The sequence below is a fragment of the Cryptomeria japonica genome, chromosome 1, assembly GCF_030272615.1.
Source record: "Cryptomeria japonica chromosome 1, Sugi_1.0, whole genome shotgun sequence".
Taxonomy (NCBI): domain Eukaryota; kingdom Viridiplantae; phylum Streptophyta; class Pinopsida; order Cupressales; family Cupressaceae; genus Cryptomeria; species Cryptomeria japonica.
This window is the reverse complement of record NC_081405.1, coordinates 298,117,844-298,624,425: the sequence shown is the minus strand read 5'-3', so window position 1 is coordinate 298,624,425 and position 506,582 is coordinate 298,117,844. Positions and strand designations below refer to the sequence as shown.

General features: G+C 36.7%; 2 protein-coding genes across 7 annotated transcripts; one reads left to right on the top strand and one right to left on the bottom strand.

The window, feature by feature from the left end:
* Positions 1-19,322: 19,322 nt before the first annotated feature.
* On the top strand, positions 19,323-294,206 carry LOC131046440 (uncharacterized). Of its 6 annotated transcripts, none has more exons than XM_057980187.2 (27): positions 19,323-19,475; positions 19,581-19,824; positions 69,979-70,146; positions 99,736-99,810; positions 102,773-102,851; positions 112,583-112,647; positions 112,738-112,827; positions 135,825-135,914; positions 136,165-136,251; positions 150,661-150,744; positions 181,073-181,192; positions 188,884-188,918; positions 195,615-195,747; positions 198,101-198,142; positions 198,322-198,990; positions 200,382-200,932; positions 201,127-201,190; positions 201,360-201,462; positions 201,593-201,783; positions 214,046-214,171; positions 214,290-214,360; positions 225,688-225,750; positions 252,803-252,875; positions 267,333-267,452; positions 267,556-267,633; positions 293,534-293,584; positions 293,745-294,206. In XM_057980187.2, exons 2-27 carry the CDS (start codon positions 19,819-19,821, stop codon positions 293,862-293,864), a joined length of 3,354 nt encoding a protein of 1,117 aa, XP_057836170.2. In that variant the 5' UTR covers positions 19,323-19,475; positions 19,581-19,818; the 3' UTR covers positions 293,865-294,206. The 6 variants fall into 6 exon arrangements, 5 of the variants coding, with proteins under 5 accessions (XP_057836170.2, XP_057836167.2, XP_057836168.2 ...); XM_057980184.2 differs by lacking the exons at positions 19,323-19,475; positions 19,581-19,824 and adding exons at positions 61,585-61,751; positions 61,979-62,140; XM_057980185.2 differs by lacking the exons at positions 19,323-19,475; positions 19,581-19,824 and adding exons at positions 61,585-61,799; positions 61,979-62,140.
* Positions 294,207-300,340: 6,134 nt separating this feature from the next.
* On the bottom strand, positions 300,341-301,675 carry LOC131046418 (uncharacterized). The gene is made up of 3 exons (XM_057980152.2): positions 301,358-301,675; positions 300,923-301,243; positions 300,341-300,871 (listed from the first exon to the last, which is right to left on the bottom strand). Exons 1-3 carry the CDS (start codon positions 301,673-301,675, stop codon positions 300,341-300,343), a joined length of 1,170 nt encoding a protein of 389 aa, XP_057836135.2.
* Between the last annotated feature and the right edge of the window lie 204,907 nt (positions 301,676-506,582).

Genomic DNA, 506,582 nt, shown 5'->3' with positions numbered 1-506,582 from the left:
CACCCCTTGGATTTTAATTTCCAAGTGTCACTTAGTACTCCCTGACTATTAATAGGGACAATGCCACAGATGTCGTTGATGCAGCTTTATTAGGCATTAAGTGCAGTAGTTCAACATGACGACATTACCTGTAAGCGTGACCCAAAGGCACTGTATATACCGAACGCTGCTAGGTTTTGTTTTTCCAACTTTCTTTATTTAGTTTTCTAATTAAGAAGATATAAAAAACATCATGCTTGAAATAATTATGAATTGAAAGTACATAATTGGACATTGCAAAGTTTAATTGATTGAAACAACTACTTGATGAACCTCATGGAATAAAACCATAACTAAATTATCCAATATTCAAAACTTGAAATATAACTTGCATAATAATGATGATTATGAAACTTGTATAATAATAATTAAACGGATAACTTGCATGAAGATGAAGAAAATGTAACTTTGTCATCAATAATGCAAGTAATGTATAAGTACTTCGCATGAAGCAAGGTTAGTGTAAGTTACATGCAAGGTTAAGCAATGTGTTGATTTCTACCATGAGAATAATCACTTATAAAGTCACTAGTCCCAAAAACAACAATTAGCTTAGACATTTGGTTCAAATCATATTAATATGTGTATATGGTGAAAGTGGAAACAACAATATTGAAAGACTAAATGAATTCAACCACAAAACCCTAGCCTAACAACAAAGATCCACCATAACATATAAAGATTACCTAAGACAATGCAAATCAAATGAAATTACAAAGATTATACCATCACATGTCCAATAGGGTTTGAATCTCCATTCTTCCTATCTCCATTGATCTTGCTTGATATGTTTTCTCTCAGATTTTATGTGCACGAGAGCTCAACAAATAACGGAATGTGGTTGCAAGTAGGATCGCATGTGTTCAAAAGCGTAGTGTAATCAAGTAGTCAATGGGGGATTGATAATGAAGGAAGCATCTCCTTATATAGAAGACACTATATGAAATGGAGGGATAAGATTGAGAGGTGTAAAAGAGGTCGGCTATGATTAGAGGGTAGGTAAAGAAAATAATAAAATAATGAAAGGGGTAGGTAGTGTATGAATTAAGAGATGAATGACATGTGTCATGGGTAGGAAAGGTTAATGAATTAATTAAATAAATAAAGATTCATTTAATTAATAGAAGAAGTGGGATCAATTAAATAAATAAGATATTTATTCAATTTAGGAAAAAGGATAATTTAAATAAATAAATGTATTTATTTAAATGAGAAATAAGGCTAGAAGAGGATAAATGAATTAATTAAATAAATAAAGATTTATTTAATTAATAGAAGAATTAGGCTAAAATAATTAAATAAATAAAATATTTATTTAATTAGACGTGACAATTTTAGGTGTCTACATTTTGGCCCTCTTTGAGACAATGCGGCTTGTCGCGTTGTTTCAAAGAAGATAATATGAACTGATACAAAGTTGCCCCAAGATGGGAATGATATGCCCCCTCAAGAGATAGGATGAAAATGTCTAAAAAGATCGCAGACAATCTCTCAATAAGAAAGAATGGCTAGAATGGACTGACCAAGTAGAATAGAGTGACAGAGTCACGGGATAAAGAAGACTGACTCAGGAAACGAGGGCTAGGGCTAGGGCTAGGGAAGTCTATAAATAGATCACGAGGGGAAAACATCCTCATTGTCATTCACACATCCATGAGAGCAGAGTGCAAAGCGAGATAGAGCAGCAGCAGTCAGCAGCGATGGCATTGGTTCATAGATTCGATCGCGTTCATCGATATCAGAGGCCAGCAGAGGTAGGAGAGCCGGTGAGTACCACAAAACCTCCTTGTACTTCATTGCAATAAATGTTGTCATTAATACATCTTAGGTAGTGCAATAAATGTGCTTTTAGGATATGTCAAAAAATGTCAAAAACGTGGAGGCGCGTCTACGCTGGTGTTAGGTGCGTCTATGCTGGCTAGGCGCGTCTGTGTTTGTGCCAAGCGCATCTATGCCGAAAAAGGCGTCTGTGTAGGATGCGATCGCGTCTGCACTGTGCAGGCGCGTTTGTGCTAGGCAGGCACGTTTATGCAAGATAAGTGCGTATGTGCAGAGCATAGGCACGTCTGTGTGTTTCAGGCACGTCTGTGTAGAACAGGCGCATAATTTATGCAGTCTCTAAGCGCGTTTATGTCATGAAAGCACGTTTGTGTCAAAAATGTGCATTTGTGTCTTCTAGTTCAAATCAGTAGTTCTGTGATGAACATACGCTATCGATTGGATAAGTTGCTAAGAGGATTCACTGAAATAGGTCCTCTAGGGAAGACTAGGATAGCAAATAGGGCTAGGATTGACAATTCTATGATAGAACATACATTGCCAATTAGGAAACTACTCAAGAAGATTCACTCAAGCAGAGGCCCTAGGATAGGATAGATCAAGGCACTTTGTGATGAACAATGAGTACCAAGATATAGTACTTTGTGATGAACAGGGAGTACCAATAGGAGCAACACTTTGTGATGAACAGTGAGTGCAAATGTGAGCAGCACTTTGTGATGAACAGGGAGTGCAAAACACGTAGTACTTTGTGATGAATAGGGAGTACCAATAGGAGCAACACTTTGTGATGAACAGTGAGTGCAAATGTGAGCAGCACTTTGTGATGAACAGGGAGTGCAAAACACGTAGTAATTTGTGATGAACAGGGAGTACCACTAGGATAGAAGCAACACTTTGTGATGGTGAGTGTCACTAGGATAGAAGCAACACTTTGTGATGAACAATGAGTGTTACTAGGATAGAGGCAACACTTTGTGATGAACAATGAGTGTTACTAGGATAGAGTACCATATGCACTTAGATAAAAAGTAGCATTTTGTGATGAACAGTGAATGCCACTATGACTGACATGATTGATTTGCTTGATTGCAGGAGTATTTGCCTATGCTGGAGTCGCGAGAGAGATTCCCATCGACTCAGAGGTTGCAACCAGAGTTGACATTCAAGGACAAAGCTGCCATTGAGGGTATGGGCCTGCGATATATTATGTATGTGCCTAAGTTTTGGGCAAACATGGGGTTGTTGACTGCTTTAGCTGAGAGATGGCACTTTGAGACATGCACATTCCATTTTCCGATGGGTGAGATGACAGTCACCTTAGAGGATATATACAGGATTGTAGCCATATGTATTTTGACATCATTGTATCATGACACTTATGATTTTGATATATATATATGAGATGATTCATCTTTGCGGCAGCTATATGCATGTGTACCTATGTGATGAGATGTTTAATGATGTATGTTTTATGTGATGCTTATGATATGGATGCAAATATGTATATGATGTAATGCAATATTTTTGTTCTTTTATGTTTTATATGTTATGCAAATGCAAAATGTGAATGTATGAAATGCAAATGAATATGATAATGCAAATGATTATTTTCATGATGAGAATGTAAAATGTGCTAATATGTGTTGTGTGCAAGATGTGTTGCAATTGTGATACCTATATGTATGTATGAAATGCTTAATATGTGGTAATGCAAGTGAAAACTACATGAAATGCAAATGTTTTTGGCGTGTCATTATACTCAGTCATGTGATAGCAGGCTACATGGACTCAAGAAGGACGATGGAAGTTAATCAAGAAAGGGGGATGGAAGACAGAAGATATGAAAGTGAAAGAGCTTCTTGTGCGTTACCATCATTAAGCTTTATTATGGCAAGTAGGTTATGACAATCGAGGCATATGTTCGACCCAGAAAGTCATTGTACCTATTTGCATGGAGATAAGACAATCACAAACAAGGAATGCCCCAGTTCACACTAGACTCACAGTGTCCTCATATCCTTGGACAAGTCATAGCATTACTAAGAGACAATTCATAGACAGCAAATAAAAATAGGTGACGATACTCCATCCTTGCCTTTCTAGTCAAAGACATCTTGGAGATAGAATCTCTAGTCAAAGACATCCTGGAAAAGCTAAAAGACATGTCACCAAAAGATAAAATCAAAAAAGAAAAGCAAGACTCGACACCAACATCCACTGTAGTCCTCAAGCTTAGTGTCTCTTGTCACTTGTATAAGTCTTATTTGATTGTGGTCACAATGTTTACTTTCACAAAAAGGATAGATAGCACTGAACCATAATGTTGTCTAAGTCTATTGAAAGATTTGATTTGTTGAAGCTCATTGTTGCTGTTGTGTCTCATCTGAAACTGACTGAATCCATGAAACTGATACCTTATTGTGGAGAAGACGAAACTTTATTGCAAATTGGCAATGCAAATGTTGCTTTATTGCGGATTATGTGTGGATAGACTGAAGAAAACTGGAAGAAACTGTATTCCTCGAAACATGTGATGCTCTTAGTTCCACACCCATTACTAGACGTAGGATTTGCCTTAGCCACAAATAGGATCTAATTTATTATGGATGAAAAGTGTGAAAAGGGGGTTATTATGAATGGCTAACCAATCTTAGGTAGATCAATAACAAGCCATGATGGGAATGGGTAAGTTTTATTGTGAACAAATAGGTTGTGAGTGTGTGCAAAGTGAAAGGATGAAAGTGAATCCTGGAGGAGGGAGGAGCAATGTCTCTACGCATGGTGTTGGTGACCCAGTTTTCACCATGGTACTTGCCTAGGGCACCACCGAAGTGGTTTTCACCATTGGACGAAAATGTTTTTCTTTACTTTTTTGATTTTTTGATTTTTGTTTTTTTTTGTTTTTTTAATTTTTTTTTGTATTTTTGAATTTTTTTGGATTTTTTTGTATTTTTGAATTGGGATACTCTGAAGAGCTATGTGTAAAACCTGCGAAGGTGCATGTTGTTGATAGGATCTTCTAAATGTTCATCCTCTGTGGTTGAGAGCTGATATGCACCAGATCCATATGCTGATGTAATGATGTAAGGACCAAGCTAGTTTGGTTCGAACTTGCCCTTCTTCTCTCTGTCTTGTTGATTTTTGGGATTTTCTCTAAGAACCAAATCATCTACCTCAAATGTATGAGGCTTGAATTTGTGATTGTAGCTGCGACTCATTCGTTGTTGATAAGCCTTGAGATGATTAAAAGCAGTTTGTCTTCATTCATCCAATAGTTCAAGTTCTTGTAAACGAGAGACCCTATAGTCTTCATCACTGATAATGTTTTGCAAAGAGACTCGTAAAGAGGGTAGCTCGACCTCAATAGGCAAGATGGCTTCAGTACCGTAGACAAGTGAATAGGGTGTAGCCCCTGTAGGTGTGCAGACACTTGTGTGGTAGGCCCAAAGTGTAGGATTGAGTTGGATATGCCAATTACGGCCAGCGTCATCGACTATCTTTTTTAAGATTTTAAGAATTGTTTTATTAGAGGCCTCGGCTTGACCATTACCTTGGAAGTAATATGGTGTGGAGAAATGATGGGAAATATGGAAGCGGTCACAGAGTTCATGAACATCCTGATTTTTTAAGGGACGCTCGTTATCGGTGATAATGGAAACACGAATACCATATCGACCAATGATATAGTTAAGAATGAACTTAGTAATTTGTTTTCCAGTGACTTGCATGAGAGGCACGACTTCAATCCATTTTGTGAAATACTCTGTGGCAGTGATAATGAATTTATGACCGTTGGAGGATGGAGGGTGAATCTTGCCTATGAGATCGAGTCCCCACTGACAAAAGGGCCAAGGAGTCGCAATTGGTTGAAGTTCTTGTGTTGGCGCATGGATGAGGTCTCCATGAAGTTGACATTGCTTACATTTCTTGACAAACTGATATGAGTCTTTTTCCATATTGGGCCAGTAATATCCAGTCCTGATGAGTTTCTTGGCTAAGGTAGGGCCACTAGAATGTGGACCACATATCCCTTCATGTACTTCACGTAACACAATTTGAGCTTCATCGCTTTCTAAACATCTAAGAAGAGTGCCATCTAGACCTCGACGGTATAGGACATCGGCTAAAATGACATATCGAGAAGATTGGCGAATGAAAGTACGACGTTGGTTATTGGATAGGTCAGGAGGTAGGGTATTGTCACGAATGTATGTGAAAATGGGACCATATAACTAGGACTCGGGACCAATGACATATTATCTCAATAGGAGTGATTTCATATGAAGGAACCAAAAGATTATCCACCAAGAACTCATAGCGGGTCTCATTTGGAGATAGATCGATTAGTGAAGCAATTGTAGCCATGGCATCTGCGGCTTGATTCTGCTCTCTTTGGTATCTACTCAAAGTCTATCTTTGTGAAATGTTGTTTCAGGTCATCCACCATTCTTTTGTAAGGCATTAATTTCTCATCCTTTGTTTGGTAATCATCAGTTGCTTGATGGATTACAAGTTGAGAGTCCCCAAAAACACGAAGTTCTTGGATCTTCCACTGAACTGCAATCCGTAATCCAGTTGTTAATGCCTCATATTCCGCTATGTTATTAGTGCAAGGAAATGATAATCGATATGATTTTGGTATAGAATCCCCTTGAGGAGTTATGAAGAGGATGCCAGCTCCTGTCCCATGCTATGTGTATGAGCCGTCAAAGTATAGTTGCCATGGCTTTGCATGTGACATTGTTAAAGTGGATTCATCTGGGAGTTCTGAAATTAGAGGAACATCATCTATCATGGGAGCATCTACTAACTGATCTACAATAGCTTGTCCTTTTATTTCTTTTCTATCCACATACTCAATGTCGAATTCACTCAGGATCATTACCCATTTGGCTAGTCGCCTAGTAAGTGTGGCTTTATTGAGAAGGTATTTCAATGGATCGATCCTTGCAATCAACTTAGTCTTATGAGTTAGCATGTAATGTCATAATTTTTGCAAAGCAAAGACCACGGTGAGACACGCACGCTTAATTAGTGTGTAGTTTAGCTCATATCCCACCAATGTGCAATGGATATAGTATACTGCCTTTTCTCTGCCCTCAACAACTTGTTGTGCCAAGAGTGCCCCTAGTGCTGTTGGAGCAGCTGATATGTATAGTAATAGAGGCTGATCTGGAACTGGTGGCATCAAAACTGACAGATTTAGAAGATAATCTTTGAGTATCTGGAAAGCCTGTTGACAGTTATCATCCCATTTGAATCTGATGTTTTTATGTATCAAGTGTTGAAAGGGATTACATTTATCTGCAAGTTGTGCTATGAATCTTCGTATGGACTGAAGTCTCCCTTGTAAAGATCGAAGTTGACTAATATTTCTTGGTGGTTGCATCTCTAGGATGGCCTTGACTTTTGCTGGATCGGCTTCGATTCCTCTTTTTGATACAATGAATCCTCGGAGCTTCCCGGAGGTTACTCCAAAGACACATTTCTTGGGGTTTAATCTTACTTTGTATTTTTCCAACCGATCAAAGATGACTGAAAGTATGTCCAAATGTGTATTTCTATCTATTGATTTGCCCAAGAGGTCATCGATATAATCTTCCACAGTTACGTGCATGAGATCATGAAAGACAGTAGTCATGGCTCTTTGATATGTAGTGCCTGCATTTATTAGCCCAAAGGGCATGACATTCCAACAGAAAGTTCCCCAAGGACAAGTGAATGATGTTTTGTGTTGATCCTCAGACGCGATCTTTATTTGATATAACTAGAGAATCCATCCATCAACGATAACATTTCATGACCTACTCTGAGATCTACAATCAAATCTATGTTTGGTAATGGGAAGTCATCCTTAGGACAAGCTTTGTTGATGTCTCTGAAATCTGTACATATTCTGATGCTGCAATCTGGTTTACTGACAGGTGCTAAGTTAGAGATCCATTAAGGATAATCAATTGGGCGTATGAATCCGACATCCAATAATTTTTCAAGCTCTGCTTTGACCAATAATGCGACTTGTGGATGCATCTTTCTTAATTTCTGTTTCACTGGTTTTGCCCCCGGTTTAACTATCAAATGATGCATTACCAAATCTCGATCCAATCCAGGCATATCAGTGTATGACCATGCAAATTTGATTTGTCTTTCCGTGAAGAAACTTATGAATTTTGACCTTTCTGACTCTGTCAAAGATTGAGCCAGGAATATGTTGTGTGGAATCTCTTCTGTACCAATGTTTGTTTTGATAGTCTCCTCTACCAACATGGATGACTTTTCTTCATATGATGCTGGGAGAATGTCAAGCCTTCCATCTTCGGGTGCCTCAGAGAGGTTTTTGCCCTCAGATGCATCCTTTCTTTTTACTTTTTTGGGGTCAGATAGCGCCACAATTTGGTTTTCACCATAAGACCCTTGATTTGTTTTTATTTTTATATTTTTGCGACTAGAAGGCCCGACACCCTCACCGAAATATGCCATGCTATTGAGTTCTATAGTGTATCCCGCTTTATGGTCCCCAGGGGGAAGATCATCTCATATGCCAAGATAGTCAATAAAAGCTTCATCATTTTGGAATGTGTCAAACTGTGCAGGTCCTTCATGATCCCAGTCAATAAGTTGGTGGTGGACAAGGGGAAGGCCTTTAATGTCTTCGAAGTGAGCGGGGCTAAGAGTGAAGATGCGATTATATTTAGGTATGTCGAGGTAGTTATCGAGGTCATGGGTGGCACTCTCCTCATCAGTCTCGATCGTGAACGAATCCAAATTATCATCACTAGTAGCGCATTCTGGGATAGGTGTTCTCATCCTATGTGATTTCAACCTAGGACCTAGAGACAAGGACTGTGCGGAATCCTCAGGGGTTGTTTCTTGACCAACTTTGAATTTTTCATAAAATTTCTCTTCTTATGTGGGTTCATCCGGCTCTCTGAATGTCTCGGTGAGCTCGTAGTCACTGGAGGATTTGTCTGAACCCCATTCCCATTCGTTGGAGTCTATGGAATAGCGATTCTCTTATTGAACTTTGGCAGCTTTGATTTGTAACGCTTCTTCTATCCTTTGAGTGTGGACCTTGGAAGTTACAGAACCAAGTCCCTTCGAGCGTTCCTTTTTGAATGTCAATTCAGGTTGTAAAGGTTCAATGATGCCTTCCTTTCTTAACCCAAGAGGGCTTTTGCCATCATACCCAAATTTTTGTAGAATCTTGAATCCTTTGCCATATTTCTCACATGGTATACTGATGTGATCTTGTGTATCATCTTCTAGGTCTTTGTAAAGCATTTTGTATAAGTCTTCCTCTTCTAGTTCACCCCATTTTTGAAAGATAGTAGGGTCTCATTTGAGTACAATGATAGATACCTGTTTACTAGGATGTGGTCTTCCATATTCTTTTGGTGAACTCATGACTTGTTGTAAGTACATGGTCTGATTTAAAGTGTATTCACCCATGCCCTTGTCCTGAAATTTGCCTTTAAGCTCACCTTGTTTTGATGTCGAAGGTTTTAATGACTCAGGATCAATGTATGTAGAAGAAGGAATGGCTTCGCGATTACTGGGAATGATGGTCTCAGTTTTTGATCTCAAGTTATTGCAGTATATGAACGGATTAGGATCACCATTAACTATTATTTCAACTCCATTGTGAGGAAACTTAATGCATTGGTGATATGTAGATGGGACTGCCCTCATTTCATGAATCCAAGGACGTCCTAGCAATATGTTGTATGTGAGATCTAGGTCTAGGACTTGACAAACCACGTCCTTCATAACTGGCCCAACTCTGAGAGGCAAGGTGACTGTGCCTTTGGATGAACGCTCTTCATCATCATATGCCTTGATGGTGATTTTGTTTGTAGAATTCACATCTTTATCAGAATATCCCAATTGTTTAATAGTGCTCAATGTACAAATGTTTAGACCTGCTCCTCCATCTATCAGGACTCGTTTGATTCTATGTTTGTGTATGAAGGCTTCAATGTGTAATGGTGCATTGTGTGGCTGACTTACGGAGGTGTCATCGGATTTTGTAAATGTAAGAGAGTGTGGAATGGAAAGGTATCCCACCATGGCTTGAAACTGGTCCATGTTCAGATCAGTAGGGACAGTAGTGTCTCTCAAGATTTTGTCAAGAATAGCTTTATGTGCGGGGGATATGCGTAAGAGCTCAAGGATGGAGATGAGCGCGGGTGTCTTCCCTAACTGTTCTACAAGGTCATACTCAGGTTTGGTTGATGAGGAAGTCAGGTTTTTTGCTGGAGCACCTTGCAAAGTGAATTTACCTCGACAGGTTGTAACATGACATTCAAAGGTAGAGTCGGAAGAAGATCCAATGCCTTTTAGGACAATCTTGGGTCTCTGGGTAGAATTCTCAGGGTTTTTGTCCTTGATGATAATGGTAAAGACATAATTATCCATTGAAATGTGATTGATAGTTGAATCATAGTTATAGGATGCTCTGGTATAGTTGGTTTGATCATCTGTGGCTACAACTTTTCCCTTGTCATGTTTTGGGAATGGTTCCTTAAACATCTCATGTTCTTGATTAGATGAGTGTCCTTCAATCTCAATGTCACCTCTATCAATGAGATCTTGTATGATGTTCTTCAGTCGATGGCAATTTCCTGTTTTATGACCCTTGTTCTTATGGAACTCACAATATTCATCATCATTCCACCAATTTGGTTTGACCTTTGGTTCATATGGAGGACAATCTGGAATTGTGATTACTTTGTTTGCCACTAGCTTCTTGAAGACTGACTCAAGTGGTTCTCCCAATGGAGTGTACTTCCTTCGTGATCTAGAAGTTGTTTGAGTATTCACTTGATTGTTTGTAGAGCTTGATCCCGAAAAAATGATTTTGGGTCGCACTGTATTGGCATCAACAACACCATCATTGACTGTGTTCTTGTTTTTATTCCAAAATCTTGGCTTATCTTTTCCTTTAAAGTCATCTTTGTTTTCCTTGAATATCTTAATGACTCCTTGTTCAATTAGGACCTTTTCTGTTGCTAAGCCTTTTTCAATGACGTCCTTAAAAGTGGACAAACAAGCTTTCCTTAGATCATATCCAATGTCTTTATTAACATTTTGGGTGAACATCTCCACCATTTGTTTTTGTGGAATCTCACAAGAGCATCTGCTAGCTAGATTCCTCCATCTTTGTAAAAATGATGAAAAAGGCTCTCCATCTTTTTGCTTGGTGTTGCACAAAGTAGTGACTGATATGTCTGTCTCTATGTTGTATGAGAAATGTTGAATAAATGCCTCTGCTAAATCACCCCATGACTTAATTCCAGGTGGAAGTTGAGAGAACCATTCCATAGCTTGATCACCTAAGATTTGTGGGAATAATCTCATCAAATTTGTCTCTTCTGTTGCTACCTCAATGCAAGTTGTGAAAAACTGTCTTATATGTGCCTTAGGATCTCCTTTGCCTCTATATTTATCAAACTTAGGCATCACAAAGTGTGTAGGAAAAGGAGGCATTGGAATGCTCTTGTCAAATGGATAAGGACATATGTCTCTCATTGTGTATGTTGGCTTTGGTGTATTTATGTCCTCCATTTTCTTTTGTAAGTCCCTGATTTGTTGCTCCAAATTGTTCTTAGGTGGAGATCAACTTCTTGGACCATACCCCATGCTTGAGGCACCAATTGGAGGAGGAGCATGTTGCATATATGGATGATATTGATCATACACATGTTCATATGGAGGAGGTCTATAATGATGCTGCGTATATGGACCACTTGGTATAGAGTCATGTTGAGGAATGGCATATCTGCTTTGTCCATGTATACCATACTCTACAGGCATGTCATGAGTTTGTTCTAGTGTGTTGCCCCCAAATTTGACACGGGGTTTCCTTGTGTCCAAATTTTGAGCATGCCTTTGAATATCCAATTGCTTTTGTGGTTGATCCTTAGCATTGGTATGTGATTGAGCATATTTTTCTGCATAAGACATCCATAATGGTCTGCAAAGGTGAGTATCATATGTTTGACCATGTGTATGTGGGACCTCTGGTTTTTGAAACAAAGATGATGGTGATTCAGGCACCATATGTGGTCCTCTATTGCCTCCACTATTAGGCCTCTTTTGATCCATTTGGAGTGAGTTTGTTGCAAAGGTCTATGTTCCATTATTTGAGACATGTCAAAATCATGAGGTATCTTGGCTCCGCTTTGTGCCATCACTTGTAGAAAATATTGTCTATCTCTCCTCATTATTTCTTCAACCAATCCATTGAAATGGGGATTCATAATGGTGTCTTCCACTTTTGCTGAATGTACAGAAAATTTGTCCATATTGTCATTGTGTGTATCATTGTTGTTTGTAGTGTCCATGTTCTCAACATTTGGCATGTTTCTATAAGCATCCATGTCAGGTAATGTAGTATGATCAGAATTGAAAAAGATATCGTTGTCATACTCATAGGAACTCATGTTTGCAGATTCTTGAGCCTCTTTAGTTTCTCTCCTAGATTTTTGAGAACGGGTTTCAACCATGAACTAGGAATTGACCAAGATGTGTGAGACTAGATGAAAATGGAAAGAGTATGGAAGACCAAGAGTTGGATGGAATGTAAATGAATCTGAGGTGTACTTGCAATGTCCAAAGTGTAAGACCAAGTATGTATGTAGTAGAGTAGGTGTGACTTCCAAAGAGATGATAGTTTCTCTTGATGAGGTAAGTTGACCTTGACTCTAAGTAAGACCAAATGAGACCCAAAGGTGATAGACCTTGATGAGGGACCACTTAGCAAAATGTTGTTGTATGTAGTGTGTTGACAAAGTATGATGAAGACAAGCAAGTGACCTTTTGACTCAAGTTTAGACAAATGTGAATGTAATGCAAGGTGTAAAGCAATGATGGACTTTGTGAGACCGAAAGACCGGTTGAATGCTAGATGAAAACCTAGAGAAATAACCTAGAAAGCTCAAGAATTCCGAAACTGACTATGTTTGTTTGCTGGACTGTAAAAGTTTTTTCAATTCTGAACACAGACGAGCCTGTATACTGCATAGATGCGATTTCCTGACACAGCCGTGGTTTTGTTTAACACAGATGTGAGTCTGCGATTTTGTAAATGCAATGTTGATTCTTAGAACACAGACACGTTTCTGCCCTTCACAGACATGGTTATACGACACAAACGCTATTATGTCAGACATAGACCCGTTTCTGCAAAATTTGTGCAATTTTTTCCAATCTGTGAAGTTGTTTTGTTGTGACCAAATCTGACTATTTGACTGTTTTCGTGACAAGAGGACATAGTGTTGATGAGGACTCAATGTTTGCAAGTGTCTAGACTCAAAAATGACTCAAAGAAAAGTGTGTTGTTTGATGTAAAATTTGTTTTGCATACACTTGAAGACACAAAAGACACAATGTTTTGGTGTTTGGTCTTGAATGTTTGATTGTTCAAAATAAGTCAAGCACAATTCTTATGGCTGGCCAAGACAATAGTTGTTGATCCCACATGGGGTTTTACCCCCGAGGCTACGCTATTCAGAGCAGATACTTAGATGCTTGACCTCACTGGCTCCACCCTCGGTACTCACTTCTCACGTCAGCCAAGCATCACTCCCCATGAAAAATCCCCATGGTGGACTTTGTATCTCTACTAAGAACCGTATGTGTGTGGGCTGCTACCAGAGGTTCGACCTCCTACCCCAACAACTAGAAGGATTTTGGCTTCTAAAACAAAAAGGTGCTAGTAAGGGCATCCGCTTGTGTGGCCATACATGCGGCACTTTTAGCTCTGTAAATACAAAAGGCTCCCAGCTAGTAGGGGTTACACCCTACAACTGATCAAATAAATTTGATCAAACGGATTTATGGGGAGACATAGTGTCGGTATGAACTAATCAGCACACGTTATCCATAGTTTTCACCATGAATATAGTTGTTTATAGTGGTTCGGAAGAGGTGGGTTTTCCTCGCTACCACTTGGGTCGTTCTCTTCTCACTAGTAGTCCTAATGACCACACGGGAAGATAGGCCCTCTAAAGATTAAACAAAAAGAGCCTATTGCTCAAGACACAAAATACAATGATTCAATTTTAGTGCACCAATTGAAGTGTTTGCTAGTCTATGAAAACAAGACACATAATATAAATCAAAAACCCTTGCCAAGGACCTACAACAAAGATCTATTAGTAGTTTGGATTGTTTCAAATGATCACCCCTTCCTGCAAGCACACAAGTTAGGTAAATTTTAAATCCAAAAGACTTTGTGAAAATAGGGGTCTTCAACAAAATGATTTTGCTTTCAAGACAAGCTACACCAATTTCGTTAGCTAGATCTGAAGATGTTAGCTCAAAATAAACCAGATCTAAAAAACCAAATGATTAAAACTGAATCAATGAAAAAAAAAACAAAAAAAACTCTAAAATGAAATCAGTGTGCACAAACGCAGGTACAATACACATACGCGCTTTTGTGAGACACAGACATGCCTCCGTAACGTAGACGCGCCTAAAAACCCCACAGACGCGACTGGAGATCACAGACGCGATTTTCAGAATCTACAAAAAAAAAGATAAAACAGTGTCGCAGATGCAGACGCGGTTCCAGATGTCACAGACGCGACAGAAAGTCACAAACGCGATCCAAAAGTGCACAGATGTGACAGAAAACAAAAAACGCGATCCGAAAGTACGCAGACGCGGAAATATCAAAATGCTGTCGAAAAAAAAGTCAGATCTGCAACTTCAAAACACAAAATCTACAACAAAGATGTTAAATGCAAAAGGGACAAGGGTCCCACCGAGAGTGCCAAAATGTATATGGTGAAAGTGGAAACAACAATATTGAAAGACTAAATGAATTCAACCACAAAACCCTGGCCTAACAACAAAGATCCACCATAACATATGAAGATTACCTAAGACAATGCAAATCAAATGAAATCACAAAGATTATACCATCACATGTCCAATAGGGTTTGAATCTCCATTCTTCCTATCTCCATTGATCTTGCTTGATATATTTGCTCTCAGATTTTATGTCCACAAGAGCTCAACAAAGAATGGAATGTGGTTGCAAGTAGGATCACATGTGTTTAAAAGCGTAGTGTAGTCAAGTAGTCAACAGGGGATTGATAATGAAGGAAGCATCTCCTTATATAGAAGACACTATATGAAATGGAGGGATAAGATTGAGAGATGTAAAAGAGGTCAGCTATGATTAGAGGGTAGGTAAAGAAAATAATAAAATAATGAAAGGGGTAGGTAGTGTATGAATTAAGAGATGAATGACATGTGTCATGGGTAGGAAAGGTTAATGAATTAATTAAATAAATAAAGATTCATTTAACTAATAGAAGAAGTGGGATCAATTAAATAAATAAGATATTTATTTAATTTAGGAAAAAGGATAATTTAAATAAATAAATGTATTTATTTAAATGAGAAATAAGGCTAGAAGAGGATAAATGAATTAATTAAATAAATAAAGATTTATTTAATTAATAGAAGAATTAGGCTAAAATAATTAAATAAATAAAATATTTATTTAATTAGACATGACAATTTTAGGTGTCTACAATATGAATTAATTGATTTTAATGATTCCAAAATGCCAACTAAGTGACCCAATGAATCTTAAGTAGTTTTTATAAAATTCCAATTATAAAATTTAATAAAATTTAATTTACAATTAGAAAACTGCTAAAAATAAAATAATTATTATAAATTTCACTAAGGATGTTATAAAATTTAATACAATTTAATTTACAATTAGAAAATTGCTATAAATAAATAAATTATTACAAATTTTACTAAGGATGATAAATTTCGAAATTACCTAAGTTAAATTTTATTAAACTAAAATTTGGAGTTTTAAAAAAAATTAACAAATTCCAAATCGCCACGAATTAAATTTATAGTGGCATTTATTTTTTTTTAAAAGAAAGGAAAGGCAAGTGGGAGTGGGGCCCATGGGTCCCATCACCACTCCCCTGCAGCACTGTCGTAACCGCAGGGTAGTGGGGTACCCTTCTCGACGGCGGAAATAACTCCGCCCACTCCTCTGCGTCGGCCCATTTTTCCATGCAAAGTTTTAATCTATGGACTTTTTTGCACTGGTTCGCATGTAAATTATTTTGCACAAACTTCAATGTTAATATAAATACTTATATATATATATATAGTTTTCATTTCAATTTATTTAAGCATAGAGAGAAATATATGAACAGATATATGTGTAATAGAGATGTTAATGTAAAACAAATGAGAATAAGAATTTATTCACAAGAATGAAATAACACAGAGAACTAAATTGTTTCAGCAATGTACAGAACTAATATTCACAGAGAGGTTCATACTTCATTTTTCACAGAGAATAATGAATAGAATGAGATTTATATTTTATTATCAAACGTTTTTTGTTCACAGAGAAGCAAGACTAATCATAAGGAATTAAGATTTATGATCAAATCTTCATTCAGAGAGAGAGAAATGGATTTTTACTCACAGGAAAAAAAGAAAAAATATTTAAATAACTTTATATGCTGAAGATCAAAGTTGTATTCACACAGAGGTAAGATTATTCACAGGGAAGTAAGATTTAATTAAAGAAATGAGATTTACATTCAGATTTCCAATCCAGTAATGAATTTAAGAGAAGAATAACAAGGACAAGATTCATACACAAATGGTTATCATTTAATCACCCAGAGAAGATTTTTAATCTTAGAAAAAGAATTTTAAATAAGGGAAATATGATTTTGCACAGATCTAAAAAAAATTTGGAAAAGCAAAGCAAGATCTAATATATATTTTCTAAAGAAAAATTAAATAAATGATAAATCTATCTTTTACATTCATTATATGAAAAATACTTTTATCAATATTTATCCCTAAATAAGAAGAAAAGATTTACAATCTAATAATTTAGAAGTTGTATATTTTGATAACACAAATTTCTCATATGTAAATGAGAGATGACAAAAGAAGAGAACCTAGCTTATCGAAGCTCGAAGTTGAATCCTCTCCAATCTTCTAGCTATCCCTTTTAGATCCTTCCTTGCAACTTGAGAGAAATCTTCAAGAACAACTTAACATTCCTACAATGAAAATGAGACTACCAAAGAGATCCTACTACCAACAACAAGGAAACTTGGAAAATTTCTTCAAAACATAATCAACTCTCTTTTTTGAGAACTTGCATACAATATATAGGGAAAATCCCTTAATTCCACTATCTAGAGGATTTAATTAAGAGTGGGATTTTTTTCCAATATTGGACTCATGCAAATTGATTAAAAATCTAGTGGGGGAGTTACATGCAAGGCATTGAAGATTTCTCTAGAAGCTTCTAATTCCTCCTACAACATGTGCCATAATTGAGAGTGGGAAAATAAAAATAAAAATAATGCCTTTTGAATTATATTCTCCAAGTGTGTGTGTGTGTGTGTCCATTTTTATTCTTTTATAATATTTATTCAATCATTTTTAATAGCTCAACCAAAAATATAATAGAATTGCATCAAATCAAAAAGTGATAAAGGAGGGTTGTGACAGTCGACGTGTTTGTGTCTACACGTTTCATCATAAACTGGTGGATCTTTGGCCGACTTGATTTAGTTGTTGAGGCTTGCGGATAGTATAAAGAGGAAGTTTTGAGATTGATTTGTGACGACGGAGGCCGACGAAAGATAAGAATCAGGGTAGATGTAGGTTCCAGAGGATTGTTGTGTTTTGGTCTAGTGGACTGAGGTCTGGATCAGTAGAGCATTACTGGAGACCGAGTTGTTAAGAAGATGATCTGCAAATCAATAAATTTAAGTTGTTGAATCATTTTATTATCCTGGGCTACGACCTAGCATCTGTAAAGCTTGAGGGCATATGTAATTCATTAATTATTATAAGGATTGCTCTTTTTTTGTTTTCCTTGGTTATACCTTGTGTTGTGTCAACTGGTTACCGATATCTTTCATGGTGTTTATGTTTTAGGCTAAAAGGTGGGGTTACCCTTCATTGGACCTCCCTACCTTGACTGCATCAAGTATACTCCATCTACCTTATTTGTGTTCAAAGAATAACATTATTGGATCATCTACATCCTTCCAATTTTGTAGTTTTGATGTATTAGTGTAGCCTAGTAATAAATTCAAGTATCATGGCACATGTATTGCCAAACAAGCAAAATCAAATAAATATATAATGGTTTTTGGGACTTCTCAATGTTGCAAATAAGAATTATTAATGAAGGCTCATCACTAGTCCATGTTAGCAATTGGGTCTTTTTTTATTCACAACAATATTTTATGTTGGTTGGCCACGCTCATCTTAATAGTTTATGGCTTGTAGTTATGTTATAACTAACACCCTGTGGTATGTTTCCGAGAATTCCTAAAAATCAAAGTGAAAATCCATCTCCAAAATAACATACACCATTTGATCTACCATCACAAGTGCATCTAATGACACATAGGATGTGCAACCATTATATTGCTAATTTGCACAAAGATGCTTCACATGTACAATCAGTTCTAGAAACGTCATGTATTTGATTTTATGTATACATTAAATCAAACACATGTTGCTTCTACAATCCAATTTAGTCAGTTTGAAATCTTTTGATAGAAAATTTAGTGTTAGTTTTTGTAGCAATGTTTTGGATCATACACTATGATCCATTATCAAGATGAGAAAATAAGATGTAGAAATTCTAAATCATTTATGTTAATAAAAGAGGAAGGAGCAGTGAAGTCATGCATAATGAGAAATTTAAAATCATTAGAATTGAAAAAATAATAGAGCATAAAATATGAGGAATATAATGAATAAAAATGATAAGAAATAATTTTAGAGAGAAAAAACAAAAAAGAAAACTATCTTTCTTATTTTCATTACTAAAATTATTATAAGTAGAATTAAACTTAACTAAATAAAATTTGCAAACATGAAGCAACATTGACTATATGATATGTAGGGCAAATAGGCATTACGCCACTATATATAGGTAGATTTTGTGGGGAAGATATTCTAGAAGGCAATCTCATTGGAAGCATGCACAAAATTAGTGCTCTCCAAAGGAGTATGTAATACCTAACAATGGAGGGAAATGTGACAAGCAAATCTCCCAAAAAGGAAAAACCATGTAGTAATATAATGATTCCAGAAACAAAATGATCACTTCCATATGAAAAAAAATGCATGAGAGAATCAAGGAAAATGAGATCACATATAAAAAAATATAAGAACATAAAGATAAATCATTGTGTGAATCCATTTTATATGTAATGTCCCCTTTATTTAGACCTTGAAATTTAATTAAATGATTAAAATTTAAATTATTCAAAAAATAAATAAATTTAATGATGGTTTATTTTAATTATTTTATAATGTCATTAAAGTGACTTATGCCACCGAAGAGTTTAAAGAGGGTTACTTTGTTATTTCCCAAGCTAAAGTTGAAATAAAGAGAAGAGGGGAAATTTTGAAAGAAATACTCTCTGGTTAGCTATAAAAGAGCAATGAGAGCCTCATTTCAGTAGGCTTGGTTTGTGTGCATTGCTGGATGCTTATTCATTACATACTTAACCCTTGTTGAGTGCTGGAGAACTTTGTGCAAGCCAGGACGTGTGTGAATTTTTTATACTGTTCTGATATTAATTAAGCTCCGCTGTTACCAGCAAATTCTTCTTGTGCGTAGAGCTTTCTTCGTCACCTGGGTATAACTTTCTGTTGGGGTTTTCTCTTTGTTGGGTATATACTCATACAAATAATTTTTTGCTCTTATTCCCTGCTAGAAAGTATAGTGCCATATCTTCGACTGTGGGCTGAGGATTTTTTCCTATCCATCTTCTTGCTGTTCGGGGGAAGCATATCTGGAGCAATCTGCTATTAATTGAGCACTTAATGTTGCTACTATCTGCCCATATCTGTGCATAGGTGTCTCAGATTGTTTGAACAAGGCTAATTTTCTGTACAAAGAAGAGGTGTTGATGATTCCTCAAAGCATTGAATCTCTGAAGGTTGCTGCTATTCATGACTGTGAGTAAAAATGTAAATTTTTTTGCTTCAGCACATAATAATGAATATCTCAGTTTATCTCTGTAATACATGAGCACAAATCTTATTTAGTATGCTTCTTTAACTTGATGTTCACTAAATTTATTCACGGGATCATATGCACGTGAACTCTTATGTGACAAAAATACACTCAATCAAATGCTTGTGAAAAGAATGGATTGGAATTAGTCAAGTAAACTTGGATGTAAGTCTGCTAACTGTTTGACCAAAATACCTCAGAGTGAAAAGAGAAAATTTGGGGTATAATGCATTGGGGTTATTACAAGTTAAGTAAAGCTCTATCCAAGGGTACAGGGTTAACAAGCATATACAACAAAACAGTGACAACCTTAAGGGGGCAAATCAAGTGACAGGAAAAGAAGGTACAATTTATTATAGTTCTAAAACTCAATTCTAAATTAGATATAAAATGTGTAGGAAGAGTTAATCTTAATATAATAAAAAATGATTGTAATCTTAGTTGAGTTCATCGAAAAGAAAAGAGAAAAACGCAATCTCTCAGCCTAGACTAATCCATAAAACATGTACAAACAAGCACAATTAACCTGGATGAAAAAGTAGTTGGAATGGAATGGCATGGATGAAATCTTAAACATTTAGAAAATTGTACAAGCATTCTATATATAAAAAATAAATAGGAGAATCAAGATCATTTACCTCTATGATTAATGAATGAATGTCAAATGATGAATACTCAAAAATAAAGATGCCCTGAGATTTGAATGTCTCTATAACAATCACCAATAAGATTCAAATTTAGAATATTATTTTCTACTTTTCTCCAAACCAAGTTCATCAATATGGATCTAGTTCATGATCATTAACTTAATCCTCTACTACAAACCTAACCTCTATTGTAATTTTGACTCTTTTCTTTTGCAATCTAGTAATGGCTCATTGTATTTTACCTCCAAAAATGGGTTAGCATGTTTGATGGCTTGCAATTGATAAAATCCCAATATTTTCAACCTTGTAAAACTATTGTGAGGATCTTGATAGATTAAAACAAAAAACAAAAAAACACAATTGGTCTAGAGATAACATTTATTACTCATTTTAAGCACAAAATCCAAATGTTGTTATTCATTATCTTCTTACATACTCCTAAAATGAAAAGATTTCCTTAATTATTCAATACATCAAATGAATAGAAATGAATGTCTTTTTATTGATAAACATGATAATAAGTTGTACAAATATATACACAATCAGCTCTAAATATAAATGACAAAAAATACTTTTAAAAGTATTACCCTCCTAACTCTATAGAATGAATCTACATTTTTACAAATTTAAAGAAAAAACTGAAAATTAACTTCCTTTTATAAATGATATAACCTATCGATAATTGTACCTTTCCACTCTTCACCCTTCTTCACCTCTAGCAGAAACCCCTTCTTCATTATTCCAAAACTTTGTTCAATTATCACACAGTACTGATAATAGTAACTCCAATAACCATAAAGCAGACACTGATTTAAATTTTTCCACTCCATCCATTATAGTTCCAATCACAAGGGTAATGTGACTACACAGTCTGAAATAAAGGACAAAATACTCAGATCTTCGTGGTAAATACTTTTCATTTCAAATTACTTCAAACATTACTTACAAAAATATAGACTATCTTGTGAGAACAAGTGAAATAATGAAATAAAACAATACTCACTTCAACATGAAATTTACAATTGGCTGTTAAAAGGAGTCTTAAAATCAATACCTCAACTTGGGATCACAATTCTGAATTGCTGTATAGCTGCAATAAAAAAGTTGCATTCTCCTCGGTGCATCCTCACAGGAGTAGATAACAATTTTCTTCAAAGCAGCTCGGTCTGGAAAGACTTGGCAACACCTCAAGCTCAGGGTAATCACTATTATAAAATTCTGTAAGCTTTGTAAAATCACCGCTTCCCGCTACTCTTTGCAAATCTGCAACTTCATTTAGACACACTGATGAATGTTCTGGAGCTTCTTAAAATAGTCAATCTCAAAATTCTCCAAGCAGTTCAGACTAGAAAAACTTGATGCCTCCTCAAGCTCATAGTTATTTGGACAACCAAACACTTGAAGATATTTGTGCTTACCACATTAATCAAATATATTCCTCTCCACACAAATTAGACCTCTAAAATCTGAGAACCCTTTAAACTTCAGACAACCCCGAATGCTTAATTCTACAAGCCCTTCACAACACAATTTTATTACTTTCAGAGTTTGACAACCATCCAAACTAAAATAGTTCACCTTTACATTTCTATCAAATGCCATGCTCTCTAGACACTACATGCCACTCAAAAGCTACACTTTTATCAAATGATTACAGTCTTCATTAGTAATTCTCTTCAGGCAGCTCGTATTTGCAAACATTAGGTCCTCAAGCTCCAGGCATTCAGTAATCAATATCCTAAAAGTGGATACTCCTGACGCACTATTCAAACATTCAGCTGCTACCAACTCCGTACAATCACAAACCTAATGATTCCTGTGATCTGGAATGCTTGACACACTTTTCAAATGTTTACAATTGTAATTGTGATCATTTCCAAATATATGAGATGACTAAGAGTTAGCTCCTCCAGTTCTGGGCATTGACTATTATCCAATTCCACAAACTTTAGAAGATTAGATGTCCCTTACAATATGCAGCTGTGATCCTTTCCATACAGATGAGATGACCAGGAGTTAGTTCCTCGAGCTCTGGGGATTGACTAATATTCAATTCTATAAATTTTAGAAGACCAGATGCCCATATACATTTTTTAAATGTTTACAATCTGCAATTGTGATCGTGTCCAGATAAGAGAGCTTGTTGGGCTCTGGGAATTACTAATATTCAACTTCATATGCTTTAGTCTAAAAAGATATATGTCCCTGACACATTTGTCAAATGTGTACAGTCTGCAATTATGATTGTTTCCAGTGATTTGAGTGTTAGTTATAAACGAGCAAAGAAATTAATACAAAACAGCAGAAAGTCAATAATATAAATGTAAACACAAGTTTAACGCGGTTCACCACTAAGTGGCTACGTCCACCAGAAACACAGGGAGTTCTTTTATTAATCAATAATGTAAATACAACTCTACAATACATGACTGTACACGTCTATATATATATTCACATTCAGTTTTGGAATGAAGAGTTTGGAGAAGACGAAAGGTCGTGACCATTGGGCTTCACATCCCAACAATCTCCCACTTGAAGCTCAATCGGCACAGCCATGCTCTCAACATTCCCTGCATTTCCATTTCTTCACCTCGCAATTAGGCGCATCAAAGACTTTAATTTCGCCAGATTTTGCTCACAGACTGTACGAATTAGTCTTCTCCAAATTCTGTCTGACTCAATAAAATCTATCAGCTGAATATTTTCAAAACTAACCATGTTGTCTTTAACATATTTATCCGAACCTCTGTTCCACATTTCTAAGGCTGTGTAAAACCGTTATGTGAATCACTGAATAGAGATTATAAAAACCCATCATCTTTATGAGACAGTGCAATGCTAGGAAGGACACTGTCACGGAAGTAAGTTTGCAGAACTGACACAACTTTGGCTCATATTGTCAACCATTCTTCTTCACTAAATTCAGCACTATGTGTACTCTTTGCACCATCCAATGCGTACGCTGCCATGCCCATTCCACTTCTGCCTCCCAATAAACCGTCAAAATTCAATAGATTGGCTGGACGATCAACCAAACCATCGAAGGGCTCATCAAATGGATCGCAACCAAGGAAATTTCGAATGAAGCTATGACCTCCTACCGTTGCATTGACATAATCATTTCTAGCCATAACAAGCCCATCCAATACGATGACACACAATTCCTTAAAACCAACGAACCCATCTCTCTCGGTGAGGCGCTGGTAAGAAACATCTGGGCTAGTGCTAGTGCCAGAAATAGCCAACGTAGGCAGAACAGAAGACCGCGATGCACCAAACCTATGCGAGAGACCATATGCCTGTGCCGACTCCCCCAAAAAATGAACCCGCCCTTGCACAAATGCCCTGGCAATAATATCTACATCAGTAATCCATCGCTGTGATTGGAATTCGGAATTTGTGTTCTGTTGACTTGGAGTATGGCCACATGATCGTGGAATCGGTATTGCAAGAGGGTATGGGTTAGATACCGCAGCTAACACACAGTGATGTTGGCTATTCATCCCCTGTGTTATTGGAACTGCAGTTTGGCTTTTGGCAATCTGCTCAGTAAGCTTGTCCCCGTTGTGTGTGTAAGCAACCACAAGGGGCGTTGTCCTCTGTCCGTCCGCATTCCTAATAGGCTTTTCGCCTTCCATGGCCACCACTGAATTGAAAGGCATGTGCTTGGCAAACTCTGCTTCCAAATCCATGACGGCCTTTTGCTGTTGACCGTTCAAGTGCCAGGAGGAGGATTCACCTCCACTTGTTTCAGTGGTCACAATCTTAACGTCTTCCTTGGGCTCCTCAGCGGAGTCACCTTTACTCTCGGCCATTGGTTCTTCTTGCAGGGCGTTTGCCCACTGATTAATTATTAGAGGAAGATCTCGATAGCTATGCACCCATTTAGTAAACACGTGATTGACAATAGTTTCACTGAGCTTCTCGTCGAGTTTCATGCTTTTCATTACTCCATTAACAAAATCCTCAACAGTTTCTTTAGCCGCTTCAGCCTCTCTGGCTTCACATGTTTTCTCGTCAATGCCAAACTCGATGAGAGTAGAATGGAGCTCAGCCAATTCCTCCTTCAGTTGTTTATTTCTTTTCTCTACAGAAAACTCCCACTCTTTCGTAAATTTCTCTCTCAATTCTGCCATTTCATCTTCCATACGACATATTCGCTCTGGAAGAATAAAATTTTCCTCCCGCAGTTTTTCAATTTGTTCGTATAGGTAACCTTTCGAGCTGTAGGTCTCACCTTTTTCAGGGTCATCTCTATTTACCAGTTCCAAGATTGCATCCTCCTCACCCCAGGAGGCATCTTCCTCATTTTGGAAGGCAAACAAACCAGCCTCTTTTTCTTCAAACAATGAATACAACAAACCCTCTTCTTCTTCAGACGAAGTCTCCTCCTTTTCCCAGCCATCCCACCAATGTCGTTTGGTTTCAACCTCCACTTGGACATCACTCTCTTCCGAGTCTAGACTGCCAAGAAATTTTTCGATGACTAATTCGACTTCATCATCTAAATCGGCTTCATCCTCTGAATCTTCAGCCTTTTTGTCGATAACATAAAAGCACTTGGCTGCGGGATCAAACACAAAGTAAGGGCAGCCAGATCCGGGATCAACTATCCAATCGAATCCCATCTCTGCTCAACATTTCACCGTAGCTCTGATACCAATTGTTAGTTATAAATGAGCAAATAAATTAATATAAAACAACAAAAAGCCAATAACATAAATGCAAACACAAGTTTAATGTGGTTCACCACTAAGTGGCCACGTCCACTGGAAATGCAGGGAGTTCTTCTATTAATCAATAATGTAAATACAACTCTACAAGACATGAATATCTCAGAACCAAACCCAAATCAAAGACAGTCACCCGTGATTCCATGGCGATGATTGATTCCTTAGAAGAGGTCATTGAGCCCGAACTGCATCAGCCTTTTTGTCGATAACATAAAAGCACTTGGCTGCGGGATCAAACACAAAGTAAAGGCAGCCAGATCCGGGATCAACTATCCAATCGAATCCCATCTCTGCTCAACATTTCACCGTAGCTCTGATACCAATTGTTAGTTATAAACGAGCAAATAAATTAATATAAAACAACAAAAAGCCAATAACATAAATGCAAACACAAGTTTAATGTGGTTCACCACTAAGTGGCCACGTCCACTGGAAACGCAGGGAGTTCTTCTATTAATCAATAATGTAAATACAACTCTACAATACATGAATATCTCAGAACCAAACCCAAATCAAAGACAGTCACCCGTGATTCCATGGCGATGATTGATTCCTTAGAAGAGGTCATTGAGCCCGAACTGCATCAGCCTTTTTGTCGATAACATAAAAGCACTTGGCTGCGGGATCAAACACAAAGTAAGGGCAGCCAGATCCGGGATCAACTATCCAATCGAATCCCATCTCTGCTCAACATTTCACCGTAGCTCTGATACCAATTGTTAGTTATAAACGAGCAAATAAATTAATATAAAACAACAAAAAGCCAATAACATAAATGCAAACACAAGTTTAATGTGGTTCACCACTAAGTGGCCACGTCCACTGGAAACGCAGGGAGTTCTTCTATTAATCAATAATGTAAATACAACTCTACAATACATGAATATCTCAGAACCAAACCCAAATCAAAGACAGTCACCTGTGATTCCATGGCGATGATTGATTCCTTAGAAGAGGTCATTGAGCCCGAACTGCACAGACAGCCAAGAGCTCACAAGGAGCCTGCGTGTGGAAGAATGCTGAATCACATAAATGAGCCACAGTCTACGACGTTCAAATTCTGGAATTCTGGCACTCCTTAGTTCGTGGTCCCTATGGCTCCACATTGTCCAAAATTTGTGGCTGCATGCACAAGCAAGTTCATGCCAAACTCTCTTTTGATGCAGGGCTCCTCTCTACGAGTCGTCATAACCCCAGAAGCTATTTGGGACATGTTGTGTTATCCCAGAATTAACAAGACGGAGGTGTTTGATAAAGACACTATGGAAGACTATTTGCACTCTAGGCGGGATATTGTCTCATTTTGTCAAGCTAATATGAAGCAGAGTTCAGTGGTCGAGCCTCCAAATCTCCCTATCCACTATAGTGATTTAAGGCGAGATGATCTCAAAGATATCTCCTCTACCATTATGTTCTTGTGTGGTCATGACAATGACCAAGAGATCACCGCTCCTATGATGGTCTTCGTGTTCAAATGTTGGAAGCAGAAGGAGCCATTCCATTTTGACTTCTCTGTGTTGATAGCAAGAGAAATGGTGAGGCAATTGGTCTAATTTGAGCAATCATGGCGGTTCAAGTTTGCCTCATTCTTAGTTCATTTATTCGTACACCAAAATGTCATTTTCTTTAGTCAATTCATGCCATTGGCTACTCATGATGAGTTAGGAAACCGAATGCATGTGTTCGCCTAGACCCTCGTACTATTAGCCACTTATGATGTATACCAGTTTTCAAATTGTTTCTTGGCTCTCGTCCTTCACGATTTTGGTGTCATCCCTAAGGAGCCTCTTGCTCATTTTTCTCAAATTCAAATAAATTGGATGAGTAATGAACGCCCCCACTGCGACTGGTTCTTGGGTAAGGATTTCTCTTTTGTCTGAGTGTATGGCTTCTCTGAGGAGCCCTTCTGCCTTTCTACCTACGTTACTGAGAGAACCCTGGCTCTCGAAATGTTCCAGTAGCTGGTGGAAGTTGAAAAGCCTATAGGATCTAGAAAACATGATAAATCCATTATTGAGGACCACAAAGTTATTGGCCCTATCATTCTTGAGTGAAGAAGCATCATTGAGAGATTTCTGACCTCCAAGATAGTGCAACTAGGATTGGTAGCGTTTGATGATGTATGGAGCTATGACCCGGACGACTGTCTGTCCAGTAAACACAGGAAAAAAACTATTAAACATGTGTCGTGAAGCTCATGGGAGGGACGCATCTGTCCGCTGGTGAATGGCCCAATACTCTATATGGGTCCTAATGACTTTCCTGTCATTGAACGCCCCTCATGGTTGGATTTTTACCCTATCTTTCAAAGGTACAATCCAGCTAAGCCTATTCCTCGAAACATATTGCAAGCCATGAAAATGATTTTTGGTTGAGGAAGAAGAGAAATTATTTTTGGATCTACCACCAAGAGACTAATCAGCCTAAGGCTAATCTAGGGAATGCCCATTTTGATGAGCATTTTGAGGAAGAATGGCATAATCATAACAAGTCAGAAGAAGAGAGAAGTGACGAGTCCCCACGTGATGACTCCTCCCACGAGGAAGCTTGACCTTAGGAGGTCGAGGTTATAAATGTAGAAGAGCAAGCTACCAGAGCCGACATTTTGGTTTCTCTCATTAGCTTAGTTCAGAAGCCCCATTCACAATTTGCCAAGAGATCACCTGAAAAGTAGACACCCGATTCCCCTTCCAGGAAGAAACAATATTTGGGTTCAGCAAAGAAGGGTTCATCTTCTCGAGTCCCTGTGGTCCCTCCAGCCCCTCAGCAACCGGTGACTTTCACGGTTCAGGTATGCTCTACTCTTCCCTTCCTCTCTGCTCAATCTGTGGTTTCCTCAGTGCCCCAAGTTGCATCAATGTCTAATCAGGTCCCTACTGCTCTTACATTAGCCCCCGCTGGAATGCCGACTGAGCCCCAAGTTGCGTCATCGCAGGTCGTTTCTTTGCCCCCTGCCATTGATGTTGTATTTCCTGCAATGTTTTTTCCACAGATTTTGCTATAGTCATTGTTTCGCATAGGCTTGGTTTTGGAGAGTCCACTCTTCCCCCAAATGTTAGTACAACATCCGTTGATCCTACCCTTTCAGGAGTCTCTCCCTTTGTATCGTTGTCCTCCCCAACCACACTAGCACAACCCATTCAAACCACTTTCGGTGGCTCCATTTCCCATTTCCCCTATGTCATCCCTCCTAGTGCAGCGTTTGTAGGTCAAGCCATTTCGGCCCTGGATACTTATTATTAGCAAGTTACTTATTCCAAATTTGGGCGGGTTAGTCGGGTACACAAAAGAAAGGAGAAGGATGGTGCTAAGCCAGCCCGGCCGCACGTGCAGACACATTTCAGTGAGGAAAATAATAGCCTCCTCTTTGCAACTGTGTTCCCAAAGGTTAACAAGTTGGAGGCCACAATGAGGCCCAATGATTACACCCTAAATGTTGTCAGGGTTAATCTCTCAAACGCCATGGCTATGGATAAAGTAGAAATGATGGAAGAAACTTTGAAGGTTGTGTCTTCGAATTTCATCAAGAAAAGTCATGGCCTGGACAAGATGCAAGAAGAGCTCATCCACCTCAGAGAATATTTGGATACTCAAAGGAAGGAGAACAAAGCTATAAGTGCTGAAATAAACTGTTTGCAGGGCTTGTTAACTCAAGCCAATTCTGAAAAAGGGGAGTTGCAATCTGCCCTGAATAACGTGAGTTCTCAATTGAAAGGGCAAGAGGCGACAAGGAATGTGGCACTGAAATAATTGTAGGAGAGGGGGCAAGAGATACAATAGTTGAAAGCAGCTTCTAGAGATGCTACCCAAATTCAAGCTTAGTTGTGAAAGGAGGTTCACCTAAAGGAAGAATACGCTCGGCAGCTGAGTGAAGCGCAGGTCACGCTTTCTGAGGAGAGAGCAAAGTTTGAAATAGAAACGTGTGAGATGCAGAGTAACCTGGAAAAGAGAGAAGAAATTCCACTATATAAAGGAATTATTAGAGCAAGAATAGGATCGCACAACGTAGCTTCAAGAGGCTTTTCAAGATGGAGGTACTAAGATCCTCACATTGGAACATTAGGTGTCCCATGAGCAGGACAGATGCAAAAATCTCCAAAATAAGATAAGAGCGAAGGACAATGAAATCACGTGCTTATCTCATCTTCCTCCCCCTCTGGAAGTTCCTTAGGATCTATCCCCGGTCATGAAAAAAGTATATGTTTCTCATTGGGAGAAGATTAAAAAGTATTGCCCTTCGTTGCAGCCCGTGCTGAGGTTCCTAGGTGAGGCGTAATTTCTCTGTGTCAGAGCGGGCGCTTTTATCGATAGCATTACGCTTTTCATTGGTCCTAAGCTCCCCGTGGCTAGATTTTGACTCAGTTGTTGAATGTTGCTTCAGATGAAGAATTAAAAGCAAAAGGGGTTGTAGATCACAAACAATTGATCAGGAAGGCCAACATTTTCATTAATCAACACAAGGCAACAATGAAAGCATCAACAACACTTGAGTCCTTGAGGACTTCAGTTCCAGACATCAAGCGGCATGTAGAGAAGTTTGGGTTCCTGGGTCTACCTTCACATTTTCCTGCAGATGCCTCTGTGCTAGGGATTGAGCAAGTTATAAATCAAATCGAGCAATTAAAGCAAGATTGGACTTCCCTACAACGCCTTAGCAGCCCTATTTCGATGGAGGAAGTCGAGCGACTCTTGCACCGCTTGGCCCAACTCCACACGCTCCTGAAGATGGTCCATGATGAACCAGCGAGCTTGCCATTTATGAAGTGATCTGTTTGGACCACAATGGCTAGAGTCTAGAAGCTCAGGTGTAACTCTCTCAGGATGATTGGTTTCCATTGCAGCAGGTCTTTGATCTGCTTTTCCCTGTTCGAGCATGAAGTCTAGTCTTCGAACCATCAATTTTGGGTCCTAGCATTCCACAGGCAGAATTCCCCATTGAGTCGCCAAGAAATGTTAATTTTCTTTCGGAGTGGTTTGTGTGCAACATTTTGGTAAAGTTTCGGCCCCTTCCTTTAATTTTTGGCCCGCTCTCCCGATCGCTTGCGCGTGTGCCAAATGGTGTCTTGGCGTTCCTCTAAGCGGCTCGCTTTTCTTGCCCCATGTTGAGAGGATGCAGAGCTGCCGCATGACGCATATCTTTCTTCGACATATGTTTCTTAGCCCCACCATCTTCCGTGTGCTGGCAGTGACACTTGGTGCCTCCACGTTGCATGTTTTGGTTCCCTTTTTGCGTTCGACTTCGAGTCTCCCCCGAGTTTCCGCGTGTCTTCTTTGATGGTTCATGAACCAGAATGTTGTTTGCATCACAATTTTCTTGTTTGGGTAGGTGCAGGGGTCGTCATGATGCGGTTGGAGTAACAAAATTAAAGGTCGTTTTCGCTTGCTTGCATCTCTGTGAGCGCCATGCAGGGAGATTCTTGATCGGAAGTGATTGCTAGGATTTTTTCTGATGCTTTCGTGTTGTTTGTTGAAGGTTGAGGGCTATATATAGGCCTTCTTTCTGCTTTTTTAAGGGTTCACACTTTCGTGAGAATTGATTAGACTTTGGCTCATTGAAAAAGCCTTTATGTTAATTAAATTGGGTGAATGATAGATATATCAGATTGTGCCTATGGCCTCTGTGGTTGTTTTATTTGAAGTTTAATAAACTAGCTTTTGTGTTGTATTCAAATTCAGTAACTTCTATGATATATGCTATAAGACTCTACGGATTAAACTATGTTTTAGGACTTGTTATTTGTTGGATGAATGGTGAATATCATATTATGTTGTTTAATTATCTTCTCTAATGGTGTTGAGCATGTAGATTGTTGAATGGGCCTTAAAACTGCATGTACTTGGGTTTTTTGTGCTGCTAATAGCCTAAAAATATTCTAGCGTGTCACATAAGTAGTGTAGCTTTTTAATTTTTCCTCTTCCCCTTTTCTCCCCCAATTTTATGAAGAGCCGACTTCCCAAACCCAGAGGTTATTCAGTGAATCTCGCGCGAAAGGCCCCCCATCACTGAATTTCTCATAAGGTTGTTAGCGTTTAATGTAAAATTAGTAGTCAATAGTATGTTGGGCTAAACTAGGGTCAAACCCTTTCAGAACCTCATAAGTAAAAGCAAATATGTCATTATATTATTTACAAAGGTTGATAAACACCTCTTGGTCTATGTTGGAACATACCTTTCCCAAGTTGAGAGCCTTCCTATCAGCCACTGAGATTGGCTTGTAATCCCCTTTTCTTGCAACCAAATTCATAGCCCTCTCTTTCACTTGATCATCTAGATTGAAGATCCCTCCAAGGTGATTAATCCTTTGGGTAGCTTATTTGAATTGAGCTACATGATATGATCTCCATATTGATTTTACAGTAGGGATTGGCTCTTGATTGAGAACTCTTCCTCCTCTTATAAAAATTTGACAATCTATTGATCTGAATCAAAAACTTGCAATTATCTTGATTGTCAGGTACAACAGGCCTAACCACAAGCTTGACTTGTTGCTCCTTTTTAGCTGCAACATGAGTTGGTATTTCATGCTGAGCACCAACTACTACTAGCTTGTTAGCATGTTTGTTATAATTTCTAGGGACACTAGATATACTGAAGGCTTCAAATCCTTCTATTAGATCCCAAACTCTATGCTTGTAAGATTTGAGAAGGTTGTTTTTGGTTGTGCTTTGAGCTCTGACTTGATTGAAAACCAACTCACGATCTCCATGTGCTCATAAGGATTTTATCCCTCTTATTTGTGATGTTTGGAGACCTAAGATCAATGCTTCGTACTCAGCCACATTGTTAGTGCAGCTAAAATGAAGCTTAAATGAAAAATAATATTTCTACTTGTTAGGAGAGATGAGTAAACATCGGCTCCTGCACCTTTCCTATTTCTTGAGCCATCAAAAAACATGTCCCATAATCCATTGAAATCATTGCACTCCTTGGTGAGATTGAGAATAAAGGTGCCTTCCTCATGAATGCAGTAAGAACCAAGACCCGTATCAGTGACCTCACTGATTGGGTCAAATTGAAAAGCATTAGCCCACTCATCAAGCAGACAGATAGGGACCTCCTCCACAAGATTAGCAAGTGCTCTGACTAAACCATCCTCTTGTTCATCATGAAGAGTACAATTCATATTTATAGGGCTTGGAATATAAGGCTCAATATGGCCATTTGCAACGGTTTCTACCCTGATGGTAACCTTTGTACCATTTATTGTTCTAAATAGCATATGAGACTAGTCTGAAGATAGATATCCTCCTATCTTGATAGTAAACTCCCTTGACAAACAAATAGCAAAGAGAGTAGGGAGGTCAATGACTGAAAGGTCTTGTAAGACACTACAACCCAGGCATGCATGCAAGGCTAAACATAAGTCCTTAATGACTCATATTGTCTGAACTGAAGTGCCATCAAGTTGCACCACTCGCCTAGTCATAGGTTCATGTTAATACCTAGGCAGTCAACCACCTCCTTGGGCATGACTGAGTTGTTGGCCCTTAAATCTATCATGCAATTATGAACTAAACTATCTCATATAATCAAAGAGAGATAGAAACGAGGGGGCTTATTGGTCTTTTTTGAATTTTTATGCATCATTGATATCCCTCAAGGCTTCTTGAAGGAGATCTCTTTAAGATGGAATATAAAGTCGATCCCACTTGGAAACGTTTAGATTAGCCTTCTTCATTTTCTCAACAATGCTAAAGGGAACCATAGCTTTAGCAGACCTTAGCAATAACAGGGCCAAGCCTTGTCACTATAGGAACCTTGGGATACTCCCCTTTTTTGTCATTCTGAGTCAAATTTTGAACCTTGTTTGGAGAAGCTATCTTGTCTGGGGCCTTTGGAGTTATAGTTTGTGTAGCATCCTGTGAAACTTGGGTTGTTGTAGAAAATGCATCCTCACCTATAGCCCTCTTCTTTGTCCTAGTGTTGTTAGCCACAGAGTCATTGCTTAATTGATTAACACCATAAAAATCTACCTCTGCCAGTTCATAAGGGCAGAATCTCCCTGTCCATAGGTTGGGCAGTCATGAAATTGTTGTCCTGAAGTGGTTGGTTCACATTATGCTACTAGGGCTTGGGAGAGATCTCCACTTTGGCATACAATATGGTTGTGAGGACGATTGCATGGAATGCACCATTCTTGCTCCTAAGCAAGATTGTTTTGTGTTGGGACTATTGCCTTTGAGCTATTTGCAGTCACAGGGTTCAAACTATTCAAAGGCCTGGCAATACTCCATTGGTTCTACCCTTGAAAAGGTGAGTTATTATATTAGTAATTTTGGTTTTATCCCTGTTAGGGCCTGTTGTTCTTAGGAAACTATCTCTTTATTCAAACCAACCATTTACAAACCCTTGCACCATGGTTTGCATTGAGGCCTTGAGCTCCTAAATCTTTGTGGATGATGGAGTAGGTGCAAGAGTGAGTTGTTGACTTATAGATGCTACTAGGAGATGTGCCAAAATAGGTTGTTATGTAGGAGCCTCTGGGAATAAGGGACTTGGAGGTCTAGGAGCTATCTTTCTGGCCTGTATAAGATAATTTTTTGCCTTTCTGGTTGTGTCATATGCTCCTAGAAAGTTCTCCCCTCCCATTGATTATATCATGGTAGCAATATTATTATTGAGAGACCTAAGAAAATATAAGAAAGCATGAATAGAGGATGGTTTGACCAAAGTGGGGATTCTATCCCAAGTCTTCCCAAATCTATAGTTGAAATCTCCCATGAACTCATGAGGTGCTCTCTTGATCACGATTAACTGTTCTACAAGAGATAAATGGTCACTCTTGTCCTCAAGTGTTTACATAATTTCTCCTCCAACTCATCCCAATTATGGATGGAGTCAGAGGGTAATCCCCTATACCATTGTAGGTATTTTCCCTTGAAGGATGATGCAAGAAGTCTAGCTACAACATTATCCTCAATTACATAAAAAACGATGTAGATGCTAGTAACATCTTGAATATGTTCAGTTGGAGTAGTAGAGTTTTCACCAGTGAAAAAGGGTATAGCTTTTAAAGAAGCTACTGGTATATCATCCTTTTGGGTTAAAACCAGAGGACTACCTTCATTAAAGGTGACAAATGCATGATTCTTGGGGACAATAATAGGAAATAATGACCTATTGATATGAATAGCAAGGCCTTTTGATTGTGATGATGTTGTGAATGGATGGGTAGAATGAGACCTAAGGGTTGTAGATGAAACTGCTTCAATACCCCTAATTGGTCATAGTGAAGGTCTACTCCTTCTAGAATTGGAATTTGAAAGTTCACAATATTGAAAAATATCTCTAGAAGATGCTCTTGTTTGAGTTCTTGGCATGAAATCGGCAATAGGTCATGAACAAGGGAATGGATCTGTAATTAGATGTGCTAAGTAACTACCTCCAAAGGCTAGAATACTAAGAACAACATTGAATCCTTAGCATATAAGTTGAAAATCAATCCCACACAGTGTGCCAGAAACTGTTGTCACAAAATTTTGCACCCTTGTTGAACACTAGTGCTCAACAACCTTATGAAACATGGAAACAACCTCCAAGTGTGGGACCTTGCCATGTGAGGTTGAGTCTCCAAAGAAGGTCATCTTCCTTATCAATCAGGTTGTGGTGTTGGACCAACCCAACACTTATAAAACCTATTCTAATGATCTTAGGGGAAAAAGGGAGAAGGAATGTTGAAAGGGAAAAGAGGTGATGCACCTAGATTGAAAGTTGATCCTCTCAGCCCATAACATCACAAGACATCAATGAAAACTACCCAAAAATATGCACAATTTCCTATCTTGATCAACTCCCTAAGAACATGAAAAGGTTAGAATCATGTAAGATGAAGAGATGAACTAAAATCAATTCACAGACAACGTCTACATGGGTGTTAACACAATCACATAAATTAGGAATCGGAAAAAAATGCATTTAAATAAAGAGGTAAAATGCATTACACAAAATATTTGAATGGAAAAGAGGTGAGACAAACAATTTTATTGATGTGAAGGCAAGGCAAAGTTTACAGTTGTAGAAAGTATGAGTTTCTATAAGAGAAATAGGGAGAGGGCATGTACAATGTGTTACAAATTTGCCTTTATAGATTAGACATAACTCAGATAGAACACTTCTTTGGAAACCCTAACCGACTAGGGTTAGGTTACAAAAGAAGGGGAATCAAATTAAAAAAGACTGATCTAATGGTTGTGTGCCCTGAAGATATTCTCTTTATTGAGAAGGAGCAGCAATCCATGAAATTGAGGAAGCTTCTTCATTCAGATGGCATTTGAAAATCCTCTGTTAGACCCATAAGTCTTCTGTTTGCAATAAATGAGCATGGGTGGTTGAGGGAAATGTTTGCAGGAGCATGGCAAAGTAATGACAGTCATCCCTTAACCCTCTGAAAGTGGTTGAGATAGATCAGATTTGCTTTGGTTAGCTCACGAGATCATAACTGTTTTTCGACCCATTAAGTCAACAACCACTACCAGGCAGTTGTTTGAATTCCAAAGATCATCTCAAGTTTAAAATTGGGCCACCCGATCCTCCCTCCATGCATAGATGAACGGTCTAGATGTGCCTGGAGGACTCCAAAGGGGATCATAAAAGATTTTTAAAATAGGGTTGTCGATCTCCCCCTTAAGTGAAATCGGATGACCCTAATTGCCTTGTGAAAACCAGCTGGCCCCACCAGCTAAACAAGCCTCATCGTTGTATTGTAACCAAGGGTGGTACCTAGTTACTGATCACTAAGAAACAATGCTAGCACTCTTTCCTTCATATCACTGGCCACATCGCTCATCATTGTGTCGCGTGAAAGTGGAATAGTCTCATTGTTCTTGTTTGCGACGAAAGAGAGATAAAAACCCTATAACTCCCACCAACATTGCTCATCGCATTGTTGCGTGAAAGTGGAACAGTCGCAACAGGGAATAAAAAGTAGAAAGTTCCTGATTGTGCGATGAGCGATAAAAAATAACTCTCACTAGTCAGTAGCGGGTGAAAGGGGTTGGTCCCATTATGAAGAAGGGACTCTCCAGCCAATAAACTTTAAGTGAAATGACCGCCCCAACCGGTCATCGAAGGAAAAGAACAAGGCTAAAAAAGGCTAAGGCAAAAGCCTTAAGGGTTTAGGGGTTTTAACAAAGTTTTTAGCCATTGAAGATATCTCTAATCAGTTGTTTACATGGATAAGGTTGACATAAAAATGGTCAACAATATCCTCTTGTGATTAGAGACATGTCTCGAGATAGTTGGTTGTTTTATCAAGAAGACCAAGGAGCTTTCACCTAGTATGGAATTGAGAGGAGATTGTTCTTAGACTAAGTTCTGATGACTTGGATATCTTGAGGAGCATTCTCATTCCCCTTTCTTGGTCTACTTGACAATTTACTACTTAAAAGGTATTGCCCATTTTTCCTTTTGGGTGTATTGTGTTTATCCTTGTCCTTCAAAGGTATGGATCTTGAGCTATAGACGTTGTTAGTTATGGAGGATTCACTTCAAAGATGTTTGAATTTGGTTATCTCCTTGCGCATATATTGTTATTATGATATCATTATGAGGATATTGGGATATGGTTTGGTGGGTTGATTTCCTTCATTGGAAATGGTACTTTGAGTTTGATCTTCTTGGTTATGAGAGGCTTGCATCCATGTTGACATTACATGATATATATATTTTTAATCTAAGTAATTGGACAAGGTTTTTGGGTGTTCTTATAGCTCTTCATATGGGGTGTTTTGGAGGAGATCATACTTGACAATGCTTCCTTGAGGTGTTGGTAGAAGGAAAAATTATGGTTTACAAGTTTTCTTTCTTCATTCTATGGTTTGTTCCATGAGATTCATGTTCATATGATTTGAGAGGATGGTGATATATTGTGAGAGATTATGCAACATTAAAGTTTCATGTGTGGATCATTGTGATTGTTCTTGGTACTTCTTGTTTCGATTTACTTATTAGATCTTGATACAAGCATAGATTGGTAGATTTGATATGCTTTGAGCTTCATTTCAGATTTGGTATTACCCATGTAGTGGGATTTCCTACATATGTAAATACTCCATTGACATGATTTGATACATGGAGCTTGATTGTGATTTATGGGTTGACATGATGTTGGCATGAATTTATTGATGTTGATTATACCTAGGACGTATGTATAGTTGGATGTATTGGCATGTGTTGTGGATGTCATTTCCAATCATGTGGTTGTTTGCTTTATGAATGTTTCTTGGAGCCTTTGTTATCACATGGGGTTTGATGCTTGTGTTCTTAGATTGGTGCATCTTCACCTTGTCTTGTTCCTTTTCTTCTATTGGTGGCATGTTTGAGTATGAGAGGATTTATTGCTTGAGATGGTGATCACTTGGTTTTATTGCAGGTATCTTGATGGAGCACAAGAGCAAGGTGGATATTCATATGGTTACACGTATGGCTATGATGATGTACTTTATTGAATGACCCTTATGCAATGTATACAACAAGTGGGAAAATATTGGGATAAGGTGTTGTACACCTTGCATAATTTTTTTGATAAGGTGTTGTACACCTTACATAATGTTTATAATACAATATTTATCTATTATGTGTGTGATGCACATGTACATATGTCACGAGAGATTCCATATGAATATTCTTGGGGCCACTTTGATTTTGTATTGTAACATCGTAATATTATATTATAATTATTTAATATTGGGGAGAGATATTTAAAAGTAAAAAACTTAGTACCCGATGGTAGTTGTGATGCTAAAAATATGGTAAATTGAAACAAGCATACACATAGATGAGACAATAAAACATAAGTAGGAAGCAAATACAAGATCTAAATTAAAGATGCAAACCCATAGCCTCCTTTCAAATGTCCCATCTTTCTCTATTATTGAGGACATTGAACGTTGAAGAATTGTTGGCTATCAACACAACAATGACCTCAAAAGTGGCAACTCAAGAGTTGAGTAGCTACTTCATGATTGATTGTGTAAATTGTATGAAATGTATGATGATTGATTAATGATTTATCTAGAATGATCTATTCAAGCTACATGATTGATAAAATGAAACTAGATTAATATGAAAATGAACCATGATTAATCTAATTAACAATTAATGCTAGATGATTGAAATGAAAATGCCTATAGTAATTATGCTAAAACTATGAATGCAAGGGATCCTTATTGCTTCAAAATGAGGGGTATTTATAGGAATTCCAAGGCCAAAGCTGAGGTGGAAGGAATCGACGATCCATATTTGATTTGAAGATAGCAAGGGTCAAGATTGAGGAAGTTGGAGAAGAGGTTGGAGGAAGGGACACTTGTCATCTCTATGGTGACAAGTGTCAAGGAGCCTTGCTCATAAGAGGGCAAGTGTCCAAGGGAGGAGACATGTGGAAAAAGTGTCATGTGTCTCAAGGGGAGAATACCCAACCCATAAGAGGTTAGGATAAAAGAAGTTAGGATGTGCAAGAGGATAGTGTTAGTTAGACCCTAGGATTAGATAAAATGGGTTAGGTTAGGGGATGGTTAGGTTAGGTGGTTAAAAGTTAGGAGCCATGTGCTCATTTGAATTTAGAAATTCAAATATTTAGAAAAAGATAATTAACTTCAACAAATCATGATTTGATTTGTTTTAGCTAATTATGAGATTAGAAGATTGAATTTAAATGTGGGGGGGAGGGGGGGCGGGGGGATTAATTAATCAAAAGGGGATATGAAATGAACTATATAATCAAATCATGTAGATTCATTTACTAGTAGATGAATAAATGAATTAATCAAATTTGCTTGTGAATTCTATTAATTGGGAAGGGGGATTAATTAAATAATTGTGTATTTAATTAATTATTTTCAAACCATATTTAGGTGTATACATTAATCAATAATATTGTGTTAACATGGTTTTTTTTTTTATGTGTTAACGTGGTTTTACTTTACTACTTGGATGTATTTGTGTGAGATTGGTCTATAAAAGAAAGTACATGTTTAGTGGTTAAGGTTGGCTGGTGGTTTTGGGCTATCATTGTATTGAGTCCTTTGGAGGATTGCATTTGTGACACATGGCATGGGATGGATTCATGCTTGGACACATGAGAACACATTTGAGGGTTTGATGGTTTGAGAGTATTCATTGTAATTCTATAAGTGTTTTGTATTTATTTATGGATTATTAATACATGGAGTATGGATGCATTGGGAGGGTGGGTTTTTCCCTCGTGAGGTTCTTCCCAAGGTATATCTTCTGGCTTGTCTATTTTATCTTTTCTTAATGGTGATTTTGTAAGCTTTTAAGCATGATTTTCTCTCATGAGTTATGTAGGAAATGGATTAAATGTAATTAAATATGAATCGTTATTTCCTAACTAGTAGGAGAGGAGGGAGATTGGGAGGGAGGGAGTTCGAGATGGGGGCACTAGTGGGGGGAGAGAGAGAGAGAGAGAGAGAGAGAGAGAGAGAGAGAGAGAGAGAGAGAGAGAGAGAGAGCAAGGATTGAGAGGTTGATTGAATGGGAAGAGGAGAGGTGTTTAGAGATAAACATAAGGTTGGAGGGAGAGAGAGATCAAGAGGGAGAGTGGGAGACCAAGGATATAGGAAGATTTATGTATAGAGGTCATGAGTGAGGAGAGAGAGAAGTACAAAGAGAAGGAGAAAGAGAGAGAGAGATGTAGGTGAGGGGAAGGGATAAAATGAGATATAGGTAGAGAGATGACACAAGGAGAGATAAAGATATAAGAATAGAGGGAAGGGGAGAGAGGTAGAGGTAAAGGGAGAGAGAGAGAGGGGGGGGGGTTGGGAGGGAGGAAGCTTGAGATAGAGGTACTAGGTAGAGAGAGAGAGAGATGACGAGAGGTGGGTACATATAATTGTCAATAATATATATAATATGTTTACTATTATATTAATATCATAAATTATATCATATTAAATATATATTAGTAATATGTATATAAATAGTTATATATATTAAATAAAATATATAATATATATTAATAATAAAAATTGTATATTGATATTATATTATATATAATTATATAAGACATTATAATTTGTTATGTATTATAGACTAATAAATTATTTTTCAATATATATAGTTGAAATAAAACATTAATTATAATAAATAAACTAATAAATAAACCAAAAATACTGATAAAAGTAACAAATATCCATTGTGTTTGAATATCCATTAGAAACAAATATCCATTTTGAATGGATATCCATTTCTAGACAAATATCTGTTAGCAACGAATATCCGTTTGTTCTAACAAAAATTTGTAGCCTTGGGATTTCCCTCGGGATCGCTATGGGATTTGGCTTGGATGTGCCAAACCTGGTAAGTCATTAGCGAAATCCTGTTTACAAATTTTTCTTGGTTTTCTAGACTTCATGTGTGTGGCTAACGACTTTTTTTAATCTGAATTTGATGGAATGAAAAGGGTTTATTAGGGAAATTACCAACTTTTCACCCATATAATTATGGCTAAAGTCTCGATTGATAAGTTGATTGAAAAATATCTATAAATTTCAAACGGTTTCACATTTTTTGATTCCAAGAGATGTGGCACATTCTATGCTTCGCATATTATAGGATAAAAAAATGAATTTCATAAAGTTTTGATCAAGTTATGGTGGTCAGACATACACGATTTTATATTTTAAAATTCTAGGAAAAAATCCATAACTAATTATTTACTTGGAAAAAAATTGCAAATAAATATGTGGTACATTTGTGCACGTGTCCTCTACTTATATTTGAAGTTTCATAGAATAATATTATGTTTTTCTTGTACTTAGGTTGGTCAGACATACACTTGTTTTTTATCTTTTTCCTAAAAATTTAGTACTACTCCATTGAAATTTCAATTTTTTACCAAGCAGATTAGCTTTTGTTTTTTAGGAAACACTTAGTAGCTTAGAAACTACATTCAATTTTGCTACAAATTATGTTCTTCCATATTTTTAAAATTATGTTGATAACCTATTCAAATCTTTATGTCAAGTTTCGTAACTCCGCTTTTTTGAATTTTCATTGCCCTTAGAAACTACATTCAATTTTTCTATAAATTATGTTCTTCCATGTTTTTGAAATTATGTTGATAACCTATTCAAATCTTTATGTCAAGCTTCATAAATTTGATTTTTTGAATTTTCATTGCCCTTAGAAACTACATTCAATTTTGCTACAAATCATGTTCTTCCATATATTTTAAATTATGTTGATAACCTATTCGAATCTTTATGTCAAGTTTCATAACTCTGCTTTTCTGAATTTTCATTGCCACTTAAGGGACACATACCCAATTATTGAGCAATTTAAACCATAAAAGACTCGTGAATGCTCTAAATTTTTGTATAATATGCTAAGGAGGATGTCCAATTAGTATAAAAAGAAAGAGAATTAAGCAACTATGTCTCACCATTGTTTAATAGTTTTGTTGATAAAAAGAAGTTTGATTACTCATTTTCTAAATGTTCCTTGCAAAGACTTTTTTGCATACAATAATATTAATGATAGACCCTTTAGGCTTGAGCTAAATGAGAAAAAAAATAATGCACTTGAAGTTAATGAACAACCTAAAGGAAATAAGACATCTGAGGTTAATGAACCACTAGAGGTAGAAAAAGAAGAAAATGTATCTTCTTCTCCAACAACTGCCTCACCTACCCATATAGCCCTCATGAGTAACTAGAGATAGAAATGCAATAAAATCAAGCTACAACTTCTAGAGAGCAGTTCATAGCATTAGGGGCTAAAAACCCTTTTTCTCAAGAGAAAATTTCTATTCCCAAGGAGGCAAGTGATACACCCATAAAGATACTAGGGGGGAGATATGGCCAAAAGGAAACATGCACATTCTTCCTCCTCGTGTAAAAAGAAACCAAGAAGTCATAAGAATTAAAGGTGACACTCACACTGCCTAAGAGAAATAGGAACTATGAGAGGATAGGTGCATTCTAAAAGAAGGACGTTCTTGAAGTTGAGACTAATTTAGAAAGGGAAAACTTATTCTGGACAAGGAATAGGCAACAAGTGAACAAGTTAAAATCATGTAACATGTCTATGTAGGCACAAGCCCAAAATTAGAGTTTGAGGGAGACTTACACGTACCAAAGAAAAAGGTTAAGCCTCCCTGCAAAATAAGACAACAAGAGGAACTAGCTTCCTTTGTTGAGTACAAAGAAGACATGTTTTCAAAGCATGAGAATGATTTGGTTTTAAAAGAAGAAGAAAAAATAATTAATTACAAGACTCTTTAATGGATTAAGGAATTGGAAGAGCAGTTGAAGGAATGTCATTAAAAAGATTTAGCGTTGGAAGATAGATTTAAAAATTTGGAGAATTAGCTACAAGTCTATCAATGACAAGTAACAAGGTTGGACTAGTTGGTTCAAACAACCATTATAAAAATAAATAAGATAACTCCAACTCTTACCCAAAACAATTATCCTCCAAGAGAACCTGTAACTCCACCAAGAGAACCTATAACTCCAACTAATAACTACTAGGAAAGAACTATGAAATAGTGTGGAAGAGTTTTCTTAAATGAAACAAGAATGTGACAAGGAGAAAAGAGAGATCGCATGAAACCATAAAAGGGAAATTGAAGAGAAAACTCAAAAATCAAGAAATTGATGGTTGAAATTGAATAGATAGCTAGTATGAATATTCAACTTATGAGTTGTAGGTCACTTGCTAGGGTCTATGCTTTATTCTTACAAGAGTAATTCTAGAGTTTCTAGTTTAGTGATATTCCAATTTCATTAATTACACCAAGTTCATTTGTATTTGCTTAACTAAGGGTCACCCTTGATATGTGGGATTAACTTTTTGAGCTCTATTTGCATGAAATAGTCATTATATATAACACCACTTGCAATCCAATTATGTTTATAGGGGATGTTCAAATTAAAGCACTTGCATCATTTATTAGAAATGAACATTAGAGAGGCCAACTGCTATAAATTGAAATGGAGAAATCAATTCCCCTTAGAATCATGGCAGGGGAAAGGGATCATAATAGGGGGGTGGATGAATTGATTTAGATTATAAATAATCCAAGGGTACAAAATAAAATCCTATAATGAAGAGAAAAATATTACAACAGATTTAAGGGATCGGTTTCAAGACTAGGCAAAGAATCTCTAGGATACTCTTAGAACAAGTTTAATGAGATCACATAGGAGTTAAAGAGAAAAGAACCTCATTTTGTTTCAACCTATATAGCATCAAACTCTAAGGAAAATAGGTGCATCAAGAAATCTTTGGAAAATTAGATTACATGGATACCACTTACATTCTATCCCCCTCTTCTCTTATATCCAATTCCACATTGGTTTGGAAGGAATCAATAATAAGAAACATCAAAATAGGATAAATGAGAGAGAGTTTATAAGCAGAGAGGATTCTACCTAAAGTAGGGAGAAGGAGTGATTGAATCAGTGGATTACAAGTTAAAAATTTTGCAATATAACACATCCCTAACTTGTTTGAGGACAAACAAGATTCTTATTTGGTGGGTGTGATGAGCCACAATTATCCTCATTTCCTTGTTTCTAGTTTTATATTTTCCATGAAGTTTCTCATACTTCTAAGATATTATTTAAAAATTTCATAGCTATCTTAAGTGTATAAGCATAATGGATGGTGTATATATATCATGTTGATAAATAAATGTGTGCTTTGTGAATGTTTATGGAATGTTATGGAGTTTGATGTTTATAATGACGGTTAATGTTTATTATATGCTTTGAAGAAAATAATCTACAACAGAGCCTAATTGTCAACTCATACCCGAAGGATGATCACGTAGACCATGTTCAATCATACAGTTGATGGAGGCAACAATCATTGAAGCAATAGTTGTGGAATGTAGGACAATTCATATATAAATCTTACCACATTTTATTGATGTTGTTGATTAAGACTAAATGCAATTGTAGGAATAAGGAGGAATCTGTTGAATGATAGAACATGGTTCATAAATAATTATGCCCTATTATGGAAAAAAGATTTGTATAGTACCTTTCCTTTATAAGTCTAATCCATTTCCTTAATAGAAAATATTTTGAAATATATTAAATCCTTTACTACTTGACTATGTAGTTATATAATTATTTTGAGGCAAGAGCATAGGTGGAGAATTACTAAGAGAAGTTTTATCATTAAAAGAATATTCTATAAAGTGATCTCATGAATGACCATAAATAGTGGAACTTACATTGATACATGGATTCTCATGATTACTATCATGTACTTAATATTTCTCAACACATATAGTTGTAAAACCAAGGGAACTCATATCATCCTCAAGATATACACTAAGAAAAGAAGTGGTCACTTGGGGAAGTAATTTACCCAATGATTTGGGAGGAATCAAAATATGTTGCTTCCTAATCAATTGACAACATTGATGATGATTGTTATCAACATGCACCATCACTCTAGATATACACTAAGAAAAGAAGAGGTCACTTGGGGAAGTAATTTACCCAATGATTTGGAAGGAATCAAAATATGTTGCTTCCTAATCAATTGACAACATTGATGATGATTGTTATCAACATGCACCATCACTCTCTTAAATTGCTATGAATAAAATTCATGTTCAACTCATCAAGACTAGAAGGAATCACACCCATGACATAACTACACAAATTACCTAGAAGGATGTTATAGACCATCTATCTTGATATTAAAAAAAATTATTGATTATAGGAGGTCCAAATTAAGGGAACAAATAATGAAACCATAGGAATCTATCTTTATATTATTAAATCCCTTTATAGTGATATCATATTTTTTATAAATTAATTATTAAAGGAATCCACATGAGTTACACCTAAAAGTATGTTACAAGAAATATTCAAAGAAAATCCGTTTTTTTGGAAAAGGGGGTAAAAATTTATTAAATGTCAGAGATCAATACAAAGGAATCAAGATGAGAAATCCCAACATAAGGGCAAAAAAGAAACCGGCAACTTAGGGCTCACCCAAACCACACCTTCCATAACTAAATTCTCAAGAATCGAAGAGTACTATGAGGACAACCGCCCCTAGTCCCCAACATTCCACCTTCCCATTTTCTCAGAATTCCATCTCACCAAGCAATCTACCACCTTGTTGACGGATGTAGCAAAAGGTAACAGATTCAAAAGATACATCATCTTGCAATGTGTCTAACCACCAAGGCCAATTTTCAACTCACTCCCTCTAACTACTATCCATTTATCATATCAAAGCCAACTTAAGAGTAAGATTCATAGATGATTTTTCTCCATCCTAAGACACAACATCTCTTCATTTAAAGCATAAAGGATTTCAAGAGCTTTCATAAGTTTATTAGCATGGTGACCTTTATACAAAGAGAATAAAATGAACTACTCCAAAACTATCTCTACCAATTCTAGGATTACCTCTTGTTGGTGTAAATAATTATTCATCTTGGATATTATTACACTTAAGTTTACTTAGGAAATGCATTTCATAGTAGTTTGGGTATGAGACGCTTGGGTGTTTGTGCCACATTGGGATAGTGTGTGTAGGAGAAATTCCACCTTTTATGGTGTTGATCTTGTTGTTACACTCCACATTCAGTTGGTGATCCACCTCATTTGGACTATTATATTGTTTCTCCTACCTACCCACACCTATTTCCTACCTACCCTTGTTTCTTATTGAGCCACATGTCATGTTTGTGTGCTCACATATCCCTAGACTTGCCTATATAAGTAGGCTCATCTACATTGTATGTAATAGAACAATTGATCATTTATCTATTGATGAGAATACAGTTTCTTCTTAAACTATATTTTGTCTCTCTATTGTACTTTTCATTGAGCTCTTGATCTTGGCAAAATCTCACACCTCTAGATGAACCATTAGTATTTATCTTCAAAACATTTAAAAGAGGGGGCAACCAACAACCATCCAATCGAACCTTGATCTTGACCCAACAACCACTCCTAGAAGAGGGAGGTGTCTCCCGACATCCCTCTAGACTCAACCTCTAGATAATGACCAAATCACCTAGATCTACATGGGCAAACATATCACATTTTTCTAGTAAGGTTTCTTGTAGGCCACTAATTATGTGCATCCAAAGTTGATGACTAAGAATTATTTTATATAGGAAAATCTTTATGTTCTTCTCTAACCAGATCTACCAAAGAATAAAGGAAGGTCCTATGTCCCAAGCAATGTGGATAAAAGGAGTCCTAGTAGGGGACTTCCCTACTCGATCCCAGAACTCCACCAAGGAGAAAGCATGAAAGCAAGCCTTATTCTAAAACCACCACTAGTAGTGCCAAATTTCCTTAGAGAAAGGGTATGAGAATAAAATATGAGAAGAACTCTCCTCACATTAATTTCACAAAAAGCACATAGAAAGACCCTACAATCTTCTCTTTCTAGAAAATTTCACAAGTGAGACACTGATTTTGAATAAACAACCACACAAAAAAATTTCATTTGGGCCAAGAAAACTTACTCCACACTTGTTTCCACCAAGAAACCCCAACATTCCCATGAATATGTCTATCCAATGCTTGATAACCCAAAACAATTTAGAGAATTTACCTTTCAAGTTAGGGCCCAAGCAAGATTATCTCTCTCCTCCAAAGAACTAGAAGCTCTTCTAAACAAAAAAAATTTAAGCTTTTGATGATCCTTCTTTCATCCACCTGAAGGCCACTTGTGAGGTTATTTCCACCTTAACACTTCAACCTAGCCAAACCGCCAGGAAGTTTTAAAATCCTTCACTTTACTCCAAATAGTCTCCACAAAAATGTCACACAAGGATCACAAATGTGGATATAACGAAGTGATAAAAATAAAACCCATCCCAATAATCAAACTAGAATAGAGTGTCTAAGCCTCTATTGCATATCCAAAATAGACCTTGCTTAATTAATTTAGCTACTCTTTTGAGGGTGCTCCAAATCATACATCCCCTTTCCTCTATGCTATACTGAGGAACATCATTACTTTCTAATCCATTAAGATACTTTAAAGTAAGTATTCTTGCCCAATCTTGATCTTGATGGTAGCACCATCTCCAATAGAGTTTAGCCACCAAAGCTTGACCATTAAAACTTATCTATTGAAGACCAAGACCCCCATCTTGCTTCAGTGTAAAAATTGAGTCCCATTTAACCAAACTCCATTTCTTTGACAATAAACTATTGACACATAAAAATTGTCGATAAAGAGCATCAAACTCATGAATGAAACTGAATGGGGAAGCTTTCACAAAAACACCTTTACAGAGGGAGAGCCTAAATCATAGACTTAAGGAGAGTTACCCTCCCAATAGAAGAAAGCCACCTATTTGTCTAATGAGTAACTCTCCTATAGAGCTTATCCAAAATATCCTACCCAAGACTGTTAAGTAAATAACCAATGACAATGGGAATACCAAGATAAATAAAAGAAAGAGTATTAATACAGAATCTAAGAATTATAGCAATCTTGGTTTGGATAGGCTTAGGAGTATTAAATAAAAAAATTGAGGGCTTTTGCTCATTGATCCTTTACCTTGAGGCAACCAATAGATATCTAAAGACTTTTATAAAGTACCAACTTCATTAACTCTAGCTAGACCCATCAAGGTGGTGTCATTGACAAAATTGTAAATGCAAATGGGGAGGTACTCTATCACCCTAGTTTCATCCTTGAATTAGACCTTGCCTCACACAATATTTTATGAATCTCCACAACCCTTCAGTCATCAAAATAAAGAGATAAGGGGATAGATGATCACCTTGATGAAGACCCCAATAAGCTCCAAATATCTCAGATGGTTCACTATTGATAAGAACCAAGAAAGTGGAGGAGGTAACATAACTCATGATCCACTTGATCCACTCTCTTCCAAACACAAAGATTTCCAAAACCTTAGACAAAAAGGTCCAATTGACTTGATCATAAGCTTTATCCATGACAAGCTTGATAAACATAGCTTTCTCTTTGGAGGTAGCCATGGAATGAATTGCCTTTGTTGCAATAATAACCCCATCCAAAGTTTGTTTGCCAACAAAAAAACCCCCTTGTTCCTCCAAAATAAGAAGGCTAAGCCATGACTCGAGTCTCCCAACAATTAGCTTAGTAATAATCATACAAACCGCATTGCATAGGGCTATAGGCTTGAAGAGATCCAAATAATTTGCTCCTTCTCTTTTTGGAACAAGATCAAGGAAAGTAGCATTCATGGCCTTCAGTATTTGTTTATTTATTTGAGATTCCAAAGCTGCCTCTAAGAGATCCATCTTAACAATATCCATGAATTCTTGATAAAAGTCAATTGGGAAACCATTAGGAATGGGGCTTTCCCTTTCTTCATCTGAAACACAACCATGCCTAATTCATCTAAGGTGATAGGCTTGATTAATAATTCATTCATCTTGTTAGAGACCAATGAAGGAATATGATCTAAAATAGGAGCCTTCTCCTCGTCCTAAGTACCATGGGTATCTTTAGTAAACAAAGTAGAATAATAGTGAGTGATCTCTATCAAAATCATCCTAAAAGAAGAGAGTTGATTCCCTTCAGAGGACCTAAGAGAAGTAATGAGATTCGCTTGCCTCCTATCCCTAAGTGATTTGTGAAAGAAAGTAGTATTTCTATCTCCTTCCTACAACTAGTAAAATCAAGACTTTTGTTTCTAGAGGATTTCCTTCCTTAATTCCCATTTCTCTAAATATTTCATAACTTCAACTTAAAGATGAAAATAATCCTTTGTAAGACCATGGTCTTGAAATTGGCAAGTGATATCATCCAAGTGAAATTGTGCTACCACCTTAGCTAAGAATATATTGCCAAAGCACTATCTATTCCATCTTTTCAACATATATATAACAAAATGAAGTTGCTTGTTAAATGAGAACATTTTTGTCCCAAATGTTGGCTTCCCCTTGATGCACCAATTATCTATATCAACTCTTGTAAAGAAGAGTCTCGTAGCCACATTAATTGAAACTTGAAAGAGGGACTTTTTGAGGTTATATGGAAGATAGATGAAAGTTTGATCAACTGATGATCTGAACCTTTCTAGTTAAGAATCCTTGAGCTAGCAATCCAAATATCTCCAATCTAGTAATTAGACACAAGAAACCTATCAAGACTCTAAGAGATAGCATCAATAACCATCCTTTTATTATTCCAGGTGAACATACCATTAGGTGCCTTTATATCCACCAATTTCAAATGATCCACACTATCCTTCAAAAGCCTTAAAGAATGTTCAAGCCTACCTACACCACCCCTCTTTTTATCCATACTTAAAACAACATTAAAATCCCCAACAAGAATCTAAGGGAGATATGGAGCAAGGCATCTTAACATCCTAATATGTGATGAGAAAATAATTTCCTGAGATGTCCGATGGAGCATACACAATGGTGAGAAGATGAACATCACCAAATTCTAAACTCGAAGCAACTAAAGATAATGGAGATCTACTGGAAATTCACCAAAGCAAAACAACCTTGCATGGATCCTAGAGGCAAGCCAAACCACCTGATTTTTCATAAGCCTCAATGTACTAAAATTGGACTCTAGCCCAAATCTTGGAGACCAAACTTCTCATACCTTCCATTGACATATTAGTTTCCTAGATGAAAACAATGTCTAGAGAATGAAATCGGATTAAATATTGAATAGCCTTTTGTCTAGGCATGATATTCATACCTCTAACATTCCATGAAACAACAATCATTCTTGAGATGGGGGAAAATGGGAATCAACGGTTTTTATAGAAATGGATTCCACCAATGTCTCACCAATTAGCTTCACTTTTTCTTGATCCTTCTTCCTTCCACCTTGGAGTTTTATTTGAAGCACCCTTTTTGACAATTTTTTGTTTTAGTAACGATGCAAGTGAGCCTCCCTTGCCTTTACACACATCTTGAGAATCCTTTTCAATATTAGTCACTGAACTAGCTACCCTTGGAGCATCAATCACCTCTTTGCATCCACTTGAATCCATCTCACCCGAGGTTAGCAAGGGAATATCTATGTCCATTTGAATATGCAGGCTTCCATCTTGGGGGGCACTAGGGGGATTTCTATCCTTTTCACTAGCTAAATGTTCCAAACTCAAAGGTTCCTATCCCATAGGCATCTTGACAAGGGCCTCATCAAATCAATCTAACTCCTCTGGAACATCAAATCTATTAGATATTTCATCATTTTTCTTATCCTTCAAAGTTATCTTCTTCACTCTCCCCCTATTTTTGGCCTTGAATTGGGCTAAAACCTCTTTATCTTGCATCATAAGGGATTTCCCTCTGTCCTACTTGGGAGGTTGTCGAGTCGATTCTTTACTAGAAGGTCCTACATAATTAGATTTGGGACACATCCTATACAAATGACCATACTTATGACATATTTGACATCAAAAGATGAGAGTTTCATTATCAATTTCCTGAATCCCAAGTGTGGATCTTAACGAAATTTCCATAGAATCTAGTAAATTATTTCTTAAATAAATCCCAATACAAATATGGGCATAAGTGATTACCTTTTTGTCCATGATTTGTTGCGATAGGCCCACTAGTTTACTGAGAAACATTGTGAGCCAATGAAAAATATCATGCCTTTAGAATTCTAATGGAAACCATGGGAATTGAACCTGCATTGGAACTCTTGAAGGCAACTCCTATATAAGGTTCAAGCCCACATAACATGGTTTAATGAACAATCCAACTTGGTATTAAAAATAAGGCCCACCTTTAAAAGCCTTATTTCCATATGAAATACTTGAAAAGATCACTAGGAAATAGTTGTTTGCAACCACATCACCTCCATTTCATCCTCCATGTACCACATGCCCATGATTCCAAAAAGGGGAGTGAGACTTGAATCCCCATAAACTTGCAAATCAAATAATAATTAATGAGATATTTATCGTCTTCCTCCATAATGTCTAGTTGAATCACAAGCACATGCCTGTGTTCACTCTTTGCTAAACAACCATTCACCTTGATAGGCTAAAAACTCTCATTTTGAGAAGAAATCTCCTCGGAGCTTGATTTATGCATCCCAAAGCCGGATTTTAAATTTATTTTTGGGGATAAAACACCACCCAACACAACATATTTGAATGATAGGGTCTGCCCCAACGAAGAGCTTGCATGCAAGGCCATGTAAGACCACCCTAAGAAAAAACAAAAAAACAAAGTAAAACTCTGGTTAACCCCAACTAGAAAAAGCATATATACTCCCATGCACAAGCAAAGTGCTCTCTCAATACAAAAAGCTTAATAAAAAGCCAATAACCAAACAACAAAACCCAAACAAATAGCCCCAGGTTGCCCAAATGCCAAATTGAATCAAACGTCTCAGCGACAACACACAAAAATTTGCTCCAAACCTTCCAAACAAGCCATACCCCCTTCCCCCCCTCATGTAACAAAAAACTCCAACCTACACCACACACCATGGTCTTCACATAAGAAACGGTCACAACTAGGGCCTCTTAGCCCTAGCTTGCACAACAATCACACCCACACTCAACCACCTTTTACTCTTCACCGTTCCAAAGAAAATCCCTTATTGACCAAAGCCCTTTTAATTTTTACATTTCTAGAGTTAACTATGATATGTGATGGTAGGTGTTGTTCAATAACTTGGGAATTAGGCAACTCACGAGTTTCGAATGAAATCTTAGAGCAACTCATATTTGTTAATGATGAGAGTTATTGATAAATATTAAATGGTACAATAATATTCTTAATAAAACACCATGATACCACTTAAGAGTATTAATGAGATTCCAAAGATAAATATTTCTGGTATTATTTTTTTTATGTTGAGTGATTAGATCGTAACTTGTAGGATCCTCATAAGTAAAATTTTCATTTGTACATACTTTTTGATAATTATGACCAATTACTTGATGATTTTGTGATATGGGAGTTCTATAGGGTCCTTGGATGACCATTATGGGTACCATATGAGTTCAAATAATATTTTCTATATGCACTCTAGGGGGAGATAAAGTAATAACAATAGAAAAATTTATCTACCATGGGTGAAAATATAAAATATGAACATATCATAATACAATATCTAAATGATTGAATATGACTATTATAACATAATTCAAATGTAGGCCTCAAACTATATACAAATGTAGAATCATTATTCACATTGTATGTATAATGTGGAAACATACAAGTACCGACAAAACACACCTTTAGTGACAAATCCAAGGAAGTACATGAGAATGATAAATAACATGGTGATGTAATAATTGTCTATGACATCATTAGGGAGAGGGAAGACTACTTATGAAATCATACAAAAGAATCCACATTGAAAAAGTATATTTGACGTAAAAATAGAAAATAATCATATTTGAAAAATTCTAAACCACAAATGTAAAGAAATAAATTATCTCTCTACCTAAGAATAAAAATTGAAAATGATTAACAAGCTAAAATTAATGTTAAGAATATTAAATAATAAATGTAAGTACTTAACTCTTGGCTTGATGTGGAATATAAATTTGTTAGGTGTCCCAAAGTGATTTGTTAATTTTGTAAAAAAATGAGGTTTGTTAGGAAAATGCACTAGAATTTGTATTTTTTTAGTTAGAGTTATTTTTGTGACTGCAAAATCATTTCAACGAGTATAAATCTAAACCAAACCATAAGTCTAATCTCCACTCATTTTCAAATATTCACTTTTAGCTCACCTTAGAGCTCTTACTTTGATTTACTCCTATAAAAACATGGTTTATATGCTAAAGAGTTCACACATTTCTACCATAGTTCCACCTTTGTTTCAAACCCTAGTAAGGATGCCAAGTCAAAAACTTTGAACAATATCAAAGACAACAAACAATCATGCAAGCACATGTTATTGATAGTTCCCCCTTGTGTCAAACTCTAGTAAGGATGCCAAGTTAAGAAATCTAAACAAAATTAAAGATAACAAGTAGTCGTGCAATATGTCATAGGATTATGATGAATTTTTGATAAGATGATTCTTTCCAAGGTCTATGATTTGTGTTAGAATATGTTCATTCCATGTATTTGATAGATGTTCTGAATGATAGTTGGTATACATTTTCCACAATTCATGTTGTATTTGAAAGAATATCGTCGCTTACAAAATGGTTAGTAGGATCAGTACTCAAATAAACAAACCATTTTGAAGCAATATCAAGAAAGATCAAAATGAAAGCATAATAAGAAGTGGACACATAAACTAACTATACTCCCTCATGATGCTCCCATTGTCGTGTCTCTTTCTTGTCCTCCTCGTCTTCACAAACTGTGTTGCCTTGAGGTTGACAAATGAAGAGTGGGAGAGATAGATGGGGGTGAAATGTGGATTGCTCACATTTTCATAACAATATAATGATAGGTGGATAATGATTTGGACATGATGAGGGTGTTATGATAATGATTTAATGCTCTCAAGAGGGCAACATGATGGATGCAATGATTATGGATAAATGACTAGCATAATGATGTAATGAAAGTGGATGATTTGGGATGAACAAAGGCTTCAATTTATAAAGTTTAGAGATCCACAATGGATGGTCGAGATTGGAAGTCAAGTGGAGGGTTGAGATTAAAAGGAAGTGTGGTCCCATATTTGAAGGCTTAGCCTTATGACAAGTGTCACAAGGAGAAGTGGGGTGGATGGGAAAGTGTGCTCACATATGTGTGAGCACACATGGGGAAGCTCATGAAAGGGACATGTCTATGCCATGTGTAAGAGGTAAGGTGGCTATGAGGTGATTTGTGAGTCACATGTTGAAAAGGCAGAGGCTTGTGAAAGTGACATGTCTATGACATGCGTGAGGGGTAGGTTGACTTGTGAGTCACATGTGGAGTCACATGTGGACTTGGGTAGGTGTGTAGTGTTTAAAAATTGAATAAATACTAATAGGGATTAGACTTAGATTAGTTAGCTTGATGACGGGGATTAAAAGGTAGGTTTGTAAGAATCACAAAATTAGCCTAATTAATTACGAATTAATTTGGCTAATTGGGATAAAAAATATAATTGGAATATTCCCTACGGTTGAATAAATCAAACTTTAGGAGAAAGTGAGATGAATACGATTAATTAAATGAATGAAGGGAGTAACTAATTAAATATAATTTAATTAATTTAGGCTTAGAAAAGGGCCAACACAATTAAATTAATTAATTATGTGATTTAGGGTAATTAATTAAATATTAATTTAATTAATTTTTATGTGTCTACAAATCATAGAAACAAGACTTGGACTCAGCGAGGCTGACTCGACATCGGGACTCGGACTCGGCAAAAAAAAACTCGGCTCAGACTCGACAAAGTGAAAAACTCAGAACATTTAGAGATTTTTAAAGATTTAAAACTTATTTCATGCACTCTTTATTAAATACACCTTAAAGACACAATATCATCATCAAATAGAAGCTAATTTGATTACATACACAAGTATACATCAATCACATTAGCATAAATGTAAATTGTAGCTTAAGGAAATAACAAACATAGATATATAAATATTTTCAAATGTATACAATATTACAAAATTCATGAAATAAAAAATCCATGTCATCATATGATAAAATGTTCCATACAAATACCAAAAGTAAAAACAACTCCAAGCCTATGGCTAAGAGGACTTGCATCCCTCCTACGAAGGCGTCTAATGTAGGTATTGGATGATTCAAAAGCCATAGCCTCTGCTTGTGACACCATGCCACCCTCACCAACATCAAGTATATGAATATATGTGTTTGTCTCTGGCTCTGTTGTCTTTGCTCATGCTCTTTGCTCCTCCTCTGCCATGGCTACAACCTTAGCCTCTCTATTTGCTTGGTCGACCCAATCAATGTCGTCATCACTAAAGACATGTTCTGTAGCCTCAATGGTCCACTTGGCTTCAGGATCCTCCTCCTCTAGAATGATAGGGGATATGTCATTTTGTGCACTCTGTTTCTGTTTGAGGCGGAGGTTGTAGTGAACAAAGACAAAATCGTTCAACTTCTCCACAAATAATCTATTGCGCCTCTTGGAGTGTATTTTCTCAAACATACTCCAATTGAGCTCACAAACAGATGCGCTGCATGGTTGGCTCAAAATGCGAATGGCCAACTTCTAAATATTTGGTGTTTTTGGGCCAAAAAAGTTCCACCAATTATCTTAAATGAGAAAAATAAAAAAAAATCAGTCTCACTCTCGACTCTCATTTAACAATATATAATAAAATTAAAATTATGCCTTAGAATGTATTTTTACCTGGCATCATAGTTGTCCTACTTTCTTTGCAGATAGGACGAGAGAAGTTCTCCCCTTGATCACTAGAAAACAACTATATCTCTCACATAATTTCGTAGTAAAACCAATAGGTGTCATCTGCTTTGTGACTGAGTACAACCCACTAAGAACCTCTTCATCCGCCTTGAAAGTAGGGCAAAAATGCAATGCCAGATTAAGATAATATGCTGCTACATGGATGGGCTTGTGAAGTTGGTTATGCCATCTCTTATCAATGATATCCCAAATGGGACGATACCTACTCTCATCTCCTCCATACATGAATTTGATGGCCTCCTTGGCCCTATCCATGCCCTCATATATGTATCCCATTGCGGGCTTTTCCCCATCCGCAACTCGCAAGAGAACCATCAAGGGCTTAACAAACTGCAAAATTGCAAATATTGTGTAATTTATAAAAATGAGCAAATAAGAGAAAATGATGAATAAATTATAAAACAAAAACTTAAACTGTAGAATTTATAAAAAAATTACCTTCACAATCTCAGCACAAGGGGTCCAAAAGCCTCCCTTATCAAAAATGCAATTTACCATATCTATCCTTGTAGAGGTAGCAACATAGGATGAGGAAGACCACTCCTCACTAACAATCGTACGTCTCAAAGCCACCTTACACCGAAGCATGGACTGTAATGTAATGAAGTTAGTGACAAATCTGGTGATTCAAAGATGAGCTAACTCCCATTTCTCCGTGTATTGCCTCATAAGAGCTAACACCCATGAATGATTATATACAAATTTGCAAACATGTTTTTCCCTTTCTACACATCTCTTAATCCATGGGAGTTTCCCAATCTCCAACATGAGGTCAATGCAATGGGTGACACATGGAGACCAAAATATGGATGGGTGCCTCTCCATCAAAAGTCTACCTACAACAACATAATTTGCTGCATTATCAGTGACTACTTGCACCATGTTCTCCTCGCCCACGTCATGTATCACCTCCTCTATTGCCTCACATAGGAATGTGACGTTTTTGCAGTGTGCAGAGACATCAATAGACTTGATGAAAACAATGCCCCCTAAATTTAAAAATAAAGCAAGATCAATGATCATTCAATAAATCATTAAATAAAAACTAAAAAAAAATTAATTACTAAATGAAATTAAGATTACTGCAGAAGAAACAAGAAAATTAAGAAGAGTTCGATTTCTCCTATCTGTCCAACCATCAGTCATGATGGTGCAACCTGCCCTACTCCATATCTGGCGTTGATCTTGTAATTCACCCTTCACATCACACACTATATCTGACAAAATTGGTCCCCTTAAATCAAATTCAGAAGGGGCTTTGAACCCCACCCCACATATGGTAATGGCATCAACCATTTCCTGCCAGTAAGGAGACTTGTCACAAATAAATTAAATTAGATAAGTATGTACTATGTACAACAAAAAATCAAACAAACAATCAAACTATAAATATTAAAACAATCAAACAAAAAATATTCACTTGGCTGCAAAGAATGGAATAGTGCAATAGTACCAAAACCTACTGATTGCCAATCTAGTGGCGTCATGGACCTCCTTGTTCCAACCCATGCTATCAAGGGACGGTTGGGAGCTAGGAGTAGTGCAAGGCTCAAAGTAGGAATCCAACCTAGATTTACGAATTCTAGGACCAATGCTAACACTCCCACTACCATTGGTAGTGCCAGTACCATGAGCACTAGCAGAAGCACTAGCACTGGGATGATATGGAGGCATGGAAGAAGGCCCTCCAACACAACCAATACCTGCCAAATCCTCCTTTTGCTTCTTCACCATTTCCTTCTTTTCTTCAAGTCAGGCCTGGAATTTGACGGTCAACCCTACCTGTCATATGAATTTTTGATGACGGTTTAGTCATTTCAATGCCTTTCATTTGACATTTTAAGAAAAATATTAACAGTCAAAAATATAAAAGTAGAAGATAAAGCCACACCAAAATGCAATGCATTGGGAAGAAATGAAAATCATTGTCTTAATGATAAAATAATGATAAATTAGTAATATATGCAAAAATCTTAAATTTACTAAATAAGTTTCTAAATTAATACATTAATATATATTATATATTAACATTAAATGATAATCAATTAATAATTACTAATTTAGTAATAATAAACATTAAAATTTTAAAATTATATATATATTGACAAGTTTCTATAACAATCTTATTAAATATATTCAAAAAATTAAATTCACTAAGTTTCTAAATTCATATATTAAAAAATAGAATATATTGTAAAAATTCATATTAAAATATTTTATCAATTATATTCTATATTTCAATTATGACAAGTTTCTAAATTCATATGAAAAAAAAAGAACTATTCTAAAAAATCATATTAAAATATTATAAAATTAGAAACAACTACATCCTTACATATTCTAAATCCTTCCATTAATTAAATAAAAATTCAAAAAAAATTAATTACTAAATGAAATTAAAATTACTGTAGAAGAAACAAGAAAATTAAGGAGAGTTCGATTTCTCCTATCTGTCCAACCATCAGTCATGATGGTGCAACCTGCCCTACTCCATATCTGGTGTTGATCTTGTAATTCACCCTTCACATCACACACTATATCTGACAAAATTGGTCCCCTTAAACCAAATTCAGAAGTGGCTTTGAACCCCACCCCACATATGGTAATAGCATCAACCATTTCCTGCTAGTAAGGAGAATTGTCACAAATAAATTAAATTAGATAAGTATGTACTATGTACAACAAAAAATCAATCAAACAATAAAACTATAAATATTAAAACAATCAAACAAAAAATATTCACTTGGCTGCAAAGAATGGAATAGTGCATTTGTACCAAAACCTGCTGATTGCCAATCTAGTGGCGTCATGGACCTCCTTGTTCCAACCCATGCTATCAAGGGACGGTTGGGAGCTAGGAGTAGTGCAAGGCTCAAAGTAGGAATCCAACCTAGATTTACGAATTCTAGGACCAATGCTAACACTCCCACTACCATTGGTAGTGCCAGTACCATGAGCACTAGCAGAAGCACTAGCACTGGGATGATATGGAGGCATGGAAGAAGGCCCTCCAACACAACCAATACCCGCCAAATCCTCCTTTTGCTTCTTCACCATTTCCTTCTTTTCTTCAAGTCAGGCCTGGAATTTGACGGTCACCCCTACCTGTCATATGAATTTTTGATGACGGTTTACTCATTTCAATGCCTTTCATTTGACATTTTAAGAAAAATATTAACTGTCAAAAAATATAAAAGTAGAAGATTGAAGCCACACCAAAATGCAATGCATTGGGAAGAAATGAAAATCATCGTCTTAATGATAAAATAATGATAAATTAGTAATATATGCAAAAATCGTAAATTTACTAAATAAGTTTCTAAATTAATACATTAATATATATTATATATTAACATTAAATGATAATCAATTAATAATTACTAATTTAGTAATAATAAACATTAAAATTTTAAAATTATATATATATACAAGTTTCTATAACAATCTTATTAAATATATTTAAAAAATTAAATTCACTAAGTTTCTAAATTCATATATAAAAAAATAGAATATATTGTAAAAATTCATATTAAAATATTTTATCAATTATATTCTATATTTCAATTATGACAAGTTTCTAAATTCATATGAAAAAAAAAGAACTATTCTAAAAAATCATATTAAAATATTATAAAATTAGAAACAACTACATCCTTCCATATTCTAAATCCTTCCATTTCAAAATATTCTAAATAAATTTGTATTTTTATAATAACCATTGTAAACTAATATATATTACCTACTATATTTTTTTAAGGTTTATTTATAATTTGAAATGTCATCTATACGGTTTTAGAAAAAAATAGCATGTCAATGCATACGTTCTACTAATTTTTTAAGCTATCAAATACGGTTCAAAAGTGAAAAAATGACCATTTTGACTGTTAAATTCCAGGCTTGCTTCAAGTGCTTCAAGTTGCACATAGCACTCACATGTAGCCTCAACAGTTGCTAATGTGCATGGTTCAACATCAAGGCCACGTATGTCGACAAGATGTCATTTTAATCTATATATTCCTCCATGGAATATTGTTTTACAAAATTTACACTTTGTTTGTCCTTTTTTTTTGCTCGGGAAAATCTTCATGATATTTCCAAGTGGGGTCCTTTCTAATTGGGAGTTTAGAAGTAGAGTAAGACATTGTATGATTGTAATATGAAAATTGAGGCAAATAAAAAAAGCCAAGGTTGCTACAATAAGACATTATTACAAATACAAAAAAAATTAATATTTGAGAATTTGTGTATTGTGATAAATTAATATAAAAAAAATTATACATTTTTTTCAAAAAACTAATGTAGATATTAAGGTAGGATTTGTAAATTAAAAAAAAAGAAATGTAGGGTTTGATTAAAATTTCAAACCCTACTTTTCTTTTAAAGAAATTTACAAACCTTATGGCTTACCTACATTAGATTTTGGAAGAAAATGTAAAACTTTCAAATGAAATGAATAGAAAATTAATCAAACAAATTACAATGGAATTTTTGCTTACAAGAAAAAAACTCAAAAAACCAATCTTACCTCTTACAACAAACTTGAAATGAGATGCAAACTCTTCCTTTCCAGCTCTTGTTGCACTGAATGAAAGTATAATGCAACCCCAATGTGATTTATGGACGAAATCTTGAGCTTCCTCCTTGCTGTTTTTCCTTCAATGAACCCTTGTTTCTCCTCACAACTCACCTTTCTCCTCCTATTTTGCCAAATGAATGAAATGAAGTTCACTTTTAGGCTAAAAGCATAATATAAACAAAAAAATCAATTGAAAAAATATTGTAAGTTTTTTTTTTACACTTAAAATGTCATTACCACTGGTCGAGTATGGGAGTTGGGACTCGCCAGACTCGACGAGTCTGGACCCTAGAAGTGGCCGAGTCCGAGTCTGAGCCCCCTGGACTCGACGAGACTCACTCGGCTCGGGACTTGCCAAGTCCAGACGATTTTGGGCGATTTTCATTTCTCTGCTACAAATACCTTTGAGATAAACTATCATATGTTTTTGTATAATTAAATTGGATTGCACACAACAATCCATCATCAAGAATGGGATTTGTCAACATTTGGGATAAACTGTGTGTCTTTTTTTGTATTAACTAGTTATTTTGAATGAATTATGATTTGTCCTTAAATACACCACTCTAGTATGCAATTCAATTATTTTTTGCTTCTAATTGGCTCTTAACAACCACTTGAAGGGAAAACATCTAGGCCCAATTCTTGAATTTGATTTTTTTAATAAAGGGATCATTTTCATAGGTTAAAAGTGACCTAGATCACTTTTACAATCACAAATCTAATCTGACATATACAATGGATAAACTAAGAATTAGATTTAGACCCCAAGAATAAGTATAGACGAAAGGAATATCAAAATCATATTACTTGCCAACTTTCACATGAAACATGTTTAAATATAAATTATTAAATGAGATATAAATATATCTGAAACGAAAAAAATATAAGGTATATAATTTTTTTTATTAAAATATTAAAAATATTTTTCTCAATACATACATTACATCTATACATTTTTTTTTTTTGATTTTATTCAAATGATAGTTTTTAATATAACATTTTTATTTTCATATTAAAATACCATTTCAAATATTCTAACTATTAAGAGGCAAGTATAATATAATTAAGCTTAGGTTAGATCATTGATGTGACATTTGTAAGACTATATACACATTTTATATGACAAATAAGTGTCATGTAGAAAATTATTGTTTATTTAAACAATAATTTTTTTAAAACAAATGTATATATGTAATGTATGTGTTGAGAATAATTTATTTATTGTTTTAGTCAAATATACAATATGTTAAATAAACACTGCCCATTAAAATACTATTATAAATTTATTTAGTTTAGTCAAATGAGCATTCAAGACATCCATTGCCCATAAAAATGTAAGATTACACAATCCTAGATCTATTTCTATTTACCTAGGTTCCGCATTTTAGAATGTAAATCGACACTTCGGTATTCTTGGCCTTCGAATATATTCAACACGACCAGAAAATAATATTAACAATTATTCACTAGTCAATGTCCGCTACGTATTGGCCAAAAAGTCGAATAATGGGGATGCAGAGCAATTTATAAATTGTATGCCGTGAAAATTACGGATCTTTTTTTATCCGGTGTCACCTACTGTCTTAACAATCTGATGGGCCAAATACAGGTGGACTATTCTACACCGTCGTCAACTACTGGTTCGACGGTGCCAAGGGTTCTGTCTTATAACAGAATTTAACAACATACAGAGATCATTTATTGTTATAATATTTGAAATTAGACATTTTTGTTGTTTACATTGACTTAGGGCTGCGCATGATTATTCACATTCTGTATATGTTTGCCTCGAATTGGAATATTTTTAACTGGATCTACAAAATGCTTTGGATGCAGTCGGGCGGATGAAGGGGTACTAAAACACATGACCTACAAGTGAAGCTTTTCCTTTATTTTCTTAGCAACCCTTTAAAAATGGATCTCATAAAAGTGGGAGAAAAGCTTCTGAGTTCCGTCAGATCGTTTAATTTATTGTCGCCTACCTCGGATCGTCCCGAGGTATGTTGCCTTTTCAGTTCAACCTTTGAATAAACTAAATTTGGGGTCAATTAACGGTAATTGGGACAGTGGCCTTCGCTCTTCACGTACATTTTTAATTTATATTTTTGTTTTCCAGCAGCATTGTATTAATTTGTTTTCTGTATCATTATTCTGGCGTGGTACTCGTGGCGAACATATGTTCTGTTTCTGTTATGAAAGAAGATCGTAATTACTATTCATGTGTTTAATTAGCTTAAATTATTTAGGGTTTTGGGGCTACCAGTAGTTTATTACGTTGGCATTGTTATAATTTGTGATCGTTTTGAAGACTTCGAATGATTTTTTACGAGTAGTTGAGACCGAGGTTATGAAAACCATCTAAAATTTTATCTTTTATTTTACTGTTTCTATATTTTTTCACATTGGCATTGTAAAATAACGTGCATTTTATGCTATTATTTTGGTGCGACATTCATGGAGAACTTTGATTGGATTTTTTGATTGTGTTTCAGCTATGAGAAATGGTCGGTTTTACTTTTGAAGTGTTTAATTGGCTTAAAACTATTTAGGTTTTCGGGTTGTTTGGAATTTTTTAAGTTTGCATCATGATTCTTTGGGATTGTTTTTAAGGGGTTATTTGTAGTTTATTACGGTGGAATTATGATGCTTTGTTATTGTTTTTAAGAGAGAATGATTCTTTATTTTTTTGATATTGTTAATTGTTTATAAATATTCTACTTAAACATGAGACCAATACACGCTTTTGCGAGCATAATTATGAGACTAATTTTAGCTCTTTTCGAGCAATCACACTAGAAGCCACCTCCACACTACAAGCCAACTATGGAAGATCAAGAGTCACAACATAGAATTCCACATTAGATGTCCCTTTTGGCCTGCAAAGCTGCATGGACACAGTACGGATACAAATACAGATATGGTATCGGATATAGGTACGGCCATTTTTTAAGACCTCAATATGGATATGGCTGGACACGACATTCATATAAATCACATACACATATATTGAACACAATTTTCTAAGTTATTAGAGGAGATTTTCCAGTGTTCCACGGGCGTTGGGGACGGGGGGGACGAGGGGGACGCGTTTCCGAGACGGGGGGACCAAGGGCCTAAATTTGGGGACCGCGAGGGGACGGCGGGGGGACGGTAGCGGGGGGGGTGGCGGGGTGGTGGTGCTCATATATATACATATAGTACTTGAAAAACTAGTTTTGAAAAGATGTATAACAGTATAACAGTATAAGAATTAGATTTCAAATGAAACTATAGGAAATACCAAGATTACTTAGATTAGTAATACTAATTGCTAAATGCTAAATAAAATTTGACAAATGAAATTGTCAAATTGGAGATTTCTCATTTCTATCATATGAATATTGAAAAAGGAAAACGAAAATACGAATATCTGATGCCATTGCAAAGTCTATAATAATAAAGATGATTACATAATTCATCATTACAATGAGTAGACAAATACAAATACGTGTAGCAATAGCATTACAAAAGAGACTAGAGTCAAAGACAAAATGACAAAACTCAAAATGTAGCTAATGGAGGCCTCTAATCATCTGCGAACTCCTCCTCACTGGAATTGCTGGACTCTTGAAGATCAAGGTCCCTCAAGCTCACACCAACTAGCCCTGTATCTGAAGTGGTAGGATCATCCTCATCAATCTGTGAAGGCTCCTCTGGCTCTACATCCCATCGTGCTGCTGGACTCTCCTTGTACACGAGTGTCTTGTAGTCTATGAGACGCAAAGCACTGTGTACAACCACAAGCTTCTCTGCTCTCTTAGAGGTAAGTCTGTTCCTCTTAAGAGAGTGGATGAAGCTATATGTAGACCAGTTCCTCTCAGCAGCTGAAGAACTAGAAACTTGGGATAGCAGACGGATGGCTAGAGTGGTGGTCAAAGATTTTGGGCCATGACAAGTCCACCACAAAAGTGGGTCCTCCCGTGCCATAGTGTCTATATCCATCTTTGCCGCATCTGAATAACCTCTAAGAGTGGCAAATCTTCCCCACTCAGTGCGCATTGTGCCGGCATCTCTGGAATCAAACATCTTCTCTATGCACCTAAAGAAACCTGCCTTCACCTCATCATCCTCAATCGGTGTCATTCTACCCGGTCTAGCCTTGTACCACTTAGGATTCAAGGCAAAGGCAGCCATATGCAAAGGAGTGTTCAACTTGTCCCATCTACTCTGAATGATAGGCCTGATTTGCTCATTGTAGAATGCTAGAGAGGGGTCCTTCACTTGCACAACAACCCTCATCTGGTCAAGCATAGAGTCAATGCACTCATACACCTCTCCAAGGTTAGGTGCATCCCCATCCCCATATCTGATCACCTGGAATACTGGAGAAATGATGGAGACAATGTATTTCGCATCAGTCCAAAACACATCACTCTTCACTATCTCCTTCACCCTTCTCCCCTGCTCTGTCTTGGCCTCAGCCCACCTATTCCACTCATTAGTCATAACCATGAGTTGCAATGCCTCTTGCAACTCAATCATTCTCTCCAAGAGAATGAAATAGGATGCATATCTAGTCTCAATTGGTTTCAAGAACTCCTTCTTCGCGAAGGTCCTGAAGAGTGCATGTGAAGTGTGGTGGTTGCAGATAAACATCTGCACATCTCTCGCATCGGTGACCACTCCTCTAATCCAGTCAATCTTCCCCATGTCCTTGAGTGCATTGTTCATGGCATGCACACAACATGGGGTCCACCAAATGTGTCTATAGGCTGCCTCAACGAGTCTCCCTGCTGCTCTACACACATAGGCTGCATCTGTCACTACTTGGACCACATTTTGTGGCCCAACCTCCTCAATAGCCTCCCTGAGGACCTGAAACTGGAAATCAACATCTTTACGATGCCCTGTACAATCAACTGCTCTAAGGAAGTATGAGCCTTCTGCACATGTGACCATGACGTTGATGAGTGGACGATGGCTAATGTTCGTCCACCCATCCATAACTATGCTGCACCCCGATGCCACCCAACATGCCTTCATCTTCTCCATCAAAATATTGATCTTGGAATAGCTTTTATCCAAGATCGAGGTCCTCATTTTCGTCTCCCCTGGTGGCACATAAGATGGTCCTCCCTTGGCCACCATATCCATCATCTTCCTATAATAAGGAGACCGTGTAACATGAAATGGAATGCCATTGGCAAAGAAGAAATTGCCAATGGATTCATCTATCTCATCTCTCAGCTGCACATTAAACATATCAGCAATGGGGTTGCTCTGTGGTGTATGCAACCTACGTTTCCCAGCCCTGGCAGTAGTAGAAGTGGAAGTAGATGGAGATCCAAACATCATTCCTCCTGCCTGCGAAGCATGAGAAGTATGTGGCACTGGCACATTCTAGTTGTCGTGAAGTGATGCCCTAGTAGACAAAGTAGTAGGCATTGAAATATTTGTGTCATCTGGAACCCCCCAAAGCCTGTTAAACTCAATTCTGTACTGTATATTTTTGGGTTCCTCCAAAAACTTGCAATGTTTCACGCCTTTTCCTCTCCAAAACAGAAAGTGTGCATTCACCCTGCTAATGCTACCGAACCATTCTCTGTCACAAATATTGCACTTCCACTTCCTTGTTCTCCCACTTGAATGTGATGTAGTGCCTTGTACTGATATTCGTGAAGCAAACTGTTTTAGAGGAGACTTAGGATCAAAATGACCCCTAGCATATGGTGCCAACAACTTTGAAGGGCAACTTGTACTAGCTAGTGCACTTGCCATAGAACTAGATTGGGCTCCAGGATCAGCCCCATGGTCACCCCCCTCATTTTCAGGTTCATATTCTGAATCATTCTCACTATGAGAATGGATTTCCATGTCATCTTCACTCATGCCTTGGGAGCTCATTGTGAAATTGACACTGCATTTCACAAAATAAAAATAAAAATAAAATCAGCCTTGTTTAACAATATATTTTAAATTTTTTTTCCTATTCATCTCAAAATGAGATTTGATGTTGAATCTTGAGGGCCTCAAGATTCAACATCAAATCTCATTTTGAGTCTTGAGATGAATAGGGAAAAAAAAACCAAAAATGACATAGAACAATGAAAATCAGAAAGTAAAACAAAAAAAAAACAAGAAGAAGTTGAAAAACCCTACCTTGTGCTTGAAAAATCTCTCCAAAATGTAGAAGAATCTTCTTCTTCCTCTTCTTCTTGCTTCTTCTAGCTCCTATCACGCTTGCAATCACTTTTCTCACCCCTTCAATCAATCTTCTTCAAGTATTTCCTCCTCTTCAAGTTGCTGGAAAAAAAATCAGTTTTCCAAAATGAGAGTGAAATCCAAAATAAACATGCTTTTGTGTTGTTTTGGGGGGTAGGGTGGGGCCCACGTCCAATTAGGGTTACCCCTTAACCCCTCCCAAAAGGCACATGTTTTAAAAAAACTTAAAAAAGTGTCTTTTTTCGCGTGGGAACGTGGGAGACGCCTGGGCGTCTCCCACGGAGACACCCAGACGTCTCCACGTCTCCTTGGGAGACGCGGAGATGCGGGGACGTCTCCATGTCCCGGTGGCGTTTGGGTGGCGGGACGGCGAGGGACGTCGCGTCCTCGTCCCCCTTCCCCGAGATGTCTCTGACGGGGGGACGCGCCCAAAAAGGGGGGGGACGCGTCCCCGTGGAACACTGAGATTTTCATTACTTCAAATGGAATATAGACACATAATTGCTACATAAATAATTATTAGTTGATTTAACAATTAAAAATGCAAAACTAGTAGAGTTGCATTGGAAGATAACCCAAAAAATGGGTCACTGAAGTAGAAAAACATTTCCTTCATCTTTCTCATTTGGTGTAGGTTTTGTTTATACCAAATATTTTTAAAAAAATTGCATGAACAAAGTTTTTTTAAATTAAATTTAGGCAAATTTATGTCAATTTTTTAAAAAATCAAATCACATAGTATTCGGCACGGTTGGAAAATCAAGGTTTTTTGGGTATGAATGGGTATAGTATCCGAAGTGTATCTGGGTCGTATTGGATACATATCCGTTTCGGATACGGGGATACGTGTGCCCAAGGAGGGATAGAGGAGTATCCGGCTACTGGAATTTGAACTTGGATCTCCACAATGAGAACCTAATGTTTTAACCAACTAAGCTCAACCCTTGGACAATGATTCTTTATCAGTGATGGGAGATGGTTGGAAATAGCATGGAAGTGCCTAATTAGTTTGAAATCTCGTAGCTTTGTGATATCTTGTTAATCCTTTGGATGTCCGTGCTGAATTATAATTATGACTGAAAGATGGATTGCGTTTGGTTTAACTTTTTGAATGATCATAGACCAATGAAATGCCGTATTGAAATTTGAAAAATTAATTAATGGAGCTTGTTCGGGCATCTGAAAATTGACAGGATACTGCACATCATCAAACTGTGGAATTTCTAGGTCTCTGGTTGAGTTCACAGGCAATGAAATAGGATAAACTGAAAGGCAAAGTTTCTTTTCTGGGTCATGGCCAAGCCAGATGATAACTTATGGGAATTCACTATAACACAGAATGCTTCATTGGAATTTGCTAGTAGTTCTGCCTGCTCTGGAAAAATGTAGCGTGACCGAGACTGACAAGTCAAAGAGATGAGATGGACTTGCAACTTTGTGAAACCTCTACAAAATTGCATCAAACTTGCAGAGTTGTATTATTTTGAATTTTATGAGAACAAAGTAGATCCAAATTGACACATCTGAAATCCATCATTTAGTCACAAACATAGTTACAATAACTGGATTCAGCTTAGATTGAGAAAGACCTATGCATTGAGTGAACTTGGAGAGGACAATAGAAACTAGTAAAATCTTGGTGAAAGATTCAGCTACTCCAAACAAGGTCCATTAAAGGCATAATTTTAATATTTTATTTAGACGGCCAGTTCTTATGCTCAGATTTGGACATTCTTGCTGAAACTGAAGAGTCTTGGCATACTTGGAAAGACTCGTTAAAAACTGGAGTGTTGATCCATTCCAATCTGTTTTGGTTCAATAGACTTTGGGAATTGGTTGAGTGGTATTCTCTGATGAGTTCACAACGGGCGTTTGTAAAATAGAGTTGGAAAGATTTGCTAAAAACTGTAGAGTTGATCTATTTCAATCTGTTTTGGTTCAATAGAATTTGGAACTTGGTTGAGTGGTATACTCTGATGAATTTGCAATGGGCTTTTGTTAAATAGAGTTGGAAAGACTTGCTAAAAATTGGAGTGTTGATCCATTTCAATCTGTTTTGGTTCAATATACTTTGGAACTTGGTTTGAGTGGTATTCTCTGATGAATTTGCAATGGGATTTTGTAAAATAGAGTTGGAAAGGCTTGCTAAAAGTTGGAGATTTGATCCATTTCAACCTGTTTTGGTTCAATACTTTGGAACTTGGTTGAGTGGTATTCTTTGATGAATTTACAATGGGTTTTTGTAAAATAGAGTTGATTTTTGTTCCAACTTGGTTTTCATTTTTTACGTGTTTATTGGTTCATGTTTTAAGGTTGCAGTAACCATTACTTATTAATTGATTGTGAAATGATGATTCGAGAAAAAAAATCTTAGCATACTTTCAACTGACTGAAGGGAGTTGAGGCCATGATTGTAATGATGTTAAGTATGGTATTGAATGGTGATGCACATCTACAATCTGCAATAAAATCTTGCCAAAGGGGGCCATCGTAGAGCTGAGATGCTGAGGGGGAAGATGGAAGTGACCTGAATATATTTAAGCCCCTTTTTCTCCTTTTTAACAACTAGGTGAACTGCTGTAATTGAAGACCAAACCCAAATGGGCAACTAGGTAGTTCTAGGCTTCCTCTTTTTGCCTTATTCCTTTCCTCATCCCCTCCAAAAGGAAACTTTGTGAAACATAGGAATTTTCTCTATATGGAGCAATGGAAGTTCTCTATTTGTATCACAATTGCTTTATGTAATAGCTCTGTCTGTATGCTTTTTCTAAAATTTATATTAGTATATAATTATATTATTGTGCTTTCTTCAGTTGTTGTTTTGCAATTTTTTCACAACTATTGCTCCCTCTAGGAGGAAAATGAGTAATCACCATCCAAAATTTATCGTAATATATATGCTAATTATGTGCAACGCTTCTTTTGTGAAACAAACACAGAGACAACTGTATGCATTTTAACAATAACCTAATAGTATAGGAAAGTATATCTTGTTCTCTAGGGTGTAGGAAAATATCTTGTTCTCTAGGCATTGACATTGAAGACCTATTCCTGATGATTATATATTTACAGAAATGCATTTTTTGTTTTTATTATATTAAATTGGTTGTCATGTGGAAGAATTCTTGCTAATTCTAGATGAATATGCTAGATGGTGTTAACAATGTTGTTTTCTGCTTGAATTTTTGTTTAAAGTTTTCTTTTATGCTATAAGCACAATTTGTTAACTATGGGATAGCTTGATAATCACTCAATTGCTTTTAAATTGGTAGTTATGTGGAAGAATTCTTGTTAATTCTTGAAGAATATGCAAGGTGGTGTTTACAATGTTGTTTTCTGTTTTCTGTTTTGTTTAAAGCGTCTTTAATGCTGTAAGCACAATTTATTAACTATGGGATTGCTTGATAACCGTTCAGTTGCTTCTAAAGATGAAACTTGAAAACGAGAATTTTTTTGATTATCTTCTTCCATCCTTCAGGAACTTCTTTTTTTAGGGTTTCTTTGCTTTGCTTGTCTAGACTGCATTAGAATTTTACATTATATATGTTTACAATCTAGCCAACAATGCAAATAAAAAAAGAAAGAAATTTTGCATCTATTATTTGTGTCATTTCTTATATTGATTTCTGTTTCAGGTCCCAGCTCGTGCGGCTGCAGCAGCAGCTGTTGCACGAGCACTGGCTGGTGTTCCTCCTCACCAAAGGCTAGCTCTTTCATCAAATTCTAGTGGCTTGGCTTCTCTATATGGTAGTGGGCCACGTGGTCAGACTGTGGAGCGACTTGAGGAACAATTTTATGAAGAGGTGCTGCTTAATCCATATTTTAATAAAAATGTTTTGATTCCATTAAGAACGCTTGATGCTGAATGTAACTTATACCAGATGGACTGCTTTCTTTTCATGCTATTAGTAATACTAAATAGTGCTTGCCTTGTGGACCATACATTGTTGGCGCTGTCATGCAGAATTCGATGTTTCTAGTCTTGAAGTAGTAGTTTTTATTGGAAAGATTGACAATTTATTCATCATATTCTTTCTTGAATCAGGAAATATTTTTTGAAGTCCATATCATAGAATATCTGGTTACTTTATGGGAGAATTTGATGTCTGTTTGATAGTTAAATAATTGATCAGAATAAAATTATTAGAAAGTATTCATTATGTGAGCTGCTAGTTCCATCTTTGTGAATATTTAATCCTTTCATGAGGTTCATTTATATCTTTCATGTTGAAATGGGAGAAACTTTAGAGTGTAGTAAGCCAAATTAAACTTCATAATATCTGAAGAACTGGAATTTTCTGCCTCCACCTTAACATCAGCTAGGAGTAATTATAGTAATTGATGGTGACTTTAACATGCATTCTTTGAATGGCAAATGCAGTAGTTTTCTTACTAATGTAATTGTTAATCATTTTGCTTATGTTTTGAGGAGGTTGCTTATAAAGGCCTCAAATTGGCATTATAAAAACCATTTAAAAATCTTAAAATAATTTTCCAGTTTAGTTCAGGATAAATATAAATGACTGTGGCTTAACACAGATTTAAAAAAGAGAGAATTTTTTTGGAAAAGTTTACAAATATGGCTCCTACGAAAAGCTGATAACAATTATCTACAAAGAAACATCATCATTTTGACACCAATGACAACATATTTCCAACGTATTTAGAGAAATTTTTCATTGGTATTTTATTGAAGATAAATCACTGCAGATCAGAGGAAGATATTTAATAAATTATTATGCTGCAATATTTAAGTTAAATTCATACTTACACTTAATTATACAACTATTATTGAGTTAGGGTTTATTATACTTTAAGAAATTAAGACGAATTTAAAAAGGCGACATTACAATTGGTATTAGAGCAGCAGTGCCAATCTGCAATTCTAAATTCAATTTATGCAGTGGAGCCAAAGAGAGTAGAGGGCCTTTGTGAGAGAAAAGAAAAAACTAGAGGCTAGCAACCAAATCAGAAGTAGAGGAAACATTAAGATGGCTGATCGAGAGTGTTAAAATTATAGCATCGACAGATAAAGAATCAACAATGAAATATATCAGTTTACCACCTCACTATTAATTATCATGATCGAATAAAGAATGCTTTCGATCTGCATGAATTAATATCACGTTGATTTCATTATCAATCGAGTAATGATCGATCAACATTGCTTATGTTGTATATACGTTGAATACCTTTCTTATCGGTATATTAAACATATGTTAGTGACTACTTAACTAATAGTAAGTGAGTGACTGTTCATAAAACGGTATTCATAATACTGTTTAATTGCCATCGATGAGGAGGCACGTCTTGAGCGGACATGCCTCCACTCAAGACTTTGTGGAGACATGTCCACTCAAGACATGCCCCCCCTGATACAAGTATATGTGCAGACCCGATAAGGCAATATTGAGCAATTAAAATCGAATATTCTCAGCCTTGTTTGGACCTGCAAAACACAGTCTTCATTAGAATCATAAATCACATATATTCAGAAATATTAATTACAATCTATCAACTATCAAATCTGAGAGGAGTACGATCTGCATTTACAGAGAGGAAGAACAGGAGAATGAGTGGAAGGTCTATATGCAAACACAAGAACAAACTACACAATTGCTCCTTCAAACACTTCAGAATATGAATAATACAATCAGTTTCCTCAAGCCTGCACAAACTAATGGAGGAGAAGGTAGTAACATATCTTCTTCTCTTCTCTCTTTCATCAATTCTGATTTCAGTATTAAAGGGTCCCATATCTGGAATCCTGCCTCTAAGTGTAAAGACACCATTGCTAAAGGGGTAAAATGGAGAGTTGGCAATGGTAGGAAAGTTAGATTCTGGGAGGATCCCTGGCTTTTCGATAAGTCTCTAATTGAAATCCTTGAATGGGCCCGTTTTGCTTCCCCCTATATTAGAGTCTTTGACTCCTTGGTTGAGGGGTATTGGATAGGTGATAAATGGCAGAACATTGAAAGTATTCACCTTGACCTTATCAATCTTAAGAACCATCTCTGCCTAGTTGTACAATGAGGAAGATTCCCTTATTTGGAAATATGAACCTAAAGGCAACATCATTGTCTCTTCAATGTATGGTGTTCTTTCCCCTGCCCCCTCAGAGAACCCCTTTTGGTCTAAAGCCTGGATAAAGGGTCTTATCCCTAAAATCAATTTTTTCTATTGGACAATCCTTTAAAATAAAATTTTGACCTTCGATAATCTTAATGTTAGAGGCTTTTCCTTCCCTAATAGATGTGCTTTATGTCTTGAGAAGGAATAGTCTGTGGACCATTTGGCTATCCATTGTTCCTTCACTGTTTCAATTTGGGAAAGATTTCTTAAGAATTTTTGCATGGACTGGGTGTTTCCTAACACTATCAGTGAATTGTTCCATTCTTGGAGTTATCATTGGTCTAACCCCTCTTTGAGATCTTTGTGGCAGCTATCTATCCCTCACATTCTGTGGGGATCTAGAAAGAAAGGAACAACCGCATCTTCAGGGACACTTCTCTCACCCAGGCTGTTGTTTTCCAGAAAATCCAAAGGGCTATTGTGGAGAACATTGGGATCATTGGGGATCCTTGCAATTCTGCCAACCCCTTGGAAACTCACATTTTCAGTTCTTAGAATCTGAAGAGTGCTGGTAGTATTGATCCCAAACTAAACAAGAGACTAGAAGCCAGATGGCACACTCCCCCTCATGGTTGGCTCAAAATCAACTTCGACAGAGCTGCCAAAGGCAATCTTGGCCCTGCGGGATGTATTACAATTCTCAGAGATGAAAATGGTAGTTGTAAGGAAATGATTGTTGTTCTTATAGGTTGCCAAACTAACCACATGGAGGAAGCTATGGCTGCTCTCCAAGGTATTCTCCTGGCTAAAAGATGGAACTGTCCCTATCTATGGATTGAAGGGGATTCTAATAACATCATCAAGTGTCTAAAGGGAACCTCTAAGCCTTCATGGACTATCAACAACATAATAAAGGCTGCTAGAGATCTCATCACTTTTGAGAAATGCTTCATATCCCACATTTATCGTGAAGCTAATGGTCCAGCTGACTGGGCAGCCAATGTGGCGGTCAATCACAACAATATGGTTATCTGGAAGGGGGAAGAGGGTCTCCTCGATGATGTCAGATCGATCATATTTATGGATCGATACAATAGTACCCCAAAGATCATAAATGGACAAAATAATGATTAAACGGATTAATAGGAGGGCTATGAGTAATTATAATAACGTCAGTACCATTTATTACAAGACACAAGCCACCTTTTCCCACGCTTTTTGGGTATATGTGGTAGTTTCGAGAAATTTCTTGCCTAAAGCTCTCTGCAACTCTCGGCCTTCTGTTCTGAAAAGTGAAAAAATGGGAGGAAATAGACGCCACTATGAACCCAACAACTATAAGGAGTGGAAACAAAAGGAGGTTGTTTGGAACATTTTTTAGAAGGGTGGGTTTTCAAAGTTTATGGAGAGGCTCCATGGGAGGGACGCCACAATTACTAATTTCTTTTGCAAAAACTGGAGAAAGGGCACTCTGAAGATGGGAGATCAAACAATCTCCATTGATGAAGACCTCATCACTCAGGTCATGGGTCTTCGCAGGGAAGGAAGCAATTATTACAGAGACAAAAAATTGAGCAAGGAGGCTATTGAGCGATACCCCGATTTGGCAAAGGAGAAAAAGTGCCTGGTAAAGCTAAGTAAAACTTACTATCCGCCTAGGGCATTTGTTAAGCCATGGAGGGAGGTCTTGTTTGCTATTATGTGCTATGTTACCTTGGATGGTAGATTCACAAAAGTGTATGGCTATCATTTTGTTTTGCTTAACCATTTCAAATTCAGGTATGATGAAAAAGAATATTACATATTTCCTGCCGTGTTCTATTAATGCTACCATTAAGGCCCATAAAGAGAACCCTAAGGGTGATACAACCATGCATCAAGGTCTTATGGTGTTAATTTATGACCACCTAAAAGCCAACCAAATTGCCCGCCCTCAACCTTCTATCTCTGAGTTTGAGGAGGAAGGGTCGGATTTTGTTTTTTCTATGGGTGAGGAGTCTGAAAGTGATTCGATGAGTGAGTCAGAGGAGAGTTTGGATGACTCTGAAGCTGAAACTGGTAAGAAAAGAAAACAAGTGAGTACCAGGCCCTCCTCCTTGAAGGGTAAGAAAAAATCTAAAGAAAAAGTTTTCCAGATTCGTTCCTCCTCCTCGGAGGTCTCTGAGGATTCTGAGAAGGATGAACCCCAATCTCCTTGGAAAAAGAAAACCATAATTTCTATTCAGACAAGGAACAAATAGAAGAGGCAGGAAGATAATGTTATGGAGCTGGAGGAACAAGTGCAGAGAAAGGATCCTGAAGTTGACCAAAAATTGGAGGAGGAGACCACAGGGGAAGGTTTTGATAAGAGGGTTGATGGAAAAGTTGATAAATCACTAGTGGTGACGCCCCCAAAAATGAATAGGATAATCCTGGTGAGAAAACTCTCCCTTCAAATCCTCCCTCTGAGGGTTTGAAAGGTTTTGTGGACACCATCGATTGCTTAATTAACAGTTACAAGAAAGCTGTGGAGGATAATAAGAAGTTGAACCATAGGGTCCAAATTCTGGAGACAATCAGTATTGGTGGATGCAAATCTATGGCAGAATATGTTGAGGATTTGACTAAAACTGTTGCCAGAGCCGAAGAGATCAGAGATTCCTTCAACCCTAGGTTTGAGCAAATTGAGAAGGACCTGACAGAGAGAAAAACTAATGATAATGTTATGGACCAGAGAATGACGGATATTGATAACAAATTCAACAAAATTGAAAAATGCCTCAAAAGTATTGCTGAACAAAGCTTTAGCATTCTGAAGGCCTCAACCGACAATACCAAAATCCTCATCAGCAAACTGGAGGACGAGAAGGATTCCCTGGAGCTGGAACCAGACATTGAAGGTACGGGAGAAGTGCAAGGACCTAGAACAAGGACCAAAGGCAAAAAGAAGGAGAAGAAGCCAAACAAGGAAATGGAAGAACTCAAAGTTGCTGCGGCAAACTATGACCAGTTGGTCAATAAGGCGGCGGATCTTCTTAAGTCTTTATAGTTGTTGTTTTTCTTTTTGTGTTTTCTTTGGTTGTTCCGCTTTGCTGTTCCTTTCTTTTGCTGTCCGTTCGGCTAACTAGCCTTTTTGCCGGTCGTTTTGTAAGCTGTTTCTAGCAGGTTTGGATGCTTTTTGATGAACTATTTTATGCTCCTTTGTTAAAGGTTTCGAGTCCTTAAAACTTGTTTTTCATATTAATCAGAACATAACATAACAACAAAACTTTCTTTGGATCACCACCCAGAATCACACAGCCCACATTCTTACATAATGTTGAGTAGGCATAGGAAGAGGAAGAGCCAAACATGGTAGCAAATGACTTTGATGAGTGTAGAGATGAATACTCAAGACTTGATCTAGATATTAGAAGACATATACCATTTACACAATTTCATAATTCAAGATCAAGGAATATTTCAGGAGGATAAAAAAGACAACCCCACAAAGATTTGCAACAAAGGTTAAGTAAGCTGATTCTCCCCACTTTTGACGAACTTGGGAAGGTCACTGCATGAGTTTGTGTCCAAAAACTAGATATCTATCTTTCTCTTTGCCCCATGATAGAAGATGAAGTTGTTAAGTTAGTCATTCTTACGGTAAAACACATGAGTGGTTCCATCATGGGCTAATCACACAAGGGCATTATCAAATCACAACATATGTTGACATTACACAAAGATTCATAGATAGATTTGATAGGAGTCATCTAGAGATACACTTCAGGGAGTTGACACGACTAAGGCGACAGAGTACAGTAGAACTGTATGTAGCAGAATTTCAAAGGATTTCAGTCATGGTGCTAGATATTACAAAGAGGAGACTCATGTTTTTGTTTATTGAAGGGTTTTTAGAGCCACTTTGGGGTTGTGTTCAAGATTTTGAGTCATCATCTCTACAAGATGCTATTCGAAGGGCTTTGAAATTGGAATATTCAACAACCAAGAACAAATTCCACCCCAAGAGTGCACTGGTAGAGCAGCATGAGAAACACTTCCAAAAAGATACCCCCCCCCCCCCCCCCCCCCCAATCAAGAGCATTGCCTCCAAAACCAATCTTAAATGGTAATCCGTTATTAAGAAATGGAGATGAAAGACTCCATATAAAAGAATTACAAAATGAAATGATGTTTCTAAACGAAACAATCGTGAATTAAAATGCAGAAATAGAAAGTTACTAATTAATATTACATAATGACCCATTAAATAAACATTAATTACTGTAATACCCTCCCTTAATGGTCATCCTATCAACTACACCAAGTTGCTCCCTAAATTTTACAAACTTGTCCAGGCTTAGAGACTTGGTGAGAATGTCTTTAGTTTGGTCCACAGTTGGAACATACTGCAAGACCACAATTCCACCTTCAACAAGCTTGCGGATGAAATGACAATGAAGCTCTGCGTGTTTGGTTTGCTCGTGGAAGATCGGATTCTTGGCAAGTTTCTGTACCCCTTGATTGTCACAAAACAAGGGTGAAGGCCCAACATGAGACATTTTCATGTTAGAAAGCATCCTCTGTAGCCATTTTGCCTCACATATTGCTTTAACAACTTCTTGATACTTTGCTTCTGTCAAGGAAAGAGCTACCACCTATTGCTTCTTACTTGTTCATATGACTGCACCCATACCAAGACTGAAGACATACCCAGAAGTAGACTTCTTGTCATCAATAGAAGCTACCCAGTTTGAGTCTGTAAAACCAATCAGCTGAGGATCTTTGCTTCTGCTATACAAAATGCCAAAGTCAGGTGTCCCTTTCACACATCTCACTACACGCTTCGTTGCAACCCAATGTTTTGCTTTAGGGGCTGTCATGAAACGAGAAATGTAGCTCACAACATAATTGAGATCAGGTCTAGTGGCTGTAAGATAGATGAGATTGCAAAGTAGTTGCCTGAAAGCCAACTCATTCACCATAGGTGCAGATGAAGGTTTGCAATTTTGCATCCTAAACTTATGCAACAAACTCTTGGCATACTTCGAATGAGAAATGAAAATACTGCTACAGGTTTGCTAAACCTCTACATCAAAACAATAATGTAGAAGTCCCAAATCTGTCATATCAAATGCTTAACACAAGTTTTGTTTGATGTGCTCATGCAATTGTGCTCCACTACCAATAATGATGATATCATCCACATAGATGACAAGAAAAATGGTGTCAACATCAAAACTCTTGACATACAAGTTGGGATTCAAAAGTCTTCTTTGAAAGCCCTGTTCAACCAAATATTGATCAATCTTGATATACCATGTCTTGGGGGCTTGCTTTAGGCCATAAAGAGCCTTCACCAGTCTGCATACTTGGTGCTCTTTCCCTACAACCTTGAAACCTTGAGGCTGCATCATGTAGACTGGTTCCTCCAAATCACCATTGAGGAAGGCGCTCTTCACATCCATTTGATGGACTTTCCAACCAAATTGTGCTGCAATGGCTAGAACCAGTCGAATGGTGCTCATCTTTGTTGTAGGAGCAAAGGTTTCCTTGTAGTCAACGCCTTCTTTCTATGAGAAGCCTTTAGCCACCAACCGAGCTTTGTAGTTATCAAATGTTCCATTTATAGACCCACTTGCAGCCAATGGGTTTCTTCCCTAGAGGAAGACAAAACCCAAGTGTTATTCTTTAGAAGACTATGATGTTCAGCTTCCATAAACCTTTTCCCATTTAGGTTTGTTGATTGTTTCTGTCATTGATGTCAACGTTGGTTTCTTTGCTGGATCGAACTTGGCAGGTGTTTATTTTTATATCAGTTAAGAGAGGAGTGTTTATGTTGGATCTGCTTCAAGTGTTTGTCTCTATCACTCTAACAGCCAAGAAACAAGACAACCACCTGTTGACGTGTTTTTTTAGGACAATGTCTAACACATAATAAAGTTACCAATGGTCCCCTTACTCTCTCTTGATCAAGGTTAGGCCGTATGTTAAGATTGCAAAAAGATCAAATGGCTAACTCTAAGGTTCCTTTATGCATGGACGTGACTCAGTTGGCTGATGTGTTTGCTGGTAATCCAAGGGGCCTTACATATTCACTCAAAGAGGATTGAACAATTTGTGCAAGTTTGAGGATTCAATGCGAATAATGTAGCTTTGAATAACAATGTTTTTTGGGATTTTTTAGGATTTGGAATAATGCTGAAAGTAAATAAGGGAAGGGTTTAGAAAGCTACGCTAAGTCTAATCTAATCCTAATAACAAAGAGACATGATTACTTGCACAAAATCAAACCATGCCTCGCTTTGCCAACATAGCACAACTACATGAAGGCGGTGCAATCTTCAGGGATTGTGAAATAATTTTTCAGATTACCAATGAATGCCATCAATTCGAACAACATCTACCCGATAATTGAAGTTAAGTCCACACATAAAATAGGCTCAGACTAACCTTACAAAGTAGGCAACAATCAGTTGCAAGCAAAAGGTATGAGCTCGGATTTTACAACAAGCAACCCTATCAAATCCCATTCATCTAATAATCTAAAAGCAAATCTATTCTAAACGAAGAGAGTGAGACCATGCAAGCAATCTCTCCTCTACAAACGAAGGGGGTCACCCCTTTATATAGGCCTCAAACCATGAGGACATGCAAACCTTAATTAGGGCTTCACTCAAAAGATTCCCCACACATGATGCATCAAGGTGGGAATCAACAATTAATGCCCATGAAACCCATATGCAATTACTTCAAACATGCCCAAAATAGCATCCATTTGTGCATTAAATGCACCACTTACATCAAGCTCGCCCAACATACAATGAATATTCCCTATGCAGAAATAAATGCCCATCATTCCTCCATGCGACGACGACATGCGGAAGGAATCTGTCATAAAATCATAAATATGGCGGCTGCATGCAAAAGATTCTTCATGCATTCAACATGCATTGATCGAGCTGCCACTTGGTGAGAAACCCCTAGAGAGAGAAAACTTTATCTGGGAAGAATTTTTTTGAGATTTTGAATTTGTTGTGTCTTGGAGGAGATTTTTCATCAATTTTCAACATCTATTTTTTAGGATTTTTTTTTCAAATTTGAGTTTCGGGGTGTAGGAGAGAAAATTCTCTCACAATTCCAAATCTATCATCATTTTGAAATTTGGATGATTTTTGATGCTCTAAAGAGGATTTTTCAAATTTTTTTCCTGAGGGGAATTTTCTTTTCTCATTTCATCCTTGACCTTCAATTTCCATGCCTTAGAATTTTTTCATCTTTAATTGACCTTGAATGTGGAATTCATCATGTGGAGGGAATTTCACTTTTTCTTTGATTTTCCTTGACTTCCCTTATTCCAGCGCTCCATGCCTGACTTGGGCGCTATTTGACCATCATGGAGGAATTTCAATATTTCTTAACTTTCCATGGCAACCTCCTTGACTTTGGCTCTTGGGGGCTATTTTCATTATGCTAAGGAATTCTTCAAATTTTACTTTTTCCAAGGCACCTTGACTTTGGCACAAAATTTACTCAAATGAAGGAATTTGCAAATCTTTTGATTTTCCATGACATGCTTGTTTTGGCGCCCTTGACTCTCCTTGGGTGCTATTTTTACTTGGTCAAGGAATTTGGCATTTTTGAAACTTTCCATGACTTAGTCATTTTGGCGCTCTTCTTCTTGCCTTGGCGCTAAATTACCTATGTGGAGGAATTTTATGATTTTGAAGTTTTCCATGAGGACCCCTATTTGGCGCCCAACCCCTGACTTGGGTGCCAAAATCACTTCAGGAAGGAATTTTGCCTTTTGTTCACTTTTCCCCGGCTAACTCATTTTGACGCTTTTCTCCACACTTGGGCACCATTTTCACCTTGTCAAGGAATTTTGCAGATTTTGGATTTCCCGTGGCCCACTTAATTTGGCGCCCATCACCTGACTTGGGCACCATTTCACCTATGTGGTGGAATTTTGAGATTTTCAAACTTTCCTTGATGCCTTGGTTTTGGCGCTCCATCCAGGACTTGGGCGCCATTTTCACAGATTCAAGGAATTTGACTTGCTTCTTTCCAAACTTAGTCAATTTTGAGCTTTTTCCACGACCAGGATGCCATTTTGGGGAATTGAAGTGATTTCCATGTGTCAGACTTAGAAGATTTTCCAATGCTTTCCACTTTTGGAATGGGCGTCCATACTTAGCCATTTTTTTGATTAGTGGCCTGCCTTTTCAAACTTTCCGGATTTAGACAATTCTTCAGGAATGTTCAGTCTTCAGTGTCTGCTTGCGAAGAGCCTGCCAAAATAGACTTTCCCAAAATAGTAAGTGTTTCAAAATGTTAGGATTAGGGCAAAACAGGTTAGGAAAGCACTTACTAAAAATAGTAAGTTTGATTTTTGGTGAAATGAAGACATTCAGGGAGGTAGTGAAATCCCTAAAAAGTAGGAACTTTTTAAAAATAGAAATTTGCTTAGAATTCGCTCAAATTTCACGTGCCGGCTCCTTAGAGGTTCCTGACTCCATTGCAACTTTTAGTTTTCAAAAACCCTAAAAGGAAACCCCTAAAATCTAGGATTGAAAGAAAAAACCGTAAAACTGACAAAACGAGCCCTAGACTTAGCTAAAATTGCTCAAACAAAAAGCAGGCTTGATCAAATTGACCCCACTTACTTGCAAACTCAGAGCGACTGACGAAACTGCCACAAAAAGACCCCAATAACGAAAACCAAAAGACTGAGAGGACCTTAAAAGTAGGGGGTCCCCATTTTGAATGGGGTGATGTGTGATTAGGTCACAACACCACTAAGAAAGAAAGCACCACCGCTTGTGCTCTTTCTATCATCTACTAAACCTCCCCAATCTACATCAGTATAGGCTGTTAGTGTAAAATATTGACATGTAGGATACCATAAGCCAAAACTCCTTGTACCCTTAAGATATTTAGAGACGCTCTTCACTGCTTGTACACAAGTGTCTTTAGGTGTAGCTTTAAACCTTGCAACTTATCCAACTGCTTGCATAATGTCAGGTATAGTAGCTGTAACATAAAGAAAATTGTTTACCATTGACTTGTAATATGTCTGATTTACACTAGGAGACTCATCATCTTTGCTAAGTTTACATCTTGTTACCATAGGTGTACTTACAGGATGACAATCTTCCATTCTAAATCTTTTTAGCATCTCTCTAATGTACTTGGTTTGAGAGATAAAGATACCTTCTTGAGATTGCCGAATTTGCAGTCCTAAGAAATAGGATAGTTCTCCCAGCATAGACATTCCGAACTTGTTCTTCATAGTAGCAGCAAATTTTTTCACACATACCTACACAATCACTGCCAAAGATTAGATCATCTACATAAACCACTACAACCAAAATGTTTTTACCTTCCTCTTTCACATAAACATTATTGTTTGCTACTCCTTTTCTAAAGCCTTGTTGCTGTAAGTATTTATCCAACCTGTCATAGCAAGCACGTGGGGCTTGTTTAAGGCCATATAGTGCCTTTTTCAGCTTACAAACATAGTTAAGCTTCTTTGACAAAACAAATCCATTAGGCTGTTCAACATATGCATCTTCACTTAAATTTCCATTAAGAAAGGCAGATTTTGCATCCATCTGAAAAACACTCTAAATAAGTTTCGGGCTCATAAACACTTCGAATGTTGGCCTTAAGAGTAAATTGACCATGTTCTTCTTCTTGCTCTTGCCTCTAGAAGATCTACCCTTGACAAGCTCATCATCTTGAACATCACCGATAAGCTTTTCCCACCACTTAGGACGAAGAGTAGATCCATTAGGTGTATCAACATGACTTGGGCTGCTTGGAATAAAATCATTTGGATTTTGATCTAGGTTATCCTAAGGGAACTCTTGTGGTACAATATCATGCCTAGGAGATTCCACAACTTCATGTTCATAATCATCAGAATCCCTTCCTGTAGGTGGAGCTAATGGAAGCCTAACACCTATATCTTTTGTTTGTAGAGGTGGATCTTTAGGATGCTGGATGGGAGAACTGAGCAGATTGGGCCCACCATCTTCATCAGAAACCACATCTCTATTGAATGTGAGACGATCTGTGTCCACATCAATCAACTAATAGGCCTTATGATTGTCATTGTAGCGTGTAAGCATCAACTTTTGGCTTTTGGAATCCATTTTTTTTCTTTTTGCATTTGGAATCCAAGCATATGTAGTCGAACCAAAAACCTTGAGGTGGCTGATTTTTGGTTTCCTCCTAGACCAAGCTTCATTGAAAGTCATCTTCTTAATGACCTGGGTGGGAGACCAATTCAAAAGGTATACAACAGTATACATTGCCTCAGCCCAAAACTTCTTAGGCACATTCTTGTTTTCTAGCATAGATTGAGCCATCTTTGTTATGGTGCGGTTCCTCTGCTCAACAATACCATTTTGCGGAGAGGTATAGGGTGTGGTAATTTGACGCTTGATATTGTGTTTAGCACAAAAGTTTGTGAATTCAGTGGAACATAATTCACCCCCATTATTTGACCTAAGAGTTATGATTTGATATCCTAACTCTTTTCAACTAATGCTTTAAACTTCAGAAATTCATCAAACACATCTGATTTTGCTTTGAGAAAAAACACCCACATTTTTCTACTAAAATCATCGACAAACGGAAGAAAATCCCTGACACTAGTGATTGATGCCATATTCATTGGTCCACAAACATTGGCATGAACTAGTTGTAAGACCTTGGATGCTCTCCAAGCTTCTCCATTTGAGAATGGAGCTTGATGCTACATTGGCAAGCTCCACACACACCATGCGTTTGATGCTGAATCTCAGGTAAGCCTTATACCAGATTCTCTTGAGCCAACCGAGAGAGATATGATAGGTTGAGATTCCCATATTGTTGATGCCAAAGAGTGCTAATGGAAGAACTCTTCGCAACCAATGCAATCTCTTGAGACTCTCCAATATCAACCAACTTGTACAATCCATGATCTTTGAGGCAACTGCAATTGTCTTCTTGGACCCTTTATCAACAATGTGGCACTTATGTGCACTCAATACGACATCCAACTTCAGACAATGTTGCATCATCTAACTAAGGGAAAGCAGATTGAGCTCCATGCTCGAAACATAGTATACATTGAGAAATATGAAATTTCTCCTTCTAGATGTAATTTGTGTTGAGACATGGACCAACTAAGACTCGAACCTAGGACCTTCCATGTGCTGCTGGAGTGCTCTACCACTGAGCTACTGGCCCCTCTTGGACCAATCCATCGTCGGTTCGGGTGTGGCTTATTTCCAACACCAACACCCCCCCTTAAGCCACACCTCTCGTGTGCTTGGGGCTCCTAGCTTGGACCTGGCTTTGATACCATGTTGAGACATGGACCAGCTAGGACTCGAACCTAGGACCTTCCATGCGCTGCTGGATTGTTCTACCACTGAGCTACTAGCCCCTCTTGGACCAATCCATCGTCGGTCCGGGTGTGGCTTATTTCCAACACCAACAATTTGAATGTTGCCCTTGGTGACAACCGTATACTCTTCACCTTCTCGAAAGATCACAAAATTTGAGCAAGCCTTGTACTTCATGAACCAATCTCTTTTGTGCGTGAAATGTCGAGAAGCTCTAGAATCAATGTACCAGGTAAATGATTTGACATAGTCTGTTGGTCTTTTGGCCATAATTGCATAAAAGGTAGACTCCTTATGCTCAGTATGCTCTGCAACATGGTCCTTCTATTGAGACCCTCCCTGGTTCAATTTCTTCAACCAACCGTTTCTTGCATTGTTTCTTCACGTGGCCAAGCTTTCCACAATAATGACATGTGATAACTTTCTTGGAGCTGTTCTCAATTTTGCTTTGTCCTTTTGGCTGAAAGTAGTTTCCTTTGCCTTTGCCTTTGCCTTTATTCTTGGCTTTGGTAGTAAATGCTTGTTCTACAGTGGATGATCCACTGCTACTCCCAAACTGCTGTTTCCACTTGTCTTGCCACAGGAGATTGTTGTGTAAGTCAGGAAACTTTAGGTCAACATTCGTGGATGTAATGTTGAGCGTTTCAATGAAGTGTTCGTAGGATCATGGCAAGCTTGTTAGCATTATAACCACCATATCCTCTTCTTCCATCTTGCGACCGATAGCCTCCAGTTGATTGCGAATATTCTGATCTTTGTAAGATGCTCTTGTAGAGACATCTTATTGTCCATCATGATTGAAAGCAGCACATCCTTCAGAAATAATGTGCGGCTCTTGTCTAATGTCCTTCAGATGTGTCCAAATCTCTGAAGCTGTCTTGCTAGACGACACTTGTGGAAGCATGTCGTTAGTGATTGACAACTTAATGAGGATAACAGCTTCCTAATTGCGCTCATCGAATTTGTCTTGGTCTTTACCTCCCATCAAGGGACGAGCAGTCTTACCCAAAACGATTTGGTCTAGACATTGGTATTCAAAGATTGTGAGGATGCGCTATTTTCATGTGTTGTAATTCTTGCCATTGAAGCGCTAATTACTTTCCAACATAATATTGGTCAACAACACCATCCCTTCCTCTTTTCGATGCACAAAAAAACAAGGTAATACTACAGCAGTGAAGAAAATATGATTTTTTGGTCAAAACTCAGTCAAAACCCTGGTACGTATTCTGAGGCACAGATCCCAAAGTGCTGCTTAGCAAAAAAACCCCTGATTTTTATATTAAAAATCAATAAAAATCAACGGACCCATCAAAGACCCTAGTTTGCAGTTGGTAAAAGCGAGAATTTTTTTTCGAAACCCTATGCCATGGAAAAACTTGCTAAAAAACACCTATGATTTGAAAAATTTGTGAAAACACCAACCCAGATTGCAGAAAAAATCCTTCGCTGAAAATAGAAGTTACGCAAAAAACTTCACACAAATTACACCACAGCCATCGCAGTTTGAAAAATAACATTCGCATTTGCAACCAGAAATACCCTCCTTTGCACGTGCACAGAAAGAAACCCTCGCATGGAAGTATACACCAAATAATGGCTGTGATTTTGCAAAAAAATTCTCATGAACTGGTTGCATGCAAAGAAACGTTGCACGGTAGAAAATGTCACATGGAATAACAAAGGCGACATGAGTATTGCAGATCCGTCTTCAAGAAGAAAACAACGCGAAATAAAACCCTCGATTTTTATTTGAAAAAAAATCGAAAAAACTTCTAAAAACAATTTTTAGGATCATTTTTTTGCGAAAAAAATTTACCGGCTTTGATACCATGAAATGGTAATTCGTTATTAAGAAATGGAGATGAAAGACCCCACATAAAGGAATTACAAAATGATATTTCTAAATGAAACAATCGTGAACTGAAATTCAGAAATAGAAAGTTACTAAGTACATAATGACCATTAATAAACATTAATTACTTTAAACAAACAAGGGTGAAGAAACTAAGAACGAGCTTCGGAGGAAGAAGTTGTGCTTTTTTTGTAGAGAGCCATGGGAGCTAGGCCATAAATACTTGGGGAAGGGGCAAATATGCTATATAGAGGTTCATCCTAAGGTGGACTTAGAGACCAAAGGAACCACGTTTAAGGCTATGACTAATAAGATAGAGTATGACAGAAAAGAAGAATAGATTTCGGGAGTCACTCTTGCTACTCTTTTTGGAGCACCCAAGTACCATGCTTTGAGAGTTCAAAGAATTTTGCAAGGTCATAAGGTGACAGTGTTGATTGATAGTGAGGCCACTCATAGTTTTACAGTGAAATGACCACCCATAATTTTTTCAATTTTTTTGCTAATGGTAAAAACTCAACATGAATATGCAAAACAACTTACTTTGTGGTCAGGAAGTTCTGAAAATCAGTTCTGATATTGATTTTAAATGTGCAAATCACTGCTGTTTCAAGTTTTCTTGGAGGATAAACAATTCAAAATTGATGCTTCATTACATGAAATGAATAAACATTTGTAATATTACATGCAATGAATAAACATTTGTAACCCAAAATGAAATACCTTAAATTTGATGAAGAACCATAGTGCTGCAGGTCTGAAATGATATAAAAGTATTATTGCTTGTCTGCTTTCATAACTTGCGGGTCCCTACAGCCATGAAAATACCTTCAAATGCCTGTCCAGCCAGCAATAACCAACAACAATTTATTGATACAACACTTCAAAGCAACCTTTTGAAGCAAGAAGATATCATGTTTTAGGTCTGATAACAATTTGCAAATAAACACAGCACTAATATGGCGTTGGAAACAGGGGTTAAACTCAAAACTCATCATATCTTTGTTTGTTCATCACCCAAGGGCTTGGAAATGAAGAATATACCTTAGGCGCTTCCAATCAACATTAAATAACTCTTAAAAGTGTAGCACCCTATCCTAGGGGTCTCACGCCATGCATCCGAAGTTCCCTGAAAATGGTATGGCTTCCAAGGGAGTGCCAAATAATCAGCGATTGGCCTCAAAAAGTCCTTCAATGAATTCGCCCTGCTATTGAAGTCACTTTGCACAAAGATTTCAGGTCTCCAAACCCTTGTCTCACTTCCAAAAGCAAATAAGGATGCTATAAACCAGCTAGGGCATTGCCTGGATAGGCACAACTGTATGGCAAGCAAAGGAGACTCTAAGATCACCTTTCAAACACCACAAAATCTCTGAAAAATTCTCCAAATATAAACCCCAGAAATCTTTAATCATAAAACTTTGAAAATCTTCATTTTTGAAACCCTGAATCTGTAAACACTGAAAACAATGGTGACCCTTGTGTGGAATCACTCCCAACCAGCTAGGGACAGTCTTCTAGATCCGGAAGTAGTAACCAAAAGAGGGTTTTCATCCTCAATTGATCTTGGAAGAACTCACAGGTTCAATCTGATAATATCTCGTTATGTGTAAATTTTGACATAGTGCAAATGAGAGTCCAAGACCTCCTTTTATAGCTTTGGAGGGAAAGTGATCCAATTTTAAATTTTAAATAATACATTGCACACCCAAAACACTTTTCAAAATATTAAAATGTCTCATGGGTTAGTCCACTTCTTCTAGGTGTCTACTTGAGGGGGACATAATGCGACTATATAAAATTATAATACTAAAGTAAAATAACATTACATTAGAACTTTAGTATATAATTTAAATGCTCTTGTCCGAGTTGCAGAAAGCATTGCTGAGGTGATGCATCAAAAATCCAATCTAAGTATGCCAAGGTGAAACTGAGGTAGTGGGATGAAGACTTTTGCCAACTCAGAAATTAAAAATATGTATGCTCTCCAAGAAGTTTGGAGAAGACCTCGAGAGTTCGAAAACTCTTCAGAGAGCATAATTGCAATCCGTAACACTGACTGGGCTTAAATCCATCAATGAAAACCAAGAAAGATTGAACTGGTACACTTCAAGATTAGTGGAGTTCTCTTTCTGTGACCAATTAGCCTATGTGAAACCACAAATAGGCTAATGGTCACCTCTGCTGATTAGGCCTGAGAAGGGGACATTGCATATAGGTGGAGATTTGGTTTCCAGGAAATGTTTGGATACAAAAAAGTTTGATGGGTTTAATGTTATGCTTGTGGATGGCTATACTGAACTTAGTTTTGGTTAGGTATCAAGTCAATGATGATTTAAACGTTGTGGGAGTAGGCGAATGGATATTTTCTTAGGCCTGCAGTGGTTGCTCTCACTAGGAAATTTACTCAAAACTATCAAACTATGGAGTTCAAATCATAACTCGTGTAAAGATTTATACTTAAGAGAAGGACACAAATTTTCCCAAATAAAACCTCTAACCAAATAATAGTAGATTTGCCAGCTGCACAAGTCCAAATAGGTAAAAGACATTGCCAAACTAGTTTAGAATAGCTGACTGACTCAAGATTACACAGACCAAACAAGTTTTAGACTTAGGACCAAGCATAACCTCACCAACAGCCAACTTATTCAAAAGCAAGGACCGTCTTAAAAAAACACTTCTTAGGCTCAACAAGGTTAGACCATATCCTCTTAAACCACCTGGCCCAAACATTTTTAGGATCATTAACCTCCCAAGTAACATTAATCTTTTATACTACTCTTCAGAAAAGGGTAATAAGGAATATAAAAATTTAGGAGTAACATTCAAAAACCTCTTACCCACCAGACAACAAACATTATCCCAAAGATTATCATCCCAGTTAACAACTCTGAAAGATACCTCAAGACCAAATCTCTTGACCATAGTATAAGTCATTTTTTGCTGAATTGGAATATTAAAAATTTCATGAATACAATTCCATTCAAACAGATTAACATCATCAAGGATTTCACCAATAGACTCAAGGCTTTTGTTATGTCAAGAAAAATCAGAACGACCTGTAGTAGACATCAACATGGAGCTTTTACCACAAAAGACTGCCAAATGGACTTGAAGCCCAAAAGCTTATACTTGGAATCAGGGAAAACTTCATGATCGACTTAGCTCTGTGTGCAAAAATATGTGAATCAGACCACTAAAAACATTAGACACACATTCAATGAAACATTATATCAAGGAAGTAAATAATAAAACAAAAATTAATAAACCCCTGCTTGATGTCGTCCCAATGTCCTCTATCTTCAAGGACCTTGTGGATCTATGGATTGGCTCTCAGTAGCTGCATGATCGACAAGATGATTACTTGAAGAATGAGTAGCTACATGATCTAGATGAAATGCATAATTGCCATGATATGAAGAACTATGCTAAGAGTGTAGTAAATGCAATGCTGCTATGCTAGTATGCTAAATGAGAGTGCTGAATTGCAGAATTAAAGATTATGAATGCAAGATTAAAAGCTAAGTGAGAGAGATCATAAATGAAAATTGAGGACATTTATAGATTTTCCAAGGCAAGAGTTGAGGTGGCAGGATCCAATGCTGGAGAGATGGACGGTTGAAGATGAAGAAGTTAGAGAGGAGGTTGAGAGATAGGACACTTGTCATCCCTAGAGGGACAAGTGGCAAAGAATCTCCAGCAAATGCCAACAAGAAGGCAAGTGGCATAAAGATAAAGGACATGTGGCAAAGATGCCATGTGTCCTCAAGAGAGAATGGACACTCCAAAGGAGGTTAGGATGAGGAAGTTGGAGGGGATAGGGTTAGTTAAACCCAAAGTTAGATTGGATGGGTTAGGCTAGAAAGTGGTTAGGTTAGGTGGTTAAGGATTAGGAGTCATGTGACAATTTGAATTAAAAATTCAAATTAATTAGAAAGAGATAATTAAATAAAACAAATTATTTGAATTTGTTTATTTAATTAGGAAAATGGAAGAAAGGAATTATGGCGGGAAGAATTAAGGAAACGAACTATATAATTTTTTTTTTTCAATTTATTTATATGTAGAAGAATTAAGGCTTATTAATTAAAAAACTTCGTATTTAAGTAATTCTCTCCAGGCCAAATTTTTAGTGTATACAAGCTCCATCACAAAAACCCAAGCCTTCCAAATAGAGCAAAAAAACAGAAGATCCAAAGGTCAGCTTTTAATTTCCCAAAAGGAATATTCCACTGATGCAAATCATTCCATTTAGAATTAACCTTAGGCACACAATTATCTAGATTTTACCTAAACAGTTTTTTCCATGGACCATTACGAATCAAAGCCTTTACAATCCACTTAACAGCAACAGAAACACCATGGATAATAATATCTCTTAACCCCATACCACCAAAAACCCTAGGAGCAATACATTGGGCCCATGAAACATCATGCCTCTTTTTATTACCCTTACCATCAGTCTAAAATAAGTTTCTAATCAAGCTATTCAGCTGCTTAACACATGATGAAGCCACAAGTCAGCAGGAAGAAAAATAAATAGTATAAGATAAAAATTAAAAAATACTTTCAGACAAACTTGAAACCTCCCTATCAAACAGAGGAGATTACCCTGCCACTTAGAAATTTTATATCCATAACTAAATCCCACACAGACTTCAGAGAAGGATTAACAGAAAATGGAATGCCCAAATACTTGACAATCACATCCAGACCATGACATTTCCAACCCCTATCCAAAAGCCATTTCAGATAATCGGTTATCTAACTCAAAATACTAGATGTTATAAACTACAATGTAATACCCAGACGCAGTACAATATAACTGCAATCTCTTAATGAGCATCTGAAAATCCACTTCTTCCAATTATGTAAAAATAGAGGTATCATCTCCAAATTGGAGCTCAATAACAGAATCTGCAGAAGGAAAAGACAAACCCTTAATTGACGGGCTGAAGGACAAACCCCTTAACAAATAAGGCAATGCCTCAACATCAACAACAAATTGAAAGGAATAAGGGGCAACAGGGCAGCCCTGCCTTATAGACCCATGAAGAGGAAAAGAATTAGATGACTCACCACCATTAATGCAAATCTGTGCTGAATCATCCCTAAACAGGATACTAATCATTCTGAAAAAACTATCTCCAAACACAATAGTCTTAAGCATAAGCAAAATAAAGGTCCCCTTAATGTTATCATATGTTTCTCAAAGTCAAGAAGAGCTATACCAACATTTTGATTAGAAAACTTGGCCAAATGAATCTCCTCCTAGTTAGTAACCAGATTATCAAGAATATATCACCTCTTTAAAAACCTTGATTGGGAAACATAAATAATACTAGGCAAAAGTTTCTGCATTCTCAAAGCAAGAACTTTAGAGTAAAAATTCGATACGAAACATTCAATAAGGTTATAGGTCTCCAAATATTAGTTTGAGAGGGATCACCACCTTTAGGGATAAGCTTAATTAGTCCCCTATTAATATTCTTATGCAAAAACCCACTCTCAATGGCTTCATTATGAACCTTCAACAATGTCTGGCTTATCTAATTGTCATTTGCTTTATAAAATTTCACAGGAAACCTATCTCATCTGGGAGCCTTCCCTTTTTTCATGTAGCAATGATATTGGATATTTCTATTAGAATAATATCTTATTATTTGTTATTAATGGTCAATTTTGTAATCTATTGTAAATAATTAGTTAGTTTCTATTTACGATTGTTTCTTTTTACAAACATCATTTTGTAAATCCTTTAAATGATCTTTTGATCATTCATTTAATTCAGTCAATTATTTACCAATTACTTGCGTAATATGGGGTATTAGAGCAAGAAAGAAAATAATTTTGTTTTTCAAAAAATTTGAAAAACATTTGAAAAAAAAAATTTCGAAAGGAAATTTTCTGGGTGGATTTTTTTGTTGGGCCAATTTTCTTTTTGCAGGGTCATGTTCTTTTTCCTGCGGTCTTCGATTTGTTTTTTTCTCTCCTCTGCGTGCGTGTCTACGTTGCGCGACCTCCCGCGACCTCACTTTGCACGATTTTTAAACTCGCAATGTGCAGATTTGCTCTCCACACAATTTATTTCATGACGCGGATTTTCGGCCATAGATCATATTTTCTGAGGCATGTTTTGGGTTATTTCTGCTAGTTTTTTTTATTGAACCTGCGCCTTGTAACTTTCTTCTTGCCGTGATTTCGCGCAACACATTTTCTGTCGTGATGGCCGTGATTTAAATTTCTTCCGCGATTTTTATCTCGCCTCTATGTTTTTTCACGTCGGGCGATGGCCTCTTTTCTCTGCCTGCGTTTTTTACCGACGAGTCCCATGACCTCTGTGACATCCTACGGATTTTGGTCAGATTTTCGCGATGCGATTTTGCATTCTGCCTGCGGATTTTGGTTTTCTTCCAACTTCCTGCACAAGTTTTCTTTCAACTATCTAGGGTTTTGTTTTGTCGGCTAGGGTTTTCCATAAAACCCTCGGATTTGATTTTTGATAGTAGATTCCTTGTGGGTTTTTCCCATATTTTTTGGGTCTACCAGAAATTGTACCTCGGAATTTGTGCCAGTTGCACTTTTCAAAGTTTGTTCTTGATTCTCCCTCTATTTCTGCATTGGGATCCGTGACTTGGATTTTGTAGTCAGTTTTATGCCTTTTCAAAATTTCTCGTTTTCCCTACCTTAAAAAGCGTGCACAATGGCTTCATTGACCAACATCATGCTGGAGGGTAGTCAGCGATTCAACGGCAAAAATTATAACACATGGAAGCAGAGGATGATGACTATCTTTTAATATCGCTGCCTTGATGATCTCATTTTGGGTAAAGAAATTTGTCCTACCACAATTGGACAAGATTAGGATAAGTTTGACGAGCGCAACTGAGAAGTGGTCATGCCTATCAAGCTTTCAGTTACTGATGATCAGCTGCCACAAGTGCCATTTGACAAGACAACTGCAAAGATCTGGACAGTTCTAAAGGATCTCCATGAGCCATCAAATAAGAGCCGTGCGTTCTTCCTGAAAAACCAGCTATTTTCTATCATAATGTATGAGCGTATGTCCTTACAGGTGCATTCGACAAAGATTAAGGACATTCGGGATCAACTTGAAGCAATAGGCAAGAAAATGGAGGAAGAGGATATGGTAGTTATAACCCCGAAAAGTCTACCTAAATCCTATGAGCACTTCATAGAAACTCTCAACATTACCTCAATGAATTTTGATTTGAAATTTCTAGAGTTATGCACCAAACTTCTACAACAAGACCGTTGGAAACAACAATTTGGTAGCAGTGCCACTTCGTCCTCCACTGAGCAAGCCTTCACAGCCAAATCCTTTCACAAGGATAAAGGCAAAGCTCAATCATCTCAGCAGAAAGGCCCCAGTTAGTCTCAGGATAGCTCGAAGAAGAGGAAAGTGCAGTGTAACTATTTTCTCAAATGTGGCCTCTTGATAAAGGATTGTTGGAATCAGATAGCTTCAGAACAACGGAAGCAAGGAGGGTCTCAGCCTAAAGCCAATGCCACAGATTACTCCGAGCAGAAAGAATCTGGATTCTATGCTTTCATGGCGAAGCGTCTTGCAGATCATGTGAAATCTTCTGCTTGGTACATAGACTCCGATGCTTCTCGACATTTCACTCATCAGCGTGATTGGTTCACAAACTACTCACCTTTCACCAATTCAGTCATTTTTGGAGGAGGTGAAGAGTATACTGTTGTCAGCAAGGGCAACGTCCAGATACAGTCTGGTGGGAGGAATCTCATATTCCTCAATGTATACTACATTCTTGGCATGGAGCTGAACCTACTCTTAGTGAGCCAGATTATTTGGCATTCTCCTCAGCTTGATGTGATATTCAGTTGACTCAAGTGTTTGATTGTTGATCGTGCATCTCGTGCTACTGTAGCTGTTGGCATCGAGGATCATGGTCTATATAGACTTTGTGGATACGGGTGATTCTCTTGAGCATGCCTTCGGAGCTAAATCATCTTCTATCAACAGTCTTTGGCACGAACGATATGGTCACCTGAACATTCATTACCTTGCTCAGCTTGTTTGGGAGGATCTTGTTCTTAGATTACTTGAGATACAAACTCAAAATTAGCGAGTTTGTGGAGCTTGTCAGGCTGGGAAGCAGCACAGGACACCATTCAAAGATGGTGACTCATGGTGAGCCTCAAAGGTACTACAGTTGGCGCTGATGTATGTGGTCCAATGAATACACCTTCTGTTACTTGTTACAGGTATTTCTTGCTTTTTGTTGATGCTTTTAGTCGAAAAATGTGGGTGTACTTTCTTAGACAAAAATCGCATGTGTTTACTGTATTTGAGAAGTTTTAAGGCCTTAGTAGAGAAAGAGTCTGGTTGTCCTATTGTCACTCTTAGGTCAGATAATGGGGGGGAGTTTTGTTCTATTGATCTCTCCAACTTCTATGATACACATGGCATCAAATGCTAGTTAACCATACCATACACTCCTTAGTAGAACGATGTTGTAGAACGTCGCAACCGCACTATCATTGAAATGGCTAGGTCAATGCTGGAACATAGGAATGTTCCTAAGAAATATTGGGTAGAAGCAGTATACATTGTTGTCTATCTCCTGGATTAGTCTCCCACATAGGCTGTTAAGGGGAAGACTCCTGAGGAAGCTACTGGTCGCAAGCCCAAGATCAATTATCTGAAAGTCTTTGGCTCTTTAGCATTTGTATGAATTCCAGATGCCAAGCGCTCCAAGTTGGATTTTAAGAGTCAGAAACTTATGTTTACAAGGTACAGTGACAACCACAAGGCTTATCGGCTGATTGATGTAGACATTGATCATCTTATCTTTAGTCGTGATGTTGTCTTTGATGAAGAATGAGGACCTTTTCAACTTTCCTTGTTTGAGCAAAATTTTGAGGATCAGCCTTTGAAGGCTTTTGATTGGGGTGTCAATCTTCCATTTGGTTCACCTAATGGGAGGGATGATGCAAAATTTGAATTTGATGATGCGCTACCTAAATTTCCTTCGGATGATGCTAATCTACCACCTGTTCCAGATCTTGTTCCACCTCCAGTTCCAATTATTCCTCTTGCATCTGATTTTGGCTCTTCTACTCTGTGACCTAAATGGTGGGCTAAGACCATCAATGATCTTCGTCCTGATGAGCTTGTTTACCGCTACAACTGGTAAATTATATACAGGAAATAATAATGTACATGACAATGCATACGAAACACGGCAGTAAAATATATCTTTATTCGCACATTCAATTATTACAGAGAAGAGACCAAAGATGGTCGGCCAAGGATTACAATTGATCCGACAATACCATGCCAGTTCCTTGACAGTACACGACATATTTAAAGGACCCGACGGTTGCTGAGAGGTACATAATCGTCAACCAACTGACACATAACTACCCGAGACTGACAACCCACTCAATACAATTAATTAATACCTTGTTGGATAACAAATATTATCAAACATAACGATAGGCAATTTATGCCGACAATAGAGCTCATCGAGGGTAGATCTTCTAGAAACAAGAGCAAGCAGCAAAATACAGTCAACTTTGGTCTCATGGCCAACATTCATAGTATTTTTGAGCCTCAAACCTATTTTGAGGCTAAAGGGATTCTTGAGTGGGAAAAGACTATGGAAGTTGAGCACCAGAGTCTTTTGAAGAATAACACTTGGGTCCTTTCTGATCTTCCACCAGGGAAGAAGCCCATTAGCTGCAAATGGGTGTATAAAGTTAAGTACAAAGCTGATGAAACCCTTGACAAGTACAAAGCTCGTCTCGTTACTCGGGGTTTCTCATAAAGGATGGCATTGACAATGAGACTTTTGCTCCTATATTCAAAATGAATACCATAGACTTGTCCTTGCCTTAGCAACTCAGTTTGGTTGGAAAGTCCATCAGATGGATGTTAAGAGTGCATTCCTTAACGGTGAGTTGCAAGAAGAGGTCTATATGACCCAACGTCTAGGGTTTAAGGTTGTTGGAAAAGAACATCAAGCAGTTCAATACTTTTGATCGATCAGAGGAGTCCATTTGATTCGAATCTGTATGTCAAAACACTGGTGATGATATTCTTATTCTTGTTGTCTATGTTGATGACCTCATTATCACTGGTAGTTCAACACTTTTGATCGATCAGATCAAACAGAGTTTGTGTTAGTCCTCTGACATATAGACTTGGGACTTCTGCACTATTGCTTAGGTGTTGAAGTTTGGTAGACTAAAGGTAGTATCTTCATATCTCAGTCTAAGTATGCTCGCAATCTGCTGGACAAGGGATGCAAGACTGCAAACTTGCATCCACACCTATGGAGAAAGGGCTGAAGCTGACAGCCAAATCAGATTCACTTGTGGTGAACGAATCAACATTTAAGCAATTGGTGGGTAGTCTCATCTACCTTATTGCTACTAGGCCTGATCTCAGTTTTGCAACGAGCTACATCTCACTCTTCATGACAGCTCCAAAGGCTGATCATTGGGTAGCAGCGAAGCGTGTGCTACGTTATGTGAAGGGCACTTCTGATTTTGGTTTTTTGTGCAGTAGAAGTCATGATACTAGACTCTCTGGTTACATAGATTCAGATTGGGTAGGTTCCGTTGATGACAAAAAATCAACTTCTGGGTATGTTTTCAGTTTGGGATCTGGTTTCAGTCACATGGACTAGCAAGAAGCAGCAAATGGTGGCACTTTCCTCGATAGAAGCAGAGTATCGAGGAACAATTAAGGCAGCTTGTGAGGCAGTTTGGCTTCGACAGATGCTTTCAAACATGCAAATGTCTCAAGCAGGTCCTACTCCCCTTTACCGTAACAATCAGGGGGTGCTCAAACTGGCCAAGATTCCAGTCTTCCACAAAAGAACCAAGCATGTTGAACTTCATTGTCACTTCATTTGGAAGCTGGTTGAAGACGGGTCAGTTCAGTTGCTGTATGCTCCCACGACGGATCATACAACGAATATCCTCACCAAGTCTTGGAGCCCGGACAAGTTTGTAAAATTTAGGGGGCAACTTGGTGTAGTTGATAGATTGACCATTAAGGGAGGGTATTAGAATAATATCTTATTATTTGTTATTAATGGTCAATTATGTAATCCATTGTAAATAATTAGTTAGTTTCTATTTACAATTGTTTCTTTTTAGAAACATCATTTTTAAATCCTTTAAATGATCTTTCGATCATTCATTTAATTCATTCAATTATTTACCAATTACTTGTATGATAATCTCATCAAGAGAATTACATTGATCAAATGCAATGGAACTATTCTGGCTAAGCTTGCAACGAACAATCTTAGCCACAATTCTTAGCATTCTTAACAACATCTCCAAAATCACCTGTACCAGAAAGATTGCTATAAAAATTGGAGAAGGCACTTCTAATATCACCCAAATGAAACCATATAAGCCTAGATCTATACTTAGCACCTCTAGCTTTAAGTCAACAGCTTTGTCAAAAGGTTTGCCTTGCAACTTGCTCTCAATATAAATCAATTTCTCTTGCAACCTTCTCCTTTTGTCACCTCTGGTTTTGACCTTACATCTACCAAAGATTCTCATAAAAGAAACAATTGACTCAATAGCTTTACTCCACCTACTAACACAAGAGCCCCTAGAATAATTTCCAAAATTCAAGATCCAAAGGTTGTACAAGGTGTTAGCATAAGATGAATCCTTCAAATGAGAGATATTCTGTTTATAAAGCCCTCTATAGGTCCAGGGATACTTAGCAGGATAGAAAATTGGAAACAACTCAATCTCAACAGGGTGATGATCAAACACGTTAACAGGGAGAATTTGCATCAAGTTATTATAGGAACAGGAGGTATGCTGTAAAAGATTTATTAATTATAAACTTATCAAGCCTAGGAAAAATCCCTTTTATTAGCCTTCTGAAAATTAGACGAAGTAAATCAAATACATTTGCTACCTCCTCGACAGCCGATAAGATGATCAACAAGATTCCTCTTCCTCTTAAATTTGTCCCAATTTTGTTTTAATTTTCCTTTCCTTTCAAACCTACAGCCTCCAACCTTATCCAAACCACCCTCAATCATGTTAAAATTCCCACCAACAGTCTAGGGAATGTTTTCTGGGTTCAAAGCCAACCAATTCCATAAATCTGCTCTTTCAGTATACCCGATGGGTGCATACAAAGAATAAATACTAAAATTACGATCATTAAGATTTAATTCAATCCAAACAATTCTGCAGCAAGGAGACAAACCATGACTAACAACATACTGTCCCAAAGAAGGATTCAAGAGAATGGAAACACCCCCCTCCTTTTAATATGGTTAGATGAAGAAAGAACAGAATTAAGCCAAATCACTTTACAAACCACTTACAAACACCCAATAGATTTGACTTATTGAAGCATCAAACAATGAAGATTTACTCCATTCTTACAAAATGACTTAAACGGATACTTTGTGTCATGGGCCTCAAGGCCTCAACATTCCAACTTAACATCTACATCAAAAAGAAATCAAAGAGAGGGACAGGGATTAACTGAAAGGAGGAATATTAACACCCTTATTCAATCTTTCAAAATAAGAGGGTATATCATTACCTTTATTTCCCCCTAAAGATGACCAAGTTTTCTGCCTTTTAGACACTTGTTACTTTTAGGTCTTGGGTCAAATTTTGCACCCAGGCCTTTTATTAGAACATTGTAATGCAGGTTTTTGTTTACAAGAACTAACCGAAGGTCTTCAATTTTCAGCACCATCTAATAGTCTCTTGTTATTTCCATTGACTTACGCTTCAAGGACAAATAAGAGGCAGAAAAAAAGGCACTTCCGAACCAAAAGACACACTAAGAGAAATAGGAATAACAATATATTCTTCATTATTTTCTTTAACAACTTGAGGAGTCGAGACCTCTTCCAAATCATTCCCATTATCCATATTTACATCTCCAAAAAAATCATGAATTCCCCAGAATAATCAACATGGTTCAAATTAAGATTTTCATTCACATTCTTTGTTGACAATGGGCAAACAGACCTCAAATGACCATCTCTTTTACCTTAAAAACAAGCATTTAAGCAACCCAAACAATTAATTTGTATTTCCTGCAAAGATCCATGTAAAGGAACTGAAATAAAATTCAGCAGATCAACTCTAGGTTTCAAAGAAATTGTAGTTCTTGCATTCATATGCGGAAGAGAAACTTTAAAGTCTTCTTGTCCAATTTAATAACCTCATGTAATGGTTTCAACTTTCAACAATTGAGGCAACAAAAACCACAAAGATGGAGGCACATTGCACAGCTCAACCCATCTAGGGGAGGACTTCAAAACTACCTCTCCTTGATTTAAAATAGGCTCCCAAGCAAATGCATGAAACAGTGACTTTCTTACATTCAAGAATCCTTTGTTAATAACATGCTTTTGCATACCATTAGACTTAAGACACAAAAAGATCAAGCCTTCTTGGAACATCTGACAAAAAGACACATATAAACCATGTTTCTTCCACCAAACATGTGAACCAGTTGTCACAATTTTTTTTTGGGAAGGGAAAGCATCAAGAGGCAAACAAAGAAAGAAAATACTGACTCACTTAAGCTTGCGTGCTTCCTTTTCCAACACTCCACCCTTTCTTCACTAGGAACTAGAGAGAGACTAACCACATGGTCACCCCTTCACAAACAATGGGCAATCACCAGTGACAAGTTAATCCTTGAAAGATTTGGTACCATTGCCATCTTCTTTACAATCCTTCTTAACACTTCCCATTCCCTTGCATCCAGATGTCACCAAATAAATTCACACGTCACACAATAAATGGAGGACCATCGGTTCTTGAGGAGCAGAATAAAAATAAAACATAACTATGCACAGAAACATAACAGTAAACCTCTAAAACCAATGACTCCTCGGACAGAGGTAGAAAGCTTGATGAAGACGACAATGGAGGAAGATCATTTGACTTCCACTACCAGCATCTACATCTTCTCCCCCCGCCTATTGTAAACTTTAACATAGATTATTTATTTCCGTGGTTCATTTATATTCAAAGATGAGTAAGTTTCTTAATCGATTAAATTGTTTAATTTTGCATTGATTTGTGATGTTTTCTCTATGCAGGATTTTGACCCAGTTGGGTATGTTTTGGAAAATATACCAATAGATGAAAATGACCTAAGCCATTTTGACAAAAAGGTAGGTTTAATTTATCTTTCCTGGTTCACTTTTTAAAATATTTATTCTTTAATTTGACTAGGGATATGTAAGGTCGATTTTTCTTGTGATTTTTATTTTTTATGTTTTCTTCTATCTTGCTTTGAGAATAAAGGCAGAGATTAAGACATAATAGAACTCGTGATTTCTAATTGTATTAGATGTTCCAGTGTATTTAATGCAATACAATCAGTGCACATAGATACCATCCATAAAGATTTATTTCATAAAATTAGTATACAATGAATATGGTCAAACACAAAAAACCATTCGTTGGAATTGAAATTCATTCTAAATAAAATGAATGAAATAGTCAAGAGAGGAAAATGTAAATCTCAGAATATACACACACAAGACATCAATTTTAGCTTGAACAAAAACCGGTGGGTGCTGAAATGCAGGATTAAAGGATGTTGCTAATAAATGGACAGGAATGTTTTACAGAGAAATTGTTAAATCTGGGAGTTCAAAGACCTCTGCTCTTTTTCAGCTTGTTAGGTCAAACAAAGAACATGGATTAGTAGAATCCAAATAAGATTGCTTATTCCACCCCGCATTGTATTTAATGGGTTTTGGACATTGCCTAGTTTTTGAAATTTTTCCACAACCTTGACAGGTTCTGGATTGAAGTACTACTTGGCATGTTATGTGAAGAGACCATATCTCTTGTTTCCTTTTTGTTGGGTCCATTTTAGAAACCAAATGGTCATCTATATTGATTCTCATTGCACACCTTTTGGCATCCATCTTCTGAAAAACAACTCAGAAATACTGAGAAGGTGGGGGGGGGGGTGTGAATCAGTATTTCAAGAAAATTACAACTAAATGCTTACTGAATTGAAAGACAAAATATTTAGAGAGACAACACAAGATTTATCTTGTGGAAAACCCTCTCGGGTAAAAAACCACGGCACAAATAACTTCCATTAAAGAAGAATTGGGTCCAACCCAAGATTACAAAATGAGCACCTACTCAAAACACCAGAGGCTCTAACCTCTATCTGAGCTCCAACTCAATTGACACAATTAACAAATTGAGAGCATGATTACAAAAAGAAATATCCGACTTATACAGCTCTATCAATATGCAACAAAACCAGTAGATTATCATTTGCAGAAGGCTATGACATCTTCTATAATCAGATGATCAACTATCTCCAGCCATTTAGTTAAATGAAGACACAGTATATCTGCAGTGTGCTCTCAGGTCTGCAAATACATTTTCTACTATGGACACAACCCCTCAAATTTCAGAATAATCTCTCTATCTTCTCACAGCGCAATGCACATATTTCTTGATAATCTTCATGCTTAACTCGCTTAAGAAAGACCAACAAAAATTATGTCTATTCATTACACAGCTCGATACACTATCATAACACATCTTAATCACCAAAATAGCTTCAAGAGGACTCAGTCACAACTTTGCTTCATATATGTTTCCTTAAGAACATCAGGAACCGACCCAAAAGAACAAACTCTCACAATACCTCCAATTCAAAACGTAAAGCTCCATGATTTACATATACTAAAGATGCAGCCCGATACATTCCAGCAGGTAATGGGCTTACTATCTTATGAAGAAAAAAACCTTCAGCTCTACTCAAGAGTATATGCCCTCACTGCCGGAAGAAAAATTCATTCAGCATCAACCACTTTTTTCAAACCCAAAAAATGATATATGTATCACAATACATGCAAAACACATACATCACCCTTCTATATCCACAATCTTCTGAAGTTATCTTTTTCTAAAACCTTTGAAACCGTTTTTTAATTTCCACACCGCCTCTTCACCGATACAACTCATATGCAACAAAAGATGAGCGCATGTTTTTATTAAAAAAAACAACATATTTTTTTTTGAATTTCTATCGCACCAAATGTTTTTTTATACGTCTTCAGCTTGATATATTGACACGACTCATCTCAATTCCAAACTCTGCTTCACAAAAACCAGCTCGATAAAAAAACCTTAATCACAGCATCACACTGAAGCGATGGATTTCACACACAAAAAAATGGTGTAGCATCCCTCTTTTCTGGAAGACACTTCAAAATCAAACATGAAAACAGGTGAGGACTGTATCACCATTTTTTCAGAAGAAGCAAATCATATTAACAAAACCCGATGGTGAATACATCATCTCGAATTTTTAAAGAGCTGAAAAAACTTGAACGGATATCGTGTTGCATAATTTTTTCAGAAGAGGCGAATCATATTAACAAAACCTGACAGTGAATACATCATCTCGAATTTTTAAAGAGCTGAAACGGTGACCACCAAACTCTGACGCAGCTACACCACATGTCATAAACAGTCATTTGTTCAGAAAGAACAAATCAATAAAAAATGGACAGCTCCAGGAGAAAAATCACAAGGCTTGAATCATAAATCCGTTTTTTTTTTTTTTAAATGGCACACAGCTCCCCAATTGCGGCATTAATTTTGAATCCTCCTTACCAAATAAAAATTTATACTAATAATTTCCAACGTGTAGTTGCGTGTTCCTAAAATACCCTCCAGCATGACCATCTGGCACCGCACACTTACAAAAAGAAACACATCACCCAGAAATTATGTAACTACCACAACTTCCAATAAAAAATATGTTCAATCCACATGTCACAAACTGAACTAAATGAATTGATCACCTGAGCATATAAAAACATTCTGCAGAATGACTGAAATAGTGACATCAATGACAAAATTCAACAATTCAATAGCTTGAATTTGAATGGTTCAAAGAAATCTTCTGTTGCTTTGGACCTACGGTAGATGGGGTAAAGTATCCAACATGTATAACTTTCTTCTGGATAAGTTTTCTGTGATAAACATGTCTGGGGGTTGACATTAGAAAGTACATTTCCTGTGTTCGAAAATTTCTTCTTGCTATTTTTTTTGTGTCTAATGTAGCATCTGTTTTTCAATTTCTTCTTTCAGGTTTCCCAGAGGTTAGTGCAATTGGATGTTGTTACGGAGCAGTTATCTCATAAAGTAATGGAACACTACGAAGAATTGGGTAAACATTTTTTAAAACATTAATCTCTGTGACTTTGCTTGTGGATATAATGCAAAACATTAATTTATTGTTAGATAGTTTAAACTTAACCCAGGTTTCATGTTCGTAGTTTAAAATTTGAACTTACATGTAAAATAGATCCATTTACATTGTTGAGATTTGGCATTTGTTTCCTAGTGAAGATTGTTTCACAGATAGTCAACTTGGCTTCCCTTTGTAAGCTCATTTAACAGACCAATATACAATGAAAGCTCACTGCTTGTTTGGGCTTTGGTTCTGCTACAATGCTAATTCTCTAATATGGTATTAGAGCAGGCGAGACTGGATAGCCTGTGAGAGCAAGGGGTGTCACCATTCCTTGTTGAGAATTTGAATTTTGTTATGTGAATAGGAATGTTCAAGCTAGCACAGATCTGATTTTGCTGGGCAAGCTGATCATGAGTGCTGATTTTGTTTGGCAAGTTAAGCATGAGTAATAAGATAAGAAGCAGCAGAAGCATAAGAAAAGGTACTTGGGGTGAAACAGTTATGCTTCCATGGTTATGGAGGTTAAAGGACTGCTGTAATTTTTCTTTCTGATATACTTTTCTTTCCTCATTAAATTTGGGTGTTCAATTGCATTGTGAATGAAGTTTTGATTATGAACAGAAAATTGATCAGGCAAAGGCATTTAGAAGAGCACTATCAAGCTGGGAGTAATCTGTCTGATCGTTGTGAGGATATTGAGTGGATGGGTGCTGCATTTGGGGAATCAGCCTTCAATTTAGATCAACATCTGTTGAGTTCTGTAAGGCATTTGAGAGACAAGGACAATACAAGCTGTAAGAAGCAGCAGTCTTCGTGGACAGGATTAATATTTTTGTTTGTTTGTTGTTTTGCATTTTAATATAAAGTTTATATGTTATTTATGTATGTTGATGTGGGGATGGGTTTTGGGGATGGGGGGACTAAGGGCCTAAATTTTGGGAGGGCAAGGGGACAGTGGGGGGATGGTGACAGAGTAGCAGTGGGGGTGGCGCTGATATAAAAACTGAGGTGAATTGAAATCTTCAAGGCAAAATCGGTAATATAACATCTCTGTGAGTGCCCCATGAAAGGAAAACTGGGTTTCACAAAGTTGAAGGTTGTAATTAGTATGTAATGGCATGTGCCATATAGTAAGCAACCTGATGGTGTCTCCAACAGTGGTGGCAGAAGTAGTGTTGCTGTGGGGGCACGTTTCTCCCAAGTCCCCAAGTCTCGGAAACGTCCCCATATAGGAGACACGAGGTTTATTGGGCAAACACATCCTGGTGGAGCAATGGTATATTTTGATCTGTTAAGAATTCTCTTGTTGAACTTTGCCACATTGTATTTTTACTATCTTCAATGTATGTAAATTTGTTTTGCTCCAGCATTACCATGTCTCCTATTTTAAATGTTTCTAACTTTCTGTTATCTGCTTCAAAGAACAGTATTCATTTAATACCTTTCAAACATTTCCACATTGTGTTTGTTGGGGTATGAAACATCCTTGTAAAGTGGTTTTGCTCAGGTGCTAATCAGTCTCCTGATTTAATTGTCCCGAAATGGCAGGAATCCAGACATTGCTTTTGCCTGACTCACAGAAGCTGACCAAAAAGAATTATAGCTATGGACTCAGTAGATACTCACCATTGGTGACTATAGTGACCTTCATTAGATTGTGCAGAAGAAGGAAAGACCTAATGATGATTCTAAATATTGTGACAAGAGGCATAAGGGAGCTTAAATGCTTTGAAGTTGTTTGATGTCAATGCACAGATTCCAGAGGTTCAAAGTGCCACTAATGTAGCTATGCTTTGGTAGAATCTAAAAACCAAATACTAGACATTGGAAGCTAGCTAGTCAGGTCTTGTATTTAAAAAACATTTGTTTACTCACAATACTTGTTGCACTTGAAGGTTCTAGTGATCAATTTTCAGCCATCTAGAAACTTGCAGATGATGAAGACATGGTAGCTTTGGTTTTGGAGAGTTTGCCACCACTCTATGATTTATTTGTTGAATCTTTGCACTTGATTGCAGAGACACAAATACTTGATTTTGAGAAAGTATGCTCACTTATCTTGCCACCTACTTTTCCACATGTTACATCGTCTTGCAGTCACTATTCACCTAAAAATGGCTGTTTGGAATCTCTAGAATGTTTCTCCCCACTACGACATTACCCTTTATTTCCAATTGTCATTCACTACTATCCCCTCAACTTCTTTGATTTTATGTTATTCGTTTACATGTTCATGCCAATCCACTTGATCTCTTTGGCACTATTGTGGTAGACATGCCTCCAATTTAATTTGTAGGACATTTCGCTTGAAGAGGCAGCAATTAACATCTGTGACATTCTTCAATCCAAACAATTTATCCAGATATCTGTTTGATACAATATATTGTTGGAGTAAATTCAACTCCCACAGCTGCACAAAGAAGCAATTGATTTGCTACGAAGCTTGAGATTTCATTGATACAAATGAATAATGTTTGATTATTACAATATACAATGAGAAGCTGTTGTTATAAATACAGGTAGGAAACCCTAGATAGGTTTAAATTAGATCATGGCATGTGTCTTAAATTCTTTATCCCATGACATGGGACAAAGAGCACGTCTTAATTATCTTAAATATGTTAGTGTGAATAGGACTTAATAAGAACTAATAAGTTGATATACCTTTTTCACACCAATATTTACAGCATCAGTGCTATTTTCACTTTCAAAAATGCGTAATATGAGTTAAATTTGTGATATTATGGGACTACATGGGTAAATTCTTAGCTGGCTTTAGTTAGGGTAAGGGTAAATAGTTCTATGTCAAGTTCAAGATTCAACAAGGGTTTGGTTTTGAATATAGATGGGTATTCACTGCAGGTATATAGAATCATTATCATTGTTTACCTCTACGACTGACAAATTAAATACAGGAAATAATAATGCACAGGACAATGCATACCAGACATGGCAGTAAAATATATCTTTATTTGCACATGCAATTATTACAGAGAAGAAGACCAGAGATGGTCGGCCAAGGATTACAGCTCACCCGACTATACCGTACTACTTCCTTGGCGGTACACAACATATTTAAAGGACCCGATGGTTGGAGGTACACAACCGTCAACTAACCGACACCTAACTACCCGAGAGTGACAACCCCCTTAATACAATAAATTAATACTTTGACAGATAACAAATATTATCAAATATAACAATAGACATTTTATGTCTACTACAATCATCAATTGTAGAGATCTTTACATGTGCAAGACCTTAAAAAATAAGGATTTTTGAAAGGGTGAGGGGTCAACTTTTTTTAAATTTGATTGCTCAAAATCCAATTAACATTGACACTCATTATAGTCAAATCAAAGCTTTTTATGGTGCTTATATGCCTTTGTAATCAAGCAAATTCCGCCTTTGTCACTAATGGCTTCTATAGGAGTGTCTAATTGCAAACAATGACTATAAATCAGGCATCCTTTTCTGTAGTTAAAAAGTAGCTACTCCATTAAAAATCTTTGAGAGGTTATTATACAACATGGAAGTATAAGAAGATGCAGACTTATTAGAAGAACGCTTAGCTTAGGGCTCCATGTCAAACAAATCATGTCAACTTGGAAGAAGCAATCATCAAGATTGAAGATGAAGGGCACCAACATCTAGTTAGAAGCAATCAGAGACACTCAATTCTTCTTTGCAGCAGGTATGCTTTCTTCTCCACAACTGAATGCAATCCATCATATGGGCAACTCTATTTGTGCAAACATTGTCTTCTTTCTCACAGGCCTAATGTTTATGGCCAAACCTTTTCTCAGATTCACACTACAGTAAACATAAATATCCCTTTGCTTCTATTTGCCAACCAAATCCCTGCTCATCTCTTGAGAAATAACTAATTCAGCAGTTGCTCAGCCTTGCTCTATAATCCTGTGAAAATAACCTCTGAAATGTTTCCTTTTTGCTTGACCTCATATGCTCGAGCTAGCATTACCCAGAGAGCATTGGTTCTAGTTCCCAACTGCTTTCTCTAACATTTCCTAGGTTTCAATGCAATATGGGCTACGTCTTTTCCATTTATTAATGTCACTTTGAATGACCTGAACAACAAAATGTGAAATCCTCACCCCGCAAACCCTTGGATGGAACAAGACCTTGTATACCTTAACAAGTAATCAATAAGAATGGATGCTAAGAGAGCTACTGTCAAAGCAGATTAAAATCAACTTCAATGGCAATAATGCATTAACAAGGATGAGCTCTCTTGGGATACACGACTTAAAACAATATTTGATGTACTTGCTAATTGTATCTTGTAATGGTACCTTTTGGATTTTGAGCTATATAGATACAATCAGAATACTTTGCCTAGAGATTCTTAATCTAATATAAGATATGAATCTAAGTTCTAAGTTATTGATTTGGTTTTGGGCATGTTGGCACGACAATTTTTTTGGGGGCAGGGTTCATTTGAACAAAAATATAAAAATAAATACTTATTACTAGGAGTGCTCATAAATACTAGGGTAGTGTAGCATAAGCATGGTGAAGCTACTTCATTGATGAGTATACATACAAGAGTTCACCAACAAAGTTTGTTGGAGATTTGTGGTGATAGAAGGAATATACTATGGAGGATCACGGGTTACAATTCTAGATTTGGTGCAACTTTCTTCATCCCAATCAGCCATCACTTGACTTTGGTTGCATAAATTCAGGTGGATTGGCAAGTGATCTCAGTCAAGGAATGGAGCGTTTTTCAATTAATGACTTTTCGAAAGGAATTTGTAACCTTAACAAAAGTATTGCAGTCATTAGAATCCTCATATTTCTTGTTAGTCCAAGAAGATTTAGCTTTTGCTGCAGCTGTTATGCTATGAGGCTGCTAAACTTGATAAAATCAGATTATAAGTTGAAAATCTCGGACTTGAGCAGTAGCAAGTTTAATCCCTTTGAGGTCATGGATTCATTGGAGAATGTTGGAAAATGTTTTCAGCTGAAGAGAATGAATATTTCAGCCAACATAGCCCCAATTTGGATGGAAAACCAAGTGATTTGTGGATGTCTAGATTTATTTTCAGTTAGCATGCAAGCTGATATGTGTCCTATCTGGGAAGGAATAGTCTACACCTTCATTAATTAAAATCATCTTTCAAAGTTATGTGTTGTGGATTTTAGTAATTTGTCTTTGAGAATAAGATGGGACAATGGATTCTGCACAATTGTGACTATCATGTTGGAGTTTTGATAGTGAAAGCAAAGAATAATTACACAAACTTCTATGCCTTATCAAAGTGGTGCAGAGGAACATGGTAGAGCAAAGCATTTTTTTGGGAGTGTACTGAATCCTTGCAAAATATTGCTGTACTTTTAGCAAGAAGAGTCGAGGAGGCTAATTTTGAAGGTGTTATGCAACATAGTACATGGAATAGAAAGACTCACAAACCTTCGAGATTTATTTGGGATCTTGGAGCCACATTGATTATTCAAGGAATGAATATTTGGTTGAGATTGAACTGTTTGAGGAGGGTAGGACTTGTAATGTCCCTTTTTCAGTTCATTCTAACGTTCTTGGAGAGTTCCAAGATTCTTGGAGACTCCGTTTTATCTAAACAGTTTTCTGACAATGGCTTGTGTTCTTGGGGTCAAGATGAATACAATGGTTTTTTTCAAGTGTAGAGCCATCATTTAGGCAGCATTCCACATTTCTTGGAGATTTTCAACATTCTTGGAGAACACCAACTTTCCTAAGACCTTGGGATGTGGATATAAGTAATTAAATAAATAATTTAAGCTGCCTTATGGCGACTTTATATTTTAAAGGCAACTAATGTTTATTTATTTATTTCAAAGAAGGGTGGCCTACATCATAAAGTGTTTTCAAAAGAGGGCCAAGTGTTAGCACTAGACATGGGTACAAGTGGTTTAAAAGGTTATTATTTAAAAGTGACATTGAAATGGAGGATTAAAAAGCAATATTTAATGAAAAGTTCTTGAAAAGTCACTTTATTTTATTATTGAGGTGAAAAGTGATTTTTTATTAGGGAAATTATCCGATTGCTCTAAAGTTGCTTAAAAGGGGTCTATTTAAAGAGTTGTGTAAAGAAGAAAGGTTAGACTAAATATTGCATTTCCTATTTGCTCTGAGTGAGAACATGAGTTCTCATATTTCTTGAGGACAGAAACCCTCTTGGAATACTAGTTTTAGGGACAAAACCTCTCCTAATTGCAGAGTGATTTCATGCAGAAGTCACCTATGGGCTGGTTTTGGGGACAAAAACCCTCAACCAGTTTAACCTTCCTTGTCGAATTTCGGGATTCGGGGAACTAGTTTAACCTTTACCCTTTTGGTAAGAGTCAAATTGTTTCCTTGAATCCCAAAGTTTGGATTTCCCTTGTTGGATTTTGGGATTCGAGGAACCAATCTAACCCTTCCCCTTTTGGTAAGAGTCAAATCGTTTCCTCGTACCCCAAAATCCGGAATTCCCTTGTCGGATTTTGGGATTCGGGGAACCGATTTGACTCTTACCAATTCGAGGAACCAATCTAACCCTTCCCCTTTTGGTAAGAGTCAAATCGTTTCCTCGAACCCCAAAATCCGGAATTCCCTTGTCGGATTTTGGGATTCGGGGAACCAGTCTAACCCTTATCCTTTTGGTAAGAGTTAGATCATTTCCTCGAACCCCAAAATCCGAAATTCCCTCGTCGAAATTCGGGATTCAGGGAACTAGTCTAACCCTTACCGTTTTGGTAAGCGTTAGACTATTTTCTTGAATCCCAAAACCCGATATCCTTCTCTTGCCTCCCTTTCATTCTTTCTGCCTTCAAATTCTGGGGTTCTTGACTCCTTATCCTTAGCAACATTTTCTTGAAGGCCCGACGTCCGATCTTCGATGACCAACGACACTTCCACATCGCGTGATCAACCCTCAAGGATCTTTATGCTTCAGCAACTCCTGCAACTTATCTACTTTCATTTATGGAGCTACAAGGGCGCATTTATTGTATTTGCTGGTTACCATCAAGTGGAGTCCAAGGCCATGCCTATTTATGGTTGCATGTAAGTTTCCATGTCAGGTTTGTGTACTCCAACCTTGGATTGTCAGCCAGTCCACCTTCTAGAAGTACTTTTATTCTTGGGATTACCTTGATAGGGTATGGCTTGGTATCTTGCATGCACATTCCTATTAGATTTGGCCACTTCCCATCTTCCCAGATTGGTATTCTCCTATACACGTTAGAGTTAGGGTCTCCCCTCTTTACCATTGATTTCTTCTTTGTGACCAGTTTTCTATAAATAGGTTGTTAAGCCTCATTGTAAAGGGTTCTCTTTGTGCTAGCTTGAGCTAATTTCTGCTCTTTCACTTCTCTTGAATATTCGTATATTTTCTTGCATTTTTGCAACTGTAAGTTTGGCCATTGGTCTGAGAATGAATTGAAATCAATATTGTTGCCTCTCTTTGACTTATTCATGTTGTGTATGTTTTCTTACCTTCATTGTAAGTGTATGTTTTGTGGCTTTCTCTTACATATATGTTGTGTTAACTTGTTTCTTAGTGTAACTTTTGGGAAATCTTCTTCCCTTTTGACATTTAGCAAAACCTAACCTCCATACATGCGTTTGGTGTTATTCATGCAATTGAAGTTAGTGCATCTCCAGGGTTTTTTGATTGATTTCTTGTGTCATTTTGGGGCTAGGGAGAGAGACATCTCTTATCTTGGTGCATCACCTCCTTTCATTTTTTGCATTTCCTTCTTTCCTTTTCTCCTACAAGCTGTTAGAATAGGTTTAGAAGTAGAATTTGGAGCATTGAGTTGGTTCAACACCTACACCTAGATTGAGAAGGAAGCCAGCCTCCTCCGGAGATTCAACCCCCTTGCACAAGGTCCCGCACTTCGGGTTTGTTTCCATGTTTGACAAGGTTGCCAGGTTGATAGCTCAGCAAGGGTGCAAACTTTTGTGACAATAGTTATCATACTATTCATCATCTTGGCAGTTTTTACTCCTCTGTCAAAGTGATGGTGTACAAGGAGGTTTTAATATGGAAACCTTGTGGTTTTCCATTTATGAACTTGGTGGTGATTACTTCTTTTCTAATATGATGTTTATTGAGGAGGTTTCAAATTGGAAAGTTTGTGAAATGCCATTTATCAGTTTGGTGGTGGTTATTCCCTACGTCTTCATCGGGATTTAAGGAGAAGAAAACAAGAATCTTGTGCATGAAAATGTTTAAAGGCCTGTTGTTTTTTAGGAGGAATCGGACATTAGATTAATGTAATTGCTGCTACTGTCAAAGTAAATTCCTCAGTCCTGCTTCAATTCACAAGACAGATGTTTCTCATTTCACTTTTTTGTTGGGATAATCATACCCTGAGCTGCATAGAAGTTTGTACTTTGTATGATGGATTTATTTATTTTCATAGAAAAAAAAGTTGATTAGAGGTATGTTGGTGAGAGGAGATTGAGGTTTTTCATGCACAGTTAAAATGGAACAAGATTGGCTGAATTAATTGGAAAGGACTTGGTCACAAATTTCCAGTCCCAAATTATTTCAAAGAGGCCAGAATTTTTCAAGCTTACTAATGCATTTGTTGGTGATGAGTTGGGCAATGGCAAGTGGCAGAAATCCTTTTGCATGTATAACAAAATTTCATTATCATCTAGCACAAAAATATTGTTTACATTTTCTATGGACACTGTTTTGTGCCAGTCGTCAAACCATCTCACAGACATAATGGGGATCGTTGTTAATAAGTCTTGACAGGTTGACACAGTAACAAGCTTGGTGGTACGGCAAGCTGACATTGGTTGGTTATTTCGTATGGTCTAGTATCTTTTATCTACTCTTAATAGCCTGCATGTTTAGGTAATTAAGTATGTTGAGTTGTGATTTGCCTCTGAATTCCTGTCTATATAATAAAACCTAACTAGAGACATTCTATGTAAGAGAAAGTCTGGGAGAAAGATAACTGAACACAGATAGCTGACATTTTTGGTATCTGGCTGATCACTATGGTTAACTGAATAATCAAAGCTCGAAGGAAGACACTGCAGGAATATATCTATGACTATTTTCTTAATTTTAGATTTGTGTGCAAAGTCTGCTTTTTAAGGTTCGTGTATCATGACAATGAGCAGATGCCTCTTTGCAGTTGTAAGCAAACCCTGCAATCAGGATGCATTTGGTAGTTTTATTTTCTCTTTGTGGTTTGAAGGTTCTCATCACTACATCCAAGAGATCTAATTGTATGATGTCAAGACGTATCATGAAAAGATAATCTGTGGGAGCATAGATTTTGAAACTGAACTCCAAATCAATACATTTTTGAATAGTAAAGGTGTAAAAGTATAAGGAACTATTTGATCAACAACCTCTGTATTTGGAATGGTTGATAACAAACTTCAAATAGAAGGCTTTTATATGGAACTTTTGGTGTGTTGTAGAATGCTATTGGTTGCTATGAGACTTTTTTTTTTGTGCTCAGCTACTTTACTTCGTGTTTTCTCTCTTCCCCCTTCCTCCCTCTCTCTTCCCCCCTACCTCAATGTCTTGATTGATCTTGAGTGAGATTAAATAATTTAAAAGCTATCTATGAGGTTTATCAAATACAAAGAGTATATTTTCCCTTGAATAACAGTGCATTTCTGGACCCATTTGTTTTTTATTTGTGGCAGTATCCTTGCATAAATATTATAATGTTCTTTTACCTGTCAGTGAAGGGGATGGAGGTTGTCACAGAAGTTGAACAAGATCTACAAGTAGCAAATGTTATTTGTAAGGTAAATTCTACAAATTTTCTTGACTACCTGCTTTATTGCATTTTGTGAGATATTTCTGCAAATAGTTAATGTCTATGGTTGTTTGTACAGAATGGCCGGAGGCATCTATCTTCTTCTATGAATGAGGTTTCGCGTGATCTTATAGTAACATCAAATGCAAAGAGGAAACAATTTTTTCTGGTAATCATTATTTCAAATGTGTTAATCTCTTTGATAAATTAGCGAGAAATTTCAACATGGCATGCGAAGCATCAAGCATGCAAAAATTACTGCTTTTGTATTTCATAGCATATGCAATTTACACATGCTATGTTAATTAGAAATGTTATTGATTCTGTGTGTTTGTTATGAATTTTTAGTACTTAAATCTTCATTGCGTAATCTTGCCTGTATTTATATATCGTACAAGTTGTTAGATTTCAACACTTATGTTATTGATAGAATACAATTTTCTGTGAAGTCTATTGTTTTATAAATTCTTTAGTAAATAATTAGCTTATTCAGAAGTGAAGTTAAGAGCAGAACTTGTGGTACAAGGTGTTAAGCTTAAAAGAGCCTCGTTAATGTTTTACTTCAAGGGTATTGTTCCCTTGTGATTACCCATTTGGCTTTCACCATGACTAGTTGTTGCAGCTTTACCAATATGCTATTATCCTTGATAATTATATGTTCAAGCTAGCAAATAGGAAAACTCTTTGTTTCTTATTGAGAGATCCCTCTGATTTTCCAAATATTGGTTGTCCATCTATGTCCACATGTCCATATGAGACAAGGAATGTAGTGAGTGTTATGATTCAGAGTTTCACTTAGATGATGGGGAACTTTATTGACATTTCAGTTTTTGCACTTGATTTTGGGTGGAAATAGTATAGATAGATGGACCAAGAAGAGATTGACCTCTTCTTGGTGGTGTTCCTAGTGGATGTGATTCGCATAGGTTTATGTTAATTAGAATTGTTGTTTATTCTGTGCTTTTCATGATTTTTTAGTAGTTAGACCTATTTTGCTGTCGTGTGTTTTTTTTAATACATTTTTTGATCAGATTTCAATACTTATGTTGGTAATAGAATAAAATTTATGCTAAAGTCAATTATTCTATAATTACTCTCAGTAGAAAATGAACTTATTAAAGAGTGAAGTTAAGAGGAGCAGAATCTGTGGAACAAGGTGCTAGGCTTAAAACAGTCTTGTCAATGTTTTACCTCAAAATGTAATAGATTTAACGTACTTTGTAATAAAGATGCATGAGGGTGTTGTTCACTTGTGATTAGCCTTGGGCTTTTACCATGATGTCGTTACACTTTTATCGATGTATTATTATCCTTGGTAATTTTATGTTCAAGCTAGCAAATATGAAAGATCTTTGCTTCTTATTGAGAGATACCTCTCTAATCTACCAAATATTGATTGTCCATCTATGTTCACATTAGACAAAGAATGTGCTAGGAATAATGCTAGTGTTCACATGGGTTAGAATAATAATGTGTGTCAAGTTAAAATAAAAGTGAGTTATAATAACAACTCACTTAGCTATTCTAGGTGTGAGAATAATTGGTTGGGATTGTATTATGAATTGTTAGAACAACTCATCTATGTAAAAGGAGTTGTTATAGGAGGTTTCTATCATATAGGATATGAAAGTCCTATAACTATGTATTGTTTATTGAATGAAAATGTAGTTGCAGCTATAGCTAGTACTCTAAAAACCAACATGGTATTAGAGCCACACCATTTTCTGGCATTTCCTTATCTTTATTCTTCGTTCTTTGAAATTTCTGTTTGAATGATTTCTGAAAGAATCATAGGAGGTTTCTATGATATAGGATATGAAAATCCTATAACTATGTAATGTTTATTGAATGAAAAATGTAGTTGCAGCTATAGATAGTACTCTAAAAACCAACATGGTATTAGAGCCACACCATTTTCTGGCATGCCCTTATCTTTATTCTTCTTTCTTTGAAATTTCTGTTTGAATGTTTTTTGAAAGAATCTGCAACAATGGCACCTAGTTTAAAGTGAATCCATATGCCTGTGAATTGTCTTGCTGATATTGTTTCTTAACCACGAGCAACACAAAGACATCCTCAATAATTTGACTACTCAAAGTTGCTCCTATACATCATTGTAGAGACATAATGTTCGGTTGGCACGAGGCAAATTAAGAGCCAAATAAAGTAGAGAGAAGGCCCTGAAGCTCAAGTTTGAGGGACACTACCAAAGAGTTTCTTCTTGAAGTTTTGAAGCTTATTTTCCAGGTCAATGGCAAGCACACATAATGTATTCAATGTTTCTGGTAGCACCTTAAATTCTGGTCAGAATTGGCATCTATACCCATGGTTTGGTCTTTGTCCTAAGTCCTATTAGGGCCTTAAACACTAAACCCCTGGCCTGCAAAATCTCCTTTGTTTCCTAAGTCTAACGTTCTATTTTTGAAGTGATCGACGATGGGGGGTATCCGGTTTTTAGTTACAACTTCATGTCTTCTAGGTCTCGTTGATCACTGGCCCCTTTTCCTGGCAACTTGCCCATCTGGTTTTAATTTTATCCTAAGTCTGATGTTTTAATATTTTCTATCTCCTTAAGAAGTAGATTAACAACTGGCAGGGCTTCGAAGCCTTCTAACATGTCAGAGCTATCATGCCTCCAAGAGCATGTGGATCATCTGATTGAAGATGGGCCTGTTGGAAGTTAGATACACGTTGGTGTGCGGTGGAGCTACCTGATTGGAGCAGGGCCTCAGGGCGTTGGAACTGTCTAATCCTAATCACTTTGTCATTTTGCGGTGAGGACGCATGTCGAGGTGGGCCTGAGTTTGAAGAAAGGCTTTGTAAAGATTATAAGGTGCCCGATCTTTTAATCTTGATTGTTTGTTCTCGCACGACCGTTGCAAATCGACGACATGCATTCAAAGGTAGTAAACAGTTACAAATATGAAAATCTTTTGCATGGGAACTGGAATTAATGGCAAAGTGACTGTAGTAGCTGAGATTGTAATCGTTGCAGGCTAATAAGAATGTTTATAGGACCGTTTTAATCCACAAAAGTGCTGGCATTCAACTGAATTTGCTAAATTGAGTTTTGAGCATGCAAAGATAATTAGGGTTTTCATTCGTGACACAAAACCAAGCTTGATTCCATTATGAAAGAAGCCAACTAGGAATTGGCACTAATCTGACTTATTGGTTTCAGTAAGAGACTTTGACCTGCGAATTTAAGCTTTGGCTTTTTGATGGAGTTTTGAGGTTTTTTGAACTTTTTTGAAGTTTGTGCCTTGAGTTTTGACAATGAGAATGAATAATAAATGCAGTACATAAAGAATAACAGACTGAGAATAAATTTCAGACATTCTGGTTTTATTTATCAGCAATGCTCAAATGGAAATAAGCACTTATTTTCAACAATCCAAGCTAACAATGGCCTACCAGGAATTCCAATGCTAGGGTTGAGGGTGATTTTATTGACTTGAATAGATGGAAAGAATGATAGGAGCACCTCCAGTTGCAGCTGATGACTCCAACGAGCTTTATTCGCCTATTAGACAATTACTAAAAACAAATTTGTGAAGAAATCACAGATCCAGTGCAAATTCTTGAAACTTGCCAGGCAGGATCCCCAGAATTAGCCACTTCTCCTCACTGATTTGCTGACCCAGCTCCAGAATGATGCAATACTACCAAATTAACCCTTGATTTCTTCTTATTAGCTGCTAACAACAAATTTTGAACAGGAAACTGCTGCAAATACCTGATTGGGAGCATATATTTGCTGGAAATTGTGTTTTTTCTGCCCAGATCAGGATTTCAGACCCTAATGCTTCTGTAATTCACCAATTTGCTCTTGAATTCGGCCCCCATGACCTGAAAAGAGATTCCAATGAAGATCAATATGCTGATAGATGTGAGGGTTTTCATCCTACACCTGCAATTTGGAGGTTTCCGTCCCCGAATTTGCTCCAGAACTCTACAAAAGTCGTTGCAGACCTGCAATGGCAAAATTGCTCCAAAAAAAAAAAGAATCTCCAATACCAAAATGAACGCTCAAGTGCTCTTTTAATCCTCCAACCCTAAATCGAACTTCATAAGGCATCTTTAAAAGATTCCTTGGAATCTTATTCTCCCACAATATGGCGCCAACTTGGGGGTGGGCTCAACATGACATAATTCCCACTTTAAAAAAAAGAAAAAAGAACTTGCCTAGGAAATCGAGCCAAGGGGGGTAAAATCATGTTATAACTTTATAAAGTTACTTTTTAATAAAATTTTCTATTAATAGGAAAAGTAACTTATAAACTTTTATAAGCTCTTATTATAAGCTTTCTTGATTTCTTTTTCAGCCAATGGCAAAATTAATTATGTATGAGGCCTCCTGTAATTGGATAATGTCCTAGAAAGTTGGGGACATTACACATTAGTAAGTCAATCAATTTCTCAGCTTGATACTGTCTCTCTTTGTGATTGTTTGTTCAATTGAATTGTGAGATGGAGTGAGTTGTGTAGTGTTCGAAGTAAGTTCAATTGAACCCTAGCTGTAAAGTGTTAAACCCTAGCTAGTCAGAACGAGTAGAAAGGCTCCAAAAAAGGTGGACGATGATTTGATCAAATAATTGCATGGCATGAGGGCTCCTTATCAGGTGCATGGGCTAGGAAGTTCGAAGGACAGGCTGTTGGATGCCCTCATGGTGTTAGGGATGCCAAGATCCTGGAGTGAGGGTGGGATCTCTTTTAGAATTGGTTCTAGAAGAGATGTTTGAAGATTCCTATTAGGAATGGTTGGGAGCTTGGTCTTGGCAAGTTTGCGGTGCTGAATGTGTTTATTGATGCTGATTTCATGAGAATTCTTGTGCAGAGGTAATATGTGGGACAAAGGGTAATTATCACTACGGGTGGCCAGCACATGATCAATATCAACAAGTTTGGTATTGCAGACTCTTTTTGTTTGAGTAGAGCCAATTTGCCAAAGATTGATTTGAAGGAGTTGGAGCAAAGTTATATGGTCCATAATGTGCTATACCGGACCAAGCTGATTGCTAAGTTCAGGTGGAAGGGTAAGGATAAGAAGCACATTCCAGCTTCAAAGTTTGAAATGGAGCCCTTCTCACTTGGTACTTTTGAAGACTACTTTGTGAAAACATAGCATAGTCTCTGCCAAGTGTTCAGAGAAGATGCTAAAGACAAGATGCCTGTTGACATGATGTGTTTGGCAGCTGATATACAAGATGTAATTAAGAATACAGAGTTTGACTTTTCTAAACACTTGGAGGATTAGATACATCAAAGTTTTGTCAAGGCCAAAGCTAATTTAGAGAAGTTTAATTTCAGGTGGTATTCACTCATTTGCCACATGATTTTGTGGAGTGGAAAGAAGCTTTGGGACCCTACCTTGCTATGGAAGACTCATGATCATCAAGGGAGAGATTTGCCAGTCCAATGTTGGGCCTACATCTGGGATGTACATTGTGATAAATATGATTTTCTAACTTTTGAGCAACACTTTGTTCAGAAAGTGTTGAGTTATTTTGCATTGCCTAAAGTGAGAATCCCAAAGGAGGTCATGGACTTTATCAAACTTGCAGATAGAAGGAAGGACCTTGGGATTTCACATAATTGTTTAGATTGGTTTCTTCATTCAAAAACCACAACATTTAGGATATATGGATTGCCAGTGCAACCTCATGTGTTACCAAAATCTGTGCCTTTGAGAATTGCTTACTTGGAAGCCATTTGGCAATTAAGTGAGATGGATCTCCTAGCTTTCAGGAAAGCACAAAGGTCTTCCCTTTTCCCAACACAATGTAGATTTGCAGATTTTATAGCTAGGAATAAGGATGCATTGGATCAATTGCACTTTACATTAAAGCCATTACAAGATGAGACATGAAGAGCAAAGGAACTATGATCTAGAAGGTTTTGTTAAGTCCTTAGGACTTAGTAGTGATCACGAGGACCTGGCTGATGAGGACATCATTAGAAATTGTACCACAATTGAGGAGGTTCAGGAGAGAAGAAAGAGATGACATATGGTTTATAGAGTAGAAGCTATAAGAACAGAAAGAGAACTAGATTTCCCTAGTTTCTTCCATGATGAGCCAAATTATTTTGTTGAAATTGAGAAAGTTATGCTCAGTGCTCAAGCCTTGTTGGACAGGGAATTGTTTAAGAAAGGCAAGCAGCCCATTGTCTCAAAAGAGCCTCTTGCTAAGAATGTGAGGGTTGGAGAGCAACCTCATAAGGAGGAGGGAATAAAGATTGTAGAAAGAGAAGAGCCACACGATAGCTCAGTAGCAATAAGGAAAGAGGGAGTCACATCACTAGTTGACTACCCCACATCTCCTCCACCCCCTCCATCGCAAGTAGTAAGGGAGATTGTGCCTGTGATGCCATGGAGAATATCAACATTGAAGATGATCCCATTGGAGACATAAGAGCTGTAGCCTGCAATTAATTCATCGCTGATGATGAATTTGTTAAAACACACGAGTTTAAAGATTTTGTTGTAACAAGGAGGGAGGAATATCAAAGAAGAGTTGCAGAGGAGAGAAATAAAAGACCACCATCTGAATGGGGTAAGATTGGTGAAGAAGTAATAAAGGACTTTGATTCCAAAGCTGAGAATATCACTCTTGATCAAGGCAAATAGATGGTGAAAGATGCTAGTGTTTTGTTGTTGCTTGGATGGGATATTGCTACTACTCTAGCAGTCCATACTGCTAGGAAAGAGCAGAAAAGAATCTACAACACAAAGGAAGAGGTTGAGCATGAGCTATTTGGCTTTGTTTTTAGTCCCAATTTTGGATTGTGGTCAGTTTGGGGCTTAGAACCCAATACTGACAAGCCTAATTATTTTAAGAATTATGATCAATTCAGAGGGAATGCCTTGGTCAAGAGGGTGGCTGATACATCTACTCCAGAGGTTGCAAATTTAATAGTGAATATTGCATTTGTTTAGCTAAGCAGCCACAAACAAGCTTTAAACAAAATTTGAGAATCTGAAGCAAACTCATATGCAGCAGATGATAGAGAACCAACAACTTCAGAGGAAAATTGAGTTACTTGAGGTAGGAGCAGTCCCTATTGCTCAAGTACCTGCCATTTAAGCACCCGATTTTGTAGAGAAGGAATCCTTAGTGGCAAAGAATAGAGAATTGAGGGAGAGCTTGGAGAAGGATAAAGCATCCAAGAAGAACGTTTCATCAGAGGTAGTAACTAGCTTGGTAGGTCATAGATTATCAAAGATCAGTGAGAAGATAGATGATGCATACAAGGCCTATTGTGACCTTGTAAATGCAAAGCTGAAATATGATCAAGATATGGAAAGTTTTGATCCTATCAAAGAGCAGTGGATGAACAGGACTTAACTCTTGGTGGATATGGTAATGAGGTCTAAGCATGATAGAGAAAAGCCACTAGAGTTGAAACGAACTTTGGACAATGTTAGAGTCCTTGAAGGAGTTTTGGCATCTTCAATGAAATTGAAAGTTCAATTGGAGCGAATGGAATGCCATGTTTTGCTGAGCATCAAGGATGATAAAGGGGGTCCAAAGTAATTGGACCAATGGAAGATAGAGATAAGTTCATTGTTGTCAAGGGCGGTGTCACTGGTATATGTGGACAATGAACTCAATGTTGTGAAGTTGAATCAATTGCTTGATGAGCTCTTTGCCTTTGAGATCATATGTGATAACTAGCAGAAGGGTTTCAAGAGCAGTTCTTGATTCAAAATACCATACTTAGATAAGTTGAAGCTGACACTAGAGTATTCTTGGCCAGATGATGCAACTTTTGCCAAATGGGATGAGAAGTATGGGTCAGACTAATTTTGAATTCCTAGCCAGCGTACTGTTTGAGTGGTATCCAACATTCTCTTCTGTTGACAAGAATTTATTCTAAATTTTGTTACTGAATTTTGCAGATTCCCTCTCTCTGACTTCCCATTCTATTCTGGTATCCTATTTCTGTCAGTTATCCTATTTTTTAGGGTGATGGATATTAATTGATATTAAATGTATGAGCTACACACGTACAATGGTCTTGAAGCTTGTTTTGCTCCCTTGTTTCTATAAAAGGGAAATCAGAGCCATTGTACTCTTTTTCAGCATTGCTCTTTAAATTTTGATTTCTAGGAGGATTTGGAGTACTGTTGTATAAGGAGCTGGTAGAAGAGACAAACATATCATTTTGCTAATATAAAGCATTTTTCATATCTGATAATGAAAATGGAGTTGAATTCTGTTTGGTGCAATTGTCTCCTCTTGTGATGCTTGTTCTCTTATGAGATCTTTGAGTAAGGCTTAAATATTTCATCTCTGTAATGCAGCGATTGTTTTGATTTTTGTTCTATTTGAAGGAAATAGTTAAAATACTTGGGTTAAATGTAATATCCCCTGTACCAATGTGACTGAAAAATACAAGAGATATTTGCTAACAATCTGATTTTCAATATGTGTCTAGTGCTGTTGCGTGTCTCAGAATTTTCAGATTTGGTGTGGAGTTTACAAGCACACATTTATCATGAAAGATCAGCAATAAATGACTACTATTTGAAAGGACAATTTATCCAAGTGCTCCCACCATCAAGTTATAGCGTTTTATACTAATTTTAAACACACAAATATACACTTGCATCTTGCTGCCATTTTGACAGACGGTTGGCACAAGTCCTCAGAAAAGTAGATGCAATATACATTGGACTTAATGCAAAAACTACAGACTCCATTACTGAGTACAAATGACTCTTACAATGCTGATAAGAGGACTATGTAATAATGCATCAACAAATGCTTCAGACTTAATTTATTCACTTCCTCAATGTCTACAAATCTGAATACATATAGCAACTGAAATCATATTAAATGTTCATGAAAATGATTGTGATATGAACGTGGCCAAATCGCTTATGAAGACGGAGCAATATCCGTGCCAAATAATCCTTGAATGCACAAAATCGAATTAATTAAGAGTGCCACCCTTGCTGTTATAGCGCCTAGCTGGGATCCCAATGTTTGGAATCTGCTCCTAGATTAATCGCTATTCTTCCTCCTCAAATTTGCTCAACACCAATGTGACTTTAGATGCTCCTTGAAGATGATATGGGCAGAATCGAGGGTATGGACAGTCTGATGTTAATTCTGATTGGACCCTGTTTGATGGCAAAAACCTCCTCCAAACTTCTTCAAATTGCTCCTATAGGAGTCGCCTTTCCTTGAACTCCAAATCGCTTAACCCAAGTGTGAAGTTCTAAGTGCCCTTGGGAAGCTGTGGGCAAATCATGGTTAGAGATGCAGACCGGTTACTTACTTCAGTCTGAGAATAGAGGTAACAGCATGTATAATTCTCCCAACCAAACCTTCAACAAATTCGGCTATCTCCTCTTGGTCCAAATTGATGACCAAATGGAGTCTTAGATCAACAACCTGAACATGTCTGAAACGAACTCCATGATCAGCAACAAAATCTTCATTACACTCAAATAGAGAGACTGAGATATCTCCCTCCCCAATTGCAACCCCTCGAGAGATCTTTCACCCTCTCAGTTATGCGATCAATGGGAGTTTCCGTTCCCAAAGACCCTTAGTTTGCAGACACCAACTTGGTTCTACAAAACCAACTTAACTCAACAATAACAAATCCAAGTCTGCTTTCCTTCTCTTACCCTCTTCTATTTATCCTTTTTCATTATCCTTCACGAGGTTCCTTCTAGAAGAGGGTAGGTACACTTTATTATTTAATATTATTTAAGTGACTTTAATTATTTTAAATTTTTATACTTAAGTCACTTTTTAATTAAATTAATTAAATATTAAGTCACTTTTAATAATTAATTTATTTTAATGACTTTATAAGAAATTAATTTAATTAATTCATTAAGTGTTGTATTGGTATCTTCAAGTAGAATTGCATTTCAAATGGTATTAGGTGGTTTGGTGTAATGCACTAAATCAGTTAGCCAAAAGATTGTAAGTTTCTTGTGTAAAGGTGGCAAGTGATTGTGTTTAGGTTTGAGTCTACAAACCTATAAGGCACTGGTCTCAGCTATCTCAGGGATTAGGGTTTTGAGGCCTTTTATTTCAAAAATCCAAAAACATTTTATTTCGTTTCAATTTGTTTGTTTTCAGTTTGTAGATGTAGGATTTGATGCTCTCGTTTCTGATGTTAATAAAATCTAATGCGATCTAGCCTTGAAGAATATATATAAATTTGGATTTACATATGAGAGCATATCTGCTTGAATGCAATATCAATGCTTAAAGTTAAGATTGAATGATATTGTAAAGGAATACCTTCCATGGTTAGTAGAGCCAAAAGTGAAAAAGGTTTAGGCCTTAGGGTTTAAGTAGGGTTTTGCCTTGTCCATTGGCCACTAGCCTAGAAGATCATAAGAAGAGGCTAGTCTTTAAAGGGTTCTAGGAAACTCAGCTGGAAAAACACCAACAGTTTCAAAGGCTCATTAGATTCATTATCATCGCCATGTCCTACTCCATATCCACGTTCTCTTTTAGAGTGACTAAATCCATATAGATCTCCTCCTTGCAACATGAAAATGTGTAAGAAGAGGTGTAGAAGAGCCACTACTCTTGTTGGCTGCTGAGACATAGAGCCATGTGGAGTAGAATGAAATCACTTGTCTTTGCATACCTGACAAGGCTAGAGAACAAGATATTCCATGCCATTGCCGCTATTTGTGGGAAACGAGCTAAAGTGTGCTGAGTAGGCATTGAGGAGAGACCACTAGTTGAGGTAGTATTTCTAAGTGTTTAGTGCTGAAAATAATTTTGAGGGTTGTCATGGATAAATTAAGTCTCATCGAGAAATTACAAGGTAAAGATTTTCAACATGGAAAATATAGATGCAATTACATTTGACAAAAAAGAATTTTTGGGATGTTGTCAAACCTAACACATTTTCATAGATTGATGCAAGTGAATTTGCCAAGTGGAATATCACAAACCAAAATGTATTGTGGACTATTGACCTGGGATCATCAAAAGCATACCTAAACCATGTGGATTTCACAAAGTCTACAAAAGAGATTTGGGAGTAATTAAACAAGCATTTTGGATCAAGAGTAGAAAGTACCAAGATGACATTGAAGCTTAGATTCTATGGATTGAAGATGGAGAAAGGAGCAAAAATGACAAATTATATAAGATCCATTGTCTACCAAACTAGTTAATTGACATCAATGAGAAAGTAAAGGATGATGATGCAAAGGTAGTACTTTCGAATTGTATGCCTAAGAGTATGTTTGATATGGTGTTTACATTAAACAAGGTAAAAATTAGTCCTAAAGGAGTAATCTCTACTTGACTAGAATGAATACTTGGAATCAAAAGATGTATTATATGTACAAAAGAAGGGCAAATACAAATTAATGCATTCCTCCAAAATGAAAAATCAAATGTTACCATTGTAAAGAAGTGGGATATGTAATTTTGAATTGTACGAAGAGGGCACAAGATCTATTGGATGATAAACCATATCAAAATGCTTGCTTGAACAAATAGATTGGAAAGAATATGCAAATGATGAAGAATTGTCTTGCCGTAGCGATGAAGATTTTCTATTTTTGATAAATTCAAAATGGAGGTTAGAGGCATTGGAGTAAGGAGGCTAAATAGTCTCTTTTTAGCCATTAACATTGAGGTTGCTTTTGTATTAGTGGTATTTCATTTCATTATTGTGTGTAAAATAAAACATTGTGAACATTCCATTGCTAAGTTTGAAAAGAGGAGAATGAAGATATCATTGATATTGTAAACAGTTGTAGAGTAGTTCACTACAAAGATCCTTTGACTGTTAGGCTTCTTGGAAGTGTGGTCAGCTGGTGATAAGCTCATTAGAAGTTAAAGCAAGATAAGTTCTTGTATGTAGGTGATAATGTGCAGTACGATATAGATAGCAGTATGTAGACCTAAAAGTATGCATAGACATACACTTCTGTTTCTAGTTCACGTGATGTACTTTTTCACCATGTTCACACTAAGGGAAGGAATGGTAGGAAATCATGTTTTTGTTTAGATGGGCTAGAATAATAATGTGTGTTAAGTTAAAGTAAAAGTGAGTTATACCAACAACTCACCTAACTATTCTAGGTGTGAAAGTAATTGGTTGGGATTGTATTACAAGTTGTTAGATCCATAGATGAAAAAGACACTGATTACTTGGAAAAATTGTGAGTACTTGCATGCCAAAAATGGGATTGTATTACAAGTTGTTAGAACCATAGATGAAAAATATGCTAATTACTTGCAAAATTCGTGAGTACTCGCATGCCAAAAACTTGCAGTGAGTAACTTGTGGAAAAACTTCTGGTAATTTTTTTCAGAAAACTCATTAAAAACGTGCAATTTTCCTCCAAAATTTGCAAAAGGTCAACGATTTGAGGATACAAATGAAATCATGATAAACGCTATACATTTTATAGTGATTTTAGGTCATTTTGTGGCACGATTTCATAAAAGTGAGGTGTGACTAGAGCAAAATGGGATGCGACCAGCAAAATAGTTTTTTTTGCTGCACTTACTAAAATCGAGACCATATGGCTCCTAATAAAAGTCGAATTACATATACTACTAGTTCCACAATTTAATAATTTCTTTCCTATATGAGAAGTTTTAGTTTTTAATTTATTTTTAAAAAATTTTTAACATCTTTTTTTTATTGTCATTCATATTTTTATTAAAAATTATAGTTAAAAGGTAAATATATATTTAATTTTTTAATTACTTTCAAAATTAATTATATAAGATAAAATTTTATAAAAAATCTATATATATTTGTTTCCTTTTTTATTCACAACTTCTAAATAATACAAGAGCTAGACAAAAGACCTAGAAATTCGTACAATCTTATTTTAAAATGTCATGCTTATTCCTATATGGCCAAATGCAACCAAGGATTACACTTGAAATGATTTATAATTTTCATTCATAGTAAAACTTAAAATTTGTATGTATTCAGAGGTTGAACTTGGTTTTTTGGTAAATGATATGTATCAAACTCAAATTTTGATTTATATATGATGAAAATTGGTAATATGTTCTACAAGTTCAGTATATATGTGTGCTTTTGAAGAATATTTTAAAATATTATGTATTTTCAAATGTTTGATAAATTTGCTGAGTTTTTCCTCGAGTTTTTGCACAGTCTTGAGTTTATAAAATTTTTGGGCCTGCCAAGTCCAAGTTTTTCAGTTATTGTTAGAACAACTCATCTATGTAAAGGGAGTTGTTATAGGAGGTTTCTTATGATATAGGATATGAAAATCCTATAAATATGTAATGTGTATTGAACAATATTTGAGAAATAGAAACATACTAATATTTGCAACTTTAGCGTAGTATTTTGAAAACAATTAGGATGTGGTGAGTGGTTGATCGCAGGTTTGTTAATTTAAACCCTAGGTATGATAACCAGATTTATCTTATTAATTATGCCCTAGGTTGTATTAGATTTGCAGTAGTTTAGTGAACCAACATGGATTAAATTGTGCCCTAGATTGTAATCAGATTTGCAGTATTTAGTAAGACAACATAAATCAGAAATAGAATAGAAGACAAACAAGCATACCCTGGGAAAACCTCCAAGGAGGAAAAACCCAGCATGAAAGACCCACAGGTCAGATTATATATTCTCCTCTAAATATTAGTACAATACTTAGCTCGAATCTGATCTTCACATATCAGATCTGTCCTTGTATGCTTCAATGACTTGCCTCAAGATATGCTATGTCCCCTTGTACAATATTACACCAAACTGAATAAATTCGCCCTCTTCCTTAGGTTCGCACAACAGAGCTAAATCGCCTTCTGATTTAATTGAACTTGATTGATTGTCATTGACTTGCAAATTGACCTTTACTTATATGCCTCTTTACTCTATTAAAGTCGGCCTCCTTGATATTTTGGCGCTAATGTTAATTGTGGTGTGTTTTAGCGTGGCATTTAAGATAGGATCACGTTAAGGTAGGACCCGGTCCTAAAGGGGTTCGGATGTTGCCTTAAGGCAATCCGAACCCCTATACCCCTAGTTACAATCAACACTCCCTCTTAACTAGGGAGGAGGAGAATACATAATCTGAACCTTTTAAGTTCCATCTAGCACACAAGCATAGAATGGATCTAGCACACAAGCATAGAATTACATCTTCCACCTAGCACACAAGCATAGGATGGTTCTAGCACACGAGCATAGAAAGTGTAATACACCAGTGGGTCTTTACATTATTACAACTATCCATCTAGCACACAAGCATAGATTGGATGAAATTCATTCTTGCACACAAGCAAAGAATGATTCAAAGTGCTACCAATAGTCACTGAGATTGAAGCTCCCTCTCAATCAGGGTTTCGTTTTCCATGACACCAAGTCTATCTTTGAAGTACTCGAACTTCACTCTGGATAAGGGTTTGGTGAGGATGTTAGCAATCTGTTCATTTGTGCTAATGTACTTTAGATGAATGGCGCCTCTCTGCACCATATCCGGAATGTAACGATAGTGTGTTTCCACATGTTTGGATCGATCATGAAATACAGGATTTACTGACATCTTTATACAACTTTGATTATCACAATGAATGGTGGTAGGATCATTGACTTGACCAAATAAACCAACAAGAAGCTTACGAAGCCACTCTGCTTCTCTGGATGCAACAGATGCGGCAATGTACTCAGCTTCTGCAGTGTTTAGTGCTATCGAAGATTGCTTCCTGCATGCCCAAGAGATTACTGTGGAGCCCAAGTTGAAGCAGATGCCTGAAGTGCTTTTCTTGTCCTTGACACTTCCTGCCCAATCTGAATCTGAGTAGCCTTTTAGGAGGATTGGGGTATTAAGTGTATACTTCAGCCCATAACCAATCGTGCCACGTAGATATCTTAGAATGTGCTTGGCAACAACCAGGTGAACATGTTTCGGTGAGCTCATGAACTGACTGAGAGCATTCACAGCATAACAGATATCTGGCCTAGTATTGACTAGGTACATCAGGGAGCCAATCAATTGCCTGTACTCAGAAGGATCTGCAAAATCTGAGTTAGCTGTAGAAACACTTAATTTCTTTAAGTTAGATTCCATAGGAGTACGCATAGGTTTACAATCTATCATTCTAAATCTTTTCAAAATATTAATAGTGTATTTTCCCTGACTTAGAAAGATTTCATTAGCTCTTTGCCATACTTCTAACCCTAGGAAGTAGTGCATTAGACCTAAATCTTTCATTTCAAATTCTGAGGCTAATTCCTTTTTACATCTTATGATTAATTTATTTTCACCCGTGAGAAATAAATCATCTACATACAAAACTAAAATAAGCATCTCATTATTATAAATTTTCAAGTAAATGTTAGCATCAACATCATTCTTGGAAAACCCTAAACTTAGTAAGTACTTATCAATTCTTTCATACCAAGCGCGAGGAGCCTGTTTGAGCCCATATAAAGCTTTCTTCAACCTTTGGGTTTGGGTACAATGTCCCAGACATCATTCTTGATGAGAGACCCATACTCTTCATCCATGGCTAATTTCCAAGCATGATGGGACATAGCTTCTTTGATATTGTGGGGTTCAGACTCAATTATATTGCGCATCACAGAAATGTAGTTGGCGTGATTTTGGACACTTGCTATTTCTGAAGGTTCCTCTGGAAGCAGCAAACCCTTCAGCATCTTGAATTGTATTTCTAACCCAGAGTGGTCTCTTCTTGCAAACCACAATATCCTGAGGTATATCGGTAGATTGCATGGGTTTTGATGAGTCATTTTGAACTTCCTGATCTGGAAGATCAGTAGACTCCTCCTGTAACTCAGGGTTAGCATCAACAATTGAATCTTGTTTTTCCATCATCATATCATCATTGTTGATTAATGAACCTTTAGATCTTTTGAAAGCAATATCTTCTTCAAAAGTTACATCTCTACTTACCTCAACATACCTTTGACCTGAAATATAGATCCTGAAGGCTTTGGAAGATTCGTTGTATCCTAATAGGATGCCTTTCTTTCTAGATGGATCTAGCTTGGTTCGTTTTTCTTTAGGCACATGAACATACACAGGGCTACCAAATATCCTTAGGTGACTGATGTGAGGTTTGATTCCTGAAAATGCTTCTTCAGGTGTCACATTCTTTAGGACTTGATGAGGACATCTATTCTGAATATAAACTGCGGTTTTGGATGCTTCTGCCCATAGAAAAGGTTGCAAGTCCTGATCATGAATCATGGCTCTTGCAGCTTCAACAATGGTCCTGTTCTTTCTTTCAGCAACTCCATTTTGCTGAGGGTTGTAGGGAACACAAAACTCCCTCTTAATTCCTACTTTAACACAAAAGTCATAGAAGCTACCTGAGGTGTATTCACCTCCATTGTCAGACCTCAAACATTTAATTCGATTTCCTGTAGTATTTTCAACTAAAGCTTTGAATTCTTTAAATTTGTTTAGGACTTCTTCATAGAAATCATCTATGAAGATAACATAATATAGGAAACCGCTAGGAGATGCTACTGACATGGGACCACATAAATCTGAATGAATAAGCTCTAACCTTTCTTTAGCCCTACTGTCGCTTTTATGAAAGGGATTCTTTACATTCTTACCCATTGCACAACCTTTGCAAGCATCATCATGAGATAAACTGAGATTAGGCATACCTTTGACCATTTTACTGAGAGTGGGAAGAGCTTGAAAGTGAAGATGACCCAATCTTCTATGCCATAGCTCGCATGATTCAGGGGTCTCATGAATGAGAGCTTGAATTGGATTGGCTGCAAGCTTATATAAACTATCACATCTATTTCCAATAATACGAGCAGATTTGAAGTTAGATTTCTTAGACCAAGCGAGTACTTTCCCTTCAAAAAATGCTATTTGCAAACCCTTATCTTCCAAAGCCGAAATAGAAATAAGATTTCTTTTAATACCAGGTACAAATAGAATATCACAGAGTTGTAAGGAAATACCAGAATCTAGTTTTAGAGAGGTATTACCAGAACCTTTTACCGAGTATCGAGCATCATCACCGATTACAACATGAAGATTGGTGTCTTTTTCAATCAGATCTGAGAGATGCTCACGAATTCCTGAGATGTGTCTGGAGGCACCACTGTCAAGTATCCACGAATTGCTATCCATAGGAATATTGCTGGAAAGAGCAGAGATAAGAAGGTAGTCTTCACTTTGTTCAGCAACCTCATTTAAGTTAGCTTCCCTTTCCTTTGGGTCATTTTGACAATCTCTGGCATAGTGACCATACTTATCACATCTGAAGCAACGAATGTGAGAGGAATCTCTTGACTTTTTCCTTGGATCATAGGAGGAGGATCTAAAATCTTTGCTTCTCTTTTCTTTCTTCCAATGACCACCTTTCCTAGATTTAGATAAGAGAACATGATCATCTTTGAGAGAGTTTTTGAGTTTTCCTCTTACCTCAATTCAAGATTCCTCTTCGATGCAATCAGATTGAAGACGCTCAAAGTTGGGATGATCAGCTCTTCCACCAATGCTACGAATGAATGGTTCCCATTCATCTGGTAGACCATTTAATGTAATCATAACAAGGTCTTTATTTGAGATTTGGCAATTAAGAGTGCTTAGCTTGTCCTTTAGTTCATTGATCTTCATGAAGTAGGCTATGATTGAGTCTTCTTCTTTCATTTTCATGTGTAGAAGTTGTTGTCTTAGGGCAAGAGCCTTGCTGAGATTGTTGACTTCATAGATCCCTTCCAAGTGTTTGATCATTTCTCTGGCAGTTGTAAACTTTGATATGACAGTGACAAGATGATTCTTGACGGACTCAATTATGATCCTTCTAGCCTTGAGGGAATCTTTCTTGAACAGTTTCAGCTCTTCAGCTTCTTCTGGAGGGGACAGCCTTTCTTCTTCTACAAATTTCAGTAGGTCATTTTCTTCAAGGATCAACAGAATACGAACTTTCCTAGCAGCAAAGTCAATGGCTCCCTCAAGCCTATCTTCAGCCTTTAAACCTGACATCTTTAATCTGAACACAAACAACAGCTATATGCAACAATTGATCTGCCAAAATCAGAAGTTAGTAACACCTAGAGCTCTGATACCATGTTAATTTAAACCCTAGGTATGATAACCAGATTTATCTTATTAATTATGCCCTAGGTTGTATTAGATTTGCAGTAGTTTAGTGAACCAACATGGATTAAATTGTGCCCTAGATTGTAATCAGATTTGCAGTATTTAGTAAGACAACATAAATCAGAAATAGAATAGAAGACAAACAAGCATACCCTGGGAAAACCTCCAAGGAGGAAAAACCCAGCATGAAAGACCCACAGGTCAGATTATATATTCTCCTCTAAATATCAGTACAATACTTAGCTCGAATCTGATCTTCACATATCAGATCTGTCCTTGTATGCTTCAATGACTTGCCTCAAGATATGCTATGCCCCCTTGTACAATATTACACCAAACTGAATAAATTCGCCGTCTTCCTTAGGTTCGCACAGCAGAGCTAAATCGCCTTCTGATTTAATTGAACTTGATTGATTGTCATTGACTTGCAAATTGACCTTTACTTATATGCCTCTTTACTCTATTAAAGTCAGCCTCCTTGATATTTTGGCGCTAATGTTAATTGTGGTGTGTTTTAGCGTGGCATTTAAGATAGGGTCACGTTAGGGTAGGACCCGGTCCTAAAGGGGTTCGGATGTTGCCTTAAGGCAATCCGAACCCCTATACCCCTAGTTACAATCAACAAGGTTGACTTAGATGAGAGGGAACTTTATTGACATTTAATTTTTTGCGCTTGATATTGGGTGGAAATAGTGTAGGTAGATGGACCACTTCTAGTGGCATTCATTCTGCAATTTTCTTGGTTGCAGGAGTTGAAGAGGTATTGGAATTCGTATGCTACTGTAATGTCCCCTTTTGGGATTGTCTTGAATCTTGCCCTTGTAAATACTAAAGTCTGCTAATTTTTACCCGTATTAATTCTAATATTAGATATTGATCCATTGACTTTCTTGTCTTCTTTGATCTTATGGATGTTAAGTTTTGATCAGATTATAATAGGTAGGTAATCAGGTAATTTTAAATTTTAACTTTGATCTCAATTTGATATTAATTCAACCTTTGTAAGATTCAAATCCAATCTGCAGAATATAGATTGAATTTAATGTGAGTGAAACTCTCGAACTAATATGTATATGAGTCACACTTGAATGTGATTCTATCTGTTGTAATCACTCAGACTATAGATCACACACTGTTGTAATCACACAGACTATAGTATATAATTATGAACTGTGTCGAACTGTATGTCTATATTCACCGACTGCAGAACATTATCACGCACTGTTATATTGAGTCAAACTGTATCTCTATATTTCTTATTGTATTGCTATCACTGTCTGCTTGTTATATGTCCGCCTTATCGTATCCTATATATATCACTGTCTGCTGTGGGTATTGTCATTTCTCTTAACACCGTGACTGGGTATAATATATTTTTCTGATGACTCATACAAATGCAATATATATATATATATATATATATATATATATATATATATATCTTACTTCTGATTTGATAGGTTGTATGATATAGGATACTTGAGTTCGTGACTCTGCACATAGGGATATGATACTTTGGAGGCAAACTGATACATTGATGTAATCGGTATTTATAACTAAACTAATTTACAGCACCGATAATTAGACAATACGGTGATAATAAAGATCGATAATGTAATATAGATATCGATAGTCGATTATACATATCGACAACAATCATTTGCTAATGTTTTTCATATCGATTATATATATAGACATTAACTAATATCGATTTTAATATTGTTTAATATATTAGGCATATAATATCGGTTTTCATTAATAGCTGGTATACGTATTGTCTAAGGCCGATAGGCCAATTAGACAATTACGTTGTCTCTGTCGGTCCTAATAGATTCTGACCGTAGCTATTCTATCATCAACACTTGCTCTTAGCTAGGGAGGAATCCTTCTGAACCTTCTGAACCTTTATAAGTTGCATCCACCATAAATGTTTCTTTAGATCATATTCACCATTATGGCTTGTCCACGGATATCACGTCTCATGATATCCACCATCATGGTATATCTAAAGAAATTACTACATGGCATGTCCACGTATTCCACGTCACATGAAATCCACTATGAATATCTCTTTATGTAATATCCACCATTATGGCTTGTCCACAGATATCATGTCTCATGATATCCACCATTATGGCGTATCTATAGATATTACTACTAGAGATGTAAACCATTATAACATATCCATAGATATCACTCTCATGATATCCATCATAATGGTATGATCAATCAATATCGTAAGATCGTCACCTTACGATAATGATCAGATGTACAATTGTTTACTATTGAGAGATCGTCACCTCACAATAATGTTCACGGGGGCTCATCAAGCACTGAACCAAAAATGTTTCATCACCTTTTTCCCCTTTACTTTTTGAGGGCTTCATTGAGTAATATTTTGAAAGGATCCTGTTTTCGCTTTTTTCCCCACCATCTGAGGCTGCTTGAACCTTAAAGGAAGGTAATTTATAGGGTTGTGTGTCTCAAGACTGCACTTTGTATTGCCTGTTTTTGTTCAATGGGACATATATGGAGAAAACTGATCTGATAATGTTGATCGAGATTTAATCGAAAATATGGTGGAAAACACACTAAATTGCAGAAACATAATGTATAATGAAAGCATTGAACCTAAGAAAATGAAAATAAAGCCAAGAGACAGATAATACTGATATGTAAATTAAAGTGTTGAAAATGAAAGTTAAATGAAAGGAGTGATCTCTGTTAAAATATGTGAAGCTACAACAGCTTGATTTTTCGCATGGATGATGATTCTTCTATATCCATATTTGGAAGGAAATGAAAATTCTAAAAATAGAAAATGAAGGGATGTCCGAAAATCTCAAAAACTTTTTGACAAGTGGCCCCAGAAAGAATGGAGACGATATTTGTTAAGTGGAGCATTAACAGTTTTGGATTTTGCACACTGGTGAATAAACTGCTGTCCTGGCAAGATGACCTTCGTAAGCAAAGGTGACTGTCTTAAGGGGATTCTGTACTGAATTGCCACCTCAATGACTTCCCCAGCTAAATGATAATCTAAACTAATTTTATTCTGCAATTTCTCGAGTTACAAAGTAAAAAAATTTATAGTTGTCAATAGTAATAATTAATTTCCTTGGTATGTTTCGAGGCAATTTTCTTTATTAGTTAATACCAATATTTATTTTGTTGTTCAGAAAACTATGTCCACTTTTTAAAATGATTTGTCTGGACAGTTAATGTTGTGTTTTGTCAGCATTAGAAAGATACACCTTAAAATGACAGTCAGATGATAACTGTATGGTTTTTTTAGGGGCACATACAGTGGTTGCCTTTTTTCATTTTTTATTTGAAATGATTAAATGGGATTTAGATATCATAAAAGGCAATAATATTGGATAATGATTATCATGTTTTATTTGTCATCCTTTTTAAGTTTATTATGCAGTTTTATACGATGGAAAACTCAGGAACTGTAGGTGTTTCATCTCTTCCAAATTCTAATTCAGCTGTCAGAATGTTCCAATGATTTTCATCAGTATTAAGTTTTTAACCTATAACGACTTTAATATAGCAAGTTTATTAAATTAACTCTTTTGCATTCTTTTTGATGTGCCACAATCTTTCTTGATAAGTTAAATACAAATGTTTCTGTACCTGTCAAGGATCTAGTTTGATTTTGGTGATTTGTTATAGTATTTGTTGTGTTCATTATGAGAATTGATTTTTCTTAGTAGGTATGACAAAGGTATACTTTGATGGGTTCAAATTTATTCCTTCTATACAAGTTCTTGTTTTCTCCATACATGACTATGTATCTGTTTTGAACTCAAATTCAATATTTACAGAGTAGTTTTTGTAAAATATTTATACATTTATGTATTTTGTGTGAAGCATATAATGGTTTTGTATTTTAAGCTCTGATGAAGAAACTATAACCCTGGTAAGGTGACTTTCATAAGGATTTTTTGTCCTGAACTACCACCTGCATTACTTGCTCAGCAAATTAATATCTATAACCTAATTTCTATTTGCAAAATCCCATATTATTGAAGTAGAAAAAATCTTTGGAGTTGCAGAGGATAATAACAATTCATTTCTTCTGTATAGTCAGAGGCAATTTTTCTTTTTACTAATAATTATGTTGGGGTTTGGAATGTGTTTTCTAGTTTATCAAATTATTTTGATTGATACATATGATATGAAGATGTACTTGTTTTCATGCTTTGAGATACTTTTGTACTGGACATTCAATGTGGAATTTGTCAGTGCTAGAAAGTCTTTCTAAAACAAGAACCAGTTGTTGATTGTTTGGTTTTGTTAGGGGCACATACAGTAGTCATCCTAGTGAATGGTTGTTTGAAATGGTTGGAAAGAGATTTAGGACTTTAGGCAAGACGGTTGTCACATCCAGCATTTGCTTTTGTCCTTTGTCCTTAATAAGTTTATTTGGGAAAATTAGATAGTTAAAGAAATTTTGAAATCATCCAAATTCTATTTTTTGTCTGACTCTGAATGCTTTTGGTGCTTCATTTCTTCCGAATTCTAGTTTAACTTTCAGAGTGATCTATATCATTGGTGCTTTAGCATAATATATCCAATTATAGTGAGTTTTGTAAATTTGTTTTTCTGTTAGTTATTTTTAATGTGCAACAATCTTCTTTAAGCTTCTTGAAACACGAGCTCTGGCACAAAAGAGAGCAAGAGAGTTTGTTATATTTTTTCTAGTTGTTCATCATGAATTGATTTTTCTTAGTAGGTATCCCAAAACTGTGCTTTTGTGGGTACAAATTTGTTCCTTCTAGCCAAGTCAACCATATCCCTTTTGACAATTTTTTTTTAATTTGTTGTTAATACTTAATAGTTACATATGCAAGAATCAGTGGTGTTACAGACTTACACAATGGTGTTTGGATGTTTGTATTGATAGACTAATTAATATACATTTCTTGTTAAATAAGAAATATCGAGCTTTATTTTTGCATCCATTATGGCAGCTCTAGTTAAATTTTTAGTAGTAGCCTTGTTTGTGATTATTTTTTGGTTAAAAGTCTTCGTTGTGGTTGTGTTTAAACTTGACTACATAATTATTGTAGGATATGCTTCCTGTCTTGACACAACTACAACATTGTTTAGATTTACGGTCTTCACTAGATAGCCATGTGGAGGAAGGGAATTACAGCAAAGTGAGTATTATAAGATTACTCTCAAATGTTTATTGAAGTTTGTTTGTCATTGGTATGGGCAACATCAAACATTTCTAATTTTCTATTCATTGGAATTTTTAATTTTTTGCTAGTCCTTATGATCATAGGACGAATGCTATGCACGACAATGCTTTTAAATGCACCAAAATACATGTTTGAAGCAATAGTTTCATTTTTATTGGACTAACCATTAACCTGGGTTTGAGTTTTTTGTTGCATTGTTCTCCAGGCATTTCAAATCTTAGCAGAGTATTTACAGTTATTGGATCATTATACAGAACTTTCTGCTGTGCAAGAGATGAACCGTGGCATAGAGGTACCTTTTATATCATCTAGTGGAGATGTATTCAATGAATATTTCTTTTGTATACGTTTTCTGCCTTGTTCATTTTATATAGGATTTGTACACTGAGTGCAAGATACAACATTAGTTGTCCTACGGGACTGATATTTTGGCAGCAGCGATGGCCATTACATGTGACAATATGTCAGAAACTTAATAATTAACGTAAGAATACTTTTTTTTGTAGATTTTGGCAGCTTTATAATTATATTTTGATTCCCTTTTATATATGAGTAGGAATGATAGAGGTAGTTGGAGAATGAGGATAGAGGCTTTATTTGTAAACAAGCATCCCATTATAATAATTTTCTAAAACAACTTCTTGTACCCATACAAATATTTTGTATTTTGTCAACCTTATCAAACGAAAATTTCATTTATCTCTTTCTTTGGGGTATTCTAAAGTTTTATCTTCTACGCATCATTTTGTTGGTTCTTCTTACTAACTAATAGGATCATTAATTCAAACACTTGAAGAATAACCATGCATGTTAAAAGATTGTAGGGAAGCATCAGTGACGTGCTGGTGTATTGGCGTGTCGAGATCCTTTAGCACATGCAAAGCAAAAGATGGTGACAAGTCAATGTATAGGGGCATTAAGGAGATTTCAGGCATGCCTCAACAAAGAAGCAAAAGGCTTCCCAAATTTTTCTGCAGTGTGTTGGCTTGTGCCAAAAAGCTTAGGTGCACCAATACAAAGAGTTAGTGTTTATCACTTTGAGTGTTGGTGTGGGCCTGTTAGTTGGTATGTGCCTAATCTCTGAAATTGCAAAAAATGAGCCTGGCTTAATGAAGAGGATGCGTCGACATAAGGTGTAGAGAGAATGGAAGGTGTTCAAGACATTATAAAATGATTGTGCATTGAAGGATCTGTGCGGCATAATAAAAAATGAAAGTGCATGAAGAGTAAAGCATAGGCGTGTGTTGGAAGAAGAGCATTTTTTTTAAAAAAAATTTTGAAGTCAGTTTATTAGCATGTGTCATGGAGTTCACGTGCCAATACAAAGGATCAATGTTTTGGAGAATATTTGAATGATGTATTCGATCCACCCTTATTAGACCACAGGGGAGTCTCTACAAAATCAGCTAATAAAATATAAAAAGAAATTCTCTTCGATCAAGTGTGTGCTTGCTGAAAATCACATACCTATCCCAGAGGACCTTAAACATGGATGAAAGGGTCATGCTTGGTATAAGTAGGATCAACGCCACAGCAAAGGAACATAGTAGTGACTTTTTTTTTAAAAGTTTTGGCATGTGCCACATAAAGGAATTTTTTAAGCTCCTCTCAGATTATTGGCGTGCACTAGACTAGTGGTGTGAACCTAAACAAAGGTGGAATATATTTTACAGAGTATGTCAATAATGCTGAGTTTAAAAAGGCATACTATAGAGTTAATAAAATTCCAAAGGCAAAATGGTGTCGGTATGAAGAGGGGATTGTATCAGTTTACAGGCACATGTGAAATGTCAGACATCTGCCATAGCAAATTTCTTTTTTTTTTGGCAAGATGCTGATGAAATGCAAAATTCAAGAAGTCTTCATGCCCACACAAGGTATTCATGTTCAGACGTGTTTCTTGGATGTGTTGGAGAGGCAAGGATGGCACATGAAGAGGTAAAAACTTTAAACATATTGATGTGCGCCAAGGAACAGGTACACTCCATTCTAAAAGCATTTAAATTAAAAGATCCTATTTTAAGATGCTTATTTTAACATATAAAAATCACAAGCTTTTTGCCAACTCTTGCAACAAAGAAAGGTGGTGCCCTTTTCTCATAGTTGTGACCTTCTGAACTGAAATTAAAAAAACTGGCCATAAATAAAAGATATTTAGATAGAAGGAAGCAACACTTTCTAATGTGCAAAAATAGGATGTTATTCATTGTTTAAATAGTGCTTTTGATATTCTTTTCTACAAAACAGCGAGTGCAGAAGCAAGTCTCTGTCATCCTGCAGCAGGAATAGCATTCTGAAGACAGATTTTTTGCAGAATTTCAAGTAAAAAAGCAGGATTCCAAGGTCAATATCAGAAAATTGTTTTCTGAGTCCTTAGGAAGATGTTTTGAAGAAAAATTATCATGATAACAGTAGATAGGATATTTCGTCTTCAAATGCTTTCAATTCTCTCTCAAATTTGTGAAAAATTAAGTGAAAAAGGACAAAATTTTGTTTTAAATGAGAGCAGTAAAGTTTATGAAAGGAGGTTGAATTGAGAGTTTGTCACTCATAAAATGCAATTTTTAGTGTTTACATTGGAGGTCCCTTCTATCCTAATCAATGAGTACTGTAAGGTGCAGGAAATTGACTTATGTCACGTTTTCCTAGAAGGATTTAATCTCAATGAAAAGATCACAGAGGGCAGCAATGTGACAAAGGAATCGATGGATTGCAGTCTTGTACAAGCGGGATTGCTCTTAATTGCAACGCAAAGTTTGGAATTTGTTGTAGCTTGTGTAAAGTATTATCATCTTGAGAAGAGAGAAATGATATCCATTGATGGAGGCATTATGTAATGTCCCCTTTGTAGGCTTAAGCGATTGGTGGAGTCCCTTAGTCTAGTTTTAATTCCCATAGATTAGTTGGGATATGATAAGAGAATAATTAATCAATTAACTAATAAAAGTCATTTTTTGGATGACTTATATTTAATTAATTATTGTATTAAGTTGGACACTTTAATTAAAAAGTGACTTACTTTTGGGGCACAAAATGTAAAGTTAAATTAAGAAGTCACTTTTGGAGTGAAGTGAATTGTTGTGGGAAATAATATTTTATGATTTCCAAAAAGTGTATATAATGGGGATATGAGGAGAAAAATTCATTTGATGCATTTTTATCAAACCCTAGCTTATTGGAGAGATTGAACTTGGCTCATTCTTCAACCAAATATTGAAAACTCTTTTGGCAATCAGTTTTGTGAACGAAAACCCACCTAGCTGATCAAGTGAATTCATCCAAGATTCACCATTGTGCTTCATTGATTGGATGGATAAAAGGAGATTTATTTATTCTTATTTTTGAGTGAAAATTTTGAAGATTTTTTTATATTTTTGAAGGCTGCTATAGTATTTTTAGCAGTATCACTACAATACTGTTTAAAACATAGTTACAAGACTTGGACTTGGCTCGGACTCGGCAAGCTGATTTTTGACTTGGACTCGGACTTGACGCTCGGACTCGGCAAAAACTCGGCCAAGACTCGGCAAATAGAAAAACCCAAGAAATTCAAAGATTTTTAACAATTTTAAACTTGTTTCATGTATTTTTAATAAATAAACCTCAAAGACACAATAATCTCATCAAATAGAAGCTACTTTGAACACATACACAAGTTTACATTCATCACATAAGTATAAATGCAAATTTTAGGCTTGAGTCGAAGGAAATAAGCTAAACTAAATAACACATTAGAAATACAAATAGTGTCAAATGTCTACAAAATTCATGGAATATGAAATCCATGTCATCAAAAGTTCAAAACATATATCAACATAAAAGCTATAGCCTATAAGTCTAAGGCTCAGAGGAGCCAATATTAGTGATCGCTCAACTCCGCAATTCGAGGCCCAATGCTCACACTCACACTACCACAAACCACTACTCCCAGATCCAAGAAATGGAGGTTGAGGATTTGAAGAAGCCTCTCCACCAATGGCTGCCATTTCTTCCATTTGCTTCTTTTTTAATTATTTTTTCTCTTTAAATTCCTCTAATTGAGCTTGCACTTCACGTATAGCCTCAAGGGGTGCATTTTTGCATGGGTTTGCATCATGGCATTCTATTTGTGCAATGTGATATTTCAACCGATTAATGCCTCCCCCATTATATTTTGTTTTGCAATAAATACATGTTACTTCTTTTTTTGATCTAGGAATGCCATGTTTCCAAGCCTTATCCTGTCTAACTTGGGCACCACTTCCACTACCGGTAGGTTGAGACATTATGCTGCAATATATTATAAATGAAAAAAAACAGCTTAATGTCTCTTATTCTAATTAAGTTAAACTTAAAAATAAATAATAGAAAGAGAAAACAAAACTAGGGTTTCAACTTTTATACTTTTTCCATCAATATAAAATAAAACAAAAACAAAACAAATGTACAAAAAAATGGAAATATGAAAGCAAGAAAATAAAAAAATTACAAAAAAATGTTACTTACCTCTATAAATTTGCTAGAAACCTTTTCCAAATCCTTCTTTACACCTTTAAATGCTTGACTGCAAGCTACAAACTTGCACAAACAATCAACAATTGCAATCTCCTCTTCAATCTATCTGCTGGTCTGCTCTTCAATTTTCTATTTTTTTGCTCAAAACCCTCTTTTTCTCTCCTCCTCATGTTTGCAAACAAGAAAAATGACTTTTTAGGGTGAGAGTCAAAATATATTTACCTCTTGTTTCACCTAAAACAAAGACATTTTAAATTTTTGTAGCTTTTTTAATGTTGCCTGTTAATGATATAGCGTTAGTAGCAATCCTTCTAATCAACTGAAACAAATATGTGAATGGCCTATCGGCCTTACATATTTATTTATTTAATTTAACCTTCAGATTATCGGTGATTACTTATCATTATAACCGATTAACATATATTTGTCTTCTAAACCCTACGTGACTTAATCGATATTTGTTATAATTGATTTATGTAAAATCGTGATTAATCTAAATACATTCATCTCTAACTGAGTGATTAGTTCTGGGTAACTGATTACAAATGAATCGGTTTATGCAAGTACCCGATTCAATTTGGTATCGGTTGTGATTCTTGGTAGGAGTCACGACCTAGAAGTCAATCGCATTCATACATAAGTATGACGCGATCTACTTTTAAGAGTGACAATAAGAAACACGCAGAAACTATATTAAGATATTGCAGATCGTGCCATCTTCAAAAGGGTTCGAATATTGTTATCGTTTACGAATCTGACTTTCAGCAGATTAGATTATCATCTAATCAGTTCGTGAACAATCTTGTGCAAAGGGGTTTTATATACAACAAATCCTTCAATCATCTTCAGCAATATCATAACATTGAGAAGCAAATAACATTCTTGACTGATCAAACATATTGTTCTTGAGTTGGGAGACCAATTCATTAGTAGCTGTGATAAAATCATAGATCAAACTTTTGAATTTAACCTGCCATTATAATCTGATCAAAAATCAACATTGCCTGGGTGGCAGAGTCTAGAGCTTGGGACTCGGCAAGTCTGCCAAGACCCGACTAGACTCGGCCGAGTCCGAGTCTAAGGTCGCCTGGCCTCAGCAGAGGCGACCCGCCCCAGGACTCAGCGAGTCTTGCCAAGACTCGTAGAGTCTTGTAACTATGGCTTAAAATAATTAAAAACACATAGAATGATTATCATGGTATTTGATATTAACAAAGTAGCGAAAGTCTCCTTAAATAAGGGTTACAAATGATTTATCTAATAAGGTTAAGATCATCAACAAAGTAGAGAATAAGAACCTATCTAAAAAGAATAAAAGAGTATTTCTAAAGTCTATCCTAATGACTTAATTGACCATTATAAACTAATATTACAATATTACTTTAATTCCATCCCTTAATGGTCAGTGTACTAACTACACCAAGTTTATCCCGAAATTTTACAAATTTGTTTGGAGTCAAGGACTGTTAAAATAATATTAATATTATTTTAACACCCTCCCTAATGGTCATTGTACTCAATACCCTACAGAAAACACAACAGGTGTTATGATCATAGATGCAAAGAACACTCTGCTGCTACAGAGACCCTCCTAGGATCTGTAGAATGTAAATGACCAAGAGTACCAAAAGCCATCCAAGCGAATGTAGCCTTCACACGCGAATCGGCAAATCTTTTGCAGAAGAGTACCAACTCCAATACTGATTGCAAGATACCACGGTTGCAGATGTTTGCCCTAGCAGGTGCGACCCAAACTGACTGCAACAAAGCTCGATTTTTGAGGAGAAAAATCAATCAAAACTAGAGAACTTCGCGAATCACAAATTCCATGCGAACTTCGTGTATTACAGATGATTTTTGAGGAAAAAATCATAAAAACCAGCAAACAATTTTTGAAGAAAAAATTGTGAAAACCTAGAAATCCCACGCAAGCTTTGCGGATGACAGATAATAATTTTTAAGGAAAAACGAGGCACCCAGAAAAATCTGAGACCAACCCATAAAAGCTCTTGAAAAACCCACCAAGAATCTGAAATCAAAATGCAGATCCGACTACTCAAAAATCAAGGCACAAAAAATGATGCACCCTTAAAAATATGAGACCAACCCAAAAAAGCCCTCGAAAAACCCACCAAGAATGTGCAACCAGAATAAAATTTTGACTTGAACTGAAGGGTCAAAACCCTAGTCGAAAATTGCAGAAACCCTAGGAAAATTTTCAATTTGCAAAAAAAACCTCCAGGTTGCAGGCTCAAAAATCTCCAGAACCCTAAAAAAAATGAACTGCTGCCTAGCACAAAGAATTTTGCCCATGAACCAAAAACCCTTGAAAGCCTCGAAAAGCCTTCAAAAAAGCAAAATTGTTTTTATATAAAAAAACAAGAAAAAACATCTGGAAAATATTCCAGAAAGAAGGCCATGAATTTTTAATTAAAAAATTCGCCAAACTTTAAAGAATCCCGTCGACCCGCTCTGATACCATGAAAAATAAATTGAGTGAATGATTCAATAATCGGATAATTACATTGAACGATACACACACGTATATATAGAGGTTACAAGACGATGTTCTATAAATAGAACTAGTCGTTAAAGTGAAATCAAATAAGCTAAAAAGCTTAAAAAACTAAATATAGCTTAAAAGGCTAAATAATAAAAAGCTAACTTAACAAGCTAAATAAGTCGACTAAAAAGCTAAATAGCTAAATAAGTCGACAACTAAGATGACCACTAAAAATAGAAGATGACCACTAAAAATAGAAGATGACCATTATAGAAGATATTAATATTATTTTAACAAGGACTTGGTACAGACATTTGCAGTCTAGTCCTCATTTGGAGAATACTGTAACATTAATTCGTGTTCAACAAGTTTCTGAATTAAATGACAATGAAGCTCTACATGTTTGGTATGCATGTGGAAGACTGGATTCCTGACAAGCTTTAGCACCCCTTGATTGTCACAAAACAAGGGTTAAGGCCCTGCTTGAGACATGTGCATGTTTGCAAGCGTCCTTCGAAGTCATATTGCCTCACATGCTGCTTTCACAATTCCTCAATACTTTGCTCTTTATCAAGGAAAGAGCTACTAGTTGTTGCTTCTTACTTGGTCCATGTGATTGCACTCGTACCACTGTTTAAAATATATCTAGAAGTGGTTTTCTTGTCATTGACAAAATCTGCTCAATCTAAATATGTGAACCCACCCACCCTGGGATCTTTTCTTTTGCTATACAAAATGCTAAGTCGAGCGTCCTTTCACATATCTTAGCACCCTCTTCATTGGAACCCAATGTTCTGCCATTGGTGCTGTAATGAATTTGGAAATTTAACTCACAGCATAGCTCAAATCAGGTCTAGTGGTGGTAAGATAGATGTGGCTGCCCGCAAGTTGTCTGAATGCTAACTCATTGATCACCTTTGAGTCTATTTTGGCTGAAAGCTTCAACCCTTTCTCCATAGGTGTGGACAAGATTTTGCAATGTTTCATTCTAAACTTGTCTAGCAAACCCCTAGCATACTTAGATTGTGAATAAAAATACCAACACCTGTTTGCCACGCCTCTATACCTAGGCAATAATGTAGGAGGCCTAAGTGTATCATGCCAAGAGCTATATTCAAATCATTTGATTGGTTCAATCGAATGTGCCTCACTACCTTTAATGATGATATGATTTATGTGAATGGCTTGCAAATTGATGTCTTTGCCAATGCTTTTTGATGTATAAATTTGGATATGAAGGACTTCTTTGGAATTCTTGATGAACCAAATACCTATCAATCTATATGTACCATGCCTTGGGTGCCTGCTTCAGGCCATAAAGAACTTTTGTTAGTCTGTATCTTTGATGCTCCTTTCCCGCAACATGAAAACCCAAAAGCTGAGTCATGTACACTTCTTCCTCCAAGTCAACATTGAGGAAGACACTCTTCACGTCCATTTGATGGAATATCCAAGTAAACCATGTTGCCATGGCATAGCTCAAATCAGGTCTAGTGGTGGTAAGATATATGTGGCTGCCCGCAAGTTGTCTGAATGCTAACTCATTGATCACCTTTGAGTCTATTTTGGCTGAAAGCTTCAACCCTTTCTCCATATGTGTGGACAAGATTTTGCAATGTTTCATTCTAAACTTGTCTAGCAAACCCCTAGCATACTTAGATTGTGAAATAAAAATACCAACACCTGTTTGCCACGCCTCTGCACCTAGGCAATAATGTAGGAGGCCTAAGTGTATCATGCCAAGAGCTATATTCAAATCATTTGATTGGTTCAATCGAATGTGCCTCACTACCCTTAATGATGATATGATTTATGTGAATGGCCTGCAAATTGATGTCTTTGCCAATGCTTTTTGATGTATAAATTTGGATATGAAGGACTTCTTTGGAATTCTTGATGAACCAAATACCTATCAATCTATATGTACAATGCCTTGGGTGCCTACTTCAGGCCATAAAGAACTTTTGTTAGTCTGTATCTTTGATGCTCCTTTCCCGCAACATGAAAACCCGAAAGCTGAGTCATGTACACTTCTTCCTCCAAGTCAACATTGAGGAAGACACTCTTCACGTCCATTTGATGGAATGTCCAAGTAAACCATGTTGCCGTGGCTATAACTAAATGGATGGTGCACATCTTTACTATATGTGCAAAGGTCTCCTCATAGCCAATACCTTTTATCTACAAGAATGCTTTAGCCACCGTGTTTTGTACTTGTCAAGTGTACCATCATCTTTGTACTTGACTTTGTAAACCCATTTGCACCCAATGGGTTACTTCCTTGGTGGAAGATCTTAAAGAACCCATGTCTTATTTTTCATAAGACTTTGATGTTCAGTTTTCATGGCCTTTTCACATTTAGGTTTTCCTTTTGACATCTTGAATGATAACCATATGAGCAAAGTTAATGTGTTCCGCTTGCTCTTTTCTTTGGATGATTGACTCTTGATCATTTCATTATCGTGAACATTGCCAATGAGTTTTTCCCACCACTTAGGTTTCTTTCTAGAAACCTCTCCATCCAAATTAGTGTGGTCATAATGGCTTGGGGTGCCTTATACTATATCATTTGGATGTTGATCTAGGTTCTCCAGAATAAAATCATCTTCTAATTGTACTAGTACCTTCCTAGGAGATTCCACATGTTTGGAATCATCAAAGTCCCGCTATTTTAGTGTAGCTAATGGAAGTTGGACACCTAAATCTTTAGTCTTCAGAGGTTGGTTGTCAGTATTGTTGATGTCATAAGAGAGCTGTAAAGGCCCAACTTCTTCATTTATCACCGCATCCTTGCTGAATGTCAACCGATCAGTGTCAACATCAATCAGCCCATAGGTTTTATGATTGTCATTGTACCCTGTGAGTACTAACTTCTGAATCTTGGAGTCTAGTTTGCTTCTCTTTGGATTTGGAATCCAAATGTATTTTGGATTATTGACATTGATGTTAAAGGACAAATCATTGGTGTCGAAGGAGAAATCAGATCATTAGTGAAACAAATTGAAGGCCAAAGGCCACTAATCATCATTCCAGAAAGACCTTAGCATTGAATGGAGATTTCATAATGGGTTGACCTATTTTTGGTGTACATTGGAGTTTAAGTAAGATAAATTTAATTTGTATTAGTGCTGGCCAACCACTGTTATAGAGCTGCTCCACTTGGGAATTAAAAAATAAATAAATTATATTAGTTTAAGGCGCTGTCTCCATATAGTGATCACCCATCTTTTGGGAATTAAAATAAAATATTTATAATTTAAGTTTAGTTGACCTTTTTGGGAGAGTCACTACTCTTGGGTAGAAAAGAAGGTAAATTGGTTGTGTAAGAAGCAAGGAATTAATGGATATCTTTCCTATTCATACAAGACTTAAGAGCAGATCTAAAGGAGGTTTATGAGCAGATTTATGGGCAGAGTTAGAGCAGCTTTTTGAACAAGTTTATAGCAGATTTTGATTGAGATTTATTCTCAAGAAGACAAAGATTTTGTTGTTGTATAGGTTGGTGCCTCTCATTTGAAGAGATTGGTGTCTCTTTTTGGGTTAGTGATCAGTGGTGAGGAGTGGCATTTCTAGTGGGTTGGTGCCTACAAAGATTAGCAGGGATTGGTGTCTCTAGTAGCTTGGTGTCTACAAAGCTTGTAAGAGAATTTTATATAAGCTATACTTTGCTATGGTTTTTTTTCTCGAAAGGGTTTCCACATAAATCTTGTGTTCTTTTTGTGTTCTCATGTGTTGAAGTAGCATGATTGATATTATTGTGATATTGATTCATTGCCCCCCTCTTAGTATAATCATGTGCTCATCAATTGGTATTAGAGCCGGTTCCTTCAAGTATAGTCTAACCACTAGAAAGTAGATCTCAAAGAGCACACATGGCTAGTCAAGAAAGATTTTCATCAAACAGGGCTCCATTGTTAGATGGAACAAGTTATGTCTTTTGGAGCATAAGGATGTGCACTTACCTAATGGCTCTTGGGTTCGATATTTGGCAATTGGTAGTGGATGGTTATGTTGCTCCAAATTCTCCACCAACATATCAAGTTGGAAAGAGGGCCAACAAAAATAGTGCAAAAAGCTATGAAGGCAATTTATTGTGGTCTATCAGAATTGGAGTTGGTCAAGGTGATGCATTGTACATCAGCAAAAGAAAGTTGGGATGAACTAAAGAATATCTATGGAGGAGACAATAAGGTGAAGAAAGGTAAGATTCAAACACATAGGAGACAATTTGAGAGTGGGGAAATGAAGGACGAAAAAACAATTGCCACATATTTGCTTCTTGTGGATTAAATTGTCAATACCATAAGAGGTATTGGTGAGAAGATTGAAGATACTGTGATTGTGGCCAAAGTATTAAGGTCCCTCCCCATGAGATTTGATGCCAAAATTTCTGCTATTGAAGAGATGAAGGATCTAGATAAATTGACAATGGACGAGTTGCATGGGATCCTCACAACATATGAAATAATGACCATAAAGGAGAAATCATCCAAGTGAGAGGCAGCTTTCAAAGCCTCAAAGAAGATGAAGAATAAGGAGCTCGAACCAAGTGATAATTCGAATGATGAATTAGATGAAGAGGAAGCTTATTTTGTGAGGAAGCTAAAGAAAGGATCATACAAGTATAAAGATAAGTTGCCATTCAAATGTTTTGATTGTTGAAAGGTAGCACAATTTGCTGCTAAATGCCCATATGAAAATAAAAGTAGTGATGATGAGGGAGAGCATAACATGAAGAAAGATAGCAAACATCATTAACATAATAAAAAGGACTACAAAAAGGGCAAAAATGAGAAAAAGGTGAGCTTTCACAAATACAAGAATAAGAAAAATACTCTTTCACTTAGGTGTAGCATTTTATTGTTGGTTTGGGGTTGTTTGGTGCCCTAGGTGTGAGAAAGTATAAGGAAAATAAGAAGGTTGAGGTTTGTTCTTGGCATGACACTTCTGCAGGTCTTCTCGATCCCTTACAAGGAGATTTCAAGCAGCAGAAAGGGATGTTTGAAACAGTTACTGCTGCCACAGGTTTCGTGGACCTTGCTGGATATTAAAAGAGCCTTACTGAATTCTTAGACTAGATACAGCTATAAAGCAAATCAAGAGTATTATATTCATGGTGTGAATTTGAGGCTAGGGCGTGGAGATTGCAAATGGACTTGTGCAGTTATTCTTCTGCTTGGAAGGCCACATCATTCTTTCTACTTTGTGTTTGGGTATTTAAGCACCCCTTATTGGATGTGAGGACTAATATTGATCTTTCATCAATAGTTCTATCTCCTCCTAAGTTGTGAGTTATCTCTTGGATTATGGGTTTCTTCCTTGGCTTATGATTGCATGTTGGCGTTATTCTATCCTTGCTTGGCATAAGGGTCTTCTTTTATGTGTTGGAATATTTGTAATGGTGTTTGCCTATTCTTGGGTGTGGGAAACCTTAGCTCCACTTAGATATACTGCCATTTCATGATATTATTATCAGATTTAGACTATTTATTTCTATGTCTTTTCTATTAGGGCTTTGTCTTCATGTGAAACATCAGCAAGTTGAAAGATTTTTGCAACCTTGAGGCACAAGAAACAGCTGCTTGATCTTGAGATGTCTCAAATGAGACAACTTCTCACCATCCTATTAATCAAACTCGACTTTTAAGTTGTACTCATGTAATTGACTCATTGGCAAGAGGTTGTGAGTGAGCTGTCAATCATAAACAAAATTTGTAAGTTGACGTTTATGAGTTTTGAGTGGTAGGGAAATATCACCAATGCACTAAACTTCATAAGTAGGATCATCTCCAATTAGACTTGTCCATATGAAGTAGAACTTGTCAACTTGTGACAAAACACTTTTCACTTGTCACATGTTTGAAGGCACTTAAATCAACATACCATACTAATGGTGTCAAAGAAGATCTTGATGTTTCTATAGCATATAGAAAGTTGTCTTCATCAAAATCTTTTATAGAAGCATCTTTTGTTTATTGCTTGTGAATCTTCTTCCATTGAGGATTCTTCTAGTTGTCTCCTTGGTGGATTCTAGAGTGGCTTTTGTTGGCAAATAATTGTCCATTCTCAAAGGAATTGTACTTGTACTCCTTGAGAGCATGTGCTTTCTTTCCACCAATGAGGCATTTATCTTTTGTGTAGATTGATTGACCTATTTTGGTTTGGGTGGACCACTACGATGTTTAGGTTTCGTTCCTTATTGTTGTGATGCAAAAGTTTGATTACATTGCATTGTTTTTGGATTTGATTGTGTGAGGTTTTTTCCTTGATGTTTCAAATCAAACTCCAGGATCCATCATCAGGAAGTGGAGAGCAAGAGAAGAGAAACGAATGGTTATTACCAAACTAGGCTAGTTAAAAAGAGGGGAGTAAGGGGACACAAGACTCAAGAAAACATAAGAGAGGAGGGAAGGAAGCTGCTGATTTGACTAAAAAATACAAGAAAAGAAAGGCAAAGAATAAAACTAAACCCATGAGCTCTATATGATAGAATGCGAAGAAAAATATCTGACAAAATATGTGAAAGAGAGTGTGCATGAGTTGGGTCCAAATATATGTAAATAATGAACAACATATAACTAGCTAAAAGGTGGGCAAGGTCGAGAAAGTATACTCACATATATGTGAATATGAATTCAGCTTGAAGAAGCCAGGAGCTAGGAGCAAGAGGAATTTCACATTGTTACTCTAGGAAGCTTTGCTTTGCTTTAACTTGTACAGTCCCATGGATGCGATCATTATAATAAAAAGTGTTAAAATTATAGCAAACAAATCCAATCTCTTACCAGTTGAATGGTATAAACATTAAAATTTAAATGCTTTTACCCTTAGACAAATAAAGTATTGAAATGTACATGACTTTCTCTAGAAGAAATCATTTAATTTTTTCACTTCATTCAAATATTGCATTTGAGAGTAATCTCAGCCTTTCTCTTATAGTTAATGGTTGAAGCTTGATTGTTATGAAGAGGTAATTTTGTTCATTCTGCATTATGTAAACTTGATTTTTGGGAAGAGACAAGCTAGTCATAATGATGATTGTGAATGAAGAAACAACTCTATTTTATTTTTCCATTGCAGAATCGTTGCAGTTATCTTTCAAACTTTGTGTTCATGCCTAAAGTACTTATTTGATGCAACCGGAACCAAATTATACATTCCCATTTTATTAGTATGCTACTTATTTATAGTCGACTCCCTTTTTGAATTGTTTGTGGTGTATATGGAGATTTATCTAAATGAAAAAAATATTGATAGCTGAGTTATATATTAAGGTGAAAATTACTTGTTATTGTTTTGAAAGCTTCTCTGGTTGCACAATGGTTAAGATATGTCTGTAATCTCATTATAATTTCTGTGAACATAAACTAAGTACTTTTTTGCTAATAAGAGCTGCAAAATGAGGGGTTTCCTTAAAATATATGACACTTCTAAAGAATATGTCATTGTAGCCCTTTTGTTTGGTATGTCAAGTGGCTTTATGCACAGTTGCTTATAAATTTTATGTATGAAATCTTATTTGGAAAAAATGCTATATCTGTGACAAATCTTGTAAGAAATCTCCTTTGATTTAGCATGAATAACTGCACGAGTACTCGTTTGAATTTCATACTAGGATAAAGTTATATGTCTACTTATTGTTTAACCAAATAGTTTGTCTTCTTTTAGAAGCCTTGTTATTCTACTGTTTTTGGATTTGTATAGGCCTGGCTGACGAGGACATTAGAGAAACTTGATACGTTACTGCTTGGAGTTTGTCAGAAGTTCAATCCTGAGAACTACATTATGGTTAGTATCCTAACTAACTAGGAGTTTATTTTCTTTATGTTGTTGTCTGAGTAGTTCATTCTTGATTTCTGTTTTTCTTTTCTATTTTCAATTCAATATAATAATTATATATTAGACACCAATTAGTTGTTTGTAAAAGATTCCATATATTGCACAGTAATTGTCCTTGTTTTTGCTGTAGGTTCCTTATCAGGCATATATATAGTATAAACAGATAGGACTGTAAGGTGCCAGACTAATTTTTTTTTTTTGAAGTTTTGACAAGTGTTTGACAAAATGCCAGTACCAAAATATTCTGTTGTATATATATATTTCTTGCAAATGTTTGACAATATAAAATGCACATAAACAGCACTCTTATTATACAATTGAAGGTTTGGATAATATAACGCACTACATAACATTGAATAAGTCTTGAATTACATCAGCAAACAATTCATACACAAATATTGCAATCCGGAATGAATTCCGACCTTTAATATTTGCTGAGAGGATATTATTTTGAACATAGTTGAACTACTCGCCAAAAGAAAAAACTTGCCAAGGCCCAAAAAAAAAACTCGGTGAAAACCCGGCAAAACTTGGCAACTTTAAAAATTGCTTAAATTTAATTAGAAATGCATTTGTTTTTGCAAAATTCAATGTGGAGGTGCATCCAATGAGTCAATAAATGAATACACAAAAGAAACAAGCCGAGTCTAGATATATTTAATTGATTTAAATGCAAATTAGTTACAAAATCGAATCCTCATGTGGAATGCTAATGGCTGGAAGCTAAATAGCAAATTGTGTTTGTAGAACTAAAAGTAAATTCAACATCAAGACGGTTTACATCTTCCTCTTCCCAACTTTAGTAAAAACCAGGGGAGAGGTAGAACTCGAGGGTCTAGTCCTAGGAGTCTGTTGTGGCTGTCTCCTCGCTTGGCATGACTGGCTATGGCTCAACCACCATTTTGGTTGTAGAACTAGCTACTAGTGGCATTGGCAATGACTACTCATCCTCCTTAATGTCACCCATTGTGAATCCAAATTCACCCTACTCCTTCATAATTCTCCTTTCCAAATCATAGATGTCATCCTCTGTAAACAATGGAGGCTGCTCCTATGATGTGCAATCACTGTAAGGATCTATCTCATCCAAATCAATGGGACCAGCTGGTGTTTTTTCTACCTTGTGCGCAATTGAAGATTATATTGCACAAAGACAAGGTCATTGAGGCATTTCTAAGCTACTTGTTCCTCTTCTTCATGTGGATGGCCTTGAACAAGCTCCAATTGCGCTCACAATTGGATGAACTACAAGGTTGGAATAAGATTCTAAGGGCAAGTTTTTGGATATTTGGGGTATTTCCATCCCAATTTTGCCACCAAGCAGTTGCAAAATAAAATATTGAGTTAGAAAGAAAAGTGAAAAATATTTTATCAAATAATCAATAGTTGTAACTTGTAAACTTGTAAATTTGAAATTTCTAGCTTGTAAGATACATGTGAAAGACTCCAAATATTATACTTGGGGTTTGAGTAGTTCTTCCTCTCTTGGTCAACTATGAAGGGAATAGCTTACCGCTTGCTTCCTTGTAAATTTGGAATTCGGCCACAACAAGGTCTCTCACCTCAACCTCAGGTATCATCCTTTGAATGTATTTAGTGAGGCCCTCCATGACCTCTCCATTGGTATTTTAGTAGGAATCTTCGAACTTTAAACTAGGGTTGAGGAAGTATCCAGCTGCACGAATGGGTTGGTGGAGCTGATTGTTCCACCTCCTATCAATAATTTCCCATGTGGGATCAAATTTGAGGCTGGGCCCCTTGTAGTAAATTTTGATAGACTCCTTGACCTTATCCATGGCCTCATAAACATATCCCATTGGGGTTTGATCCCCATCTACCAAGCAAGAACTCTAACCAAGGGCTCTGACACCTACAATTGAAAAATACAAATTACAAAAAGATTAATCATTTAAGTTGCAAATTAATAATGAGAGACTTGAATCAAAAGAAATTAAATATTTAAGGTTTTGAAGTTACTTTGACATTGTTTGCAACTCTTTGTGCAAATAGGTTGTTGAAGACTGTATGCAACACCTTCTCCTTCAGGCTTCTTTGAATAAGTTGAGTCTAGCCATGCTTGACTCAAAAATATTTGTTTCAAAGTTGTCAATGAACCAAGAATGTTTTGCAATGTTAAGAAAATTGTTGCAAACCATGTGACACACGCTCTTACCAACTCTTTCCCTTGGGTGTGTTCTCTCATGAAGTGAAGAACCCAAGGGTGATTGTAGATGTATTTTGTGATCCTCCTTGCATCCTCTACAATTGGTGTCACCCAATCAAGTTTTCCTATGTTTTCCAAAAGAAGGTCAAGGACATATGCTGCACAAGGTGTCCAAAAAAGAGTGGGTTGTTTCTTTTGGAGGATTTCCCCAACTGCCACATATGCTGTTGCATTATCGGTTATTATTTGCACCACATTTTCAACTCACACCTCCATGACAATTTGCTCCAACATTGGAACCAAAAAATTACTAATGGTGCAGTTTTTGCCATCTTTTCACCCATCGGAAAGTCTAAAGCAACCATTTTTTTCCATTCTTTTCTTTGGTCTTCCACCACTTGTCTTGCCCTATCAACTGCATTTGTGAGTAACCTACAAGTACAAAGTGGAATTAAGTCTCAATACACATTTTTGATAAAAAAACAAGTATAACATTTAAAAATTAAAACAAGTGGACTAAGCTACTAATCTCCCACGAAGTCCTTGCGGGAAGGGGCCTTGTATGCTTTTTCTGAAACTGTCAATGCGGTAACCAAATTAAGCCAATAAGGATTGCTTGCCACATTGAATGGGATGTTGTTAAAGAACCAAAAAGTGGCACATGCAATGCCTGTTTGCACCTCCCTATTCCACCTAGTTGCCTCTAATGATGGTTGTGCTCCAAGTGTGTCCTTGTGCACAAAATAATCATGTATAGATTGTAGCACTGATGGTGGTGCAACTGGTGCTCTACTTTTTGGGGGATGCTTGTTTATATGTCTGAAGATTTTTTCTTTGGGGAGTTTCTGGGAAGCTCTAGTTTTTCAGCAGGTTTGAGGATGCAAACCCTTGAGCTTGGAGGCAGTGGATGGAAACCCATTGTCAGTTGGAGTTATCATTCAGGTGGCTCACTTTGTGCTTCAGGTTCTATTTGCTTGTTGTCCAATCCGATTGCAAATGCTGTGGCTGGGATTGGTAATTTCTGTTGTTGTTCTACTGTGGATTTTAGTGCAATGTTTATTTTAATTTCAGAACTATTATTTCAGTCAGAAAATTAATGAATCTCAGTTTAATTTGAAGGTGTATTGTAAACAACTGCATGCAAAAAATTTGTTTAAATTTTCTGTGGTTAATTTGGTAAGAATCTGGAAAAAATCTTAGGGGGATATTTTAATGGTATTAGAGCTGGTTTTCCTGCCAGCTTGTAAGATTTCATGAGAACAAAAGATTAATTGATGAATTGAAACCCAGCTCTACCAAAAGGGTGGATATGTGACAGAGTCTATATTTGTGTAAATTTGTGAGTCTCCGTCAAAGACAAATTTGTAAAGGTTGCTTCAGGAAATAAAGATATTGCGGACTGGGGCATTTAGTGATTATATCTTACTGGATTTAAGTTTAAATTGTTCCCTGAAATTATATTGACTCAAGAGATTTGATCAGATTATGTTTAATATCAATATTATCTAAGTGATGGTTTTGGGTTGAATTGATATTTCGTATTTCAAGCTAGCCGACTCATCCAATGTGGGCATAAGAACTATATATCGAAAGGGAGTTCGATAGTGCTTTATCCGTGAGTCGTGGGATGAAGTAATCAACAAAGGGAGGGATTAAAAGGGTCTTCATTGGTTGATTTAATTTTGAATACGAATCTGGGCTGATATAGCATTGACGGGAATTACTAAGGGTGTTTTGGGTGTGGATACTCATGCTCCTCCAAATACAAACTGCATTCGGTCAGTGGCTAAGCAGAGGTAGAGCTTTCATTGTGCAAAGTTTATCTACTAAGGTGTGAGTGATGCAAAAGTTTGAGCAAACTTCGATTTCTACAGTGAAAAATAACGTGGGTATCCAATCCGATTGACTCCATGGTTTGGTTGTAGCATGAAGGAGGCTATTCAAGGCGAGTAATTTTATGGGGGGTTTGGTGCAGTTCGAGAATTTCTTCTCGAATTAGAGAGGGTTTAATATCACTTCCGAGTCGTGAGATTTGAGCAAGGAATCTTAACTGTTCATTTTTCCGGCACGAAGATATGCAAACTCGGTCGATCACCTTCTAAGAGCATTGGGAATATAATTTGGAAAGGGAATTTCATATTGCTTGTTATCGTGGCACCCAATCTTGGTCCAAGCATTTTCTTTGAGTGACATTAAGAGTTCGGGTGGTCCGATTATTTTCTTGGCTCTTTTGTAAGTATTAGCTTATTTGGCATTGGGGTCGTTTCTTGTTTGAATATGGGGCGGTGAATTGAATTACCATTATAATCAATTAAATATTATAAGAGAGCCGATTTAATTTTGTGCCAGCCGTAAATATCAGTGAACGGAAGCATTATTATTATTCTTACATGGCACTGGTGATCCGGCATTGTGCATTGTGAATATTGAAGAATCATTCCACCACGGGTGCGACTCTCCATTTCATTCGAAAAATGTAAAATCGATCAAAGGTCATCATTTCTAAAGTGCCACAGGACATTTGAATTCGAAGCAATAGAAGATTTAATATTTTATCTTGGAGTTTCCATTGCATATCAGGTTGAGAAGGTGCCTGGAATTTTGACAGAACGCAAAGGTCGAGAGAGTCATCGCAGGGGTTTTTCTGGCCGATAAGAGTTGTTGTATCGAGAGTCTTGTATTCTGGAGACCATCATTGTTTCATCAGAAAGAAGCCATTTTCTTTGCAGTAGTTGTAACTGACGGGAGTTTAAGGCAATACCTCTGATGTGGCTGTCATCTACTGAGGCCGTCCCTGCAATTAAAGCCGAAGTTGCCGCATTCTCTACTAGAATTTGTATCGAAGCTGAAGAGTGTTCAGTTTGCATGTGGGAAAGGTAGATATGAATAACACACTCTGCAGCAGCACACAGGTTGTAGCTTGCAATTAACTCAGTTAATTTGCTGAGGTCGAACACAGAATACTATGGTGTACGGATAGACTCTGTCGACTTGGTGCTGAATGCCAAGCATTGAATGACTGGGTGTTGGAATTGAAGTTGATGCATGTATCGAGCCATCCCAGTAAGCAGTGCAGATACAGCTGCATATTACAACGTGCATAGCATGTGAGTGAAGTTGATGCCAGTGGGAATTGGAATGCCAACTGGTTCTTGGCTGGGAGTGCAGTTCATAACCGATCTGCTGAAGCAGTTCGGGACAACGCACAGCTAGCTGTAGCAGTGCAAAGGAAATATTTCCAGTTGCACGTAGTGGATTGGTTCTCTATGTTTCGGTTCTCTGTAGAGTATACCCTGCCAGTATAAGAAGATAGATTTGCAGCTATAATTCCTTGAGGATTATATGGTGATGGAAGTTAGTCTCAGAAGTCAACATTGAACCAGATAATAAGCCATGGGAACCTTGCTGACAAGGAAGCTGAGTGTCTGTTGTCGTCAAATTATATTAGTTGTGATTTGTTAAGTGTTGTGTGTTAAGGAAAAACTGGGTGTAATTCCCTTGGTGACTTTGGCTCCCTGCTGGACTCTTTTTCAATCTTAGGGTGTCGACTCTTACATTGTTGAGCATGACCTTTAACACCTACAACAGGGTTGAATGAGTGTATTTTTGCTGACGTGGGAAGCTAGTCTGCTTATAGTTGGTGGGCGTAATACCTTACCCTGAGCCATGTGCTAGAACTCCAGTTGCTTGCTGTTGGATTCGAATAAAGTTATTGGTGGCGTCTTGTGATTACAGTGAGGCAAGGGTGCTGGGTTTGCATCATTTAAAACTGAACTTGATTGTGAAACTACAGCAATAACATCAAGTTCGGCCAGTGGACAGGAAGACGAGTTGGCTGTACAGTTAGCTGTGGCGTGGGAGTTCTTGGAAGAGATGTCAAAGAATAACATCCAGGAGTTGTGGCACTGACTGGGTGATACTGTAGCAGCAGACTGGGCATCATCACAGAGAGTTGGGACGATTTCGGACCAAATTAAAAATCCAGGTTCCTCTTTTGTTCTCTGTATGCATTAAGCTTAGTGAATAAATTAATTATGAATCCCTTGCTATAGCTTGTAAACATTGATGTGTGAGTGTAATGAATCTGAAAGTTAATACAGTGATGGTGTCCATTTAGGAAATTTTCAGTTTGGTGTAAATGCAAGTTATGGAATTGTAGCGTCCTAAAATTGCGACACTCGCAATTTCGACTGCATTTGGGTCTTCACGATGGCGACGCAACACTGAACCTGAATGGAGACCCCGAAACTTGTTCATGACATCAAAAACTGCATTTTTTCAGCACCCTGGCCTGATTCTCCTTGCACCGTACTGACCTTGGAGGTGGGACCATGGCGCCCAGCGCCCTGGTCCCTGGCCCTATTTTGGGCCCGGTCTCTTATGGGGCTTCGGGTCTTTATGTTTGCAAATTGGAAAATAATGTTTCCTGGTCGGCCTAAGGTCAGAAAAATCAGTCTTTCAACCCTAATTGACAAGTATATAAACTACATTTCCTCTCCCATTTTGGGTAGATGGAAAAAAGGTGAAAAGGATATTCAAACCATAGTTCCCAGACTCGGACTCGGCTCGGACTCGGCAAGGCCGACTCGACTCGCGACTCGGCTATGACTCGGCAACGACTCGGCAATGACTCGGCAAAATTTAAAAAACCTTGAAATTAAGAGATTTTTAACAATTTAAAACTTGTTTCATGCACCCATTATTGAATAAAGCTCAATTATAATGTGTGCTAGCTTGAATGCCATGAAAGGCATGTTGGTAGAGTATCTACTTGTTTGGGGCTTCTCTTTAGTATTTTCTTTGGCCAAATTGAAATTTTGGGAGCACCAACATGAGACATCAAGAACATCTTCACTTGGAAATTGTAAGGATTGCATGTGTATGGTAGCATTAAATAGTGTGCTTGTTGAACTTAGGTTTTACCTTGGGACTATAGTTGACCTTGGTCTATCTTGGACCTCTTAGTTTTTAGGCTATATATATGTTGGATGGAAGGGGGAATTGTGAGGCCAGAAGGGTTTGAAAATATGCTCCTCAGAGACATGTCCCTTGCCAAAAATAACCTTGTGCCCCATGGGGAGATTTTTTGGGATGTGGAGACAGGTAGGAAATGTCCCCATCTCACCCCCTTTTTTCAAAATTTTAAGAAACATCCTTGTTGTGAGGCACTCACACATCGCCCCATTGCAAATGAAGACCCCCACTTTTTGCTTTCTAGGGTTAGCTCTTTTAGTTTTGTTGTTGGTTGTTTTAGTGTCTTAGCCTTTGCATTGAAGGGATTGAGTTTCTCAAAGGTCATCAAATCGGGTGGATCTCCTCAAGGTGGAGTGAAGGAGGTTAGGTCAGTTGAGTGATTAGGCGTTATTTAGATCATTCCTAGGGTTTTTGTGTACTATTTGGTCACGCTTCAAGTTGCTAAATCAAACCTTGATTGAATGTATGGTGTCCTCCTAGGTCGCGTCCCTTACATCAAGGTCAGAGTGAACTTGCCTTAAAAGTCTGGAATGTCATCCTGATCCTGAAATGGCCTAAAATTTGACTAAGTCTGGAAATTTGAAGGATCCTCCAAAAACTAGATTTTGCATTATAACTCATGGAGGTCCAAAACCACTCTCAAACATCCTGACAATATATATGGAATATAACTTAAAGTATAAGTGACATTTCCTTATGTATTTTCTCTTATGTATTTTCTCTTTCTTATACTTAAATGTTATATTCCATATATGAATCCTGGCGGAGAGATTGGCCGAGTCTTGGAGCTTGGACTCGGCGAGTTTTGCCATAACTCGCCTGACTCGCGAGTCAGGCGAGTTATGGTCAAAACTCGCCGAGTCCGAGTCCCGAGTCAGCAAAACTCGCCGAGTCCGAGTCCCGAGTCAGCAAAACTCGCCGAGCTTGGCTCGACTCGCCAACTCGGCGAACTCGCCTGACTCGCGGCGAGTTTGGGAACTCTGATTCAAACATTCAAGCATTCAAGCATTCAAGCATTCCTTCAAGCAATTGAGCATTCTAAGTCTCCATTCAAGGCTAAGTGTTGCATTCAAGACAAGGATTCAACCATTGAAGAGGAGATCACATACCACATAAAACATACAACATACAACAACATTTACACCTTCGCATGTAAGAATACAAACATTCTTACAACAAGGTATTGGTATTTTATTACATTACAATCATTTACATTTACAGCATTTCTCATTTCTTGGTTAATTCCAAAACCGGGGTTTGACCTAAAGGCAAACCCCTAATCCCTAACCCCCCAATCGTCCTCTCTTTTCTGTGTGTAGGTTGTAGGTACGCGGCTGTAATTGAAGATCTGGAATCCTTGTGCAGAGATGAACAGATCCCCCTTCGTTTCGCAAATTTTTCGGAGGACCGTGTGCACGCCGGGTGCCATCGTCCCGTCAACTTTCGCTCAAATTTGCAGAACAGCATATGGTCAAAACTCGCCGAGTCCGAGTCCCGAGTCAGCAAAACTCGCCGAGTCCGAGTCCCGAGTCAGCAAAACTCGCCGAGCTTGGCTCGACTCGCCAACTCGGCGAACTCGCCTGACTCGCGGCGAGTTTGGGAACTCTGATTCAAACATTCAAGCATTCAAGCATTCAAGCATTCCTTCAAGCAATTGAGCATTCTAAGTCTCCATTCAAGGCTAAGTGTTGCATTCAAGACAAGGATTCAACCATTGAAGAGGAGATCACATACCACATAAAACATACAACATACAACAACATTTACACCTTCGCATGTAAGAATACAAACATTCTTACAACAAGGTATTGGTATTTTATTACATTACAATCATTTACATTTACAGCATTTCTCATTTCTTGGTTAATTCCAAAACCGGGGTTTGACCTAAAGGCAAACCCCTAATCCCTAACCCCCCAATCGTCCTCTCTTTTCTGTGTGTAGGTTGTAGGTACGCGGCTGTAATTGAAGATCTGGAATCCTTGTGCAGAGATGAACAGATCCCCCTTCGTTTCGCAAATTTTTCGGAGGACCGTGTGCACGCCGGGTGCCATCGTCCCGTCAACTTTCGCTCAAATTTGCAGAACAGCATCATCTCGACATTTTACTGCTAATTCCAGGTCCGCAGCTTCATCCTATATTCCTATCTCTGTTTATAAGTGAATCTTTCTCACTTTTCATGCATTCCTAGCTCAATCCTTTTATCTACATTCTTTACAAAAGAGGGTAGCCTTGCTGTCATAACCCTTGAAACTCATTTAGAATCCAATCTTGCATTGTGTGGGATTGGATCTTGTGGGTTTCAACCCCTCTTTTGAATGTAAAGTCTCCCCTAAGTGAAAACCGTCAACCCTAGTGACCTCCTTCCCCTCTCCTCGGAGTGGTGGGGGGAACACTTAGGGTTCGCTCGCGATTTTCCGCTTTACAGGAATGTTATGTATATTTACTGCATTATTATTGAATGTTGGTAAATTTGAGCAAACCAAACACCACACAAAAACGCACCAGGAAAACAAAATCAAAGTGGCAATAAGCAGAAAAAATCATAGGCATTTTGGAAGACAGAATGGGGCAGTATATTACAAATTGTCCTGGTGGAAGAAGTGCAAATTTAATGTGGTGCAAACCGGGAAAGATATTTCGCGTGGATTAAGATATCTTCTTTTTGAAAGGTCAATTTTCTACAGTAATTATTCACAGATAAGGTCTTCCTTGTGCATGAATTTCAGTTCTATTAAGAGGACAGCATGCACATAAATGGTTTTCTGATCAAGCTGAATGGTAAAGTTAGACACAGAATAAAACATAACCTTAGAACACCACATTGAGAAGAGAAAGGCAAAATACAGGATGTTTGCTTAGCAGCTGTTTGACCAAATTCTCATTGACTATTTGTGAAGAAAATTTGTGCAAATAGGGGCAGCCTAGTACAGCATAACACAGGACAACCTATTTGGGTGCTACAGGAAGCTTGATTTCAGTTCAAACTATGGCAGTAGAGGAAATTAAACAATTGGCCAGGACACTTCATATAGCAGGTTGCAAGCTCAGTGAACATTCTCAGTCAAGGGATGATGTTTTAAACACTTTAACCAAGGTAGAGGAATGTTTGATTCATGTGGACCAGTCACCTCATGATTTGTTACAGTTGGCTATGTCTCCGGTAGTGACTACCTTAAAACAACACAGGTGGTTAAGGCATCTAGATGATGATATTAAGTTGGTGGTTGCTTCTTGCTTATCTGAGATCATGAGGATTATAACACCCCAAGAACCTTATGATGAAGATACAATGAAAGAGGTTTTACAGCTGGTGGTGGAGAGTCTACATGGGATGTATAATGTCAAAGACCCTACTTTTGGTAAGAGGGCTAAAATTTTAGAGATTATTGCAAGGACAAGATTATTTGTCCTCATGTTGGATCTCCAATGTAATGAGTTGATTCTTCAGATGTTCAATTGTTTCATTACTGAAATCAGGAAATGCCATTCAGATAAGGTGAAGACATATATGTTCGACATATTGTCCATGATCCTTGATGAGGATGATGATATCTGTAGGAAGTTACAATCAGATTTGTTAGCCATTTGGAGAGAGGAGCTAGTAGTCTCACCTTTTGCTTATAAGTTCTCCAAAAGGTTGATTGAGCAGAAAATTGAAAGATTCAGGGGACAGATATCTGAAAAGGAACTAATCTCCATGGGTTTACAGGTTTCAAGACCTTCCAAAAAGAGCAAGAATCAAATGAGAAGAGAGCAGATTTGTTTCAAATGTCAGAAGGCTTGGTCACTTGATCATATTTGTGAAACTAATAAAGGGAAAACATTTTTGTAGCCAGGTGGTGATGAGGAAAAGGAAGTAGAGGAAAGAGATGCCAAGTATCATGAGGAGCAAGCTGAAACTACAGCCTTGAATGCACCCATTATTGTGGATGGTGAAACTAAAAAGGATAATGGTTCCCAATCAGCTAAGGCTTATGATATGGAGGAAGAATCAATTGCTACTGGTTGGGAGTATTCCAAACTCTTTATTGGTGATTTGAAGATCCATATTGATAAAATTAGTGAGGAGGAGAACTCCTCTAGTAAATACATATATAATCACCATGTTATTCCATTACTACTTCATGAAGAGTGCATGGTATCATCTAAAGAGTCTATTAAGTGTGAAAGTGATAATGCTTCCACAATTGATAACCAATCAGAAAATATGTTATTTGATAGCTCATTTACTTCAGAAGAATTTGAATCCAAGCCCTTAACATTGCAAGATTTGAAGGACAAATTATTAGTTACAAAGGAAAGGGTTATACAAGTCCTATCTAGGGTTGATGAATCTCACAAGTACATAGAGGATCTCACTTGGGAAACACAAATTAAGGAGAGGCACGAGGGAGTTGCAGGTGGAATCACTAGCACCCAATTGAGCATTATCAAAGAATCTTTTGAAAGGATGAAATCAGATTATTTGCAGTTGCTTATGGACATGGATCTTGCTATTAAGTTTGCAGAAGATAAGGAGGAGGAAGTGGATGAGCTTTGTTTACAGTTGAGCATGATGCATTATAAATTAGCCCAAGAAGCAAATCTGACTTCTACTATAGCGACTCTCAAGGAAGAAGAAGCTAATTCTAAGAGCATGGTCATGATGCAAATCATTGAAGGGATCATTACTATTGTTAGGGATGAACCAATGCACAATGTTCCTACCGTTTGTTATACAAATGATAATAATAAAGAGAAGGACTAGCAAGGAAACAAACCTTTAAATTTTGATGATGAAAAAACAAGTTGCAGCAATGAATTGGCTGCAACAACAGGGTATACAAGCAGATTTCAGAGTAGTTTCAGTCATGGGACAGCGGTTACTTATGAGTTCTCAAATTTGGAAGAAGTCATGCTTCAGGATGATGATAAACAAGACTTTACCAGCTCTGAAAATTCATTTAATGGTGATCTATCCAGGGGAGAAGAAGTTGATTTTATTGATACCACTTGCAGTGAAACAGACCTTCAAGAGTCACCAGTGTGTTGTGACCATTTCACACATCGCCCCATTAAAATGGGGACCCCCTCTTTTTGCTCGTTTTGCTCGTCCTTCTCTCTGCTTTTTTTTTAGGGTTTTGGGTTAGTGAGTCAGTCGTCTGGACTAGGGTCAAACCTTAGGGTTTCCGTTTTAGTGTTTTTAGGCCAGAGTCCAGTCCATTTTGAGAGCTATTGAGCATCCTCGCGTAGATGCAATTTTGAAATAAGGTGAATTCGTCAGAGGTCAAGTGAGTCCATCTAAGTTCAGTCGGAATTTTGAATGCAAGTCCAAATTTTGCCTAAGTGTAGATGATGGAATTATGGAATTTTGTCTGATTGAATGATTTTGACTAAATTTTGAAAATTTTAATAATTGATCCTAGGCATTGGAAATAGCTTATTTTTGCCTTGTGAAATGACTGAGGTCTTAAAATCTTGATATTTTGGCCTAGGGAAGCAAGTTCGCTCCTGTCCCTCTCCCAGGGACCAGGGCGAAATTCATGTTTTTATGCATCTTGGTCATTAATTTGTTTCATTTGTCTTGTGCAGGGTCAACAGGAGATGCGGTCGAACGTAGATTGGAAGCTTTGAAGATTTTGAGATTCGAAAATGGCAAATTTTTGGAGTTTGAGGTCAAATCGCTCCTATCCCTCACCAAAGGACCGGAGCTTAAAATGCAAAATTGCCTTGTCCTTGAAAGATTTCAACGATTTCCCGATTTGAGAAGAACAAAGGAGGTACAGTTTATCAGTTGAATATAACTTAAAAGTGCCAACATGAGGAAAATTGGCCCTAGAGGCAATTTCGCTCTTGTCCCTCAATCAGGGACCAGGGCGAATTTTAATGGTAGCTCCCGTCCCTCTCTCAGGGACCAGAGCGATTTTCATTATGAGACAAGTTTTAGGCGAAGATCAAGTGAGTTTTAAGTTTGAGGCAAGCAAAAGGGGCGTAACGAATCCATTGAAGATAATTTGAAGATTACAAAACGCTAAGTGAAGGCCATATCGTCCTAGGCGCTCCTGTCCCTCAGCCAGGGACCAGAGGGATTTCTTCCTTAGACAAATTCCTTGACAAAATGAAGCAAATTCCATGTCAAGGATGAGTGAAAGGGAGCATGACGAGTCCGTTGAAGATAATTTTAAGCATTGGCAAAATGTGATTGAGCCTACAAGTGCAAGTTCGTTCCTGTCCCTCAGCCGGGGACCAGGGCGAAATCAAAGTTATCTAACATTTCCCTCCAAGTTTAAGTCACTCCAAGTCAAGGTACAAGGGGGCAATGATGTTTTGAAGGTGCTTCGAGAGAAACAAGGTTGCAAAGATCACAAAGGTGATGGAAATGCCCAAGATCGCTCCTGTCCCTCTCCAAGGGACCAGAGCGAAATAGTCAAATATGCTTAAATTTTGAAGACCACGTTCGTTTCAAGTGTTCAAGAAGGAATAAAGGATGTCATTTTATGCCTTGAAGACAAATTGATATCAATATGATGGAGGATTTGCACCATAGACCAAAGTTCGCCCCTGTCCTTCAGTCAAGGACCAGGGCGATATTCACTAAATTGGTCATTTCTTTCAAAAACCACGTCAAGGCAAGGTCGCACAAGGTCGCACAGGGTCGAAAATGTCTTTGAGAAGATGATATGCAAGGAACCAAACGTCAAAAAGTGATCAACTTGAGCAAAGAGGCAAATTCGCTCCTGTCCTTCAGTCAAGGACCAGGGCGATATTCATAAAATCAATCATTTTCTTTCCTAGATCACATCAAAGCAAAGTTATACAAGGTTGAAAATGTCATTTGAAAGGTGATAAACAAGAAGTGAATGTTAAAAGATCACAAATTTGAGCTAGAAACTAAAGTTCGCTCCTGTCCTCCAGTCAAGGACCAGGGCGAAAACCACTTGAATGACAAGTTTGCTTTGCAAAGTGGGAGTTTGGCGTGTGTGAAACAAACAAGGAGATCATTGCCTACCGCACGAATCAATTTGGCAACTTAGAAGATAAAGGCCAAGGGGTAAATGCAAAGTTCGCTCCTGTCCCTCAGCCAGGGACCAGGGCGAAAATGATCCAAAGGGCATTCATTTACAACATTGAATCAATCAAGTTCAAGATTCCTAATGAGGATGCCAGTTTCAACGAAGATGAAGTGATTTTGAACGTCAAAAACGAGAAATTCAAGAGCAAAATGCTAAATCGCTCCTGGCCCTCTCCCAGGGACCAGGGCGATGTGGTTTGTACCTCTTTACATCTCCCAAATTTTGGCGCTAACATAATTTTCAAATTATATTAAATGCTAAAAATCGATAAAATTTGAAATATTCAATTAAGTTAGCATTTAAAAATTGCGCATGAAACATTTAAATGATTAATTTTGCCTTTTAAAAAATCAAAATAATTATTTACGAAGGCATTTAAATTAATTAATTATTAATTTAAATAAAAAGGGTGAGCACTGGGATTTTATTTTTTATATTTTATAAAGTCGGCCCCTATTTTTTTTTTTTTATTAAAATTTGTTTTTAATTGCTTTATTTTCCAAAAGTCGGCCTAGGGGAGATTAAGAGGGTAAGCGCTTATATAAGGAGGTGAATTATTGCATTTTCAAATCATCATTTTATCATCATTTGCATGCGATTTGGAGAAGACAAGGAAGAAGTGCGAATTTTATCAAGGAGGTGCGAAATTTCATCAAAGGTAGTGCGAACTTGGTTTGTGGTGGAGCGAATTTGCCATCATCACGTTGAAGACTCCAAGGTGGTGGAATTGACAAGGAAGACGCCTTTGCTAGAGGAGGATCACATTGATACATCAAACTTCGATTTTTGCCTAGGCGAATTTCCTAATTTTGCATATTAGAGTTAGTTCTCAAGTAAGGTATGGCGAAGTCTTCCTTTGTCTTGAATTTTGAATTTTGATCGTCATAGCCTTGAATTTTGAATTTTGAAATTTTTGAAATTTCAGTAGCTCGATCGTATTTAGGAAATGATAACTCAAAGACTTATCATGAAGTTTCCTAAATTTAATCTTTAATCTATAGTTATACATTGCAAAATCTATTTCTTATTATGAAATGTTGTGTAGGTGTTACAATGGCGACCCTGAAGGCGGGAGCATCCACCAGTCGTCCAGCTCTCATGAAGGAAGATCAAAAGAACGAAGAATTGGAGACCAAGATCGTGTCTAAGTGGAGCAACATTGGAGATACCAACTTGGGCAACTTCAGTACGAAGAAGTTTCGAGAGGTCCCTTACATTGGCAAGCCATCACCTGTCGCTAGGAGGATAATTGAAAGTGGCATCATTAAGGCGGCCGGCTTCCCTCCAACAGTCCAGTGCCATGAGTTGATGATCGAGTGTGCTCGTCATTATGATCCGCAGTCCAGAACGATCGTATCCAACAAGGGAAACACTTTGGCTTACCTTTCAGAGGAAGCTATAAGTGAGGCTTTCCATCTTCCAGAGCACAGAGATATGGTCTACAAAAGCATAGAAGGAGCCAGGTCCATGTACGAAGATGATCCGGATGCTTGCTTAAGTATCATCAACAAGAATTGGTTACTCAAGAGTCGTCCTCGCCTGAGCAAGATTCCGAACACACCACATAGGATCGATTTCCAGGAGGAGTACAGAGATTTGATAATAATGCTCAACCGAGTCACAAGAGCTCCTCAAGCCTTCTATTTCGAGAAATGGATGTTCTACTTCATCCAAGTGATAGTTCAGGGAAAAGGAACAATTCATTGGGCTAGAATGATTAGCCATTGCTTGGATGTACAATTAAGGAGACTGAAGGCTACCAAGTCTTTCCACATGAGTTCATACGTCATATATGCCTTGATCAGGAGCTTTGAGTACGCAGGACTACCTCACAGAGGAGTGATTGGAAGAGGACCCGGCGAGGTCAGAGTCTATGATTCCTATGTTCACTTGCATCATCCGCCAGGAAGTAACTACAAGTTAGTTAATGATACCTTCACGATGAACATCACCAGGACGTTGCAAGGAGGAATTCACAATAGGCTGTCACAGGACGCACAAGAGCTAGTAAAGAGGTACGGTGCTTGGTTTATCCAATTTCCGAAATTTACTTATATTAGAGTTCATGGATGTCCTTCACCTCCATACATGTTGCCAAGATATCCGACAGACAGAATAGTGTTACTTGAAGTAACTAGACAGTTGGCAGCTTATGCGAAGGCATTTAGACACAGACATGGAAATGGAGTTCCTGTGCCTATCATATTAGGCAATTCAGTTGAGGTATGTCCTAATGCTCTAGCAATGGATGATGCAGAGAAGGAGTTAGCTTTGTATTCTTTTCCATTCTTTGCCTTGAGAGAGAGCTTTGATCCATATGGGTATATAGAGGAGATAGTCGGTAGAAAATATAAGCATGAGTTTCAGATAGAAGATTTTATGATGAATCTCTTAGATGATCTTGAAGTAAAAAGAAAGATGCATTCTAGATTGCCTTTGGATTTCATCAGGAAATGCAAGATTTACAGAGTGGCCGACTGTTGTGACGTTTTCACACATCGCCCCATTGCAAATGGGGACCCATGTTTTTTTTGCTCGTTTTGCTCGTTTTCGCTTTGCTTTTTTAGGGTTTTGTTAGTTTGTTAGTTGTCTGGATTTAGGGTCAAGCCTTAGGGTTCTAATTACCGTCTTTTCGGACCAAAATCTAGTCGTTTTTGAGGGCTTTTGAGTTTCCTTTTCTAGAATGCAAATTTTGAATGAAATGAATTCGCCAGAATGGTCTAATTTTCAATTGGAATGTTGAGGCAGAGCTTAAATTTGTCTAAGTGTTGAAGATGAAATGTGAATTTTTGTCCAATTGAATATTTTTGACCAAATTTTGACTTTTTTGAATTTTGATCCTAGGCATTTCAAATGATTTGTTTTCGCCTTGTGAAGTGATAAAATGTGTAAAATCATGATATTTTGGCCTGTAGGAGCAAAATCGCTCCTGTCCCTCAGTGAAGGACGGGAGCTCGTTTTCAAATATTTTACTATTCCTGTAGGGTCAAGATGAATTACGAATTGGAAGTGATGGAGAAAGGCGAGATCTTTCCATTGAATATAAATTGAAGATTTTCATGAGCACAGAAATGCCTCCAAGGGAAAAATCGCTCCTGTCCCTCAGTGAAGGACCGGAGCTACAAATCCAATTTTGCTTTGTCCTTGCAAGATTTTAACGTCTTGACGATGTGAAAAGGTCCAAAGAGGTACATTTTATCAAATGAATATAACTTGAAGCGCTGTCGGGGAAATCAATAGGGTGGCAAGTCCGGCTTGAGTGAGGCCCTGATCCTGAAATTTGGCTAAGTCTGGAATGTCCTGATCCTGGAATTTGACTAAGTCTGGAAACTGAAAAAACCTCCAAAAACTAGATTTTGCAATATAACTCCTGGAGGTCTGAAACCACTCTCAAACATCCTGAAAGTATATATGGAATATAACTTAAAGTATAAAAATGTCTCTTATACTTAAATGTTATATTCCATTAAAATTGTCCTGATCGAGAGTGCGAAAAGTCAAATTTCGCTCGTGTCCTTCTCCAAGGGTCCAGAGCGAAAAGCGCTCCTGTCCCTCTCCAAGGGACCAAGGCGAATCGCTCGTGTCCCTCACCAAGGGACCAGAGCGAAAATGCTTAGTTAGGCCATTCCTGACCTTGTTTGGACGAATCGAGACATCAAAGGCATGGTGAAGGACGAAATGAGCATGATAGAGCATCCAGACTTGATCAAAAACAATGAGATGATGAAGTTTTGCCTAGAGGGTCAAATTCGCTCCTGTCCCTCACTGAAGGACCAGAGCGAAATTCTTCATAAGGTACGATCTAGGCAAAGATCAAGCAAATTTTATGTTCGAAGGCAAGAAAGGAGGTCAATCGAACCCGTTGAAGACAAATTGAAGATTATCAAACGTCAACAAAGGACCAAAATGCTTAAGTTCGCTCCTGTCCCTCAGGAAGGGACCAGAGCGATTTTTGTTGTAGATGATTTTCTCGCCAAATTTCAACCGATCTCAAGGCATGAATGAATGAAAGGGGGCATTGCGAATCCGTTGAATATAATTTTCGAAGGTGATGAAGTGAAATGAGGCCCACAAGAGCAAAATCGCTCCTGTCCCTCTCCAAGGGACCAGGGCGAGGTACCTTGTAGCTCTCGTCCCTCTCCCAGGGACCAGAGCGATTTCCTTCATTAGACAGAATCCAGGCAAATGTCAAGACAAGTGTACGTTCAAAAGCAAGGAAGAACATGAGATGGACGCATTGAATACAAAATGAAGATTTTTTGGACGTCCACAAAGGTCCTAAATGTCTAGTTCGCTCCTGTCCCTCAGGAAGGGACCAGAGCGATTTTTGATATAATTGATTTTCTTGCAAAGTTACAAACAATGTCAAGGCATGAACGAATGGAGTGAAGAAAGACGAATCCGTTGAATATAGACTTGGAACCTGACAAAGTGAGATAAAGGCTACAAAAGGAGGATCGCTCCTGTCCCTCTCCAAGGGACCAGGGCGATACAATGGTGATGTTACTTCCTATGCAAGTTCAAGGTCGATCCAAGTCAAGACGAGGTGGCGAGGGACATTTCAAGGCGTCTTTAGCAAGCACAAACATTAAAAGGTCGTCACAATGATGAAATTCGCATCCTAGGACATAGATCGCTCCTGTCCCTCTCCAAGGGACCAGGGCGATGTTAGATGCATTGGTCATTTTGTGCAAGATTTACGTAAGAACAAGATTTCATAAGGTAATGCAAGGTCTAAGGCATCGTTTGAAGATAACATACCAGAGTTTTGAACGTCCAAACATTGCTAATCAAGGTAAAAAGCTCACATCGCTCCTGTCCTTTGGACAAGGACCAGGGCGATCCTATCAAGAGCACTCATATTCCTTCAAGATCAAAGCAAGGTGAGGTTAAGCGAGGCAAGGGACGACGTTTGGAGGACATCACAATGAAGATCGAAGATAAAAGGATGCATATTGAACGTGGAAATTTGAAGATCGCTCCTGTCCTTTGGACAAGGACCAGGGCGATGAACATCCAAAGACACTCATGAACGCATGCAAGACATTCAAGCTTGAAGGACCCAACAAACATCGCAAAATCAACGTGGAGATGAGAACTTTGAACGTCAAAATTGCGAGAATCAGGACAAAATTGATGGATCGCTCCTGTCCCTCTCCAAGGGACCAGGGCGATGAGGTACGTATCTTTCACCTTCACAATTTGGCATTCAAACAAACATTTCTGAATTTATTTTAAATGCTAAAAATCGATAATCTTTGAAAATTCAATTAAAATGGCATTTAAAATTTGCGCAAAACATTAATTAATTATTTTTGCCTTGTAAAAAAAAAAAAAATCGAATTTATTAATTAATAAACAAGGAAATTTAATTAATTAATTATTGTTTGCAATAAAAATGGAGCGCTTGAGTTTATTTTATGAAGGTCGGCCTTTGTTATTTATTAAAAATCATTTATAATTGCTTTATTATTACCAAGTCGGCCTTAAGGTAAGTATGAGGTGAGCGCTATAAAGGGAGGGTGAGAATCTTCATTTTCACATTATCATTCTTCATTCACATGCGATTTGAGAAGGTGCGAAATTGTGTTCAAAGTGCGATTTGGAGTTTACAAAGCAAGGTGGTGCCAAGGTTATCCAAGGTGGTGCGAATCTAAAAGTTTCCACTTAAGCGAATTTGCCAAGGCATTAGAGATCACGTCCAAGACTTGAAGGGTGGCGAAGTTGATAAGAGGAACGTTCTTTTGAAGATCACATCAAGACCATCTTATTTCAAATTTTGCCTAGGCGATTTTATTCATTTTGCATTTTAGAGTTAGCTCTCAAGTAAGGTATGGCAAGATCTCTTGTTTTAATTTCAAATTTTGATTGTCATTGCCTTAATTTTGAAATTTTGTTTTTCCTTAGCTCAGTCTTTTTTAGGAAATGATTAATAAAGGACTTATCATTAAGTTTCCTAAAATTTGCTCTCTAATTTATGTTATGTATTGCAAAATCATGTTACTAATTTTGAAATGTTGTGTAGGCGTCAAATGGAGGTCTCTTCAAGGAAAATCAAGCCGGATCAAGGACGGTCTTCGCCAGGACGATCAAGCCAAGACATGGGCGACCTCTTTCAATCCAGCGTTCCAAGGCGAGGTACATCGTCATCCTGCACATCAAGGACAAAAGGAGTTAGAACAAGAGTTAATTAAAGATAGTCTCTCAACGACATCAAATTGAATATCTAGCAAGCTTCAAGTGTCAGATGAGGTGGCGTCCTAGTCATCATTTCTCCAATCAGTGAAGTCCATCTCAGCATGTCCAGATTCAATGTACTTAACTCATGGAAGGTGGCACAAACTCCGATGTACCTACCCCGGCTATCCATTGGTCGATTTTTCTAAAAGGGACATGTGTCCAAGCAATACAATTTTATCATTGGTCAAGCATTAAATGTTATGTAATGGTTGTAACAAACCCTAATTAGGGTTTTCATTGTAAAATCTTGGCCATTGATCTTGAATTGATCTAAGCCATCAAATTGTATTGTGGGCACTATATAAGCCCAGGCATTTCATTTTGTAAGAATTAAATTTTAGATGATTAGAGAGAGTTGTAAATAGTTGGAAGAGTTAGAATATAGTTGATAGAATAGCAATTAGAGTAGAATAGGAGGACAAGGCAAGAAATTGTTGCCATTGATTGTAAACAAACTCCATTTTCATTGAAGTAATGGTGAAATATGTCGTTTTTCTTGCAATTTGCATGGTTTCTTGTTGAGTCTTCAATCTTAGATGGTAGATGATTAGATGAATGGAGGAAATGTGATTGATTGATGGTGGAATTCGTACATCCATACTACTAGCAGTTTGTTGATTGCAGACTTGCCTTGCGTAGTCAACTGGAATCATTCAGCCTAAGCTCAATTTCAATTTGTTGCCTCTTCATTGATATGCATCAACTTGGATGGTATCTATGCCTGCGGTGATAATTTGAACATCATAAAGCTCCCCTTAGAAGATCGCACTAGTCTTGTGTAGATGTTCCATTGATGTCAAAACAAGACCTAGTTAGAGTTTCATCAAAAATCCAATCATTGCTCCTACATTCTTAGTATTAGGATTAGATCCTCTCTTCGCCCTTATCCTTTTTCTATTTTTCAAATCCAAGTTAGTAAGAGCCTGTGTCCAGCAAAGCAGATCGGAAGTTCAATGTAAGTCCCCTTGTGATTCCAGCAAATCACATCATACCACTGGAGCTTGTCCACACGTAGAGACCCTACATCAAAGAACCTTGGAGTCTACCTAACTGATCCTTTATGCGAATCTTCAGCAGTTAGAGACTATTTTCTCAAGAGAGGATAAGATGCCTTTAGGTATTTTATTCTGTGTATGATTGTGTACAAAACACACGTCAACACCGACCAAGCTCAGGACAGTGGCAGACATCTCCAATCATCCTATGATCGAGAAAGCAGAACAGTGAGGTTAGATTGGAATGAGCCTGAGGTTGTGGATCTAGATGCTTTGATGGCTCCAGTCTTGTCTTGTACTCGCAGATGGGTTGATGTGCAGCATCAGAAGTTGAGAGAACAGGGCATAGCTATGACTTTCACCTTGGAGGAGAGACCAGCTGAAGGTGGGGCAAGTGTAAGTGAGGGTAATCCTAATCCTAGAAATGCAAGCGAAGGCAACCTTCGAAGCGCAAGTGAAGGCAATCTCCATCCAAGAGGCTCGAAGAGGAAAGAGAGACCTGAGAAAAGAGAATCTTCCAAGAAGAAGCAGGAGGCCAACCGAGATCGTTCATCCGGCACATCTTCTCGACAAGAGAAGAGGACATTTGAGATAGAGGAGTCTATGGAATCAATGGTACAGAACGATAAAGAAGGACAGGCACCTCGAAGGTCACCAGGTGGATCTCTCCAAGATAATGAGTTGCATGAAGATAGGGAAGATAACGAAGTAACATCTCCTCCCAGAGAAGAAGAAATATTGCCTAAGGAGATTCAGGTTAAAGAAACAAGATCTGCCATCCCAGATTGGTTAAAGGAAAGACTAACAAGGGTGATTGTGATCGAGGACGAGGACAATGTGATTGATTTGGAGAGCCTTGTTGGACATTCCTAGGAAGTGACAGAGAAGAGGAAGGCTACTAAGATGTCCAAGATGATCAGAGATGAAACTGGATCCAGGAAATTGCAGATAGCTACACCGGCCGTGGACAAGTATGAAGGTGAGATCCTTGCAAAAGAGTATGATGTAGAGACATTTGAGCTTGGTCCACTCACAGCCGAGCAGACACTAGATGATGCCACCGATTCATTTGAGGCATTGAAAGACAAGCTTAGGGAAGAAATGGAGAAAAATAGAAAGCTTGAGAGAGAGGTCGGTGCATGGAGAACATATTTCAGCCATCTCAATCAACCTTTGGGATGTCAGGATCCAGCAAGATCGCCCGTACAGGCACTTCCCCTTCAATCAATTGGTGAGGCAGAGAGAGTCAGGAGTTTTATCCAGCTTATGAGCTCATGGATTGACAAATCTCATACAGTTGCCATGGAATTTGCAACGAGGATGATGCAGACTATTCACCGGGCTATCCAAGTTCTTGAGATCATCCACAACTTGATGATAACGATAGCTGCCTTTGCTCATACTAAAGATGTTATCATTCCTGTCTTGCAAGTAATCAGACAAACATTGAGGAAGGTCTTAGCGCAGGAAAAGATCATGGATGGAGGACCTCATAGTTTGCTTCAGTGGTCAACCTTACTCTAGATGAAGGAAGTTCTCTTCGAGGATATCAGTACCAGATGCAATCATGTTGAGGAGGTTATCCACCTGATCCAAGACAGAGTATTTGAGGTACTACGTACCATTCTTGGCAGGAGGATCGAAGTTGAGACAGATGTGGATTTGCAGGAATTGGAGGAAAGAGTTAAGGTCATCTTTTGCAAGGATGCTAACGTTATCACTGATGAGCAACGGGACCAGATGTTTGCTACCATGCTCCTGATTGAAAAGACTAAGGAACTTGAACCTGGATGGGACACTGCTCTTCTCAAGGCATTTGATCAGGTCATCCACTTGGAAGAAAGAATGAGGAATCTTCCCGAGATTCCAATTGCTGAGATCGAAGGAATCGTATCAAGATTCATTGCACATGCTAAAAAGGAGCATTGGAAAGGGAATAAGATTCTAGATGAGAGGTTGTTATAGATGACATGGCACCTTAATTATCATTGGTCTATGTCTCCTAAATTTTTGTGCCAAATTTAATATTTGGCTATGCATTTAATATTGTTCAGTAAAAAGGGGGCTATTTGTAATAAACCCTAATTAGGGTTTAGGTGTCATAATCTTGGCCATTGATCTTCTTTTCAATCTGGACCGTTCATTGTAATTGAGGATGCTATTTATACCCTCATTTCTTTCATTTTGTAACTAGAAAATTAGAGAAGAATGATGTATTAGAGAATTAGAGAGATATTAGAGTTTATAAGCAAGTTACTTTTGTAGCAAGATTGAGCTTTGAGAAAGGAATTTCAAACAATTGTTGTACATGATGGCTTTGAGATCAATAAAATATTGAAGTTATGGTATTTTATTGCAATTCTTGTGGTTATCTTCATGGTTGTTCATTTTTTTGAATCATTCTCAATCAAAGTAGTGTGTTAATTTGAAGGACAAAGTGTTGGACTTGATCTTTGGTAGGATTCACTTTCCAAACCACTAGCTTCTTGCTGATTGTAGGAACTCCTTGCGTGGTCAACTGGATAAACTTGAATCGCTTAAACCTTCAATCGTTGTTGTATTTTGGATATGTGCCTTCGTGGTAGTGTCCTTGATCCTTGATGTATTGAAAAATCATTTGTTACCTTAGAAGATCGCATCAATTTCAATTGAGTTGTTAATTTATGGCAATATTGAAGTTGGTAGAATCTCGCCAAGTCTCGTCCACATTGAGTCATTCTTAGGGTTAGACTAGACTAGATCTCTTGCAAACCCTACTCTTTTGATATTTTTTAAGAGCTTGTTTAGTTTAGGAAATTCTTCGGAAACGTAAGGCCCCTTGATGACACAGCAATCACAACGACCACTGGTGCTTATCCACACGTAGAGACCCTACTAAAAGAACATTGGAGTCACCCTAACTGATCCTTCTTGCGATATCTTCAGCAGTTAGAGACTTTATTCAAGAGAGGATAAGATGCCTTTGGGTATTTTATTCTGTGTATGATTGTGTACAAAATACACGTCAACACAGTGTTGGGCAGTGAAGACATACACACCTCAATCTTGAGACTGTCATCTTTTCCTCTTGATAGGGCAGCGGTATATTTGTTGTTTGGTGACTTCATTCACTTTGATTTCTTATGGCATGGTGGCTGTCCAAATTGGTATCATAGAGCACTTCCTGATTTTACATTAAATACATCAATGATTCAATGGTCTAGGAGTGTTGAGGGGTGTTTTTTCTTTGATTGGCATGGACGAGACTCAGACTCGGCGCGGACTTGGCAAGGTTGACCCGACTCAGGACTCGGCAAAAAATCGATAGGACTCGGCAAAAACTCCGCAGAATTCGGCAAAAAAACCAATTTCTAGTGGTTTTGCATAGAGCGAGTCTCGGGTCAGCCTTGTTGAGTCCGAGCCACCCAAAACTCGCCGAGGGTGACTCGGCTTGTGACTCGCCGAGTTTTGGAGAGTCATGGCGAGTCACGGAACTATAGTTTGATGACATGTTTGAAAACACTTATGTTGTTGATCATCTGATTGGGTTGTTCTTCCGGCATGGACGGTTACTTCAGGGTGATTGGTTGACAAACTCCTTCATTTCTTATAGAAGGCTCTACAGATTGATTGGGATCTAGGCAGTGACATGTTCGGTGCATTGATTCTTGTGGACCAGGATATGTTGATTCACCATGGGCATGTAGAGGGATTAATTAGTGTGGCACAACAGATTTGTAGAACAATGTTTCTGAGGATGGTTTGGGATCCTGGTATTGGTATGTAGATTCATGATTGCTTGAGGACAAACAATCTTTGAGGAGGGAGGACTGTAATGTCCCTTTTTTGGGACATTAGGAAAACCCATTAAATAATTAAGTTTAAGAAGACAACTTAATTTAATTATTTATTAATGCAGATTAAAAGTGACTTTTTATGTCAACAACAAATTTAAAAGTAAAGTCACTTAATAAATAGAAGGGAATTCCAAGAGGCAGGTAGTGGACAAACGAAGAGTCACAAGTTGAGCTATTTAATAACTTGGAGAGGCTCATTTTGGGGGATGCTTGGTTATATGTTTGAAGATTGTTTCTTTGGGGAGTTTTTGGGAAGCTCTAGTTTTTCGGCAGGTTTGAGGACGCAAACCCTCAAGCTTGGAGGCAGTGGATGGAAACCCATTGTCAGTTGGAGTTATCATTCAGGTGGCTCGCTTTATGCTTCAGGTTCTATCTGCTAGTTGTCCAATCCAACTGTAAATGCTGTGGCTGGGATTGGTAATTTTTGTTGTTGTTCTGCTGTGGATTTTAGTGCAATGTTTATTTTAATTTCAGAACTATTATTTCAGTCTGAAAATTAATGAATCTCAGTTTAATTTGAAGGTGTATTGTAAACAACTGCATGCAAAAAAATTGTTTAAATTTTCTGTGGTTAATTTGGTAAGAATCTGGAAAAAATCCGAGGGGGATATTTCAGTATGTTCTTTATTTATATCATCCATCAAAATTTAAATTCTCCAAAGGTACAGTTGGGCCAGGTTCAACCTATGGGTTTTTTTTGACAAATTGAATCCCTTGCTAATGACAAGTTAGCCAAAAGACAACTTCTGATTTAGACAAACCTAATTTACATTTTGAATGTATAGTTGAGCTCTTTCTATAGCTGAAATGCTTGTTTTGCAAGGTATACAAATTTCCATATTGGAGAACCTATCTATCACTACATATAGTCATTACCCCTTTTGATGGTGGGATAACCAGACATAAAGTCAATGTGAATGAGTTCAAAAAGATTTGGCGGAGCTGGCAAAGATGTGTATATAGATTGTCTTTTGTCAACTGATTTGGGTATGCTACATGCATGTAGAATCAGATATTCTTGTTTACGTTTAATCAAAGGTGTGGTGAATAGAAGTACTTATGCAATACATCGTGGATCTTCTCAACTACATAAGTGTATTGTAACCTTGTTAAAAGGAGCCTCCCATATGAGTTTCTACCACTCTTGCTTCTGTAGTACACACAAGTGTCGAGAATGATATATTAGTGTATTTTGCAAGATTTTTAGGATTGCTTATCATTGCATAACATGTGATAGATTACTGAGGAGTTTGCATATGATGCATATAATTTTGATCATGTGTCATTCTAATGTCCATGTGCCAAGCATATTGAGAAGAACATGAAGTGTCAACTCAAACAATTTACTATATGATTAGAACTTCTCTTGTGTTTGATGTTGAGGTGGAATTGTTGGAGATATGATGACCACTTATGATGTTTTTTGTACAGATAATAGTTTCTTTACATAGTATGTATTGTTTCCATTGTTTACATGCCTAGACAATGACATAAAGCTCCTTGTCATACGTGAGATATTGCAATAGTTGCCTTGAAGGTCTCATTTTGAAAACTAATTGATAGCCATTTTGAGTGAAGATTTCTTTAAATGCATATTTGGAGATGTTGGTTCATATCTCAAGTGGTTGCTGAAGATCTAGAAGCACAAACATTGATGTATAACATGGTTCACATATTAGTTCATTGAATATTTTTTGTTGTGTGATGGACTAGATGAATGTTGCTTTTGTGCCACCTCTAGTGATTTGATTCGATGCCAACGTGACACAAGAAAAGTTAAGTACAAACCTCTTGTAGAAGCTTTCTATCCCCAAGAAGTTGCGAAGTTTTGTGAGATTCTTTAGTGTAGGTCATTCTTGGATGTTGTAGATTTTGACAAGGTCCATGTGTATTTGTGTATCCACAATGTATCCTAGATATTGAATCTCTGACATAACAAATGGCCATTTCACAAAGTTGACATAGAAATTGTATTGCCACAAGATGTGAAACACCCATTGGATATGGTGTAGATGTTCATTTCATGTCTTGGTGAAGATTGGGATACTACAAAGGTAGACAACAACAAATGAGTTGGGGAATGGCCTAAGAATGTTGTTCGTCATTTGGATGAATGGCATTGGTGTGTTTGTCAACCCAAAGGGCATGAGCAACTGTTGGAAATGTTGTCATTGATGTCAAGGATATGTAGATGATTGGAAGTTGTTATTGATGTTAAGATAGAATTCATCATATAAGTTTGTCATTGATGTCAAAGGGAAGGTAATGATCAGGTAACATGAGGAAATTATTGAAAAAATCGCATGTGAAAAAAGAGGATAGATAATTAAGAATACAGATGGGAAATTGAGAAAGAGTTCATATGGCTGCCCTACAGTTTTTTGGACATGCTGCTCAAGTAGTGAATAATCTTACTCGATATAAGAAAACAACATCATCTCTTACGGCAGTGATCAAGGACAAGATGATAAAAAAGATAGACAAAGAGATCATGATCTTGCAAGTTAAGAGACAATTTGAAGAATGATGCATATCACCTATCTCTAGAAAAGATGAAGATATAAGTCCACAGGGAAGGGTCTTTTGCAAGAAAGAAAAACGAAAGCTCAGTAAGACAAATTCAAAGAAGGAAAACAAGAGAAACACAGAATAACATCATGAAAAAAATAGACATGGAGATAATGATCAATCTTGTAGGCCCTCAAGAGAAGAAGGGATAACCCAATCCACATTCCATAACTACAAAAGAGACCCCCAAACTTCAGAAGCAAAATCACAATGCGGGAACAAGTGATGAATAGTTTTGGCCTCCTTCATACAGAGGAAACATCTATTAGTAAGATAATGGAATTATTATTGTTGATCAAGTTTTAAATATGGTATTAAGTTTGTAAAAAGTAAAGATTATCGTTATACTGATACACCCCCCTCCCTCTCAGTATAACTATGTGCTCATCAACAACCGTTCAAACAAACCTTTTTGCCTTCCAAATGTTTGTATATACAACATGAATTTGATGATACCTAGATATAAGATTGATTTTGCTGAAAAACTTGGCACCTCAAAGTTGGTCTAGGAGATGTTCTATTCAAGGAAGATGGTAGTGGTTCTTTATAATTGATGCACAATTGCCATGCAAAGTCCTTTGGTGTGAGCACAATTGGGATGTTGCAAGTTGAAGAGTTGGTTTTGATGTGTGGTCCACATCAACAAGTTCTTGGATTTGTTGCTTGATCTCTTCATGCTTGACAAACAATTTGTAGTACGCAGATGTATTAGATAATGGTAGCCTTGGTATTAGGACAAGTGTATGTTTTATGTGACAATGTTGAGGCACTTTGTTTGGTAATTGAAATAGATTCTTGTTCTCCTTGAACATAAATTCAATAGGTGTGGTTGCACTAAGAAAGTTGTATGAGTCAAAGCTGCTAGGACATTCTTACTATTTTGTTTGATTATAAGAGTGATAAACTTCATTTTTGAACTAGGATTGATTCTGGTATGTAGTATTCATGCTCGCCAACATCTATGATAGCATTCTTGTGATTTGCATTATAGATTGCATGTCAACGGAACATATATGATTGCCCAACAAAACATGATGTGGCTCTAATGGTCATGATTGCCCAACAAAACATGATGTGGCTCTAATATTAGGTAATTTTGGCTTCCATTGTCAACTTTGAAGTATATGAGTTGTCGATTGACCAACGAACATTTGGGACTGGAACAACCTTTATCCTTTGAGTCAATGTTTGGGGAGGTAATATTGGTGATCCTGAACAAGCCATAGGCTCTAATTCTATCATCAGAAGATTGTGGACAAGGTACTTTAATGCCTAGAGGTTTGTGAAAATGATGAAGGGCATTGTCAACAAATATTTTATGAACTTTTGAATGACATACATTATGCCCGTTGCTTCCCTTTGTGTGATGTAATATAATTTTTTCTCAGATAACTTTTGAATGACATATATTATGCCCATTGCCTCCCTCTATGTGACGTTCTAATATTATTTTCACTTAAAATGATTTTTGAATGTCAAATTAGATAAGATGGACAATGTTTTCTTCTCCTGGCTGCGCAATTGTAGTTCCAATAAATGTTCCTTAATTGTCTATATGCACGTAGAAGGTCTTGTTTTATGCAGGAATACTTCAATCTTTTATGCTAAAAGAGTGACAAGCATGATGTTGACCTTGAACAGCTCTGGCCTGCCTAGACCATTCTCCAGGGGCATCTACAGTTTCTGTATTGTTGACTTAACTGTGGTTGATGCTTTGTGGGTTTTCTGTTTGCTAGTGACGAGCCAGAAGCCTCGACCTCTCTCCTTTTGAGCAGTGGTTGTTCTCACATTCCTTTATCTCACAAGGATTGTGTTCTTTCTGCTTTTGATACATGGTTTTGTCATTTGTGAGGGCTTTTATATATATTGATTCATTTTATTTCACTTTACCACTTTATATAGCAGGATTTTTCTATCTTATCAGATTTATGGAGTTCCATTGATTTATTTTGGTGATTTATGGACATGAATATAATATTTCTACAAATTGCATATGAAAGGACTATGTAGAAAACTTATTGCTTATAGTTATTTTGTTGTTTCTTTGTAAATCCTTTAAATTACAGAAGTGGATTCATATTTTTTTCTTGTAAGAGAATTGAAAGGCACATGATATAGAAATATTGTACGAGAAGATATTAGTAAACTAATGTGAATGATTTGAGAAATTTATTCCATGCAGTAAACATCAGAAACAGCATGCCTGTGCTTAAGGTTTCTTTGATGTGACTTATAGCATCATCCAAACTGACTGTTGTCTATACAGTGTTCTACTATTTTTTATGAACACAAAGTCAGTAGTATGCCTGTGCTTAAGGCTTCTTTGATGTGACTTATAGCATCATCCAAACTGACTGTTGTCTGTACAGAATTCTATTATTTTTTTTCTAATCACAAAGTCAGTTTCCATGGGTTATCCTAAACTCTAATACAAAGTTTGTTCAGGTGGCTGATGCCTATGCATTGATTGATGACATTCCTGGGTTTGCGGAAAAGTTACAGAATGTTTTTACACAGATAGTGTTAATGGAAACACAAATGGTTCTGAAGGATTTTGTATTTCAGGTGAGTTTCTCAGTTTCTTTGTTCTGCATCAAGATGAATTGCTGTATTCATCCTTTCAATGAACTGCATGACACATTGCAAAATTACCTGGTATCCAAGTTGACCTCTGAAAGTTTGTAGAAACTGAAAAGTAGCATGGATATAAACAAATTTTAATTCTTTTAATAGCTGTTTCCATTTTTTACATCATTGTAATGTCCCGATTTTGAAATAGAATTTAATGGTAAATATTAATAATAAAATTAGCATTTAAAATAATAAAAATAAAATTAGAATAAAAATATGAAAGTATATAATTAAAAATTTAACTAAGTTAATGAATAGACAAAAGGACTGAAATGATAAGTTGTGACTCTCCCAAAAATGAGGTATAAAAGGGGAGAAGAGAGCCTCATTTGAGGGGGGATAATTTGGGAATCAGAAATGCAGATCCAATTTAATAAGAAGTGCAGATCTGATTGTGAAAGGTTGTGTCCCTTTCAAAGGGCAGAAATAATGAGGAGTTGTACTCTTTCAAAGGGTACTAATGGTGAACGGGTGGGTCTCTTGCCAAAGGGCATACATGATGAAAAGGTATGACCCCTCCCTCACATCGAGAGATATAAAGGAAAGGAATCAAAACTTCCAGTGAGAACATCCATCGATCAGATCAGAACACAACTATTATTAAGATTCAGGCAAAACCAATAATGATATCTTATATTGATACTAATTGATTCCTATTACTAATTATATTTTGATTATATATATCATTAAGTAATAGTGATTATTATCAACTGATTCTTATTATTATAATATCCCGATTAATGTATTTGCATTAATAATTACTGGCATTCACGATTTGTTATGAATGGTTGCCATGGCTTGAGAAATGCAATAAAGGGAAAGGCAGCGACCTTTCAAAAGGGTCTCTGCTACTAAAAGGCATGACTGTTGGTAGTGGTCTCTCCACCCATGATAGGAAGGATAAATACCTTCCAATAGACATGAGGAGGAAATAAGGGGAATCGGGTAAGATAGGAAGGTTGCCAGCAAGGATTAACAGTGAATAGGGTCAGCAACAGGTATGTGAGGATTCTGATTTAGCATTGCAGCATAACAAGTCATTCATATTGTTGAAACTAAATTACTACATATAATTAAGATAGATTTCATTAATACGATACAAGGGTAGGAGGTAAATGTTATCCAAGTCTATATTGAGATAATTACATACTGTAGGATTGGTAATTAAAGAATGAATTTAACATAGTATATAATATATATACATATATATTTGTTGATGTAATCTAAGGATGGATAATACCACCAAAATCTGTTTATAATTTGGAATAATACTGTATTTCAATGTAATGCTGATAATATAAGGGACAACGTAACAATTATAATGAAATAATGGTAAATAAAGGACTAATGATGATAACAAGATATTATTAACATAAAGCATTGATGATAACCTGATATAATGCATGAACATAATATAATGGAACTTGTGATGACAATGTTAAGTATAAACAGTTATAGTAACTGTATATCTGTGATGGACTAAATTGGACATTAAATATAATTTCATTGGAATATCATAAACAAGATTGTTCATTGTATATAGGGGACCCTCTCTTAGGCATGCCACTCCATAGTGGATGCTTAAAACCTGCCACATGGAGCCAAGAGGGGTGTAGCATCTGTTCTGTGGCTTAAGAGGGGAGGTGGTAGCATCTGCTCTTGGGCCTAGGGTGGAGGGTCTCTTGGACACCCTATCCAACTAGCCTACCGTAGTGCACTAAGAATTGGATAATAAAGAATGACAACTAACATACAATCTGATTTTATCTAACAAATATAATACTAATCGTAATTAATACATTAAAGAATGGTATCACTCAATCTAATTCATTAGTATATGTTTCGGTCTATAAGTATTACTTCATATGTGCTCTCTAATTTTGTGTTGCAGGAAAACAGTATACAAAGGTATTCCCATAAACTTAATTACCTATTTTAGATTTGAGTGAATTTAGGTTAATTTAAAGTATAACTAATTAGGGGATATTACAATCAACTAAATTTTTGAGCAGTAAATAATATCAATTGACATTTTCTTTCCAGGCCATCTATATTCTGAATCTGTCATATTTATATGGGCATTTATTACTGTGTGGAGTTGCTTACATATTGTTAGCTTCAACAAGAACCCTATGTAATCACTATATCACAATACTACCTTTTCTCTCCATGGTCAACTAGTTGTTTGAACAAAACCTCCTTGTAATTGACACACTGCATGTCACTCTAAGTTGTTCTTACAATCTATTATTGCCCAGAACTGCTTGATTAAAACTGCATTACAAACTAAACAGGATGCATTGAGTATCAGATATATGATTATTATGAAAGAAATTAACTTTCTATATATTCAATATATATAATTCACATGAAAGCACATACTTAAAAATTTAAAAGAGATGGGATTAAGCATCTCCTCCTTTACTGTCTGCTTATGTCCTATTGAGGATGGGAAATCCAGCTTAACAAAACAAGGCAATGATCTGTCAGTATTTTCTTTGGGTGGCCATCTATGCTGGGATATAGATCCAACAGTAATCCTATGTTTGTTAGGCTTTTCAAAAGAGCTAAACATTCCAATCTTGTCTGGAATTTATATTTACTGTGACTCAGCCTCTACTTTACTTTGAAGAATTATTATCAGCTATCTCAAAATCCTTGTTGCAACTAGTTAAGGATTGTCTGGGCATTTTGCTCATGCTTTTCTTCTTACTAATTAACGTAGGTGCAGTTGAAAAAAAAATGAATTGCTCCTCAGACAGTGAGTCTTTTTCTTGGGTTCTTCTCAGGTGCTTCTTTTGCCAAATGGTGCCCTCTTGGAAAACTGGCTCAAGTGGGTTTTCAAAAGTTTGAATTGTAAAGGTCACTAAGAAGTTAAGGAGGTGGTAAGTCTTTTAAAACCATTAAGGTAGAGCTTCTGTATTTGAAGACCCTTCAAGAATGAGTCCCGGAGACGGCCAACTGTCCCCTTTTTCCCAGCACATTTAAAAAAAAAAAGACTCAAATGCTCTAAAAAAATATTTTTAAATTTTATTATAGGTCTGTAAAGCTGGATTTTCACTAATATGACTGGTAAACATGTCTGAATCACTTCCAAAAGCACTTATAAATAATGAGCAGTGGCCTAGTAATAAATTTCACACACACTCAGAACTTGGCAGTGCGTAAAAAAGGTGGTAGCAGGTCTGCAATATTGGACTTTTCACTGATATGAAAAGTAAACAGGTCTGAATCATAGCCAAAAGCACTCAGAAATATAAATAACAGCTTAGTAATGAGTTTCACAAACACCCAAAACTTGGTAGTGCATAAAGAAGCGGTTGTAGGTCATAATAGTAATGGAATACTATCAAAATATTCTTCAACCAGAAAGAAACAATGAACTACATGCAAACAAGTGCTAGCATATCGACAATGAATTTTCAATTATGAATGCATATTGAGTATTGACAATGAATTCTGAATTCTGAATGCATATTGAGTATTGACAATGAATTCTGAACATAAGTGCAGTATGTGAAGGTTCTATAATGTACATGTACATGCTCTATCCATGTTTTCACATGAATATAATGTATATATACACACTTTATCTATTTTTCATATGAACATTTATAATTTCCTATATATTTTAAATTTTCCCTATATTTTATATAGCCATCCCCTTTGCCGTCGCCCCGCCGTCCCCGAAATTGGCAAATTTTTTTTTCATCCCAGAAACTCGTCCCACTGTCCCCTGCTGTCCCCATTCCGAAAACTTGGGGTAAAATAGTTCAAGATCTCTTCTCATGCAATTTGGGTCAGACAGATTGGCTATTAAATTTGTGGTCTGAAAAATTTAATTAGCTTATTTTTGCTCCATATCTTGGATTTCATTTTGTTTAGCCTGTGACAAAAAACTTCTAATGAAATGCATGATCCTTAATTTTCCAAAAGATTATGCCTCTGGAAACTAAATGCATGATCCATGATTTTCCAAAAGATTATGCCTGCAGAAATGAACAGTCCAAATTAATTTCCAAACATGCTATGCTACTTTAATTTTCATCCAAATGATAGTGGAATTCCTTTGAGGTAGTGTTAGATTGTGCATTCAAAGTGTGGAAGGGTGATTTATACTTCATAAACAAGCATGAACAAAAGAAAATCACACCATAGAGAGACATATTTATCATGGAAACCTCAAGGAAAGGAAAACCGAAGCAATTTAAAGTGCTAAATGCACATCTTCCAAGCTTTCCTTGGAATGTTAAAAACAATAAATAAAAAGTGTGATGAACTCACTTCATGTGTATCCTAATCTTCTAGTGCTCCTTGGTGTTGAGAACTCTGAACCGCATGAGCTTAGTACTTCGCTTGTAACTCCCTCCTCTGTGCTGCAGTCTCACTCTTATGTATTCTGCTTTGCATCCAAAAGATGGGATCATTTTCTTTATTCCAATGAACTAATTCAATCTCCTCATGTCTTCATATAGTTGCTAGAAGTTCATAACCGATCACTGAAAGATCTATTGGTGTGGAAATGATGCGACAAAGTTGAATTTGTTGTTTCATATTCTGACACTTCAAATTGGGACAAGCCAGCCATTTCATCAGACCGATGGATTCGGAACAGCCCCTCATGGAATTGACAATTCTCAAAAGTGTCCCCTATTGGAACTGATATTTTTGTGCTGCTGTTTCCTTTGGGATATTTTATTGTACAGAAACCATAACTTTTGCATGTGGAGTTCAATCAAGGTGCTGCTTTTTTTTGGAAAGTGCATAAAGTCTGGAGAGAAACTTGAATATGTAAAAATATAAAACTTTGGGTGCCACCAAAGTATTGTTTTTGTTCTGCGAGAAAAATGCATTTATGAGGGCAAAACTGTGTACCACTCCAAAACAGTTACTGAGCTCAAATAACTGATCTTGGTGATGAATCAATCTATTTATGGATCACATTACCCCACATGAATTTTTTTGGTCCCACCAAAGCTTTGTTTTAAAATATAGAAGAATTTTTCCTCCATCTCTTAATCTTTTGTGTCCATAGATTTGGAACAAGACTCCCTTACATCTCCCTGTTCATTATCTTAGATGATGATTAGCACTAAAATGCGTCGAGATAGAAGGTAGTGTTGCTCTGTCACACTGAAATCTGCAACTGTAAAAATAATTGATGTTTATTGTGTCCTTCCCATAGTCATGTCAATGACAGTCATTGCTGCCACAAATTTTCACTGTTGGCTGAAACTTTCAATGCTACAAATCCATATCACAACAGTTGCTATGATGGCTTCTTCATGATACAACTTGCCGACACATACAACTTTGTGCCATGAATGGTTTTCCTTTCTACTGAAACATATGTTACAATGAAGGTCAACATTAAATACTATAATGCTTATAATCTACTTGAAGTGCTACTGGACATGACAATTACTGAGATGATATGGATCCGACAATTATGCACATGCTACAGCTGTGGGGAGTTTTTATGCAAAATATAATGTAGCTATGTGACCCATAACTTTGATGCTTCTTTCCTTCGCTAGAAGTGGATCCTCAACTTTGTGCTATCTGAAGCTTCCTCTCTTGAAGTCCTTTGCTTCTTTCAGTCTACTTAGTTTAGACAAGTGGTGAGTATTTGGTACAATGAATATTTGTAGTTGGTGAGTTGTTTGGCACTATCCGACTTGGTTTATAAATCATGAGAAGAAAATCTGAAGCACAATCAGCTAATAAGGGTTCTCTTGTGCAAAAGATGAAGTTTAGTTCAACGTCTTTCAATAATGGAGGACTATGAAAACTAGAGGAAGGCATTGATCAGAAAAACTGAATCAACACATATGACAAAAGAGTCTATAAAAAATGCTAGTGTCAAATGATGACAAACTCATTAATTATCTCAATTTGCCATCTTTCAGTGGAAGTACACTAGAATGTACCAAATTAAATATAGAATTGAGAACATAACTGGAAATTGATAATTCAATATCAACTGTCAAATCATAAATGTAAAAGACAAAACAAAATGGTTTATATCATAGTATCGCTACTTGGAAGCTGGATTCTGGATTAACTTTGCAAACCAATAGTATAAATAGAATCCGATTACTCAGGATTCAATAAAAAGTAAACTTGGGAAAAAAATGCCGCTTTCCATCTAGTGCAGACCAAACCATTTTTTTATTTTTTGCTTTTGAAAACTAGGGTGGGGGGTTGGGTCAGCAGTGCCCTTAGTGCATTGTATCTCGTGACACAAGGACCTTTATGGTGCATGAGATTATTCATATTTTTATCACTTTTTAGTCAAGCTCCAAATCCTTCAAAAATTCAGTCTTTAGTTATGATATTTTTGTAACTTTTAAAAAGCATTTTTCTGGAGAACCCTATGGATTCTACATGAGTTCTCCATGGGTGTAATTGGAGCTTGGCCATTCAGTCCGAATACGTGTGAGGGGTACTTGGGTTGATAGTTTGGCTAAATTTAGGTTGGACTCAATCGAGGATCAGAATCCAACTCGAACTAGTTTAGGTTAATCCATGGTCCTTGGCAAACCAGGTAAGATGGTGAATATCTTGATACTGAATTCAAAATAAGTAATTTTTTTCGTAACTTTTAATTGACATCTCTTATCAGTTCCATGCACATTGCCTTTGTCATACCATCACAAAGATCCTAGATTGACTTGTTATGAGTTGAACAGTTGTTGACGAGTATCTCCAAAATTTCATTGATATCATTTGAGGAATATATAGAAAGATTGATTGAAGTGTCATTGACTTGTTTTAGGGTTGATGGGCAGCTTGTTATGGAGATTGATGCCATATTTTGGTATGAATATTGCCTTCATCCATTATGTTAGGCCTGTTGGCAATGATGTCATATTTATGAAATTAAAATACATTTGTAAGTAAATATATCTAATATGTAGCATCTTCTAGAATGTTTTGTAGTTTCTTTTGCTCTTTTGAATCCAGTTGACATACTTTGGTCGTCCATGGATTATAGTGTACTTTCTTTCTTTACTCGTCATGAATGCACAACAATATATTTTCGCTTTCTTTTTAAAGGGAATAGAAAATATGCTAGTATGAAAGATTACGTTCAAGATTTGACCATCTACATTGATTCTTGGCCTTACAACATTCGTAGACATATTATTATTGCCATAATGCATCATTATTCTTAATTCAATTCAATACTTTCGTGTTTTGTCCTTATTTCTTAGGCATTGTTTAGATTTAATTGTGGCCATCTTTTGTAATCCATAAAAGTTCAAGCTACTAACTTTATAAGATTTGAACCTCATCCACTTTCCATGGTAATATTTTGAGGTTTTTACTCTTTCGAATTTAATGTTGTAGTATTTAATATCCATCATTTTAGATTTCTCCTAGAATCCTATATGCACATGCAACCCTTCTTAGTGCACCTTTTTTCCTTCTAATTATGGGATCCATTTTGAGTTCTTATAGTACAACTTATTTATGAACATTAAAGTTAAAGGTTTTATTTTACTTAGTAGTGATCTTGATATTTCTTATTTTCTTTCTTTTCTTTAGTACTTACATTTGCTCAACATAAATAATTTTGAGTCCTGGACACTAACTATGGCATCCTTGTGATATGTTGTTAGGGGTTGGATTCTCGGACCATTGAGAAGAAGAGCAGGTTAGTTTGTCCAGACATCTAGACCATAAAGTTAAATTACCTCAGTGTATTTATGAATAATGTTTCAAATTTTCATTGGATTTTAAGGTCTTTGGGTAGATTCTCTATTGGCTAGCTAAACATTTTTTTATGAGAAATTTTAAAATGGTTGAATGCAATCATTCTCTCTACTACAACTTATAATAGAAAATGCACTTGTGATTTTGACAGTTCTAGTTTGAGATTCTTTAGATTTAACTTGTAAATAAGGTGGTTACTTTTGACTTTGTGAAAAGTCAATGTTCCATACCATAATTGAATAACCTGCCAATAACTTGCAAAACATGCGAGTTATTTAGCTCACCAATAACTCGCTTAAACACTTGCAGAAGAGGAATTGAAGAGATTTTGTTAAAAAATTGTCCTAACTTTTGTCAAAAAAGTTGGCAATGGTTGCATAATATGATTTTGCATGGAAAAGGCATCATTTGGCATTGTTTCGGAGTTTGCTTTTTGAAGCAGTAGTCTTGGAGCAGGGGAGTTTCAGTTTGCAGGTGTCAAAGAACCACAAATCAGCTCTTACCAGTGCTTGTTCCACATTACTTTAGTGGCATTATCAGCACTTGACCTTGATGACATCAATCCATATTTAAATTTGGTTTTGGAGGATAAGGATAGTTTGTTCACTGATGATGATTTGGCTACTTTGGAGAGGGAGGCAGTGGAATGGGAAACGAAATGGCTGCATTTGACAGGGCAGAAGGTGAGGTTTGTAAGCCATCAATGGGGGATTACAACATTCACATCGTGATCCTATGATTGAGGCTTTTGTTGAGGTTCATGTTGTGGATGATGCAACTATACCATTTAGTTTGAGGACATCTGTAGAGCGGCAAGATACTTTTATGAGCTTTAGTTGTTGAAGAATCTTATAATTTGTAATTTTTATTTATATTGAAACTTGAATTTGATATGTGTTGAACAATCAGGGGTAGGATATTACAAAAACAAAAAGCCTTCATTAACAAGACATGTTGCACATAGCAATTTCCAAAACTAGCACCTGCCTCTTAATCAATGGTCAACTTTCCACATGCAAGTCACCTACAAAGCTACTGCTAAATCCAAGAATAGGCATTTCACTTTGCACAAAGCCACTTTTCAAATATGAACTCAATAAAAAATGTTTGCTAAAATGAACTACTCTTGACTCTTACAATGAATAGGTTGCTGTCATAGTCGTAATAGGAAACTATCATAGTCCCAACATATCAACACATGACACTTGCAACCTAAAATATAGGTCCTCCAAGGTGGTTACCGAGTTCCTATGAAATTGGAGCTTTGTCATAGTTATCACCCGCCACATAGGATGCCACCTCACCAAGAGGTCCCACAAAGTAACATGACAAAGGAAGTTAGCAACTTACGTTATAATTAATATATGCATCAAATAATTAAATAAATCATCATAGTTAGAACTCTAATGTTGAGACACCTTAATCACAATATTCTCCCACTTGTCGAAGGCCTGTTGCATCAACTGTTCAAGGCTCCAAGGCACATGGAATGACAACACCATTTGAACTTCTCTGTGACCACTTGCTTCATCAGTGCATCTGCAACATTCACCAAGGTATCAACCTTCTCCAATTTCAACTTTCTATCTTATACCATATCAAGAAGAAAATTTAACCGTACATCAATATACTTTGTTCTGTCATGGAAGGTAGGATTCTTTGCTAAACATATGGCCCTCTAACTGTTGCAATAGATGGCAATCTATCCTGCAGCAAAACCAATGTTTGAACACAATCGTCTAAGCCAAATGGCTTCCTTACAAGCATGAGTAGCTGCCATGTACTCTGCTTTTGTATTGGCCAAAGTGACTATAGCCTATCAATTACTCATCCAAATAATAGCAGCACCAAACATCGTAAACACATAAGCACTAGTGGATCTTCTGTTGTCAATGCCACATTCTCAATTTGAATCCACACATCCATGAATGCAAATTGAATACTGAGGTCCAATAGGATAATCATGAAAGCACAATGAATACTTAGTTGTAAGCCATAAATATTTGAACACTCTTCATTGCATCCTAATGCACTTGTCTGCAATTAGCCAATAATTGACTAAGAACTCCTACTACTTGGGCAATGCTTGGTCTTGTACAGACCATAGCATACATCAAATCACCTACAACACTTGCATAAGGAACTCTGGTCATGTCCTCCATCTTGATAGGAGATTTTTGACAATCCTCAATTGATAATTTTGTTAGTTGTAAAATAGGAATTACCAAGGATTTGGAAGCTGACATGTTGAATCTCTCCTACATCGAGTTCACATAGTTACTCTGGCTCAACCAAAGCTTCCTGCTAGCTTTATCTCTTTTGATCTCCATTCCCAAAATGTACCTAGCTGCACCTAAATCTTTCATTTCAAACTGTGCTAATAGTTGAGGCTTTAAGTCAGAAATCATACTTTTACGGTTTTACCATTCCCAATAAATAACATTTCATCTACATATAAAACATTAATGAGAATGCAACCATTATTAGATTTGAAATAAACACAATGGTTAGATTTAGACTTCTAAAACCCCAAACTCAACACATGTATCAAAATTTTTGTAACACATTCTAAGAGATTGTTTCAGACCATACAGAGATTTCGTCAACTTACAAACCAAATTTCCTTTACCTTTGACCATGAAATGCTCTCGCTGTGACATGTAAATTTTTTCTGCCAAGTAACCATTAAGGAATGATGTTTTCACATCCATTTGCACAACCTCTAAGTCATAAGCTGTTACAAGTGATGACAAGAATCGAATGGATGTCAACTTGGCTACAAGAGAGAATATTTCAGCATAATCAATTCCCTCCACTTGAGAATACCCCTCCGTGAACAGTTGTGCTTTATGCTTCTTAACACCATCATTTGGACCACATTTCTTCTTGAGCACCCATTTGCATCCAATAGGTTTACTGTCTTTAAGGCCAATGTTCCAGATTACATGTGTTATTTTTCTTTAACACAACCATCTCTTCTTCCATGGCTTGCATCCAAGAATCTGTGTCACGCATAGACATAGTCTCTTTAACAATCGAGGCTCATCAATATTAGGAACTAAAGCAAAAATACAACTATAATCCAACAATGAATACCCAAACCTTTTTAGCTGCTGCCTTATACACATAGACCTGAATTGCTGAGGTAGAGGTTCTTCCTCTTCTTCAAAACTTTTAGAGTTGCTTGAGGTCTCCTCCTCATCAGGTCCAACAAGAGTGCATAGTTCATCTTTCATCGGAGTAGGTGGGATTTGAATGACCTCCTGTTTCTCTTCTTTCTTTGGTTGCAATTCAACAAACGAAGGTTTCATCTCTTTGAAAATCACACTTTTTCTACAAAGAAGCTTCTTTACAACTGGATCCCAAAGCTTGGAACCCTTCACATTGACACCATAGTCAATGAAGATACACTTAACTCCCTTATTCTCCAATTTAGATCCCTTTTCACTTGGCACACTTGCATATGCCTTACAACCAAATACTCTTAAGATGTCTCATCAAAGGCCTTTTACTAGACCATGCCTCCATGGGTGTCTTATCAACAAGCGTTGATGTAGAAGATTTGTTGATCAAATAGCATGGTGTGGGTATAGCTTCAGCCTAGATCTTTTGTTCAAGGCCAACACCACTTAGCATACTCCTAGCCCTCTCAATCAACATTTTGTTCATCCTCTCTACAACTCTATTTTTTTGTGGGGTGCTGGCGTATGGAGTAGTTTTGTGTCTCAATCCCATGCTCTTTACAAAACTTGCCATCCTTGTCAGCCCTCAAACAACTAATTTTTCTACTAGTTTGGTTTTCAACCAAGGATTTTAATTCCTTAAACTGACTAAAAACTTTAGATTTACTCCAAAGGAATTATACAGGTGTCCTATAATCATCTATAAATGAAACAAAATATACAGATTTTGATAATGAAGGAACATTAACAAGACCAAATACATTTGCATGAATATAATCCAAAACCCTATAAGATTTTTAAGAATCGGAATATAACGAAACACAGTGTTTCTTTCCATATAGACAGTGTTCGCAAGTCAAACTTGAGATTATAATCTTCAAGGCCTTGAACAAGGCTCTTATTTTTCATGGATCTAAGACCCTTCTCACCAATATGGCCAAGTCTCTAGTGCCATAATATTGTTTTCTCCATTGGAAGCTTCATCTCCAAACCATTGGCACCCTTAGGTACCCAAAAAGCACGACTGTTAGGTGTAGAAATGATAGTTTTCTACTCTGCTCGATCTGATGGTTAGGATGAAGAATCCAAAGGTCTCTTCTTTTGTACATCAAAATAACCATTGAACTGAACAATGCATGCATCCAGCTTGTACTCAGTGTCAATACAAACACCATTAGCCAACGCCATATCACCTCATGTGATCTTGCATCCTCCACTCGAGAAAACAAGTTGCACACTTGGATCATTCAACTTACTCACTGAAAGAAGGTTTCGTGCCAAACCAGGGATATGTTGTACACCATCAATCCCCTTCAGTCTTACCATTAGGGAGTCAAATTTTGACTTGTCCATGGTCAACAATCTTTAGACGAGAGTCGTCACCAAGATATATCTTTCCATCGTCAAACTCTTCGTACTTCGTGAACCAAGCTCTATGAGAGGTCATGTGAAAAGATGCCCCCAAATCAATAGGCCACACATCTTCCAATGCATGCATTGCCAAGGCTGTAACAAATTCATCAGAGTCATCTTGACAGGATTTAATTGAATCAAAACTAGAGGCATTTTTCTTGTTTTTCCTTTTCTTCTTGCCCTTGCATTCTTCACAAAACTGACCGGTCTTGCCATAGCTCCAGCATTTCGCCTTGGACTTCTTTCCAATAGAGTTAGACCTCCTAAAGGACTCAGATTTAGACTTCTTGTCCTTCTTCTTGGCTTTCTCCATTGATTTGCTGTAAACTAGGGCCTTCTTAGCCATCTTAGAATATATTCTTTGCATTTCTTCAGACAACTACGAAACAACCACATCATCCATTTTTGAAAGTAGTTGTGGTACTTTCAATAGTCTTTACCAAGTGGTCCCATGACTCTGGCAAAGAACATAGGAAAAGTATGTAGTGATCCTTGTCCTCAATCTTCACACCAATAGAACCCAACTGAGCAACAAGTATGTTGAATGCATTGAGATGATCTGCAATAGATCCTCCTTCTCCATCTTTAGAGAATACAAGTTTCTCAGGAGCAACTTATTTACCAAAGATTTTCCTTGATAAATGTCTCGAAGTTTCTTTCAAAGCTTAGCTGCAGTCTTCTCTTCATGGACATTCAGGAGTATTGAATCAGGTAAACAGAGTCTTATCAGACCCTTAGCTTTCTGAACCATAATATCCCAATCAGCTTGTGGTGTAGCAGCAGGTTTTGTTATAGATACGACAGCCCATAGATCTCTATCTACATGCATATATTCCTTTTTCAACTTCCAAAGTTCAAAGTTGCTGCTATTAAACTTCAAATGTAATGTTATATATCTTGTTATTAACATGGTTTTAAAAATTTCTTTTTTTTTTCAAATATAATGTTTACTTTTTTGAGTAAGTTTGTTTTTAATTTTTAAGTTTAATAATTTAATATTTAAATATTATTTCTTGTTTATAGTTTTAGTGTTATGTCCAATTGTCCTCCACCAACTCAGTGTATTTTTGCCTTCCCCAAATACATGTCTTGTCTTCCCTTCATTCCACTGCCACTCCCTAGTACTCGAAGAAACACCAGTATTAATTAAAGACAAATGTATAATGATTAGCCACAGCATGCATTAGTATGTCATAAATATACAAAAACTAAGTATGTTTCAGGTGACAACCCTTCCATTTATTATTAATTAATGCTATAGAAGTTTCAGAACAGTGTTCTTGGTAGATGGGGTCGATACATTTTGCCATCAAACTTCAATGCAATTATAGTATATGGAACTTGTGGATGATACACTGTTAAAATATATTTGTAGATGTATTCAAGTATTGATGTTAAGCAGCACTATAAGTGACGAGAATCCAAGTGTGAATCTTATGGGAGTTAAAGTGAAACTCTCGGCATTCCTCTAAAAGGCTGGGTTTGCCTCATACTTTCTTCATTTAATATTTTAAAGCAAGTGTAACAATGATGTCTACTGTCCTGATGTTCATCTATTTTATAGTTTGTACTTTATTTATCTAGTCTAGAGAGAAAACATGATTGATGAGGAGTGTCTTAACTTCTTAAATGAAATTTAATTATCCCTTGACTTTTAAAAAAGTTGTGACCAATGCTGCTGGAGATATTATCTTTTCGAATGTTTTCTTTTCACCTGGAGATTTTATTCCGATTCTTTTACAGCAGTTGCAAAATTTCGTATGACTACCATGTGTCGTGGTTTCCTTAGATAATATCCATGAAACCTTTTCACTAATTTTTGTTCTAGACACACATTTTTCCTTCTGCTTATTTTTTGTGCATACATGTTCTGAGGATTCCATGAAATCTTTTCACTAATTTTTGTTCTAGACACACATTTTTCCTTCTGCTATTTTTTTGTGCATACATGTTCTGAGGATTAAAAAGCATTTTTACATCATCAATTTGATGTTTAATTTAATGATATTTTGAAATGTATTTGATTTTGAAATTTTGTGCAGACTCACATACAATGATCTCTGCTTTCAACTCCCAGAAACAAAGTTCAGGCTATGCTTGCTTAAGACATTGGAAGTGTTATTTGATGTGATGTGTTCCTATTATTCAATGATGACGTGGCTATTTCCTGAGAAGGTACATATCAAACTGTATTATTTTACTTATAACTAAAAGTAGATATTTATAGCTAGAAGATTCTGCTATTCAAATTTTCTGAATTGTGACAAGTAATGAGAAGATACAGTTATATCTCATTATGAAAAATATGAATGAATTAAAATTCTGCAGTAAATGAATCTCATCGTATTTGCCACCCAGCTTCATATACACAAATAAATCCTGTATTGTGTTTGCCAATGTACAAGCACAGTCTGGAATTCAAAGAAGACCTTCCCATTTTCTACTTGTCTTTCCCACTACATTGGAAAGTCACTAAAGCACCACAGGATCCAATTATAAGTAAACTAAATTTAAAGATATCTAAATGGACAAATATATGTTCATAAGTGGGAAAAATGCACTTAATACACAGTACTCTAGCTGTTCCCATTTGTGTGTGTGTGTGTGTGTGTGTGTGTGTGTGTGTGAGTATGTGTGTCTGTATGTATGTTTGTGTGTGTCTACGTGTGTTCCGTATGCATGCATGTATGTATGTTTGTGTGTATGTCTCTGGGTATGTATTCATGTATGTGTGTGTGTGTGTATGTGTCTATATGTATGTCTGTGTGTGTCTATATGCATGTATGTATGATTTATGTATGTCTGTCTATATGTGTGTGTGTATGTATGCATAAATGCATGCATGCATGCATATGTATGTATGCATGATATGTCACAAGGTTCAAGTTCGAGTTCGGCAACCATAAAATTCAGATCAAATTCAACAGGACAAAAAATTCAGATCAAATTTGATGGGACAAAAAATTCAGAAAAAAATTCATCATTAATTTTGCCTATATAAATTTAATTAAAAAAAAAAATATAAATAATAAATCAAAAAATAAAACAATATTATACAAAATTTGAATACATTATAATAAATTTTAAAAAAATGTAATTTAAATATGTTTAAAATCTTAATTTATATATATTTAATATGTAATTAATAAATATATTAAATAATAAATGTATTATAATTATATATCTAATTAAACATTTTAAAATATTAAATTTTAATCTTGAATAGAAAATAAAATTAAAAATAAAATTGTTTCAAATGTATAACAGCGTCATAAGTAAGTAAATGTTTACATATAATGATATGTCAAAATGAGAAAAACAACCAAATGCAATCTACATCTTCCTCTTTCCCTTCCTAATGCAACTCAATTTGTCAGGCCTCGAACTAATAGGTGCTATAGTATCAAAATGATGATGAATTGTTTCTTCAACATTGTCTTTTTGGATCTCAAATGCTCCTCTTCTCCTCTCCTTCCTTTTTTATTTTGCTGTTCAGATCTGTTTTGGACAAGATTGAACCGAAAAAAAGTGAAGAAAAAGTCGCCTTTTTATTGTTTTTTACCTCTCTAGCTGTACCCAACTGGACCTGAGAGTCTATGCCTAGTACTCGGGAGTCCAAGTCTGGGACTTGGAGAGTCTTGGGGTGAGATTTGGACGAGCACTCCCCAGAACTCTTTCAGACTTGGCATGAGTGTCGGTTGCGAGGGGAACCGGCCAGAGATAGAACTCGGGAGTTTGGAGAGTTTTGGAGAGTACTCTTAGAGTCCTCAAACTATGGATACAATTGATGGCCATCAACAAATTCATACATCTATGTCACTTGTTGATGATATTGGGACATTATGAATTGCACATGTGGGACTCCAACTAATTTGTTACCTCTTGAATAAAGAACAAACTGCCTGAAGGATTGATATATTTGCTTGGAGGTCCTTACTAGCTGAGGCCTAAAGTTTGCATTGAAGGCCCCTTGCAAATAATGGTTATTATTCCACTTGAAGGCTCTAACTAATGTATACAGTATTATTTGAATTGTTCGATGCCCTATATTTTTAAGTTGTTTAATGCTTTTCAATATCTCTCTCTGCACTGTCGTCGAGAACTGTTCATTCATAAGTTTTTTTTTCCCTTAAAACTTTTAATTTTTTACAAAAATGCATTTTAAGTATGAAATAATTGGCATCTTTGGTGGAATCTGGATGTCTTATATCCCTGTAACTTTTGTAGAATTAAGGCATATGATTGTTCAAAAATATGTCATTTGGAAGGGTTTGTTTGCAAATAGTTCTTCTGAGCACAAAAATTCCTATTTTTATTCACGATTACTATGTCCAGGTTCCGTGCAATATGCCCTTTAATGCAGAGTTATAATGGGTTTGAGTACAGGTCCTCATTGATAGTTATAACTTATAAAGTTAGTCGCCAAATTATAAAAACAATATGGTTAGGCTGAGTTTTTAAATTAAAAACAAATAATTAATCTCTATTATCACTTTTAGCACCGTTTATTGTGTTTCTGGTCCTGCAGGAAAGAGGAGGTGAATCCTTGCAAACAACAGTAGCTAACAAGGTGATTCCTTTTCCTAATTACCATTTTTTCCCCCTTTATTTGATACTATGAGAATTCCCTTTTTCTCAAATTTGTTTTCTTTCTGTGAAGCCAACTCTGAATATTTTATTGCTCTCCACCTTTTATTTTGCTTTGTTAGTTGTGCAAGATTGGCTTACTTAAGTGCCCTTTATTGTCAGGAAAAAGAAAGCATGGTTATAGGAGAAGGAAGTCCGCATCACATTCTAGCCGAAAGACACAGACGTAATGGTAGCTTTGGAAACTTGCCTGGAGCCTTACGTGTACGTCACAATCGCAATTCATCAGCCCCACTTATGGAGTCACACTTAGGACATTTTGGTGTATGTACCAATTCAGATTCTGGGTCAAAACTGCCATATGAAGCACATGAGGCTTCTTCTGATGGACAATTTCTGAGTGAGGAAAATCACAAGTCAGTTGTACAAATTGCAGAAAGAGGCACTGATAATCAATACCAGGTGACTGAGGTTCCATCATCGGAATCTCAGGCACTGGCTAATGGAAAAGTTGATAATAATAGTGCAACTTACATGAACAGTGATGTTTGGGATGATTTAAGAAGGGAAGCTGTGTGCTTTGTTGGTCAAGCACTGGACAGGGGTCGGAAAACCTTTTGGCAACTTGTGACAAGTCGTATTTCAACGTTATTTGCATCTGATGCAATCTTTTCAGTTAGCACTCATCAATTTTTACAATGTTACGAATTTGTAAACATATTCATCTTAGCTGGAGAAGCATTTTGTGGTACAGAAGCTACTGAGTTTAGACAGAAGATGCGAAGTTTATGTGAAAAATATTTTTGGACATTTCATCGCCAGAATATTGAAGTATGTAAAATATATGACTTTCCTTTGTACTTTTTAACTGTGCCAGAAATTTAATTTGAAAATGTTTGACCATGTGATTCTTGATGGTCCTTTTGTTGAATGGAAACTCTGAAATTATATATTTCAATGTGTTTAGACTTTAGAGTCAAACTTTGCTCTGCAGTTATATTTAATATTGAAATTTAGTTTTTAGTGCTTGTTACTGAACTTGTCATCGTGTTGAAAAGGTAAAGGAGGAGGTAGTTTTTTAGGTCCTTGCCAGGTGACTCATGAATTTGATGTTTGAGAAACCCCTCATGCAAGCCTTCCACTAAGCATTTCTTCAAATGAGGTGTACAACTCTAACCCCCTTGGATTTGAACTGGTGACCTTCACTTCAGAATGCATAAGCCTTCACCATTAGGCCAACTAAAGTTGTACACTCAGAGTAAAGTCCCAGAAGTATCAGACATTTAAGCAGCTGCTTTCTTGTCATACTCTTCTTCAATTGTGAACACTGTATAGTTATTGAGGAATATATTATGCTATTCACATGTCAGATTTCATTGAGTCCTGTACCTGATTGGACGGTGGCAAACCTACATTGTTTTGATATATGTTATGTTTCTACGTTATTTCCTTAGTAGATACTTTTACATTTTTTATCCAAAGCCAACAAGTCCTGTACCTTAAACCTATGCCTGGTAATAATGTATAGTATTTTGGTATGCAAGGGCATTAGACTTAGGTCCAACAGTTAATATTACACATTATCAACTAGGTGTTTTAAATTTAAATGATAACAGTTAAATATTCCCTTTCTTATAATGAAGCAGTGACCTCAGGGTTTATGACAAATTTTAGAAATATTATTTTTAAGCATCATTATTCTTAATATACTCTACTTTCCTTCTGGTCCTAGTGACTATAATCATGATGTCGGAGAAGATTTTCTTGCTAATTGTATAACTCTGTAGTCATTCAGCCATGTTGTTATAGTTCCTAACATAATCTGATTTTTCTCTTTTTGAGAAATTTTATATATGTTGGATATGTCATATTAAAAATTACTGTCGGGGGCATGTTTTATGTTTGGATCTGTTCAACAAGGTTTATCCTTCCAAAACAATACACTTGAAATTGGTTCTAGGAAGTGCTATCCAATTTTTTTCTAAGGCAGGCATTCTTGTTCTATGTTTTCATGTCTTTCTTACTTAGTATATGTTTTATTGCTAATGAAAATATATATTATTAATATCTATCATTCTTGTGTGGACCATATGTCACTGATGTTATGTTTTTTTCATTGCATCCTATTTGAGGGATAAAATATTTAGTATCTAGAAATTTAAGAATATTTGCTGGATGTCCTGCATGCAAGCAGTTTAGTAATAATGTTCCTTGTGGTTCAGGCACTGCTGGTCGTTTTGGAAAAAGAGAATTGGCAGCAGATCTCACCAGACACCATAAAAACTGTAAATTTAGCGGGCCTTGTTGGTGATGGAGCCCCATTGCTAATTTCATACCATCATGGATCATCTAAGATATCAGGGTTGGATTCTGATCAAAATTCCCAAATCGATGAAAGTAAAAAGTTGCATGCTGGATTCAGTCAGTGGTTTAAAAGAGGAAACCCTTTTGGGAACAAGAAGTGTTCTACTGTGAGGGATGAGGATAGTAATTTGCATGAGGTTTCTATGCATGACAAACAGAGAGCAGGCAGTATTAGTAATGGCACCCTTGTAACAGAAGTCCCTGAAAAAATGGGTTCACAAAATGGTGTAAACATTGAGAGAGGGGAGGAGGAGGATGAAAGTGAAGATCTTCTTGCAGATTTTATTGATGAAGATAGTCAACTTCCAAGTCGTACTTCTAATGTAGCACTTGCACGGATACCATCTTCCAGAAATTGGATACATGAAGAGATTGAAGGTCTACCTGGATCTTCTGTGTCCCTTTTAAGGTGGTTGATTAATCTCTCTTAACAAATTATTTGTGCTTGTTTTGCCATTATCCTTGCTACTATATTGTTCAAGAAGACAAATTTAAATTTAAGACCTCGAGAACTTAATTGTTATTAGGTTCCTTATCCACATCAGATCATGATCAATTAATTTATAGATAACCTGAATGTTATGGGTTTCTTGGTTTTTGTAGGTCAATGGATAAGTATGCCAGGCTTATGCAAAAGTTGGAAACAATCAGTCTTGAATTTTTCAAGGTAAATTTGGAAAAATGCTTTTACAATCTGTGGACATTTACAAGTAAATAACTTACAATTTTCTAGTTTTCAGCTGCCTTTGTATTGATTTCTTTTTTATTCCATCAAGGTACAATATATATTTAAGATTGGCTGGTGAAATTGTATTTATGCAATTTTCCAATGACAGGGTATTTGTCAGCTTTTTGAGCTTTATTTCTATGTTATCTTCAAGACTTTTGGTCAGCGTGATGGTTCTGGAAGTAATCGAGGTTCAATGGAATCCCTAAATTGTAAGCAATTTTTGTGCCATGAGAATTTTTGAATGATGTCCATAATTCTCTGATGTGGTTAATTGATTTTTTGGTATTTCTACTTAATGTGTTGATAAATTGTTTTTTTTTTCCCCTTTTCATGTGACAGCTCGACTGAGGTCAACCTTAGGGAAAATTACACAAGGTTTGCAAGAACAGAGGATCAAAATACATGCTGGACCTGTTTCTCCAGCCTCACCCATTTCCTTCAATAACTCATTTTTCCAAATGGATGCTGCACTGTCAAGTCCCATACATACATCCAATGTGATTGCACCAAGCAATTTATATCGTCTGAAGGTAACCATTTGTCTTGTTTGTCATAAAGTTATTTTTTGTTTGTTGAGTAATCAAATATGTGCCATCAGTAAATTAGTTTTGGTGTGTTTCAACTTTGATTTGGATAATATATAATCTTCAGCACTTCATTCCTTAAAACTTTTAAATTTTTTAGAAAGTCTTAGCCTGTGCTAGCCCAGGGTGGCTCACTTATTGTAGTAAATTTTTTGTACTGGTTGGGAAAGCCATTAGAACCATAGATGGAATGCTCGGCGAGTATTTATGCCATTGACTCAGAAGAAACATGCTGAGTTTTTTGCTGCATAAAAAAAAGAGGCCCAAACATGTCAAAAAATTATCTAATGTTTTTTTCAAGTCAGTCTCATTCTCTTCATCAGAATGTATACATGAAATATAACATTTAAGTAAGTTATATTTCATGTATAAAATGGCAGGATGTTTGTGTTGAAATGGTTAGCTAGTTCGGATCATATTTTAATGTTGCCTTGTGGCAATTAAAATATTATCTTATTGTAATAAGGTTAAGCGATTTATGTTTATAGGGCTGGGCCCAAATGTAACGTATGGGTTAAGCAATTTATGTTTATAGGGCTGGGCCCAAATGTTACGTATGGATTAAGCAATTTATGTTTATAGGGTTGGGCCCAAATGTAATGTGTGGTTAAGCATTTCATAGGGCTGGGCCCCAAACAGGAAACTTGTGACAAGTTGCAAGTTATGTAGGCCCCAAATTGGGCGCCAAAGTGCAAAGCAAAATATATAAAATAAAGGAAATTAGTTAAGGCCGACTTAGAAGACTTGAACATGAATCTTGTATATAAACAAGATTCATTCTTCACAACAAACATCCTTATCAAGTGTGATCAGCCTTATACATAAGAACAGTCAGCAAATCTGCATGTTAGAGAGCGAATCCATTGGACAACTTGCTGGGCAAGGTGGTGCGCTATACTTCAGTGATCTCCCTCTTCAATTGATGTCGATATTCTGCTCTCTGAAGACACACTACAGCTGCATATGCTAGGTTCAGTCTGCCCTAGATTGGCAACCAAATCAGATAAGTAATCTGCTTATAATTAATAATCTGATCTGAATCCTTCATGCTGGGTTTTTCCTCCAAGAGGGAGGTTTTCCCAGGGTACTTGTGTCTTGTGTTGTGTGTTTTTATTATTATTTCTGATTATTCTCAATCTGTTTATAACTTAAGTAACTAGATTAACATCTGATTATCTAAAATCAACAGTTTGAGAGTGGTTTCAGAGCTCTAGGAGTTATAATGCAAATTCTAGGTTTAGAAGATCTTTGAAATTTCAGACAAGTCAAATTTCAGTAATCAGTAGGCTCCTATCAGCATTCTCTCGCTCTCTCTATCTCACTCACTTTATTTGCCTTAAATTTTCGACCTATCTATCTCCTAATCACTCTTCCTTTATCCCCTCTCTCTACCACTCTCTATCTCACTCTCTCTTCTCTCCCCCAAGATCTAGACCTATCTCTCTACCCCACTCTCTCTCACCCTCAAACCCCCGCGAGTGGTGCTACCCTCAACATAATTTTGGTGAGGTGGAGAAGCCACTTTGGACTCCTAGGTCTAGACCCTCTAGTTCTATCTCTCTCCTGGTTTTCACTAGAGCTGGGAAGAGGGAGATGTAAAATGTTTTGATGTAGTATTTACTTTTAGTTTTACAAGAACAATTTGCTGTTTCATTTTGTTTCAGTCTATCAACCATCGACATTCAACAAGAGGATGCTATTTTGTACCCAAATTGCATTTAAGTCAATCAAATATATCTAGGCTTAGCTTGTTTCATTTGTGTACTCATTTGTTGACTCATTGGATGTATCTCCTCATTGAATTTTGAAAAAAATTGCATTTTTAATTAAATTTAAGCAATTTTTAAGTTGTCGAGTTTTTGCCGAGTGTTTTTTTTGGGCCTTGGTGAGTTTTTTCTTTTGGCAAGTAGTTCAACTATGATTAGAACTATTTTGCAGATTGAAATAATTATACACAATAACAGTAATGTATGATATCTCACATATGCAGAAGAAGAAAGAGAATCTAACTTGTATAATGAACAACATAATTATCAGCCTTGCCTCATAAGGATTAAATCCTCAATCTTCAATGTTATATCATATAATAGAAACATATTGAATTGTTACTTTCACATTCTTTCAGAGGTTCATATTTTGAGAATATGATAAACATGTATAGAATTGTAAATAATATTAATCTAGAAAGTGCAGGAGAAACAATTAAAGGAATCTTTGTGGTCACAGTGATAATTGATTGCAGTTTTATATGAAGAGGTTAATAATAGGTATGCTTGATATATTTCACATGAGTTTGATGGAACAATATTGTAGTATGATTAGTTGTTCATTAAATCAGTGTAATGTCCCCTAAATGGGTATGCCCTCAGTTTACCCTAATTTCCTATTTTCCAAGTGAATAAGTGGATTTAAGGAATACCTTTCACCCAATTGAAACCCTGCAGCAGATTAGAAACTTCTTACAACAATAATCTCAGAAATCAGATTTGTGAAATCATAGCAGAACAGTAATCAGATTAGCAGAACAGAGATCACATTAGTGAATTCACAGCAGTATTATTAAGTATATATATATGTGTGTGTTAGCCCGAGTTTCCGAGAATTTTTTTTGCCAATTTTGGGGACGGCGGGGGGACAGGAAAGGGGACGGCTATATAAAATATAGGGAAAATTTAAAATATATAGGGAAATTCTAAATGTTCATATGAAAACATGGATAAAGCATGCATATATACATTATATTCATATGAAAACATGGATAAAGCAGCTATATGTACATTATAGAACCTTAAAATACCACATTTGTATTCAGAATTCATTGTCAATACTCAATAGTCAATATACATTCATAATTCAGAATTCATTATCAATACTCAATATGCATTCATAATTGAAAATTCATTGTCAATATGCTAGCACTTGTTTGATTTGTTGAAAATTTGACTGCTTTGCTTAAACAATTATCGCTGGAAATAATTGTTTTTATCGCCCATATCGCATATCCTTCCCTTTTAAATATATGAATATCATATGGTAAGAGATGAAATATTTGTATCATTCCCTCTTAAAGTTTTAAATATATCATATAGTCAAACATGAAATATGGCAACGATATTATGAATTGTCATCGTTGCTTTTTTAATTTTCAATAATGTTGTTATATGGAGCCTAATCAGACTCGGAGGTTAAATTTTCGCCAGTTTTATCGGTGCAGTTTCCCCCCAAATTATTCAACGAGGGTTTGGGGGCAGTGCCCCCGAAAGATTAAACAACTTATTATTTTATTTGCATTTAATTGATATTTTCTGCATGCAATTCCTAACAAATAATTGGAATGATTTCAGGCAAATAATTTGGGGCCCACATTAGGAAAATATGACATTTTTAATTTTTTAATATTTTTTACTACCCCTAGCTACAGGGGACGTCCGGCTGTCTCCGGGACGGATTGGGTACATCCCAGCTATCCCCATTCATCCCCGGGATGTACGAACGCCCCCCACAGCTGGGGCAAATATCCCCCCGTTTCGGAGACGTTCCCTCCAAATTCTAGCAATTTGGGGACGGGGGTTTTTCAGGTCGGGGATGCGTCCCTGGGTTTCCTTGATATATATATATATATATATATATTATCATAATCAGTAAAAGAAACAGTGATTCATTCATTAAATACTCTAAATGCCTTGGAGGCTCAACCATAGGAGAGTATAGGGGAAAGTGACCTCAATGGGATGTCTCAGACCCTCTACCCTAGGCCCAAGAGTGGATATACCATCCCTCTTGGCCTCATGTGGCCCATGCCATCCAGATGAGGTGGCCTACCCAATGAGGTATCTCCTTTCTGTTATCCCCTCATCTTGCCAACCTTCTCCTTCTCTCTATGATTGGTCCTCCTGTACTTATGCATCATGATAGGAGAGAGTGGTTGCAAGAAAGTGCCCTGTAAACCATCTCCTCTAGGCCCAAGGGCAGTACCCACTATTCCCCTTTGGCCTCATGTGACCATTTGGTCCCCTCATAGAGGTGGCGTATCATAGAGGAATGCCTCATCAATGTACCCCTCTTGCAGACCCTCTTCCTTCTATCACAGCATGGGAAACACTCAGAATGTATGAGGATATATATATATATATATATATTACATAAAGAATCAGCAGAATATAATGGTCTGATTTACATTTTCTATGATATGAATAGTGATGTCAACAGTATGTAAATAATCATAAAGATGCTGAAGTAGTAATATAGACAGTAATGCGCAGAAACAGACATATAATATTGTTATAGCATTCAAGAGTTTGTACATATTGACCATACCACAGCAGTCTTAATATATATCAGATCCTCTATGCCATCGATGGTCTTCTTTGGACATTAGAGTGGTTTCTTATACACTTTCTTTTATGCTGGAGGATCACGCCTTTTCCCTTTGGTCATGTCATTTGTGAAGAGGCACTTTTCTATAATTAATTGTGGCCTCTTTGTAATCCACGTTTTATCTTTATTGAACCAATTCACTTAATCCTTGGAAATTAATAATTTGTTAACAAATTCATTGCACCCTTAAATGCTAAACAAACCAAATGTGAGTTAGAAGATGACTAGCCTGATAGGGGCTGGATGATTTGACCATAGGTTTCAATCCCATGAAATTGTGATGTCTTACTTTGTAAGACAATTTCATGGCCTGGATTGGTTCGCTTTTTAACATTGTCAATTCGGGGGCATGGCAATCAGCTTTGAGATCCATTGCCAAGATTCTTAGTGAACAAAATTATGAAACGCTACTATCATACCAAAGAATCAGGAAAAACCATTGGATCCCAAGAATACAGGAAAAAACCTTTTGGTTTGTTGTGGACATTCTCATCCAACGCTTGCATTGAACTGAAAACATTCTCTTATTTTTTGGTTAACTGATTTGCATGGTGGCTGATAGCATCATAGAAAAACATTAGTTTTGGGGAAAGATCATCCGCTAGGGGCTTCATTTCTAATTATTTCCACACTAATACTACTACTACTACTACAACAACTACTACTATTATTATTAATATTATTATTATTTTGTTGATGTATTAGTTCCACACATATAGTACTTGGAAAATTAGCTATAAAAAGATGTGATGGAATAAGTATAAGAACTGTAAATGAAACTTTGCCACTACGTAAAGTTTACAATAATAAACATTAAAAACATGAAAATGATTGCATTGAAAATTTAAAATTTGAATGTTAACTATGGTGGGCAGAGTTTTGAAACTTTAGGAGCAAAGTGCAAACCAAGAATAAACAATAAGAATTGCAAATGGAACTTTGGCACACTAATTGATTTTAAAGTCTTAAACTAATAATTAAAAAAATTTAAAAACATAAAAACGTGGAAATGACCGCATAAAAAATAAGAATGGTGGGTGGAGGTTTGGGGTCAAGGGGTAGTGCCCCTTGCAAAGGTCTTGATTACATGCAGAGATTTGCAACCAAGGGATATGTATTATGTAGATTGTTATGATCATGATTCATCATTGTCTTATTACTTGCTTAGATTTATAGTTTCATGGGGGTTTGAGGGCAACACTAAAACGATGTTGAGGGTAGCACCTCTTGTGGGGGTGAGGGGTTGAGAGAGAGATGTAGAGAGATAGGGCTAGATCTAGGGGGAGAGAGAAGAGAGTGAGATAGAGAGAGGTAGAGAGAGGGGATTTAGGAAAAGTGATAGGGAGAGAGATAGGTCTAGAGTTAAGGGGTGATAGAGAGAGGGAGAGAATGTTGATAGGAGCTTTCTGATTATTGAAATTTGACTCTGAAAATTTATAAATCTAAAATCTAAAATTTACATTATAACTCCTAGAGATCTGAAACCACTCTCAAACATCTTGGCAATATATACATGAAATATAACTTAAAGTATAAAAAGGAAAAAGACATATTGAAATGTGACTTATACTTAAATGTTATATTTCTTGTATATATTCTGATGAAGAGAATGAGATTGACTTAAAGACAAGGATTCTATTTTCACAAAATTTTCTCACCATTTTTTGCTTAGGGTTCGAGATTTTGAGTGGGGGTTATAGGAGACTCTTGGGCATCCCTGAGACATCTAGATGTCCTCGGCGTCCCCTGCAAGTCTTCGGCGTCCTGACGGCGGTGGAGGAACAATCAAGGGAAATCCCCTTCTTGTCCCCGCATCCCAGAGACGTCCCCATCTTGGAAACACGAGGTTTTGTGGGGTATGATATTTATAGATTTGAAAATGTTGTTTCCTTGAAGTTAAATCAGATTTTGTACTCATTTGATCAATGTATACTTGTGTATGCCATCAAAGTAGATTCTAATTGATAAGTTAATTTTGGCATGAAATTTGATTTATTAAAGGGTGCATAGTAAAAGGCTGAAAGCTTTAAATCTTAAAAAAATCTCTCTCTCTCTCTCTCTCTCTCTCTCTCTCTCTATATATATATATATATATATATATATATATATATATATATATATATATATATATATATGTGTAGCCAATACCTGTACCCAAGTGGGGTGGGGGGGAATGCCATACCAGTGTTTACAAACTCCAAAACTATATCCGTTCGCATATCAGAATTGGCAACTTAGAAAAATCATTTTAATAACCTTTTTTCTGTTAGGAAGTAAAGAGTTTTGAAGCTAAGTTACCGGTTCGGGTTTGGGAGCGGGTTCGATGGTGCGAACCTGGTTTGTGGGTTCAGGCAAAATTTGTTTTGCCTTTTGGGTTCATGGGTTGGTTCGTCCGTACATGTGTGTGTATATATATATATATATACATATTATATGCAAAAATTTAAAGAAATATACAAAATTACAAATCTAAATACATTAAAAAGACAAAAAAAATTATTTTTTTAATGTTAAAAGTCACTTTGATGTGACTTAACCCAGATGGTCACTTGGGTTCACCTGCGTTTGTGCCTCAGTCCGACCAGGGTTGACCCCAGGGGCCCTGGGTTCCCTGGGGTGAACCCTTGCTGGACCAGGCATGGACCCAGCATGAACCTGGACCCATGCGGACCCAGTCCATGTTAGGGGCCTAAAACCCATGAACCCGACAACTTAGTTTTAAAGCTTTCCAAAAAGCAAAGTGTGATGCATGTACTTTTTGTTTGAGTTTAACTTGTGAATTGTATATAAGCACTTGTGTTATATTGATATTCATGGGCCCCAAGTAACCAAGTCTGCAAACAACAACAGGGATCTCCAATGGGGGCTCCTTTGCATTGTGAATTCTGCTGCAATTCTGCACTTTCCACGGCATTCTTGTGCTGAAATTTTGTAAGTGGTGTTTGAGAGCTGAAACAGCAGTCTCTCCATCCCACACATCCTTGTCGATGTGCCATCTTTTCAATCCTCCCTGTTTTCTCTAGAAAGCTGAGTGTTTTGCTGCTACAAATGCCCCAGCTACAAATTATATTCTTGCCTGTAACAGCTGTGGCCATTATGAAAATGGTGCTTAAACACATTAGAAAACTCTGTTGTGCACTGCGCTGTCAAACAGACCCTTGCATGTTCCTCTGTAATGTTGGTTTTTTTTGGTTTAAGTGCTGGCATGAAGATGTTTGCACAACATCAAACTCTGCCTTAGTCGAGCACTAAGAACTGAAAACATGTAGTCAGTTGTAATGTCCCCTTCTCAGGCGTAGTGTTTCAGTTGACCGATGGCCTATTTCGGAGACCCGTAGGCTACTCAATGGGTGAAATTAGGGTTTCCAATTTTGGAGTTTGTTGTTGCTCGTGAATTAGAGTTTGGATCGCGGATTCTTTCTGGGTTTTCAAAGGGCTTCACAGTGGTATGTCCGGCTTTGCGTTCCGAGCACTTTTTGGAATTTACTATTTTTAGTAAATTCTATTTCTGGCAGTGGTCTTGATTATTTCGACATAGTTGGTTCTCTTCTTCAGTTGGTTCAGTTGGCTTCGTCACTTTTGGCCTTGGGATGGTTTTGGAGAGATAAGTTCATTTCATTTAAATAATGTTATGTTTTAATGTTATATTTTAAAGTTGACGCCTTGGCCTAGCTTCATCACTTCAAGTTGTTATAAAAGGTGGTCTTCAAAGGTGGATGCATCATGGAAGGGATTTAATATTTTCTAAGGTCTAAAATCTTGCTTATGAAAAGGGGTGCCAACTTTATGAAGAGAAGTGAATTAAAATAAAGGTTAATTAAGCTTTTAAAAGTGGCGCCATCTCTTGGAGGAAAATTCAAATGTGAAATTAGGGCGCACTTTCTAGAAGCCTCTAGAGATCCCTTGTTAAGCTTATAAATGGAGGCATCTTCCCTCCATTTGACATCTTATGTCTATTGTAATGTTACTCTGCCGGAATGGTATTGGGGTTGCTTCGAGGAATGAATGCCTCTTAGCCTTGGCATTGCTTCTTGCTTGAAAGATAGCAACTAGTGGTGATTTAGTGTAGTTGTGAGAGTTTGTAGTGGGGATTGCATTGTAGCTTGAGTTGTGCTTGAAGTTCAGTTATTTGCATTTCATTTCATTTTCGGGAGTCGCAGTTAGCAGGGCAGATTTGTAGTTTCACTCATATATTTCAAAATAAAAACATATTCATTTTGGGTATTGCATATTTCCTCTTGTTTTGGCTGGGCGCTCCTTTGTGCAAATTTGCAGATTCTAATATGAAGTGTTTTATTTTATAGAGAAGAATCACCATTCTTGCCTGGCGTCACTGTTGGGAATTGCCTTGGGGTTCGTGATAAATAATCTGTTGGGTTAATGTCTGATTTCTTGGTATTGGTTGGGTTGCCTCCTTCATAGGAAGCCATTGCTTTTGGTTTTGGGTCATTCGGACTAGTATTGAGAGAGTAATGAGCATTTTAGTGATTCCATGTGTTGCTGATTAAGCATTTCACGTGCAGGTCTGTCATAAATCAGAATATTAAGATTGATCCTTGTGTAGAATTTCTTGGACTTATCATTTTTGTTAAGCTCGGGAGAGCCTTCTATATTGTTATAGCATTGTATAGTCTTAATCCTATGATCTTGGCAAGCATTTACTATCATATTGTAAACTGAACAGTAGTACTGGCAGCATTTCTTCTCATTTTCATTTCACGCTTGTTATTTACATTTAATTCCATTTCTAAGTTCTTAGCATCTCCGCCATATGGTAGCTCCATTCCCACCCTGGGTTTGAAAGCACATGCTTGGTGTCGAGTTTTCCTTTCAGCAGTTGTAATTGTAAAGATCCTTTGACCATATGTTAGTCCATCTTGGGCACATTCTTGGTTAGAGTTGCTTTCAGCATGCACCAAGATACTCTGACCATATGTTAGTCCATCTTGGGCACATTCTTGGTTAGAGTTACTTTCAGAATGCTTTAAGACCCTCTGACCATATGCTCACGCCTTGCCCAACCCGGGATCCTGGTGTACATTCTTGGTTAGAGTTGTTTTCCGCATCGTTTTGGTTTAAGTGCTAACCCTGAGGGATGTGTGTTGCATTACTCTTTGTAATTGAAAAACTGAAAAAAATTGGTCTGGGATATTTCATCAGTACATTGAAAACCTATAAATTGGAACCCGACCATATGATAGGTTTATCTCAGGTCTTAAACCATACTCGTATCTGAAGAATTATATATCTAAGAAGCCCAGGCACAAACTCACACATGACTACAAACCTGTAATGTCCCCTAATGGGACCCTCTTATATTCAGTCCTAGAATCAAAAATTTAGTACATGGAGAGAACAATAGAAGGACACTAATGTCAACTAAAGCTTGGCCTGGAACCTGTACAACAAATTAGACAATATTTCCATTATGTCATGATAGAACATATATCCATCATTCTTAATATATTGCAAAGTGTATATGAAGGATTCAACAACCCTTTCTCTCCCTATGCCTGTTCTCATATGGAGCTCAAGGAGAATCACACAAGGTGCCTCGAGTCTATCCCTCTCCAACAAGCCCAAGAGCACCAAGGACCTTGTCAACTTGGTCTCTTGGCCCACACTCGGGGTTGGCGTACTTGCTGGAGCCTAGTACTCTTGCTTCCTTGTAGTCTCCCTCCATAATTGGATGGTGAGATTGAAAGGTATTGCAGACTCCATCATATAATTTACTTAATCGTCATATGAACAGTTAGTGATAGAAAGCATTATTACACTGTCATACATATTGCAGTCTATATTAATATTACTATTAATTTCTGCATAAGAACTTTATTAGGCTTCATATATTAAGCAGTCTCTCCATCCATCCTTGTCGATGTGCCGTCTTTTCAATCCTCCCTGTTTTCTCTAGAAAGCTGTGTGTTTTGCTGCTACAAATACCCCAGCTACAAATTATATTCTTGCCCGTAACAGCTGTGGCCATTATGAAAATGGTGCTTAAACACATCAGAAAACTCTGCTGTGCGCTGCACTATCAAACAGACCCTTGCATGTTCCTCTGTAATGTTGGTTTTTTTTGGTTTAACTGCTCGCAAGAAGATGTTTGCACACTGTCAGCATCAAACTCTGCCTCAGTCGATCACTAAGAACAGAAAGCATGTAGTCAGTACATTGAAAAGCTATAAATTGGGACCCAACCATATGATAGGTTTATCTCAGGTCTGAAAACATACTCATATCTGAAGAATTATATATCTAAGTAGCTCAGGCACAAACTCACACATGACTACGAACCTCACCCAAAGCTGATGAATTGAAAATTTGAAACACACACACAAAGTGACATTGTGTTTATCTAATGCAGAAGACCTGCATAAAACACAGACTTTGCTTTGATGCATGTATCCTGATATCATGTCAGGAAAACACTTAACATAGGACCTGCATATTGAAGGGAAAAGGTGCAACATAAATAACAAATATAATAAATGTAAATTAAGAATCATAAATTATTAATCTGCTATTTGAATACTGACACAATAATCAGTTCACTACAGTTACAATCATAGTACAACTGACCTCCTTAAATAGAGTCACAAAACCAGTGATCTATGAGGTAGAGTCCACATGGGATAAATCCATACACATAAACATAGACATTAAAGCACTGTTCAATCAACCTGTGATTATAGGCATTAAATCACTATGAAGTATAATTACAAAGAAATATTAATAAAGACATTGCCAAAAGATTTGAACAATGTAGCTCAATGACTTCATCTCTAAAGCAAGATGTATCCTGAAATTCAAAGTTAAGAACATTGGATAGCATTTGCATAAGAAATGTCTGAATAGATGCAAGGGCTGTATTATAATTTGCTTAAAATGGAGATGTGTTTAGTATTTAAGTGAGGTTTATTTTATTTTTCTGTTTGAGAGTTTTCAATTTTATATTTTTAGATTGAGTGCGACCCATGGGAATGGAGGAACTATTTCCCATGTTTCTATGAGGAATAGAAATGGAGCATAGTGAGGACATTCCTAGATCCGACCTAAAGGGAATATCCCCTCTTAAATGCCACAATCCTTGTCTCCTAGGGGACAAGACAAGTTTCCTATGGAACTGATCCCCAAGGATGTGGAACGATGATTAATAATTACAAGGGAAAGAGATAAAAACATCAATAGTCACCTCCATCCCTTAATAATGTGAATAATCATTCATTTAATTTTTCGGTTTACAACAGAATGTCTTGGATGAAAATCATTTTTTGTTGGGATAGCCGTATTGAATTTTATACGATGTTGATGATGAGAAGGTTCAGTCCAATCTGACTGCCCAATTTACTTTTTGTCCATGGCTCTGAACCTAAAACACACTCCTTTTTAAACTTGTATGGTGCTGGTGTCTTCAGCACTACTTCCTTGCCTTTGTATATTTTCAGCATATTCAATAAGTTTAGCATTTAACATTACATTTTCTTTAATAAAGTGATGACTGGGATGATTGTGTTGTAGTTAAATTAGACAATATTTCAGACAAGATTATCCATGCAGATCTATAATGTCATATATCAAAGTTGACATTCAAATTTCTTAATTAAGTAGAGAACTGCATGGTCTTATTTCTGGACACAATAATTTTGTTGAAAGGAGTATTAAAAGAAGAGCTCTTGGTTGAAAGGGATCTCTGGAAACTTTTCTTTCTTTCCAATCTTCTATGAGGCTTATGGTTTTTTTCTTTCTAATCAATTTTTGTCATATGCGCAAATTTCTTAATGGCAGTAGGTCGGTTACAATAGACAAATCATTTCTGAATTTTTTGCAGGAAAGCTGTATAGCTGCAGAGTCAATTACTCGTATTGGTCAAATTCTACGCAGGTCAAGAACACATCTCCAGTCGATGCTTCCGCAGAGTGCTTTAGCATCTCTTGAGGACTTCTATTCCCACATGGTTGGCAGTTTCTTGTATTATTATTTGTATTTAACAGGATGCAGTGTTGATAATAAACTTGTTAATGGTGGCTTTACCATTTGGGATCTAAAGTTGTTTTATGAATGAATTGAAACAGGTGGAGTCTGTTTCTGATCTTAAAGAGCACATCTACAGAGCAACTGCTCGGTTGCTGCTAAATATCAGTGGGTGAGATAAACATGGAAGTTTCTTAAGAAATTATTAGAAAATAAAAAATTCAATTAAATATCATGGGCATGTAGTTAGAGTGGTAGGAATTTCATTTTGACCTGCATACTAGGGGCATACGATGACATCTAGTAGAGACTTACATCCATGGTCACACACTCAAGGCATATAGACTAATTTCATCTATTACTATTGCTATCCTAGTAGACAATTAGGTCAAAAAAGAAGCACTTACACTATGTAATGCATTGAACTGATCACTGTAAATGCATAGGTGGATAGTTTTTTCATCAAATAGTTAAATTATAAGAGATCCATAATATTTCAATGCTTCGTTGCTGGTGAAATAGCCTAATCACGTCGTTTTATGGCTATTAACAAATATCCAAACAAGCTAATCAGATAAAACTTTGCTCACTAATCAATTCCTCATTTATTTGCATCTTTGAGTTGAATGGGGAGGGTCTTTTTCTTTTTTTGCTTGGCATATAAGCTTTCTAAAGAGCATTGGCATACTTCATCAACAAAATCTTGAGGTTACAATCACAATCTGTTTCCTTCCAATTTTTTCCCCTTGCACTGTGGGGTAGACCTAAAATTAGCTTTGTTTTTCTTACTTATCATTTGAGAGATAGATAGAATGTCAGTGGAAGCTAACCAATCTTCCTCTTCCATCTCTTTCAAATCTAGCAAATTTCTACAAGCCCACGCCTACTCACCATTGGCCTCCTTAAATAGGTCACCTTATACATCTAGACAAATTGACTCCGTAGTCTGAACCAAGCTCCAATCTTCAATTGACTCCTGTCAACCCGCCAGCCCTCTTCCTTGCTACAAACTAGAGAAGAGAAAGATGCTCAACAAAAAAAATTATAAATGGAGTATAGGATCCTTGAGAGGAGAAGATTCTAATGGAGTGAAAGATAGACTTAGATATATCCATCAGGACGCAAACACTCACAAATCTATTTTCTAGAAATCATCTACTAATCAATTTTGACAAAATTGCCTACCTTTCTTACTAATTGTTGAATTAAAACATGATCGTTCATCGCTAGTAGAAAGTTATACAAGGGAACCCACATTTGAATCTTTGTTATGGGAACCATTATTAGATCAAACAAAGAAATCCAAGGGCATATGAAAATGCCAATCCTTTCAAAGAACCAAGGGTCATTGTTCCATGCAAGATCACGCTCCTCAATAATCTCAAAATTGAATAAGAACCATCCTTTAACAAAGAGAGGGCTTTGGGATATTGCTCTAAATAGGTCACATCCACTACATTAACTTGTCAAAACCTGGTCTCTTCCCCAAACATCTACACACCAAGGTTTTGCTGCCAATATCCCCGCTGATTGAATTTAAAAACCATTTGTAGTGAACAAATTAGACATGTCGTTGGCTAGACTTAGTGGAACATCTCTCAATGATAAAGTAGTCGATCCCCCTTGATCCTTTGCTACCACAATAGATGGGTTCCTTGGTTGCAATTCTAAAGAACCTTGTTCCTTTGAACTGTCCCTATCAACTTTTCCTTTGTTAACCCCATTAGAGTTGGAAGTTGAATGGATTAGCTTAATAACTAGTAGCGTCTAACCAAAAAGGTGAGAAAGATTGATGTTGTTCTAAATCATTTGTTGCTTACTTAATTGGCCACAACAATGGAAAGGTTTTAGGACATTTTTGACAAACTAATTACCAGCCAAGCCCTCATCCTACTATGTTTGCTCCATGACAATAGAGGTAAGTGGTGTGGAAGAATTCAAAAAACCTTGCTGAAAGGCACATTGAGCTGCCTCCTGACCTCTGAAATTACCAACCCTATCTCCAAAATGCGTCCCCTTCTTTTGTGCTGTTAGTGCTTAGTTCTTCAATGAGTGATCTTTGAATAGTCTCTGAAATATCCCGTCTTCACCATACAATATTTCTGACAAGTAGACTAGTGTTTTAACAATTTCCAAATATTTCTCAGACAGAAGTAATTAAGATAACAGTGAAAGATAGTGTCACAGATGAAAGATAGCAGCTTAATCACTGTAATATTCAATTCTGAGCAGCAATTGTTGTCTTGAGCAGTGATTACAATAGTGGAATTCAATGCATACCTAGCTATAACGATACAATTCATTCATCTGAAACGTGCAGCCTGACCTTGTATAGTGGCATAGCAAAAGGCCTCAGAACTTGTGCTGATTAGATGACAATCCCCCAAGATATCCACGGTATCAATGCCAGCAAACACTAATAAGCTCCAAACGGCTCAACCCAAGGCTCATATAATGCACCACGTCTCAATTAACAAGGGTATTAAATATCCAGGGATAAATCCCTAGTGTTGGAAGGCGCTGGGATTAATTGTTGGCTTCTTACTTGACTCCTGTAATGTTTACCCAAGCCACGCCAAATTATCAAACCCACGGCTATGTTATTTGCATCAGCTTCTTTAAATAGTCATCATGATAGCTCCGGACTTGTGCACTAGTAAATCCGACTATGCCGAAGTATGAAGGTCCCTGCCAAAGAGATAATACGGTCCTCCATCCCATTAAATAACATTTGTGCCAGTTATAGTAGATGATATCGAGTTCCAGTCAATCCAAACTCTTATCTCATACCACAGAAAGCTTCACGGAAGTATTGTTCCAATCACTGCCATATATGTGCTGTCTTATGGTTGTCCCTCCTAGACACCTCCTGCACCGCACCAAATCATTACGCCATGCCGATAGGGTTATAATTATATTTCCCAGTCATCTCCATTAACATGAATGGATGGTGGCTAAATATGCTACAAGTAATATTGATCAAGTGGCTTACCAATATCGGGCTGGTCAAGTAGACATACAACCAGGTCACCAATAAAAGGTCCCTTGACTCCGACTTTAGAAACTGACAATATGAAAGTATAATTTGAACCTTAATATCTGTAATCCCTTAGTAGTGCAAATTTGTCTCCAACGGAGACTTTACAAATTTGTCACTGATGTAGACTCTGTCATGAATCCACCCCTTGGAAGAACTAGGTTTGTGTCCAGCCCGTTTTTTGAACTCTTGAAGATTTTCATCCCTAAAAAGCATAAAACATTTATCAAATCAAAAGCATGCCTTACTTTTTCCCTCTTGTCACCTTATAAAGAGCTCCAAGAAGCTTCTAGACTATTAGGCCGACCACATTTGGGGAACTTTGTTTAATTAATAATATTTTATTAATTTATTATTATTTAATTAAATTAATTAATATTAAGTCATCATTTGAATATATCTTTTATTTTTTTGACAACGTAATAAAAATCAATTTAATTAATTGTCACTTAAAAATCAGGGACATTACAACCTCACACTGATCTGCCTTTGTTTCCTCTACATCAGCTTTGTCCTCACCTTCTTTCTCACCAGTTACGATTACCATCAACTATTTAAATCTTGAGTTGACAAATATTGTCGTTATTCTAAGTTAATACTTATTTGTAATTAGTGAAGCTACTTCAAGTCTTGAATATTTTAGAGTCTCCAGTGAAATCATTATCAAGTGTTAAAGAGTTTTTGCAATCTGTTATATTATAGTTAGTATAAGGGTCTCACCTTTGTTTTTTTGCTTGGTAATGGGCTGAAGCCAAATCTCTTTTGATTGGAGCTATGAACTAGTGAGACAGCATTTTTGAGGGGTTTCATCCTCAGGTATAATTGGCATTAACACCCTTATAACTCCTTGTGCCGACCTATCTATATCTCCGTCTTTCCACACCCAGGCAACACCTTATCTCTCCATTGCCTGTGTGTGGGGCTGCTTGACTCCTTATCTCTCTGAAAGCTTTCCTTATCTCTCCAATGGGGTGACCTCCTTATCTCCTGTCTAGTATACTCCATTCTCACCAAGCTTGGACATGTGAGCACCAACCACCAATTCCTCCTTGCACACCATATGCACCTGCACCTGTGCTTGGTGGAAGAGGCATTAACACTTCTGACAGCGACAGAGAAGGGCCCCACACGAACAATCAGCATCATCGTTACCTCGACCTGTGTGGAGTGGAAATGACGAACCAGCTCAAGAGGAATTAACACCTCCACCCTGGCAGTCGTGGTCAAACGCGCATGTCCACAGCCAGCAACTAGTCCATGACATCACCTCTGTGCACCATAGCTGGGTGGGTTCAAACGGAGCAAGGAGGCTTGAGTGAGCTCAAACCCCCGGCCTCCCACAAAGGAGGCTCGCAGCATACTGCTGCACCGAGTGGTCATCCCCAAAAAATATTTGTTTGAACCAAGGATGTAAGCACTACAGGTAAGAAGCCCCATTATTTCTCCAAGGTTCTCCCCAAGGTAAGGGTACTCCATTTTTAACATGGTAGAGATGAACCCGTGGGGTTTGAACCTAGGTTGTAGGCACCGCGGGCAAGAAGCCCCACCATTTCACCGAAGGGTCATCCCCAATAGGTCTGGTCTTAAACAAGTTAGAACTTAAAGAGTCATTAATTTGGTCACCAGTACATTTAGAAGGAAAGAGAAAGAAAGTGAAAGAAAGAAATTTTATTAGTGTACATGAATGACCAAATTTAATCAATGGGACTTAGTGCAATAAGTTATGAAGTAGATATTTTCATATAAGGGCCCCACCCATCCATTATGATAGATTAACTATCTCTTATCCAAATTTGTCTCATCTCCTCCATCACTATACTCACTTAGAATACTCTATATCAAGGGCAAAGGTGTAGAGCTTATGTTCTTTAAGGGGGGGAAATGAACGTCCAACAACAACTGCATCTTTGAACATCTGTCTAAAATATGAAGAGTGTGCCACGTGAAATGTTATGGCATTGGCATAGAAACATTTGGCAATAGAAAATTTGGCCATTCTTGTTGTTGCATATTAAACATGCCTTCAATAGTAGTGGCCCTTTCCTTTCATTTGGTAGAACCATCTTCTTTTTGAATCTCAACATCTATGGATAGGCAGGCAATGACACACTAGGCTGCATAAACTCTACTGAAATTCCCTTCGTTCTTGCGTCACCTTCTATGTGCAACCTAGTCACATCGGCCTTCTTAGCCAAGGTTATTTTTTTACAGCGTTTTACCCCTTGTCCATCTAAGCACAAAAGATAAGAGCAATTCCTCTTGTAGATGCCCCTATAGTCCTCATTGCACAAATGAATGACATAGCTATACTCTGCTGCTACCTGCATTTTTTCCCTTGTCTTTACCTATTTGTGTTACAAATTGTAAAAGAGATTGTTTTTAGATTAAAAAACCCTTTTGCATATGTTAAGGAGCTCAGAGAGGAATTCAAATGTATTACTTGAACCAATTGTCCCCACAATACTCCTATTCCTAGAAGAACCTCCAACATTACTTCTACCACTGTGGGCGCTATATTGAATTTGAATTTTTTTCACTCATTGCTGCTACTCATTGTTTTTTTTTATTATTAAAAATTCAAATGACAGCTAGAATTGCAAACATTAAACAAAAAATAAGAAAAATACCCTTCCTAAGTGTTTGAAATTTTGACAAAAAAAGAAATGCAAAAGCATTTGTGGAATTGAACAATAGATAGCGAGCTTTCCTCAAACGATGTAGATTTGGCACTATCTTGCTCGCTTCTCACTGTTGTTCTCTTATCTCCTCACAATTATTCTCTTTCTTTGTTTTCCTCTTCACAAGTTGGAAAATGAACGAATGAGTTTATTTTTGTAGTTTAGCTGATAGTGTTTCAACTTTTGGTTTAGGTTTTGTGTAAGGGATATGAGAGTTCTTGTGGGTCCTCCCATCCATTTTTTATTTTTATTCTTAATTTTGTGTTTAAAAAAATCAGTCTTTTGTGTGTTGGGTTGTAAGGGGCTAGCCGTTCCCTAACATGCCTTGCCATCCCTTGTCCAACTTTGGCGATGCTGGAAACATTTCCTAATTTTTTAAAAATTTGGCGATGAGAAGGGAGACATTTCCTTCTCTTTTCATAAAGGACTTGTGCTTTGGGAACTTAGCTACTCACAACTTTCAACCTTGCCCCTTTGTGGCATCCATCCATCCATTTGAAATGATGGACATTCCTATCTTAACCCATGAATTCCTAATGAGTTCCATTCAATCTTCTACAAGTTTCATCCCCCTTTCCAATAAGGTGCTATAGACTTCATAACTTGGGCCCTTGTACCCTTTTGGAGCCTTACTAATTTTGCTCACCTTTCTTGCCAGTATTGTAAGTGAACAATGATTAAAACTTACCTTCAATACAACAATCTTCCTCTATGATCTCTTTGGTATAAAATGGCTCTTGTACACATGTAGGAACAGCAATCCAATTGCTTTGGAACTTTCTATGAGCAAATCTTAAACTTTATTTGTGCAATGCCAAGCAAGAGTAGAGTTCAACAAGTGTACTTGGTTTCTGTGTTTTGCATTCAAAATAAGGTAATATAAGTTTCTTTTAATGTGTTTAAATCAAAGATCCCAGACTCAGACTCGGCTCAGACTCGGCAAGGCCGACTCGGCTCGTGACTCGGCTATGACTCGGCAAAATAAAAAACCCTTGAAATTTAGAGATTTTTAATGATTTAAAACTTGTTTCATGCACCCATTATTGAATAAAGCTTAAAGACACTATAACATCATCAAATAGAAGTTAATTTGATCACATACATAAACATACATCCATCACATGCGTAGAAATGTAAATTGTAGCTGAAGGAAATAGAAAACATAGATATATAGAGTTATAAATGTTGTCAAATGTATATAAAATCCATGACATCAAATGTTCCCAAACATATATATAACTGTAAACAAAAACAAGTCTCTGGCTCAGGCTCTAGCTCATCCTCAGCCTCAGAGTAGTCTATCTGCCTCCTACAAATGCGTCTAAGGTAGGACTTGGATGACTGAGAAGCCATAGTCTCCGCCTGTGAGGTGTGTGTGCCGGATCGTGCTCTATCCTTCTCCTCTGCCATAGCCACAGCCTCAGCCTCTTTGTCTGCCTGGTCAACCCACTCATGGTCCTCCTTAGTGAAGACGGGATCGGTAGACTCAGTGATCCACTCAGACTCTGGATCGATCTCCGCTAAAGTGATCGGAGAGGAGTCAGTGTCCAAAATCTGTCTGGTCCTAAGACGGAGGTTGTAATGAACAAAAACAAGATCATTCAACCTCTCCACAGACAATCTATTACGCCTCTTCGAGTGGATGTGCTCGAACATGGACCAATTGTGCTCACATCCAGAAGCGCTGCATGGCTGGCTCAAAATACGGATGGCAATTTTTTGAAGGTTTGGGGTTGAGGGCCCAAACATTTGCCACCATCTATCTGAAATAACGAAAAAGAAAAAAAAAATCAAACTCATTTCCATCTTTAAGGCTAGATTATAAAATCAAAAATTAAAATGCATAAGCCATAAACTTAAGAATCTTAAGTTTACATATATTTCTACCTGGCTGCAATTGTGTTCGAGCCTCTATGCACATGCTGCTTGCGAAGATTGCCCCTTCTCGATTATTATTTTTATCCAGTTGGAGCATTGTACTTGAGGCTGTGCCATCAGTACACAACTTTTGAACCACTGTATACAGGCCACTAAGAACCTCCTCATCCGCCTTGAAGTCATCATGGAATCGAAATGTCGGATTGAGGTAATAGGCTACTGCATGGATGGGCCTGTGAAGCTGGTTCTGCCATCTCCTATCAATAATCTCCCAAATGGGGTCATACTTATCCTCATCTCCTGCATATATGGACCTAATGGCCTCCTTGGCCCTATCCATACCCTCATATATATAGCCCATAGAGGGCTTCTCCCCATCAACAACTCGTAGGAGAACTACGAGGGGCTCAATGACCTACACATAATGTTAAACAAAAACAATTAAGTCACAAATTAAATTAGAAAAAAAAGAAAAATTGCAAAGTTAAATTGTTAAGAAATTAAAATTAAATTACTAAATAGTAGATACTAGATAGTAGATACTAAATGTTAAATTGTAATAAATTTACTTGCACGGTTTCTCCACAGGGGGTCCAAAAACCTGGCTCATCAAAAATGCAATTTACCACATCTATCCCTGTAGTGGTTGTAGCATAGGATGAGGAAGTCCACTCCTCACCAACAAACATACGCCTCAAAGCCGCCTTTGATTTTATCAAGGATTTCAGTGTGAGGAAGTTTGAGGCAAACCTCGTGATACCAGGACAAGCCAACTCCTTTTGCCCCGTGTATTGCCTCATAATGCTAAGGACCAATGCATGATTGTAGATAAACTTGCTGATATTTTTGGCCTTTTCAACTATTGATTTCACCCATTCAAGCTTACCAATATCCTCCAACATGAGGTCAAGGCAATTGGCCGCACAAGGAGACCAAAAAATTTTTGGGTGCCTCTCCATCAAAAGTTTACCTGCAGCAATTTTAAGTTAATTAGAAATTTTGATGTGTTAAGAAAATTTTAAATAATCATAGATGCCTCTCCATCAAGACTTGAAAAGTTCAAAATTTACCTGTAGCAACATAACTTGCTGCATTATCTGTCACCACCTGCACCACATTTTCTTCCCCCACCTCTTGTATGACTTCCTCAATAGCCTCACATAAGTATGTGGCATTTTTCACATGTGAGGAAGCATCAATAGATTTCAAGAACATGGTGGATCCTGAAAATAGAGTTTCAAACTTTCAACAAATCAAAATTTAATTTATTCAATGCATTTAAGGAAGTACAAATTAGAATGAATCAAGGTCAATCACCTCCGTAGGAAACAAGAAAATTTAGGAGTGTTCTATTCCTCCTATCTGTCCAACCATCTGTCATGATGGTGCAACCCTTTTGGCTCCAAGATTGTTGGTGGTCCTCTAGCTCAACTTTCATATCCTCAACCATTTGTAACAAGAGGGGGCCACTTAACTCAGCATCGGTAGGGGCTTTAAACCCCGCACCACAAATGGTTATGGAATCTACCATGCCTTGCCAATAAGGAGACCTGTCACAAATAGATTATGATTAGACAAAGTAGAGTTCAACTTCAAACTATAAATTTACTTTTAAACTTAAAGCAATCAAATCAAAAAGAATTACCTAGCTGCAATAAATGGAATGTTGCAAAAGTACCAAAACTTGCAAATTTGTTTTCTTGCAACATCATGAACCTCCTTGTTCCAACCCATGCTCTCAAGTGAGGGTTGTGCCCCAGGAGTACTACAAGGCACAAAATAACTATCCAACCTGGATTTCTGAACTCTAGGGCCAAAGGTAATAGTGCCACTAGGAGGAGTAGATGTAGAAGCACTAGCACTAGCAGAAGCACTAGGGCGAAAGGGAGGCATGGAAGAACCCTCTCCAACACAGCCTACGGATGTGGATGCGGATGCGGATGTGGGTGCATGGGAGCCAATAGCACTTAACTCTTCCAATTGCCTCTTCTTAGTTAACTTTTCTTGTTCATGTGTTTCTAATTGGACATAACAGAAACGTTTTGCCTCAGGAGTTTGTAATTTGCATACCTCAATATCATGGCCAGGTATGCCGGCAATATGCTATTTAAATCTATTGATGCCACCAAAATTAATTTCTTTACAAAAAAAACATTTTGTTTGATTTTTTTGTCTGCCAATAAAGTCTTCAGTATATTTCCAAGCCTCATCCTTTTTAGGCATTGTGAAAAATGAATGTTTTTTAAACGTGAAGGCTGCTGCAATAAGAAAATTTAATAAAGTTATAAACTAATAGAAAAAATCAGCAAACCCTACTTCAAAAAAAAAAAAATTGTAAATACATGTTTACAATTTTTTTCTAAAAAAATGTAGGGTTTGCACTTTGCTATTATTCTACTTCTCTGATTGTAATTAAGCTAAAAAAATAAAAACATTCAAGATTTGGAAAGTTAACTGTTAAACTAAAAAAAAATTAACAAACAAATGAAAAAAATCCATTAACATACCCAAAAAAACCAGCAAAATCTACCTTACCTCTTTCAAATGAGTTGAGAAGTCTTGCTTTGGACTCCTTGATGCTCTCAATGCAAGCCTAGGGCCTCCCTAATGTGATTTGTGGTCTCCTTGATGCTCTTCTTCCTTGCTGGTTGCAAACCTATGGCCTCTTGTTTTCCTTCCTCTCTCTCACTTTTCCTCTCTTCTTCTCACAACTAACAATTAGAAGACCTTTTAGGGTTATATGAAAGAGAAAGGTAAAAAAAACAAATGAAAAAGCTTTTATTTTTTTTGTTTTTTAAAATCGGAATTGCCCATTCGCACGGCCGAGTCCTGGAGCTCGGACTCGGCGAGTTTTGGCAAAACTCGTCGAGTCCGAGCCGCAAGTCAGCAAAACTCGCCGAGCTTGGCTTGACTCGCCAACTTGGCGAACTTGCCTGCCTCGCGGCGAGTCTGGGAACTCTGGTTTAAATGTCACTTTTAGGTTGAATAGTTGATGTAGGAGCCAAAAAGAAGAAAAATAATAATTAAAATTAGCATTTTTTGTCTAGGTTCATTCCGGGTTTCTATTTGAGTCCTATAAAAAGGTGAGTTTTTCTGGACCTTCTCTACAGAGACCTGGCTGAATATGTGCCCATTTTGTAGGACCCTTGATGGCCCTGTGGAGGATCTTGGCTAGTTTAGAAGCAGGTTTCGTTCGAGGGTTTCTAGGAGTGAATTGGTAACCTAGGAATTGAGGAAATCTTCAAAGAAAAAGCTAGAGACGTAATAATTATTAATATCAGCATAATTCTAATAATTTTTAATTACATTTTGTCAACTATCGAATTTACACCATGAAACCACAAATCATAATATAGACAAGGATTCAGATCACAATGCATATAAAGAACAATTGCACTAGAATACACAAATGATGCTTTCATTGAATACAATGCTAGCCGTATAGGGAGGACCTATCATAAAATCAGTGCCATTACCCTGACAGCAGTTGTGTTAGTTGAGGGACCAACCTTTGTCAGTTAGGATACACCATTGTTCTAGCTCTTTATAATAACTCTATTACGTACACTATCTTAGCTAAGGATAACAACATGAATTAGCATAAAACAATTGTTAACAATACCATATTATTCTATAAATTTCACCAGCTTATGTAATTGTAGTAATCTATAAGGTCACATAGTGAAGCAATACCAGAACAACTTGACGACTACTTTAGGATGGTGAATAATTGTACTGGTACCTATAAAAGAATTGTTTTCATGAGGATTAAGAGGGCCTTATAAGTATTGTTATTCACTTTATGACTTGTATTTTCTTTGTTCAGTAGAATTCAAGTGTTCTGTTAAACAACAAAACTTTTGATGCAAGATAGTTATATCTAAGGTTGGCATTTACATTTCTCAGGTATGTGGAACGAATTTCAAATGTCAAATGGGAATTGAAAGAACTTGGAATGGAGCACAATGGGTAGGTAGAATGTAAGTTAATTTGAACATGTCAGTATTTGCATAAAGATATATATTCAAATAGTTGAACATTTGGCCACTAAAATTCTGCATCATTAGTGAAATATTCTATAAGATGACAAATCTAATTCATAGTTAGTCTTTTAAATTTCTTTCTAGTTCGGGGTGTCATATTTCTTTTCTTTAGATATCTTGTAATTGATTATTTTCTTAGTAATTATCAAGGTTGCATGGGTACGGGGGTACTTGGAGACGTCGGAGACTGGTACTGGTACTGGTACGGTTATTTTTTCAAAATAGGAGACGGGGGTACTTGGAGACACCAATTTTTTTTTAATATAATTTAATAATTTATAGAAAATCTGAATATTTAATATAATAACATTGAACTTTCAAAACAATAATTAACATTAACTAGGAAGTTTAGGTACATAAATGTGAAATGAGTATAGAATGTGAAATGTGAAATGTGAAACATGTATTGGCAGGTGTGAGTATATAATTTTTAAATTTTTTTTACTAATTAGTAATTTACCAGAATTATTATATAATATAGTAATTTCTGGTAAAAATATTTATAATACTGAGTATTAGTATATAAAAAAATTAAATTAGAAGTATTATGAAACATTGAAAATTAATTTTTTTGAAATAAATTAGTTTGTTTAATATTACTCTATTTAAGCAATGATAATATTTTTTATTTTAAGTATATGAACTGTGAAATTTTTCTTTTTCATTTATTTTATAGTATATAAACTGTGAATGTTCGATACATTCACAGTTTATATACGGTGAAATACATTATAAATGCAAAAACAAATTCACAGTATATAAACTGTGAATGTTCGATGGTATTAACCATTGAACATTCACAGTTCATATACTGTGAAAAATCGTATAACCCAAAAAAATCGTAGAACCCATCAAAAAACGATGGTAAACAAAATGAAAATTAGAAAATCAAAATATTATTGCGATTACAGATTATCCTTTGTTTCACAGTTCGCACAGAACAAATTCGATTTGGATTACCCTTCCTCGCCCGTAAAACTCAAAAATCCCTTTGTGTGGTTAAAAATGCCCGAATAAAATAATTCACGCAACTCAGACGTGTTCGGCAGTGTTTTGATACAAAAAAAAGAAACTTTTTAGGGTTGCAACAGCGTTTTGACGGGTGGAAAAGTTGCGAAAAAGTCACGCGTCACTATTCCCGACCAAGATTCGTCAGGATACTTGCTCCCGTCTCCCACCCAAGTCTCCCAGATGCACCAGAGAATCCTTAGGCACCTCCGGTACTGGATACGCGAACCAGTACGGGATACCCGTACCAGGTGGTTAGGGAGACGTTTCCCTGCAACCTAGGTAATTATAATATGACCAGCTGCTCTAATCTGTTGTGTGCACCTATGAATAATGATAAACTATATGAGTTGTGTGCACTGTGCACATTTATATGATGACAGAAATTTTCCTCTGAAATCTTGACTCATTACCTAATTAATCGGAATTTCCAAATTTCTCAGTGTATGCATAATTTTATTCGATAAAAAGGAAAGCCAGAAAAGCATCATTTGATAGATAGGACAGAAGATCAAGAAGAATAAATTGAAAAATGGAGCAACAAACTTTCAATCGAAGTATGTTACACAACCTATTTGAAAATAACTTAATGCATCATGCCTTTTTTGAGCACAGTGTTCCTCCTAAAAGTCTTGTACTTGTTAGTCACTTCCTTCTTTCAGCCAAAATCACTGGATTCAGCAGATTTCTTTGATAAGTATCTTGATTCTCCAATTCAAAGTCAAGTAATCTACGTTGTTGCATCTCGCCAAATTAAATTGAGTTTCAGTGGACATTAGAGTCATATCAAATCTATTTATGGTTTTTAAATTTGGGCTTTGTAATGCAATCTTTTGTCTGTGTTTAAATCTAAATCAAACCTACAGACTGAAATGGCACACTGCAATAGGATCCTTGATGATGTGGGTATCCTTCCAAGAATTTGGACTATTCTAAATTTCTAAGGCATTCCCTAGTCTTGGAAAAGACAATGCTTTTAAGTGTCATTCCTTTTCAAGGGTGCCAATCTTCTTCATTGTCTGCGTGAGCAGTTTTGAGGGTGTTGTTCTTCTCCATTGTCAACATTAGCAGATCCAGTTGTTCTTCAATAATATACGATATATATTATATAAAATGATTAATCAGGGAATGATATGTTGTAGCTTTGATAGGGGCTCAATGCATGCCTTACCCAATGAAAAAATAAATATAATGTATATTAGATAATGATAAGGTGTATCTTTAAGAAAAGTATCAATTTACACGTTAGGTAATGTTGGCTCCCAAAACCGCAGCTCCACTTCCTAGAACATATTTTCACTTTCAAGGCCAGGGTTGTCATCATGGAAGTGAAACTTTCACATCCACATACCATGGAGGGTTGAAGACCAATTCTACATGAGTGGGTTTTCTCTCCTACTCTTTCAGCTTAGCTTAGACTCAAGAGGGTGTTCCTAGAGGTTAATAAACAAAGTGGACAACCAAAAATTGTGATAGCTAAACCCAGTTTATTGATTTGACTCTAAATATTGTCACCAAGCCAAGAGTAGCTAGCTATCTTAACACCTCTATATAGCTGATTTCATCATCGCTGCAAAGAGCACAAGATGGAGGAAATCAACATGGACCACAAAGTAAATTGATAAACACAAGTTATACGAGTTTGTACTTTGTTTTGTTGTAAGGTAAATTGACTAGAATTACTAGTTTAATGATTAGTTATTTTTAATTGTTTGATTGAGTCAGTACATTCCCAGATTTGCGCCTATTAATGGGTTGTAGAGTCACAGTTAACAAGAAGGAATTTGCAGTGAAGCCAAACAGAAGAGAACCATGTAACCATATGGATAATGACTAAATTTTTCTATCGTAGAGCATGCTATCACTAAGGCTGTAGAGCAAGAGACTTTTTGAAACAGCAAAGCATATGATAAGTGGAGCATTGAGCAGCAATGCCATTGGATAATCAGAAAACATTGAACTTGAATTTAAGGGGCAGGAGTTGTGCTGCTTAAGGGATCAGCAATGGAAATAGGGCTGAAGGACAGGAGCTTGAACATTTATTGGAGCCGCTGTTTTAACATTTACTTAATGGGATTGGATTCAGTAGTGAAAGTCTGCAGGATTAGAACACACAACAATGTTGAAGGAACAGGTAAGCCCTGAGGAAATTTAAAAAACACTTTATGAGCAATTCTGCTAACAAAGAACATATCAAATTAAGGGACCTGCTAATCTGCTAATTTGGCATGTTTCACTTGTGTTAGAGAAGATCATTGTACATTGCATGATTCCTTTGTTGTGTTTAATCCAAACTTTCCAAAAAACATGTCCCTGATCAATTTGGTGGATTTTTGGAATGATGGGCATTTAGGTGTTTTTTCTTTCTTTTTTTTAATCAGGATCAGAGCAGTGTTTGGATGTCTTGTCCAAGTGGTTCTTACAGTAAGAATTTACCTGCCATTCTTTCCATGTTGTCATGGAAAAAATGCAACTTTGATGATGAGTTTGCGGTTTAAGATGAGATGCAAAGAGCTTGGATATAATCTTGCATACCATATTGCAAACCAACTGGCATGCATGTATCCCATTTTGAAGCTTGCACAATCTTTGGAATCAACACTGTTCTGATGGCATTGATCTCAGCGGTACTGATCATCTTCTTGTTTGTCCAAGGTTCCTTGACTACTTGTATCATGTCTTGTTTTATGGCGTCCTTTAAGACATGATTCAATAGAGCTAAGAATTTAACCAGCCCCAGAGATTTATCCAGACTGAAAGAGAAAACAGTGGTTTTTGACTATACCCCATAAACGGATTTAAGCAAACTATCATTTCCCCCCCTGTATTATGCACTAAGGTAGTTGATTTAGAAGATCCACAGCTTTGTATATCTCTTCTTCTCTCTTGCAGCAGCTAGGTGTGCTTTGATGTATTCTATTGCATAATTTGTTATTTCCTACAGATCTATAATTTGTTTCCCATTATCAAGGGCTATCTCCGTATGAGAATCTATGTGTTGCCTAGTCCTTATTGATTGGTGAAAGTAAGAGTGTTGGGAGTCTCCCTTAAGGATCCACTTGTTTGTTGCTTATTTTTCTAGTAATGACTATAGTTTTAGAGGCAGTCAACTCATCTACTGCTGGAGGAAGAAGATTTCTCAGTCTTAGATGGAAGCATTCAGAACTCCTGGAAGTAGAAGAAAGAGAGCAAGGAGATTGTCTACCATAAGCATTGATCAGCAAGAACACAAGATTGCTCAAGTAGCAATTCCTCTGGTGGATAAACCTGTAAAAGACATGCAAGCCAGTCATTACCAAATTCAAAAAATATATTTGGACTGTAGACTGGAGCATAGGAAAAGTAGTCTCTGCAACAAGCTATCACTACAATTCTGAAGAGAATGCAGAAGGATGAGGCTACAAAATTAGAATTGAAAGCCCAGGTCACACAACTCACAACATATGTAAATCATCTAGTTGGTCCAGTAGACTCTACCACTCCTTAGCTGTGTTTACAAGCTGCATTAAATAAGGATGCTCAACATATAGATCCTTTCAGCTTCGTCTCAACTGCCAAAGAATGGAGAGAAGACACATAACTTGGGAGATCGAGTAATTAAGAAGGCTATAAAAGGCTATCACTCAATTAGTGATGAGGCGAGTCTAGCACATCAAATGCAAATGGACATTGAAGAAAGCCTAATGATGTGGGAAGATTACATTTCAGCTTCACAAAAGATGAAGTCAACTAATGTAGAGGAGATGCTCAAGGCTGTTGTTCTTGATAAAGAAGATCAAGATAAGCCCAAAGAATGGCTAAAAGCAAGCCATCTAAAGGTCAAGGCCTTAAAGAAATGCAAAGATAATGTAATGTCCCCACTTGGGATTTCTCTTAATTTAAACCTGAGACATCCATTCTAACCACAAATTAGAATAGTAATATATTAATAAATACAATTTTATCAGAATTAGATATATTTTACTATAAAAGTCTGAGATTAATTCGAATAATGGAACTTATCTTGATCAGCTTTCCGGATTTTGACAATTGAGGATATGTTATGACTGATAGAGTTAATGATACCAGCAGTTCTGAAGGTGTCATTCAATTATATGAGCTTGGACTACTCGTGACTCGGCTCGACTTGCCAAGCCCCTGGGAAAAAAACTCAGGAAAAACTCGAAAAAACTCGGCGAAAAACTCAGCAACTTAAAAACACGCTTAAATTTTATAAAAAATGCATTTGTTTTGCAAAATTTAATGAGAAGATGCATCCAATGAGTCAATAAATGATAACACAAAAGAAACAAGCTGATTCTAGATATATTTAAATGCAAAGTGTCTACAAAATCGCATCCTCATGAGAAATGCTGATGGCTGGAAGCCTGGAAGCAAAATAGTAAATAGTTTTTGTAAAAACAAAAGTAAATACATCATTACAAATTACAATTACAACTTCCTCTTCCCAGCTCTAGCAAAAACTTGGGGAGAGGTAGAACTAGAGGGTCTAGTCATATAAGTTTGCTGTGGGCGTGACTGTGCCTCCTCGCTCGGTATGGCTGGCTCATCCTCCATCCTGGATGAAGCTATGTCCCCACTTGCTTCTGGCACTGGCAATGAATCCTCATCCTCATCCTCTTCCTCCTCAATGTCATCCAGCATGAAACCAAATCCACCCCCCTCCTCCATAGCCTCCCTCTCCAAATCAGTGATGTCAGTGTCAGAAAACAATGGAGGCTGCTCTTGTGATGTCCAATCATTGTAAGGATCTATATCATCCAAGTCAATTGGACCACCTTCTAGTTCCTCTACTTTCCTTACGCGCAATCAAAGATTATATTGCACGTAGACAAGGTCATTGAGCCGTTTTTGTGCTAACTTGCTCCTCTTCTTTGTGTGGATTGCTTTAAACAAGCTCCAATTTCGCTCACAATTGGATGAACTGCAAGGCTGACATAAGACTCTGAGGGCAAATTTTTTGAGATGTGGGGTGTTTCCACCCCAATTCTGCCACCAAGCATCTGCAAAATAAATAAAATGGAAAAGTTAGAAAGCAAAGAGAAAAGAGAAAACATAATTTATCAATCATTTTAGATCCCAAAATCCAAATGGCAAATGTTATACCTGGGGTTTGAGTGGTTCTTCCTCTCCTAGCTAGCTCTGAAGAGAATAGCTTACCCCTTCCTCCCTCATAATTTTGGAGCTCACTCACAATGAGGTCTATCTCCTCAATATCGGGTACCATCCTCTCAATGATTGTTCCACCTCCTATCAACAATTTCCCAAATGGTATCAAATTTGAGTCTATCCCCCTTGTAGTAATTTTTGATAGACTCCTTGGCCCTATCCATGGCCTCATAAAGATATCCCATTGGGGTTTTATCCCCATCCCCCAAGCGAAGAACTCGAATCAAGGGCTCTGACACCTACAATTGAAAAATACAAATTACAAAAAGATTAAATAATGAAGTTACAAATTAGTAATGAGAGACTTGAATCAAGAATAACTAAAATTAAAAAATTAAAGTTTTGAAGTAACAACCTTCATAATATCTACAACCCTTTGTGCAAATTGGCTGTTGAAGACTATGCATGCGACAACCTCTCCTTCAGGCTTCTTTGAATAAGGTGAGTTAAGCCATTCTCCACTCACAAACATTTGTTTCAAAGAAGTCAATGCAGCGAGAAGGCTTTGCAATGTCAAAAAAATCGTTGCAAACCTTGTGACACCAACTCTCACCAAATCTTTCCCTTGGGTGTGCTGTCTCATCAAATTTAGGACCTAAGGGTGATTGTAAATATATTTGGTGACCCTCCTTGCATCTTCCACAACTGGAGTCACCCACTCAAGTTTTCCTATGTCCTTTAAAAGAAGGTCAAGGACATGTGCTGCACAAGGTGTCCAAAAAAGAGTGGGGTGCCTCTATTGGAGGATTCTTCCTGCAAAAGAAGAATTTATTCTTAAGAAATATGCAACCAAGTAAAACAAAGCCACAACAAATGAAAATATTGCTAATGCCTAAAGGTGATAATTCAAAAGGATTCTACCTGCTGACACATATGCTGCTGCATTATCTATGATGATTTGCACCACATTCTCTACCCCCACCTCCATGACGACATGCTCCAACATTCCAGCCAATGTTTTTGCATTTTTCACCTTGTTGGAGGCATCAACAGATTTCAAGAACACTACATTCTCCTTGCAAGCAACCAAAAAATTGATGATGGTGTGGTTCTTGCCATCTGTCCACCCATCAGAAAGAATGGTGCGGCCATAATTTGCCCATTCAATTTTTTGATCCTCCATCACTTCTCTTGCCCTAGCAACTGCATCTGTGAGCAACTTGTAAGTCCAAAGTGAAATTAGGTCATAGTACACAATTTTGATTTAATAAACAAGAAATCTAAAAAATAATTAAAAATGAAATCAAGTGGACCATGTAGTAATTTACTAACCTCCCACTCAAATCCTAACGAGAAGGGGCCTTGTACCCCTTTCCTGAAAATGTCATAGCAGTCACCAAATTCAGCCAATAAGGATTGTCCACCACATTGAATGCAATGTTGTTGAAGTACCAAAAATCAGCTACTACAATGCCAGTTTTCTCATGTACCTCCTTATTCCATCCAATGGCCTCTAATGATGGTTGTGCTCCAAGTGTGTTCCTGGGCACAAAATAATCACCTATGGACCCTGATCATGATGATGGAAGTGGAACAGTGCCAGGTACTCTACTAGAGGAAGTAGAAGCAATGGGCGAGGTGGTGGTGGGTTTGCGGATACGTGGGCCACGCCGAGAGCCCACTATGCCCTCAAGTGCTTCTTGTTCCTCTTCAAGGTCAATAGAAGCACCTTGAGATTGAGCTATGGCTGATCTCATGGCTAGCTTTGCCCTCTCCCTTTGCAATTTCTTCTCTTTCCCAGCTGCAAGTAGGGCATTCATTTGTCATTTTATTTCTTTATTGGTCCCAGGGCATGCTCTAGCATCATGCCTGTCTATTCATGCAAGGTGGTATTTGAGGCGGTTGATGCCTCCATGAAGTATTTTCTCACACTTTATGCATATAACTGACCAAGGATCGGGTCCCTCATAGGCATACCTCCATGCCCCATCTCTAGCACCTCTAGGACGGGTGCCTATATATCCAGATGGGCATGGATCTAGTGGCCATTGCTCCCTTGCGATGATTAATGCTTAACCTACACATACAAAGTGAAAAAAAAAATTAACATTTTAGTTAAACAATTTAGCAAACTATCTACATTAGTTTAAATAAATTTAGACATCATTCAAAATTTTTTTTAAAAAAAAGTAGGGTTTGAATTTTTTTTTGAAAACTAGATTCTTGAAAAAAATTGTGAAAATTCAACAAAACTTGTTAAATCTAGTGTTAAATCTTGTGCAAATAACTTAGAAAGGATTTAGACTACCTAGGAATCATTTCTAATCCATCTAAATGCAACAAAAAATAAACAAATTGTTTTAAAAACACATAGAAAAAAATTAAAAAAACTAACTTGGGAATCTGATTTTCCTTTCAAATCCCCTTCAAATCCACTTCAAATCACTCAAAAATCACTCCAAATCACCTTGCAAGTCACTCCAAGTCAACTTCCCCCTTCTCAGCCCAAAACCCAATCAAAAAACAAAAAATGACTATACTTTCTGCCGTTTTCGGCTATGAGGAAACAGACAGGCGAGTTTTTAACTCAGACTTGCCGAGTTTTTGCCAAAAACTTGCCAAAAACTCGGTGAGTTTTTGGGCGAGTAGAAGTTGAATTTACTCGCCTGGCCCAAAAACTCGACGAGTTTTTGCTACTCGCCGAGTTTTCGGCGAGTAGTCCAACTATGATATGTCATATGAGTATGCAATTTGTGTCTATGACTGATTTTGTAATGGCAACTGTACTGTCATGGTTTGTGTTGTAGTTTTTTGTCACTATGCTATGTATATACTGTCATCCCTGACACCAGTCCATGTATTCATGTGATCTGGTTTGCTGACTCTGTGCATATAGAACCACCCAACTGAGCAATGATGGTGGTGTTCTTCCGGTTTTTTATCCATAAGTATATGTAACCACTTTATGCCAAAATGTGAATGAACAACTCAGCTCATCCCCATGCATACCACTAAGAACAAAGATGTTACTGCTTGTAACATAATAACAGTTCTGATCTTATCAATCCATGGTGATGTTATTGGATGCTTCGATTCCTTTCCTTTATATCTCTCAATGTGAGGGAGAGGTCACATCACTTCATCATGTATACCCTTTGGCAAGAGACACGCCCTTTCACCATTAGCACCCTTTGAAAGAGTGCAACTCTTCATTATTTCTGCCCTTTGAAAGGGACACAACCTCTCATAATCAGATCTGCACTTATTATTTAAATCAGATCTGCACCTCTCATTTTCAAATTATTCCCCCCTCTCAAATGAGGTTCTCTTCTCCCTTTTATATCTCATTGTTGAGGGAGTCCCAACTTTTCCTTTCATTTCTTTTGACTTTTCATTAACTTAATTAATTTTTAATTAATCATATTTAATTATATTATTTTATATTTTAATTTTATTATTAAATTTTATTTCAAATTGGGGACATTACACTCTACCCCACTCAAGATTGCTTGTCCTCAAGCAATGATCATGGAGTGTTCAAAATGATTCTTAAAATGAGATGGCTTTGGAAATACACATGGAGCAAACATGCTGAAAATACATCAGATATGAAACAGACACAGAGAATACACATAAAACACGGAGCAAACATATGCAAACACAGAGTATACACACGGAAACATATATTGTTAGGTTCTTGACACTCACTAAGAGTATCCCGTACATTCACTAAGAATGTCCTTAGCACTCACTAAGAATGCTCTTGGCACTTGCTAAGAGTGCCCCAAACATTCACCGAGAATGTTCCTAGCACATCAAATGCAAATGGACATTGAAGAAAGCCTAATGATGTGGGAAGATTACATTTCAGTTTCGCAAAAGATGAAGTCAGCTAATGTAGAGGAGATGCTCAAGGCTGTTGTTCTTGATAAAGAAGATCAAGATAAGCCCAAAGAATGGCTAAAAGCAAGCCATCTAAAGGTCAAGGTCTTAAAGAAATGCAAAGATAAACTGGTGAAGAATCAAAATTTGGTCGATTAGGTGTTGACAAGAATTGAGGAATTCATTGGGAACCTCTCTTGTACGTTTTGGGAAACACCTATAATAGTAAGATCACCAACAAATATTACCCAAAGAGTTCTCTGATAACCTCTACCAACTAGTGTCTAAGGAATTGATTGACGGAATGATGCATCAAAAGGCAAAACTATAGGCATTTTAAGAGGATATAACAGGTTTCAAGGAGGTACAAAGGAAATTGGAGAAATCCATGTACTCTGAAGGCATTAGAATGAGGTATGTTAGAGGGCTAGACTTGGATGAATTGAATGAAATAGTGAAAGATTTTATGAAAGCATTCCCAAACAAGAAAATCAAGTGGACAAGGCAACATGTGCTGTTCTTAGACAGGGTTGTTAGTGAACAGGAAGTTCTACCAGCTCATGGAGCTAACTGAGAGTTATCTTGATGCGTGGAAATTTTGAACAGTGCTGACTACTAGTCTTCAGCACTGCAAATTATTTATTCTTTCAATCTTTGTAATAAATCAACGTGGCCTTTGGAGTCCATGGCCATTGATATCTCAAGATTAATCTGCTGATGTAATTGGCATAACTGATAGTGACTATTAGTTAGTTTCCTTTGATTGATGATCTTCTGATTGATTGGTATTGGTATGCTTCAATTTACTTGTTTCAAAGTGGATAAATTGGTAGAATCAACAATTGAATGTGCTTGCATAAGATTTTGTCTGAGATTAGCACGTGGTTACTGTTAATGCATGATAGTTTCGGTAAGATAAATGATTGAATGAGAGATAAATGAAGTCTCTCATTCAATCATTTATCATATCGATAATTATGATGAAAACCTTCAAGCAATTAATCCTTCATTTGATAACCATTCTTCATTTACATATAATTAATCTATTCAGTTCGATCAAATGCTTAATATTGATAATCATCCTATATCATTATTTATGTTCACCGATTACTAAATCATTCTAATGCATTCCGATTTATATTGGTTAACATAATTAATAGTAAACAAATGATTAATTGAATTAACCAAACACCGATTAATATCGGGTGTTAATATAAACTGACACCGATTGATATCGGGTTATATGTGCATCGATTAATATCGGGTGGCATGATAAAGAAGCATTGATTACTGTCGGGCTGTTAAGGTTAAGCAGACACCGATAGTTATCGGTTGTTAATATGCACCGTTTGTTATTAATATAATTAGCAAAGGGGCACAATCAAGTAATGTCTTGATTGGTCATGACTGATCAAGGCATTGCTTGATTGTACCCAACTTGCTATATATATATATCAAATGGCATTTGTGAGAAAGGACATCGTTTATAAATGCTCCTCTCACCTGCCATACAAAAGAAGATAGTCAGATTTATATTTTAAATCAGTAATACATAAAACAAGATAATATCAAATAGAATATAACTTGCATATTGAATGTAAATTGAACATCATTTACATGGTATCAGAGCTATAGTTAAATCGAACCTGAGGCTGTTCAATTTTACGTAAAATTCAAATCAAGCATATATTCAACATCACAATCCTATCAATGGCTAGTGCTATCAGATTTGAAGACAAACTCAGAGGAGGTGATGACTTCTCCGCATGGAAATTCAGAATTCAAATGATTCTAAAAGAAAATAAAGTCAAATCATTTGTAAAGACTGAAACTGAAGAACCTGAGACTGAACCTGACAAAGCAATTTGGAGAGAAGGAAATGATAATTCTATCAAAATCATAGTTGATGGGGTAAGGAACAACATTATGCCCATTATAAGGAAACATGAAACAGCCTTCAACATGTTCAAAGCACTTGAAGACGCTTTTGAGATATCTAATGCCAGTAGAACCTTGGCTCTAAAAAGAGAAATAAATCAAATAGCCATGATAAAAGGAGAATCAGTCAATGCCTACTTCATGCGAATATTTTCCCTAAGGGATGAACTGGCAACCCTTGGATATGAGATCCAAAGCAAAGAATTAACCCTCATTGCTCTAGATGGGTTGCCTAGCATCTGGGAAACATTCGTCCAAGGCATCAGTGCAAGGGATAACTTCCCAAAATTCGATAGGCTAAAGGCTGATGGTCTCCAAGAGGAATCAAGGCCAAATAAGAAAGGGACCAAACAAAAGAATATAGATGAAGATCTTCAAGTTCTAAATACAAACTCAAACAAGAAAGGCAAGCAGAAGCAATTCAGGAAGAGAAAAGGTTGTCATGGCAAGAACTCCTTCAAGAAGGACCTCTCTTAGATTCAGTGTTACAGATGTGACAAATTTGGGCACTATGTTGCCAAATGTCCAGAAAGAGCTAAACAAGCCACATTTGCCAAAACAAAAAAATCCAAAAGGGAAGAGGACTCCGAGAAGTATGTACTCTATTGAACACTCACAAATCAAGCATCAAACAAAGTGAACTCTTGGGTGATCGACAGTGGCTCATCTAGACACATCACAGGATTCAGAGAAGTACTAGACACCATGAAAGAGGAGAATGATGAGGAAGTAACTATCGGAGATGATTCTACACACCCTGTCAAAGGAGTTGGAACCTGCACCATCAAACTGAAATCAGGTGTATCATTACAACTTAGAGGAGTGTTATATGTTCTAGGCATCAAGAGAAATCTAGTCTCAATATCAGCACTGGAGGACAATGGATACAGAGTAACCTTCATGGACAACAAAGTATTGGCTTGGCCAAAGAACTCATCCATCAAGAAAGCTAAAACAATTGGTCAAAGACAAGGCTATTTGTATGAGCTATGTACAGAGCCCAACTTAGCCCTAATTCATGAGACTACAGATACCAATGAAATCTGGCATAGAAGACTAGGTCACCGAAATTTTAGAGCTTTATCATCAATGAGAGACCTTGTCACAGGTCTACCTAAGTTAAAGCAATATCATTTAGGGGCATGCACAGGATGTGCCCTAGGTAAAAATACTAACGGTGCTTTTCAGAATAGTACTAGGAAAACAAGTAAAATTTTAGAGTTAGTTCATTTTGATGTATGTGGACCTATGTCCGTACCTTCATTGGGGGGATTTCTGTATTATGTAATATTTGTTGATGACTGCTCCAGGAAAACTTGGATCTGCTTTCTGAAAAGTAAAGAATCAGAAGAGATCCTTAATAGGTTTAAAGAATTCAAATCACTAACAGAGAATTTCTCAGGAAATAAAATTAAAACCCTAAGAACTGACAATGGAGGGGAATACACATCAGAATTATTTAAAGAGTTTTGTAAAAATTCAGGGATTAAGAGGGAGTTAACAATACCTTATAACCCTAAAAATAATGGGATAGCTGAAAGGAAAAATAGGACAATCGTTGAAGCTACCAAAGCTATGATTCTTGATCAGAATCTAAATATCAATCTTTGGGCAGAAGCAGCTGCACTGCTGTATATATTCAAAACAGATGTCCCCACTCTCATCTTGAAGATAAGACCCCCGAGGAAGTCTTTACTAAATCAAAACCTGATATTAGCCACCTTAGGATATTTGGATGCCCTGTCTATATTCATGTACCTAAGGAGAAAAGATTAAAACTAGAGCCTTTTGGGAAAAAGGGAATCTTTCTAGGATATAGTGAAACCTCCAAGGCTTACAGGATCTATATACCTGGTCAAAAGAATATTGAACTAAGCAGGGATGTGATCTTTGAAGAAGACTTAGCTTTCAAAAGAGCCCAAAGCTCTCTAGACCCTGAAGTATAAAGCCTCTAAATAGGTAGATGCTCCTTCGTTTTAATTATATGAGACATCAATGACATAGGCAGCGACTATAATATTGCCATTAAGAAGGCATGATAGCGATTAGCTAAGGCAGCGATCTAGTCAACATCAGCAAGGGAAGAACAATGATATGAACACAGTCAGCTTAAAGTATTTAATATACAGATTTCATAGAAGACAGCAAATAATAGACAACTAATACAAAAACGATTAGTTAAGAAAGCTGATACCGTATAACCACTGATCGATAATAAGAGAGAACATAAGAACAGGGACAGCGTTTACAATAGTGTTACAACAATCACCGTGATTCGTAATCCTAAGAGGAAGGACTAATAATTAATTAGTTATCCAACTACAATATGAAATGGTGCATTTAGGAACTGATTACGGATAGGCAAGAGTTATGTCTTTGCAACGTAACCAATCACTTCAATAGCAAGTTATAAGAAGGCATTCAAATTCAGTCAATTAGACATTAAATACCTATTATCTCTTCTCCTCTCACCCTTGGGGATGCAATCCGTTTAGAGCGAACAGCCTAACGACCTTTCTGTTGCAAGTACGAACCACATATATCAGAAATGGAAGAAATGTCTGAGCAGAGCCTGTCATCTTTAATTCCAGAATTTTATACAGCTATAATTAAACAATTGCGTACAGCCATAACACTCACTACTCCATTAAGTCATAATTGTAGTAATTAGTATCGAGTCATTATCCTCAGAAATACCGACCAAGTCGAATATCATAGTGGCGCTCCCGTATATCTCTGAGATTGATATCTTTCTAAACTAGTAGATTGGTATCTAATAAATTACAGTACTGTGATATTAGTCTGTTTAAGAGGACACAGTAGATCTAAAGCAACAGTTAGTCTATATCTGAACCCTGTTTTGACCATATAACATTTATTAAATTATCAGCACTAAGCACCAAAAATAGAAAGAAGTGACGGGTAATTTAAGAAATTCTGGTAAAAATCTCTGGGACCCCAATAGGGGACATTACATACTTAATTCTTATCTCCAAAACATCTTGGACCTCTAGAGGGTAGGTGAGGCATCCCCATTGGACACTTCCTATTACAATAGAAATGCTAATGTGATTGAAGGTTCCTTTCCTCTCCAATCAAGGTTGTCACTTGGGGTCCCATGGGTGTTTATTTTGTTTGTATCCAATAGGGTAGCCTATTGGAGCTTCAAGGAGAATGCTTGATTAGGATGGGCACTTAGACTCTTGCATTTAGAATTTTGCCAAGCACATTTATAATCCATATAATTAGTAAAAGATGGGCAAGATTATAGCAGTAAAGTTGGTTATAGCCATAGTTCCATGGAGTTTCCTAATGCTGGGACATAGGACCAAGGGCCTAAGTTGGGGGATGGTGGAAGGGCAATGGTGAGGAGGCGCTGAAATACATATAGTACTTGAAAAAATAGTTATAAAAAGATGTATAAGAATTACAAATGAAACCTTGGCAAACGTTGAACAATGATATTGTCGTTCAAAATTTAAATTATATTCAGGATTCATAATGATGATTACAAATGTTCAAAATAACAAAATGAAGTGAACTGAGGCCTCTATCATCCCCAAAATCCTGATCACTAGAATTGCTAGACTCTACATGGTCACTCCTTTTCCTGCTTTTCTTCTTGGTCCTCCTCAACCCTCTTGCACTTCACTCTCACTCTTTCATATTGCACTTACAATTCTCACTCTCACATTGGCTATCAGTTGCTTGTCAATTTGTTTTTGTGAGTTGAAAAAAGGATTTCAAGGTGTTTTATAAGACTTGTGGGATTTAGGGGTAGTTCATAGGTTAATCAAGGTTTGGCCTTGGGTGCAAGGATTGATTTTTTTTTGGCTTTTTGGCTGTTCAACTGCAGGAGTCTCCTGGGCATCCTCAAGACTTTTGGGAGACTCCTGGGAGTCCCCTAGAAGTCTTGAAGATGTCTTGGAGTCTTCGACATCTCAATGGCGTTGAGCCAACAGTGTGGAGGGGGACGTCTCTACCAAGTCCTCGTGTCCCGGAAATGTGAGGTTTTATTGGGGGGATGCATTATTGTAGAACACTGATTATACCATAGATTAATGAGCCTAATTTCCAATTGGATGCTAGCTCCAAGTATTATCTGTATGGCCTAAAAAATATTTTATTCATCTTTATTTGAAATATCCCTTATAATAATTCTAATCTCTTTCACTCAACATTCCCAAATCATAGAGCAATGACTAATGTTAACTGCAGGATGACTGTTTCCAATCTATTGCCGTCTATGCTAAGTTCCAGTTTGCACAAAATTGCAGACTTATTATATAAAAGAAATAACTAGAAAATAAGATTCTGTCAATATGCATTAAGTTTCAAATCTGCTAGCTCTATTATTTTTGGTCACACATAAGTCTGGTGATTATGAAGTTTATCAGAGATTTACAAGAGAAAAATAATCAGCTTGTACCTTACTCGATCTACTTGATAGTGATGGAAGGTCACCCTTACAGAGGATATCGATATGAATAGATTGTGCATGCATTGTAAGTCGCAGGGCACTATCAACCATGGAACAATCCGCCTAAGGAAAAAACCTCGATTATGGAAGAGTGCCTGCCCAAAATGTTCATGCAACCCATTTGCTCTCACCATTGAATAAGAAGAAGATTTTTTGTTAACTCTATGGATGATTTCTTCATTGTGCCATTCGATATAACCTGTGTATGCCCTGATGATTAGCCAGTGTGCTACCATGCCAACTCCTGTGTACTTTTATTTGCTATTACTACAAAACAAGATCTGCAGTTGTGCTCAAAAGGAGGTCCGACTCCGTTAAATACCCATGACAACTCTAAGACTCAGAGATATGGAGAGTTTGCTAAAAATCAAATATTAATTAGTCCTTCCACCAAATATCTATACTCTTGGATTATAACATTAGAGTGATATCTTTTTTTTATCTTATAGTCTAATATTGCTCACACACCGCAACTTAGGAGGGAAGCTCCACTCATGTCTTTATTCTTCAGGAATGAATGATTGGGCTGATAGAAATATAAAGCTATTTAAAAGTTAGGCCATTCCTCAAACATTCTGGCTAAATATAATTCTATTTCCCAAATATCTGTGCCCAACTCAAAATATAAATTCTTCAAAGCCAGACACAATATTATTATTAAACTTGTTAATAGAAGTTATCTGCGAATTTGTCTCCAATGGAGACTTCACAAATTTGGCATAGTTGCAGATTCCTTCACTAATCCACCCCTCCAAAGAACTAGGTTTCGTCCAGCCCTTCTCAACTCTTGAAGGTTTTCGTCTCGAGAAATCATAAACGTTTATCATATCTCGAAAGCATGCTTTACTTCTCCCTGATGCAAGTATTGTCATTGATGTCAAATTAATTGAAAGCAGGAAGCATCCAAAATGACATCACAGAAAGAATGAAAGTATCTAAAATATATCCCAGAGTCGGGTGTTGGTTTGGAAGTTTCCTGGCAAATCAGCACGATGAAGCAGAAGATTACAGTGAGCATGGTTCGTATCTATATCATTATCTGAAGGCAAAAATAGAAATCAAATGAATACTATTAATGGAAAGACTTAATAAATAATCCGATATATTTATTACCCGATATATAATATGGAAAGACTTTATAATTATCGGCAAATATATTAATGTAAAGCGGAAAAATCGCGATCGAACCCTAGTTGTTCTCCCCTCTTCCGACTCCGAGGAGAGAGAAGGGAGGTTCGCTAGGATTCGATGGTTTTTCACTTAGGGGAGAGACTTTACATTCAAAAGAGGGGTTGAAACTCATAAGATCCAATCCCACGCAACGCAAGATTGGATGCTAAATGAATTTCAAGGGTTAGGAAAGCAAGGCTACCCTCTTTTGTAAAGAATGTTGTTAAGGAAATTAAGCTAGGAATGCATAGAAAGTCATAAAGATTCGCTTATAAACTGAGTTCGGGTTATAGGATGAAGCTGCGGACCTGGAATTAACAGTAAAATGTCGATACGGCACTGTCCTGCAAATTTGAGCAAAAATTGTCGGGACGATGGCGCCCGGCGCCACGGTCCTCCGAAAAATCTGCGAAACGAAGGGGGATCTGTTCGTCTCTGCACAAGGATTCCAGATCTTCAATTTCAGCCGCGTACCTGCAACCTACACACAGAAAAGCGAAGACGATTGGGGGGTTAGGGATTGGGGGTTTGCCTTTAGGTCAAACCCCGGTTTTGGAATTAACCAAGAAATGAGCAAGTGCTGTAAATGTAAATGTATGTAAAACAAGTACTAATACCTTGTTCTAAGGATGTTTGTATCCTTATGTGCGAAGGTTTAGATGTTGTATGTTGTAGCATGTAGTATGTGATCTCCTCTTCAATGGTTGAATCCTTGTCTTGAATGCAACACTTAGCCTTGAAGGGAGACTTGAGGTGATCAATTGCTTGAAGGAATGCTTGAATGCTTGAATGCTTGAGTATAATTTCCACGCCTTGTACACATATCCTCTTTATATCAAATGAGAGAAAAATGTAGTTTATATACTTGTCATTTAGGGCTGATAGACTGATTTTCCCAACCTTAGGCCGACCAGGGAAAGTTAATTTCCAAATTGCAAACAAAAAGACCCGAGCCCCTTAGGAGACCGGGCCCAAAATAGGACCCAGGGACCAGGGCGCTGGGCGCTCTGGTCCCACCTCCCGGGACAGCAGGGTGCAAGGAGGTTCAGGCCAGGGTGCTTGAAAAATGCAGTTTTCAGTGTCGTGAGCAAGTTTCGGGGTCTCCATTCAGGTTGCGTGTTGCGTCGCCATCGTGAAGACCGAAATGCAGTCGAAATTGCAAGTGTCGCAATTTTAGGACGCTACATTTAGCCCCCACTTTAGCGGGAGTATGTATGCTCATACTTCCGGTAAAGTACAAGGAAACAACATTGAAAGACTTTCACCACATCAAGGAGGCAAGACACACCAAGCCCCCAGTGGACTAAGGATCTTACGACTTCGATTGACAAAGTAAAAGGGAAGATCACGAGGGAGAACCATGACTGTCAGTAGTAAGGTTCCCTCACTATGAGTCATGCAAGAAAGATATCAAAAATTTTCAAGACAAGGTTAAATTTACCAAGAAATTTTCAAATATCTTGAAAAGATATGAACGGGATGTATGCCCCCCTACGTTAAAGCGATCGCACACGCCTCACTGGGGGTGATTGTTTTAACGTAGTGATACATATAAGAAATGAAAAAGGAGCACGTTATCACAAGGATTTAGCCCCCAAGTGTGAGATAAACCCAAGGATAATAGACACAAAACACAAAGCACAAGGTGACTTCGCTTTCCTCAGGGTCAGTATGCTGTATGATAATTCATGTATATATATCATATGTATGTATGCATAATTGTTCTTCATTCCCCAATCAAGGAAGGTCACCTAGAAGAAGGGAACACATGTGTCTTTTGAGTCAACATGAGAGAGATCGAGAGATCTCAATGCTTTGCATCGTCCTCAAGTAGACAACACTAAGGACGACAAATAGAAGAATGAGAATAACATATAGAAGAAGTAACAAAAGAGAGGAGGAGAGAATCTGCTATGTTAATGTAACTAGTCTAGCATGTCATCTACCCCCCGATCTTGCTGATCAACGTTTCGGGAAGGCAGGGAACATGCTAGAGGAGGAACATCCAACACAGCAGATGGAGCTATCACAAGATCCAAACAAGGGCTATGTTCATGTTCCGAGCCACATTGTTCTTGTCTAGGAGCTAGGATAAGTGCTTTAGAAAATTCATTAGATAAATGGTTATCGACATCAACAAGTTCATATTCACTATCAGAAGCAAGAGGAGTAACATTTTCATCTATATCATCATCAAGATTTATAAAATAGGATCTTTAACTCGCACAGGATCAAGAGCATCATACATCTTATGTTTAGGAGATTTCGGCTCAATTTCCGGCTGAGGAGAAAATGGAATAATGCTTGTTGAAGGTGTTTTTGGAGATTGCAAAGTTTGAGCTCTAAGACGACGCTTTTGCCGGCGTTCACGTGCAGAACGATTTCGTCTAGTCTTAGTAGGAAGTGGAGAAGATTGAGGAGGAGGAATGTTCTCATCCTTAGCACTTGGGTGTTTAGGTTGTGGTCTCTTTTGCTGGATAATAGGAGAAGAAGAAGGTCTCTTCTCTCTATAAAAAGAAGGAGGAGGAACTGCTCCATACAAAGGAGGAATTTTTGGTTTAGGGAGAAGACCAAGTCCATCATGACGAGGAGGTATAGGTCTACTCTTAGGAAGTTTATTAGGTATAGACATAGTCACATCCATAGGGATGGGTTGAGAATCTTCTTGAGGAAAGACATTAGTTTTATCTTTCAAGGGAAGAACTTCCTTCTCAAGAATGATAGGAATGTCAAGTTTAGGTGTTCTAGGTTCACTTAGAGATAGGATCATATCTGTTTTCCACTTTTGATAAGATTTGAAAAGATGATCACTTCGCGGAGGAAGAGATTGGAATTGTTTAGGCCAGAAGTAATCAAGAGGAACACTAGAGGTTCTTTCAGCTGGTTTAAAGAGACTATGATTGACAGTAACAACTTCACCATTATGGGGAAATTTCAAACACTTATGAATAGGAGAAGCAATAGCTTTCATGGAAGATAGCCAAGGATAGCCAAGCTTCACTCGAAATTGTTCGGAAGATGGAATAATAGCAAAGTTCACATCAAGGGATTTGTTATGGACTTCAATAGGCAATGTAATAGAACCAATTGCAAGAGAAGAAAATGCGTCAAATAATTTCACAATCACATCTGTTTTGTCATAGATCACTTGATTCAATTGCAAAGTAAAAAGAAATTCTTCAGTAATAACATTAACCATGCACGAAGGATCAATAAGCACTCCACGGCAAGGTGTATTCTTGACTTTTGCAACTATGTATAAAGGACCATCAGGTGCCCTAATGGTTTCGCTAGAATCAAATGTGATGGAAGGTTCTTCAGGGATTTCTTGCTGCTCTACAAAGTTAATCACATTCGGAGTCATAGACACAAGACCATCAGATGAGAGAGAGGAATCATTAGCCTCAATTGCATTAGAGGTATGAGAAGGCAATGGATCAGTGAAAATCTGAAGATTTTGATTAGGAGGAGCTACAGATGTGTTGCCTTTATCATTCACTCCAGAAACAGAGATAGTATTATTATCAATCAAGTCTTGAATTTTACCCTTTAAAGAAAAACATTTTTCAGTATCATGCCCAGGCTGACGATGAAATTGACAAAAGGCTTTGTTATCAAAATAAGGTGAAGTAATCTTTGCAGGATCAATTTGTCTTATAGGAGGAAGAGTAAGCACATTTTGTTCCAATAACTTATTCATAATACTATGCAATGATTCATTCAAAGGAGTATACTTTCTTTCTTTCTTGAAAAATTTAGAAATAGGGGGCACACCTGATGCTGCATTCACATTGTTGTTGATGATGTTTTCATTGAATTTGATGGAATCTCTGTTCGGTTTAAACTTCCCAAATGGTTGTTGACTGCTATCACCCTTATCACTCGGAGCCATAGGATGTGATTGTTCCATTTGACTCACAGTCAGTTGATAATTGTGAAGAGTGGCGCACAACTGTTGGAAAGAAGTAAACTCAGAAAACAGAAGTTTGTCTCGAATATCTTTTTGTAAATTAGAAATAAAGATTCTTTGAATATCATTGTCAGGCACTGGAAAAGAAATTTGAGCATACAAATGCTTATATCTACCAATGAAATCAGTCACTTTTTCTTTAACACCTTGTTTACAATGCATTAAATCAATCAAAGTAACTTTAGGACTTATATTGTTTTGAAATTGTTGAATGAAAGCATTTGCAAGTTGTTCGAAAGAAGTAATAGAATAAGAAGGCAACGAGCAATACCATTGTAGGGCTTTGTCTCTTAATGTTCTCGTAAATAGTTTTGCAAGCAACCTTTGGTCATAAGCAAAATCAGTACAAATTGTTTGAAAAGTCTTAACATGTGTTAGAGGATCTCCTTTACCATTATAAAGTTCCAAATGCGGGATTTCAACATGTTTAGGAGGGATAGCTCGAACAATGTCAAGAGAAAGTGGGCTCGCAACATCAAATGTGGGCACACTAAACTTAGATTGATTCATAGAGGCAATTTGTTGCTGTAAAGAAGAGACAGTTTGTGCTAGATTGTTAATGGTCGCTTCAGTCGAAGAATTCATATTGGATGTGTTAGATTGAGATGGAGGTGTTATGTTATTGAAAGAAGGTAGAGAGTAAGGTGGTGGGACCCTATGATAATTAGTCATAGGAGATGATTGGGCAGGAGGAACACTACAAGGAGGAATAGAATGATTAAATGAATTGCCCCCTTGCGTCATGTTCATTTGTGATGATATAATAGGCACACTCATTGGAGGAATGAATGAAGAAGTCGGATTGAATGAAGGAATAGGGTTAATTGAAGAAGAAGGGTTGCCCCCATGACTGGTGATCACAGGAGGAATGTCTTGTATAGAGGTAGCCATGATGTTTGATGTAAAGGTAGGTATACTAGCAATAGAAGTCATCAAAGGAATAGAATGATTGACTTGTGTAGGAGGTTGTGTATAACCTAAGGTTTCGGCACAACTCTTCATAGGCATCACATTCGAATTCACAATGTGTGAAATACCACACAAAATATCAATTCCATTCTTATCACTTTGAAGCATACGTTTTAGACCCTCAATTAAAGGAAGAGCTTGACTATCAGGGTATTCATGAGACATCCATTGTCGAAAATCGTCAAATTGGTTATCCAATTTCGAAAGTTGTTCTTCAGAAACCTCATGGAGAGCTTCTTCATCATTAGGAGGATTAGAGGAATTACCCATGTCCTCGTTAAAAAGGCTATTCAAATTAGGTTCCATCTCCTCAGTAATTAAACCTTGGAAGAACTTAATTCTAAGGCTTCGTCTAACGGGAATAGTGTAAGTAGGGCTTATTGTTGTAAAACTCATACACTAGAGAAGGAGAGAAAATTTTGAATTTAGAGGTAGCAATTTTCAATAAAATCAGCCAATCTTCTGGATTTAAGCTGTTAAATGCAATCACAACAGTCTCCCGAAATTTCGGAAAAAATGTCCGGGACCGTGGCGCTCGGAGTGCAACACGGTCCCTGCAACTTTTTTCGAAATTTGCAGGGATGAAAGGTATGATGATTTTAGAGCTAATCTGAAAAAATTGAGTGATTTTACGATCTGTAGATAGGCCAAATTAAAGTTGTAATCTCAAAATTGAACCCTATCAAGATTGTCGAAAAATGCAAAATTTGAATTTTGAAAAAGAGAGGGAAACTGAAATTTTGAATTTTATGATTTTAGAGGGAATGTCAAAAGCAATGCAAATTTTGAAATTCAAAAATTGACTCAATTTCACGCAAAATTCAATTTTGAAAGCGAAAATCGAAGTTGTTGTAATTAAGCACTTAATTTCAAAAGTCACAAAATGCAAGAATTTGAATAAAGCACTGAAATTTCGAATGATTGCAAACACAATTTTCAGATTTATGATAATAAAAACGCAATTTTGACACAAAATTTTAATTTCAATGACTTTTGAATGATTAGAAGCCTTAGACCAAGCAATCGCAAGACCAACTTTGACTGTAATTTTGAAAGTGTTATAATTGATAAAATCAGCCAAAATTCTGGATTTTAGCAGGAAAATACAGCAAGATCTCGCTCCCGAAATTTTGGAAAAAATGTCGGGGACGATGGCGCTCGGAGTGCAACACGGTCCTCGCAACTTTTTTCCAAATTTTCAGGGATGAAAGATATTGTGATTTTATTGCAGAATCCAAAGTTACAGCTGATTTGGAGATGTTTTGATTGGTCAAATTGTCGGACAAAGGTTGAATCAAGAGGATTTCAAAAATTAGGGTTTTGACACTTAACCACTTAATTTTCAGAATTAAAGCACAAATATGAATTGAAAATTTGTAATAGAAAGGCAAATCTGAAACAGGCATTAACATTTAGACATTTCGCAAGTTCAATTACCAAAAAGAAAATTTAGGGTTTTTATGCAATCACCTCTAAAATTTTGCAAAAGATCAAACATGGAAATGTAATCAATTTTTTTTCAGATCTAAGCATGAAAAATCAGAAAGGATGTTCACGTCGGGTTCACCAAAATGTAAAGCGGAAAAATCGCGATCGAACCCTAGTTGTTCTCCCCTCTTTCGACTCCGAGGAGAGAGAAGGGAGGTTCGCTAGGATTCGATGGTTTTTCACTTAGGGGAGAGACTTTACATTCAAAAGAGGGGTTGAAACTCATAAGATCCAATCCCACGCAACGCAAGATTGGATGCTAAATGAATTTCAAGGGTTAGGAAAGCAAGGCTACCCTCTTTTGTAAAGAATGTTGTTAAGGAAATTAAGCTAGGAATGCATAGAAAGTCATAAAGATTCGCTTATAAACTGAGTTCGGGTTATAGGATGAAGCTGCGGACCTGGAATTAGCAGTAAAATGTCGATACGGCGCTGTCCTGCAAATTTGAGCAAAAGTTGTCAGGACGATGGCGCCCGGCGCCACGGTCCTCCGAAAAATCCGCGAAACGAAGGGCGATCTGTTCGTCTCTGCACAAGGATTCCAGATCTTCAATTTCAGCCGCGTACCTGCAACCTACACACAGAAAAGCGAAGACGATTGGGGGGTTAGGGATTGGGGGTTTGCCTTTAGGTCAAACCCCGGTTTTGGAATTAACCAAGAAATGAGCAAGTGCTGTAAATGTAAATGTATGTAAAACAAGTACTAATACCTTGTTCTAAGGATGTTTGTATCCTTATGTGCGAAGGTTTAGATGTTGTATGTTGTAGCATGTAGTATGTGATCTCCTCTTCAATGGTTGAATCCTTGTCTTGAATGCAACACTTAGCCTTGAAGGGAGACTTGAGGTGATCAATTGCTTGAAGGAATGCTTGAATGCTTGAATGCTTGAGTATAATTTCCACGCCTTGTACACATATCCTCTTCATATCAAATGAGAGAGAAAAATGTAGTTTATATACTTGTCATTTAGGGCTGATAGACTGATTTTCCCGACCTTAGGCCGACCAGGGAAAGTTAATTTCCAAATTGCAAACAAAAAGACCCGAGCCCCTTAGGAGACCGGGCCCAAAATAGGACCCAGGGACTAGGGCGCTGGGCGCCCTGGTCCTGAGGGACCAGGGCGCTGGGCGCTCTGGTCCCACCTCTCGGGACAGCAGGGTGCAAGGGGGTTCAGGCCAGGGTGCTTGAAAAATGCAGTTTTCAGTGTCGTGAGCAAGTTTCAGGGTCTCCATTCAGGTTGCGTGTTGCGTCGCCATCGTGAAGACCGAAATGCAGTCGAAATTGCAAGTGTCGCAATTTTAGGACGCTACAATTAATATAGCGGCAAGTTTGTTAAAGCGAAAAAATGTTTTGATGGCGGATGTATTAACCAAGTATTTTTTACGGCACCTCATGAGTGTTAATATATTGAACAATATTATCGGTGGACACTTTAAATTAATTAAAGCGGAGATAGATATGGCGGCAAAATTAAAAGTGAAAAATAAATCTCGACAGCAAAAATTATTAAACTTTGTGTTTTGCGGAATGAACTTAATACCGGCTGGAAGAAGATAATATCCTAAATAAATTACATACCTTATTTTTACAATACATATTATCGGGCTTCATTAAGTTCGGTGGTTTGTTTATTATGAAAAGTATTGTCTAAGGTATAGTGGCATAAGAGTTTATTAATATATAAACAAAAGTGTTTGGCAAACAAATACTCCCGTAAAAAGTTTATTAATAGAATTTAACAAAAAGAAGTTATTGAAATATTGAAGGATATGACTTTTCAAACTAAAAGTCATGTTGGTTTGCAACCGGTGGAACTAGCACATATATATATGAATTTTTAAAAATGCTTTGAGAAGGATGTTGATATGCTGGGTATATATACTTTGTATAAAACTGTGGATTTTTGAAAGTATACCTCACGTAGGTGAAGTAAGAGGTGTGCAAAGAGAAACATGAACAATCAGTCCTAAAAGAGCATAAGTTTAGAATATAATAGCAGATATATAAACTTAGCACATGCAGATTTGAAATGAAGAGTAAGGCAGATTTAAGAAAGAAATTGTGACATATTTGTATGAAGATGTGTATGCAGGTTTAAAGAGTGTTACCATTGTCCATTATCCATTGTTACAGCAACATGTTCAAGATGGAAAATTAGATTTGTGAAGAGTGAGTTGGTGCTCACAATTTCAGCAGAGAGAGTTGGTGCTTCCAGTGGGTTGGTGCTCACAAAACAAAGTTCTGGGGTTGGTGCTTCCAGTGGGTTGGTGCTCACAAAATAGAGTTAAGGAGTTGGTGCTTCCAGTGGGTTGGTGCTCACAAAATTGTAAAAGAACATAAATATATAGCATTCATTTTCAGTGGTTTTCTCCCGCATTGGGTTTCCACTTAAATCTTTGTGTTATTGTGTTCATATGCAAAATTATTTTTAGTGATTGATTCTATCATATAAAATATTGAATTGAAAAGTTTCATTATATTGATTCACCCCCCCTCTCAGTATAACTGTGTGCTCTTCACTCCCAATGAGCCTCCTTATAAAGACCTCTAGGAACTTTCTAGAAGATAAGGCTGACTTGAACATTGGAAAACTTTAATAAAGAGATATAGTTATATTTTATTGTTTATTTAATTAAATTAATTAATATTAAGTCATCATTGGATATTTTATTTATTTTTGATGACTTAATAAAGAATAATCTAATTAATTGTCACCTTGCAAATTGGGGACATTATATTATTCCATACAATCATGTAGGACACATTGCATGCCAGCTCTATACATGCTGTACTACATTTGTATTTTGCATGGATAATTGTCTAGGAAAGCCACTTTTTGCATTTTTGTTAGAGACAATAAATGTGTGGCTAAATTTGTTCCTTTTGAAACTTTAACCAGAAGATTTTGATAATGAAATTGTGCATGCGCAACATGTATTCTAATGACTGGCCTTACTTTTTAGATATGTTGATCTGTTGCTTGGGGAATTCAAGTATTATAAAACGAGGCTTGCTCATGGGGGCATTTCTAAAGAGGTAAGGTTTGGCATTGCCCCTTTAATACGTCCTATCTATATTATTTCTTGTAATCAAATGCCAATAGATAGCAGCTGTATGCATGCTGTTCATTGAATTTTCTTTAAGTCAAATGTTAATACATCACAGCGTATGCATGTTGTTCATTGACTTTTATTTGTAATCAAATGTTAATAATTTATAATCACAGTATTCAAACTGGCTAAACATTCTCGATTTGGTAGGAATTTCATTACATTACCATTATAGTTTGTTTTTGTCTAAACAATAGAAAAGTTGTCTTGTTTTGGTTATCAAGCATAAAGTTGTGTATCTAGTCATTGATGAAGTCAGAATTGGATCTTTGTTGTTTTTTTTTGTTTTGTCCTTGTTAACATGATAGTAACAATTTTACTTTGCTAAATTAATTTTTTTAGTAAATGTTTTTCTATCAAAATATGTCTAAACAGTTTATGCTAAGTGACAAAATATCACGAGTTGTTAAATTTAGGTCTTTATTGATTGTCTATTGAATATGAAAATGCAAGTAATTGGTCCAGGACACTCATTAGAGACTCAGTTCCGTCTGAAAATGTAATGTCCTATTTTCAGAGTAGCTGGAAACTCCTGCATCTCTCCTTGGGCGCACATATCCCCATATCCAAAACGGATACGTATCCAATACAGCCTAGATACACATCGGATAGTGTACCCGTGCATTCCCAAAAAACCTCGATTTCCAATTGTCCCAAATACTATGTGATTTGATTTTTTTCAAAATTTGATGTAAATCTTTTTAAATTTATATTAAAAAAACTTCATTTATGCAATTTAAAAAAAAAAAAATTGGTATAAACAAAACCTACACCAAATGAGAAAGACAACTGAAATGTTTTTCTATTTCAGCAACCCATTTTTTTGGGTTATCTTCCAGTGCAACTCTACTATTTTTGCATATTGTAAATTGTTAAATCAACTTATAATTATTTATGTAGCAATTATGTGTCCATATTGCTTTGGAAGTAATGAAAATCTGCTCTAATAACTTAGAAAACTGTGTTAAATATATGTATATGTGGTTTTTGTGAATGTCATATCAAGCTGTATCCATATTGGGGGTCTGAAAAAATGGCCTTATCTGTATCCAATACCGCATCCATATTTGTATCAGTATCTGTGTCCATGCAACTTTGCCCATTTTTTATAAATTGGCTTTTGGACCCAATCCTTATTTTCACCAGTAAGGATGGAAAAAAAGAAAAATTTAGTAATGGAGGCCATCTGCTGGAACATAAGGTTTAATAGTCAATAAATTATATTAAAATAATACTTAATCCCAGCATAAAGGGAACATGGGTTTCCATAAAGGAGTTGTCATTTATGAGGAGTTACAAGTTAACTTTCCAGACAACGTGGGAGCTATTTGAGGACGATCATGCTAGATTTAATAAATATTATTTTATGGGGTTACGGAGCATTGAGTTTTGGGTGCCCAATTTTGCCCTCCAGCTGTTATATAGTGAAGTGCTTGGTAAGTTTTTAAGGCACTGCCAATTTCCATATAATCTCTGCTACAGCTTGAGTCATGTGTTCAACAATCAGCTCAAGGACAAAAAGCCCCTGGATTTGGGGTATCAGAGGATGAAAACCCTTTGATTTTCTTAAAGCAACTCATATAGAGGTTGTAATGTGTGCTGAAGATTATATTCTTTCATTATAGCAATTATTTATATGCTGTTTATTTGAAATATTCTAGCATATTTGTATAATCATTTTCATCCTAGCCTGTTTCTGAATATATTTACTGTTTATGCAATGTGTTGCCAAATCATTTAGCTACAGGCCACCACAGAAAAGGGTTCCTTAGACCAAAAAAATAAACTTCTTGAACTCTTGTAATAAGCACCCCAATTGTCTTTGAAACTTTTAATTGAAATGAAGCTACAATTCAATGTCCTTATCACTTTATTATCACCCAGTTCCCAAGATGAGCAAGGTGAGAGTATACAATGTGTAGGACCACACCATCTGAAAAGCAGTAATACTGAAAGAAAACACACTAAGCAGCAAAGCCGGCTAAAGCTTTCACTTCTTCACTGGAGTATGCTATGCAAGAAACTGAAGGAAAAGCACTTCTACACATTTAGCGGAGTGTGCCATTACAAGAAGTCCAAGCACTTCTCACTTATTTAATGGACTGCAATTACAGAGCATAGAAACTACTTGCTTATTCAGTAGAGTGCAACTACACAGCATAGACACTACTTGCTTATTCCTCATAGTGCAATTACAAAGCACATACACTAGTTGCTTTTTCAGCAGAGTGCAATACAATGATCACAGTCACTTCCACTTATTCAGTGGGCTGAGCAAATACATTAAAGCAAATATGAGAGCATTGGCGGTGCAACCATCCAGGGTATTATGAGATGATATGAAATGCGTTATAACTCTTCATTAGAGAACATTAACTTGCTGATTAATGCTTATACATACTTCTGATCACAATTGTAAACTACTGCAACAACCCAAAATGAAGTAAATAACAGGATAAACAAAATACTCAAGTACCGAACAAAGGTATACCTTTAATAGATGACATTAGAAGCTGATTGAAAGTCTGATATTGCATGGTTCTGCTGATAAACTGCCAAATCAGAATTGAACACACTGAGAGCACACTATAAACTACTGAAGACAATACCCAGAAGCACCCAACACAAATTAGAACTAAAATACACCTCCAAACTGTATGGATAGCAAGAAAAATAACCCAAAACATCAAGAAATGCCTCCAAAACACTTGTCAACTCTGGATAATGGCTGGGCACAATTGAAGATAATAAGAGCCTGCTAATTACTGAAATCTGACTAAGTTTGAAAAATTATAAGATCCTCCAATAAAATAGAATTGCATTCTAATTCTGAAGGATTTGAAACCCATCTCAAACATCATGAAACTATGTACATGAAATATAAATTAAAGTATAAGGAAGTAAATGTTGACATCTAAATGTCACTTAAATGTTTATTTCATACCTCATGCCCCCTTATAGAGAATACATGTATGGCCAGCAATAAATGTTGCGCGGATTTCAAAATTGCAACTTCATCCTTCATCAGCATAGACGGCTAGGGAAGAACTGTATGACCAGGATTGATGCAAACAAACTTATTGATTTCATCTAAGTTGCCGGTTCGGGTTTGGGCACCGGTTTGGGTTCGAAGAACCGGTACGGCAAAATTTTGAAAAGGGGTTTGGGTTCGTTAATACAAAAACAATGTAAAAATTATATATATATATATAAAATTAAAAATATAATATATTATAATATAATATTATATATTATAATATGCAATATTATTTTTATATTATAGTCCAAGGGGTTGAGCTTAACTAGTTAAAACACTGGGTTCTCATTGTGGAGACCCGAGTTCAATTCCCGATAAGGACATCTAAAGTGGAATTCTAAGTTGTGACTCTTGGCCTTCCATAGGATGGGGAAGGTCTTGGGGTCAATCTAATCAAACATAATAATAATAATAATAATAATAATAATAATAATAATAATTCAAAGATATGTAATGGGGATGGGGCCCCCTACTGTGTCCCCACTGGTTCATAGCTCCAGTCAAAAGCTATTCAGGCTTCGGCCAATTACCTATCAAAAAATATAAACATTATTTTTATATTATATAATATAATTTAATCTAATTCAATGACCATGGTGCATTCGTATATTTAAAATATGATAGCCAACCTATATAAATGGATGAATGATTGTTTCCGTGGGGTGAAAATTAATTTAAACAATTAAAAATTTCCCCCTCTGCCTATATTCTGCCGGAACTTCTATTTTTCAGACTGCAAATAGTCTCGGGCTGCAAATAGTTGCCGTTTAGTTGCAGTGACAGATGACTGCCATTGTTTTTTGCGTATGACATAGCATATATATGGACCGGTGTGCGAACTGGACCAGTACCACAAACCCCATGCGAACCGGACTGGTATCCGGCTGCCCAGCCAGCGAACCCGGTAACTTGGGATTTCATGAGAAATCAGTAGCTTCAATTGGTATGGCCTACATGGAATAGTATGGCTAACATTGGGAGAATGTCATGACTAGATCTAACACTTCTAGCAACCTCCAACACAAAAGCTCACATAAAACAGCATCAGTGATTCACAAACCCAAATACTCAAAAGTCATCAAATACCCTCCATTACTGAAGCAATGAAAACTGAAACTCCACTTGCAGGAACACTAGTGATTCTTGGATGAAATTACTCTAACCAGCTAGGGGGTGTTCATCCCCAAAACTAATATTTTCATGAGGTCTTTTGTCCTTTAGAAAATTGGAGATGAACACAAGTTCTCGTTAAAGCAAAGAATATCATAACATGTCTAACCTCAACAATAGCTCTCAACCTCCTTGTATAATATTCAGGAGTGAGTATAATGATAATAAAATAATAATTTTCCTTTTTCCTCCGCAAACTCCTTTTTTCAAATTAAATAATGAACCTTTTTACGAGATAAAAGTCCCCCATTTGCCTAGGCACAACTTAAAACACATAGATAAATAATTATACTTAGTTGCCTTTTTAATATTTTCTCCTTAGGACAACTTAAGTATTAATTATTTAATAATTTAATGAATCACCAAAGTTGCTGAAGGTATCAAAATGACACAAATATGAAATTCTAAGCATACCAATAGGCCACTAAGGACTTAGGATGATGAACTATAGCAAGTTGGCAACTGTCTAAAAACATCATACTTCTCCAAAAGTTTGGAGAGCTCCCAAAAGGCCAAAATTGCATTCTGAAAGCATCACGAGGTTCACTAATACCAACCAAACTCACTGCCAAAAACAAAACAACTGCTTGAACAATCTTGTCCTCTCCAAGAAATTGGAGTTCTACCTTACCCACCAATTAGCCTACAAGAAAACGTGAAAAATAGGTTAATTATTCACAAACTATTTATGCTTGAAAAGGCGACATTACAGGTCTTGGGCAAGTTATCATGGTTTTTTATTTAGGACTTCGGTTTGAGGAGATTTTGTGGAGTTTGATGTGGCTCTTCATTGGGCTACATTATGTTGATTTCATATTTTCTCGGCTTGGAGTGTTGTGGTCCAAACTTTAGATCGAGTTAAATCAATTGATTTCAACTTTTGTTCTTGCAAAGTGTTGATGATTGTTGGCTCTTGAGCTTAGGCTTGGTGAGGTTTTGCAAAGTTTGATGTGGCTCTTCATAGTGCTATATTATTTTGATTTCATCTTTTGTTTGCTTCGAGTGTTGTGGTCCAAATACTAGAAGATCAAATCAAATTGATTGGCTCCAGCCTTTGTTCTTGTTAATCATTGATTATTGTTGGCTATAGGTAGTTGAGTGTTGATTTGTTTCTCCAAAATGTTGATGCTGGACTACCGTTTGCATGTGCTAAGACCATAGTCTTGAGAATCAGATTTGGCACAGACTTCACGAGGGTGACTCAACTCGGGACTTGGGACTCAGCAAAAAAACTCAACACAAACTCGACAAAGTGAAAAACCCAAGAAAGTTAGAGATTTTCAAGGATTTAAAACTTGTTTCATGCGCCCTTTATTAAATAAACCTTAAAGACACAATAACATCATCAAATAGAAGCTAATTTGATCACCTAAACAAGTATACATTGATCACATAAGTATAAATGCAAATTGGAGTTGAAGGAAATAACACACTTAGATATATAAATAATGTGAAATGTATACAAAACTCATTTAATATAAAATCTATGACATCAAATATTCCAAACAAATATCAAAATTATAACTAGAAGTCTATGGCTCAGAGGACCTTGCATCATTCCTACAAAGGCATCTAAGGTAGGTCCTAGATGATGCAGCTGACATAATCTCTACTTGTGACCCCATGCCATCCTCACCAACATCAGCTATCTCTATGTCTGCTTGTGCTCTATCCTCCTTTGCCATGGTTATAACCTCAACCTACTCTATCTACCTTGTCAACCCAATCAAGGTCCTCATCACTAAAGATTGGATCTGTAGCTTCAGTGATCGACTTAGATTTTGGATCGACCTCCTCTAGTGTGATTGGGGTGGAGTCATTTTTGAAAACCTGTTTGTGTCTAGGACGAAGGTTGTAATGAAATAGACTAGATCATTCAACTTCTCAATGAACAATCTATTGCACCTCTTGGAGTGTGATTGGGGTGGAGTCATGGTCAAAAACCTATCTGTGTCTAAGACAAAGGTTGTAATGAAAGACTGGATCATTCAACCTCTCCACGAACAATCTATTGCACCTCTTGGAGTGTATGTGCTCAAACGTACTCCAATTGTGCTTACAACCCGAAACACTGCATGGTTGGCTCAATGTGCCAATGGCAATCCTCTAAAGATTTGGTGCTAGAGTACCAAACATTTACCACCATCTATCTAAGATGAGAAAAAGAAAAATAAATCAATCTCCTTTCCAACTTAAGTTTCAACATTTAATAATAATATAAGATGTAATAACCCCATCTCCTAAACAAAGAAGTGTAAAGGCCAAAGGCCACTAAGTCCTGGAATAAATCACAAAGGCAGCGAGATTTGTAAGAAAAGATAGGCGATTAAATATGTTTAAATTAAAGATTTAAACTATTCTATCCTAGCTGACCACCATCGAACAATTATAATGCAATAAGGCAGAAATCATCAATGATATGTTAAGGGAGTGCAACATTTATTATTAATGATATTAATTAAGATTAAAAAATTTGTAATCCAAGTAAGTCAGCACTTGGTAGTAGATGACAACGATCTAGGAAGAGATCAAATAAATAGAGGAGCTGCAATTTGTTAAGACAGCAATCAAAGACAACGATTGGCATACTAAAGGCGGCAAACCTAAATAAAGGATTCATCATAATCTAATGCAGTGATTGCCATTAGGAAGATTTAATGCCAAGGAATTTGTGAACAAATCAAAAGCTGTGATTTGGAGTAAAAGACAATCATTATATTAATCAAATATAAATGGCAGTGATTAAGTCTATATGACAAATGGATGCCTCTCTTGGGAAAGTTACATCCTTTGTGACGAGTTGTATTTCTTAGAAGAAGTCATGCCCCTTTCAGTGGAATAGGGAAGATATAGAGAATGGGTCAAGCATTGTGAGAAAGGAGATTAGGGTTGTGAATTTGAATATCAGAACTCAGATCAGAAGAGCTCTTTAGATCTTACGAACCAATCTGGTAAGGGTGGCATATGATCCACCTATTACAAGGCTAAGGGTGCACAAGCTCATAGAGAAAGTCAAACAAGACATCAAGGAAACTGCAGGAGTATAAGGATCTATTCAGGAACAATGATTTAGATAAAGGCATAGCCTCTCACACATACAAACGTATGGTCTTAAAGATATATCATACAGTTAGATCAATAACTGCTCAAACGCATGGTTATAAGGCCTCATTCAGAAAGAGCGACTAGGTCTATATAGGAATCAGAATTTCCATTTTATCTTGTAAATCCAGTCCATCATAATACTTGCCATTAGGCACACCTCCTGCCTATCTGTGAGGATTCCCATCCAATCTTCTACTTGACTGGCAATTAACATCTATATCAGAGATCAGCTCAGACCTCTCTTCGACAAAATATTGGAATTTATATCAGACTCTACTAGATAAGGATAGTTATATTAATGTCTATTGGTTTGATAATACACTTCATCTTTGTCTAAAGTTGTTTGTTAAGCACTATGATAATCCAAGTTGCAGTTATTCTTGATATTGGCCTTACATAGCAATATTTACATTATGCATTTCCAATCAAGACCATAAGAACTACAAGCATAATTGACTCAATAATTAGTAAAATTAGGAGTTCCACAAGGGACATTACATAAAAAGTGGAAAATTTGTTATATTTTAAAACTTTAATTATTCCTTTAAATATATTTTTACCTGGCTACAATGTCATCTCACTATCTTTCAACATCTGACGACAAAAGAGTTCTCCTTGTGCATGAGTAAAGGCCTCTATCTTGTGGACTATATGACTGGTATCATTAGGCAACATCCACTCTATCACTAAGCAGAGCCCATTAAGAACCTCCTCATCTGCCTTGAAATTTGGGCAGTATTGGGATGCTGAATTGAGGAAATAAGCTGCTGCATGGAGGGGGCTGTGAAGCTGGAGGTGCCATCTATCAATGATCTCCCAAATGGGTCAATATCTACCCTCAACTCCCTTATAGACGGATCTAATGGCCTCCTTAGCTCTATCTTTGCCCTCATATATGTAACCCATTGTAGGCTTCTCCCCATTAGCAACTTGTAGAAGAACTACCAAGAGCTCAGTGAATTGCAAATATTGTGATTCATTAACTAACATAAGTAAGTGTGAACGAAAATAAGCAAACAAAAGAAAAATATGGATACAAATTAAAACATAATGTAGAATTAAATTTTACCTTCACAATCTTGTCCAAAAGCCTGGCTCATAAAAAATACAACTTGCCACATCAATCCCTGCAGTAGTTGTAGCGTAGGATGCAGAAGTCCACTTCTCACCAACAAACATACACCTCAAAGCTGCCTTTGACCGAATAAAAAATTGTAATGTGATGAAATTAGTAGCAAATATAGTTATTCCAGGTTGAGCCAACTCCCTTTGCTTCGTGTGCTGCCACATTAGGATAGGGACCCATGTATGATTGTATACAAATTTATAAATATTTTTGGTCGTATCCACACATGTTTTGATCTATGGAAGCTTGCCAAGATCCTTGAATATGAGGTCAAGGCAATGGGAGGCACATGGAATCCAAAATAATTTTGGGTGCTTCTCCATCAATAATCTACCTGCAGCAACATAATTTTCTGCATTATCAGTCACTAGAACCATATTCTTCTCACCCACCTCAAGTAGGATTTCGTCTAGAGCCTCACAATTGACTTGATGAACACAATGCCACCTAAAAACGAAACAAAATCAATGATTCAATAAAAGCATTAATAAAAAATATTAATAATTAAATGAATGCATTGAGGGAAGTACAATCATCGAGAAAGAAACAAGAAAATTCAGCAATGTCCTATTTCTTTTGTCGGTCCATCCATCGGTCATGATGGTGCAACCCTTCTTGCTCCATATCAAGCATTGCTCCTCTATTGTGGCTTTTACATCAGCCACCTTTTCTGTCAAAATTGGGCCCTTTACGTCATCTTCAGTAGGGGCTTTGAAGCTCGCCCCACAGATAGTTATGGCATCAACCATATTTTGCCAAAACGGAGACCTAACACATGTCACAAGTAATTTAATAAGTATTGTCAAATGGTGAGTTTAACTTTAAATTTGAATTAGACATACATCTAAATATAAAAATTCATGAGACAAAGAATCAAACTATAAATTTTAAAACAATCAAACAAAAATGAATTACCTGGCTGCATGGAATGGAATGGTGCAGTAGTCTTAAAAGTATCCAATTGCACGTCTAATTGCTTCATTTGCCTCCTTGTTCCAACCCATGCTCTCAAGTGACGATTGGGAACCAGGAGTAGAGTGTGGCAAAAAAAGTGAATCCATCCTAGATCTATGAACTCTAGGACTAAGGCTAACACTGCCACTAGCGCTAGCACTAGCACTAGCACCAACATCAAAACCAACACTAGCACTATGATGAAATGAATGCTCCTCCCTTTGCCTCTTTTTCAATTCTTTTTGCATCTCAAATGTTTCTAATTGCACTTGCACCTCACGAATTACCAGAAAGTGCCTTATCACATGCCAAAGCATCATGGGCAGGTATGTGTACAAGATGGTATTTCAATCTATTAATGCCTCCATGATAAGTTGTTTTGCAAGATGTACATTTCACCTCTCCTTTTTTTACCTAGGAATAATTTCAGTATGTTTCCAAGTCAAGTCCTTTCTAACTGGGGTTCTAGAAGTAGACATTTTGAAAAAAATGATTTGAAAATCTCAAGGCTGCTGTAATAGCACATAATTACAAAAAGTTAAACATTTGTGAATTATCATTTATAAATTATAATTATTAAACTAAATAATACAAAAAAATGTAAAGGTTAAACTTTCTTCCAAAAAAATGTTGGGTTTGCAACTTTGTTCCAAAAAAAATGTAGGGTTTGTTCTAGTAAAACAAAATAGGAAAAAGAATTGAAATGTAAAAAAGCAATACAATTTTTGGTAGAAAAACACAAAAAAACCCAAAATATCAAAGCTTACCTCTTGAATCAAACTTGAAATCAAATGAAAACCTCCTTCATTGGTAGACACCTCTTGATGCATCAAATGTGAGTATGAAGCTGCCCAAATGCTATTTGATGATGGATTTTTGCCCTATCTCTTTGCTGGTTGCCCTACAATGTACTTTTATTTTTCTTCACAGCTCTCTTTTCTCCTCTTATTTTGCCAACAAAATGAAATGACAATGCTTTTAGCATTGTAGAGAAAACATAAATAAAAAAAAGCAACTTAAGACCTTTTGTTTTATGTTTTTTTTTATGACTTTTAACTTTGACTGTGTCGGCTGAGTCCAAAGACTCCAATCAATAGGACTCGCTTGGACTCGACGAGTTCACCTAGCCTTGGCTGAGTTTGAGTCCAAGTTTAAGCCCCTGGGACTCGCCGAGGGTGACCCGACTCACGACTCACCGAGTTCATGTGAGTCTCTGGGAGTCTTGTTTCTTTGGCTAAGACTACTCCTTTGAATCCATACGATTTTTTTCATCCATTTTGATGGGGCACGTATCCACCCTTGATACCATACACCATAAGTGAATAAATGGGTTGATCAACTAGCATATTTATGGAATCTCAAATTTTCTTTTAAATAACCTGCAAATCATCAAGGACAACTACAAACCTCTCATTGGTTGCCTCAACAAGTGCAACCATAAGGCCTTGCTATACTCTGACATTGCTACCAAAGTGTGCTCAACCAAGCTAAGGCAACTAAGACTATAAATTTATAAATTTGAAAATGTTCTCAATGGAAATGGACATAAAGACCCATTTTGCCTATTTGGGAATGGGATTCGGGTTAGTTGGTATGGCTTTTTTTTGTCACTAGGTTTGGTAGAGCTGGGTTTGGTCGCACAATATAAATATATTATAAATAAATAGATAAAAATGTTAATATATTCATTACTAAAAGAAAAATATATTGGTATCAAAGATATAATTGATATATTACATAAATAAGTCTTAAATAATAAAACAAATTATTGCCAAGTTTCAAACTCATTATGTTTGAATGGAACAGCAAGAGATGGGTGGGATGAAATTCAATGATTCAAATTTGCTATTATTTTGAGTGTCAAATCTGCTATAGTTTGCTCCTTGTTCATGTTAACCTTTGCTGGAAGTGTCTAGTGATCAATTAAATCTGCTGCTGCTTCATGGATGATGAGAGTTTTGGTTTTGTATTCTTGTTTTAGGGTTTTATCTTTCAAAGAATGTGCTTTTAAAAAATAATATTTTTTCTTTATGGTCCATATAGTTTGTGGTTTTGCCCCAGGTTTGTCCATGCCATGACCCAAATGACCTTGATACATCTTAGAGGTACTTGAGGTGTACCTAACATGGGTGGACATGGTTTGAACTTAATACGAGATCAAGACATGGAACTATTTCTGCAGGGTAGAAGGGGCTATGATTGGCAAACCTTGTAACATAGCACAAGACAATTAAAGGAAAACACATGAACATATATCTGCAATCACATAAAAGCATGTAAAAACCAAGCTACAAAAAAAGCATAAATGCAACTAATACACTTAGACAAACATGAAAAGATGTCGAGTGCAATTTTGTCCACAATCCATACACATATGAGTAGAACCAAAAGACTTCCTATGAAATGGGTGCCTAATGGAAGAAATCAACACCAGCAACTTCCGTTGTCCCACCATCATGAGGATTGATTACTGTGTTACCTATAGATGCATCTCATTTAGGTATAGGTACACATACTAGTACTGATATGGGTGTATTTATAGAATACAAAAGAAAAATGAACTATAGAGATGTTAGGTGTCTATCGTACCAAAGATAAAAGCCAATATTAGGAGATGCATTTTTGACATAACTTTATAGATCATGAACTAAATGATGATTTATTTTGAGTTTCCTTGTGTGCAATGTAGTTTGGCTAATTTGCATTGACTATTTAGTATTATACTATTTCAAACAAATTTTGTAAAGCATTTCGGCTTACCACTTAGCATATGGCATTTTATTATTAATTCTAATAGTGTTTTGTGGTCAATTTTGTGTATTTTTGTGCATATTAAGGTGCTCATTTTCTAGTTGTCCATAATATTAGCTTTTGATTTGTGCTCCATGCAGTTTTGCAGGATGTGTTTCCAAGATGGTAGAGACAGTAGGCCTTTTTTTAGGGGACAACAGTGGACAGCAGTTAAAAAAACTAGGAAAAATTATAAAATATATGAAATTTTAAACTATTCATATATAAGGCATTCATCATAGACATTATAGAACCATATTGAAGAGCACACAATTATTACTTAGAGGGGAGTGAATCAGTATAATGCTATTTTCTACTTTTTAAAACTTAACACCATAAGCATATCAATTTGCACAATATCATCTCCATAAGATGCAACAATTACAAAACACAAGATTTACTTTGAAACTCTTACTGGACAAAACCACGGCAAAATATTGCTTATATAAACTTGTCTTACAAACTTTGTAGGCACCAACCTACTGGGGATGGCAATCCTTACAACTGAGCACCAACTCAGTAAGAGACACCAATCTCTTGATGTAAGGTGCCAACCTTGTCAACGAGAGACACCAACGTCTTTCACAATAGTATCCTTTTCTTCTCTGAAAATAAACCTCCTCGAATCTACACTTATTTATCTTCTCAAATCTGCACTTATTTATCTTCTCAAATCTGCCCTTATTATCCTTCCAAATCTGCACCTATATTCTTTCAAATCTGCATTTATCTTTTTCTCAAATCTGCACTTTTTATCCTCTCAAATCTGCCCTTATTATCCTTCGAAATCTGCACATTATACTTTTGAATCTTCACTTATCTGTTTCTCAAATCTGCACTTTTATCCTCTCAAATCTGTTCTTATATTCTTATTAGATCTGCTCTTATATTCCTTTAAAGATCTGCTCTATCTGCCCTAAATCTTCTTTTGATCTACTATAACATCCTTCACACACCTTGCACATATATCATACTATATGCTTCTTTACCCACGACCTTTTATATGTTGGTAATAAATATCTTTCATTTTTATTTCGCTTGTTATCTTGTCATAGTAACTGCTGTTGTCTGTAGAAATAGCAATCATAACTATGCTTAGATAAAAATTTGCAATCAGTAATTGCTCATTTACTGCTGGCACTTTATGCCAGCTCCTTTACTCAAGAATTCAGACTTAGGCCTCATTCAGGTCATTTGGATCTGACTTTGCTTCTCTTATTGATGGCTGTAATGGTGAACTCAAAAGATGCTCATAGCATGAATGCCATCATTTGTGAGTACAGCAGACCGTTACTCTATTTTTTCTTTCTTTTTATTAAATTTTAAAATGTATGCTTTTTAGAGTGCTGGGTCATAAGGGACAGTCGGGACATCTAGGCATACCCTGCCATTCCCAACATGCTCTCTTTTTGCCACACTAGAAACATTTCCATTTTTGTTTTCCCACATATGGCCCTATGGATGTTTCCTTGCTGTCTCAATGTTTCTGAAACATCTTAGAGATGGGAATGGCAGGATTTTCCCAGGGGATATGTACCTTTGTAACGTAGTTTTAAGTATACTTTTTAATATTATATACAGCCATACCTATATCTGAATCTGAACCTGAACCAGCAACTTATATTAGTGTTTTATCAGAAAATGGCCCGAAAAAATACTTGCAAAATGTCCAAGAAAAAAGTGAACAATATTGCTAATAAAATCTTATTCAGGTTTTAATAAAAACAGACAAGCTTGAGAAGTAAATACCAAGGAGAACTTTTGTTTACCTAAAAAGTTTTATTTTTTTTGTAAAGATGAAGTGCTTAGAGAACATTAAAACCTTATTAAAAGATTGCCAGCACTAACCATCTATAAACTGATAATAAAACCATCCAGTGGGCTATTTTAATTCGTTTATTTTGTATTTCTATGGTGGTGGTACATTTGTTACTGCTTTAGTAATGGCCTAAGACCTCATTTTGAACTACATTGTTTAGATTTCTAAAAAAGAGCTTCTAACATCTTATTTTATTGTCAGGAGTTATTAACGCTGCCGTTAATGTATAATTGATGAGATGAATTTAAACCTTAAATGTTGGTAACTTTGAAGTTATTTTCTTATTGAATGTGGTCTATTGGCTGAGACAGAGTGTTACCATGCCAATAATCCAATTACACTGTGCCCTGCTTATAATATGTAGATTTTTTGAATAACACAGGTGCAAGAAATATTCCTAGAGTATGGAGTGGAAATTATTGTGGAAACTCTAGTTGAAGGGCTCTCTCGTGTTAAGAGATGTACAAATGAAGGAAGAGCATTGATGTCATTGGATCTTCAGGTGTGCATTGATTTAATGATTAATCAAGATTTTACCTCTGATATGTATTTTTGTAGATTTGATTGCTTCCTTTTTAGCTTTAAGTTTGATTAATTTCTTATAGGTTCTGATTAATGGACTACAACATTTAGCTCCGGGGAAAATCAAATCAAATATGCAAATTGTTGAAGCCTACATAAAGGTAAAAGCATTTCTATTACCATTGGTATCTTTCCCTTTTTCTCCTTTTTGAGGTAACTTGAGACTAATTTGAACATGTAAAATGCTGGATTGAAATTTTTACTGTAAGCGTGCAAAAGGAATTGGAATAGTTAATCTGATTGCCTTTCTATAGTATCCAGATTCCATACTGTGAAGGTCTATAAATTTCTTCCAGCTCTATTATTGATTTCCTTGTAACGAATTGGATTTTTTGTTGAAACACCCTCTGTACATGTTTCACTTGATTTATGCAATTTATGAAAGCTTAAATAAAAAGGTTAATATTGTTATATTTAGTTGCTTGAATGAAAGGTTTCCATTTTTATTTCATATATGCAAAACCCATTTAGAGCTTAGAAATGAGGTCACGTAAAAAAATGGACGTGGGGCCATAAGGGTTCTTCTTTAAGAGTAACAGGAAAATGATTACTATTAGTAAAATGCAGCTTTATCCTTTGTTACTGAACATACTTTTCAGATAAAAGTTCTCTTTCTGATATATATTTATACACTTTGTAATATATGTCTTGTACCTGATGGTTTGAAAACGTGTGAGAATTGTATGGTATATTTGTTTACTTTTTAATCCAAATTTCTTGATTGCATGCTTTGTACATTGTATATCATAGAATGATCTTACATTTTACGAATCATTTTGGACCTTGATTAGTGTATCCTAAAACAAGTGGAAGAAAAAAATTCTTTGCCCTTTCAATACACCGGTGTCCAGGGCTGCTAATTAAGGTATTCTCTAAAAAAAGTAGTTGGAGATTAATTCTGGATATAATGGAAACAATTGGCTACAACAAAAACATCAAACAGTAGATTAGCATTTGCATATTTGGGACTTTTTAAAATGTGCCATTCAGACACCTCTTGGGTGCCAGCCAAATCAAGCATATACTCAGTCAAAGTCTCAAAAAACACAAATTATAATTGAAAATTGTAAATTAAAATTCTACATTACTGATTTTGGTACTGGTTCAGGTTTGGGGGTTGTGTTTGTAGATTCAGTCAACAGAAATTTTGGGGGTTGGGTTTGTCCGTACAAAACATATAAAATCAGAAATACATACATATTTGCAGCAGTAAGTCCGTAATATCACTTAGCATCGTATAATAAACAAAACCATTATAAAAATTAAACATACAACAATGTCAATCAGTCAAATTCAAATGTCATGATAGAAGTTAATGTTGTCACAAAAGTTTGCACCTTGCTAGCTCAGCACCTCGTGAAACGTGGAACAACATTAAAGTGTGGAACCTTGCACGATGGGGTCGAATCTTTGGAGAAGGCCAACTTCCTTCTCAATTTAAGTGTAGGTGTTGAACCAACTCAACACTCCAAATTCTACTTCTAAACCTATCCTAACAGCTTGTAGAGAAAAAGGGAAGAAAGAAATGCTAAAATGAAAGGAGGTGATGCACTGAGTTAAGCTATGTTTCTCTCCCCACCCAGATTTGACTCAAACCAATCGAAATACCCAAGAGATGCACAAAATTCAATTGCATGAATGACCCCAAATGCATGTATGGAGGTTAGAAATTGCTGAATGTCAACAAGGGAGAAGGTTTCCCACAAGTCACATTGAGAAACAAGTTAACACAGCATATACATGAAAGAAAGCCACAAAACATACACTTACAATGAAGGTAAGAAAACATACACAACATGCATAAGTTGAAGGAAGGCAAAGATGACAATTTCAATTCGTTCTCAGGCCAATGGCCAAACTTACAGTTGTAGAAATGCAAGAAAATATATAAATCTTCAAGAGAAGTGAAAGATCAAAGAGTAGGTCAAGCCATCAAGGAGAGAATCCTTTACAATGAGGCCTAATGCCCTATATATAGAAAACTAGTCACAGAGGAGAGACTAGTGGTCAAGGAGAGGAAGCCTTGACCCTAGCACGCATAGAGGAAAAACAGTCAGGGATGGCAGGGGGGTGCACAGATTTGACATGGTCTGCATGCAAGCAACCTGGCCATACCTTGACAAGGCAATCCCAAGAAGAAAAATACTTCTAGAAGGTGAATTGTATAACATTCCAAAGTCAGGGCAAGCAGACTTGACATGAAGGCCATCAAGTAACCATAAATAAGCATGGCCCTGGACTCCACTTGATGGCAATCTTGCAAAACTCATTAAATGGCCCCTATAGCTCCACGAATGAAAGTAGACAAGTCGCAAGATTTGGTGGAGCATTAAGACCCTTGAGTGTTGATCACGCCATCTAGAAGTGTAGATGCCACTGGAGATCGGATATCCAGCCTTGCTGCAAGGGGAGAGGAAACAGTAATCCTGGATTTCCGGGATTCCGGGTTCAAGGATGGAAAAGGCTTGAGAACTAGGAATTTTGGGATTCCGGGTTCAAGGAAGGAAAAAGGCTTGAGAATTGGGAATTTCAGGATTCCGGTATTCTGTAATGTCCCCATTTGGAGGGTTGCCTAGTTTACTCCTGAGACAACAATCCCAAATCAAAATGAGAATTGTAATTATATAATTTCATTAAATCTGAAAACATTTCATTTTAAAATTTCACTTAAAGTTCTAAGACTAGTTCTGAAAATAGAACTTATCTTGATGGCCTTCTCTAACTTGACAATGGGACTATATAATGATGGACTCTGCTATACTTCAACATCCTTCTTAATAATCCTTCTGTTAATGTTTCCAAAGTCTGTTCATATTTCACTTTAATTGTGCTCATATACTCCCTTTTCTGACTGATTAATAATAAACAGACTGATGGAATAATCCTCAGATGTGTATAATCATTCTGGAACTGAAAATGTGTATCTGGTATACAGTGCATGTCTATGAATGGATGGAATCGTCCTCTGATATTTATATATACAATTATTCTGAACTGAAAATATACTTTGATATACAAAATACGTATATTGGATCTGAGTGTAAACTAAGCTTGATTACTTTCTCCTGATAGCAATTTGGGCTTCCTTAAATCTTTCTGCCTTAATGTAGTTCTCTCCTCTAATCTGTGCAACCCTATACGTGCCGAAAGCAGATGCACCACTGGAGCAGACTCAAATATGGATCTATGTAAACCAAGAATATTCGATGATTGGAGAATGTGTTAACCTTGCCTCTTAAACCCCTTCAAACTGAAAGGTGGCATCATTTGGATTTGATGAGTCATCCCTATTCATAACCGACTTCTTCATAATTATTGATTTGCTTGACCCAAGAATCATAATCGTTGTCTCTGATATTTCACTATATACAAACCACCATATTATTGGCATGGGGTCAATTGCTCCATTTCGGTGATCCAATGAAGATCCCAATAAGAAAGTAAAACTCCAAAATACACATCGAACTCCAATATTGCCCATAAGAATTGACCGAGCATATTTGTATTAGTAGTTGGTTGTTGCAAAGGTAGACAAATCTTGCATGTGTCAGATTTGGTCGGCCTTTATGTGTTTGCTCCATTGCATAGCAAATATATTTCCTTTAATCGCTGTGTTCCTCTTTTCTATCTCCCCATCATTGTTGTATATGCTATGGTCGCTTATATTATTTAGTCACCGCTTTCATTTCTGGGCATTACCACGTAGAGAATCGACCTCGCTATTATGAAGTTGGCTTTCTTAGCTTATAAAGTCGGGTATATTTCTTTAATGTACTCCAAGTAGTTTTAAGAATATTATCGTATTACATGTGTTGCAACTAAATTACTACGCACCAACCTTTCCAATAAAGTCTCGTCTTTCTTGTGATCTCTTCAATGTGTGATGACCTTATAGATCTTCTTTGTACGATCAGTATATGCTTCTCCTATCAGATCTGCATTTATTCTTTGTCAAGTCTGCGTATAACCTTCATCAAAGCTGCATATCCTTTATCCAAACTGCCTATATCTCTTTTCAAGTCTGCATCACGAAGTCTTCACAAATATGCTCATAGTCTTCATAAACCTGCTCATAAAATTCCATAAGTCTGCTCACTGTTTGGAAGAATATTCTATTAAACTCCCTTTCACAGTCAGATCTGCCCTTTTTTATTTAAAATGCCATCTCCCGATAAAGACAATGGTCGATGTATAATGTATTCCTTAATACATTGGTCCAAATAATGATTGGTTTGCTTTCTTAACCACTTCCTATACTTTCTTCATTAACAAATGCATTTCTAACTGCTTCAGATTCCTCATCAAATTGTCATCAAATCATTTGGTTTCAACTGCATCACTTTATTATAAAGATAATACAAGGAGCTTTCTCAATATCAACAATATTTGATGAGGTTCAGTTTGGGGACATCACATATTCCGGGTTCAAGGAACGATAAAGGCTTGAGAATTGGGAATTTGGATTCTGGGTTCAAGGAAGGAAAAAGGCTTGAGAACTAGGAATTTCGGGATTCTATGTTCAAGGAAGGAAAAAGGCTTGAGAACTGGGAATTTTGGGATTATTCCGGGTTCAGGGAAGGAAAAAGGGCTTGAAAATTGGGAATTTCAGGATTTCAAGATTCTGGGATATTGGGTTCAAGGAAGGAAAAAGGGCTTGAGAACTTCCACCTCCTGACAAGACGACACTTAACATTTCATAACCATTAGCTTTGTCCTTGATCAACTGAGGCAACGTCGTTCCATGGAACATATCTCTGATCGGTTCTCACTGATGGACCAAGGATGTCATAAAATGACAACAGTTAATATTAAAAATAATAATGTCAACAATCAGCCATCACTGATCAAGCTTCAACATCTTACATGTTTTCAGAAACATCACAACTACCATCAGTATTAGATGTAGATATTGGTATATTAGAAGAAACACTGTAAAGTTATTTCAATTTCAATTAAAGAACAAGTTATGAACTATGAATGCTATATATGGATATGAGGAATTATGTCAATGTCTAATAATTCTTATTTTTATCTGCAGGTCTGAAGGAGAGAGATCATTTAATATTTTCTATATCTTCTCCAAATGAATTCAATTGGCATATATATCATTTAGGCAACCGGTCAATTGGTGTATTGACCCATTGATCGGTGCCTTTACAATTATACCATCAACACAATGCTGATTATCGGTGCAAAAACCCCTGATAGCATATTGTAATATCATAATATAATGACTGATCAATATAATGAATCAGTTCATATAAACACTGATGATTCAAAGTGCACGATGTATATAATCCAACCGGTGCATTTGTTAACCAATGTTAATGCCAAATGAAGTGGTGTATTCATTAAACCCAATAACAAATATGCCCAATATAATTAAGCCCGATAATAGATGTGAATCGGTGCCAATGTTTATGCACCCGATAGCAAGTATGTATCGGCGAATTTAACCCGATAACTTATAGCATTTAATATGCTATCGGGTTAATACCCCGATAGCATATTAATGCCAATTAACAATTGACATTAATATGCTATCGGGCTAACAACCTGATAGCATAATGATAAGCAATGTTTGTACAATCCAATAATCATATGCAATATAAATCAGACATGAAGCATGTAGATAAATAATAGAACAAGGAAGGTTAGGAAGATCTTATCTTGCATAAGCTACCATGCATTAACACTCCCTCTTAGCTTTGGAAGATAGATAAGGCAACCTGCATCACATTTCCTTTTCATAACTAAGATAATGTCAATCAGCAAAAATCATTTATACATGAGAAGTACCATCAAGACATATGATACAAAATAGAAGAACATCACCTGAGAATGTGACATAAAGTATTATTTTAACATGTGATAAAAGTAAGAGAATCATCACCTGATCATGTGAGAAATCACCAAAACATGTGATCTGTAAGATTCATCAAGATATCACCTAACACGTGATATCAGTATTGCCTAACACACAATACTTAAGGATAAGTCTATGAGAAAGGTTAGTTTATCATCATATCCAAGTTGTGATAAGTGCAATAACATTTATAAATGTTTATCACAACATAGTCATGGCACATCCATGACTTACCAGAGATCCAACATGATCAATGGTTGAGATATCACCTACATGTGATATCAGTATTGCCTAACACGCAATACAAGGATAACCATATAAGAAGTGCTTAAGTTCTCATCATATCCAAGTTGTGATAATGCAATAACATTTGTACAAATGTTATATCACAACATAGTCATGGCACATCCATGACTTACCAGTGATCCAACATGATTACTGGTTTGACTATCATAAGATCGTCACCTTATGATGTCTACATACAAGTGTTCAGTATCTGAGAGATCGTCACCTCTTAGATATGAACACAAGTGGCAAGAAGCCAAGAGATAGTCCAAACATGACAAAGAAGTTTACACATTAAACATCTTAAATATATGTAAGTATAGATAACAAAGCAGATTACCTTTCTATCATACCTAAACCCTTTTTGAAGTGATCAACCTTCACTCTGGAAAGTTGTTTGGTCAGAATATTTGCAGTCTGATCTCCTGTACACACATATTCTAACTTTATCACATTCCTGTCGACCATATCTCGTACATAGTGATATGGAATCTCAATATGTTTGGACCTGTCATGAAATACTGGATTTACATAGAGTTTTATACAGCTTTGATTATCACACTGAATGACTGTAGGTTTCATAGGTTCTCCAAATAATCCCACGAGCAATTTCCTAAGCCATACTGCTTCTCGGGCAGCCATTGAAGCTGCAATATATTCAGCTTCTGTGGAACTCTGAGCTACTGAAGATTGTTTTCTGCTGATCCAGGATATCATGGCTGACCCTAAACTGAAGCAGCACCCTGAAGTGCTCTTTCTGTCAGTTACACTGCCAACCCAATCTGAATCTGTAAATCTATGTAGATCTATGTCAACCTTTTCATATTTAAGACCAAGCTTTAGGGTACCTTGTAGATATCTCATTATATGCTTTACTGCAACCAGGTGTATCTCCTTAGGTTCACACATGAATTGACTTAAGGCATTAACAACATAGCAGCTATCTGGCCTTGTATTTACTAGATACATCAGAGACCCAATCATCTGCCTGTATTGAGTGGGGTCAGTAGGTCTTGATTCTGCTGCTGCTTCTTTAAGTTTATGGAAGTTGGTTTCCATAGGAGAGGTCATGGGTCTGCAGTTTAGCATTCCAAATCTTGTCAATATGTCCAAGGTGTACTTCCCTTGGTTCAGTACAATATTATCAGAATTCTGTCATACTTCCAATCCTAGGAAGTAATGAAGAAGCCCCAAGTCTTTCATATCAAATTCTGTGGATAGATCTTTCTTGCATTGATCTATTAGGTGATCATCTCCTGTGATTAATAAGTCATCAACATATAAAATTAATATTAACATATCACCTTTATTTCTTTTGAGGTAGAGATTAGGATTTGCATCATTCTTAGAGAAACCCAGCTTTGAAAGATAGGTGTCAATTCTTTCATACCAGGCTCTGGGAGCCTGTTTGAGCCCATAGAGAGCTTTCTTGAGTCTACACATATGAGACTCTGCATCATGAATTTCAAACCCTTCAGGTTGCTCTAAGTAGACTTCTTCCATGATCTCGCCATTTAGGAATGCTGTCTTAACATCCATTTGATGTACCTTCCACCCCTTTGCTGCTGCAATGGCTAGGACAACTCTCACTAATGTGTACCTGGCAACAGGTGCAAATGTTTCTTCGTAATCTATTCCTTCCTTCTGTGAGAACCTTCTAGCTACAAATCTAGCCTTGTGTTTTTCAATACTGCCATCTACAGCATGCTTGATTTTAAACAACCATTTAGAAGACACAACAAACTTCTTGGTTGGCCTAGGAACAATCTCCCAAACATCATTCTTCATAATGGACTTATATTCTTCAGTCATGGCATCTATCCATACTTGATGTTTGAGTGCATCTGAAACATTGTTAGGTTCAGCTTTAGAGAGATCTTCATAAGTGCAACATAGTTGATGAATTTATTAGGCCTCTTGCTTTCCCTAAAGGTTCCTGAAGGAGCAGCGAACTTTTGAGCTTCTGCTACAGTTTTGGTGGCCCATAGTGGTCTTTTCTTGCGATTATCTATAGGTGGATCTTGTGTTTCACTTATAGTTTCCACAAGATACTCCCTTTGAAGCTCAGGAGTAGGTTCTTCTTCTAGGTTAGGAGTAGGATTATGAATTTCAGGTTCTATTGTATTTTGGGCCCTTTTGAAGTCTAAATCTTCTTCGAAGATTACGTCCCTACCGAGTTCAATATTTCTCTGCCCTTGTACATAGATTCTGTAGGGTTTAGAAGTTTCACTGTATCCTACAAGTATTCCCCTTTTTCTAGAGGGTTCTAGTTTTAGTCTTTTCTCTTTAGGTACATGAATATAGACTGAACACCCAAATATCCTAAGATGGCTGATATCTGGTTTTGTCTTGGTAAAGACTTCCTCAGGAGTTTTATCTTCAAGGTGTGAATGAGGACATCTATTTTGTATGTACACAACAGTGTTAGTTGCTTTTGTCCAAAGGTTCAAGTTTAGATTTTGATCTAGTATCATGGCTTTGGCAGTTTCTACTATGGTCCTATTTTTCCTTTCAGCTACTCCATTTTGTTGTGGATTATAAGGTATTGTCAACTCCCTCTTAATCCCAGAATTTTTACAAAAGTCTTTAAATAGTCTTGATGTGTATTCCCCCCCATTGTCAGTTCTTAAGGTTTTAATTTTGTTTTTAGAGAGATTTTCTGTTAATGTTTTAAACTCTTTAAACCTACTTAGGATCTCTTCTGATTCTTTACATTTCAGAAAGTAGATCCACGTCTTCTTAGAGTAGTCATCAACAAAAATTACATAGTACAAAATCCCCCTAGCGAGGGTATGGACATAGGTCCACATACATCAGAATGAATTAACTCCAAAACTTTGCTAGTTTTCCTAGTACTATTTTGAAATGCACTTTTGGTTTTTTACCTAAGGCACACCCTTTGCATGCCTCTGAATGATATTGCTTCAACTTAGGTAGACCTGTGACAAGGTTTCCCATAGTTGACAAAGCTCTATAATTCAGATGGCCTAATCTCCTGTGCCATACTTCATTTGTATTAGTTGCTTCATGGATCAATGCTAGATTGGGCTCTGTACATAGCTCATACAAATAGCCTTGTCTTCGACCAATGACCTTAGTGTCTTTGATGGAGGATCTCTTTGGCCAAGCCAACACCTTGTTTTCCATGAAGGTCACTCTGTATCCTTGATCTTCTAGTGTTGATATGGAGATTAGATTTCTTTTGATGCCTGGAACATATAGTACTTCTTCAAGTCGTAGTGACATGCATGTCTTCAGTTTGATGGTGCAGGTTCCAATTCCTTTGACTGGATGTGAAGAATCGTCTCTGATGGTTACTTCCTCATCATCTTTCTCTATCATGGAGTCTAGTATTTCTCTAAAGCCGGTGATGTGTCTGGATGAACCACTGTCGATCACCCATGAGTTAGACTTGTTTGAAGCATGGCTTGTAAGTGCTGAGTAGAGGACATAGTTCTCGGAGTCATTTTCTCTTCTAGATTTCCTCACTTTTGCAAATGTGGCTTGCTTCCCTTTCTCCGGACAGTTTGCAACATAGTGTCCGAATTTGTCACACCTATAACATTGAACATGTGATAGGTCTTTCTTAGAAGTGTTCTTGCCTTGTTTAGCTTTTCTTTTCCTGAATTGCTTCTTTTTGTACTTCTTATTGATGTTTGTATTTAGGACTTGCAAGTCTTCATCTATATTCTTCTATTTTATTCCTACCTTGTTCAATCTGGATTCTTCTTGTAGACAGTCATCTCTTAGTCTTTCAAACTTAGGATATTTGGACCTAGCATTGATGCCTTGGACGAATGTGTTCCATCCACTAGGCAATCCATCTAGAGCAATGAGTGTTAACTCTTTGCTTTGGATGTCGTATCCAAGGGAAGCTAGGTCATCTCTTAGGCTTGATATCCTCATGAAGTAGGAGTTAATTGTCTCCCCTTTGTTCATACTGATATGGTTGATTTCTCGTTTTAATGCCAGAGTACCACTTGCATTTGATATCTCAAATGTCCTTTCAAGTGCCTTGAACATTTTATAAGTTGTCTCCTGCTTTCTAATGATGGGCATTATATTATTTCTTACCCCATCCACTATTATTCTAATAGCTTTATCATTTCCCTCGATCCATGTGGATTTATCGGTTTCATCTTCTGGTTGTGCACTTTCAGTTTGGACATATGAATCAACTTTGTTTTCTCTTAAAATCATTTTGATTCTAAACTTCCAAGCTGAAAAATCTTCGCTACCTCCGAGTCTATCTTCGAATCTGATAGCGTTGGCCATTATGGAAATGTGATGTAGTTTGTAACTTAGTCCTTGAATTTTATCAAAATTGAATAGCCTTAGGTTCGATTACCTTGGCTCTGATACCATGTAAAGTTATTTCAATTTCAATTAAAGAACAAGTTATGAACTATGAATGCTATATATGGATATGAGGAATTATGTCAATGTCTAATAATTCTGATTTTATCTGCAGGTCTGAAGGAAAGAGATCATTTAATATTTTCTATATCTTCTCCAAATGAATTCAATTGGCATATATATCATTTAGGCAACCGGTCAATTGGTGTATTGACTGGTCATGCCCTTTAGGCATGACCGATCAATGCACCCATTGATTGGTGCCTTCACAATTATACCATTAACACAATGCTGATTATCGGTTCAAAAACCCCCGATAGCATATTGTAATATCATAATATAATGACTGATCAATATAATGAATCAGTTCATATAAACACTGATGATTCAAAGTGCACGATGTATATAATCCAACCGGTGCATTTGTTAACCAATGTTAATGCCAAATGAAGCGGTGTATTCATTAAACCCGATAACAAATATGCCCGATATAATTAAGCCCGATAACAGATGTGAATCGGTGCCAATGTTTATGCACCCGATAGCAAGTATGTATCGGCGAATTTAACCCGATAACTTATAGCATTTAATATGCTATCGGGTTGTTAGCCCAATAGCATAATGATAAGCAATGTTTGTACAATCCGATAATCATATGCAATATAAATCAGACATGAAGCATGTAGATAAATAACAGAACAAGGAAGGTTAGGAAGATCTTATCTTGCATAAGTTACCATGCATTAACAAACACAAGCATTGCCAATGGCACTCGTGCTCACTAGCTAGCTCATCCTCAACATCAAGCATAACAAGCCAAGGAGTGGAAGCATCCAAGTCAGTATGCTCTGGCTTAATATCCTACTTCCTTGTAGCTAGTTTGTTTTTGTGAAAGGAAGCATGAGTTTAAATGCATGCACATTAACTCTACCTTTCTCGAGTGTAGTTGTTTGTGCTTTACTAAGTGGATGAAGAAGTATGTGCTCTAGTACCTCAGAAATGTAGATGAATTAGCAACCTATTAAGACAGAGTTAAAGAGTTGAGAGTAATAAAATAAAAAAATTATAAATAAATCTTCAAAGATAATAAAGAAAATTATAAAACTTACTTGTAATAAAACTTTGATCACAAGAGGTTGTAAGGTTTGGAATTGTTGACCATGGATGTTTAACTGAACTATGAGCATCCTTTTTGAACTTCTCACAAAGTGTTTCAATACTTGATGATTGGAGTGTGCAAAATCAATGAACTCACTCCTTACTACTTTTTGCAAATTAGGATCAAGTTAGAGTCTATGAAAAGTTGCCTTGTATCCTTTGGCAACTTCAAAATCTCTATATGAGGCAATCCTCATTGGTACAAAATGGATTTCAAGGCTATAGTATTTTGGACTTTATGTGAAGGCAAGATGTGTTGAGAACACAGTTAGGGGAGGGGGGTAGGGGGTCAATCAGTATAACGAACTTTTACTTTTTCAGCTTAATATTATAAGAAAATAACTTTATCTTGTTATTTTTATACTTTCAAATTCTTGTAAAACTTAGAAATCAGAATTTAGTTTCTAATTAAATTGTTTGTTGTGAAATTTAGAGAGTGCTAGATTTAGGCATGGCATAGAAATGAACAAATAAGAACAAAAACACAATTACCCTAGGAAAACCTCCTAGGAGGAAAAACCCAGCCAGGAAAGATCCTCAGATCTGATTATGGATTATATTCATATAACAGTTACAACACTTATCTCAAGTACTTGAAGATGTCTGAAGTGTTTGCTCTTAGGGCTGATGGAATCAACAATAGGTCTGCACTTTCATGAGCATCAGGTCTGCCCCTTAAACACACCAGCCAGCACTCAGACTCAAGCCCTAGATCTGCACTCTTGGTGTATCTTAGGTCTGCACTTATGCTTGAAATTGATCAGAAACCCTAGCACTTTAATTCTAGAACAGCTCGGCCTCCTTTGTGACAGTATGAACTTGATGTTTGCTTCTTCAAATGGCAGGAATGATTCGCATAAGTTCCTTCACCAACTTTCACATTAATCAGATGTATACTTCACATCATTAGGCATATGTGTATTTCGCATCATTGGCAGATGTATATTTTGCATGAAGGATATATTGATTGTATGTTGAATGAGGTGAATGTGTCTTTATTTATATGTGATGCAAGATCCATTTATGTTGGCCTATGATAAATTAATAACCTTTAATTTATTTGTGTCTCTTTAACCGAAATGCTTTATTAGATAGGGTTGGCCCTATTCATGTAAGCATGTTATCTTGCATGTAGCGTGGGGTTTAAGGAGTGCCGTGAGGTATAGGGCCCAACCCTACACATTGAAGAAGGGGCTGGTCCCTTGGGCGGATTCCAATGTTGCCCAAGGCAATTGGAATCCACCATTCCCTAATTACAATCAACATATCTCAAAACATATTCATTGCATACTAACATTCACATGAGATCTAACTATTATGAATACAAATAGAACACAAGATATATACATGGAAACCCTTATGGGAGAAAACACGACAAAATAGCTTCCTTATATACAAGAAACTCTCTTACAAATTCGTAGGTATCAATCCACCAGAGGCACCAACCCCTCATTCTAATTTCCACCTTTTAACGGATGATGGATGATCCTATTCTTATCAACTTATTCTATAATTCTTCTTCTCAACTTGTTCTTCAAATCTGCTATGAAATTAATACAAGACTGCCACAAAAACTTTCTTCTCAATCTGCAACAGTTCCTTCTTAAATCTGCTATAATCACTTTCTTAACTTGTGCTATAATTTTGTTCTTATATTACCCTTTAATCTGCCACAAATCATATTACAATCTTCTCATAAGTTAGTCATACAATCCTTCACAATCTCCTCATATAATCTGCCATAAAAAACTCTTTTCTCAATTTGCTCATAGTCTCCTTCCTATAATCTCAAATCTGAAATAATCTTAATGTAACTCTCCTTTTGTGCTTGATTTATCTTGTTCTTATTACACACTCTGCCCACTCCTTGCTTTCAATTTTTCTCTCTTATATATCTTCAAGTGTATTTGAAAGGACATATCCTTTTGCAAACAGATATCTCGTTTAAATGAGTCATGTCCAAAACAAGACTAATAACACCTCTTCAATTTAAATCTTCTTTTAACAAGCAAACATATTACTTGTTAATTGCACCTTATATTAAGATTTGCACCTTGAAATCATACCCTTTCATGTATTAAATCTCCACTTTAATCGCACCCTTTATGTCTTTGACTTACCAACTAGATTGCTGTCCTTAACGTTTATTTCTGACAATAGTTTTGTCTTTTTTACTAATCCAAATTCAAGCGCTGCCGTAGGAGTCTTTTAATCGTACCACTTCATATTCAATGAATAAGACTTTTGTCTTATATGGAGCACTTTATTTAATTTAACATCTCCACTTTAATATCTTTAATGAGTAAGACATTTTTTGTCATATTAGTGAATCACAACACTTTTTAGACTTTAATTGTATCACTTGTCTTTAAGAATTTTGTTTTATATGCGAGTGCTGCCATATAACATATATTTTTTTGTTCTTGTTTGTAAATAAGAAAATGACTTTCCTCTTTATTCTTATTTTGTTTTTTCCTGGTTTGCTGTAGGATATTTGTCTTTTGTTAATCATACAAATCGTTGGCTTTTACCATAGTTTTCTGCTTTGTTAAGATCACTGTGTGTTATATCATCACTGTCTTGTTCTTTTATTTAATTGCTTCCTTATCAGATATAAGCATTATTTCTTATTTGTATATTAATTTCTGCTCATAAAATCTTCAAGCATTAATCTGTTTCTTGAGATTCATTGCTGCTCATTATAGTTTGTCTTTACACAAATATAATTGCTTTTTAAACTTCTTTGAAACTTCTTTATCAATCAGCTTTCTGTCAATCACAATTGACTTGTCATCATTTGTTACCATCTCAATAATATTCTTTACCAAATTAGGAAGCCAAACTGTATTATCTGGAAGAATCTTTTCCCACCATCATTTGCATTGTAGTGTCCATTGAATTGCTGCTCGTTAACTTGCAGTGACACAAATGCAGTGACACAAATCTTCCACAAATGTTGACTTGTCTTTAATCATAAACATTGCAAACTTAAGATGTTGTTTATCATATTATTTGGCATTACTTGGCTTAATCAACATTGATTTATACTTGTAATAGTATGATTACAATCTGCTCTTTGACATCAATATATGTATTACCTATGCAGTGAAGTCGATCATCCTTGGTACTTTGACAATCATTTCCTTGACATTAATGATAACTACTATAGCATTCTTCAACATCAAATTCAAACAATGAATTTCTTTCACTAATAGCTTTGACATCAATGACAATCTTGTCCTTATAACTTTGACATCAGAGACAATAAATGTTGACTTGCAGTCACACAAATCTTCCATAAATGTTGACTTGTCTTTAATCATAAACATTGCAAACTTAAGATGTTGTTTATCATATTATTTGGCATTACTTGGCTTAATCAACATTGATTTATACTTGTACTAGTATGATTACAATCTGTACTTTGACATCAATAAATGTATTACCTATGCAGTGAATTCGATCATCCTTGATACTTTGACAATCATTTCCTTGACATTAATGGTAACTACTATAGCATTCTTCAACATCAAATTCAAACAACGAATTTCTTTCACTAATAGCTTTGACATCAATGACAATCTTGTCCTTATAACTTTGACATCAGAGACAATATTTCCAACAAGATGTAGTGAATTGGTCATTATGTTCCATTTCTCTTCAATATTTTCTTCAAGATTTTGGTCCTTTTCATTTATGATGGTATTCATCTTCTCAATTGTTCATTTGAAGCCACCATATTGTAAGGAAGTTAAGGTATACCTTGAGAGGAGAATATGCAAATATTTCAAAATTGATTTTATCTTGCTACAAAAAATAACGTAGAAACATATATATAATTGAAATAAGCAATGATACCACAACTAGTGATTTACATGGCGAAACCCTTTCGTGAGAAAAAACCCACTCCAAAGCTATTCAATATATTAATGAATAATCTTTAAGGTTATAATATACTAGCAAAGCAAGAATTAGCAGGAGTATTCACCAACATGCAATCTGGAAGAAGTCTGACAACATTTCAGTAGAGGTTCAGTACCTACAAATTCAACATAATAATGTCTCCATCACAACTCCTTAATATGTAGACTCATGGAGGCTCAAAATACCACCATAAAGCGTTGCCATGAGCCCAAACAGGGTTCCAAAAATACCATGGTAAAAACCCATATGACCCCTACATACTAAAAATAGTCTCTTACAATTTGTCATAATCTATCATAGTTGACCATCTAATTTGGGCACACATGTTTGCTAAATTAAACAATCTAGAATAAGTCTCTTACAAATTCTCATACACATCTTATAGTTGATCATCATGTCCAAAGTAACGTTCCCTATTTTTAGCCTTTATAGTTGTCATATAATCTATCATAACATCCTTAAAAATAAGCCTTCCACAATATACCACTAAGTGGGCATCTTTTGACAACTCATAGCTCATTTTTCAAAGCACCAATATGGCAAAAATGGCAACTTGAAATCTTCCGCCCTTTTTTGGTGGAGCACAATTATTTAATAATATGCAATATAAATTATGTCAAATAACTACAAGAAAATGTTAAATAAATAAATGAACTTAGGAATTGCCAAGGTTGAGACGCCTTAATTTGAAACACTTATATCTCTCCTAAACAAGGCTCATCCATGTTGGTAAAATGGATCATACCCAAAATGTGTTCGTTGATACGACACGATCCTACCAAATGCCATCTAGGACCCTATGCCTAATATTTGTTGCCTCGTCAATGTTGGATTGCTTCCATATAGACCAAATTTTGGCTTATAAGCATTTTAGAAAATGCCTCTTGAATCTTCACAAGCCATCTTGAAGCAGTTGTCTTGGAGGTAAAATTGGTCCTGGCAACCTATGCAAAAATCAAAATAAAAGAAAATAAAAAAAGCGAAGGAAACGTAGATAAATTAAAAAAAAATTTATTAAAGTGAAACATAAATATTAAAATAAATCTTAATGTTGCACTTAACTTTGATAGCTACAATTTTTTAGAATGATCTAAATCGTTATTCAAGAACTCTCAAAAATTCTTTTGACTCGCAAGTTTTCTCGAGTCAAAATGCCAGGCGAGTTACTCACCCAAAAACTCTCCAACAAGATTTTGAAAAACTTGTAGTGATTTTCTCCTATAAAACTCGCAAGTAAATGCGAAAAACCTCGAGTTTTGTATTAAAAACTCGTCCAAATTCATATAATTTGTTTTTTCATTTCTTGCAATTAATACAACACAATTTTCATTGGCAGTAAAGATTTCAAGGCCTTAATTTGCTGCCCATCAACCCCGTTGGCTTGACCCTATTGGGGGCGTTGCCCCTAGACCCCCATGAGGGGCACTGCCCCTCAACCACATTGGGGTCTCCACTCCCAAATCCCCATTAATTATTGGAATTTGTCAAATAAAAATCTTGATTACAATGATGGGATGACGAGAAATTGGGATATAACTCTTGAGTGTGCCTACTTATATGTTATTATTGCACAACTTGCCAAAAATCTCATTCTAATATTGATTTATATATGTTCAATAAAATTGTCAAGTTATTGTCGAGTTTTTGCTAAGTCCTGAGTTTTTAAATTTTTTGGGCTTGCGAGTTTTTGCTAAGTCTGAGTTTTTCAACTATGATCTAAATATTCCTTACATCTAGTGGTCGGTGATGAACATTTGGATCTTTTTGCCCTTAATACATATTTGTTTGATCCAATCAATTTTGGTGCCAAATTTTTATAGCATAATTTTGAGAAAGTGAGCAACACGAGGTGTTGATATAGCGTTGGTCGGTCTCCTTCAAGCCAACTAAGCAAATCCAAATGTGTGAAATATACCTTATTCGATATGCATGATTAATAAGCTTGCTAATGATATTCGGTATGTGTATAAACCGATTGGTCATTTGTTAATAGTTGTTAAGTAGTCGACTTATGTTGAAATTTGTCACCCTTCATTGGGTCGTGATTCTTTGTAGGGTGCCGACCCTTGGGGAAGGGTCACCCTTGATGGATATAAAGGAGATTATATTTCTCCTCCTTGGTATCAGATAATACAACAAGCAGATCGATATTCTACGGCAGACAATCAACGAACACATACAGCAAGTTCGATAGCTACAACAGTTCGATATCACAGTCTATTGATATCCATTCATTGCAGTCGACATTCATTTGTGGCAGAGCAAATTTCTTGTGGCAGTCCGTATTCATTTATGGCAGATCATATTCATTCTGTGACAGAATGAAGTCATCTTCAGGCAGATTGAATATCCACAGCAGATCGAGTTATTACATCAGTGCAGTTCAGATTTCTTGTATTGCTGTGTATGGTGGTTTATTGATATCATCCACTGATATCAGATTGTGATCAAAGTACAAATAAAATTTCAAAATTACCTGCTTATTCAAATCTGATTGAAATTTAACATGGTATCAGAGCAAGCTTAAGAAAAGATCAGATCAGACTCATAGAAGCAGGGTTATCCTCCATTATTGCCTTTGAGTTTGATTACATCTATCAACGTCAAGATTGTCAACAGACTTAAAGTTGAAGACAGATTGGAGGGTGCATCAAACTTCGTCTCTTGGAAGTTTAGAGTTATGCTTGCCTTGGAGGAAAACGAATTAGACGAATTCGTGGAGAAAGCGGTATCGGAACCAACCAAAGAGGATGAGAAGCTTCAATGGAAGAGAAAGAACACCAAAGCAAAGAAAATGTTGGTTGACTTTGTGAAAGATTACATTGTGCCAATTATCTCCAAGTTGACAACGGCATATGACATGTTCAAGACATTAGAGGAGATGTATGAGATCAAAAACACGAGTCGAGCTCTTGCATTGAAGCAACAACTTCACCACATCAAGATGACGAAAGGAGAATCCATCATCTCATACTTCATGAGGATTACCGAATTGAGAGATCAACTCTACCATTGGACACACTATAGATAACAAAGATTTAACCATGTTGGCACTAAATGGTCTCCCTTCATCATGAGAGTCATTTATACAAGGGATAAGCACTAGATCAAAACTCCTTAAGTTTGATCGATTGAAGACAGACTGCATTCAAGAAGAGTCAAGATTGGCTACGAGAGGCATTGGCCAAAGCTCTACAAATGAAGATATTCATGTTCTTGCCTCTCACTCAAAGAAGAAGGGTCATTTCAAAAGGAAGAAAGATAAGGAATCCAATGGTGCTCCTACATTCAAAAGAAGGAAGAATCTTTCAAAAGTCCAATGCTTTAGATGTGACAAATAGGGTTACTATGCAAAAGAATGTCCAACTAGGCCTATGACTCAAGCTTCCATTGCGGATGTTGGTGAGACTCTTCCACAAAAGGATTCAAATGGATTCATATTCTATTCAGCTCTTTCAAGTAATTTGCCTACTGACCACAATACTTGGTTAATTGACAGTGGTGCATCTCGCCACATTACTGGATTTAGAGGACATCTAAATGATTTGGAGAGAAATTCAAACGAACAAGTGATCATTGGAGATGATACTAGTTACTCCATGCAAGGAGTTGGGACCTCCTCTCTTCACTTAAATTCAGGCATTTCTTTGCAATTGAATGATGTACTATTCGTTCTGAGAATTAAGCGAAATCTTGTCTCCATATCAGCTTTGGAAGACAAGGGATATCGAATTGCATTCGTAGATGGCAAAGTCCTTGCATGGCCAAAGAAATCAAACATCAAGATGGCTTAAGTCATTGGAGTTCATCACGGATATCTTTACAGACTTTGCATTCATCCTCCTCAAGCCTTACTTCATGACTCATCAAGTACTTGTGAGATTTGACATAGAAGATTTGGTCACCTTCACTTTTGTGCGCTACCTACAATGGAGAAGATGGTTACAGGCCTTCCAAAACTCAACCAGGAGCATGAAGGCACTTGCAAAGGTTGCGCATTGGAAAGACTTGGATCTATTTCTTGAAGAGTAAAGAATCTGAAGAGGTACTTATGAGATTTAAGGAATTCAAAGCTCAAGTAGAAAACGTATCCGGGAAGAGGATCAAAGTCTTGAGATCCGATAATGGAGGAGAGTACACCTGCGGTAACTTCCGTAAGTTTTGCATTGAAGCTGGGATTAAGAGGGAGTTTTGTGTTCCCTATAATCCTCAACAGATTGGTGCAGCAGGAAACAATCTTTAGTGGCACTAAGCTCTACAGAGGTCGAGTATATTGCAGCATGTGTGGCAGCACGAGAAGCAGTGTTGCTTCGAAAGCTTCTTGTAGGATCGCTTGGGCAATCCTTAGAGCCTACAATTATCCATTGTGATAATCAAAGTTGTGTAAAGCTTTCTGTCAATCCCGTGTTTCATGACTAGACAAAGCATGTGGAGATCAAGTATCACTATGTTAGAGACATGGTGGAAAGGAATGCTATTTAGTTGAGATACATTAGTACTGATGAGTAGACGACAGACATTGTCACCAAGTTGTACTTTCGAGATAAGCTTGGTATGGTGGAGAATGAAGCCCTAGCTGAGATTGAGTCTTAGCATCATTGATCTATTTATATTTTATACTAGTGCATTCTTCTCTTTGAGAGGGAAGTTTAAAGTGTAAGCTCTTGTTAATGCATTTCTCTTTGAGAAGAGATTTGAGGTGAAAATCCTTATTTCCATCCTCTGGGATGAGCCATGGTGGATCCACCCTTTGGAATGAGCTATGGTGGATGTCATGTGTGTGACAGAATGACAACATCACATGAGAGAGTCTGTGATGATTTTCTTGTACTTGTGTGTTCACCCTCTGGGATGAGCCATGGTGAATATCATTGTGAGGTGACGATCTCACAATAATGGTTGATATCATGATGAAGTGATATCTATTCTTACACCATCCATGGGAGAAGCCATGATGGTTGATATCACGGTGAGGTGATATCTTTCCTTTCCACATATGGGAGTAGCCATTGTGGTCAAATATCACGATGAGGTGAAAGGCTTCCTTGATACACATGAGTGTAGTCATTGTGTTAGTCATCACGATGAGGTGATGTGACTTGTAGAGATCAAGAAGGATTCCTCCCTAGCTAAGAGGGAGTGTTGATGATATAGCGTCAGTCGGTCTCCTTCAAGCCAACTAAGCAAATCCAAATGTGTGAATGGTCTATCGGCCTTACACATTTTGTGTTACGATTATCTATTTAATTATTCCTTATACCTTATTTGATATGTAGGATTAATAAGCTTGCTAATGATATTCGGTATGTGTATAAACCAATTGGTCATTTGTTAATAATTGTTAAGTAGTCGACTTATGTTGAAAGTCTCCACCCTTCATTGGGTCGTGATTCTTTGTAGGGTGCCGATCCTTGGGGAAGGGTCACCCTTGACGGATATAAAGGAGATAATATTTCTCCTCCTTGGCATCGGATAATACAACAAGCAGATCGATATTCTACGGAAGACAATCAACGAACACATACAGCAAGTTCGATAGCTACAGCAGTTCGATATCACAGTCTATTGGTATCCATTCATTTGTGGCAGAGCAAATTTCTTGTGGCAGTCCGTATTCATTTGTGGCAGATCATATTCATTCTGTGACAGAGTGAAGTCATCTTCAGTCAGATTGAATATCCACAGCAGATCGAGTTATTACATCAGTGCAGTTCAGATTTCATGTATTGCTGTGTATGGTGATTTATTGATATCATCCATTGATATCAGATTGTGATCAAAGTACAAATAAAATTTTAAAATTATCTGCTTATTCAAATCTGATTGAAATTTAACACGAGGTGTCCAAAAGATGTATGAATAATGATCCTCGGCCAATAAAATAGGTGCTATTTGCTATGAATTGAACAACATTTCAAGGCCTTGCTTCCTTAATGGCCATGACGAAGATATTAAAAATAAATTTACCATTATTCACCTCCCTCACAATCTACTACTCTCAAAAACATTGCCCCTTTAGGGGATGCTACAATAATGTTGATCAATGGCTGGTTTTTTTTCTTTCTTCCATCCTTGGAAATGGACACCCTTGTCTGGGCTAAATTTCATATGGGCTTCAATGAATCCTCTACAAACTTCACAGCCTTCTTTAATAAGGTGCTATTCATCTTCTCAAAACTTGGACCTTTCTACCCTTTCAAAGCCTAATTAATTGTTCTCACCAATTGATACCAATATATAAAAAAAAAACATTGAAATCCAATCCATTTACACAAATACATCTCTCAATGTGTTGATCGACACTCTCACAAGACTTACTTGTGGAATGACATTTCCAACAATCCCTTTGACCTCTTATGTGTAATAGCTACAAGTTCTTTAGATATGGCTAAAAATGGGTGAGCCTTTACCAATAATTTAGGATTAGATGGGGAAGGAGGGAATCTCATTCCTCAGATCCTTTGCTTACCAAAGGATGATTTGATCAACGACCTATTGCTTCATTTGCATTCTCTTGTTCACTGACATATTCTATGATTTTATTTGATAGAACGGATACACCATTCTTTCCTAGGCAAACTTTGATACCTTGGCCAAGAATGCCACGTGAATGGGCTTTCACTTGGCTGTAGGGCCTTGAATACTTGACACCACACACATTGCAAATCCAAATGTAAATCCTACAACCTGGAATCTATCATACCATTTTAACATGTTTCCAAAGGGGATATTTTTGGTATATTTTAAAGTGAGATTGGCCATGGAACGAGAACTAGCTGCCATTGGAATCCCTATCATAAGAAGTGTGAGAAACGACACATTCAAGACAAATGGAAAAATATAGAACCTAACTCATTTTAAAAAATTAATCATACACTATAGATTCATAGAAGAATGAAAACAAAACAAGATTCAAAACACAAAAGAGTTCATTTGTAAAACAAAAAAACTTACCTCTTTCACAAAAATCTACATCTATGATCTCCTTGGCAGGAAATGGGATTTGGCACGTGTAAGAATAGTAAACAAGTTACTTTGAAACCTTGACTGATCAATTTTCAATTTTATTTGTGTGATGGCAATAAAGAATGAAATTTCAACAAGAATGAATGGTTTTCATGTTTCCTATGCACTGTGAGGTAGACTAATTTGTTTTTGTCATAGTTTGCAAACTCTGCGAGTACTCTGTTTTTTTTACTCTGCAAGTTTTTACAAGTTTAACTCGCGAGTTTTTATAGTCAGAGAAAACATGGGTAAAAACACCACCACAAGTAAAATGCTGGTTAAAATGCAATTTTCACATGTTTTTTGGGCTATAAAACCATCCATTTTCTCGCTGGAGATGTCAATTTTTAACTTAATACATTTTGTAATTGAAATTTGCAAAAAATATATGTTTTTTTTTGAGAAATTTTGATTTTTAGTACTTTCTAAGTTGCTGAGCTTTTGCGAAGTTTTTGTTGAGTATCTGCCAAGTCAAAATTTTTGGGCTTGCCGAGTACTCTCTGAGTCTGATTCTACGAACTACGGTTTTAGTCTTGCAAATGCTTTAGAAGGTATGTTTTGGGGTTAGGGATTCACTTTTATGCATCCAAGTCGAAGTCAAATGTTTAAAACACTTGATAAACAAAATATGTTTAAGATAAAAGGTCAACGGTTCATGGGTTTGCTATGGATTCTTCAAAATTCTTATTGGTTTGAAGTTGGTTCACGTAACTACAAACTCTATTTCAATATCCTTAACACACTACTTCTATCCATAAAAATCATTGTTAAGTAACCTACAAGGATTCAAAGTCAAACCCTCACTATAGAGCTCATGGATGTTTACAAAGTTGATGTTGTTGCAGCATGAATGTTTTCAATGCGAGCCTCAAGGATTGATTCTTACAAAGTTGACAATAAGGTAAGTATGTATATTTAATATGCTATTATGACAACAAACTGTTACTTTTCAAAACTTAATTAATCACAATAGCAATGCTTCAAAACTCAATTATCCACAGCAGTAACACAAATGCAAGATCTACAAATTAGGAACACAAGAAGAACACACGATTTACGTTGAAACCCCTAGGGGAGAAAACCATGGCAAAATATTGCTTTTATATTAGAAACTTCTTACAATCTCCATAGGCACAAACTCACAGGAGACACCAATCTTGTTGAGATGATTCGTAGGCACCAACCAATTGGAGACACCAAACCCCACAACTGAGCACCAACTCAGCAAGTGGCATCAATCTCCTTGAATATGAGGCACAAACCTCAAAAGGATGTCATGATGAATACTTGATCTTCTTCTTGAATCAGACCTAGTTCTCCTCCACAAATCTGCTCTGAAAATGCTTCTTTAAATCTGCTTATAATCTTCAATATTTTCTGCTTGTTGTCTGCAAAAATTGACCTTAAAATCTGCTCCCAATCTTCAATATTTTCTGCTCATAGGTCTGCAATAATTTACCTTAAAATCTGCTTCTACATGCACCTTAGATCTTGCACTAAAAGTGGGAATAATATTCAATGAATGCTTGTGTAAATAAACCTTAAGTGATTTTCAATATATGCATGCTCAAAAACCTTTTCATTCAATGGTCACATCCCAAAAATAACCAAAAATATTTTTTTTTTATTTTATTTTCTCAAGATATAGGCAATCTCTATGAGGGTCAACCTCTTTAAGCAAAAAGTTCGGCCCTTATAATTTTATTTTTTTAAAGGCAATTTAAACTAAAATATTGGGCGCCACAAATAAAGGTACAGGTTGGCCAGCATAAATTTAATTTATTTTAACCAATTCATCTCCGCCTTTGGTCTGCTGTCCTTTGACATCAATGACAATAACCTAACATTAGGGAGTGAAGTAGAGAAGCAATGAAGTATCGTCTTCCTCCTTTGTTGAAGATAGAAGATGAGAATGTAAGAGAAGGTGTACTAATGTATAACCTTCTGCTGTGTGTGAAGAATCGAAGGCAGTTGTTTCGTCCTATTGATTTGATATTAATCTTGCTGTTTGTGGTAATTGATTGAGAGGGAATGCCATATAAAATTGTAAGTAGAATGTAAGTCCCCTGTTGCTGGACTGACTGCCTGCAAGGCAAGTACGTTATCTGAATTTTGACTAATAAAGATGCTAAGAAGGCTGTTATTTCTTCCATAATGTGTGTTTGATATGGGTATGAATTCTTGCCATGTCTGATTATATCAGTGGCTGTGAGTGTGTAGCTGCTAGGATTAGCTGCCCTTCACTGGGTGCCCTGATCCTGGTCTGCATCAGGTGCAGTGGTAACATGCTGGCCTAGATAGTAAAGTCTCCATTTCAAACCCTGTGGGTATCCCCTCTTACCCACATGTGAGAAAAATGGAGGGAAGCAGTAGAAGACAATGCTAACAGGCCAATGGCAAAAAATGGCAACTTTATAGCACTGTAACATATGATTTGTAATATAATGCATAGAAGTGGGTTCCACCTCTCTCTTGGACCTCACCCATTGATTGAAAAAATAGTAGGCTAATAATATAAAAGGAGGTTCCTCTTTCAGTTTAGTTAAAAATGGAAGTTCCTATTAATGAGAGGAGATGATGGCAGATTTCAAAAATAAAGGGATTTTAGAGTTCTGTGTGCACTTATGTTTTACTATTGACATCCTCCTTCCATGTGAATAATATAAGCATACAAAACTTCGCACAATTTAAAGTACAATTAGTTCTGCAAATAGGCTACTCTATCAAGAGCTTATGAAGATAGTGAAAAATACAGTGTATTGCAACTGACATTTTGTATGCCAAGAATCACCTGCAGAAGTGGAGGTTGTCATGACTTTCACGAGGTTTCCCAAACAGCTCTTGCTTAGAGAGTCTGAACTCTTTCGGTATTGGTCTATAGGTATTGGGAATATTTAGTGTTAGGAACACCTATAGAGAAGCTGTGGATTTTCAAGTTTACATCAGAAAGATTCCTCTGATTTATACCATTGTATGTGATATACACACACACATACAGGGTCAAAAAAAAAAACTGTAGAAATTCAGATATTTTGAATTCTTAGCAGCCCATTTTCGTAAGTACTGGATTCATAAATTGAATATCTAGAGATTGCCTTGTAAATTGATGTCTAGATATAGAAATGTTTGGACTTCTGAAGGTTCAAGCAAGCACATCCTGTTAATCTCAAGGAGCAAGTTAAGTCATATTTCCAGTTTTGTTCTGCTTCTGGTTTTCTTCAAGACTGCAACTGTTTTTTCTTGTCTTTCACAATATCATTGTGTCATGGATGGTTTCAGTGTTTTGACATAACCAAGGCTGTGAAGTTTGCAGTTGTGAATGCTTAAGAGTTTTTGGTTTATAAAAAACATTTACAATATGATTAAATATTTTAGATTTGTCTTATTTGTTAATCTTTTGTTAACAGGCATATTACCTTCCTGAGACGGAGTACATACATTGGGCAAGAGCTCATCCAGTAAGTCAGCATGTCATGTTTTATAAATTTTTGTGATTCCGAAGAGCTAAAGAGAAGATGCTATAGGTAGTAATATTTTGCGATCTGCCTTACGTCAATATCAGTTTAGATTTATCCTCACATTCATCCCTTTGTTGCATTATCTATTGATGTTTGCCAGGAGTATTCTAAAGGCCAAGTCATAGGTCTCATCAATCTTGTTGCGAGCATGAACAATTGGAAAAGGAAGACGAGAGTGGAGTTGGTAGAAAAGATTGAAACAGGCGACTTCTTATTGTAATATTATTTGTCAATAGTTTGCATTTGGCTCACAAATCCGTGTCCAAATCCTTATGATTTCGTGTACATTTAGGGTGAATATTTGATTAAGATTTACTTTCATGTATAGCTGAATTCCTGCACAGTAAGCAGGCACGGTGATTTTCAGGTACATCCGCGGTGCGGTGAGGTAGAGTTGTAATCTGGGAATGTTGTAAATGTAAGCGGTGAAAGTGAAAAATACTCTTCATAGGAAATAATTTTGAGGTAGATGTGCCTCTTTGTATCATGTCAATGCAGTCACAACACTTCATCTTCCAGTTCTCCATTTAATATGCATTGTATCATTTATTTCAATTCATAATTATTGAGTTTGCTGATCTTAAGAAAGAAAATGTTGATTTGTCTTAAACAATCTTTTCACTGTTGATATTACCTTTGTAGAGCACAAGTGTATACCTAAGTGTAGTTTCATTCTTTATGGCAATTTCCTTTAATAATGAAAGTATATATAAGTTTATAACTTAAACTTTCAGGGCATTATATTAGCCAAAATGGTAGGCATTACACTCTGCTGCTGTTAAAGACACCACAGATGTTCTAAGTTTGAGAATGTACCTTTTTTGTCATCAATTAATACACCCAACCTGAATTTAAATCATTGGAGAAAATCATACAACAGAGATTTGAAAGTCAATATTTCTTCAAAATACGCTTGGTTTTCTTCCAACAATCAACATTGGGGTTAAAGATAAATCTCCTAATTTGTAGATAATAATTAAGATGTCAAGGCTAGTGAAGAAGATTAAGCTGTCCACCAATTTTTGATAAATTGATTAATCAACATATTAAACAAAATCATTTGAAGTAGTTAGTTTTAAGCCATCCCAGATATAAGGACATCATTTTCTTACATTCTATTAAGTTTGTCAGGTAGTCCTCCCGTAATTTTGCTGAAAAATAATCATGTTTTATCTGTTTGCAATCATTTGAAAGTCAATGTTTCTTCAAAATACGCTTGGTTTTCTTCCAACGATCAACATTGGGGTTAAAGATAAATCTCCTAATTTGTAGATAACAATTAAGATGTCAAGGCTAGTGAAGAAGATTAAGCTGTCCACCAATTTTCGATAACTTGATTAATCAACATATTAAACAAAATCATTTGAAGCTGTTAGTTTTAAGCCATCCCAGATACAAGGACATCATTTTCTTACATTCTATTAAGTTTGTCAGGTAGTCCTTCAACATATTTGAAGCTGTTAGTTTTAAGCCATCCCAGATACAAGGACATCATTTTCTTACATTCTATTAAGTTTGTCAGGTAGTCCTCCCGTAATTTTGCTGAAAAATAATCATGTTTTATCTGTTTGCGATCATTTGAATCCTAATCAATAATGTACGTGGATTATGTATATTATTCCCAAAATATAGCACTGATTTAATTTAGTTTGATAATACTACAAGTCTTGCTTCTTATTATAATTATTTCACATAAACAATATTAATGATTATTATCTATCAAATATTTAACATAAAGGCCACAATGAAAACAAAATCTAAATCCTAAATGAATTTTTCAAAATGATTAATCAGTGTAGCACGTCCTTAGCTTGTTTTAGAGCATGTTATGCTTTCACAGCTAACAAAATGTTTTATCTTGCTAACAACTAAAAATCTGAGCCTTCATCATCTACAACTCTTCCAATAAATCACCAAAAAAAGGCCTCTAATATTCATCCATAACATTTTCTTGTTATTAACTTCATTTTAGGCCACCCCTTGAAATAATCTATCAACTTTGACAGCCTCTTCCTTACAAGCCTTCTTATTTAAGTTTGTCCAGTAAATTATTTCTATCTTCTGCTCTAATTTCCTTTCTCCTTGTCGTCAGAAGGATGCTGGTTGACATTGTTGACAACAGAAACAAAATCATACCCAAAATTGAACATGAGCCACCTTACTAACGTGCATCTTTAGTCTTAAAAGCAACATTGAATGTGTTCAACATGTTTTAAATTTAATTTTACTAGTATGAAACCACTTTGCTATTCTTATTGATGCAATCTACCTAGTTATTATATTCTACATATCCAAGTTGAATTTGAAGAGCACACAAAAAAATATTGAGGGGGGCGGGGCGGACGGGGAAGCGGAGTGAATCAGTATTTTAAACTTTGAATCACATGAAACCACATAAACAAATATATAGAGAATGGAGAGAACAACCATCAACAACAAAACACCAAATTCACGTGGAAAACCCTTTTGGGTAAAAAACCATGACAAATCAATCGTTTTCATTTACCAAATGAGCGACAACTCAGAAATACATAAGTGAGCACCAACTCTGTCGGCATTGGTTTGTCATTGATGTCGACAAAGGTGATGTGTCAACATGTCAACAAAGGTGTTGCTTGACAGAGATCAACCGAGATAATATTTTGATGACAATCGGGATGATGTTAACTCAGATAAATAAGGACAAGTGTATATGTTCATGAAGAAGATACAATAATGTGTTCATCTAATTTGGAGGTTGGATTGATAAACTTGGGTTGGTGTTTGAGAGTTTACAATGAAGTTTCTGAATCCTATCACCATGACGACAGGAACTTGTGCAAAGAATCAACCACAGCGACGAGCTTCAAGTAATGTATTAAACAACATAATATCGGATAATATTCTTATTATCAACTTACATGACTTCTATGGTAATGGTGTGGTTGTTCAATTTTCCAAAGATGTGTTAGTGACAATTAGTCCTCAATTATCAACGGGCATCTCATGTGACTGAAGTTTGATGGGGAAGCAAAAAGTTTGGAGATATCTAACATGTGTCAGTTTAGAATCGAGAAGATATGTCCACCAGTAAAAAACCGATGTTTTGTCATCGAAAATTATCATTGATATTCATGATTAAAAGCAAGTGTACGACAGTTATAGAGTTGGTTGAAAATTGCTTTTGCAAATTGTTTTGGAATGAAGAAATGGATTTGTATCCTTTCATGTCTTTGCGTGATGTTGTTGATTGGGTGTGTATCTGCATAGATGTATTGACAAGATATTAACAAGATAACTGCGTGGAGTAGAAGATAAGATGTGTAATGCTAAAATTTGCAGATTGGATAAGTGTGGAGATGGCAGTTGTATAAAGATATATCACTCCATAGAGTTATGAGATATGTGCGCTGTTAAAAGAAGTGGTGCAACAAATGTTATAAGATTTTGAGGTATGGTTTGTATAGGAGGAAAATTTTAAAACAGAACAAGTACAGATTAGAAAGTCTCTAAAGATTGTTAAAGTCTAAAGATGGCATCTAGAAAGGCATTATATTGATTAAAGTCTAAAGATTGTTTTATAGGAAAGGTTATAGAAGTTGATGACAGAGTGATGTTTGAAAGTTTGTTTCAGATTGCAGGCTGTGGAGTTTGTGATGAATGATTGGTAGTGAAACTGAGTAACCCTTCGTAAATGTTTTGATTTCTTGTATAGGGGTTGGTGCTCCTAGGTTTGGTGCCCTGAATGTGCAAGGGGTTGGTTCTCCTAGAGCTGGTGCTCTGAATGTAAACAGTGAGGTTGCTAGTGAGGCTTAAAATAATTCAATTTCATAGTGGTTTTTTACCCTTCAAATGTTTTCCACTCAAACACTGGTGTTACGTGATGTAAAAATATGATACAACTGTAAACAGTGAGGTTGCTAGTGAGGCTTAAAATAATTCAATTTCATAGTGGTTTTTTACCCTTCAAATGTTTTCCACTCAAACACTGGTGTTACGTGATGTAAGAATATGATACAACTGTCCTATGGATTGATATATGCCTTTATGTTGTTGATTTGTGTTTATTTTCAGATATATGTTTTGTATCACTGGTTTTAAGTATTTACTTGTTAATGAATTGATTTTATGGACCACCGATTTACACCCCTCCCCATATCACTGGTTTTAAGTATTTACTTGTTAATGAATTGATTTTATGGAGCACCGATTTACACCCCTCCCCACCCTCATTGGTCTGGGGTATTCTAACAATCCTCAAAGCACCAACTCCAATTAGCTGAGGCACCAACTATTCGCAAAACTGAATATAGATTTTTGAAAACACAAAACACTTTGGATACCATGCAAAATATTTCACACCACATCCTCTATAATATGCTTGAATTGATTCAAAGGGGGTCTTCAACATATATTTTAAATCATTTAACCCAGAAGACTACTAACAGGTAACCACACATCACAATACGTCTCTAGTTCATCCTTTTCTCAGAAACGTTGCAAGTCTGAAAGAAACGCAACTGAACACCCAGAATGGCAATACCAATAAACACAACTTACTATAAATCATACATTGACTCCATTTTTAAAAACCAACCAAACAGGAGACAACAATTGTATATGTTTTCGTAAAAAATATCATAACACTAAACACCATCGACCTTCTCACCAAAAAGTATGCATCGACTACTCTTACGATTTTGCCTAGTCATACTCAATCCATAATCACATGCCCAACAAAATTCAAAAGAATTATCTTCAACACGATATATAGGAATAATCCACGATTTGAAAAATAATTGTCATTGATAAAGACACAAACCATGATTTCAATGCATTTACTCATTTCTACCAAAACCGGACAACTACATATTTATCATCTACATCTGTTTAAATAATATATTCATTTCAAATACTGTCCTGGCCTCTAATAATATCCTCGATTCTAAACGTGCCAAAGAAGATATGAGTAACACATAATGCCAAATAAGGTGCTCCTATGGTTAAAAGAAATCTCTAGGGAGATAAATCACATCAATCCTAAGTTTGGAAACAAATACAACTACTTATTAATACACAACAAGGTGTTATAAAGATTTGAAGCCACCTCCACTCATGTGTGTTCAAATCAATATTTAAATTGAGGCATTACAAAATCTGACATAGCCACCACATAGTTATTAAATTATGAAGCCATCCATGAATTACAATTGCACCAAATAAATATTAATTCAATTCCACTTGTTTAATTAAATCGTGCTTCTGGAGTATTCAACAAGTGACATAGTAGGTGACATGACAATTTGACTTGGATAAGAAGTAGACAAGCATGTAACTTAAACACACAGTCAACCAACTCAAGCATGCAACCAAGTAGCTCAACTAGACAACCAAGTAGCTCAACCAGACAACCAACCAAATCAAGCACGCAACTAGGTAGCTCAAGTAGAGAAGCAAACAACTCATTCCACTTCTCTAATACTTTTGAGTAGTCTTCCAAAATTTATACAACCTTAATCATCAACCTTTGAAACCAATGACAACAGATTCAACAATCTCCCCCTTTGTCATTGATGACAACTACATCTGAAACCAAACTGAAACTATTATTTCTCTAAAATAATACTATTCCCCTTAACTTACCCGACTTACTCTCAAAAAAAGCTACTCCCGCTGACTTATTTCTCCCCCTTTGACATCAATGACTGAAACCAACTTGCATAACTGAAATGAGGCTAATAGAACGTGACAATGAAAAATCCCCGAGTTCAAACAATAATTCAATGATGGAGTGAAATCATTCCCAACTTCTCCCTTTTGATATCATTAAGAGTGTATAGATTGTTAACAGCCCTACTTGAATTAGCAATATGTTTACCACCTTTGGTAATTTTACAATAATCTAAATTGAAAACTAAACTTTGTCCTTGATCACACAATTGACTCATACTTAATAGATTGTGTTTCAGACCTTCTCTATATAATACATTCTCAACTTTGGTCTCACCATCATCCAAAACAAGTGTACCTTTACATTTGATCTTTGTTGATGAATTATCACTAGATCTTACCTTTCCCCCATTAGTGCTTTTGAGAATGATAAACTTACTCTTGTCTCCAATCATATGCCTAGAACAACCACTGTCAACATACCACATGTCTTTTTCATTATGTACAAGAAAGGTTGTTTGCATAATCAAGGATTCTTCTAAAGCTTCTTTCTTCTTCTCCCTCCAAACCTTAGTAACCTCCTTTGCTTTGTCCTCTTTCTCAACCTTCTTGTTCTCCTTAGAGGAATCCACCATACCACTTTTACAAACTTTTGCAATGTGACCAAAGTTATTACATTTATAAAATATAACATTGTAGTTCCTTAGAGGAGCAAAAGAGTTCTTACTCATAAATCTGAAGTATTCTACAGTTGATCACCTTGAGTCCAAAATAATTGCAAGAGAAACAATAACCACAAAAGAAAGAATTGTTAAACCTTGTCATATGTGCTTGCCTTGAGATAGGATGTCTTTTGAAAGCATCATTTTTTATTTTTGATGATGAATCCCTTGTGCCATCAATGTTCGTCTTTTGTTGTTCTTCTTTTGTGGACTTAGAACTTTGGTCTTCAAGACCAACTCCATCTTTATCAACAAACAATCTTTGTGAGCCAATGACCTTGTTCAAAGACGTGAAATTATTTAGAATTATCTTCTCATGATTCAGCTATGTCGAAGATTTATCTAACTTTCTAAGTGAAACAATTTCAGCTTCAAGTCTTTCACAATTTTCATCCTTGAACTTAAGCTGATTTCTAATTTTTTCTTCTATTTTATTTGCTTCTTCAACCTGAAACTTCAAATCACCTATCAATTTTTCTACTTCTTCAAGAGCTTGAGATGTCTTGGCTTTCACCTCATTCTCTTCTTGTAGCAAGAACTTCAAGTTCTGATTTTTTTTTCTAAGTCGTTTGATTTCACTTAGAGCGCTTATTAGCTCTTCTTCAAAATTCACTTCTCCTTCATCAAAAAAATCTTCATCTTCTTGATTTTCAATATGTATATCTTCTATGACCATGAACAATATTTCTTCATTTGAAGACTCTTCATCACTAACATCAAATGAACAACTCTCTTCTTTAATAGAGACTCGTTTTGTATTTCTGAGACTTATTCTCTTTTCCCTTATACTTGTTCTTGTTGAACTTAGGCTTTTTTTCATAGTTTCTATCCTCACTTTTTTCATATGGAAATTTAGCTACAAAATGTCTTACCTTACCATAGTTAAAGAATTTTAAAGGCAACTTGCCTTATATTTACTAGAACCTTTCTTCAACCTCCTCATAAAATGTGCTTCATTAGAATCAAATTCTTCATCAGAACTTTCACTAGATACATACTCTCTATATTTTCCTTTCTTCAAAGATTTGAAGGTTGCCTCCCTTTTGGATGAAGAATCAAAGTTTGTCATCATCTCATACGTTGTTACAATGCCATGAAGTTTATCAATAGTCAACTTATCAAGTTCTATCATCTCTTCAATCGCTGGAACCTTTGCATCAAAACTCAAAGGAAGAGATCTTAATTTTTTTTTAACAATTGTAGACTCCTCAACCTTTTCTTCTAAACCCTTAATAGAGATAACAACTTCATCTACTCATTGAAAATAAGCAACAACGTTTTCCTCCTACATCCTAAGGCTTTCAAAAATCCTTCTATGAGTCTAGAGTTTAACTTTCTTAACCTTGTCATCTCCTTCATATGTTTTTTGAAGTTTCTCCCAAATGTCATGGGTTGAATTGCAATGCATAAGTTTTACAAATTCTATCTCTGGCAGACCACATAAGATTGCATTCATGGCTTTTTCATTATTTTCAAAATCCTTCTCCCCATTAACATCCGTTGGAGGATTTGTAGGAATTGTATATCCAAACACCACACTTTGCCAAACATCAAAGCCAAGAGACATTAGATAAGCACGCATTTGAACACTCAAGAATGCATAGTTGGATCCATCAAATAAGGGTGCTCTATTCGTAGCAAGACCTTCATGAGAATTCATGTGTGCAAATAGGATCAACCTCCAAGCATTTAAGCTCTATTTTCGAAGGACCAACTTTGATACCAATTGAAGAGCACATAGAAAATACTGAGAAAAGGTGGGGCGTGGGTGGAGGAGGAGTGAATCAATATTTTAAACTTTTAATCACATGAAACCACATAAACAAATATATAGAATAGAGAGAACAACCATCAATAAGAAGAACACCAATTTCACTTGGAAAACCCTTTCAAATAAAAAACCACGATAGATTAATAGCTTTCATTTACTAAATGGACACCAACTCAGAAATACATAAGTGAGCACCAACTCTCTTCGAAACATCAACTCCGATTAGCTGAGGTACCAACCTTAGTTTCAGCACCAACTCATTCGCAAAACTCAATACAAATTTTTGAACACAACACTTTGGATACCATGCAAAATATTACACACCACACCCTCTGTAATATGTTTGAACTAATCCAAAGGGGGTCTTCAACATATAATTCCAATCATCTAAACCTAGAAGATTACCAATAACTAACCACACATCACAATACGTCTCTGGTTCATCGTTTTCTCATAAACGTTACAAGTCTGAAAGTAAAACACACCGCCCAAAATAACAATAACAGTAGACACAACTTACTATAAAATCACATATTTTACTCCATTTTTAAAAATGACCCAAACATGAAACAACAGGTGTATATGTTTTCATCAAGAATATTAGAACAACACTAAATACCGTCTACCTTCTCACCAAAAAGTATGCATCAACTACTCTTATGATTTTGCCCGGTCATATTCAATCCATAATGAGATGCCCAACAAAATTCAAAAAAATTCTCTTCAACGCAACATACAAGAAAAATCCACAATTTGAAAAAAAAACTGTTGTTGATAAAGACACAAACCATGATTTCGATGCATTTAGTCATTCCTGTCAAAACTGAACAACTCCATATTTATCATCTACATCCATTTTTGTAATATTTTCATTTCAAATACTGTCTCGGCTTCCAATAATATCCACAATTCTAAACATGCCAAAGAAGATATAAGTAACACATAACGCCAAATAAGGTGCTCCTACAAATTGACTCTCGATGGTTAAAATAAATCTCTAGGGAGATAAATCACATCAATCCTAAGTTTGGAAACGAATGCAACTACTTATTAATACACAAGGCATTATAAAGATTTGAAGCCGCCTCCACTCATGTGTGTTCAAATCAATATTTAAATTGAGGCATTACAAAAATCTGACACAACCACCACATAAATTAAATTCTAAAGCCATCCATGAATTACAATCGCACCAAATAAATATAAATTTTATTTCATTTGTTTAATTAAATCATGTTTCTATAATATTCAATCAATGACAAAGCAAGTGACATGGCAATCTCACCTGTCTAAGAAGTAGACAAACATGCATCTTAAGCAGATAGTCAACCAACTCAAGCACGCAATCAAGTAGCTCAAGCAGATAACCAGACAACTCATTCCACTTCTCTAATACTTTGAGTAATCCTCTGAAATTTATACGACCTTGATCATCAACCTCTAACATCAATGACAACATATTCAACAAAATTGGATAAATTTTATATTCATAGACATTATTGACAATTATAGCATGCAAATTAAATTCCAAGTACAGATTTGGTTACTTCACTACATATTACTACATTATGTATACACCTATGATTGTCAAACTTCATTGCACGATAAAGTTAGATGTTAGGTTTCAAGATGGTCATGTTGCAAACTTCCAAATCATCATCCAAAGTTGTTTCAAGCACTATACTTGTTTGAGGCTAATGCCATTTTGAATAAGACAAGTGGATCAGTGTGTATAAAAAAAGGATTTAATAGCTTGGAAGCTACATAAGCCACCCACTTAATACACAAGTATGATAAGAACAAGAAGAATAATAATGGCTACAAGAAGAGTCTTTATGCATATATAGACAATAGTTCATCTGATGAGAGGGACTGGGATAAATTTAAAGAGGAAATGCTATTCATGGCATTTGAAACTGAAGGGAATACCCTAGAAAATAATGACAAAGTGATAAATTCTTCACATGAGGATGAAAGGATCAAGACAACTATTGAATGTGATGATGAAGATAATTTTGAAGAGGATCTCTATTTTGCCATAGATGAAATAGAGACATAGGAAGGAGGTTCTAAAATACAAGCACCTATTTCTAGAAGAATGCACAAAGACTAAATATTTTGAAGAAGCAGAAAATAAAATCATCAATTGGAAAATTCAAATTGAGGAGGCAAAGAAAATAGAAAAAGAAATGAGATCAAAATTAAAGACAAAGGAAGAAAATTGTGAACAATCTGGATCTAAGGTAGCTTCTCTATGGAATGAATTAGGGAAAACGATCACCAAAATGAATACAAATCTCAAGTTTGAGAAAATCTTTGAAATCCTAAAAGATATTATTAATAGCCAAAGATTATCATCAAACAAAATAGGGCTAGGTTATAAAGAAAATTCAAAGAGTTGTGCAAATACACTCAAAAGTCCCATCAAAGGAGAAAGTAGCAAAGTAGAAGAAGAGACACCTAAGAAATCAAAAGAGGAAGAACCAAAAATATATGTTGAAGCTTGATAAAGCCTATCAAATATAAAGAAATCAAGAAATCAAGAAGAGTCAAGTCCCATAGAATTCAAACAATCATTCGAAGGACAATAAGGATAAGTTCAAAAAGGCATTCTCTCTTAAACACATTCATATGAATGGGATCAAGAGTAACTTAATTGGTTATTTCTTTACATGTAAACATTTTGCCATAAAGCAATAAATTGTAAAACACACATAAGAAATTGTACTTGAAACAAGAATAAGAATATCACCAAGGTGGTTGATAGAAATTGCGACTCTTTTAGTCCCTTACTTTACAATGTTGAATGTTACATATGCAATAATTATGGGTACACAACAAGTTTTTGTAGAACCATCTTCATAAATCCCCCAAAGCAAGATAGAAAGAAACTCCCATAGCAAAAAAGGAGAAGAACTCGAAGGTATGGAGAAAGATAGAAAAGAGAGATGTATGTTGATACAAACTACATTGCATGCCCAAGATGATGGGAAACAATGATATGCAGACAACAGTTGTTCATGTCACATGATTGGTGACAAAATTAAATTCCTCAAGTTGAAAGCTATAGATGGAGGAACTGCAAGTTTCAGAGATAATGCTACAACCAATATAGTTGGTAAAGGAACCATAATTCTTGATAATGGGAAAACCAAAATAACCAATATTTTGCATGTTAAAGGGTTAAAATATAATGTTTTGAGTGTAAGACAATTGTATGATCAAGGCAATAGTCTTCTATTTCATCAGAAGGATGCCAAATTAAGAAAGAAGGTAAGATCATAGCAAAAGTAAGTAGGTCCAACAATATTTAAATCCTAAGTGAAAATAGAAGCAATAAATGTTTGTAAGAATTTTTCAAAAATAGTCAAGATCAAGAGCTCAATGAATAGCACAACAAGAGAGAAAAAATATTGATAAGAACAAACTATATTCTCATCAAGACGCAAAATACCATCAACTAGATTATCAAAAAATACATACAATGTAGATGAGTCTTCTTATAAAGGCAAGACCATATGGATATGTGAGCACACAATTATGACACATGGTACAATGAGAAACAAGGGTAGGTGAGGGTGGGTAGGAGAAATAATAAAGTATTCCACAAGAGGTGGATCACCTACCGAAGGTGGAATGTAACAACAAGATAAGACCACAAAAGGTGGAATTTCTCCTACAACCAACTTCCCTATGTGCACATTTCCCTAAGTGTCTCATATGCAAACTACTATGAAATGCAATACCCTAAGTCAACCTAAGTAAAGTGTAATTGTGAGACATAATTTACACCAACACCCCCCCTTTAAGTGCTACTTAAAGGAATGTAGACTCAAGTTAACAATGCAAGATGGTTCCCTACTACGAGGCCATGTTAGGTACCCATGTACAAATGCAAATGCAATCAAAGAAATGCAATCTCTCACGAATGGAGAAAGAGAAAACCGCGTGGTAAAAAAAACCCCCCGAAAAGAGAGATGAAAATACAAAAGAACTCTCAAAGGATAATGAGAAGGACAAAACCCCATGTGAGGAAAAAGTCTCCCTCATAAGAGAGAAGAAGAGAGACCAAGTAGCCCCCCCTCAATGTAGAATCTGCACCAATGGTAGAAGCTTGAAACTGAATGAAGAAGTTGCTTCATGATCATCGAACAACATTCCCCCCTTAGGAAGAAACAAAAACAAAGGTGTGTCCATTAAGTCTCCCCAATCATGAAGGGAATATGTAGGAAAAAAAACTCAAGATGTATGGAGCGTCTAAAAAACTAGTCAAGTGTCCCCATGTCGATGTTGAAAGTTGCCCCCTCCAAATCAAGTGTACTAGTCCACACTACTAAAAAGGAAAATCCACGATCTAGTGAAGATGAATGTAGAACATGATACAAAGACTCAAGTGTCTCCTCTAAGGATAAAGCAACCTCCTCCAAATGTTGTACATAAGTATCCATAATCATGTCAACCTCAAAAGAATGATCATGTAGAGAATAAAAAAGAGGGTCAGAGTGCTCCCTCACAAAAACTAAAGAAGGATCATCTCCATCAAAGAGAAGATCAATAGCAATTGTGTCTCCCAAATCTGCAATGTAGGACAACAAACAAACTTGCAATGTCTATCAAGTAGTCATCCCAAGGAACTAAATCTGGAAGACAAGGTATATTCTGTTGCACTAAATCATAAGAAGCCAAAACTGTAGCATCGTAAGCATCATCAGGTGAAACTAGTAGATGTGATATCAATGGGAGGAGATGAAATGCTAGTCTCAAGAACTGGATCACATGTGAGAACACCCAAGTTCGAGTAACCAAAGTTCTCTTCGATATTGGAATCCACACAAGAAGTGTGATCATCATGTGAAGAATCAACCTCATCAATAGGACCAAAATGTGAAAAAGGAGTACAATCGAGATGCATGATCAACTACCCCAGTTTCAATGATAGCTCTACTATCCAAGTCTCTAATGATAACTGAATCAGGTGCAAACTCCACAGTCTTCCTTGTTGCCCCATGAATGATCTGATAGATGGAAAGAAGATTGTTTGTCAAATGAGGTACACACAACACATCATTGAAGGAGTTATCCCCTATGATAATAGATCATTTCCCAATCACATTTATATATGTATGATTTCCCATCAAAATATGTGGCATGTTGCAAGGCTCAAATGAAGAGAACATAGACTACAAAGATGCCATATGATGAGAAGCTCATGAATCAAGAATCCATCTCCCTGAATCATGACTTGTAGTAGCACAAAGAGCTTGTCCTTTACTTGTCCCAAAAGTGCGATCCTTCTCTTTTTCAAATTCATTTTCTTTGGAAGAAGAAGTTGAAGTAGACATTCCAAAAGGCACATTGATTCTATTCTTCTCAAGAAGATGTTTCAATTCATCAATATCCTTCTTGTAAAAATGGTGTTCATCATGTCTTGACTTCTTGCATTATGCATAAAAAAGCTTCTCCTTATATGATTTCTCCTTAGGTGAGGATGAAGAATCACCATTTTGTGGAGAGGATGATTATGCTCTATCTTGTTGTGGCTTTGGCTTAGACTGCTTTTGGTTCTTGTGTTTTCCTTGATTGCTTTGATTCCCTTTATTAGACGCCAAAGATTGGGACTTTCAAGACTTGAGAATCCCCATCTTGTTCAACTTTAATTGGTCATGTATCAACATCTCTGTGAATGCATCAAATGATGGTGGAGTGTATGAGGCACCTTGAGTTAACCGATGGGTGTGAAAGCTAGAAACAAAGGTTGCATACTCTAATGGAAGCTTGTCCAACAAGTTGTAAACCAATTGAGTATCCTCTTGTCAATGCCACAATCCTTAAGCTTTACACTTAGCTCATTTGATTTCATGATATAATCTTGGACTGTATCAAAATCCTTGGGATCCAACAATGGGAGTTCATTGTCAAGCTTGCAGCCCTTAATCTCATCAACTTGACCATACAATTTGTCATAGATATCCCAATCGTCTTTAACTATAATACACTTCTCAATGTGAAAATGGAGGTCATCTGATACATGCTTTCTTAAAGTGCCAAGAGCCATAGAATTTTTAGTGAGCCATTCCAATTGAGCATTATGATCTGCTTTAGGATCTATTGGTTTTGTAATTGTTCCATTTATGTAATGAATGAGTCCTTTTTCCATTAGCTTACTCCATACTTTAATTTTCCATGATGCATAATAATGTGGAGTTAGAAGTGGAAATTTAGGAGAAACCATAGCAATAAAATGAAAGAACACAAGATAGAGAGAGGCACAATCACACAAGACACCCCCCCCAAAATTTATTCAATCAAAGACCCCCTACCCTAAAACAAAAAATGATGATTTGACACTTTATACTTAGTGCATGTACACTGAGCCACTTGCAAATAAGGGCAAAGTGGGCTTCTAATTTCAAAATTACAACCACCTCAAATAGGCTATAATAGACTCAAACCAATTATGCAAGAGATATAAACCAAGATCCAAGAAAATTACAAGTATCAAATAGGCCAAAAAAGACCAAATAATAAAAGTACAATTTCTTCTCAAAATGATGAAAATATGATAGCACCACATGAAAGTAGACAAAAAAAATTATGCACTTTAAAAAAAAATGGCACTTGAAAAGGAGGTCGTATGAGCCCAAATGAAGCCTGAGATGTTGCAGAAACGAGGATTGGACAAGTACAGTTGTGAAAAACTGAAAATTTAAAAAAAATTGTCCACCAAAATCAAAAAATAACCACACCACTATGAAGAGCATTGAAAATTAGCGTCCCTTCCCCCCCCCCCCCAAAAAAAAAAAAAAAACCAAAAGAAAAAAAGTCAAAGTAGGCCTCAAAATGACCAAGATATTGACCTCTAAACTTGGACTGCAAAATTAAAAAGCTCATTGGAGAGGGATCAAAATTTTTCAAAAGATGAGCTGATGCAGTACTAATGTCAGTATTTTATGGGCTTAAATTTGATGCCCATCTGGCCATGGCCAAAACCCCCTACTGCGTGATTGTTCGTACGATACATATTTGTTGATATGGCCTAATGGGAGGATGACATGTGTCGTACAGAATCCGACGAGGCACCATACGTATATGACATGGTGCTAACATAGACTGTATGGAAAATATGATGTGTTGGTGTGACGTGGCATCCAGAAAGTGACATGTCTTGTTGATGTGGCAAGCCATGCAGATGACTATGCAGTGACATGGGCGCCAACTAAGCGTTGTATGAACCACATAAAATATGCCATGTGTCGACTAGTGTCAACGTTCGACCAATATGAGTTTTCCATGTGTCTCTTGAGGTTGTGCAGAGTGAGCACATACAGGGTAATAAGTTGTTGCATGGCCAAATGTGTTGTCATCATGTGTCACTGACAAGTGGCCGCGTGGGGTAATCAATGCAGGTCGCGTGGTGGAGGAAGCCGCTACAGCGTTGGGGCTTTGTCAGAGGAGATAGGCTCGCCGACGACAGAGGAAGATGGTTGAGCGATGGTTGCATAGAGGGAATGTGATGGCGAGAAGGTGTGGTAGGGCCGACAAAGGAGAAGCTTGGGAGTGGAGTTGGGGGTCGAAGGCAGAGGTGGTCCAGATGAATGGATAGATGGCCATGTGGACTGCAGGGGGGACCGTCAGAGGTACTGTGGTGACACGTACGACAACCAGTCGTGGCAGAGGTCAGTTCGACGATGGGCCCAAAATTTCATGCTACAAAGTACAAACAGTACTGTGGGGTGGGGTTAAACATCCCCTTCTTGTAAATATATAGTTTTTGAATTTTGTTTTGATATATAAAACTTCTACAATTCAAAAATTGCAAAAATGCAAATATGAAAATTGAAATTATTTTTTGCAAAAAAAATAAAAATTACTTTAAAAAAAAAATCGTACCATACAACTTAATAGGCTAAATTTTTTCTCTAAAGCCCCAAAATTGAGTTTGACCAAATATAGGCGAATTTATACTCAAAATTCATAGAAATGGTCTCTCAGATGCAATGGCAAGGTCAAATTTGGCATAGTATGCTCCCAAAATATGTTGCTCCCCAGATTTGAAAATTAAATGCTCCAAAATCTCTCCAAAAAGACTACTCAATGAAGCCCCAATGGATCTGATGCCATGTAAGAATATGTCAAAATTAACCAATATCAAGAGCTCAATGAATAACACAACAAGGGAGACAAAATATTGATAAGAACAAACTGTATTCTCATCAAGATGCAAAATACCATCAACTAGATTATCAAAATTACATACAATGTAGATGAGCTTGCTTATAAAGGAAAGACCATATGGATATGTGAGCACACAACCATGACACGTTGCTCAATGACAAACAAGGGTATGTGAGGGTAGGTAGGAGAAACAATAAATTATTCTAGAAGATGTCGATCACCCACCAAAGGTGGAATGTAATAACAAGATAAGACCACAAAAGGTGGAATTTCTCCTACAATCAACTTCCCTATGTGCACACTTCCCTAAGTGTCTCATATGCAAACTACTATGAAATGCATTACCCTAAGTCAACTTAAGTAAAGTGTAATTATGAGACATAATTTACATCAATGATGCCTTATGATAAAAGAAGATGAGAGTTGGCTTTGGCCCACAAGAATGGGGTACATCAACTTTGACAATCTAGTCACAATTAGAAATGCATAGGTGGTAAAGGACATGCCAAGAATCTCTAAACCTTCAAACACTATTATAGTCATTTCCAACTAGGGAAGCAAACAAGAGTCACCTTAAAATCAAAGGAAAGCATCCAATCCATTAGAACTCATTCATACAAACCTTTGTGGACCAACTTGAACCAAGAGTATATATGGTGAATGATATTTTATGTTACTAGTAGATGATTATTCTAGATTTACTTGGGTCAAATTTTTAAAAGAAAAATATGAAGCATTAGGAAAAATCAAGGTATTCAAGGCCTTAGTTGAAAATGAAACTGAATTGAAGATAAAATGCCTAAGATCAGACAAGGGGGTGAGTTCACCTCAAGAGAATTTGAAGAGTTTGTGAAAAACATGGGATTAGGAGACAATTCTCAACTACTAGAACACCACAACAAAATGGAGTTGCACAAAGGAAAAATAGGACCGTACAAGAAATGTCAAGGAGGATTCTTAATGGCTCTAAGTTATCAGATTCATTATGGAGAGAAGTAGTAAATACAATAGTTTATATTTTAAGTAGAGCACAAATTAGAGTCAATCATGATAAGAATTCACATTAACTTTGGAAAGGAAGCTTTCTAGGATCAAGTATTTCAATGTATTTGGTAGCAAGTGATACATAAGGAGAGATAAAGAGAACTTGGGAAGTTTGGTGCAAGAGTCAATGATGAAATATTTCTTAGCTATTCTTCAAGGAGAAAAGCATTTGGGTGTTACAATAATAGGCTACATAAGGTGATTGAATGCATAAATGTTCATGTTGATGATAACACACATCGTAAATAAATAACTCAAGAAGTTGATCATGTAGAGGAAGAGAGATGCAAAGAAGAAGAAGAAAAGGAAGCTGAAAATGAGAAGTCTACTACACCAACAAAGGCACCCAAGACACCTTCAAAGTTTGTTCAAAGAAATCATCCAAAGAACTAGTCATTGGTGACATGGAGACATAAATCCAGATGAGAAGAAGATTGGAAACCACACCAAAATGCGTGGATTTAATTTATATGATTGAACCTAAATATTTCAAGGAAGCTAGCCAATACACACATTAGGTAAGAGCCATGGAAGAAGAGTTAAAGGTCAAATAGAGGAAAATGAAATTTGGGAGCTTGTCCCAAGACCCAATGACAAAAATGTGATCGATACCAAATGGGTCTTCAAAAATAAATTAAATTAAGATATTCAAGTGGTGAAAAATAAAATTTAGTGTTGTAAATTGCACCTTGTGAAATTCCATGATACATAAGTGCCTTCGATTGAAGCTTATTGGAGAACCCCCTTTACCTTTTTGTTTGTTTACCCGCTTAGCATGTCTTATTAGCTTTGCCTTCATCCTTTTTCTCACATAATTTATTGTATGACCCATGGACACCTGTGTGTCATAGAGAGGTTTGTACGTCACACTAGCATCCTGCAAATCTACAATCTGAAGGTGGTTGCTGAAGTGTTATGCTTGTGACTAGTAGAGTTCATAACACCTCTTGTCATGGCCACTAATGCCATTTTTGCTTCCATCTTGTTTATCTTTCCTTTATGGGCTTCATTTGGATCTCTCTAGCATTCAAATCACTCTCTTTCAATCTCCAACATCTTTCAAGCATACACACACTCTTGTCTCTCTTTGTTACTTCATGCTTAAAACTCTATTATTGTTGTTAGTGCTTCACTCTTAAGAGGGTGTTGTGCTTCTTCTTTGCTCTAACAAGCTCTCTTCTTTTGGGTGTGGAAGTGGACTCTCTCTCTCTCTCTCTCTCTCTCTCTCTCTCTCTCTCTCACACACACACACACACACACACACACACACACCACACACACACACACACACACACACACACACACACACACATCAATTTATCTATCTCCATAGAATTATTGTTATCTTATTTATCTATTATCTTGTTATTATTTTTATCTATCATGGTTGTCTATGGTAGTGGAAACACCAAAATGGGGTTCTCACTATGGCAGACCTCTAAAACACAACCCCAATATTTTCCTTTTTGTCTTATGTGCAGGTTGCTAAGAAGAGTTCATTGTTGGAGGCTTCATTCATAGTCCTTGAGAGGTTGTTATTCGCCTATCAGAGTGGTTCACTTTTCCCCCTCTACATTTTGGTGAACCTAATGTGAAGGCTTGTCTTGTGTACGTGTGGCTAGTTTTAAACACTTAAACATCTTCTTTAACCATTTTATTCAATATCTCACATCTTTCCTTCATATCTACATCGACGAACCCTAAGTTAAGTAGTGGCATGTACGTTAGCATTGTCACTATCACTCTGATCTTTCCCCTAGCCAAAGGACAATAAACAATGACATATCCTTCATACATTAGGATGCCCCTTATAGTGGGAATCCTACTCCATTATATATATTGACTAAGATAAGAAGTCACATTATTACAGGTGTGATGGTTGATCTTACATCTTGGTTCTATGTTATTACAAACAAGGCTTTGTTTATTAATGGATTACATAGGGTGAGATATGATGAGTGTCATGCCTTTTTTTGCACACATGACGAGTTGTTTGTTCCTCATTTGGGTAACACCACTTTGACGGTCCTTGTGGAAACCAAGGCAGTGTCAAGTACATTTATTGTTATCCTTGAATTGGACCTATTTTGGGTTAAGCTAGGTATCCCTTGGTTGATCAGCATGGAAGCAATCCCGTCAATTATTCACAAGTGCTTGAATTTACCTCACGAGGGCACAATGCATGTTGTCCAAGATACTGGAATTCAGTCATCGATTTACTGTGGACACTTTTTTGTTGGATCATTTTTGGTCTACTTTGATTGGGCCTATGCTTACCCATAGTGATCTATTATACAAGGCTGATTATAAGTATAAGATAGGGGAGTTGGTCTCTACGTTAGTCTAGCCTACCATTTCTTTATCTTCTATTACATTGGTTTTTTCTCCTCTTTCCATGTCTCCTCTTGTACTGCAATGGTTTGTGTCTTATGCCCCTTCTTCATCAAGGGATAAGAATAGACCTCTTCCTCAAGGTATATCTCCTCACCCACCTAAGACTATGCAGCCTCTAATGATGTCTTTTATTCTTGCAATAGCACCTAGCTCAAGCTAAGGAAAGACAATTGCATTGTCCACACCCCCCTCCTTTTGATCTCCCAATCATTGTTGATATCCCTCGTGTAAGGAAAATGGTGTCTCAAACTTGTAATAATAAAAGGTTATTATTAATAAATGAGTGCAGGGGTCTGGGGTCTGCACACCCCAATAGGGGGATTTTGGGGGTAGTGCCCCCAAAGCCATAATTTATCTATAATTTGTCATTGTAAATATTGACCATTTATCATTAGGTCATAGATCTAACGGTGGATATTTTGTGTGTTTTTTTTTCCCTACAAGGCAACCCTATTTTATGAGAGAATCGTATTAAGACTGAGTATTGTGATGTATTTGAGGAGTCTAATAGTTGTTGAGTTGCCTCTAGATCTTTGTAAGTGATACTCTTGTAAGAAGCTTGTTTTGCAAGTATATTGTAATTCGTTATTGATTTACGAATAATATATTGGGCGACTTTTGGAGTGTGGTTTTTTTCTCGTGAAAGGGTTTTTCCCATGCAAATCACTATGTTGTAGTATGCATGCTATTTATGTTTATTTCTGTTAAATTTATGTAATTGTTGTAATGATCTGTAAAAGTTTTTTCATTAACCTCCTCCCAAGGTTAGTGTAGGAAGTTGTTCTACTACTTAAATTCCTTACACATCATCTTGCCTAATATGATAAGGGTAGGTTCTCACCTTGAGCTTTTACATCACCCCTAGATCCTACATCATAGCCTTCGAGGGTACCCTCTATTCCTCCAACTACTCCTTGAGAAAAATGAGGAAGAGTGACGACGACTGCACTTATGGGGCCTGTTTCAGTGGCACCTCTTGCTTCATTGGTTGGGCCTTCTCCTTTGTTGGCAATAGCTTTGGAGGCCTCTCCCATAGAGCATGATTTCATTGAGCCTTCTCAGATTTCCATTCATGGTCCTCATTTATGCCTAAAATAGCTTGCGAATGAGTATGAATCGTCGATGGGAAATGGCCCAAGAACGTGGTCCCACCTTGAAGGTTGTGGATGGTTTGTCGATGTCTTCTCCTACTCACGTTGTTATCATGTATGCTCCCACTCTTGTTGCTCCTACTGCATCTATTCCTGCTCTATCTTCCATGTTGTTGAAGGTCACTCTTGGGACTGTCAACGAGCCTCACCCCAAAAGGGTACAATTCTTCATTGCTCCCTCCTTGGAGCCACTTCTCATCACTTCTTTTCCTGATGTTCCTCTATTCTCCCAGCCCACCAACATGTTCCATACATAGGTTGTGTTTAGTGCGACATTCTCTACTTTACCTTTCTCATAGCCTCATATTCATTAGAGATTTCTTGGGGCACTTAAACCTACTATGGTTGATCAGAGGCCTTCACCTCCATAAAAAAAGAAGTGAAAGTTTGAGGAAGGCCTCATTCCAAAGTTTCATCGTTGAAAGCCAACTCTGATGCCTCTATCTTTGTTTCTTTATCTATTTCAGTGCCCGTTTCTTTGTCTACATTTGTTTCCATTGTTGAAAAGGTCCCACCTTCTCTCTCTCTCTCTCTCTCTCTCTCTCTCTCTCTCTCTCTCTCTCTCTCTCTCTCTCTCTCTCTCTTTTGAAGGTCAATGATCTAACTCTTGTTTTTCCACCTCAGGCTGAGTCACCTGCCTCTTCTATTGAGAGGCATTTGTTCTACTCTTTAAAGGATATTATGGAACTATCTACGATCATTACATGATCATTGAATCTTGCCTCTCAGGAGCTCTATGATGAGGATGTGGAAGTTGCATCATCTATAGCTCTTGTTGCAGGTGAAGCACCTAGTGTTGCCCTCATGGTTTCGCATCTTCGGTCTTGTCCTCCCTCCTCATACGATCAAGATTGGGAGGACAATGACCTGATAGTGGGTGACTACTAGGACAATACCCTTCTTATCTCATAGATTAGGGTGTGTTTGTCTATGTTTCCCTATGCTTTCCTTATGCATTTTGTGCCCCTCTAAAGGACCCAAGTTACTCTGTTGATACTTGTAAATAGGGGGTGTTGACTATCTTTATGTGTTTTTTCTCTCCTAGAGGACCCAAGTCATGTTGTAGGTGCTTGGAAACAGGGGATTATCTATCATAAACCTTCTTCTATTTGTTAATCTTCCTTCTCCTATTTTTTGTGTCTTGTTTTTTAACATTCGGGGATGATGCAAAGCATTGGGGGCATTTAGAGTCTCTTTTGTGTTGACCCAAATTTTTATTTTCTTTATTTTCATGTACCATCTTCAAATCCAAAACTTTAGGAACATTATGAGTAACTCGTGTACAACCATATGCATCATTTAATTTTACTTCTATGAGTTCTTTTGACACTGAACTATCAAATCCCCCTGTCTCTTTGTGTTTTTGTTGATGTTGTGGGTTTAATGTGTCATCGATTGCAAGGTGGCACTTTACGAAAACATCTCATTATGTTAAAGTGACAACATCTCTTCTCCTTAGAATGGCATACCTTTCATGCATACTATTCTAAGGGGGGGCTATCATATCTCAACATTTCAACATATTTGCATTAGCATCTTTGTATCTCAGTATCTATTTATCTAATGATCTCAAATCGTATTTTGTATTTGTCACCTTTGTGGGGGCCAAACCACTTGATCTTTATTTTATCATATCACCTTTGTGGGGGACAAACCACTTGATATTTATTATTTTATTGCTTTTGTGGGGGCCAAATCACTATCAAATCAATCTACAGTTGCCCTATTGTATGGCTATCTAGCATAACACAACTTGCTAACCATACCAATGAAATATTTTTTTATCTTAGTGATCACTATATTGTTATCTCCATGTTTGATTATATCAATTTTTTAAATTTTTCATCTAGCATGTTTGTCTATAACTAATATGTTTGTGATGAAGTATCCTAGCAACATCTTGCGAAGGTTCAAGTCTATTCCCTAGGGGCAAATTTGTACAATTAGAGAATTTTGCTTCGCCTCCATACCTTAGAATAAACATTTTTAACTTTTTTTACTTTAGCTCGCTCTTGTGATAAATATATGCTCTCTAAAGTAGAGCCAAAATGTAATTTTATAAATTGCACTTTGTGCAATTCCACACTACATAAGCACCTTCACTTTGAGTCGATTAGAGAGCTCCCTTTACCTTTATGTCCATTTAACCACTTGGCATGTCTTATTAGCTTTTCCTTTGACCTTTTGTCAATCCCATTGATTGTATGACCTTTGGACACATGTGTGCCACATATATGTCTATGTGATGCGCTAGTGTCCCACAAATCTGTACTCTGAAGGTGGTCATTGAAGCATTATGCCTATGACTAGAAAAGTTTGTAATACCTCCTGTCGCAACCACTGACATTGATTTTTCTTCTAGCTTGTTTATCTTGCTTTTATAGCCTTTATTTGGCTCTCTAGATTTCAAATCACTCTCTCTTTCAATCTCCAACATCTTTCAAGCATACACACACTCTTCACTCTCTTTGTTACTTTGTTCTTGAGACTCTATTATTTCTATCAGTGCTTTGTTCTTAAGAGAGTGTTGTACTTCTATTTGCTGCAACAAGCTCCCCACTTTTGGTTGTGGAAAGGAACTCTCCCTCTCTCTCTCTCTCTATTTCATCATTTTATCTATCTCCATAGTATTATCATTATCCTATTTATCTATTATCTTGTTTATCATTTTTATCTGTCAATCTATCCTAGTTCTCTATGACGATGAAAACACCAAAATGAGGGTCATTGTAGACCTCTCAAACTCAACCCCAATATTTTCCTTTTCCATCTTGTGCGCAGGTTGATAAGAAGAGTTCATTGGTGGAGGCTTCATTCATGGATCGATTGTGAGACCATCTCCTTCCCTTCTTCAATTCTTCTATTTTATTATTTAAAGTTATTTTTGTTCTTTGTTGAATATTTCTCTTGTTTTATGTACGTGACTCTATACTTCATTCGTATAGGATGCCAACACATCACATTGTTATCCATGACTTGCACGTGCATCCTCAGGCATAAAGATAGCCGAGGTCATTAAAAGATCTCTGTGACCCATCTCGTTTTATCTTTGAGGTACTTGATAGCCTTAGGCTTTGTACTCATCCTTAGTGGAGAGAAATTATGAGTCCTATTGACATTTTTTGTGTCAAACTTAGCCACGTAGATAACTGATCTAAGAAATCATCAAAGCCTAAAACCCCACGCATTTTCCTCATTGGCTAAAACCCTGTGTTTTCCACAAGGCCTAAGATCCTAAACTCTAAAACCATTTTTGCCTTAGTCATTTTCTTGGCTTTAATTTTTTGGCCTTATCCTAATTTTTTGTTGACCAATGCAAGCAACCATTTCACGTAAGGCCACCGACTGGAGGGGAGCTTATTCATTCTTTTACTAGTCTTGTTTTCCCTGCTACTAGCTGGCAGAGGGTTTTCACGATAGTCAAAGACAATGCTACATCCTAGGCTGTGAAACAACAATGTGACCACTAAGATTTCTAAAGATATTATCATAGTTTTGTGGCGATCAAGGTTGACCGCTAGGTCAGGGCTACGATATTGCGATGATTGGTGGTGAGGTTCAAAAGATGTTATCGCAGGGTCACAATGGTTAAGGCTAACCTTCTCTTGAATCCTGCAATATTGTGAAAGCTCACTGGTGGTAAGGAAGGATGTTATCGCAACACAACCTTTAGGATTCAGTGGTTATTTCACCCTATCATATTGTGATAAGTTTTCTTTAGTTGGTGGGGCCAACATGATTTCATGGACAAACTCGGTCATCCGATTTCAATAAAGGGGGAGATAAACAACCTTGTTTTAATTTCTTTTGAGAGCTTTTTTGGGGTACTCTAGGTGCATCTTAGTCATCCATCTGTGCATGATGGGAGGATCTGATGGATTAGATTCAAACATGGAGTGAACGTTGAAATTCAAATTGGTTCCCAAGGTAGTTGCCGACTTAATTGATCAAAACCCAGTTTATGACCTCGTCGATGACCCAGATTGGATCCGATTTCACTCCAACCACTTCCAAAGGTTGAAGGACTATTGCCATTACTCTACCATGGTTTTCTCATATATTTCTCTCATCCACCCATGCCCATTTATTGCATGCAGAAGACTTTTAGGTTTGACACAAGACATCAGACGCCATCATAATGTGGGGGCTTCCCTAATTTCAGGGATTGCTACTCTTTCCCAGTTTTGTAAGATATTTTTTGGAGCACATCATCAAATCAGTTAGGTTTGATCAGATTTTCTCTTCCTTTGTAACCTAACCCTATTTAGTTGGGGTTTATGAGCCCAATGTTCCATCTGAGTTATGCCTGATCTATAAAGGAATATTTGTAGCATATTCAAAGGGTTCTTCTCCTTTTTCCTCTTGCATAGTTCTATGATTCTGCAATTGTAATTTCCTTGCCTTCATGTTAATAAACTATCTATTTTACCTTATCTCTATTGTTGAATACACTGTGTGTTATTCACCTTTTATTTGATAGTCTTTCTTCTACTATCTCCATATTTTAGTTTGTGTTAAATGTGCTTGATGTGTTTTTTGTGGATATTTCTCAATCCCTCTTAGCATAGGTTAGATTCTAACATTTTTGTCTTTGTTTGGAGATAATAGATAGATTGAGATTTGTGTATGTTCTTGGGTGATTTATTGATGTTTTGTGCATACACAAGTGGGGAAAGAAACATATTCAAATCTAGGTGCATCACCCCTTCATTTCCCTTTCAACATTCCTTCTCTCTTTTCCCTTCTAGATCAATAGAATAGGTTTTTTATAAGTGTTGGATTTTTAAAACATTGCACCCTAATTGGAAAGGAAGCCAACCTTCACCGAAGATTCACCCTCACATGTGCAAGGTCACACACTTGGAGGTTGTTTCCATGTTTCACAAAGTTGTTGAGCATTAGTGCTCAACAAGGGTGCAAAATTTTGTGACAAGCCCCTAAGAGGTTGATATCTACTTGTCAAAGTGGTTGACTTTTCCCCCTCTACATAAATAAATATTGGTATGCAAAGGATATGCACAAGTTGAAGGAGTTGATTTTGAACAAATGTTTTCTCTAGTTGCACGACTAAAGGCTATAAGGATGTTCCTAGAATATTATTGTTATAAAAACTTTGAAGAGTACCAAATGGATGTTAAATTGGCATTTTTCAATGGACATCTAGAAGAGGATGTCTATATTGAACAAGTAGAATGATTAATTTTGTCAGAAAACAAAGATTGCGTATGTAAACTCGAGAAGGCCATTTATGTATTAAAACATGCTCCTAGATCTTGGTATTATAGATTATACAAATACTTGCAAGATCAATGATTCAAGAGAGGTATTGTGAACAATAATCTCTACTTCAAAATTGAAGATGAATATCAATTTATTGTTGTGGTATACATAGATTATATCATCTTTGGAGGAAGCAAAAAGGAGATGTGTCAAGATTTTTCTCAAAGAATGCAACAAGAATTTTAAATTTTCTTGTTGGGTGAACTATCCTTTTTCCTAAGATTACAAGTATCTCAACCTAAAGATGGAATCTTTATTTCACAAACCAACTATTCCCAAGAAATGTTAAAAAGGTTTAGAATGGAAGATTGCAAACCCGTGAGTACACCAATGGTCACAAGTTGTAAACTAAGGATGATGAATATCCCAAAGAAAACCAAACACTCTATAGATCTATTATAGGAATTTTACTCTACTTGATAGTATCTAGGCTAGACATTGTGCGACTAGTAGAGATAGTATCAATATTTCAAACAACACCCTAGGAAACAAATGTACAAGAGCTGTAAAAAAAATATTCAAATACTTGAAAGGGACTTTGGATTTTGGATTATGGTACCCAAGAAGTGAAGGCTTTACCCTAAGAGCATATACAGATGTTGATTGGGTATATTGTGTTAATGATAAGAAGAGTACTAGTGGCAATGCATTATTTTTAAGCAATAGTCTTGTTTCATGATTGAGCAAGAAAGAAGCTTCAATCTCTCTATCCACCTTTGAAGCAGAATATATAGTAGCAACCTCATGTTGTACTCAATTTATTTGGATGTGTCAAACATTGAAAGACATCAAAGAAGAGTATGATCACCCGATATCCATATTTTGTGACAACACAAGTGCCATTAATATCTCTAAAAATCTTGTAATGCACTCAAGGACAAAACACATTCTCATCAAATATTTTTTCTTGAAGGAACAAGTTGTAGAACAAGTGAAGATGAAATATGTTACTACCAAAGAACATGTGGCATATATATTTCCACCAAAGACTCTTCCAAAAGAGACTTTTGAGTTTCTTAGACAAAAGTTAGGGGTTCTACCCTATCCTTCAATAGAAAACAATATGTAAGGGGGAGCTCTTCATTGCAGTATCATGCCTTTGCCATTTATGTTAAAGGGGAAGAAGATGAGTAAGGGGGACCATTAGAGAAAGGAGGGGAACTGGAGTAAGGAGGAGCATGATGAGACCATAAATTTTTTCATATTTAACCCATTAAAATAATCTATTTCTTCTTAGTGTATTGTTGTAAAAGTGGATGAGTAATAATTGGAAGATCTTTAGCTTGTTTAAGGTAAAATATAAAGTAGATATTTGATTTATTTTTAGTAAATAAATGTGATCCAAATTTCTTCTAATATGTATCTATGAGTGTTGAAGATGTTACAATGCAATTGAATGAGTTACTAAATAACTCATGACAAGAAGAAGATTCAAAAATAGTTACAATAGAGAGCTCTAGACATTAACTCCAAACAAATCCAAACAAGGCTTTGAAGACATTATGAGAAGGTAGAGAATAATATTCAAGACTCCCAACACACTCCAACATTCATGAGCATTAGTAATTACTAAATCAATGAACAAAGGTATCTGTTTCATGCAAGTTGCAGTTGCACACTAAACTACATTATCTTTCGCCAAAAAAGATAACTCAAGTTACCAAAGCAATAAAATGTGAGTGTATGATTGTAGCATCTTCTTCGGATGATCAAAAAATATTTGGTCAACTATATTGATGATTAATTGCTTCATTCACATTGAGAACTTGAGATTTCTTAAAAATTACGTCCCCAGAAATTATGAAAAACACAATCTCAGTAAAATGGTGACATCTCCCTCATTTTTAAAAGAAATTCAAAAAATCAAAAGGATTTGAGAAGTATACATCAAGAGCTAAAACCTCTTTTGAGGTTTTTGCAAGATTCTCAATAGGGAAGGAGCAATTCATGATCGAAAATGACTGAGATGGATTGATGGGATGAAGGACAATAGTTTCTGTTTTCTGTAAGTTTTGTAAATGACCCCTTAAAAATAGGATCTTGGATCGTGGATTGGCTGCGTAGCTATGGAATATCAATTCTGTAAATCTATTATAATCATTTGAGAAAAGGGGGGGGGGGGGGGTTAGAAAGGCTTGTTTCAGCCTGAGGAAATAGGATAGACTAGTTTCATTTCCAACAATGTATTTTCCAGAATTTCTTAAAGTAAATTTGAATTCAAGCTAGTATTTTATTTCTAGCAAGTGTGAATTAGTTTATCCTTTTCAATTCATGAAAGTGTGCCTTAGATTATCCTTTCCTTTCATTCAAGTGTGCTTTATGCTAGCTTTCATTTCTGCAAGTGTTCTTTAGAAGAGACTGACAAACAAGTTTTTTGAATTCTCTTTTGCATACAACCATGGACACCACTTTGGATTGATAAATTAAATGATGAGGATTAAAACAACCCCATAATTTTGGTGCCATTGTTGGGTATAGGTATCATTAGGGAATTAGGAAAATTAGTTTGGCAACCTTTTAGGTTTAGAAGTTCTTCAAGAAAGGTTTGATTCTCAAACCCCCCAAAAAGACCAAATCGAAAACCCCAAATATCAAATCCAAAGAGAACCATTTTTATTTTTTTCAAAATATCCTTTTTGGAGGACCATCACTCCAAGTCCTAGCAAAGGATATTTCTTTAAAGAAATAATTGATAGCTTATTGCTTGCAAAAGGTGGAGAATACAATGAAGAAATCTTATCTTCATTATAGAAGCTTGCAAAAGAGACTTATTTGGAGACCTATAAAGTCCAAGAATGGTTTCCCAAGTAGATTTTTGAAATCAAAGGAGGGTTGACCAATCAAAGATTTTAAGAACAAGGAGCTGATTTTGGTCATGCATGCAGTAGATCAGAAGGAAGGATTACATTATCTCTCTAATCAACTCATGCATTTTCTAGAATCATAAATCATGGAGAAGGTTTCCACTTCAAAGGAAGGTGAAATATTGGATTTCAAAAAAAAAATCTTCTTTTCATTATCTTCTCTAAAAAATTTGAATGCATGGAAACATATTATGAGAAAGGGAAGATATTTTCTACAACCAGTTAGTGGTTGTGTAACCTCTCTACATAATTCAGTAGAGTAGGTTAGGGTAGGTTTTTTTTCTGCAAATAAGTTCTTTACATGTGCTATTTCCTCTTCTCCAAGGTTTTAAGCATGCACTTTTTATACAAGTTGTTGCACTCAAAACTTGCTGCAAATATTTTGGCATCATGGATGATTGGTTGTTGTAGTCTTAGGCTCTAGTTCTAGGACAAAATCTTCAAAATCATGGAAGTAAAAACAATGATGAAGCAATATGAGTTGTTATTCAGCATAAAGGATCATCTTCCAGCTCACAAAAGTTGAAGAAACTCTTTGCATGCATCATGGGGAAAGTGAACTACAACTCATGCATGATGGTTGCATAAAAAACTAAGGTAAAATCAGATATTTGCTTTATTATTTTATTCTTATTCAACTTAAAGTTCTCTCATTTTCTCAATCCACTCAAAAAGAAGAATAAAAGCACCTAAAAGCTTATTCCAAGATTTATGGAGCTGTCAAGAGCTAAAATTTTATTTTAAATGCTAATTAGGAGCCATCAGGAGCTACCTAGATCTACATGGAGCAACTGTTAAAAAGGTGAATTTAATGAATTTGAAGGCTCATCACGAGTTGTAGAGGAACTTGTAACATTTTAGGTGTGGGGAAGATGATGAGACCATAAATTGTCTCATATTTAACCCATTAAAATCATCTATTTCTTCTTAGTAAATTGTTGTAAAAGTGGTTTTGATTAATGATTGGAAGTTGTTTAGCTTGTTTAAGGTAAAATGTAAAGTAGATATTTGGTTTATTTTTAGTAAATAAATGTTATCCAAATTACTTTTTATATGTCTCTATGAGTTTTGAAGATGTTACAATGCAACTGAATGAGTCATTAAACAACTCATGATGAGAATAAGATTCAAAAATAGTTGCAGTAGAGATCTCTAAACATTAACTCCAAACAGCTCTAGACAAGGCTTTGAAGACATTGTGAGAAGGTAGTGAATAATTTTCAAGACTCCCAACACACTCCAATATTCATGCAAAATCATAGAGCATCAATCATTCCTAAATCATTGAAAGTATCTATTTCATGCAAGTTGCAGTTGCACACTACACTACGCTATCTTTCTCCAACAAAGATAACTCAAGTTCTGATTAATTAAAAAATAAGTTTTCAGGACCCGAAACCTTTACAACAAAGATAGAGAAAGAGCACTAAGAAGACCAGTGCAACAAAGTCCGCATACAAAAAGTCTGGCCAAAAGACCAACTAACAGAAAGAACAGATTAACAACAAAAAACAGCAAAGAAATAGGGAAGGCGCTACACAACAATTTTCTTTAGCAAATCCTCCGCCTTTCTCACCAGCTCGTCATAGGTGGCCCTGACAGCTTTCAGGTCTTCCAGATCCTTGTTCAGTTTCTTTTCCTTCCTCTTGCCTTTGGTGCGGGTTCTGGGACCTTGAGCTTCCCCTGTTCCTTCAGCTTCCAGGTCTAAGTCCTGGATTTCCTTATCATCATCCAGCTTGCTAATGAGGGTGTGGGTGTTGTTGGCTGAGATCTTGAGGATACTTAGGCTCTATTCAACAATGTTCTTCAGGCACTCCTCAATTTTTTCAACTTTGGTAACAGTGTCCGATAGGGTTTTTTCGCTAGTGTCCGCAAGGCTTTTTCTATCCAGCATCTCCTTTTCAATCTTCTCAAACTTGGGGTTGAAAGCATCTCTGATGTCTTCAACTTTGGAAATGGTGTTTTTCAGGTCCTCAATATAGTCGGCCATTGTATTCCCCTCCCCAGTATTAATGGTTTCCAGAATCAAGATTTTGTTACAGAGTTTTTTATATTCATCCACAGCTTTCTTGTAACCATTAATGAGCCACTCCATTGTTTCCATGAAACCATGCAAACCCTCGGGAGGAGGGCCAGATGGGGGAGCAGCTTTTCCAGGGGTAACTTGTTCTTCTTTGGGGATGTGGAGGGCAGAAATAGTGTCGGCAGCCCTGAGAGTCTCTTCCATGGTCTCCTTTTCCAGGCTGTGCTCAGCTTCCAGGGTCCTTGCTTGCTTGTCAGCTTCTGGTTCCTTGCTAGTCTCCTCTTTTTTCTTATTCTTTTTCCGGGTTTGGGTATGGCTTTTTGTTTTCTTCTTCAATAGCCCTTTAGGGTTCTCCTTCTTAGAGTCATCCGAGTCCTCCTCTTCTGAAGAGATGCTGATCAGGGGTTTGTTTTGAGGCTTTTTGCCCTTGGATGAAGAGGGTCTTGTTTTTCTATAGTTCCTCTTCTTCTCGCTTTCATACTCCGAGACATCAGAACTATCCTTTGTATCAGATGAAGAATCACTATCGAATTCCTCCTCCTCCTCAGAAAAGGCAGAATCCGACATCTCTTCCTCAGAATCCATAGAGGGTTGCATCCGAGCAATTTGATTGGCCTTTAAATGGTCATAAATTAGGACTATTAGGCCTTGGTGCATAGCAGTATCACCCAGTGGGTTCTCTTTGTAGGCCTTAAGGGATGCATTCATCAAACAAAACAAGAAATAAGGGAAATTAACCTTATCATTGTGCCTAAAGTGATTCAATAGAACAAAGTGATACCCATAAACTTTCATGAACCTACCATCTAGAGTGATATAACGCATTAAAACAAAGAGAATCTCCTGCCAGGGTTTGGCAAAAGCCCTAGGCGGGTAGTAGGTTTTGCTCAACTTTACCAGTCATTTTTTATCTTTCTCAGTTACCAGGTACCTTTCAATAGCTTCCCTGCTGACCTTCCTATCTCTATAGAAGTTGCAACCTTCCTTAGTGAGGCCCATGGCTTGAGAAATTAAATCTTCGTCGATTTTAACTATTTGATCGCCCATTTTTAACATGCCCTTCTTCTAGTTCTTACAGAAAAGACTGGTTACCATACCATCTCGGTCGTGGAGTCTCTCCATGAAATTCGAGAGACCACCCTTCTGCAGAATACCCCAAACCTCTTCCTTCTTTTCCATTCTTTACAGCTACTTGGTTCATATCGCCTCCTATTTCTGCCCATGTTGTCGCTACTCACGACCAAATTTTGAAACTTGCAGAGCTGATTAAACAGAGAGCTTTTCAGAACTACAACACTTACCCAGAAAGCGTGAGAGTTTATGGCATTGATGTTATAATGAGTGGTTTTCTCATTATTAAAATAACTCGAAGTACTCACGTCAGTACTTTTCATAATTATCCTGTCCATCAAGAGTCTTTGGAGTGCTTCTATATCACTCATTACTGATGATTTGTCTGACATCTTTAGGGAGTCTGCATTCACCCGTCCACGTGGTAATTGCCTCACTATAGGCAGCCCAGTCAGCAAAGCTGTTGGCCTCCCGGTAGATGTGGGAGATATGGCATTTTTTAAAGGTGCTAATAATGTCAATAGCAGAGGTGATTATGTTGTGAATTGACCATGAAGGTTTTGTAGTCCCATTAAGGCACTTTATTATATTATTTGAATCTCCTTCTATCCATAGATAGGGGCATTTCCATTTTTAGGATAGGATGATGCCTTGAAGAGCTACCATTGCTTTAGCTTTATGGTTGGTTTGGGTTCCAATAGGGACAACAACTATTTCCTTACAAATTCCTCTATGGTCTCTAAGAATAGCTCCACAACCTGAAGGACCTGGGTTACCTTTGGCAGCATCGTCAAAATTAACTTTAAGCCAACCTTGAGGAGGGGTTTGCCAATTCGCTTCAAGCCTTTTATTGTGGTTGAGATTAGGACCATTGGTGATCTTCATATTCCATACCCTTAAGATATTTGATTCCAGTGAGTTGTTTGAGTAACAAGGACCCTCAATGATCCCTATATTTTCCTGAATAGACCATTGAATTTTCTGGAACACAATTTCTTGATTGAGGGAGACATCCCTGAAGATTCGGTTATTTCTTTCTTTCCATAGACCCCACAAGATGTGAGGAAGAGAGAGCTGCCACAAACATATCAAAAAAGAGTTAGTCCATTGAATATTCCAGGAGGAGAACATATCTCTGATGTTATTAGGAAACACCCAAGCAATACTAAAGCTCTTGAGGAAACTTTCCCAAACAGAGGCTAAGAAGGAACAGTGGAGAGCAAGGTGGTCCACAAGTTACTAAAGCACTCAAATTTGATTGAATTATTGTATAATATTCTTCATTATTATCAACAAATATTTGGTCAATTAAATTTATTATTAATTCCTTCATTCACATTGAGAACTTGAGACTTCCTAAAAATCACGTGCCCAAAAATTATGAAAAACATAGTCTTAGTAAAATGGTGATATCTCCCTTGTTACTTAACGAAATTCAAAAATTCAAAATTATTTAGAAATTATACTTCAAGGGCTAAAAATACCTTTGAGGGTTTTGCAATATTTGCAATAGAGAAGGATAAGTTCATGACAGAAAATGACAGACAAATTGATGGGATGAAGGATAGCAGTTTTAGTTTTTTTTAAAGTTTTGTAGACGACCCTTAAAACTAGGATCTTGGATCCAAATTCTTAGTGGATTGGTTGGGTAGATATGGAATATCAATTCCATAAATCTATTATAACCATTTGAGAAAAGGGAGGGATTATAAAGGCTTGTTTCAGCCTGATGAAATAGGATAGACTAGTTTTATTTCCAACAATATATTTTCCAACAAAATTTATAGTAAATTTGAATTCAAGAAAGTATTTTATTTCCAGAAAGTGTGAATTATATTATCCTTTTCAATTCATGCAAGTATGTCGTACATTAGCCTTTCCTTTCATGCAAGTGTGCTTTATGCTAGCTTTCATTTTTGCAAGTGTTCTTTAGAAGAGACTGTCAAACAAGTTTTTTGAATTCTCTTTTGCATACAACCATGGACACCGCCTTGGATTGATAAATTAAATGATAATTATAATGACCCCATCAGAGAATTGTATAAATAATGATCATTTCCTTGGGAGGTTGTCATCAATGACAAAGAGGGAGGGATATTGTTGAAAAAGTTGGTATTGATGTAGAAGGATCAAAATATTTCTATGTATGAGTATGTAGTATGCATCAATTGCACATGAAAGGAAAGCAACAATTAATACTTAATAAAAAGAGAAGAAAGAAGAGATAAGTCAAAAAAATAAAATGACAAAAACAAAAAAAGGACAAAACACAAAAAATGACAAAAACAAAAACAAAAAAAAGCAAAAAACTATAAAAGGACAAAAGTCTTGTTAACATAAAAGGCAACAAACTTGTGAAGGAAACGTGTCTATTCAGAACACTAATTAAAAACAACAATTTAGAAAGTGCAAGAATGTGGTCTCCAAATGATGTGATTGGCTAGACAAGTCAACTGGTTGAAACAAAAGACAAATTAGATATGAAGAGATGTGATTCTAATCCTAATAAATTAACAAGAGTAAAGGTGCAATTTGTATGTTTATAAAGAGGCGTGATCTCCTTGATAAAGGAAGACTTCATAATATACTTTTATAAAGGGCAATGACTAAAATAAAGACTTGGTATTTAATCTATTGAAGAGGTGTGATATGATTTGAGGCATGTTTCTAAAAGATATTGTGTGCAAAAATATGTGAATCAAACCATTAAAAACATTAGACACGCATTCAATGAAACATTATATCAAGGAAGCTAAACTGTCATGATATGGATAACTATGCTAAGAATGTACTAAATGCAATGCTGCTATACTAGTATGCTAATTGAGAGTGCTGAATTGCAAAATTAAAGATTATGAATTCAATATTACAAGCGAAGTGAGAGAGATCATGAATGAAAATTGAGGACATTTATAGATTTTCCAAGGCAAGAGTTGAGGTGGCAGGATCCAATGGTGGAGATCTAGCCTAGAGAGATGGATGGTTGAAGATGAAGAAGTTGGAAAGGAGGTTGAGAGATAGGAAACTTATCATCCCTAGAGGGACAAGTGGCAAGTAACCTCCAACAAATTCCAACAAGAAAGCAAGTGACATAAAGATGAAGGACATGTGGCAAAAATGCCATGTTCCTCAAGAGAGAATGGACACTCCAAAGGAGGTTAGGATGAGGAAGTTGGAGGGGATAGTGTTAGTTAAACCCAAGGTTAGATTGGATGGGTTAGGCTAGAAAGTGGTTAGGTTAGGTGGTTAAGGATTAGGAGTCATGTGACAATTTGAATTAAAACTTCAAATTAATTAGAAAGAGATAATTAAATAAAATAAATTATTTGAATTTGTTTATTTAATTAGGAAAGTGGAAGAAATTAATTGTGGCTAGAAGAATCAAAGAAATGAACTATATAAATAATTTTTTCAATTTATTTATAAGTAGAATAATTAAGGCATATTAATTAAATAACTTTGTATTCAATTAATTCTCTCTAGGCCAAATTTTTAGTGTATACATTTTGCCCCTCTTTGGAGCAATGTGTTTGCAACACGTTGGTTCAAAGAAAAAATCGTTTGATGCCCAGACACTCCGGATACTGATAAAATTTCAATTTTTGCCCCAAACTTTGATAATCGTTTAGTAATGTGTGCATGCCCCCTCGGGAGATGAATCAAAGAATTTTTTGGATTTTTAGGGTTTTTTGATGATTTTTGAAATTTTTATGATTTTTTTAAATTTTTATGATTTTTTGGGATTTTTTTTGAAGATTTCTGAATTTTTAGGATTTTTGATCGATTCATCTCTCGATAAAAATGAGATAATGATGGTGCATAGAAAAATTAATTTGATAAGTGGAAATGCAATGCCACTTAATTACCCCCTCTTTCACCCCTTAATAAGGTAAAAAGTGAAAAAGATTTACCATTTCATTTCATTTGCACATAGTTATTTGAAAATTTAAGCTCCGAGACAAAATGGTGATCTCATACCACGAGCACCAATTTGAGTGAGTAGGATGATTCCAATGACCTCTAGCACATGGCCCACCGGTACATACCCTGAGATCCTCTTGTTGTTTAAAATTTTAAAAAAATATTGGCAGGTTTTTTTAATTTCAATGCAATTTTTCACATTTTAGCACATAAGAGTTGTTTTTTAGTGCTTTTGGTATGTTTTTTTGGCATTTTTAAATTAGGGTTCCAGATTAGCACATTGGGTAACTTTGTTAGTGCATAGAATAGTTTTTTTAGCACATCCAGTCTTTTAGTGCATAGGTGTCTAATTTTGGTGCATAGGAGTGATTTTCTAGTGCATGGGTAGATTTAGCACGTTGGGTATTTTGTTTGGAGCATTCATATAATCTTTTAGTGCATGACCTAGTTTTAGCGCTTTGATACCAAAGTTTGGTGCATACCTGGCGTAGAGTAGTGCATTGAGGTTTTTAGCACCTAGGTGGAATTTCTTAGTGCATTGGTGGGACAATTTAGTGCATGCATACTAGAGGGGTAAAAAGTCAATTTTGTTTCCTCCTTTTAGATTTGTTTTCGATTAGTTTTGATGATCATGATGTTAATGTTGGATAGGATAGATGATGATTGACCTCATGATGAATGAGAGTCAATAATAGGTGCTCAGTGAAATTTATTGAAATCTCACATGAGTTGATTAGGATGATAGATGGATTGATTAATTGAATGTTGATACAATGATATTGTATGATTGTAGGAGGATTTAGGCATACTACAATCTCGGGAGTGATACCCAAAGACATGGTAGTTGATACCCCATCAAGTGTAGGCAGATCTTGATATCATTACTAGATGTGAATTGTCTTCATTTCTTGAGATGCCCTAGTATAGGATTAACAGGGGTTTGTTGACCGCATTGGCTGAGAGGTGGCATAGTGAGCATAACACCTTTCATCTACCCATTGACGAGATGACAATAACATCAGAGGATGTCTATTGGACTCTAAGGATTCCAATGATTGGGAGATATTGTTATGTATGATGTGACTAAGTAGGGTGGTACTAACGCACTCAGGCGGATATTTGATGATGATGAGATATACAATTATGAAATCTCATGGAAGGATATGATAGATTTGTATGATCCATTACCATCTATGTTGGCCGGATTTGTGGGAGGATTTCTATGTCCCGACCATAGGTTGAAGGGACTATCTATTGGCTAGGGTCGAGTGCTTGAGAGTATGGTTATACAGGGTATGCGATATTCATGGGGTTCATATATGCTTGCACATTTGTATCATGATCTTCATTGAGTTGTATATATTTGGATCGACTAGCTTATCAGCGAGAGTGACTCCATTACAGATTTGGTCATGGGAGCATCTAGTTGTCACTCAACCATTGGTAGATAAGGATCGACCAGTCAAGAGGCCCTACATTTATGGATATACAGGTGTTGTTTTCCAAAGGAAGCTCGGCAAAATAGAGCATTGGAGATGAGTTTTAGATGAACTGGATACAGTGATCTATAGACCTTACTTAGATTGTGATCCATGGTCAGAGGATGCTCTAGAGATTCCATATTTGTTCACTTCTAGATATCTAATTGGAGAAATTCCCTTTGTTATTGAGTGATTCATTCACACTCGGGTATTCAAAGAGTATGATCGGGTAGAGGGATTTCCACATGGGGATGCACTACATGCACACAAATGGAAAGATGTTGTAGATTGGGGTTTGAACATTTCCTATGAGATAGCATGCACGGAGTATATTTCACTTGGTGCACAAGACTGGGATTATCTTCATGGTACCTTAGATGGGGGTATGACTCTAGATTACTAGCATTATTTTCTGGCATATCAATTTCTAAGGTTATCTTGTCCAGATGAGCCACTGCCTCCTTTTGACAATGATGAGGATAAACCACCGCGATGAGTACCTAGACGATAGAGAGGTGGAGATGAGGGTGGATATGGGGGTGGGGGTGATTATGGTGGAGATGGAGGAGGTGGTGATGGTGGAGCTAGTAGCTCAGAGAAGTAGAGAGATCAGAGAGAGTTTCCTAGTGATTGGTAGACCTAGGTGGTGAGAAGGAGGAGATCTAGGAGACCTTTTCCATAGGACACAAGTAGGACAAATGCTCCTAAGAAGGGTGTAGCAAATCATTAACAACCATCCTAGAAACCACACCATATTCAGATTAAAGTGACTTCTCACCAACAACAGACACAGATAAGTGGTTTACAGACTCTGATACAATAACTACAAGGGAAGCTCACATAGATGTAGGCTCAATTGACACAGGCACAAGGATAGATTGCCTCTTTAAATGCACAAAGAGATGTTTCTATTGAGAGATACTGGTGCACAAAGGCCTTGGCTGACAAATTAGAGGGAGATTCTATAGGGACTATCACAGGTGACACTATTAGAGAGATCCATTGGTCAGGTAGGGAGATTGAGTATTATTTGAGGTTATATTATGATGGCATTCCTGTTGATTAATGTGCCCCCAGTTATGCACAAGTCTCAAGCACTAGGTCAAGATGGAGTTGGTCATAGACTGAGAGTAGAGGCGTTATTAGGACACTCCACAGAGATTCCTCTAGCAGAGATCCCGATACAGGCCAATCTGAGGCCGCAACAGGTGCAATGCAACATAGGAAGGAAACTTTTGTTGTCGTTATCTTAATTTGTGTTATCTAATTTACTTTTTAATGTCAACCACAAATGTTGAGTTGCCATGTAGAATTTCAAATTTCATTTTGGTCTCATTTTGTGAGACAAGATGATGGAAAAGCAATAATCTTGGTTAAAAGTCTTCTTTTTCAATAACCATTTTGGGAAAATGTCCAAGGTAACTTTGATATCTCATTTAATCCATTTTAATCTTGGAGAAGGTTAGTTTTCCAAGCAAGGGAATGGGAAAGTCACAGGATCTTTGTAGGGGTCAAAGGTTTTAGGAGGGAAATTTAATCTTTAATTGTATCAATACCTTCAAATATGCCCTAATTTCTGGTCAAAGGGGAGATAACAACCGTGAGTAAAGAAAGATCATAAGTTTCACATGGACATATCTTATCAATGGCCACCAGTATTGATTCAAACTCTAATTGGATTTAATGAAACAGTTTCAAGAATAGATCATGCATTTATTCTCAAAAGGGAGAGTTATCATCAATGCAACTTCAACTTTCATAGGCATGGATAGTGATATTTCTAAGTCTTGAGATAGAAAACAACAGTTAGGAGTCACACCTAAGCCATGAAAAAGTGACATGTAAGAGGTAAGGTTTGCATGAGATTCATAAACCCAACTTCTTCTTTGACAGATCCCTTCCTTGTATCAATGGGTTTTCATGCAATGAATGAAGTTTTCATGGTGTTCATTATTTAATTTAAAAGATCCATTTTTCAAAAGGAAAAGTGGATTCTCATTTTAATGTTTATATTCTTCACTCAATTTTCATCATTGCATTGTTATGTCAAGAGAGGGTTGTTTAGTCTTCTCAGTGAGATGAATTACCTAGTGTAACCATCACCAAAATCATAGTGTATAGAAATGATAGATTGATTGAAAAGACCATTTACAAACAACATCTATGAATAGATTTCAATGTAGAATGAAGGGTTGCAACCTTTAATAATAGTGATTCTATTTGCTGGAGTATTCATGAGAATTCTTAGTGACGTAATGGAGCAGTGATTAAGCCCTGTAACAAGGAAGTCAGGGATAACAACCAAGAGGTCTTTGATAGTATTCATAGTCAAGATCACCACAATATGATGGGCTCAAACAAGATAATGGTCATTCTTAACTTTCACTTTCAAAATAGTAAAAAGAAAATCAAAAGATAAAGTGTGTGATAGGGTTAATGATACAAAAGACAATGGATCTAAATGATTTTGTTAGAAGAACCATAATCATGAAAAGATGTGAGGAAATTCAAGAACTTCATGAAAAGGACCTATGGTGGCTAAACATGAGTAGAGAAGCGATGGTTTGTGATTTCCAGTTTCTAGCCTTCATAGCCAAAGTGCAGTCCAAATGGCAAACATAAAGTTCATAACCAAGATTCAGACATAGGACAAGTTTAGGAACTAAATACAGCCTTAAGGAGCAGAATCCTTGTAGTAGTAGCAGTCATACACTGTAAAAAATAATATGGTTAGACTAAGCCTCAAGTCTGAGAACAAAAAGGATGAAAAAATAAGTACCAAGGACTGTCATGACAGTCAAGAGGCATGAAATCACCATGAAATGACTTTGTAACTATCATAAGTTTTCAAATCAGCCTAGAAAAAGACAGTCAAAACTTCAAAGAAACTATTCAGTTTTTTTAGGTAGTCCAATTAAAGCCTCAATCATAGGCAAAATGTACTCATAGACCTAAGGAAGGGTCGTGTGCACATTAAGTCTAAGGATAAGTGATCATGGTATCAAGGATGGCATACCGTTATGGTGATACAATCATCAGATTAAGAGTCTGAACCAAGGAGGTAATAGTGGGCATTATGGCAATCCCATAAAAGATTAAAGAAAATCCTTGTGATATCCACAGATCAAACACTTGTGACATGGAACAAGGAATATCACATGAATAGAGAAGTTTCAGTCACGTGCAAGTTAAAGGATCATTGTCTTTTGGCAAAAAAAGATCAAGAACAGTTCATGATGTAAAGAAGACTAGATAGTTAATACACCTCATTGTTAAAGACTCCAAAGTAGTATAAAGGAGAAAGGGAAGTCATGGACAGAAACCTTAAGGTATGGAGCTCCAAAAATAGAGCAATATAAAGGGGTAAAGAAGCCATAGATGCTTTGTCAAATAGAAGACTGTGGTGAAAGATAGAAGCTAAAGGTACAGTGACCATACTGAGATCAAGATCATCTTCATTCATAGTAGCCTTCTAATGAATATTGTCAGTCAAGAAAAAAATGATGTGATCTAAGGTTGGTGCAACAATAGATGTTGCAAAGCTTCATACAAGAAAGATTGATCACAGTCATTGGCCAAGGGCTTATAATGGGGTAGTATCATCTCTCTAAAAGTATTATCAATGCAAGTCTAAGGGATTTGTCAATATAAAATAGATGTGATTTAGCAGAGAAAATATAGTAATGCTCAAAGATTCATTATGGAACTATGACAACCATGTTCATATGACTGCTACATCATGCCCATATACCAATAAATTCTTTCTTAGTGAAGAGTGAGCAAGTCCCAAAGAAGTTACTTTCAAAAGAGTCATAAATTTACTATCCACAATCACAACCTGATACCAACAAATTCAATTCAAAGGGAAAACACATTGATAAGACAATGCATTCTAGTTCACAACCAACCTAAAATAGTGCATACAATCATGAATAAAGGGGCATCAAAGCTAGAATAAGTGATCATGCATACCAAACTATAGCTCAATATCTTTTAATAGTGCCTATATTCAAAATCAAATAAGGTGTTACAAGAAAATCATAGAACAGTTCAGGGCAGTGAGATACTCATAAGGTCATAACTCATAATCAGAAAGATTTGAATGAATCTAAAGCCATCATGGTATCTATACGTCAGTGATCAATATAGTAAATCTATCACAAGTAGGCTTAGGATAGTCCCAAATGGATCTGTAGTGGAATTAAGGGTAGTATTTAGTTCATTTGACAGTCCATTGGAATGTTGTCATAGCAGATATGAAGAAGATCAGTAAAAGGACATTCTAAATAGAGGAAGGTTTTGAGTTGAATAATGTAGTTACAATCCTCTTGAGAGACAATTGATAGTGCTTTTCTTTTGTAACCCAAGATCACAACAAAGATGGAAAGCAAAATTGTAGTCTTGACAGGGATAAAGTCTAGTGACTTCAAACCCCATGAAGAGAAGATAAAGAACAACTTTGTTACATGTCAAAAGGATGATCACAAGAGGGTCTGCGACACTTATAACAATCATGGAAAAAAAGGTTAAATGCAACAATAAAGAACATGAGGAACATCAAAACTTTATCAATGCATTGGTTGGTCAAGTCCAAGACAGTGAAATCATTTGCAGTAGAAGCCTCAGGAAGGATCAAGATTTAGAAGAAAGTGTTAGTATTCTCCATGAAAGATCATAGGTGGATTTTCTTTCATATGAGCAAAAATAGTATCATTGTAGATCCTGAGAAATAAAGGCAGTCATAATACCTATTTATAGGGTTCGAAGCGAAGTGGATGCCAGAGATACATCAATTGAGCATAGTTAATGGAAGAGTTTTGACATAAAGTTCTCATAATGACATGAAATAACAACTCCCATCCAAGAGAGTACACAGTGAGATGAAAGGAATATCTCAGAGAACCAATGACAATTCTTAGAGTAGCTCTAGATCTGATGTAGGAGCATCCTCGGTTCTTGCCAATCTTGCATCAACCCAAAAATATTTCTTTTCAGTTTGTTTTTTGTTTTGTAGTTTCAACATTTCTTTTTGTATTGGCTCACTGGATTTTGCGGAGCTCAATTTTTCTTGAGGACATGATCACCTTCCTTATTCATAAACTGTAGATCATTTGGATCATTTTCTGGCAAGTTATCGATTTCAGATTCTGAGACATTTTCTGGCTTTGGACATGGGAACTGCCTGGATCTATTTTTCTATTGGAGAATCTTGTGGACCCTTTTCATAGCTTGCAGAGCCCCAGTTCATGGATTCTAATGTTCCTTGTCTTATGGCTGACAGTCCCTTTGATCCGCATTTCATCCTTTGGATTTTTCAGAGGAATCTCTTTAGTGGAGGCCGACATGTTGGTTCTACATGTTTGATCTTGTTCTTTAGCACTTGATCCCTTTTGGGCTGACCAAATCTCCTTGGATCATATAAATCATTATAATTTAGCATTAGAAATTAGTTAGATAGAACATAGAAGATAGATCTTAGGATTTAGAGGTTCAGAGTTGACCAATTTTGTAACTGAGCATGTATGTAGCAAGCCAGTGAGCCGAATCTTCCAATCCAGATGTTACCAGTTACTTGTAATCAGTTGTCATGATCTGATTCATTCATTTTTGAATTGCCTCCATCATATCATCTTGTTTCTATTGTGTTTTCTCTTGCTGCCTAGTCTGAATTGATCTCCGTGAGGTCCCTCCTAACCAGTGATTGCACCAAGTGGTATTAGAGAGAGCTTTCATTTCGGAGATTGCGTTGTCCTAAAGATTTTTTTGTGGGGTGGTGGACTGTGGATCTGACCTGCAACTGTAGAGGACTGGCATGAAGATGGCATGAAGAGGAAATAGGAATGGTGGAGTGCGTAGGAATGCAGATCCTATTGTGATGGAAATGTTGAGAGGAATTGCAACATAGTTGGAAGCCATTGAAACAACCCAAAGAAGAGGCCGACATATTGAAGATGTGAGAGAAGATGATGACGAAGAAGCACCGACAGAACAAGTAACGAATCTACCAGTGATCGATCTAGAGGAAGAGAGGTTCTTAAGGGTTTTGAGTAGGGAAAACACTAAACCACATTTTACCCCACTGGAGTATGATGGAAAGTTGGATTCAGATGAATTAATGTATTGGATCTTGGAGATGGAAAAGTATTTTTATTTTGAAAACACCGCAGAAGAAAGAAAGGTAAAATATGCCTGTACCCGATTGAAGGGTCATGCATCTCTTTAGTGGGAACATTTGTAGGTTGATAGATAGAGAAGAGGTAAAGAGAAGATCAAAACATGGGAGTGGATGGTTGATAAGTTGAAATCAAAGTTTATGCTAGCTGATTATCAAGTAAATCTGTTCTGGAAGTTACAGAACTTGAAGCAAAAAGAATCCAGTGTGAAGGAGTATACCACAACATTCTACAAATTAAATATCAGATCCAGACATATCGATGATGAGGTTGAACAAGTTGCGAGATATTTGAATGGATTGCGGATGTCTATATAGGATTAACTCAATTTGATCAAGTTGCAGAGTGTTGAAGAAGCTTACCAATATGCCTTGAAAGAAGAAGAGAAGTTGAACAAAAGACATGAGCAGAGACAAAGAGGTAGAGGTGGAAGACTTTCCAGAGGAAGATTTCAAGGAGGAAGAGGATATTCCAGAGGAAGAGGAACATGTATAGATCAGAACAAGGATAAGGAAGCAAGAAAAGATGGAAGTTCATACCAGAAGGATGACATAAATTTCTACCAGAGAAGAGAATTTGATGGCTACCGAAATGAAAATTTTGGAAAAGATGACATAAGACAAGATAAGAGAGTGTTTAGAGGTACTTGCTTTAAGTGTGGAGGAGAAGGACATCATGCTTTTGAATGTAAGAAGATAGAGAACATTGGGAGAATAGCCTTGGTGGAAGAAAGCCTCACTGAATCAACTAACAAACTGGAAGACAAAGAACTATTGATGATGAAGAGAGATTAGTGTCATACCAGAGAAGATGAAGATCCCTTGCAGAGGCAAAATTTGTTCAAGACCAAATGTAAGGTATCTGGTAAGTGTTGTAAAGTAGTAATTGATAATGGTAGTTTAGATAATATTGTTTTAGAAGAAATGGTGAATAAAATGAAGTTGGAAAGATTGAAACACCCTAAGCCTTACCAAATAGCATGGATTTAGGATGATCATAAGTTGTTAGTAAGTGAGCAATGTTTGGTGAATTTGAAAATTGGAAATTATCATTATGAAGTCTTGTGTGATATTATGCCTATGGATATTTGTCACCTTTTGTTGGGTAGACCTTGGTAGTTTGATAGAAATGCAATACATGATGGGAGAAAGAATATTTACACTATTGTAGCAAATGGGATGAAGCAAACTTCATTACCCTTGGAGGATCCTTTAAAGGGTGAAGTCTGTACAAATGCTAAAATCTGTTTGGTGGATGGAAGGAAATTCCTGGAAGGGACGAGACATGAGAATGTGTGTTTTGCCTTAGTTCCTAAGAAGATTGAGAATGTGGAGCATGTAGAACATCTGAAAGAGATAAAGAAGTTACTGACAGAGTATAAAGACATCATTTCAGATAATGTGTTTGATGGATTACCACCTATGAGGAGTATCAGTAATTGCATAGACCTGATTCCCGGAGCTAGTTTGTCTAACAAAGCTACACACCAGTTGACACTGACAGAGAATGAAGAGTTGAATAGACAAGTGTAGGAACTATTGAAGGAAGGTCTGATCAGAGAAAGTTTGAGTCCCTGTGCAGTACCAGCAATATTAGCACCTAAGAAAAATGGAGAATGGAGGATGTGTACTGATTCCAGAGCAATAAACAAGATCATAGTGAAGTATTGGTTTCCTTTACCTAGGATGGATGACATAAAGGATTGTTTGAGTGAAGCCAAATACTACACCAAGATAGAATTGAAGAGTGGATATCATCATATCAAAATCAAAGGAGATGAGTGGAAGACAACATTCAAGACAAATGGGGGATTGTATGAATGGTTGGTGATGCCTTTTGGGTTGACTAATACACCATGTACTTTCATGAGACTGATGAATGAGGTATTGAAGAAATTATTGGGTAAGTTTGTTATTGTATATTTGGATGACATTCTGATTTTTAGTAAGACAAAAGAGGATCATTTTTTGTATTTGAGACAAGTTTTGCAAAGCTTAAGAGAAGAAAAGTTGTTGATAAACCTTAAGAAGTGTATTTTTAGAAAGGAAGAGTTAGTCTATTCGGGATTTGTGATATTTGTGGATGGATTGAAGATGGATCCTAAGAAGGTAAGAGAAATTGTTGAATGGCATACACCAGAAAGCATTGGAGAGGTTAGATCATTTCATGGATTGGCTAGTTTCTACCAGAAGTTTATCAAAAATTTCAATTCTGTTTGTAGCCCTATGACTGAGACAATGAGAGGAGACAAGAAAGAATTCAAGTGGACCACCAGAGCAAATAAAATTTTTGAATTGCTGAAGCAGAAAGTGACTAAGCATCCTATGTTAGCTTTACCAGATTTCAACAATTAGATTTTGATGTAAGTGGAACTGCAATTGGAGCTGTGTTAAGTCAGAAAGGAAGGGTGGTAGCTTATTTCAGTGAGAAGTTGAATGATGCCAGGAGGAGATATTCAATGTATGATCAGGAATTTTGTGCCATAGTTCAAGCCTTGAAGAAATGGAGACATTACCTATTGGCTAAGGAATTTGTGTTGTATACCAATCATCAAGCCTTACAGTATTTGAACAATCAGAATAAGTTGAATCAGAGTCATATGAGATGGGTAGAGTTCTTACAGAGTTACACCTTTTATGTTGAAGCATAGGAGTTGGAAGTCAAACAAAGTTGTTGATGCATTGAGTAGAAGAAGAAGTTTGCTAACAGAGAGGAGAGTGACAGTGTTAGGATTTGAGGAATTGAAGGCCCTGTATGATGATGACCCGGATTTTGAAGAACCTTGGAAAGTATGTAACGCACCGGTTATGGTAGACAAAATTAAGTGGTTGGATTATTTCATTCAAGATGGGATGTTATTCAGAGGAGTTTAGTTTTGTATACCTAAGAATTCTATGAGGGAGAATTTGATAAAGGAGAAGCATAGTGGAGGATTAGCCGGACACTTTGGTGTTGACAAAATAATAGCATTGGTGAGTGAACATTAATTTTGACCTCAGATTCATAAGGATGTTAGGGAATTTGTGCAGAGTTGTAGAGTTTGTCAATTTGCAAAAGGTAGTAGTCGGAATGTGGGATTGTATACACCTTTGACAACCAGAGAGACCTTGGGAAGACATAAGCATGCATTTCATACTTGGATTTATTAAGACACGGAGAGGAAATGATTCTATAGTTGTGGTGGTGGATAGATTCTCGAAGATGGCTCATTTCATACCTTGTAAGAAAACATCAGATGCGGTGCATATAGCTGACTTATTTTTAAAGGAAGTGGTGAGATTGCATGGATTACTGAAAATCATAGTTTCTGACAGAGACACTAAGTTTGCTGGCTACTTTTGGAGAACACTTTGGAAGAAGATGAAGACAAATTTGAAGTTCAGTTCTACTTTTCACCCACAAACAGATGGACAAATAGAGGTAGTTAACCAAAGCTTGGTAAATTTGTTGATATGCTTAGTTGGAGAGAAAACAAGAAGTTGAGATTTGATTCTTGCAAAAGAAGAGTTTGTCTACAATAATTTAGTGAACAAGAGTACCAGAAGAACACCTTTTGAGATTGTTACCAGAGCACACCCTAGAGGCATAACAAAATTGAGAGATCAATAATGAAGACAAGTGAAGTGCATAGGCAGAAGAATTTGTAGATCACATGAAGGCTTTACATATTCAGGTTTAAAAAAATTGGAGGATATGAATAGTGAGTATAACGAGAAAGCAAATGAGAAGAGAAGACAAGGGATTTGAAGTTGGTGATGAAGTGATGGTGTATCTGAGAAAAGAAAGATTTCCAGTTGGAATCTATAACAAGTTGCAGATGAGGAAGTTTGGACCTTGCAAGATCTTGAAGAAGTTCAGTTCTGGAAATGCATATGAAGTGGAGTTACCAGATAGTTTAAGTATTTCACCTGTATTCAACATTGCAGATCTACATTAGTATCTTGAGTCAGAATTCAGTAAAGACAATATTGTAGACTTGAAGAAACAGTTTCCCTGGAAGGAACCAGAGTAGATTGAAGATATTTTGGACAATAGGATTGGGCTTAGTACCCAAAGCAGTCAGTACAAAGAGTGTCTTGTGAAATGGAAGGATAGACCAATTGAAGATTCATCATGGATTTCTCAAGAAAAGGTAGACCGCCTCAGTTTTCCTTTGACCCCGGTAAAGTGAGAGACTCACTTTTTTTCAACACCCCGAGATGTTTGATGCAGGAGTATCCCCAGTTCTTAGCAATCTTGCATCAACCAAAAAAAATTCTTTTCAATTTGTTTTCTATTTTGTAGTTTCAACATTTATTTCTATATTGTCTCACTGGAACTTGCGGAGATGGATTTTGCTTGAGGAGATGATCACCTTTCTTATTCCTAAACCGCACATCATTTGGATCATTTTCTGGCAAGTTATCGATTCTGGATTCCGAGACAGTTTTCTGGCTTTAGACATCGAAACCGCCTGGACCTATTTTTCTATTGGAGAATCTTGTGAACCCTTTTCGTAGCTTGCGAAGCTCCATTTCATGGATTCCAGTGTTCCTTGGTGTATGGCCGACCATCCCTTTGATCTGCATTTCATCCTTTGGATTTTTTGAAGGAATCTCTTTGGTAGAGACTGACCTGTTGGTTCTACATGTTTGATCTTGTTCTTCGGCATTTGATCCCTTTTGGGCCGACCAGATCTCCTTGGATCATATAAATCATTGTAATTTAGCATTAAAAAATAGCCAGATAGAACATAGAAGATATATCTTAGGATTTAGAGGTCCGGAGTTGACCAATTCTATAACTAAGCATGTATGTAGTAGGCCAGTGAGCCGAATCGTGCAATTTGGATGTTTCCAGTTACCTATAATCAGTTGTCATGACCTAATTCATTCATTTCTACATTGCCTCCATCATATCATCTTGTTTCCATTATGTTTACTCTTGCTTCCTAGTTTGAACTGATCTCTTTGAGGTCCCTCCTAACCGATGACTGCACCAAGGTCATTAGCATGAAGAGAGTACCAAAAAAAAGGGCTTTCAAGTATAATCATTGATGTTGTAAATAATGACAGACAAGTACAACAAAGAAGCCTTTCAAAGTTCATAATATCATTATTTTGAATAAGGAGTAATGATTATCATTATAACAATAGTGATATAACCATCAAAAGATAGCAGTCATAGTCATCAAAGAGGGTGTGTGGTGAAAGATGATAACAACATTTGAATTTCAAATTCAAATATGTCATCAGTGCAAGTTCAAATTTCAAAATGAGTCAAGAGGTGTCACCAAAAGAGAATATCCACATATTGAGAGAGGCTTTGAGACAAAATCATCAATCTAACCCTTGATTTCAGGGCTCCAAAGGGTTATTCATCAGCCAATGGGAATTTTGAGATAGTTAACAACAAGTTAACTTCAGTTTTAACCCCCATTTTGAGGAATTTTCAAGTCATCTTGGCCAACAACTGAAGAAGATGATTCAAAGCCAATTAGAGAGCTGATTTAAGGAGGAGCAACAATCAACATCAGTCAAAGGCAGCCAAGTATTTCAAATTTTCAAACATTGGAGACTTTTGTAATATAAGTCTCTTCTTCTTCTCCATTCTTTAGGTAGTTCTTAGTATTTTCTTTGCCGTAGAAGCAAGTTGAAACTTTGTAACTCATTCCTCATGAGTACTTTCAAATATTTTTTAATTTTTTTCCAGACTTGTAATGCAAAAGACTTCTTATTATCAATAAAGAAGCTTGTTCCTTATCTAAAAATATTTGTTCTATTGTTGTTTGTGAGCATTTTTATAAGGATGTGATTTTAATATAAAAATCCTTTACTTTTATCTAGTTCATTCAATATTTTGTATGAAGATCAACATGTTATAGTGCAGGTCATGGATTGTGTTTTGAGTTTTGTTGAATGAATATTGTGAAATCTGTATTGTTTTCCTTCAATCAAACAACAAACATTTGAATCTTTCACATGAAATATTAATGCAAAACATATATAGATGAGTTGTGAGAAGAGATAGCTTCATAGTTGAGATTTTTGTAAGTTCAATAGCAAAGTAAGTCATTTTATCTATTGGTGTATCATGATTCACCTACCAGCAATAGTTTTTGTCATTTTCTGCATATCCTTCTCTCCCTTTTACACTCAACATTTTCATTTAGTTTTAGGTCATCTAACAGGAAGCTGGCCTATAATCTAGAGGTCTACTCTCACAATAGGATACCCACAACCTGAGATCAATCCCATGTTTCATGGGATTGCATACATTTCACATTGGCATTGGGTGCAAATCCCCATGACAACAGGTTTTGGCATGCTCGGTGGGACTGTTCAACTGTTCTAAGTTCATAGAAGGCCACTTTGGCTATTTTTTTGGTGTGAGAAGCAGTGTTTCCATCCTTTGTAGGCAAGATTTACTCATACACCTGGCGACTCAAGGTTCAAATCTTTTGGTTTCAAAGATCAAGTGCTAGTATATTCTTTAAAGTCAATTCTTCCATCTTAATTTCTAGCTCTTTATATATTTGAAGATGTCAAATTTCTAAGGCCAAAATGTATACCCACCTCCATACCATGAGAATGTAGCTCCTTCACCATCTTACCAACCATATCCAACCAACCAAAATGTTGGTTTTTACCCAAACAACTCATTAACAATAGATAACCATCGTACTCAATATGCTTATTACCCACCCACCCCTACTCAAGCCCCTTGGCAAATTGAATATGAGAGTACTTAGCTTCAGCATACTGATTCAGTGAGTCTAAAAGATATGGCTACACACTTTCAAACCCAAATTGATGAGATTGATAGACAAAGAGATCTTGATTTGCAGCGGGAAGAATGGTCTTATCAAGCTAATCTCCATGAGCAAGAAGAGTTGGTTCATCAAGAGCAACTTCATAAGAAATATCTAGTGGAACAACATAGGTGGCATGAACAAAATCTTGCAAAGGATTTGGTAGTGCAAATAAAGAAGCATAAAGAAGATCTTGCTGCTAGAGATGGTCAGATAAATCTTTTACTTGCTCAAATATAGAAGATGGGAGTTCAATCATCACCTTGTATTCCAAATCAACCTGTTGGGGAAGAGGTTTCTACATGTAAATTCCCAATCTTCATACAAGGTGAGTCTCTTCAGTCTTCTAAGATTTATGTTCCTAGGATTTAGAGACTCATCTTTAATGCAAGAACCTATACCTAATAAAAAAACCCACCATGTTGTTACCTTTCCAAATCCCTTTTCTATAAAAAGAGGTTCCCATGTTCAACACAATATGTTATGTGCAAGATGAATATATTGAGCCTTCTAAAGTTTCTATTCCTAGTTTTAGAGGGACACCCTTATTACAAGAACCCAAGCCAGAGGCTAATCCTATTGATGTCTTTCCAAACCCATTTTTTGAAATGGGCATTCCTATGTTCAATACTTTATCCTTTATACCAGATGTACGACATGAACAAGTACATCCTATCATTCCTCAAGAGAATCCTCTTGAAGATCCTATTTGTCCTCTAATAGTCTAAGAGACTAGCCAAGTTTATCCAATTAGTCCTACTACATCCCAAGAAAGCTATTATACAAAGCATGGCAAGATGGAGCAACAAAGTCAAGAGAAAAATATTGGTGATCGACATGAGTTTTAGCCTAATTTGATCGATGGAATTCCACTTTTCCTTGAAGAGCAGGAGGTGTTATGTGGTTTAAGGCCAACAAATCAGTTGGGACAACAAGATGGAGGTAATGATGTTGAAGTTCTCAATTTCTTAATTGATGAACTCTCTTGTTTTAGTGACTAGGATGAAGAAAATGGGCCCCTATCAATGACAAATCAAGCTAATGAGAAATATGAAAGAGAAAATAATGATGCTCATATGCAAGAGGTTGTTGTTCATATTGAGAAATTTCCCAAATCTGAGCCTATACTTCAAGGAAACATTGTTGATCCTTTATCAAGCCTTAAAGAAAGCTGCAACAAAGTCCAAATTAGTCCTATTATATTGAAAAGTGAAGAAGATTTGGAGGAGGATTCCTTTTGGGATGATTTAGAAGGTTTTGTTCCACCTTGGATGATAAAGAAACACTTTTTGAAGAGGCAAAGTATGATCAACAAGAGAAAGATGAGCAAGAAATGATGATTCCTCTTGAACCACATGATCCATTTCATTCCAAGCAGTAGGATGATGTTAAAGAAGCATTCCATCAGCTTGAGACCAGCAAGCAGAGCTCATGTTTTGTTCACACAAGGGGTTGTCCTATCAGGAATCTAGTCCATTTAAATTCCAAAGAGACAACACAAGATGAGCTTATACCCAAGCTTGAAGTTTCTACAGAAGGACATCATTCCCAGCTAGCTTCTGCCCTTTTAGAGAGTAGTATGTATGAGCAAGATGAAGAGGTAATCCATGTTATTTATATTCTTGGAGTAGTATTGCATCTTTTTGTGAAGTGCCTCTTCATTCCTCATCTCTTTTCAGATGCTCATTAGCATGTAACTCATTTAAAACTGGGAAGAAAGGGAAGTTATTTTTCAAAACCATTTAAAGGTTTTGTTTGAGAAATTTTCGTATTTAGTTAGTTTAGGACTAGGTTAGGTGTTTGTATTTCAAATAAGGTGCTATAACATCTTCTTTTAGTCATTTGTTAGTCTAGTTTGATTCCTCTAAGTGATTGAGCATAAGTTAAGTTGTCCCTTAGTTTTTCTAAGTAGTTTTGAGTCACTTTTGAGTTTTGTAGTAGTTTGGACTGAGTTTTAAGTGTTGTTCTATGTTTCTAACAGCAGGGTTTCAATTTGTTCAAGTGTAATATCTAACCTAGAGTGACTCTATGCCCAATCGATACCTTCAAGGCCACTGGTCCTTACATGTATTTATCATCCAAATACCCCAGAGAGTCACGAAAATGTTATGTAATTTGCATTTTTATGTTAATTGCACATGTTGGGTCGACATATAGAATTTCAAAATTCATTTTGGTCTCATTTTGTGATGTTTTTTGAGACAAGATAATGGAAAAGAAATAATCTTGGTTAAAGTCTTTGATGGTGTAATTATTTATTCATCTTGGATATGATTACACTTTACTTAAGTTTACTTAGGTACATGCATAACATTGTAGTTTGCATATGAGACACTTAGGGAGATGTACATACATTGGGAGTGTGTATGTAGGAGAATTTTCACCTTTTATGGTGTGATCTTGTTGTTACTTTATCATATCCACTTATTGTGGAGTGATAATTCCACCTTCAGTGGGTGATCCACCTCATGTGGAATATTTTACTATTTCTCCTACCTACCCTTGCATCTCATTGAGCCACATGTCATAATTGTGTTCTCTCTTGTCTCTTAGCCTTGCCTTTATAAGAAGGCTCATCTACATTGTATGTAATTCTTGATGATCCAGTTGATCTCTTTTGCATCTTGATAGGAATACAATTTATTCTTGTCATTGTGCTATCTATTGGTCTCTTTGATCTTGGTTGCTTCAAGCATAATCTCACATGGTATTAGAGTGGTTGGAGCACCTTTGCATAGCCTTTAGATAGATTTTATTGCATCTTTGAAGGAGATCAAGAGGTAGATTTGAGGAGCATAATCTTTTAGAGGTGTCCTAGACCAGATCCAACCTCACCATTGCGTCCGGGTGGCGTTTCCATAAATTTTGGTTACAAATTTGCCTATATTCTGGGTAAAATTATTTGAACCCCTCCCAAAAGTAGCTTCCAGAATTTTTATTTCTGCCATGTTTCATTTTTTGCAAATTTTATAAGATCTAAGCAAAATTTATCATTTTGAGTAATATTATATATTATGGGCGAGCTGGACACAGTTTGTTAGATTTGCCCATTGTCCTATCTACACAGGTTGCATATGGTTGGCAATTATTTTCTTGTAGATTTGTGTATTTGCAATGCTCTAGGATTATTGGTGTGACTCTTCACTAATTCGTATCTGCATTGGCCAATTCATTCTGTGTTTGACAATCTTTATTTATGGTCTACCCTTGTCATTTTTCACAATGGCATCAGAAATTGTTTGATTGGCTTCATAATCTCCAATGTATGGCTCAAATGGTGTTTAGCTTGGATGAATTATCTTCCTATTGAGTAGATCTACAACAGCCCTGATCTATGCTTGGAGTTGTGTTATCATTCTATGGATTGGTCATTGTTAATTCCTCTGGTTGGGGCTCTCGTGTCTCATTCTACCTTGTTCGGGCTAAGCCAAATCAACATGTGATTTGTTTTGCTCCACATTGGTAGAGTAATTGGCATTTTTATCCTCTAGGAATGGTCATGCTATCATTTATAGATCAGTCATTTTCCATTTAGCATCGACTTTATTGTGATGGTTTGTGCCTTGGCAAATCCATTATTGTTTGTAATGAGTGCACTATTTGGAGATTTATGCATTAGTCTATATTTTGGCAACATCTTATTCACCTGTATAGTGCACTGTCATCATACAGACTCACTACATCAGCATATTCAATGGATTTATGACCCCCCTCTCATTGAGCTTTTCAGTTTGATAAGCAAACTTCAAATGGTGATATCTTGGGCATATGATATCATTTTTCAATGCAATTTTTTTTAAATGGGCTAATTTTTCATGTACTTTCATGTGGTTGTGTTATTTTCTAATTTGGGTGGATAAGTTTTTCAGAAAATTCAGTTTTTGGTGATTGTACCTATCCAATCCTCATTTTTGCAACTTCCAGGACTCTGTTTGGGCTCATAAGAACTCCTTTTCAGGTGCCATTTTTTTTGAAAGTGCATGTTTTTTCATCTACTTTCATAATATTATATCAATTTGTAGTGATTTTGAGTGGAAATTGTGCTTTCATCATATGGTATTTTTTTGGCCAATTTGGCACTTGTATTGCATAGATTTATCTTTTTGATATTGTGCATTGTAGTTCTAAGCCTATTGGAGCAGTTGTATAACAAAATTAGAATTCCACTTTGTCTTTGTTTGCAATTGGCCTATTGTACACACACTACATATAAAGTGCCAAAATCATCATTTTGCGGGGGTACTTTGATTGAATTTTTTTTTTTTTTGGGGGGTGTCTTTTGTTCTCTTATGTTCTTTACTCTTGCTTCTATGGGTTCTCCTAAGTTTCCTTTCTTAAATCCTTATAATTATACTACTTGGAAAATTGATGCATGGCGTAAACTAATGTAAAAAGGGTTAACTCAATACATTGATGGAACTATTGTTGCTCCCACTAATCCTAAGGCTAATCCCAATGGTCACTTGGATTGTCTCACTAAGAACATCATAGGAATTGGTACCTTAAGAAAGTATGTATCAAAAGATCTCATCTTTCATATTGAGAAATGTACTTTAATTAAGGATGCTTGGCAAAAATTTCAAGACTTGTATGGTCAAGTTGATGAGATTAGGGGATATCAAATTGATAGTAATCTCACCATGTTAGATCCCAATAAATTTGATACAATACAATATTATGTCACTAAGGCAAAAGAGTTGAGGGCACAACTCAAGGATTGTGGCATTGATAAGAAGGATACTCAATTGATCTTCAATTTGATGGAAAAGATTCCACAAGAATATGTAGCATTTTTTTCTAGTTTCCAAACCATAGGATGACAATGGGTTCAAGATACACAATGCCTACATTTGATTCTTTGACCAACATGTTGATGATGGAACAAACTAAGTTGATAAGCATGTGCATTCTTAAGGCTTCTAAGCCTCAAGCATATGTGGCAACCCAAGGGAACAATGGAAATCAAGGAAAGGACAACTCAAACAAGAAGAAATGGCAATAAAAGCCTAAGGAAAAAGCACCACCTTCTCCATAACAAGGAGATTCATCCTCTTCCAAGAAGGACAATTCAACAAATAAGGAGAGACCTACTTGTGCCTATTGTAAAAAGGTTGGTCATGAGGAGCATCATTGCCATTCTAAGAAGATTTATGAGCTCCTCTGTATCCCCAAAAAGAACAACATTGATTTGCCTAATGCCTAAAGAAGGAGGATTCATCAATTTCCACTTCCTCACAATCAATGGGGAAATGACAAGCATTTATGGTAGCGACAAGTGGGAAGACTCACTCTTTTGGTACAAGAAAAGCACAAGCTCTGTGTGCTACTACAAGTCATGATTTAGGGGCTTCTCATCATATGGCATCTTCGTAGATTGTGTTTTCTACATTTGAGCCTTGCACCATGCCGCAGATTTTGATGGGCAATCATAAATATATTGATGTGATTGGGAAAGGATCTATTGCCATTAGGGATAACTCATTCAATGATGTGTTGTGTGTTCCCCATTTGACAAACAATCTGCTTTCCATCTATCAAATCACACATGGAGCAACTAAGAAAACTATGGAGTTGACACCTGAGTCAGTTTTCATTAAAGACTTGGAGAGTAGATATATCATTGCGACTGGGGTTGTGGATCATTCATCTCGGTTATATTCCTTTTTATATTTTGTTTCTATTGTTGAGGGTGATTTTACATATGGTGATCACACTTCTTGTGATGATTCAGATTTTGAGGAGACTTTGGGTACTTGAACTTGGGGATTCTCACATGTGACCCTATTCTTGAGCCTTGGATTTCATCTCCTCCTCTTGATATCATATTGCCTATTGCACTCGATGATGCAAATGATGTGAAAGTTTTTCCTTCTTGTGATTCAGTGCAGCAAGATATTCCTTGTCTTCCAGATTCAGTTCATTGGGATGACTCCTTGATAGACATTGCAAGTTTGTTTGTGGAGTCTTGCATTGTAGATTTGGGAGACATCATTAATGAGATGCATCTTCTATTTGATGAAGATGACCCTTCTTTGATTTTTGCAAGGGAACACTCTGACCCTCTTTTTCATTCTCTACATGATCACTCTTTCGAGGTTGACATGATTGTGGATTCTTATGTACAAGAGTTGGAGGAGGTCTCTTTATCCTTAGAGGAGACATGTGAGTCTTTGGATCTTGTTCTACATTCATCTCCACTAGATCTTGGAGTTCTTTTTTCATCAATATGGAGTAGTTCACCACCTTTGGAGGGGGTAAATTTCAGCATCAACATGGGGACACTTGAGCAGTTTTTAGAGACTTCATTCATCATGAGTTTTTTTCCTACACCTTCCCTTGATGATTGGGGAGACATAATGGATACACCCTTGGTTTTGTTTCTTCCTAAGGGGAGGAACATTGTTTAACATTCATGGAGTAGTTTCTTCATTTAGTTTCAAGCTTCTACCATTGGTGCAGATTCTACATTGAGGGGGGCCTTCATGGCTTCTTTTCTTCTCTCATATGGGGGGGACTTTTTCCTCACATGGGGTTTTATCCTTCTCATCCTTCTTTGAGAGTTCCAGTGTATGTAGTTTTCATCTCTCTTTTGGGGGAGGGTTTTTTCCCATTGGTTTTTCTCTCTTTCCCCACTTTATGGGAGATTTCATTTGCATTTATACATGGGTACCTAACATGGCCTTGTAGCCAGGACCCATCTTGCATTTCTTAGTTGCATTGTAGACTTAAGTGCATTCCCTTAAGTTACACTTAAGGGGAGGTATTGGTGTAATTATTTATTTATCTTGGATATAATTACACTTTACTTAAGTTTACTTAGGTACATGCATAACATTGTAGTTTGCATATGAGACACTTAGGGAGATGTACATACATTGGGAGTGTGTATGTAGGAGGATTTCCCCCTTTTATGGTGTGATCTTGCTTTTACTTTATAGTATCCACTTATTGTGGAGTGATAATTCCACCTTTGGTGGGTGATACACCTCATGTAGAATATTTTACTATTTCTCCTACCTACTCCATACCCACCCTTGCATCTCATTGAGCCACATGTCATCATTGTGTTCTCTCTTGTCTCTTAGCCTTGCCTTTATAAGAAGGCTCATCTACATTGTATGTAATTCTTGATGACCTAGTTGATCTCTGTTACATCTTAATAGGAATACAATTTATTCTTATCATATTTTATCTCTCTTGTCATTGTGCTATATATTGGTCTCTTTCATCTTGGTTGCTTCAAGCATAATCTCACAGTCTTCTTTTTTAATAAACATTTTGGGAAAATTTCAAAGGTAACTTTGATATCTCATTTAATCCATTTTAAAATCTTGGAGAAGGTTATTTTTTAAAGCAAGGGAATGGGAAAGTCACACAATCTTTGTAGGGGTCAGAGCTTTTAGGAGTGAAATTTAATATTTTATTGTATAAATACCTTCAAATCTGCCCTAATTTCTGGTCAAAGGGGAGATAATAGTTGTAAGTAAAGAAACAGCCTAAGTTTCACATGGACATATCTTATCAATGGCCTCTAGTATTGATTCAACCTATAATTGGATTTAATTAAATAGTTTCAATCACATATCATGTATTTATTCTCAGAAGAGAGAGTTATCATCAGTGCAACTTCAACATTCATAGGCATGAAAAGTGTTATTTCTGAGTCTTGAGACAACAAGCAATAGTTAGGAGTCACACCTAAGCCATGAAAAAGTGACATGTAAGAGGTAAGTTTTGCATGAGATTCACAAACCCAACTTCTTCTTTGCCAAATCCCTTCCTTGTATCAATGGGTTTTCATGTAATGAATGAAGTTTTCATGGTGTTCATTATTTCATTTAAAAGATTCAATTTTTGAAAGGAAAAGAGGATTCTCATTTTAATGTTGATATTCTTCTCTTTATTTTTATCATTTCATTGTTATGTCAAGAGAGGGTTGTTTAGTCTTTTCAGTGAGATGAGTCACCTAGTGCAGACATCGCCAAAAGCACAGTGCACCGAAATGATATATTGACTGAAAAACCCATTTACAAAAAACATCTATGAAGAGATTTCAACGTAGAATGAAAGGTTGGAACCTTTAATAATAGTGATTATATTTATTGGAATATTCATGAGAGTTCTCAGTGAGGTAATAGAGCAGCGATTAAGCCCTATAGTATGGAAGTCATGGATAATAGCCAAGAGGTTTTTGACTATATTTATAGTCAAGAGAGCCACAATATGATGGGATCAAATAAGATAATGATCATTCTTAACTTTCACTATCAGAACAGTAAAAAGCAAATCAAAAGGTAACAAGTATGATAGGGTTAATGAAGCAAAAGATAGTAGATCTAAATGATTTTGTTAGAAGAACCATAGTCATGAAAAGATGTTAGGAACTTCAAGAAATTCATGAAAAGGACCTATGGTGGCTAAACATGAGTGGAGAAGTGATGGTTTATGATTTCCAATGTCTAGCCTTCATAGCCAAAGTGCAGTCCAAATGGAAAACATAAAGTTCATAACCAAGATTTGGACATAAAGCAGGTTTAGGCACTAAATAAAGTCTTAAGGAGAAGCATCCTTGTAGTAGTAGTAGTCATACACAATAAAAAAGAATATGGTTAGACTAAGCCTCAAGTCTGAGAATAGGAAGGATTAGAAAATAAGTGCCAAGGACTGTCATTAAAGTCAAGATGCATGAACTCACCATGAAATGACTTTGTAACCGTAATAAGTTTTCAAATCAGCCTAGAAAAAGACAATCAAAACTTCAAAGAAGCTATTCACTTTTGTTAGGGAGTCCAATTAAATCATCAATCATAGGAAAAATGCACTCACAGAGCTAAGGAAGGTCCATGTGCACATCAAGTCTAAGGATAAGTGATAGTGGTATCAAGGATGACATACCCTTTTGGTGAAACAATCATGAGATCAAGAGTATGAACCAAGGAGGTAATAGTAAGCATTATGATAGTCCCATAAAAGATTAAAGACAATCCTTGTGATATCCATAGATCAGACACATGTGACATGGAACAAGGAATATTATATGAATAGAGAATTTTTAGTAACGTGCAAGTGAAAGGATCACTTTCTTTTGGCAGAAAAAGATCAAGAAAAGTTCATGGTGCAAAGAAGACTAGACAGTCAATACATTAGGCATTGTTATGAAGTCATGTAAGATCAAAACCTTGATGTTAAAGTCTCCAAAGCAGTATAAAGGAGCAAGGTAAGTCATGGATAGAAACCTTAAGGTATGGAGATTCAAAGACATAGCAGTATAAAAGGGTAAAGCAACCATAGATGCTTTGTTAAATAGAAAACAGTGGTGAAAGATAGCATCTAAAGGTACAATGACCATACTGAGATCAAGATCATTGTCATTCATAGAAACCTTCTAATGAATATTCTCAGTCAAGAAAAAAACAATGTGATCTAATGTTGGTGCAACATTAGATGTTGCAAAGCTTCATTCAAGAAAGCTTGATCACATTCATTGGCTAAGGGCTTATGCTAGGGCAGTATCATCTCTCTAAAAGTATTATCAATGCAAGTATAAGGGCTTTGTCAATATAAAATAGAAGTGATTTAGCAGAGAAAATATAGTAATGCTCAAAGATTCAATATGGAATTGTGACAACCATGTTCATATGACTGCTACATCATGCCTAGATATCAATAAAGTCTTTCATAGTGAAGAGTGAGCAAGTCCCAAAGAAGTTACTGTCAAAATAGTCATAAAGTTACTATTCACAGTCACAACCTAATACCAACAAATTCAATTCAAAGGGCAAACACATTGATAATACAATGCATTCTAGTTAATAGCCAACCCAAAACAGTGCATACAATCATGAATAAAGTGGCATCAAAGCTAGAATAAGTGATCATGCATAAGAAACTATAGCTCAATACCTTTTAACAGTGTCTATATTCAGAATCAAATAAGGTGTTATAAGGAAATAATAGAACAGTTTAGGGCAATGAGATAATCATAAGGTCATAACTCACAACCACAAAGATTTGAACAAATCTAAAGTTGTCATGGTATCTATACCTCAGTGATCAATACAATAAAGCTATCACAAGAAGGCTCAAGATAGTCCCAAATGGATCCGTAGCAACACTAAGGGTAGTATTTAGTTCATTTGACAGTCCATTGGATTGTTGGTAGAGTAGATATGAAGAAGAGCAATAAAAGGACATTCTTCATACAGGAAGGTTTTGAGATGAATAATGCATTTACAATCCTCTTGAGAGACAATTGATAGTGCTTTGATTTTGTAAACCAAGATTACAATAGAGATGGAAAGCAAAGTTGCAGTCTTGATAGGGATACAGTCTAGTGACTTCAACCCCAATGAAGAGTAGATAAAGAACAATTTTGTTACATGTCAAAAGGATGATAATGGGAGGGTCTAAGACACTTATAACAGTCATGGAACAAAAGGTCAAAATGCAGCAATAAAGAATAGGAGGAACATCAAAACTTTATCAATGCATTGGTTGTTCAAGTCCAAGACAATGAAATCATTTGCTGTAGAAGCCTTAGAAAGGATCAAGATGTAGAAGAAAGTGTTAGTTGTCTTCATGAAATATCATAGGTGGAGTTTCTTTCACATGAGAATAAATAGTATCATTGTAGCTCATGGGAAATAAAGATAGTCATAATACCTCTTCAAAGGGTTAGAAGTGGAGTGGATGCCAAAGATACATCAACTAAGCATAGATAATGGAAGGGTTTTGACATAAATCTCTCACAATGACATGAAATAACAACTCCCGACCAAGAGAGTAGACAGTGAGATGAAAGGAGTCTCTGAGAGCACTAATGGCAAGTCCTAGAGTTGTTGTAGATCATTGGCATGAATATAGTACCAAAAAAAGGGCTTTCAAGTACAATCATTAATAATGTAAATAATGACAGATAGCTACAACAAAGAAGTCATTCAAAGTTCATAATATCATCATTTTGAAATAAGGAGTAATCATTATCATTGTAACAACAATGATATAACCATAAAAAGATAGCAGTCATGGTCATCAAAGAGGGTGTGTCGTAAAAGATGATAACAATATTTGAATTTCAAATTCAAATATGTCATCAATGCAAGTTCAAATTTCAAAATGAGTCAAGAGGGGTTGCCAAAAGAGAATATTCACATTTTAAGGGAGGTTTTGAGACAAAATCATCAATCTAACCCCTAATTTGAGGGCTCCAAAGGGTTAGTCATCACCAAGGGGAGTTTTGAGATAGTTAATAACAAGTTAACTTCAGTTTTAACCCCCATTTTGAGGAATTTTCAAGTCATCTCGCCCAACAACTGAAGAAGATGATTCAAAGCCAATTAGAGAATTGATTTTAAGGAGGAGAAATAGTCAACATCAATCAAAGGTAGCCAAACATTTCAAATTTTCAAACATTGGAGCCTTTTTTAATATAAGTCTCTTCTTCTTCTCCATTCATTGGTTAGTTCTCAATCTTTTCTCTACTATAGAAGCAAGTTGAAACTTTGTAACTCATTCCTTATGAGTACTTTTAGATATTTTTTGTAAATTTTTCCAAACTGGTAATGCAAAAGACTTATTATTGTCAATAAAGAAACCTATTCCTTCTCTAAAAATATTTGTTCTACTATTGTTTGTGAGCATTTTTATAAGGATCTTGTGATTTATATATAAAAATCCTTTACTTTTATCTAGTTCCTTCAATATTTGGTATGAAGAACAATATGTTATAGTGCAGGTCATGGTTTGTGTTTTGAGTTTTTGTCCAATGAATGTTGTGAAATATGTATTGCTCTCCTTCAATCAAACAACAAACATTTGAATCTTTCACATGAAACATTAATGCAAAACATGTATAGATGAGTTGTGAGAAGAGATAGCTTCGTAGTTGAGATTTTTGTAAGTTCAATAGAAAATCAAGTCATTTTATCTATTGGTGTATCACCTAGCAACAATAGTTCTTGTCATTTTATGCATATCCTTCTATCCCTTTTCCACTCATCATTTTCATTTAGTTCTAGGTCATCTAAAAGGAAGTCAGCCTATAATCTAGAGGTCTACTCTCACAATAGGAAACCCATAGCCTGAGAGTAATCCCATATTTCACGAGATTACATATATTTTTCATTTACATCGGGTGCAAATCCTTGTGACAACAGTTTTTGGCATGCCCAGTAGGACTGTTGAACTGTTCTAAGTTCATAGAAGGCCACCTTGGCTATTGTTTTGGTGTGAGCAACAATGTTTCTAGCCTTTGTAGGCAAGATTTACTCATACACCTGGTGACTCAAGGTTCAAATCTTTTGGTTTCAAAGATCAGGTGTTGGTATATTCTTTAAAATCAATTCTTCCATCTTAATTTCCAGCTCTTTATATATTTTAAGATGTCGAATTTCTATGGCCAAAATGTATACCCACATCCATACCATGAGAATGTATCTCCTTCACCCTCTTACCAGTCATATTCAACCAGCCAAAATGTTGGGTTTTATCCAAAACTCATTAACAACAGATAACCAACATACTCAATATGCTTACTACCCACCCACCCCTGCTCAAGCCCCTTGGCAGCTTGAATATGAGAGTAATCAACTTCAGAGTACCAATTCAGTGAGTCTAAAAGATATAGCTGGACACTTTCAAAGCCAAATTGATGAGATTGGTAGACAAAGAGAGCTTGAGTTGCAGCAGGAAGAATGGTATTATCAAGCTTAACTCCATGAGCAAAAAGAGTTGGCTCATCAAGAGCAAATTCATAAGAAATATCTGGTGGAACAACATAGGCGGTATGAACAAAATATTGCAAAAGATTTGGTTGTGCAAAGAAAGAAGCATAAAGAAGATCTTGCTACAAGATATGGTTAGACAAAGCTTTTACTTGGTCAAATACAGAAGATGGGAGTTCAATCAATGCCTTGTATTCCAAATACATGTGTTTTGAAAGAGGTTTCTATATGTGGGAAAAATGAGGTGACGAAAATGAACAAATCAGATTCAAAAGACCCACACACCAATGAAACTCTTGGTGCAAGTATATGAACTGGTTCAATCAGTTCAACTTCCCAAGGGGTGTCCCATTGTTCTCTATCTCACAGGATCCCTAAAGTCAATGTTTTTCTCTCAGATCATTGAGCAAAGTGACTTATGAATGACAACTCCAAGAATGAGTGATGTTTGATTTATGTGCATGAATGCATTCAAAGATATATATATATATATATATATATATATATATATATATATATATATATATATATATATATATATATATATATATATATATATATATATATATATATTTTTATAGCTATGATGATTAAGCTAGTATGAAGATGATGATATGATAAAGGATTATCAAATTTATCCTAACATGATATACTAGTCTAGCATGAATATTCTATGATATGAAAAATACTCCTAAATGCTATATCTAATATTCTAACAAAGAGAGGCTAAAATGTTTAGTAAATTAGACTATAATGTAGATGCATGAAAGATTGTTGATATGGAAATGAGGAATGAGAGCTCTATTTATAGGAAAAATAGGGCAATGGATTGTCAAGATTTAATAATCTTAACAAGGGCCAGGATTGAAAGTTAAATAATCCATGTTTACAATTCTCACCAATCAAATGGTGACAATTGTCAACAAAAGGTTGCTTGAGAGGAGATGTAAGAAGCATTAAATGCTTGAGAAGACATGAAGGTTACCCTAGGAGGTAAGGGTTAAGGTTAGATTAGGGTTATCCAATGGATAAAGCTTTTACTCAAGGGGCAAACTCTTGTGCAAGGCTTAATAGGATAACCAGGGTTAAAGCCATGAATGCTTGATGAGACCCTTGGGTCAGATGAGGGTTAAGTTAGAGAGAAAGTCTCTAACCATGCAAGAAGGTTGAGTTAACCATTAATGGTTAGGAAGACTTTGGGGACAAATTTGTAAGAGCCCTTCCAAATTTGGGGAAAATCAACAAGTTAGCTTGTTGAAGAAATAAAGCCTTTAATGCATTTCAAAGACTTTGGAGGCTTTGAGAAGTGACTTCTCTTTTCTTAGGAATGTGACAATAATTAGGAGATGAATTAGGCTAAATTGGAAGTGATTAGAAGAATCTAGAAGGGGTTTAAGAGGCAAGTGGGAAATGTAGGAAACTGTAAGTGGATGGAGGAGGATTATAATTAAAATAAAATTACTTTATTTTAACAAAAATAGATGCAACTTGCATATATACAAGTGGGTGGATTTAATAAATAAATTAGATTTATTTATTTGCAAGGATCAATTTAATTAAATGTAAATTTAATTACAAAGGGGAGAAAGGGGAATTAATTAAATAAAGTGATTTATTTAATTAAAGGCTAGAAAAGGTTTAGGTGAATTTAATTAAATAAATTGAGTAATTTATTTAATCAATGTAAAGTGGAAAAATCGAACCCTAGTTGTTCTCCCCTCCCCAACTCCAAGGAGAGAGAAGGGAGAGTCACTCGGGTTGATGGTTTTCACTTAGGAGAGACTTTACATTCAAAAGAGGGGTTGAAACCCACAAGATCCAATCCCACGCAATGCAAGATTGGATTCTAAATGAGTTTCAAGGGTTGTGATAGCAAGGATACCCTCTTTTGTAAAGAATGTAGATAGAAAGATTGAACTAGGCATGCATGTAGAAGCAAGAAAGATTCACTTATAAACAGAGATAGGGATATGGGATGAAGCTGCGGACCTGGAATTAGTAGTAAAATGTTGAGACGATGTTGTTCTGCAAATTTGAGCAAAAGTTGACGGGACGATGGCGCCCGGCGTGCACACGGTCCTCCGAAAAATCCGTGAAATGAAGGTGGATCTATTTGTCTCTACACAAGGATTCCAGATCTTCAATTATAGCTGCGTACCTGCAACCTACACACAAAAAAGAGAGGATGATTGGGGGGTTAGGGATGAGGGGTTTGCCTTTAGGTCAAACCCTGGTTTTGGAATTAACCAAGAAATGAGAATGCTGTAAATGTAAATGTTTGTAATGTAAACAAGTACTGATACCTTGTTGTAAGAATGTTTGTATTCTTACATGCGAAGGTGTAATGTATGTAGTATGTTGTATGTTGTATGTGATCTCCTCTTCAATGGTTGAATCCTTGTCTTGAATGCAACACTTAGCCTTGAATGGAGACTTAGAATGCTCAATTGCTTGAAGGAATGCTTGAATGCTTGAATGCTTGAATGCTTGAATGTTCGAATATCACTTTCGCGTCTTGCTCTTGCTTATTTTCTTCCTCCCTTTCTAGGAGAGGAAAAGTAGTTTATATACTTGTCAATTAGGGCTGATAGACTGATTTTCCCGACCTTAGGCAGACCAAGAAACATTATTTTCCAATTTGCAAACTTAAAGACTCGATGCCCACAAGAGACCGGGCCCAAAATAGGGCCAGGGACCAGGGCGCTGGACGCCATGGTCCCACCTCCTGGGACAGCAGGGTGCAAGGAGGGATCAGGCCAGGGTGCAGAAAAATGCAGTTTTTGGTGTCGTAAACAAGTTTCGGGGTCTCCATTCAGGTTCAACATTGTGCCGCCATCGTGAAGACCCAAATGCAGTCGAAATTGCAAGTGTCACAATTTTAGGACGCTACATTTAGCCCCCACTTTAGCGGGAGTATAAGCGTACACTCATACTTCCAGTAAACTACAAGGAAACAACATTGAGAGACTTTCACCATGCCAAGGAGGCAAAATACACCAAACTCCAGTGGACTAAGGATCTTACGACTTCGATTGACAAAGTAAAAGGGAAGATCACGAGGGAGAACCATGACTGTCAGTAGTAAGGTTCCCTCACTATGAGTCATGCAAGAAAGATATCAAAAATTTTCAAGGCAAAGCTAAATTTGTCAAGAAATTTTCAAGTATCTTGAAAAGATATGGACGGGACGTATGCCCCCTACGTTAAAGCGATCGCACACGCCTCACCGGGGGTGATTGCTTTAAGGTAGTGATACATATAAGAAATGAGAAAGGAGCATGTTAGCACAAGGATTTAGCCACCAAGTATGAGATAAGCCCAAGGATAATAGACACAAAACACAAAGCACAAAGTGACTTCACTTTCCTCGGGGTCAGTATGCTGTATGATAATTCATGTATATCATATGTATGTATGCATAATTGTTCTTCATTCCCTAATCAAGGAAGGTCACCTAGAAGAAGGGAACACATGTGTCTTTTGAGTCAACATGAGAGAGACCAAAAGAGATCTCAATGTTTTGCATCGTCCTCAAGTAGACAACACTAAGGACAACGAATAGAAGAATGAGAATAACACATAGAAGAAGTAACAAAAGAGATCAAGAGAGGAGGAGAGAGTCTGCTATGCTAATGAACTAGTCTAGCACGTCATCTACCCCCCGATCTTGCTGATCAATATTTCGGGAAGGCAGGAAACACGCTAGAGGAGGAACATCCAACACAGCAGATGGAGCTATCACAAGATCCAAACAAGGGCTATGTTCATGTTCCGAGCCACGTTGTTTTTGTCTAGGAGCTAGGATAAGTGCTTTAGAAAATTTGTTAGATAAGTGGTTATCAACATCAACATATTCATACTCACTATCAGAATGAACAGGAGTAACATTTTCATCATGAATAACATTTTCATCTATATCATCATCAAGACTTATAAAAATAGGATCTTTAACTCGCACAGGATCAAGGCCATCATGCATCTTATGTTTAGGAGATTTCGGCTCAATCGTCGACTGAGGAGAAAATGGAATAATACTGGCTAAAGGTGTTTTTGGGGATTGCAAAGTTTGAGAAGCAGCTGCCTGAGCTTTAAGATGACGCTTTCGTCAGCGTTCATGTGTAGAATGATTCCGTCTAGTCTTAGTAGGAAGTTGAGAAGATTGAGGAGGAGGAATATTCTCATCCTTATCACTTGGGTGTTTAGGTTGTGGTCTCTTAGGTTGAATAATAGGAGAAGAGGAAGGTCTCTTCTCTCCATAAGAGGAAGGAGGAGGAACTGCTCCATATAAGGGAGGAATACTTGGTTTAGGAAGGAGAACAAGTCCATCATGACGAGGAGGTATAGGTCTACTTTTAGGAAGTTTATTAGATATAGACATAGTCACATTCATAGGGATGGGTTGGGAACCTTCTTGAGGAAAGACATTAGTTTTATCTTTCAAAGGAAGAACTTCCTTCTCAAGAACGATAGGAATGTCAAGTTTGGGTGTTCTAGGTTCACTTAGAGATAGGATCATATCTTTTTTCCACTTTTGATAAGATTTGAAAAGATGATCACTTCGCGGAGGAAGAGATTGGAATTGTTTAGGCCAAAAATAATCAATAGGAATGCTAGAAGTTCTTTCAGCTGGTTTAAAGAGGCTATGATTGACAGTAACAACTTCACCATTATGGGGAAATTTCAAACACTTGTGAATAGGAGAAGCAATAGCTTTCATGGAAGACAGCCAAGGATAGCCTAACTTCACACGAAATTGTTCGGATGATGGAATAATAGCAAAGTCCACATCAAAGGATTTGTTATGGACCTCAATAGGTAATGTAATAGAACCAATTGCAGGAGAAGAAAATGCATCAAATAGTTTCACAACCACATTTGTTTCATCATAGATCACTTGATTCAATTGCAAAGTAAAAAGAAATTCTTCAGTAATGATATTAACCATACAAGAAGGATCAATAAGCACTCCACGGCAAGGTGTATTCTTGACTTTTGCAACTATATATAAAGGACCATTAGGTGCCCTGATAGTTTCACTAGAATCAAAGGTGATGGAAGGTTCTTTAGGGATTTTCTGCTGCTCTACAAAGTTAATCACATTCGGAGTCATAGACACAAGATCATCAGGTGAGACAGAGGAATCATTAGTATCAATCGCATTAGAGGTATGAGAAGGTAATGGATCAATAAAAATCTGAAGATTTTGGTTAGGAGGAGCTACAGATGTATTGCCTTTATCATTCACACCAGAAACAGAGATAGTATTATTATCAATCAAATCTTGAATTTTACCTTTTAAAGCAAAACATTTTTCAGTATCATGCCCAGGATGACGATGAAATTGACAAAAAGATTTGTTATCAAAATAGGGTGAATTAATCTTTGCAGGATCTATTTGCTTTATAGGAGGAAGATTAAGCACATTTTGTTCCAATAACTTATTCATAATACTATGCAATGATTCATTCAAAGGAGTAAACTTTCTTTCTTTCTTGAAAAACTTAGAAATAGGAGGCACACCTGATGCCGCATTCACATTGTTGTTGATGATGTTTTATTGAATTTAATGGACTCTCTGTTCGGTTTAAACTTCCCAAATGGTTGTTGACTACTATCACCCTTATCACTCGGAGCCATAGGATTTGCTTGTTCCATTTGACTCACAGTCAGTTGATAATTGTGAAGAGTTGCGCACAACTGTTGGAAAGAAGTAAACTCAGAAAATAGAAGTTTTTCTCTAATATCTTTTTGTAAATTAGAAATAAAGATTATTTGAATATCATTGTCAAGTACTGGAAAAGAAATTTGAGCATACAAATGCTTATATCTACCAATGAAATCAGTCACTTTTTCTTTAACACCTTGTTTACAATGCATTAAATCAATCAAAGTAACTTTAGGACTTCTATTGTTTTGAAATTGTTGAATAAAAGCATTTGCAAGTTGTTCGAAAGAAGTAATAGAATAAGAAGGCAACAAGCAATACCATTGTAGGGCTTTACCTCTTAATGTTCTAGTAAACAGTTTTGCAAGCAACTTTTGGTCATAAGCAAAATCAGTACATATTGTTTGAAAGGTCTTAACATGTGTTAGAGGATCACCCTTACCATTATAAAGCTCCAAATGCAGAATTTCAACATGTTTAGGGGGGATAGCTCGAACAATGTCAAGAGAAAGTGGGCTTGCAACATCAAATGTGGGCACACTAAGCTTAGATTGATTCATAGAGGCAATTTGTTGCTGTAAAGAAGAGACAGTTTGTGCAAGATTGTTAATGGTCGCTTCAGTCGAAGAGTTCATATTAGACGTGTTAGATTGTGATGGAGGTGTTATGTTATTGAAAGAAGGTAGAGAGTAGGGTGGTGGGACACTATGATAGTTAGTCATAGGAGATGATTGGAAAGGAGGAACACTACAAGGAGGAATGGAAGGGTTAAATGAATTGCCCCCTTGTGTCATGTTCATTTTTGGAGATATAATAGGAACACTTATTGAAGGAATGAATGAAGAAGTCAGATTGAATGAAGGAAGAGGGTTGATTGAAGAAGAGGGATTGCCCCCATGACTAGTGATCATTGGAGGAATGTCTTGTATTGAAGTAGTCATTATGCTTGATGTAAAAGTAGGTATACTAGCAATAGAAGTTGTCAAAGGAATAGAATGATTAACTTGAGTAGGAGGTTGTGTATAACCTAAAGTTTTGGCACAAATTTTCATCGGCATCACATTCGAATCCACAATGTGTGCAATACCACACAAAATATCAATTACATTCTTATCACTTTGAACCATACGCTTTAGACCCTCAATTAATGAAAGAGCTTGACTATTGGGGTATTCCTGAGACATCCATTGTCGAAAATCATCAAATTGGTTATCCAATTTTGAAAGTTTTTCTATAGAAACCTCATGGAGAGCTTCTTCATCATTAAGAGGATTAGACGAATTACCCATGTCCTCGTTAAAAAGGCCATTCAAATTAGGTTCCATCTCCTCAGTAATTAAACCTTGGAAAGACTTAATTCTAAGGCTTCGTCTAACGGGAATAGTGTAAGTAGGACTTATTGTTGTAAAACTCATGCACTAAAGAGAGAGAGAAGATTTTGAATTTTAGAGGTAGCAAATTTCAATAAAATCAGCCAATCTCCTAGATTTAAGTTGTTAAATGCAATCAGGACAATCTCCCAAAATTTCAGAAAAAATGTCAGGGACCGTGGCGAACGGAGTGGACACGGTCCTCGCAACTTTTTTCAAAATTTTCAGGGATGAAAGTTATGATGATTTTAAAGCTAATCTGAAAAAATTGAGTGATTTTACGATCTGTAGATAGGCCAAATTAAAGTTGCACTCTCAAAATTGAACCCTACCAAGATTGTTGAAAAATGCAAAAATTGAATTTTGAAAAAGAGGGGGAAACTGAAATTTTGAATTTTATGATTTTAGAGGGAATACTGAAAGTAATGCAGGCTTTGAAATTTAAAAGTTGACTCGATTTCATGCAAAATTCAAATTTTGAAAGTGGAAATCAAAGTTGTTGCAATTAAACACTTAATTTCAAAAGTCACAAACTGCAAAAATTTGAATAAAACACTAAAATTTCGAATGAATGCCAACACACTTTTCAGATTTAGGACTGTAAGAAACACAATTTTGATATGAATTTTAATTTCAACAATTTTTGAATGATTAGAAGCCTCAATCCAAGCAATCGCTAGACCAACTTTGACTTTAATTTTGAAGGTGTTAAAATTGATAAAATCAGCCAAAATTCTAGATTTTAGCAGAAAAATATAGTAAGATCTAGCTCCCAAAATTTTGGAAAAAATGTCGGGGATGATGGCGCTCGGGGTGCACACGGTCCTCGCAACTTTTTTCCAAATTTTCAGGGATGAAAGATATTGTGATTTTATTGCGGAATCCAAAGTTACAGCCGATTTGGAAGTGTTTTGATTAGTGAAATTATCAGTCAAAGGTTGAATCAAGAAGGTCTTAAAAATTAGGGTTTTGACATTTAACCACTTAATTTGCAGAATTAAAGCACAAATATGAATTGACAATTTGTAATAGAAGGGTAGATCTGAAACAAGCATTAACAATTAAACATTTCACAAGTTTAATTACTTAAAAAGAAAATTTTAGGGTTTTTATGCAATCAACCTCTAAAATTTGCAAAAGATCAAACATGGAAATATAATTAGGAAAGAAAAAATTTCAGATCTAACCATGAATAATCAAAATGAGGATGTTCACGTCGGGTTCACCAAAATGTAAAGCGGAAAAATCGAACCCTAGTTGTTCTCCCCTCCCCAACTCCAAGGAGGGAGAAGGGAGAGTCACTCGGGTTGATAGTTTTCACTTAGGAGAGACTTTACATTCAAAAGAGGGGTTGAAACCCACAAGATCCAATCCCACACAATGCAAGATTGGATTCTAAATGAGTTTCAAGGGTTGTGATAGCAAGGATACCCTCTTTTGTAAAGAATGTAGATAGAAAGATTGAACTAGGCATGCATGTAGAAGCAAGAAAGATTCACTTATAAACAGAGATAGGGATATGGGATGAAGCTGCGGACCTGGAATTAGCAGTAAAATGTCGAGACAATGCTGTTCTGCAAATTTGAGTGAAAGTTGAGGGACGATGGCGCTCGGCGTGCACATGGTCCTCCGACAAATCCGCGAAACGAAGGTGGATCTGTTCGTCTCTGCACAAGGATTCCAGATCTTCAATTACAGTCGCGTACCTGCAACCTACACACAAAAAAGAGAGGATGATTGGGGGGTTAGGGATGAGGGGTTTGCCTTTAGGTCAAACCCCAGTTTTGGAATTAACCAAGAAATGAGAATGCTGTAAATGTAAATGTTTGTAATGTAAACAAGTACTGATACCTTGTTGTAAGAATGTTTGTATTCTTACATGCAAAGGTGCAATGTATGTAGTATGTTGTATGTTGTATGTGATCTCCTCTTCAATGGTTGAATCCTTGTCTTGAATGCAACACTTAGCCTTGAATGGAGACTTAGAATGCTCAATTGCTTGAAGGAATGCTTGAATGCTTGAATGCTTGAATGTTCGAATATCACTTTCGCGTCTTGCTCTTGCTTATTTTCTTCCTCCCTTTCTAGGAGAGGAAAAGTAGTTTATATACTTGTCAATTAGGGCTGATAGACTGATTTTCCCGACCTTAGGCCGACCAGGAAACATTATTTTCCAATTTGCAAACTTAAAGACCCGATGCCCACAAGAGACCGGGCCCAAAATAGGGCCAGGGACCAGGGCGCTAGGTGCCCTAGTCCTGAAGGACCAGGGCGCTGGGCGCCATGGTCCCACCTCCCGAGACAGCAGGGTGCAAGGAGGGATTAGGCCAGGGTGCAGAAAAATGCAGTTTTTGGTGTCGTAAACAAGTTTCGGGGTCTCCATTCAGGTTCAACGTTGCGCTGCCATCGTGAAGACCCGAATGCAGTCGAAATTGCAAGTGTCACAATTTTAGGACGCTACAATCAAATAGATGAAAATGAATAAATTAATTAAATAGAATTTAGTTAATAGGAGGAATGGGGTTAAAATAAATATTAAATATTTATTTAGCAAAGTGGTCAGATTTATACGTCTACAGTTTCTACACAAAAATTCCCAAGCTTCATGCAAGGTGAGTCTCTTCAGTATTCTAAGCTTTATGTTCCTAGTTTTAGAGACTCATCTTTAATGCAAGAACCTATACCTAATCAAGAAACCCATCATGTCATTAACTTTCCAAATCCCATTTTTGGAAAAGAGGTTCCCATGTTCAACACAATTGATGAATAAATGATGAACAATTAGTACCAAACCAGTACTGAGAGGGGGGGGGTGAATCAGTATAGGAAAAAATACTTACCCTTAAACCGGTTTGACTGTACACACTGAATTTTGACTGGCAAGTAATAGCACCGGTCTAAATCAGATTACTACTAGTAAAACACGGTGAGAATGTGAAAGACATAAACCGGTAACCCTTAGCTTTCCATACAATATAATACCTCATTTCCACTTCACCCTTATGCAAAAACAGGTAATCTATCATCAAAAATATAATGACTACTGGTTCAACATATTTTACCAGTTTGACATAAAACACTAAACCATCACATGAAAGGCATCACACATGTGACACACTGATTTTTCACATGGAAACCCAACTAGGAAAAACCACGATGGGGATGAATACCCACAAGATGTTCTTGAACTCTTTGGAAGTTCGCTATGTTAGGAGCCTAGTCCAGTTAGAGACTTTTACAATAGGTTCTGCTAGGAATCGATCCTGCTAGGGATCACTCGGTTAAGAGATGGATAAATACCCGGTTAAAGATTAGAACCTTGTTAAAGCTACCCGGTTAAGGGATTTTCCAACTGCTGAAATGGTTAGAATTCAACAGGTAATACATTGATCTGATAACAACACTCAATGCCAAGATAGATCCTCTTTAGCTCCTTTTCTTCTGCAATCACACTCTGCAGGTATCAACACCCTTCTCTGGTCTGGCAAGAATCAAGTTTCACTCACTGGGATACACACATAAAATTTGCCAACAACTTCAAAATGAAAAACATCATCGACCTTATAGGAAACAGATAGGTCAGTAGCATAAACCCTAAACCCTAAGCATTTAGGTTTTACAATCCAGCCGGTTCAATCCTAGCCATCAATCATATCGCATCAAATATAACAGTCTTGAACAGATCTCAAGACATTCTCCAACGTTCATTCTTTGATGTTTTAGGAAGTTGATAACTCATCATGCGCTCTCCATCGTTTACAGAGACTTCGCACATTCCCGAGGTAGATAGGATCAATCTCCATGCAAGATCCTCAAGGAAATCCTTCACGCGCCCAAGGCTGATGTGGCAACACTTATCTGGACTACATTACAATGCTAACTCATCACAAGATGTCATTGGTTGAATCGCACAATCTTGGAATGCATCAACCGGAAACCCTGAAGTTGAGACTACCAACTAGTAGTTACGCCAAATGAAACCTCGATACAAAACTTCCATTTTCTGGTTCTCATTCCAACATACTGGTTCACCTTGAACAAACATACCACTTCACTTTTTCACATATATCGGTTTTGTTAGCCACAATTTTAAAATTAGAAAATTTTGAAATTTTGGCCTTTGAAATCTTGCGTGTGATAATTGTTGGCCTAGAAAGTTTCCTATCATCCAAAAAGGTTTTTTTTTTCCTATCATCCAAGAATGGAATCATGTTGATATAAAGAGTTTCCAAAAACAAAAACTTTTATTTTGTTAGACATCAAGGTAATGAGTATTCATCTCGTTCAAAGACAATGTTCCATTTCAAGTACTTGTGGAATCAATTCCAAGTGTGGACAAAGATATGTTGGATTGATCTTTATTGCCAAATTGATTTGAGTTTCTAACACAAGTTGTGGAAAGTTCATCAAATGCCAATAGCAAGAGAAGGTTAACTCCACTCAGCCTATTGCTGAGCTGAATAAAGAATAAAATAAGCCAATTCAATCAACTAACAAGCATACATGAAACTGCCTATGTGGAAAACTTCGACAATAGAAGGATACACTGACGAGTTAGAGTGAAGGATGAAGGGGCCGATATGTATTTGCGGTAGGTTGGCAATTTCATTCTATTTGCACCATCATCGACAGTTCACCTAAGTTTGCAAAGTTGTAGGTTTGTTAAAACACTTTCGAGTGAGAAATTCATCATCGGCGAGCTGGTTTACTTTCAAAAAAGGCCAATATACTTGCATGTGGCATGTTTCCAAAGTTTCATTTATCCATCAACAAATTTTGTCTAGTTTCCAAAGGCACCGAAAAACATTTGAAGAAAACTTAATGGTAGCTTGTGCTACTTTTAAAAGTCACCGGTATCATTTCAAAACAATTTGATATTTTGATAATAACTTCTAAGTTGCTGAAGATGTTTATGCAGACCAATGATGGAAGCCGTAAAGAATAAGGTAAGTGGTTCGATGAGTTCTATCTATCGGCCATTAATGGTTTTTCAAGAACCCACCAATGAAATAAAGAATGCTATGCAAGCTCGATTTATCCCATTATCCACTTTAACTGGTAACTTTCTTGGTGGTTTGATATGAAAGATGCTAGTTGGCAAATATAACCATCTCATCGCTTGGTTAAATGTATCAGCATGTTGGTGAAATGAATAAACAAGCCGACACACATAAATTGTGAAGATAGCTCGTAGTTGGAAAAGGCTACTTGGCATGCACTCCATGATAGGAGTATTGTGACACAAAGTTAGTTTTTATAACTACCTCTTAAAGATCATTCAAAGTAATATGTTTTCTTTTTAAGAATGTCGATACCATTAGCTTAGGTGTTTTTACAACTCCAGTTGCAATGAATGGAAACGATAAATTAATATGTATGGAGACATGTATGGCATCGATGAAGAGTGAAGGAGAGCCCAATATTCATTTTCCCAATTTGAATTCGGTAGATCCAGAAGTGAGAGATGTCAGAGAAAGAATGAGTTTTGTAATCAAGAATTCTGAAGCCTGGATTAAGAAGAAGATTACTCAAATGACTGCTACCAGACCAACAAAGCAAACTCCAAGAAGGAAAGGAAGTCAGCTTGAGAGCTCTACGTCACTGCATTCTTCCCATACTCCAGCTAGGGATACTCCTTCTTACCAGAATACTCAAGGAAGTGATGGAGATGAAGACCCTCCAAGGAGGAACAATCTTTAGAACACATGTGGTGATGAACCTCGACAAAAGAGGAAGAAATCCAAAGCAAAAGATATAGAAGAAAATTCTATTGCTAGTCAAGTAAAGGATCAAGTTCCAATGGAAATTCTGGATGACACAAGATTTGATGATGGAATGCATTCCATATCTCCCTCAGTTCCTATTGAATCCCTATGACAAGAAGCACAACAAAACACTTTAGTCATGGATTCATCATTTCCAAGCAATCCAAGCGATCAATTTGAAGAAATCAGAGAGGTGACAACAACAATGGTAGCAAGACAAGAAATCATCCAAGAGTCTACAGAAAATTCTTCTTTCCCATGGTTAGAACAAAGTCTATTGAAGAAGAGGAAGGTAGAAAAGCTAGTGGTACTTGAATTTAGTAGCATATCTTATCTCTTTGGAAGAGTTGAAAAACCAAAGAAACTCAAAGTATCCTCAAGAATAAAGATTGATCCAAATTCAAGGAATATGTGCTTAGAGATTGCTCAACCCATATCTAAGAAAGATACAAATGAGGCCACCTCTACGGACTTTGTTGTGACAAAGATTGATATGGGACCTTCTTCTCATGAGTCTGATATTCAGAACTTTAATGTGATGGCAGCCAGAATGGTGGAGAGAAGTGAAAAGGATAAGCAATCCAAGGATCAATTGAAACAACAAGTGCACACTTTGTCTTCTTACTTGAGATCCGTAGTTGATACCTCCACTATGCCACTAAGTGTAGATCGCCAGCCAATTATATTGACACCAGAAGCAGTAATTGAAAGGAATGTTATGGATAATCTTCAAAAATACCAAGCCTATGGAAAGGTAATTGAAGGTTGGGTAGAAAAGGTCAAAAATCTTGCATGTGATTTCCTAGTCCAAGCAAAATCTATCCATGATGAGGCCTTGATAAAGAAAGATACTATTGAGAAAGACTTGAAGAATGTCAAGAAAGAGGAAACAGCTTGGAAGGAAATTATGAATGATTTCAAACAAATGATAGAAATTGGAATGGACACCCTTGCAACTGAGAAAATCTTGCCCAGTAGTGAAAAAGATTATCAAGAAATATGGATAGAAAGCATTAACTGGAAACTAGTGATCATAGATCAAGTTTCATCAGAGTTAGAAAAGCTCATGCTTTTATGTGATCAAGTGTGTACCAAACTCCAAGGACAACTCACTGCTCTTCTCCTAGATGTGACATTGATGGAAGATTTGCAGGTGTTACAGAATAGCTTCCAGAACATGATAGATCTGCAGCTTTTTAATAGGACAAACTTCAATGAAAATACCATGGAAAAATTGATTGATATTTACTCTTCCTTGAGAATCTTTGTGTCTCAGATACTCAGCATGGTGGTAGAACTATGTGGCATTCATAGAAACTTGAAGACATGGAAAATGAGGATAGCCAACATCCTAATTCCCAAAGGAAAATCTGTCACTTCAGCCATCCGACTTTTCAGAATCTTCAGAGACAAAGGACCTGGACAACATAATGTGCCTACAGAAGCAACAGCCTCATTGGCAGCACAAGGATTTAGCTTAGAATAAGTGTAGAGTTGCATGTTGTATAGTCTTAATTTTTGTTGTGTTACTCGCATCATGTTTTTGTCTTTCTTTTAAATAACTCTCATGATCGAGTTTCCTTTCTCTCATCTCTATTTCTGTATTGTAATAAAAGATAATCTTGGCTCTTTTCATATGAGGTACTTATCCTAAGGTCTCATTTTGGGTAGTTATTCTAAGTAGTTATTTTTCCCAAAGTTGAGGAAGTTATTTCAAGTAGTTGAGGAAGTTATAAAGTAGTTATAAAGGTGGTTAGGGTAGTTACCTCAGGTGGTTACCACTTCACCTATATATACCTCATTATTATTCAATGGAGGGATTCCACTTTTTCACAAGCTTTGTATGAGAGACTTGGATAGTATTATTCAAGCAATTAAGCAATAGAGATCAATTTGGATGTGTGTTCAACTTATTCTCATGGGTTATTATCAATGTTCTTATGTTTAATTGATGATTATCTAATGCTTTCCCTTTAACATTGAATGTGAAGAAGATTATTTCAAGTTGTGGTATCTCAAACTTGATTATATGGAATTTATTTTAATCTAGATTCACACCTTCTTCTTTATTATTCGTTCTTTAAATTTTTGAAAAATCCAAATACCCCCATTATACAAGGGAGCTACCCCTCTCAAATGCGGAGAAGAATTACCATTTCTTTGTGATTCTTCAACTGTTGTGAATGTTTTGTTGCTAATTACAAGGCAAAATAGAGTTTTTCAAGAAAGTTTCTTAAAGCAACAAATCCGTCTACCAACAGGTTTACATCATTATACCGGTTATCTTGCCAGTTTTCTTACTACAACATACCAGTTCATACTTTAGCATATTGACATCAATGAAAACATTACAATATCATCATGTCACCATGCTTTGCACATATGCCAACAATCTCCCCGTTTGGCATTGATGGCAATATACAAAGATATCTATCTGCTTCACATCTTCTTCTCCCCAATACTGCAGATATCTTATATGCTTCACATCTTCTCCCCCTTTGACAATAATGCCTAAGTGGAGGCATACACATCTATGTTTCACTATTTTGCTCCCCCTAAGGAGTAGCATTCTTCAACACACCAATCCTAAGAAAGATTTATCAATTGCAATACCTGACTGATGTGGAGCACACACCTTTAGTTCACCTCCTGAAGGGGCAGCACCCCTAATTCACCTCTCAAATAGGTAAAGGTAGCCTTCGATAGAGGCTTGGTGAATGTGTCTGCTAACTGCTCCTTACTGGAAACATGTTCCAATACAACCTCTTTGCTCTTAACCTTCTCCCTCAAGAAATGATACTTGAGCTCGAAGTGCTTGGTTCTAGCATGTAAAATCAGATTCTTGGAGATGTTAATTGCACTTGTGTTGTCACAAAATATACTTACCAGTTTAGATACAGGAACTTTGAAGCCATTTAATACATACTTCATCCAAATTGTCTGGGTGCAGTTCATAAATGCTACAACATACTCCGCTTCTGCTATAGACTGAGAGATACAACTCTGCTTCTTACTCATCCATGAGACTAGTCTACCACCAAGAAAGAATGCACCACCAGTTTTTCTCTTTCGGTCGTCCACATTACCAGCCCAATCAACATCTGTAAACAATTTTAGGTTGAAATCATTACTGTATGGATACCATAATCCATAGTCAATAGTTCCCTTTAGATATCTAAGAATCCGCTTGACTACTACCAAGTGGGATTCTCTTGTGCTTTTCTAGAACTGTGCAGTAATGCCCACTGCATGTGCAATGTCTGGTCTGCTATGTAATACATAGTGCAATTTACCAATCATTGATCAGTATTCCTTCTCATTTTCCACAACTGAGTCATCCTCTTTTGATAATTTACAACCGGTCACCATTGGTGTACCAATCGGTTTGTTGTCTTCCATGCCAAAGGTCTTCAACACCTCTTTGCCATACTTGGACTGAGTGATAAAGATTCCATCTTTCATTTGTTGAATTTGTAGTCCAATGAAGAACTTAATCTCCCCTATAAGTGACATCTCAAATTCCTTCTTCATCTCATCTACAAAGTCATGACTTATCTTGTCATCTCCATAAAAAATTATGTCATCAACAAATACTTCATAGATCAGAATCTGATCTCCTTCTAATTTCAAGTAGATATTGCTATCTTCACTTGTTCTTTCAAATCCAATCTTCACAAGATGGGAGTGCAAGCGTTCATACCATTCTCTAGGTACCTGCTTTAGTCCATACAGGGCTTTATGTAGCCTACACACCATGTCACTATCTTCTGATAGGTCAAACCCATTTTGTTGCTCTATATACACCTCCTCTTCTAGTATTGCATTCAGGAATGCAGATTTTACATCCATTTGATATACTTTGAATCCCTTGAAGGCTGCATATGCAAGAAGCATACGAACTCCTTCCAATCTGGCTACTGGAGCAAAGGTTTCTCCATAGTCTTCTCCTTCTTCTTGAGCATATCCTTTACACACCAGTCTAGCTTTGTTTCTAACCACTGAGCCATCTTCATTCAGCTTATTTCTGAAAACCCATTTGGTACCAATGATATTTTTATGCTTAGGTTTGGGTACCAAAGACCATGTACCATTCTTTTCTATCTAGTCAAGTTCCTCTTCCATTGCCTTGATCTAGTCTTCATCTTTATGTGCCTCTTTAAATGTTTTAGGAAGAGATCATGCAAGAATTTTCTTTGACCTTTCTTCTTGTAAGAATTCCTACATCCTTATCTCCTATGATCTACTATGGATCATGATTCATATTTACATACCTAGGAATGATCTTAGTTGTTTCCTCTTTCTTTTCTTCTTCATCCTCATTTTCATCAGCATCAACATCTACCGGTGTAGGAGCACTGTTACTGGTGCTAGGTTATTTTGCAACCAGTTCCCAGAAGGTTACTACCAGTTCCTCTCCTACTTGCTCACTGTCGGATTCCTTAGTTTTCTCAGAGGTTTCATCAACTCTAACATTGATGCTTTCAACAATTCTCTAAGTCCTATTGTTAAAACATTTGAGAGCTTTTCTTTTTGTGGAATACCCTAGGAATATTCCCTCATCACATTTTGCATCAAACTTGCTCTGATGTTCACTCCTCTTGATATAACATTTGCTACCAAACACTCTAAAGTAGCTTACCACTGGTGTCTTACCAGTCCAATACTCATAAGGAGTTTTATCCTTACCTTTCTTGATGAGTACTTGGTTCATTGTGTAGACTACAGTGCTCACCGCTTCTCTCCAAAAGGTGTGAGCAACTTTTCCTTGGATCAGCATTGTTTTGGCTGCTTCAACTATAGTCCAGTTTTTTTTCTCTACTTGGCCATTCTGCTGTGGAGTCCGGGGAGCAGATAGTTGCCTCTTGATGCCATTTTCTTCACATTACTTGTTGAATTCACCGAAATTGAATTCTCATCCTTGATCAGTTCTTAGGCACTTAATCCTCTTACCGCTTTCTTTTTCAACCAGTGTTCTAAAGTCTTTGAACTTTCCAAAGGCTTCAAACTTGTCCTTCAAGAATGTGACCCACATCATTCTTGATAAATCATCAGTAAGAATCATAAAATACCTATCTCCCTGCAAACTCCTAGTCTTCATAGGACCACACAAGATCAGTATACACAAGATCAAGTAAATTGTCTGTAGTGAAAGATTTACCTTTGAAGGTTGAGGAAGACATTTTCCCCAGTTAACACTCTCTCCACAAAGGATTCTCTGGTTTGCTCAGCATAGGCAGTCCTCTAACTGCCTTGATCTTATTGGCCTTCACAATATTATCAAAGTTTACATGGTAGAGTCTCCTATGCCATATCTAGCTATCATCAAACATAGCCATTAGACATGTATTGATGTTTGCATTCAGCTGAAATAGGTTACATTTGGTCTGCATATTGGTGGCCATCAATTCACCACTCTTACCTTTTATTTTACACACTCCATCTCTGAATTCTAGAGTGATTCCATTATCATTCAGCTGGGCAACACTCAAAAGGTTGTGTCTGAGACCTTCTACCCAATACACATTGTCAGCACTACTTTTTCCATTCAAAGAGATGGACCCTCTGCCTTTTACCATACATGGTGCATCATTACCAAAACAAACCACACCACCATCATACTCTTCCAGAGATAGAAACTTACTCCAATCACCAGTCATATGGTGAGAACAACCACTGTCAATAATTCACTCATTGGAATTATCAAAGCAAGAGACAAGAGCCTTCTTGTTTGACACATCTTCCTTAACTGCTACAAACACAATATCTTCACTTTCTTCATCTTTTGATTCCTCATCAGTGACACCTTCATCAACTGCTACAAAATAGTTTCTCCTGTTTCCTCCTTTGAACTTCTTGAAATTCTCCGGTTTGTCCTTTTTATCACCATTAGGATAGTTTACAGCAATGTGTCCTATCCTATTGCAAGAAAATTATTTCAAAGGGAGCTTACCTCTGTATTTACCAGTTCCCTTAGGAAGTCTCTTGGAAAGAAGAGCATCAAATTCCATCAGGATCTCCTCATCATCCATTTCTCTACTCTGTCTTGGTTCACAACTGGTACTAGCTTCTTTAACCTTTCTAGATGGTGCAACAGATGCTCTAAAGGGTGATTCAGTCTTTTGAATACTGCCATCATAATTATTTATCTCATAAGCTATCAACTTAGCAATGATGGAGTCTAGGGATACCTTTGTCTTGTCTATAGACCTCAACTCCTGAATAGAAGCAACCCTTATTACATAGACCGGTACTAAGGATCTCAAGACTTTGCTAACCATAGTGGAATCATCTATTTTACCATCTACACTCTTGATGTCTCCAACAACAATTTTGATTCTTGTTCCATATTGTTGAATGGTCTCTCCTTCAACCATCTGCATGTCTTCAAACTTTCCCCTAAGGCTCTCTTCCTTAGCTTGTTTCACATGCTCATCACCGCCATAGATATGCTCAAGAGCATCCCATACTTCTTTGGGATTGTCTTTATCCTGAACATCAATAAACTCAATGTCAGATAGACTGCTGATTAGGGCTTCCATGACTTGCCCATTCTCCTAAATCTCTCTCTTTTGATTATCGGTGAGAGTACCGATAGGGATAACATAAGCATGTTGGCATTTTTGATGTTTATGTTGTGATTGTCATTGATGAACACACACTTGCATTAAGATCCTCTTTATATGTATGAGTTAGAGCACAACCGGTATTTGTTCCAACTGGTATGTTGTGTTATAGTCTTTAGACTATTGATGTTTTGCAAAATGTGTTTCCCAGTCTGAAGCGGCATGTTGACCCCAAGCGGTTCATGGATCCCAAGCGGTACGAGGGATCAAAGAAGCATAACACATTTTTACCAGTCTTCATTTTTGTCAAACTGGCAACTGACATTTTTGTATGAACCGGTAATACTCTGTGATGAGTTACCAACGGGAATTTTGTGATGAGTTACCATCCACCAATTTTTTGACGGTGCCGACACATTAACAATGCTTTCCGTGTCATGGTACCAAGTATGTCCAGGTTCATTGAACCTAGGAAATTGTAATGTAATCCTATTGGACCGATATGAAATCAGATTCCTTTGTAAGGACATCATGTCTAGGGTTTTAGGTTGTTGCTAGGGTTTAAGGTGGTTGAGGAGTTGGAGAGTATGAATGTGTAGAAGACTGAAGTAATGCTAGAATGCATTAGGAACGTGCTATCAAGGATCTAACCAAGTAGTCTGTGCTATTAGCTAGATCAAACACTTGTTGATTACTCACATCTTTGACAAGTCTGTAGCCCTTAACTGGGTAGGCCCAAAATCCTTTTGTAAATCCTCTAACAAGGTGGTTCACATCTGTGGATCTAAAATCCTCTAGCAAGGTAGTCTTTAATCGGACTTATCTCCTAACAGAGATTGAGATTCCTAACAACTGGTAAAGAATATTGTAAGACCTTAACCGGTCTGGTTCCTATTCTGCAGATAGTTACTTGTGAGTTCCATCTCACCATGGTTTTTTTTCCCATTTGGGTTTCCACATCAAAATCTCTTGTGTTATGGTGTTTGTGCTTTTGTGGGTGAATGCATTATTAGCTATTTGGTTTGCATGTTTGTTAATCGGTTTGTCTGCTAAACTATTTTACCGGTTTACTGTCAATCTTGCAAAGTGTTTAAGTGCAAAAATTGTTGGCATACTAATCCACCCCCCCCCTCTTAGTATTCATCAATTGGTATCAGAGCCTACCTTTCTATAAGTTTAACCACTTGGAAAGAGATATGGGCGAATACACTTTGAGGGAACTTACCCACCGGCTCACTCAGTTTGAGCAAGCTTATGATGATCTTATGGTGAAATACAAGGCATCTCAAGCAAAAAGGAGAGAACATGCAGAAAAGCTGATGGAGCTATCTGAAAATAGTTCTTCAGATGAAGCAGACATGGAAGCCCTAATTGTAGAAGTAAATAAGTTGAATGAATCAAACTCCAACCTGAGAAAGGAATTGGAAGGACTGACTATCCAGATGTGTCAAGAGCTTGAGAACCGGAGGAAAGATGAAGATCTGGTGAAAGAAAGAGATCATGAGATCTCCAAGCTGAAATAAGAGATCAGTGCCCTAACTGCTCAAATCCATGCAAGCAAAGTGGAAAAGGAAGACATGCAAGGAGAACTAAGCATTGCCATCTCTGAGAATGAAAACCTGTTGGAAACAAATGCTGCTATTTCCAAAGAACTCTCTGAGTCAAAGGAAATACTTGCTAAGTTCAACAAGAGCACTGTCAAGCTAGAGCAAAAGCTTGAATCTGCCAAACCGGTCAAGAATACCAATGGACTTGGTTATTCCGGTCATGAGGAAGGTGAGACCTCTGGTACAAATGTTGGAACATCAAAGAAACAACCGACATCAAAGGATAAAGGTAAGCAAAAGTTTAAACCCATTTGCTTTAACTGTCTTAAAGAAGGACATATTGTAAATGTGTGTAGGAGTAAGGCTTACAACAATTTTCCTTATTTCCTAAATGATAAGCCTAGATCCTATAGATTTGATGGTAACTATTATGCATGCAACAAGTATGGGCATAGAGCATCTAAATGCAGGTTTGTTATGAATAACACTGGAAGATATCCTTAAAGGGCCCAAGGAGTTGGTCCCGAACCTTATGTGAACCAGAATCACAACCGATTTAATGCCTTCAATCATCAGCAAAGAAGCAGTGGCTATCAAGCGGCAACTGGATGGAGAGAAAACTGTATGGTATGTCATGGTCATAGTCACACTATTGTAACATGCAGAAGGAAGAATGGAAACATGAACAATGGACCTTGGAGAGCACCTAGATTGGTCTGCTATCACTGCAATAAACTGGGTCACATTGCCAGATTCTATAGAACAAGAAAGGACATATCTGATGATATACCGGTCACCCTCGAAGGAAACATTGATGTTGACACTATTCAAGTGGACATGAACAAAACCTAGAAGAAGAAACCAACAGTGTTACAAGAGGAACCAGTTTTTGCACCTAGTGTGGAAATCACAGAACTAGCAAACTAAGCTTCAGAAAAGCTTAGGGGGAACAAACGGTGAAATGTATCGAACCCCTGGTTTACACTGGTAAAAGACCTTAACCGATATGTGATACCTGTCATCTGGCAGAAGACCAGAAATGGTAAAAAGGCAAATTAGGGTTTACGCCCTAATGGAGGAGCATTATTGACAGTAGGTGAGAAACACACTTAAAAGGATTTTTCAAATCATTTCTCACTATCAGTTTTCGAGCAAAGAAAAGTTTTTCAAAGAGCAAAGCGATGAAAAGGCGATTTGAGCTAAGATTTTGAGAAATTGAGAAACCGCGAAGGAGATTCAAATTCAAACTGCAAACGGTCTAGTGGAGAACACAAAGCGGTGATTCAGCAATCAACGGAGTGTGAAGTGAAGGAGAATCGGCAAGCCCTAAATTCACATGTTTCAAAAGGTATTTCTCGAGTTCTTGAAATTTCTATCATGGCTTCCGCATCTCATACTAGTTCTAGTGCATCTGTCGATTCTACAAGTTTTATTCAACGAAAGTCTAAGTATAATGCCCTATCACAAGTCCCGGCTGGTGTGATAGTGGAAGAGGGAATTTCTGACTACATAGATTGCAAGATTGAAGACCTAGGATCTTTAGCTATCCACTCCTAGTTAGGTTTATTTTCTGGCAAGGATAAGAAGATCAAACTGGAGTTTAATATTTTAGAGAACAAGAAGCTCCACAATGTTGTTTACTTCCTGGAGGATTTCATAGAGGATCATATAAGGATCATTCTGAGCAGAGTCCATGGTGATAAGATGTACCTGGAGAGAACACATGATATCACACCATAGGTAATTCATGCAGTCACCAGATTCTACAACACAGGGGAAGTTCCAACCCTAAGGACAGTAAGCAAAACTGAAATGTCCAAGCTCACCGGTTTAATGAGCGACTCACGAGGCATGACAGTCAATTCTATCAAGGATGATCTAGTGAAGTATGCATGTATGGTAATTGGATACTAGACATTCTTAGCCAGCAGAATTAACTCTGTATCTACTGTAGCAGTAAATGCCACTTACTAGATGATAAAGGAGGATGCATCATTTGATCTGTGAACCGGTATGTAGACACAACTCCTGTTGAATCTGAAGTCGATCAAACAAGATAATGCACTAAGGTTCAAGTTTGGGCAACTACTGGTTGGGTTGTTCTTCTATTTTCAAGGCTACTTTCCAGGAGTAGGAGATGTCCAGTTGTCTGCTAACCAATCAGTGACCAAGCAAATCAAGGAAAGCATTGAAGCAATTGGAACCGATTACCCTGATGTTCTGAACAAGTATTTTGATGAGTTTAGATGAAAAATGAGCCAAAGAATGAGAATATCTGGTGACATCGTCAAGAAATATGAGGATGATATATGTTTCACCATCAAGGTGGATCAATGCATAATGGAGGCTATTGAGCCTAGACAGGAAGAAGTGGAGCCAATGGGCTATGAGGTGATGTACGATATGCTGGAAGGGTATGCCTCTACACTTATTGCCTCACCTCTTGATCCTAAGGCAAAAAGGACTGGACCCTATCTGGAAAGGCTTACACCAGTCGAGGAACCCTTTGCAAAGAAAGGAAAAGAACCTGTAGTGAAGAAGGCAAAGGCAGTGCCTGCAGCATCAACATCGGTTACTACTGCAACTCCAAAAGTGACCAAGCAGTCACTAGCCAAGATGAAACCAAAAGTGGCACCAGCTAAAGTGTTTGAGAGAAAGAGGAAGACAAGGAATACCTCTTCAAACTCAGAAGAAACTATGTCTGAGGAAAAGCCAAAGAAAACACGACAAGCAAAGAGAAAGACAAACAATGAACCAGCATCATTTGCACTAGTAAATATAGATATCTCTTCCTATAAACCTTTGACACATTGTCAAAGAACAATAAAGAATATTAGGAGAAAAGTGCTACATGACTTAATTGAGTGTTTTGATGACTTTAATTATGATGAAAAGGAAGCGATTGAAAAGGAAATAATTCAGTAATTATGTGTTAATGACCGGTCATCGTCGGAGATTAAATCTCAAACACCGGATTCTTTATATATGTCATTAGATAATAGATGGCGCATTGCCATAGAAAAGGAATAGGAAATTAGGGAGAAAGTTTTTGCACAATACTTTCCCACCTGTCAAATTATGAATTATTTGATGTTATTGACCAAAATAAAGAACTCTTCTTCACTAGAAGAAGAAGACTCTGGCTGTTAGAAGGTAGAGCTGATGATGTCGAAAAAGACACTCATCACTATATGACAACTATTGTCCAGTCTCACAAAGCGTATCTAGCCAACCGGCAAGCTGAAAAAGAACTGGTTATATCCAAACCGGATGAATTATTTGATGATGGAGGAAATCTGGTTGTTGAACTGATCAACACCATTGATGTCGATGCTCTGGATGTAGAGGATGTTACTTAGGAAACACCATCTGAGACAACGGGACAGGAGCAATAGGCTAAACAGGTTGATAAGCAAGCCGAGGACAGATAGGAAGTAGCAAAAGAAGAGGTCGAACAGAGGAAAAAGGATGAAGAAGAGAAGCAGAAAAAGGAAGAAGAGAAGAAGAAAAAGGATGAAGAAGAGAAGCGGAAAAAGGAAGAAGAAGAGAAGAAGAAAAAGGATGAAGAAGAGAAGAAGAAAAAGGATGAAGAGGAGAAGAAGAAGAAAGATGAAGAAGAGAAAAAGAAGAAAGAAGAAGAAAAGTAGAAGAAGGAAGAGGAAGATAAGGAATAGGAGAAGAAGAAGGAAGCAGAGAGGAAGAAGAAGGAAGAGGAAGATAAGGAACAAGAGAAGAAGAAGGAAGCAGAGAGGAAGAAGAAGGAAGAGGAAGATAAGGAACAGGAGAAGAAGAAGGAAGCAGAAAAGAAAAAGGCTGAGGAGGACAAGGAAGCAGAGAAGAGGAGAGAAGTGGAGAAGAAGAAAGCAGAAGAGGACAAGGCAGGAGAAGTGGAGAAGAGCACCCAGATGGAAACTCCGAAGGCAACCGAGAGTCAAGCCAAACTGACTGATCTCTCCAGTCCTATCGATCTCCAGTCTGCAAGTGAAATGGAGCTAATGCAGAGCATCAAGGTTTCTCAAGAGCACCTTGAAATTATTCGAAGGAAGAAGGAGCAGGATGTAATTGAAGCGGTTGTGGACACTCTTACCGGTTTGATACTCGGTACAAATCTTCCCAACACTAATTCATCACTAGCTAAACTTAAGCTCCTATGCATAGTAGTGGATGATCAGGTGTAGAGCCTAGAAGAAGCAGCAGAGGAAAATGTCAAAAAGGAGCATCAAAAAGCTCTTAATATAGCTCTGGTGAAGAAGTTGAATGAGCTCCGATCTGAACTAAAGAAAGAACAAAAGGATATAAGGGACGCTCTAGATGAGGGGAATCTGCTACTTAGCAAGATCTGCCAACCCTATCTGTTCTATGATGATGTGCTAGCTCAGAAGCAAAAGCTTCAAATGGACTTGCAATCCTACATGAGCACATTTAAGCCACCTTATGACTCCTTTACAACTTATGGGCAAACTGTTCACCAGTTTCACATCCAGTTGGCAAAAATCGAGCAAGAGATCAGCATCCGGTCTAGAGATTTGTAGGAGCTACAACTGGTTCTACTCCCACGACTACAAATTCTTCAGAAGTGCTATCTGAACCTGGATGCCTTAACAGTTACACAGGAGATGAGCACAATTGATGCCATGGAAGAACGGGTCTCCCAGATGCAGACATAAAAAGAAGTAGCCACCTCCCTACTTGAGTCTTGGTCTTTGTCGATGAAACAATTCTTGTAGGACTTTAAATCTGTTTTTGACAAGTATCATTCCTTATTGTCATAAACTTTTATTATTCTAATATCAAATGGAAACAGGATTGTACTTTGTCATTGTTGGCAAAGGGGGAGAAGAATTCTATTTGGGAGAAGTATCTGGTAATCAAAATTTTGATTATATGCTCTGAATATCTCAATGTTTATGCTCTATATGCAAAATTGTTATACATTGTATTGTCAAAGGGATAGTGTATATGCTTAGGGGGAGAAATTTTACAAATGGCATGATTTTGTTGTAAGTGTATATGCTTAGGGGGAGAAATTTTACAAATGGCATGATTTTGTTGTAAGTGTATATGCTTAGGGGGAGCAATTTTGCAAATGGCATGATTTTGTTGTAAAACACTTAGATGTCAAAATTTTATTTTCCTAAGTGTTGCCATCAATGCCAAAGGGGGAGATTGTTGGCATTTTTTATGTTTATGTTGTGATTGTCATTGATGGACACACACTTGCATTAAGATCCTCTTTATATGTATGAGTTAGAGCACAACCGGTATGTTGTGTTATAGTCTTTAGACTATTGATGTTTTGCAGAATGTGTTTCCCGGTCAGAAGCGACATGTTGACCCCAAGTAGTTCGTGGATCCCAAGTGGTACGAGGGATCAAAGCAGCATAACACATTTTTACCAATCTTCATTTTTGTCAAACCGACAATCGACATTTTTGTATGAATTGGTAATACTCTATGGTGAGTTACCAACTAACATTTTGTGATGAGTTACCATCCACTGATTGTTTGATGGTGCCGACACATTAACGGTGCTTTTTGTGTTGTGGTACCAAGTATGTCCATGTTCATTGAACCTAGGAAATTGTAATGTAATCCTATTGGACCGACATGAAATTAGATTCCTTTATAAGGACATCATGTCCAGGGTTTTAGGTTGTTGCTATCATTGATATTGTTGCTAGGGTTTAAGGTGGTTGAGGAGTTAGAGAGTATGAATGTGTAGAAGACTGAAGTAATGCTAGAATGCATTAGGAACGTGCTATCAAGGATCTAACTGAGTAGTCTATGCTATTAGCTAGATCAAACACTTGTTGATTAATCACATCTTTGACAAGTCTGTAGCCCTTAACCGGGTAGGCCCAAAATCCTTTTGTAAATCCTCTAACAAGGTGGTTCACATCTGTGGATCTAAAATCCTCTAGCAAGGTAGTCTTTAATCAGACTTATCTCCTAACAAAGATTGAGATTCCTAACAGGATCTGTTCTGGTAAAGAACATTGTAAGACTTTAGCCAGTCTGGTTCCTATTCTGCAGATAGTTACTTGTGAGTTCCATCTCACCGTGGTTTTTTTTCCCATTTGGGTTTCCACATCAAAATCTCTTGTGTTATGGTGTTTGTGCTTCTGTGGGTGAATGCATTATTAGCTATTTGGTTTGCATGTTTGTTAACCGGTTTGTCTGCTAAACTGTTTTACCGGTTTACTGTCAGTCTTGCAAAGTGTTTAAGTGCAAAAATTGTTGGCATACTAATTCACCCCCCTCCTCTTAGTATTCATCAAAGCATTCTCAACATAGCTCCAATGTTGAGCACCCATGCTTCTGATGTATATCTTCATTCTGTCCTTCCATATTTTAAAGTTGTCTTTGTTGAACTATGGACCTTCCCTCTTCATCATCAAAGTAGGATCTTTTCCTCAAGCAGTTAACCTTACAACACAGAGGACTTGGAAGATGATCTGATACCAATTGATGAATAAATGATGAACAGTTAGTACCAAACCGGTACTGAGAGGGGGGGTGAATCAGTACAGGCAAAAATACTTACCCTTGAACCAGTTTGTCTGCACACACAGAACTTTGACTGGCAAGCAATAACACCGGTCTAAATCAAATTACTACTAGTAAAACACAGTGAGAATGTGAAAGACATGGTAACCCTTAGCTTTCCATACAATCTAATACCTCATTTCCACTTCACCCTTATGCAAAAACAGGTAATCTATCATCAAAAATATAATGACTGCAGGTTCAACATATTTTACCAATTTGACATAAAATACTAAACCATCACATGAAAGGAATCACACATGACACACTGATTTTTCACGTGGAAACCCAATTGGGAAAAACCACGATGGGGATGAATACCCACAAGTTGTTCTTGAACTCTTTTGAAGTCCACTTTGTTAGGAGCCTAGTCTGGTTAGAGACTTTTACAATAGGTTCTGCTAGGAGCTGATGCTGCTAGGGATCACCCAGTTAAGGGATGGCTAAATACCCGGTTAAAGGTTAGATCCCTATTAAAGGTTACCTCGTAAGAGGATTTGAAGAACTCATTGAATTGAGTCACCCTATTAAAGGATTTACACAAAAACCTATTAAAGCTACCCGTTTAAGGCATTTTCCAACTGCTTAAATGGTTAGAAGTCAACAGGTAATACACTGATCTGATAACAACACTCAATGCCAAGACAGGTCCTCTTTAGCTCCTTTTCTTCTACAATCACACTCTGTAGGTATCAACACACTTCTCCGATCTAGCAAGAATCAAGTATCACTCGTTGGGATACACACGTAACATTTGCCAACAACTTCAAAATGAAAAACATCATCGACCTTATAGGAAATAGATAGGTCGGTAGCATAAACCCTAAACCCTAAGTATTTAAGTTTTACAATCCAGTCGGTGCAATCCTGACCGTCAATCATATTGCATCAAATATAATAGTCTTGAACAAATCTCAAGACATCCTCCAATGTTCGTTCTTTTTCATTTCAGGAAGCCGATAACTCATTACGTGCTCTCCACCGTTTGCAGAGACTTCGCACATTCCCGAGGTAGATAGGATCCATCCCCATGCAAGATCCTCAAGGAAATCCTTCATGTGCATAAGGTTGACATGGCAACACTTATCTGGTCTACATTACAATGCTAACTCATTGCAAGATGTCATCAGTTGAATCACACAATCTTGGAATGCATCAACCGGAAACCGTGAAGCTGAGACTACCAACTGGTAGTCATTCCAAATGAAACCCCAATACAAAACTTCCATTTTCCAGTTCTCATTCCAACATACTGGTTCACCTTGAACAAACATACCGCTTCACTTTTTCACATATACCGGTTTACATCATCATATTGGTTCTCTTGCCAGTTTGCTTACTACAACATACCAGTTCATACTTCAGCATATTGACATCAATGACAACATTACAATGTCATCATGTCACCATGCTCTGCACATATGCCAACAATATGTTTTGTGCAAGATGAATCTATTGAGCCTTCTAAAGTTTCTATTCCTAGTTTTAGTGGGACACCCTTATTGCAAGAATCCAATCTAGAGGCTAATCCTATTGATGTCTTTCCAAACCCATTTTTTGAAATGGGCATTCCTATGTTCAATATTGTATTATTTATACTAGATTTACAACATGAAAAGTACATCCTATCATCCCTCAAGAGAAACCTCTTGAAGATCATATTTTTCCTCTAATAGTCTAAGAAACTAGCCAAGTTTATCCAGTTAGTCCTACTACATCCCAAGAAAGTTTTTATATAGAGGATGGAAAGTTGGAGCAACAAAGTCAATAGCAAAATATTGGTGATCAACATGAGCTTCAGCCTGATTTGTTCGATGGACTTCCACTTTTCACTGAAGAGCAAGAGGTTGTATGTGGTTTAAGGCCAACAAATCAGTTGGGACAACAAGATGGAGGTAATGACGTTGAAGTTCTCAATTTCTTAATTGATGAACTCTCTTGTTTTAGTGACTAGGATGAAGAAAATAGGCCCCTATTAATAGGAAATCAAGCTAATGAGAAATATGAAAGAGAGAATAATGATGCTCATATGCAAGAGGTTGTTGTTCATATTGATAAATTTCTCAAATATGTGCCTATACTTCAAGGAAACATTGTTGATCATTTATCAAGCCTTGAAGAAAGCTGCAACGAAGTCCAAAATAGTCCTATTATACTAAAAAGTGAAGAAGATTTGGAGGAGGATGCCTTTAAAGATGATTTAGAAGGTTTTTGTTCCACCTTGGATGATAAAAAAAACTTTTTGAAGAGGCAAAGTGTAGAGCCCCTCCCTGATCAAGCTCTAGTTAACTCAGTTGACCATGATTGACCTTACTAATAAATTTTATAATTCAATAGGATGGCCTATGCTAGACAAATAGATTGGTGAGAAAAGTAATTGAACCAGGTTACGGAATCATTTCACCTTGAGGTGTACATTTTGATGTGTTATGGATACATAACTTTATATGATTCTAGAATAGGATAACTTTGAGACTATGTATCTCATTATTGGATTTGTAGGACTTTACTATGATGATAGAAATAGGATACATGTCTTATGTACAAATCAAAATTATGAGGATTATGATAATTGTTTATGTGGATTTATTTGGATATAAGATATATCGATTTGTTTAAATGTAAATTATATGCAGAGTGTTTGATGTGTATTATTATTCATGTGTTTAATATTATATGAGGTTATTTGGAATTACTAATGTGTAATTGAGATGCGCAGGAAAATTATCCATGTGACCATGGAAATATTATGGAAAACCAAACCTAGACCTATGTGCGTTCATAAAACCAGGGGTTGTCTATTTGGAGAGACAACACCCCGTGTGTATCGTATTTTATTTGTGAAAGTAAAAGTTGCATGTGTGTTAAATTGAATTATTAATTTGTGTAAATCCAACAAGAGACAAATTTCATGTGTAATTTTGTAATGTATTTTATTGTGTCACTTGACACGTGTTGATTTATGTCTTGAATTTTGACTTGTCTCTTGAAGGGAGTTGTTTCAACCATGGCCTTTTCAAACATTTGAATGTGTTTCTAATTTGCCTTGGGTAGAGAGTCTTTGGAGTGGTCAACTCAGGTTTGACCCGAAAGTTAACTTCAGATGGGTTTATAAGGGGTCAAATGGACTCCTAGGGGTAGTTTAAAGGTGTTTCCTAAAGTCCATAAGGTATACCTATGGGTTAGGAGTAATTTTAGGCATGTGTCTACTCCCATGTGACTGTTTAGTCACCTCAAAAAGTGGGTTTCCTAAGGTGAGCGAAAATTCAAATTAGAAGGTGCCATCTAGGTTAGATAACCTTCCGTTTTGATGTGAGATCCTTTTCCCACTTTCTCTTACTTTTTCCTTTTTCAGTTTTAGAAACTTGTGAGAACTCTCACTGAGGTTTTTTTAGGCAAGGATTAGAGATTTTGTGGGTAATCACCCACTCTCCATTTTTGAAGATCATGCAATTTTGAAAAAGACAGTTTTTGGGATAGAATTTTTGGCTAAGTGTAGAAGGTAGGATTGTGGAATTGGGTTGCTCATCCTCAAACTAGTTCTACCAAACCTTTAGGCAGATTGAAGGTCGGTTCATCTTCTCCTTTTGTTTCTTTTTACGTTGCATGTTTATGTTGGAAAGATTGCTTGTATGTAAAAGTTGGTTTCTTGTATTTTCCGTTGTGAAAATTTATTATGTGACCTATCTGTTACTTCTTTTATGCATTTTCTTGTGATTTGGGAGTAACCAAGGCCTTCTACTCTTGGGAGAGTAGGATGGTCTTGTGGATGGTAGAAGTTTGATGGCCCTCGAGTGAGAGGCTCTCATTATGAGAGTGAACTCAAGGGGTGTATATGTGACCCTTGCTGCATGGCTTGGTTTATGCATTTGGGGGTCATAAGGGGAGAAAGTATGGCATGAATGCCTTGGGGGGGCATACGGATGTGCGATTAATGAACTTATGATATATCTTTGTTTTCCATGAGGTGGCTTTGTGATCTACTATTCTTGCAGTCTCCTCAAGGTATTTGGTCCACTACCACCCATGTAAAAACATCACATTTCGTGATGAAGTGTAGCCTTGGTTGGGAAAGTGTTTGTTGTATGTTTTTCCCTTGCTTGCTATGTTTTCTTGTGTATAACCTATTTAAGGCTTGGTTCTCCAAGCTCGGGGGTGGCTTCTAGTAAGCCTAGGCTGGGAGGTGAGCACTCCATGGTCAAAACCTTATGATTCATTTGTAGGATTGCTTGGAGAGAAAAGAAAGAGACAAGCTAGGAGTTGCTGGATTTACTTGATTTGCAGAAAAGGATTAGGGAATGGAATATTTTATATTTTAGTTGCAACAATGAAAAAGGAAAGCTATAAGTTGTATTTATTTGAAAAAAAAATGTATTCATTTTGTTTAAAATCCTCATTTAATAGAAATGAGAGACTAGATGGGTATCTCACCCATTTGTAATGTTGACTATATTGTCTTTTATATATACTTTAAAGAAATGCATTATTTTTATTAAGCTATTACTACAAAAATGAAATGTTTATCTTTGGATTAAGTTCCTATAGTTAATGAAATAATATTTATTGTATGCATGTTAGTTTTGGAAATAAAAGTTCATTTTATCTCCTTATGCATAATGAAATAATGGAAATAAGCAAAGTAGAAAGCTTGCAAGTTAGTAAGAGAAAAATTAAGCATCAGTCCTAAATATTTATTTCCAAATAAAAATCATGGTTTAATAGATTTAAATGATTCTAGTCTAATATAGTTGATGTTAAAAATGATTAAATTTTGTCACTTTATTTATTTGCAGTAAATAAATCTAGAATTAGTAATCCATCTCTAAAGTTAGTAAATAAATTGTTAATAGAAAAATAAATGCTTTATTTAAATCTATTAGTTTTGAAAATCTGCTTTAAGTGATTTTAGGAAAAATAAATATAAACAGATTGGTTAAAGTAAATAAAAGAAATTTGCCTCTATTTCCATGCTGTCAATACTTTGTTAATCCTTGCATAATTTAGAAAGCAATGAAAATATAGTCATATTTAGGTAAATTAGAAACTAAATATATCCCTGAAAAGTAAAAATCATAATTATATATATATATATATATATATATATACATATATAAAATATATATAAAAATATATACATATATAAATATACATGAATATATATATATAATCTTTAAAAAAAAAATTTAAAACCAAAAAAATAAAAAAAAGCTAACCCTACCCAAGGGGACCCGGAGCCGAGGTTCCCATGGGCCCCCCCGAGTGGTGCGGGGGCTTTGTGAGCCGCGACCAATAGAGATGCCACAGGCACTACTGCGGGCCACGGTCCACAGAGGCGCAACAACACTGTTGCGAGCCGCGCCTCACAGAGGCGACCGTGGTCATCGCTATGAGTCGCGTCCCATAGGGACGCTGCAGCGTCTCTACGGTCCGTGACTCGCACTGGCACCGACGGTGCCGCTGCGATGGCCATGCCCTCACACGCCTATGAAAGGTCTTCACCCCCACGTCATTCCCTGCATAAATAAAACATGCGGCTCCTCCTCTGCCATGGCTCCTCCAAAACCTACAAAACACACATGCCCTAAAAATTTTGGGTTAGGGTAAACTTAAAAAGGGATTTAAATAAAATATATGTGTGGTAAATGTAACTTCATATCTAGGGTTACGAATATTAAATGGATTAAGTGTAATAAAAAAAAGGGGGGGAAACCCTATTCAAATTTTGAATAGGGTGTCCCATATATACTTTTGAATACTAATAGTTTATACTTAAATTTCTTAAGTTGATGAATTCATATAGGTGTTAATATATATATATATATATATGTTAATTATATATATAAAAAAAAATACATATAATAGTGAACTTAGATAAGGCATTTTCTAGATTAGGTATATAGGAATATATTACATTTAGGATATATATATATATATATATATATATATATATATATATATATATATATATATATATATATGTTAATAGTCTTAAATTGAAAACTAATGGGTTTCATTTTATTAGCATGTATTAATAGGTTTTTTACTAGTGTTTTGACCTTAGGGAATCATTTATTTGGTCAGCATTAACTAGAGTTATGAAGCAAATGCTATTAAAGGTCACTTTAACCTCTAGATGAATTTTAAACGCATTATAGTTATCGCTCCTTAAATACTAAGTTGTTAATAGTCTAAATATTAGATTTGATATAAATAATGTTTCGTGGAATTAAAAGATTATTTGAGATTGACAGTATCTCTTGTCAATTAGTTTAGAGATTTTTGCATAAATGAATTTATTTATTTATTAAATGGTGAGATAATAATAATTTCTTTGGAAGAGGATATCGTGGTGGAATTATATATATTCGAAAATAAGTCCAAGACCTTGATCTTGAGAACTCATTTAGTCTAGATGGAATCCTATACTAAATAAAGAAATTAACATTTTAACATATGACACTTCAATTTTCAATTTCTCGATTAATTAATATTATTACGTTAAAATCATATTAATAATTAATTTATAGATGCAAGATTTAATCAAGTTATAAAGGTAGGATGTATTATCACAGATGGAGGAAACTTGTTAGGAGATAAATAATTATTATTGAATCAAGTAATTATATTAATGCCTATTTAGTAGAAGTCGATCTAATTAAGAATTATAATTTGCAACTGTAATAAAAGGGACATTCAATGTGAATTTATTATTGCCCTTTAAAAAATCATTTTGTTCCATTTGATTATAGGACTTTTCGTAATTTGTTATGTTAGGAATATCCTAACTTTGTCATCTAGGAGTTTTATAGAAACCTAAGGCTTCTAGATAAATTTGTTCTATTCATCGCTCACGTTAGAAAAAACATTTTATTATAATTTAAGATCCCGCTTGGAACAACCTGATAAGTTGTCACATCTAATTAGGCATAGGTTGTATATAATTAAGTGTTTCAAAAAAAAATTGTTGTTTGGGTTTTGCCCAAAAGTTTGGGCATGACACAAAGTATGACCAACAAGAGAAAGATGAGCAAGAAACAATGATTCCTCTTGAACCACATGATCCATTTCATTCCATGTAGCAGGATGAGGTTAAAGAAGCATTCAATCATCTTGAGACCATCAAGGAGAGCTCAAGTTTCATTCACACAAGGGGCTATCTTGTAAGGCATATAGTCCATTTGGATGCCAAAGAGACAACACAAGATGAGCTTATACCCAAGCTTGAAGTTTCAACAAAAGGACATCATTCCCAACTGGCTTATGCCCTTTTAGGCAGTAGAATGTATGATCAAGATGAAGAGGTAAGCCATCTTATTTACATTCTTGGAGAAGCATTGAATCTTTTTGTGAAGTACCTCTTTATTCCTCATCTCTTTTCAGATGCTCATCAGCATGTAGCTCATTCAAAACTGAGAAGATAGGGAAGTTATTTTTTAAAACTAGTTAATGGTTTTGTTTGAGAAATTTTCATATTTAGTTAGTTTAGGACTAGGTTAGGTGTTTATCTTTCCAATAAGGTGTTGTGACATCTTGTTCCAGTTATGTTTTAATCTAGTTTGATTCCTCTAAATGCTTGAGCACAAGTTAAGTTGTCCCTTAGTTTTTCTAAGTAGTTTTCAATCACTTTTGAGTTTTGTAGTAGTATAGGATGAGTTTTAATTGTTGTTCTATGTTTCTAACAACATGGTGTTAATTTGCTCAAGTCTAATATCTAAGCCTAAGTGACTCTGTTCCCAAAGGATATCTTCAAGGCTACTAGTACTTACATGTATTTAGCAAGCAAATACCCCCAAGAGTCACCAAAATGTTATCTAATTTATATTTTTTATGTCAATCGCACATGCTGGTTTGGCATATAGAATTTAAAAATTCATTTTACTCTCATTTTGTGATGTTTTGTGAGACAAGATAATGGAAAAGCAATAATCGTGGTTAAAAGTCTTCTTTTTTAATAACCATTTTGGGAAAATGTCAAAGGTAAATTTGATATCTCATTTAATCCATTTTAAAATCTTGGAGAAGGTTAGTCTTTCAAGAAAGGGAATGGGAAAGTCATAGTATCTTTGTAGGGGTCAAAAGTTATAGGAGGGAATTTTAATCTTTTATTGTATCAATTCCTTCAAATATGCCCTAATTTTTGGTCAAAGGGGAGATAACAATTGTGAGTAAAGCAAGAGCCCTAAGTTTCATGTGAACGTAGATTATCAATGGTCACGTATTGATTCAACCTCTAATTGGATTTAATGAAATAGTTTCAAGCATAGATCATCCATTTATTCTCAGGAGAGAAAGTTATAATCAGTGAAACTTCAATGTTGATAGGCATGGACAATGCTATTTATGAGTCTTGAGACAACAAAAAACAGTTAGGAGTCACACCTAAGCCATGAAAAAGCGACATGTAAGAGGTAATTTTTGCAAGAGATTCACAAACCCAACTACTTATTTAATATATTCCTTCCTTGTATCAATGGTTTTTCATGTAATGAATGAAGTTTTCATGGTGTTCATTATTTCATTTAAAAGATTCATTTTTTGAAAGGAAAAAAGGATTCTCATTTTAATGTTGATATTCTTCCCTCTATTTTCATCATTGCACTCCTATGTCAAGAGAGGGTTGTTTAGTCTTCTCGGTGAGATGAATCACCTAGTGCAGCCATCACCAAAAGCACAATGCACATAAATGATAGATTGACAAAAAAGCCCATTTAAAAATAACATCTATGAAGATATTTCAACGTAGAATGAAGTGTTGCAACCTTTAATAATAGTGATTATATTTGCTGGAGTAATTATGAGAGTTCTCAGTGAGGTAATGGAGCAGTGATTAAGCCCTATAACAGGGAAGCCATGGATAATAACCAAGAGGTTTTTGACAGTATTCATAGTCAAGAGTACCACAATATGATGGGATAAAACAAGATAATGATCATTCTTAACTTTCACTATCAAAATATTAAAAATAAAATCAAAAGATAGTATGTGTGATAGGTTTAATAATGTAGAAAACAATGGATCTAAATGATTTTGTTGGAAGAACCATAGTCATGAAAATATTTTAGGAACTTCAAGAACTTCATGAAAAATACCTATGATGGATAAACATGAGTAGAGTAATGATATTTTTGATTTCCAGTGTCTATCCTTCATAGACAAAGTGCAATCCAAATGGCAAACAGAAAGTTCATAACCAAGATACGGACATAGGGCAGGTTTAGGCACTAAATATAGTCTTAAGGAGCAGCATCCTTGTAGTAGTAGTAGTCATACACTGTAAAAAAGAATATTTTTAGGCTAATACTCAAGTCTAAAAATAAGAAGGATCAGAAAATAAGTGTCAAGGATTGTCATGACAGTCAAGAGACATGAACTCACCATGAAATGACTTTGTAACCATCATGTTTTCAAATCAGCCCAAAAAGAGAAAGTCAAAAATTCAGAGAAGCTATCACTTTTGTTAGGTAGTCCAAATAAAGCTTCAATCATAGGAAAAATGCACTCACAGACCTAAGACAGGGTCATGTGCACATCAGGTCTAAGGATAAGTGATCACAGTATCAAGGATGGCATACCCTTTTGGTGATAAAATCATGAGATCAAGACTCTGAACCAAGGAGGTAATAGTGAGCATTATGGCAGTCCCATATAAGATTAAAGACAATCCTTTTGTTATCCATAGATTAGACACTTGTGATATGGAACAAAAAATATCATATGAATAAAGCAGTTTCAATCATGTGAAAGTGAAAGGATCACTGTCTTTTGGCAGAAAAAGATCAAGAACATTTCATGATGCAAAGAAGACTAGGTAGTCAATACATTAAGCATTGCTATGAAGTCATGTAAGATCAAACCCTTGTTGTTAAAGTGTCCAAAGCATTATAAAGGAGCAAGGGAAGTCATGGATAGCAACCTTAAAGTATGCAGCTTCAAAGATAAAGCAATATAAAGGGGTAAAGAAGTCATAGATGCCGTGTCAAATAGAAGACAATGGTGAAAGATAGTAGCTAAAGGTACAGTGACCATATTGAGATCAAGATCATTGTCATTTATAGCAGCCTTCTAATGAATATTCTCAGTCAAGAAAACAACAATGTGATCTAATGTTGGTGCAGTATTAGATGATGTAAAGATTCATACAAGAAAGCTTGATCATAGTCATTGGCCAAGGGCTTATAATGGGGCATTATCATCTCTCTAAAAGTATTATCAATACAAGTCTAAGGGATTTGTCAATATAAAATAGCAGTGATTTAGCAGAGAAAATATAGTAATGCTCAAAGACTCATTATCAAACTGTGACAACCATGTTCATATGACTGCTACATCATGCCTAGATATCAATAAAATCTTTCTTGGTAAAGAGTGAGCAAGTCCCAAAGAAGTTATTGTCAAAACAATCATAAAGTTACTATCTGTAGTCACAACCTGATACCAACAACTTTAATTCAAAGGGCAAACACATTGATAAGACAATGCATTCTAGTTCACAACCAACCCAAAAAAGTGCATACAATCATGAATAAAGTGGCATCAAAGCTAGAATAAGTGATCATGCATACCAAACTGTAGCTCAATACCTTTTAACAATGCCTATATTCAGAATCAAATAAGGTGTTACAAGGAAATCATAGAAGAGTTCAAGGTTGTGAGATACTCATAAGGTCATAATCATAGTCACAAAGATTTGAACAGATTTGAAGCTATCATAGTATCTATACCTCAGTGATAAATACAATAAAGCTATCACAAGCAGGCTCAGGATAGTCCCAAATGGATCTGTAGGAACACTAAGGGTAGTATTTAGTTTATTTGACAGTCCATTGGAATGTTGGAAGAGCATATATGAAGAAGAGTAATAAAAGGAAATTCTTTATAGAGGAAGGTTTTGAGTTGAATAATGCAGTTACAATCCTCTTGAGAGACAATTGATAGTGATTTTCTTTTGAAACCCAAGATCACAATAGAGATAGAAAGAAAATTTGCAGTATTGATAGGGATAAAGTCTAGTGACTTCAACCCCCATGAAGAGTAGATAAAGAACAATTTTGTTACATGTCAAAAGGATGATCACAGGAGGGTCTAAGACACTTATAACAATCATGGAACAAAAGGTCAAATGCAACAATAAAGAATAGGAGGAGCATCAAAACTTTATCAATACATTGGTTGTTCAAGTCCAAGATAGTGAAATCATTAGCAGTAGAAGCTTTGGGAAGGATCAAGATGTAGAAGAAAGTGTCAATTCTCTCCATGAAAGATCATAGGTGGAGTTTCTTTCACATGAGCATAAAAATTATCATTGTAGCTCCTAAGAAATAAAGATAGTCGTAATACCTCTTCATAGGGTTAGAAGTAGAGTGGATGCCAAAGATACATCAACTAAGAATAGATAATAGAAGGGTTTTGATGCTTCAACAACTTAACATTTGTAGCTATAATAAGGTGTGAATACATTAGAATGGTTTTGTGTCTCTCAAAGTCTTGAAATGCAGGTATGCCATTCTTTCTAATCATGTATGCTTGCAACCAAGTTCCCACAACAACAACTGATCCTATAGGATATGTGAACCCATCATCATCTATCACTGGTTGTGTTAGCTTCTATTTTCCCTGTACACATCATGCCAACCAATATTTTGATCTCTCTTCATTCCCTTACGGTGCAACAACTGCAAAAACATGTCCTGGTTGTACAAGATCTGATAGATGATCATACTCAAGTCAACTTTCCATGTCATCATTTGACAAGGATATTGTTTGAGATAAAGGAGTTAGATATTAGGGAACCCACATATCAACCCACTCACTTGACTTGCACTGATCCCAATCACACCAAGCATAACTCTAACAAAAACAAGCCAATGCTCGTGTCCAAATGGTCCATGTACTTGCATCTGAGCTGAGAAATGAATGCATCTTTGAAGAATCTTTAATTGTTTGATAATCCAATATGTATCCCACTATGCTCTCCTCATCCAACCAAAAGAATCTAGTCACTTCTTACCTCCATGTGACAATGTTGAACTACACCAATCAACAATAGAATGTGCATTAGACAAATTTGCACTTGAAATCCTCAATTGCTCCTTAACTAGAGCTCTCTTCAAACAGGCACCTTCTCCATCATGCTCCCCCTTCCCATGCCCTGCATAAAAAAAACACCAAATATGAGGTATATGCCTCTCTACATGCATTCTACTCAACCAATAAAACATACTAGCATTCTTGAATTGACCCATACAGTTATCTGACCATATGATATGTTGATCACTTGCAATATCTTTCTCATGCAAGAACTCAAAAATATTCTCGAAAGAATGTTGCACATACTCGAAGGAGTGTGATCTATCATCACTCATATAAAAATGATAGTCCCTGATTATCTTCCTGCCCTCTTCTGTACTATCAGGAGCATGTCTATATGTAATGTGAACAAAAATAGCAATTTGGATTGAATTGTAGTACTGAGACTGTACCTCATTTTTTGGTTGCAATGTATAGTTCTCTGCAAAATCAACCACCGATACAATAGTGACAATCGGGAAAGAGTTCTTACACATCCTGAATAGTTGATCCAACCAATGAGACCCATGGGTGTGCTTTGCATACTTGTAGAAAATATTTCCTTAAAATCCAAAATAAAATCAGCAACACTCACTTCTCTTGAGACTAATTCGCATCTAGAACCTTCACCTCCACTCTTCAAAGTATATTTCATTGTCTCATATCTCTTTTTCTCAACATAATTCTTTCCAAACTCATGTTCACTACCCTCATGAAAACATGAAACAAAATTTGACAACTCACCACATTATGAGCACTTCTCATTCAAACAATCATTTCTATACAAATAGCAGTCATCATCTCTAGGGCATAAAAATAGATCTTGCAAGTCTCTTTATGATCTTGAAAATAGCATTGCACCACACTCCTACAGCATCTCATTAGTATGCATCATAGAATAAATATGGCATAAAAGTTCATGGTACGTTAAAAAATCCACATGGTACTTGCAACAACAAGTATTATGAATCTTAAGAGGAACATAATAAAATGGCTTCAAAGATTCAAAGGCCCTTTGTGATATTTGCAAAGTTGGATGTACTTCACAAAAAAAATTGTACAACATTGTTTGGCTTGATTCCAAGAAATGTTTGGGATGCAGTGTGCGGTCTCGGTTGCCAATTCTTAATTTCAAAATGTCCTTAACATTGGGTGATACTCTAGAATTAGAGTGACAAAATTGTTGAATCTCCTCCTTCACATTGTCAGTCAACTTTCTATCAACACATGGAAGCCTCCCACCAAAAGCCCATGTATCATGTTGAAGTGGATTGTCAAGTATTTGTCTTCATGCAAGAGCTCTATCCAAAGTTTTACGGTTTATGTTCAAATCAACACAATTTTGTCTCATTTGACGAGCCTTCCTCAATTGATGGCTTACTAAGGATGTTGTAATCACTCTTTGAGAAGCTCTCTTATCTCTTTCTTTGGTATTCTTTCCAATAGAATTGAGAGCATCAAATATATTTTTGGCAATAATAGAATTTCTCTCCATCTTCTTGTTCATATGAATCTTCAATTTGTTTAGAAATGGTCTCATCTTTATTATCTTTAGCAATTGAACAAAGAGTTGGCATTGCTCGGTCAATGTCTTATTGCTAAAATTTTGGTCGAAAATTTGTGTAGCCCACAATTGAATGGTTCTTGTTGACCTCTTGCCTTCAAGATTTGCAATAATGTTCTCATCAATTTCAAGTAACCATTTTGGGGTTCTTGAAGGTCTTGGATTTGGAATTTGTCTTTCATCCATGAGAGGGTCTTCATTTCTAAAGTAATTAGGTGTTACATATTGTTCACTTGGTTGAGCAATTCCACCTTCAATGTCAAATTTTTCCATATTTTCACCTCCAATGTCAAAATTTTCCACATGTTCACCTCCTATGTCAAAATTTTCTACATTTTCATCTCCAATGTCAAAAAATTTCATATTTACACCAAAATTATGGAAACCTTCATTATCAACTCCCAAATTTTCACTTTCCATTCTCACATCATGTTGAGCATTTTCATTATCACTTTCAACATTTTCAACATATTCAAAATTTTCACTTTCAAAATCTACATTTTCATTTTCAATAACTTGTTCAACATTTTCAAATTCAATTTCCTCTTCACTTGAAGTAACATTAACAATATTTAACATTCTTCACTTGAAGTAACATTAACAATATTTAACATACCTTGTCTTCTCCTCCTATGACCTTCTCTATCTCTTTCTCTATACACTTCAATTTGGTCATTTGAAAGTTTCTTTTGCATTTAGACTTCCGACGAATACTACTCCCCATTTACCTCCACAAAGATGCTCCTAAATGATTGACAATGTATGATTTGACTTTAAGAATCTCTCAAAAGAATAAATTTGTCTCAACCTGTCTGAAAACCTGTGATTGTCAATAGAAAATAGAATGTGAAGAATTTGGGCCATTGGAATCCACAAAATGGCTCACAAGGCTCTTTTGTATTTACAAAAATCGGATATCCAATTTTAATGTATCAATTTGTGGTCCCAAAATTTTTCCCCATTGCCGCCTTTTTTTTACTGTTTCTACATTAATGGCAGTGGCACAAATCGGATATTCAATAAAATCAAATATCTGATTTCATTACTCATATTTTAGAGAGAGAGATATTATGGGAGAGGGAGAGAGAGAGAGAGATGGCAGAGACCCCTTAGGACCCCATAGGACACCACAAGACACCAAATTGTGTCGTTATGGGTCATATTGTTTCCTAAGGGGTCATATTGTGTCATATGACCCCTTTAAGATACCATATGACCCCTTAGGACACAATATGACCCTTTACAACTCTATATGACCCATTAGGACACCATAGTACCCATAATGACCCAATATGGTGTCGTAAGGGGTCATATGGTGTCCCATGACCCCTTAGGACACAATTTGGTGTCTTAAGGGGTCATATGGTGTCCCATGACCCCTTAGGACACAATTTGGTGTCTTAAGGGGTCATATGGTGTCCCATGACCCCTTAGGAAACCATATGATCCCTAATGACACCATATGGTGTCATAAAGGGTCATATAACCCATAATGACACCTTATAGAGTCGTAAAGGATCATATTGTGTTCTAAGGGGTCATATCATGTCTTAAAGGGGTCATAGGACACAATATGACCCCTTAGGACACACTAGGACCCATAATGACCCAATATGGTGTCGTAAGGGATCATATGTTGTCCTTAGGGGTCATATGGTATCCCATGACCCCTTAGGATAAATTATGACCCATAACAACACAATTCAGTGTCTTAAGGGGTCATATGGTGTCCTAAGGGGTTGTAGGACACGATATGACCCCTTAGGACACCATAGGACCCATAATGACCCAGTATGGTGCCATAAGGGGTCATATGTTGTCCTTAGGGGTCATATGGTGTCCCATGACCCCTTAGGACACCATATGACCCCTAACAACACCATATGGTGTCATAAGGGGTCATATGACCCATAACAAAACCGTATAGAGTCATAAAGGGTCATATTGTGTCCTAAGGAGTCATATGGTATCTTAAAGGGGTCATATGACCCCTTAGGACACAATATGACCCATAACGACACAATTTGGTGTCTTAAGGGGTCATATGGTGTCCTAAGGGGTCATAAGACACAATATGACCCCTTAGGACACCATAGGACCCATAACAACCCAATGGTGTTGTAAGGGGTCGTATGTTGTTTTTAGGGGTCATATGGTATCTCATGACCCCTTAGGACACCATATGACCCCTAACGACACCATATGGTGTCATTAGGGGTCATATGACCCATAACGACACCGTATAGATTCGTAAAGGGGGTATCAACAACTTAACTAACTTAAGCAACTAGTACTAGTGTTGGGTCCTCCATGGCCTTTGGCCAAATAGATAGAGGTATTGCACCCCATTGGAAGGAAATTCATTATAGGTCATATTGTGTCTTAAGGGGTCAGGAAACAATATGACCCATAACGACACCATTTGGTGTCTTAAGGGGTCATATGGTGTCCTAAGGGGTCATAGGACACAATATGACCCCTTAGGACACCATAGGACCCATAACAACCCCATATGGTGTCATAAGGGGTTGTATGTTGTCCTCAGGGGTCATATGGTATCCCATGACCCTTAGGACACCATATGACCCCTAACAACACCATATAGTGTCATAAGGGGTCACATGACCCATAACGTTACCACATAGAGTCGTAAAGGGTCATATTATGTCCTGAGGGGTAATATGATGTCTTAAAGAGGTCATATGACATAATATGACCACTTAGGACACAATATGATACATAACAAAATAATTTGGTGTCTTAAGGGGTAATATGGTGTCCTAAGGGGTCGTAGGACACAATATGACACCTTAGGACACCATAGGACCCATAACGACCTAATATGGTGTCCTAAGGGGTTGTATGTTGTCCTTAGGTATCATATGGTGTCCCATGACCCCTTAGGACACCATATGACCCCTAACAACACCATATGGTGTCATAAGGGGTCATATGACCCATAACGACACCATATGACCCCTTATACGACACCGTATAAAGTCGTAAAGGGTCATATTATGTCCTAAGGAGTCATATGGTGTGTTAAAGGGGTCATATGACACAATATGACCCCTTAGGACACAATATGACCCATAGCGACACAATTTGGTGTCTTAAGGGGTCATATGGTGTCCTAAGGGGTCGTAGGACACAACATGACCCCTTAGGACACCATAGGACCCATAACGATCCAATATGGTTTCGTAAGGGGTCATATGTTGTCCTTAGGGGTCATATGGTATCCCATGTTCCCTTAGGACACAATATGACCCATAACAAGACAATTTGGTGTCTTGTCATATGAGCCATAACGACACCGTATAGAGTTGTAAGGGGTCATATTGTATCCTAAGGGGTCATATGGTGTCTTAAAGGGGTCATATGACACAATTTGACCCTTTAGGACACAATATGACCCATAACAACACAATTTGGTGTCTTAAGGGGTCATACATTGTCCTAATGGGTCGTATGACACAATATGACCCCTTAAGACACCATAGAACCCATAACGACCCAATATGGTGTCGTAAGGGGTCATATGTTGTCCTTAGGGGTCATATGGTGTCCCATGACCCCTTAGGACACAATATGACCCATAATGACACAATTTGGTGTCTTAAGGGGTCATATGGTGTCTTAAGGGATCGTAGGACATAATATGACCCCTTAGGACACCATAGGACCCATAACGACCCAATATGGTGTCATAAGGGGTTGTATGTTGTCCTTAGGGGTCATATGGTGTCTCATGATCCCTTAGGATACCATATGACCCCTAACAACACAATATGGTGTCATAAGGGGTCATATGACCTATAACAACACCGTATAGATTTGTAAAGGGTCATATTGTGTCATAAGGGGTCATATGGTGTCTTAAAGGGGTCATATGACATAATATGACCTCTTAGGACATAATATGACCCATAATGACACAATTTGGTGTCTTAAGGGGTCATATGGAATCCTAAGGGGTCGTAGGACACAATATGACCCCTTAGGACACCATAGGACCCATAACAACCCAATATGGTGTCATAAGTGGTCTTATATTGTCCTTAGGGGTCATATGGTGTCCCATGACCCCTAACGACACTATATGACCCCTAACGACACCATATGGTGTCATAAGGTGTCATATGATCCATAACAACATCGTATAGAGTTGTAAAGAGTCATATTGTTTCCTAAGGGCTCATATGGTGTCTTAAAGGGGTCATATGAAACAATATGACCCCTTAGGATGCAATATGACCCATAATGACACAATTTGGTGTCTTAAGGGGTCATATGGTGTCCTAAGGGGTTGTAGGACATAATATGACCCCTTAGGACACTATAGAACCCCTAACAACCCAATATGATGTCATAAGGGTTCATATGTTGTCCTTAGGGGTCATATGGTGTCTCATGACCCCTTACAACACCATATGGTGTCACAAGGGGTCATATGACCCATAACAAAATTGTATAGACTCATAAAGGGTCATATTGTGTCCCAAGGGGTCATATGGTGTCTTAAAGGGGTCATATGAAACAATTTGATCCCTTAGGACATAATTTGGTATCTTAAGGGGTCATATGGTGTCCTAAGGGGTCGTAGGACACAATATGACCCCTTAGGAAACTATAGGACCCATAACAACCCAATATGGTGTCATAAGGGGTCGTATGTTGTCCTCGTAGGTCATATGGTGTCCGATGACCCCTTAGGACACTATATGACCCCTAACAACGCCATATGGTGTCATATGACCCATAACGAAACCATATAGAGTCATAAAGGGTCATATTGTGTCCTAAGGGGTCATATGACATAATATGACCCCTTAGGACACAATAGGACTCATAACAACATAATGTGGTGTCTTAAGGGGTCATATGGTGTCCTAAGGGGTTGTAGGACACAATATGACCCCTTAGGACAACATAGGACCCATAACAACCAAATATGGTATCATAAAGGGTCGTATGTTGTCCTTAGGGGTCATATGGTGTCCCATGACCCCTTATGACACCATATGGCCCCTAACAACACCATATTATGTCCTAAGGGGTCATATGACCCATAACAACACTGTATAGAGTCATAAAGGGCCATATTGTGTCCTAAGGGGTCATAAGACACAATATGACCCCTTAGGAAACAATATGATACATAACGGCACAAGTTTGTGTCTTAAGGGGTCATATGGTGTCCTAAGGGGTCATAGGACACAATATGACCTGTTAGGACACCATAGGACCCATAATGACCCAATATGGTGTTGTAAGGGGTCGTATGTTGTCCTTAGGGGTCATATGGTGTCCCATGACCCCTTAGGACACCATATGACCCCTAGCGACACCATATGGTATCATAAGGGGCATATGACCCATAACAACATTTTATACAATCGTAAAGAGTCATATTATGTTCTAAGGGGTCATATGACACAATATGACCCCTTAGGACATAATATGACCCATAATGACACACTTTGGTGTCTTAAGGGGTCATATGGTGTCCTAAGGGGTTGTAGGACACAATATGACCCCTTTGGACACCATAGGACCCATAACTACCCAATATGGTGTCATAAGGGGTCATATGTTGTCCTTAGGGGTCATATGGTGTCCTATGACCCCTTAGGACACAATATGACTTATAATAACACAATTTGGTGTCTTGTCATATGACCCATAACGACACTGTATAGAGTCAGAAAGGGTCATATTGTGTCCTAAGGGGTCATGTCATGTCTTAAAGGGGTCATATGACACAATATGGCCCCTTAGGACACAATAAGACCCATAACAACACCATTTGGTGTCATAAGGGGTCATATCGTGTCCTAAGGGGTCGTAGCACACAATATGATCCCTTAGGACACCATAGGACCCATAACAACCCAATATGGTGTCGTAAGGGGTCATATGGTGTCCCATGACCCCTTAGGACACAATATGACCCATAACAATATAATTTGGTGTCCTAAAGGATCATATGGTTTTCTATGGGGTCATAGGACACAATATGACCCCTTAGGACACCATAGGACCCATAACAACCCAACATGGTATCATAAGTGGTCGTATGTTGTCCTTAGGGGTCATATGATGTCCCAAGACCCCTTAGGACACTATATGACCCCTAACAACACCATATGGTGTCATAAGGTGTTATATGACCCATAACAACACCATATGGTGTCATAAGGTGTTATATGACCCATAACAACACTGTATAGAGTCGTAAAGGGTCATATTGTGTCCTAAGGGGTCATATAGTGTCTTAAAGGGGTCATATGACACAATATGACCTCTTAGGATACAATATCACCCATAGCAACACAATTTGGTGTCTTAAGGGGTCATATGGAATCCTAAGGGGGCGTAGGACACAATATGACCCCTTAAGACACTATAGGTCCCATCACAACCCAATATGGTGTTATAAGGGGTCTTAGGGGTCATATGGTGTTCCATGACCCCTTAGGACAACATATGACCCCTAATGACACCATATGGTGTCATCAAGTGTCAGATGACCTATAACGACATCGTATAGAGTTGTAAAAGGTCATATTGTGTTTTAAGGGGTCATATGGTGTCTTAAAGGGGTCATATGAAACAATATGACCCCTTAGGACACAATATGATCCATAACAACACAATTTGGTGTCTTAAGGGGTCATATGGTGTCCAAAGGGGTCGTAGGACACAATATGACCCCTTAGGATAATATAGGACCCATAACGACCCAATATGGTGTCATAAGGGGTCATATGTTGTCCTTAGGGGTCATATGTTGTCCCATGACCCCTTAGGACACCATATGACCCCTAACGACACTGTATAGAGTTGTAATGGGTCATATTATGTCCTAAGGGGTCATATGATGTCTTAAAGGGGTCATATGACAAAATATGACCCCTTAGGATATAATATGATACATAACGACATAATTTGGTGTCTTTAGGGGTCATATGGTGTCTTAAGGGGTCGTAGGACATAATATGACCCCTTAGGACACCATAGCACCCATAACAACCTAATATAGTGTCGTAAGGGGTCGTATGTGGTCCTTAGGGGTCATATGGTGTCCCTTGACCACTTACGACACCATATGACCCCTAACAAAACCATATGGTGTCATATGACCCATAACGACACCGTATAGAGTCGTAAAGGGTCATATTGTGTCCTAAGGGGTCATATGGTGTCTTAAAGGGGTCATATGACACAATATGACCCCTTAGGACATGATATGACCCATAACAACAATATGACCACTTATGACACCATATTGAGTCGTTATGGGTCCTATGTTGTCCTAAGGGGTCATATTGTGTCCTACGACCCCTTAGGAAACCATATGACCCCTTAAGACACCAAATTGTGTTGTTATGGGTCATATTGAGTCCTAAGGGGTCATGGGACACCATATGACCCCTAAGGACAACATATGACCCCTTACGACACCATATTGGGTCATTATGGGTCCTATGGTGTCCTAATGGGTCATATGGTGTCCTAAGGGGTCGTAGGACACAATATGACCCCTTAGGACACCATAGGACCCATAACAACCCAATATGGTGTCGTAAGGGGTCATATGTTGTCCTTAGGGGTCATATGGTGTCCCATGACCCCTTAGGATTCAATATGACTCATAACGACACAATTTGGTGTCTTAAGGGGTCATATGGTTTCCTAAGGGGTCGTAGGACACAATATGACCCCTTAGGACAACATAGGACCCATAATGATTCAATATGGTGTCATAAGTGGTAGTATTTTTTCCTTAGGGGTCATATGGTGTCCCATGACCCCTTAGGACACCATATGACCCCTAACAACACCATATGGTGTCATAAGGGGTTATATGACCCATAATGACAGCGTATGTAAAGGGTCATATTGTGTCCTAAGGGGTCATATGGTGTCTTAAAGCGGTCATATGACACAATATGTCCCCTTAGGACACAATATGACCCATAAAGACACAATTTGGTGCCTTAAGGGGTCATATGGCATCCTAAGGGTTTGTAGGACACAATTTAACCCCTTAGGACACCAAAGGACCCATAACGACCCAATATGGTGTTATAAGGGGTCTTATGTTGTCCTTATGGGTCATATGGTGTCCCATGACCCCTTAGGACACCATATGACCCCTAATGACACCATATGGTGTCATAAGGTATCATATGTGTTATGCCTTGCATATCTATTTCCCCATTAGTCTCCTTGCATCGAAATTTGGGTCCCTTTTGTCTTTTCTTTGCTTTTTTTCCTTTTTTTGGTTTTTGACCTTGGAACTCCGAAGTCCTGAGGTCCCTTTGTTCTTCTTTTATTTTTGACCTTGAAATCTCGGAGTCCCGAGGTCCCTTTGTTCTTCTTTGGTTTTTGACCTCAGAACTTCGGAGTCCTGAGGTTTTGAGTCTTCTACCTTGGAACTCCGGAGTCACAGAGTCCCAAGGTGGAGCCTCCTTCTATTTGCTTTGAAACCCCAGACCCCCGGAGTGCCGAGGTGGGGTGTTTCCTTTCTTGTGTCGAGCTCACAACCTTGGGACCCCGGAGTCTCGAGGTCATGTTTAAAGCCTTTGTACAGGTGGGCTTGGGAAGAAGTATAAATAGGGATAATGAAATTGTAAAGTTCATTTGTGCATTTAGAACTCCTCCTCCCTAGCTACAAGCTGCGAACCTCTAGACTTTCGAGCTTTCCTTGGCATTTTTGGGCATTTCGATTCACCAGGTTGGTGATTTTTCTAGCCCATTTTGGTCTTTTGTAGATCAAATTTTCTTTCCTCGTCATTCTTTTTGTTGGTTGTTAGTTTTTGTTTGTTTCTTGTTTTCTTTTGGGTGCCCTAGTTTTTTAGCCCGGAACCCCAGAGTTCCAGGTAGTTGGTTTTCATGCACCCGGAACCCCAGAGTTCCGAGTAGTTGGTTTTTATGCACCCGGAACCCTAGAGTTCCGGGTAGTTGGCTTTTTCTAGCCCGAAACCCCAGAATTCGGAGTCACTCCTACTTAATAAGCCCAAAACCCCAGAGTTTCGGGTGGCTCCCATTCAATGAATTCGGAACCCCGGAGTTCCAGGATTCCTTTTGCATACAACCTGACCCCAGAACCCCAGAGTTCCAGGCCATCTTCACTTGTACCTAGCCCGGGACCTCGAAGTCCTGAAGTAAATCAACTTTTATGATTATTATCAAAGACTGAGGATTTGTTTTATGCTTGCAGGTTCGAGTGGTTAGATTAACTCGTCCTCCAGCAAAAGAGGCAAAGAAATTGATGGACTCCTAGCCACCATGAAATATAATTATCAAGGACAGGTCTATGTTTCAAAGTTAGATGATCAAATCAGATGGGTCACACATACCAAAATCAACCATATAGAAATTAAGGATATCAAGGCTCAATTAGACAAACCTATTCTAGAGGCTCTCCATAGGAGAATCAAGAGATCGGGCCTAGATAAAGCTACTGCCTTTCCACAGTCATTACAGGCACCGGAGTTCATAATGACCATTGCCCCATTTTATAACCCAGAGAATAGAAAGTGCACGGATGCACAAGGAAAAATAGTCATAGACTTGTCTCCTAATATGCTTAGGTTGGTTTTTGGCATCCCAAGCAGGGATAAGATATTTCTGTTAACCAAAGAAGAGGCATTAAATGAATGGAATGACAAAATATCAGCCAATAAGAGGCACATGAATACAAACTGGTTGGAAGAAGAAAGAAAGATAGGTCTCAAGGCAATGAAGATCCTCAGGGATGATTTCAAAGAGCCCCGGAGAGACTTAATCATTATGCTTAGCAAGACCTTTGGCAAGCCGAATTGCAAGAATTTTCATCCCTGGATGTTCCAATTCATGAGCACTATTTTAATAGGGAAACAATACTTTGATTGGCTGCAGATCCTCTTCGACAATATCTGCAAACAAATGAAAGAAGTTTAGCATACCCAAAAGTTCTTTTTCACATCATACGTCATCTGGGTAGCTGCTAGAGTTGGAAAGTTTCCAGAGTTACAGGTAGAAGGTCAATTGGGAGAGGAGGAAGGACAAAAGAAGGTATTGGAGTATTATTCCCAACTCACTCTATCCAATGCAAAGGCTCATTTCAATAGAGTTAATGATGCGTTCATTTTCCCAATAATAATCAAATTAGCAAGAGATGCAGGATATCAGATTATCCCAGAGGCCATGGCTATCATCCGAGAGTGGGCATGTTGGTTCATCCAAAACCCATGCTCCACTTACATCAGGGTTAGTGGATTTATAGGGAACCCAATGTTTCTACCCCGATACTGCAATGATAGGATAATTTTGCTAGAGTATGTAAGTCAACTTGTGGACCTCCAATCACTTTTATCATCGAACACAAAGCAGGTATTGATTTCTCAGTATCTATTGGGTACTTTGCATGTTCTAAGACACAAGTAGCAAAATTAGCAGAACAAGAGCTTCAAGATATGAACTTGAAGGAGTATGATCATGCTAGGGAGTTTTATGATCCCTACGGGAAAATTAAACAAGCTATGCCTAAGGCATATGAGGGGCACAAGCCCAGCTTGGAGGAATTTTTGGTGAACCTGCAAGATAGTTTTAAAGTTAGGGAGAAGAGCTATAACAGGTTATCTGTGCCACAGGTAAGAGATTTTGGAATTGAGACTGACCTCCCTAAAGACCTTAGGGAAGATGGGGACTTACTTGATCCAATTTATAGGGAATTAGGGATAGATAAAAGGCCCCTCTCCTCAATAAAGTGGTCTGCAAGTGAAGACACAAATATGGAAAAAGTTTCTCAAGTGGTCATCAATAGGACCAAGCAATGGTTAAGCTAGAGGGTAAGGCCCAATGTCTCAAAGGCAAAACAGAAGGAGTCCACTTTAGGCGTACCTCAATCAAGGAGCCATAAGGAGTACACTCAGAAGAGAAGGTCAACCTCAAGGCAAAATACGTCCAGTGATCTAGATGAGGAGGAAAAACCTCAAGAAAGTACTGAGGACTTAATCAATAAACTTGAAGAAAAGATGGAGTCTGAATTGTTAAAGAAGGCAGTGGACCTGGGAGTGACCGATGGATTGGGAGTGGTACCACTTGCCAAAGTTCTCCCAGACTGCAGGAGAGGGTACCCAATAGCAAGAGGAAGATATAAAAATTACTAAGGATATACCTACTCAGCCACCTTCAACAAATGCCACACATGCGGTAAGCACCAACACCCCTGTACCACTACCAGCTAATATTCCCGTAGGGCAGCCTGGAGTACAATAATTCAAGTATACCACTAAAGGAATAAAATTTAGAAACATTGAGTCGGATTCAGATCAAGAGGAAGAATATCTTGAGCAACAATGGCCGCTAGAAGGCGAGAAAGAAGGGGATGAGGCAGAAGACCTATTGAATGAAAGACTAGTGTTAAACCCTCAAGATCAAGAGGACCTCCTCAAGGATATAGAAGCCAGGCAAGGTGAAATAGAGGTAGGTCAGAAAGAGATAGCATTTAATGAGGAGGTCAGTGGAAAACTAAGAGAGCTACATAAGCAACAGGCTCTCCAAACCAATCTAGCCCATCAAATTATCCCACCTCAAGACCCTAGGCAAACAGAAACAGAAGTGAAAGACACACCATAGGAGCAGGCAGAGGTCCATGTTATGACTGTAGATATAGTGTCACATCAAGGTGACAAGGACGAAGATATACCGCAATGGCTAGACTTTACCTTTGGGAAGAAAAAGAGGAAATCAGAGCTCCCTAAGGTCACTCTACAATAAGTAATCACCAAGGAGCCACCAAAGCTTAAGAAGCTGAAAACTATTCATCATCTATCAAAAACTGGTTCCGGTGAAGTGATTGCAGATGTGGCAGTTCCATCCCAAGCCGAGGGACAAGATTTCCCCAAATATCAAATATCCTAGATAAAAATGGGTAAACAAACCATGTGGGGGGAGCTAGATACTTTGGAGTTAGCCACGAGCATCATCAGAGGGCGTGTAGAGAAGGAGCATACTTCCAACATGCTGCTCAAAGTTCAAATCGGGCAATATATGCAGCTTCTAATTGAAATGAGCAAACCCCTGGACTCATGCAGAGCTGATGACCTACCTTCTACCTCATCGCTGCCAGAGGAAGAAGTAAAAGCATTAAGGGAGGTGAGACAAGTGGCCGCTGCAGCCAATTCATGGGCCCAAGTAAATACAACCAAGATAAGATTATTTTTGCAAAATATTATGGAGATATATCGCAAGGCGCTACAGGCAGGTGGAGCTTTGGTTTCCTATTCCACGCAATGGGAACGAAAGTCAAACATTTTCTATAAACAGTTCTAAATTTTGAAAAAGATATTGCAGCTAGGGGAAGAGATGGCAATGGAGGAGGACCTTTTAGGGGGTGACAGTTACGAAAAACTTGCAGTCATATGTGTACATATTGGAGCTTAAGATTGAAATGCTTCAGCAATATATCAAGGATATGATGGAGATTCAAGACCCTCTCCTTAGGGAAGTTTTGTCGCATGAGAGTTTTGTAAAGGATATGCTAGGACCTTTTGGCCTCAGATTAGCTGATACAGGAATAATGGAGCAACAACAAGTTTTGGATCAGTGGGATGCATATGAGGCACAACACCTAGGATGCTCAGGCCAGTTTGATGTCACCCTCTTGGACTGGTATACATATCTGATTACTCAGTGTCAGGAGGTGGCAGGCATGGTGAAGGACTTAGAGGAGGGGAGAATGCATGCAGATGAAGTTTTAAAGAAATATAAATTTAGAGTTAAGCATGTAGTTGATCCTCTAGTTCAAGAAGTTGCATGTATAGTTGATAATTATAGAGATTTTACCAAGAAATAAGGAATAAACGCATAATTGCTAAAGATGGCAAAGTTTTTTCATAAATCCTTAATCTTGTATTTTTAGCTGCAGCTCCTACTCAAGTTCCAATTTTGAGAGAAATTTTGCATGACTATGAAAACGTGGCTCACCCAGCATGGTCTTCGTAGTGCTCATGCAGTCCCCATTTCGTAGTTGTTAGTGGAGTGTCAAGGTAGAAACTTGCAAGTTAACTATGACTCTTAGTTTCAGTTCTTAATTTAGGGTAGGGTTATTTCCTAGATAATAGGGCTGAGAACTTCTATAAATTGAGAAGTTGGATTCATTTGAAAGGGTCCCAAATTGATGATTTGTGGCCCACTTAGAGATTTTTTAGAATATTTTGCAGATTGTTAAGAAGTTGGAGTTATTTTTGTTATACATTCATTGAGATTAATATGAGAAGCAACTTGTAGATTGCCCGATCTATGTCTATATTCTACCAAAATGTTCTGTGTAATCTGGTAATGTCTATTATTTGGAGTTGGCAACGTGGTTTAATCTTTTTTTGTCTATCACTTTATGAATCATATTGCGCACGTCAGTGGTCTATGAGAATTATTGTGATAGGCCATATTGTTGATGATTTTATTTCCATAAGTTTGTGAAATTGATGATTTTGCTAGTTTTCTAGAGGTCTGTTGTTGAATGCTAACTTGGATAATATTTGATAATTTCTTGGATTGCAGGGAACTAATTGAGTAGGTCATTAATTTATTATTATATTGGTTTCTATTGTTATTTTCTTGTTCCCCTTTACGCTTTGCATTTTATTTCTCAAAGAATCTTAAACCATAAAAACACAAAAAGAAAGGAAGTGCAGTTATCCATAACCAGCGAGATTTAGTTCCTACCAGCAGGCCCCTTTACAGGTACAATGACATCAACCATTGGGCTACCCATCATCATCGTGACCTGACTATAGAGACCATACAATGACATCAACCATTGGGCTACCCATCACCATCTTGACCCAACTATAGAGACTGTACAAGGACATCAACCATTGGGCTACCCATCACCATCGTGACCCAACTATAGAGACCTTGGGGTAGTGATTTTTCCCAAAATTCATTGCTTTTCAGGAGAGGTGGTGAGTGTTAACATTGGCTACCTGACTGTTGGTGGGTGTGTCAAAACACTCATCAATAGAAACCAGCACTAGAAGGAGGGCCTAGACTAATCCCCTCGCTGGTTAACCATATATGGTACTTCCAGGAGATGAATTGATGCCCTTTACCCAACCTAACCTTAACAATGAACAAGACGACATTCGTACCCATCTATACGACTTTCCTTGGGACAGTACAAGAGATTATAATGATTAGTTACAAACATGACAAGTATTAGACAACGAGAGACAAAAGGCTATATGTATAGAAGTAGAGGCATAAAGACATCTTAATCCTCAGGTGAACAAACAAGAAAATACACAACCACCTCCTCAACTAGAGAATTGAGGTACTAAGTTGGATTGTATATCATCTTTCTCTCCTGAGAGATTCCACCGAGTCCTTAGAAGTGGTTCTTCATCATCCAAATTAGTAGAGTTAGGACCTACCACTAGGAGAAAGAGGAATAAAGCTAAGAAACAACCCTCAATAGCCTCACCAGTATAGTCATTCATACTCAACGTAGAAGATCAACTGATTCCTAGTCCTCAGCCTATTGTTGCACCTTTTGTGACTCAACATCCACCATCACCACCTTCAATGGCCTATTTTAACCAAGACACCACAGCACTAGGAACCATACTAGGGGGTATACATGACCTACCTAGAAACCTAGATAAATTTTGCAGCAAATTTTATTATTTAGGGGGACGAACAGTTGATGAACATATTGAAGCATTCAAAGATGCGGTCTTTCGTAATCATATTGAACACCAAGATGTAGTATGTAGACTCTTCCCATATTTACTTGGGGAGAATGAATACAATTGGTACTTAACCTTACTCGCAAACTCTATCACAGGCTGGGATGTCTTGGAGAAGGTCTTCATTAATCAATTTCGAGTGTACGTAGACCTCAGGACACTATACCACTAGTTTGCTTCTCTTAAGAAAGCACCAAATAAGCCATTAACGACTTTTAATACTAGCTTCCAAAGGGCATTCAAGAGGCTACAAGCTCCTTACTAGGTAGCACCTAACATAGCCATCGACTCATATGTAAGAGCTATCGACCATTGGACTGCTATGTTTATTAAGAAGAGTGTTCCTCAAGATCAAAGAGACACCTTGGCAAAAGTCTTCACATTAGCAATTAGCATGAACCATGAGTTGAATCAAATCCCGAGAGGGATCGGATATAATCTACCTATAGGGGTGACTCAAGGAAACTACAATCAACTCCCGAGTGTATCCTCATCTCTACCTGTAGGTGCCCCAACAATGAACCCTATGCCAATCTATGCACCCCAACCTCAAGCAAATCAATAGTTTATTGTCCAAGATTTGACTTGGAAAAATGGTACCAATACCGCCCCCACTCAAATGCAATATGTTGGTCAAGCGCAAGTCGAAAATCAACAATTTGACAATACTAATTCAGTGAACCAACCTCCAACCATGGGGCCTAAGAATAAAGGATCTCATATATCTACTGAAGTAGAAGCCTTAAAGAAAATGATCTCACAGGTTACTTCAGACTTGAGCCAGCTAAAAATGAATCCTCCAAGAGGGTATAATCAATCCCAATCATATAATAATCAATGGAACTACAATAACTAGAACCAAACTCAAAGGTATAAAAACAAACCTTATAATAGGTAGTGGAATACGAGTTCGAATAACGGTGGTGTGAACCATGATCACCCCAACGCATGAGATAACCCAACCACACACAAAGTGTTAACCTTGTGGACATGAATTTGCTAACAAATTGGTGTAGGTTGCATGACATAGCAGTGCATTCTGAGGTTAATTGTGCTCAGTTCGAGAAAACCATAAGAATTGCTCAAGCTAACTCTCAGCCAAAAGATTGTTCCAATGATGAACCCGATAAGGTTAATACTACCATGTTGGTCGATACCTTTCTGTGCAAAGAATTTTAGGCAGAGGCTGAAGGTGAACCATGTGTATATGATGCTCAAGCCTTTCAAACCAAAAACAACTACAATCTTAGGATTCAATGCAAATCTCCGTTAACAGAGCCACCATCCCTGATAGGTGGGTTTGTACCTCCTAATGTGAATGCAAGCAACAATCCTCACCCTCCTCAGGCTTTCCAAGGAGCACACCCTAGACAAGCTCAAGGGAAAGATTATGTTCTAAAAGGATCATTTGATGTTACTAAGGAAATGGAAAGGACTGCCACCACTATGTCCTTGATGGAAGTATTGAGATATTGCCCTAAACAGAAGAGGTCTCTCCTTAGAAAGTTGGAATTGTTAGAGTCACAAAGTAATAGGTTAAGATGGAAGACCTTAATGAAGTCAATGCTAACGTCAGCAGTGATGTAATAGAAAATCCACCATTTTTTAAGAGTTTGAGGATATGTGGAAAGAATTTACACAACTGTTTGGTAGATTCAGGGGCTTCAGGAAGCATAATCCCCTACACTAAATGTCAAAAGCTTGAACTTCAACTAGTACGTGAAAATATTAAGGTGGTACAACTAGAAAAAACTAAGGTTAACATAATTGGAGAAATGAAAGATGTATACATCCAATTAGGTGTTGATCCCTGAATATGTCGTTATATTGACATTCAAGTAGTGGATATTTCAGAAGTATATGGGATGCTCCTTAGTAGGGATTTGTCAAATACTTTAAGATGAAATTTATCGACTTGTTTTACATACCTGTGGCTTCCATGGAAGGGGGTAAGCAACCAGATCTGAATCGATAGTGAACCTAAGTTGAAGAAGTTGGTAACGGATTATGGTGCTCCCAATGAGGTGGCATTTGTTGAAGTGAGTCCAGGAGTTTACAGGGTCAATGAGATTCTCACTTTCTCTGCACCGGCTCCTCTCCAATTATTTCAAGCAGATATGACCTTATATAAAAGGCAAGTCAAAGGTTTCGCTACATTAGTACAACAAGGAATGTGTTTGTTGGGGGACACTATGAAGATACAAGATTTGTTGCTTCTGAAATGGTGTCGGATACATCATGAGGAGGACTTAGAGATTTCATGTATCCCATGTCAAAATGAGATTACAAAATTGATGAGTTCGGTTCCATATGAAGAAGATGATCATACCATCAATATGGAAGAAGTTCAAGGTCTAAGTTGTGAAGGATTAGAGCCCCAAACAATATATTCTATAAGACTACCCAACCTAAAGAATACAACCAGGAGATTCTTGCAGTTGAGATTGTCAAAAATGACAAGGAAGGTATCCCTCTTGAGAAAGAGAACGATGAAACACAATCTCAACTTCAACCTCAATCGAAACAAATTGTTCTTGTCACTACTGAAGCATTCATACAACTAGAAATTGAACAATCTCAATTGTCACAAGACTTCAAGTTAGAGAAGAAACAATCATCTCCGGAATCTAATTTGATTATTGACCCTAAGGTGAAAAATGTAAAGAGACCAAAAGATGAAATATGGTTTGTAAAGTTTGATGTGTCAAGATCTAAGCAAGGCATTGGAGCAGGCGTAGAGTTAACGAACCCAAAAGGAAAAACCCTTTTAGCTTCTTACCAACTCTAATTCCCTTGTACTAATAACATGACGGAGTACAAGGCCTTAGTTAGAGGATTACTTTTTTCTCATAATAAGGGGGAAAAGTGTTTGAAGGTGCAAGGAGATTCTGAGCTAGTGGTTAAACAAGTGTGAAGCCAATATGCGTGCCATGATAAAAGGTTAGCAGTGTATCAGAATAGAGTGTGGGATCTGATTGAGGATTTTGATGCTTTTGACATTCAGTTGGTACCTAGGAAAGTAAATGGAATACCTGATGCACTGGTCGTAGCTGCCAGTACATTAGAACCAGTAAGCCAATCCCCTTTGAAGAAGTTCTCCGTGGAATTAATCTCTATACCTATTGTACCTGATATTAAACACTTCCAAGTATTCCAAGATGATGCCCACATTCTAGCCTTTCTTGCCAATTTAGGGGGCTTATGAAGAGCAAATTATTGATGAGGAAGTAAATCAAATGATCTTAATGTTGAAAGTAATGCTGATATTTTGGAATTACCAACTAACATTATTCCTAAAGGGATGGTCACCTTAGAGAGACTTTTTTATTCAGACCCTAGAGTAAAGGAGAGACTAACAACAGATTCAGATTCTGGAAAGTACAAGCCCCATAATATTGGTCCAGAAGGACAAGAGAGGATTGTCTATATTGGGAAGATTTACACTCAAAATGAAAGAGAAAAACTGATACAAATCTTGAAAGACTTCATTGATTTAATAGAATGGGGGTATGAATATTTAAAGACATTCGATACAACAATTATCACCCATGTGATCCCCCTAAAACCTAACATAAAGTCATTCCAACAAAAGCAATGGCCAGTCAATTCACTAATAGAACCCTTGATTTTCAAGGAAGTACAAAAGTTACTCTCCGCCAAGATTATTTTTTTGGTACGACATTCTACTTGGGTTGCTAATTTGGTACTAGTATGAAAAAAGAATGGAGAAATATGGATTTGTGTGGAATTTCACAATCTCAACAAAGCCTCTGAGAAAGATAATTACCCGCTTCCTTCTTTGGATGAAGTACTACAAATAGTAAATGGTTCGCAAATGATGTCATTCTTAGATGGTTATTTAGGATATAACCAAGTATTGGTGAACTATGAGGATCATATGAAGACAATGTTTACGATGAAGTGGGGAACATATGCGTACAAAAGAATGTCATCCGAGTTGATTAATGTTGGGGTGACCTTCCAACGAGCAATGGATATAGCTTTTAAGGAACTGATTGGAAAATGCATTATTATCTATATGGACGACTTGACGATATTTTCCAAGGTCAGAGAAGACCACCCAAACCACCTCCAAAAGGTATTGGAAAGACATCAGAGATATGGGATTTCCCTTAACCCCAAGAAATGTGTGTTTGGAGTGGCTAAAGGAAAGCCACTTGGCCACGTAATCTTTGAGAGGGGGATATCTATAGACCCAGATCGGGTAGAAGCATTATTGAAGTTACAAATGCCCGACAGTAAAAAGGAGATGAGATCTTTCTTTGGGAAGATCAATTTTGTTAGAAAGTTTATTACTGGGTTTGTAGAGATACTCAAGCCATTGAATGAAATGATGAAGAAGGATGCTAAGGTCGAATGGACAACTGAAGAAAAAGAGGCTTTTGCCTAGATTAAGAAATCCATCGCCGAAGCTCCTGTGCTAACTATCCCTGATTACACTCTGTCGTTTTACATATATTCTTTTGCTTCGCTATACTTAGGAGCAGCTATTTTGACGCAGAGGCAAGCAAGAGATGGGAAACCTATTGAATTTATGAGCTCTCCTTTCAAAAGTGCTGAGGTTAGATATTCTTCTCTTGAAAAACATGCCTTTGTGTTGGTAAGAGAAGTCAAGAAATTTAGGCATTACATACTGAGGAGTAAAATTTATGCAATTGTCCATGATCAAGCAGTAAAGTCACTACTCATGTAATCCGAGCTAGGAGAACATCGAGGGAAATGGATGGCAATATTTCAATAATTTGATTTAGAGATGTATCCAATGAAGTTGGTCCAAGGCCAAGGATTATCTCAGGCCATGGCGATTGACATCCCTCAAATCCAGTGCCAACAGTATACATTAGAGTCATTCACTCAGGACTCCTGGTACACAGATTTGGTATTTATATTGTTGAATAATAGGTGTCCTGAGGGGTTGACAACCACACAAAGATGAGCATTAAGGCTCAAAAGTGGCAATTATATGATCAAGGATTCAGTATTTTATAGAAAGAATTATGTAGGCATTTACCTTTGGTGTCTTGATCATCAAGAAGCCCATAATATGATTGAGGAATTTCATGGGAAATATGGTACAGGTCATGGGTCAGCAGATGCCATTGCACATCAAATCTTGAAGGCTAGTTATTATTGGCCTAGCATATTTAAGGATACTCATGAGCATATTCGTCACTGTCATATGTGCCAAACTGTAGCCTCCAGAGAAAGAAATCCCGCCATGCCTCTCCAACCAGTGTTCGAGGTAAGACCTTTTGCCCAATGGGCACTAGATTTTGTAGGTGTTATTAATCCTAACTCATCTACAGAACATAAGTTTATTCATACTACGATAGATTATTGCACCCAATGGACAGAAGCCATTGCATGTCAGAATGCTACAACTGAGGTAGTCTTGAAATTTATTGAAGAGCACATCGTCACCAAGTTTGGTATGTCATTCACTTTGGTATGTGATAATGGCCCTGCTTTTACTTCCGCATAGTTGATGCAATGGTCATACAAATATAAAGTGATATTAAAATTTTCATCCAACTATTACCCACAAGGTAATGGAGTAGCTGAATCTATGAACAAGAACATCCTAGATGTCATTAAGAAGCTACTTGGGGATTGGCATAATCAATTGAGATATGCCTTATGGGCTAATCGAACTAGAGTAAAAGCCGCCTTGGGAACTTCTCCATATTACCTTGTCTATGGCCAGACCCCTGTCTTCCCAATCAACTTACAAATACCAATCCTCCAATTAATGAAAGAACTTGACATTGAAGATCAGGTAGAGGGTCGCCTCTTAAATTTATTAAGACTAGATGAAAAAAAAGATTAATACTCTACAACACTTTGCCAAGCACCAAGCTATTGTTAAGCAATGGTTTGATAAGAGGGCCAAGGTGAAAGCTTTTCGGATCTATGAACTAGTCCTGTTATGGGACAAGGCCAAGGAGAAAAAAGGTGATCACCACAAGTTTGAAAGATTGTGGTTAGGTCCTTACCAAATAGCTGATATTTTGGGCGAAAACACTTTTAGGTTAAGCTCTTTGACTGGAGAACTTCTACCATTGCTCGTTAATGGTCAGTTCCTCAAGCATTACTTTGATTAATCCTCAATGAAGCTTGACTTGTGTATATAGTAGATTAGTTTTTTATTTTGTTTTGCTTCATTATTTCTTTGGGTTTTTATTTGTTTGTTGTGTTTTTGTTTTGCTACGTGCTTGTTTCCCTTTTGTTTTATTTGTTTGTTGAGTCGGGATATACATATTTTGTTCTCAAAGATTCTAAAAGGAAGGTATCCTTTGCATGACATCTTGCCAAATCCTGAGAGACTTCGACTCTCTACTATTTACAACTTCATTGTCATTTGGTCAATTTTGAAACTTTTGTCTATACTCATTGTTTATGGTGAAAATGGAAAACAATAATAACAATATTGAAACGCTAAATGAATTCAACCACCAAACCCTAGCCTAACAACAACAAAGATCCACCATAACATATGAAGATAACCTAAGACAATGCAAAATAACTCAAAATCACAAAGATTATACCATCACATGTCCAATAGGGTTTTGATCTCCATTCTTCCTATCTCCATTGATCTTGTTTGATATGCTTGCTCTCAGATTTTTGTATGCACAAGAGCTCAACAAAGAATGGAATGTGGTTGCAAGTGGAATTGTAGTGTAGCCAAGTTGCATGAAAGATCATTAGCATCTGTTATTAGGGTTTGACAATGAAGAAAGCATCTCCTTAAATAGAAGACACAATATGAAATGGAGGGTTAAGATTGAGAGGTGTAAAAAGAGAGGTCGGCTAGGATTAGAGGGTAGGTATAAGAAATACCAAAATAATGAAAGAGGTAGGTAGTGTATGAATTAAGAGATGAATGACATGTGTCATGTGTAGAAAAAGATAATGAATTAATTAAATAAATAAAGATTTATTTAATTAATAGAAGAAATAGGACAATTAAATAAATAAAATATTTATTTAATTTAGGAAAGGGATAATTTAAATAAATAAATGTATTTATTTAAATGAGAAATAAGGCTAGAAGAGGATAAATGAATTAATTAAATAAATAAAAATTTATTTAATTAATAGAAGAATTAGGCTTAGATAATTAAATAAATAAAATATTTATTTAATTAGACATGACAATTTTGAGTGTCTACACTCATTCAATGTGGTATATAATTGTTTAAATATGATTTGAAGTTTTGACTTTCAATTGGAAAAGACTAGCGTGATAAACTCAGCACAAACGTCACATTAAGATACATCAGAAAGTTTTTTAAGATATCAGATAAACTGGTTTTCAAGTGAAAAATCCAAAGTCAGGGCGTTTCACGTTATCCACCATGGGTCCCAACCCAGTTATCAAACTTCAATGTTTGAAAGTTTCTTAAAAGGTTATTGAAGAAATAAGTCCTTTTATATTATAAAATATTTTCAAAAAGAGAGAGAGAGAGAGAGAGAGAGAGAGAGAGAGAAAATAAATAATCCCCTTAAGCAACTCAAATGGGTGTTTCAAGTAACCTCCACCAGGGCTATGGGCACCTGGCTAGCAGTAGAGCACTGTTTAACGGGAACCAGAGGTATCTCTATTGGGGCTATAGACACCTGACTAGCAACAGAGCTATACCCAGGATGACCTTGCACAAAACACGATTGATGACTTCATCTATGTAGCTTGTGCCCAGTTTCCTCTGATTATCTGCATTATTGAAATGATGAAGTAATAAATCATATGCACACACTTAAGAGTTAATCATGTCTATTTCTCTTCTTGGTTGTTTGTTCATTGGTTCACTCATATTTTGCTCTTATACATCCTTTTGAATGATAATAGCCTTAGGCATCAGGTTAGCTAGAGATTCTGAAGTTCTAAATTGCCTATAGTCATTTTTCCCAGATAGTCGCCATTTGTTATGCCTTGCATATATATTTCCCCATTAGTCTCCTTGCGTCGAAATTTGGGTCCCTTTTGTCTTTTCTTTTCTTTTTTTCCTTTTTTGGTTTTTGACCATGGAACTCTGGAGTCCCGAGGTCCCTTTATTCTTCTTTTGGTTTTTGACCTTGAAACCATGGAGTCCCAGAGTCTCGAGGTCCCTTTGTTCTTCTTTGGTTTTTGACCTTAGAACCACGGAGTCCCAGAGTCCTGAGGTCCCTTTGTTCTTCTTTGGTTTTTGACCTTGGAACCCCGGAGTCCTGGAATCCTGAGGTCCCTTTGTTCTTCTTTTAGTTTTTGACCTCAGAACGTCGAAGTCCTAGAGTCCCAAGGTCCTTTTGTTCTTCTTTCATTTTTGACCTTGGGACTCCGGCCCAGAGTCCTAAGGTTTTGAGTCTTCTGCCTCAGAACTCCAAACACCCGGATTCCTAAGGTGGAGCCTCTTTCTGTTTGCTTTGGAACCCCAGATCCCCAGAGTACTGGAGTGGGGTGTTTCCTTTCTTGTGTCGAGCTCAGAACCTTGGGACCCCGTCTTGTGGTCATGTTTAAATCCTTCGTATGAGCAGGCTTGGGAAGAACTATAAATAGGGATGATGAACTTTTAAAGTTCTTTTGTGCATTCAAAACTCCTCCTCCCTAGCTCCAAGTCGCGAACCTCCAAACTTTCGAGCTTTCCTTGGCATTTTTGGGCATTTCGATTCACTAGGTTAGTGATTTGTCTTGCCCATTTTGGTGGTTTGTAGATTATATTTTCTTTCCTCATTGTTCTTTTTGTTGGTTGTTAGTTTTTGTTTGTTTCTTGTTTTCTTTTGTGTGCCCTAGTTTTTTATCCTAGAACACTGGAGTTTCAGGTAGTTGGTTTTCATGCGCCCAGAACCCCGGAGCCCCGGAGTTCCGGGTAGTTGGTTTTTTATGAACCCAGAACCCTAGAGTTCTGGGTAGTAGGTTTTCATGTGCTCAGAACCCTGGAACCCCTGAGTTCTGGGTAGTTGGTTTTTTCTACCTCAGAACCCCAAAATTCCGGCTCACTCCTACTTAAAAACCCTAAAACCCCGGAGTTCCAGGTGGCTCTCATTCAATGAACCTGGAACCCTAAGTTCTGGGATTCCTTTTGCATACAAACTAACCCTAAAACCCCAGAGTTCTGGGCCTTCTTCATTTGTGCCTATCCCGGGACCCTGAGACCTCGAAGTCTTGAAGTAAATCAACTTTTATGATTATTATCAAAGACTAAGGATTTGTTTTCTGCTTGTAGGTTCGAGTGGTTAAATGGACTCATCCTCCAGCAAAAGAGGAAAATAAATTGATAGACTCCCAACCACCATGAAATTTCACTCTCAAGGACAGGTCTATGTTTCAAAGTTAGATGATGAAGTCAAATGGGTCACGGATACCAAAATCGGCCATATAGAAATTGAGGATATCAAGGCTCAATTAGACAAACCTAGTCTAGAGGCCCTCCACAGAAGAATCAAGAGATCGAGCCTAGTTGAATCTACTACCTTTCCACAGTCATTTTAGGCACCGGAGTTCATAATGACTATTGCCCCATTTTATAACCTAGAGACTAGAAAGTGCACTGATGCACAAGGAAAAATAGTCATAGACTTGTCTCCTGACATGCTCGGGTTAGTATTTGGCATCCCAACTAGGGAGGAGATATTTCTGTTAACCAAAGAAGAGGCCTTAAGGGCATGGAATGACAAAATATCAACCAGTAAGAGGCACATGAATACAAACTGGTTGGAAGAAGAAAGAAAGATAGGTCTCAAGGCAATGGAGATCCTGAGGGCGGATTTCAAAGAGCCCCAAAGAGACTTGATCATTATGGTTACCAGGGCCTTTGGCAAGCTAGATTGCAAGCATTCTCATCCCTAGATGTTCCAATTTATGGGAACCATTTTAATAGGGAAACAATACTTTGATTGGCCCTAGATCCTCTCTGACAATATCTGCAAATAGATCAAAGAAGTTCAGCATACCCAAAAGTTCTTTTTCATATCATACATCATCTGGGTAGCTACTAGAGATGGAAAGTTTCCAAGGTTACATGTAGATGGTTAATTAGGAGAGGAGGAAGGACAAAAGAAGGTATGTGAGTATTATTCCCAACTCACTCTATCCAATGCAAAGGCTCATTTAAAGAGAGTTAATGATGCCTTTTTTTTCCCAATAATAATCAAATTAACAGGAGATGCAGGATATCGAACTAGCCCAGAGGCCATGTCTATCATCTGAGAGTGGGAATGTTGGTTCATCCAAAACCAACGCTCCACTTACATTAGGGTTAGCAGATTTACAGGGAACCCAATGTTGCTGCCCTGATACTGCAATGATAGGATAATTTTGCTAGAGTATGTAAGACAACTTGTGGGCCTCCAGTCACTTTTGTCATCAAAACACAAAGCATGTATCAATTTCTCAGTATCTATTGGGTACTTTGCATGTTCTAAGATACAAGTAGCAAAATTAGCAGAACAAGAGCTTCAAGATTTGAACTTGAAGGAGTATGATCATGCTAGGGAGTTTTATGATCCCTAGGGGAAACTTAAACAAGCTATGCCTAAGGAATATGAGGGGCACAAGCCCAGATTGGAGGACTTTTGGGCCAACCTGCAAGACAATTTTGAGGTTAGGGAGAAGAGCTATAACAAGTTATCTATGCCATAGGTAAGAGATTTCGGAATTGAGACTAACATCCCTAAAAACCTTAGGGATGATGGGGACTTACTTGATCCAGTTTATAGGGAATCAGGGATAGATAAAAGGCCCCTCTCCCCAATAAAGTTGTCTACAAGTGAAGACACAAATATGGAAAAAGTTTCTCAAGTGGTCATCAATAGGACCAAGCAATGTTTGGGCCAGATGGTAAGGCCCAGTGTCTCAAAGGAAAAACAAAAGGAGTCCACTTCAAGCGTACCTCAATCAAGAGGCCATAAGGAGTACGCTCGGAAGACAAGGTCAGCCTAAAGATAAAATACTTCCACCAATCCAAATGAGGAGGACAAACCTTGAGAAAGTACTAAGGACTTAATCAAGAAACTCCAAGAAAAGATGAGGGAGTTTGAATTGTTAAAGAAGGCAATGGACCTAGGAGTGACTGATGTATTGGGAGCGGTACCACTTGCTAAAGTTCTCCCACCAAGGATAGCTATAGGGCAAACTGAAGGAGAGGGTACCCAAGAGAAAGAGGAAGATATAGAAATTACTAAGGATATACCTACTCAGCCACCTTCAACAGATGCCACACATGCTCCAAGCACCAACGCCCTTGTACCACCACCAGCTAATATTCCCATAGGGCAGCCTGGAGTATAAGGCTTTAGGTCTACCATTGAAGGAATAAAAGTTAGAAACATCAAGTTGGATTCAGATCATGAGGAAGAAGATCTTGAGAAACAATGGTTGCTAGAAGGCGAGAAAGAAGGGGATGAGGAAGAAGACCTGTTGAATGAAAGACTAGTGCTAACCCCTCAAGATAAAGAAGACGTGCTCAAGGATATAGCAGCCAGGAAAGGTGAAATAGAGGTAGGTGGGAAAGAGAGAGCATTTAATGAGGAGGTCAATGGAAAACTAGGAGAGCTACATAAGCAACAGGCTCTCCAAAACAATCTAGTCTGTCAAATTATCCCACCTCAAGACCCCGGGCAAACAGAAACAAAAGTGCAAGATGAAGCAGAGGAGCAGGCAGAGGTCCATGTTATGACTTCAAATATAGAGTCACATCAAGGTGACAAGGATGAAAATATACCGCAATGGCTAGACTTTACCTTTGGGAAGAAAAAGAGGAAAGCAGAGCTCCCTAAGGTCACTCTACAACAAGTAATCGCTAAGGAGCCACCAAAGCTTACGAAGCTAAAAATTGTTCATCATCTATCAAAAACTGGTTCCGGTGAAGTGATTGCAGATGTGGCAGTTCCATCCCAAGCCGAGGGACAAGCTTCCCCCAAATATTAAATATCCCAGATAAATTTGGGCAAACAAACCAAGTGGGGGGAGCTAGATACTTTGGAGTTAGCCACGAGCGTCATCGGAGAGCGTGTAGAGAACGAGCATACTTTCAACATGGAGCTCAAAGCCCAACTAGGGAAATATAAGTAGATGCTAATTGAAATGAGCAAACTCCTGGACTCGTGCAAAGTTGATGACCTACCTTCTACCTCATCGCTCCCAGAGGAACAAGTAAAAGCATTAAGGGAGGTTAGATAGGTGGCCACTGCGGCCAAGTCATGGCCCCAAGTAAATACAATCAAGATAAGATTATTTTTGCAAAATATTGTGGAGATATATCACAAGGCGGTACAGGTAGGCAGAGCTTTGGCTTCTTGTTCCACGCAATGGGAATGGAAGTCAAACATTTTCAATAAATAGTTTTGAATTTTGAAAAAGATATTGCAGCTAGGCGAACAGACGGTAATGGAGGAGGACCTTTTAGGGGGTGACAGTTATGAAAACTTCAAGCCATATGTGTACATATTGGAGCTTAAGATTGAAATGCTTCAGCAATATATCAAGGATATGATGGAGATTCAAGACCCTCTCCTCAGGGAAATTTTGTCGTATGATAGTTTTGTAAAGGATATGCTAGGACCTTTTGGCCTCGGATTAGCTGATACAAGAATAATGGAGCAGCAACAAGTTTTGGATCAATGGGATGCATATGAGGCACAACACCTAGGACGCTCAGCCCAATTTGATGTCATCCTCATGGATAGGTATACATATCTGATTACTCAGTGTCAGGAGGTGGCAGGCATGATGAAGGAGTTAGAGGAGGGGAGAATGCATGCAGATGAAGTTTTGAAGAAATATAAATTTAGAGTTAAGCATGTAGTTGATCCTCCAGTTCAAGCAGTTGCATGTATAGTTGATAATTATAGAGCTTTTACCAAGAGATAAGGAATAAATGCATATTTGCTAAAGATGGCAAAGCTTTTTCATAAATCCTTAATCTTGTATTTTTAGCTGCAGCTCCTACTCAAGTTCCAATTTTGAGAGAAATTTTGCATGACTACGAAAACGTGGCTCACCCAACATGGTCTTCGTAGTGCTCATGCAATCCACATTTTGTAGTTGTTTAGTGGAGTGTCAAGGCAGAAACTTGCAAGTTAACTGCGACTCTTAATTTCAGTTCTTAATTTAGGGTAGGGTTATTTCCTAGATAATAGGGCAGAGAACTTCTATAAATTGAGAAGTTGGATTCATTTGTAAGGGTCCCAAATTGATGATATGTGGCCCACTTAGAGTTTTTTTAGAATATTTTGCAGATTGTTAAGAAGTTGGAGTTATTTTTGTTATACATTCATTGAGATTAATATGAGAAGCAGCTTGTAGATTGCGTGATCTACATCTATATTTCTACCAAACTGTTCTGTGTAATCTGCTAACGTCTATTATTTGGAGTTAGCAACGTGGTTTAATCTTTTTTTGTCTATCACTTTATGAATCATATTGTGCATGTCAATGGTGTATGAGAATTATTGTGATAGGCCATATTGTTGATGATTTTATTTTCATAAGTTTGTGAAATTGATGATTTTGTAGGTATTCTGGAGGTCCGTTGTTGAATGCTGACTTGGATAATATTTGATAATTTCTTAGATTGCAGGGAACTAATTGAGTAGTTCATTAAGTTGTTATTATATTGGTTTCTATTGTTATTTTCTTGTTCCCCTTTATGCTTCACATTTTATTTCCCAGAGAATCTTAAACCATAAAAACACAAAAAGAAAGGAAGTGCAGTTATACATAACCAACGAGTTTTAGTTCCAACCACCAAGCCCCTTTACAGGTACAACCACATCAACCATTGGGTTGCCCATCACCATCATGACCTAACTATAGAGACATTGGGGTAGTGAGTTTTCCCAAAATTCACTGCTTTTCAAGAGAGGTGGCGAGTGTTCACATTGGCTACCTGACTATTAGCAGGTGTGACAAAACACTCGTCAACATTATGACCCATAACAACATCGTATAGAGTCATAAAGGGTCATATTGTGTCCTAAGGGGTCATATGGTGTCTTAAAGGGGTCATATGAAACAATATGACCCCTTAGGACATAATATGACCCATAACAACATAATTTGGTGTCTTAAGGGGTCATATGGTGTCCTAAGGGGTTGTAGGACACAATATGACCCCTTAGGACACTATAGGACCCATAACGACCCAATATGGTGTCATAAGGGGTCATATGTTGTCCTTAGGGGTCATATGATGTCCCATGACCCCTTAGGAAACCATATGACCCCTAAGGACACCATATGGTGTCATAAGGGGTCATATGACCCATAACAACACTATATAGAGTCGTAAAGGATCATATTGTGTCCTAAGGGGTCATATGGTGTCTTAAAGGGGTCATATGACACAATATGACCCCTTAGGATACAATATGACCCATAAAGACACAATTTGGTGTCTTAAGGGGTTATATGGTGTCCTAAAGGGTCGTAGGACACAATATAACCCCTTAGGACACCATAGGACCCCTAATCTATCTCCCACTCTCCCCTAATCTCTCTATCTCTCTCTCCCTTCTCTCTCTCTCTCTCTCTCTCTCTCTGGCTCTCTTTGTCTCTATCTCCCTCTCCCTCTCCCTCTCTCTCTCTCTCTCTCTCTCTCTGGCTCTCTTTGTCTCTATCTCCCTCTCCCTAATCTCCCTCTCCCTCTCTCTCTCTCTCTCTCTCTCTCTCTCTCCCTAACCCTCTCCCTAATATCATATACTAATTTATTTATATATTAATAAATTAATATTATATATTAATATATTAATAAACAATAGATTAATTATGTGCAAATTTAGTTAGTGATATTACTTATTAAAATCGGATATCCGATTTTTGTTGTACAAATTTCAAATTTGAAATTTTGGCTTGGGAATGCTTTGGGATTTGGCTTGGAAGTGATAAGCTTGGAAAGTCAACTGAAAAAACGTGGTTTTTAGTATTCCTTGATTTTCTAGACTTTACACTGGTGGCTGACGACTTTTTTTATAGCCAAAATTGATAAAACAAAAAGGATTTTTTAAGGATGTTCTTAGATTTCCAACAATATAAGGCTTGTCTTATTTCAACTTTAATAAATAATTATTATTTATTTTTTAATTGAATTCTGACAAAAGTCCTGATTGATAGACTGATTGAAAAACACTCATAACTTTCAAACGGTATAACATTTTTTGAATCCGAAACATGCATCACATCCTATGCTTCGTCTACTATAGGGAAAAATTACAAAAAATTAAATTTCATAAGGTTTTGACCAAGTTAAGGTGGTCAGACGTAGGATTTTCTGAATTTCTAAAAAGTTGTAGTAAAAAATTCATAAATAATTATTTACTTTATAAAAAATTATAAAAAATATGTGTCACATCCAGACATGAGTCTAATACTTATATTATAAATATTATAAAAAAATATTATTATTTGATTGTGATTAGGGTGGTCAGACATACGTCTACTTCTTATCTTTTTCCTAAAATTTTAGTACCACTGCATTGAAATTTAAAATTTTCATCAAATAGGATTTTTTTTTCAAAAAACAACTAGTAGCTTAGATACTAAATTCAATTTTCTATAGATTCTCTTCTTACATATATTAAAAATAATTTTCAAAACTTATTCAAATTTTCATGTCAAGTTGCATAACTCTGATTTTCTGAAATTTCATTGCCACTTAAGGGCCTATTTTGGCACACCATGATCCTGCACATAGCCTCACCTTAACCAGATTATCAAAGTTTATATGGCCAAATATTTTGTTCCATATCCAACTCTCATCTACTTGTCCCATCATGCATTGAGACTCAAAGCATTCATTCAGATTGTATACATTTCCATCTGTCCTTTTACCTTCTGCAACAATCTATCCGATACTGTCCTTCCTTATCTGACAATTGGTAGAGTTAAATGTGAATTTGTATCCTTTATCACACATCAGAATCAAACTTATAAAATTATGTTTTATTCCTTCCACATAGTATACATCATGTGCTTTTAATTTGCCACCTATGTTTAGAGTACCTTTGCCTTTTATCTTGATGGAAGAGTTGTCTCCGAACCTCACCGAACCTCCATTCCAATCATCAAACTTGATGAACTTATTTTTGTCTCCGGTCATGTGATTGGAACATCCACTATCTACAACCCATAAATTTCTTCTTTCTGCATGCAAGGCAGTCTGCACAATCAGACTTGATTCTACTTTATTCTTATCCTTCTCAACTCAAACTGGGTTGGTTTCCTTCTTCTTGTTAGTTGCAATTTTATGCTCCAATTTTGCTTATGATTTCTGATCCAGTATTGACTTCTTTTTCTTAGAAGTCCCGAGTTTTCAATACTTTGCAATGTGGCCAACATTTTGACAATGATATCATTTCACATTGACATTGAATGATGAATTTGAAAAACTATTGTAGGATATCGACTGACTTCTCCTACATTCATAACTCTTATGACCAAAACCATTACATTGATAACAAGTGATATTCATCTTCCAGAGTGTAGCAAATGAATTTTTACTTTCAAAACTAGTAGGAAGCTTACGCAACAAACTACAGTCAGCAATTCTATAACCAAACTTATTACACTAGTAATAGTAACCATGGAATCTGGGTACATACCGATCTTGTTGCATTGGACCGGAAAACCTTTGTCTCACCATATGTTTTCCTCTCATGATATTGACTTTAGTGAACCCCTCTTCATCAATCTTGAACTTTCCTTTATGGTTTGCATTCTGGTACAAAGAGTGAGCCTTTTGGTTCTGAGCATTTTGGTTCATAGGCAGATTTCTTGTAGCTTCAGCATAGGTCTTCTTCTTGGTAGCTTTATTGATAGTAAAGGTTTTTTTTTCTTTAATCTCACTTGAAGAAGTAAACTGTATCTCCTTGTCGGATGTATCTTTTCTATTTGAACTCTAGTATCTTTTGAGTGCTTCTGATTACTCAACATTTTGTCCAAGGCTTCAGTGTTTCCCTCATACTTGCTTCTCATCTTCAATCCATCTTTTCTCTTTCAAGTTCCTTTTCGAGCCTTACAATTTCTTCTTCCAAATTCTAATCCTTCTTCTCCTTCTTTATCAAATCAGAGGATGTAAGCTCACATATCCTCTTGGCCTCTTCCAACTGGAGTTTAAAATTAGAAATTGTTTTCTTGGACTCATCTAGGGATTGCCTCAAACGGTCTTGTTCTCCAGTTGCAACACACTTAACCTTCTTGAGATCTCTTCTTGTTTTACTTAACTCCTCAATAGAACTTATGAGTTCACCTTCCAAGTCCACTTTAGCTTCAATGTCCTCATCTTCATTATCTTCATCAACCGGTTCATCTAGTTCCATAAAGAGATTGGTTTCTCTTTCATCCTCACAACAGTCATTTTCTGAGGCACTTTCTTCATTTGTGGTATCATCTTCAATAGTATATAAGTTGTTTTGTTTCTGGTAGCTTCTTCTATCTTGTCGGTAGGCATTCTTCTTTTTATCCTTACCTGAAGGTCTGTTGGTGCTTTGTTGCTCCTCTCCAACATTCTCATTATAGGGACATTTTGAAGAAAAGTTTCCTATTTTACCACAGTTAAAACATTTGAGAGGTAATTTTCCTTAGTACTTACCAGATCCTCTTTTAAGCTTCCTTACAAATTTTTCTACCACTATGTCCGAGTCTTCACTAGATTCTCCATGAGTAATTTATTCCTTACCCTTTTTGATGGAGTTGAAAGAAGCCTCTTTCTTTGAAGTTCCTTCACTAGTTGTTCTCATCTCATAAGCGGTTAGAGACCAAAATAACTCATCCATTGAAAAGGTTTTCAGATCCTTGGCTTCTTCTATTGCAGGGACCTTTGTGTCATACTTAGATGTGAGTGATCTAAGTACCTTTTTGACAATCACTTCATCAGCTATATCCTCTCCAAGTCCTCTAAAAGTGTTCATCGTTTCATCAATTCTGTGAAGATAATCAGTAAGCTTTTCTTCATCTTTCATCTTCAAGCCTTCAAGTTGACCTCTTAGTGTTTGTAGTTTAGCCTCCTTAACCTTGACATCTCCTTTAAACAATCTCTTCAACTTATCCCAAGTTTCCTTGGTGGATGAGCAGTTCATAACCTTAACAAACTCATTATCAAACAGTCCATTGAGAATAGTGTGCTTGGCCTTGGCATTGTTTTCATACTCCTTCTTAGCATATGGATCTGTAGCAAGAATATTAGGGACAATATACCCATTTTTCACAGACATCCAAACATCAAAACCTAGGGAGGACAGATAAGTTTCCATTCTTTTGCTTCAAAAGGCATAGTTGGTACCATCAAACATGGGAGCTTTGGAGGAGGAGGATTCATTCCTTGCCATTGTTCTCTTAAACCAAAATCTACCCAAGCTAGAGAAAGCTTTGACAAACAGGGAACCTAGAACACAAGATATCACTGAGAGGGGGGGTGAATTAGTGATTATAAAAAATTTCAAACAATGTGTGAAACTGGTAGGATAATGAAAGCATTAACAAGAAATCACACACAAGAGCACATCACATAACATGAGATATATGAGGAAAACCCAATGTGGGAAGAACCTCAGTGAGAAATGTTGTTGGAGATCTACTACTCCAATCCAGCCTTATAGTGAAATAACAATTTTGTAATGTTTAGGGCACCAACCCAAGGAGCACCAACCCCTAGCAATTTATGGGCATCTACCCAAAGGAGCACCAACCCTTGCACTGAGAACCCACTTGGTGAAATACAATGAGATATAAAATCAATACAATGATAAAAACCTGGTTACAAATGAGTTTTGTAACACCTAGAAACTATTCACTTTGTCAGTTGAACTCTTTTTTGTTACACTGCTTCTCTTTTCTACTGGTTCTTTGTTCTTACTATCTGAATCCTCTACAAATCAGTTTCTCCCTTGCTAGATCTTCTCAGAAACTCACTCTACTCTCCTTCACTCTGTGCTGCTCTCTTATTGGTTTAGACACTGTTGATTTAACAGACTATTAACCTCTGTAACAGTTTACCAGTTACCTTAACCCTTGTTGGTAAAACCTTCCCTATCAGTTCTTCTTCAACACTCAGTCACTTCAATATTTTCTATCACACTCAAACTGATAAACTCTTGCCTCATAGAGATTTTCTTTATCATAAATCTCTCATCAAGCATCCTCTATCAACATACTTAAGTTTTTGATCTGCATATTTATATATATGCTTTCCTGCCAAAACAAAAACTCAAACTTCATGTGCTTAGGGTTTTATTCATCGACCTCGATCCATATTAAATCGGATATCATCTTTCTTGAATCGACAACCTACAATAGTACAAAAAAAAATTGTGTCTTATTTTATTCTTCCTATAAACATTTACTATATTTAGCAAACTGGACTCTGTTCATCAGTCTTGATTTTGTCGATCACAATAAATGATCTAGTAGTTTCTTTCTCCAAATCAACAAGATGATCAAATATCTGTCTTTGAGCCGCAATCCTCTACAACTGATGCATGATTTTCATAGTCGACATTTAATACGGACTTAGTTGGCAACTACCTCACCAATGCACCATTCACCTACCATTGTCTGTTCGCCAATTGGAGTCCACGTGACATCTCTATCAACATCCAACTCACTTGATTGTGTTGGTTCAACTTTGGTCACCGACCGAACATGCTACCGGTATACACTACTAGTTAACCTTCATATCATGCACTTCTCTATTATGTCAATTAGAACATCCTATCTCGGACCACACTTACCAGGTTTGCTTGCTTCCCAGTTGACAGACTTACCGATTGACATCCCATACTGGTTGACATCAACATGCCAACAATCTCTAATGTCGATAACAACATCTTGCATACCGGTTGACATACTTACCGGTTGACATCAATGACAATACAATGCCAACAATCATTATCATTGTAACAACAATGATATAACCATAAAAAGATAGCAGCCATAGTCATCAAAGAGGGTGTGTGGTGAAAGATGATAAAAACATTTGAATTTCAAATTCAAATATCTCATCAATGCAAGTTCAAATTTCAAAATGAGTCGGGAGGGGTCACTAAAAGAGAATGTCCACATTTTGAGGGAGGTTTTGAGACAAAATCATCAATCTAACCCTTGATTTGAGGGCTCTAAGGGGTTAGTCATCAACCAAGGAGAGTTTTGAGATAGTTAATAGTAAGTTAACTTTAGTTTTAACCACCTTTTGAGGAATTTTCAAGTCATCTTGCCCAACAACTAAAGAAGATGAATCAAAACTAGTTAGAGAACTAATTTTAAGGAGGAGCAACAGTCAACATCAATTAAAGGAAGCCATGCATTTCAAATTTTCAAAAATTGGAGCCTTTTTTAATACAAGTCTCTTATTCTTCTCCATTCTTTAGTTAGTTCTTAGTCTTTTCTCTATTGTAGCAGCAAGCTGAAACTTTATATCTCATTCCTTATGAGTACTTTTAAATTTTTTTGTAAATTTTTTTAGACTTGTAATGCAAAATACTTCTTATTATCAATAAAGAAGCTTGTTCCTTCTCTAAAAATCTTTTTTCTATTGTTGTTTGTGAGCATTTTTATAAGGATCTTGTTATTTTTATATAAAAATCCTTTACTTTTATCTAGTTCCTTCAATATTTGGTATGAAGAATAACATGTTATAGAGCAAGCCATGGATTGTGTTTTGAGTTTTGTTGAATGAATGTTGTGAAATCTGTATTATTTTCCTTCAATCAAACAACAAACATTTGAATCTTTCACATGAAACATTAATGCAAAACATGTATAGATCAGTTGTGAGCAGAGATAGCTTCGTAGTTGAGATTTTTGTAAGTTCAATAGCAAAGAAAGTCATTTTAGCTATTGGTGTATCACCTAGTAGTAGTAGTTTTTGTCATTTTATACATATCCTTCTATACCTTTTTCACTCAACATTTTCATTTAGTTTTAGGTCATATAAAAGGAAGTTGACCTATAATCTGGAGGTCTACTCTCACAATAGGATACCCACATCGTGAGAGTAGTCCCATGTTTCACGGGATTGCAAATATTTTGCAAATCCCCATGACAACAATTTAAGCTAGGAAATGTTTGGACTAAGATGTTTTATTGATTGATGGATCCTAAAATGAGAAAGAATAGGTATATTGTTTGTGATTATCCTAAAGAAGAGAATTTAATTTGTCTACATTCAAAGGAAGTTTTGGATTAATGTCTGCATGTTTTCAACTTAACCCTTGAGACTTCCAAGAGTAAGTTGAGTCCAGGGGGGAGGATGTCGTGCCCCTCCCCGATTCATCTTTTCTTTTTGTACATCAATAGATCATGTTGATATAGCTTAGTCTACTTAATGATGATATGATGGTATCATATTATGTACTAACCCTATTTCATGATTATATTGGATATCATGGTGATTATGGTTGTGATTGTCTTCTACTGTGTTTGTGATAGGGACGATGTAATACCACTCATTCATGAGCATAATATGACATTGCAATTACCCTTAACTTTTCTTCTTTATTGTGCATGTATTGGTGGTGACAGGTTTCCAGGTACCAGACATCGACTCCACATGGCTTCACATTTCTAAGTGTGTCTTCATCCCAATGGCAAGTTGATCGGAGGTGACATGAAATCCCATTCTACACTCTAGGTTTAAGTTGGTATCCCATCAGTCTTAGTTTTGTGATTAGAGTCATCATGTGGTATTTTGTGTTACCCTTTGTTGAGTTGCCTTGAGGAGTTGTGATTATTGGTTATTTAATAATTAATTAATTAATTAATTGGCTCATATAGTTTATAATAATAAAATAAATTAATAGTTGATAATAATACTCAATATAAATTTAATGAGAGACTAATATTATTGGGATTATTATTTATTAATGATTTTATATTAAGGATTATTTATTATTTATTATTTAATTATTAAATTAAAGCTTTAATATTATTGGGCTTATGGTTTAATTATTTATCTACACATTTATATTTTATTGAGTCGTGGTTTATTTAATTAATTGGTTGATTATATTATTATTTCCCTTTTTATCCTTTGGGTTATTAAATTAATTGGTTATTCTACCTACCCTATTTTTCTATTGGTTGAGTTATTGGGGTTAGTTAATTAAATATTATTTTTGATATTTCCTTGATTTTTGGATACGGGTTGGTATGAAATATTACTCTTTTAATTATTTTTGGTTTGGCTGACTTATTCTTTAGTTTTGGTGGATTTCTTATTTATTGGTTTTTTTGTGTATTTGTCGGGGTTAGCTTTCACGGGAATTTTTCTGGAAATTGAGGATTTTGGATTTTTTGGAGCTTGGATTGGTTGTGGATTTCTCTCCATCAAGTTTCTTAGACCTTATCTTCTTTTTCTAGGTTGGAGGCTCTCCTCTTCCATTTGATTTTTGAAAGCTTGTCTGCACTGTGCTTGTGTAAAGAATGTTTGCAGGGCAAGAATATTGAATTGTAGTAAGATTAGTAATATGGATTTAATAAATATCTCATGAGGGGATTACTATAGTATTCTTGTGATTAACCTTTGTGCTTGGATATGTATGGCTTCTGTGAATGCTTCAATATTTTGTTTGTGTCTGTCGTGCTATGACTGGTATTTTGATTGTGTTATGTTTGATAATTGATTGAGTGATTGTCTAGCCCATTGTTTTTAAGAGCCTATTGCACCCTATTTGATTGGTTTTTGGAATCATATTGAGTCCTTGTAATTTCTTATTCTTCATCGCAGTCTTTATTTCTATTTTTTAGAGTTTTAAATTAAATGCGTTGAAACTATCTTTGCAGGCAAGATTTCTTTGTATGTGCCAATGTCTTGCATGAAATTGCTATTGTTTTTTGTGTAAGCACTAAAATAGAGGGTATAAGCTATTTAATGTAATGGAAATGTTGTTTTTCCAGGTAAACGCATTGTTTTTGTTGCCAAAGGGGGCTACACCATTAGCCATATGCACCAGAAGACATGGTGAAGGCATTGTACTAATTTGCAGATGCGTTACTCTATAGAGTGGTTTTGGCCTCTGAGTTGGTTCTGAGTCTTCCATAATTGAATTTTGAGTATCCAGAGGCTATCTTTTGGGTTCTTGAGTTGTCCCAGGAATGTCCTTTTATTCAAAATTGTATATTTTTATTAATGTATGGTTTAAGCAAGATGTTGTGCCTTGCTGATATTTTCTCTTAGGCTCTTGTCAAGTTTTCTTTGATATTGTAAAGTGGAAAATTTGATCTTAGAAAATTCACCACATGGAAGGGAGAAATCACTAAGTCAATTTTCGCTTGGAAGACTTTACATTCAAAAGAGGGAATGAATCCACTAGATCCAATCCTAAAATGATACAAGGACTAAATACTAAGTAGATTGATTGTGTTTGAAATGTGTTTAACCCTCTTTTGTAAGTTGGATAAGTAAAGTGTTGAAATTAAAGACAAAGTAAGCGAAAACAATGATCTACAGGTTCGGGATTCGGTCATGCACCTAGATCTGAGAAGTTTGGGATGATTTAGAGCTGCTCTATGAAATCTGCCAAAAGTAGCAAGGATCATGTGTCCAAACCAAGTTGCCCCCAACTTGGTCTTCCTAACTTTTTGTGCATCGAAAAGGGTTTTTCTGTCTCTACAAATAAAACTTAATTCAAGAAGTACAGTTGTGCACTTGCAACCTGCACACAAAAAGAAGAATAAATGGGTTGGGAATAGGGGTTTGCCTAAGTCAAACCTCAGTTTGGAATCAACCTTGAATGAAATATTGTAAATGCTTGAAATAAATGATGGAAAGGTATACCTTCAGATCTACAATAGATGATAATGTTGCTTTTCTTCTTAAATATAATCAAATATGTTGTATGAAATGGCATGAACATGACAAAACCCTAACACACACATGCTTGCAAATGAATGATGTAATGTTGCTCCAATGGATATATGAAGAATATGCAGCCTTGAAGAATGCTAGATGATGAATGCTTGAATGCTTGAGATCCAATTTTGCCTTCATGAATGTATGATGATATATCAAAATGAGAGGGGAAGACCTCCTTATATACCTACCTTTCATCAATTATTTAATTTTTTGACATAGGCCGACATGGGCTCACATTTGAAATAGGGCCTAAGGGCCAAAATAAGTCTTGATTAGGGAGGACTAGGGCGTGGCACCCTGGTCTTGGTGGGGACCAGGGCATGGCACCCTAGTCCTACCCTAATTTAGGCCAGAATCAAGAGCTATGCAAGGTGCAAGATGAAAACAATGATGTTTGGTTTCATAGGGGAGGCATAAACAGGTCTCGATCAAGCATGGGGATGAGACCGATAAGGTGAGGGCCCAAAATACGGTCAAAATTGCAAATGCTATAATTTTAGGATGCTACATTTAGCCCCCACTTCAACGTGAGTATGAGCTTACACAAATACTCATGGTAAATTAGAAGGAGATAAGGAATGCAGAGCAAAATCACAAGGAGTATAAGATATCACTAATTTCGAGGAACTAAGCCCCCAATATTAGGATCTTAACTCACTCAAACATATGCAAGGGCACACAAAACAAGACAAAAACTAAAAATACAAGCAAAGACAAAAGGATAAATAAAGGCAAAGATACAAAGGTACACAAGACCCAAAAGCTAAAGACCCAAATCAAGACCTCAAGTCAACTAGATGAAGAGACCTCGATATCAAAATATATCAACAACTAATATCATTCTTGAAAATGCCATCTCATGAACACAAATTATCACATAAAAGGGAAAAGAAAGCATCATCCATGAACTATCAATACAAAAACTATGAGTTCATGAGAGGAAGAAGAGAGAGCATGAATACACGCTAGATGTGTTTATCCAAGTGATCCATGAGAAGAATGATAAGAGAGCATGGACTAATCACCCCTAGATTTTTTTATCTAGGTGATCCATGGTGGGAAAGGACATGGACTACTTGCCCTTCGATGTTTTTATCTAGGTGATCCATGTGGGAAGGAGAGTAAGAATAGTCTAGCTATTTTTAGCCAGTTCCACCCACACTCATGCATGTGTGCAAGTAATGTTTGTTTTCAAGTGTATAGTACCCTATGTAAGAGTCTTCGCTCTGTTTTTTAGTGTGCTTCAACCTATTTAAGACATGCAATGTAAATGTGAATGCCAAGGGTAAATTGTGTATGCAAATGCGTAAATGCCAAGTGGCAAAGATACATGCCTAGTTTTGAGGCCATCCCGTTTAAGACTTTGTTGTTTTAGGTGATGTGTAACCCTATCTAAGACATATATCAAAGGTTGTGTATGGTTTTGAGTGCGAAGCATTTCACTCTAAAAGTTTTTACTTTGGTTCCAAGAATGAGCACCCTATTTAAGACATGAAAAAATGATATGCAAGAGCATAGTACAATATGGTACAAGGGAGTGATATGGGTGCCCCTCCCTTAAGATGTCAACATAGTTCTATGTTGATTTCTTAAGGAAGATAGAAACAAGGATACCTTACCTTCAACACCAAGGAGATATTATTTAGGCAACAATGTCATAAATCCAAGATAGAGAGGGAATACTCTTCAAGAAAGGATAAGATAGTTGAAAAAGAGATATCTCGCAACAAGTGTAAAGGGGAGAATTGGAGGAGAAGATATATTTACTCAAAAGACATCTACCTCCAAGAGGAGCTATCTTTAACAAATATAACATCTTCTACCAAAATAAGGGAAGGGGAACAATAATTCATAACTTTCTCCTATTTCTAGGTGAAAGGGATTCTTGATGAAGGATGACACGCTTTTGACCTGATGTGAGGGGTAAGTTTATGATAGAGATACATTGCCAAGTGAAGAAGAGGTTGTAGCCAAAGACTTACACCTCTTGTATAAGAGAGAATCCTTGAAAAAATAATAACTTCACTCAAGGAATGACACCAAATCATGAACAAACACCACCTCCACAAAGGAAAAGTAGATCCTTACAGAGAAGGGAGAGAGGAGGAGAAATCAATAATTGCCTCCCAAGTGTAAGGACAATGAGAAGAATCACACAATCTTCTAAGGAGAGATTAGGAATAAGAAAATGCACAAAAAACTCACATTAATGAATATCCAATGCAAGAAAAGACATTAGTTTATGTAAAATGCATCTCAAAAGAAGTGGTAATCTTCAAAGAGAGAGAGAGGGAGAGAAAGAAAGATTGCATATTCCCCTAAGGAGGGATTATTCATAAGAGAAGTATTGTTACAAATAAAGAATAGTTCCTAACAAGGGACACACATGTGCTTGCATGAAGGATAATTCTATACAAGAAAGGACATCAAGTTATGAAGAATCCAATCCATAAAAGAAATGGTGAAACTTTAGAAAGAGGAAGGATCGTATTATTTCCCCCAAGCATAGAGACAAGAATAAATAGACTATTATGTTGCTAACTAAATATGATTGCACTTGAAATTGTACCACCATGAATGATATCGATCCCCCAATGGTTAGGCTAACAATGTCACATAGTGAGGAGCAACATAATAGGAACTTGAATGTTATTTGAAATGATTATGAGAAATATGCCATTCATTGTCAAATGTTATTTTTATGATGCCTAAATCAATGAAATGTATTTTTGTTTTCAAAGCTTGACACTCATTAGTATAATGGCCATGAATTTGATGATACTTATAAAATGAAGGATTTTCAAAATGTTGTCTATGTTTTCTTCTTCTTTTAGGCTAGAGAAGAGAGATTAAATTGGCATGGAGAAGATCAGACAAAACATTTTCTTGTCATAACATCATATTGGAATGAGAATATGTTGATTCGCTAAACAATGGAGGAGGGGATGTTGAAAAAGGAAGAGGTTGGAAACTTGTCTTTTCATTAGAAGAGTGATTTCTCATGACTTTCAAGACTTTGTTGCACACACCCTAGAACTTCTCCATTGTATTTGCTCTTATCATTATCAAGACATGTGTTAGAAGGAGAAATGGAAATTGGTTTAGAAGCTTCGATAAAAGACACAAAAGGCTTCGCAAAGGATTCAATCTTAGATTGAGGGATCTTATACCCATTTGATGGGGGTGTAAAGTCTCTTGTACCCCAATTCATTTTTGTAGAAGCATCATTGATAGGAGATGGTGTTGCTGAAGGAATCATAGTACTAAAGGGGGAAATATATCCCACTTCATAATAAGTGAAATTATAAGGATTAACATCAGCCTTTATTGTGTGAATTTCATTGTTATATATGAATTTGATTGTGTGATGAAGGGTAGAGGGGACTTCTTTCATAGCTTGAATCCACAGTCTACCTAGAAGAAGATTATAATTAAGATGATTGGGCATGACAATATTAGGATTAGGAAAAGTCATGGGCCCTACTTTAATAGGTAATATGGCTATACCAAGTGACTCTCTAGGAACATTATCAAAGACACACACACAAAGATGATCAGGTTGAGTAGAAGAATAATCCCAATTTATCTTATCTAATAAGTCAACACAACAAATGTTAAGAGCTAACCCATTATCAATTAAAGTACCTCTTATCTTTTGTTCATAAATGAAAGAAGTAATCATAAGAGGATCATCTCTATTTTTAATCTCTATAGAAGGAAATTAATCTTGTGAGAATGTGATATCGTTTGGTTTAGAAGAAGGGTGAGGAACCACCCTTTGTAAGGCTTCTTGGATCAACTTATGATATGAAGGTGGATTTTGAATTAAATCCCAAAGGGAAAGCTTACCTAAGATATCATGAATCTTTTTCACAAGATTAGGTTCCCTATCAATATGTTTCGTAGAATTGGGGGGGGAGGAGGAAGGACGTAAAAAGAATATTGGGATCTTTCTTTTTTGTGACAACATTAAATGAGTGATGTTGTTCAGAACCATATTACTTCTTTCACATATGTATTTTGTAGCTTTTAGGATATTAGGAGGTTTTTTAGGTCTAGGTTTCTCATAACTAGAAGCATGAATGGTATTGACTTGACTAGGTTCTTTTTTCTCTAAGGATGCATCTTGAGAAAGAAGAGAATCAAGGAAATTGCTAATAATTTCATCTTCTTGATCTAAGGCATCTTTGTGATTAGGAAAGGGACTATCATATGTAATGGATGCTTCATCTCTAGGGGGAAGATCATGAAAAGAAGATATGGTATGACTAGGATAATTAGCCATAATATCATCCTCTTGCACCAAATAATCCTTATGAGGGAGGTACTTTTTAGGAGAAGAAGAAACACAATTCTCCAAAGATTCATCTTTAGGAGGGAGATCTTTGAAAGAAGTGTCCATATTCCCTTTTTGCACCAATGTGCCCTCATTAATGAGATCAATTTTGGGAGAGGGTAAATCATATCTATGAATGAAAGGGAGAACTAAATTATCATCATATGCATGAAAGGGAACATCATGAACATCTTTAATGTAACTTAAAATTGAATTAGAAAAATAAGATAAGAACTCCATATTCATTTATGTTCGCCGCATACATGCATAGAGAATTGAATAAAGGAGGGAGAATTGAATAGTGCAAAATTATAGGAGAAATGATTGCTCAATTAAATGAAAAAATCTATTGAAAGAAAAAAGAAAAATAATGCAACCTCCTAGGAAATTGAAATTTAAAATTAGGATTATGTAAAAAATAACCTCTTAATTTAAAATTAAAATTATCTTAAAAGAGATTGAATTTTAAAATTAGGGCCTTGTGAAAATAACCTCTTAATTTTAAAATTTTAAATTTGAAATTGTCCACAAGAGATTTAAAATTAGGGCCTTGCCAAAAAGAACCACTTAATTTTAAATTTGAAAAATTGGGAAATGCACAAAATTAATTTAAATTTAAAAATTAGGGTTTGTTTAAATAACCACTACATTTTAAAATTTAAATTTGAGATTGAAATTTTATCTAAAATTACAATTTTGAATTTGAATTGAATTTAGAAACCAAATTTTAAGAGGGAAATTCAAAATTTAAACAACCCACAAGCTCAATTTAAAAATTTAAAAATTAGGGTTTTTTAAATTAACCACTTAATTTTAAAAATTAATTGTCAAATTTGACTTGTAGATGAAAATTTAAATTTTGAATTGATTAAATGTTTAGATCTAGGATAATTAATTCAAATTAAGCAATTTACAAGCTCAATTTTGAAATTAAGAATTAGGATTTTAGTGAAATTAACCTCTAAATTTTTTAAATTTGCAAGGAAATCAAACTTGTAAATGAAATTTTGAATTTCAAATTGCATACACACAGTTTTGAAAACAAAAATCAGAATTGATAATGTAAGGAGTCGGGTTCACTAAAATGTAAAGTGGAAAATTTGATCTTAGCAAATTCACCATATGGAAGGGAGAAATCACTAAGTCAATTTTCGCTTGGAAGACTATACATTCAAAAGGGGGAATGAATCCACTAGATCCAATCCTAAAATGATACAAGGACTGAATACTAGTAGATTGATTGTGTTCGAAATGTTCTTAACTCTCTTTTGTAAGTTGAATAAGTAAAGTGCTGAAACTAAAGACAAAGTAAGCGAAAACAGTGAGCTACAGGTTTGGGATTCAGTCGTGTGCCTGGATCTGAGAAGTTTGGGATGATTCAGAGCCACTCTGTGAAATCTACCAAAAGTAGCAGGGACCGTGTGTCTGGACCAACTTGCCCCCAACTTGGTCCTCCGATCTTTCTACACGTTGAAAAGGGTTTTTTCGTCCCCGCAAAAAAAACTTAATTCCAAAAGTACAGTTGCACACCTGCTTCTTGCACACATAAAGAATAAGAAAGGGGTTTGGGAATAGGGGTTTTCCTAAGTCAAACCCCAATTTGGAATCAACCTTGAATGAATACTGCAAATGCTTGAAATAAATGATGGAAAGGTATACCTTCAGATCTGGAATAGATGATAATGATGCTTTGCTTCTTAAATGTAATCACATATATTGTATAAAATGGCCTGAATATGTCAAAACCCTAACACACACACATGCTTGCAAATGAATGATGTAATGTTGCTCCAATGCATAGATGAAGAATATGCAGCCTTGAGGAATGCTAGATGATGAATACTTGAATGCTTGAGATCCAATTCCACCTTCATGAATGAATGATGATATATCAAAATGAGAGGCGAAGACCTCCTTATATACCTGTCTATCATCAATTGTTTAATTTTCCATAAGCTGACATGGGTAAATAATTTCATGCTCATATTTGAAATAGGGCCAAAATAGGTCCTGATTAGGGAGGACCAGGGCGTGGTGCCCTAGTCCTAGTGGGGACCAGGGCATGGCACCCTGGTCTCGCTCTAATTTAGGCTAGTATAAAAATTTATGCAAGGTGCAAGATGAAAACAATGAGGTTTGGTTGCATAGTGGATGCATAAACAGGTCATGATCAAGCATGGGGATGAGACCGATAAGGTGAGGGCCCAAAATGCAGTCAAAATTGCAAAGGGTGCAATTTTAGGATGCTACAGATATTATGTTTTTATGCATGATGTATGTTCCATGTTGTTAACAAGGCTATTATTGTGACATATGATATTCATGTCTCATGAGGTTATTATTGATTGATTAACCTTGGCTATCTGGTTAGGTTGCATTGAGAGACCTTGTTTGTGAGAAGTGCATTGTGTAACCCTAAGGTCTAGGTGCATTTTAGGGGGAGTGGTCTTCCAAGTGAGTGATTGGGGTTGCAAGGAGTAGACAGTCAAGGCCTAGACTGCCAGAATATCTCATTGGGAGTTTACTTTGTAATCAAGTGATAATTTAAACTAACTAATTCTAGAAGGGTTGGGTAATAGTAACCCACCATAATAATATAAGAAATGGTTATGGTAACCCCAATGTGTTCCCCAGGGGTGGTATCCGAGATAGGATTGGGAAGGAATTGGTGATCTAGGTAAGCTAATCTCCCTTACTCCTTCAAGGTTGAGATGGCTCTGCATGGGCATTATGGATGTTGGGATGGGTTCCCAAGTTCCCATTATGATTGCATGTGATGACACTGTTTCCCTACATGTAGGTCCTAGCACCTTGAGTTTTGATTTGTAAGTAGCCTCTATAGGTCTTTTGTTTAAGTTGAGCTTGATTTAGCTGCATCGTGTGATGTGTGGAGTGATATCATTTGGTTGTTAGGTGTCAGCCTAGATCTAGAGTGTGATGTTATGAGCTTGATTTAGCTCATAAGCATGTCAGAATGAATACTATATGTGTTAGAATGAAATAGACTACATGATGTTTTGCTTATGATGATATATTCATGATGTGATTATGCTCTATGGGTAGATTAGGTAATGGCATTGAGATACCCCAGGGAAGATCAATTGTAGAATTGTATTTATTTCTGATTATGTATAGTAATTTGATAAATATGTTCATGATGGCTAATTGTTTATCTTGTTAATGGATGTTAAATGTATATGTGTAGTTAGTTGTATATGTTGCATTAGTAGATGTTTAAAAAAAATTATCTCTATTTGCATATTGGATGGTTAGTTTCTCTAGGGTATTTTGGCGAGCATTATAGAGAGTAAATTAAAACATTAAATACTAAAAATTTTAAATTTAAATATTAAATTCAATTACTAAACATTAAATTTAAACACTAAGTTAATTAAATTTAAATACTAAAACTTTACATTAAATTTAAATACTAAGTTACTTTAAAATCTAAATACTAAAAATACTTAAGGGGAGAGAAAGGGAGAGAGAGTAAAAAAAGGCTTAAGGGGGATCTAGAGAGAGAGATCTACTAAAAAGATTTGAAAGGGGAGAGAGGGGTCTTAATGATAATATTTTAAGTTTTTTAAATATTTTCTATGGTTTTGTAATATAATACAAAAAAAAATTCTAAGGTTTTCTAAAAAATTTGTAAGTTTTTGTAAGATTTTTCTAAGGTTTTCTAATTTTCTTTTAATGTTATCTTTTCTAAATAAAAAATAAAAAATTCTAAGATTTTTCTAAAGCGTTCAATGTGATTTAAATATGCAATTAATTATCTAAAAATACAAGAATAAAAAACTAAACATTTTATGCGATGAAAAATGTGTGCGAATACAAAGGAATAAAAAGTAAACTAATTAACCAAGCAAACACAAGACATCATACACCTCGAGATAAGAATGATAAAATAAAAAAATAATTTAAATGAAATAGTAAATGCAAACTGAAATCCCACTTAGATTTGATAGTTCCTTGATATTATGTGTGCTCGATGACGTCTTTGAATACTCGATTTTTTCTCGAAGATGTTGATGCAAGATGATGATGGATAATGATTGATAGAAATGAGATGGGTAGTGATTTCAACAACTTAATAGTATGGTAGCGAAAGAGTGGATCATTTTGGCATTATGACGATATGATGCATGAAAAGTGGATCATTTTGGCATTATGACGATATGATGTATGAAAAGTGGATCATTTTGGCATTATGACGATATGATTATAAAAGAGTGGATGAATGGATTAGAAAAACAAGTGATTAAATAGGAATTGGGAGGAAGGTGAAGGGTTCTCAAAATGCAACACTTGTCTACAAGGAGGACAAGTGGCACTCCAAAGGAAGCCATATGGAAGAAGATTCCACACTTGTCCTAAGAGGGAAGACAAGTGTCCCAAAGAAGGGACACATGTCTATTTGGGGAAGATCCACCCAAATATGGGGAGTATCTTTTATTTAAAATAAAAGATATTTAGGAATGTGCACACATGTGTGAGGGGAGATGGTTAGGATAAGATTGGTTGGGGAGGATAGGGTAGTTAGAACCCATGGGTTAGAATAGGGATTGGGCTAGATGGTGGTTAGAAGTTAGGAGGCATGTGACATATTTGAATTAGTTAATTACTCAAATGATGAGATAATTAATTAGTTTAATTAATTAATTCAAGGATTGGAAAGGGGAAATTAATTAATTGGATTAATTAATTCAAGGGTTGGAAAGGATGAATTAATCAATTCAAGGATTGGGGTTAATTAATTAATTGGCTAATGGGGCATGGCTTCATTAATTAAATTATTTAAGCTAATTTGGGGATGGGATGCTATATTTAATTAAATAATGTGAATTATTTAATTAACATTAGCGACTACGAAAATTAAATTTGATTAAATTAATTAGCCAAATTTAAGTGTCTACACATTTGTACTTTCTTTTTTTATAAATCTAACAATACATTTAAGAAATACAAAAAAAACATACTTGAGCAATTTTAAATAAGAAAAATAATAATTTGTTGCACCTGGTATAATGTAGCTGGAATAACAGGTGGTGTGGATGTTGAGGAGTGTTGATAGCCAAAAATGGAAGAGGGGGTTCAATCTAACATCCCATGGAGCCCAGACATATAGTAGACAATGACAAAATAACTATCATCCTTGGATTAATATATTGTTTGTTAAAAAATGGTTAAAATGGGGTTCGATTGGAGGGGGTGTTTGGTCAAACCTCATAAAATATTAATAAAAAAAAGGTGTTCAATAAAACCCCTGTGATGTCACTCGTATGATCGAAGAGGGTCTTCACTTGAACACCCTAGGGTAGTTTTCTCAAACACCCCTCATACAAATGAATACCCTCGAATTGTTTTTCAACACTTGCATTTTTTCTTCGTGGGTGAAAGTGTAACCCACCATTGTGGGATCACCCAATTTTGTACTTCAAATATATATTCAATAAATAAGTATTAACTACACATATGATGGTTGGATGGTGATAAAATATAATAGTAATATCATGCAACTCCAAAATATCACATACGATTAACTTTTGCAAACACTACAATAATACAACTAAGTCTTACAAACTAATAGTTAGAAATGGATTATTCAATCATCTAGGAATGACTGACATTTATTGTAGCCAACAACTCAAAATATAATCCTCAAAAGAAACACTTAAAACAAAATACGTTGAAGCCAATACCCAAAAAAATCTGTTGAGGTATGGTTTTATTTGAGAATAAGGATAATCTTAAGATAACTAAAAAAATGTTAATTTTTTTGTATAAATACCTTAGGATAGAACAAAATATGTGAAATGGTGTGAAAATATTGGTTTATATTAATTATTGTCAAACAAACAAATTTTAGAACTATCTGTCACTAGTATTACAAAGAGATCAATTTGTACGAACTTGTAAATTTAATATGACCAACACAATATTGAAAAGATATGCAACAATCAATTTTTTATCAAGTACACCCAAACATTCCAATAAAAATCATTCAAAAATCAGCATCAAAAATACAAAGAAACAACAATCAACCATTAATACTTCATTATATAGTTGTATGACTTGCTCCATGTAGTACAATCTACAATATTAAAATATAATATGATATATCAAACCTCTATTTGGTATGACCTGAAAAAGGTTTGAAGTAGAAAAAACAATGCAAGGGATGCACAGTAAGGAGTTTTAGAAGACTTCACCAATATTCTCACATTTAAACGTATAGGACCTTTGAATAATCTTGTCATTTTACTTTCATAGTACGAACAATTGCAACTTTGAATATGCATTATAATTGTAATTGACATCAAATCATATCTAAGATAAATAACTAAGAACTGAAACACCGCAAATCTTAAAACAAAATCTAAAAAATTCACAATCAAAGATAAATAACTAAGAACTGAAACACCACAAATCTTAAAACAAAATCTAAAAAATTCACAATCAAATTTAAAAGTTGAAAGTCTAGAAATATGCTTAATTGGAGTAAAATTGTAACCCGTGTGGAAGAACACTAAATATTATGAGGTTTTCTATTGTCAAAGCTTTTAAAAATTTAATCAATTTGTGTCATTAGGATAAGAAAAAAGATGTGTGTTCATTCTTAAAAAATGTGATTGCTTCGAAAAAGAATACAATATATTTTTAGAAAATACTCACCATATTTCTTTTATTTCTTTTTGAGATAATTTTATTGAAAGTCATAAAATTGTAATGGAAGTGTCATTTTCACCACCTTTTTGTATCATGAACTTAACAATTCTCAAATTAATGATTTATAATACCTTTTTAGATAACTAAATATAGGTGATCTTTAATTTTTATTTTTTCAACAACTTTAATATTTAACTACTTAATTAACTTTTTTATTTAAACCATCCCATCAACCTATAAAAAATACAACATTAGGCTAAGGATCAACTATTTACTTACACTTCCAAAAGCAGCATGACAATCCTCCCTCACTAAAATTAATTGTCTTACAGAAATCGCAAATTAGGATGCTTTAGACTTTGCTTACCTTCCCAAGGTCATCCTCAACTAAAAGATTTTTCCATTAGACCAAGTACTCTTTTATGCTTATGTTTCTCAATTTTCAACCCATGAGATCAACAATCTCTTTGAGAATCAAAATCAATTTCTCTTCTTCATCCAAGGGAGTTGTTGTGCTTCACACGCACTCACACCCCACTTTACCAAGCAGAAAAATGGGGATCCCCTCTCTTTTTCTTTGGTTCTCTTAAGGTTTTTTTTCCTTTAGTGTGGTTTTGTGTTTTCTTTCTTTCCCTTTTGTTTTTATTTTATTCATGATTGAGTTTAGGGTATGCTATGTTAGCTAGTCATCCTAGGGATACTCCACCCTCAACCCTCGATCCTCATCTTCTTAATTTGTTTTCCTTTACTTTGTGTTAGATGTTAGGTTTTGAGTTTTCAAAGTTCATTCGTTCCCCGTTGAACTAGGAGTCATGATACCCAACCCCTGGCATTCTTTTTGTTGATCACACCACAGGATTGAGAGGGGGGGAATTAGCTTGGACCTCAAACTTCTTAATTTATAATATTTTAAACTTCAAAATACAACAATATAATTACTATAGTAATAAATCATGAAAGCTCAAAACATAAGAAGCACATGAACACCAAATTTATATGGAAAACCCTAAGTAGGGAAAAGCCATGGTGAGAATCAGGCTCACAATATGAATATAATTTATTATAATGTTGCCTTTGGAACACACCGCCCCTAAGAGGATTTGCAAAACTAAGGTGCACAACCTTAGGGAAAGATATAGAAAGATGCCAGGAGACTCAATGTCTTTTGGCAGAGAAAGGAATAGTTGAATTGAAATGAATAATATCTCTTGGTCATAAAATTTTCCTTGAACCACTATGTCAAGCGACCAATATCATGGCAAACACATCTAACTTCAAACACTATCTTAGAACATTGTCACACTAGAGATATCATCATCAAAGCTCTTCAAAACTAGCTTTCTCACATCTCCAATACCAAATCTTCTTGCAAATCATTCGCATCCACTGTACATCAATTCACACACATATCATACCCTCACTCACAAATCCATACTCCTTTATGTACAAGATTAATCATTAAAACACTTGACTAGGTTAGCCATGGACAAAAAATACCTTATTATATAAATTAGGCCACCCAAACCAAAAATATCAAATACGGTCCACTCCAAGAGATGGAGGGGACCCAAAAAACATCACAACACATCCATCTAAGTGGATTTCAATGAATCACACATGCTAATTCATCCTCCAAAGTTGACATCAAATGAAATGTGTAGATAAGCATTAAATAACATTAACCATTCAGCCCAAAAACTATCCTCCAATGCAAATTACACATTGCGGACCTCCACAGATCATAGTAAGACCCAAACCACTGACCAAACTTATTCTCCAAAGAAAACATGGACCAAAAGAATATGATCCAAGTAAGATAAGCCAATCAGACTAGCCTGAACATAGTACAATTGAGAATGCCAAACACAGAACAACATAACTTCACTTGCTAGTAAACTCAACACCCAAAAACTAAACTCTAACACTACACAAACTAAATGAACAAGTCCTCTAAACCATAGAACTTAAAATCACATATCTGGAAGATGCCAAGTATTCTTCAAACCAGTACTAATAGACAACCATTATTTGAAACAACAACAACCACCTCTACCATCTAAGAAACAAAGGACCTACAAACCTAATCGTGCAATATAAACATATCATAAACATTATATCTAGAGCTGTAACACATAATCTTCACATAGTGGAGGAATACAAAGTATTTTTCCACTGAGACATTAAAAGCTCTTTCTTGCATAAAAATTGTTTCTTGCATACTAAAACTTCTAGTACACCAGCCTTCCAAAAACACCGCAACATCTTCACCAGACCACACAACAATACCAAAACACTCATTTTTGGACCATCTACAACACATAGTGACATCAATTATAACACAAGATAAATTGATATCAATGCACACAACAATACTAGAGGACTTACTTTCGAACCATCTGCAACACATAGTGACATCAATGACAACACAAGCTAGGTTGAGATCAATGACAACATAGTAGAACAAGTCAAGTTTCCAACAATATACTCCTTTTTCATTGATGAAAAAACCACCAATAGAAAAGAGCACAAAAATCACAACTAATCAATCTCGCAATTTGTATATATCTCCCCCTTTGACATCAAGGACAAAGGGAACTCTTCTAAATTCTCTCTTCTTGTTACTGATAAGACACTAACACCTGAAAAATTAATTGCTCCACCTGAGAGAAGACACTGCATCAATCTAGAAGCAAAAGATGAACTTTGGAACTCCCCATGTACAAATGCACCACTTAAATGTATCTAGTTTAAAAAAGGAGGGGCAATGACCCCTAACTTCTATTGAAGATAATCAAAGGCATACTTTTCCAACATTTTAGTAAAGATATCTACAAGTTGTTTCATAGTAGGTATATACTCCAATATTATTTCCTTCTATATAACCTTTTCTCTTACCAAATGATCTCAGATTGCAATATGTTTAGTCCATGAATGCATCACCGGATTCTTTGAAATATTAATAGAATTTGTATTATCACACAAAATAGGAATTGCTTCATCATACACTACCTTGATGTATTTTACAGTTTGTTTCATCCACATGACCTGAGTGCAACAGGATGTTTTTGTAATGTATTATGCCTCTACAATAGATAATTATACTGAATCTTGTTTCTTACTCAACCAAGAGACCAATCTATCCCCCAAGAAAAATGGTCCACCAATTGTATTTCTCTTGTAATCAACACATCTAATCCAATCAACATTTGTATATGATTTCAATATGAAATCATCATCCTCCTTATATCATAACCCATAATTTGGAGTTCCTTTCAAATATATGAATATCCTCTTCACTTCTTGATCATGATAAATTGCTTAGGACTAGCCAAATATCTAGCCACCAAATAAACAACCTGAATAACATCTACTTGAAGCAATCAAATACAAAACTCCTCCAATCATAGATATATACCTTTTTTTATCAACATTCTAAGATCCATCATTCTTGCTTAACTTAAAACCAATAGCCATACGGGTGGCAACCAATTTTGAATTATCCATCCCAAACTTCTTCAACATCTCCTTGATATACTTAGTCTGAGAAATAAAAATACCTTTTCTGATTAAGTCAAACCCTAGTTTAGGAATTAAACTTGAATGAAGTAATGCAAATCCCAAAATAAATAATGGAAAGATATATCTCAAATATGCAATTGTTGATTATGATTATTTTCTTCTTGAATATAATCACATATGTTATATGAAATGGAATGAACATGAAAAAACCCTAATCACACACACATGATTGCATATGAATGATGTAATTTTTCTCCCCAATGGTTGAATGAAGAATATGCAGCCTTGAAGATCTTTGAAGATGCTTGATAGGCTATCACGTAGATAATATGGCTAGTATTTCAATCTTGTATAGGTAGAGTCAACACCAAAGGAAGGAAGGCTATATACATACAACATTGCCATCCTTCACCCCACCCCTATGGGCTAACATGGAAGGTCAGGATTTAGAGCCTAGGGATTGAGATGCTACTAACCAAGCTTGAATCCACTACTATAGAATAGTAGTCCCCCCCACCCAATGGAAAGGGAACATTGTGCTTCAAGAAGGTATCCATCAATGGCTAGAAGCATGAACACTTAATGGATGCAAATATTTGATTGCTCAATTGGATTTCTTGGAGTCTTAGAATTGATAGGTGAAATTAGGTTGATCAAATGTCTTTATATAGGGGTATCTAGGTCATTTATCGATTAGGTTGACCTGCAACGATCATGCGGAGCCACAAAGATGAATTCCTGCCAAAGAGATATGACCCCTACCCTATTTCAAAATTGAACCCACTAAGAGGGACCATGGTGTTGGGTGCAATAGTCCTTCTTAGAAAGGGACCAAAATGAAGCCCTGGGGAGAAGGGTACCTCACCAGGGAATCCACTAGTGGGTGTACGTGGCATCAAAAATGGAGATTGAGCACAAAATAGACCTAGATAGGTGATGAGGATAGGACATGCTAAATTAGGGGAACAAACATGAGGTGTAAATTGTCCCAATGATAGTTTACGATGCTACAACTTAAAGTTCTTATGTGTTGCAAATGCAAGAAACATCCTTATAACTTTCATCCTTGCTACTAGAGAAAATGTCTCCTCAAAATATATACCTTCAACTTGTGAATAACCCTTGCAAACCAACCTTGCCTTGTTTCTAGTGACTTTTCCATCTTTATTTAGCTTGTTCCAGAACACCCACTTGGTTCCTATCATATTTGTATCCACTGGTCTAGGTACCAATTCCCATATCTGATTATTTTCTATTTGATTCAACTCTTCTTACATTGCTTGTATTCAACTCTCATCTTTATTGGCTTCCACATAGGTCTTTGGCTCTACTTGAGATAGAAAATAATAATTTGCTTGTTCACTGGACTCTACAAGTCTTTTTCCTATCTAAACACCTTTTCTTTTATTTCTAATGATCTGATCTTCTAAGTGATTCTTCCTCACATACTTTGTTTGTGTTTAGGATCTTGTTTAGGTTCTTCTTCTTCTGTATTAGTCTCGTCCTCTTCCAAATCAACTTTCTATCTGCAACAACCTGCATAATTTCTATCTCAGTCTTAGGTTCAGATGCAATCTTAGTCTAATTCCATTCTTTAGAAACTTTCACATTTTTACTTTCCATATATAATCTTCTAGAACCTCTTATTGTAACATCGGTAATCCTTGATATTTGTAGAATATCCCAAAAATATTCCTTCATCTTCTTTTGCATAAAACTTGCCTAGATCTTCTTCATCTCTCTTTATGTAACACTTGCTTCTAAATATTCTGAAGTACTTAACTGTAGGAGGTCTTCCATTCCAAATTTCATAAGGTGTCTTTGTGTGATTCACTCTAATTTTTACCTTGTAAAGAAGGTAAACAGTAGTATGCACAACTTCTTTCCAATACACTTTAGGTAGGTTAGCATCTTTCAACATAGTTCTAGCCATCTCAACGATAGTCCTATTTTTCCTTTCAACTATACCATTCTATTAAGAAGCCCTTGGAGTAGAAAAATGATGAGCCTAATACCATATTCTTCACAAAATTTATTGAGCTCATTTGATGTAAACTCTCCTCCTCTATCAAACCTCAAACATTTAATTTTACCATCTATTCAATTCTCAACCATTGACTTGAATATTCTAAATCTATCTAATGCTTCAAACTTTTCTTTCAAGAAAGTAACCTATTTCATTCTAGAGTAATCATCAATAAGTACAATAAAATACCTTTCTCCTTTTAGTCCTTTTGTCCTTGTAGGTCCAGATAGATCTATATGAACCAACTCCAAAGGATATGAAGTGGCATACTCCTTGTTTTTGAATTTCTTCTTTGTTTAATTTCCTAACTGACATTCCCTACACACATTATCAATAGGTTTGATAATTCTTGGCAAATCTCTCACAATATGATTATAACTAATCTTCACCATATTATCAAAGTTAATATGTACCATTCTTTTGTGCTGCAAGAAACATTTGTTGCTCTATGCCAACAAATAACTGCTTCCATTGTTATCCTTAACATATTAAACATATCCATTAGTCCTAATACCTTTTGCAGCCAATCTTCCAAACCCTCATTTTATAATTTCACATACGGTCCCATGAAGTATGACCTTATAACCTTTACTACACATCTGACTTAAATTCAATGGGTTATGTCTCAGACCTTTAACATAATAAACATCATCAGTTTTATGCTTACTATCAATAGAGATGCTTCCTCTTCCACAAATAGGTGCAGTTTCCTCTCTTGCAAACTTAAACCCATCCACCATCATACTTATCAAGTTTAATAAACTTATTGTAGTGTCCCTCCCATATTGATCTTTCTTTTGTGCATCAATAGACTTGTTTCTACTCCTTTATGATGTTTGGTTGGTACTTATGGATTGATTTATATTTCAGATGCTTCTAGATGATGTTGGATATTTTATATTGGCATTTGATGCATTATGACACATTATATGGTTGATGGTATATCCTATATTATTATGTGGATGGACCTATACTTGATGATCTATATGCACTCATTATTCATGGATGGATTATATTGTTTATGATGATATGATGATATGATGGTATTTTGTTAGTACTATCCCCACTTCATGATTATATTGGATGATTTGATGATATGACTCTTGTGATTGTGAAACTATTGTATTTGTGATAGAGACAATGTCTACCACTCATTACGAGCACGATATGATGTTGTGATTCTCTTCACTTGTCTGATTATTTATGATATATGCTATTGTATATGTTGTCTTGTGGTTATTGGTGGATACAGGATTTCAGGTACTAGACATCGACTCCACCTGGTCCCATAGGTCTGAGCGTGTCTTTATCCCAATGGCAAGTTGATCGAAGGTGACATGAGTTCTTTCTACACACTCTAGGCTTAAGTTGATACCCTTGTCAGTTAGTGTCTTGGTGTGTGACATCATGTTAAGTGCCTTGCGGTATGTTGTCCAACCCTATGTCAGCTTGCCTTGTGGAGTTGTGATTATTTATTAAATTAATAATTAATCAATTCATATAATTTATTAAGTATTAAAATTAAATTAATCGATGGTATTAAAATTTAATATTAATGTGTGATTATTATTATTTGAGATTTACTATTTATTAATGTTATTTCATGGATTTATATTTAATTGATGATTTTATATTATTATTGTTTTATGGTTTAATGTTTATTTGAATATTTATTATTTGAGCTTTTTATTTATTGGATTTACTATTTATTTATTATTGTTTAGTTATTATTGATCTTATATTATTGAGTTTGGTGATTTAATATTTAATTGGGAGTTAATATTATTACCCATAAGGTTTATTTAATTATTGGGCCACTCTCATTATTTAATTTCTTTTTACCCTTTTGGGTTATTAAATGATTATTTAACTTACCTACCCTATTTTGTGATTGGTTGTGAGATTTGGGAGATTGAGTATTATTATTTTATATTATTTTACCTCGAATTTGGGTATGGTGGGTAGAAAATATTATATTTCCAATTATTTCAGATTGGAGCTATAGTTTTGAATATAATTTTATAAATTTAGTTTTTTGAGTTTTTGTCAAGGTTGGCTTGTTGGAGAAATTTCTGCATTGTTGAAGATTTGATTTTCGATTGCTTCAAGCTTGGATTTGGTTTTGACTGGATAGTGGATTGGATTGCACTTCTCCAGATTCTTCAAATCCATAACTTTAATATTCCAGGTTGGAGGTTTATCCTTCTTTTCATTTTGATTTTTGAAAAGATTGCCTATGAAAAGACTGTCCGTGAGACTGGGAAAATTGATATTTGTCATAGATTATTTATATAGTTTAATAATTGTAATAATATTTAGGAAACTATTGTGTTTTTATGGATTTTATTTTTGGGTGTTTTGTCGTGAATGGATATTATTTCAAATTCCCTATGCATTGCCCTGAAACGATAGCAATGGTGTTTGGTAGTCCCTACTGTTTTGTTTTGCCTGTGCCTTGGGTGACTCTTGGTAGTGATTATTAGTTTGATTTAAAATCTTATTGTCTCATTTTGTGACCCATGGAAGTTCCTATGGTTGTTGACTCAAGAGTATTATCGTCACTATACCTTGGTCGATTATTGATTTATTCGTTTGTGAGTCCTTTGGACTTATACCTTGCATTGTGCCCTCTTGGATTTAGTCTAATATCATTCTCATGATCTTATTGTATTTTGGATTGGATCATAATTCCTAAGTTCATTTTCTAAGTCCCAAACTTCATATGCGCTAATCTAGAGATTGAATATGCTAAGCTAATATATGCACTAGATTTTACTCCAAATGTGATGTCAAATTGGATGAATGCGCTACTTGTCAGAGCATATGCACTAAAAGATTAAACAAATGTGCTACCCTCTGTATTAAATGCACTACAACATCTAGTATATGTGCTGCAAAATCTGGTGAATATATTATTATGGCTCCAGCAAGACGGTTTTATCTTGTTGTGGAGGAATGCATTATTATGGCTCTAAAAAGATGATTTGTGCCTTTTTGTAGAGGATTATATTGATTATGGCTGAGCAAGAGGGTTTATGCCTTGCTCTCGATTTTGATTATTTATATGAGGCTCTTGGTTTAATATATGATTTATCTTTATGGCATTTTGGCTATAGTTTCAGTTTTGCATATGTATATGTGGATATGGATGAGCCTCCTTGTTTTTGTTATGTATTATGTTTATTCTAAGGTCATGGAACATAGATAGGGAGAGTGGACTTTCATTTGATGGTCGGGGTGATGTCTGGGGTGTAGACCACTAGGAACACATTTCAAGTTTTCAAGTGTATATAAGCGAAAACCTTAATAATTAATTAGATGGGTTGGGTAATTAGGATTCATCTAAACAAGATAATAATTTTGTTTTGATTCCCCACCTCATAGCCCTTGAGTGGAGACCCGGGATGATCTTGGGAAGACCGTGGAAATAGTAAATCAAACTCCCTTGATTCTCTCATAGGTCAAGATGGTTCCACATGACTATTAGGGTGATGGGTGGAGATCCTGTAGTGACGGGTGGAGATCTCATAGTTCTTCCCTTCTATGTGAGGAAAGTATGTGATGACACTCTTCCCTACATGTGTCCTTGTTCCTTATCCCATGGTTTTTTATTTTCCTCTAGGAGTTTTATGCTTTTGATTTAGCCTCATGATGTCATTTGGATTATTATTCATGTGGTTGCCTTTTAGTTATGGTTATTGTTCTGTTTATATCCTTTGGTTGTTAGGCGGCAAGCTAGGTCTAGAGTGTGTGTGGGACCTTGTCTCATTATTCATAGTACGAGGGGTGAATCCTTATTGGTTCCACATGGTCAAGTTGTTTTATGACTTCTTCCATTAGGATGTTCTTCGATGGATTCTCATATGCATGTATGTGGATCCTTTATCTCTTTAGCTTATTCATGATATCTTGGAGCAGAATGTTACTTATATGGTGTTCTAGTATCGTAAATTGTACACCCTTGCTAGGGTGATACAATTTCACACTTAGGTTAGCACCCACCTTAGTGTGTTTTGCATCTTGCATTTCTCATTACCCTTTAAGCATTTAATTAATTAGTTTATTAAATCTAAGGTCTTGTCTCATCACTTTACATATTACAAAGTTGGGCCCTTTACCCTAAGCGTGCCTCTTTTCATATTATTCCTCCAATGAATTATTTAATCATAAACCCTAATTATGTCCTATTTCAACCATTTAGGATCAATTTCGCATATCAAAACACCTCAAAATTTGTTGTAACTTTGGGATGCGCTCTAAAATTACCATATCTAATGGCCCTGAAAATTAGGTGAAATTTTGGTCGAACCATGGCGAGAATGCACATGGTCCACAACTTTTTTCCTGAAATTTTGGGAGCACAATTATATGATATGATAATGCTTAACCCCAAAATATCAGTGGGAAATTCAAATCGTAGGTCAACCTAAACATGAAATTAAGATCTAGGGTTTCATACTTAAGAGCTCTCTTTCTTCATTTGAAGGGGTCTTCTTCTAAGAATCTAAGAGCGGGTTTTTGGAGTTTTAGAGCCTTCTTTGCAGTGAAAGAGTAGATCTTTGAAGTGTTCAACAACATTCATCATTCATCCATCAAACATTCATCAAGCATCTTTTTATCAATTGGGAGATTTTGAAGATGTAGAAGAACAATAGGAGATCACCGACTGATGATTGGCTTTTACCTCTCCCTTGGGGTTGGGTATGGTTTCATGTTTTTTTTAGATCTTTGCATAAGAATCATTTTGATTCATATTCATGCTTTAGATCACTCTGCATTGTGGATTTAGAGCATTTACTTTATCAATTATAAGCAATTAGGGTTTACTTTTTAGGGTTGATCTAGATTGTTTACTTTCATTCTTAGGATCTTACATATACACAAGATTATTGCACACACATTTTTCAATACATTATCGGCTATTCGTGGAGGTGGAAATCACCAACATGGGGGTTTGACTATGGAAAAACCCTATATAGCCACCCCAAACCTTCCCTTTTCAGCTTGCAGGTACAGAAACAAGAATCTGGAAGCAGGTACAGATCTAGAATAGGCATCTACATCACTCAGAAACTTAAGAAGTGCAGGAAACCTATCAAGGACAAGAGCATGGCACCTTGGTCCTGCTTAGGATAGGGGCTTGGTGCCCTGGTCCTACCCTTTGTCAGCAGGACTTGGCAGAACAACAACTCACAGGTCTCAGAATCCCTCCTGTCAGTTGCAGCTCCAGAATTGCAGAATCGGGACAGTGGTGTGGCACCCTAGTCCTGGACATTTCTACTCAGATTTTAGACACAGGTGCACCTCTAATTTTTCCTTTTGATCTGTACTTTTTAGCAGTGTATCAGTTGCTCTTGGATCTGCATTCTCAGATTAGGATTTGTTTGCTTACTTGCTTTCTAGGTTAGGTTGCATTTTGCATCATTCCTCTCTCTCATTTATAGAAAAGGAATAGAAAACCTAAGAGGTAATCCACAACTCTCTCTTTCACATAAGAAGTAGTCGACATGCGTTACCTCCTTAGGCTCTTTCGTATTCCATGAGTGTGTATGAGAGTGGGATTGGGGTTTCCATACTTAGTCTCACTTTTTCCCCTACACATATTTGGTGAACCTGACGTGAATCCAATTTATTTTTCATTGCATTGCATTTTTAGATCTAGATCTAGTTTATTTCACTTGTTTTCAAAAAAAAAAAAGATATAGGTTTATTTCATTTTCCTTGCATTGTGTGTTTAAGTTTCTTGCAAATTTCATTTCAAAAATGTCATATTTCTATTTGAAATAATTTCAAGCTTTTGATTATGTATGCAATTTTGTTGATTATGAGTTTAGTAAGGATGAATTAGATGAAGTTCTAGATGAGTTTCTGAACCCTAAATTTTATAAACCCTCATTTTGTCAAAAGTTAATCAACCTTGTTACTATGCCATTTCGTGGTGTTGAGAAAGATAAGTTGAATGATCCCTCTCATGGGTATATTCCTATCAACTCCTCCACTAGATCTAGAAACATAGTTGATTCCCATGATTACCTCTATGATGTTATGTCTCCTTTTGAATCCAAGGATAAGCCTTTCAATCACTATAACCATGCTTTATTGGATGATGCCCTTGATGACTTTATGTCTTTGCCTAAACTTTCAAATAAGAATAATGCATCTACAAAGTTAATCAACATGATAAATGTGAATGAACATAGAAAACCTCTTTTTTTGTCCAAGGTGATTGTCCTTCTCCTACTTCACCTCTTCCTAATCAACCTCTTTTCACGGTTCAAGGTGGATATGGTCATGATTTCTTTAGTACTCCAAAAAAACCCATCATTATGGTTCAAGGAAGGAATCCCACTCAGAGTCCTTATAGCTATGCTAGAAAACTCAATAAGGAGAGTTATTCCTAACACAAGAAACAATAGGAAACCTAACCCTCCTCTGGTTGTTTTGACTCCTACCTAATCCTCAACTCATTCTTCCTCAAACACCTCGTATTTCACAAACCCTTGGTAAGGAATATGATCTTGTCGAACAACATAAAGCTACTCCTGCCAAGATATCCCTTTGGGATTTCCTTTAAACATCCTCAACTCATCATGGAATGCTACAATATGCCTTGAAAATATTGAATGTCCCACCGGCAGTGACATCTAATAATATGGCTTCCTTGATTCACTCTATTACATCACCTAAGCCCCAAATTGTGTTTACACAAGATGAGTTGCCTTCTAGTGAAATTCAACAATATTATGATCCCTTAATGATTGTGGTCCTCATAAATGATAGTGAGATAACACAAACATTAGTGAACAATGGTTATGGCCTTAATGTTTGTAGCATTGATTTGTTGCATAAGATTAATGTTGATACATCTCTTATCAAGCCTAATTCTCTCACTATTTGTGGCTTTGATAATGTTGCTAAATCCTCACTAGCTATCATCACCTTGCCTATTAAGGTAGGTCATGTTACTTTACCTACTCCTATCCATGTCATGTTTGGAGAGTTGACATACAACTTGTTGCTAGGAAGACCTTGGATTCATAGCATGCAGGTTGTTCCCTCTACATTGCATAGGTAAATCAAATTCATTTACAACAATACAACATATACCTTGTTAGGAGACATGAGATTTCAGGCTTGTTTACAAACATCAAGTTCTAAATCCTCTTCAATAAATTCTTCCCTAACTATCTGAGACAATTCCTCTAAAGCTTCTACTCTAATTAGTGTGACTAGTTCATCAAACCTATCTCCTATATCTGGATCGATCCTCAATGCTTCCTCAAGTGGACCTAAAGTTCCTAAGGAAGAATATTATCAACCTGACTCTACAATTGAGAATACATTCTCTCTTGAACAAATTATTGCAGAAGATGATTGGGGATCCCTTGATTTCAATCCTACTTTCATAGGGGAATACAGAATTCCCCCTAGAGAACCTAAGGTCGAAAAGAAGAAAGAAGAAGAAGAACCTAAACAACAATATATTTTGTCTAGACCATTGAGTAATAACTTTGTGGTGGCTTCTCATTTTTCATCTCCCTTAGTTTCTAGTTTAGAGGATTTTGATACTTCACTTTTTAAAAATCCTCCTTCTTCTTCAAAAATGACTAACCTTTATGGTCATGGTTTCACATCCTAGCTAAGAGTGGATATAATGGAAATGGATGTGGTGCTCAAGAACAAGGGATCAAAGTTACCTTCAAAAACAACTTTTGTGATATGACATTTGGGCTTGATTATGATCATTTTAATTGTACTAAAGCCTCTAAGAGACCATCTATTAGTGTTAAAGCCATTTCTGCTTCTCTCTCATTAAAGTATCTAGAATATATTGACTTTGACCCTTCTTGTGTTTTTTCTTTGGATGTCTTTTCTACCGATGATTCCTTAGCTGAATTCTTGGGAGCTTATGACAACCTTCCTTGTTATCACCATAATTGTAGTTTTCCCTATTGTTTAAATGTGGAACCTTACTTTGGGAAGGAAATAAATAACGATGAGATAGTTAAAGAATTTCCTCAATTGAGAGATGCTCCTCAACAAAGAAATCTCCTAATAAATGACACCATTCATATCAAGATGGGTCCTTGTGTTGAAGATAAGATCATCAAGATAGGGAAATTTATTGACAAAGAAGAGAAAAAACAATATGTTGAGTTGTTACATGAGTTTCCTGATATCTTTGCTTAGATATATTCTGAAACGCCTGGCGTAGATCCTAAGATTGTCACTCATAACATTGTCCTAGTTCCTAATGCTAAACCTATGAGGAAAAAGATTCAAAAGATTCACCCTAAAGTGGCATTACTTGTTAAAGCTGAGATTGAAAAATTGTTGGATGCAGATTCATTCATCCTATCAATTATTCCCCATGGATTTCGAACATTGTGGTGGTGGCTAAAGCTGAAAACAAGATTAGGATGTCAACTGAATTTTGTGATTTGAATAAGGCCTCTTTAAAGAATGATTTTCCCCTCCCGAATATTGATATGATAGTGGATTTAGTAGCAAGGCATGCTTTACTATCCTTTATGGATAGTTTCTCAGGATATTATCATTTTTTTATCAATCTCCAAGATCAATATAAAACTACTTTTACCACTCCTTGGGGTATGATTTGTTCGATTGTGATGCCTTTTGGATTAAAAAATGTAGGTGCAACCTATCAACATGCTGTGACTCTTATTTTCCATGATTATATGCATAAGACCTTAGAGGATTACATTGATGACATCTTAGCCAAATCCATTCTTCATACAGGTCATGTTAAGATCCTTCGTCAAATCTTTGACAAAATTCATAAGTACAACATGCATTTGAATCCCCAAAAATGTGCTTTTGGTGTGGATAGTGGAAAACTATTACGATTCATAGTTTCACATCGAGGTGTTGAGGTAGATACAAAGAAGATAGAAGCTATTGTTAACATGCCACCTCCTAAGAATGTTTCTCAACTAAAAAGTTTGCAAGGAAAGATCCAAGCTATTCGTAGGTTCGTCTATCAACTTGTGGATCGTACCTTTCCCCTCACACAATTTCTTAAAAATAATATCACTTTTTAATGGAATAAGGATTGTAGTCAAGCATTTGAGGACTTAAAAACTTATTTGTCCAATCTTCCTATTCTTCAACCTATTGATCCTACTAAGCCTTTTCTTCTATACATTGTTGCTTCTCCTCAAGCTCTTGCAACCTTATTGGCACAATGTGATAAGGATGGTAGAGAATGCTCGTTCTATTGCATAAGCCGCACTCTACCCAATTACGAAGTTTGATATTCTATAATAGAAAGACAATGCCTTGATTTAGTCTTTGCAACTCAAAAGTTGAGGCATTATCTCTTGAATTCTGAGATTCATGTTATCATTAAATTTGATCCTCTTAAACATCTTTTCTCCAAAACTAATCTTTTTAGATTCTTAGCTAAGTGGGTTATGATGTTGACTGAGTTTGACATTAAGTTTGTATCACAAAATGCAATAAAGGGTCAAGCGTTGACTGATCACTTAGTTGATGCTCCTTCACCCTTCTCCCAACCTAATCCAGAGTCTTTTCCTGATGAATGCATTATTTCCATTGAGGTTGATGAGACTTGGGAATTGTACTTTGATGGCTCTAAGTTTCATATAAGATCGGGGGTAGGGGTGGTCTTAATCTCTCCTAATAAGAAGCCTATTCCTTTATCATATCATCTCAATTTCCTATGTACCAACAACATTGTTGAATATGAAGCTCTTATAGCTAGAATTAAAGAAGCATTGGCATTGAGTGTGAAAATTTTACATATTTATGGAGATTCTCAGCTAATCATAAGACAAGTGACAAGAGTTTATCAAGCTAAGAAAGACAAACTATCACAATATAAAGATCTAGCTTTATCCTTGTTACAAAAATTTTATTCTTATACCATGGAGCCCATTCCTCCAAAGGATAATCGACATGTTGATGCAATGGCATGTGTTGCCTCTCTTGTGTCTTTAGAGGACCCCTTGGTAGATCTTCAATTCACTATTCACAACCTTACTTCCCCAACTATTGTTGATAATCCTAGTGTTGTGGCATATTGTTGCATTATAGATTCTGATGAATGGTACTCGCATATCATGAGATATTTGAGTGATGGTACCTTTCCTGACTTTGTGAATAAGAATACTAGGGCTAGAGTTCGCAAATTGGTTGCTAGATACATTATCCTTTCTAATGTTCTCTATAGGAGGGGTTATAATGGTCTTCTTCTTTGAGGTTTAAATAAGGCGGAGGTCCCTATTGCTCTTGAAGAAGCACATTCAGGTGCTTGTGGGGGGCATTTTGGGGGTAGGTCTTTAGTTCAGAGATTTCTTCGAATGGGATATTATTAGCAAACCATGGAAAAAGATTATTTTGCATTTGTTAAATGATGTCATCAGTGTCAGCAATATAGTAATTTGATCCATGCTCCTACCCAAGAGCTTCGATCACAGGTAGCGTCTTGGCCCTTTTCTACATGGGGTTTGGATCTTGTTGGTAAAATATCTCCTCCTTCATCTCAAGGACATACTTTCATCATAACTACCACTGATTACTTTATGAAGTGAGTGGAAGTCGTTCCTCTTCGATCCACTGCCGTTGAAGTAATTTTTCAATTCATTTTGGAAAACATCATTTCTCAATTTGGGATACCTTCTACCTTAGTTTCAGATAATGGAACGTCATTCAAGAATAAGGATGTGAAGAAGTTTCTCAAGAAATATCATATTCAACGTAAATTTTTTACACCTTATTATCCTCAATCAAATGGTCAAGCTGAGTCTTCTAATAGGACAATTGAACAAATTCTTTGAAAAACTGTAAACAAGCATGGTAAGGATTGTTATACTCAATTAACCTATGCTTTGTGGGCTTATCACACGAGTGTACATGTTGCTATGGGTTGTACCCCTTATAATCTTTTTTATGGTGCTAAGGCCATTATGCCTTTGGAGCTAGCAATTCCTTCTTTGAGAGTTTCTCTTAAGGGTATAGTGGATGATGATTCCTATAGAGAGAAAATACTTCAACAACTTAAGTTGCTCGATGAACAACGTATCAATGCCCTCAAACATATTCAAGTGTATCATAAAACTTTGCAACAAAACTACAATGATAAGGTTATTCAACGTTCCTTCTCGGTAGGGGATTTAGTCCTTTATGAGAATCAGTGCAATGTGAATGCCCTACCTAAGGAGAAAGGAAAGTTTAGTCCTAATTGGCTTGGACCATACATCATTATGGAATTCTATGGATCAGGTGCTTACAAGATAGCAAATGTGGAAAGTATGCCTCTCAAGGAGCCCATAAATGCTATGCACCTTCGTAGATACTGCAATACCCTAAAAATGGTCACCTATACCATGGGCCCCTAATCTCAACAACATCACCAAGGTCCTAACCAAAGGCAATTAAATGAACTTTGATCACACAATTAATTAATTCTTCAATCATTAAATGTCACATGGTAAGTGAATTATTCTATATTAATTAAATCATTTCAAGAAAATCATTTTGATCAATTATCCTATTTAATTTACTAAATATCCTAGCATATTTAATTAATTAATAAATTTGCCATTTAATCATAAAAAAGGAATTAATTTATTACAAAAGTGGAATCAATATGGAAAGCAAGAGTTAAATTGAAAATAAAATAAAATAATTGAATTGAGAGAGATCAAACTGGAGATAGTATTTCTTCTTCTAAATTGAGATAACTTGAAATCAGAAAAACAATTAAAATGAATTATTAATCATTCTTTAAAATTGGAACTCGAAGCTTCCGAGAAAAGAAGTTCAGTTGCATTGAAAAGACTTTTTTCTTGAATAAATCAAAGAAATTGCATGGAATTACCTATTTTTATCTCAAGTGCATGGAATTAATTGAATTTTATCTCCAATGCAAACTCGAACTTATAATCTGAATGCATTTCAATCAAGTTATAATTGGAATCTATCTCAAGGTTAACTGAATCTAATCTCTCAATTATTTCAATTATCCTAAATTGTGCTTTTTCTTGAATAGTCTCAACCGCTCATTGCTAATTGATCTTGACCGTTGGTCTCTCTTGTGATTCTCTATAATTTCAGCCTTCATCTCTTATTCAAAATACCCTGGAGATTTATTGTTATTATACAGTTTTTGCTCTGGAGTCATTGAAGATATTGTGCTTGCTTTTTGAGATTATTGCATCTTAGTTTAGCTTTTTTTGCATATTTAGTTCAATTATGATTGCTTGAATTCATATAGCTTACTATTCATCCATCTTGCATAATCTTGCATCCATTTAGCTTAATATCATGCTCATATAGATTAAATCCTTCGTCTTGGTGTAGTCTAGTCACTGGTATTGCTTATACAAATATGAGATCAAGTCTATACTCGCATCTTTTAGAAGGCAATTGGTCGATTTGTTATGGTTTTATTATTCATTCTTATATATGTCTAACCATACATGTAATGCCTTAATTGAAGTATTGTGTCTTACAGCTTGCAGATACTTATTCCACTTTTCACACACACAGATACTATGCCTCTCTCTCTCTCTCTCTCTCTCTCTCTCTCTCTCTCTCTCTCTCTCTCTCTCTCTCTCTCTCTCTCTCTCTCTCTCTCTCTCTCTCTCTGTTCCCTCTTTATGTCTTTTTCTTCAAAATTGGGTAATATGTTAGCATGTCTTCATTAGAGTATGTAAGATTAAATGATGTTATATTGTTTGGTCTACATTACTTCATTCTTGACAAGAATGTTTCATTACTATATTGTTTGTCTTGGATTCTTTTTATGTAAATTGTAATGGATTTATATTTTATATGTGTTAGCATATTATGCAATTTCTTATGTGTTAAGTAGAACTATATCATGTTGTGTTTAATTAGAGTTAATTCAGTCACATTAGTTATATGGTTCTCATGCTTAATACATTCTTCTTTTACATCATCACAATAGAATTTGATTAAATACTTAGTTATTTAATTATATCACACATGTATCAATTTAATCATGAAGCATTGAGAAATCAATCACATGGAAATTAAATCAGATATACATTCTCATTACACAATATGTTACTTATAATCTAAGCAATGCGTACATTGTTTAAGCATTAAAAATAACATAATCATGAGTGTCATCATATATACATAAATACATCAAAATCATCTCCTATCCCTACGAGTAGTAGCAAGGGGATGGTGGCTAGATGCCCCCTCTTGATATGGCCATGTGGGTGGACCCATGGGGGTGTATCATGATACAAACTGCAAGAGACTCTATGAGGAGAACCTGCAATCTCTCTCCATCATGATCTCTTTGTATGTGGCTTCCTTCATTTGTGTCACCACTAGATCACACTCTGTCTATCATAATTTGTCTCGTAGGTCCTCCACCTCTATCTGAATAGGGGAGAAAAGGTCCTTGTGACTTCCTGCACTCCTCTGGGGTCTGTGCAATCTGTACATGTGCATTCATAATAAGTTTTGTCACTGAATTCAGAGAACGCCATTCCTGGATGCTAGTTGTAGGATACAAAGAATTTTTTCATCAATAACACTCTATATCATCAAATCTAAGGAAGGTAAGTTGCATATGTTAATCAATAACAACGCACACTATGTGGGTCTCCCTCTTGCTAATGAGGATCATGGACAACAATTGCCTGAGCCTGGGACCCGCTATCCTCTCCCCGCTCGTACTATCTTTGTATAGTAGGTGGGGGCCGATGAGGATCAGGATCAAGACCCCTTATGGTACCCCTCTCTACCCGTCATGGGAGACTCGATGGATCTATGGCTCTGGTATCCTCTCTGGAGTGATGAACTGCACCTAACTCATCCTCCTCCTCCTCCTCCTCCTCCTCCTCCTCCTCCTCATCCTCCTCCTCCTCCTCATCCTCATCCTCATCCAAATCATTATCTCCATCTTGATCTCCCTCTCTATTATCAGGATCACCTCTGTCTTCGCCTACCTCCTGCTCCTCTGTGTCGTCACCCTGATCATCTAAATACTCCTTGGATGCATCGGATTCCTCTCTGTTACCTGCCTATCTCCATGGTTTGGGATTCCCTCTAGGGAAGTCTACTGGGAAGATGGATCCAAGATATGTCCTCCACCATGTGATGTATTGTCAGTGTGTGCTTGAATCATCTCTATAATCTATCACTATGTCTTGATCTGACCCATCTAAATCTATGATGTCAATCTCATCACTCATAGGCCTAGGAATAGCTCCTAGCCTTGGCATCACTCATGAGTGTCAGATTTATATAGGCACATCAGTAGGAACACACTGCTTGAACCCAAACTATCACCAAACTCGATCGAAGTAGAAGGGAACAACTATGTGGCTATACCGTCCCTCTAGTAGACAGTTCCTTTACATGTTGAACATCTGTCTGTGTAGCCTTATCCACAAGGACATCCTGAGGTAGGGTCTCCATATGATCCCACTCATTGTCAATCTATCCATGCTCAACCTTCAATATAGGAGATCATCGAATCGCCACTCACAGGTAAGAGGATAAGCATATACCCTAGGCTGCTCTAGGACTAGCTCTATGGGGGCTCCACCAGGTCTAGTGCAAGTAATATGCTCAAACATCCACACTTGTAATAGTGTGCATGTCATCAGGCTGCATCCCTGTCCGAATACATACTCTCCAAGGTCATGATAGAGATGTGCAAGCATACTCTGACCCCAAGAGTATACTCTCTTGTGTCTCTCCATGGCTCGTATGGTGTAGATGAGTCCTTTGGGCATATGTGTGTTGCACCCATTTGGGAACATAGCTAATGCTAGGGTCACAATCATGAGTTGCCTCACCAATTGAATCTTTCTTGTAGGGTGTAGGAGGCAGTTGACCATAATGCAACCCCTCATCTTGTTGTGTATCACTCTCCCCATAGTATACACCTTCTCTCTCTTGTAATCCTCCTCTGTGCAGTCAGATCAATATCTGGTCGTCTCTCCTCTAATGGGTAGGCGCATAAAGCGGTATACATCCTCTAGGGTGACCATCATCTCCCCCATTGGTAGTAAGAATGTCGCGGTGTCTGCATCCCACCTCTCCATCAGCGCCATAAGCATAGCAAAATGGAATCAAAAAATCAGCATGGTCATCGCATCCCACAAACCCATTGCATGCAGCAAATCCCTATCTCCTGCTATCAATCTCAGGATCTTCTCTCGAAGGCTCTAAATGGTGAGACCGATCGTATGCTCGCAGATGTATGGTAGTGTCTGCAAAATGCAAAGCAATCTCTCATCAATAATTGATTAATCATCTACTCAAAGAAATCATTGTATCATTCCTAGCATCCCTCACCTAATCTTGTGTCATTGTTGGTTGCCCTGAATAGGGACCAGGGCACCCTGAGTGGACTAGGGTGCCCTAATGGGACCATGGTGCCCAGAGGGGACCATGGTACCCCCTTGGGACCATGGTGCCCTAGGAGGACCAGGGTGCCCTAGTACCCCTAGGTGTCCAAAGGGTGGGCCCCAACCTGGAATAGGTGATGACAAGATCACTTCTGCAAACTATGAAAACATGGAAAAGTCAAATGTAGTCAACAAAAGGTCAACTCACCTCGTCGAGTAGTCAGTCGACGAGTATGGATTGGCACAAGATCTCCATCTGTGTAGGCCACTCAAGTTAGCGTCGAGGCATGATGGCTTGTATGTAGGCTCCTCTATAATGAATAGTGACAAAAAGTTAGAAAGTGACAAATGAAGGTGTCACTTTCATATTTATGTGTTATGCACTTTTCGACTTTATGTTTTTAAGTTAAAAACCCTAATTTTTGCACTTTTTCCTCAATCTATCATATCTTGAGCTAGGAAGCTCTGATTCTTGCACCGTCAATGGCATTGGAATTGTGAGTTTGCCCTCTCACCCTACGTTAGTTCCACAATGTGCTTGGAAGAGTAACCATCCCTTGTTCTTAACTTGCATCATCATGATCTTTATCACAATTCGTTACGGAAAACATGATACCCTGTTTCACTTCACAAATAAGCAAGTCAAAATAGGGGGGGCATATAGCTACCCACGAATTTCATCACCTTCCTTAGTAAGCATTAGGTGATTTTGTGGTCTAACATGTGGTTTTTTAGGGTGTGGTTCCTAACTATGTACTACAGATACTGTTGGGGGCTTTGTTTGACAACTTATGGATATATCATTATTCAAATGATGTTTACTTTTCTATACTTTAGCTTGCATATGCACGTAGTGTCATATGACCACTAAAGTGGGGGTTAAATTTAGTGTCGTAAATTGTACACCCTTGCTAGGGTGATACAATTTCACACTTAGGGTAGCACCCGCCTTAGTGTGTTTTGCATCTTGCATTTCTCATTCCCCTTCAAGCATTTAATTAATTAATTTAATTAAATCTAAGGTCTTGTCTCATCACTTTACATATTACTAGGTCCTTTACCCTAAGCGTGTCCCTTTTCATATTATTCCTCCAATGAATCATTTAATCATAAACCCTAATAATGTCTTATTTCAACCATTTAGGCCCAATTTCACATATCAAAACACCTCAAAATTGGTTGTAACTTTGGGATGCACTCTAAAATCATCATATCTAACGACCCTTAAAATACGGTGAAAAGCTGGTCGGACCATGGCGGGAATGCACATGGTTCGCGGCTTTTTCCCCAAAATTTTGGGAGCACAATTCTATGATATGATAATGCTTAACCCCAAAATATCAATGGGAAATTCAAATCCTAGGTCGGCCTAAACATGAAATTAAGATCTAGGGTTTCATACTTAAGAGCTCTCTTTCTTCGTTTGAAGGGGTCTTCTTCTAAGAATCTAAGAGAAGGTTTTTGGAGTTTTAGAGGCTTCTTTGCAACAAAATAATAGATCTTTTAAGTCTTCGACAACATTCATCATTCATCCATCAAATATTCAACAAGCATCATTTTATCAATTCGGGGCTTTTGAATATGTAGAAGAACAATAGGAGATCACCGACTGATGGTTGGCTTGTACCTCTCCCTTGGGGTTGGGTATGGTTTCATATTGTTTTCAGATCTTTGAATAAGATTCATTTTGATTCATATTCATGATTTAGATCACTCTGCATTGTGGATTTAAAGCATTTACTTTGTCAATTATAACCAATTGGGGTTTACTCTTTAGGGTTGCTCTAGGTTGTTTACTTTCATTCTTAGGATCTTGTATATACACAAGGTTCTTGCACACAAATTTTTAGTACATTATCGGCTATTTGTGGAGGTGGAAATCACCAACATAGGGGTTTGACTATGACAAAACCCTATATAGCCACTCCAAACCTTCCCTTTTCAGCTTGCAGGTACAGAAATAGGAATCTGGAAGCAGGTACAGGTCAGGAATAGGCATCTACATCACTCAGAAAATTCATAAGTGTAGGAAACCTGCCTAGGACAGGGATGTGGTACCCTGGTCATACCTAGGACAGGGGTGTGGCACCCTAGTCCTGCACTCTATCAGCAGGACTTGGTAGAATAGCAACTCACAGGTCTCAGAATCCCTCTTGTCAGTTACAGCTCTAGAATTTCAGTATTAGGACAGTGGCGTGGCACCCTGGTGCTAGACATTTCTGCTCAGATTTTAGACATAGGTGCAACTCTAATTTTGCCTTCTGATCTATACTTTTTAGTAGTATATCAGTTGCTCTTTGATCTACATTCTCATATTAGGATTTGTTTGCTTACTTTCTTTATAGGTTAGGTTGCATTTTGCATCATTCCTCTCTCTCATTTACAACAAAGGAATAAAAAACCTAAGAGGTAATCCATGGCTCTCTCTTTCCCATAAGAAGTAGCTGACCTGTGTTGCCTCCCTAGGTTATTTCATATTCCTTGAGTGTGTATGAAAGTGGGATTAGGGTTTCCATAATTAGTCTCACTTTTCCCCCTACATAGGTGTACTCTTGTAATAGTAGGAAGATATTATTGTATCATGTTTCTTGAGATATATGTATTTATGGATTGGACACTATGTATCTTGATGTGAAAAGACATTATAATCTTATTATAGGATGATAGACACTCTTATAGGATATGTCATGTAATGAGATGAGTACCTTAAATAATAAAGAGTATGGTATTTGTTTCATATTGGAAAGCATTCTCTTAATTTTATTATCTCTTGGTTGTAGTTAACTCATTTGGTATTATGTTGAGATGTATGGTTATTCTTAGTGAAGGAAATGAACTAAAAATGTTGTGAGTGATGTTAGTAATGAAATAATGATGGCATATTGAATGGTTAAGAGAAAGGGATCAAGAACATTTGGAATTGGTGATTTAAAATGAATCTACGGGAAGTGAAAGGTAATTGGACTACAAAGGAATATGATCATGATGTCTTGATTAAATGAATGATCCCTTATGTTATAGGAAGGATTAAATGTTAGGAATGGATGTTAGAGTTAATCAAGATAAAAGTATGTAATGGTAATCTATGATGTTGTTTGTATTCATGTTAAGTAACGGCATTGAGATACCCTAGGAAATGTTAGTTGATGAGATGTTATATTTATTTCCGCTTGTGTATTATATTCTTAGGATTATGCTTAAAGTAGAATATGTGCACAATTAGTGATTGTTTAAGTAGATGTACATAATTATTAAGTTGTTAGTGTTGCATTGGTTTAATGTTTAACAAAAAAATTCTCTATTTGTTAGATAGTTGGTTATTTGATGTACGGTATTTTAGCAAGCATTACACTTGCCTTTATCACTAATCATAATATTTGAACATCTAGAGTCAATGATCCACACTTTTGGTTCCACTTTTGCATGTAGTGTAGTCTTCACACTCTCTAGTTTCTCACCATTCTTTACATCTTTCAAAATTCCAAACCACTCATTATTCTTTTCTTCTATAATTAGGAACAAAGATTCTTCATTTGAGTCTACACAATCTTCTTCTTCATACGATTAGGTCTTTGTTGAACAAAAACTCTTCTTTTTCTTGTCTTTGTCATCTCTTCTCTTATTTCTAGCATCCCATCTGTACTTCTCCTTTCTTTTGTTATCATCATTAGATCTTCTACCATAATCCTCTTTATACATACATCTAGAAGCATAATGACCAGTTCCTCCATAATTAAAATATTTTAGGGGTAACTTACCTTTGTACCTTCTAATTCCTCTCTTCAATCTTCTTATGAAGTTCTCTTCAATATTCTTATGAATTTTTCTTCAATCTCATCCGTGTCTTCAATTATTTAGGTTCTTCTTTAGGCTTCTTTTTAACTTTGAATGTAGCTTCTTTCCTTTCCTTTTTGATGTCATCCAATTCAGCAATTTCAAAGGCAAAAATTTCATCAAGGAGCTTATCCATATTGTACTTATTGATACCATTACTTTCCTCAATAGTATACTTCTTAGGTTTATAGAATTTGGGCAATGTTGTCATTATCTTCCTCACAACTTCACTTTCTTCTAGCTTTCCACCAATACCCCTGTGAGAATTTGCCAAGATCTAGGGCACAAAGAATAACACAAATAAGAGAGACAATAGTTTGACAAGAATGAACTACATTCTCATCAATATGTAAATATGATCAACTGGAACAACCAATACAAAGAAGATGAGCATGCTTATAAAGGCAAGGCCATATGGATATGTGAGCACACAATCATGACATGTGGCTCAATGAGATACAAGGTTAGGTAGGAGAAATAATAAAATATTCCACAAGAGGTGGATCACCCACCGAAGATGGAATGTTGTTAGGGTTCCCACAGATATTGAGAGGGGGGGGTGAATCAATATTTGACCGGTAATGAGATTTTCTTGAAATAGAACATGCAGAACATAAAGTAACAGTATACCCGTATGCAAGAATTAATGTAAATAACAAAATCAAAAACATCCACATGAAAAGAACACCATAACACAAGATGTTTAACGAGGCAACCCGATGTGGGAAAAACCTCGGTGGGATTTGTGACTCACAATATTCACTTACTGGCCAATAAGAGAATATTACTTACACTAGGGGCCTACACATGCAGGAAGGCCAACTGCCTAGAGCACACTGCTCAATAAGAAGTCACACTGACTTACAATGAGGATTTACACAAATCCAATATTCTATGCTACTTTACAATAGCATCTTCAATGCCAGATTCAGTACCGGTTCTTGCTCTGTTCTTTACATATACCCTTGACCTACAATTCTCACATTAGGTATGCCTTATAATTTTCTTTATACTTCCTATCCATATCTTACAAATGTCTACAATGATCTCTTTTATATGCAAGAGTCATTTTACAATTTGCCAAGTTGGCTTACAATAATAAACAAAATATTACATATCAAAAATCTAGTCGGCCTCTGTGCCAGTATACATGTTCCCTTCTGTGCCGGTGTCGGTGTAGAGTGATCTTGCTGATGTCGGTGCACTGTCTTGCTTGAATAATGTTTTGCCAGTATAATGTCTTGTCGGTGCCATAGGATTGCAAGGTTGCCATCAATGACAAAACCTTCAATCACACACAATGTCTCATTGGAGTGTCCATATGCCAACAATCTCCCCCTTTGGTATCGATGGCAACACTCATGAGAAATTTCAAAAGATATCCAAAAAAAAATGTGTAGACCAAAAATGTTACCAAAAATGTGAGAGCTCCCCCTGAGCATGTGATCCCTGTGTTTTGAATTTTCACATCCTACTACTCCCCCTTTGGCATCAATGACAAAGGTTAGTAGATTTTGTAGTTGTACCAATCCATAACCTCAACCTTGTAGTTGGGTAGTTATTATCTGAAGGATATCTCCCAAAATTAAGTTTATACCATCCATAAACTTCTTGTTGTCTTTTATTGTTGTCTCAGTTCTATATACTGTACCGGTGAGATGCTACAAGTGCTCTACCGGTGTTTTGCTTCCCTATGTTAGTGCCTCTGAGATTTCCTTCTACAAAGATGGTAAATAGTCCAATCTTGGACTTAGTTTAGATCTCAAGAATTTTGCCTTGTTTATTATTTTCTCTTTCTCTCTTTCTAATTTGAGCAATTCTTCCTCAAAATTTGTTATCTTTTCCTCAAAAACTGATAATGTATCGGGTGAGTTAACAAAATTATTTGCAAGTTTATTGATCTCTTCCTGTACCTTGCTCATCTTTTTGTCTACATCTATGGTCAAAAAGTTTATCTTACAGGTGTCTTTGTACAAAGTTTTGTACTCTTTCAATAAATTGCACAATTCCGGTAGAAGTGTGTCAAATTCCCTGTTACACTTCTTTATTCCTTCCTCAAAGAATTTATGTTTCTCTTTTTCTACAATTTCTTTTACAGATTCTACCCTTGTTTGCTCAAAATTTCCAGAAATATATTTACAAAGTGTATCCAACTAGCCTAAAGAATCTTTATTGTCTATATTACAATTAGGAGCTATTGATTTCAAAAATGGAATTGAATCATTTATTTCTTTATAAGCTTGTGAGCTATAATCAGTTATTTTCTTGATAGATTCAAGTAATACCTCAGTCACATTTGATGGTGACCCAACAAACTAAGTACCGATGGAAGTGACCATGCTAGTATTGACCTCTGGTAGGTCTGTTTGTGTCTGCATTCTTTAAGCACTGGTTTCCTGCTTCATTTCTTACCGATGGCAACTTCTCTGGAGCTTTTAGCTCTGTTGGTTTCTCTATTTGTGTTCCAGATTCCATCTAATTCTTTGTATCTACTATCGATTGCTCTGTGTTTACTGATTTATTTGGTGTATCCTTATCTACCACTATGTTGATCTTCTAAGTATCAACATTCATAGTATATAGGTCTTCAGGATTAGGATTATTATCCTCTGTATCCATACTCTCAGCTGTCGGTTGATCTTCTGTAGTTGTTGTCTTTACTGGTGGAGTATTTAAAGGAGGTGGGGGTAAGTTGTCTCTAATCTTGATACTTGGTGGTCCACCAACTTTACCTTTCCCTTTGTCCTTCTGATATACCAGAATGGGCTTGGGATTCCTATATTCTTCTTGTTTTTTATTTTTCAACTAAGAATGTATCCCAACCATTTTCTGTTTCCTTTGAAACTTCTGTAACTCTACCTGCCATTAGTGAAATTTGCCAGTGTGCAATGGAAAAAACTCTCTGGTTGGCCTAAGCTATCAGATCATTAATTTCCTTAGGTGAGTTAACCAGGTATACTGCAAGTAGTTTTTCTATTTTAATTTTCTTATCCAATTCAATTATTCCTTGCCTTCTGGCCTCAAGTCTTTTATATAGTTCATCAGGAATTTCATTTAAGACTTGCAACAAAAACTTTTTATACATGTCCATGTGTAATATAACACTCTCCTCAACTTGTCCTTTCTCATCATCTGATAGGGTGTCATAGATTTTACCTATGTTTTTCAATTTACCTTCCTCTATGATCTCATTCAGTAATATGTCAAGAGGGGCCAAGTCAGTGTTTGTCTTCTTCTTCTTTTTGGGGGTCAGCTTCTTCTTAGGTGTGACTTTCTTGACCGGAGATCTTACGGCTTGTTGCTTTTGTCTTGTCCTTCTAGGTGAAGGAGTGGTTTCCAGTGAGGGGTCTCTTTTCCTGACAACTCTTTTGAAAGTTGTTGGCATATCTCCTTCTGAGGAAGTACATACTGGTGATAGATCAGTTTTAGGTTGTTGGGCTGCCAACTCATCTTCAATTATGCTAGTTTTCTTTAATACATCTTCCTTTATGGCTTTTGCTTGTCTAGTTCCTTTTCTCACAAATGCCTCAACCTTTTTCACTCTCTTCTTAGATTGAATTTGACTTTCTATGGTCTCAGCACTACCAAATACTTCTTCCTTTGGTTCATTGGGGGCTTCCAGAAGTGCTTTGGCATAAGTTTCCACTATGTGGTCATCTGTTTCATACCCCATCTCTGTTACCCAAATTGTCCTTGGGATGACTGCTTCCATCCTGATCTCATCCTTTTTTATTACAAAACATATATCATCCTTGTATTTGTTGACAATTTCCTATGATAGTCTGATTCTTTTATTCATTCTGACCTTTAGTGCTTGAAAATACTCATTGATATTCTTTTCTCTATTTTCACCCATGTTGTTGAATAAGTCAGATAATTATTTTCCTACAAGTATGTCAAATCCAAAATCCTTGTTGCCTATACCGGGAGCCTGTTTGGTTATATGTAGCATTAAGCATACAAGTAAATTTCCAAATCTAAAGGTTCCTTTCTTATCCTTCTTGGTTTTTGCTAAATTGTCAATTAACTCATCTTTTAACCATTCACAGATATCAATTTTTACATTGTCCTTAACCATGTCATAAGCACTCTTTATGCATAAACTGGAAACTAAGTTAAGCCTATTAGCATGAGTTGCTTTGTAACCTAAAATCATGCTAACAAATCTAACATTTGTATCGGTCACATCATTAACCCTCAATGATCTCTTGTTAGATGTTGCACCAGTTAAGTTTGTTACTAAGTCATTGGAGACCTTCTTGGTTTTGTCAAGTCTATTACTGGTGGAAGGTAACCCTGTTACTACTTTCACAGCTTCCTTTGTAATTTTATGCACTGAGTCAAGCCAAAAGAATGAACCATGTACCCTGCTCAGAACTATCCTAACCACTTCCTTGGGAAATTCAAGAATGCAGAGGATTTCAGTGAATCCTAGGGTTTCAACAATTTTATGCTCAGGTTTCACATTTCCGGAATTGTCACATATGACAGACTTATACATGTTTTTAATTTCTTCATCACCTAATTTCTCTATGTTGCAATGAATATACATTCTAGGATCTTCTTCATAAACAACACCTTTTGGAATTTTTGAAAAAGCACCTGTGTTGTCATCTTTCTTAGCTACCTCGGGAACTAGTTGAAACACGGGCCTAGGTTGTTTTATAACTTCGACTACTGTAGGGTTTGCTATGAATTCAGTTGCAGAGGAGGATGCCATGATGATAAATAACTTTTTCTGCCTTTGGATGGATTGAATGTTGAAGTGCTTTGCCTCTTTGCTCGAAAATGCCTTAGCTCGGAATCTTCACGCTCTCTGAAAGATTGAATTCATGGTGAAATGAAATGGAGCCAAAAACCTTATTTTATAAAGTCTTTTCTGCTACCTACCACATTAATTACTTGCCGGTAATGTATTAGCTTAACTTTATTTTCTGGTAATGAATAATTTTCAACTTCTTTTCTCTAACCAAGGGAATAATAGCACATGTGTCATTAGATTGCCAAACCCTCAAGATAATTTTCTTCAATTTGATGAAGAACATCCTACCGGTGGAGCATTGCTTTGTCCTGCTAGTGGAGTATCATATTGTCCTACTGGTGGAGCATTTGTTGGTTCTACCGATGGAGGAGTATCCCCAATATTTAGATCACCTTTTCTAATCCATTGCTTTGAGAATTCTTGCTTAACCTCTTCAACCTTTTCTTTACCTTTCAAACTAGTACTTTTGTTGTCTACCGGTGTACGTTTACTTCTACAAAATTTAGCAATATGACCAATCTTGTTACATGCATAACAAGTTACATTATTTTTCTGAATAGCTTTCCCATAACCTATGCCAGTTTGTGTTCTCCATTTATTTGATAAATGACCAAATCTTCCACAAACATAACATCTTACATTCATTCTGCAATTTTCAAAGTTATGACCAATTTTGTTACATTTGGAGCATTGACCGATGGGGGGATTGATGTTCTGATAATTCCTAGATCTACATTCATTTGCCCTATGACCATATTTATTGTAGTTAAAGTATTTTCCATTGAATTTGTAAGTTTTAGAAGGTCTTACCAGTTTGCTGTGATCCTGGGTATTTGCAATACCAGAGCTTTCTCCAACTTCAAATCCAATTCCAGAAGTGTCACCTTTGGGTTTTTGATTGTTCAATAAGGTACCAAGTTCTTCTGAGATTTTCTTGAATTTTTCTTTGTGTTGATTTGCAGTTTCCAATTCCCTTTCCAAGATTTCTTTTTGTCTCATTAGTTCATTTGAGTCATTCTGAGTGTGCATCAGATCTGTCTTCAACATGTCATTTTCATAGCTAAGTCTTGTGTTCTCATTTGCTGCATCACTTAGTCTTCTGGTCAATTCTTCTTCATTCTTCTTTCTATCCTCAATCTCTTTGCAAAATCTCATAGTCATATCCTACATTTCATTTTTTGTTGTCATGATCTCTTGTTTCAATTTGCTTATCATATCATTTAGTGATTCCTTTTCATCATTCTCATTTTGCAATTTTTCACAAAGTTCTCTTCTCTTATTTCTTGTAACAATAAGATTTTCTTGAAGTGCCCGAATAATGTCCTAAGCTACTTTTAAATCATCTTCTAATTTGATATTTTTCAACTTCTCTGCATCATAGTCAGTAAGAGCTCCTTCAAGTTGCTTCATCAGATTTTCCATCTTTACCAGTGTCAAGATCTTCCTCAAGCTGTTAGGCTTCTAAAAATAGAGGACCAGGCTCTGATACCAATTGTTAGGGTTCCCACATATACTGAGAGGGGGGGGTGAATCAATATCTGACCGGTAATGAGATTTTCTTGAAATAGAACATGTAGAACATAAAGTAACAGTATACCGGTATGCAAGAATTAATGTAAATAACAGAATCAAAAATATCCACATGAAAAGAACACCATAACACAAGATGTTTAATGAGGAAACCCGGTGTGGGAAAAACCTTGGTGGGATTTGTGACCCACAATATTCACTTACTGGCCAATAAGAGAATATTACTTACAATAGGGGTCTGCACATGCAGGAAGGCCAACTGCCTAGAGCACACTGCTCAATAAGAAGTCACACTGACTTACAATGAGGATTTACACAAATCCAATATTCTGTACTGCTTTACAATAGCATCTTCAATGCCAGATTCAATACCGGTTCTTGCTCTGTTCGTTACATATACCCTTGACCTACAATTCACACATTAGGTCTGCCTTATAATTTTCTTTATACTTCCTATCCATATCTTACAAATGTCTACAATGATCTCTTTTATATGCAAGAGTCATTTTACAAGTTGCCAAGTCCGCTTACAATAATAAACAAAATATTACATATCAAAAATCCTATTGGCCTCTGTGTCGGTATACATGTTCTCTTCTGTGCCAGTGCCGATGTAGAGTGATCTTGCTGATGTCGGTGCACTGTCTTTCTTGAATAATGTTTTGCCGGTATAATGTCTTGCCGGTGCCATAGGATTGCAAGGTTGCCATCAATGACAAAACCTTCAATCACACACAATGTCTCATTGGAGTGTCCATATGCCAACAAATGTAAGAACAAGATAAGACCACAAAAGGTGGAATTTCTCCTACATACATCATCCCTATGTGCACACTCCCTAGGTGTCTCATATCCAAACTACTATGAGATTCATTATCCTAAGTAAACTTAAGTAAAGTGTAATTATGAGATAATTTACACCAACACCCCCCTTAAGTGCAACTTAGGGGAATGTAGACTCAAGTTAACAATGCAATATGGGTCTCGGCGATGAGGCGATGTTAGGTACCCATGTACAAATCCAAATGCATGCAAACCTATGCAATGCAATCTCTCACAAATAGAGAAAGGGAGAAAACCCAATGGGGAAAAACTCCCACCCAAAAGAGAGATGAAAAGTATATACAAAAGAAACTCTCAAAGAAGAAGGACAAAACCTCAAGGAGGAAAAAATCCCCCCATAAGAGATAAAGGAGAAGCCAACTGACCCCCTTGATGAAATGTTCCACACCCCCAAGAGAGCTTGCAACTGATGATACTTACTCTTAGTGAAGGGTTTGGTGAATATGTTTGCAACCTTCTCTGTTGTAAGACAATATTACAAATCAATGACCTACTCCTGAATCAGCTCCCTGAGGTAGTGCATATGTATCTTGATGTGTTTGGTCTGCTGATGTTGGACTGGGTTCTTCAAGATCATAATAACACTTTTATTGTCACAATGAAGAAATGTCAGTCATGGAGTGGTGAACCTAAATTCTATGAGAATATGTTGAAGCCAAGTAGTGTCAATTGTTGCATTAACAACCCCCTGATACTCAGCCTTAGTCAAAGAGAGAGCAATAGCATGCTTCATCTTGCTCTGCCAACAAATGAGGTCTGAAACAAGATGGAAGCTATAACCTAAAGTAGACTTACAATCATCAATATTGTCAGCCCAATCAGAGTCTATTTAAACAACCAAGCAAAGTCCTATGCCTGTAGCATAGTGAATCCCATAATGATGTGTACCCTAGATGTAGTGCAAGATACATTTGGTTTCTTTCCAATAAAGCTCATGTGGTTCCTGCATAAAGCATGAAACCATTCCAACCGCAAATGAAATGTTAAGGCATGTGTGAGTCAAGTAGATGAGACTACCCACAAGTTGATGATACAATGTGGCATCAACAAGTGGAGTGGAGCACTTAGCCTCAAGCTTGACTCCTAAAAGAAAGGGAGTCGGTGCAGGCTTATAATCATCCACTACAAACTTGGTCCATCAAAATCTCCTGATGTTGTGATTGAGTCCTTCGTGTGTCTGAAGGATCCCCAAAAAGAGAACCCATTCAGTCAAGTGTCTATTGAACCCAATGAGGTCTAGGGGGATATGGAGGACGAGGCTCCTCAACTGCAAGTGGACCCTATGGAGATGTAACCATGTGAGTTAGAGTTGAAGGAGTCTCATCATCTCAATCACTCTCATTGCTTTCCACAATGGAGGAAGGTGGAAGAGGAAGTGATGCCAAGCTAGGAGAGATTTTCTCAAAGTGAACACTCCTCTCAATAAACACCTCATGTGTCTCTGGATTCATCAATCGATATGCCTTAACACCCTTGGGATATCCAAAAAATATGCAAGGCCCACTCTAAGGTTACAATGCCTTGCATTTTTGTGGAGGAATGCGAGCCCATGCTGGACACCCAAAGACTCTAAAAAGTCTCACAATCATTTTTATACCAGCCTAATCCTCAAAAGGAGTGATGTCCTTCAAAGCTTTGTGAGGAACCCAATTTTGGATGTGTGTGGCACAACTAACAGCCTCTACCCAAACGGCAGGATCAAGAGAACGTGCATGTATCATACAACTAGTCATCTTCTTGAGAAATTAATTCTTCCTTTCTGCTACTCCATTATGTTGTGGAGTGTAGGTAACATAATGTTGAAGATCAATCCCCTCAAGTGTACAATATTCCTCAAATCTATTGTTCACATATTCCCTTCCATTATCTATGCAAAGGATCTTGACCACTTTCCCTAATTGCTTCTCTACATGAGCCTTGAAGGCTAGAAATCTATCAAACACTTCACTCTTATGAACAAGAAAGTACACCCAATTGAAGTGGGAGTAGTCATCAATGAAGGTGAGGACATAGAGGGCCTTGCTAAATGAAGGTGATGGAAATAAACTTGCTACATCATTGTGAACAAGTTGAAGAACTTCCAAATCTCTCCAAGATTTCCCCTTATCAAACTTCTCTTCGGGATGCTTGCCCATGGAACACCTTGAACATACACCCTCTGAAAAACTAATTTGAGATAGACCTGTGACCAATTCTTTAGTGCTAAGTTGCTGAAGATAACAGTAGTTGAGGTGACCAAACTGCTCATGCCATAGCTTACTTTCTGAATTTGAATGAGTAAGCAAGGCCATAGAAGGAGATCTTGGCACAAAGTGGGAAAATTAATAAATCCTTGAATTCTGATTGACTTGTCCCTACTACCAAGGCATCATTATCAAGTTCTTTTACCACAACTGAATTAGGGGTGAACTCAACTTTCTTCCCATTCCCATAGTGAGTGATTTGGTAGATGGAGAGAAGGTTGGTGGTCAAGTTAGGAACATAAAGAACATTCTCAAATGTTCCATCATCCATGGCAACCAAACCTTTCCCTTCTACCTCAACTTGTGCATCATCACCTATATAAATGTGAGGTACCTTGGACGGCTCTGTTGAATAAAAATACTCCTTTGTATAACCCACATGATAAAAGGCACCCGAGTCAAGTATCTACTGTCGTGAAGAACCTGCTTTAGCTACAAATTATTGTCATTTTCCCTTTGACTATGATGTAGTGGAAGGAGATGATTCCTTCTTCTTGTAGGCGGATGGAAAATTGATATTGTTCTTCTTAAAGAGATTTGTCAACTCATCAATCTTCTTAGCATGGCAACGATGCTCATCATGACCATACTTCTTGTAATAAGCATGAGTTGGTTACTCCTTCTTAGGTGTATTCCCCTTCTTGGAAGAGGATGAAGAATTGCCTTGTTGTGGAGAGGATTATTGTCCTTTATCATGTTGTGGCTTTGACTTAGACTGCTTCTACTTCTTGTGGGAACCTTTGCCTTGATTCCCTTGATTAGCCACCAAAGCCTTGGACTTTGAAGGCTTGAGAATCCCCATGTTAAACAACTTAGACTGTTCCAACATCAACATTTATGTGAAAGCATCAAATGATGGAATAGTGAAGGAACTTCCCACTATCAAGTGATGGGTTTGGAAGCTAGAAATAAATGTTACATATTCTGATGGAAGCTTGTCCAACAAGTTGAAAATCAATTGAGAATATTTCTTGTCAATGCCACAATCCTTAATATTTTCTCTTAGCTCATTTGATTTTGTGACATAATCTTGGATTGTATCAAAATTCTTGGGATCCAAATTTATCAGTTCAATGTCAATCTTGTAGCCTCTAATTTCATCAACTTGACCATACAATTTCTCATAGATATCCCAAGCCTCTTTGATTGTGGTACTTTTCTCAATGTGAAAAATGAGGTCATCTGATATATACTTTCTCAAAGTTTCAAGAGCCATACATTTTTTAGTGAGTCATTCCAATTGAGAATTAGGATCAGCCTTAGGATATGGCGGTGCTTTTATTGTTTCATTTATGTAATGAGTGAGTCCTTTTTCCATTAGCTTACTACATGCTTTGATTTTCCATGATTCATAATTATGTGGAGTTAAAAGTGGAAATTTAAGAGAACCCAAATTCACTCAATCAAAGAACCGCCCCCCCCCCCCAAAAAAAAATGATGATTTGACACTTTATACTTAGTGCGTGTACTATGGGCCACTTACAAAAATGGACAAGTGGAATTTTGATTTCAACTTTACAACTACCTCAAATAGGCTAAAAGAGACTCAAACTGATAATGCAAGAGATCTAAACTAAGATCCAAGCAAATTACAAGTACCAAGTAGTTCAAAAATGACCAAATTTTAAAAGTACAATTTCTATTCAATCTGGAGAAAAATTAATAGTACCACATAAAAGTAGACAAAAAATAATGCACTTTCAAAAAAAACAACACCTAAAAAGGTCGTATGAGCCCGAACGAAGCCTTTGAAGTTGCAAAATTGAGGATTGGACAGGTACAGTTGTAAGAAACTAGAAATTATGAAAAATTTGTCCACTAAAATCATAAAATAACCACACCACAGTAGAGAGCATGAAAAATTAGCCCAAATAAAAAAAAATTGCACTGAAAAAGGCCTCAAAATGGCCAAGATATGAGCCTTCAAAGATGGACTGCAAATTCAAAAACTCAAATGGAGAGGGGGTATAAATTGTCAAAAAGGTGCTCACGTAGTGCTAACATCGACACTTCACCTCCCTGCCTGTGTGGAATCCATACAGTACGGACAAGATGATGTGGCCTAATCTGATGATGTCACGTGTCTATATAGAAATGTCAATGTGGAGTTGATGTGGCACAGTATGGGTGATGACTAGGTTGCCATGTGGATCATACAGTTAATGAGGTGGCCTGCTGACTATATAGGCTTACTCAGTAGTACAGTCAATGACTATGCAGTTGAATGTGATATCTGTACCGACACCGTGGGCTAAAGTGATTGCAATCATGGTCAAATCATAGGGTGTTGCATGGCGATTCAGAGGGTGAATGTGAGGAAGCCACATGGCGAAGGCACAACAACTTATGTGGGTATGTGGGTGGTGGGGTGGTGCAGTGTGGGAGCTAGAGGGGCTCACCTGAGGAGCTCGTCGGTGGCTGGAAGGAGGCACTGGTAGCCAGTGGGAACAAAGAGCAGTAGACAATGTGGAGGAGAGCGTCGGGCAGCAAGGAGGTTGAAACACGGGTTGCAGTGGCCACCACATGAACACGAGAGCTACGGGCGGTGGCACAGGTACAACCTGCAAACTATAGGTTCTATACGATATGGGGGGCAAAAAAAAAAAAAAATTTGATGATTTTTTTAAATAATAAAAACTTTTACATAAATGAAAAACTACAAAATTTAATAAAATGAAAATTTAAATGTAATTCTCGCAAATTTTATTTTTTTTTTTTGAAAAATTTGTACCGTCAATTGACCAAAAAAATTCCTCCAATGCCCTTGAATCAATTTTCACCTAATATAGGCAAATTTATACTCAAAATTCATGGAAATGGCCTCCTGAACTCAACAGTGAGGTCAAAATTGTTGTACGATGCCCCCAAAAAGTGTAGCTCCTCAAATCTGAAAATCGAGTGCTCTCAAATGTCTCCACAAAGACTACTCAATGAAGCCCCAATGGCTCTGATACCATGTGATATTTTGCCAATATCTAGGGAACAAAAAATAGCACAAATAAGAGAGACAATAGTTGAATGAACTATATTCTCATCAATATGAAAATATGATTAACTGGAACAACCAATACAAAGAAGATGAGCCTGCTTATAAAGGCAAGGCCATATGGATATGTGAGCACACAATCATGACATGTGGCTCAATGAGATATAAGGGTAGGTAGGGTTATGTAAGAGAAATAATAAAATATTCTACAAGAGGTGGATCACCCACCAAAGGTCAAATGTAACAACAATATAAAACCACAAAAGGTGGAAAATCGCCTACATACATCATCCCTATGTGCACACTTCCCTAAATGTCTCATATCCAAAGTACTATGAGATGCATTATCCTAAGTCAACTTAATTAAAGTATAATTATGAGAGATAATTTACACCAACAACCCTTAAGGGCATTTACAATCTCATTCACTCAATAAGTACAATGTTTTCATCATTGGACATCTTCACATTCTCAAACTTGTGCTTTAGGTTTGTAATCTTTCCTTGCTTTGTCTTTTCATCACCTACAAATGCACTCTTCAAATTGTCCTAGATTTTTATAGTTGACATCAATTCTATAACTTTTATAAATGTTGCATCATTCAAACAAGTGACAATTACAATTGTAGTCTTGTATTATTTTCATATACTTTGATTTCATCTAGAGTTTTAGGACCATTTGGAGGAGTATAGCCAATCTTAATGATTTCCCATATTTCAGCTAGCATGGTTGCTAAATAATATTTTGAAGAAGTTGAGAAAATACAACTTCAAAGATCCCAAGAACACCTACAAGCAAAATACCTGTCACAAGAGAAGAAAGGAGGCAAAAGGAAATAATGGCTCTGAAGAAGAAGATCATCATTCAGAGAGGGAATCAATTGATGAAAAAGTACAATACAATCCTTATAAAAGGATAATAGCAACTCTAAAGGGATAATGTGTATATACCTACAATATTATCAAATGCCTAAGTTTAGCTTAAGCATAGACTATAATAGACTAATAATTAAATAAATAATTATTTAGCTAATACAAGATAACTCTAACACCCCCCTTAAGATGAACTTAGGGAGTAGCTAAAAAACTAAATGCATGAAAGCAAAAAGCAACACAACCAAATCTCTATGAACCGGAGAAATAGAGAAAACCACGTGGGAAAAAACTCTACTCCAAAAATAGATGGAAAAAGCAATAGAAGGATTGAACAAGCCTCCAAACAAGAATGTTCCAAGAATAACACTACTCGAATCAGATGACAAACAAAGGAAAACAACTAAACTTGAAGATACATATGGCATAAAACACCAAAGCATAAAGAGTTGATCCAACGAACCAAGGAAGCATTAGAACAATAGGAGAAACCCCCCCATAATTCTAACAAGGGAGAGGTGACAAGTACACTAAAATTGATTGCTAAGAAAAACTGCATGATGAAAAACCAAGAACATCCAGAGTGCAGCAGAAAATACATAGTGTCGTGGAAGGAACACTCACTTGACACACATCATGAGGCTAATACCATGGAAGGAACACTTACGTCACAAAGGTAGATGGAAAACAAAGGAAAACATCAACCCCCCCATGGCACTTTATATGTAGTGCATGTACAATAAGGCACAAGATGTGCAACATCTCAAGTATACAATGCATAGTGGCACTTTATCTCAGTGTGTTTGCAAAAAAGGAAATGCTTACAAAATGATGTATACAAAGATCAGAAGAGCCATAAGGCTGGAAATAAAGAAAGAATAGCCAAAGACGAGACATCCTACTCAAAGAAAGAGATCCCAGGACCTGAAACATCCAAGATATTCATCAGAGTGCTGAAAAATAAAAAAATGAATAAAATGTACCTGAAGCATAATCTAGAAATAAAACTCTTATGAATAGAAAGTGCACAGAACAATCTTTCCAATGATATAATTTTTTTGAAAAACGGAGTTCGGATGCTCAAGTTATGTCTCCCGGAGTGCAAAAAAGAACTTTTGGCTTTGATAGTAAAAAAAACCATCCAAAAAAAAGAAATCAGAAGATCAAACCTCTAGATCTGAGAAAGATCGAAAAGAGCTTTCCAACGATATAAAGTTTTTGAAAAAGTGCCTCCGTATGACCAAGTTGGGACAAAAAGAAAAAAAAACTCCTCTTTTAGGGCATAAAGAGGGTAAAACAAAAAAAAAAAAAAATTGACGAAAAAATTTTCTGACTCATTTGCAGGTACAGCCTTACGGATTTTTGTGCCTCGTAAAGCGTTTCAATGAAAAAATCATGACCCAGATGCCCTTGTTACCGAAATAGGTCAAATTATATATCAAAATGACTGGAAATGCCCTTTGAAAGCCAACGGTGAGGTCTTTTTTTAGCCCAAACTGCTCTAAAAAAAATTAATGATTCTTCTGACAAATTTCTTGAAATTCGTGTTAAAAAAAGAGGCAAAATCAAAAAAAGTCAAGAACCCAAATTTGTCGAAATTACAAATCTTATATGGAAATGGGAGTTTTTGGGCGTTGTGAGCTCAACGGTGAGGTCTATTTGAGCACAAAATGATCAAAAACAAAACAACTACCCAAGATCCAATAAAAAGCTCTGAAAAAGCTTGAAACCCTCCTCCTAAAATCTTCTAAAAAATTCAAGTACAAGTAGCAACAGATGTAGGCTCTAATACCATGAAGAAGTTGAGAAAATACAACTTCAAAGATCCTAAGAACACCTGCAAGAAAAATACCCGTCACAAGAGAAGAATGGAGGCAAAAAGCAATAATGGCTCTAAAGAAGAAGATTATCATTCAAAGAGGGAATCAATTGATGAAAAAGTACAATAAAATCCTTATAAAAGGATAATAGCAACCCTAAAGGTGTGCATCCCTAAATATGTGCAACCCTAAAGAAACCCTAAAGGGATAATGCATATTTAATAATTAGAATAATTATTAAATACCTACAATATTATTAAATGCCTAAGTTTAGCTTAAGCGTAGAGTATAATAGATTAATAATTAAATAAATAATTATTTAGCTAATACAAGATAACTATAACATATTCTATCATTTCTTTCCAATAAGAATAATTTTCACCATCAAACTTTGGAGCCCTGTAGGTGAAATCTTGTTCAATTTTGGATCTTCCTCAAGAGGTTAAGCTTCTCAAGAGGGACCTTACTCTAATACCAATTATTGATCATACCATAGGACTGAGAAGGGGGGAATCAGTTCGGGCCTCAAACTTCTTAATTTTTAATATTTTAAACTTCAAACCACAACTATATAATTACTATAATAATAAATTATGAAACCACAAAACACAACAAACACGTGAACACTAGATTTACATGGAAAACCCTAAGTAGAAAAAACCACGATGAGAATCAAGGTCTCTGTAGTGTCCCTCCCTGATTTATATTTTCCTTTTGTGCTTCAATAGACTATTTTGTCATAGAATAGACTATTTTGTGATGCTTGGATTAGATTATTATGGATTTACATGTGATTTAGATGCTTTATCATGGATTTTGGACATATTATATTACATTTGATATCACTATTTCATGTGGATTATGATATTATGGTTGTTATATGGGTTATTATGATGATAAGTGTTCATTTGATGACTTGTATATATATATATATATATATATATATATATATATATATATATATATATATATATATATATATATATATATATATATATATATATCTTTCTATGTGTTGTTTATACTCGTTTACGATAATTTGAGGATATTTTATGATGTCCTAACCCTATTTCATGATGTTAGATTTATTATGATATTGTTTGATTGTTTGTGAGTGTCTTCTATTGTCTTCGTGATAGGGACGATGTCACATCATTCATTGCGAGCGGGATGTGCAATTGTGATTCTCTATCACTTGAATGTATTATATATTATATATGTTGTATTGTGGCTTTGTGGATGCAGGATTTATAGGTATGAGACATCGACTCCACCTGGCTTCACAGGTCTAAGCGTGTCTTATCCTAATGGCAAGTTGATTCGAGATGACATAAAATCCTATTCTACACTCTAGGTTTAAGTGATTACCCTTGTCAGTCTTGTGTGAGTTGTGGTTAAGTGTTGAGTGATCTCTTGAGTTGTCTCTTGTTGGTATGTTTGGAGTGTTGTATGTATTGATTGGTTTAATTATTAATTTATTAAGTAATTTATATAGTTTATTAATGTTAAATTAATTAATAGGTTTATATAGTTTATAATAATAAAATAAATAAATATAGTTGGAAATAATATAATAAATAAATATTTGGCAAATGATTTTATAATCATTGGATGTTTATTATTATTTATGGGCTTTTGGAATTATTATTAATATTATTATTAATATTACTTTGTAATAAATAACGCTTTGATATTTAATTAATTAAATAGCCTTTGATTATATTTTATTGTGGCTTTAATTTATTTATAACCCTTGGTTTATTATATTTATTTATTGGGCTTTATAGTTAACTGTGCCCATGGGTATAATTAGTAAGATTACGAGGAAATATGAATTATAAATTTTAAGAGTACTTGATGGTGGAACCGGCTCTGTAAAAATGGTTGGATGTTAATGGCAAAGCAAGAGGAAACATAGGCAAACCGACAAGGAGGCTAGGATTGGAGGAAGTCGAGATGGTGGTGGATCTTAGGGAGGAGATAGGAGAAGACAACTAGTTCTGGGAAAATCATGCAGTGATTGCAAGGATCACCAGCCTTAACTGGTCAAGGAAAAACATCAGACTTTGGGTGGAAGAAAGATGGGGAGATCGCATTGTTATTAAATTTATCCCGAAAGGGTTTTTTGTGGTTCTCTTTGAAAACCATTCGAATAGAGACCGCATCCTTACCCAAGAGAACTAGTTTGCAGAAAAGCACATGGTGTACTTGCAACCTTGGACACCTAATTTTAACCCCATCCCTTTGGTAGTATATTCACGCCCGATTTGGGTCAATCTGTATAATCTTCCATTAGAATACTGGAGTGAGGCCTATCTGGAGAAGATCGACAGGATGCTTGGAACGGTGTTGGAAATCTATTTCGATGATGAGAATGATTTGTGTAAACTGGTAAAAATAAGAGTTGTGGTGGTCAAGAAAATCCCAGAGTATATCCTTCTACAAACTAAAAATGGTGTGTGGAGACAATAGTTAGAAATCAAAAAAGAGATGAGCCATTGATTTAGATGTGGTAGAAAGTCGCATGAAGTAGGAAATTGCAGATTGTTTGTCAGGAAGGCTAGGAACCCCATTAGAAAACTAGTACAACAATGGAGGAAGAAGTCAGAGAAAATGGTTATGGATTTGGGTGTTGTGAATCATGAAGTACAATCTCCTCAGCAAAAAGAAAAGGAAGGAAACTCTCTGGCAGAGAATGGGGAAGAAGCCACGGTACCAAAGATTTGGATTACAGACGCGCTCCCTTCTTCTGTAGAAGGAGAAGGGTCCTTCAAAAAGGAAGTGCTAGGATCCAAGGAAGGAGATATAGCTCTGACAGCCCCTAGAACTATAAAATTTAACAAAGGTCTATCGGACACTAAATTTGAACTGGATAAGGATTTGGAGGAGGATTTCTTCCAAGAGGATGACTTGGAAAATGTCAATCCAAGATGTATCAGCCAATCGGCGAACATCCTGTTGGGCAAGGCTAAAGGACCCAGAGGTAGGAGAAGCAATGGCCAAAAGAGGGAAGAAAGCACTAAGGAAAAAGGAATTGTCAGCATTTTTGAATTCATGAGGAAAGCTAGGGGAGAAGGTTTCTCCCTTGGCAAAAGATAAAGATCACTACGTGGAATGTCAGGGGTCTATCGACTCTAACAAAAGACGCTTGGTTAAACGAGCATTGTTCAGAAGTAGCAGTGATATAATTGCATTAGAGGAAACAAAGATGGATAAAGAAAAGGCGAATAGCTTTATCAAGTCTTGCAAGGTCTAGGAAGGCATCTTCCAAGAAGCCACAGGGGCTGCTGGTGGGTTGGGTGTTATCTGGAATCCTTCATTAGTAAAAGTAACACTTTTGGAAAAAGCCAAGCATTGGATGTTATGTTCAGTAAATAGTTTTAAGGAGAGCTTGAATTTCCCCCTAATTAATGTCTATGGTCCAACAAAAACTATAGAAAAGACTCAGGTATGGTAGGTTCTTACCAAAAATATCTCAGAAATAGGGAATGACAAGATAGTAGTGGTTGGCGATTTTAATGCATTGCTTGATTTGGACGAGAAAAAGGGAGGCTTGAGAATGTCAAATAAGATAATGGAAGATTTTAGAGAATTTGTTATGCAGAATCAATTGATGGATGTTGTTTTGAAGAATGGGATCTTCACGTGGACTAACTAAAGAGAAAATTTTTCCCATGTCTCGGAAAGATTGGATAGACATCTTATAGGAGAATTTTGGATGCAGTCATCTTTCCAGATAGAAGCATTCATTCTTCCAATTTCACTCTCAGATCATTTCCCAGTAGAACTCAAATTGAGTGAGGCTCCAACCAAAGGAAGCAGTAGCTTCAAACTCTTAAGTATGTGGTGGAGAGATTCAAAATTCACCTTGCATCTTCAGCATTGGTGGATAGAAAGCAACATTTTTAGGGGCACACCAAGTTATAGCTTCGTGGAAAGATTAAAATTTCTAAAAGAGAAGATTAAAAAATGGAATATAGAATCATTCAAAAGCATAATCGTAGAAAGAAATAGAATTGAGGAGGAATTAAATCAAATAAATTTGACTACTATTTTTTCTGGGATGTCTAATGATGCGTACCATAAAGAAGTATCCCTTAAGCAGGAATTGGTAGAGATCCTACTGAGAGAAGAGGTCTATTGGTGCGATAAATCTAGGGAGTTGTGGATAAAAGAGGGAGATGTGAATACAAAATTCTTTCATGCCTCAGTAAAATCTCACAGGATCAAGAACAGAATTGTTGCAATCATTCATCAAGAAGGAAAGAGGCACTCTTCTCCAGAAGCCATCGAGGAAGCAGCGGTGAAATTTTTCAAAAATATGCTTGGAGAAGCAGTTGTTCAAAACTCACACTCATTTGTTAGCAAACATTATCCCAAATGAGATTTCAAAGGAAGACAATAGAATATTATGCTACCCATTCATGCTCGAAGAAGTTATGAAGGCAGTCTTTCATCAACGCCCGAATAAAGCCCCGGGCCCAGATGGATTCACAATGGAATTTTATCAGAAATGTTGGGGATTCATGGGGAATGCCATTCTCCGTATTGTGGAAGATTTCAGAAAATAGGGGAAGTTTGTCAAGGAGATCAATCACACTAATATAGCATTGATCCTGAAGAAGCAAGATTGTTCTTCCATTGTAGACTTCAAGCCAATATCACTATGTAATTCCCTCTACAAAATCATCTCCAAGGCAATGGTCAGTAGGCTCAAACCCATTCTGAAGAAAATAATCTCGTTGGAGCAGCATGGTTTCACTCTGGGATGTGAAATTATGGATAGCATCATCTTGGCAGTGGAAACTATCCACTCAATGCATTCTTCTAAATTCCAAGGTATGATCATTAAACTAGATGCATCCAAGGCTTACGATCAGGTAAAGTGGAGTTTCTTAATGGAGGTTCTCAGGAAATTCGGATTTGATGAAAAATGGCTGAGATGCATAGTCCACTGTATTTCTTCCACAAATTTGTCAATAATTGTTAATGGTTTCGCATGTGGTTTCTTCCAAGCAACTAATGGGCTATGACAAGGAGATCCTTTGTCACCCTTCCTATTTGTTCTTATGGCAGAAGTACTCAGTAGGTAGATAAAAAGAAAGGTTGGGCAAGGTCTTTGGAAAGGTTTCTCCATTCATGAAAGATTGAACCCAATTTCCCATTCGCAATTTGTAGATGACACTATCCTCTTCAGTGTTGCATCAGAAAGAGAAGCTCGGGTCATCTGGAGTGTTCTAGAAGAATATGAAAAGGAATCAGGGTAGAGTATGAACAAGCAAAAGTCTCAGATTTACTTCCTTAACACCAATAAGAGAACTCGGGAAAAAATAGTTAGTGTGTTGCAATTCGGGCAAGGCGGCTTCCCTATTTAATACCTCAGGATCCCTCTTTTTGCAGGCAAATTGGATAATAGACTTTGGGAAGAAGTAGTCAACAAATGCAAAGCCAAAATAGCCTTATGGAAGAATAAGTGGCTTTTGCAGGCGAGACAAATCCAAATGATCAAATTAGTTTTATCTGCTATTCCAATTTATTACATGTCATGCTACATGGCTCCAAATAAGGCATTGTCGGAAATGGATGGTTTGCTAAAAAGATTCATTTGGGCAGGTTCGCAGGAAGAAAAAAAAAATCGTTGATCAACTAGGAAACAACTTGCATGCTCAAGGCAGAAGGCAGGGCTGGCATTAGGAAGATGAATTTGTAGAATCTGGCTCTAGGAGCAAAATTGGCGTGGAAAATGTACAATTGCCCAAATAAAGGTTGGTGCAAGGTAATGTCTTCCAAATACCTGGATTTGAATGAGCCAGAAAGAATTTTACCATGGCTAATTCGATAGGAGGGTCACCACTTTGGAAGTTCATCTGGGAGAGCAGGAGGATAATAACAGACCACTTGACATGGAGAATAAGAGATGGTCGCAAGGCTAAGTTCTGGAGGGACTCATGGAACAGTGACAAAGCGTTAGTCAATGAAATCGATGATCAAGACTGGATAAATGAGATGGAAGCATCGATGGGCACTATGGTGGGAGATTATGTCCAAGAAGATTGCAGTCCAAATTCTCTAATAAGATGGAAAAGGTTCGGTGACATGCAAAATGCAAACAGTGCGAAGGTGGCCAACATTCTCAATAGCAGAAATATCCACTTGTCAACCAAAAAAGATTCCCTAGTCTGGAATACTTCTAAATCAGGGAACTATAAGGTTAATCTGGGTTATGAATTACAAAGAAAGAGGCAGAAAGATGGTAATTGGTTGGCCGCCTTATGTTGGGACAAATGGGTGTTACCTAAAGTGGGGGCTTTTCTTTGGATCACCTTGCACGGAAGAATCCTTACAAGTGGCAGACTAAAACTAATAGGTATTTAGGGGCCCAATAGATGTTGTCTTTGCAAAAATGAGGAAGAATCAACAGATCATTTATTGTACAATTGCCCTTTTTCTAGGAACTGTTGGGATTGGTTGTAGCTGCAGCTTCAGAACTACATGGTTTATAACTATTCTTTCAAAGATTTCATCTTTGCTTGGCCAATAGGGGGCAAACACTCAAAATGGGGAAGCTTGTGGATCTCTATTCCATCATTGGTGGTCTGGCACGTGTGGAAGGAGAGAAACAGAAGGATTTTTCAGGGAGGAAGAGTTGGAGGTTAATATCTTGACCAATAAAATTCAAGGGGCCATAGAAGAAATAATCAATGGTAAGATCTTTGGTAGTAAATTTAAATACTATTCAAAATGGGATATGGAGATGGAACAGGTTTGGAAGCTTAAACAAAGCAGCAGCCACACCCAAGGAGTCAAATCAATAGAGCGAAGAAAGGTCAAATGGAAGCCTCCCCCTATCGGATGGAAAAAAATAAACTTTGATGGAGCTAGCAAAGGGAACCCAGGATTATCAGGCTATGGAACGGTTGTCAGAGATGAGGAGGGAAACTTAGTTGAGGTAGTATGTGGTCAAGTGGGTTTTGTCTCCAATAATATTGCAAAAATCACCGCTTTAGAGGAAGGACTAAAATGGGCTACTGGTAATGGAATCACGAAGGTGGTGATTGAATGGGACTCAAAATTCATTCTCAATGAGATCATCAATCAACGTTTTACTAACTGGCGGTTAAACACTTGGATCCCGAGAATTTATAGCCATTTACAAAAATTTAAGGAATTCCACATTCAACACACCTTCCACGAAGGAAATCAAGTAGCAAACCTCCTAGCTAATCACGGGATAGCTAAAACTCTGACAGTCATCTTGTCGCCTGTGAATATAGGAAACAGAGATCTTCAGTAGAGATTATTAGAGGACAGCGCTCATATCCCAAGGTCGGGAATAGGATGAATGTTAGATTGTTTTTTCTCTTAGGATAAGAGGGGTACATTCTTAGCTATTTGTTCACGCGGGCTGGCAGAAGAATCTTCAAAAATCTCAATCTAGCTATAGAAATCTCGTTAGAGAGAGAAAAAGGTAGCAGGAAGGGTCAGGAGGGTTCTAGAAGTTTTAGATCTTTTTATAGCATAGAGAAGTTAGATCGGAGTGTGTTTTTCTGGAAAAGTAATATGGTGCATAGGTTGGGTCTCAGCTACCTCTATCGAGAGGAGACGCTAGAAGCCCAATGTGAATGTTTATTTGATATAGACATCAAAGGCCAAAATGCTATTCAGCGATTGCTCGATGACACATTCAGTGAGGAGCAACATTGGTGCGATGGCTATGTTTACGAGATCATCTTGTGCCATTTGGTGGATGTTCTTCCGTTGAAGGAAGTCTATGTGGAGAAACTGGAGGCCTTCATAAGGGAAGAAGATATAGAAGCCATGGAGGGAGTAGTGTTGGAGGTGGTAGAGGAATGGGCTAGCATACTTGGCCTGTATTTCAACCCCACAGCCATTCTTTCTGATGTGGAGTGTTCGGACCCCGAGGACGAAATCCAACTTGTTGCTGAAGCTCTCAGAATGAGGAAGGAGGAATTTGTGGCGGAGGCTTGGGAGGTTTTCAAACTGGGAGTGAGGAATGCAAATATGGGGTCATTCACAAGGATGATGTTGAAGGAGGATGATTGGCTGTCGGAAGGGAGTAATGACAAGGTGGTGATCATAGGCATGTGAGTGGCCACCATCCTCAAGCTTATGTAAATTGTAATAAGTAATTTGTTTTTTTAGTTTGCTTTGCTTGATCAGAAGAATTCTATATGTAATCTTTCTTTCTGATAAATACAAGGCACTATCCCCACCTTGATAGCACTTGATGAGAAAAAAAATTGTGCCCATGGGTATTATTTTATTGATTGATTTCTTATTTACCTCTTGGGTTGATTAAATATTATTTTACCTACCCTTTCATGTATTTGGTTGAATTATTGGGTAAGTAAATTAACTATTATTTTATTCATATTTACCTTGGAGTTTGATATGGGTTGGTAAGGAATATTATTTTGTCTATTATTTTTTGATTGGCCGACATGTTCTATGGTTTTGGCTTAGTTTTCTATTTATTTGTTTTCTTGTGATTTCGCAAGGGTTGGCTCTTCTAATGCACTTTTGCTGGAATTGGATTTTGGATCTTGAAGGGATTTGGATTGCTTGGCTTGTGGACTTTTCTTCACCAATTTCTCATTTCTACATATTACCAGGTTAGAGGATCTCACCTCAGCATTTTCAGTTTGAAAAGAATGTCTGCGTCATGCTTTCTCAAGAGTTTTGGGGAAATAATCATACAGTTTTGTATAGTTTTAAGTTTGATTTATAATATATGCATTTATATACTATAGATGAAACTATATTAGATTGGGGAAATTTTGTATTATGTTGTGCACAGTCGTGAATGACCGACACTCTATATATTGTCTGTGTATTATTGTTTGTATTCTTGGCTCCTGTGACTTATTCTGAGGATAGGATCTGAGTTTTGGCCTTGTTATACCCTTATATTTCATGTTGGAGGGAGTCAGGAATTCATTTCAATTTTTATAGTTTCTTGTGTCTAGCTCAATGCCGAGTCGACCATGTCTGGGAAAAATCTTTTATTTTGGTTCATGGTTTGTGTAGCATCAAAAATTGTACGCACTTGCTAAAGTGGTACAATTTCACACTTGGTTTAGCTCTCGCCTTGGCACATCTAGCACTTTGCATCGCATTTTCCCTTTAGCACTTAATTAATCAAATTAATTAGGTCTAAGGTCCTATTTCGTCATCTTCCACATCATAAATTTGGGCCCTTTCATTAAAGTTTGCCCCTTTCATTTTATTCCTCCAATACATCATTTAATCAAAAACCCTAATTAGGTCCTATTTTGAAATTTGGGGCTTGATTTCGGGGGTCAAAACATCTCGAAATCACCTGTAACTTCGGGATTCTCTCTAAAATTATTATATCCGATGGCCCTAAAAATTTGGTGAAAAGTTGTCAGGACCGTGGCGCCCGGAGTGCACATGGTCCCCGACATTTTTCCCAAAATTTTAGGAGCGCAATCCAATCATAAAATAAAGCTTAACCCCAAGAAATTGGCTGGAGATTCAATCTCTAGGTTGGCCAAAAGTTGAAATTAAGACCTAGGGTTTCATATATAAGAGCTCTCTTTCTTCATTTGAAAGGATCCGAATTTTGGTTTCAAGGGCCTTCTATGCAATGAAAGAGAAGATCTTTGAAGACTTAAACATCATTCAACATCCATCCATCAAGCATTCATCAATTTCATTCATCCATTTAGGGCTTTGAACACATTGAAGAGCAATAGGAGATCACCGACTGAAGATTGGCTTGTACCCCTCCCTTGGGGTTGGGTATGATTTCATGTTGTTTTCATGTCTTTGCATAAGCCTCATTATATCATTTGTATTCATGCTTTAGATCACTTTGCATCTTGATTTGGAGCATTTACATTATCATTTACAAGCAATTAGGGTTTACTTTCTAGGTTGCTCTAGTTTGCTTACTTGCATTTTAAGATCTTGCACACACACAAGGTCTACACACACACTACTTTTACAATACAAATTGGCTATTCGTGGAGGTGGAAATCACCAAAGAGGGGGTTTGACTAAGGCAAAACCCTATATAGCCACCCACCATACCTTTTCAGATATAAGTGCAGATTTCAGGATTCGGACGATGCCGCAAGTTGCAGATCCGGCAGAAGCAGACAGAAACTAAGCTACACACCAAATTTCAGGGTAAAAGACCAGGATAGGGGTGTGGGGCGCCCTGGTCCTGCCAAGATAGGGGCACTAGGCATCCTGGTCCGTGGGAGTACAACATACTGACCCCAAGGAAAGCGAAGTCACCTCGTGCTTTGTGTTTGGTGTCTATTATCCTTGGGTTTATCTCACACTTGGGGGCTAAATCTTTGTGATAACATGCTCCTTTCCCTTCTCATTTCTTATGCGTATCACTACCTTAAAGCAATCACCCCCGATGAGGCGTGTGCGATCGCTTTAACGTAGGGGGCATACACTCCATTCATATCTCTTCAAGATACTTGAAAAATTCTTGGCGAACTTAGCTTTGCCTTGAAAATTTTTGGTATTTTTCTTGCATGACTCATAGTGAGGGAACCTTACTACTGACAGTCATGGTTCTCCCTCGTGATCTTCCCTTTTACTTTGTCAATCAAAGTCATAAGATCCTTAGTCCACTGGGGGCTTGGTGTATCTTGCCTCCTTGACGTGGTGAAAGTCTTTCAATGTTGTTTCCTTGTACTTTACCGGAAGTATGGGTGTATGCTTATACTCCCACTAAAGTAGGGGCTAAATGTAGCGTCGTAAATTTGTGACACTTGCAATTTCGACTACATTTGGGTCTTCACAATGGCGGCGCAATGTTGAACCTGAATGGAGACCCTAAAACTCGTTTACGACATCAAAAACTGCATCTTTCTACACCTTGGCCTGATCCTCCTTGCACCCTACTGTCCCGGGAGGTGGGACCATGGTGCCCAGTGCCTTGGTCCCTGGCCCTATTTTGGGCCCGATCTCTTGTTGAGCATCGGGTCTTGAAGTTTGCAATTTGGAAAATAATGTTCCTAGGTCGGCCTAAGGTCGGAAAAATCAGTCTCCTAACCCTAATTGACAAGTATATAAACTACATTTCCCCTCCCATTTGGATGGTGGGTGTGAGAAACATATGTGTGCAAGAGGCGGAAGCGATAGACAAGCATTCAAGCATTCCTTCAAGCAATTGAGCATTCTAGGTCTCCATTCAAGGCTAGGTGTTGCATTCAAGACAAGGATTCAACCATTGAAGAGGAGATCACCTACAACATACAACATACAACATCATTACACCTTCGCATGTAAGAATACAAACATTCTTACAACAAGGTATCAATACTTGATTACATTACAAACACTTATATTTACAGTATTCTCATTTCTTGGTTAATTCCAAAACCGGGGTTTGTCCTGAAGGCAAACCCCTAATCCCTAACCCCCAAATTGTCCTCTCTTTTCTGTGTGTAGGTTGCAGGTACGCGGCTGTAATTGAAGATCTAGAATCCTTGTGCAGAGACGAACAGATCCCCCTTTGTTTCGCGGATTTTTCAGAGGACCATGTGCACTCCGGGCGCCATCGTCCCGTCAACTTTTGCTCAAACTTGCAAGACAACATCATCTCAACATTTTACTACTAATTTCAAGTCTGCAGCTTCATCTCGTGTCCCTATCTCCTTGTACAAGCAAATCTTTCTTACTTTTACATACACTCCTAGTTCAATCCTTCTATCTACATTCTTTACAAAAGACGGTATCCTTGTTGTCTCAACCCTTGAAACTCATTTAGAATTCAATCTTGCATTGTGTGGGATTGGATCTTGTGAGTTTCAACCCCTCCTTTGAATGTAAAGTCTCTCCTAAGTGAAAACCGTCAATCCTAGTGACCTCCTTTCTCTCTCCTTGGAGTGGGGGGAACACCTAGGGTTCAATTTTCTGCTTTACATTTTGGTGAACCCGACATAAATGTAAAGCAGAAAATCGAACCCTAGGTATTCCCCCACTCCAAGGAGAGAGAAAGGAGGTCACTAAGAGTGACGGTTTTCACTTAGGAGAGACTTTACATTCAAAAGAGGGGTTGAAACTCACAAGATCCAATCCCACACAATGCAAGATTGAATTCTAAATGAGTTTCAAGGGTTTAGACAGCAAGGATACCCTCTTTTGTAAAGAATGTAGATAGAAGAATTGAACTAGGAGTGTATGTAAAAGTAAGAAAGATTCATTTGTAGATGGAGAAAGGGACATGGGATGAAGCTACGGACCTAAAATTAGCAGTTAAATGTCGAGACGACGTTGTCCTGCAAGTTTGAGCGAAAGTTGACGGGACGATGGCGCTCGGAGTGCACACAGTCCTTCGAAAAATCCGCGAAACGAAGGGGGATCTATTCATCTCTGCATGAGGATTCTAGATCTTCAATTACAGCCATGTACCTACAACCTACACACAAAAAAGAGAGGACGATTGGGGGGTTAGGGATTAGGTGTTTTCCTTCAAGTCAAACCCCGGTTTTGGAATTAACCAAGAAATGAGAATGTTGTAAATGTAAGTGTTTGTAATGTAATCAAGTATTGATACCTTGTTGTAAGAATGTTTGTATTCTTACATGCGAAGGTGTAATGATGTTGTATGTTGTATGTTGTAGGTGATCTCCTCTTCAATGGTTGAATCCTTGTCTTGAATGCAACACCTAGCCTTGAATGGAGACCTAGAATGCTCAATTGCTTGAAGGAATGCTTGAATGCTTGAATGTTTGTCTATCGCTTCCGCCTCTTGCACACATATGTTTCTCACCTCCTCTCCAAATGGGAGGGGAAATGTAGTTTATATACTTGTCAATTAGGGTTATGAGACTAATTTTTCCAACCTTAGGCTGACCTAGGAACATTATTTTCCAAATTGTAAACTTGAAGACCCGATGCCCAACAAGAGACCGGGCCCAAAATAGGGCCAGGGACTAGGGCGCTGGGCGCCATGGTCCTTAGGGACCAGGGCGCTGGGCGCCATGGTCCTTAGGGACCAGGGCGCTAGGCACCATGGTGCCATCTCCCGGGACAACAGGGTACAAGAAGGATCAAGCCAAGGTGCAGAAAGATGTAGTTTTTGATGTCGTAAACAGGTTTCGGGGTATCCATTCAGGTTCAATGATGCGTCGTCATCATGAAGAACCAAATGCAGTCAAAATTGCAAGTGTCACAATTTTAGAACTCTACATTTAGCCCCCACTTTAGCGGGAGTATAAGCGTACACCATACTTCCGGTAAAGTACAAGGAAACAACATTGAAAGACTTTCACCACGTCAAGGAGGCAAGACACACCAAGCCCCCAGTGGACTAAGGATCTTACGACTTCGATTGACAAAGTAAAAGGGAAGATCATGAGGGAGAACCATGACTGTCAGTAGTAAGGTTCCCTCACTATGAGTCATGCAAGAAAAATACCAAAAATTTTCAAGGCAAAGCTAAGTTCGCCAAGAAATTTTCGAGTATCTTGAAGAGATATGAACGGAGTGTATGCCCCCTACGTTAAAGTGATCGCACACGCCTCATCAAGGGTGATTGCTTTAAGGTGGTGATACACATAAGAAATGAGAAGGTAAAGGAGCACGTTATCGCAAAGCAGAAAATTGAACCCTAGGTGTTCCCCCACTCCAAGGAGAGAGAAAGGAGGTCACTAGGATTGACGGTTTTCACTTAGGAGAGAATTTAAATTCAAAAGAGGGGTTGAAACTCACAAGATTCAACCCCACACAATGCAAGATTGAATTCTAAATGAGTTTCAAGGGTTGAGACAGCAAGGATACCCTCTTTTGTAAAGAATGTAGATAGAAGGATTGAACTAGGAGTGTATGTAAAAGTAAGAAAGATTCACTTGTAGATGGAAATAGGGACACGGGATGAAGTTGCGGACCTGAAATTAGCAGTAAAATGTTGAGATGATGATGTCCTGCAAGTTTGAGTGAAAGTTGACGGGACGATGGCGCCCGGAGTGCACACGCTCCTCCAAAAAATCCACGAAATGAAGGGGGATCTGTTCGTCTCTGCACAAGGATTCCACATCTTCAATTATTGTCGCATACCTGCCACCTACACATAGAAAAGAGAGGATGATTGGGGGGTTAGGGATTACAGGTTTGCCTTTAGGTCAAACCCCAGTTTTGGAATTAACCAAGAAATGAGAATGCTGTAAATGTAAGTGTTTTTAATGTAATCAAGTATTGATACCTTATTGTAAGAATGCTTGTATTCTTACATACGAAGGTGTAATGATGTTGTATGTAAGAAAAATACCAAAATGTAAAGCGGAAAATCGAACCCTAGGTGTTCCCCCCACTCCAAGGAGAGAGAAAGGAGGTCACTAGAATTGACGGTTTTCACTTAGGAGAGACTTTACATTCAAAAAAGGGGTTGAAACTCACAAGATCCAATCCCACATAATGCAAGATTAAATTCTAAATGAGTTTCAAGGGTTGAGACAGCAAGGATACCCTCTTTTGTAAAGAATGTAGATAGAAGGATTGAACTAGGAGTGTATGTAAAAGCAAGAAAGATTCCCTTGTAGAAGGAGATAGGGACACGGGATGAAGCTGAAGACCTAAAATTAGCAGTAAAATGTTGAGATGATGCTATCCTACAAGTTTGAGCGAAATTTGATGGGACGATGGCACCCGGAGTGCACACAGTCCTCCGAAAAATCCGTGAAACGAAGGGGGATCTATTCGTCTCTGCACAAGGATTCCAGATCTTCAATTACAGCCCTGTACCTGCAACCTACACACAGAAAAGAGAGGACAATTAGGGGGTTAGGGATTAGGGGTTTGCCTTCAGATCAAACCCTCGTTTTGGAATTAACCAAGAAATGAGAATACTGTAAATGTAAGTGTTTGTAATGTAATCAAGTATTGATACCTTGTTGTAAGAATGTTTGTATTCTTACATGCGAAGGTGTAATGATGTTGTATGTTGTATGTTGTAGGTGATCTCCTCTTCAATGGTTGAATCCTTGTTTTGAATTCAACACCTAGCCTTGAATGGAGACCTAGAATGCTCAATTGCTTGAAGGAATGCTTGAATGCTTATCTATCGCTTCCGCCTCTTGCACACATATGTTCCTCACACCCACCATCCAAATGGGAGGGGAAATGTAGTTTATATACTTGTCAATTAGGGTTAGGAGACTGATTTTTCTGACCTTAGGCTGACCTAGTAACATTATTTTCCAAATTGCAAACTTCAAGACCCGATGCCCAACAAGAGACCGGGCCCAAAATAGGGCCAGGGACCAGGGCACTGGGCACCATGGTCCCACCTCCCGGGACAGTAGGGTGCAAGGAGGATCAGGCCAAGGTGCAGAAAGATGTAGTTTTTGATGTCGTAAATGGGTTTTAGGGTCTCCATTCAGGTTCAACGTTGCACCGCCATCGTGAAGACCCAAATGCTGTCGAAATTGCAAGTGTCACAATTTTACGATGCTACATTTAGCCCCTACTTTAGTGGGAGTATAAGCGTACACCCATACTTCCTGTAAAGTACAAGGAAACAACATTGAAAGACTTTCACCACGTCAAGGAGGCAAGATACACCAAGCCCCCAGTGGACTAAGGATCTTACGACTTCAATTGACAAAGTAAAAGGGAAGATCACGAGGGAGAACCATGACTATCAGTAGTAAGGTTCCCTCACTATGAGTCATGCAAGAAAAATACCAAAAATTTTCAAGGCAAAGCTAAGTTCGTCAAGAAATTTTCAAGTATCTTGAAGAGATATGAATGGAGTGTATGCCCCCTACGTTAAAGCAATCGCACACGCCTCATCGGGGGTGATTGCTTTAAGGTAGTGATACGCATAAGAAATGAGAAGGGAAAGGAGCATGTTATCACAAATATTTAGCCCCCAAGTGTGAGATAAACCCAAGGATAATAGACACCAAACACAAAGCACGAGGTGACTTCGCTTTCCTTGGGGTCAGTATGTTGTACTCCCACAGACCAGGATGCCTAGCACCCCTATCTTGGCAGGACCAGGGCGCCCCATGCCCCTATCCTGGTCTTTTACCCTGAAATTTGGTGTGTAGCTTAGTTTCTGTCTGCTTCTACCGGATCTGCAACTTGCGGCGTCGTCCGAATCCTGAAATCTGCACTTATATCTGAAAAGGTACGGTGGGCGGCTATATAGGGTTTTGCCTTAGTCAAACCCCCGCTTTGGTGATTTCCACCTCCACGAATAGCCAAGTTGTATTGTAAAAGTAGTGTGTGTGTAGACCTTGTGTGTGTGCAAGATCCTAAAATGCAAGTAAGCAAACTAGAGCAACCTAGAAAGTAAACCCTAATTGCTTGTAAATGATAATGTAAATGCTCCAAATCAAGATGCAAAGTGATCTAAAGCATAAATACAAATGATATAATGAGGCTTATGCAAAGACATGAAAACAACATGAAATCATACCCAACCCCAAGGGAGGGGTACAAGCCAATCTTCAGTTGGTGATCTCCTATTGCTCTTCAATGTGTTCAAAGCCCTAAATGGATGAATGAAATTGATGAATGCTTGATCGATGGATGTTGAATGTTGTTGAAGTCTTCAAAGATCTGCTCTTTCGCTGCATAGAAGGCCCTTGAAACCAAAATTCGGATCCTTTCAAATGAAGAAAGAGAGCTCTTATATATGAAACCCTAGGTCTTAATGATGAAGAAGCTCTCCATGAGGTTTTTGTAGAACAACTTTCAAAATTGGATAATCAATTTGATGATTTTCAGCAATGGATGTCTCAAGAATACCCCGATAGTGAAGCTCTTCCATTGATTGAGGGTCTAAAACGTATGGTTCAAAGTGATAAGAATGGAATTGATATTTTGCATAGTATTGCACACATCATGGATTCGAATGTGATGCCTATGAAGAGTTGTGCCAAAACTTTAGGTTATACACAACCTCCTACTCAAGTCAATAATTCTATTCCTTTGACAACTTCTATTTCTAGTATACCTACTTTTACATCAAACATAATGACTACTTCAATACAGAACATTTCACCTATGATCACCAGTCATGGGGGCAATCCTTTTTCTTCAATCAACCCTCTTCCTTCATTCAATCCAACTTCTTCATTCATTCCTTCAATGAGTGTCCCTATTACATCTCCACAAATGAACATGATGCAAGGGGGCAATTCATTTAACCATTCCATTCCTCCTTGTAGTGTTCCTTCTTTCCAATCATCTCCTATGACTAACCATCATAGTGTCCCACCACCTTACTCTCAATCAATACCTTCTTTCAATAACATAATACCTCCATCACAATCTAACATGTCTAATATGAACTCTTCGACTGAAGTGACCATTAACAATCTTGCACAAACTATCTCTTCTTTACAGCAACAAATTGCCTCTATGAATCAATCTAAGTTTAGTGTACCCACATTTGATGTTGTGAGCCCACTTTCTCTTCACATTGTTCGAGCTATCCCTCCTAAGCATGTTGAAATCCCACAATTGGAGCTTTATAATGGTAAAGGTGATCCTCTCACACATGTTAAGACCTTTCAAACAATATGTACCGATTTTGCTCATGACCAAAGGTTGCTTGCAAAACTGTTTACTAGAACATTAAGAGATAAGGCTCTACAATGGTATTGTTCGTTGCCTTCCTATTCTATTACTTCTTTCCAACAACTTGCAAATGCTTTTATTCAACAATTTCAAAACAATATAGGTCCTAAAGTTACTTTGATTGATTTAATGCATTGTAAACAAGGTGTTAAAGAAAAAGTGACTGATTTCATTGGTAGATATAAGCATTTGTGTGCTCAAATTTCTTTTCCAGTACCTGACAATGATATTCAAAGAATCTTTATTTCTAATTTACAAAAAGATATTAGAGAAAAACATCTATTTTCTGAGTTTACTTCTTTCCAATAGTTGTGTGGAACTCTTCACAATTATCAACTGACTGTGAGTCAAATGGAACAAGCAAATCCTATGGCTCCGAGTGATAAGGGTGATAGTAGTCAACAACCATTTGGGAAGTGTAAACTGAACAGAGGGTTCATCAAGTTCAATGAAAACATCACCAACAAAAATGTGAATGCAACATCGGGTGTGTATCCTATTTCTAAGTTTTTCAAGAAAGAAAGAGAGTTTACTCCTTTGAATGAATCATTGCATAGTATTATGAATAAGTTATTGGAATGAAATGTGCTTACTCTCCCTCCTATAAAGCAAATAGATCCTACAAAGATGAATTCACCCTATTTTGATAACAAATCTTTTTGTCAATTTCATCGTCAACTTGGGCATGATACTGAAAAATGTTTTCCTTTAAAGGGTAAAATTCAAGATTTGATTGATAATAATACTATCTTTGTTTCAGGTGTGAATGATAAAGGCAACACATCTGTAGCTCTTCCTAACCAAAATATTAAGATTTTTACTGATCCATTACCTTCTCATACCTCTAATGTGATTGAGACTAACGATTCCTCTTTCTCACCTGATGGTCTTGTGTCTATGACTCCAAATGTGGTTAACTTTGTAGAGCAGCAGAAAATCCCTAAAGAGCCTTCCATCACATTTGTTTCCAGTGAAACTATCAGGGCACCTGATGTTCCTTTATATATAGTTGCAAAAGTCAAGAATACACCTTGTCGTGGAGTGCTTATTGATCCTTCTTGCATGGTTAATGTCATTACTGAAGAATTTCTTTTTACTTTGCAATTGAATCAAGTGATCTATGACAAAACAAATGTGGTTGTGAAACTATCTGATGCATTTTCTTCTCCTGCAATTGGTTCTATTACATTACCTATTGAGGTCCATAAAAAATCCCTTGATGTGAGCTTTTCTATTATTCCATCATCCGAACAATTTCGTGTGAAGCTAGGCTATCCTTGGCTATCTTCCATGAAAGCTATTGCTTCTCCTATTCACAAGTGTTTGAAATTTTCCCATAATGGTGAAGTTGTTACTATCAATCATAGTCTCTTTAAACCAGCTGAAACAATTTCTAGCATTCCTATTGATTATTTTTGGCCTAAACAATTTCAATCTCTTCCACCGCGAAGTGATCATCTTTTCAAATCTTATCAAAAGTGGAAAAAAGATATGATCCTATCTCTAAGTGAACCTAGAACACCCAAATTTGATATTCCTATCATTCTTGAGAAGGAAGCTCTTCCTTTGAAAGATAAAACTAATGTCTTTCCTCAAGAAGATTCCCAACCCAT

Coding starts and splice junctions, on each gene's coding strand:
- LOC131046418 (XM_057980152.2), bottom strand. CDS start 301,675: ATGAATTCTCATGAAGGTCTTGCTACGAATAGAGCACCCTTATTTGAT. Junction 301,244..301,357: donor CATATGAAGGAGATGACAAG/GTTAAGAAAGTT, acceptor ATCTCTATTAAG/GGTTTAGAAGAAAAGGTTGA. Junction 300,872..300,922: donor AAGGTTCTAGTAAATATAAG/GCAAGTTGCCTT, acceptor GACATTTTGTAG/CTAAATTTCCATATGAAAAA.
- LOC131046440 (XM_057980184.2), top strand. CDS start 62,057: ATGGATCTCATAAAAGTGGGAGAAAAGCTTCTGAGTTCCGTCAGATCG. Junction 102,852..112,582: donor GGAACACTACGAAGAATTGG/GTAAACATTTTT, acceptor TTTACCTGTCAG/TGAAGGGGATGGAGGTTGTC. Junction 252,876..267,332: donor ATGGGGGCATTTCTAAAGAG/GTAAGGTTTGGC, acceptor TGAATAACACAG/GTGCAAGAAATATTCCTAGA.